Here is a 576,716-nt window from a genome sequence, read left to right as displayed (position 1 = left end):
GATTTGAACTTCACCTCCACCTCAAGGAGGAGGCCTCCTCCCTGACCTATCTGGCAAGGTCACGCACACTTGAAGGTCCCATGTGTGCTTCCTTGGGGCTCTGATGGGTGCCCAGCTCCTGATGCTGTTTTGGTCTGTGTGATCTACTTTCAGATGCTTTACTTCGGCCCCGGTTGCCCTCTCCTCTAACTTGGCAAGCTTATGCACACAAGAGTTTTAAATGTTTCAGAGAGTTTTGAGCTCTGTGGTGGCAACAGAGTTTGATATTGTAAGGGTTAGGGTAATGCAAAATCTCGCTCTTTAGGGCTGGATGAGATGATAAGGCAGGGAAGAAGGGCTGGTTCTTGTGCCAAATGCCTTCCCTTAATATTTGGTCTTCTGGAGTCAGACAAAGAGAAAGTGTGTCTGGAGAGCTGGACAAGCCTGGAAGATACACTGGGAGGAGATCAGGATAGGAGATGAAAGCAGCATCCTAATGCTCGTGGGACTTTCGAGATCATTTATCTCAGTGGTTTTTAAACGTTGGTGTTTTTGCCGAATCATAGTGAGGGCCGTTTCAGGGGTACCAATGGTCCACCCCTCAAAGGCCTCCAGAAACACCTCGCTCGCTTAGCTGGTTTGGTTAGACTTGCTGCAGTTAGGAAGGGCTCAGCAGTGTCCCTCAGTGGGGAAGTCAGGGTAGGGCACGGATGGGCTTTTCAGGCCTAGAGTGAGGGATGTCAAGACATCCTGTAAGGGAGGAAATGGTTGGGATTACGAGACTTTATGACATGACAGCTTTGGATTGGTGGGCTCAGCAAGGTGAGCATCATGAAGGGGCCTTGATACACAAGCTGTTAGCTGATAACTGGGCTGTTGAGGAAAGTCATTATTCTCCAGAGAAAGGAATGTCCAGAACATGCAGCTCATATATTCTCGCTTGGTCTCAAAATTGTTTTAATAAGAACGAAAAAGTATGTGTGTTTCCAGCATCATTTAGCATAAAGAAATAAAAGGAATTATGTTGGCTTCAGATCTCAGGGACCATGGGGAGCCGGTGACCATGTGGGGTCCTTGCCCCTCCTCTCACCTCTCTGAACTTAGGGCATCTCTACATTTTTCTGTTTTCTACTTTGGGTCTCTACATCAGATTTCACTGAAAGAAAGCGCTTTATGTTTTGAGAGGGGTTAAAAATCCAGAACAATGTTTAAAAAAAATCACCATTTAGTAAAGAATACTGAGGCCCATCACCAGAGAGGTGATGCAGTCTCCCCCAGTCACACTGGTTCATAGCAGAGAAGAGGGTCAGGGTCAAGTGCATGGCTCACTCCGGTGCCACCTTCTGCCACGGCCCTGGGACAGTCCTAAATGATACTGGAAGGGGTCAGGCAGCTTTCCTGCCTCTTCCATGATTACCCCCGAAGCATAGAGTCTCCAAAGTGCTGCAGAGGAAGAGAGACGGGAGCCTGGCTCTGAACAGCAGCTGACACCACATGTCCCCTCTGTGGGGACTGTGCACAGTCTGTGGCCCAACCTGTCTGCAAGGGAGGCTGGGAAATGTAGGGGAGCGTATGAAACACTCGGTGAGCACTGACTACCTCTGCCTCACCCAGGATTTAGGGGTGCACATGTGCTCCCTCTTGTGCTGTTTTTATCCCGCAGGTGCTAGAGGAGAAAATTGAAGAGCAGCGAGGATGAGCAACTTGGCCAGTGTCACATAGGTTGATGTGGGCAGCACTTGAATCCAGATCTGATCGAAGATGAGCGCTCTCGTCTCTCTCCTCTCCTGTTAGGGAAAGAGAGGGGTGTCAGACAAGGAGGCCAAAGCCAGATCGCTGTGAGGTGGGACAGCTCTGTGCACTTTGGACGCAGAGAGGGAGAAACAGATAGATAAGGAGTTTTAAGTGTAGGAGGTTGAAAGGAACACTGGTAAGATCTTAGTGAGAAAATAAGATCAAAAGCACAGATCACATGTTAGCCACCAGACAGAGATGGGATTGTGTCTCTTCCTTTGACACAAAAGGGAGGGTAAGAGAGTCGTTTATAGACAGTGAATATAGGGATGAATGGAGTTTGCCTTCCAAAGCCTATGTACAAACTTGAGATTATGGTGACAGATGGCAGTGGAAAGGGGAGGGAGCCATCGGCACATGGTGAGGGGGTAGGGAAAGAGCAGGTACTAGATGACTCAAGTATGTGCGACAGGAGAGGCTGAGCCATCCGTGGCTATGGTAGTGTCCTCCTTGGCACCGCGCTCTCCGGCTTGTCTCTGGCGTCCACCATCTGCCCTCTGTCCCCTCTCGCTCCTGCAGCCGCATGTTGGGCACTCGCCCTCTGCTCAGGACGCTGCCCTGCCTCTGGTGAGGCCAGTTTGCTCTTCCGCTTCCGTCAGACCTTGCTGATCACTCCCCGGACTGTGGCTGTGACGTTGTGATGCCTCCGTTGCCGGCCTTTGACTCGCCTGCTTCCAGATCACGCCTGGCGAATTCCTCTCGAGCCCTCTGGCTTGTTAGCAAGTAGTTGTCTCTCTAGACTCTCCATCCTTCTAGCCAGTGCCCCTGTCTGCAGTAGCTTCAATGCACGCAGAGCAATCAAGCTTATTTTGATATGCGGTCTAAGGAAAAAAACCCAGGAAGATCCAGCCTTCTTATGGGAGGAAATGAGGCTGCTGGGGTTTAAACCCAGCTCCACACCCACCCAAGTCTGAGGCTTTGCACACAGTACTTTACCCCTGGGCCTCGCTCCTTCTTCGTCCGTGCAACGGGGAAAGCGGTAATTTCTACCCCATCTGGTGTTTCTGAGCATTAAAATTTGTTACTGTGTGTAAAACACTGGGAACAGTCGTAAGAATAGTGTAACTGCTAACCATCATCGCTGTTGTTACCAAACACACAATACGATGCAGGGTCAGTAGTGAGGGTGATTTTGTTATTTGTCCAGTGAAAGGTCTATGCACTGCTTTGCTACATTCTAGTAGCGAGTAATCGTGGTGGACCATATTACTATTTTGGTGATAAGAGCACTTCATTAGGTTCAAATATGAAAACATACCTTCCGAGTTTGGTGGAATCGTGGTGGCAGTGTTGGTCAGACTGCACTCTTACACTTTTGCGTGGGCAATACTCTGACCAAAGGAGTGCTTTTATCTCAAGCTATAAGGGAAAGTTTTATTGAAGCCAGGATGAGGGGGAAATCTTGTCACACTGCCATGAGAATAACAAGAAGTCTTTACACACTGATCCTGCTGCTTGTTGACGTAGAGAAATCTCAGCCTCAGATCGCTGCGAGCAGAGACCACAGCACCGGGACTGGGCCTTCGCAGGCTCAAGGACTATTGCAGGAAGGGCAGGCTAGGGTAGGGAGGGGGTAGGCCGAGCTGCTGAGTTTCACCCTCAGCAAAGGCTTTCTGCTTGAAAACAAAGGGAGATGCAGTGGTGAAGGGGGAGGCGGTGCGATAGACCCAGGAGAGCTGAGATGAATCCAACTCAGGATGCGGAATTAAAATATTTACTCTGGCATTGAGGAATGGCTGGGCTGAGTGTTTGCTTTGCTGTCTCAGCAGCACCTTCTGTCCTGGCCACTTGACTGTCACTCCCAGTCTGGGAGCCCTTGAAGCCTTTGAATTACCAACACTTAGCATTTTCCAGGTGGAAATCCAGGTCTGGAGAAAAGGAATCCCTCCTATACTAGGAGCTCATGGAACCCTTTGCTCCAGCCATGCTGGAACTATCTAGAAAGGAAAAGGCAAGGACCCCTGTCACGATCCACCCTACTGCCTGACCTGAACACTCTTCCAAACTGATGGACTGGATATGTTTTTTTTTTTTTTAACTCTTTCATCTATTCAACTTCAAAAAGTTACCAAATGTAAGTGCACAATTTATAGTTTTCACAACCTTGAACACACTCATGTAACTAACACCCAGATCAAGAACAGAACACGACCAGCCCTCTAGAAGCCTTCTGCTGTCTTCGTTCTACCCTGCCTTCTACCAGAGTAGATTCCTTTTGCCCTTTTGGGACTTCATAAGAAGCAATAACTCAGTATACACTCTTTTGTACCTGGCTTTTCTCCCTCAACATTCCATTGGTGAGAGTCATCCATAAAATTGCCTGTGGCTGGAAATGATTCTTTGCTGTAGAGAGTCCATCGAGTGAATGTTATTGTGCACATTTGGGGTGGGGGGCTCTGTGTGTGTGTGTGTGTGTGTGTGTGTGTGTGTTTGGGATACACACATTGGGATTGCTGGGTCATACACATGCATATGGTCAGCTTTGGTTGATATTGACAGTTTTACAAAATGGTTGTCCCAATTTGGTCTATGGGGGTTCCGTTTACTCTCCATTCCACTTTCGTCTCCCTAGATTCTAGGGCGAGAATGGCAGATTGCACGCGGACTAAGCTCATATAACAGGGAGCATGCGATTCTACTTCAAATAGGCAACTTTAGCATTCTTTTCAAAGTAGAGCTCCACTCAGCTGCTCACTGCCTGGCTGATGAGATATTTCCTTGAATTGTCAAGTCCCCAGTGACAGAAACACAGATCAGATCCCTGGTTCTGGTTTTCCTTAGGCCACCGAGAATCCTGCTGAGTATCTTCTTGTTCATGGTTGCTGTCAGAAGACTGAATCTCCATGACCTATTTATGACAGGAGGGGTGGAAGAACTGGGAATGTCTATTCCTGAATCCAGAAAAAATACTTAGACTGGAGTTGGAAAATAAAGCTACTTTCTGGAATTGGCAATCATATTTTGGGGGGTAAGGGGTGTATTAAGAGCCTATTTAAGAAGCTTGATACATTGGTGCCAGAAATCTCTTTCATTGTCACTAAAGAATTCGTTTTAATCCCACCGCCCAATTTTGTAAGGGTTGCTCACAATTTGAGAAGTCTCTGGATAACTTCTGTGGATATTTGTTTCGATGTTTTTACAAGCAGTGTATTTTCTTGTGGAATGTTTGGCAGACATTTTTAATAAAGATTTTGGATTTGAGGTTGTGGATACAGATGGATAAAATTAGACAAATGGGTTTTTTTTTTTTTGGTAAAACCATATAAAAAAACAAGTGACATTTTAAGTTAAATTAGGTATAAATGAGTGTTTGAGTTTTTGTTTCATCCCCCATCCCTCAAATATTCTCTTTAGCTTCTATTTTTCAATAAATGTTTAGCAAGGGTTTTTCTTCCTTTTTATTGGGTTTTGGGCAAAAGGCAAAAAAAAAAAAATAGCATTCATCTCACATAGTAACTTCTCCGCTTCTGAGAAAACTAGTAAAATTGCTGTTTTCCATGCTGCCTGTTACTCATAAATTAACTCAAGTTCTAGCAAGTAAGGATGACCAAAGCCAGTGGCTGGGTGTTGAGGAGCGTTTGTCCTATGGGTAAGATATTCGGCACAAAGGAATTTTAGGTGTCACCTTGCATGAGGAACCCACTTCCTACTCAGAAGCTGATAGGTGCTGTGAAGCCACTGTAATTACTCCATATTCATCACACAGCTGCGCCACCTGACTTACCACTCCCCGGTTAGAAGAGCTCTGTGGACTCTGGGAAACAAACTGAGGCCTTCAGAGGGGAGGGAGGTGGGGGATTGGGATAGGCTGGTGACGGGTATTAAGGAGGGCACGTATTGCATGGTGCACTGGGTGTTATACGCAAATAATGAACCATGGAACATTACATCAAAAACTAAGGATGTACTGTATAGTGACTAACATAACATAATAATAATAATAATAAAAAGAAGAGCAAGCTAATCACATATGCAACTATTTTGTAGCTAAATTTCTAGAAATGGAATTGCTAGGTCAAAGAGTAAGTATATTTAAACATTTTAGAGATACTGCCAAATCCTGGTCCAGAATCACTTTTCACTCAGTCCAGACCATACGAGAGCATATGTTTTTCACATCACCTCCTTTAAAACCTGTCACAAAAACATATCCCTCCTGGCTTCCCTTGAGAGCCTCCCTTCGCATTTCTGTAGCATCCATCTGTCTCTTCTTTATGGCTCATGTTTGGCCCATTTTCACAGCTTACGTACTAATCTATCTCCTTCATCCGCCTACTCAACCCATCTGCCTTCCTACCTAAGAATGAAAGCCTGAGTAGACGGCAAGAATTGTTAAACTCTCAGTTGTGGATTTTGGCTTAGGTACAATTTTAATTTCATAATGACTTATTACACAGAGAAATTAGGTACGTTGAGGAATGCCTATATAATGATGACGATATCAAGATTAGGACCATTACATTATTCAAAGTGACCAAGGTCTTTTCCTTGGTACAGGGTGCTCTGTGAGGGAGGAGGGCATTTATGAGACCGTGTGGGGGTTAAGAGCCAAATTGCCTGTGCTTGAATCCCTGCTCTGCCACTTACTATCTGTGCCATCTGTTAAGGAACTTAGGTCATCTCTACAGTGGGGGTCATGGTTTTATTTACCTCAAGCAGTTCTTGTGTGGATTACTTAACGTGTAGGAAGCTCTTCCAATAGGCTCTGGTGCAGGACTCTTACTACTAGTTCAGGACCATTATTAGTTCATTGTTGCCTTTTCTTCAATGCACTGAAGTATTCCATTGGACAAGAAGATGAAGAGTTTGCTCTGTGTTGCCTTTGTAAGACTAGCTGAAATGCGGATTCACAGAATGGCAGTTTACGTGAAAGATTGAGATTTTCTGTCTGGAAAAATAGGCAAAATGGTGCTAAAAGAAAGTAGCGAGGGAAGGGCGCACATCTTATTTTATCTATTTTTAAATATTGCCTGCACACGCCTCAGTTTTTCACCAATTTGATGGGCACTGTGGCTGGCATAACATGAGAGTTTCTTTCTCTTCATGGCTCATCTGACAGGCCTTCGGCAAGGAGATAGAAGCCACGCACACCCCCAGGATGCCGGGGCACCGGACACTCTTCCCTAGACAGCACCCCTCTCCTGTGGCACACACACATTCTACTTACACCTGACTTTCCAGCCTTGAAAGCCATAAGGTTTTTTTAATTCTGTGGTGGATGAAGGAATATTCGGCATGAAGGAATTTTAGGTGTCACCTTGCATGAGGAACCCACTTCCTCATGTAATTACAGTGGCTTCACAGCACCTATCAGCTTCTGAGTCGGAAGTGGGTTCCTCATGCAAGGTGACACCTAAAATTCCTTCATGCCGAATATTCCTTCATTCCACCAAAATTGGAATTGTGCACATGGCCCTAGATTTCCGCCTCCCTCAACCAAAAAGAGAAGGATTCTGTTTGGCAAGCACAGCGACTCTCCTCTTTCTTCTGAGTAGGGCTGCTAGTCTAGTTTGTGGGGGGGTTGGCATTTATACTGGAGAATCGGGAGGACAGTGAAAGTGGAGGAGAATCTGAAGCCCTTGCGCTTAGGTTGGGGGAGGAGATTTTGGGGGGACTTTCGGAGGGATGGAGTTTAAGAGATTAATGATCATTGTCATGATTCATCCTGGCAAGTAAATTACTCAAGTTATTTTGAATTTATTTTGTTTGTGGCTAAACTGTGTTTCTTGGTTCATATCAAAATATAATTTTGAATGAATAAAAAAAGCACAGTTTTGATACGAATTCTGGTGAACTGTGCCAGGTTTTAATGTGCACAGGAATGAGAGGACCGGCAAATGACAAAGCCAATTCATTCGACATGGAAAACTAACCTATAAGCAGCCAGTAAATGGAAAACAAAGAACACTTCAGTAAAGAGCCTGCAATCACACGGCTAATTTAGATACACGACTGGTTCATTTCCTCCATAGGCCAATAAAACCATAACCTTTGGGTTATCTTATCTACTGGACAAAAAACATTGGTAGTTTATAAGTTTACTACAAATTAACATCTATCTTTACAGAGTTGTAAATGCCTGGGTGCTTACCAGTAGTAAATAGTAAGTCAAACAAAGTTATGTCCCTGCGCCTGGAGAGTCAGATGAACCTTGGGTGGGCTCATTTGACAACTTCCTGTGTGATAACAAAGATTGCCCAGTTATCTTTTTGCTTTTCTTCCAAGTTCTGGATTATTATTATTATTTTTTTTTGTTACTAGTCCCCTGTGTGGTCTTACACAGTCTCCTAAGATTACTTTTACTCACAAGAGAAGGCTGGTCTCCTTGCGGTTTGTGTCCTGTGCCGGCCTCACTCACAGAGCAGCCGCGTACATACCACAAGGCCCCGTTCCGCCGGCACATGTACAACCACGGGAAGCTCAGCAGCTCCGGCAGCTGAGGTCTGAGACTTTGTAAAAAATCTAGGATTGCATCTCAGTAGCCTCTGTTATTCCAGAGATCACCACCCCAGATATTTCTTTTAATCCTCCTTACAAGCTTCTTTATTTCAAAGCTGGAGAAACAAAATTAAGAGCTTCACCTCCATCCAGGTTTTCCTGACAGTGCCTAGAACTGCATATGAAATCTCTTCTCGAGGTTCCCCCAAATTGCTAAGGCTCCAAGACGGCAGGAAGTGATCCTCCTTCCTGCCCATGAGCCTGGAACCCAACAAGCCACAGAATAGATACATACCAGTTTCCAAGGTGGGTTTTTTTTTTTTAAGATTTTATTTATTTATTTGAGAGAGAGAGAGCACAGAGGGAGAGGGAGAAGCAGACTCTGCACTGAGCAGAGAGCCTGATGTGGGGCTGGGTCCCCAGGACCCTGAGATCGTGACCTGAGCCAAAGGCAGATGCTGAACCGACTGAGCCACCCAGGCGCCCCTCCAAGGATGGTTTGTAGGCATTAGTTCTACATACGAAGCCCAACCTTTGTTGCTTAATAGTGAGCTTGTCATACTGGATGAAATGAGATTTAACTCAGGTATGACACTCCAGGTGTGGCCCGAGTTTAGTAATCAGTGTGTTCTATTACATCCCTATAAAAGAAACAGACAGATTTTTATCAAATCTGTGCTAACAACTATCTTGCCATAAGAGGGTTACGGCATGGTGTCAGGTGAAAAAGTGGGTTGTTGGCATTTTTGTGATGTAACAAGTGATAAAGATGATTTGACTCTTAAAAACACTTTTGCAATGACATTTTTTTCCCTGAATTTAGGGTCTTAACTTGAAAAGGCAACATCAACAAGAGCTATCAGAGGCGACCAGGTACTTACTCAAACAGAAGCCTAGCTGCCAAACAATAGTGAATGGCTTTGCCTCATAACCTATTTACCAGAACAGGAATCCAATATTCAGAAAGAAATATGTCAAGAATAACATAAAGAACTTCAGCCCTTTCCGCCCTCCATTCTTTGTTTTTTTTTTTTTTTTTTTTTTTTTTTTTTTTTAAATCAAGTACATACAGCGTCAGCACACAACACGAAAAGTGTTCTGGCGAGAAGCAAATCTCTGTATCTGGACAAAAGACACTGAAGATAAAGACCTGCCCTTGTTAAGAGCAGACTGAAGACTCCAAGGCCAATTTATCATTTTAATGGAAAGAAAACCGCACTCCAATTTTGCACGAATGTCTTATCTGGTAGCAAAAAATACGTGAGCATTTTTTTTCAATGAAAATTGAGCCAGCTCTGTGAACATTTTTAACAAGTTTCTTCTTTGCAGCCTTAAATTTGCAGGTGTTATGAACAAAGGCAAGTAAAATTCCCTTTTCATCGAACTCTCTACATCCTGTTCCCATTCAGGTTTTGGCTTTTGTCAATCTTTTCTTTGCAGTCTAGCACAGTCAGGTGTTTTGTTGTGAGATGGAGTTCCTTTCTCTTCTCATTGATAAACAAAAACGCACCTGATGATATCGCACCCATACATGCACACACGCACACACACGCACACACACACGCACACATGCACATGCGCACACACACGCACACACACACACACATGCACACGCGCACACATTTTTAGACTCCTATTCTTTGGGCACTGCTGTTCTCAGTGTATCTCAACCACTCATTTATAACTTTTAACTAGAGTAACTAATTTCTATTTCAGAGTGAAAACTGGGAGGTCATATTTAAGAACCATCTGTCATGGAGAAGCCCCATCAGACGCAGGCAGAGTTCACGAACACAAATAACACATCCCACCACTATCTCTTTTACACACACATGCCAGCAGCTAATAGCTGCAGCTCCACAACCGGGTGACAAATGCAGATGCAAACACTGATACGTATCAGACCCCCCACCAACCCACCAGCTGCTGTCTGGAGTAAAAAAGGAAGGAACCCTGGCAAGTCACTAGACTCAGAGAATAGTTACATTTGTAAAGATCCTTTCCCCAGAAATAGCTACGGACCATTACTTTAGCAGACACTCAGATACAAACAAGTAGTATCACCACCAAGCCCGCACCCAGGCTTCTGGTCTCTACCTTGAGGACAGGTGTCCAACCAAGCCGACCACACAGCCACCCTGAAAGGAGATCATTGTCGAGCTAGATCTTGTAGACTCTCACTCGGAAGGATAGTAACCAGAACAACTAGGCCTTAAAGTTGTTTTTTTTTTCCCCAGGTCTCATAACTAGTTTTGCTTCTCTTGACCAGTGGATTTTTGTCATATAAACATGTCTGACTTGAACAACTGATCATGTTTCCCTTTGTTTCAGTAATAGCTAGAACTGTAGCCACGCTCGTGGACCAACCAAAGCAAAAAAGATAGAAGATAGTAGCCAGTTTGTTAGTCTCATTATTTTCCACTCGTTTTATCTTCTCCCTCTTATTTTTCTTTCTTTTTTGCTATGGTCTGATTTAAGTTAATCGGGTGATAACTTAAGACAGTGTCCACGTTTGGAGGCCAGGGAGTATATATATAAATTAAAGTCCCATTCTGGGTCCATTTTCAGCCTCCAGTTTGTGATGCCCTTTTGTAGTTCTGAAGATCAAAAGTGCTTTAGAATGAATCAGAAGTAGACTTTTTGGCTTTAGATTCTGTGCTTTCAAAAAGCTCTTTGTAAGAACTGATAAGGCCATTATTTTGTATGTTGGTGTCTTCTGTTTACTTTGTTCTGTTTGGCTTCCCTAGACGTCGGTTTCCTCAGCAATGAGCTACTAGCACTCTCTCCGGCTGCTGACAGACACATCTGCATACAACACATCTTGAGAAAACAGTGTGTGCTGAGGAGTCGAAGTGTAGCTCCCTGAGTGGCCCTTTTGATAATACTGATTTTTCCCTTTGTTGTGTTTTATGCTATGAATCAAACTCTAAGAACTGAGTGGGAAGCATCTCCTTAGTTTCAGAAACATCAACTCAGAGCTTTAAGGCCCCAGATTCCAGGCCTTCCACATGTACGAATCCAGTGTGGATTTGGGGTATTTGACTAGAATTTGTTTAAAATCAAGATGGGGATCTCTACCAAGTTCCAAATTTATTTTAAAATGAGGCCAAGCTTCATGAAGTCTAGCCAGACCCCTGTGTTCCGCTGTGACCTGAATTGCTATTGGGTCCAGGCCATAATCCAGCCAGTGGTCCACAGGCGACTCCGCAGTCCCAAGGCCAGATGTTGGGTCGAGGGAGCCAAAGCCCCAGTGTGCAGCAGGAGGACATGAACTTATCTCATTTGGATCCATCTCTTTTACGAGAGGGGCTCCCAATAGGCTCAAGAGGAATGGGGTTTCAGTTGAGAGGTCAAACTAGTTAGTCTCTGCCAGTTTATTACATGAATAGTCCTAGCGTGTCTGCTTCACTGATCTTGGACTTGGCCCTGTCTCTGTCCTTTACCTTGTCAGGCCTCACTGACTCTCTTCCCCACCTCTGGCACCCCTGAGACCCATGGCAACTTCTTCACTCCCATTCACGCTCAGCTGAATCCACGCCCCTTCGTGCTGCAGACTCACCCACCCCTGCAAGAGGCAGATCGACGGCAAAAAGGTGGATTTCATGACTTTGTTTTCACAACCTGCTTTTCCTTCTGCATCAGTTCTTTTCCATCCCCATTCATCTTTGTCTGTATTTGAGGCCTACGTCTGAAAAGCACTTGAAAGCTTAACTTTCTGGGTTCGTATGTGCATCTGGGCGATATGCTGAGATCTGCTCTTATCATCCAAAGCCCCGAGGCTACCTTTGCTATGAATTGACAGTGACTAGGTTTTCCAGCCAGTTTTTATGTATCGAAATAATTATTAATAGTAATAGTTAACATTTATTAAATTTTTTACAGTGTGTCTGCTACTGTTAGAGGTGTTTTATGCAGCAGTTCATTTAATGCTTATAATAATTCCATCAGATAAATTCCAGTATGTTCTGTTTGTAGATGAGGAAACTAAGGCTGAGGGAGGTAAATCACAGTCACTCTGGAGCTCCTCGGAAGCAGTGCTAATTTGGCTTTGAGACTCTGCACGTAAACATTGTTCTGTGCTCAGAAGGAAGATTAAGATACCGACCCCTGTTCTGCCTGTGTCCTCAGAGCCCTCCCTCTCTCCAGGCTGCATTCTATTCTCTGTACGTAGTAGTAATCGTACCTGCGTTTACAAAGATAACTAATACCGCAATTCTCGCTCTAGAGACATTTTCAGAGAGGAGACTGGACGGGCAGGGAGGGAGGCAGTGACGATGTTCCTTGTGGCGTTAGTTTTACATTTTGCTTCTGGGGCAGGATGTTGCTTGTGTGTGTGTTGACCTAGTCATTCTTTCTGCGAGTGATGACAGGGCGTGGTGCTTGGGCCATGCAGTGTGTTTGGAAGGGTGCCAGAGTCTGTTTGTGGAGCACGGACCCCGGGGTCCCAGAGGCCTGGCTGCAGCAGCTGCAGCTCTGCAAGGACCTTAATTTAGAATTTCCTGAGCCACTGGTGGATCCCGAGTATGTCACATGTGTTTCAAAATAATCATTGAAAAGAAAGCAAAAACAGGAAGTAGCCTGTAAAAGTTGTGTGATAGCTAACAATGGGGCCAGGTTACCAATGGTGGTCACCCCTGCTGGGTATCAGTAATAATGTGCCTCGGAAAGTTCCATGTTAATTTGGATGGGGAGGGTGGGGTGAGTCTAGAAGTAGGGGCAGTTTCAGGGAATAATTTGAGTAGGGCAAGTCAGTTACTCACTGGGCTGGGATTCGGATGTGAAGGGCATTGTCTGGGTCCTGAGCTGGGGATAAAGTCCCTGCCTTTAGATGTGGTTTCTGCCTTCAAAGCACTTATGGTCTAGTGGTGGAGATTGACATTAATGTATAAACACTCAAATGAATATAAAATTACAAATGTGATAAGTACTTGAAAAGGGAGTACATTGTGGCATGAGAGCCCTGCGTTTATGGGAGATTTCTTCTAGTTAGGGAGGTTGGGTAAGGGCCCATGAGGAAGGGACGTTTGAGCTGAGATCTGAAGGAGGACTGGGAGTCAGGGAGATGAAGGAGGAAGGAAAGAGCGTGCCAGGCAGAACAAATAGCATCTAAATGTAGAGGCCGTAAGGTGGGACAGAGCAGGATGCATTCGAGAATCAGGCTGAGGCTGAGGTGGGGATGGAGTTCTGAGAAGGAGGGCCTCCACAAGGGGATGGGCTGGAGAATTAGGGAGGCAGGAGAAGAGAGATTGGGGTGGTTTCAGAAGGAGGGAAGAGTTCATAGATTCAGCTAAGGAGTCGCCACTTACGTCTTTACTATCTATTATATACCAGGGTCTCTGGAGGACACGACCCTGAAGTAGATGATGGTGTTAGTCTTCACAGACGGAAAATGTTAAGTCATTTGCCAACATCATTGAAAACCTGCAGATTTCAGCTTATTGGTTGTACTGACCCAACCCCAAAACCACCAACTTCTCCAAATCTTAGGAGTACCGTGGAGGGTCCTAGGGAAACTCTGTGATTTCAGTAGAAATGCGTAGTTGGTTCATAAAAGAAAACAGCTCTTACCTAGGAAAGTTTGGGGGGACTGAGGTGAAAAATAGACTCAGTGCCATTTGCCACCCACAGGCACTGCTGGCACTGTTTTTGTATTGGGTGAGTTCACCTGAAGCTCTGTTTTGTCCAGAACCATCAGCTGCTGAAGGGTTCAGGCAAATTGCACCTTCTGCCTGACTTACCCTCTTATCCGGGACGCCACGCATCCTCAACATTTAAAGTCACAGAAGATGACAAAAGTCTTCAATAGAGGAGCTCCGAGGGGCACAAGGATTTCTTTGATAATTGGGAAGGCATGCTTAGATCTTCGTGGACTGGATCACCATCAGTGCCATATAATACTGTAGCCAAAGGGAGAGTTCCCTGTAGGAAAGCAGGGCCATCTCTAGAACCAGTGCTGGAAACTCCTTTATATAAATTATTGATATCAGTGCCTTTATTACTGGGAGTGCCTGAAGGGAGGATGAAGACTAGGTGGGTATCAGATTGAACTTTGTGCTTGTGAAGGTTCTGTGAACAAAGTCATTTAGCATAGCGTTAATAACACTTCTTCTGTGGAACAGGTTTATGGGAGACTTTAATCTGTTTTTAGCCATCTGTGAACACCCAGAAAATCCATTCGATCCGGTGCCTGGATTACAAAAATCCTTTAAAGGTTGCTCTTGGTGGTTGCCACTATCCTTTAAGTTGACATTGACAGGAAACCCGAAAAAGAAAAATGACAGGGGTGTTTGGGGCTTTGTGGCTTTGGCAGATCTTCCATCGTCACTTCACACGGCTTCAGACAGACTGTGGGAAACGTACTGCGCCTGTGTTTTGTGGTGTGTAGCTTCTCATTTCATCCCAACAAATTAAGTCTCAAGTTGGTAAAGGACCTGGAAGACGAGTCCCTGTCCCGATTGCCAACTCTGAGTATGGTTATTTGGAAGGTCACGTCTGTGGATTTGCTCCCACTTTATATGGCCGTCTCAGAGCACCTTTTGCTATGGCCTGGATGAGCTTTTTAATTTTGTTTAATCCTACTTTATATTTTGAACACACCAAATACGAGGAGAGCTCCTCAGTAATTCTAGACATCCACATTTGGGTAACTTCTTCTTGACTCAGACCTGCTCCCAGGGGCTGTGCTGGGACTGGTGGGGTGGCTGTCATGCCACTCCTTTTTGAGTTTCAAGGGAAGCCCAAAGGAAAGAAGTAGACACTGGTCTGTATGGTCCATAATGCAGACGGAGCTCATTGGGTCACACTTCATAAAAGGAGTAACGAGGCAGCCACAGGCCCAGCTAGTAAGGAAGGAAGAAAGAACAGATTTTAGAAGAGAGCAGTGGTCTTGCCTCTCCAGGGAAACCAGAAGAGGATGAACGTTCTAAGGGTGGTTGGATGTTGGGAAGCAAAATCTGGAGAAATTCCCCTCGCAGGTGACAGCCCAGCTGGGTCTTTTTATAGGCTAACTGTATTTGATGTACTTTGTCTCATTTGTTTGTATTTATTTATGCACACCTCTCTAATTTCCATTCCTGGGATTATGTCATGCATGCTGTTATTGTTATGGACAATTTCCCTTTCCCTACCCTACCTTCATTCCTCAGAGGATGCTCTTCTCGGTGCCAAGTCCACTCAAGCAGGAAACACAGATCAGAGGCTCAGAGGGTTGTCTGAGCCAGAGGGAGTAGTGGTGAGTCATGGACTAGGATGAGGAATTGGGAGATTTAAGTTTAGGTTTTGCTTTTGCTATTACTACGTGAGCTCAAAGAATTTCTTTTATTTTAATGACGTTTTTATTGAAATAATTGTAGATTCACATACAGTTGTAAGATACAATAGAAAAAGATCCCACGTACTCTTTACACTTTACCCCAGTGGTAACATCTTACCAAACAATAGAACGATATCACAATCAGGTCATTGACATTGACATTACCCAGTGATCTTACTCAGATTTCCCCAGCCTCCTTATACTCGTGTGTATGGATTTGTGTGCCTGCGTGATATTAGTTCTACACGATTTTACTGCATGTGTGGTTTCATGCATCTACCAGCATAGCTGGGATACTGAATAGTTCCTTCCCACAAGAATCCCTCATGTTGCTCTTCTGTGACCACACCACCTCCCCACCCTGATGCTCCCTATCCTTCCTCCCTAACCTCTGGCAACCACCAAGCTGTTGTAAAATATTCTAATTATTTTCATTTTGAAGTGTCCTGTACATGGAATGATACAGTATATAACCTTCTGGGATTGACTTTTTTCACTCAGCATCATTCCCTAGACATTCATCCACATTGTTGTTCGTATCAATAGTGTGTTCCTTTCAGTGCTGAGTAGTGTTCCATGATATGTATGTACCATAATTTGTTTAACCATTCACCTACGAGAGGACAGCTGGACTGTGTCTAGTTATTGGTTATTAGAAATAAAGTTGCTCTAAACATCATGTACTGGTTCTTGGGCAAGTTCTCATTTCTCTAGGATAAACGCCCAAGAGTCCAACTGCTGGGTCACGTGATAATTGTATGGGTGGCTTTATAAGAAAATTCCCAGTTGTTTTCCAGAGTGGCTATGCCATTTTACATACCCACCAGCTGCGGATAAGTGATCCAGTTGCTCCACATCCGATATCACGATAGTGTTACTGTCCCTATTTTTAGGTTTAGCATTCTTTTTTTTTTTTTTTTAAGATTTTATTTATTTAATTTAGAGAAAGAGAGAGAGAGAGAGAACACAAGCAGGGGGGAGAGGCAGAGGGAGAAGCAGACTCTGCCTGAGCAGAGAACCCAATGCAGGGCTCAATCCCAGGACCCTGAGATCATGACCTGAGCCGAATGCAGACGCCTAACTGACCGAGCCAGCCAGGCGCCCCTAAGTTTAGCATTCTTGATAGATATGTAGTGATATCTCATTAATTTTCATCTCCCTAATAAGTAACGTTAGACATCTTTTCATGTGCTTTTTTGACATTTGTGTATCTTCTTCAGGGAAATGTTTGTTTCTGTCTTTTGCTCATTTTTAATTTGATTTTTTTTATTATCATTGAGTTTTGAGCAGTCCTTATATATTCTTGATTCTAGTCTTTTGTTAGATGTGTGGTTTGCATATATTTCCTTCCAGTCTGCAATTTGTTTTCCCATCCTTTTCATATAGGCTTTTTAAAAAAAATGACAGCTTTGTTGAGACATAATTCACATACGTATAATTTACCCATTTAAAGTGTACAGTTCATTGGCTTTTAGCATATGCACAGACTGGTTCAACCTTCACGGCAGTCAACTCTAGAACATTTTGTCACCCTGAAGTGAAGCTCTGTACTTCACATTGGCTTTTCCAGGGACAAATTTTTAATTCTGATGAGGTTTAATTCATCATTAATTTGTCCCTTTATGGATGGTCTGAGAACACTTTGCTTAGTCTTAGATCTCAAAGATTTTCTCTTATTTTAAAAAATAATTATATAGTTTAACATTTTATGATTAAATCCACACATTCATACATTTTGAAGTAATTTTTATATAAGAAGGAAGGCTTAGGTCAAGGTTTTTCATTCATTTGTGTTGTCGATGGATGTCTAATCGCTCCAGCATCTCCTGCATTGAATTCCTTTCACCTTTGCCGGAAATCAGTGAGGCATCTTCATGTGGGTCTGCCTCTGGGTTCTCTCTCCTGCTCCATTCATCTGTGTGTTTGTGCCTCCTAATTGAAGCTTTTTAAAAATGAAATTGACCTATCTGGAAAACAGGGTTAGTAATACCTGCTGTCCAACTGCTACGTGGTCGAGAGAGGCAACTATGATCGTGTAAGGTACACGTTCTTGTTGGGAAGAACGACTTCCGCTCTTTCCTCTTACATCCTTTCAGCTTATCTGGCTGACATTGTTCAATTTTCATATTCCTATGCTGGGAACCGTGCTGACTTACCGGTCAGTTGTGGACATGGGAAATGTTCACTTTATGGAGTCTTTACAGAAATAGTAACATTTTTACTTCCATCTGCAGCCCTTTTGCAGGCTCTCTGGGTTCACCCCACCATCCCAGGGTGTGTTGGTTTAGAAACACAAGATAAGCAAAGCGGAACACATCTGAAAATAGTTTCAGATGAGGCAGTTTGGAATTCCAGGCCATTGTGAGTTTGTGAAAAGCTGCACCATCCAGCTTCTCTCTGCACCTTTGTTCGTCTTGATCACCCCCACCTGCTCTCCGCTCTCCTCTTTCTCGTCACATTCTACCCACCCCGAAAATCTACCTTCCACCCCGAGAAGAAAGTCCATTCCATCTGCTCACTACACAGAGAGCACCCCAATGGAAGTAAATTTGATTTTCTTCATTTCTGTAATCTCAGGGCCTGGCCACTGCCTGGAAAATACAGCTGCTCATCGAATCCAGCTTTCCTTGATCTCTTTTCCCTCCAAACACTTCTCTGCACGCTGAGTGGCTTTTAATCATTTATTGTTTATATGATTCTCTGTTTCTGGCTGATGGTTTTTTTCCTCCTCCAGGAAATGAGAGAACATCTTGAGCTTAAGAACTATAATTTCTACTTTATCTTTCCCCAGAGAGGCTTGTGCAGGCCTGGCAGGTTTTGAATACATGCTCCATATCTTATGCCTAATTAACTATCACAGTTAAGTATGGGCCATTCCCGACTTATCATGGTTCAGCTTACAGTTTTTCCACTTTACGATAGTGTGAAAGCCGTATGCATTCAGTAGAAAGCATACTTCGAATTTTGAGTTTTGATCTTTTCCTGGGCTAAGATTCTCTGTCTCTCTCTGTCTCAATATGGGGGGACATTAGGGAGCCACAGCTCCCAGTCAGCCTCACCATCATGAGGGAGACAAGAGATATGCCTACAACCTTCTGTCCCCGCACGACCCTGCCGTTTTTCACTTTCGGTACAGTATTCAGTTTACATGAGATAGTCAAGGCTTTATTATAAAATAGGCTTCGTGTTAGATGATTTGGCCCGACTGTAGGTTCACATAAGTGCTCTGAGCATGTCGAAGGTAGGCTAGGCTAAGCGACGATGTTTGGTAGGTCAGGTGTATTAAATGTATTTCTGATTTAATGATATTTTCAACTTACAGTGGGTTTATTGAGACATAACCCCATTGTATGTCAAGGAAGATCTGTATACATATTGAATTTACTCCCCCATTTTTGAGAAGAGAAAATTCCAGAGTTTCTCCTTCTAAAGCTGGGAGGCCCAAAGCCACATCCAAGAGGAGAGTTACATTTGGGAGACGTATGACAGAGTTGCCTTCTTGGGCAAACAAGGAGTTAGGTGGAGGATTAGAGAGGAAAATTATATGCTTGAAACATAGTCCAACAAAACAAGCAGAGTTACAGAGAGCACATCTCAGGTTCCCGATATTAAGCCAAAAAGAGCTGCCTAGAAAACGCTAACAACCTCAAGAGGGCAGAAGTGGGCAGAGGCATAAAGGTTGAGCCAAGACGAGCTTGTCTTGCACTGATGGATGGATTGTAGCCCTAGGACAGGGGGAGAAAGTCACAGAGGGCAGGACCAGCCAGGCTGCAGTCAAGGGTCCTGGAAAGGTTCAGGGAAATGTTTTAACTTATGTTACTGCCAAACCGCGTTTCACTGCAATGTGTTGGAAAATGGAATTTCTGGCTAATTAAAATGTGAGTTTATTTAGAAAAGTCTTACTTTGACAGCTGTACTAGTTGAAATGTTAATGCCTTAATAAACATACTTCAGTGATTGTGAAATAGTGATTGGTGAGTGAGTCTCTTTAGGGACCTAAAGGTCACTCTGGGACTGGTTGACGTGGTGATAGAAAGTGAGAGGTTGAGTGGATCTGTGTTCCCCCCAACATCCACCATCTATCATGGAAGTTACTTTTTTTTCAATTTGTTTTTTAATTATGGTAAAATCGATATAAAATGAACCATTTTCCTTATTTTAAGGGTGCATTTCAGTGGCCTCATGCACATTCGCTTTGTTGTGCAGCCATCACCCCTACCCATTCGTCTCCAGAACTGTCTTCATCTTTCCGAACTGAAACTCTATACCAGTCAAGCAATAACTCCTCACACTCTCCCTCCCCTGGGAGCCCTTGGCAACCGCCATCCTGTTTCTGTCTGTACGAATCTGACTACTCCAGGTGCCTCATGTACGTGTAATCATACAGTCTTTGTCCTCTGGTGACTGGTTATTCCGCTTCGCATAACATCCTCAAGTTTCATTGATGTTGTAGCAGGTGTCAGGTGCTGAATATCATCCCATTGTACGTAGGGATATACACCGCATTTTGTTTATCTGCTCGTCTGTCAAAGGACAGGAAGTCACTTTTTATTTTTTTTTTTTAAGATTTATTTATTTATTTTAAAGAGAGAGTGAGAGCACGAGTGGAAGGGGCAGCGGGAGAGAGAGAGAGAGAAACCCAAATAGGCTGTGCTGAGCACAGAGCCTGAAGTGGGGCTTGATCTCACAACCTTGAGATCACCACCTGAGCCGAAACCGAGAGTCAGACCTTGAACTGATTGCACCACCAAGACGCCCAAAGAAGTCACCTTTTAGAATAAACCTAGGTGTCAGAACTATCTGATCTCTCTCTCTCTCCTTTAAAAAAATGGAAAAAATAATAGGTCAAATTACTCGCTTCTGAATGATGCTTCCTTGTCGTTTTGCTCTGGTGCGTGAGGAGCAAGATATAAGGCGAGGGCAGGGATGAGGCAGCCAGGCTGGCTAAAATCATGGCTCTCCCCAATCAGTGAAATTACATGAACATAACTGAATACAGCAGGAACTGCAGTTTTAACCTATTATAAACATCATATCTGTAGTTGCAGATAAGCTGAAGGAAAACAAAAGAACACTTAGCCCGACTCTGGTGTGTGGCCGGTGTGGGCTTGATGCTCCCCCACATTGTAATGTACTCCTTCCTTACAGCAATTCTGTGCGGCCGACTTTAGACAAATAATGAGACTCCGGATTAATAACCAAGCGTCTGGAGCTCTAAACAAGTTCTATGCAATAAAAATCTAATGCACAACACATGTAATTCTCAATTTTGTAGCAGCCAAGAATTAAAAAAAGAAACAGGTGAAGTTAATTTTAATAATTTTCTTAGCCCAAGATATTCAGAATATTATTTCAACACATATCAATGTAAGTTGTTTATGTGATAGCTTACATTCTTTTTTTTTTTCATACTAACTCTTTGAAGTCCAGAGTGTATTAAATCAAAACCACAATGAGATACCACCTCGCACTGGTCAGAATGGCTAAAATAAACAATACAAGAAACGACAGATTTGATGAGGATGCAGAGAAAGGGGATCCCTCTTACACTGTTGGTGGGAATGCAAATTGGAGCAGCCACCCTAGAAAACAGTATGAAGGTTTCTGAAAAAGTTAAAAATAGAGCTACCCTAGGACCCAGCAATTGCACTACTAAGTATTTATCCAAGGATATAAAAATAGTGATTCTAAGGGGCACCTGCTCCCCAGTGTTTATAGCAGCAATGTTCACAATAGCCAAATATTGAAAGAGCCTGGATGTCCACTGACAGATGAATGGACAAAGATAATGGACTATTACTTAGCCATCAGAAAGAATGAAATCTTGCCATTTGTAATGATGTAAATGGAACTAGAGAGTATTATGCTAAGTGGTACTTAAGAAACAAAACTGATGAACATAGGGAAAGGGAAGGAAAAATAAAATTAGATAAAATCAGAGAAGGAGGCAAACAATAAGAAACTCTTAACTATAGGGAGCAAATGGTTGCTGGAGGGGAGGTGGGAGGGGGAGGGGGTAACTGGGTGATGAGCCTCGAGGAGGGCACTTGATGTAATGAGCCCTGGGTGTGTCTGCAACTGATGAATCCCTAAATTCTATCTCTGAAATTAATAATATGCTATATGTTAACTAATTTGAATTTAAAGAAATAAAAATAAAAGAAATCCAGGGTATACTTGACACATACAGCACGTTTCAGGTACACTAGCGCCACCTGTGGCTGGTGGGCTATGTATTGTCGTGTGCTTCCCCGGACCACAGTGTTCTTTCCAGGGCCCGGGAAAGTGTGCTTATCCGGCTAAGTTCAGTGTTTCCGTTTATACGTCACGTATCTCTAGTTCCTTAATGGAAACGCTGGATCCTATTTTGAAAGCTCTTTGCCTTCACAGAAGAATGGCTGGGTGCTTACACAGAAGGAAAAATTCCTTTCTTTCCTCCTTAATCTTGCAGCTTCCCCCACCCTGGTCTCTTTGTCTTCCTTTGGAGAACCAGAAAATAAATGAATAGACACATTGCGTCAGATATCGCTCAATAATTATGTCGTTTACTGTGTGATTGCTGTTGCTAGGGAAGCACTGGAGATGGTTGGGGAGAATAGCCTCCGGGTACTTGGTTAAAAGGACAAACATTAACCAGAGAATTGGAGAAAATACTCAGAAAAATGCTGCTATTAAATTATAAATTGCGAAGAAAATAAAAGTCAAGGGCCTTCATCACATTTTTTAAGTTTATTTTTCCAACTTTAAAAGTAACATAGAAAACACAATAAAGCAGAGAAAAGAAAAAAATTACCCCGAATCCCACTTTCTGTAATGAATGAACTTCCAAGAAATTTGAGAGCTGGAATGGGGATGCCTTGTTACTTTGTGGGTTTCCCTCATCTGTTAGAGGCAAGAGAGCACCTTCCTTCAGAATAGCGGTTTCTTCAGGAAACAGAACTTGCCCAATTTCGATGTGCGCACACTTGTTGTTAGCATTCCGCTTCGGGGGTTGGGGATTGGAGGTGGGTAAATATGTCGAGAAAAATGTAGCAGTTGGAATGAATAAACAATGAAGATCAGATTAGACTCACTAGAATTCAAATACGTTTCTTTGTTTTATGTCATGCTCTATACACACTCCCGTCCCACAAATAAATAGGCAGTGAAGGAACCCGGATACTCATTCAGCAGACCCTGCATGTCTGATGACACCAGGCTCAGTGCTGAGTGTTGGGTTACACAGATGATTGAGACGCTGATCCAAGTTCTCCCTTATAAAGAAAGGCTTCCCCCTCAGGGGGGCGCTGTCCAGACCAGCAGGATGACCCAGGCAAAAGATTAAATGAAACACAGAGTTTGAGCTAAGAGAATTAAGTGGCAAATCCATTTATTTGCTACATTTGAGAATAGTTAAAATCCTGCCTTTGGTTCATAACAATGATAATCTCATCCTGACCTTTACTAGAGAAAAACAAATTGCAATCTCTCTTTTTGGCACTTGTCACAAGAGCAGAGCGGTCCATGATTGCAGCAGATACAATGTCCCCTAGGATTATAATTTATGTTTCCTGAGTTCCCCCTGCCTTGCATTACTTTGTCAAGTGTGTGATATACCAGAGGGCACTGTGTTCAGTGCCTTCAGTGACTTTAGACTATTTAGGAAGCAGATTCTTAAGATACACGGGGAAAAGCTACACTCTGTAGCATTTCCTACTTTACAAAAAAACCCCACATTTTCGTAAATTGAATACACTATTTAGTAAATAGAGTAGGACTGAATTTCACCGTGAAAAACAGCACAATAATATGGTAGACAAGAAACCCTTAGCCCTTACTTCCAATATGAGAAACTTTAAAATTCTGGACGAAAACCTTTTTTTAAAAATTGCCCCAAAATGTCGATAGTGGAGTGGACATGAACATGAGCAGAGCTCTGAGAGGTTAAAAAAACAAAACAAAACACAACAAAAGAGACAAGGGGGGGGGAAGATGGGAATGCAGACACCAGAAGTTCACCAAATGCTTAAGACGAAGATGCTGGCTTCCCTGGAGCTCTGAATTCTGGGTTAATTTAAGAGCGTGTGTAGGTGATCTGTTAAGAAGATCATACACAGGGCTCATGGCATTGTGTTCTGCAGGACACGAATGGGCATGTAGCCTTTCTGAACGTGCTGTTTCTGGAAGCCATTTGGGGTGGTCAGTCTTAGTCCAGCTATTTACTCAGTGGAGGTGTTAAAAGAGAACCATTTGCTTATTTACACTTAATCGACTTGCTGATCCGAGGAGCGGGATCAGATGCTACCACTTGGAGAGGAAAGCAACCCACCCCTTGAGAGTTACGGATGAGCAGAGATAATGCTTACAGACATGGAAGGAGTGATGAACTCATCATATCCTTCAGGATTCTATGTTTATGTGTGACAGAAAACCCTAACTAAGATGTATTGATTTGAAATATTGTTACTGAGTGCAAGGAACTCTTCTAGGTGCTGGGGATAGAAGGATGAACAAAACAGACAAAACAGCCCTCTTCCATTCTAGTTGAAAAATAGACTTTTATTTATCTCTCACATAAATGACATTTGGAGATAAGATGTCCAAGGCTGGCGTTGTCCTCCATAGTCATCAAGGACTCAGACTCCTGTTGCCTGTCTTCTAACCTGTTCTGTCTGTCTGGCTGCCATGTTCTTGTCCAGACCATCCACATTCAGGGCCACGAAGGAAGAAGAGGAAAAGAAGTCCCTGTGCCCTCCTTTTAAGCTCTATAAGTTACATGTGGTGTTTCCCCTTGTGTCCCATTGGTCAGAATTGAGCTGCAAGGGTGACTGAGAAATTTATTCTTGATTCTAGGAGGTCACGTGCCCAGCAAAAAAATCAAGAAGGAAGAGCCAATACTGGGACAACTGGAGGTCTGACACAGTCATAAAGGCAGGCACAAATTGCCTTAGACATGTTCAGTATTTGATATGATAGTTTTAGGGATTGGATACAAACCACAGAGCAGGAGCTTAGACAGATGGGAAAGGGACACTGAGCGGAGAGGGTCCCCACCTTAGGTTGCCCACTACCTTACAATGGCCTCGATCTGTTTGCATAGCACAGATTCATTTCTCCTCCCTGGATCAACAGTTGGCTGTAGGTCCTCTTTAGTATTAAGAAAAGCCTGCTAAGCAGTTGGGCTCATATTATTGAACACATACTGTGTTTGTAGGATTTGATCATCTTTAAAGTATTGCCAGCATAGGTAGATGAAGAGTTCCAGAGTGGGCCTTTTCTTGGAAGGTCCTGCTGAAGCCCAGGATCAGTCCTAGGTAATAGGTAACATGGTCTCATACTGGTCCATCATCCATCTCCCCACAGATAAAAGGGCTCCATTCTTCAAGAGCCCCCTCCCCTGTCTCCCCACTTTCTCAGTTGTTCTACTTAAGTCATATGTCTTTCTGATCCATTGAGATGTAAACCTTCATTAAGACCAGGGAGAACCCTGGGAAGAGAGCATAAGCTACTTGAAGAAACAGGTACCCTGCGTTTCTGTTCCCACTCTGTAGCTCCTGGAAAAGACGGCTTGTCCTTCATTTCTACAGATCATCTTAGAATGACAGATCCTTATTCTCTGAAGAAGCGTCAGCAGCATTTAACCTGAGTTTCTTCCTGAGCTAGGAATCCTTAAAAGCTGTATTTCCTAAGTGATGTGCCGACGAACATGAGGTATTAATGAGAGCTCTGAAAACAGCAGTCCCAAGGTCGAGAGAGCTTGGCAAGACTGGACTAAATTCCCTGCTTAGATTACAGTATAGCTAATTATTTACAAACTGGTGGAATTCTATATTCTATGAAAATGTAACTGTGCAGGAATAAAGTCTTTCTGAACACCTTCAGAAATGGAGAGCTCACCACCGAGGACCTAGAGGCTATGTGTAAGGCGCCTTTCATGGTGCCTTGGGTGAAGTGTGAAAGTCCCTCAGTTACTCACCATTTCCTTACTGAGCCAAGGAAGGCTGTCATTAGAGTTCTATCAATGTTTCAGCTTTTTGGGACTCATTATTCTACTTGATTATTTGAATTTTTGTTCTTTTCATCCTCTTCTGCCCCTAGCTGTCTCTTCCATACTGGTCTTCACTGTGAGAAATGCATCAGCACATTTATGTCAGAGCACGAGGAAGGGAAAGAAAGCGTGTGGGATTAGATCTCAAATCAGTGGAATTACTTGTCATTGTAAGTGTTAGTAATGAGTGAAACTGACAATGTGAAAGAAGACAATAACAGAGCGTATTGTTTTATAAGTTCTCATTCTGATTATTGGCTCTCTGGAGCGCTTTAAAAACCTCCCTTTCACCTGTACTTGATTTAATTATGTTGTTATTTTGGGAGGTTTCACATTTCCAAAATGATTCGTCATTTCCTTTCTCCTTTTTGACATGTTCTTAATGAAGCGAGGGCATTGTCAGCCGGGACCAGCTTGCCTTTGGGGAGCATAGATCGTTTTGATTTTTTCAGGTACTTATACTTTTTGTCCACACCCCTAAACCTGGGGAATACTTGCTTTTGACATCGCCTGGTTATTAACTCTTAGACTCATGTTGCTTCGCTTGTTTATCATTAAAGACAGACATCTTCCCTTAGCAGTGGCCAGTTTTGAGAAATGGATAGTCTGTTACCTAAGGACAAAAGTAGTTTTGTCTTCTTTTTACTGAAAATGAGCTTCGTGCCCGAGGCATTTCAAATCTACCCAAAGCTGGCCCGAGGGGATGGCACTTCTGGCAGCTTAAGTATTGCTGCTACTGACTCTGGCCGCCAACACTGACCTTCAGCTCGGTTGGGAACGGCAGCAGTGCTCTGGTCGTAAGTGTGTGACAGCGGCAAACTGCCGAGTTGTGTGGGCAGTGGAAGGTGTGTTTGTTCAGCTAGAACGACACCAGAGCTGAAAGGACCCTTAGAGATGGTGTCATCTGGTGGTTTAAAGCTCTGCCATGTGGAACCCTTTTCTGTGCCATCTGCCTCCTGTGCCTTGGGATTCTTTCTCTTCCTTCCTTTTTGCATAATCTTTGTCTGAAGAGAGGGTTCTGTTACTAAAATACATTTAAAAATTTTTTTGTTGTTTTTTTAAGTAATCTCTATGCCCAACATGGAGCTCGAACTCATGACCCACAGATCAAGAGTAGCATGCTCTATGGACTTAGCCAGCTAGATGTCTCTAAAATACATTTTAAAAGTAGGAGTTCATAGGCACCTGGGTGGCTCAGTTGGTTAAGCGTCTGCCTTCGGCTCAGGTCATGATCCTGGAGTCCCGGGATTGAGCCCGAGTCAGGCTCCCTGCTCAGCGGGGAATCCGCTTCTTCCCCTGCCTCTCACCCGCTCATGGTCTCTCTCTCTCTCTCTTGCTCTCTCTCAAATATTTTAAGTAAATAAAATTTAAAAAAACCCCATATTATTAAAAAAATAAAAGTAGGAGTTCAGTTCACTTTCCTCATTCCATGGGGGTGGGGTAGGGGTGGTGATGAGAACACTGCTCCAAGGTCATGGGACTTATAAGTGGCTCAGTGCAGAAGTGGTTCAGACCAGGCCCGTTGGGTTGGAGAGAGAAGAGTTGGCAATGGTGGGCCTGAATAGAAGCTTTCTAGGTCCTATCAAACTTAAGATGTTCTTCTTTTTTCCTGGTGCCATTTCTCCAGCCACCCACTCTGGGTCCAGGACATCTTCTCTCAGTAGCACATACCTGGATTAAACAAGAGAAGTGAGACATTGTTTCCAGAAAGCCGGTATCAAAAACTCACCTGTTACCTATGGAGCTTCTCCTAGACAAATTTCCTTCAAGCATTGCTTAGGGCTGGTAGCGACGGGTCAGCTGGTGTCTAGTCCAGCTTTGCCCCTAGGATGACCGTCTTGAGCTAATCCTTTCTACTTTAACGAAGGTTAAATGAGGTCATCAGGGTGGGGTCCTAATTCAACAGGATTGGTGGCCTTAGAAGAGGAAGAGAGAGAGACCAGTCCATGTGCACACAGGGAGGAAAATCCATGTGGGCAGACAGTGGGAGGGTGGCCATCTGCAGCCAGGAAGGGAGCCGGCTCTCGGGGCAGCCACTTGCCAGAGCCTGCACTTGCTGGTGTCCTGACCTTGGACTTACAGCGTCAAGGACTGTGAGAAAATAAATTTCTGTGATTCAAGCTATGGTATTTGTTACGGCAGCCTGAGCAGACTAAGACGGTCTGTGTGTGCTGGGGGGGTGACAGGCTCAGGGGAGCTTCTAGAATTGTTGGCATTTCACCTGCCCCTGAGGAACTGTCTGGATTGTCACCAGGCCTTGGAGATCAATGTGTAGGGCTGGCTTCTTGCACAGCCTAAAATTTTTTTAATAGAAGTGTTTCTTCTGTTAAGTCTGGGATGACATCATGAGGACCCCACAAAGTCAGCCTAGATATACATGACCCTGTCTTCCTGCTCGGTCCCATAGGACCCGGATTGAATTCCACCACCACTGCAAAGCCTCTGGCACCACCCGTAATAGAACAGGCGTCTTTCTCCTTGGGAATTATTTGAAACCCATGACATTTTCATTATCACGAGGTTCTGGCCTTTAGCAAGGGCTTAGTGTAGGTCTTGTTGAAAATCTTCGGTTGGCACGTGTCTTCACCAGACCGCATTCTCATTTCCACACTTCCTCCTGCCTGCATTTACTGAGGACCCACCTGTTTGTGGGAAAAATGGAAATAACTTCATAGGCTTTTAAAGTATCTTTTGTTTTTTTTTCTTAAACTCTGCTGCTTGATGTTGAGGAGATAAAAGGTGGAGGAGGAGGGGGGGTCAAGGCAGAGATGTGCGACAAGAAAGGACTGGGGGAAGCCGAGAGATCACCTTTATTCTACCAGCGTCGCCGTGTCAGCCGCCGGCCAGCACCTAACCATAGGCACCTGAGGCCTGAGCAGAAAGAGGGGTGCCCACAGCTGCAGCCAGCAGCACGGGGTCCTGCTTTAATGAATGGGCTACATATTGCAGGAAGCTGGTGGAAGCCTCTGCGAGGGGACCCCCACCGAGGGGGGTGGGTGATAAGCCTACAAAGTCAAGGGAGGGGGCTCAGGGAGAGCACTGAGCATCCCTGCAGCTTGGAAGAGGTTGGCTCCTCGGCCCTTCCAGAATGCAGGCCATACGTGGGCTCAAGGGTGGCTTGCTCCCTGGCTTGCACAGGGAGATTTGGAAACAGTCTGAAGCATTCCCATGAGCTTCGAAAAGAGGGTGACAGACAGGGGAGTAGGTGGTGTGTAGAGTTAGAACCCATTGAAAACATCTCTGGAGATTTCTTAGGAAAGGCATACTTGTCCATGCAAAGCAGGTGGAAAAAGGAAAATAGAAGGTTGTTCTCGCACAGACAGATGAGGGGTACTGATCTCATTTGCAAACCTTCACAAGACTTCCCTGCAAAGCTAACATAATCCTGGTTACTTTACCAAAGTACAGTTTTATTATTTTCAAGTAAAGCTCATAATAAGTGAATTTGAAATTATTTAGACTTAAGTCTCTCTCTCTCTCTCTCTCTTTTTTTTCTTTTGGTAACTACTCCTTGGAGTGTTCTGACTTCACATAGACAGTGAAACTGGGGAAGCAGGAAGGGTTACATAGCAAACAAGTGTATACACTCTCCCTTTGTACCTTCTGGAAGTATATGTAGCTTTTCCAGCTTACATGTTCTCCAGTTGTATGCATGCTTACTCGGAGGGAGACAATGAGGCGTCTATGAAAAACTCATGATTTTAGGGCATAGAATGGATCTTCTGGACCTTCTGGACCTTAATGGGCTGTGTGACTTTGGGGAAATTATTGAACCAGGCATTTTGAACATTAATTTTCACATGTGCAAAACAGAGATGGAAGTACGTCCCTCAAATGTTCATGAGGATAAACAACTTGGCATTTTAAAACCTAGTACACTGCTTTGCTCATAGTAGGCACTGAATAATTTAGAGGAGGAGGAGAAGAAAATGTTCCCAATTTTTATTATAACATCTTTTTAATAGTGAGGGACCTCTTTAATGATATAAGTAATAATTATTTCGAAGAAATACTTGGAACCTCCTATAAGAGGCAGATTTCAGCTCTCTTGGTCATAATCATTCAAATTGGTCCCATTTCAGACATGTATATAAGAACATTGAATTCCCACGTTGTTAAACATAAATTAAACTTATGGCCTTGCATCTTTAAAACATAGGTGAGTAATATATGAGAGATACATAGCATTAGCCCACGGTCTTCTGTTTAATGTTTAGATGGTCTTGCCACCTCCCAGAAGCTGGAACGACAACGAGAGAAGTGGGAGAGGAACCACTGGCCCGGCAGAGGCCTGTCTCGGCGTTCCATCAGCAAAGAGCGGTGGGTGGAGACGCTGGTGGTGGCCGACACGAAGATGATTGAGTATCACGGGAGCCACAGCGTGGAGTCCTATATCCTCACCATCATGAACATGGTATGTCAGACTGTGGGGCAGGGAGTGGCAGCTGGGGAACAGGTGTCAGCCTCCAAAAATAAAAGAGACCTTTTTTGTTCTTTTCATGCCATACCTAAGTGAGGAAGGATGGAGATTCAGGGCCAATTAGTCTGTCTCTTAAAAATGTATATCCTAGGGAAATTGGGAATTTAGCATATTTTTTCTACTAGTTATATCTCAATTGACTCAATCCTTTCCGTATGAGTTTGTTTCGCCAATTTATGTTAGCGCACAGATAAGTAAACTGAGGCAAAGAACTAGAACATGATTTCCTCAAAGTAGTTAGAATTCGACTAAAGTTAACAACGCCTGATTTCAGACTTCCCTTTTGCGTTCTTGATGTTTCCACCTTCCCAGAGAGAGTGTTAGTCCTGTCGAGGTGGGGAAAGATATTTGCCTCCGGAACTGATAATAAAAGAGAGAAAGACTCTGGGTCAGGGAAAGGGCCACAGAGAAGGAAGGCACCAATTCCTCAAACACACAGCCAGCCAGTCACCTTGGAAAGGTTGCCTTTAAGTACCATAATGTGGATTGGGCCAGGGACATCTCTCACTCTTCGTTGTAGTCTCCCCAGAATTCCTGATCTCTAAGACAACATTTATTTTAAGTGTATCACAATGCTATTTTCCACCGCCCCTGGCATTTATCATGTGAGCTAATGGTTTTCCATTTCTGACTCTAGGTCACTGGGTTGTTCCATAACCCAAGCATCGGCAATGCAATTCACATTGTTGTGGTTCGGCTCATTCTACTTGAAGAAGAAGAGGTAAGGGGTAGTTTCTCTCCACTCTTCTGACCTGTATCCTTACACTCCCTACCTCCTTTTTTCAGGACAGCTCTTGATGGACAAGAAAGGGGGCACCAGGAAGGTGTTTAGAAGCCCATCGAGAAGGAAAATGATATTTCTGTATTGTTTTCTTGGGAATTTTGTGCTGTCAAGTGGGAGATGGAGAAGTTTCTGAGATAGACATTGTTGGAACCACCTGGCCATCATTTCCTCTAGTAACACACAAGTTAGATTTACAGCAGTGACTGAGAATGTTCCACCATGAAGTAGTTGCGTGGTTTCAATAAAAGTTAGGAGGGACACGGAAATGTTGAACCCTTTATACTGTTTATTTACCTCTTGCATATTCATACATACCCTTCAACTCTGGACCGTCTTGTCTCTCTGTACTTTTGCCCCTGGAAACATCATCTGTTCTCAGAGACTCACTTGGCTTCTCCACGCTGGGACTCTCAGTTGCTACTTCAAACCCAGACCTCTCCCTTACGCTCCAGACTCCCGTCCAGTTGCCTCCTTGCCATCTCACCCTGGATGTGTCAGAGCCCACCCAAACTTGCAAACTCAGTAAGTCCACTGTGGCACTCTTGATTGCTCCGGGCCCGGATCATCTCAATTCTTCCTCCCCCCATGCTCCAACCTTCCGTGTTACCCACCTCGGTAACCACACACAAGCCTAGGGGTCATTCTTGAATCCTCCTTTTCTTGCTGTCCACATTCAACAGAAAGGCTCACAGCGCTACCTTCAAGATCATCTCAAGACCACCCGCTGTCCATCATCTCTACAGTCATTACGTTGCTCTAGGCCTTATTGTAATCTTGCTGCAGGGAACTCCCAAATGGTCTTCTTGTTTTAAGACTTGCCCTCCATAATCCTTTCTCTATGTACCAGTTAGACTGATAATCTTAAATGAAAATTGAGTCACTTCACTGCACAAAACTGTTGAATATCTTTCTGTTGTTTTTGGAACAAAATCAAAAATTTCTATGCCCTGCAGAGATTTTCATGATCATGCCTTCATCCCCTTTTCCAGTCTTTCCTTATGTCGCTCTCTGCCTTGTTTCCCACCCTTGAACTCCCTGGACTTCAGGTAGGTTCTGGAACACTCACAGCCCTCTTCAGCCTCATGGCTTGTGCGCTTATGGTTCCCAATGCCCGAAACACCCCTCCCTTGGCTCTGCTGTGGCTGGCACATTCTCTGGCACCTGCCAGACCTTTGTTTAACAAATGCTACCTCTCCAGCGAAGAGTGGAGACTCTCAGTGACCAGCCGACTTAAAGCCAACCCTACTTGCTGTTCTCCATCACGGAATAAAGTTTACTTCCTTTACCGGTACTCCTCCCACAGTTCGCTGCTGTTCTGTACATTAGTTTACTCTTCTCCTGCCTATCTTAGCCACCATCACAATGTGAATTCCTTCTTTATTCTTGACTGTATTCCCAGCCCCTAACACAGTGCCTGGGATGTGAATGAATGAAGTGACATTCAAGGAAGGAATGAACCAGCCAAGCTGGTGAAATGCCTTTGCAATCTACCGACCTCACCCAGCACCTGAAATATGTGAAGAATGGCCTCATTCAACTCTCGCTTGGCGAGACACTTGAGGCCAAAAGGCTCGAGGCAGGATTTACTATTTTCTGACCTCCACAATCAGAAGACTGAATAACAATAATATCTGGAGTCTGGATCCATTTTCCTTTTTCTCTCCCTACCATCCCCCACTTCCTGAATCACCCCAGCCATACTTTGGGTATCTGGGAATACTGATGGATGTATTATTTTTCTTCCTGTGAACCTTTTGTTATGAAAATTTTTCCAAAACTTGGAAACCAAGCAACACAAAAGCGATGTCATTTCAATGTCTAACATGACCTATCTGACTCTATGGGAATGCAATTTTGCCTAATTATTATGTGCTATTGAGTAGGTCCTAGACACAGTAAAGTTAGGTATTAACGTGTAGAAAACTGACAGGGTACAAATGGTTTTTGTCCAGAAAAGGTGAAAATAATTTGTGTCTAGCAGAGAACTCTAAAGGTTGCGGTTTTATTGGTCTGTGGACTAATTTTGTATCTAATTTAGCGGTCTGACTTCAGCATATTTTCTTTATACTTTCACCACCTATGGTAGCGTCACTTTCCTGTACCTGCCTTTGAACCAGCTTAGACATCTTGTCTATCTTCTTATTAATGAGTTAAGTACATCCATAACATGCTCACTGCATATTTATATGAGAATTACATTTTTAGCTTTGTAAAAGTTATACTTTGATACTTTGGAAGACAAATATCTGCTGTATAATGGTCTCTCCTACATGCATGCTTAGCTGCAGAATGTGTAGAAGGTTAGGCTTTCAGACAAAAAAAAAGCCAAGGAAAAACCTTTCCCCTTTGCAGTCCCTGTAATAGTGCTAGTCAGACTGTAACGTGCACCTTCCATGGATCAGGCGAGGGAAGGCTAGGCTGAGTTTTAGAGGGTGGGAAGGAATTAACTAGTGAGCAAGGACATTCCAGGTTGAGGGACCTGCACGGTCAGCGTGAGCTTGTAAACGAGCATCTTACACATAAGGACACATGACTGTGAACACATCACTGATAATGAACCCCCAAATGGGAGGCTGTGTAATCTAGCTGTGCACAGAGGGGACAGTGGACTATGCAGGAGGCAGGAGAGAGAATCGTGGGTCCCAAACTGCCCCCTCCATGCACAGCTGGTCATGTTGCTCACCTGGTCTCTGTGCTGACATCATTACTCTTCCAGGTGTGGAAGCCAGCGATCCAGAGACATCCATGACACGTCCCTCTCCCACCCCTCATATCCAGTCCATCATTAGGTGTTGCCAATTTTGCCTGACCATCTGCATTTCTATCACTTAAATTCAAGATCGAGTCCTCTCTTTCCTGGGCTACAGTTGTGTTTAATCTGTTCTGTTTGGATTCCTTTCAATCTCGTTTTCTCATTGCAGCCAGGATGATCTCAAAATGGTAATCCAATCATCCCCACCCCCCTGGCACCCAGCTCCCACCCCTGGTTTAAACCCATCCAGTGCTTTTCTTTTTTTTTTTTTTTTATGTTTTTTTATTATATTATGTTAGTCACCATACAGTACATCCCTGGTTTCTGATGTAAAGTTCAATGATTCATTAGTTGTGTATAACACCCAGTGCACCATGCAATACGTGCCCTCCTTACTACCCATCACCAGCCTATCCCATTCCCCCACCCCCCTCCCCTCTGAAGCCCTCAGTTTGTTTCTCTGAGTCCATAGTCTCTCATGCTTCATTCCCCCTTCTGATTACCCCCCTTTCTTTATCCCTTTCTTCCCCTACCGATCTTCCTAGTTCTTATGTTCCATAGATGAGAGAAACCATATGATAATTGTCTTTCTCTGCTTGACTTACTTCACTTAGCATTATCTCCTCCAGTACCATCCATGCTGCAGCAAATGTTGAGAAATTGTTCTTTTTGATAGCTGAGTAATATTCCATTGTATATATGGACCACAACTTCTTAAGCCAGTCGTCTGTTGAAGGGCATTTCCATCCAGTGCTTTTCTAATTCCCTCTCTCATCTCCTACCGTGCCCCTCTTGCCTTTGGGATAGAGCAGTAGTCTTCTCCTAATGGTGTCCCCTGCCACTGGTCTTGTTGTTGCCTGGACTGTCTTCCTTCTTGTCTTCACTTAGTTGACACCTTAATCCTTCAGATACCAGCTCAGTTCAGGGTCAGTTCACTGGGGGAGGCTTCCCCCACCTTCATGCCAGCAAGATTCTAGCACGTACGTTCACAATGCTGTGCATTTCTCCTTCACAGCACATATCACAGTTATAATTTCACATCTGTTTGTTTGATGTGCTTCCCTTCATTAGTATATAAGATTGAAGGCAGAGGCTGGGTCTGCAACCATCTAGCCTTATTGGTATATAATAGATAAGGGAAAGAGTGAGCAGGTGAAGTCAGCAAAGGGCGAAGATGAGGGTCAGCATTGGCCGCGGTCATGACAAGACTTGATAAGGGATAGAGCTCATATAAAGGGATGTGGATCTAATTCTAGGGGATCCTCTGGGTGGTTCCAAACTGAGGGATGAAATGGAGAGAAAGGCACTAGAGAGATGGTTCTAGGGCTCCGTGCAAAGTGATATGAGGTGGGAATGCTGAGGCTGGCCTCTTCCGTAATGCCTTTCTACAACTCCCGTCTTTCTGATTCGAGTCACATCTGACAGCTGACATCATTTTGGACTTCCTTTCCTGTAGTGGGTCCAAGAGAATTTGTGGTTAATACATAAAGTAAAGTTTTTGTTTGCTAGTCACTGCTAGGTAAAAACCATTATGGATTTTCATCACGTTTTGAGAATAAGCCAGGATAATGGGATATGATACTCAACTTGGCGCACCTGGAGGCTTCCTCAAAGACTAGGTGGTCATGTTTCAGACCAGTGAATACTGAGGTACCCAAAACCAGGTGCTGCAAAGACATGTCAGGCATATTGAGACATCGTGGGCCACGAAATCAAAGAGCAGCTTCAGGTAGGAGGCAGTGTGCTCTCGTTCCTATCCTGCCTCCCTCCAGCCCTGAATCAAGTTCTCATTTTCCTCTTATGACCCTAATCCTATCCTTTGAACTTTTCATTCTCCCTCAAAGACTTGGACACAGACTTGGCCTCAAGCGCTTTCTGCGTTAGACCAATTCGATGGCCTCCCCATTCCCCTTTTGGGCCAGAGGTTAAGGATAGGATTACTCTCCTCCTTCCAGCTCTTGTAAGCAGTTGACATCAGGGAGAGTACCAGCTTTATCATTAGTCCCTCCCCTTTCAAGCTATAGGAACTTTGGTAGGTTATTTGACCTGTTTGTGCCTCCATTTCTTCATTTTGTAAAATGGGGATAATTCTATCTACTTCCCAGGGTTACCGTGAGAATCAGACATGTGAATTCCTGCATTAGTTAGGGTAGTATCTGGCTCGTAGAAACCAGTGGGTAAATGTTACTGGTTAGCGTAATCCTTCTTCTCATAATCACTTAGTCCCACCACAACCCTGTAAACTTGTTGCCATGATGCTCCTTTCACAGAACTGTGCAGAATTGTTAAAGGAAAATAGAAAATAGGAAGGACAAGGTTAGGATTCTAAGCTGGAGACTTCTTTTAAGAACAGGATAGAGTAAAAACAGGGATGGGAGTGAGTTAGGATCAGGCCAGATGGATCCCAGTCTCTGCGCTGTCCAGGGTCGGATCCTGAGGGCATCAGGCTGGCTTGAAGGAGCAGCAGGGCCGGCAGGCGGAAAGATGGTGACTGTTTTCACAGAGGATGAATTTCCCTCTTGGGCTCGGAGTGATTTAATGTTGGGTTCCCTTTTGCGAGACTCTGGAGTTAAAAGCCTGTTAGCTTTGGGAATTCAAGGTGGTGATTTCCCCTGCCCCTAGGAGGATTTTTAGGTCTGTAATAACCTATGTAATTATAGCTCTTTCAGGATAAATGTCAAAAATATTGGCAAAGAATTTGTACACTCACCACTTTTTTAAAATCAAGAATCTTTTCCTCTGATAGATGAGTTATTCCTTAGTTTTCACATAAAACTTTGTACTGTTTTCTCTTCTCTGTCCAATCTCTTTTTTTCTCGGGAACCTAAGCCTGGCTGGCAGAGAATAATCAGGTTATGCACTGAACCCCAAGCTGCTACTAGCAATTCCCAAGGAAATCGATACAGGAATTTTTTCATTATAAAGGGAGCTTACCCAGAGAGAACAATTAATAGCAAAAGCCGTATTTTGCAAAATCATTTCTCATCTCCCATGTAGGGCTGTTTGAGATGTTGCTAATTTCCTAGAGGTCTTCTTTGTGTCCTTCGGTATCACGGACCCAAATGAGTTGGGAAGGGGAAGTGGAGAGTGAATTGGACTCACTTGAGAAAATGAGAAAAAGAACAAAAATGGAAAGCTATTTTTGGGGGGTGAAATCAGTGTGGATGGGGGTTTGTCTTGATAAACTCAAATAATTAACGAGGGTGCTTTCTGGAACACATGTAGTCTGAGTCTCCCCGTATTCAGTGAGCCAGCATGACCTCCCTAAATTTCTTGGCAACTCGGGCATGCTCAGGGCATGTAGTATTGAGGCAGAGCTAATTAACGCTTCTCAAGTCTTCTGTGATCGAGTGCATTCAAGAAACTAAACGAGGGTTTCCTGGACTAACCTTTTATGAGACCTGGAGATGAAGAGGCCAAGGGGGTGCAGAAAAATTGTGCTCACTTAAGACCTCCTGGCAGAATCATGACATTTAGTAGAAAAGTAGTGAGGTATCCTGATGACCCTGTCACTGAACTTGTGTTAAATCCCACGTATTGTGGATAGAAGTTCTACATAGGGGCAAGATACCCAGCCACAAATGATCAGCAGCTTAGTTCATTGTGCACTTGTTTTGTAAAAAAAAAAGAAAAGAAAGAAAGACAAAAGCAGTGGGAAGAAAACCAGCAAGATTTTGAGGGGAGCCTTCAGGTCCTAACATTTTTTTTTCTCTTCAGTGACTAACCTCCAGGTTATCCCAGAATTGCCCTTGTAGGAGTGATGGAATGTCGAAGAATAATCCCATTTGTTGCCGTCTGCTTTTCAGCTCCTTTCCTCTCCTTCACTCCCTCTGCCAGTCGTCCCACTGCTAGCTTATCTCGACAACCTCGCTGACCCAGCCCGTGTGTGTAGACGGTTCAGCCTCGACCTAGCTCTTCTGACTCCTGGGTCTCTGTTCTCCCTTCTCGTCTTCATCGTGGTCAAGAGCTGGGAAGGGTGGTAGGTTCTGTTCCGCCTGCAAGCTCACCATGCTTCCCTGGATGCGATGCTAGGAGAGGACGTGAGCCTTCCGGGCAGGGATGGAGGACTTTCTTCCTCACAGCACACACGCCGCTCGAGCTTCATGTCTGCAGCTGCCCCTCTTGTCCCCCACCGGGGTGACAGGGGCAGCCCACGTGGATGCTGGGATCAAGCGGGCTTGATCGTGGCTGAGGAGTGCCAACATCAGGAAACATCAGCCCTTCAGAGGGGCTTGTGAGCAAACTTGTCAGCTTGTGCCCTGGGGGGAGCCATTGTCCTTTTCTCCCCCCTGGACAGCAAAGAAATCTGTCCTCTTCCCTGGAGGGGAACACTGCATCTGTACTCCCAGTCTGTTTCTACACAACGTCCTTGGAAAGAGACAAAAGCTGTCGGTGCCTTTGCTCAGATCATGTGGAGAAACACCTCCCAGCAGTTCCTACCGCAGTCACCAGAATTATTATTACAGATGCCGGTTGCTCTGTTCTTACGCCTTTGACCCCTTAGCTTCCGCTTCTCTAACCTGCAGGAGGTCTTGCCTCCTCACTGACTCACCACGAAACCTTGTCCCCGTGGGAGCTGTGCTTTTGTCCAGCACAGTGGGTGTATTCTTCACCCTTCTCCAGTCCTGGGGGGTGGTTGTGCGGCCTCAGTGTGGTGTGTATACCTGCTGTTAGGGCAGTGCCTGACATGAGCAGGCGAGTAAACCTCTGTTCTTGCTCTGAAAGAGCTAAGGAGGAAAACAGGCGTGCAGTTTGATAATTCTAACCCAGGCAGCAAGTGCCATGCGTCAGGTGGGCACAAGAGAAACTAGAGGGAACCTAATCCAGAATGAGGTCAGGGAAGGCTTCCTGGAAATGCTCAGATTGAGTCTTAAAGGATGGATGCAGAACAGGTTGAAGGGGTAAGAGAGGGGAGAAAGGCATTCTAGGTAGAGGAGCAGCTCGAAGAAAGCAAGCTAAAGGGGCGCCTCGGTGGCTCAGTCGGTTAAGGGTCTGACTCTTGGTTTCTGCTCAGGTCACAATCTTAGGATTGTGAGATGGAGCCCCATATTGGGCTCTGTGTGCAGCAGGAGTCTGCTTGAGATTCTCTCCCTTTCTTTCTCCTTCCCCTTCTGCCCCTATCCCCATTCTCTCTCTCTAAAATGAAGAAAATATTAAAAAAAAAGAAGAAGAAGAAGAAAAGAAACAAGGTAAAAAGAGCATGGTCTATGGCATGTGGGCAGGGGGTGCGGGTAATATCAGCCGTTTGAATGTTGCTGGAGCGTAAACTGTGAGGTTGCAGATGAAGGGAGAGCTTCCTGAAGGTCAGACTTTGAAGGGTCTTGAGCTGCGGGTCATGATACGGGTAGAGTTTGGTTCTCACCAGATCAGCCCGGGAACAGCACAGAGATGGATTTAAGAACAAGGAAGAAGGGAGAACCATTATGAGATGATGCAGGTGTAAACTCAGGCACGAAATGATGAGTTTCAGCTCGGGCAGCAGGGAGTAAAGCGGGAGGGGAGGCCGACTTAGCAGCACGTGGGGACAGATGGGGATGCAGGATGTGGGGAGAGAAGACCAACTGGAGAGACATCCTGGTGTTTCTAGATGAAACCGCTAAGCCGACGGTGCTTCAAGCAAGAGGAACCAGGAAGAGTAGCAGGTTAATACTGTGGGGGCAGGATTTGGGGGATGCTGAGCTGGGGGCTCCTCTGGTGCTATTTAGAGGGTGCCCATCAGGAGGCTTGCGTGCACGAGTCTGCACTCTCGGAGAGGTTTGGGGTGAGATACAGATTTGAGAGCCAGCAGCACATTGACGATTTCCCCAAATCTGACTGCGATTGAGAGTGAACTAAGCAATGAGCCAAAAGAAGGGCAGAAGAGCCTGTAGCGGAGCCTGAGAAGTGGTCAGAGACCAGGAGGAGGACGAAGAACTGGGTGTCTTGCAAGTGGAGGGTCTCTTCCTGTGTTTGTCTCCTCCCGAGGGGTGGGAGTGTGACCTGGGGGAGTAGAAATAAGCAATAATCATCCACTGGCTAACTGCTGAATCATTCCAGTTATTCAAGCAATATGTTTAGAGAAGTCTTCAACAGTCTGGAAACCACTAGTCCCGGACTAGTAGCTGCAAACCAACACCTGCTGTGTGACTTGGCTAAGGTTGTGCCCCTCTCTGGCCTGGATTTCCTCACTGTTGAAGTGAGGAGAGTGGAAGCATGAAACCTCAGGCCCTTCGGGGAAATGGGCTCTGAGTGGTGATGGGAAAACTGGAGGCAGAGTCTGTGCTGCAACATCTGCTAAAGGACCCTGCTTTCCCCAGGACGGTGAAGAGCTGTCCTTGCTGACGCTGACTTTGGCTCAGGTACTGGGGAGAGTGGAAGTTTGTAAACATTCACTTTTCTTTAGACAAACATTCATGGATTGGTATGTAAGGCTTACAAAATGGTGAGTCCAGTCAATATTGAAGCAAAAATCGAGCTTTTCTGATCCGGTGGTATCCCATCTTGAGCTGTGTGCCCCCACCAGGGACTTCGTGAGTCAAAGGAGAACATTCTAAGACAGGGTCCCTCTGCTTCTGCCTGTGTGGTCACCTTAACTCTACTCAGTTTGTATATTTATGGCTACTTGGACAGGGAACTTAATTGACCCTTTGTGTGGATATGTGAGTGTGTGAGTGTGTGGGCTCTTCCTGCCCACTGTCACCCATTGAAAGTTTCCCTTTGATTCAAAACTGTGGAATTTCACAAAAAATTAAGTAGTAAGTAACCCACATAGAATCATACTGAAAAGTGTATTACATGACTTTCTATTGCAACCCTTGAGCTTTAATTCAGACTAGTTATTATTTTTAAGATATTTTAAAAATATTTTTTGTTTTGAAATAATTATAGATTCACAAGCAATTGGAAGAAATAGTGTAAGGAATTCCCTTATGTCCTTCACCCATCTTCTCCTAGTGATAACGTCTGGCATAACTGCAGTGCAAGATCCTAACCGAAAAGTTAATATTTGTACAAACCCTTACCATATTCAGATTTCATCAGTTTTACCAGCACTGATTGGTGTGTGTGCGTGTATGTGTGTGTGTGTCTCTGTGTGTGTACATTTCATTCTATGGAGTTTTAACACATGTAGATTTATGTGACTATTGCTATAATATAGAACGGTTTCATCACCAAGTCTCCACATGCTACCCTTTTGTACCTCCCTTCTGCCTACCACCCTAACCCTTGGAAAGCTCTAGTCTGTTCTCTATGTCCATAACTATGTCATTTCCAGAATGTCATACAAGTGGAATCATAGAGTATGTGACCTCTTGAGATTGGATTTTTTCATTCAGCATAATTCCCTCAAGATATACCCAAATTGTGTGTCTTCAAGCATTTGTTCCATTTTATTTTGTTTTATTTTACTTAACTTTATTTTATTTTATTTTAGAAAGAGGGAAAGAGTACAAGCCAGGGGAGGGGCAGAAGGAGAAGGAGAATCAGGCTCCCCACTGAGCAGGGAGTCCAGTGCGGGCTTTGATCCCAGGACCCAAAGATCATGGCCCAAGCCGAAGGCAGACATCTAACCGACTGAGCCACCCAGGCCCCCCCCCCCCCCGCCCCCGTTCCGTATTTGAAAGAAACTGTCAAGCTGCTGTCTGCAGTGGCTGTACTTCTTTCTGTCCTCACCAGCAGTGCTCCCGGAGCCCAGCTTCAGCACGTCCACCCTCCCCCTGTTTGGGTGCTGCTGCTGTCTTTCGTTGCCTTTGCTCTGATTGGTCTGTAGTAATAGCTCATGGCGGTCTTGACTTGCAATTCTCGGAGGGCGAAGGGTGTTGAGTGTGTCTTCACGTGCTTATTTGTCATCTGCACGTACTCTGCGGTGAGATGAAACTTGGTGTTTGCTTATTTTCTCGTTGTTTTTGTTGAGTTTTGAGACATCTTTATGTATTCTGGGTCCGAGTCCTTTGTCTTACAAAGATTTCCCTCCACTCCAGAGCTCATCTTTTCATTGTCTTTTAGGGTTTCTCTCAGAGGAAAAGTTTTTAATTTTGAATGGGGTCCAATTTTTCAGGTTCCTCTTGTATGGATTGTGTCAAGTCTGTGAACTCTTTGTCTAGCCCCAGGTCCTCAAGATTTTCTCTTATGATTTTTTTTCCTAAAAGTTTTATAGTTGTACATTTTATATTTAAGTCTATGATCCATTCTGGGTCAGTATTTGTGTAAGGTGTGAAGTTCAGATTGAGGCTCCTGTCTTTCATCAGCATTTGGTAATTTTCCCAATACAGATCTTGCACCTGTTCTGTTAGACTTATGCCTAAGGATTTCTTTTTCTTTGGAATATTTCTAGATGGTATTATTTTTTAATTCATGAATATTCTCTCAGTGACCTCCTCGCTCATACACACAAAATAACAAAAGCCCGCAACCAAACAAAGAAGAAAGGTAGGGTTGAAAACGGACCTCAAAGCAATCGAATCGCAGTTGATGCTTTGTTTGCCAAGCCGCCCTCCTGTGTGGAGGAGCTGTAACTAAGGCGGGCTCCGCATGAGGCTGGCTACCCGCTGGAGGCACGCTGCACCCAGGAGCCCTTGTTCTTGGAGCCTTTGATTCAATATCTGACCCGAATCACCTTCAGCTAGATTTTCACTTCTCTGAGGTTTAATTCCTTCTTATTATAAAATGAAAATAGCAATGCTTTCTTTGGAAATAATGCCAAGAAGATGCAATTAAATTAAATGAAAGAATATATGTGAAAGTATCTGGCACATAGTAAATAATCAAGAAATATTTCCTTCCTATCCCTTCCTTCCTCGCTCCCTTTTTATTTATTTCTCTTTCGTTCCTTTCCCTTCCTTTCTCTTTCCTTCTATTCCTGCTTTATGCTCCTTGCCAGTTCTTCATGGTGGGCAGGGGCCGTTGGCTCTGGCAGGGCTGCTACTCTAACTGCGGCTTGACGAGATGAACAGGAGGCCGACCCCTGTGGCCAGCTTGTCCCCCCACGACTCCACCTCCTCCTCCGCCATCCAGCAGAACAGTGAGGATTAGTACATAGTGAAGTCTGCTGCTTCTATATAAATTCATAACGCTCAGCAGTTCAGTGAGTTTTAAGTAGTGATGATGAACCACCTTTCGCTGTTTTTGTGAAAGGCAGGTGGTCTGTGGTGGTTCATTAACATGCACGAGGGGACCTGGAAGTGCCTATAACAGGCAACTGAAGCCTCTCAGGTCTTGTTTGTTTGGGGTGTGGGCCTTAGAGAAATACAGAATGGTACAGAAGCAAGTTTATAGTTCCACGTAGGGATTGTCCTGAATACCTTGGACAGAGCCAGAGTGATAGACTCAGATTCGAGTGGGCCAATGGAGGTTGTCATTCTCCAGCCAGAACCCACCCTGTATGAGGGACAGCTCCATATAGAGCCCCAAAGAAATGGGGCAAGTGAAAGGAATGTCTCCTTTAGAAATTCAAATGTAACTGGAGTCCCCGTAGAGCTGATTATCCCGCCCCCTCCTTTTGACAAGTGTTCATCCAGTTCACTTGGAACAGGTCCTCTCCTCCCATCCCCAGTAGTACCTTTGGGCCAAGTGGGCGACTCAGGAGCCCCGGGAGGTGCAGGCTGGGGGGTCCACTGTGGCATCCTGTGGTCAGACAGCCAGGGATCCTACTAGTTAGAAGCCCGGACAGATTATGTCACCCTCTGCCCTTCATCCACAGATGTGAGACCCAAATGGAAACCATGGCAAGGCAACGTCGAGTGCAACCCCAGCCTTGTAGTTCTCATGCAAGGGAGAAGCTTGTTGTTGAAAATCTTTTTTTTTTTTTTCCATTAGAAATAAAAATGCCTCTTTAGAATTGTATTGGCTTAGGAAGCAGAGAGCTGCCAGAGATGGAACTTCACACAGCTCTCGGTCTTGGCCAATGTATTTTTAGTTTTTCTTCAAGGGCTACCTCTTCCAGTGATAATTTCTGTCCTGCACTTCTGTCCTCCAGGGTCTTTTAATAAAAGTCATGAGGGTAATGGTGTTGAGAGCAGGGAGTAAGTTGGCCTCTGCTAAACTCCGACCAAGTAGATGTCTGAGGTGCCCACGCAGAGCTCGTCCCCCTCGGCTGCTTCCGAGGACTTGCGTAACGAGCCTTAAGCACAGGAAACTCAGCTGTGCCCATCTCTTCCTCTTCTTTCTCTAGCAAGGATTGAAAATCGTTCACCATGCTGAGAAGACACTGTCCAGCTTCTGTAAGTGGCAGAAGAGCATCAATCCGAAGAGTGACCTCAACCCGGCCCATCATGATGTGGCTGTCCTCCTCACCAGGTACCCCGGGGACTACATGGAAACCAGTGGCTGTGAAGCAGGGGGGCTGGCTGGTATTCAAACTTATGCAAGTCTCCTACTCTTTGCTGTTCTCGGTCATTTTTAAAGACAGCTTCCATGATCCAGACAACTCCCAATGCTCAGACCAGTGATGCGGCAGTTAGTAAACATGTGCAGCAAAACTCTCCGTGTTAATAGACTGCATCTGCTGGCAAAATGCAGGCTTTTTCCTATCCCAGTGATGATTTCATCTTTAAAATCGGCTTTTTCATGTGGCTCCACAAACAGGAAGATTGTTTGCAGATCTTCATTAAAAACTCCTGGATCTCTTAGGCACGGGGTTTCCAGCCCTTTGTTTTATTTTTTAAAATTTTCCTCCAGTTTAGAAATAGGCAGCTATCTCTACAGAAATCAGTCCTCCTTGTAACCCATCCCTGACTGATGTTGAGGACAAAATATAGGTAGCAGGTCCCCACCCCGAATAGGCAGAGCTGTTTGCTTACACTTGTCTCCCTTTATCCTCGTGAAGATAATGTTTTGTTCTGATTACAGATAGACCCTATGGTGCTAATAAAAACCATCATCCTTCTAGGACTCATAGCTGTGAAAGGCTAATGCACTTTTCTGATCAACCCAGGCTCTGGGAGGCTGTTTGCTCATTGACTCAATAAATGTTTGTTGAATACCTGTGTACCAGACACTATTTTAGTCTAGACAAATGAAGGTCTTCCATTCATGGGGGAGGTGAGTTCTCGTGGGGCACCCTGTGCAGGTTCGGAGACATCAAGAAATCCAGGCATGTATCACAGAAGAGGCTGCTTGGCCTGGCCTTTCAGCCACTGAGAACTTCATGCACTGGAGGGCCCTGTATGTGTGTTCTCCCTGGGGAGGACCGGCCGCCCCTGAATATTTTGGCCTGTCATCTTTCCCTTTGGTATCCCAGTGCATGGGATGCCTGCTCTCCAACCATCAGAATCACTCTTTGGAGTGAAAGTGTCAAAACTTCGGTTGAATGCAAACAATTTCTAAAGGGAGTCTGTGACATAAACCTCTTACATTAGGTTCATTTTGGGACCTGTGACATCAGTAGCTCCACTGGGAAGTAGGTTTATGTGAGGGTGTAATATAAGCACAGGGGCCCTGGGAAGCCAGCAAGCAGGCAGGAAACACTGAGGACCTGGGCAAGAAGCCAGGGAAAGACCTCAGTGCAGGCAGGACCTATCTGTAGGGAAGAGCCCTAGATTCGGGACCACCATGGGAAGCTGTGTCAGCTCCACCTCTTTTCTTGTCCTGAAAGCAGAAATCATTTCTTCTCTCCCTCTCACACGAGGAAATGAGTGAGTTGATGATAGCTGGCCTTTGTGGAGTGTTCGACGTAGCACTGTGCCACGTCTATGAGAACAATCAGCATTCCATTTAATCTCCACAACAACCCTAGTCATTGACTACCATCGACCCTTCCCATTTTACAGAGGGGGAAACTGAGGTTTGGTTATGCACTTGCCCCAAATCTCATTGCACTTAACAGGTACAGCTGGGACTCAAATCCAGGCAGTTGGACCCTAATAGTTATACTCTTAACTATTACCCATAAGGATATGAAGGATCTGCTCTCTTATTATGATAATTTTTCTCTTATTATGATAATTTTTCTTCTTTGGAACAAGGGCCTGGTTTCAATGTATGATGAACCTCACCAGCTCCTAAACAGTGGAGGGTTTTTCAGTTTCAAAAACAGGATTTCTCACCCCTGGCATCACTGACATTTTGGGTTGGCTAATTCTTTGTTGTGAAGGGCTGTCCCGTGCGTGCTGGTGTATTTAACAGCACCTCTGGCCTCTATCCATGAGCTGCCAGTAGCACCTTCCACCAAGTGTGACAACCAAAACTGTCTCCAAACACTGCCTAATGTCCTCTAGGAGTGGGTGGGGAGCAAAATAAACCCTTTTGGGGAACCTATGTTCTGAGGAAACAGGCAGGACCAGGGAGGGAGGTGAAGACTTGCCTCTGGAGGACTGGGCTGAGATCCGCTTCAACGGGGTTCTCTGCAGAGTTGTGTTGAGGAGAAGGTGGGTTTGGCTTGAACGTCCCTCCTGCGTGGGGTTAGTACTTGCACACCGAGGGGTGTTTTCTCTTATGCTAACTACTCTCAGTGCGTGGTGGAGGCAGAGCTAATCTGCCCTGGGGAGCATAAGATCCTGGCCTGGAAGACTCACATTCCTGCATTTCTTTCCTTTCTTTCTTTCTTTCTTTTTTTTTTTTTTGTTTGTTAAGCTTAATTTTATTTATTTATTTATTTTTTGATGTAAAGTTCGGTGATTCATTAGTTGCATATAACACCCAGTGCACCATGCAATACGTGCCCTCCTTAATACCCGTCACCAGCCTATCCCATTCCCCCACCTCCCTCCCCTCTGCATTCCTGCATTTCTTTTATTACCCCCTTTTGTCCTCTTTAGTGCTAGGTACTTAGTAGGCACTCAGTAAGCAATTATTTAGTTGACCTGACTCCTGTCCTATCACAATGAGAAAGCCAGTGAGTTAGCAATAGACACCAATCATCTTTTCCCAGCAGCTCCATGCAGGTCTAGACCTTTTTTTTTTTTTTTTTTTTTTTTAATGTAATAGTGACAAGTATATCTCGCAGGAGGGGCGGAACAGTGTTTGGTTGGTCCTCTCACAGACCCAGCAATTATTTAGAATGATTGGGCTGCGTGATTCAGTCTAGCTCTCCAACACCAAACCACCCAACAACTATTGCTACGAGAGTGGAGATCAGATCAGCTGGCATGCCCTGACGTGGGAGCTGCCTCTCTGTCCTATCCCATTGTCCCAGCCATCGTCTCCTGGAGAACTGAGGGCTCACAGGAGTTTTCAGAGCCTCCATCTTTTCCATGGCTCAGTGGACATAAAAACCAGACCATTTGTTGCCAGAAATGGTACCCACACAAGCCCATGAGTTGAAGGTCTGTAACTGACTGAAGCTCAGAGTCCTGTTGGTATTTGTGCCAGTTATTCTCGGCAAAGAGCTCTTCTTGAATTGAAGAAAATTAAAGGACTAGTTAACTCTTGTCAATGACCGAAATAATCTCCACAAACATATGGGAGCACATTTTTACATTTAAAGACTATAACCAGTATGATTTGAGAACCTGGGAGTCTTTATTTGCCTGTGCATTCTCTCCCGTACGCCGTGTTGTTAGGGTAGTGGGGCTGGAGAGGCAACTGATTTGAGCTCTGTATGAATTGATGAGACCAATTGCCTTTTTCATGAATAAGCACAAGTTCTCCAATGAATTTTGAACACAGACCTCAGAAAGACCAAAAAGGGGGTTTCATATTTGAAAACCTTCAGCCACTGCTGGTTGTCCTTTCTTTATATAAAAGTTCAAATAACCTTAAATTTTCCATCAAATCCTTCTCTTTTGGTCCAAACAATGTAATTGGCCTCCTGGGGTTAAGGGCAGAAGCAACTGGAAATAAAACATTTTTCATATTTTCCCACATTTTTTAGGTCTTAGTGAGATTCAGTAATTAAGAGGTGAAATCAGAATAATCTTATGAATTCAGAATTGCCTCCTATAATCATATGGACTTTTAAAAACAATTTTAATCATGCTTCCCAGACCACATTGAATATGAATTAATACCCAGATTTTTTCCAGAAGGGCTTTTTCAGATGTTTCTTTGGGAGCCTATGCATCTCTGTTCTCCGCTTTCAGAAAAGACATCTGTGCCGGTGTCAATCGCCCCTGTGAGACTTTGGGTTTGTCGCACCTGTCGGGAATGTGCCAGCCTCACCGCAGCTGTAACATCAATGAAGACTCCGGACTCCCTCTGGCTTTCACAATTGCCCATGAGCTCGGACACAGGTAAAGGGCCAAGGAAACGGAGATCTCCTTGCCATGTTCATGCACCACGTTGGTAGAGAGAAGGGAACGCACCTTAAACGGGGCATCAGGAGTTGGGTTGCTTTGTGTCTTGAGATTCACCCTCTTCCACCTCTGCTTCCTCATCTGTAAAGTGGGGATCATCACGTACTTCAGAGATTTCAGCGTCTTTTATTCCCTGACGGCTTGTGCCTATCTACATCACAGAACCACAGAGGCTACTACAGTTTTCTGAATTAGAATGGGTTGAGCACAGGTAAGGACATAAGTTTTAACTGGCTTGATTAATTCAGAATGAACAATCCCTGTTCTGTTCTTATGAAATAGTAATAATATTCATATCACTAAAAAGTCACAAACATTAAGGACATAAGTTTTAACTTGCTTGATTAATTCAGAATGAACAATCCCTGTTCTGTTCTTATGAAATAGTAATAATATTCATATCACTAAAAAGTCACAAACATTAACATTTTGGCACCTTTACTCTAAGTCATCCACTTTGTGTTGTGTCATTGAATCCTCTCAACAACCTTATGAAATAGATACTATTGTCAACCCCATTTTACTTATATGGATTAAAGGAACACATTGAATAAAGCAGAAATTTAAAACTGTCATAAATTGGAAAAGACCATCAAGCAGATGCCAGTTAAGGGCAGGTGCAGTTTGTCTTGAAACTGTGTGAATTTGACTAGATGAATTCATGGAAGGCAGGCTGCAGAATGTTTCGAGTGAAGAGATAAGGAGGATTCTAGATTTTCCAGGTATCAGAGGAAAGACATTAGCTTATTTATAACTTGCTGGTATATTTACTCAGCACAAATCAGAGAAGATCCCACTAATTAGAAACTCAGAGTAGGGAGCCATGTGAATGACTCAGCTATACCCCTTCCCTGTCATGTAACCACCAGGCTGGATCTCCGCCCTTGAAGGAAGGAAGCAGAACACCATGACATACTTTGAGAGTATAGGTTAAAAAGAGATGGGATTGGGAAGAGCCCTGGAGATTGGATATTCCAGGCCTGGCCTGTCTGGTCTGGGCTTTCTCATCATTTTTCTCATATAATACTGAAAGTTTTCAAAATACTTTCACCTGCAGGACAGAATTAGAGTATTGACTTGGGAGTTGGGAAAAGTGAGTGCTTACTCTGGCTTTTCCATCAGCTGATATTATCACCTTCGATAATTCCTGTCACCTTTCCTCACCTGCTCCCTCATCTGTGAAGTGAGTAGGTTGAACTAGGCAATTTCTTAGGTATTGTCATTTTTTTTTTTTCTTACCGAAAAGCCCTGGGAGATAAATGAGTTATGTTTTAGTATCCTTAGTCATCAGAAATGTAAAGACAGAGACGTTAAGTGACTTGCTTATACAGGTAATTAATGATTGGACACAGGCTAGGTATTGAAAAGACCAGACAGTAGTTGTTGGCATTCCAATAATAAAACTTGGCAAAATGAAAGCTGTTCTCATGTGCAAATGTATAGGCATCCTCCGTCCTGATATGTGGAGGGATATGTCCCCTGCAGCCTCCAATCAACTCTTTGGTGTCAGTAGCACCTGCTGGTTAAGCAATGCAAATGGATAGGTCAAACTGAGAAATGACTGCTCAAGATCTTCCCAGCAGTGGTATATTCAAGGTAAAGAAAAATTGAGAGACTTGCTTGATAAAAGATGCTCTCAAGTGTTCATTACTTGTGTTCAAAGAATGGATTCTTTATATCTGCATTGTAATCTGGCTTTATAAAAGGACTCAGAAATATGCCAAGGAGGTTCTGCAAAATCAGAGTTGCTCCAATTTTTGACACAATTATTGAGATGATTATCTGGACATGGACCTACCATTTTTGTGAGGAAGGCCACAAAGCCAAGGCCATAAAGCCAAGGCCAAAAAGCCAAGGGCAAGTATGATCCTCCTTTCAGATTTTAGAAATTCTTCAATAAAGGTGAAAACCCCTTGGTAACATTACTTGAGCACAGTTTCCCTGAATTCTTGAAAACAAAGAGTTGTAGATATACTCGTTGTCAGAAGTGGTAGATTATGTATCAGAGTAGAACTGGATCCATATTTTGATATTTGTCCTCTAAATGTCAAGGATCTGTGCTCTGATTGGTGATGGCTGCTTCTGATCACAGAGGCAAAGACAAAGTTGTGGGCAGCCATTGTTGTTGCACCCCTGCACATTGTTGCAAGCCTCTCACTCCCCTTTAACTGGAGTGACTTCTGGAGGACTTAAAGAGTTAGCACCGTTTTCTCCCCCTATTCATTTTTCTTTTTCTGTTTTGGGGGCCAGACAATAAAAGAATAGGACTTACAAAAATAATTGCATATATGGGGAAAATTAGAAAGTGACCACATATGCCCAAGTAAAGACTCAGAAAAGACCTAGAAGACCTTAAGTTTTTACCTCAGGTTGCTCATTGTCACAACCACAGCCTATAATAATAATAGTAGTAGTAATAATAATAATAATAATAAAATAACAATAATAAAAACAGTAAACACTGAGTAAGGGGAAGAACCTGATTTCCAGAGTTACCACATTAATAGATTCAAATGTCCACTTTTCCGCACACAAAAAAATCACAAAACATAGAAAGAACCAGGGAAGTATGGCCCATTCAAAGGAAAAATAAATCAACAGAAATTGTTCTTGATGGCAGATTTATTACACAAAGATTTTAAAACAACTGCCTTAAAGATGCTCAAAGAACCAAGGAAGATGTGGGGAAAACCAAGAAAGTGATGTATGAACAAAATGGGAATATTAATAAAGAGAAAATCTGAAAAGAAACCAAGATGTAGTTTTGGAGCTAAAAAGGATAATCACTGTAATAAAAAATTAATTAGAGGGAATCATTGGCAGATTTGAGCAGACAGAATAAGAACCAATGAATTTGAAGATAGGACAATGTAAATGATCCAGTCTGAAGAACAGAAAAAAGAGTGCAGTTTTGGCCAGTGCAATAAGATAAGAAAAAAGAAAGATTAGGAAGATGTAAAACTAGCCTTATTTACAGATAATATAATTGTATCTGTAGAAAACCCCAAAGAATCTTTGCAAACACACAAACTAGAACAAATAAGCTCACAGAGTACAATATAATCCTACAAAATCAATCGCATATTTATATACTGATAGTGAACAGGTGGACACTGAAATTAAAAATGTAGTACCTTTCTTGATCACTCAAAAGTATGAAATTTTTACATATAATTATTATATACTTTTTAATCTAACAAAACATGTACAGGACTTATATGCTGAAAACTATACAACACTGTGGAAAGAATGAGAGATCTGAATAAATGGAGAAACATACTATGTTCATGAATTGGAAGACTCAACATGGTCAAGATGGAATTCTCCTGAAATAAGTATATAGGTTTAATGATATTTCTACCAAAACTCCAGCAAGATTGTTTTTGAAGTATAGAAAAAATATTCTAAAACGTACATGGAAAGGCAAAGAAACTAGAAAAAAAACAGTTTGAAAAAGAATAACAAAATGGGAGGAATCAGTCTACAAGATTTCAGAATTTATTACACAGATTTAGTAACCAAGATTGTGTGGTTTGGGTGGAGGGAGAGACAAAAAGATCAATGGAATCAACCGGAGAATGCAAAAATAGTACGAAACAAACATATCCAACCAATTTCTTGACAAAGGTATAAAAGCAATTCAGTGGAGGAAAGGTAGCCTGTTCAAGAAAGGGTCCTGAATCAATTGAACATCCATAGGCAAATATTTAAAAAATATAAAAAGAAGTCTTTTTAAGTCTACTTAAGTCTCACACCATATGCAAAAATTATCTTGAAGTGGAATGCCAACTTAAATGTAAAATGTAAAACTAAAAAACTCTTAGGACATAAATAGGAGAAAATTTTCAGTATCTAGGGCTAGGCAAAGAGTTCTAAATTTGACATCAAACATGCAGTCCATAAATGGAAACATTTAAAAATTGGACTCATCAAAATTAAAAAACTTTTGACTCTTTTAAGAAGATGAGAAGACAAGCCACAGCCTAAGAGAAAATATTTGCAAATCCTACATAGTGGCTTGAGCAGTGTTCCTCTTCACTAATTCAAGGCTGCTTGGAACTTAAGAATGTAATCTGTTTTGGAAGTAGAGTCTTTGCAGATGTTATTAGTTAATAATTTTGAGATGAAATCACCCTAGATTCAGTCTGGGCCCTGAACCCAATGACTGAAAAGGGAGATTTGGACACAATGATCAAAGAGAAGAAGACCATGCACAGATGGAGGCAGAAGTTCAAGTCTCGCTGCCACAAGTCAAGGAAGCCTGCAGTCAGCAGGAGCTGGAAGAGGCAAGCACACATTCTCCCCCGGAGCCTTTGAAGTGTTCATAGGACTGCTGACATCTTGATTTCAGACTTCAATCCTCCAGGAGTGTGAGAGAATAAGTTCCTGTTATTTTAAGCCATTGAGCTTGTGGTAATTTATATGGCAGTCCTAGGAAACTAATACACCATATATTCAGTAGGACTAGCATCTGAAACATTTAAGCAATTATCAAAACTCAATAGTAATAAAATAAACGGTAATTAGAAAATGGGCAAAAGGGGGCGCCCTGGGTGGCTCAGTTGTCAAGCGTCTGCCTTCGGCTCAGGGCGTGATTCCGGGTCCCTGGGATCGAGCCCTGCATCAGGGTCCTCCGCTGGGAGCCTGCTTCTTCCTCTCCCACTCCCCCTGCTTGTGCTCCCTCTCTTGCTGGCTGTGTCTCTCTGTGTCAAATAAATAAAATAAAATCTTAAAAAAAAAAAAAAGAAAATGGGCAAAAGACATGAGGAGCAATTTCACCAAGACGGATATGTAAATGGCGAATAAGCACTTGAAAATATATTCAACATCATTAGCTATCAGGGAAATGCAAATTAAGACCACAATGAGATATTGCTACACACCAATCAGAATGACTAAAAAAATAGTGTTGACATCAATGGCTGGCAAGGTCACAGAGGAACTGGGTCATTCGAACGTTGCTGGTGAGAAAGGAAAATGGCTCAGGCACTATAGAGAGCAGGTTGTCAGTTTTCTAAACCACAAACCTGTAACTACCATATGATCCAGTACTCCTGAGCATTTAGCCGGAGAAAAGAAGACTTATGTTCACACGAAAACCTGTACACGAAAGTTTATAGAAGCTTAGTTTTAATAGCCAGGAACTAGAAACAATCCCGAGGTGGCATCGACCCAACAGGGTGAATGGTTACGTAAACTGGGCTGGATGCATACTGTGGAATACTAGGCAGCAGTAAAAAGAAAGAAACCATCGATACATGCAGTGACCTGATGAATCTTCAGAGTTACACTCCGTGAAAAAAAAAAACAATCCCCAAAGGTTATATACTGTGTGATTCCATTTATGAAGCATGATGGAAACATCAAAATTATAGAAATGCAGAAGGTATTAGTGACTGCCAGGGCTTCAGGGCAGAATGCGGGACGGAAGGAAGAGAGTGTGGCTCTAAGTGCAACATGAGAGATCTTTGTGGTGACCACAGTGTTCTGTGTCTTGACTGTTATCAGCACGAATACCCTAATTGTGTTATTGGGTTATGGTTTTACAATGTGTTACCATTGGCGGGAAAGTGAGTGAAGGGTACAGGGGACCTCTTTGCTTATTTCTTAAAAACTGCAACTGAAACTGCAATTTTCTCAAAATAAAAAGTTTAATTATAAAAAGGCATTGGAACCCATGAGAGACTATGGACTCTGGGAAACAAACTGAGGGCTTCAGAGGGGAGGGGGTGGGGGAATGGGCTAGCCCGGTGATGGGTATTAAGAAGGGCACGTATTGCATGGAGCACTGGGTGTTACATGCAAGTAATGAATCATGGAACATTACATCAAAAACTAAGGATGTACTGTATGGTGACTGACATAACATAATAAAAAATTATTATAAAAAAATTAAAATAAAAAAAAAGACATTGGGCCATGTACAGATGACCTAAATAAAACACAGGTCATTTATTTTTTTTTATTAAATTTTTTTATTTGAGTATAGTTGACATACAATGTTACATTTTCCAGGTATACAATGTAGTTTCAGGTGTACAATACGGTGACTCAGCCTCTCTGTACTTTATGGTTTGCTCACCACAAGTGGAGTGCATCTGTCACCTCACAACCCGCTTATGCTACCATTGACTAGGTTCCCTGTGTTGTGCCTTTTGTTCCCATGGCTTATTTGTTCCATAACTGGAAGCCTGTATCTGCCCCCCCCCCCATTTTGATCGTCTTCTCCTCCTCTTCCCCTCTGGCAACTACCAGTTTGTTCTCTATATTTACACATCTCATTCTGCTTTTTGTTTGTTTATTCATTTGCTCTTTTTAGATCCCACTTATGAGTGAAATCATACGGTATTTGTCTGACTCATTTCACTTAGCGTAATACCTTCTAGCTCCATCCATGTTGTTGCAAATGGCAAGATCTCATTCTTTTTACAGTCGAGTAATAGCCCATCATACATGTATACACCACGTCTTCTTCATCCATTCATCTATCGATGGACACTTAGGTTGCTTCCGTATCTTGGCTATGGTAAATAATGCTGCAGTAAGCATGGGGGTGTATATGTTTTTGAGTTAGTGTTTTCATTTCCTTCGGGTAAATACCCAGTAGTGGAATTACTGGACCATATGATATTTCTGTTTCTAAGTTTTTGAAGAACCTCCATGCTATTTTCCACAGTGGCTGTGCTGATTTACGTTCCCACCAGCAGTGCACGAGGGTTCCTTTTTCCTACATTCTCACCAACATTTGTTATTGCTTGTTTTGTTTTATTTTTTCAATTTTTTTTATTTTAGCCATTCTGATGGGAGTGAGGTGATATCTTATGGTGCTTTTGATTTGCATTAAAACACTGTCTTTTAATTGGCAAAAAAAAAAGTTTAGAGTCACTGATGAAGAGAAAGTTGAAAGGACACATGAATTTGAGTTTGAATGATGGAGAAAAAATGCTTTAGTAAAACACAAAACCAAACCAGAGACTTTAGGAGCTTCCTAAGAAACTTTTGCTCATAGCAAAATATACTTCTGAGGTATTTCGTTTTTCTTCAGCTATATAGTTCTAATTATCTGTGGACCAAACTGAGAAACTGGAAAGATCAATGAAATGGCCTGCAGCAGCTCAAGAGAAAATAAAGCTGTGATAAGTTTCCCCAAAGACACTCATTATAGTTTGATAACATAGATACCCTGTTGTTTCTTGGAAACACGTTTTGTTTCACTACTGATTATGTGTGATGCAAAATAGAAAGTAAAATTAACTAACTTGTGCTATGGCCTTCTGTGAATAATTTCACTTTTGAGAGAAAACTTTTTGAAAATCCATTTATGAGGACCCCAGATTATATCAGTCATTTACATGTGAGGTCTCTTACTACCTTTATTAGGCTCCTTAGGTAAGTTACCAAAAATGAAGGTAGAATTCCAGGAGAAAATTGAAAAACTTAGCTGAGATCTAGCATCCACTCCTCTGAAGTAATGAAAATATCACAATATAGATGAACACTTAAAAGCAATATTCACCCAGTATTTCTCTCCTGCTTCTGGATTTCATTAGCGGCCTCTCCGTGTTACATATAAGAAATTGGTATTTCTTAAACGAGCTTGAAAAGCACACAATCGCACTGTTCATGGTTTCTGTCCTCTGCTGTTAACCTCTCCACCTAAAATGAATAACAAGTCACAGGGATAAAAGATACAGCGTAAGGAATACAGTCAATGATACTGTAATGGCAATGTGATCGGACAGATGGTAGCTGAACTTACAGTGAACAGAGCCTAATGTATACACCTGTCAAATCACTAAGTTGTACACCTGAAACTAATATAACATGGTGTCACCTACACTCAAATTTAAAAAATGAATAATAAAAGGCAAGGGATATCCATCAAATGATACCCTGAAACCCAGCTAATTAATTAACTTGCTATTTCACGTCTATAATTTGGCAGGAGTTGAAAGCCAAACACGAGGTAAAGCAGGTGAATCCAACAGCCCAGGAAGTTGTTCGAGACTGTGAGGGGCTCCAATCTCCCCACTGCCCTTCAGCTTCCATCCCATCTGCTGGAAGGGAGCTTCCTGGAGACACACCTCCCATCCCGATGACCCCGTGTGCTTTCCTTGGCCTTCATTTCTCGTTGGCCCACCGTGCTCACGTGAGAGGACTCCCCACACATTTAGACATAGTAGACACCGTTCGGAGGGACTTTTGTTGTTAGTAGCCCTGCTTTTCTTTCATAACATCGGGCTACAGAGGGGTGATAAAGCTGGAGGGGGAAATCCTTTAGTGAATTAAAAATTTTATATAGAACAGGGGCCCCTGGGTGGCTTAGTTGGTTAAGCTTCTGACTCTTCATTTCTGCTCAGGTCCTGATCTCAGGGTCGTGAGATCGGGCTCTGTGCTCAGTGGGGAGTCTGCTCTAGATTCTCTCTCTCCTTCCCTCCCTCTGCCCTGCTCCCTGTGTGCCTGTGCACTCTCTTGCTCAAATAAATAAAAATCCTTTAAAAAATAAAACAAAAAACCCCCACTAAATTTAAATAGAACAAAATGAGCTTTGAGGGAACTGATATGTTTTGAACGTAGGTTTGAACCCACACGGGGTGTAGCATGCAGCTCTGTGGTTCTTGTGTTAGACCATCCAATGCTAGAAAAACCATTATTCAGGTGTATTTTTGAACCAAGCTTACAGTTTAGGGTTTTTACTCATTATTGAGCAGGTGAACTTGTGGAATACTTCATGAGCTGGGTAAGAATGGATTTGAAAGAGCCTAGGGAAGGCCTGCTTGGCATAATAGCTTTCATTGAACCACATTCGCTGTGGCTGAGTGATAAGACTTTTGTAGATTAATTCTCTGATTCCTTTGTGAGTTTTGTATTTATGTGGAATGTGATCAGAGTCTGTAAGTAAGTCGATAACATCATAATGCATTAAGCAAAGTACAAGAAACCTCTAAATCCCGCCAAGACTATTCTCTGTAGGAGTTGCTAATGTGGATCAGGAGATTTTATTGAAGTTACATACGAGCTTCCCTGTGAGAGGGGTTGAATTTCACTAGAGGAGTAAAAGCTCATACTTCCCTCTGTTCAAATTTGGAAATTTGAGCCAACATCGCTGGGTTGCAAGTGCCCCATTAGCAGATCCCAGTGAAGGGAGTTCTTGTGGGGACCTGTGCAGGTATCTTGGGGCGGTCCTGAGGACTCAGCTTATGAACAGACAGTTCTGAGTCTGCTTCCTTCCCCAGCACCCCTTGCCATGGCGGACAGGCTCTGTCGGGGCGTTCAGGGCTGCTTCACCCGGTCAGCCCGGGCAGGGGGAGGCCAGGGAGCAGAGCGAGCAAGATGTGGGTAAGGACACGGATCCAGCAGCACACCCTGCAGGAGACTTGGCTTTACCACTCACGAGCTGTGTGATGTTTGAGAAGAAGCTCGACAAGGATCGAAACAGCAGTCAAGGATTTCCATTATTCACAGAGCCCTTATTATATGCCAGGCCCTTGCTAAGTGGTTTTCAGACTCTTCCATTCAGATCTGCGCATAGCACTGCGATGACCTCTGTATTTTCCAGGAGAGGCACTCCCTGATCATGAAGTGACAAGGCTGGAACTCTCCAGATCCTCTGTCTGCAAAATCCCTACTCTGCCCACTGACCTGGGAGGCCTCCCTAACGTCTCCAATCCTGGAGGACTCCCGTGACGGTACTCAAAAGAAATTCCGTCACTCAAAACTTGTGGCCTTTGACAAAGTCTCTCATAGGCTTTCCCTTTCATGCCCTTCCTTAAATCATAATGAGAAGGGAGAAGGAAGGTTTGGGTTTTTTGTGCTGTGTTTGCTAAAGCAGGAGGAAGAAGATGGCTTGAGGCAGGATTTGCCCTCCTTACTCCGACTCCTAGAAAGCCGAACTGGGAGCTCTCAGCCAAACAGAAGTTTTTGAATTAGCCACATGGTTCCCACAGTTGCAAATGCTTAAAACGTCTCCTGTGCTGTCCCTCTCCAACTTCAGAGTCGCACTTTGTGAACACGTGCATTCCCTACCAAAGTGGCCCGAGGTGGGTTCTTTTCACCTTGGAGAAACCGTGGTTTCCTCCCTGTATCATGCCTCCCTCCTTCATACTCTTGTGCTTTGTGCCTTCTCGCAGCTTCGGCATCCAGCACGACGGGAAAGAAAACGACTGTGAGCCCGTGGGCAGGCACCCATACATCATGTCCCGCCAGCTCCAGTACAATCCCACCCCTCTGACGTGGTCCAAGTGCAGCAAGGAGTACATCACCCGCTTCCTGGAGTAAGTGACGGCGCGGCAGGACAGCCTGGCTTGGCTTTCTTTACACCGGAAGTCCATTGCAGTTTTACCTGGGGCCTGGAAATGTCTCAGCTCCTCTCACAGATCATCGAATCAGGGCGGCATCAGAAGGGGGGATTTCACTTCTGATTCCGGCCCTGAGCTGTAGGTGGGTCGTGCCTTCCAGCAGCAGCCAGGTGAACGTGAGAGCCCCTCGCTGGCCCCTGCAGGGGGGCTCTTGACGATCTGAGTGTGTAGTTCCCCGGGCACTGGCAGGAACGGCTAGGGTCTGTGACGAGTGGTCACTGAAACGCCCCTGATGATTTTATTTTACTCTCCTGCTTGTGTTTCCGGGCTCACAGCTGAAGTCATAGTGTGGGGTATGATTTAATTTCCTTTTAGGCCATTCCCATCTTGGGCCTAGACGGTTCTGTGGCTTATGGAAATGAAGTTGTCTTGAAGGACAAAGAGTAAACCACAGGGATGGAAGTTTCTGTTGAATAAAAGACTAAAGACGAAGGAAATCATAAGCAACTTCTCCTTTCTGATAACTTGTTTTCAGCCGGGGCTGGGGGTTTTGTCTCGATGACATCCCCCAAAAGAAAGGCTTGAAGTCCAAGGTCATTGCTCCTGGAGTGATCTACGATGTTCACCATCAATGCCAGCTGCAGTATGGCCCCAATGCCACCTTCTGCCAGGAAGTAGAAGTAAGTGTTGGGTATCCTGGTGCCACTGGTGGGCGTGCACTGGGCTTGGGATCTCCAGCATGCTGAAGGAAGGGCCAGGGAAATACTTGGTAATCCCAAGAGCCAGACACAGAAGTGGAAATGGTCTATTCATGGCAAGGTGTTTGTAAGGCAGAAGGTGAGAAGTTGGAGTCATTTACATTCCTCGACCCTGGCTCGTTGGTATTCTGTGGGGACAGCAATCCTTTGCAAGTGGGTGCTGGTGAGAAACATTGTATAGTGATTTTCAGGAATCGCAGTGATTCACACGTGTAGACTCATAGCAGCCTGAAGTTGCTCCCTTTCCTGAATTTCCCGTTTGGTTGTAGAGAACCCCCAGATCCCAAGGAAGGAATAAGATTCATCCCTATTCATTTTGCTCCTTAATTTTCAATATCCAATTTTTTAAAAAGATTTTATCTATTTATTTATTTGAGTGAGATTGAGAGAGAGAGAGAAAGTGGGGGGAGGAGCAGAGGAAGCAGGATAAGCAGACTCTGCGTTGAGCACGGAGCCCGATGCGGAGCTCAGTTCCACCCCTCCGAGATCACGGCCCGAGCCGAAGTCAAGGATCAGATGCCTCACCTACTGAGCCCCCCAGGCGCCCCTCAATATCCACATGTTACGTCAAGCCCTGACATTTAACCTCCCAAAGAGTTTGTGGTTCTGCCCTGTCGTCCTCATTCCCACTGTACTGTCTTGATCCGGTCTCTCATTTTCTCTCCTTGCGATTGTCATTACTTCCCACTAGTCTCTCCCCGTTCAAATTGTTGCTAGGGTTATTTCAACACAGATCACAACACAGATCTAACCATGGCTCTGCTCCGCTCTCAGGGTCCACCGACCACAGGATAAAGTCCCAACTCCTCTGTGTGGTATTCCTTTGTGACCTGAATCTGGCCTATTCTCTGAATGCATCCCTTTCAGGGTGAGGGGGCCCGTGTTAACACAGACACGGGCGAGGCGAGACTCGTTGAGCCCCTCCCAGACTCAGAGCTGTATACCGAGATAAGCCCTCAGAAAGGAATAGGGTAAGTTCTCGGACCTTGAGGAGCCAGACAGAACAATTTCAGTACAGTGAGATCAATACACAAAAGACACATAGAAAGACCTGTTGAGGAGGAAGTAAGCAACGGTGCTTAAACACAATGAGCAAGACTTCACAGAGAAGGTAAAGGTGGTGCAAAAGCCCTCACCTCTCGCTCCTAACTGGTTCCCAAGTTATGCCAAGTCTACCTCCTGAATATCTCTAAAATCCACCTGGTCCTAGGTAACTGCAGTAGTTCTCTGATTTCTCTCCTTTCCTGCAGTTTGACTACCTCTCTCAACTCTGACCTGTCCCCCGAAATGCAGCCACAGTGACCTTTGTAAATGGAAACTGGATTGCGTTCCTCTCCGATTAAAATATTTTAGTCTCCCCATTCCCAATGATAAAGTTTAAGTTCTCTAAAATGGCTTAAAAGAGGCCTCAGGATTCATCCCATCTCTTCTTCTCTGGCCTTATCTCTTAAAATATGGTTATTTTAATCCTCCATTCTGTAACCCACAATTCTAATTGCGTGGGTGTTGGTCTTTATCACTCATCTTCCATATCTTGGGACCTCACCTTCACATCTTTTGTCCCTTTATATTTCTGCATTTTGTGTAATCTATTTATCTTTTGACTCCCCAGGTCTCTCTTCAGATACATCTACTCCTCTGTTGAAGCTGTCTGTTGACTTTTTAATCTCATTTATGGTGGTTGTAGTTTTGTTTTGTTTTTTTTTTGTTGTTTGTTTGTTTTTTACTTAACACAGTTTATTTGGTTATTTTTCTGAATTTTCTCTTTTGGTTTCTTGTGTCGAATTCTGACTTTCCATACGGTCTTTTATTTTTTATTTATATTTGAGACATTTATTGTGCATTTTATGTTGAATAATTCTGATGTCCTAAGTCTGTGTTGATCTGTTTCTCCTCTTTGGGATTTTTCCTAGGTCTCTCTTATTACAGATTATTTCTTTGTCTTGATTTTTGTTTTTATCATGAGCTCTTTGTTGTGAAACTTCCTTTCAGGTTATTCTTTAAGGCTTAGATGGCTGGCACATTCTTCTGGAGAGAATTTGGGGTAGTTAAAACAAATTATTGGTTGGATGTAGTTTGACTGCAAGAGTTGTGTGAGGGCCAGTGTGGGTATAGGCTCTCAGGGGTAACATTTACCATGCCTTCTAGAGTTAAAATCAAAACAGAGAAGTTTCCCAGCTACGTCCCCAGGTTTCTCTCAGTTCGCCCTTTCATACAAGGGCTAGTCCTTTGGGGTTACGGTCTTTACGAGGTTCCCAATCCAACTTTCCATGCTACGCAGGCCCAGGTCATTGTCTCCAGTACTCAGGTGACCATTAAAACTGAAGTCTAAGTGACCAGGTTTGTATCTCTAGATCTCCAACATTTTTGGTACATTTTTAGCCTTTGAGGATTTCTCTTACTTTCTTGCCAACTCAGGAATGCATTTAAAATATTTTTATCCATAATTTTAGATGTTTTACAAAGGTAAGTAAAGATTTTTCCAGGAGTATCCTGTGGTTTACTGGAAACAGACCACTCTGGCTATCTCTGGTCAATTACTGTTTCATGCTCTGTGTTTATCCACGTACTGAACAACCTCAATCCTGAAGGTGCTATGGGTTCTCCACCACCTCCAGAGCTCTGTCTGCTCTGTCCTCTGCACCATCCCTCCTATTCACCATTTGGAGCTCAGCTTAAACATCATTTCACATTCAATTCTGTGTTTATTAGACTTTATTAGATGATATTACGGTTGCTTTCTACTTGTCTATGTCCTCCCCTACTTTATGTAAGCTCTGTGAGGGAACTTTGATTCCTGACACTCAGCAGGGCCTGGCACATAGATAAGTTGATAATAGAACCAAGACTTGAGATAAACGAAGACTTCAGATTCCTGCATATTGCAGCCAAGATAACCTAATCCTTTTCAGTACAAAAAAAACAAAAACAAAAACAAAACCCCTAAAATACCAGAGAATACAACATCAGCCTTCTTTTTTTTAATCTCAAAATAGTTTACAACAACAACAAAAATGTTGGAAAAATAGTACAGAGAGTTTTTGTGTACCCTTTACCTAGAACATCATTCTTTATAAATGCATAATGAACTTACAAGAAAATTTTTTTTTAAAATGGGGGGATGGGAGAACTAAAGAAGGGAGTGCTAAGCAGGTGAGGTTGCCTCAGAGAAAGCCAGAGGGCCTTCATTTTAACATCCAGTGCCAACAGATGATGACATGCGCCCCTGGAGCAGGGCAGGGAGTTGGAAGTGAGACCCTTACACGAAGCCACAGGCCCTGAGGAGCTGTGGCTCAGTGAGAGGTGGGCTAGAAGAACTCACCAGCAGCAAAGGTAGATGGCAGAGAAGCATATTTTATTTCAGCTTGGGTTTTCAGGGGGAGGGATGCCGGCTGATAACTTTCTCACTGGAAAATACTTGACCACAGGTCAGCCTCGTACTGGTTTAGAGTTCAAATACATACTCTCGTAGGGTCGTAATGGAGGATAGTCGGAAAAAAGGCAGGCAGGGGCAAGAGACGCCATCCTGTTACTCCACACACCCTGAAAGGAACCCTCCACCCTTTCCCACGTGAACAACTACCTGGGAGGTAGATGACCGCGTGGACAAAAACCTGATTGGGTGACAGGTGTGTGGAGGGTTAATCAGATGAAGACAGCCCGCCAGCAATCTCGTAAAAAGCCCTAGATTTAAACGCCAAAAGGGCAACCCTTTCGGGTCCCCTCCCTCTTCGGGAGCTTTGTATTATCCCCAATAAACTTTGCTTTGCTGCGCACCACTCTTCGTCTGGTCTACCTGCTCGTTCTTTGAAGTGACGTAACCAAGAACTGCAGGCACCAGAGGAAAAGAAATCCTGAAACAGAGAACCATCATGCCAAAAAATTTTAAGATAAACCTATTTCTGACCTGGTAAAACCATGGGCAGCCTGGTAGAAACAAAGATTAAAAACCTGCCCTGGAGAAACCAACGCTCAGGTAAGATGCACAAAAATCTCCAAAAGAAAAAACTTCTGATTAGATGAATTCACCATTTGGCTTCTAATTCAAAATTTAAAACAATCTATGGCTAAGTGAAGAGAGATAATAAACCCTCAGTGACTTTGGGTAAGTGACTATTTTAGGTAAGGATAATAAAATGAATGCATAAAAGAAGAGTTACATATGAGAAGAAGAAAAATACACTAGAAGGTATTTGTAAGGTAGGTATGAAAAATAGTTACAGCCTCTAGAAATGAAAAATACGGCCATTGATTTTAAATTCAGTGTTTAGATTAAACAGCAGACTTGACACAGTTGAAGGGAAAATCAATCAGCTGGAATTTAGAGCTGAGAAAATTACTTCCCATCTCACCTGAGTATTTCTCAGAGTTATGATGGAGAGCCTGGTCTTTTCCTGATAGAAATCCAGACTTTTTCAACTTTTATATACAAGAAAAGTGAGAGTTAAAAAAATATAAAAGTGAAGTTGAGATGTGAAGGACAGAATGGGAAGACCCATCACCAACAGTTAAGAGTTCCCGAAGGAGAGAAGAGTGGTAATCAGAGAGAGGCAAAATTCAGAGAGACCAAGACTGAGAATTTTCTAAAACTGTGTAAAATATGAAATCTTATTTTAAAAAACATTGACTCTACAGCATAGTTAAATAGAATGATGGAAGATGGGTGGATAGAAGAAAGACTAAAAAGTGGATGCTAGCCGTGGAGCCATTTCTGATGATAAGTAGGAGTCTTGTCAACCTTCCCTTGTTCCTGCTGTAGGAGAAGCAACAGGGAGGATCTGTTTCACCCCCTGGCAGATAGAACAAGCTGGCTACTCTGAGTCATAAGTAAATAAGTTTAGGCTGTCTAAGGGAACAGTTTCCGTTTCCTTCAGGGAGCAGGCTCAAGTTATAACCACCCAACTGTCTGTAATCAGATTCCTTCATGCATAGTTTGCATTGGCCTTTGATGGCTACTGTCGCCAGTTACCCTGCCTGAGGTCGGTGATACTGTGTCACCCATATAGAAATGAGTCTCAACTCCTAGGAAACATGTTTTAGCTCCTGTTTTCTTACTGTTTAGTAGACCATACCACTGCGTATGAATGATGACAAAGTCCAAATTAAGTTTGGATCGAGAGGTTTCGAATGATCGCTTTTTATCACTCTTGCTCGCTAACAACAGCATTATTGTGAGTCTGTAGATGACCGAGTGTGTATTTCACCATCACTGTACAAATGCTTTTGTGCAAGTTTTGAAAATCCAAAGGAGTACAGTTTCCCATTTGTTTCCCAGAATGTCTGCCAGACCCTGTGGTGCTCAGTGAAAGGCTTTTGTCGCTCTAAGCTGGACGCTGCTGCAGATGGGACACGATGTGGTGAGAAGAAGGTGACGTGTCAGGCTGAGGAAGGAAGGTGGGAGGGTGGTTGGCACAGGATTCTTGGGAGGAACGGAGAGGGCCCTGGAGAGCAGCTGTCTGGGTGAATGGAGGTCACACAGTCAGACTAGCCAGGGAAAAGGATTCTATTTCTGTGACACCTTTTGAGCCTTCACTAGAAACAGTGAAGGAGAGAGGGCTGAGGCCCAGGCCCACACTTCACTTGCAAAACATCCATCCCATCTTTCCTTGATGAACGTCTGCAGAATTTATGGTCAATAACATCTGCTGAGCTTATTATCGCCCTTCATTTTGACTTCCTCCCCTCTCCGTGTTAAAAACTGAAAAGGCAAGCCAGTGGCTTCTGCCTTCCAAAGATGCTGGATTTGGGCCACTTGTTATCTTCATTCTCATCATCTGATCTGACTGCATTTCCTGAAATTCTGCCCATTTAACTGAGGGGGAAAGCCAGACACTCAAGAATTCAGATGATAGAAATCCTCCAGACCACTTGAGAGCAGGGTCATGTGCTGCTTACCAAGGCCAGTTGTGTTTGTTGTGAGCAGAAGATTTAGACATTTAATGGATGTCTTTTTGCAGCTTGAGGGAGGCACGATCCATCACCGAGATTATAGAACTTGGTCGCGATACACAGTGACCAGAAATAATGAGGAAAAGGAGGCCAGCGGAGAAAACCTGTCCAAATCCTCAAACAACCAAGTTGCATTTTCTTTTCTTTCTTTTTTGTACGTTTGCCCTCCTAAACTGACAGTTGTGGAAGGATGGCGTGGAAGAGAGAGGACGGAGTTTTTTCTGAGCCACAACTAGAACTAGAACCAATGCATACATTTGCAGGGAAGCAAAAATTGTTCTCGATATTAGAACTTCAACTAGTGTTTTTGGGCAATGAGCAGACTTTTTGCAAGAGGATGAGATATCCGCTGTGGACATTAGATACCCACAGAGGCTATGGAGAAGTGTTATCTCAGTGTCAGTCTGCAAAATGTCTGTTTTGGTCTGCAGCGAGATAAGGAGCTTCAGCAGAAAGTAAATCAATCATATTACAGAACAACTGTGTTACTAAGCAGACTGAGCCGACGTGCGTGTCGTGCGTCACAGCGAGACTTGCTCAGTGAAGGAGCGGTGTGTGGTTTACCTTCTGGCATGCCATCACCCAGCCGCACTTTGAGTAACACTCCCGAACTGGCTGACTGCAACAAGGCAGCCTAAAGTTCCCTTCGGTTCCTGACATTTCTGATTCTAAAACCCAAGACTCTTGGGGGACATTCTTTTTGTGAGCCCTTCTTTATTTTCCGTTTGCTGTGTGGCCATAGGAAGCCTGCTTGCTCTGGGAGAATTGGGTTTAGACTTCTAGGGTTCTCGACTCAGCTTGCTATGGGAACATTCGTGACCTATGTGTCTCCTGCCTCTTCTCTCTCTAGTGGTGTATGGCTGGCAAGTGTATCACTGTGGGAAAGAAACCGGAGAGCATTCCTGGGGGCTGGGGCCGCTGGTCACCCTGGTCCCACTGTTCCAGGACCTGTGGGGCCGGAGCCCAGAGTGCAGAGAGGCTGTGCAACAATCCTGAGTAAGTCTGGCCAAAGCTATTTCCCTTCCTTCCATGAGCGTCGGAGACCAGGCTTAGATAACATGAAGCCAGTGAGCCCAAGCCTCCTAGGAGTAATCCAGTGGGTTCCTAAAGACAAACAGGAACCAGAAAATTCTTAAAAACATGGTTCTGTTTTGTTTTGTTTTGGTGTGGCACTGGATGCTTACTAGAACTTGGATAAGTAAGCTGATTCCATCATTTGGAGAAATAAACACATTTTCAAGGGTATAATCTGTGTGAAAGGTCTTAGGAGACTATGCAGTGAAATCCTTCTAGATAACATAATTCTGTCAGAGATTATTTATGCTCAATTTTGCCAATAAGTCTGTAGCTTTCTTTCAATCATAATGAACACTTAATTTTATAAAAATAATTTTTCCCCTTAACTAATAAAATAGTACTTTTTTTTTTAAGATTTTATTTATTTGACAGAGACAGCCAGTGAGAGGGAACACAAGCAGAGGGAGTGGGAGAGGAAGAAGCAGGCTCCCAGCAGAAGAGCCTGACGTGGGGCTCGATCCCACAACGCCGGGATCACGCCCTGACCCGAAGGCAGACGCTTAATGGCTGAGCCACCCAGGCGCCCCTAAAATAGTACACTTTTGAGGATAATTATTTTGAATGTTTTAGATAAGAATTTTATGAACCTTCAGCTTCCATATTAGCCATATTAAAGGTTCCATAGAAGTTATTTCACAAAATGGCTTTCAGTTTTTTAATCAAAGTGCTTAAGTTTTTCATCATTTTGAATTTGTATAATGATACTATATATGAATTAAATTTATATTCCCTTGTTTTCCAAAAATATGTGACATTCTTTTTTTTTAAAAGATTTTATTTATTTGAGAGAGTGAGAAAGAGTGAGAGAGAGCATGAGCAGAGGGAGAGGCAGAGGGAGAGGGAGAGGGAGAGGCAGACTCCCCGCTGAGCAGGGAGCCTGATGTGGGGCTCGAACCCAGGACCCCACGATCATGACCTGAGCTGAAGGCAGATGCTTGACTGACTGAGCCACCCAGGTGCTCCCCAAATATATATGACATTCTTAACTTTATTATTTCCTGGTATACAAGTTCCCAAGTAAAATTTTTAAGAAATGTATATGTGATGTCTCTGGTAAGTAGAAAATACATTACGCTTCTTTTGTCTAGATTTTCATTAGTCTGCACTGAAGAGTAAGAGTCACTTTTTTTTAAAGACAAATGATAAATGTAATTACAATCTCCTCAGTATCTCAGTTCCAAATATTACTTTTCTATTTTATTAATAAATATATTACTATATGTATATATGTGTGCATGTGTGTATATATACACACACATATATACACACTATATATTTAATAAAAATATATAATAGATTTTTCCTAAGGATTAAGTTAACATATGTTTAAAGAGTTTAACACAATACCTACTACATTAAATTGTCAATAAACGGTAGGAATTATAGTAGTTACTATGATATCTTTTCTCATTTACCACACATATAAGTGTACCTTTGAGGAATTCGGATGAAATTGTTCTAAAATCTTACTCTTTGATAGAAGTTTTTTGTTTTTGTTTAAGGGACAAGATTTCTGGGACTTCAAAAATTAGAAACCAGGGATTTCTTATTTTTTACAGAAAATCTTCATTTTATGGGTTATTTCAATATGATTTCCATTTGAGAGATCAGGAAATGTAGGCAATGTGCTCTGGGACCTATTGTCAGTGTTCTGTGTTCAGCCACGACTGTCTACAACCTCTCAGGAGGATGGTCAGGGATCTGTGGTGGTCAGAAAGGGACATCTTTAATGAGGATGAATCTCTAACTTGGCTTCATGGGAAAAAAGGTTCTAATGCCCGTCTTAGATACCACAGTTTGTCATAGAGTCTCCTCAGGTGAGTGACCATGTCTGATCTCAGTAGCTGGTTTGCTTAAGTGTATTGAAAACAATGATAATGGAAACATAAGCACAGATTCAGTTGTGTGATTCGGGTTATAGATTCAGGCCAGTGCATGGTCAGCTTACATTGAGACTCTATCCTTGATGTTGGTCAGGTGTCTAGTGAGAAGCCACCAAGTCTTGTAAAAGGCTTTCAGCGATGTTTGTTGGATGGAAATGAACTGGAGAAGTGCCGAGTCATAGAGTGCCGCTCTATCATCTTGAATAGAAAACCGATCTAACCTCAGATATCATGGACAGTTCTTACTACCTTCTACATGGAGTCAGTGAAGATGAACTGCCTTGGTCAAAGCTTTTTTATGTTCTTCAAGAAACAGGGGGCTACTCAAGCCACATTAAGAAAGGTGGGGAGGGAAGTACAGAAAATCTTATGGGCGTTCAAAGAGAGCAAAGTACAGCAGAACCTCACCAGAAGTACAACTGCAACCAGAATTGAACCCGAATGCCAAGGTTGGAGGTCTCTGTCCCCCTAGATTGCATGGTCAGGCAATATAACACAGTGGATGAGGGCTCGGGCTATGGATTAAAGCAGATAAAGGTTTAAATCTTAGCTCTCCCAGTATCAGCTGGGCACTTTGGGAAGATGTCCTACTTCCCCGTGCCTTTAGAATATGATTTCATTGAGCCTGCTCACCTGGCATGCTTTCGGCCTTTGCACTAAGAAGCCACTTCCATCCATCCTTTAAGGCCATTCTCTGGGAGAGCTCTTCTGTGAGTTCTTTCCAATCAGCCTGACTTCCACTGTTCTCTCCCTTCTTCAAACTCACATTGTACTTACAGTCAGAGATACATAATTGCTCTTAAGTTTTCTCTTATTTATTATATAGATGATTTTTTTTTCTCCTCAACAAGATTGTAAGCTTCTAGAAGACACAGGGCATGGGTTGACCTTTTTTCAAACTCTGTCCTCCCTGGAAATGATTGTTGAGCACATTGCATAAATACTTATTGACTGTTATTTATAATAATCCAACAATGCTGTCATTTACTGAGCTCTTACCCTACGTTAGCTACTCTACTAAATCCTTATGTGCATTGTCTCATTCAGTCCTCCCCTCTTGTGAGATAAGAACTATTATGCTCATTTCACAAATGAAAAAATTTGTGGCCCAGAGAAATAAGATAACTTGTTCAAAGTCATCTAACTAATAATACAAAGTAAAGCAGAATTCAAACTCCAAGCTATTTGACCCCATTATGCTGCACTGCAAAAGCAGACACAATTCCTGATTTCAGATGCACTGAGGTGGAGACAAGAAAGCATACGTAGATTGCCTGGAGCTTTCTTAAAAAACAGAGTTCCTCCTCTTCTGTGACAGCAGTTCTGCTATATTTCCTTCTCCCTTTTTGAGTGAATAATTGATCCTGATAGGAAGGTTGTTATTGCCGTGGCGTGTATTGCAAAGGAAATAAAAGGTTGAGAAGGATTGTTCTAAACTAAGATTAACTTACTTATTCATTGAATGTTTATTAGGAGCCTTCTGTACTCGAAGTATGACTTCGAGACCATAGATGACATAGAGCTTGGATTGGATCATCGGTGAACTATGTTTTGGAATGATAAGTAGAGAAAGCGCATACAGTAGGTAAATCAGGTGTCATTGAAAAGGAGAAAGAGTTTATTTCTGGCAGAAATCCAGGAAGAGTTCATGATGGAGATATAGCATTATTCAGTCCTGAAAACATTGGTAGCATGTAGACAGAGACTTACGAGGGAGGAAATCTACCCAGAGGTATGGAAGAGAAATTGTAAATAAATCAGCTTGTATCCCTGGAAACGTATGCAAATGAAGGGGAGGGTGGGAAGTTGCTGTTAGGATGAATTAAGTCAGGATCATGAAGTCCTTGAATGTTAAGTTGAAGAGGCTGGACTTGGTTCTGTGGTCATTGGGTGCCATGAAAGGTTTTTAAACAAGAAACTAAAGTAAATAAGGTAATCATAAACATTAACCAGATGTGTGTACAGTAGATTGAATGAGGGCAAAGATGGGCAGAGGGGAGATAGGAAGAGAGACAAGGATTAGACTAGCTTGGTGATTGTGGGAACGAAGAGCAGAAACAAATACAAAGACATGACTGATGATCAACAGCTGATGGACAGTGGGGTCAAAGGAAGACAAAAGATGGAGGCTTCTGCAGTCTGACCACTTTTAACTTGCCAAACAGGAATTAGAGAAGGAGTGGATTTTGGAGGGAAACGTATATTTTGAGTTTGAGAGGCCAGGAGGATATACAGATAGAAAAGATACACACGCTGTTTCAAATTAGGCAACTATAGACCTGGAACTGAATGGTCGTGGGCAACAGCAACAGCCAAAAAAAATGTATGAAATTGGAAGAATTTAGGTAAAAGGTGAGTTTTGAGGGTAGAGCAGGGCATGGTTTGTCAAAGAACAGGCATGAGCAGATGCCAAGGGATGTTGAAGGAAAAATGGTAGCCTCTCAGGAAACAAAACGAACAGCTTGTCTGTTTCCTGCGTAGACCAAAGTTTGGCGGGAAATACTGCACCGGGGAAAGGAAGCGCTATCGCTTGTGCAACGTCCACCCCTGCCGTCCAGATGCGCCCACCTTCCGGCAGATGCAGTGCAGTGAGTTTGACACCGTTCCCTACAAGAACGAATTCTACCACTGGTTTCCAGTTTTTAATCCAGGTAAGGAGCTGTGACAGTATATTCCAGATGTTGGGCCACAGCCATGATGAGAGAGCATTCCTACGTCAGGGCGTCTGGGTGCCCTGCAAAGTTCCACAGAGAGAGAATTGCACCAGGAGGAGTTTTATATTTAAAAAGTGGGAATGCTGGCCTGATTAGGTTGATCAGGATGTGTTGAAGGCTGAATATATCCAACTCGGTACTGAGTTCTGTGGGAATAAAAGAGAAGCTTATCAGACATGGCGGCTCACTTCAGAACAACAGAGGTGCAGCTAAGCAATCAGTGGGGCAAGGAGGAATTCCGTACTGGATTGCTGATGAAAGTGCTCCTTGATCAGTGTGTGAACTGACTAATTTTGGCGGAAATTCAGACAAGGTCATTGTAGGTTTGGAGTCATTTCACAGAAGACTGCTAAGGAAGTGTTGATGATTGTTAAGCATGAGAGGTCTTTCTACTGGAAGAAAGAAAAGGGAAGGCATTCAAAATAGAATCAGTCATTCCAGCTGACAGGAGAAAAGAACAAGGAAAAACAGGATGGTAGGAATGCTTTCATCAAAAATAAATGAGAGCCAGCTCTGGGCCAGAAATCAATATTTTATATGTACAGGTCAATGTAAGAGGTGTAAAGAGTAAAATCAAGCGCCTAAAGGATACACATCAGGGGAAGGGGACAGAACGAAACAGCAGCTTTGACAATGCTTCCCCCGTATAAGTACCAGTTAACAGCTTCTCTCCCGAAACCGAAGAAGGATCATTAACCATTAGTACAGATTAGCATCCAAAAATATCTGTGTGATGTGTTATTATTCAAGTAGAGGATGAAAGAGAAAAGATTTTCCTGAGCTAAGGAGATTTGAGTCAAGGGAGTGAAGAATAAGCAAAATTTTCATTAATTTTTTTTACGTTTCTGAAATTTCAGTGTGATAGAACACAAGAGGAATTGTGTGAATGAAAATTCCATATTTGGACTGTTTAAAAAATGATATAGTCAATTGCTTTTGAAACAGACTGAATATTGCCATTTTGGGTCTCTGAAATACGCCAATGGCTTTGGTTGTCATGGGTAACGTTTGCTCTTTGCCCCCGCACTGTTGAGCATCATTCATGCTCTGGGGAGTGAGTCATTTGGTTATTGGGGGAAATTCAGCTTCCCGACCCAGGCATTTGAATACAGCAGAACTCATGTATATACTCATGTGACCACACACACATACACACATACACGCGAGTGTGCACACTCTCACACATATACATAACTAATGATGAAAGGTACATCCAGTTAGTACTATCTATATTTATATTTTGGACATTTTCCTTTTCGTTGGAACTGTTTGGGATAGTAATACTATAGACCCCGAATGAGGAACCTTCCAGAACTAAGATAGTGTAGCTGCCCTAGGATTGTGACAGGGGCTTAGTTTGGGGTCCACCTCCTGCCTGATGCAGGGTGGGGTTTGAGCTCAACTCTGTCGGCTCCTATAGCTGCACCTAGAATAAAAAGATCTGATTTGACTTGGCTTTTCATTGATTTACAAAGTGTTTGTTGTATGCCTACATTTGCATAGCAGAGCGATAGGTACCGAAGAAATGAGTCATAAAAGTGGACATAAATTTCACTCACTTTGGGGAGATTGTTTTGCATCTGTCACTGATATCGAGGCTGTGTAAACCACAGGAGGGAATTCTGCTGAGTGCCATCTGCTGAACTCACTATCCACCTGGGCTGTAAGCCTTCCTCCTCCATCCTGGTTGGTGGCTTTCTTGCAGGCTCCGGGGCCATTACTGAAGCATAGTGACTTAGCTGCTGGTCCAAGTAGCTACTACCCTGACCAACACACTGATTTATTTCCCTCATTAAACTCTAACCTGCAGAGTTGTTATTTGCTTAGCTGATGGGCACCTCTGGTGGAAAGAAGTAGGTCGTTCATGCCAACAGCTATGTATGGAGTGTTCATTCTGTGCCAGGCATTGAGCACTTTACCTTCCCAGCCTTACCATCAGAAGTCACCAGAGGATAAAGCAAATAAGCGCACAGCAAAGTTTGCAACCTACTAAGTGGACAGAGACAAGTGCCTTGGTGAATGACCTTTGGCAGATGTGCTAACTAGCCAATGACAGAAGAAGAATCACAGATTTAAGCATTTGGAATAAGCATAGAAACTCTGTCAAATCTTGTAGTATTCCATGGACTCCCAGGGCTTCCAAAAATGCTTGATTCTAATTTCATTTCTCAAAAAAATTGTAAACTAGTCTTTAAAAGTGCAAGTGATGTGATGAGCACTGGGTGTTACACGCAACTAATGAATCGTCTGAACTCTAATGATGTACTATATGTCGGCTAATTGAACACAATAAATAAAAACAATACAAGTGCAATAAAGAACAGTGCTTACACTCAAAAATATTATATTTCAAGCTTTAACATACCAAAGACCACCAATGCACTAACTTACACAAATTAATTAGACTTTCTGCAGACCTTAGAATAAAAGTCTCCCATCAACACAATTTAATAGAGAAATATCCTGAGATTGCAGGCTGAGTTGCTCTAAACTGTTCTTTTTTGCGACTGTTTGCCTGTATGAGTCAAGATTTTTCAATACTGTGCAACCAAAAAACTCACAGAATGAATTAGATGCAGCAGCCAACGTAAGTCTGTAACTGCCATTCCATAAGCTTGATTTCAAAATTCATCTTAATAATTTCTTTAGATCCCACTGATTTATTTTTAACCATTATATCCTTGAACTTACAAAATTTTGCTTAATAAAATCCCGACTTTATCTGCCTTATTTGTAAGATCTTGTTTGAAAAAAGAAAAATAATTATTCTCCTTAAAAGATTTGAAAACTATAATCTAGATCAGCTTCCTTTCCAATATAGACATTTTCTTTTCCAGCACTCCTGACAAAAAAACAAAATTATCCAAACTCCCCTTGATCACTTTCACGTAGGCAGCGGTGTGAAGAGCTGTCACGATCAACTGTGTTTTCTGAGCCAGTATTTACATAAGCTCGTGACCCTATATTTTCTCATTTACCCCCATCCCATCCTTGGAGGTAAAGAAGCTTAGTCTCAGAGGAGACATAACTAATTCAAGGTTACAGGATTTTATATAAGAGAGCTGGAATTGAAGCATAAGTCTGACTAAGAAGCTGATAGGTAGATGATAGAATGAGATATAAATATAGATTTAAACTAATTTATGTAGATTCTCAGGGACTTTATTAGCCCGTGTTCATAGAAATGTGTTTATATCCTGCATCTCCTATTAGGAAATGACCAGAACCTGATCTCAGTGTCGTCACTTTCCTGGAATCTCGCTTTCTTTCTGTATTTTCATCTTTCTCAGAACACCCAATTTAGCCCAAATTCATTGAGGCTAATTTTTTAGTTGTTGCTTCCAGTTATTTAAGCCCTATTAATGCTTGACGCCAGTGAGGTTTCCAGCAAAGGTGGAGGGTCCGACGTGAAGTCAGACGGTCACATCTGCTCTTCCCAGAATAGGATCTTTCAGGAACATCTCTCAGGAATCATTGGAGTTTGGGTTCCCTAGGCAACAGACTCGGAGACAGGCACCACAGGCAGGACGTTCAGCAGCTGTGGAAGAAGAGGAGAGGGAAGGCAGAGGGAGTGTGCAGGGGGGAAGCGGAGCTGCAGTGCACGCTCAGCAAAGGCCGTACCCACCCCACGGGGAGCTGTGCAGCTGGCACGGACAGTCAGAGTTGCCAGGTTGAGGTGGGACAGCCGATCCTTTATGCCCCCCCCCCCACCCGACCGGTCACTGGGTGTGGTCTACCTTGGGAAGGAGTGAGTGTCCTTGGGTAAGGAAGCTCTCTTAAGCCAGGGTGACAATTGAGGGCTGGTGCTGGCAGCGCTCCCACGAGCTGGAGGGCTAAGTCCCACACCTGGGGGCCCGGGCGGTGTGCACAGAGCTTAGTACAGGAATACTTGGGGTTTCAGTAGAAGCAGTCTTTAAAGAGAATGTAAGCATGGGGAGCAACCTGGGAGATCTTCCAGCCAGAAGCCTCTCATTTGACAGATTAGGAATCTGTGGCTTCAAGAGAGGAAATGATGGAATAATATGGATGATGTTTGCAGACACTCCAAACCAGTCCCAGCCCTCTTTGCCCTCACTTTCCTGTACAATAAAAGAAGGAAAATGAAAAGACTCACGAACTCATATTCCTGGGAGGCTCAGTTCTGACCGAAGAGATAGAGATGGAGGCCCCACTGGGTAAGGCTTCTGGGAGGGTTTTTGTTTTTTTGTTTTTTGGTTTTGTTTTGTTTTTTTTTAGAGAAGGAAGAGGGGCGCAGAGGGAGAGAGAGAGACTCTTAGGCAGGCTCCATGCCCAGTGCACACGCTGAGCCTGGCACAGGGCTCCATCTCACAACCCTGAGATCATGACCTGAGCCAAAATCAAGAGTCGGATGCTCAACCGACTGAGCCCCCCAGGCGCCTCTGGAAGGGTTTTTAATGGTATCCACCAAGCTGGCCCTCATCCCCTCGCCTTTGTGCCATTAACCCTTGCCCCTCGTGCTGCCCGGGGGTCACTGCAGCCAGAAAGTGGACACCCCAAGCCGAGCGGCTGAGCATGAAGCTTGGAAGCAGGATGGCTTTAAACTCCTACCTCTGAATTTCCTATCATGTAGGGAAAACAAAGTCCTGTCTATTTCCGACAAGGAAGCAACATTTTCTGCTACTTGCATTGAAACTAATTCCTAACTGATAATGGCAAGAGCTTATATTAGACTTAGGTCAGTATGTGCTCGGTGCCAGGCCCTCCACTCAGCATGTTACTTGCGTTTTCCTTTCCACAAGAAAATCGTATGAAGAAATGTAGGGTTTTGACCCAATTTATCCAGCCACGCTAATAGATGTAGAGAATTTAAGTGACTTGCCCAAACTCAGACCATAGAGTAGAGCCAGGAGGAGTTAGCCCAGGCCTGACTGCAGCCTAAATGTTAACCAGTAAAACAGAGACTGGGCTAAGCCTGTGTCCTTAACAACCATGCATTGCATTTTGAATTTTACCTAAGATGATGTTCCTATTTTTAAAAACTGATAATCTCATGGCCAAGGAACTCTGGTGGGGAAAGAAGAGCCCCTACAACTGTTTGCATTATGACAAATGCTTAGCCTTGATTAACTGATCTGTCTTGAATCCTTGAAAACCAAGTTTTTCTAAACATTTAAGCATTATGACAAAATTGTTCTTAAATAATTTGTTGTTCTAAATCTAGTATCACAGTTCTTAAATCTTAATCAAAAGACAGAACATAAGAATACATAGCAAACAGAAAATACTACTACACTTAGCCTTGCTTAAAACATCAGTGAAATAGATTTAATTTATTTGAAAAAAATAGCTCTGTTCTTGTTTTTATAGCTCCACAGTTATGGTAGAATATATTAATTTTAATGCCTTCTTTTGTTTAACTAATATATATTTTGATATATTTGGGGATTATAATATTGCCATATCAGACAGTAAAAGAATCTACCAGTTTAGACCGGCCAAAGTTAAAGAGTCTTAGCAACTATTTGATTTTTGATTGGGTTTTTGGTAAGGACTTTTCATATGTTTTTTCCTTCAAGCTGATCTGAGCCTAGTCATTAAACTGAGTTTCTTTCTTAAGTTAAATATTACTTGTTACAACAATGAAACATCCTAAGTTATGCCTCTTGCTTAAGGTTTAGTATTTCTTAAAATCTGCCAAGGAACAGCAGATGTGCGTATCACCCTTGTCTTCTGTTCGTGCACGTGCTTCATTGTCCCATCCGACCTCACTTAGAAAACACAAGTTCAAATATAAAATTAAGATCTTCCAGGGGTGCCTGGGTGGCTCAGTGGGTAGGCATCCGGCTCTTGATTTTGGCTCAGGTCATGATCTCAGTGTTGTGAGATCGAGCTCTGTGTCAGGCTCTGCGTTGGGCACGGAGCCTGCTTGGGATTCTCTCTCTCCCTCCCCTTCTGCTCCCCACCCCCACTCTCTCTCTTTCAAAAAAAAAGAAAAATTAAGAGCTTCAAGACAGTGATGCAGAGCATTCAACCAAGTGTGATGCCCTGGCCATCTGCTTTGGGGCTCATACCCGTGGAGCCCTGCCTGGAAATGGAATGTAGAAACTGGGCTTTTTTTAAATGATGAAACTCCAACAGCAGTCTACATACAAAATGTGAATTACATCAAAAGTTTTCCTTGATCTAAGAAATACTTTTATCCTTCTTACCAAGTTTTATCTTTGGCTTCTAATGACCACTTCCTAAAATCGTTATCCGAAAATGTCGAGCCACCCTGTTTCACCAGAACTGAAAATGCACCCTTTGATTCAGTGGGTTCATTCTGTTACCTAAGCTTCCTTTGAGAGGATTAATCAGACAGCATGAGGCTGAGAGTTCACCAGTAAATGAGTTGAGTCTCCTTTAGCAGAATTATAAATGGATTTCAAAGCTCTTGAAAGGGAAAGAAAAAAAAAATCTTGTGATCCAAAGGGATGTGTCAGGGGAGATGAATAAATCTGAGACAGTGAAAATACTCAACTCTGTGGATGTTATGGAATCCATGAGGTTGGGACAGACTCTCTGATACTCATGATGACCATGGAGGACTAAGAGCATCTATTACTACTCCTCCCTCCTTCTGCAGAGCCACGTGTCATAGGCAATCTAATGACATAACCAAAACACCATGGAGGATGAAGGCCAGAGGAGAGGACAGGGAAGTGGGATGTCAGAGTTAGTCTTGCTAAAGTGCTGAAATAGCCCTGAACCTTCAGTTCACAAAGGCTGATGCTTTCAAGCACAGTGTTCTTTCTGGCCTTAGGCACCCCTGTGGGTCGTAGGTGTGCGAGCTCTGGGAGAATGGCAGCAGTGGGTCTGCGTGCTGTTATTGCCTGAAGATTATTTACTGGATTATTCCTGAGACTCCACGGACCACTGTGCTTAGATTCGGTAGAAATTTGTGCTTCTCACGTGAAGTCACCTTCAGCCAGCCTGTCTAGCCTTGAAGGATGTATTAGTTGTGTATAACCCAAGCAAAATGAGGAAGAAGTCCTGAAATGAGGGCTTCGGGCCTCTCTTCATGGGGATGTGTTATTATACAGAAGAAAGGAGACCTTTCCAGAGTTCTTGTTGGACAGCCAAGACATTATTTTTTAAAGGAATGTATGTTTCCTCAAGAAACATGGAAGTGTACGTAATAGAATGAAATAAAAATAAATTCTTATCCCACCATGCTGACTTATTCCTTAGGGTCAACCACTGGTAACAGCAGGCTTTGGTTTGCACACAGAGGAAGTCATACCTTGCCAATCCTGCGACTTTCTTTATTCATTAGCGGAATGTCATTCCTCCTAGTGATTGCGCAGTGAGTCTGAGAATCGACTAAACAACTTCCTTGATCTGTCCTTTTCTCTCTGGATAAACCTTTCACTGCTGTGACAAACACCCTTGACTTCTATCGCTAAGGTCAAGGTTCATTTTTATGACTGAGTTGATTCTCTCTCAGGATCGAGATGATCTCTTTGCCACTTGGTCCCAAATTTTCTCCCTAACAGTGTTGACCTCTGTCATGTCTGTTAATTAGTAAGCATGCATTAAGAGCCTTTCCTAGGGGCAATGTCCTGCTAGTATTCGTTGGGAAAGGTTAATGGTGGTAATTGCCACATCTGAACAACCACTCTGTGCCAGATAGCTCAGTAGAGGTTTTTGGTTTTGTTTTTTGTTTTTTTTTAATTTTATTTATTTGACACAGAGAGACACAGCGAGAGAAGGAACATAAGCAGGCGGAGAGGGAGAGGGAGAAGCAGGCTTCCCGCTGAGCAGGGAGCCCGATGCCGGGCTCGATCCCAGGACCCTGGGATCATGACCTGACCCGAAGGCAGATGCCTAATGACTGAGCCACCCAGGCACCCCTCAGTAAAGGTTTTAATATTATTCTCTGATAAACCGCTCTGTGTAGACTAGAGACCGAGGAGGACTTGGGTAAGGTGTAGGGGCTGGAGCTGAGACCCGCATCCCTGGGGATCTGATGCCCAAGCCGTATGAAACAGAACCCCCCAGACTGTGCTTAGTGTCACCTCCACCGCGGGTGTGAGCCCTCAACGGCATGACTTATGACTCCTCCTTCACATGCTGAGCTGGCCAACAGTGGCCGGTCACTGCACAGAGGACTGGAGTGCCCTCCAGGACATTGCAGCTTGGTTGAGGAGCTTGTAAAATCCGTAGTCTCGAAAGCATGGTGCTGTGAGGACCTTAGTAGTTACTGTATGAGTGGAACGTCTTTGAACCAGGTCCAGAGAGGCAGGAAAGGAAAAGTCACAGAACCGCTTGCTGACCTAGCAGGATCTCGAGTTTTTTATGCTAAACGGACAAGACAGAAATTGTTTAGGGAAATAGTAAAACAAAGTCTGGATTTAGTGTTGAACTGATCAGAAGTGGCGTGAGGGAATAATCTGAAGGAGAAGAGGCTCTTTCAGGAAAGGTTTGTGTGTGGGGGAAGGAGAACTGAACCAGCATTACAGAAATGCCTGTGAGAGAAGGTTGGAATGAGAGAAGCATAGCATGGTGGGGCAACGGCAAGACCTCTAGAATTCATCGAGCTTGTGATAAGGAGGTGAAAACAGCAATCATAACTGCCATTTGTCAAGCACTTACTGTGTACTCGACCCCATGCCAAGTGCTCAACATACGAGCTCTGTCTTAACCCTCACCAAGTACATTGCAAGGTAGGTATTATTATCCCCGCTTTTCAGATGAAGAAACTGAGTCACAGAAAGCTTCAGTAACTTTCTCAAGGAAATACTGGACTTCCATGAGCTAGAACTTTTCCATACACTCCCTGTAGAGATCAGTGGCTCCAGAGGCTGGCAAGTCTCACCGTATTACAGCCCCGTGAGAGAATATTAAAATGGAGTCCCGCTGGAATTCTCCCGAGTTCGCACCTCAGACAGGGTCGGTAAATAAATGCATTGCCTACTAACATAGAGAGTGGATACTTGAGAGAGTTTTGTTAAAGAGAATTCTGTGCCTGTAGGTTAGGGGTTAGTAGAGTGGGCTCTAAGCTGAAGCACCAGGTTCAGCTCTGCTACTCACACTGTGAGGTCTCGGGAAGCTTCATTTCTCTATGCCTGATCTATGAACTGGTGATAATAAAAGAACTAACACCATAGCGTGGTTGTGATTCTTAAAACGAGAGACAACCGCTGTGAAGCACAAGGTCTGGGAAAGAGTGTGCAAACGGCAGATCGGCTGTCACTTTATTAAGCAAAATTCCTCATTACTCACCATATACACAAGACCATCAGAAGTCTCTGGATAGTTTTTCCCCCAGGGAGTGAGTGAAACAGCACAAGCCCAGAGGGAGCAAAACTGAGGCAAACACTGGAACTCCACCGTTCTGGAATTCAGTACAACACTTGCTGTTGGATGGGGGTTTACTTGCTGGGAGGACCCATTTATACAACCCCTGGGAGTGAGCACCTTCTTAAATTTCACACCCTCGGCACTTCTAGTCCCGGCCCTTCCCTGCAGGCTGGAACAGACAACTCCTTTAGAAAAGCTCCGAAATTATTCAGAGCTGCTTTCTCTTTGTGCTTTATGTGTCCAAATTCAAAACCTCAAATCCAAATTCTAAAGCTCCAATCAAAGTCTTACTTAACAGTGTTTCCCCTGCCTCTGTCCTTCTACTTCATAGCCCCGTGTTTCGTGAAATGGTCCCCAGACTCAGTGCACCTGGTCGGACGACCCCGTCTTCAGGAGAGCAGAGCTGCGCCCAGGTGGCCCCCTCTAAGTACTTCCGTTCCAGTTCAGGCAGTGACAGAGCTCATCACACTGCCAGGAATGAGGGTTTATAATAATCTCAACTTTTGCTTTGTCCCCGGAGTCTTCTGGCCCTTTTCCATCGGCACTTTGTGCTGGAATCTCACCGACTCATTTTGACTCTGCTCATTTCCTCAGACAACTTATCCATTGCTCTTTATATAACAGCAGTCAGTATTCTTTCTTTGCTTTTACCTTTCTCCTTTAAGCTCTAAACAGATGCTCTTGACCTCTATCTCAGGTTTGTCCGGAGCTTCTGCTCTTAGTTATATTTGTGTTTTATACTTTTATTTCTTTACCAGATGGATCATTGCATTCTTGAGCAGCCATACCTAGGGTTGAGCGCTCTGGCTTTGTGTTCGTTGGGTATTTGTATTCGCATCCACACTGGGTGGGTCCGTGGCCCACGGCCCCAGCTGATGGGCTGGTCTCATTGTGACCAGCCCTCAGCTGGTCACACCCCCAGGAAACTCAAGTGCTTCCCCAATAAACAGATCCAAAAGAGATTCCCCCCACGAAAGACCTTTCTGAAAAAGACATTCTCAAGTTTCTCAATTTCAAAAAAAACAAGATGTAACATTCACAAGAAAATTACTGTTTGAGTTCTTCTTATCAGATACAAGTGTTACTTATTAAAATTTTTAAGGCAATTTATGTTTTCAAAGTTATCTATCTTTTGGTTACTGTGATTACCTGTGTATAGGTACATATTTTATTAAGTAAATCTTTAGAACAGTTCCTGTGCTGGAAATCACCCCATCCTCATTCACAAGGGAGTAGAAAATTGAACCCTAGAATGTATTTATTGTAGGACCCAGCATGATGGGATAGACTGTTAGGGTGAGCTCGTTGGCTTCAGCTTCAGCCAAAGATCAGGCTTTCTGTTTCTCTGTGTTTGTAAATCTGTGTCCAAGGACTTCTTGGACTTGAGGAGAATAAAGGAAAATATTTGCAGGCGGTGGGGTCATGATAGTGGCGGTGGTGTTAGTAGAGAGCGGGCCCCATGGGAGGGGCTGTCTCTTCCTTGGAGGTCTACTTACTTTGCAGCAAGCGGTGGCCAGGTGCTGTGCTTGTCTGGAGTCCTGCTGCTCTGGTTTCTATTACTTCTTTTCTAGGTTAACCCCAGATTTTTACAAGCACAGTGTAGTGTTTGATCAAAAGGTCTCATCGTTTATAACAAATTGCATAGCATTTTAAAGCAATCTTCCCAATTTAATTTGTTGTAAAACCCTTTAACTGGAAAAAGAATAAAAACCCTACATTTCAGCATGTGTCACAGGAAAGGTGAAAGATGGGAATCTCTAGGTAAACGACTCTTGGGGGGTAGTATATACAAAAAAAGTCCTGCAGGAAGGGTGCTGAGCTAAAAAAGCTAACTTGCAAGGATTTGTCTCTTTTTCACTCCAGCACATCCTTGTGAGCTCTACTGCCGACCCATAGATGGCCAGTTTTCCGAGAAAATGCTGGATGCTGTCATTGACGGTACCCCTTGCTTTGAAGGTGGCAACAGCAGAAATGTCTGTATTAATGGCATATGTAAGGTATTGGGTATGTTTCCTTAATCTACAATTTTATAAAATCATGATCTTTATTAACTCGGGAAGTCAGATGTTGTGGGCTTTTGCTTTTGTGACATTGGCACGTTATCTGGTTTTTATATGTGATCTGAGAAACAGGACTTTACAGTGTCGATCAGAGTCAACAGTTTGGAATTGAATGCTTTCCCTCCTGCTGTGGTCTTTCTTTCTTGACTTATCACGTGCTCTGTGATACCATCTTAAGCATAGAACAGGGTCACATTGAAGAAGAACCAAATTAAAGGAGGAATTATTAGGAAGAGACAACTCTGATTATTTTTTGTGGTATTAAATTTTTCATCTGTTAGTTGCCAGCAGAGTACTTAAACTTGAGAAAAAGCTGAAATTAACAGTAGTTTGCATAGTGTTTCGTGCAAAGCATTTTTACGTGTAATTCCCCATTGGTTACCAGCATGACCCACCTTAGAAAGAGGGATGGCATGACAGGTGGTCGCACACCAGGTCTTCTGATCTCTGTTTCACTTTTCCACACTGACTCCGTTGATCAATTCCGCCTTTTTAAAAATGACTGAGACCTGATTTGTCAGTGTTTTTATATGGCAGCCATTGAAGAATTCCTTTCCGGTGCTTGCAGTTTGGTCTGAGAGGAAGTGATGAACAAGTTTTGTGATCCAACAGCCAAGCATAAATCTCAGTTTAAAGAAAAGGTGTTTTTGATCAGTGAAGGAAAAGTTATTTAGCAACTTCTAATTAGCTGTTAGGAAAGCATAATGGTCAGTACTCAGGCTCTAGAATATGAACTTAAGACCGTTGTGTACCAAGTGTATAACTCTGGACATTTTGCTGAGACTCAGTTTCTTTTTCTTAAAATTGGTATGTTAGTGTATCTTCCTAGTTAGTGTCAAAAAGGTTAAATAAAGACATACACGTTAAGCCCCTAACGGAGCCCCTGGCACACAATAAACTTCTAATGCATTTTATTTCCTTTCGTAAATGTTTATCATAATTTTTTTCCCACTGAACTAAACTGCTGCCATGGAAAGTCCTGCCCATAAAGGTTCAGTGCCCTGGAAAGATACATTTATCATCTTGAATTTGCCTATTGACTTATCCAGTGGTGACCAAAGCATAGGAGGCAACATGACAATTCCCGGGAGTGAGTGAGTTAAAAGCAAGTCTTAATCATACTCTATATTTGTAAGAACTCAGCAAAATTCTCTTGCAGACTCATTACTAGTCATCACTGTAGCTACAAAGAGCCAAAAGTAAATAATATATATTTAGGTTAGATCTGTTCTCCAGAGTGGGAAGAGGTTTATCTAGCTAATTCAGGCCAAAACAGCCCATCACTGTCCAGAACAGTGGTTCTCAGGCCTGGCTGACTGTTAGAATCATCTGAAGAGCTTTTAAAGACTAGTGATGTCTGAACTCTACCTCAAACCTGTTGATTCAGAACGTCTGGGATTCAGGGCCTGGGCACCGACATTTTAAAAACTTCCCAGGTAATTGCCATATGCAGCTAGGGTTGAAGACCTTAATCACTGAGAAATGAATGTGATGCTAAAATTATCTCTTAGACCTAAACACCTTTGCAAGCATGGAGATGGTATCTTTAGCATATGACGGAGAACACGGGTGTTTTGAACAAAACATAAGGGGTCTTGGGTGCCTCTCTTGAAACCAATTAAATCAGCTTAAAAGAATGAGCTGGAATCTCTCAGCTTGACTTCCTCTTCTTGGAAACTAGTTAGGGCTTTTTAGAAGCTATAATTACCCACTTTCTCTCTTTACCACACTGAGCACATTTTTAAGGGGAAAAATTATGTCAAATCAAATTTACCTTAATAGCCTAAATACAATTTACCTTCCAAGGATCCGGGTTGTGGTTATTTTCAGCTTTATTAGTCTTCTTACTCATTTACTACAGTTTTTTCAAAGGGCATTGAACATATATCGAAATAAAAAGATACACCATCAGAAAAAGAAATATGTAGCGTCTAATCCATCTTCTTTGTGAATATGAAAATATGTTTGCTTATCTTCACATAAACATTCGTTGAATTTGCTTTTATTCATATATTCAGCGGTCTATTTTGAAATGTGATATTTGCCACTGTTTTGGCCTATTAGATTTGCAGATTCTGTTGTCGAGAGAGTCACCAGGCCTTGATTGGAACTGAATTTGTTCTAGGAGGTGACTGTCTATTGATGCCCTTCTCCATTTTTTAAAAAGTTGTACTAAACTCTTAAGCTTGTTTGCCAAAGATATGAATTTAAACTTAGAGTTTTGATGCCATCTCCCGGTTTTAAATCACAAGCATGACATGGAACAAGCTTGTAAACTTATGGGCAGGTGCTCCCACGCCTGCCCCCAGCCCTTTCTCCTGGGAGCCAGCTCTTGACTTCAGGTTCTCCGCTCTCTCCTTTTCTGCCTGTCAGCATGGCTCTGGCTTCACTTCCTTCCCAAGTGGACGGGGTGCCCTGATCCGTCACATCAACTGCCCCAGAGTTCTCTTAGCCTTCTATCCGCCTCTCACCCCAGGACCCTGGACCCATCAACCCTTTTTTGCTTTTATGCTCAGCCTACTGTATACATCTTAAAATAAAAATTCAACTTTGTGCATCTCAGTTGAGTCCGCCACCTCGCCTGACAGTCTTCCTACCTGTCCTACGTGAACCCCCCTCTCTCATTTCTCTCCGAAGCTGTCCTGAACCTTCTTTGCTGTCCCTCCAGGCCATTTTGGCCATTTCAGTGATTTGCTGAACATTCCTTTTATCATTTTATCCGGGCCACATCTCTCTCCAGAATGCCGGATCCTAACTCTCAAAGTTATTGCGAGGACAGCATTATTGCTGCTGTCTCTTTTTATCAAATGGCGTATCATTTACCTGTTCTTCTCAGGTAAGCATAACTCTGCCCCGTCATTATGCTTGCCGTTTCACCGGCTGAGAACGAGTCGATCTCAGAACCGGGCAGACTTCCGTTGCCCGCCTCTGCCGAGGGGCTGTAGAGAGCAGTGCCGACGTTCCAGGTGGATCAGGTCTTGGCACCGGCTGGCATTTCAGTTCTTCTCAGTCCCTTGAGAATTTACAAAGTAAAACAGTGTTCACTCTTAAGCAAAATATGAGAATTGCTAAGAATACATATTGCATAATTCCCTAACAGAGCTGGAGGCCTGGATGAAGGCCTGGAACCTGAATTCTCTAATACTCAAGGTAGTGTCCTCTTCAGTCTGCATGACGGGGTTAAGAATTGATGAGACGCTTCTGACCGAGAGGACATAATCATCAGAATAAAAAGGCAACCTACATAATGAAAGAACATATTTGCAAACCATATATATGACAGGGGGTTAAATCTAAAATGTGTAAGAAACTCGTACAACTCAATAGCAGAAAAACAAAGAACCTGATTAGAAGAATGAGCGAAGGACTTGAATAGCTGTTTCTCCAGAAAACACATACAAATAGTATATGAAAAGGTGCTTGACATCATTAAATATCACAGAAATACAAATCAAACCCACAATAAGGTGTCCCCTCACACCTGTTAGGATGGCTGTATTCAAAAAACCAAAAGATAAGAGTTGCTGAAGATGTAGAGAAATGGGGACCCCGTATACTGTTGGTGGGAATGTACAACCGTGCAGCCATTCTAGAAAACAATATGGAGGTTTCCTCAAAAAATTAAAAATAGAACCTACCGTCTGACCCTGACATGGGATTTCTAGGTGTGTATCCAAAAGAATTGGAATCAGGATCTTGAAGAAATACCTGTACTCCTGTGTTCATTGCAGCGTTATTTCCAACAGCCAACCTATGGAAACAACCCACGTGTCCATCAACAGACAAGTGGACAAAGAAAATGTGGAATACCCGTGTTGTATACATAGTATGGAATATTATTCAGCTTTTGAAAAAAGGGAAATCCTGCCATCTGTGACAATAGGGATGAGCCTGGAGGACCTTAGGCTAAGTGAAACAAGCCCGTCACAGAAGAACAAACGCCACATGATTCTACTTATGTGAGAATCTACAATAGTCAGGCTCATAAAAGCTGAGAATAAAACAGGGATTGACAGGGGCCGAGGGGAGAGAACCATGGAGAGTTGTTGTTTAATGGGTACAACGTTTCAGTGAGGCAAGACGCAAAGTCCTAGCCATCGCTGTGGATCTGGTGCCTACAGTTGACATACTGTATTGTGCACTTAAAAATTTTTGAGAGCATGGATCCCCCATTAAATGTGCTTAGCACACACAGAAGGAGTCACGAGGGAACTCTTGGAGGGGGTGGGTATGCCTATTACCTCGATTGTAGTGGTGATGGTTTCACAGGTATTTGTGTAAATCCAAACTCATCAAGCTGTTTGCATTAAATGTGTACTGTATTTCATATACCAGCTATGCCTCAATAAAGCTGTTTTTTATTTATTTACTTATTTTTTAAAGATGAGGAAATGGGACTCACAGAAGTACCTTAGGTATTCTTTTTTAAAGGTTTTATTTATTTGACAGAGAGAGAGAGCACGTAAGCAGGGGGAGCAGCAGGCAGAGGGAGAGGAAGAAGCAGGCTCCCCATGGGGGATCTGGGGCTGGATCCCAAGACCCCAGGATCATAACCTGAGCCGAAGGCAGACACTTAACCAACTGAGCCGCCCAGGCGCCCCAAGAAAGCTGTTTTTTAAAGAAAGAAATTATATAATGGGAAATTTAACTGATTTTCTTTTCCTTTTTTTTTTTTTTATGTTGCTCATTAGAGTGGCAGTCTGACATGTGAGGAGTCCCTTCAGAGGAGACCCTTGCTGGACTCATTATCCACACTTGGTAGCAGCAGGAGAGCCACTTCTGGTTCTGTTGAAAGCAGAAAGACAGTATTGTCTCGGGCCCTCTTGTCAGAGCACATGGCGTGAACAAGCAGAGTGACGTCTGTTTGCTTTCCCCTCAGAGCCCTTATGTTTTATGTGCAGCAGGGAAGACTGGCTTATGTCTGCCTAGGCCCTGTGTTAGACACTGAGCTCAGTGCTGGTCGTGCTGGGTGCTGCTGGTGGGAGAAGCAGTTGGGGTGAAGTCTCTACAGGACCCCCCTGAATATTCTGTGGGACATCGAATTTGCGCGTCTCCCTTCCCCATCCCCCACCTCCGGCCCCCAGTATGCAGGCAGATATCGCTGGAGAAGAAAGATGGCCTCAGCGTTATTTGTTTTCCTGGCTTTCTTTCCTTTATTCTTCACATCTGTATCTATCCTCTTTTGGTAGAAATTTGAAAAAACACTTTACCATTACTGTCTCGGAGGAGCTGATTTCCTGGCTCATCCCAGATGAGTGAAGGCAGAAAGTCTCTGGGGGTCCGATCTGTAAAGATCGGCTTATCGGAGTATGCTCGAGCTTGACGTAAACATGTCACTTGTGAAGGGCTGACATTTTACTTGTGACCACTGAGTACACATCCAGACAGTTTCTTTCTCTTACTGTGATTAGCATGATTAATTTTTTTAATCTCTTAGCACTTTATTTTCTTCCCAGCTGAGTCACGTAGCGCAATCCTTGGATTTGAAGAGACAGTCAGTTTGAGGAATGGAGGTATTCTCTGTCACCGACCATTAATTCTCTGTTCAGCTGGTGGAGGGAGGGTGTCTGTAAAAACCCAGACTGGTCTTCCTTTCAGTCATTTGAATTGGCTCTAAAATGAGGAAGGAAACGTGACACGCACCGGCCACTCTATGGAGGGGCCCAATCACTACATTGGACACGGAAACTAAGAGGAGACTGTGTGTTAATTATACTGGAATTAAAACACAAACTTAGAAATATAAAAAATAAAACAAGAAAAGGAATTATCCTTGAAGGAGAGAATAAACTGTATAGGCACAATTCTTTTTTGCAAGCAGAGAGGTCTGACTAGCTGAGTATGGTCCGGTCTCCCTCTCTCTTTGGCCGGAGAGCCAGCAGCTAAGACCTCCAGGGGAGGCTCGTGTGTTTCATGACTTCCTGCCCAAGTGTCATGATTTTTTGGTATCAGATGCTACTGAACACACCTAGTGTAATTGCTCCCCTTTTCCAGCATGGGGATTTTCAGGTGGAAAAGTCTTGGCTGAGGAGAAGGATCCATGGTGGGGAAAGAAGGTGATGGAGAAGGGCCGATGGGCAGAGTCCTGGGAAGGGATCGGGTCCAGAGCACGCGGGCGAGGTCAGTCTCAGCTCATAGGAGAAAGCTCACGATGGCTGGGATGCGTGTGGCTACGTGTGAAGTGCAGAGGGGGCCAGGGTCTTAGGAGGCTCCAGAGCACCTGGTGATGGTCCACAGGTCACAGACGTCATCCCTCAGGGGCCTGCAGGAGTGTTAGCGTTGAGCCAGCTCCTCCGTGGCTGCTGGTTCGCCAGCTGTACTCAGACAGGAGGCAGAGGTCGCCCCAGTGAGGCGTGTAAAGGGAGTGATCGTGATAGGCCGAGTAACTCCAGCATCCCTGGGAACTCTCCCTGGAGACGAGGGGACTTGAGGTTTGCCCATCAGAAGGGGATTTACTGCTCCAGCAACTCTGATTCCAAGACATTTTCAATGTTACATGCTTGGTACTGTGCTCAATTCTGCCTGTGACTCTGCGGAAGCTGGAGACCCCCTCAGTGTGTCCCTCTTTCCCCTCTCACCAGGTAGTCCCTTTACCATCAGTGGCTGCCCCCAGGGACAGGAGCCGTTGGTTCCTGTATCCGTCCCCAGCCCCGATCTCACTGAGAGTGAAGGGGAAAAGGAGAAGGCAGGTGTGGGGTCCCTGTCCGTGTCAGCCCGCCTCAGCCTCTCTTCCCCACAGACCGTCGGCTGTGACTACGAGATCGGCTCCAATGCCACGGAGGATCGCTGCGGTGTGTGCCTTGGGGACGGCTCTGCCTGCCAGACCGTGAAGAAGATGTTTAAGCAGAAAGAAGGATCTGGTAATGAACAAATAATTGAAGTGGCAGGGGACTGAGAATGGAGGGTAAGATTGATGGCTGTGTTTTAAAGCAGATTGTAACTTTCAGAGAACTCCGCATAGACGTAGTCTTCGCGACAAAAGGATAAGGGCTCCCTGACAGTTTTAGGGACGGGGCTGATTGCTAGGCATTTACGGTATGTCTCCCACTGCACGGGAATCTAAGTCTCCCACCGCCTGGGGGCTGTTCCCGGGAATGGGAATGAATGTCATCCCTGGGAGAGCATCCAGGGCTGAAGGCCATTGGCCCAGGAATGACCTCGAACTGAGGGAGACAGATATCAAAAGCAGACACAGGGCGGGCTCTAAGGGAGAGGGCAGAGAAGCCAGCCGTGGGCTTCAAGGCAGAAGGCTCATAGTGCACTTTCAGGGACAAAGGAGAGGCAAGGCAAGGTGGCTTGGGCTGGCTCTTCTTTCCCATCTCTCCCAGTAAAGGGGTCCCACCCCGTACTGCCCCACGGTGCCCCAGGTGGCTGCTGCCACCTGACGACCCCTCCTGACCCAAGCTCTGCTGTTCCTTTCCCATGATGACCTTCCACAAGGTTTCTTCTTTGTGCAGCTCTGGGCTACTAATAATCCTCGGGAATGAAGAGCTCACCTTCACCCCGAATCAGCCATGAAGCATGTCCGTCTTCCGTTAAAACTGCCGGTCCCTTGGCAGCAACAGTGAGTGACAGCTGAAGGGCCTTGCGAGGAGGCTAGGCGAGGCCCAGAGATAGTGAAGACAACTCAGAGTATCATAGTTTAGGCTCCTAGAAACACCCTAAGACGAGAAGTCAGGAACCAAGAATTTATTTGCGGGTCAGGAGGTCCTGGAAAACACCAGTAGGCATTCAGGAAGTGAAACGGGGAAAGGAGGAGAGCCAAGAAAGGGTGTGTCATTAAGCCAGGGACCATTATACAGGAGCCAGCGTAGAAGTGGTACATTGGAATTTTCCCATCCAAGGGGTGAAGGAGCTGAGACAGTGGATGCCGACTTGGTTAGTCACTGCTTGAGGCTACTTTGGGGAGGGGGCAGTTAGGTGGTTATTTTTCTGGATTCCAAAGAAATGCAGGTGCTGGGAGTAGGGAGTCCACTGTGCACTCCTCAGGTAGGGCCTGAGGAGAGAGGGGCAGTGTCTACACTGGAGTGTTACCCAGGGCGGGAAGTGACAAGGACTCCCAGATGCAGTGGGCCACCGTTTTCCTGGGTCCCGACAAAGCAATGCCTCTCTCTTGGACATGCTCACCAGCCAGGGTGAAGTTACTGGGTACGCCCTTGGGTATCAGGTGCATTGCTCAAATGCCCTGTTGGTCTCTAGGACACGTCACAGTGGGTGACCTGAATTTGTTTAATTTCATCCCAGGTTTTTGATCTTTGACTATTGAACTAATAAAGTTGAATTGTAAAGTGAAATGCTTCTCTTGCCCTTTAGAATTATCACCGAAGGACTATATTTTATGTCTGTCTATTTGATGGCTTTAGTATGCATGAAATGTATCCTTTGTATTATTTACTTGGTATGTGAGTGATAACCCAGTGTGTCTTAGGCTTATGCTCAAGCCTCCTGTGATTGCTAATATTTGTCCAATCTTATAAAGTTGCTATGTAAATATTTTCCTTTATTTAGATATGACCTCATTTACGTGGATTATGAAGTCACCCTTAAAATCATGTTTCTACATTTAATCTCAGCAATATTTGTTTATCTGTGGGGGTTCAGATCTTCGTCCTCAGATATGCTATGCTCCTAACATTATGGTAACTCCTTTAAAAAGCAGTGTTCATTCTTGAATCTCCACCACTTAACCTTTTAACTAAGCCCTTAGGAAAGTGGGCTTTAGTTCTGGATTCTTGACTCTACTCTGGTTTCTTGGGAGTGAGGAAAAGACCAGAAGCATCTTGAGTCTCCCTCCCACCTCTATCCCTGCTTAGAGACCTTGATGCCTCCGGCCACATGTCCAGCACTGAGCATTTGGCATCCCTCATGCCTTTGGTTTTCAGTTCTCCTTCTCTCATTTGCTTCCCAGAGGGCTTCTGATGGCTTTTGGCACCCAGAGTGAGGTGTCAACTTTAGACCGTGCATATTCTGAGAGAGCCTCGAATCCCTCTGGCACTGCTACTCCCAGCACAGTGAGGAAGTCCAGCCAGATCTCACTCTGGACTCTGTTAACACCCAGCAGGGTCGTCTGTGTTCCTTATACCCACCAGGCTGATCCCATCTTTGCTGTGTGCCTAATAAAGCCAGATACACCATAAAGTGATTGGCTCGGGGGTTCACACTGTAACTTCATCTCCCTGGTCAAGGCACCGCATTTGCTTTCAAGAATTTGTGATGTGTGGCGAGCTCTGATGGAGGATTCTTCCAGAGCAAATATGTTTCTGCAGTCAGTTACATGGGGGCTGTAGCTGGAGATGACTTCGTTACCCCCACACTTACGTGTCAGATCTCCAGAGCCTTGTTATCACAGCCACGTCCTGGAGAGAAAGCCCAGTGTCTCCTTTCTGAGGGAAGTTAGCAACCATCAGACAACACCAGAAAAAAAACGAACCTGGGCGACAGGTACATCTAGCACTTGAGGCAAGATCATCTCTGTGACTAGGAAATGATGGAGACATGCAGTCAGTCACCTAGAAGAATCCAAACCTCTTTCAAACCTTGCATGGCCTAACTGATCCTGTGTCTGCTTGCGTTCTCCTTCCTTCCTACTTACTTTGGTTTGTGGCTTTCTTTTAACAGAGTGCTATGAAACAAAAGTATAAGTGGAGAAGTTTGCATTAGAGATGCACATGGTGGTCAGACCCAGCTTCTCCTCCTCTCCAACAGCTGCTCCCTTTGACAATGGAAGTGTGAAATATTAGCCAAGTCCTTTTTTCTTGGCTTTGTGTTGTTGTTTTTTGTTTGTTTGTTTGGTGAGTGCTCCTAAGAGAAAGGATGATGGATGATGTGGAATTAAAAGGAATTGGGAGGCAGTAGGCCAGGTGCTGATCTAGATAACCATTGACCATGGGGAGGTCATCCCATTGGACCTCCACTTCTGAGGCCCCTTTCCACCCTGTCTGGTATTTCTTATTTTCTCCCTGCCCTTAGCCCTAAGGCTGATCATTTGCTTGTTGATATCTAAGTGTCGAAGTTAGGCAGAGTCTCCAGGAGAAGGTGTCTTTATCCATGGCCTTCTTGGGCGGTCCAGTAAGTCCCTGTCTGCCTCTGTGGAGAGGAAGTCATTTAGTAGATTTGAGCCGTGCGCTACATGGCAGCATATGCCTTTTAGTTCGTGTCACACTTGGGGAACATAAGGCCCACTTTCTTGTAGACCGTCCAGAATAGTTTCCATTTCCTCTTGTGGAGAAAGAAAAAAGAATTACCATGTTGGTATAGTGCCATGGTTACTGTGAATAGAAGTGTCTGGAATTAAAGAACTTAGGTCCAGAATACGGTGAACTGTGTACAGATATCATCACTCATTCATTTATTCATTCACTCTATTACTTGAGAAACACTGAGTACCTATTGTGTGCTTGGCATGGGGGATAGAAAGACGAATGAGACCATGACTCTTTCCACTGCCTCCCTGCCTTACGCCATCCAGGTAACAGGCCTGGGTCCCACTCTGCCACATGGCCCTTAGGCAGAACTTAAATGAGGAGCCGAGTTCAGAAGGAAGTTGGTAGAGCATTAAGCTCTGTTCCTCTAAGGGCACCCTGGGCTTGTTACCCAGAACCTTGACCTTTATGCCAGACTCTTGAAGCCCACTCTCTTTGGCCTAGAACGTTGACCCATTATCATCTAGCTCCTCAGCCTTGAGTTTTTGTTTTTGTTTTTGTTTTTCCTGTTGCCTAATTTTCTTGATTCTGTACGATTCACCTACCATGGTCTTAAATGTTAAAACTTGACAGTTTTTAGCCTCTTGCACTAAATCACTGACTTCTAAAACCACTTCTGGGCTTGCTTGGCATCTCTAGACTTGACTAATGCCAGACCCAGTGACCACTAAACCAGGTCCTGGTCTTGCTCACACCGGCTGCTTTCCTCTGTTGCTGGGAATAAGGGACCACATTCTCTGAGTGCCCTGGAACTCCCGTACAGGTAATTGTATCACTTAACTCACTGCCCAAACTGCCAGCCTCTATTCCTACTTCCTTTATTTAATATTAACTAGAATGTGCTCAGACTTTTACTTTAAAACCTTTTTATGGAACTAGAGCAGTCACCATACAAAATTCACCTTATTAAATATTATTACATATATTTGCATATCTGGTTAGTGGGTTTGATGCCCATCATGGAGTTATTGTAACTCTCTTGGCATAATATTTAAATTAATTCAATTTCCTCTGATACACATCACAATTTCATTTTCATGATTAAACGTGTCAAAAAAAATCTGCAGTCTAGAAAGCAGAGGAAGGGTACAGAAAGTTTCTTCTAGAAACACCTGCTGCCGGTATCCATATCTTTAGGAGATTCCTGGAATGTAGTGAAAGAAGCAACTGCCTGGGATTATGCTCGAACCTGACCACCGGGTACCGCCCCACTTCCCGAGGCTGTGTGTTTACTTCGTTCTTCTAGCTGCAGCTCCCTAGTCTCTGCCACTGATCTTCTCGGCTGGATTTAATTCACCTAGAGTTAGGAATTGACACCAGTTTCCAGTTATGTTAAGATTGCTGTCTTAATCCCATAATGAGGCAGATTCTGGACTTTTTCTTGGGGCCTCTTAGTCTCTGTGACATGAGGAAGCTCATGAAGGAATGGAACCCATGGAGAACACCTCACAACACAGGGTGGGGGGCTGTGGCGGCAGTACACACAAGGTCGAGATACAAATCTGGGCAGTGAGAAGGAAGAGACACTTCTAGGAACAAATGACATGACTTCGTGACTCAAAGTTGCTTCTATGCTATACTGCAGGGTTCAGTTTGTTTGCTGTTGGCTGAAGAGAGAAGGGGGTTCGCTCTGATTTTAGGTGGGTGAATGACATGAGGAGGTCAGTGTCACAGAAGACTGGTTTGCCAACAACATCCATAACGGCCTGGGACAGGGGAGCCCCGTGCTAGGAGATGAGTCCACAGAGACAGGATGAGAATCTTATAAGAAAACATTTCAGAGAAAGCCCAAGGCAGAAGGTAATGCATAATAAGAAGAAGGGGCGTGGCTTCCTTGAATCCAGAATATCACCTTATTTGGAGCGTGTCCTAGATCATGTTTTCTAGGAAATCCCAGGCTGGAAGGAATAGGAAGGGAAGGAGAGGGACTGGATACTCCACTTGACACTTTTCATATGAAGAGAGCTCCGGGCTGCCACCCTTTGTCCCAGGTGCCTTTAGGGTCAGGAGGCCCCTGTCAACATCTCTTCCCTTTTCTATGTTTCCTTTCTCCTGGCCTCTAGCAAGAGGGTTGTGGTTGCTGATTGGGTGGGTCAAGGTTCTGGTGCCCTTACAGCCCGCTTTTTGAAATAATTGAAGCTAAAACTCTCAATCTAGGACAAGGCAGTTGGACTTCTCAAAAGATCTGCTGGACACATTTACGTGTACATAGTTCTTCCTCACTCTGATCTGGAAAAGGGTCAAATGGAAGGTTGTACCTGAACTTGACATTGACGTGTCATTGCTGTCAAGACAAGCATCAGGACATGGACTGGCCTTTCCCAGGAGCCTCCTCTCATTAAACCATGAGATTTGGGCCTGCAGTGAGGATTGTTTTGCTCACCGCAAACTGACAGCATAAATCTTTCTAAGAAGATGAGCTTTGAAAAGATGTCTGGGGTTAATAGTATGACCTCTTTATGAGCACATTTTTATTAGATGCGACAGCCTAGAAACCAAACCAAATATGCTACTGGGTAAGTCCTTTTTTGTGAATTACAAAGAACAGTTGGATAAGATGCACTTTAGCGCCAGTGATCTATCGTAGCTCTTAACGATGATGGCTTCCGAAGTGAGGCCGGTCTTCTGTTTCATCACCAGAAGCCCTGAGTATTCCTTCAGCTCGAGGGGCTCAGGACTCGGTGATGGGATGTTTTCTGCAGGTGAGTCTCCATGGCCCCAGACTCCTTCTTTGAGGTCAAGATTACATTTTCTTACTTCCCCCAATTTTCCCAGTATTGCCCCCGTCTGGTGCAAATGACTAATGTTTTCTAGGGAAGGTGGGAGAGAAGCAATTTTCTGAATGAAAAATTCACCATTCTTAACACTTTGGAGATAATCTTACCAACCCTGAAAAGCTCCCTTTGACACAGAATCAATGTCTCAGAAACTTTCCATCCTTACTTTTTAATAGGATTCTCATTTCTATAAAGAAGACCCTTGAGGCTAAGATATTCAGGAGGATTTTTTAAAATCTCTTTCTACCAACCACATTTTTTATTAAAACTGCTATTTTAAGAGTTAGTTAGCAAACCCTGGATATAGGTATATGTACTTTCCACCTAGGTGTGTGATGTTCCTCTCGTGGGAACTCTGTTTTCTCATTTGGTAAGCAGGAAGGTTTGTAGCCAATCCTTTCCAATTAAATGTCCCTTAATAGCAGATTGGTTAAATAAATGGGTTTCTGTCATTTTTGTAGTTGCTGAAATGCTCAAAAAATATGGAAAGATATGTAAGGTATATTAAATTTAAAAAGCAATAGTTGGAATAGCTCATGTAATATGATCCCACTTGTTTAAGAAATTATATGTATATATGCTTATACATGCAGACAAAAGTTTTGGATGAGAATCCCATAAACTATTCACTGTAGTTGTCTTTGGAACACAGGACTGGGGATGAAGGAAAACTGAAATTTTTACTTTTCATTTTATACTCGTCTCGAGTGTGGGCTTTTTTGTCATGTGCAAAGGAGTCTGGTGGATATATTGTGGTTCTTTTGAACTCCATATCACCATAATTTTATTTTTTGGCTCCCCCTTGATATTCTTTTGCAAATATGTATTACAAATGTGCATTACTTTTGCTAATGGCTAAATGTTCTGTCTCAATTTACATCTTCTGTCTGTAAACTGTTCAGAAGCAGCACTTATAGTCACTGAAAGCTTTTATTCTAATTTGATGTACCTCCACTTTGAATTTGGCAGAATCTTCCATGATACACATTTCTAATTTTGGATTTTCTCTCTTAAGTGAAAGATAAAAAGCAAACTCTTCTGGATTTTTTTCCATCTGGTTCTCATTGTTTTGGGGGCTTGTTTTGTTGTTTGTCTGTAAACAAAGGAGATAAGGCGGTCGGCACAGTATTTGATGCCAGTTGATTTTCCTGCATGAGTTCTGCTATGAGAAGGCACTTGACATCCCAAGTCAGAAAGTGGCTGCAGGTTGCAACACTCCAAAGGCATTTCAGAAAACTGCATTAGCCTGAATTACACATGATAAATATTTTCCCTGAGCTAGTTATAAATTTGTAGTTTAGGGCACCTGGGTGGCACAGTTGGTTGAGTGTCTGACTCTTGATCTCAGCTCAGGTCATGATCTCAGGGTCGTGAGATTGAGCCCTGCACTGGGCTCCATGCTCAACATAGAATCCGCTGAAGATTCTCTCTCCCTCTCCCTCTCCCCCTCCCTGTTCATATTCTCCCTCGCTTGCTTTCTTTCTCTCAAATAAATAAATAAAATCTTTTTTTAAAAATTTGTAGTTTATATCAGCTATTTCAGGCAAGTCTTGTGAGTGCCAAATGGAATTTCATCAAATACTACAAGACCTGCATTTTGGTCTTGCTGGATGGGAGCTGCCAGTTTGAAAACTGGAGCTGAGGTTGTGGCCTGAGCTTCAGAGCAAATCGTACTTGCTGGCCAGCCCTAGGATTTGAGCTCCGAGGACCCCCCGTGACTGTAGTGTCTGAGGGAGGGGTAACAGTCAAGGTACTTCCAGGTAACAGAGACAAAGATTTGCTTATGGCTGAAAAGCCGAATGTCTCTCCAGTGCAAAATGACCAGGAAGATCAGGGTCTTAAAGCCAACATTTGTATGGAAAGCTTAAAAGAACAAAGAATGTTTTGCTTAGAAAAGAGAAAAATAATTGCATATTGGAGTTGTGAGGGATGTCGGACATCATCTCGTTGGAGCCCCTTCATTGTGCAGATGACATTCAAAGAAGTTAAATAAGTCAGTGAACACCATAGAGCTCATTCAAGGTGATGCAGAAACTAGGACTCACGTGTTCTGTCCCCCTGTCCCTGCATGCTCGCATGCCATCCCCCAAAGCCCATGTTCTTTCCATTCTGTCACATTTATGAGGTGATGGTTCTTAGGAAGCACAAATAGGACAAATGCATGAAGTGCTTGGCACGGAGTCTGCCAAAGGAAGGAAGCCATTATATGTTAATTCCTTTTGTCCCCAGCGTGTCTCCCGCCATGACAACCAGTAAATAAGGGTAGCGCTACAGCTAGAACCGATCATCATCTTTAAATGGATGCCCTCTGTGCTTTTTCAGGAAAGTAGAATGCAAGCTCATATTTCAGCAAAACATTAAAAAATAAGAAAAAAACCTGTCTAATGAATAGAACAGTCCAGCAATATAAAAAGCTGTGCTCAGAGCTGAGTTTCTCATCACGAGCTATGTTCAAGAGCACCAGGTGGCAAATCAATCCAAGATTCCCTCAGGGATTCTCCTAATGAATTTAAGCTATGATTAGATTATTTCTAAGCGTCTATCTTTAATGGGCAGGCAGTGAGGACGAATGAGCAGAAGGGTGTATCCAGCGCAATGTTGAAGAAGATTCATCTGATAGCAACAAATGGGGGAGCAGAGATGCTAATGGGATGCTAGTTAGGGGCTGTACGTTTTTGAACTATCAACTTAAAATCACAGAAAAGTCAATCCTGGATCAACCACAAATGCTTCAGAGTCCAATCTGCATTTATTTCACCTCTTCTCACAAAACTATGTGCATCCTGAGTCACAGAGCTCCTGGGAATTCTGCTCCTGGCCAATCTCTTTACAATTCCCCATGACGAGTGCGTCTGCTCACCCCAGGGACCAGCCAGGAGGAAGGCAAGGGCACTACACAATGGCGATGGGCGATGGGTCAGAAAAAGGTAGTGTTCAGCTAAGCTAGAGGGCCTCTTTCACTATTGTGTCTTCTCTCCTTAGGTTATGTTGACATCGGCCTGATTCCAAAAGGAGCAAGGGACATACGAGTAATGGAGGTTGAAGGAGCTGGAAACTTTTTGGCCATCAGGAGTGAAGACCCCCAAAAATATTACCTCAATGGAGGATTCATTATCCAGTGGAATGGGAACTACAAGCTGGCGGGGACCATCTTCCAATATGACAGGAAAGGAGACCTGGAGAGACTGATGGCCACGGGTCCCACCAATGAGTCGGTGTGGATCCAGGTAATGCAGAAGCAGAGGCAACGGCCGATGTGTATATTCGTTAGGGCCTGTCTGATTTCCAAGGTGTTTGCTAGGGGGCACTAATTTAGGACACTTAAAACTTCTTCTAACAAGGAGCAGGGAGGAAAGCAAGATACTACATTGTGCTGTTAATCCTTTATTGCCTAGAAGTTGCTGAAATCCCAGTAATGAAGTGCTGGGGGCCCTGAAGTCATCTGTTGGGAGTTTTGAGTTCAGCTTCCTATGATTGACATAGGCTGTTTATTTGAGGGTGATTGTTTCTCAGGTGTAAAAAGGATGCTGTCAGTCGATGTCAGTCTGGCATGATTTTCCAGCAGTGGTGGTGGAGTGACATGGTTTTTTCATATGTTACCATGTGGTTCTTAGGCAGGAGGTTTGACCTTGTGAAACTCTTAGGGGAGGAGGGGGTTAGAATGTAGTATGTGCACCTTAAAGGCCCAATTGATCCATCTTTCATGTTGTCAAGGAACCATAGAGAAAGAGTGGAATCATTATACCAGTAGAGACAAGGCAGGCTGGGGATGACGATGGCCCAAAAGAGTCAGATCTAACCATATTCAGAAGTTAGAGGGAGACGATTCCAGAGCCAGAGATCAGAGCTCACAAAAGCCAGAGATCAAGCCTTGACAGCTGTGATTCTTCAACGTCTACAGACATGACATCTACCTGCCCACGTGGTGAGGGGTTTATATATGGGAACCCCGATCCCGAGGAGCAACCAGCCCATCACCTCCAAGTTTAAGATGAATCCATTTTAAACATGTGGTCAGGGGCAGCTGGGTGGCTCAGTCAATTGAGTGTCTGACTCTTGGCTTCTGCTCAGGTCATGATCTCAGGGTCATGAGTTCAGGTCTCATGTTGGGCTCTGTGCTCAGCATAGAGTCCGCTTGGGATTCTTTCTTTCTCCCTTTGCCCCTTGCCCCTCTCACATGCTCTTTCTGTCTCTCTCTCTCTCTCTCGAATAAATAAATAGATAAAATCTTTTTAAAAAATCAATAAACGTGTGATAAGTAGATTGCCTGCAGGAGAGGGAAGTGAGGGGAAGGCCCCAAGAGTGGTAAGCCTTGGCTAAAGCCCATGACCATTTCTACCCCAGAACACTATGCTTTAAAGGAACTAACCAGCCTGAGAGCTAGAGGAGAGTATCATAAAACAACAGCAACAACAGTCATAAATGTCAGTGTTTATAGATTGTGAACTATGTGCCAGGCACTATTCTATTCATAGCAAACCCTGTATGTTTATTAACTTACTGAACTCCCACAACACCTCTATTTGTCATGCTGTTACTATCCTCACTCTGTAAATGAGGAAACAAAGGTGCAAAAAGATTAACTTACCTGTAATAACCAAGTTAGCAAGTTCACAAGAGCACAAGGAGACCCACCAGTCTGTTGTTGGAAGAGACACCCTCCCATTCCCTCAGAGCAGTTTCCGTACGATGAGACCTCTGTGGGATTTCAGTCAAGAAATCATTGAATGGAGATGAGGTAGAGACAGGTAAAGACACAGATATAGATAGATACAGATACAGATACAGATACAGATACAGATCGATGTATCAGTGGACGTAGAGGCAGAGGTGGCAATGTGTTCATTTACTGGCATTTGCTCCAGTGCGTGCCTTCGTGACTCAGAGAAAGGGCGCTCTGTAGTGTTGTCACAGAGCACAGTTCTGTGGTATCAAGTCATGACAGCGACGTCACCCCTCTTTTGCCTTTTAGCTTCTGTTCCAGGTGACTAACCCTGGCATCAAGTACGAGTACACAATCCGGAAAGACGGCCTTGACAATGACGTGGAAAAACTGGGGTACTTCTGGCAGTATGGCCGCTGGACCGAGTGCAGTGTAACATGTGGGACAGGTGAGCCACAGCTGCCGCGTCTGTGAATCCGTGTCCGCTTCACAAGGGGCCGTGGAGGCGACCTGAGCCAGTGGTTCCTACTCTGTGCGCAGAGGTCTGTGGGCTTCCACAAACATGGCCGGGGCCTCCGTGGGAGCGAATATGCTGCTCATGGTCTACAGAGAGGGGCAGCTCTCCCTTTATACTGTCCCTCATGAAAGGTTTTGTTTGAAAAAGTGTTACATGTCTTGTTTTGTTTTGTTTTCAGCTTTATTGAGCTATAACCGACTCATAACACTGTGTAAGTTTCGGGTGTACAACTGACCATTTGGTACACGTGTATTGTGAAATGTTTACCACAATAAGATCAGCCAACACACCCATCACGCCACATAGTTACCTTTTTGAGTGTGCTGAGAACACTCATTTAAGATCTGCTCTCTTAGCAACTTTCAAGTATACAGCGTAGTATTTCATGTGTTTTAAAGCAAAACAGAAACACTTAAAAGCCTGGCTTGAGGACCTGACTTCTACAAAAGTCAAACAACCCACCCAGAGCAGACTGCAAACAAGGCCAAATCCAAACCCTTACAAGCTCTCCTGATTCCCACCTGTTGTTCTTTTTCCTGTCTCCAGTTTACCAAGTATTTGTATCTATGAGGAGAGTAGTTTTCGCTCATGAAATCGAGCATTGGAGAGATTCCTTGCTGTTAAGTATGCCAGGATGGAATAAGTTCTTTTTTTTTTTTTAAGATTTATTTATTAGAGAGAGAGAGGGAGGAGGGGCAGAGGGAGAGGGAGGGAGAGAATCTTAAGCAGGCTCCCCACTGAGCATGGAGCCCAATATGGGGCTTGATCTCACAACCCTGAGGTCACGACCTGAGCTGAATCAAGAGCTGGATGCTTAACCGACTGAGCCACCCAGGCGCCCAGGATGGACTAAGTTCTGCTACAGTAACAAAGAAATCAAAATCTCAGGAATTGAACACAATGTATGTTTATTTCTAACCCATTCTAAGTCTGATGCAGGTTGGGTGGCCCAGCTTTGTCTTGGAGCTAAGACATCTGAAAGTTGTGGCTCTCAGTGTGCCCCACAGGAGAAGAAAGAATTGGAAGAGGCAGACTGGTTTTTGTTTTGTTTTGTTTTGTTTTTAAGATTTTGTTTATTTACTTGAGAGACAGCAAGAGAGAGACGGAGCACGAGCAGGGAGAGAGGGCAGAGAGAGAGGGAGAAGCAGGCTCCCTACTGAGCAGGGAGCCTGATGCAGGACTCGATCCCAGGATCCCGGGATCATGACCTGAGCCGAAGGCAGATGCTTAACCAACTGAGCCACCCAGGCACCCCAGACTGGCTCTTATTAGGGGCTTTGGCCTGGTGGTAACACAGATCATTTCTGCTCACCTTTCGTTGGTTGGCCTTAGTCCTCTGGGTACAGTTGACTGCAGAGAGAAGCCAGACACTGTGGACAAGCACAGGGACATCTGTGCGGCACTGGCTCTCTCTGCTGCAGGCTAGATGAAATTCTCTGAGGCCTGGGAGGGCAGGGTGCGGGCCTGTCAGGTACTTGGGGCTCTTTACTCGTTTGAGGGGCTTTAATAGTAGTACCAGATGAAAAGCCCTCTGCCTCTGTCTTGCCTTTCGGATTGTGTCCAAGTCTGTTCTGGAACTTTCTGCCTTGAGCCTGTCACTACTGCCTATAAACTAGGGCCACACCAGGGTAAGGTGTCCGATTCAGCGATGGAGCCAAGGGAGTGAAAGTAAAGGGGTGAATGGTTCAGAAGAACCCAGTCTACTCCCCCATGGGCTTCTCTCTCACATCCTGCGTCTCTGCACCACTCATCCACCTGCCCCCACCCCGTCCCCATCCCCTCTCCCTGCGCCAGAAAGTAGTCCTGGAAGGAGATCCAGCAATGGGCATGGAGTCACGCACCATGAAGCTAATAAACGACGCTTGTATTACCAACTTCCTTCTTTCCCTCCTTCAGTACGGAAACCAAGGGTCGCCTTTTAGAAATCCCAGGGATCATGTTCATCTCAAAAGGTGTGATGTTTTGAAAATTCTAAACCTCTGGAGATCCATTAGGGACAAAGGTGGGATGTGTGGCAGCAGCTGGCAGTGGGGCTAATGTCAGTGGTGGGGTTAGTGTCGGTGGTGTTACCACGGCTGCGGCTAGCATTTCCAGATGTCCTGCCCCGGGGGGCTGGGCTGGCCAAGGAGCTCAAGCAATTTAAGCAGAAAATCAGTTCCATGAAAAATATTTCCCTGAGGAGCAGTTGCGAGGAAAATGAGATCGTGGGGACTGTAGTCACAAATACTTTTTCCAGTTCTTACTTCTTTCAGCGAAGTACAGGTGTAAGCTGGAAGGTTCAGTTGTTTGTCCTGGGACACCAAGAGGGAAAACTCAGCCAGTCCAGACTGTGCAGGGGTCCTCCACAAAACAGGAGAACACCCGCCCCCCCCTTTTCTGTTTCAGCGTGGAGTGAATTCTTTGCATGACACAGGCAATATTTCAGAGCATAGGAATACAAGGTAAATGGTTGATTTGTGCAGTCATCGGAAAGCAGGCTCCTCTTAGCTGGGAAATGAAACGTCCTTACCAAATGTGAATCAGGGATTTGGTTTTGATATAGTCTGATCCTCAGCCCGCTTGGGCAAATGTCATCCTGGTTATTAAACCTTAACAGGAAATACCAGGGAGCTGTCACAGTGTCCATTTGCTCACCCTAATCTCAGTCGCACTGCCTGTTTGAGTGACAGTGAGCTCTCTTACTCTGGCGGAGAAGAAAGACAACATTTTTACTTTCATGCTGTCAGACACGGAGGGTGAAATGCTAATATTCCCCTAGGACACACGTTGCTAAATATAAAGATGGAAGACGGCCTGAAACTCCGAATCAGTCAACGATGTCGTTTATTTTCTTTGAGTGAAAACTTTCTATATTTTAAAAGTAAGTTAAATACATTTCTGGAAAATTAAAAATAGAAAAAATCACCCCCCTGACACATGCATTTTTGTATTTTACTTTGTTGCCTTTCAATATCCTTTTTTCTAGTCATAGATGTATCTAGTTGTGTGTCTATGGAAGTATTTATGCACATACACACGTGCCTTTGCTTAATGTCGTAACATGGGTACCTTCCCAAGTGCTACTCAGTCTTCAGAGCTATCATTTTTATGGATGTGTTCTAGTTCCCTGGCAAGGCAAAGCAAAATGTCTTTAGCCAATTCCATGTAAAGAATGATTTCATTAGTGTTAATTTGTAGCTGGAATTTCTAGGTTCAAAGAGTGTAAATATGATGGGAATGTTAAGAAACTTATTACCAAATTGATTCCCATAGTAAAAGAGTTACAAACAGTAGCAATCACTTTGTTTTGTTTTGCTTTTATTGTTACTGTATTATTTTAGCCTTACACTCTGTCGCTGGGAAGCATTGCGAATGTCCTAGGAAAATGGAGAACGTAACAACAAACTTTTGCAGCCACTCAGCTTTCTCAGATCTTACCATTATTCATGCTTATTTCAGTCTTCATGTTGAAAGAAAAGAAATTGCACAAATATACTTGAAGAGCACCTCCCTGACTCTACTCCCCTTCCTTTTTCCCCAGAGATAACTAGGGTCATGAAACCAGTATTTATTATTTTCACGCATGTTGTTAAATACTTTTATTATACATGTGAATAGCCATATACGTTAAAAAATATTGTTTCTCAGGCATTTAAGCTTTCTATAAATAGTTTCACACTCTATGTATCATTCGTTGTCTTGCTGGTTTTACTCAGTACTCTGCTTTTGAGATAAATCCACACTAACGAAAGTAGCTCTGGTACACGCACTCGAAGGGCTACGTACTAGTCCACTGGGCGAATTTGCAATTATTTATACATTCCGCTATTTTGCAGTTATAAACATTTTTGTAATGCTATAATGAACACCTTTCCTCAATATTAGGAAAGCTCAAAATAACTGTGTACATTTGAGATGGGTGCACATATCCTTGATAAACCATGAGAATCACAGGGCACCTAGGTGGCTCAGTTAAGCATCTGCCTTTGGCTCAGGTCATGATCCCAGGGTCCTGGGATCGAGCCCTGCATCAGGCTCCCTCCTCAGCGGGGAGTCTGCTTCTCCCTCTCCCTCTGCCGCTGCCCCTACTTGTGCTCTCTCGCTCTAGCTCTGCCTCTCCATCCATTGACACTCTGGCCACTCCTCTAACCTCTCTTGGTAACGATGTCTTAGCAGAATCTGTGGTCCCTTTTCTTTGTCAACCTGTGTGCCTTCACTGTGCCTTCATTTCTTCATCTTGCACGTGCCAATAATGGCAGTGTTGACCTCATTGGATTGTTGTGAGGTTTGGGTTACTATATATCAAAATAGATAATAAGGAACACACATTTTTATATATTTCTATATGTCTATTTGTATTTGTTTATTTGTACACACACACAGACACACATACAGCTTCGAACAGTGCCTGGGACAAGGCAAGCACTGTGTGTGTTCGTTATTACGATTTGTCCGAAGTTAAACCCAGCTTCCAGATGCTCTTGGTTTGCCTCTGCAACCTGCCCTCCCCCTGTGCTCCCCTTACTCACATTACTGACCCGGTCTCGGGGGCAGTGGTATTATCATTCCCTGCTAGCAAATTCTCTAGTTTGGAAACATAGCCTCTCAAACTTTTTAACGTTCTTTTGAATTTTATTCCTGTCTTTCAGAGTTTACTAATATAAAGGTCCTTACCTTCTCTGTCCCTTTATTAAACCAATAGCAATTGTGTTATGACACCTGCTTTCATTATTTAAAAGTCACTTTGTTTTCTATTTGGCATATATGCATTCGACTTGTCTCCACAGCTAGATTATAATTTATATATTAGATTATGCATTAACCTACCTATATTATCTTCCTTTTCAAGCACGATCTTTCCCCCCCACTGCCAGCTGCAGCACAGGCGGATTAGAGACCCCATTCCTCATTCACACTTGAGAAACCAGACACCCTACGGACAACTTTCCCATCAGCCGTAAGCAGGATTGCTTGATGTGACTAGGGGCCTGACCTGACACTAAGCCTGTGGGCTCAGGATTTAATATGTGCGACCCCTTCTGCCCGAACCCCAGGTATTCGCCGCCAGACTGCCCATTGTGTGAAGAAGGGCCACGGGACCGTGAAAGCTACGTTTTGTGACCCAGAAACACAGCCCAATGGGAGACAGAAGAAGTGCCATGAAAAGGACTGTCCACCCAGGTAAGCACTGATGAGAATTAGAGCTCTGTGTGTCTGCTTAGAATGATGTCTGATTGGGGCGCCTGGGGGGCTCAGTCAGTTGAGCATCCAACTCTTGATTTTGGCTCAGGTCATGATCTCAGGGTCGTGAGATCGAGCTCCATGTTGGGGTCTGCACTGGGCATGGGGCCTGCTGAATATTCTCTCTCTCCCTCTCACCCTGCCCCTCCCTGCTCACGCTCTCCCTCTCTCTTAAAAAAAAAAAAAGAGTTTATCTGATTTAATAGTAATGCAATGCTCAGTGATAAAGGAGGCTCGTGAGGCTTTGTTATTAGAATAACTACAGGAAAACTCTTACAGCTTTCTGTGGCTGTGCGGTTGGAGCCCGTGGCAAGCTGTGCTGTGAGTGAGGACATCTTCTCCCCATAGAGCAGTATTTCTTACAAAGCTGGTGTGTCCTGTTTGTTTCTTTGGTAAGACTAAGTCTCAGAGCGTTGTGGAAGAGAATGCGATATGGATCCTCCAGAAGTTCTCCAGCTATCGGGTGCAGCTTTTCCAGGAGTACCGTGCCAGGCAGCGGTCGTGCTCCCTTCAGATCACATGCCCATCTGCACGTAGGCAGCGGGCAAGAGTGGTCTTCCAGGGCAGGCTTTCCCAGCGTCAGCACTGTTGACAATCGGAGTGGATAACTCTTGATTGTGGGGCTGTCCTGTGTATAGTAGGGGGTTTTAGCAGCATCCCTGGCCTGTATCTGCTTAGATGTTAGTAGCAACATCCCCTTTTCCTCTGGGTTGTCACAACCAAAATATCTTCAGTCATTGCCAAGTGTCTCATAGAGGGCAAAAGCACCCTTGGTTGAGGAGCAGCGTTGCAGAGCTATTCGCTTGCTGCTCGCCATATTGGTTCTAGATACTGGACTCCTAGAAGGTGGCTGGAATGTTATTATTAGGGGTGTATGTTAGAGAGAGAGAAAAGGACAAACCAAGAAGCAGACGGAGGAGGAGGAGGGAGAGAGGAAGAGAGAGGGGAGGGAGAGAGAGAAGGAAGGAAGGGAAGGGAGAAAGAACTAATTCGGAAGAGTGTCTTCATTCTCCAGAGACCTTAGGCAGGGCTGCACTTAGTTGTGGTGTCCACCAGGCATTCATTCCAGTCCTAAGAAGACACACTAAAAGGAGTTTAGTTAAACAGGAGGGGATTCATTGGGATTATAAATCAAACAAGTGGGGCGCCTGCGGGACTTACGCAGTTAGGCATCCAGCTCTTGATTTCGGCTCAGGTCATGATCTCAGGGTCCTGAGACGAAGCCCTGCCCTGGGCTCTGAGCTGGGCATGGGGCCTGCTTGAGATTCTCCCTCTCCCTCTCCCTCTGCCCCTCCCCTGCCTCACTCTCATGCACACGCGCTCTCTCTCTCTTAAAAAAAATAATAATAATTAAAAAAATAAATAAACAAGTGACGAGCTGACCTCTGAACAAGAGCCAGAGGAATGTGGTAGATCTGTAAGAATTGGTGAAAGGAAGAGCGCAGGCAAGCCAGTGAAGGCAGGCGGTGTTGATCTCTGGCAGGGCAGGCAGGCTGGGCCCAGCAGCTGGAGTCCGAAGGTTTACTCTGTGCCAGCTCTGTGGTTTCTAGAAGGGAAGGAGTGGGCCGTGAGAGGGGAGCCAGACCTGCCCTGCCTCACCTCCGCGTGGGCACCCTGGCTGGCTGCAGCTCTTGCCGGCACCAGGCTTTGTGTGAAGCCGCCCTGTCTATCATTTCTCCTCCGGGAGGAGCGAGCCAGGAACTGAGGCACGTTTCTTGGGGCTGCTCACTAGCCCACTGCTCTGCGGGCCCGCGTGCTTCCTCATGCTCCCTTCTCCCTCGAGGTTCATGACTCTCTACCAGAAAATTCCTGTTGTGCTGCTGGGACACACGAGCCTGGGGGGTCTCGCCTCGCTTTTCTAAGCCACTCTCGCTGATGGGTTAGATACCCTCTTAAAACCACAGCTGTTTATTTCCTGGCTCTAATTTTGTCCCTGGCATTCAGGTTCTCATTTTCGTTGTATTACATAGTCTCCCTCGGCCTGACTGTTGCCAGCAAATATTTATTAAGCTTCTGTTATTTCCCACAAGAGACACAGTGGTGATTACAGCCGTTTAACCGTTACCTTTTATCGAGCGCTGAGATACAGTGATACGATAAAGGCTGTATATGTGGTCTCTGTCCCTAACTTGGAGGTGCTGGGGGGGGGCGCTGTGCCCCAAGAGGGTGTAGAAGCCCTCCACCTTTGCCCGGGACCCTGCCCTGTGCCTCTCTTCCATCCGCCTGTTCCGGACTTGTATCTTTTTATCATAAACCGGTCATCTAGTAAGTAAAATGTTTTCTTGAGTTCTGTGAGCCCCTCTAGCAAATGATTGAACCCTCGGCAGGGGTTGTGGGCACCCCTGATTCGTAGCCAGCTGGTGAGCAGCACAGGTGATGGCCTGGATGTGAAGAGCAGGGGTGGGACGGTGTTGTGGGGCTGAGCCCTTACCCTGCCCGGTCTGCACAAACCCCAGCCAGTGAGGGTCGGAAATGCTTGGTGGGGAAAACCCACACATTGGTTGAAACAGAAGTAATGTGAAAGGAGAGTAGAAGAAAACAGTGCATTTTTGCTTTTTTTTTTTTTTTTTTTAAGAGAGAGCAGTTGGGAGTCAGGCCAGAGGGAGAAGGAGAGAGAGAATCTTAAGTAGGCTCCATGCCCAGCACAGAGCCCAATGCAGGGCTCAATCTCACAACCCTGAGATTATGACCTGAGCCAAAATCAAGAGTCAGATGTGTAACTGAATGAGCCACCGAGGCACCCTAAAAACAGTGGGGTTTTTAAGCACTCCTTCACTTCTGATGATGTTTTTGAAATACCTTATATGTTCTCTTTATCGTTCTCAACTACTCAGAAAAATAACTATTATTATGTCAATTTTATGGAGGAAGAAATTTTCTTTACTTCACTCAGTATCATGCAGCTGGTAGACAGCCGAGGTTCGAACCCCAGGCTGTCTAGCTTTAAGCGTGGGGTCTCCATTCCATACCCCCAAAGACAGGCCCGTACCTCTCCCCCATCCAGGCTGTGTCTAAAGCAAAGCAGGCACTGTGCTCGGTGTGGTGGGCCCCGAAACTTCCTGATGCAGACACTGACCTGCTGAGGCCAAGGTAGACGTGGGCTATGTACATGAAAACAACACAGTCCAAGAAGATTCCAGTATCTCTCTGGTTTTAGAACAGACATCGATCTGTTGCTGACATGTTCTTATTTACCTGTAGCCAAAAACTTGGCCTCACTCTCTTCAGAATTCAGCTTCCCTAAGGGTGGTTATCTTACCTGCATCCACACTCCAACTGCCAGAATTTCTAGTTGGAGGTTCCTTTACAGTGAGGTACTACCGGCGTGGGAGGGAGAAGGATGTTGGGGCAAGAGTCCAGAGGCTGAAGGACTCCTCAGGAGGAGCTGAACTGAGGGGGAGGCCCGTGGACACAGAAGAGGAGACTTGATGAAGGAATTCTTATGTGATACTAGCTGAGCTTGGTGGACTGGAAGCTGACCCTCGGTGTGGTCGTGGGACAGGCTGGAGGGACATCTCCATCTGGACCCCTGCAGCCTGCAAACGTTACCTGATTGGGAAAAAGGGTCTTTGCAGATGTTATTAAAGGGTCTTGAAATGGGGGAAATTATCAGCAGTTATCCCCTTGGGCCCCAAATGTCATTGCAAGGGTCCTCATAAGAAAGAGGCAGATGGAAATTACACACACACACACACACACACACACACACACACACACACACAGAGGCTGATATGAAGACAGAATAGACAGATTTGCAGACACTAGCCTTAAAGACTGGCGGGATGGTCCACAAGCCAAGGAATGCTGGCACCCCCACAAACTGAAAGAGGCCAAGAACAGATCTTCTGTAGAGCCTCTGGGGGGAGCGTAGCCCTGCTGGCACCTTGATTTCATCCCGGTAACACTGACTTAGAGCTATAAGAGACCAGATTTGGCTTCTAGAACTATAAGAGGCCAGATTTTGTGTTGTTTTAAGCCACCAGGTTTGTGGTAATTTGTCGCAGCAGCCATAGGAAGCTAATGCAGGCAGCTTAACGCAAGCGAAGAGAAGAGGAGAGATCCCCAACCCCGTGACAGACACTCCAGAGCTTGGAATACCATGGGATCGGGGCTTCTTGGAAAGTGTGTCGAAGGATTTTATGGACTAGCACAAATAGGTGACTTCCTAAGGAACTTTGCAGCCAGGCAGCCTCTATCAAATGCATCTTCACGTGCAAGGTCAGCTTTCAGGGCGAGACCCGCAGCCAGGCATGGGATCCCTTAGCCCAAGCCCTTCCTCCTGGCCACTGTCCCCATGGTCCTTGCCCTCCTTGGGCCTTTGTAGTTAGTTGACATGTCTTCATCTCTTCTTTCTAAAAGCACCCTTGTTAGAACAAGGCGAGTGATACCTTTAACCCCTGGAAGGCTTCTTACGCTGAGTGCATGCATACGGCTTGTTGATTCAGAGCAGAATTCTGAAACGGACCAGTGATGCAGCCCCCTCTCCCACAGTACATGATCAGTAACGAGGCCCCGGAGGTTAGACAGGAAGTGCTGGGTCTCGGGCGGACCCCAGCAGTCCCGGCCAGCACAGGGGTGCCTGCCAATGCCCACGTGTTCTCGGTGGGCTGAGCATCAATTTTGCTGCTGCGGTTTCTGCCATCCCGCATCATCACGCTTCAGGGGAGGAAGACAGCCCATTGTGTTCCCCAACTTCTGCTCTTATATTGGAAACATAATTTCCTGCAATTCCCTCCAAGCTATTTGAAGATTATATTTAAGGAGAGGGAAGCATAAGCAATTGAACAAATCTTTTTAAATTGTTGTTATTTGGTAGCATTTTTTTGCTTCTCAAAGCCTCCCACTGTGTTGTTATAGTGAGAATCGTTGATAGAATTTTTTTTTAAAGATCTTATTTACTTACTTGAGAGAGAAAGAGAGAGAGCAGGAGCACGGGGAGGGGCGGTGGGAGAGGGAGAAGCAGACTCCCCACTGAGCAGGGAGCCAGACATGGGGTTCCATCCCAGGACCCCAGGGTCATGACCTGAGCCGAAATCAGACACTTACCGGACTGAGCCACCTGGGTGCCCAGCATAGGACTTTTACATTGTAACTGGGAGGGTGAGATGGACTCCTGTAGGGGGTCTACGAAACAATACATGATCAGTTACCCAGTTGTGTGGTGAGTGTCTTGAGCATTCTGGTAAGGTAAAGATCAATAGCAAAAACAGAACAAATCAGGGAAGGTTGTCAATTCTGTGCTGATTGAGCCAGGGAGGTTGTCTTGTTGGGGTGAATAAATGGGCTGGGCTTTTGTCCTGCTGAGTTTTTTGCATTACATTGCCCTTCTCGCCAGTCAATCCCTCAGGGCGTTTCAACAGCCTTCTGTCACAAATCTCCTATAAATATAAAAACACAATTCTATTACGCATCTCCTAGAAAGCTGGATTATGGCAGATATCAAAAAATGAAATGGACAAGAGAAAACAACTTGACAGTATTTCCTGAGCCCTGGGCCTGGAAGACCTTTGCTGGGAGATATTTAAAAAGGGAGGGGGGGTGCTGTTTTCACTTTAAACTAGTGAGGAACAGATACAAAATGTCCCTGGGGGACTGTGGAGAAGATAACAGAAAGAGAAAATAAGGAGGTTCATTATCACTTTGTGGTGACACAGAGCTGAAAGCCCAGCAAGTAATTCGATAAATTATACTTTTTTTGTCCACTCAGATTATTAAAACCCTTCCAGAATGACATTTTATATATTCAGTAACATGTCTGGCTTCTTCCGGACAGGTCAGAAGTGGGGTGAAGTAACTAGATTAATAATTACCGAAGTGGGCGTTCGGTTGGTTTCACATCACGTGGTTTCCAATATTAGCTCTTTATCCACACAAGATAGCCAGATGATAAACACTAAGGAATAAGGGAGTAACCTCATTTGTTATTATTACTTAATAAATAAATGAGTAACTCATCTTAATTACTTAATTATAGATGTTAAACACTAAAGAATAAATGAGTAATCCTTATAACTTAAAAATAACTTATTAAAGAATATAACAGAATCAAGGAATAGCTTTCTTCAAATATTTTTAGCCTGAGAATAAAAGTGTGAGAATCAAAAGAAGTTTCATCCAAATAAATCCAGTGCTTACTAAATATAAATCATAGTACAAACTTTTGTCTTCTTCAAAATTCCATACTATCTCAAGGACAGTTAAATTCAGGAGTGAACGACTTCACATGCTGTACTATTTTCCTATGAAAAAGAGAAGCATTCCATTTTATTACTGCACGGAGAGCCAAAGAAGTGGGCAGTACTTTCCAATGGTGAACCCAAAACACACACGGGATCAAGACACTTGTTTTCTCTTCTGTGCTGGGGAAGATTTACACAATGATGAGACGGGGAAACAGAGAGGGCTCCCCGCCATTTTCAAAACCTATTTCTACGTAGCCACAAGGTCTACCTCCTAGAATCTGGAGTAAATCATCCACAATAAGGGGATAGAGAAAGAGCTCACATTCCTGTTTTTCTACAGTGAATCCTGAGTATTCATTTAGCAAACTGTGTCAACACTTTGACTTGTCAAGAATAGCTGACAAGTAAGAAATTATTTTGTTTCTTCTTCTTCTCCTGCTTTCTTATCAAAGGCACCAGTGAGACTAGTGTAGGTAGCCTGGAGGAGGTGGGGACGATGAAGGCGGTGCGTCCGACTGATCGGCTCCTAAATAATTGAAAGTCAGCAATTATTTCAGTACCCGCTTCACAGCAGAACATAAAAACATTCGATTAGGAGCCAGGGGACCTAAATTCTATTAGATTCTTTTACTCGGTAGCAACAGTCAAAATAACAACAAATAATTTCAGCTGATCAAGTTCTATCATGTCAGGCTCTGTACTGTGCGCTACGTATGGATCTGGTATTTGTTTAATCTACAGCACTTGTATAAAGTCTGTATTGTTATACCCATTTAACAGATGAAGAAAGTAAGGCTTAAACTTGCTTGATGTTGTACAACAGAAAACCAGGCTTCTTGACCGTAAAGAGAGAGGGCATTTTTTTTTTTTCCCATTCAGAGACATTCTTAGGTAGCGTCTGGTTCTGCCAGGTGCTCTGCTGGACTCGAGCCATGAGGGGACAGGCCAGCTGTGGCTCTACTCTAGGAGGCTGGAGCATCTCCGAGGACCACCCAGCTCTGCGACCCACACTTCCGCTCCTGGTCCCTCTTCCCCATGGCTGAACTGAATGTAGGTATATACTTACGGTGTCCACGTGTGTCTGCAGGTGGTGGGCCGGGGAGTGGGAAGCGTGCTCAGCAACGTGTGGCCCCCACGGGGAGAAGAAGCGGACGGTGTTGTGCATCCAGACCATGGGCTCTGATGAGCAGGCTGTCCCGGCGAGAGACTGCCAGCACCTGCTCAAGCCCAAGACCCTCACTTCCTGCAACAGAGACATCTTGTGTCCGTCAGACTGGACCGTGGGCAACTGGAGTGAGGTGAGCGGTGCCGCTTCCCCCCCCTGCCTCTTCACTAACCAACCCAGAGCGGCTCTAGAGAAAATTGCACGGTGGCTGGTGCGTATCACCTGTGGCCTGTGGCCTGCGTCTTGCACCGCCTTGTAGCCTATCTTGCTTATTTTCTGTTCTTACAGGATTTTCTTCTCACTCGTCCAGGAGTCAGACGCCTGCCAGCGAGGAGCTGGATCCCACTCGCACAGGCTCACAACAGCTAACTGGTACATTGTCAGGATTTTTGCTGTCCCGTTGTTAAACCATTGGTAGCAAATCAGGGCTCTCCCACCCGCCCCAAGAGCTAGTCTGTTAAACACTTACATTTCTGTTTCCCTGAAACTGCTGGCGTTAACTAAAACCAGAGGAGTGTTGCTCTGAGAGTAGAATGATAGGCAGTGTACTTCACACTTGACGATGCCCCTCCAATCGTCTGTCTGTTCAGCATGGGTCAAGGCCAGACCTGACCGAGGTTTAGAACATGTACTATTATTAGCCACATACATTGAAATAAGTGTTGTTGCATTTTCCCAAAATTAATCTGATCGAATCCTCTAAGTATGCTTTTTCTAAGTAGAAGGTCACAAAAAACTCCCAGACTTCATTATTCTTTAGGTCACCATGGAACCTGGTCCTGTCATGCCTGGTGCTCCCAGAGTCCGTAGTGGAAGTGGAGCCCTTTTTTCTCCAATGCCCTGGAGAGGGGCCTTGCTCTGCTTTCCTGTGCACATTGCGTTCAATGACCTCAGGAATGACCCAAAAGAAAAAAACCACATAATTTTTTAAACTAACAGTCCAGACTTTATGGATGGGTGCTGACTTCTTCCGAGTTTCCTTGGAAAGCCCTGTCCTTTTCGTTAATAAGGCGACCACTGACCAGAATATCATAGGAAGTCCTCTTAGGACTCACCTTCAGACAAATGGAAGATATTTGATTCAGGAGAATGCAGTAAGGACTATCTGTACTAATAAAGGTACTCCGAAGTATTATGTAAAGAAGAATTTGAAAATTTGTCCCAGCAAAGGTGCCGTGTCTGAAGCTCTTTGAAAGCAGAAAACATTATTTGAATACAGGTGCTGTGAAAACCTTCTTTCTGGAACTTTATTTCTTTAGCTCACAGTCACAGTTTAGGTTTATTTAGCTTCTAAATCTGTGCAGAATGCTCTCTTGGGCATCGGGGGGAAAATAAAAAGAAAATGGCAAGTATGGTTCCTGTGTTGTAAGAACTTCCTATCAAATGGGAGAGACGGGACCAAAAAATGAAGGAAGGAAGGAAGGAAGGAAGGAAGGAAGGAAGGAAGGAAGGAAGGAAGGAAGGAAGGAAGAAAAGAAAGACAGATACATGCAAAGAACACATACCTCAAACTGATAGTGTATTACAAATCTGTGTACATGTCAGCAGCGGGGCTGATCCTGGGAGGGGACAGCAGAGCCTGTGGCTGGCCTGGCTTATTAGGCCCCAGCCAGCCTGGATCGCTGTAAACTACAGTGTCGTCAAAATAAGGCAGGCCGAGGCAGCGTGACTGGTCCATTACATCTGTTTACCAGGAATGTGTGGGCTGCATCTGAAGCAGTCCATAATTCTTGTCGAGTGGAATTTACTAATTGCCAGATTCTTCATGCTTTTTTAAAGGACTACAGTTACATATTTGGCTGAGAAGTGCTTCTTACCGTGCTCACGTTTATGGGGAACAAAATGATGTGCCTTAACTGGAGAACAAGGGACCAAAAGGTTGGCACACTGTGACAAGGACTCGTGTCTGTGGTCCCAAATACAGGCCATCGCATAGGGTATTGTGAGCAGACATGGGATTCAGTTTCTGGCTTCCGCTGGATGGAGTTGAGCAGAAAGGCTGAGCCCCGGCCTTCATTTAGCGGATGTTGTCATGAGAGGTGCTTTTAGTTAAATCAGCATTGAAATATTCATCCCGTGGGTCTCCCTCTCTTCCCTCTGCTATCTTGCTAGTGTCTGTACACGTGAGCCTCTAATAACCTTTGCTGGAATATGAGGAAATGTCTTTGACATTCTAACTAGGCCCAGATACATGTGTAAGAGACATGATGCAGTGCTGACTTCTGGCTCTCATGGTATTTATGGTCTGGAGCTTGTCTCGAGGTTGGCGTTAATTGACACGGGGTTTAACACTCCAGAGATACCTCATCATTCGGCCTGCACTGGGCTGTCTGGGTCACCCTGATGTTGGAAGTTAGGAGACAACCGGGCAGAAAGATGCAAGAACTATGGGGCTCCTGCAGAGTCACCCTCCCTGGGCGGACTTCCCTCCCCTGCCAAGACACCTCTCCGAACCCAAGCAAAGAGAGAAGGGTGGGCTCAGCTGTGCTGGGCTGGCACGCTCATCCCTGACCTGGCAGGGGTCTGAAGGAGGACCTAGCGAGAGCTGGGGGGGCCTTTCTGCCCCTCTGACCAACCCTTCCTTCTCTAAGCTCATGCCCTGAACGCTGACTCCTACCCCGAATCTCAGATTTCACCAAGAATCTTACCCTGTTTTCACCCAACCTACTTTCTGCGCGTGGAAGATAAAGAAGGGGGACTGGATTTGTTGTAAACAGAGTATCAGAGGTTCTGGGGCCCCCGTTTTTATTGGTTATACCGCTTCAGTGAACTTCCTGGTCTCGTGATGAAGGACATGCATGGTCTCAGGGACATGGGTCCCTGGGTTCAAATCCTGGCTCTGCCACTTATTAGATGTGTGACTTTATCTCTTTGCGATTCCTTTTTGTTTTCCGTGGCTTGTTTTCTCCATCCGTGAAGCAGGCATAACAGCAGTGCTTACGCTCAAGAGAAGCTATGAGGATGAAATGAGTTAATAGGTCCAAACTTCTTGCCAGAACAGTGCCTGGGATATAGTAAAGCTGTAGATACAGTCATTTCCTAGCAGAGTAAATAGGTGGGAATGGCAACATCTTCTGTCATTGATTGAGCGCTTTTCACACTCAAGGGTTTGTCTCATTTAACATTTAAGATAACTCCATGAGGTTGATATTGCTCGTGAATTCCCCTGTTACTCCTGGCAGCTAGGCTAATAGATTTAGTGGGAGAGTCATTTTCCTAGGTTTTCTAGCCCTGGCAATCCCTAATTGTGTAGCCTCGAGCTAGTATTGACACCTCCCTCCCCAGCCAGCCTTTTCTCATTCATAACGGCAGGGTTAATGTGAGGCTTGAAGATAATCCACAGAAGCCCGTTGTGTGGTGCGTGAAAATAGTGAGTGTTCACTAACTGGTAACTTCATTCTTTTTTTTTTTTTTTTTTTAAGATTTTATTTATTTGACAGAGAGAGACAGCTAGCAAGAGAGGGAACACAAGCAGGGGGAGTGGGAGAAGAAGAAGCAGGCTCCCAGTGGAGGAGCCTGATGCGGGGCTCGATCCCACAACGCCAGAATCACGCCCTGAGCCAAAGGCAGGCACCTAACAACTGAGACACCTGATGCCCCGGTAACTTCATTCTCAAGCAAGAAGGCAAGGGTCTGTCTTCTATGCTACCCTCATTTTGCAAGCCTTGTCCAGTCGGTGGCACCCAGGTGCCCTGACAGAATTGATCTGTGCCCCTCTGCATTTTCCTCTAAACCCTCACCCCAAGCTCAGGACCATTTTCTACATGGAGCACTGTAAACACGAGGCTTGGGTCAAGGGTCTGCAAAAGTGTTGGACTCCTAATGAAAAGGCTAATGTATGGTTTCCATAAAAACAAAAGACACAGCAGAATCTTAAATCAATATTTAATTACATATTAATGGAAGATACTTACTGGATACTTACTGGTATTAGTATTAAACACTTGTATAGGTATTAACACAATACCTCATAACAGCCTTCTTAACCCCATTTTACAGGTGAAGAAACTGAGGCATAGAGATGTTTAGAAACTTGTCCTGTAAGCAATAGAGCCAGGATTTGAATGCAGGCAGCAGAGCTTTTACTGGGAACACCCTGCCGTGTGCATCTCAAACGTCTACAAAATATAACAATCTGACAGCCCTTAGTATTCACAAAAAAACGTATTATGTTTGGAAACAATTTATAGATCAGCTTTTGTCACTTTGCTGGAATTCCAGACTATGCATAACGTGTGCTGAGAAATCAGAGCACACCTCAATGAAATAAGTTGTCCCTCCCCAAATACTTCTAAAGCAAAAGAAGAAAAAGCCTTTCATATGGTTTTTAGGGAAAAAAGATTATGTTTCCCTTGAGACTAGAGATGTTTTCTAATATATTTGATGGGGCGTGGGGCAGAGCCTCCAAAGGCAGGTATGGCCTTTCCGCGCCTGACACAGGCGCACAGACCAATGAACAAGGCAATCAGCCAGCCAGCTTACCGAGACTCTGTCCAGGGCAAAGCTGTGCAGATGGGTATTGGAGCGTGCGAGTGACCGGAGAGAGCTGATTTTTGCAAACAAGCTCTCCTGGCCCCGTCAGACTGAACAGGAATGCCTGCACACCGAAGGAGGATGGAGCAGGAAGGCGAGACATTTCTGAGTCTCTTCCCTGTGGTACTCCCTAGTTTGAGTGAAGGTCCACGGCACTTCTGTGGGGCTGGACACCTGACATTTGAGCCTCGACCACGTCCTCCTTGGGCACGGGATGTCTGAGAGGGCCAACATCTTCGTCCTCCTCAGATGTTAGCAGCCTGTGCTTTGCCAGGTTTCCTGGAGAACACATAGAGGCAGCCTTGTTTGACACAACTACTCACAGAAAACCAGTTGGGGACCATGTTGGTTCTCATCATCCTGTCTGATATTTTTCCTAATTATCTGGGGTACTACATTAGTTTGCTAGGGCTGCCATGACAGAGAACCACGAGTGGGGTGGTTGAAACAACAGGAGTTTACTGTCTCACCATTCTGGGGGCCAGGCGTCCAAGATCAAGGTGTTGGCAGAGTTGGTTCCTTCTCAAGGCTGTGAGGGACAGTCTGTCCTGTGCCTTCTCGCTTCCGGTGGCCTTTGGCTTCCTTGGCTTGTGGATGGTGGCGCCCTGATCTCTGCTTTCGTCTTCAGTGGCGTTGCCCTGTGTATGTGTCTCTTGTATCTGGATTCCCCTGTGTATAAGGCCAGTGGTCATATTGGATTAGGACTCACCTGGGGACCTCATTTTAACTTGATTACCTCCGTAAAGGTGCCATCTCCAAATACGTCTCCATACTGAGATGCAGGGGGAGGGGGTAGGCGGGGGTTAGGACTCCAGTATATCTTTTCTGGGGGGGACACCGTTCAACCCATAACAGCTACCTGAGCTTTTCAGCTTACTTTCAAAGCTGGTTTTAGCATGAGATCCAATCACTCATTTATAAATTCCCGAGACTACACAATAAATGTTTTTATGGCAAAGCACTCGCTCTTTCTCTACTTGGCCTTTAGCTGTAAGTCTGTGATGAGCCCCGACTGTGTTTCTGCATAAACTCTCAGCACTACAGCTCCCAGCCATTTGTGAGCTCCCGTCCTTCTCAGTGCGCTGTAGGTGGGTGGCTTGACTCATTTAGCAGCAGAGCTCTCTCTCAGCGGGCTCCCCACAGGCCTTAATCTTAGAGTAATGGCAAGTGAGAGCAAGATGACCCCCAGGGGGGACAGTAACAGATTGATGAGCTGCTGGCCTGGTACCGAGTTCAAAATTATAGGGTAAGGGCACAAAGTTGTCCTAGCAGATACTGGCTTTGAGAGTTCCTGAACTACCGACTGAGATGAGCTCTGAGTGCGGCATTGCGCCCTGCGTTTCTCTCATCGAAGGGCTTGACAGCTCCTAAGGAGATACCCACAGTTGGAAGAGGTACCCGAAAGAGCGTGGGCCCTAGAACAAAACAGTGCAGCCTGTTCCTGCGTGACTGCGAGAAAAGGCAACTTTGTTTTCAGGCTCAGTATACTTGGTAGATAGTTAATGCTGTCCCGCTGGGCACGATACGCCCTGGGGCTAAAGAATGACATCCCTGGGCTACTTGGAAGCTTCCGGATGTGTGAGTAAGGAAGGCAGGTGAGGATGAAGGGTAGGTGTGCTAGAGAACGTAAGAACTGCTCCCAGACCCAGGGCCCCGTGAGTGAAGTTGTGAGTCGCCAGCTGGGAATGGTGCCAGTCGTGGCCGATCATCTGCCTTTCTGCGAGAAGCTAAAAATCAGGAATTTTAATATGATATCGACTTATCTTTAAGTGTTGGCTACTAATTCAGTGTTTGTATTTCATCTGTTTGCTTGTTTGTTTGAAGATTAAGCAAGCCAGGGGCGCCTGGGTGGCTCAGTTGGGGAAGCATCCGACTCTTGATTTTGGCTCAGGTCATGATCTCAGGGTCGTGAGGTCGAGCCCCACGCACGTCAGGCTCCATGCTGGGTGTGGAGCCTGCTTGCGATTCTCTCTCTCCTTCCCTCTCCATCTCTCGCTGCCACCATTTTTTTAAAAAAAGAAAGAAAGAGACAAAAAAGGCCAAAGAATTAATGTTTGTGTGTCAAATTTAGTCCTGAGGCTGCAACTTTGGAATCTCTGTTCTAGAATAATCTTCAGTTTTAAAAGCTCAAAATCTAATGTATTTTAACTAAACAACCAGTTAGCTTTTATTTACTCCTGTTTTATTCTTTTAGGTTGAGCAAATTTACACAATAGTGAATAAGGTTATTTAATACTTGTAATTTATAAATTCTAAAAAATTTATAGATGTGTCCACCTGTTAAGCTTAGGAAATCTAAATCTTGAAAAATCTAGCAATAAACCAGTGGATATGTGGGTATCCACAGTATCTTCTAGATATGTGCCTACAAGTACTTCACCCAGGTAGCTGTTCACCTCATGGCTTCCCACAGACAGGTGTGTGTCCCTGTGCTGCACAAGGACAGTAGAAATCAGAGACCCCCAAGCCCTTTGTTGTTATCATTATTATCAGCATCGATATTGTAACAGTGATAATAGCTTCCAGTTGCCAGTCATCTTCTCTGTGTTGTGCACTGTGTTAAGACTACTGTCTCAGGTAATCCTCACAGCAGCCTTGAAAGGTGGATATTCATTTCTCTCCATTTCCAGAAGAGAAAGCTGAGGTTCAGCTGTTGTGCCGTGTGTGGAGTTAATGAATAACGGCAGACTGGGGAGTTCATGTTACTTCTCACAGGTTTTATAGCTCTTTTACTTCAATGTAGGGGTGGAGGGCACACACCTATACACTTGTGGATTTTTTTTAAATGCTTGTAAAGTTGTAAAGTCTAAATTCCCTGTGGACATTATAAGCATTTCAAGTCGAAACAAACCAAAAAAAAAAAAAAAAAAAAAAAAGGAATGAAGAGAAAGAAATGAAAAATCAAAGAGTTTCCTGCCATATAGCTGTCTACTCTGACATTTCCTGGAAAGAAAAAACCCAAAGGGAGGTGCACCTGCCGCTTAAGGACCCTTGGCATCAGCCGGGGCCTCTTTCATGGATCAGCTCTTGAAATCCAGCCTGCCTGAGGCAAGCAGTGCAGAAATGTGTTCGGACCTACATAAAGGGTGTTTGATTGGATGGATCATTTGTCCGAAGTGGAGATTTGAAAACTCAGGGGGTTTGGATTAGAATGTAACAAGTGCTGAGCCAGTCGGGAGGACGAAGCAGACAGCGCTTAAAGCAACTTCGTGCACAAGAAGGTAGAAATACTGTAGTAAACCAGGAAAGTGACTGCTTCCGGCCTGCCCTTGTCAGGCTCCAAAGTGAGGTGACCCCAGATCCGCAGCTGAACATGCTCTCAGCTGCATGGTCTCCTGTGCGGACGAGCCTCTCCTGCTTTTCAAAGGAGGTGATTTCACAGAGCTAGCAGACATCAGGGAGAGACGATGCTTGACTGTAACAAAATAAAGGGGGGTTTTTATACATCCATATTATTTTCCTACACAAATTGAAAATAGGACTTGAGAAGGCAAGAAACTAAAGCTAAAAAATGTATAAGCTCACGGAAGAATTTTTCCATTCCTGATTTTTTTTTTCCAGGTGAAATAACCCCTTAGTAAATGTGTATTAAGTGATCACTGTGTCCCAAGAACTATCCTGGAATTCAGTTATGAATAAGAAACAGCTCCGGCCTTTGGGTAGCTGTTCGGACATCGAGGGTTTGTGGTCGAGAGGTGAAATCGTGCATGGCTTCCTGTCCAGTGTGTTGCACTAGATTCTGTGGAAGCTGTGAAATAAACCTGACGCTTACTCTGCCGCTGACTTGCAGCCTTTCAAGCACGTCCCTGAGTCTCAGGTTCCTCTCCTGTGGAAGGTGGAATCCTAATTCCTGCCTGGTAAACTTCACAGGGCGGTCGTCAGTATCACACAGAATCCTGGCTGCGAACCTGTTGAAATCCACCAAGCATTATGCAATCCCCATCCTCCAAAGACCCGCTTTGAGGTCAGGAATATAAGACAGACAAATGTGAAACAGCCGTGAAGAACCCCCCCACCCCCCACTGGATGGTTCATATTCAAGTGCAGTATATTTTGTGGCTGACTTAAGATTGGGAAGAAAAGGTAAACATGGAGCCGTTCTGGTAAAAGTAAGATTATTCAAAAGATCTAGAAATTCAGTGTGATGTAGCAAGTACGTGTGGTTTGCAGCTGCCAAGACTGAGGAAATAAAGATTCTTTACCATGAATCCTGAGGAAAGACTATCCTGTGAGGATTCCTCCGAAGGTACCCTGGCTGCCTGTGCCTTGGTGTGCCCTACAGAATGGGGAGGGGACATGGGGGTGCAGGTACCAGCCATCGCCCCTCGTATCAGCACCATGCTTCGGGACTCACTCTTTAGAAAGGGTATCTCTCTATTCAATTAACGACTCACCTTTAAATGTCAGAATAAGTCCTGCATCTGTGTACACGTGTGAGTATGATGGTTGTCTAGCTTTTAATCTGATCCCAGCTGACAGAGGCCAGTGGAAAGGGAGCCTGTGTGCCTGGGTGAGACTCTGTTAGTTACATCGGGTGTTTTCTAAATATAAAGGGGAAGATTCGTTATAACTAACTTAATAGACTCCAGAAAATATGTAAGCATTTTATGTTAATTTAACGGCATTACAACCCTAGGAAAGATAATTTTACCATCTTAAAAAGAGTAGGTGACTCGCATACCTCATTGCACTTTTCGTGAATTCGCCGTCCTGTGTTCAGAGCCCAGGGAGACTTCGGTTTTACTATGTTGTGGTTTGTATATTCAGAAGAGTAAACTGTTGGTCCTGCGCCCCATCGGGTCTCTAGGAGATACGTATTTCCTTGGAAAACTAAAAAAGCGCAGAAACTGAATGTAAAGATGGAAGAAAACAAGTTCGGCTGCGCAGCTCTGTGTCCATTGGGCCTGTTCTCACCTGTTGTAAGCCTGAGCCTGAGAATGCTGCATCTCTCCCGCTCATCTAACAGCCCTCTCTCTTTTCCAGTGTTCTGTGTCCTGCGGCGGCGGAGTGCGGATCCGCAGCGTCACGTGTGCCAAGAACCATGACGAACCTTGCGATGTGACAAGGAAACCCAACAGCCGAGCTCTTTGTGGCCTCCAGCAATGCCCGTCTAGCCGAAGAGTTCTGAAACCCCACAGAGGCACAATTCCCAGTGGGAAAAAGCTCCCGACAGCTGCGCCGGACCCCGTGAAGCCCATTCCTCCAACTCCATCCAGTCCCAGAATGCCAAGCACGCCCACAGTGCCCGAGTCCGTGAGCACAAGTGCTCAGGCAGTCAGCAGCCCAGGTCCTACCACGGCCCCCGGACAAGGAGACCTGGATGCCGAACGGTGGCAGAATAGTTCACACCAAACTGAACTGGGCTCCAATTATGTCCTTTCCACCGGAAGTACTTCCCAGCCCATCCTCACTTCCTGGTCTTCAAGTATCCAGCCAAATGGCGAGACTGTTCCCAATTCAGACACTGGTCCTACCTCAGAGGGAGACTTCTTCACCACGACAGTGAGTGGTTCTGATTTGCCATCTTCCGGCAAGCCTGTGATGTGGCAGGTGACTCCACTTTACGATACCTTGACCAAAGAGCCAGGGATAGAGATTCACAGTGGCTCAGGGGAAGACGGTGAACAGTCTGAGAACAAAAATGAAAACAACTCCGTAACATGGACCAAAATCAGAGTAGCTGGAAATGATGCTTCAGTGGTGAGAAGTACGGAACTGCCCCTCGGGCCTCCACCAACACCTTATCTCGGGGAGACGTCCTCGTGGCCACCCTTCAGCACAGTGATGGAAGGTCTGCTGCCCAGCCAAACGCCTGCTACTCCCCAAAATGACGCCCCTGGCGCTGAGCGTACGGTCACTGAAGAGCCGGCGAACACTCCATTCCCTCTGGGAGGAGACCACCGGCCTGCACCGACAGAACGTTCGGCCCGCCATAGCCCTCCAGAACTTCCAAGCAACATGAATCTAACGCAGGGTTCCGGACCAGTCCTGACCGAGGAAGATGCAACAATTCTGATCGCAGAGGGGTTTTTGCTCAATGCTTCGGATTACAAGCATCTCTCGACAGGCGGCAGCCCCGCATACTGGATTGCGGGAAACTGGAGTGAGGTAGGAGCCCCATTTCTCACCCCATGCCAGACTCTGTGGGGCAACAGCTAGGGCTGTTGCATTCTTGTGCAGATTTCAAAATGGGCTCGTGTAAGATATAGCCCGATGTAGAAGAAAAGAGAAGCAGTCAGGTCCATGCCCTCACCTCCCTCCATCTCTCCTCCCTAACTCCAAAAATGGGAGAAGGAAAAGAAAACATCTCCAGGGAGGGAGGACAAATGTAGCGAGATAAAGTGAAAAGAACTCTGAACTAAGGCAGGAGGGCTGGGCAAGCCAGCTGTGAGAGAGCAGAGAACTCAGCCCATGTTTCAGGGGCTGCTGCTTCTCTATGGAGTGGTAGCCCTGGTGTAGACCACCCGTAGCACACCTCCAGCCACGGACCACCGAGGAGCGGCTCGAAGGGCCTGGGGTGGCATTTCACTCAGAAAGCTGATGTTGGGAATCTAGATCTGTCAGGTAATCCTAATTGGAGCGGGAATTGAAGGTAAAATTCCTTAAAAGCATTCTCTAGTTCAGTGTTAGCAGTGGTTTTCTTTCCTTGTTGGTCTGTTTGAGTGCTAGCATGAAATAAATCATTTTGGCTCATTAAAAGAATTAGAATATGGAAGAAGAAGAAGAAAATAAATATGACGACAGAATGTTGGCCCCTGTCTTCCAGCTTCAGAAATTTGGCTAGATACTTGTTTTTCCATTTCTAGATCTAATTAACGTCCTTTGAAGCATCAAAATCATTTTCACCCATTTGAATTTTGAATGCACCGTTTATGAACTTGTTAAAATAATTTGACAACTCAGAAAGAGGACTTTGTGGAAGAGTAATCACATGTTCAAAGTAGTCAGCATTTTTATGACAATTCATGACTCCTCGCCCTGGCCAAAGAGAAATGAAGTATTTGCAGCTAATATAACTACAGTACGTTTAATTTATAAAGCATGTTAACTTCCAAACCACTTTCATATCTAGCCTCTTAATTTCTCCTTTTGACAATCCTGAGGAGCAGGTAAGTCTCATTTATACCAATTTGCTAATAGAGAAAATTAAATTTTTGGCAGTCAAGTAACTTGTCTAAGGACACCACTGTCAGTTGAATGATGAGCCTTCCAACTCCACCCTAATCAATTTGTAAAAAATTCCTTATCTCGGAGTAAAGTGAGGTGTCCCTGTAAATTAAACCAAAATAAAAGCATGTATTAGCTCAGAGATCACGGAGGCCAGAAGTTAATTGACACCATTTGAGTATAGTAAACCGAGCTACCCCTGACTTAACGCAAATGTCGTTTGTCTTTGACAGAAATAATCTGTCTTACTGAATGCATCGTAGCTCACCACAAATTTGGCAGCCATGGTGAAGCCACTGAGAGCTGTTAACTCCAGGTAGTTTGACTCGAAAAAGGGAATTGGTCCAGACTGCCGTTTTTCAGAGCTGCGACGGCTATCACGAGAACCGAGTTCAACATTTGGCAGAAATTCCCTTTGTGATAGGGTTGGGTGCCTGCCCCCTTTATACAGCCTTTGGGACAAAATGTTTCATACACAGAATTGCCAGGGAGAATCAGGACTCAGAATGAAAACTTCAGTTTTCCCACTGTCCTGTGACTTTTTTATTCGGTCCATTTCTGAAGCTGTTTCTGTAGGACGGCCTCTCGATCACCCCATTGACATCAGTCTTCCCCAAGCCCCCTCTGAATCCGAACAGTTTTTCAAGTCAGTGTCACCTCATCATCTCTGTCATGTCCTCTTCATTTCCTGTTAGTTTGGGGCCAGTGGTTTCCACTCTAATGGTGGGAGGCATTGGAGAAGAGTGAGGTGCTTTTGTTTGTTCCGGGGATGGGGGGGGGGGGAAGGGGCTACTACCCACATTCAATATCTGAGAGCCAAAGATGATAAAACCCTGTGACATTCAGGGAGGTCCCTTATAAGGAGGAATTGTCCAGTCCACGATTCCAGCAGTGGACCAGGAGTCAATTACTGCTCTCTGCTCCTCGCTGGTCTGTGTACCCCCCGTCTCTCCCCTCGACAGCGCTTTCCACACATCATCACGAGAGACGTGAGACTGCCAAATTAGTCTTCAGAAGGAATTTGCTAATCATTCCAAACCCTGCTCACAAATCTTTCCTGTCTCTTCATTATTCAGATAAATTGACTCTGACAGTCCAACAGCCTTTAGAGCGTTACATAACCAGCATTCAGAGCGATACCACCTCCACTCTGCCTCACCATCCCTAGCTGCAGCAGATCGAAACTGCCCCGTCTTCCCTAAGCCTCCTGCCCCGCTCAGTCTGTTTACAGTGTTCCCTCTGCCTTGACTTTCCTTCCGCTCCTCCTCTGCCCTTGTGAATCTCCCCACTCTCTGTTCCTCAGGACCAGACTTTGAGCTGCTTCTTTCAGAAAGCCTCTCCTGATCCTTAAGATCGGAAGTAATTTCTCAAGCTCCTTATCATCTGACCCAAAATCGCTCTCACCATGTCCTCCCACATTCTGTGCTGTGTGGAAGGGCTGTTCCTGTTCCCCATGGTCCACAACATGTTCCTCGGATTGTGACTTCGAAAATCAAAGAATGGATGTAAAGACCAAGTTAACACTATAAAAACACATAAAGCCTGAAAGCAGCCTTCCTGGGCTGGAATCCTGGCTAGGCCACTTACTGTGTCCTCACATACTCAGGTTACTCATCTATGTAACGAGGACAGTGACAATGCCCGACTCAAAGATCGTTAGGGGGTAAAAGGAGGAACTATGTGTCAGGTACTCAGAGACTATGGGGCACACAGGAAGCACCCAGTAATTTATTTGCTCTGATATGTGTTGACAAAACAGAACACCTAGGCGCTATGCAGGGTGCATGGTGTGGCTCTTACGTGGTCAGAAAATCGTGTCCACGGAACTGCCCCATCGTCCGGTCAGATCCCCCGGGCCGGTCAGTTACACGTCAGCCGTGCGGTTGTACACACCGACGAGACGGAATGATTTCCCAGTGCCGTTCACGGCAGTTCTCACGTGATGCCGATGCAGCCCTCCTTATTAGCTCTAGTTCTGAACATTCCGACTCCTGCTCCTTGACCGGGAACATCAGTGGTCACAGGGCCACTAGCTGTAACGAGGATGAGGGTTTCCAGGACAAAGGGAAGTCCCTCCCCCTCCTCAGTGTCCTCCTTCCTTGTCTGATCCCCCACTCTCAGTTTGAAACCAATACAAGTGCAGTTGATGGAACCCCATCTCACTTTTACTGTGTTCCACGCTCCCCCCCACCCCCGCCCCATCAGCTTTCCCTTTGTGCTGTTGCTGGCTGCCTCCGTAGAAACTGTCGAAAAGGAATTAAATGTCTGCTCACCGGCTCTGGATCTGTCAGAGCCCCAGAGACAACACACATTTATTTGCCACACAAATATGGTACAAAGAATCCTAGACATCGCTTGAGACTTACCAGGTTATCATTAACCTGGGAATTCCGTCTCACTAGGTCCTTTCCTGGGGTTGGGCAAATCTATTTTTCTCTCTGTCATAATACGAACTTAACAATAGACGATGTGGCCTTGAACGTGGCTTCTATCTCTCGGCCTCAGATATCTGGAAAGTGGGACTCGGAATGCTGACCTCACAGCTGCGTGTGTTTAATAGGTAACACTTGTAGAGTCCTGACCATGTGCATGAATCTCTGTGGCCCTTATGTTATCACCAGTTTTACTGGCTAGGGAGCTAGGAAACTGCAAAAGATCACACGATTAGCCAACTGCAGAACTCTCATTGTACCCCGAGTCTCAGAGGCTAGAGAAAACGTAGGAAAGATACCTGTTCCGTACTTGTCTCAGTTGCCTATCGCTACAATAATGCCAGATGACAAGCCCCCACAAAAGTGCAGAGTTTTGTTCACGAGTCTGTGGGTCAGCTGGGAGGTTCTGCTGATCGGGGCCGAGCTCAGCGGATCTCAGCCTCGCTTGCCAAGCACCTGCTGGAGGGTCAGCTGCAGGCTGGCTGGTCTCGGGTGACCTCAGCTGGGTCCCCCCGTTCTATTGCACATGAGCTCTCATCCTCCAACAGGCTAGCCCAGTTTCATTCTCATGGCAGAGCGAGGGGTCCAAGACAGAGAATTGAAACTAGCAAGTCCTCTTGAGAACTGGCACATCACCTGCTGCATTTTATTGGCCCAAGAAAGTCACAGGAACAGCCTTGATGCAAGACCTGGGGGAGTATATCCCACACTTGCCGAGAAGAGCTGCCAAGTCCCGTTGCTGAGAGAGAGCATGGCGTGCCCCTTGTGGGCCACCAGTGCCATCGCCCTATGATAGCAGTCCGTGCTCTTCAGCAGTTCCATCTCTGTCACACATCTGCATGATGCAGCACAACGCAGAAAGTGCTAGGGACTTAGGTATAAGCCAAATCCTAAAGAACTTGAAGCCGGAGGAGACCTTACCTCTGTTAATGAGCCAGTTGGAAAAATGACGACCTCGGCTGGGTTCTACTCCTCCCTTTCTATGATTCTGTAGTAGAGTCCTCTACCTAGAGTCACACCTATGTCCAACATAAGAGCTTGCACAACATGACACACGAAATTATACGGAGGATGAAATAGCAGCAAGAGAAACCTATGGCTGGTTTTTATTTACAACTCAGCAAAAGGAGCTTTCAAAGATGTCCCAGATGGAACTAACACACTTTTCTTTTATAAGTCCAGAGCTGTGTTTTACATGTGTACGAAGAGCCCCCCCTTCTGAGGGGGAGCGGGGGAGAAGGGATGCAAGAAAAATCAATGGAAGAATGAAGCACATAGAATAAAGGAAATTGGGGGGGTGGTTTTCAAGGTAACCCCAATACTAAACCTGAGGTATTCAAGAATTCCAAATAAAGAACAACATCATGTGGGGAATGGGCTGTACAGTACCAGCCAGACAAGTGGGGAAAAGCACCATGTTGTAACATCTGTGCAACCCCCAAGCACGGTCTGAGGTCGCAGGTGTCGGCAGCACCTGGGAGCCGTGAGAGATGCGCCATCTCCCCGCCCTGACCTGCTGATTCAGGCCTGCATTTAGCACAGTGCCTGCGGGATGCCTGTGGACCCCGAAGTTCGACAGGAACTGCTCTAACGGCTAGGGTACGGCATTTTGGAGGCAGAGAGCCCCAGGCTTACTCCTTGGTCAAGCCAGCTCTCCAGGCCTCATGGGGTTTTTTCTGCACTGTGGCAATACCAGCCTACCCACAGGTTTGTCGTGGAGAGGAGGCAGGGACATAAGGGCATTGCAGTGTTCTAACAGGCAGATGCGTGGAGCTGACACCCCCTTCAGATTGACAGCACTGATGTGAAATGCGGCAGGCAGTCTGCCTGCAGCCCCCAGACAGTCCCGCCACGATGGGCTTTAAAGACAAGCAAAGTTCCCCTTGCATCGGCTCTTCTCCTCACGTGCTCATCAGGGATTCTCATCGCTGGCTGTTTATTAGAATCACCCGGGGCATTTCTTTTCTACTGAGGCCCACCCAGGCCCCACCCAGGGAGATTCGGATTAATTTGTCTGGGGCGGGACCCCAGCGCTGGTAGTTTTGTAAAAAGCTCTGCGGGCGATTAGGTGAGACTCCAAGGCAGAGAAGTCCTGACTGCAGGGTGTGGTGGGGATGTCCGAGAAAGCGGCCCTCAGCCTCTGTCCTCTCTGTCCCCCTCCCCCCACAGTGCTCCACCAGCTGTGGGCTGGGGGCCTACTGGCGAAGCGTGGAATGCAGCACCGGGACGGATTCTGACTGTGCCGCCGTCCTGAAGCCCGACCCCGCGAAGAGGTGCCACCTCCGTCCCTGTGCCAGCTGGCGAGTGGGGAACTGGAGCAAGGTAAGTGACGGGGCTCGGCAGTGTCCTGGAGGGGACAGCCTCCCTAAGCGTTTGCGGCGGTAGGTGTGTCTACTCCCTTCCTCTCTTGCTGCCTCCCTTCTTCCCTTTTCTCTGACACAACCGAGGAGATGTAAATCCTGGCCATCACCATAGGCCCTCTCGAAGTTACACAACAGTCTCCGAACACGTACAGGGTTCTCACGGACCCACATGTTTTTACTTGCCGGTCCTTTCCCTTCCCAGATAAACTGCAATAAAGCATTAAATTAGTGTAATGAACTGCTCAACCAGCATGCCACATTGTTTCTGAATTACTTAAATGTAGCACTCTAATGAAAACTGTACATCATCGCGTGTATCATTACGTCATGACTCAGCAGCTGCTCACAGAGCCAACTTTTTCACCCGCCAGACCCCAAATGAGAAGAAAGCAGATGTAAAGAAAAAAATTGGTCTTCCAAAGTGTATTTCCTATACTGATCTTTTTGCAGTGTGGTTTTACTGTTTCTGCTGACCTGGCTGTGGTTACTCATTTTGCTGTGCTGCCCTAGGGTTCCTTGTGAAAGACTGTATCAGGTTTTGGGGATTAGTTAGCCATGGTGCTTTGGGCCACTAACCAGGTGCAAGCTGGCCTGGGGCTGAGCCAGCCGCTGGGGGATGTGCCCGGGCTGCAGGACACCTGTCGGTGGGGCTGACAGCCGAGGATGAGGTACGGAGGTGTGAGCTGTGCACGCACCTTCTGTTTGCCAAGCACTGCCCACGCTAGGACACCCTTGAGGTCCCATCTTCTCTCTGGAAGCCAGTTTCTCTGGACAGCTGAGATGCAGAAGGGAAAGAAAAAGCTACCTTAAAGTTTGGAGAGGCCGGTGAGCCTTGTAGATGTTAGCTCCATCATCGGTAAGTCCAAATCACGCACCAGGAAAGATCCGGAGGCCTTCTTCATTTCAGTGTTCCGTTAGGTCTTCGAGACACACTCAGAGGCAAACCTCTGAAACTTAGAGTAGGAGCGTAGGCCCCCCCCCTTTTTTTTGCCTTTAAATATCCAGAAGGTTTAGATTCTGCCATGTTGATGGTTTGCCTTTTCATAGATACTTTCTTAGAGGGAAGAATTCCAATTTTACCTTGAATCTCCTACATTATCCCCCCCAGTCCCCACCTACCATCCACAGACACTTGAATCCTCACAGGACTGCGGGTCTGCCGCGGCCGGCCCCGAGCCAACAGGGAGCACACCTGAGGCCTCTGGGTCACTCACCAGCAAGCCCCTCCCTTTGTGACGGCTGCTGAGTTGTGGCTGTTTTCCTGGCTTCTGTCTCCGGCGGCACGCGGCTCCCTGAGGAAGCCCGATACAGCTGCTGTGGACCTGCTCCCGTGTGTGTGAGAGTAGGAGAGGCCTCTGCGTTCCGCCCTCTGCCTTTAGGCTCAGCCCTAGACTGTGTCTAGGAGCAGTCTTTCAGAGTGGCTTGCTTCCGCTTCATGCATCAGTCCGTCTGAAGCAAAGTTAAGGTTGTAGAGCTCAGGCTGGTCCCGGAGGCATGCTTGGGAAGACAGTTCTGCAGAATCGAATCCTAAAAGCAGTGCTGGGATTGATGAGACACAGCTGGGTTGGCAGCCCTGCTCTGTCATGACCAGTGTATGACACTGGTCCATTCACCTTAGAAACTGTGTTTCTCTCACCTCTGAGAAATGAAGTGGTTGATACTGCCTCTACTTACCTCAGAGAGTTGTTATAAGAATCAGAAGAGAATGTTGGTGAAACAGCTTTGTAAATGGTAAAAGACTGGTCAGGTGACATCCTGGGCAAGCTCTGAGCTCCAGATAAAAGTTAGGATTGGCCCTTAGGTGCTTACTAACCTCTGGCTTCCTGGACTCGGGGTGGAAGGCCTGTGGACAGGTGACAGAGGAGAAAGTCCTGTCAAACAGGACTGGCTGGAGCAGGTGTCCACTCCCCAGTATTAAGCAGACAAGGTGCTCAAATTATCCATGAACTTTGGAGAACTTGACCTGCCTTGGGCTCTGGCACTCGCCAGATACTATCATGTGCCCAGCATCACACAAGAGCTTTAGATAATCAGTTCCATTTTCATCCAGCACAGAACCTTCTTTGTAGTTCCCACTGGGGAAACGAAAGCTCAGGGTGTTTAAATCACTAAAGCTTGATCACACAGCTGTTACCAAACACTCCCAGTTTTAAGAAGCCATCAGCTGAGGAACACATCATCCATTTAATGACAGCTTTTCAGGAAGAAAGGGAACACCACACAATAAATATATACATCAGTTGTAAGACACATGCCAGTTTCAGAGCATTAAAATTTGTATGTGGAACAAAGAGGGAGTGTCGTCATGCAGGAAATCCAGGAAGTGACAAAATGGGTTTGAAGAGCCTTCCAGTGGGTTTGACACCAAAGCAATGCATCACCCAGAGCTCCACTCACCGCCTGGCGGAACATCTTGATGCCTGCACCTTCTGAAGTTTTGTAAACTGCTGATTCGACAGCCCCTTTGTTGGCTTTCTGAGAATGAGCCCTTCCCGTATTAAGTCTTAACGGATCTTGAATATTTCTGAAATGAATCAGAAACATGTTTGCATTTTTTTCGTGGTATGTTCTGTCTTCCCTCTAAGCAGGGTCGCCATTTTATTTTAGCAGTTGTTGACTTTTGCTGGAAAATGAGAGAAAGTGGCGGCCTTTCCTTATGGTCTTGGGTTTCAAATATTTGCTAATGTATTCGTCTATATTGCTAGTCTTTCTGTCTTATTTTCCTTCTTGCCTTTGTGTTTATTAGATTTTACAGATTGTCAGTGGTGTTGCTACATTTTTTCAGATCTGAATTTTTAGAAATGAACTTAATAGGGAAAGAGCCCCTTTCTTGCTAAATGCGGACCATCCCCAGCTTTGATATAGAACATGTTCTCAGGAACATGTATTAAAGTCCAGTGTGCAGACGTCAGAACATAGAATTGCATGTTATAGGGGATCCTCTGTCCCCAGGAAGCAAAACTTGAGTACCAGGAAGATCATTATATACTAAAAATCACTGTATTTATTTTATTCTTGATATAAGTTGTTATATGTCTGAAGTGTCATCCTCTCTTGACAACCCCGAATGTTTTAGGTTAAGGGATCCCCCCAAAATAGAGGAATGACAATGAATTAGAAGCATTTAGGACCACAGGAAGCATGAACCCAAGACCACTGTAGTGAAGACTGATGTCCGTGGGGCTCTCCGTGGTGGCCCTGCCCATCTCTCGGTCTAACCCGCTCTTCGCCCTAGCATTCTGGTCAGCTCGCTGCTCCCAAGCAAGCCTTGTTTCATAGTACTGTGCCTCCGTACAGTTCCCTCCATCCTGAATGTCCCCCACCCTGTTTGCCCGGCTGAGCGAGCATCTACTTACCCTACATGCTTCACCTCAGACTTTGGCTCCTTCCTTTAGACCTTTCCTCAGCTCTTCAGGTGAAATCGCCCACCTTCTCCATTGTGCCCTCACTAGATCATGAACAACTTATGATGTAATCTTTGTATATAAATATAATCTTTATTCCTTCTACTTATTTGTGTAACTCTCCCCTCCTGTTGGATTGGAATATAGAGCCTGGAACATAGAAATGCCCAATAACTGGAAGGGAAGTGGGAGTGGCATGGGGGAAGACATGGAAGGATGAAGTTTGGTGTTGTTCAACTTAGAATTTTTGGAATGAATTATTTAATCTTAAGGGTCTTATGAAACTGTTCAGCATAAGGAAAGGAACAGAAAATAATTTTTTTGTACCCCAATTTAGTATTTGGTTCAACGTGGAAAGCAAGGAAGTGTTCTGACATCAGAACAGAATACAAATGCTGTGATCACATACTTCATACCGCTCTGGAATGCTGGGATAGTCTGATCTTCTAGTTTATCCTCCTTTCCACACCAATGGAGAAACAGAGGCTGAGAGATGAGACGTGATTAATCCACACTCAGGTGACCACTTGCTGTCAGGGTCGCACTTGAGTGCAGTCTGCTGGCCTCCCAACCCTATGCTCGAGCACGTCACCATTCTTGATTGAACATTCTGTGTGGGTCCAACATGGAACGTGTATCAGGATGACTTCAGAAATCAAAAACAACACAAGGGAGAATTGTGATTTCATTTGATCTCTGCCAGTGGCCCCTATAAGCTAAGGGTATTTTTCATTCTAACTTGATCTGGTCTGCTGATCACACCAGTTGAGCTGAGGTGGGAACTGGAAAATGGGCCCGTTTGGTCACAGTAGGGCCTTGGGCCATGCTTTTTGTTCTCATTAGTCTGTCTCCTCTCCTCAGTCTGGTCCACAGGCTCCGGGTTAGGGAAACATGAATCCAAACGACCCTTCTCTAGGGCAATAAGAAAATGAATATAATAATTGGCATTTGGCATACAAGGCAAAACAGCATTAGGAGTGGAGTGATTTAATATCCTGCCCCTTCTCTCTTGCTAACTGAACAAAAGGCCGTTTTGAAAATGGAATGGAAAAGTCATAGATTCAGTGAGTGTCTTCCCTTGTTATTTACTTCAGCATATTAATAAAGTTCATTTCCCACTGAATGTGAATAACAAAAGGGGAATGCTAATTTGAAAATGAAATTTTGGAATAACAGATTTCAGCAACAAATGAAAAATAGGAAAATAAAATCCCATTTCGTACTTACACCTTGTAAAATTCCCTTGTCCTAATAAACAGCCCTGTTGCTTTACCACGTGCTGTTTCCCAGAAATCTTTTTTGTCAAACAAATGGCTGCTTTGCGTGGATATTATTAGCATGTTTCCTCATTTGTTCTGTGGCTGATTCCAAACTGATGGTTACTTTTTCCTTTGTGTCCTTACCACATGGCAGGAAAGTGAGGTTTTTAAAAAATAAGTTTTATTTATTTATTTATTTATTTGAGAGAGAGAGAGAGAGTGAGCATGAGTGATGGGGAGGGGTGGAGGGAGAGGGAGAAGCAGACTCCCCCTTGAGCAGGGAGCCCAATGCCGGGCTCGATCCCAAGACCCCAGGATCATGACCTGAGCCAAAGGCAGATGCTTAACTGACTGAGCCACCCAGGCGCCCAGGAAAGTGAGGTTTTTTAATTTGTTTCGTGTGTGGGAGGGGTGCTGTTGGCAAGTGTCGTTTATTTCTAAGAAGCTAAACATTCAATGTATGGAAGCATGAGAGCATCAGTCTGTCCCTTGTCACATGGGCCAGCATCTTTCTGTGTGACAGCCCAAGGTGTGAAGTCAGGTGACTTGGTACCATCTGCAGGTGACAGAAGGGGGAACTGTGCTTCGGGGCGTACCTCTCCTGAAAGTTTTGAGGAATTTTCTTTCACAATGCCAAAGCCTACAATTAAGACTATTCCACCGTAGCCAGAAAGATCATAATTGTTCACTATGTAGAGAGGGGGCCAAACATACCCAGAGCAATGGGCACACTTTCTTGCTGGTACATTCTCTCAGCCAAGACTGCTGATGAGATAAAAGCTGGGAGGATGGGGAAGGTGAAGATGCTTGTCATCCCCACAGTGACCACAGGTCTCTTTAGCCCACCCGAACCGCCCACCCCCGGGTTACCCATTTCTCCGAATCCGTACATGCATTCAGCAAGCCTGTGCAGACCATCCGTGCCATGCCTGGCACCATGCTGGGTGCTTGGGACACAGTGGTAACTAGAGCAGATAGGGCTCCAATTTCATGGCAGTGAGATCATAAGAGAAAGGACACACAGAATGAATAAAAATTGTTCCACATTTTGGGTTCCTGTGGTAGAAACAGAGAAGGAGCTGAGAGAAATAACAAGGGGGGGAGCCTCTTTTGGATAAAGGCATTCCAGGAAGGCCTCTCTGAGGAGATGACATTTCAGCTGAGGCCTTAAAGAGCAGTAGCAGGTAATGTGAAGGACAGAGGGAGGAACATTCAGGACATAAGGACCCTAGGGACGTACTCTTAACCCACAGAGAGTCTGGGGGAAAGGGCTGAGGAGCACAGGGGTCTGTCCCCATCCCTCCTACTCCGGTCCCCACCTGAGTGTGGATGGTGACAAGACAGGCCAGGCAAGGACAGGACCAGGAGAGACTAGGAGGCAGGGGCAAGATGAATGGAAGGGATTCGGCGGGCACTAGCATTCTAAAGACCCTGGGGACTAAGGCTTGGAAGCTCGAGTTATGATCAAGTAAATCTAGGTGGAGAATGGAGTAGCTTCCGAAGTCCAAGAGGTCAGGGAGTGGGTCTACTTCCGAACAGGCCATGGAAACTCTGGTTTAGGGGCCTCTAGTGCATCAGTGTTTATCATGACTTCAAGGAGTCAGCAGCCTGCAGGTGAACCATGCTCTTTCCCGAGACCCAGCAGGATGCAGGGGCTGCTATGCAAGGTGTGGGCTTCTGGGAGGGGGGCAGTGAGGAGGGCCTCGTAATGGCTTTCCATGAGCCTGTGCTGAGCAAACTCTCAGTGATGAAGGCAGATGATGTCGGCTATGGGACGCAGGATGGTGGTAAGGCCAAGCACAGGGTTTGCTCACTTGCGTGAGTCAAACCACTGAGCAGTGATTCCGATTATTTCCCTCATACAGGCCCTTCACTTGACAAAGGGTAACCCACCCTGCCTTCAGAGTCATGGAGCAAACAGGTTTTCATCAGGATTCTGTGGGAGAGATGAGTGTAGCTTTGGCAGAGACGTGCCCTTGTGGGCAGCCTCATTCACCCAGATGACTACACACCAGAGGGACAGGCTGCCCACTGAGGCAGGCGCTGGGCCAGCAGACACCCAACCCAAGGGTCTGTGATCTTCACCACAGCTCTGGAAGATGCAGTTATTATCCCGGTTTACAAATATGATACCTGAGGCAGAACGTTTCTGTAACTTGCCTCAGAGCTCATGACAAGTGAGTGACAGAACAGGACTTGCCAGCCAGTTCTTATACTTCCCTACCTGTGTTTTCTGACATGGGCAGCTCCATCTTTGGATGTTGCTTGAGTGACTCCCTCTCCAGGGCCTGTGAAGGAAACAGGTCACTTAAGCTAGACTTCACCCTTCTTCGTGACTGGAAGCCTGGGACCTCATGGTTCTCTGCAGAATCCCCTGGAATTCAGGGGAATGAAAGCCTGATGCCAGGGACTCAGGTATCCCCTTTTGTTTCCCTCTCCATGCAGTGCTCCAGAAACTGCAGTGGGGGCTTCCAGATCCGGGAGATTCAGTGTGCGGACAGCCGGGACCACCGCAGCCTGAGACCAGTTCACTGTCAGTTCCTGGCTGGCATTCGTCCCCCCGTGAGCATGAGCTGCAACATGGAGCCCTGTGAGGAGTGGAAGGTGGAGCCCTGGAGCCAGGTATGGTCTCCAGATACATTAGCCACACAACCAGGCAAATGTGAATCTCTGTATTACCTTGTGAGTCTAAAGGGTCTTGCCTTGTGAGGGAAGACCACACGTGCATTGTGACAATGACTGACCTTCATTCAGTGGCCCAGCACTGTATGGAGGAGGCCAAACAGGTCAACTTGAAGACCACGTTGTGTGGTTTCAACTGTGACAATTCAGTGTTTTAGCACAACCCAGTCTCCCAGTGGATATACTGGGCAGAACTGGGGTCTGTGTTGGGGAAATGCGCACAGACCACTCTGAGGAGAACCATTGAGGGCAGACCCTCACATGCCTCTGCTAGGCCTCTGCGGTTGAGCTGGGGCTCGTGGCCAGCTCCTTTCCACACACAGCATATTTTAGAGTTCCAGCTCTCAGTTCAATGCCCAGATCACTGTTTACACAAATAAACGGAAGTGTGTTTGTGCCTGTGTGGGTGTCCTCTGTTTTGTGAGGGCCCAGGCTCCACTGGGTCTTTGCCCTACTTAAGTACATGAAAGTAAAGTGACTGCTCTTTGGTCAAGTGTGATGATCTCATTTGCCAATAGGCAAATACCTTAACAGCTCCAAAAACCATATCCATGGGTGGTAGAAAGAAGAAGAAAAAAAGAACCCAGCATATTTTGAGTGTGTCTACGGGCTAGGCATTTTGCCTACGACACTTGGTTTAATTCTCACAGCAACCGAATGGTAGGCTTTATTAATTCCATTGTGGAGGTGAAGAAATTGAGACTCAGAGATTAAGAAACTTACCTGAGTTCACACAACTAGAAAATAAATGGTGGAATATTAGTTTCAGCACGAGGCAGACTCCAGTGTCTGTGCTCTTTCTACCACAGAAATTTGCCCAGCAGGCATTGAACAAAGAGTGAACTGAGGAGAAAGAGGGAATCGGTAACTATTTCTGGGGGTCGGGGGGGAACCAACCTTCCACGTGCCCTAGAAAGGAAGGTGGTGAACCACAGTGTAGGACAAGAGTTAGTGTCATAGCTTACAGAAGACTGGATCCCCCCAAAGCCACTTCCTGTCTACGTGTCAAGCAGCCATGCTGATTCCTGAGGCTTTGGGCCAGTACCTGGTGCTTTCTGGGGCAGCAGCCCCCACTGTCCCTTCTTTCTCCTCCTTACCTGCTCAGCCCGAGAGCACATCAAGTGCCTGCTACTCCCATGCTCTGGACCTAGGCCTCCAAGTCCTCCACGTACGATGAGCCTGGTGACAGCTTTCAGAATCCAGGAATTTGCAGAGGAGCCTTGTGAGGGAAATGCCATCGGCAGGTTTTTAAAGATGAGCAATCAGATCTGCTTTCTGGGTATGAAAAAGACGTGTTCTGGGAGCCCCCGTCAGGAGCTGTTCCCTGAAGGGCTCCCACCACCCTCCTTTCTGAAGTAGTACTCTGTTCCGGGCAAACCACACAGTTGGAAGACTTCCCTCTGAGGGAGATGGAAAATGCAAGAATCGATTTGAGGGTCTGGGCGCCCTTAGCTTCTTTACCCTGAGTACCCAGGAGTGCATGATGCTGCCTTGTCCGTGCACACTAGCAGACTGCCATCATGGGAATATTGTGGGCCCCTTCGGTATGTCAGCTGGCTCAGACTTCCAGCAGGGAGGAAGCATTTCAGCTGTGGGGATGTCTCTACAGGAGAGGCTCTCAAACTGTAGCGCACTTCGGAATCACTGGGGGGGGGGGCGTGTCAACACACAGATGGCTGGACCCCACCCCCAGAGTGTCCAGTTTGGAGGTCTGGGATGGGTTCAGAACTGTGCATTTGCTAAAGTTGCTGGTCCAGAGACCACGCTTGGAGAACCATTGGTGTAGACTTTCTTCACTTCCTTTCCTGGAGATTACATGGCCAGGTGGCCCTGAATATATGCACACCTGTAGGTGTGATGACCTCACATGGGGGAATGCCTCTCTTCTCTCCTCATATAGGGTTAAAAACAGAATAAATGGGGAAAATCCATGTTGACTCTCAAAGTTGGAATATGGTGAAAGCAATAGATTAGTTCTTTTATTGAGCAGAAAGCATTGATTGCATGTAATTATCCTGTTTTCTGTGGCACCACCACTCACGCTGTGCCTGATGCGATGGGCAAGATGTTGCCAACCGCTATTATTTTGTTGTTGCTGTTGTTGTTACCATATACCATAATTAAGATTTTTCAAAGTACTCTTCAAAGATTCTTGGTGGATAATGTAATTTCCTCCTAGAAACCTTAGGAAAATGAGACAACAGATCTTATAAAATTCTACTAGTGAGCAAAAACCTGACACATTTTAGAGTTGTATCCCTTTAGGAATTCAGCTTGTCATCTCAAATTTATTTTTGTGAGCATTACATTCAGCGTATCAGACCCCGGGGCAAACCTATCAATTCTCCTATTCCAAGTATGGACAAATTTAATTCTAAAGCATTTTGTAGTGGGAAAGGAAGACTGAATCCCATTTTAAGGGGAAATAAAATTCCATTGCAAATGTGTGCTTCCTGTTTGGACTGTTGGAGCTGATCATAACGAAAACGTCTACGTTTTACATTTTGGTTTCCAGATACTCGTGTCAGAAGGCAGAACGCAGATAGCATGTCGTCCATTCTGGAATGACCACTCATTTAGGTTTTTAAACAGAATTCCTTCTGTGTGACATACTGTTTTACACTGAACTACGTGGCATCTTCTGATTTTTTTTTTCCCTCCTCTTCGTATCCTCAGAATGTCCTTTATTAATTTCCTTCTCGCTCTTAAATTTTTGTTTCGCCACTGTTAGGTGGTCATTGTGAAGAACCTGGCACAGATTCCAGTATAGACACCAGCACTGTAGACAACAAAAATGATAATAAAAAGGTCTTTCCTTATCACTGAAAATGTCACCATGTGATTTTTATCTAAACTTGTCCCCGTTCTACATCAGTGTTCCCGGTCCTGTGGAGGCGGAGTTCAGGAGAGAGCAGTGACTTGTCCGGGAGGTCTCTGTGACTGGACGAAAAGGCCCATGCCCACCGCGACCTGCAACAGTCACCCTTGTTGTCACTGGGCCACTGGGACCTGGGACCTGGTAAGAGTCAGTTATATTCTCTTCTACTTATTTTAGTCTTTTAAAAAATAGCGTTTGTTTTCTTTTGATTTCAAAGGTAAGATATATTCATTGTCAATGGTCAGTGTATCCATTGGTTTACAGAGTGTTTCTATATATTTTAGTTCTGGTACCCTTCTGCCATTAATGCCTCTAAGTCTGCTAAAAGTTAATCTTTAATTGACGTGTGGTCAATGTGTACTGTCTTGTGCTCAGAAGAGAAAAGTTCAAATACTGTCAAAAGAAAATAGAGCAAATACCAATATTATCCCAGAGGCACAAAGCCCAACAAAAGGCAATTTTGGGTCCCAACACCTTGGATCCTGGGGCTTTTCCTGAAGCAATCAGGAGTTGATATGCCCTGAAGCCTGAAGCTTAGCCTGATTTTGTGAGTTTCAGATCTTGTCAACCCTCAGATCAGTTTGCCAGATGGCCAGCCTGTTTGATGGAGAGACAAACAAAAAAATCAAACTGCAAATGAGGGAAAGATTTATTGTTCTCACAAAGTTTACTTGTTACATAAATAACTGTATCAGTGATGCTGAAAACAAAGAAAATTCTCCCATAGACAGATTCTGCCATCACTCTGATTTGTCATATCCTGGATTCTCTAGAAAATAGAGTCTTAAGGCCAAATCTAATACTTTATTAGGAAATACAGTGTCAAGGAAGTAGGAGTGATAGGAAAGAGGAAGGAGACAGGGAAGGGGGGGAATCAAATGTGAGGTGGTACATTACCAGACTGACCACGTGTCCTAATGGACTCCTGCTTGGGGTCAGGAACAACTGGTTGCTCACTCTCAAAAGAAGGCCTTCTAAAAGCTGTGTGAACTACTGCCTCTTAGGGTAGTTTGTCCAGGGCCAAAAAGGGAGGAGATGATCTACTGGCTCCTATCTCTCGGGGCTGGGTAAAAAGTCCCCTCACAGATGGCCTCTATCCTCTGTTGTCCTGGGTTATTCATGTGTGGGCACTGGGCAGGCCCCACCGTGTCTCACGTCTCAACAAGAAAAGCCCAGGGTCAGGAGGTGAGAGGCACACAGCATGGACGTGGGGGTGCAGGCCAGTGGGCTGGGCTGTGCTTTCACAAAGTTGGTTGCCACCTCAGGAGGACGGACCAAAGGCCAACAGCAGGGAGCCAGGGGGAGCCAAGAGGATCTGATACACAAATCCCTCAACCATTAATATTTTATCAAGTAGCTTGTTCTTGTATGAGTGTATTTTGATAGTTATAACACAGGCCAATGCAGTATTTCACCAAACGTAATGCCCAGATATTTTTAAGCTGCTATATCCTTATTGATTCTCATTGTTCAGAGCGGCGTGGTTGCTCCTGCACCCCCGTGACCAATTCACAGGCTGGCATGTGCTCTTGAAAAAGGCTTCTGCTGGTACATCCAGCTCAAGGTTGTGCTGGTCTCTTTAGTTCTGGTACCCACTCAAATCTAGGGAGAACAAGATGATTCATTATTGCTAAAGGGACATTGTACATGAATCATTTAGCCTGCAAATATATAAAAAAGTGCCTTGCTTATCATTTTTATAGCTTAAAAAAGGCCCCGTAGCAAAGAAGAATGATGTCAGCCACTTCATTAGATAGACAGGGCACATAGTACTTTCTGTGAATTCCCGATTTTCACTGGTGTCTAATGCTGATTCATGATGAATTGCCAAAGGAGATACTGGTGTCAGGACAAACTTTTGTTTATGCATCCCGCTGAACGGTCCGCCAGGGCTAGCACCCGGCTCTCACCCTGTCCCCATGGGTCATGGGAACAATGGAAAATGTTATGTACAATTGTAATTTTTTTCATGTAAATGTAATTTTATCACTTTATACTTGGGCATCTTACAATATCTCCCTTGGAAAATGATTCCATTTTCCGTTGAGTAGAAATTCAGTTACTCCAAAACCAAATTTCTTCATCCATCGTTGATTTCAGAACCTGAAAAGACGATATCCAACAAATAAATGTGTTGGGATTAGGCTCTTCAAAAATACTCAGTCTGGGAGTGCCGGGGTGGCTCAGTCAGTTAAGTGTCTGCCCTCGGCTCAGGTCATGATCCTGGAGTCCCAGGAGCGAGCCCCACATCGGCTCCCTGCTCAGCGGGGAGTCTGCTTCTCCCTCTGCCTGCTGCTCCCCGAGTATACTCTCTCTCTCTCTCTCTCTGACAAATAAATAAATAAAATCTTTTTAAAAAATATCCTGGAACCTGGATAACAATATAAGCATCATAACCACATCACATGTGACCATTAGAAGAAAATAATTGATATAACATGAACTATCCCGAAAATGTTACAAATTTGGGCCCCATTCGGGAACACAAAATCCCACAGAAGATTAACAACTACAGATGGATGTTTTTAAGTCTGTCGATTCCCTGAGGCTCTAGTACCTTATTTTTCATTATAAAGGAAAGCTCAACAATATTCTTTCTGGCAAGAAAGATAATGATAGCCCAGCAAATACTACAGTAATGATGTGTGAAGCATATCCTGCTCTTAGGGAACTCACTGAGAAGAGGAAATGACCAAAAACACCCCCCTTTGCCTGTAAGAATGCAGTCTGCTTCTCATTTTGGCACTTAGGTAGCATTCAGGTTGTAAAATGAGGTTTTGTGTGGTTGTTGCTCTTCAATTTCCAACACATTTTTTCAGTTACAATCATCTGTTTCAAGTTAGAACAGAAAGCATTAAAATCAGGGAAAAACTTAAAGTACATAGACTGACCTAGCAGTTCTACTTGCAATAATTTAGCCCGCAAATATACTATCAAACATAATCCTTTTGTTAAATTTTTAATTATGTTACGGGGTTTTTTGGTTTTTTTTTTCTTTTTTTTTTTAAGATTTTATTTATCCATTTGACAGAGAGACAGCCAGTGAGAGAGGGAACACAAGCAGGGGGAGTGGGAGAGGGAGAAGCAGGCTCCCAGTGGAGCAGGGAGCCCCATGCGGGGCTCAATCCCAGGATCCTGGGATCACACCCTGAGCCGAAGGCAGATGCTTAACGACTGAGCCACCCAGGCGCCCCTATGTTATGTTTTTTTTTAATTTTTTATTATGTTAATTCATCAAACATAATCCTAGATGATGATAAAGATGTTCAATGCCATGTTGTTTGTCATAGCAATTCCTAAAAATAATCTCGTATCCTCTGATAGAACTGGTCAATCTATTACTTTGTTATAGTACAGCCCTTTTAAGAATGAGGTAGACCTATATTTCTGAGTTGTAAAAATTTCTAACAACAGAAGTTCAACATTTGTTTAGAGAATTAGAGGTAACTGCCTCTTAGGGGTGGACATGAGTTAAAGTTTCCCTGGAAGAGCCATGTGTCAAAAATTCATCAATTGTGCAAATCAAAGAATAGGGGGCATGAAGGGTGGCTAGCACCTACCAAGTCAGCCTTTAGAATTGCTTTTGACCTCTAACGCCTATCAGTAAGTGAAAAGGGCAAATCCTAGAGCCCAAGTACCACGTGCAGATGGGTTGAACATATACATTTGCCTCTGTTCCCCAAACTGCATTAAATAGAAGAGATAAAAAAGTAAAAATGCCGCAAATCCACAAAGATGAGAGGACAGGAAACAATATCGGAGAAGGAGTCAATAAAATTTTGGGAGCTGGAAGTAGATAGCCAGACTTATAGTTGACTTAGCATGCCAGAGAAAGCTGAAAACTGTTCATAGCAGAGATTTCCTCTGAGGCAGCAGTGGGGGGGGGGGGGGTGGGAGTTGGTTGAAAGTTTGTAAAGAGAGGCAGTTAGTTGGACCTTTAGATCTTTCCTTCATCCTGACTGTAGCCTGGAGGTCTTCTCGCTGGAGAAGTAAACCAAAAGAGACCTTGGAATCTGTCACAGTCGGTCGGTGGGGACAGAAGAGCTTTTCTCACCAATGATTAAGTGAAAAAACACGCAAATAGTGCCCTCCTTTCCCCAACAGAGCCCCACAAAGGCAGGGGACTGGGTTAGCCTCAAGAGAAAAAAACCTCACATAATAGATCTCTTCCTGATCCCTTATAAAAAGCCACCTTTCAGTAACTGCCACCCACGAAATCAGTCAGCTCAATGGTACCTCATCGAAAGTCAGTAGCCTGGGATTACTGGACGTTTGGAAAAAATCTGTCACACCAAGGACAAAATAACAAACAGAACAAAAGAAACTCCAAGGAATAGAGACCTTGAAAGAAACATTGAACCCCCCCAAAAAAAAACTGTAAGTAATCTCTTCAGAGAAACAAGAGACTACATCCATGACAGAGCTTCCTAGCACAGCTATATAAAAAGAATATTCAGAGAATATGAGAAAAACTTAAGAATTTTTATAGTAGCAAAAGTAAAACAATAAGTAGAAGGATTGGGAAATAATGTGGAGAAATCTCTCAAGAAAAGGAGAACAAAGACAAAAAGAAAATATGATAAAAGATAAGAAAAGTAGAGGGTCACACCAGGAGATAAAACATCGAAATAAGATTCCAAAAAGGGAGAATGGAGATGGGATAGAAATGAGGCGATCCAAGTATTAACAGAAGAAAATTTCCAGATTTGGAGGACATGAAGCTCCATGCCCACTCAATGCTATAAGGAAAAGGAAAGTCGGGAGACAGGAGGACCTGTTTCTACACCAGCAAAAGCAGAAAACAAATCTGATTTACATGGTTGTTACCAGGACTGAACTCGAGGGTTATCTCCTGAGCACTTAGAACTGTGTCTGCCGTGTATTGGTAGTAAGTGCAAGAAAATTATTCAGTGAAGATGCTGCATTAGTTCCGAAACATCCAATGGTTCCTCCTCTTCATATTTCTCCGTTCCACCCACACTGGTTGAGTGGTAGCAACACCAGAGTTTTATAGCTGCCCACAGGCTGAATCTTTGCCGACCATCTGCTGAACCCTGCGAATCAACATTTCCAAACAGGCCAGTTTAAGCTGAAGAGAACCCTTGGGCTCCGCTTGGACAGGGCATCCAGGACGGGGTGAGACTAGTGTGGGGTTCAGCTAATCAGCCTTAGCCCCACCCCTATTTTGGGATGCTCAGTTCTGCGCAAAGATTCCTTATCGTAGCTGTTTCCAAAGAAGTGGAACTGAGCATTAAGAGAGATGTGCCTTCTCTCTAAAACCCCAGACTCACAGTCTGCTGTTAACAAAACCCAAATCAACAGCCATGCTTCCTGCTTAATCCTCCAGTTAAGTACCACACAAATTCACGCACCTTCTTTATCACGAGTCATTTTCATTTACGAATAAATGCATGGACAGTGACCTCTCTGGCTTATTTTTGGGCTTGACTTGGAATTAGTTCTTTCACCTTAATCTCCCTTCCCCAAGGGGGCCAGGAGGACTTTCAGCACCCAGGACCGGCCCAGCCTGGCTCCATCAGACCCTTAGGAGCAGAAAGCAGGAAAGGAAGTCATGTGTTCTTTATCTAACAACCTTATTTTCAAAGAAAGAGAGAGGTTGAGCGAATGATCCAGGACAATATGAAGTGAGTGGAAAAGCCCATCTCTGGAGGTCGGGTCCAGGACTCTGTATCAGATTCTGGCTTGATTAACCCCCCTTGCTCTTCCCACTGTCCTCTGCTGCACACTTTTATTTACTCAGGATCAGCTCAGTAGTTATTTCTTTCTGGTTTCTGCTCTCTGGGAGGCTTTGATTATATAAGAAAGATAAGGCTAAAAGTAATAAAGCATGAAATAGATGTTAATCATTAGAGTATCTGGGGTCCACAATAACTAAAATGTGGAAGCAACCCAAGCATGCATCGACAGATGAATGGATACACAAAGTGTGGTATAAACATACAATGGGTATTATTCCAGCGTAAAAGAAATGCTGGCGTGTGCTACAGTACAGAGAAAACTTGGAGACATCGTGCTAATCGAAATCAGCAAGGGCCAAAGGACAAATATTGTATGATCCCACTTATATGAGTTATCTACAATAGTCAAATTCATGGAGTCAAAAAATAGAATGGTGGTTGCCAGGGGCTAGGGCTGGGAGTCGGAGATTGGGGAGCTCTTACTTAACGGAAACAGTGTTTCAATTTGGAAATATAAGAAAGTTCTAGAGATGGTTAGAGGTGATGACTGCACCAAATTGAGAATGCACTTAAGGTACTGGACAGTATACTTAAAAAGGGTTAAAATAGTGGATTTTATGTTTTATAGATATATACAATAACAAGACTTTTTTTTCAAGGTATATGTGGTAAATTCAGACACATGTTCTCATATCCCCAGGAATCATAAGCTGCTTTCGCAGGTCAGAGAACTTCCCTTCTGCTTCTAGGCAGCCATTTCATGACATTGTGGTGCCATCTTGCCTGTGTGGCTTGAGGCCACACATGGGCCAGCCGGGCCCATTCCACATTCTCTCTCCATTCCTCCATGGTTTTCCTCTCCCATTTCCCTTTCCTCACGTCTGATTCCCAGCCCCAAATCAACATGAGTTCAGAGTAAGGGATTTCTGAGGCACCAGGAGCTAGGTACAAAATTTTATTCTATTTTTCTTGCTGTTCAACCTCTGTCCACATTCTTCAGAGAACCAATAGTAAATTAAGCCAAATTCGGTCCACAGTCAGTAATATAAACTCTTCCTAAATTCACATCTCCACATGACCAGTGCTTTATTCTCTGATGCCTTCAAGATGATTTCAGGTAATGGAGACTTTCCCCTACCTGAGCACAGTGGCGGTAGAGGTGTTTGCTAGAGCTCCCGTGCTGCCGCTGGGGAAGACTTGTGACTCTCCGTGTACCCCTCTCTTTCAGTGCACCGCTTCCTGTGGGGGTGGCTTTCAGAAGAGGACCGTCCACTGTGTCTCCTCAGAGGACAATACAACTGAAGACCGATGCCTGTGTGGTCATGAACCCAGACCTCCAGAATTCCGAAAATGCAGCCAGCAGGCCTGCAAGAAGAGTGATGGTGGGTGAATGACCTTGCCGGGTGGGGAGAAAGCTTTCATAAATAAGGTGTCCTGTGTGAATCGATTGTGGATAGTTTTAGCCCCCTTTTTGGTGCCAGGAATCTTCATGCTGAAGAGGCCAGCCAGCTGCACTCAAGCAAGCTGTCAATTCGGGGAGGTTTGACTCTAATTCCTTGAGGGATTATCTCGTGCATTTTCCTATCTCGGAGCACATTCACACTGATGTCATCCTGCACAAATGAGAGTCACTTCTGCTTTTTCAAAGCTTTCTGAGAGATGCGCCAGCCTTCCTCAGGAAACCAGTCAGGTGCTGAACGGCCTTCTCTATCAATGCAGCACCACTGGCTTCGATCAGGTTCCACAGAAACAGCTCTGAGGGGCAGATCTGTGTGCAAGGGATTCATTTTGGGAGTGCTCCCAAGGAAAACTGTGAAGGAAGCAGGGGAAGCCAGACAGAAGAGGGAGAAAGCACAGCCAGGCTGCCGCTTCAGCCTGGTCCTATAGGGGAGCTCTGGGGTGCAAGTCATGGGTCAGAGCTGTCTGCTGGACTTTTCCCGGGAGCTGGACTTTCATACTCCTACACTTTTCAACCGTTGGCCAAGGGCTACCCAGGGGGAAGGGAATTCTCAGGTGTTAAAAGCTCTCTACATGGAGAGACAAATGAGCTCCAGTAAGCTCTGGGGCGATCCTCCAAAGCCAGGGTCTCTGGGTATTAGAGGCTATAGAACAGGGAAGCGGGGACCGGGTGGGGGGGGGTGACGCATGAAGACAGACCAACAAATCCAAGGAGGGAGACCCGAGCAGGGGAGCATCAGTGATGCCTGCTACATTCAGCCTCCACTTTCAGAAAGCATCCCAAGGTCGAATAGCCTATGGTCACCTTCACCATTTTAAGTGTGTTGAACTACAGCCTGGAAAGGTTAAGTGGCCTGTTCGTGAATACACGGTGGGCTGATTGCAGAGCCAGGGTGCCAGGCCAGGTCTCCTTCTCCTCAGATGCCTCACTTCCTCGGGGGTGGAAGGAAGCCAGCATTGGGCTCAGACAGCAGTGAGTGTGTCTCCCATGGCAGCTTCTATCTATGTGACCTTGGCAGGTTATTTAATGCTCTGAGCCTGTTTCCTTTTGGATGTAAGGAGAATAATAACACAAGCCTTCCAAAGGTATTGTGATAGATTTTAAACAGCAGGTATTAAGTGCTTTTGAAAAGAAAAAAAAAAAAGATTCATCAACAAACCAGTTCAGTTACCTCCCTTGGGCAATTTAATTCATTTCAATAGACTACGGTTTTCTTATCCATTTATGAATGGGTTCAAGCATTAATTCTAATATCCGTTCCATTGGTATTTGGGGCTTCATTGATATGTGAGTTTTCTAAATTAAATTAAAAGCCTAGAGAGAAGGTTTTCAGGCAGGGAGAGAGGACTTTTTGATAGTTACATCCATTACAAAGTAGAGAATGCCTCTTATAGATGTAGTCCCAGGATTGGAATTTAGAGGGTCAGGCTGAATTTACTGTGCCCCTAACTAAAGAACTGACTGTTAGACATCATCACCTAAGTGAAAAACTCTTGAAAGCCCACATGTTGGTGGTACACAGTGGTAGTCTTTTTCTGAAGATTCTTCAAGATAAGAGGTAGTGAAGGCTGTGGTCTGTTAATCTGTTCCTCGCCTCCTTCCAAGGACTGAGGGGACTGGCATTCAGCAGAGACTGTCGTTAGAGTTCACGCCCTGAGAAGATTTTCCCTAGAGGTTGCTTGTGGACAAATCATGTACTTATTCAGCAGATACTTGCTGGGCCCTGACTGACTACATGTAAACATAATGTCAAGCAAGAAACAAAGCTGCAACCCAGGGACACTGACAAGGGAGGTAAGGATGTTGTAAGAGTTCTTGGAAAGGGCACTGACCGTAAACTGGGGAGAGCAGGGAAGGCCTGCAGAGGAAGTGAAGATGAGTAGACAGGGCTGGCGGGAGGTTCCCAGAGAGGCTTTCAGTTTCTGCGGTCATGGCACAGGAGTCTAACTCAAGTATGAAGGTCACGGGAAGTTAGGAATGGTAGGGCTGGAGGGGAAAGCTGGAGCTTGGGAAGCATGTGGATGAGTTTGGACTTTATCCCCAGGGCAGAAGGAGCATTGGAGTATCCCAGACAGGGGTGTGGCGATGAGAAAGTCATGCTGGCTGCCATGTCGAAGATAGCCAAGGAAGACCACTCTGGAGACTACAGCTGTCCCCCAAGCCAGAGATGGGTGTGATGTAAGCTAAGGTGGTAGACGGGCAGTAGGGAGAAGGAAGTGGATTCAAGAGCTACTGGACAGGGAGACTTGGGAGGACTATTCCTGGAGGAAGAAGAAGGAGAATAAGCCCAGATTTCCAACATGGGCAGCTGATTAGAGGAGGCTACCATTCACTGGACGTCCTACGCCCAGCAGTGGGTTTGGGAATGAAGAAAGGAAATGAGTTCTGTTTGGGATGTGTTTATTGATGGGCCCATGAATCATTTAGGGTCCATGAATCACACCTATAATCATAGGTTTCAACACATATGGGAAGGCCAGGAGGGAGATTTGAGCTGGAAATTCTGAAATACACTGAGGGAGAAAGTGCTTTAGAAGTGACTGTCACGTGCATCTTCTTTCTGACCAAATTACATTTAAGGGCGGCCATTATTGACCTTACTTGAAACTCCAAAAACTACCTAGGGCTCATTTGCGGAGACGTTACTAATTTTTAGTTTTCCAGACTCTTGCTACTCAGAGTGTGGTCTGTGGACTGGCTGCCTTGGCCTCACCTGGGAGCTTGTTAGAAAGGCAGGATCTCAGGCCTCACCCCAGACCTACTGAATCAGAATCTGCATTTAAACAAGACCTCCAGGTGATATGTGTGTACATGAAAGCTTGAGAAGCCCCCTGTTCTAGATCAAAGGGCCAATTTGAGACCCTCTTCCCTTCATGTCATCTCATGACCTTCTATCGTACCATGTTTTTAAAATGTTAAGGCTATAGAATCCATCTGTGTTGTGTTGATTTTTACATAATTGAAGCAGCAATATCGTCCTGGTTGACCATGCCCAGTGTTATGAGCTGTTATTTTTAAATTCTATATACGTGGTCTTTAACTGTTTTATCGCCAGACAGTGCAATCTTCAATAATCAAAACCAGGTTAAATGCATACTTGGTATTTTTTTCTCTTGAAATCTCACATTGAGAAGTTGATGAGTAACAGCTGGCTGGCAATGGCTGTAAATAGCAATGAATTCCACTCATCAACAATTATCAGGGCAGCAGAAGTTAATTACTAGCTTCTCTTGAAGGCAGAGCCATGCTTACTCATATAGAAACAACGTGAAGAGCAGCTTCAAGAAATTCCTTGATTTTAAAAACCCACCACCCACCCTTACCCCTGTGCCCTCTAAAATGCTTTGAAAATAAATCACTCAGTGCCTGGAATCTTGTCAGCCAGCCATCACAAAAAACATATGCCCTATGTCCATGTTATAAGATCAGATATGAATTCCTCATCAGGTTTGCTTTCCTCCAGGCCATTTTACTTCCTTTAGATTCCATCTAAATTGTTAATGATTTAAATTCTAAATCAGAACTACCATTTCCACAGTAAAGACTGTAAAACCCTAAGTAGGTAAAAAAAAATTTTTTTTTAATATATCCAGAAATATTTACTGGTTATTGAGTATATTCTAGTCATTACATTCACCATAATGATTTAAAAACAAAAGCAAAACTCCTAGGCACCCCATTCCTGGGTTGGTTTTTTGTTTTTGTTTTTGTTTTAATTTAAAGAATGAGGGTGTAGAGAAGTCAAGAAAAAGAATAAGGAAAGTAATAAAGACAGTACCTAGACACCGAGTTGGTACAAATGAACATTTGAGTCAGCAAACTTTCTACTGGAATATACTTCCAGAAGAATAGGATTTCGTGTTTTCATTTATTCGGCAAATACAAGGGATCACAAGATACTTCTCAGACAAGTGCTAAAAACCGAGGATGCAGAAATGAGTATAATACAGCCCCTGGCCCCAGGGAACCCAAACTCTTACAGAAACTGTATTTGTCAACAATATTGAAATTGTTTTGCAACTTTCTTTTGTGGGCAAAATATTATCCTTTCAGCCTAGACACAGCTGACAACAAAGAAACAAGCTTCCAACTGTCCCTTTAAATTTCCGAGCTTGGTTTCTGTTGAACTGGCAGAGGCAAATTGGGATCTCTTCTCCAGGTTGCCCCTAATTATAAGCATTGTGTGTGCTTCGGCTGGGATCCAGTTCGCTGATGAGCACAACAAGCCTTCATTGTTTTATAATAATAAAGAGAACAGTGCAGTGCCGCCACGCCATGACGTTGGGCTCATGGTCATGGTCATGGTCTAAATGAGCTGCCAAACACGGGCCTGGAACACGGGCTCCCAATTTAGGCCACCACTATCCTCCACTCTCCCTTCAAGTCTCCCACTCGCGAACAGGAGGACCGCAGGACCCAGCATGCTCCCAGGGCTCTGAGGACCACTGAAAAGCAGGGTCACAATCTCATGGTTCCCCAGATCAGGCAAGAACACCAGGTGTGGCTGAGCATCTGTTGGTCCCATAGGTGTCACCTAACCTGACAGTTGGGGACCCTGTGCTGAGCAAGTGAAGATGCTGTGTTCAGGCAAGATCTGTCCGTGACCCCCTCCTCCCCCATCGCCAGTGCAAGAGCTTCATTCCCCTGGTGGCAGAGTTTTAGGGGCCCTGAAGCAACGTTCAATCCCAGCCACCAGCTACATACCAGCTCTGCGATATTGGCCCAGTTACTCAGCCTGTCTGGAACCCTCAGTTTTTGAAAGAATTGCTACACCTACAAGTACATTTCTCCGCGGATCCAGTGAGAGAGCACACGTGAAGTACATTGCCTGGTATGGGGTAAGTGCTCCATACGCGGTATTTCTGCTGTTCTTGTCAGAGCGAAGAGGGGCACGACTGTCCCAGGGCTACCGTAACCGACTACCGGGAGCTAAATAGCGTAAAGCAACAGAAGTGTATCTCACAGTTCTGGAGGCCAGACGTTTAAAATCAAAGTCTCAGGACGGCCATGCTCTCCGTCTTAGCCCCTCGTGCTTGTTAACAATCCCTGCCTTTCTTTGGCTTGTAGCTGGGTCACTTCAATCTCTGTCTCTGTCCTCACACGGCCAGCTTCCCTGTGACGTCAGTGTCTTCCCGTGGCTTTCTCTTCACTGTGTGTACCTGTCTCTCCTCCTCTTCTTATAAGGACACGAGTCATGTTGGATTAAGGGCCACCCTATTCTGGTATGACCTCATCTTAATTTAGATCATTATTACACCTTCAAGGAAATATTTCCAAATAAGGTCACATTCACATGTATCACTCCCACTCTGGGGGACACTTAAACTTTAGAGATGCAGTTCAGCCCACAACAGGTTAGGACTTTGGGAGTCTCTAGGAAGCCCTTTTCAGAACGGTAGACAGCCTTGAGAGATCACGCTAGAGCCTTAGCAGAAAAGCCTCCTACCACCATTTACAGAACAGTTCAAGATAGCATGTAGTATGATGTTTGGGCAGATATTACAATGGTAATGCAAGTGTGGGGACTGAGACCGAGGGGATCCGTGTGGGCCAGGATGGCCAGAGACGCTTCGTGAAGGGATGGGGTGCAAGCTGAGCTTTCACACCTCCTCTGTCTTCTTCCTTCTTCCTTTCCCGAAGTAGCCCCAGAGTGCTCCCATACTCATGTCAGGGAAGACGTGGGGCAGAGAGCTACGCCACATGCCCCTCTTCCAGTCACCATCCATGAAGGCTTCGGGAGATGCTGGCTAAGAAATTGGAGCAGGCCCGTGATACCCAGGCGTCCATGCTGGTCCTGTTCCAAAGCCAGCAGCCTAGAAAGGAATCTTTGCCTCGTTCTGAACAGCAGCCCACATGATGCCTGGCCCAGACACCATGGAGAATACCAGCCGCCCTCACGGAGCTATGGGAGAGGAAGAGCCCAAATTCCTCTCCCACAGTTGGGAGTCCTTGGCTGAAACGTGTACTCCTTCTGAAACAGAGCACCTAAGAAACTTTCCTGTGGGACTTTAGGGGAGGTTGGATTTTATGATAGGCTTAAAGAAGAAGCCTGAAGAAGAAAAGAATCAGCAGTGAAGATTTTTTGGGTTCTAGGAACATTGCATGTTACCGATTCCCAAGTGCCGTTCGAACCTGCAAACAAAATAGGATTCTGACAGCTAACAGAAGACATTCATTTCTTCACAGAAAAACAAGGTGCCATCAAGGGAATGAGGAGCTATGAGGAGATTAAAAGCATTTTTTTGCCTTCATGACCTGAAGGTGAAAAAAAGCATAAAGAGAAAAAAATACTCTCACAGTTTTTGGGTAAAAAGGATATTACCTCAATTTCTGCTTTTACTGACAGTCCTATTGACAAAGGACAGCAGCCTGTTTGTGAAAAAAGTTTCTCTTCAAAACTATTCGAATCTCTTCTGTAAAAAAGAAAGCAAGGCAACCAGAGCTTGGAGGGGCACTCAGGCAAAGTTTGAAACAATTTCACTGTATAGAAGAAAAATCTGCTCTTTGGGGCCTTATTGAATTTCTTCCAGCCCAAGAGTACGTGGCCCAGTCCAGTCTGAGCACCACTCCCAGCATGTGTGTGCTGGTGGCACCCGAGAAAGTCCCTGCATCCTGGATGAGGAAATCAGGGCCAAAGGGGAAAAAAAAATGAGGGACTTACTTGCCTAGAGCTGTCCGAGTAGAACAAGGATTAGAATCCAGGTAACTCATGGATTCTTCCTGTGGGAATTATCTGTGTATGTCTCAGGCTTTCATCCACGTGGTACACTTCTGGAGGGCAGTGACCACATTTTCTATAGCTGTATCTTCTGCTCTGCTGAGCTCTGCTCAGCATGTGTTGGTTAGTCGGCTAGCTGGGTTATTGTTTGGTGCTTTGAATGATAGGATCGATAAAAGCGTAAGCTCTAGAGTCAAAACTGTCTCCGTTTAGCTCTGGCTATGCCACTTATCAGCTGGGTAACATCGTGCAGGTTTCTAACTTCTGTAGGCTTTACAGTCCTCATCTATACAATGGAAATACTCCTGTTTGCCCGGTAGCACCCCTGGGGAGATTAAGTGAAACAATGCACGTGAAACCTTGCGTTCAACTATCGCATGACAGACAATACGGCAGAGCCAAACGCCTTCACGCCAGGGCCTTCAACTGCAGCCGTGTGTATAGTTTGCTCAGCGCCTGCAGCTCAGCTACGGTTCAGCTAATCTAGCTTGGCCTTGGTTGACCTTGACTGCAAGCTGTAGGTTCAGTCCTGTGTCTCCCATCCTCCGTGGTCCACTAGCTTCGAGAACCACGTCCTTCTCACGGGGACGGGAGAAGCTCATCAGGGCGGGCTCATCGTCCTGCACCTCCCACGGCCCCACAGGGATCGTCTCTACTGACATCACAGTGTCCAAAGCAAGTAATGGGCTGAAGCCAAAGTCAAGCAATGGAGAAGTATTCACCACCCACCAGGTAGCCATGGCAAGGGTGGGAATGTCTCTAACGCTGTTACACGGGAGTGAAGAACTGTGACCGATAATTCAGTTTAACACAGACACTTTGCACAGTGTCTGTCACATAATCAGTGTTCAGTGGATGTCAACTACCATGAATTATTACGAAGCCTTTCTGGGTAGACACGTAACATCTTCCATTAATAGAAGTCGTGCTCATTCACTTACAAAGGATAATCTTAGTTTTTTGTCTTGTTTTTCTTATGTTTCCTTCCACAGATTTACTTTGCACCAAGGACAACTTATCAGCCAGTTTCTGCCAAACACTAAAAACCATGAAGAAATGTTCTGTGCCCACTGTGAGGGCCCAGTGCTGCCTCTCCTGTTCCCAGACACACATCGTCCACACCCGAAGGCCAAGAAAGCCACAGTTGCTCAAAAACCCCAAAGCATTCTAAGTGTAGACAGGAGCCGGCCCCACCGCAGACTGCGGCAGCCCGCCGACTGACTCTCCCGCCTTCTAGCCCCAGGAACCACTTCACTGAGGTTTTTCAGGTCCAGCTTTGGCTCAAACAAAATCTACTGTGTTGTATTAGCCACAAAATGCCCTTGCAAAAGGCATGGGCCTGCGACGCTTGCTGCTCCCCGATAGGCAGGTGACATAGCCCGGAAATTCAGGCATCTCCCGGGGTGGGCTCCTGGGAAAGGTGCCAAATTAGGTAAGTCAGTGACATGATATCTTCCCCCCCCTTAAAAGTAAAAACAAAGACCCCAGATTTTTCCCAGACTACCTCAGGAGTATCAGGAAATAGAACCACATGCATCCAGGGAACAGTCCTATTAATTTACCTTGGGGAGATCATCCTTTTTTTCCTCCCTACGTGGGGAAGCTGCTGTTTACTATGTCATGGGGGAGCGTTCAGGAGCATTCCTTTAATCACCCAGGCAAAGGGCCACTTTCTTCAGTCATTATTCAGCTGGGGCAGGGAGAGAAAGTGCTGGCTATATCCCTCAGTCTCCATAGACTAGGTATCTGGGCTTATTCCCGTGCCTGCCTGGAGACACGAGAATAAGAGGAAATGGTCAGAAACAGTAGGATTTAGTAAAGGTAAGGGATTTAGCTTAATTATATGGAAGACATTTCTGACTCAAGGGTAATTTCTATGAAAACTCTTGAAAAGGAGATGAACAGAAATCAATTTCTTGCCAGTGTAAGAAAAGAAACATGGACCTTTATTTTTTCCACTTTCCTGGCAAATACCTTTCCTTTGGAGAAGAGCAGATGAGTCTCCCATCTGACTTTTCTCCTCCAGCATGTTCCCTGCCTGAGTCCTCAACTCAGAGGGCCAACCGTCCTTCCAATGCTGGGGGTTGGCGCACAACAGCTGTTAAAGCCAGGTGCGTGATTGCAACACACCCCACACGCCCCAAGGACGGAAAATGGAGCTCAAGATTAAAATATCTCTGAGAACCAGGTAAACCGTATTAAGTACAAAAACTTGATACAAATGTCTAGTCTTGAGGAAAAAACCCCACAACTCAAAGTGAGATTCAACCTGACCCCAGTACACCCAATAGTTACTTTTGAAGGTCTGTTCCTTAGGGGGAGCAGGCAAGTCAGGAGAGGCCAAAATAGTGACATGAACGTGAAAATGCTTATTCTGGGTGTTCTCACCACCCATCAGGAGGCTCTGGTCTCAAATACAAGGCACCTTTCCTAGTTTGGAAGGGGAGGCATTTACGTGAACTGAACCCAGACAGCGAGGATGGGTGGGTGGGTGGGTCTCTTGACGGAGGGGGAGGCAGGGATGGGCCTTCACTTCATGAGCAGCGTAGTCCAGACCCAGGCACAGGCAGAGTGCAGTTAAACGAGTCACCAAGCACAGCGCCCCCTAGCTGCCTTGAGTTACCTATCCGTTCAGCAGAATGGTGCTATTGAAAACCGGTGCTAATATCTCGAAGGTGGCAGAACTAATAGAAACACACAGACAGATGTACAAGTGGGCAAGTCCGTCTGCATCTGTTACATGTATAATGGTGTTGCTGGCCAACACCAGTTCTATTGCTTGGACACTAGAAGCTTAACATTGTTATATGATGTGCGTTTTTTTTTTTTTCTTCTCCAAGCCATCAATGTGCATTGTTCTGATGAACTCCTGTGGAAAATAAAACACCGGGGTTGGGATAGAACTTAAGAAAAAAGAGAAATAGGACAAAAATAGACATGTTTACCTGAAGCCAGGGAGTTTATTTCTCGATGATGACGTTCTTGTATTCTCTGTCTTTAAAGGCAAACATTGCTGGCTGATGACAATCTCTGGTGAAATGACAGTTTTAGAGAGAAGAGGCTTAAATGGTTAGTGACATGAGTGCTGGAGGAGAACCTGGTTTTTTCTAATGAGGTAGTTCGCAGACACTGCCCCCGAGGTGGACTGTGGGCTTTCGGGGGCCGGATGTCATCATCGGGGCTGAGTTACCTCACCTGTGGCCGTACTAGCGGTCAGAGGCTTATCCATGTCATCAGAGACCTGAGTATGACCAGTCTTTCAAAACTCGGGAACAAACCCAGATGCCTGCTGCCCTCAGCACACTCAACCAGGCCAGATTTCCCAATACACAAAATGGGCCACGTTATTTCTGACCCACGTGGTGGAGAAGATGATAGACATGTGGGGAGGGTCCTCCCAGATACTCCATTCTAGGACTTTCCCCCGTTTCTCAAAGATGGGAAATTGGCCCCTAATCATGCATTACACACATTCCCTTCCTGTGTGGAGGCTGTGTTGTGGGATGTTGTGGCACCGGTCCTTCTGGACTCCAGGATAGAAACAGCCCTTGCCGTGAGAGTCATCTGGCACAGTCGTTACCTTGACAGTCACTTAGCCTTGGGTCATTAGGGTTTTGACAGGTCCCTGTGCTTGTGATCAGAGAGGGGAGACTCTGAAGACAAGAACCTAGATGGTGTCGTTACCATTTCTTCGATGCTCACAGGGGACAACACGAAGCAGCATCACTGGTTTAGTTAATGCACATCCTCTTTCCTTCCCACCTTGAACAAGCAGGTGAGAAGTGTAGCAAGACACACTGGATACCCATCTACCATGAACCAGAGAGGCCGCCACAGGGTCTGGTGCTTAAATACAGCAAGGTTCTCGAACCCGGTTTGGTTTACATTGCCTTTCACATGGTAGAGTTCACTGTTCTCTGAAAAGCTGTGGGTTAATTTAATTCTTGAACATTGAAACATAATTTAGTGCACCATGAGAAAATATTTCAAGAGACTAGTGAATACTTTTCTAAAAAGGGAAATCATTTTGTGGACATGACAATTGCCTCTTCGTGGGAATGACTTGTACGATGGGTTTTCTCGGTGCAGGCCTCCCAACATGGTGCTTTCCGAAATTCAGTGAATGCTTTTGGTAACTTTCATCAAGTTTCTGAAACCAATTTGAGAGATTTATATTGTTTCAGGCCAACATTTCCCAATCAATTGGCTTCAATTCTTGAAACTCTTAAGAGCTTCTTTCCTACCCCAGAGACTGCAGATCTTAGCTCTTCCTCTGACTTTCAGGTGAAGCCCGGGGACGGTGTAGCTGGTGCTCAGTGCTCAGCAATTCGCTTTCAGGGGAGGAACATGTGACCGGAACTGCCAGGTGCTATAACTTAGCCAACATATTTGATGCTACTCCTGTTCTGTTGTATTGCTAATTCAAATATTGTTATTATTAGTATTATTAGTATTTTAAATTATGTCATTTAAAAAACCACGTAGTTGGCAAAGCACAGTTCTGCCTATGACTGTCCTCCAGAATGGTTGTACGCTGTGTATGGCACAACCCATTCGCTCTCCCTGCATCTCTGTGCTGTGCTGCTTTGTCAGGCCCAGCCTCCGTAAGGGGTCCCTTGGTGGGCACCTCGGTACTTAAAACCAGATTGTAATCATAGCCTGACGTTGGGTGGCATTAATAAATGGTTAAACTCATTGATGTTTCCATGTGATTCATTTACTCCTGCTGTGAGATTCCCACCGCCCACCACTGTTACCCTGGAATTTAGCAACTGGAGGAGGAGGATGCCAATTTCTTCCTCCCACACTCCATGCAGATTCCTTCCTCTTCCACCCCTAGATCATTATGTCCCCGGATGAGTCACATCCCAGGTGAGGTGGAACTTAGGTCTCTTCTCGTGAATGATTATACAACGGACACAGTCCACCATACGATGATCTGAAGTGAGGCCTAGAATTCTCAGCGCGAGGTTCAGTGTATTCAGATTTGCAGCTCACAGCAGAACCCACTTCCTCCATCTAGCGACGTGTAGACACAATGTTTAAGAGAAAGTAACCCACCTCTGGAGGATCTTGCTCTGGAAATCCAACCCTTTTTCCAAAATGGTACATAGCACAGCAAGTGTAGCCCGCAAAGGTAGAATTTGGATATAGGGACACGGAATTAACTCAGACAGAATGAGTAAAAATGAGGCTGGCGAGAGCCAGGCATCTGTGGGCGATCCCTAGGATGTTCGAAGGCATACTTAAGAGTGGTAGGAATCATTTTTTGGTCAAGACGACCTCACAGAGGGCCATGAACACCTCCTTGTCTGTGCCCTAAAAACTCATCTTTCTGTGATGACTAGGTAACTTTATCCTACAAAACTCAGCTCAAATGCTATCCCCCCTGCCCCTGCCAAGAAGGCTACACTAACCTGCCAGAAAGACAGAGACTTTTATTTGCTCCTCCTTCACCTTGTCTATTTTTCTCTAGAACAATTATTCTTAATCAGGAGTGATTTTTGTCCCTAGGAAACATCTGACAATGTCGGGAAACATTTTTGGTTTTCACAGCTTGGGGGATGAGAGAGTGGGGAGGGAGTGCTATAGGAATCTATTGAGTAGAGGCCAAGAATGCTGCTAAACATACAACATGACAGCCCCTCCCCCAACAAAGAATTATCTGGTTCAAAATAGTCTGAAGTTGAAAAACTGCACTCAAACAATTATCACCCTGGAGTGAGTAGCAGCACTTCTGTGTTGAGTAAAACTGAGCTCCCTCTAAAATTCAGAACTCACAAAAGGACTGATGAGGTGGGTCAGGAAACCTTCAGGGAAGAAAACATGTTTATCAGCATTCAAAGCACACCTGCTTGAAAAAGCATCTTAATGTTGGAGGGGAGCAAGAGTAGTGAGCATAGCTCTAAAAGAGTCTTGAATCAGCCCCTGGGGACTCAGGTGTTGGATCCTAGAGCCAGGGGCAATAAACCAAAAGCAAGTAATATTAAAAAATGACATATGGGGGGTTTGGAATAATCCTCCTCCTCCGTCTGAGGATTCTACCCAAACAGAACAGACATAATCAACCAGATGGAAATAACAGCTTTACTAAAGGTGAGGCCGGCCTGGAGAGCACACTTCGGAGGCAGATAGAAAAGGGTTTTCCTGTTCTTCTCTACATCTCCAGGTTTCAGGCTCAAGAAGGAGGGGGTTCAGAGAGAGACAGAGAGAAGGATCACTCAACTCATTAACCCGTTAAAAGTATCCATGGCCATTAAATGTTCACCAACGGCAGCATTCCCCTCTGCACTGGGAGGAGCTCTTGACAAGGGTATCACAAAGGTCCCATTGCTCCCAAACTATCAGGAATTTGTAGGGTCTGGAATTCCCTTAGGGTAGGTAGGAACAGATCCAGGGAAAAACTAACTCTTAAACCATCACTAACTATATTCTTAATTCCAGACTACCAAGGACCTGCTTACAATTCTTTTACCAACACGCCACTCCTCCAGACTCAGCCGTTTGAAGAGAGGGAGCATATTTTTTGTTCCTTCTGTTCCTGGAGCTTAGCTCACTGTCCAGCACATGGTATGTGTTCGGTAAAAACGTGTTGATGCCAGTGAGGAGCTGGGAAGATGCAGGAAAGTCTTTCAGTGACTGAGAAGTGGAAGATTATTCTGGAAGCTAGGGCGCCTGGGTGGCACAGCGGTTAAGCGTTTGCCTTCAGCTCAGGGCATGATCCCGGCATTCTGGGATCGAGCCCCACATCAGGCTCCTCTGCTGAGAGGCTGCTTCTTCCTCTCCCACTCCCCCTGCTTGTGTTCCCCCTCTTGCTGGCTGTCTCTATCTCTGTCAAATAAATAAATAAAATCTTTAAAAAAAAAAGATTATTCTGGAAGCTGAACTTGGTAATCCATTCAGAACCAACACAGAGAGCTAAACTAACCACTCTAGCGAGTAATCAACAATTAACTATAGGCGCGTCAGGAATGGTGTTTGGGAACATATTCAGGTGCCCTGTGAACTACCCTCTCACACAGGATCCAGGAGCTGAAACCCGGGAGCCCAATGTTTCCACTTCACTAATGTCTGATGCCCATCCTCTTTCTGGGGTCTTCCCAGTGTTTGAAGGAGAGGCAGTATGGTGGGAAGCAAATAGACTACACTGGGAGCAGAACTGGATGGAAGTCTCTGTTCCAGCACCACCAAGCTGCACACTTTGGGCAAGTCTTGGGCAATCATTCACTGACTTTTCTGTCTCCCAATGCGTGATCAGCTCCCTGATGGCAAGAGTCACTTCTTATTCATCGTTATCTCCTCAGTTCTTAACGCCATGCCCAACACGGAGAGGATGCCTGGCTAAGTGCAGGGGATAGTTGCGTGGCCAGCTCTACTTGTGGAATGAAGCTGCTGGACTAAGTCTGGGTGTCTGAGGCTGTTCAAACCACAGGAAAAGCATGAACTATCAATGTGATGCAAGTTTGGGAGAAGGGAAGCATTTTATAAAATAAGATACATATTGTGGCGGATGAAGTAGAAATATTTAAAATGAAACGGGAAACTCCAAGGGCTCTTCCTCAGTTGTGGGGGCCACTTCAGGCAAGCCCCTGGGCCTCTCCCCTGCCTTGAGGCTCTGTGGTGGAAATGTTTAAGGCCGGAGCCAGCGCTCTCTGAAGTAGGATCTGCTCCGATAGTCCGTACACGATGAGTTCTTACAATGTGGCCACTATGAAAATCCCTCTGGACACCGCCCGTCTCTCCCCCGCTACACAGTTCCTCACTGCCATCCCCCCGCCAAGGCTCTTTACTTGCTGGCCCAGCGTTCCTGGCAGTCCATAAAGCTTCGATGGCAGCTGACGGGCTTTTTCCACTCCACCCCTCACCCCATCACCCTACTCTAGCCTGGAGCCGATCACGGGCAGGATGTCAAGTAACACAATGGCGCTCTTCCAGTTTCAGCCCATAGCAGCCAACTGCTGAGTGTTCTTCAGTCGGCGACTCTGAGGATGGACTGAGCCGTCCGTCCAAGGGGCTTTAGCCCGCTGGCTGATTTACACTGCTCAGAGCGAGGAGGCTGGGGCCGCTCCTGCCAGAGGAGGTGAACGGCACGGTCCCAGTGACTATTGCTGCATCCCAAACTGCCCCCAGACTCCGAGGCGTAAGGACAGCCGCCGCTTCGTCGCGCTCACAGACGCTGGGGTCAGAGGCGCGGCGCGCAGATGCACAGAGGGATAGTTTGTCTCTGCTCCATGGTGTTGAGAACTGCAAAAACTTTGCATGAATGACTCCATCCAAACCCCTGCACTAAGGGACTTGACCAAAAGTTTGTGTGGATTCTAGCAGCTTAAGGCCTCGTCCTGGGACAGCCCGCCCTACCCCACCTCCCCCCACCCCCACCCCCACCCCCACCCCAGTCCAGTCTCCGTCTGGAAAAGCTTGAGCATGCGGAAAGAATTTAGCGTTCGTTCCGGCCAACACTTGAGGACAGGCCCCTGACTTCCCTTTGCTTAGAGTGTTTATTAAAAACTTGTTGTAAATCCTTTCTCCTTCCCTTTGAGATGTGTGTGTATCTCCTACAACCTGGGAGTGTCTTTCTCAAGGACTGAAAGCCATTCCTTTGAAATATAATCATCGGGAAGGGTAGGGTGCCTGGTCCCCAGTCTCTGCGGGAGGATAGAAGCCCCACTTTGACACAGATGACCTCATCAGTACTAGCAACGCTCTCCTGATACATGGGAGCTGCGAAATATTTGTGTCACCTGCACACATGTTGCCGGCTGAGGTTGAACAAGGCAACGCTCTGCCTTCTTGTCTCGGCTCTCCTCTGGCAAACGAGTGTTCTTTTTACAATCCATTTAGTGCCATGTTTTTCACAGTTTAGTACTTTTTGTTGGTGATTTCACTGGTTAAAATGGCCTCTGAGTATAGTGCTGGAGTGTGCCTGGTGCTGCGAGGTGCGAGAGGCTGTGCGGGGCACGCTGAGGTCTGAGAGAACATTGAGTTAGAATGACCTCCACAGGGCATGGCATTCCATGACCATAAGGGTTAGGGTAAAGCATTCATGTGGTATGAATTATTCATTATTTATCATTCCTTATCAGATCAATTATTAATTAATTATCATTACCCTGCCGGAATGACACTACCGGTCCAAAATGCTGATACAGCTTTATTCAAAATAGTCTAAACACTGGAAACTATTCTGGTGTCCATCAACAGCAAGAACGATAAGCCAACTGTGATCTCCGTACATCATGGGATACTACTTGGCAATAAGAAGGAATGAACTGTAGAGACACACAACGATATCAAGAACCTCAAGACATATGCTGAGTACAAGAAGCTTTACCTAAAAGAAGACTATATAATCTTTTTTAAAATAAAATTTGAAAACAGGCAGAACCAATATGTAGTGGAAAAAATCGGAACAGCATTTGCCTCTAAGGCTTGGGCGGGAGGGGGGTTGACTAGAAAGGGCCATGTGAAATATTGTGGGGCTCTGTGCCCAGAATTTCTGACTCAGGACCAAGAATTCACATTTCTAATAAGTTTCCAGCAGCTAGTCTTGTAAATCACACGTTGAGAACCGTTGTGCTCTAACCTAGCCTTGCTTGATTGGTAGAGCAGACACCTCTGGTCACATTCCCAAGTCCCCATTTCAGTTCGTATGAGCCTGGAGTCATCGCGCTTCAAGCACCTGCTGTGCATCTGGCCGCTTCCTGCTCCCGAGCGGCCTCATGTACACGCAGCTCTGACAGGCGGAGGAGTCAGGACTGAGGGGGCAACTCTCAACCAATGGGGGTGGACATCGGGGAGAAATGATTAGGACCCCATCCTTGAGGTGCACGAACGTGGGATCCTGCATGCTTCGCAGGAGGTGCTGGCATTGTTGCCCACAGAAGTAATCTCTAGAACACACCCTGAGGTTGGCTTTCTCCTTCCCTGCTCCTTTACTTCTGTTTCCTGAGGTCACCCCCCCAGATAAGCTCTTCTCATCCAAGTCCTTGTCTCAAGCTCTGGGGGAACCCAACCTAAGATAACTGGGTGCATATTGGGAGATGAAAGAATACGATCACAAGGGCGGCCCCTGACATTACCATGGAAAAGAAAGATGGCAGACAATGGCTTTGTGCTGTACCTTTATCAAATCCAGTGTTTCACAGTTGCCATTTGAACCTCCAGTGCCTACTCCATTCTTCTGCAGACAAAGATCTACCTGCTCTCACAGCCTGGCCTTGCCAGGGTCATGGCTGGGTGTCACAGGGATGAGTACGAAGGCTCAGTATCAAGCACCATTCCTCCTGCTGGTCAGTCACGCCTGTTTCTGAGGACACTCCCTGCATTCTGACCTCTGTTTTCCCAGATGTTCTGTCTGATAAGCCCCTTGAGAGTCTCCTGATCACAAATTTAAGGCCTCACACTTCATCAGTGGATCCTGCTTCCTTAGAATTAGGTCACTTCGCCTGGTCCTTGTCTGTCAGGAGAAGCGTCAGAACAACCTGTATGGAACATAGAAAGATGATCATATATGCGTGGCCCATTGCAGTAAACCGTGAAGCCACCAGTAGCCAGACACGACCAGGCCTAGCTACGATGGTGCTGAGACATACTTGTAGTTCCCAGAGCCAAGATACTAAACACAGAAACTATCAATATACACAGGAACAAGAACAACAACTCTCTGGAATCCAGGGAATGAAACATTATCAACCCATAGTGAGGAGGCATTTGGGCACAGCCAGCCCAGCCTTGGGTGTCCTCCATTCTCCCATGTCCTGGCAGCCAGCCTAGCGAGCTCATGTCTCCATTCCCACACAGCCTCTCCACGATGCATCTCTGGAGACGGATTCTAGGGCTCTCCAGGGCAAGGGGAGTTCTCCTGGTCTCCTAAATTCCTCCCTTTCCCAAACCTCTGCCCCTGTTGCCTCTTCTCAGACCCGCACTTCCGTGGTCCCTCCCAGGTCATCCTTACTTCCTCCGGCACAAACCTGGGCTTAGTCAGGCGTGGGCTGCCCCCTGGTGGCTGTCTTCAGAAAGAGACGCGCTGTGCCAACGTACCCGGCCCACACACAAGGCGGTATTTCCATTTAAAATCAATGCTGGGTCCCAACAGGAAAGCAAGCCCCTTGTGAGGAGAAATTAGAGTGGTAGACAGTGGTGGGTCCCATCAGCTAATAAACAGGAACACCTTTCCAACTCAGTGGAAATTACTGTTAGTGGAGTCCAGTGGGCAGAGCCGCAGGGGGCCAGCTGAAATCTACAGCTGCACAAAACAATTGGTTTTCGGCTGATTGTCTTTGCATCTGTTTTCGATTTCCGACAACAAATAAGCTAATAAAGCATGAGATTAAATTAGCTCTCCTTGACCCTTGTGGATTGAGAAATGGATTAGTATGTGTTGCTGGGAAGCCGATTGCCCTTAATTGCCTTGATGATCTACCAAAGAGCAGAACATTGAGAAAACCCTCCCTCATTGGTGTTTGAGCACTTGGGCATCTGAATCCGTCTGAACGGGCATCTCAACCTCAGAAGATGAGGAAGGAAGACGCAAGCCAACAGACATTTCCTCTCTCCTTACTTAGGGAATAACAACCCAGGGACAGAAGGGTTAGTTGTAAATGAAAATTGTTGTCAGATTGAAATTAAATTGTTGTCAGTTAAAATTGTCAGATTACTGGGAGCAGGGAGATCAGAGGTAAAGGTGGTACAGCTGTGGGCTCCATTGTAGGGGTGTTTTTTTTTTTTTTAAGATACTCACCAAGCTGAAGTCTTGCTATTCGTTTGTACCATAGTATTCCTACTATATTCTCACGACACAATTCCAAAGGCCAGCTTCCCCCAAGCTGCATTTGCTAGGCTATCGTACACGGCCTCTGAGGTCCGAAGTAGAAGAAAATATCCACTCTAGCCAAGTAAACGAAGGATCTTCTGGGGCTCCCTTAGCAGGTTACTTGGCAGATAAGCCCCTGGGCCCCGTCTAGTGTGGCACGATCTTGTCCAGGGTCTTTGATGAGTGAGGGTGGTCCTCCTGCCGTGAAAGGCTGTGTAGGTGAAAGAGTAGAAATCTAGTGTGAGCATCATCGAAGCATTCACTTGTTCACGAAAGATTTTATTCACTGCCCATTGGACAGCGAGCACTGTGCTTTAATTTGGGGTTAATTCAAAGAAGTATTAAGAGAAGTCTCCACCCTAAAGGAGTTTGCCATCCAGCAGAGAGCTAATCCAAACACCTAAAAAGAAGAATTTGGGGGCACCTGGGTGGCTCAGTCGGTGAAGCGTCCCACTTTTGATTTCGGTTCAGGTCATGATCTCAGAGTCCTGGAATCGAGCGTTGTGGTGGGCTCCAAGCTCAGTGCGGAGTCTGCTCGAGATTCTCTCCCTCTCCCTCTGCCTCTCCCCCGCTTTTTCTCTCTCTCTAATAAATAAATAAATAAATCCTTTAAAAAAAGAAAAATTCTGAAGCAAAATACAGTAAACGGGAATAAATCAAAAGTCATCACAAAGCAGAATAGTTAGTGCATAGCGAATCAGAATAACCAGCCATCAGAGTTTGGAAAAATCACTGACGGAGACAAATCATCTGAGTAGCCCAATCTAAGTACAGTGTCTCATTGAAAGAAATAGAGTCCCACAACCGAAAAGCACGTGGAAAGTATTTCCAGAATTTGCTAGCCTCTCCCGAAGAGCATGAAGGAGTGCAATTCAAAACCTACAGCTGTATTTCCCTCAATTTTTCCTTCTCCCTTCTAGTTGCCCCACATTTAGAGAGGGTCGTTTTCTTAAACCCTAATTCCTCCCACAGTTGTCAGGAAACCCCAATCCTTCCCTACTTGTCCATCTTCTCCAGGCCCGAGTCTACTTAACCACCCGCCTCAATTGGCAGCAAAACCCAGGGATGGGCTTGTCAATGACAGGGCGCTCCTCAGAGGGTCAGCGCAGGAGGGAAGCTGGGCCCGCAGAACAATACACAGGTTCTCTCTGGCCAGCCGTCGGTGTAGGGTGGAGTAAGCAGCACTGATGAACTTTGTTCCCATCACTAGTAAGATCACCAGAGGAAAGGAAACTGCCGCGTGTCGAAGTGGCCTCCGGCTTTGCAGTATCAGAAGTGACCAGGGAGACAAGACACCTGGCAGTGATGTCTCTGAGCGCAGTATCGGGAGGTACCGATAGTTCATTCCGACATTTGAACTGTGATTTAGCCAAACCACGCCCTCAATCTACTCATATTTATGTAATGGGCTTAGGAATGCTAGTCAATTCAGTGCATGCTCTGCAACACATGCTATAAAAATCATGCACATTTGCGTCTGAGTGAAGAGGAAGGATCATCTGTTATTATGTATTTGCTCCATATTCATTTGTTTGGGCTTCTGCTAACCTTTCCTTGCAAAGAAGGAATAGCGGCCGCCAATGTCTCAAGGAAAAAGGGTTTGAAAGAAAATGTATGAGATTCCTTACTTTCACTTATTCACTTCTACTGGGGGAAAGGCTCACCAGTATCTAACTTTTGGTGTGAGTTCATGGAACACTATCAAGGTGTGTGGTCATTCCCCTAGTCAAAGCAGTAAGAGCTGAAATTGTAAATCTCATCTAGTTACGCCAACCTGTGAAAGCCAGATGAGGCCCAATTGACACAATTGATCGTTAAGGAGAGAACATGGGAAAAGCAGTCGGTTCTCTTCAACGCCTACAGGAGGCAAAGAAAAAGTTTTCAAGTGCTTTTCCACCACTTTCCAACTGGAAGGTCATTCACCACCCTATACAACTATCACCATCAACTGATAAAGTCCCCCCGGAAATATGCTCAATTGACATTCTGGTTTATACATCAATTTCCTGTGAGCTTGGTTGATGTAAGTCAATACCTCAGATAAATTTCCGTTTCCAAAGCTGCCACGCTGAAAGTCAGAACTTAGACTACGATTGAGCCATCCACCCAAAATGCCACCCTCTGAGGCTCAGCGTGAGTAGCTAGCTGGCCACCCACTGTGGAGTCTAAACCTGCTTTCCCTGATGTCACTCAGCAAGTGAGAGGGGCAATGTGTTCTGAGAATCTCTATGTCCAGCACGGTACCTACTACGTAGTAAGAATTTAATAAGTTTTGTTGAAATCATTTCTTTTGTTCATGGATTCAAAGGAGGGATGTGTGGTCAAGAAGTTGGAATTTGGAAGAAGGGGTAGCAAACGTAAGGGCTGGAGGAGAGGAGGGAGGAAGAGGTGAGAAGACACGGGTCCTGCTCTGCGACATGAAAGCAGCTGTCTGTGGGGGGCATGTAGTGGTGTAAGCGGGTGGGCATCCAGGACTGGAATGCCCAAGAGGCTGAAAGGCAGACAGTGTCCTGCCCTATTCACTCACTGTGGCGGGAGGCCACAGGCACACGGGCCATCTCAGAGGGGCCTGGACGGGTATTTCCTCCCAGTCCTCACACTGATCTGAACCCTCCTCCTGTCTACACCAGATCCAGCCTGTTGCAGCCCGGGCAGCAGAGGGAGCATGTGCAGGGTTTCTCTACTGCTGTCACTGGTTTTTCCACCAAGCAAATGTTGGCACCCGCCCTGCCATTCTGAGCCCTGGGAGGTGCTTGCTTTAGCCTGGACCCTAGCATCTGTGGGGCCTGGAGTAGGAGTACGGTTGGAGGTCCACATACCGAATGTCTTAATGCTTTAAGGTTATGGAACAAGCGACATCCTCAGCCCAGCCTGGGTTTCCGTCCAGCATCCCACAGCCCTCTCCCCTTGTGATTGAGAAGCTAAACAAATCGTTCCTGAGCCGGTCCTGCCTCCTGAGAAGCTGGCCCAGACCCAGGACTGATCCCAAGTCCACGATGGACACTGACCTGGCCAAGCTTCCCAGGAGCTGAGGACATGCAGTTTCCCCTCCCTGGTGCCTCAGCTCTCCAGCTCAAAATCTGCAGGCTGTTCTCGACCCTTCCCCAAACCACGTTGCCCAGGCAGAGGGAGGGGGAGAGCACAGTTATCTGGGGGATCCGCTCTGCCCACGAGCCCTGCGCAGTTGCCACGTTCAGGCAGGAACAGCCACGTTCCGTCTGCTTTCCTTGGGTCTAGGCTGCGAGGCCACGTCCTCAGCCTTCGATCACACGTCCTCACGCCCAGACTCCTCTGGCCCAAGGAGCCCAGGGTGTCTAGCTGGAGTGTAAAAACACAAACACAAGAGCAAAAACAAATCATAGAAACATATTCGGTGCTTGTCTCTGGTTCCACGTCTACATGAGGCATTTCAAGCCAGGACGGCAACCCAGGGCATGTGGTTCCCAAGGGCCGGGCAGCGTAGCAAGTGGGGAGAACTGCCCTTTGCCTACAGGGCCTGCTGCGCGTGACGGAACCATTCTGGAAAGAATCGTTTTATGTTCATAATCTTGAGTAATGCTCAGGATAACTCTCCCAGCAAGCACTAGGAAGAACACGCCATAGGATGTCTCGCTCTTGTAACCCAGCACGAGGGAGCTGAAACTAGAGAGAGGAGAGAAAGACGCCTCTGGTTTTCCGGCTTGGAACTGAGCAGCTCGAGTCCTCCAACAAACTACCACCAACTGGATGGCTCAAAACATCACACGTTTCTTATCGTACACTTCCGTAGGTTAGAAGTCCAACTCCGGCCTCACGGGGTTACAATCAAGGTGTTGGGGAACCCGCTCCCTTGCGTCTCCCAGCTTCTAGAGGCTGCCAGCATTCCTTGGCTCGCAGTTCCAATCCTGTTTCAAAGCCGACACCAGCTGGTCCAGTCCTTCTCACACGGCATCCCTCTAGTTCTCTTCTTGGGCTCCTTCTTTGACTATCAGGGCCCCTTGTGATTACATTGGACCCACCTAGATAATCGAGGGTTTTCTCCCTGTGTTAGTGTCAGCTGGTGAGCAACCTTAATGCCCTCTGCAATCTGAATTCCCCTTTGCCGTGAAACTAACCTACCCACAGCTTCTGGGGAATAGGACACAGACAGCTTGGGGGAGGGGGGCATTCTTCTGCCTACCATAAGGTCTACAAAGGACCTTGCCACCTTGTGAAGGAGTTTCTACTTCAGTCTAAGAATAGAAGGAGGTCATCAAAGGGGTTTTAAGTGAATAACATGATCACACTGTGTTTTGGGCTAAACTCTTGTATTCTCTTTTTCTCTAAAGGTGGGAATGGGGACTAAAAGCCACCAAATGGAACTCTGGGCCTGGGTGCTGTACTAGGCCCTGGAGAAAGGCCCATTCAGGGACCAGAGGAGGAGAAATTATAGGTGCAGTACTTCCGATGGACACTTGTAGCCCAATTCTCAAACCTCATCCTCATCAAGTCTACACCTAAGAAGCTGAGAGGACACTTTACCAGAGATAGTGCCATTACTTCCTGCTAGCCCGCAGTCACCTCTACCTCCCTCTGGAGCCAGGCTGGATCAGAGAGCATGTTTGTGAGGAAGTCGGAGAGCTGCGACCCAAAGTGGGGAAACACACACACACACACACACACACACACACACCCCTCTACCTTACCCTCATCTCGGTGTCTTTCCACCTTCCACATTTGGCAGGAACAGCTTGAATAGCATCGCCTGTTTCTAAACCAGACTCCTCTATGATAAGAATATTCAGGAAGTATACCCTTTCACCTATTTATCTGCTTTATCATAGAGAAGATGTTTCCCAAATCCTTAAGGTCTTATTTAAGTCACAAAAATAAAATAAAATGTTGGGAACGTTTTATTCCCTTTCCGTGAAACACTACTGTAAAAGGGGGACTTTCTAGAACGTTCTAGAAATACTTATTAGGAGCCAAGCCTCCCTTCTAAATGGCATAGGCAGCAGGACGGAGAACTGGGTTAAGCATCTCTTTCAACCACATGTGGTTAATTAGCTCCATTGTTCTGCTAGCTACAATCAACTGTCCGTATTAGCTACTTGGTTCACAGAACAAGTGGTGATCCTTGGCATGTTTTATTCTTTATCTTCTGACTGAAGGATATTTAACCAACACTGGGCAACAGGGGTCTCTCATGTCTCAGGCCTCCCCTCACCCCCAGGGCTAGGGGCTGGGACCCCACCATAGGTTCTTTGGTTTTATCCATATCTGTTCTTTATCTTTCACTAAAATCCTTTGATTTTAACCATTTCATCCATTTTACCCATTCCTCGATGACACAGACCAACCAACTCACTTTAATCCCATCCCATGCCCTTTCCACAGCCTACTGATCACTAGCTCACTCCACCCTGAGTCTCCCCGAGATGAGGAAAACTTAGTCACGTCTCTCTTTCCCTCCACAACATGCCATGGCCTTGGAGTCTCAAAACCTGGGTCCCAAAACTCTGACACTTAATAGTTGCTTTCACTAGCTGTGTAATAATAATAATAATGTCCTTGTAGAGTTATTGTGAGAATTTAATCAGTTCATGCATGCAGAAACATGTACAAAATGCCACCCAAAGTGCATTTTATGAACCAATACAGTCCACAGATTGCTTGGTCCCAGTCCGCAAGCAGGTCAATATGAAATATAGTGAAAATTCTTTTGACACTTGTGAAGCAAATCTCACTGGATTAGTGGGTTTAAAAAGAAAAAGAACTCTCATTAGTCACATTACAAACTTTAAATATCAATGTATATGGTATTTATCCAAGATATGCATAAAGAACCTTACTGTAAGGACTTGTTATTTCACTGATAATTTCTTGTGAAGTTGTAATTGTGAAATAACGAGTTACTAGTATAATTTTCTACATTAATCGTACATAGCCCTTCAATGAACAGCATGAACAAGTTTTAGGATTTTTTTTTCTTTTTTCCTGTGTCATTTTCCACGAGTTCATTTTTATGTGTTTTGCAAAAACACTTACCTGTGGCAAACTGGAAATTAAAGGAGAAGAGCAGTCATTGGTCACAGAGAGTTTGAGAAACACTGGAACTCTGAAGAAACTACCTGGCACATCCCTCTGTAAGCACATTAACAAGTGCCAGACAAATAGTGATTGTTCAATTAACATTAGCTCTCATTAATTTCGTTTTATAGATGAAGAATCGCAGGCAGAGAGAGGTTCAGCAATTTACCCAGGGTCCCAGGCACATGGCCCTGGTCCACTCGAGGCACACTGCACAGGACCTGGGAGTACCTGCCTGTCTGCCTGGGGGAATTTGCCAGGTGCTGTCTCAACCGGGACAAGGGAGCTCTGCAGAAACTCCTGCAGGACAAGAAGCAGAAGCTGGAGACCACTGGGTGTCTCAGCCTAGCTGGTGCCAGCAGTAGCTGAGATGAAACCAGATCGCCCAGAAAGCACCTCTGGGTTGCATTGCCCAAAGAATAGTTACGACCCCGAGTTAATACCACCCAGATGTTGGCACAGGGGACCAGCAAGGTACCTAGTAACCTGGTGGGAGAGAAACATCCAGAAACCAGATCCACTGGGCAGCACAAAGTTCTAGAGTTCCCTGGGGGATCTCAACTTCTCCCCAAAGCCACAAGGACAAGTACACTATATCCTCCAATATCAGACACAATCTTAGGGACAGAGACAAAGGAAGAGATGTTATTTGAAGGACTGAGCATTTTTTTTTTAAGATTTTATTTATTTATTTATTTATTTATTTATTTGAGAGAGAGGAGCAGAGGAAGAGGGAGAAGAAGACTCCCTGTTGAGTGGGGAACCTGACACGGGGCTCGATCCCAAGACCCCAGAAGCATGACCTGAGCCAAAGGCAGACGCTTAACAGACTGAGCCACCCACGCGCCCCTGCACTGAGCGTTCTGAACAGAAACTGAAGTGTTGCCTGGCTGGCTCAGTCAGAAGCACGCGACTCGATCTCAAAGTCCCACACTGGGTATAGAGATTACTTTAAAAAAAAGAAACTTAAAAAAAAAAAGAAACTGAACCTCACCTAGAGGGAATAAGCTTTAGATCAGAGCAGAGATGTAGTTGATTTTCACCTAGAATCCCACAAGAGAGGGCTCAAGACAAGAGCTTAATGCTTCTATCTTGCTCCAAGGACATCAGGGGAAAGCAGAGAATGAATCAAGAGACCTGTGATTCCTGTGCTCAGCGATCCACTTCCAACTCCTTCCCTCCAAGCCCCCGTGAGATCTGAGCCCCAGCCGCCCACGGCGCCAGGTCTCTTCTGTCATCTGAGCGAGCATGAGACCGGGCTTCACAGCCCATGAGCCACACGTGGGGACAAGGGAAGTTAAGTGCCGTGGCCAGCCACAGAGCACGTAGGTGTATTTCAAAGGCTGGGGAGAGTGACCCCTCGAGGAAGGTGCCTGTGACAGCTGGGCAGACCGTGGGACGGGTGGGCAGGGCTTCTTGGGACTAATGAGGTTTTTCCTGGCAGAAGCACGTCTGTCTGCCTATACCGCACTCCTTCTACCTCAATGGGAGATAAGAGGAAATGCAAGCATTGTCTTCAGGGAAAGATCGTATTTCATGTCTATTTGTTTTACTGTCAGATTTTTTAAAAAGTCAGACATGGTTTAGTATTACATGCTGTATATCTAAATATTGGAAAGAGAAATGTAATAGCAGTTTTAATATTTATACCTGTAAAATAAGAGCATTTCAAAAAACCCAACTAATGCCTGAACAGTTTTATTTTATTTTTTTAAAAGATTTTATTTATTTATTAGAGAGAGAGAGGAGAGAGAGAGAGCACAAGCAGGGGGAGCAGCAGGCAGAGGGAGAAGCAAGCTCCCCGCTGAGCAAGGAGCCCGATGCAGGACTCGAGCTCAGGATCCTGGGTTCATGACCTGAGTAGAAAACGAGTTGGATGTTTAATCAACTGAGCCCCAGGTGCCCCAAGTTTAGTAACTTCTTAAATCCCAAAAGTAATGTTAAGGAAATACATAAATCTTTTAAAAGATTTTTTTTGAAATAATTTTAAACTTACAGAAGAGTTTCAAGAATAGGAAAAAAAAAAACTTTTTTCCCTGGGCCTATTTGAGAATAAGTTGCTGACCCATTGCCCCGAGACCCCTGAATACATCAGGGTACTTCCTATAAATAGGGACATTCTCCTACTGCAAAACTACCATCAAAGTCAAGAAATCAACACGGATACCTCTCCAGCCTCCAATCCACAGACACCATTCAAGTTTCACCAATTGTTCCAATAATGTCCTTTATAGAAAAAGGATAAAACCCAGAATCACACACTGCATTTAGTTATCATATTCTCCTTCTGCCTGGAACCGTGCCTCCGTCTTTCCTTGACTTTTACAGCCTTGGTGTGTTTGAAGATTACAGGCCAGCTGTTTTGTAGAATGTTTCTGAGTTCAGATTTGTCTGATATTTCCATGATGAGACTCAGGTTGGAGTTTTGGGGGAGTATCACAGAAGTGATGCTACGTTCTTCCCACTGAATCCCACCAGGTGGCACACAGTTTCAAATTGTCCCACCACCAGCAATGTTAATTTTGATCATTTTTTTAGGGTGGTGTCGTGTGTGTGTATAGCAAACTTTTATATCTATATTTATTTGTGTACCTATCTGGATTTACTGAAAATCATGAATCCACGCTGATATCTCCAATTCCAGATGAATATCATCGGCCTTATGTGAGTTTTCTCCCTCCTCGGACTGTGAGAAACCTGGCTCCCACCACCCTCCTCCATGGATTTACTTATTGCAGTCTCTCCCATCAGCCTCCCCCCCTCCCGGACCCCTCTTCACCTCACTTGTGTTCACACCTCCTGTTCCGAGCCAGCACCACATCCCCTACTGGGCTGGACGCCCTCTTCGCCCTGTCCGGACTGCAGGGGGCAGGGTCTCTCCCTCTGCCCTGCCGCTCACCCACACAGGACTTCTCCTCACCCATTTAGGCGCTGACACCCTGCGCTAATTCCGCCCCTCGCCTCCTACAATAGATGCCTGTTTTGCTCAATCCCACCCAGTGATATTTGGGCTGAGTTTTCCAGGAAAGGTAGGGAGAGAGAGAGAAGACTTACCGTGATGTTGCTCTGTGGGTTTTTGTGGTCTTTCTCATTCAGCCCTAGCATACCTGGAATCAGTTCTCTCCTGTCTTGAGGTTAAGGCACTAGACAGATCCCAGCTACAACTTCTTTTCTTATTCTTGTTCACGAGTGTTACCGTTTCATGGCCACCTGGACCCCTAGTCCTATCACAACGTTGAGACGAGCTCACGGCTGGGATCTCGGTGTGTGCCTACCTCTTACGGGCCAGGCGCCTTCCTGGGTCTCCATGTGTGCAGAGGGAAATGGTCCTTGCAGGGTCTAGAGATGCTATCCCTTACAGATAATAAAGACTGAAAAGGCTCTGTGTGAGCCCATGGAAAAAATACTTCTTGGAGGGGTTTCAAGCCCTGCAACATGCCATTTGGAAAGGCGGGTTATTCCCTCAGGCCCCTCCAATGCTGAAGGACGGCCTGCTGCTCTCTTTCCCAAGGTCGCCTCTCACACCTGAGAGTGCCTGGTTATGAGGGGTCAGGGGTCAGTCCCATGCCCCGTCTCCATCCCAGGTAAGGACAGCCTCACTGGCCTGATTGGCCACTCAGTTGCTCACCCCTGAGCTTTGCTCCCTGCTGCCTGCGCTCAGAGCGATGTTCCAAGCTCCCTAAGAACCAGGCACGAGTTTCATCCACCCTCACGTGCACGACAACTACAGCAGGTGCTGGCTGTGGGCCTCCTGTGACCATCCCCAGTGACCTCAAGGAGAAAACAAAACCAAGAAGAACCAGAAAAGCACTGAAGCGGAGGCAGGCAGGCCATATTTCTGAACATCAGATGTGATAGAAATACAATGTGTTAAGATGACTTAAGGGTCTCTCATGTGTCCATGTGCAAATCAGTAAGCCTTCATTTGTTCCATCCGAAGAAATTATACCTCATGACCCACAATTATACTTCGGAGAACTGCTTGCCAGCCCGTACACCTCGTCCACTTTTCACATAGCATCCCCTGCAAACCCACGAGCTCGGAGCCGCTCCTCAGAGCGGTCTGAAGGACTCTATCCTGGGCTATGTCCTCGGTAAGAAAACGAATAAAGCATTCATTAACCTACTTTGAGGTTGGCTTTATTTTTGCATCGACACTCCCTGGTCACGGCTTTCAGGCCATGTTCTTGGGCAAGCCCACCCCTTTGACCTTCAGTTTCTTTAAATGGGGCTGATAATCCTCCCAGAGTTGTTGTAAGGAAAAAGCAGAAGAGCTAACCTCTTAAAGCCCCGTGCCAAAGTGGCTCGTTTGGCTGCTCTCAGCAAGCACAGCTCGCAGCCGAGAAACGATGGTGAACCACGAGGCGGGGGTGGGGGGAGAGGACATCACCCCCTCCTCCGAGGGTCACGACAGCGTCTCTGCAGGTGCAGCCAACGCAGGGGCTCGGCTCCGGAATTTCTGTACACCTGGATGCAACACCGTGACCCCCAAATTTGTCTGCATTCTTCAGGCGCCCGAGACACACTGGCGAGAATTTTTCTTACACAATTCAGCAATTATGGAGGAAGGGTAATGACGACTTGGGGAAGAGGCCCTCCAGGCAGCTGGAAGGGCAGCTCCAGTGTCCGCTGGGGTGAGTGCCCAGCACACACCCCACACGCATCCTAGGCTGTGCATTCAGTTTGGGGAACACTGGCACAAAAGCTTAGCTAGTGGGAAAGTTGATGGACTTGTTTTCCTTGAAGCAGGATGACATTTACATAAGTCAAGCAGAGAAAGACAATTATATGGTTTCGCTCATTTATGAAACATAAGAAATAGCAGGGAGATCGATAGGAGAAGGAAGGGAAGAATGAAGGGGGGGTAAACAGAAGGGGGAATGAACCACAAGAGACTATGGACTCTGGGAAACAAACTGAGGGCTTCAGAGGGGCAGGGGGTGGGGGATTGGGTAGGCCGGTGATGGGTATTAAGGAGGGCACGTATTGCATGGTGCACTGGGTGTTATACGCAAATAATGAATCACAGAACATTACATCAAAAACTAAGGATGTACTGTATGGTGACTAACATAACATAATAAAAAATTAAAAAAATTAAACACTAAAAAGAAAAAAGAAATGCCGATGAGAGATCGAAGCCCAGTTTGGGGCAGGGGTTGTGGTGGGTGGAAACTAGCCCTATTGTCCGCTCTGCTATCAAAGACAACAATTCAGTGGTTTCAGTAAGCAGTGGTGCCCTGATTGTGACCACTGACTTAGAAAAATGTGGGCTAACAACTGCCCGGAGATGTGAGACATTTAAAATTCAAATGTACTGACAAAAGTAAGACATTTCACTTCAGAATTTGTGGACAAAAGTAGCAGACTTTACTCCACATCAACAAAGAATAGACAAAATCATACAATAGAAACAGTGCCCTGCTGTATCTAATAATTAATTAACTTTAAATGTATTAATTAATATTCCCTCACCGTCTCTGTATTTGCCGCATAAGGCAGAGGTTCTCAAGCTTTGGCATGTGGAAGAAATCACCGAAGGAGCTTGTTAAACTGTGTATTCCAGACTTTCCCCCCAGACACTGACTTGTTAGGTCAGGGATCAGCCTAGGATTTTAACAAGGACCCTGGGTGATTTTGAAATGTGTTAGAAGGTCTCACCTTTGAGAAACAAACACTTAAGAATTGGCTAACCACTCTCCCTTCCAAAAAAAAAAAAAAACCCACCTTAAGACAGCTTATTCAACCTTTCCATCTAGCTGCATACTGAATTAATAGTAAATAATGAATTTAATGTAATGTATCCTTTTCCAGAGCCATGAACACAGTAATGATTTCCACTCGCCAGAACTGAATTTTTTTAAAGAAAGTATTTATTACAAGAACTGTAATGGCAAATTAATATAGGATGGTTCTCTGGTTCCATGATGTGTGGGCACACACGTGCAAATCAAATGCATTCTGATGCATTAAATTTCAGTCCCCAGGATTTCTGCCTGTGGGACAAGATGGCAACAGTGGCCATACACATTGGTCATGTTTTTTGTCACTTAAGACTTTGAATTCTGTTCCTCCAACCACGGCACAATTTCCCCCCTTCTGCATGTTATCTCCTCCAGGTAGAAGCCCTCTGCTAACCTCCCTTGCAACGAGAGCACAGGGAGCAAGATTTTCACGAGGAAGAAGGCGGCACCATGAGAATCCACTGGCAAAGAGAGCAGGAGGATTATGGGGAGAGATGCCCAGCTTTACAAGGCAGCCTTCTTGGAGACGTGAGGGCAGAATCCCTCCTTAGAGCGGGCTCTCTGAACGGCTTGGTATCCTTTAATAAACTCCACTCTACTTGAACTAGTTGGAGAGGGTTCCATTGTTTTCTGCTAAGAATCCTGGTAGAGAACAGTAATTGTCCATTCAGTCATTGACAAATATTTATTCATTGTCTGAAATGTCATCACTCCAGTTTGCTGAGTTTTTTTCAAACATAGGCGCACCATTAGTAATGAGTAACCCTTTCGTATATTTAAAATGAACCCATGTTAAGCTGGAAGCGTTGCCACCGTATTCAACCCCCTCGTTCTGTGCAGGAAGTGGAACTGAAGCCCACAGGGAGGAGGGCTGTCACCACTTCTAGCTGCGCAGAGCTGGAGTTTGGAACCCAGGCCCCCAGCCTCTGGCTCCAGCAGCCACACCTGCTCACACCCAGCTTACACATCTCCCAGGACAGCCCCAGGTGGAGATTTGGGCACATAAGCGCTGTTTCTCCCATTAATGCATGAGCAGCTGCTGAGAATTGCTGGTGTATGGAAGCTATTCATTCCAGATCGCATAAACAAAGCCCTTGGGCCTCTGTCTATGCAGTCAGTTGTGAGCAGGTAAGGTTTCAAACAGCAGGTACTTTTGAAAGTAGTGGCTACAGAAAAAAATTCAGAGTCCCATTTACATTTCAGAGAAGAGACCTGGTCTGAAGCTTTGACCTTTGCACCCTAAACACCCACACAGGCATTTCGTAACCGACCTGGGCATTCTCAGTGGCTGGAGCGTCTCTGAATGACAGTCTAAGCAACAACTGTTGATGGAATGTTAATTCCCTCCTCTTTAGACTCAATCCCCGGGTTCCTCTCTTCACCTCTCTTTATTCCCCACGCCTCAACGAAGGGAGCAGGTTAGCTGGTGGGGGAGTGCGAGGAAGAGCCGCCTCTCTTAGCCCTGCCCCCTTCCCCTTGCTGTACGCCAACTAGTCCAGAAAATGCTCTGCCTCACGTTTTTTCGGATGAGCGTGTTGCAACTCTGCCTGGACCAGGTGGAGGAATTTACTGCTACCTCTGCAGAGAAGGGACAGTCGGCCCGTGGCCATACAGACACGGCGCTGTGTGCTCTGAGCAGTTTACCTGTGATGAAGGTAATGATGGGCTCTCCAGAGGCTGGACTTTCTCTTTCCCAACTGGTTCCATACCCAGGAGAGGGAGAAAGGGGAATTATTTCCCAAACCCCAAACCCTTATATTCTATCCCCCCTTGCCGGTTCCTTCCCTATGTATCTAATCCCCAGCTGCTGATCCCAGGATACCCCTCATTTGGCTAAAATGAACATGTTAAAATGTTCCTGCAAGGTCCCTTAGCAAAAGGGCTTTACTGATCCTCTTTAGGGAATCACGCCATAGAAAGATGTGTTTCCTTCCAATCACTTATTATAATAGTAACTCTAGGTATCACAAAGTTTTCTGTCCTCTCGTATTTTCTGGCCACAGATGAGAATCAGCAGGGCCTCTTCGTCTGTCCTGCTGCCTTTCCAGTCAAGTTTGGACACGGGGATGGAGCCGCCCAAGGCAGAGCTGGATGTGCAGGATGGCCGGGGCAGCAGGAGGGGAAGTAAGACTTCGGGGTCACAACCCACTGGGACAGCCACAGTGTGCATCACCATCAACGGCTACCCTGCCTGACGGCAAATTCATTTTACACTTCGTCAAACTCCAGGCTCAGCTATGGCTCTGCCATCTCTCATCCTCAAATTGGAAGTAATGCATGTATCTCTCATTCAACAGGTTTAGTTTATATCCTCATTCTAGGAGAAGAAAATCATTGAATAATGACTTAGCACTTTTTACCCTTCAGATCGGCAAAGTTGTCTTTCTTTGTTAGGTAAGCGACTATGTCTTATAATGGAATTGTCTACAGCTTTTTAAAAGGATAAATTGTATCTATACCCATCACCTGAAGGTTTTGCCACCGTATACTGTTAGGCAAGAGAAGCAAGATGTATATCCAATAATGCTATTTTTTTTGTTTATTAAAAAAATCCTATGTAAGTGCACAGATGGTTGTACATTACTGTATGAACTTGCAGAGAGGTATGGAGAGAAACATAACCGTAGTTAATGTACAATATGAATAGGGAAATAATGAAAAAAAGAGAAAGCTTTTTTCAACATCAACAAAAATAAATTAGAAGATTGCATTGCAAGTTGGTTTAAAATCCCTGTATATAAGTTTAGAAGTCTGGAATGCTAAATGCTCAAGTGTAGAAATTTTATTGAATTTATGTGTTTTAGGGGCGCCTGGGTGGCTCAGTCGATTAAGCAACTGCTTTCGGCTCAGGTCATGATCCTATGGGCCTGGGATCAAGCACCATATCAGGCTCTCTGCTCAGTGGGGAGCCTCCTTCTCCCTCTCCCTCTGCCCCTCCTCTGCTTGTGCTCTCTCTCTAAATTAAATAAAATCTTAAAAAAGTTTATGTGTTTTAGCCATTTATTGATCCATTCTGTAGACATTAAAATGATGTTTGGGATGTAAATCAAAAGTGAAAATCAGGTAATTAAACTGATAACATATAATCCTATCCATAAGTATAATAGTGTGGATGGATATACAGGAAAGTATAATGGTAATGATCCATGCTTTGAAATTATGAGTCTTTTATTCCTTATTTATATTTTCTCGTTTTTCTAAACGAGCTGACATTTAATTTATGATAAATACATACAAGCATGAAACATAATCTTGTATGGTTATAATGAGGAGAAGCTGAGAATGACCAGTGCAAGGTCCTGTTTTAAGATGTAAACATAATGCAATAATACTGTTTGATTCCATTACGCTTCTCCAGTAAGTGGGCATCTCAGAAAGATGTTCCAGCCTGAGCTTGTTTTGACACCTCAACGGGCAGCTTATTCCAACAATTCTCACAGCTAATTTTCCGCAGTAATGGAGATAAACTTGGGGGGTAACCATGGAGGAAACAGAAGACTCTCACCTTGAAGTTCAAACTAGCACTAAGGTGATATTAACTGATTTTACTATAACCCTCTCTGAAGCCTGTATCAATCTGGATAAGGAGGGCAAGGTTGCCCTCTGCTGCCTGAAATTAAAATAGCCTCAAATCTTCACTGCTTCGGACTCCTAGATGAGGCTTTCCCAGAGTGAATTCCTTACATCGGTAGCCAGAGGCAAGCCCCCTTTGATAAAAGGAGTTCTGGCATCACAGGAGATTCTTTTTTTTTTTTTTTTTTAAAGATTTTATTTATTTATTTGACAGAGACAGCCAGCGAGAGAGGGAACACAAGCAGGAGGAGTGGGAGAGGAAGAAGCAGGCTCATAACAGAGGAGCCTGATGTGGGGCTCGATCCCACAACACCGGGATCACGCCCTGAGCCGAAGGCAGGCACTTAACCGCTGCGCCACCCAGGTGCCCCCATCACAGGAGATTTTTAATGCACTTCAAGAACTCATGCCATGAAGAAATTGGCTTATCTAAGTCTCCCTGATTGAATAGTTTAGGAGCCTAGAGAAAGCACATAGACTTTATAGCTTCAAAATCAACACACAAATGTCACCTCGAGCAGGCCGTTGTAAATCTAAATCAATTCCACAGAATCCCTGCCTCGTCACTTCTTCGCTGATAGTTCTTCCATCAGTCCCTCGCTCTCATCTCCACAGCTCCGGATTTCATTCAGGCCTTCATTCTTGAGCTGCCTTCCATGACTCTGCAGATAATGTCTGCTTCCATTGTCCTAATGCTTCCTCCTTCACAATGTACATTGGGACTGTAAGTATTTGATTTCTTCCTCTCCTGCTAGACTGTGAACTCCATGAGGACAAGGTCCTTATTGATCACTGCCTAATGAAGCCCCAGTTCCATAGTTGGATCCTAATGGGTTATTTTCTCCACTGAACACATGAATTCTTTCAGAGAGAGCGGTCAAATGCAGCACAGAGTATCTCTGGTCTTTGGCAAGCACCCCTTCAATGGTGTGAAGGGAGCTGAAGTCAGAATACACAAGAACACAATACAGTGGAATAGAAAAGATGGTGCTTTGGGGCTGAGAGGTAGAAAACGATTAGGGGAGAAGTTGGTGATAGAGCAGGAATAACTATTGTAGCAAAGTACTGGAGAAAATGAGAACATTACTTTTCTTACACCACATAAAAAACTTACTGACTATAACAATTTCATAAAAGAGGTATTATCTATGGTTTATAGATAGGAGGCTCAGAGAAATTAAATGAACTTGCCTAACTGGTAAGTGCCAGGGTTAGGATATTAACCCACATGTCTGGCTCCAAAGCTCATACCTTTGCCTCTAGACCATGCTTTCTCCCATGGGACCAAGAGCTCCAGTAGACTGGTTGGTCTTAAAAAGAGAAGGAAGAGGGGCGCCTGGGTGGCACAGCGGTTAAAGCGTCTGCCTTCGGCTCAGGGCGTGATCCCGGTGTTCTGGGATCGAGCCCCACATCAGGCTCCTCCACTATGGGCCTGCTTCTTCCTCTCCCACTCCTCCTGCTTGTGTTCCCTCTCTCGCTGGCTGTCTCTATCTCTGTCAAATAAATAAATAAACTCTTTAAAAAAAAAAAAAAAAGAGAAGGAAGAAGACCTCATTCACTGGAGCGAAGGAGGGAATCACTGATAGAGATTTCCAGATTTAATGAAGTAGGAGGAGAGCTAGTAGTCTACTGAGGGGGGGGGGGGTAGATAAAGTGTGAAGTGACATTTGAAAACATAGTCACATGATTTCCATAGGCTTTTAGATAGATTTAAGCTGAGAGAGATGCAGCAGATTTGAAGAAAGTAGTGATAGTTCCTGAGGGACTGGATAAAGAAACTACTCATGAAGATAAATTATTGTGCATCTGAGCTGGAGATTATGAGCTGGAAGTGGCACCAATTCTTACAGTTCTATACTTTTTCCTAACAGTGCTCAGTCATTTGGCTGTAGGCATGGAGAAAGGTTAAGTATTTGTTCTATGGGTCAAACTGAGCAATGATGCTTGGAAGTTGAGAGTGTTAGTGAGAAAGAAATTCAAGTGATCAGCCATGGAAGTCAAGGCTTGGTGAGGAAGAAAAGCAAAAGGTGGCCTGGGGCATGGGGAAAATAGAAGGAATTGGAAGACTACACTCTTCCATTGTAGATGAGATCCTAAAGCAGAGAAACTACCTCCAGCCTGGTAGTTCAAATAATGACCTTGAAACAAAGATCAAAACACATGTGCATCTTTGATGAAAGGAAGTGTATGAGTTGGGGATTACTTCGGCTATAATGAACCAGAAACGTGACCATAGGAATTTAATCAAACGTGTGTTTATTTCTTTCATAGGAGAAATTCAGAGTTTGGCAGTCTGGGCAGGTTCAGCCGACCCACAACATCACCAGTGAGCTGAGGTCCTTCTATCATTCTGTTCTTCAATGAACATGTGGCTCTCATTCTCATGGTCGCCTTGTGGGGTGCATGATGGCTGCTGAATTGCCTCCAAGCAGAAAAAGGAAGAAGGAATTGACAAGAAGAGCAGGGAAAGGGGAAAAAAAATTGTCCTCTTTAGAAAGCTTTCCAAGAACTCCCACCCAGGACCTCCATTCTTATCTCATTGGTCAGATGTATCCCATGAGTACTCTCACTGGAAAAACAAAAAACAAACAACAACAACAACAAAAACCTCTGGGAAGCTGAGCTTCTTAACGAGGGCACAGTGACTTCCCTAACAAAATCTGAGTTCAGGAAGTAAGAAGTTGGACAGGCAAGTAGCAGGCTGCCCCCTTGAAGGAGACATCAGTAACCAAAACCACAACATCTGAAGATGGAAAGTAAATGGGGCATTGGGAAATGATGCAGCAGGGAAAAGGAAGGTCAAGTTTAAGTACTTGAAAAGGGTAGGAGTAGCAAGGCTATTTGCCCTGAAGAACCCAGAAGGATTCAGGAATTAGAGGATTACGTACAAGGGACGAAAGGGAACTAAATATAAAGGTACTGTTTGAAAGTGCATCGAGACCAGTTAGACTCCTGTCTGCATCTTTCCATCCTGCCCTCCCAGAAGACGGTTGGCTTTATTCCTTAAAGACCCTGAGAGACCGCAGGGACAGCAGAGTCAGGGGAGGGCTATGATGGGGTAGTATTCTGGCCATGGGAGTGTAAGTGAAAGGCTTACCTCACAGGAAGATTGGAAGAAAATTCTCTAAAGAAACTTAATGCCCACAGGATGCTATAATATAAGGAAACAGGAGAAGAACAAGGAAGAACTCTGACAACTTAAAAAGTGACAGTTGAAATATTTTTTTAAAAGTCGGTAGAATGAATGGGAAAGTTAAGGAGAACTCTCAGAAAGTAGGTCATCTAAATAATAGAAGTTCCACTAAGAACAGAACAGAACGAGAAGATAATTTGCCCACCAGATATTAATTCCTTGAGTCCTCCAGCCTATAACCACTTTCTGTAACACACACACACACACACACACACACACACACACACACACACACACAAAGTGCGCCCGCACTTCTAATACATATTTTAGCGCTTCACTCTTCAACAAGGATCTCTGGCAGTTAGGCATACTTACAATATGACAGAGACCAGAACATAACCATACAAACTTAGAAGAAAGTGGAGATAATACAGTGTGCTAAACAAAACTTGAATGTTGTTTAAACAGCTACCCTAAGAAAAGAAATTGAATTCAAGGAACAAGAATAGGATGCTTTAAGATAAGGAGTAACACAAGAACAAGAAGGAACTCTTGGAAACTAAAAACAAACAAACCCCTAAATAATAGAGGGTCCCCTAAGAACAGAAAATAGGAGAGAAAACCATCAAAGGCAACACAAAAAGCATTTCTCAGAACGGAAGGATACAGATCTCCGGAAAGAAAAGGCTGCTCACTATACTGGAAGTCGAAAGACCTACACCATCATCGTGAAGTTTCAGAACGATCAGGCTAAATAAGAGACCTAACCTTTCAGAGAAAATGACAGGGGACATACAAAAGAACGGGAGTAGGAACGGATCCCTCATAGGAGCACTAGAAGGCAGAAGAAAATGGGATCAAGGTCTTCTCAATTCTGAGAAAAATAACTGTTTTCAATCAAGAATCATATGCATCCTTCTTTGAAAAGCAACTGGAAATGTTGTCCACCAACAGGAAGTAGTTAGCCCGGAAAAAGGAAAACATGGAATCCAGGAAAGAGGACCAACCATGCTAGAGAGTGGGGGCTGCCACAGGGAGGGCTGCCACGAGCCCCGATTAGAGCAGGAGGCGGGAATGGGGGGGGGGGGCTTGTCTCACAAGATAAATGGAACCAGTAAATTGTCTGTCCAATTTGACTTTTAGATCGAAATTATGTGAAGGGATGAAGAGGTGTTAACTAACTTTATTGTGATAATCATTTTGCAATATATATGTGTATTAGATCATTGCATTGTACTCCTTAAACTCACATATATGTCAATAATATCTCAATAATGCTGGAAAAATTTTGACTTTTGGGAAAACCGGAGTGAAAGGAATAAAACAGAGCTGGTCAAGTCAGATATTCAAAGAAAATATTTTAAAAAGAGATCATTATTAACTCCAATAAAACAAAAAATTGTGCTAGAAAATAATGTAATCATAGAAAACTCTGGCTTATTAGAGCAATAGCATTTATGAACATAGTAAAAATAACACTTAATATGGATTTAACAAAAAGGTGAGATATTAGAAGGATGGAGATGATGGGGTGTGACTAAACTCCTCATCTTTTCAAACAGGAGAAGTCAATATGTTTGAGGGGTTCTAAAGTGATGAACCAAGAGAGAGCAGCCATCTTTAGAAACAGGAACAGGGCATATACCAGCGTGGCTAAAAGTGGTTGTCTGGGGGAGTGGGATTACGTGAGGGTCAAAAGAACAAGAAGCTGGTTTCTTCATAAGCCATTTACTTATACAGTTTGACTTTTTTTTTTTTTTAAGCTAAATTGAGCAGAATGAAAGACTTCTCCCAAAAGTGTGCTTCTCAGTAGCAGCTGGGAGCTTGAGATGCAGCGTCTCGAACCCAGCCTGGAACCTACAGAATGATCTGTATTTCATGCCATGTCCTGGTGACTCGCATGCCCTGCGATCTGAGGGGCACTGGTCTATCAGTCATGGCACGGGGGGCTAAGTGGGACGCAGGTGTCCCTCGCTGTAACGAAGGTGAAGAAGTGAGGCGAGGGGACTCATTGGACAGGTGAGCCAACAGAAGGTTCCTGTGAACTCAGCCCACCGCTCTACCTCCCTAACCTGCCTCAGTACTCCTGACTCAATCGGTCTTTGCAGATTTTGGGTTAGGCGCACCTATCTGACACATTTTGATACGTATTTTGGTATTGGTACCTATTTTACTTCACAAAATTTTTCTTTACAGATTGAGTTACATGCTGGTTACAACTGTGCTGTCACTGTTCTAAAATTGTTCCTGCGTATTTGATTACCAAGAACTCTAGACTAGATGCTTGATAAAAGCTTAGCAATTCAGCTCTTTCAATTCTTCAAGTCAAATACCAGAATAGAACAGATGGATAAAGCAGCATATACAACAGTCTCTGCACGCCAGAAAAGAGCAAAAACAAAAACACAACGGAGGAACTAGACTTAAAAGCTTTGATGGGTTAAATCCCCAGTTCTAAGAGCTCTTAGAGGGTTGTGCCCTAACGTTTCCACTAGAACTGAGGACTTAGGACTAAGGCTAAGCTGTCAGTTACAAAGAGGAGTCTTGATTCCCAGTTCTAACAACCTATGCCTTTATTATACTTTTATATCTTAAGTTCTCAGAGGTTTATAAAGCTTCTCAGAACATTTCAAGGAAATCACTAATACATAACCCATTTGCTGCTTTGTGTAAAATAAGTAACAAAAAAAATCTAGCTAAAACCAAGGTTGGTTTTTGGACTATTACGAAAATCATTTAAAATGAGTCTATAATATGAATTTTTTCAAACTGACGAAAAATTCAAATTAAGATAGTATGAATTGTAAAGAAATAAAAATCAAATACACGGCTTTAAAATGAATTGGAAATTTTGGTGTCATGACTTAGGAATGCAAAGTTCTGCTTCAAATATGTAATTAGTTTTTCTGAAAGTACATACAAAAATTCATTACAAACCTGTCAAAAGCTAAGTCTTAACATGTTTATAAGCAAGGCTTAATTATAAAGTTCTAAAAAAAATCCTTATGATTAGAGGTCTTATCTCCTTTTATTAAAGTGAGGATTAATCTATGCAAAGTGACTTTGTTTTGAAGTGACCCTGCCAAACAGGGTTATTAGAGAACTGACAGGCTGTTGCCTTTTCCAGATGACTGCATTAAAGAGGAATTAATATACAGCCACACAAGGAACTCTTTATTTTGTGTTGCTCTCCCAATCATCATTTACCCGTAGAAAACTCAGAAATTATTCCTTATGAGAGAACGGGGAATTCGTATAACCAGGATGCTATGGCCCAGAGCAGTATGCCAGCCACATGTATTTCTTTGAAAACTCATCTTCATCTTAAAAATTTGTGCACATCTACTTTGTATTAGATCCGTAGTCGGTTCTAATAGTTTACATCCAAAAAGAAGTGACACTCCTAAAAGGTGCCTCCGAAGCCTGAGCAGCAGGCACCCAGCCCATCCCCCACTCTGAGAACAGCACACCCTCCCAACGGACATCATATTAGAAAACATTAAACACTGAATCACACCATCTGTTCCAGGCCAGTGTATATGTATGCGAAGGACAGAGCATTGAAACTTCCATAAATTCAAGTTTTTATTTTTACAACATACTCCAATTCTGCCTTTTACTTTAATCAAATCTGAAAATTTTTGTTTTTCAACTTCATTAGATTTATAAAAAAACATTCTCCCACATTACATTAAAGCATTCCTCATGTTTTATTTCCAGTGCTCCAGTGTTTAACAAATACAATCATTTTAATGTCTCTCTTAATTACCTCCTTCAAACACACATTGTCTAAAACCTGTCTAGGTCACAAAATAGGTTGATCCTGCAGTCACCTATGCAGACTCTGCTAAACTGTTCCAAATTTGGTATAAATTGCTGTTTTCTAGAGTATAAAATTAATGTTACAGAAACACTGTTCATCCTTTCCCACTGAGCCAATCTGGGTCAAGTTCTTCAATTAAAATTCTTCTTCTGCCTGTTTGCTGCGGGACTGCTTGAGCTGCTGTAGCCGCTCTATGGTTTCAGAAATCGTACGCTCTCCGTGTACCTTATTATCTCTTGTACGGATATTAACGGTGCCACTGGCTTTCTCTTTTTCACCAATAACTAAAACAAAAGACACAGAGCTTTGTTAGGTGGAAGGATTTTTATTGAACATTCCAACAGAAATGATCCTAGGGACCTAAAAGCCACCACGTAGCTTCCGATTCTTTAAAATGTTTAAATGAGCTATCAAGTCATGAAAAGACACATAGGAATCTTAAATGCATATTACTTGCTGAAAGAAGCCAATCTAGAAAGGCTACATACTGTATGATTCCAACTATATGACATTCCAGAAAAGGCAAAACCATGGAAATAGAAAAAAAAAATCTGGTTGCCTGTGGTTAGGCACAGAGAATGTTTTGTATGTGGAGCACAGAGAAGGGGGGGGAACCATAATGGTGGACACACGTCATTCTGTATTTGTCCAAACCCATAGAATGTACGAAACCAACAGTGAACACTGATGTAAACCGCGGATTTTGTAAGAAGTATACCAGTTTGGTGCAGGATGTCGGTAGTGAGGGGGGTTATGTCAGTTTTGGGCAAGAGGTTTACAGGATAACTTTGTCCTTTCTGCTCAATTTTGCTATGAACTGAAAGTGCTCTAAAAAATAAAACCCATTTAAGAAAAAAATAAAATAAATGTTCAGGTGACCATGTATAGTTGGGTGACCAATTTAAAAATCTTTTCATTTAAAAAAATCTATCACTTTACAATACTTCAAACCACTGTACTTACTGAATCACTTAATCCAGCCAACTTAATAAAAACTTACCATATGAAGGGATAGCAGATAAAGGAAAGAAGATTTTTAAACTCTTAAAGATTATTTTTTTCACACAAAAATTTCCCTTTATTACAACAAATGAACAAACTTCATAGTGTAAAAGAATCTGGATTAGAGGGAACTAAACTAATGAAAACAATTCTCTTAAGTTTCAAGATTTCAACATTTTCTTAAGGTCTGGCAAGTTTTCTTTGGTAAGTTTCCTTTCTTACCTAGAATGAAGTTATACTGTGCTAGCTGCGCATTTCTGATCTTCTTATTCAACGTACAGCCCGGATCCAGATCAATGTCCACCGTGAATTTAGCATCATGGAACTGCTGCCGTACCTAGTTAAACAGATACAGAATTCTTCAGATCTAAAATAAGAATTACATTTTGATTTTAAATGATTTTAACATATGATTTGGATAGTCATGCAAATATTAAAAAAGGAGTGCTAACAGATATATTGAAGCATATATTATTAGTTTGTGACTTGGGACTGTATTTTCAAAAATTAAAATGATACGTTTTGCTCTTGTGAGAGGTAAATGCTTCAGAAAATCCTTAAAAATCAGAAATCAGGCAATCAGCTAAATTTAATCAGCTCTACAAAAGAAAAAAAAATCCTTTTGCAAACATATCTTAAATTCACTAAATAGCTGCCAAGAAGCAAACAGCTTATCAGTCTCCGTATTAACACACGATGATGGCTGTCCAGTCTAACACAGACTGTAGTGCTTCTGATCCCGTAAATAGGCAGCAAGCTGGTAACAGGAATTCGGCCGTTGCTGCCGTTTGTGTGAGCAACATTTAAAATAAAACGTTGAAAGCACAAACAATAGGCCCAAAGCATCTTAACAGCTTCTTTTGTGTTTCTAGAGAATGGAATACAAACCGCCACAAAATTGTTTTAACACTAATTGTTTCTTTAATAATAACTATGTATGTATATGACTAAGCTAAACTAAGCTAAACAGAACTCTATAAGAAAAAAAAATAGAACTGTACAAGAATAATTTATGTAAAATAAAAGAAAAAATCAAGTTCAAGAAATACTAAAAAGTAGTTTTTTTACTTTTTGAAGAGGTACTTCCTTTTTGATTAAAAGCAAGTTTTTGTTTTTGTTTTTTAAAGACAGCGTGCAAGCAGGGGTGAGGGTTGGAGGGGCAGAGGGTGAGGGAAAGACAGAATCTTAAACAGACATGGGGCTCGATCTCGTGAACCTGAGGTCATGACCTGAGCCAAAATCAAGAGTTGGACACTTAACTCTGAGCCACCCAGGCGCCCCCAAAAGAAACTTTCTTAGATGAAGGAGCCAGAGGCAAAGATCAAATTGGAATTTCTTGAAATAAACTTACAGGAATCTAAAGTTGGCAATCTACATTAGAGATTATTAGTCCATGCCTTTTTTTCTCCCCTCAAAAATACCAGTTCCATTTTACCATCTTAAGTTTTTGTATACTAAATAGTAAACAATGTTTTCAATATTTTTCCTTTCTAAAAAAAGCAACACTACATTAAATTTTATTAGTTGTAAGTTAAATTAAACTAGATTAAAATTTCCATCTACCTGACAACGAGTTACCACTAACAGGACAAAAAGATCTGAATAAACCATTTTCATTTTACTAATACGCTGTTATGTCTATGTGGTCATTAACCAATAGGGATTTTTGTTATGTACGCAAATTTCAGAAAGGTCCACACACAGTTTAATAAGAGTGCCAGAATAAGACTATACTTTCGACTGTAAGCTATTTTAAAGAACAAAGCCCCAGTGTTTTAGTTTCTTAACATGGGCCCTTGTGTGCACTACTCTGTAACTGGGGAACTGGAATGATAATCACAGGCTGTTTAGCACCTCTGGTCTCTAGTCATTAAGTATCAGTAGTAGTGCTCCCCTACCCCTGTCCAGTCAATATAACTAAAAACCCCACGCCCGCATAATTCCAAATGCCACCCCCACTGCTGATGGAACCAGGGGAAGTCCGTATTGTCACAGTCAAGAAATGAGTTATTTAATTACAGACCTTTCTCCTACCATGTGAGCTTTCATAATGCAAATAAGAGAAAGTACAATCAATTAACCATGGGACATAACTGATTTTCATCATTTATAACTAAAACTATTGTGTGCAGTAACAGAAATACAGTATGTCTGAATGGTTTGCTTTTCAGGTGGTCTAATGTTCATGAATATTTTTTAAAGACAGTTAAGACCTGAGTGCAATTTATTCTGATGATCTAGAAACTTGACAGTTTTGATGTTAAGATATTGTTCCCTGATATTCAGATCTGTTTTAACTAGCCAATTTATTACGTTTAGCTTGTAATTATGAAACAATGCTTATTTATAACATAACTTTTAATGATCTGAAATTCCTGAGTATGCAATTGTCCCTATCATAGAACAGAATGTTCTAGTCTTTAAGGTGTGAAGTATGAATGGATATTTACAAATCTGTTAGTAAGGTAGTTTTTTGGTGGGTAGGGCAAAACATGGATCTGGCATGCCATTAACCAAAAAAAAATTAACAAATAATTGAAGAAATTTACATTACAATATGAAACAAAATTATTTGAGTCAAAGAGCAGCTTAAACTGCATTATGTATCTGAAATTACGTATCATACTGGGCATTCAGTATTTCCTCATACTAAACATTAGAATATATTAGTATATAAAACATTATCCAAATTACGTCTTCTGATCATGAAACATGTAGGAAAGTATCAAAGAAGTAATGTAAACTGTTCAGAAATAGTAACATTTCTCTATACCACAAGTGGCTTGATCTACCAAGGATATGTATATCTTACGAGATTTAAAAAACCAAGTGACAGTAAACTGAAAGAAAATTCGTATTTAAGGATTACCTTTTGGGCATATTCATCACACGTTGGTCCCACTGGAACTACCATTACCTGGCGAGGAGACAGCCAGAAGGGCCTTTAGAAGAAATTAAAAATATTTAATGTGAACTGGGGCCCTGTCCTAAACAAGGATGGCACATTTCTTAGTCTACTTTTCAGTATCTTTTCCTGAAATATGTAAGGGCCACTTTAAAAAACTCTCCCCCTGCCACTTATATCCAATAAAGACTAAAGGGAGGAGACTCAGGAGCAGAGAGGCAGTCTTCAATCAAGAAAATCCATAACTAAGGTTTGATTTACTAGGCGGATGGCGAAGCACATTGAGGGCAGGGACTATTCTTGCACATCAACATATCAGGAAACGGAACATCATGCGCCAGCTGCCACAGGGGCTGAAAAGAGCTGCATTTAGTGGTTCACTGTTCAACATTCTCTTATTAATCACTGTTCACGGGGGACATGGACCAGACCATGCCTTCCGTTATTCAAGATCCATTTTGCGGGATTCAGCGAATTGTAACTGATAATAACTGGTGATGATGTTTGATAAGAATGTGTTTTCACATTTTTTTTTTTTTAAAGGCAGACTGTGACCTGTAGCGCCTCATTTGATATGTCCAGAGTCTGGCAAGCCTGACCACCCTATGCTCCCCTATGTTTTCACTTCTTATTAAAAACAGACCATTTATAATTCTACCTGTGGAGTATTTCAGGTATCAAATCCTCCATATGCCGCAGACATTAGGACTAGAGCTTCTCTTAATCACCCCTCTAGTTTCAGTTGTTTTATTATAGGGAAAAGGAACTAAATCTCCCTCAACTGGCTTTTTCCCACTTATCACAGGTTTGACAGAGCGATGAGCTGAGGATCGCCCAGTCTCTAGAAACCATGTAGAAAATGTTTTCTATGTTCGATTTGATTTTGTGAAACAGAACTGAAAAGAGATGATCTCACTTCACTGACAAGTATGACAAACTCCCCTTTAAGACCGAACTAACCAAATTAGAAATAAAACTAAAATGACTACAATATATAAGACAGATTTACATTTTACAAAAGTTCTGCATCAATACAATTAATATGGCAGACTCTACAAAATGGGTGTTTTATAACCTTCTGTGACTTTCAACTGTCTTTACAAACTGTGGGCCCAGACAAAACTGCTTAAAAATAAAAGGGAAGTCATGTGCTCATATCCTGGCAAGAAAAGCATAATCTTGTAGGAACAAGACAAAATATGTTGATCAGTCTGGAGTCTATACTTTCAATTAAAAAAGTAATTGGGCTTCTAAAGGATGTCAAAATACTTGCTTATTATGACCAGCAATACTCAACAGCAATACTCAGACAAAAACATCAAAACCATATTAATCCCAAAACAACAGATGTGCTTCTTAGTATATAGAAACTCCTAGTTAGAAAGTATTATATAACATTCAAACAAATCAAGTTCTGAAATCAAAATAATTACTAATAATTACTCTTAAAGCAAAAATTGCAGTTTAGATTATGATTCCTCAGTGAACACTTGTCATTAATTACAAGTGACCAATCAGATCACTCTCCTTTTCTACTGCATAACTTAACTGGACAGCAGACATTTCTTCTAGTTAATTTACACTGCCCAGACAAAAACAATGACAAAAATTACCATTTGCCGCCAAAGTTTTCAGTGAGGATAGCAATCATTCTTTCCACTGACCCCAAGATGGCTCTATGGACAATCACTGGCCTTTTCTTATCATCACCATCATGGCTACATAGAAAAAAAAATTTGTTTTACTTTATATATTCTTTTATATTCCCCTAAAGACAAATACTCAGAGCAGACACCAGAAACTCACCTTACAAAAGTGAGATTAAATCTGATGGGCAACTGAAAATCCAGCTGGATTGTTGCACACTGGTGGTACCGACCAATTGCATCTTTAATCTGTATATCAATCTAAGAAGTAAAGACTGGGTTATTTTAAGATGCTGTCTATATTAAAGCTGAACTCAGTAGTTATAACGGGACTGGCTTTCTTTCTAACTTAAAGTATGTCTTCTTCACCCCAAAATAAAAATCACACTACTCAAATATACTTTCATACTGACCTTTGGACCATAAAAAGCTCCATCTCCAGGATTTAACTCCCACTTCTCACCAAATTCATTCAGACTGTTTTCAAGTTGCTAAGGATAAAGCAAAATGATTATTTTTGTTATCTGCAACTTCCCTTCTTCCAGCCTGATCTAAGGCTAAAACTATGCTAATTACTTTCACGAGTCCCTATTCTCTGTGTTAGAATTCTGTCTACCTTAACATACTCACGTACAAATCCCCTTTTCCGAGAAATAACTGACATACATCACTGTATAGGTTCAAGCAGTACAGCACAACGGTTTGATTTCCATATACTGTAAAATGATTACCACGTTAGATTCAGCGGATATCCATCTTCTCAGACAGACACAATAAAAAGAAAAGACAGAAGAAAAAAGAACATGTGTTCCCTGTGATGAGAACTCCCAGGATTTACTCTCCGACCAATCTTCCTGCGTATCACACATCAGAGTTCGCTACAGTCAAACAATGCATATCACGTCCCTGTTATCTGCTGTTCTCATGACTGGAAGTTTTTATCTTTGGACGACTTTCCTCCAATTCCCCCCCTTTTGTAAGTTACAGCTTGATGACTGAAAAAATACTCAACCATTTGTAATATAAAATCATCCATAAAAAAACTAGCTTGCTCAAACCTAGGAACCGTTTCAATTTTCTCTTGCTTTTAGCCATTTAAAGAGGTTTGGTTTCTTGGAACAAGTTCATTTCAGTCAAATAGTATTCAAGCATGCTGAAAAACAAAACTTACTTTCTCAGCTTGATTCCATACTTCAATATCTCCGAGGAATTTTTCTGGGCGAGTTGACAGGTTCAGTTTAAAAGAAAATCCAAACACGTTATACACCGTGCGTAGAAAATCCAAACAACCTTTTATTTCATCCTCAATCTTAAAAAAAAAAAAAAAAAAAAAAAAAGACAGTGGTAACGTTCCGTGACTTTTTTCACAATTCTTTCAAATTATTTTATCCCACAGAACCTCACAATACCTGTTCTATGGCACAGAATATGTGAGCATCATCCTGCTGGAATCTTCGTACCCGCGTGAGTCCTGTGAGTGCCCCCGACAGCTCATTCCTATGAAGTACCCCAAAATCAGCTATCCGCAGAGGCAACTCTCGCCAGGATCTTGGGCGATGATCAAACATAAGGCTGAAGAAAAAAGAAAATTAAAACCCACTGATATTTAATTTCACAAGCATAAAACTGCTTTTCTATTATACAAAAGGCTGTCCATACAAGAAACATTTCTCAAATTCTGGACTTCATACCACAATGTAAGCACTTACATGAATAAAACAGCAAATAAATTATAATACAACCATCCACAACTAAGTGAAAATAAAAACTGCTTCCCATGGGTCTGGAGTCAAATCCTTGTACTCAATATTTCCATGATTTGAGGACTGCCTTTAATGTTCATATTAAAAAAAAAATCTTAGCTCCATACTAATCATTTAATACACTGGAAACTAAAGACTGTGCTTTCTTGTCACTCCCCAAACTGTTTGAGTTCTGTCTGTCTGAAGGTGCTTCAGCAACTTTACAGAATCTGGAAAACTAAGAGCCAAACCTGGTTGGCTACCTGACTTATAACCCAGATCCCTTATGGAGATTCCTCTTACCCCTCACCGTCGAGGCCTTGCTGCTAGGAGCTGTAGATACCGAGCTACCGGCAGCCACAGCTCTCCCTAGGCTTCCCCCGAAGTCACTCTTCATCTAACTTTCAAGGATAGAAAGTGAAATAACTGCAAAGCAAGGAAGATCTCCCAAGGATGTCAATTCATTAGCAGGTTTTAAAAGAACATATTTAAGAAAAAGAAAAAATAATACATCTAGAGAATTGGCTATGTCCACATTCAGTCCCCCTCTTTTACATTCTGCCTGTTCGCTGCTATTACCCCACTGCCATTCTTGAATGTCTACATATCTGAGGATTGAACGGGGCACGAAAGATGTTATTATATCACAATAACGTGCATTTAAATACTCTTCTGATTCCACAATTTGTTTTAAACAAAAATTCTTTCAAAGGAGGGAGAGCAATCCAGGACCAACTGCAGCATGGGAAAATCTTTGACAGAAACTCAAAAGCTGTTGGATACCAGTGTCCAGGGCAGTTCATGGGTTTCAGAGCAAACAGCTCCTTCTCCACCTCAAAGGAGAACATGTTCTCGCTATAGTGCTGCCAGTGGCCCGACGTCATCCAGAGTCGGCTGTTGTAGATGTTTGGGGTGACCACCTCCTGGAATCCTCGTTTCCTATATTCGCTCTGTTAGAAAACAAACACGATACACATGTAAGAAACAGAGAAGTTCATACTTCTGGTGGGAGGAAAATTGAAAGAGCAGTTTTATACTATCCAGTAAAATTCAAGATGCATATATGTTATAATTTAGAAATTCCACCTGGAGGTATATACCAAAGAGGAAACTCCTGCACACATACATAAGGAGGCCTATCAAAACAATGCCACTACTGTACGATCAGTAATATGAGAAAATTAGACATTACATCAGTGTCTACCACTAAAGGAATGGGCCTAGTGTGGTAAAGAACAGAATAAGTAACAAGTGAAAATAAACAGGATTTTTAAAATATTACGATTTTTTGCATTACAAAGACTGATACACATGAGACTTCACATATGTAAATTTCAACTACACAAACATAAATAATTTAGGGTATATATGTATGGGGTAGATATAAAATAACATGAATCCATGCTCACATCAAATAGTAGTTTCTTCTAGGAAAGGAGGGAAATGAATCAAAAGTGGTCCTAAAAGGGAGCTTTTTTTCTTTGTATGTATTACTTTGTTTAAATAAAAAATCTGAAGCAAATATAGCCCAATGCACGTGTGTGGTAAATCAGGTGGTGAGTATGCAGATGGTGGTGGTATTATTCCCTATAAACCTGAGTGAGCTTGAAAGACTTCGTATTTTATAAAGAATAAAAAAGCAATGTAAAGACCAACTTGTTTTTTTGAGGAAAATATAAATGGTCAAAGAGCATACACAGCTCCCACTTCAAGTTCACGAGCTTCTCTGTTGTGTACATACCCACGTATAAGGACAAAGTCATGTACTAGGAGGAAGGAATTTTGTTTTTTGTTTTTGTGGGGCTCGAACTCATGACTCTGAGATCAAGACCTGAGCTGAGATCAAGAGTCCAGATGCTTAACGGACAGCCACCCAGTTGCCCCAGGAGGAAGGAATTTTTAAAAAATTTTATGAAAATTCACACTTGCATTTTTATTCCTTTAAAATGTTTCTTCTCAAATACAAGATTATTTTTTCCTTTTAGCAGACCTTATTTAATATAATCAACTTATATCCTAAATTTACAGAAGAAAATAATGAATATGGTTTACCCTGATGAATTCAATAAGTGTATTATAAATGTATGCTCCCTTCGGCAGGAAAAAGCAACTTCCAGGGCTGAGTTCGTGAAAGAAATATAGTTCTTGGTCCTGAGTAAAAAGAGAAGCAAAAGAATGTTTATATATGCACGTAACATCAACATAAACCTCAGTGTTCCTGAGTTCAGAATACAACCATGATAGCTCATATTTTAATGTGTGCCATTCCCGAATCAAAGAAAACACTGTAACATTTCTGGTGTACAATTCAATAGTACAGAACTGCAGCTGATTTACAGCTTAGCCTTAAGTACATTCCCTGCCTGTTACATTCCTGAATCCAGTCAAGTTTACCCAAGAATGACCTGGAGCAGGGGTCTTAGTTCAACTATCCACAGTGGGAGCTCTCAGTTTTAATTTCCTCAAAGCTCTGAGATGTGAATACTGTTTCTTTTTTCTTTTTTTTATAAGTAAGAGCAGCAGGAAGGAGACCAGGAAAAGGACAGCGATAATGAAAGAGAAGATGCCGATGAAGTTGCCTGACTCTGGGTCTCAGTGAAAGCAGCACACCCTCCTACCCTACTGTCTGCCACTCCGCCAACAAATGCCCAAAATTCTCAGGGAGGGACCCCACCAACTGTTGGTGCTTCCTCACCAGTGGAATTTATTTCAGGCCATCGAGACAGCAGAGTAGGAGATGGCACAGAGTGAACACAATTTTAGAAAGGCATGTTTTATCAAACCTAATTTCTAGTTTAGAAAACATTGAGGGGTAGAGGGATAAAGAAAATGACACCACAGTATTCACTGGTGACTTGCTAGGTCACCTTGAGCAAAAAGTAGGTTAATTTTAAGGGAACCAGTTTCCACATCTTTAAAATAAGTCAGTGAGACCAGGAAATTTCCAAAGTCTCTCCCAGCTCTATGAAACACTGCTATGCTTCTTTCACAGGAAACTAGGTCATCAGTATTTGTTCTCAATAAAAGCAGTAGTTAAAATGAGTCTTTGGGTGGTACCGAGCACATCCTACAAAGATAATGTGGACAGTAAGCAATAAGTAAGATAACAATAAGGTAATCAGTAAGTAATTTCTGGATTATTTAGGACACAGCACAATAACTACTAGAAAGCTAGTCTCTTTTTAAAAGGAAATTCCTAGTACTTAATACAACTAAGTTGCAAATAAAAATACAGAAAATTCAGTCTAGAAACATTATTATTCTTTTTTAACATACCCTCCCAATTTTCCTATGATCTCGGTTTTTAGCTTCCTCTTGGAACTTCTCCCATTCTTTCAACATTTTAGGATCTGGGAATGAAATGCCATAAATTCTCTGGAGAGTCTCCATATCTGCTTTGCCTTCCCAGTATGTGGAGGAATTCTGAAAACAAAGATTAACCATGAAACAATATTCAAATCTGTTAATATCTCACTTATTTTGAACTAGATGTTATTTCTTATAGTGGTCTATGAATCAAATTCATAGTACTCCTTATGACAAGAAAAATGGTATAAAAAGTGCACACCTACTAAGCATCTCACAGTTGCTCTGAAGCCCGGCTAGAGTACAAAGCAGGCTGTTTAATTCCCTCAAAAATACCTCCCTCTCAATTACCCACTGAAACCACAACTCCACAAAGATGAGATGCAAAGGCAGCTCCCACAAGATGATTAAGTAAACACGGAAAGTAAACCAACAAAAAATATCTTGAAATGACCCAATTTATTCTTATAATTTGAAGTGCATTTGAATAAACACCCATGAAATATTTATGAACTGGCGAAAACTGGCAGGACTAGTTTGGTTAAAAGGCACAAAGTAATTACTACTTTAGACAAACACAGGGCAAAAGCACATACTAATAGTAAGTTCCAAAGCTCTTAGAACCATGACTGGGTGATTTCTGGGAATCCCCTAAAGCTCCCTCCCCATGTGCGCTGGTGATGAATGCTAACTCAGTCCCTGCTTCAGACTTTCAGTTAAAAGAGACAAGTGACACAGAGCAATCAATAGCATGAGAAAAAAAATCCATCCCTACGTTTGCAACAGAAAAATAGGCAGAAAAAGAAACCAACAGAAGTTTAAACACATACCCATACTAGAGAAATACATTCATATAGTCTTTAAAGTTACATTGCTTACTTTGTGTATTTTCAAAGTCTTAATTTTGCCAGTGTGTCTGACATGAGGACCCCGACAGAGATCTATCAAGGGGCCACACCTAGAGATAAAAAGAAAGGTAGTTTAACAAAGACTTAAAATGACATATACACCAGTTAGTTACATTTAATGACATTTGACATTCTTACCTATAGACTGTGGTAGTTGGAGTATTCACTTTTTCATTCAGTATCCGGCATTTGAACTTATTGTACTAAAAATAGAAAAAATTGTTTTTTAAAAAACCCTCCCTTTAATTTTTATCTCTAAATATTACAGCTAAAATATAACTCAAAATACATCTTATCAAAGCACTGTAGGAAAATAAACATGTCAATACTTCATGTTCTAAAAACAGTTACATTTTTCTAAAGAAAAGAACAGGCTTCAACTTAATACACTAAACCCCCGTGTGACAACTTCAAGTAACATTACAGAGGATACAGAAGTGCAGGCCGTATGTTACAGCTCAATTTACCTTAAACATTTCTAGTAAAGTTTCTTTCTTTACTTCCAGTCTTTCAAAAGCTTGTTTTTCTTTAATGATTTTCTTACATAAAGCCTCCAAAGAAGAGAAATCATTGCTGGACACACCCCTGAAGGAAAAGGAAGTACAATTAATCTCTTTCCATTCTATTCTACTCACATAGAAGCTTAGAGGATTACTTCTTTAAAAAAATGTGAGAGTTTCAGTATAAAAAAATAGACCCTCCTGTCACAATTTTAAACTAGATATTATTTTTATATTTTATATTTTCAGTGGCTTCTACCTTGGTCATCATGGAGACTGTCTCACTAGTGAATCCTCCCTCCACCAACTCTGTGACTGGCTTCATTTTATTTCCCAACATACCTTAGGGCTCTACCTCCATCGATCTATAACAGAGCCCTTGTAAGTTACTAGCACTTCACTGGTTACTACAACACTTCAAGATTGTTTGTTTGTTTTAAAGATTTTTATTATTTATTTGACAGAGAAGAGAGAGAGAGAGAGTGTGTGTGAATGCACAAGCAGGGGGAGTGGGAGAGGGAGAAGCAGGCTCCCATGCTGGGACCCTGGGATCATGACCCGAGCAGAAGGCAGGTGCTTAACTGACTGAGCCACCCAGGTGCCCCACCACTTGAAGTGTTGATAGTGGAAATATGTGGTGATTATTAAGCAGTAAGCTTGTTATCATTCCTTCCTTATTGAGAACTCTTTAAAAATGATGTATGGACTCTGAGTAATTCAGAATTTACTTATTTTTTATTCAGTTACATAACTTACCCTTCTTCAAGGTACATATCATAATAGAATCCATTTTCTATTGGTGGACCATAACATAAACACCCACCATAGACTCTTTCCATGGCTTCACCCATTATGTGAGCACTTGAATGCCAATATACCTGAAAATGCAAAGAAAAATGGGATGGTCTGAGTTTGAGCATTTATACTGTAAATTAGTAAAGCTGCCTTGAAAAAGATACATAAAATTCACTATAAATAAACCCAAGACATGAAAAATCTAAATTTACAAAGGTATAAACTTTGGTGTGATTCTATGCAGAGCCAAAACAATTTAAGAGGGTTTCATTACTAAGTTGCATTTGTACTTAGAGATCGTCTGGTTTAGTTGTTTCCAAACTAATTAAATTCAAATTAGCATCATTAATTAAAAGGGATGGATTCTGTTCCCTGAAAACAACTGCCACTCACGTGACTGTCTTACTGACTGTAATGACCCAGGGTCTTTTGAGACAATGTGTCTATATCCCACATTCCATGTGCTATGCTGGGGCCCTTACTGAGATGTGGGACATTACTTAAGAATTACACTCTTTTTCCTTATTGGCTGCAAACAACTAAGGTGCTTTAACTTATCCCTACAACTCATTTATAAAACACAAGGACAAACAGATGGACACTGAAATCTGATGGCAGCACAGCTGACCCTTGAACAATGCAGGGGTTAGGGATGCTGACCTTCCATGGAATCAAAGACCTTAGTATAACTCATGACTCTCCAAAAACCTAACTAGTAGTAGCCTACTACTGAACAGAAGCCTTATTGATAACATAGTCAACTGACACATTTTTGTATGGTATATACATTACATACTGTATTCTTACAATAAAGTAAGCTAGAGAAGAAAGGTATTAAGAAAATCATATGGAAAAGACATCTACTTTATCAAAAAATACTTACAGATATTTATTTATAGAAAAACAATCTCTATATTAGTAGACCTGCACAGTTCAAACTCATATTGTTCAGGGGTCATCTATACTTGTTTTTTTTTTTTTAAGATTTTTTTAAATTTATTTTTTGGACAGAGAGAGAGAGACAGCCAGCAAGAGAGGGAACACAAGCAGGGGGAGTGGGAGAGGAGGAAGCAGGCTCCCAGTAGAGGAGCCCGATGCGGGGCTCGATCCCAGGACCCTGGGATCAGGCCCTGAGCCAAAGGCAGACACTTAATGACTGAGCCACCCAGGCGCCCCTATACTTGGTTTTTAAGGTGGTCAGATGAGTCAGAATATACCCAAAGCTATATTTTCAAGATTTGTAAGGTACCAAAATGATTTTTTTTAAATTTTCATTAAAAAAACTTAAGGAATACAGAATACATCTGAAAACCACTGATACACATACATAAGTAAACTATCATAATAAAATAAATCTTTATATGGTATACTATCATGGAGAAATAAGAAGAAAACCTTGCCATCAAATGCAGGCTGATTTTTATAGTGCTTTCAAGCAGATTGGCATTTTAAGATGAGGAAAATATGGAAATTAATTGTCCAATAGGGATAGTAGTTTAAAGAAACGTTCAATTTTACTTGTAAAATCTATACATCTTGCTTAAGTGTTGACTGACAGGGTAGAAGCAATTTTTACTTGCTTCGCCAATTTTTAATAAAAATTTAAAAATTTCCCAGAACATTTTTCTCACTGAAGTATCCAGTAATGAAAATAAATTTACTCAAGTTCACTTCTTAAATACACAAGGCAAGCTCTTTTGTGCTGCTTCCCTAAATGAAAGATAAAATGAAGATTTCAAATATGACAGTGAAACACCAATAAACTCTAAACCCACTGACAGTGGGAGCAGACAGAGACTGGAAATGTGAACCTTTATCTTGAAATTCAGTGACTACTAAATAAAAACTTACCGCTTGAGCTTCCTCATCCTCAAATTGGAGAAGCTCCAAGGTACAATCTTCCTCCAGAGGACGGTCTAGGTCCCAAACAACTTGATTCACTTTAGCAATAACGGTGTTGTCAGCCAGGCCTTGACTTAAAAAATATACACACAAGCATATATATAAACAAAAGAATGTAAAAAAGAATCTTCTGTAGTACAACACTTAATCTGAGAACAAGAATAGGAAAATAAACACTATATATATTCTATATTAACACTACATATATTACTTATATATATTATAGCTTTCTGAAATAAAATGGAAAAAGCAACAATCCCCCAAAATATACCCAAGTATAACTAGACGATCTCAAAAATCTGGAACATTATTATTTTACATTCAATGCCTCTTATTTAAGCAGACACAACTGTGATAAACAATTTTCCGTGGTTTGATTAATCTTCTCATTTCTCCAAATAAAGTGTCCCACAAAGCCAAGCTATTTAGACTCCAAAAAAGAAAAAGAGGGGCTACTAAGTAACTCCTCTGCTCTTCCTCCTACTTGAAATCTGTGATAGATCTCTTCTGTGAGGTAATGCTAACCACAGAATAAATTCTGTAAATGCCTAAGATAGTATGTTTTTTAACAAGCATATAAGTAAAAAAAAAAAAAAAAAAGGACTATTCAATAAAACTTGTTTATAATATGGATTTAAAAAGTCATCTACAGGGTGTCTGGGTGGCTCAGTCGGTTAAGCGTCTGCCTTCGGCTCAGGTCATGATCCCAAAGTCCTGGGATCGAGTGCCACACTGGGCTTCTTGCTCAGCAGGGAGCGTGCTTCTCCCTCTGCCTGATGCTGCTTGTGCTCTTTCTTGCTCTGACAAATAAATAAATAAAATCTTAAAAAAATATATAAAAAGGTAAAAAGTCATCTACACACACAGCACAGAGTAAACAATATAAACTATCGCCAAGTGATTAAGACCACACTATCAGACCACACCAAGTGTAAGAGCCACAGAAATTTTGAGGACTGGAAAGTAGCACACAGGTCAGATTAGTCTGGACAGGCTCTGATGATATAGTAATGAGGGGCTGAAGGATGAGAAGACCTGGACAGGAAGAAAAGGAGAGGAGATGGCACTCTGGACGAGGGAGATGTGAGTTAAGAAAGGTTCGGAAAGCTGCGTGGTTAGAAAGCTAAGATGAATCAGATTATAGGTCTCAATGTGTAGCTAGAGAAGTGACAGTCTGTAATAGCCTAGACAACTCAACAAAAGCAGACAACGCTCGACACTATGAAGGAAAAGTTTACAGTCTCTGTACTGTTAGTCTTAAATAAATCTACCACCTGAAGGCTTCAGCTGGCTAGACTTGCAGTGGTGGATGGCTCTCTTCTTACTCTTTATAAGTACATCTAAGCACAAACAACCTTCCCCACTTAAGGATCAGGACAGAACTAACAGAAGGCAAACAATAAATTCCTTTCCCATTTTCAAATTCACTGAATTTCCCACAGATTACATCTAATGCGTTCTTTCCTTCTTAGGTCATATAAAGCCAATAAAATGAAAAAAATATACACATTTCATAAGACATACATGGATGTGGCAGAGAGAAATGTAATTTATAATACTGGTGTAAAAGTTTTCAGATTAAAGAATTGACCAAAAGGTGACTAATATTCTCTATATTCTTTGGAAAGAAAATGGTTTTTTCTCTCAGGGTCCAAAATGGTGCCTTGAGATGCTAACAGCAGAGTTACTTTGAAAATGTAGATATGCACAGACCATATTAGATTATTTCAATTTTCCAAAGAGGGATAAAGTATCTAAACTTTCAGATTTAAAACAAAACAAAACTTCAAAGAAAAACCTTTTGAAGCAAATGGAGCACGCCTTCTTTTTTCTTCCCTTTTGTATTCACAACTGATCATTCAAACCTTTCAACAGTCTGTTACTCATGCTGTAATTTTTCACTCAACAGCAAGAATTCATTCTGGACTTTTGTAAAAATGTCATAAAGCACCCTCACTTTCGGATCAATGCCTTCTGTAAATTTCTGTAGTTCTAATTGATTATTTGATAAAACTACAATGTAATCTGGAGGACAACATTGCAGAATGTCAAGAAAAAGTTCCTGGACTAATAGAGGCTTGAATTTTAATACCAACACAGCTACAATCTCAGTGTGCAACAATGGAGGAATATCTTCATCAAAATGCCCATGAAATTTACCTCTAAAATGAAAGGTTGAACTTATATTTAGAGGTCTATCCAGTTATTCATGATCTCACATGGAAAGCTGCTTGATATTACAATTTCCTTCTTACTTCCTCTGGAGTAAGATAGAAGTACCTTAGGCAGTGGTCAAATTAACTGAAACACTCCATTTTCTTTGTAAAAAGTACTAACTAGTGTCCATAGCACAATAAGGATTCATGGCTCATTAGGCCTACGGCTTCTACACTCACCAGCTGCATAGTGGGCTTACTGCTAAGCAGCTAGGTTGGTTCCCAAACCTCTTCATGTACTTGCTCTTTTAGGCCTTAGGTTCAACAGTATGAAATTGATGATAATCAACCATTTCACATGGTGATTGCAGGTGGTCCAAATCAACATATAATGAAATAGTAAAAATAAACAGAAATAATTATATATAGGGTGAAGGACATAGTGAATAAATATATATTTACATGTTTTAAATTAAAATGTTTAAGACAGAAGTGGGCAAACTTTTTCTGTAAAGGGCTAGATAAATATTTCAGACTGGGCCACACATGGTCTCTGTCACATCTTAGATTTCTTGTTTTTCTTCAAACCATTTAAGAACCATGCTTAGCTCTTGGGCTGTACTAAAGTAGGCTATGACCACAGTTTGCCAACACCTGGTATTAGATGTGTGCATCAGTTTATGCTTTCCCATCTTTCTCATTTCCTAGTAACAGCTATTAATCCCAATTATATCAGAGTAAGAAAGCCTGACTCTACTACAAAGTATGCATCTAATTCTGTTGTTTCTTCCCAACCAAGTTTTAAGATCAGACATGGTCCTTTGGATTTATAAAAATAGTATATTATTTTCATGTGTCATATATTAGCTTCTTAACTTCCCCATGTGAGATGTTCTACCTTCATTTTTAACTTCAAAACAGACATTTAAGTCAAAATAGGTGAAACACTGTCTACTTGGTTTTGTGATATTTACAATCAAAGTAGAAGAACTAATAATATAAAATCCTTTGTAAGATAAGATCAGGAGATAATGCTAAGTGAAATAAGTCAAGCAGAGAAAGACAATTATCATATGGTTTCTCTCATCTATGGAACATAAGAACTAGGAAGATCGGTAGGAGAAGAAAGGGATAAAGTAAGGGGGGGTAATCAGAAGGGGGAATGAAGCATGAGAGACTATGGACTCTGAGAAACAAACTGAGGGCAGCTTCAGAGGGGAGGGGGGTGGGGGAATGGGATAGGCTGGTGATGGGTAGTAGGGAGGGCACGTATTGCATGGTGCACTGCGTGTTATGCACAACTAATGAATCATCGAACTTCACATCAAAAACCGGGGATGTACTGTATGGTGACTAACATAATAAAAAAAAAATATTATTATAATAAAAAAATAATAATAAAGTAAAAAAAAATCCTTTGTAAGATAAGACCAAAGAGGACTCTCTCGAAAATTAACTTTGATTTTTTTTTAAGGAACTTTTTAAGGTTTTTTTTTTTTTTAAGATTTTATTTATTTATTTATTTTTAAAGATTTTATTTATTTATTTGACAGAGACAGCCAGCGAGAGAGGGAACACAAGCAGGGGGAGTGGGAGAGGAGAAGCAGGCTCTTAGCGGAGGAACCTGACGTGGGACTCGATCCCAGAACGCTGGGATCACGCCCTGAGCTGAAGGCAGATGCTTAATGACTGCGTCACCCAGGCGCCCCAAAGATTTTATTTATTTGACAGAGAAACAGCCAGTGAGAGAGGGAACACAAGCAGGGGGAGTGGGAGAGGAAGAAGCAGGCTCCCAGCGGAGGAGCCTGATGCGGGGCTCAATCCCAGGACTCTGGGATCACGCCCTGAGCCGAAGGCAGACGCTTAACGACTGAGCCACCCAGGCGCCCCTTTTTTTAAGATTTTATTTCTTTATCTGACAAAAAGAGAGAAAAAGAGAGAGCGCACACGCACACGCACACACAAGCAAGGGGAGCAGTAGGCAGAGAGAGGAGGAGAAGCAGGCTTCCCGCCAAGCAGGGAGCCAGACTCGGGGCTCAATCCCAGGACCCTGGGATCATGACCTGAGCAGAAGGCAGACACTTAACCAATTGAGCCACCCAGGTGCCCCTTAACTTTGAATCTTGAGTATAGAGCTCCACATCATTTTGATTTTTTTAAATCCCAAGTAGTATAAATTAAACATTAAAAACACAAACTGTAACATAAAAATATTATGACGATAAAACCTGACAAGATAATAAGGGAAAAAAAAGTTTAGTTACAAATAATAGATGGTCAAGATAGGTGTAGCTTATACCTAATTCCATAAGCAATTTGATATGGTGTAGTTTTCCAGGACTCTGCATTGACCTGTTTACCATCAGGCAGAGTAACTTTGATCGGCTTGCTATCTTTTTCTGCCTTCTCTGCCAGAATGGAATCATGCTCTGCTTTTAGTTTATTATACATCTCAAGACGTGTGTTAATATACTCAGGCCAAGGATTCAACTGCAAGACAACAAATGAGAAAATAAATCATCAGTAAATACTTGCTTTCCTCTTTAGAAAAAGGAAAGAAATAATAAAAACAGACAATACAAAAATTATGATTACTAATTCAATATGGTAAATGGATTGCCCAAATCACCAAGCACTGGCTTAATCTTGTCCTAAATTAAGGTAAGAAAAGGAATTAAATGCTTTCTTCTTACAATTTTCATTATAAGACTTTTTTTTAAAAAACAGAAAAATATAAATAACAATAGACACGTGGGCTGTCAATTATCTTAAATGGACAATTATTACCATTTGCTATTTGCGTAAGGTGATTTTTTTCCTCTTAAGACGTTCTCTGAAGGCCTTTTCTAACTAAACGACACATACAGCTATAAACAATACTAGAAATACAATGGCTTTTCCATTTTGTTTCAATCTTGTTCAAGGGATGGTCTGTGCAGCTGGTCAGACTATATGTTCACTTACAATTCTTAACAAACCAATTACAAACTTATTTGACTTAAGGGCTCCCATTCAAGGAAAATTCCTTCCAAATTCAAAGAGAAGAATTAATACCTGCACACTGCCCTTAGAAGGGAGGAAAAACAAGTACACAGGTGATGGGAGCACGGAGAAGGAGGAAAGGTCTTGGACAGCTCACTGTGAACTTTTTCCAGACAGATCATTTAAGGCACATATGGTCACATCTTGTACTTAAGAAAGGGTGCTTTAATTGCACCTTTTGTTTTCTCTTTGTAGGGTAATGCTCAAGCTGTGATGGAATAACACTGTACTAAAGCATGAAAAACAGATGAGGAAACATACACATTTTTCTATTTCCTTGTAAATTTTAAAATTCACAATCAACAACTTCCCCCACAATTACAGTGGACTATAATGGACAAAACCTAAGAGAAATGGTTAGGTAAGGCTATAAGCAACACTTAGTTCTTGATCACCTACCAACTGACCCTTCAGTAAAAGAAAGCACTAGAAATTTAGCAACGTGGCATTAACAAGAGCAGCTCTGTAAAGCCAGTTTACGGTGCTACAGGACACTTCTACAAAGCTGCTCCTTTGTGCTTCTGCATCCTGGGAGTTTTCTAAGAAGTCTCTAATAAAATGCAATGACTAAAGCAAAAACTGAAGCATGGTTCACAGCAGTTCAACTTCAAAAATAAAGTGGGAAGACGAGCTTAACTGCCTCCTAAAGCAGAATACCCAGAAAGCGGGCTGATTGTGGACTGACTTTTGAAATGCCTTCTTCTCCTAGTGTAAGCCGGTGGGGGTGGGGGTGGACTCTAAGCATTTTCTTTACAACTGAGAGGCCTCAAGGAGATCTATTTGGCTCAAAACCAAATCCTAGTGGCAAGTCCTCATGGAAACAGTGTGACGGGTCAAGGAATTGGGCCCTCTTTGGTTTCTGTTGCATTCAGTGTAAGCTTAAACATCAAGTCTCTACCTCTTACTATTTCATTGAATGAAATGATCAGACAGCTGGCATCCAATCTGGCAACTGAGTAATTACCAATCCCCTTCTTTCCAACTTTTTTTCTCTGATTTTCATATCTAGTCCCACAGATTACCTTACAATTGTACTTCGATGCTGTTTTCCTTTTTCAATAATAAACAGCTGCAAATCTTCTTCCCCCCTCAGACTTTCCATTCCAATTCTTCTCCCTGAAGTGTTCCATCTAGTGCCATGTAAACCATTACAATGTTACACAGAATAAGTCTGAGAGAGTTCCAGCCGCCTATCAATCTTTGATAAGAGGGCTCTAAAATATTCACCTCTGCTCGGCCTCCGTCTCCAGATCCTTCTTTGTTCTTCTTCTTGCCTCCTTCCTTTCGCTTCTCCTCCCCAGCACCTACCTATATAAGCAAAGAAGAAATAAGATTTTATATTTTACTTAATTTGACACCCCTTCATGCTGCACCCAGAAGAGTTCTGAGGATATTAATTTAGCATGTATTTTAAAAAGGGGGGGTGGGGAGTAAATCTGATTTTGAAAGACTAAAAAAGTTCACCACTGTCAAAGACAAATTAACAACTTGCAAAAAGGGCAAGTCTTCAAAAAGTAGAGAGGAGTTACTTGATAACATTCAAGTCCTCAGATTTCGTTTTTTTGCTTGTCCTATGATTCTCGCTTCAAGTTTGCCTGGACATATACTCAGTATATGGCTACAAAAAAGCATGCAATTTATTCAGCAGTAGTATTTGCAGAAAAAAAAATCAATGTAATATATATCCATCCATTCTACAAGTACTACTGAGACACTGTGCTCATAGGATTTTGTTAAAACCTAGGAAAGAAGCAAACATAAGACCCAATCCCTACAATGTGCAAACTTAATCTCTCCAGGGAAACTGAGGCACACACATGTGAGAAACTCCCAAAGGAGGAAAGAACACAGCTGCAGCACTATGATTAGATGTTAAATAAGTTAGGACAACTGACTTTAAAGGATGAAGATTTCAACAGACTGGATTTTGAGAATGGAGGAAACTGTTGGAAATGTTGAGAGAATGAAAAAAAGATGAGAGAGAGAATGACAAAACCAGGCTGACTAAAACAGATTGTTTTAGAAAATCATGTCAGTTAAGACAGACTAGACAGAAGCAAACACTAAAGGTTATGGAGTTACGATAAGGAATGTGGTCTTTAATTAGAAGTACATGAAGTCATAGAAAGTAAGTCGTGTGCAAAAAGGCAACCAGTATAGAGCTGGTCTATACTGGTGGTTGTCAACCAGAAGAAATTTTGCCCCTAGAGGATACCTGGCAATGTCAGCAGACACTGGCTGTCACAACTGGGGGGTGCAACTGGCATATAGTGGGTAGAGACCAAGGATGTTATTAAACATCCCACAATGCACAGGTCAGCCTCCCCAAACAAAGAATTATCCAGTCCACAAGGTCAAGAAACCATGAAATGCATTGTGGGATACTGTGAAGAGTATCTTCACAGAAATGAATTCCTTACTTCACTGCTCAGACAGAAACATCCTAAAGCAGATGGCACTACAAAAAGTTTTACAATGTACAAAGTTCCCCCACAAACAATCGCATCTTATTCTTGGCAACCCTGTGAGATTGACATTATTATCATTCCCATTTTACACACACAATTAAATTGGAAAAAGCTAGATGATTTCTCTAGGTTCACACATTAAGTCACAGGAAAGATGCCCATCCAGGTGCTGACAGTGGTCCACTCTAAGGAGGGAAATGATCATCAGCAGTGAAGGAGTTTTGAAGGCAGAACAGGGAATAAGAAGGGGGGACTATAATAGTTTCCCATATGTTTGTGGTCTTTAGACTTTTTTCAAACACTTTTATTGAGGTATTTTCCAACACCATACACTTCACCCATATAAAGTATACAATTCAATGGTTTTTAATGTATTCATTCAACTATCACCAAGATCAATTTTAAAACATTTCATCACCCCAAAAGGAAACACTGTACCCATTAGCAGCCACTCCACTTTTCCTTCCCCCGCAGACCCTGACAACCACTAACCTACTTTGTCTCTATCTTTTTGCCTGTTCCGGGCACTTCACAGAAATGGAAGCATACAATATGTGGTCATCTGTGACTGTTTCTTTCATTTAGCATGGTTTTAAGATCATTCCTGTTACATACACCAGTATTTCATTCTTTCTTTATTGACAAATAATATTCCATTATTTATTTATCCATTTAACAGTTGGACATGTTGAAATGTATTACTTGTATAATTTAAAAAACAAACTAAATAAAAAAATATATGACTTCTGATTTCAAGCTGAGCTAAAACTTCTCCCACTCTGGGATTCTGGGTTTCATAAATCTTTCAGGGTCATTTATAGTCAATAGATAAAAAATGAACATAACGTCGGGGCGCCTGGCTGGCTCAGTCGTTAAGCGTCTGCCTTCGGCTCAGGGCGTGATCCCGGCGTTCTGGGATCGAGACTCACGTCAGGCTCCTCCGCTGGGAGCCTGCTTCTTTCTCCCCCACTCCCCCTGCCTGTGTTCCCTCTCTCGCTGGCTGTCTCTATCAAATAAATAAATAAAATCTTAAAAAAAAAATGAGCATAATGTAAGCCCATTCTAATCAATAAAGTACTAACCAATAGAGTTATAATATTATATGCCTTTGCTCTACTACAGAAATGACGTAACTAGTCAAGTACCTTTGGTAAGAGGAGGGATGCAAATTAATTGCAGGTGTGTGCAGGTTTAAAATGGAAAAAGAATGAGATATTTCTACTTTTCTGATTATATGTTTTTGATTCTAGTCATATGGATATTTCCCAAATGAACAGTAGTAGTGGAAAAGAAGGAGAAAATTAACAGAAAGGTTTTCTGTGTTCTAAATACCTGTTTTTTTTTTTTTTAAACAAATGAGAATACAGACCCAAGGAGGGTAAAGTATTTTGCCTATCTGTATACAGCTAGTAAGTAAGTAATAGAGTCAAGACACTAAAACAGGTTTCTCTAGAACCCTGAACTCTGTTCCATCTTTACTACTACAATTAGGAAGATGTTGGGGAACTGTTCTCTATTTCCAATGAAAACAGAAAAAAATACGTGAGTGTATGCATCATGTATTTATGTATAAGCAATCTACAACTTCAACCCAAAAGTTGGAACACGGATGGGACTGTGAAAGGAAGCTACAGAATGACCTTCCTGAGGGATACTTAGCAGTTGAAGGAAAAGTACCTACAGAGTGTAGTTTAATTAAATTCAACTCCAGAGACTGGGACAGCTGGGATAGGTATGTCCTGAAGTCCAATAGTTTGATGTAGTATCCGTCTCTGACTCATTTCTAGGCAGGGGACAGGAGGCAGGACAGCACCAGAGCTGTAAGTATTGGTTACAGAATATTGGGTTTGAGCAAGATACTTACTTGTTCTTTGCCTGTTTCCTCATGTGTATAATGAGGATAACAGAACCTACTTCATAGCTATTATAAGGACTGAAAAAGTGGAGTTAATGCATGTAATGCATAAAATAGTACTAGACCCACAGTTAGCATTCAATAAATATTAGGTATTGCATAATTATTATTATAGAAGAAAGAACTCATGTATTTGTTAGCTCTACATGCTCTACAATTAAGAATGGCATAACATAATACTTGTGGACATGGAAAGCTGTTGACTATAGAATATTAAGCAAAAAAAGTAAACAAGTTACAAAACAATAAAGATACCATTTTTAAGTGAAAAAATACAAACGGAGAAAAGTTTATGGATAGGCACCATTTATCACCTTAAATCTGATCTATACAGTTTAGAATGTGCACATACGCATTTTCTCCATTCTATTCCTGAGTTAGAGGATATCTTCATTTTACTGATGAGAAAATTGTGGCTTCTATGAGAGTTATCCTGTCAGAGAGGCTGCTTTAGTTGAAGACATCACCAGTTCTCACTTGGACTACTGCAACAGCCTCCTGCTTGTGGCCTCACCTCTTTCCAAAACACTGCCCATCCCAATGCCAGAATGATCTTTAAAACTACAATCCACATCTATCATTTTCCTGCTTAAAAAACTTTCACCTGTAGAATACAATTTCAAGTATCCCTGATATCCTCCTAAGAGCTGTAGCTCCCCCGTTCAGGCTGATCCCTTGCAAGCAACCTCGCAGACACTTCTGGGTGTGCCTTTCCACTGCCCTTGCTACCCTTACCTGGGAAGCACTGCCCTGCCTGGTTTACCAGGTGAACTTAGACTCATACTTCCTAACCGAACTCAAAGGAGCCCTGCCCAAGAAGAGTCAGGCGCTCCCTCTTTCTGTACTCCCACAGGGCTGATCACACTGCACAATGACTGTCTTCCTGCCTCACACACTAAGCTGTGAAGTCCTCAATGTCAGCACTAGGTCCTTTTCACCTGCTTAGCTTCATCTTCCAGCAGTGCTTGGCAAAATGAATACCTCACATTTGCTGATCATAAAAAAAAAAAAAAAAACAAACCAAAAACAAAACAAAAAAACCTCTCATCCTGGTGGTGTGAAAGTGACCTGGGAGTTGCTCCTAAGGAATGGATAACACCAAAATGAAAGTTCCAAAAATGAAATGATCAGCATGTGTGAATGTGATAAGGAATGTCTAGAGCACCAGGCAGGGGAAGTGTGTAACCTCTCTAAGGTTTGACAACTGGGGTCACCGGGCCTCTACCGCTTACTTATTATAAACCACCCAAACTTGGGTAAGTTGGGTCAGATCTCCGGGACTCGGTTTTCCCTTCCTTAAACTGAAGTTCTTTACCCCTACAGGGTTTTAGGATTAAATGAGGTTCTGCAATGTTCTTCCCGCCTAAGGTGAATAAAAAATATTACTCTGTAAGTCCCGAGTCCTAGATTCTAATTCTGTCTCGGCTTCTAATTAGATGTCTGGCTTTAAGCTAGTCTACCTCACATTGGGTTTCAGTTTCTTCATCTGAGACGATGGACCTAGAGATGACCTGCAAGGCCCCGCCCTACTTTGTAAATGCATATTCTCTCCCCAAAAGAAATCGTCCAGGAGCTCCACCGTCCCCCTCGGGTCCCTCCGCCCCACACCGCCCGAGCCGCTTCCTTCTTTCCGCCTGGTTGGGCACCGTGGACACCAAGCAGAGCCCCAGCCTGCCTCCGGGTCCCACTCAGTTCGCTCACCGACTTCTCCTCGCCTCCCATCTTCCCTGAAGGACTCCTGTCCTTCTCTTCCGACATCAACAAACCACGAAGGGAAGACGAAACCCAAAAGCAACTCTCTGGAAGAGAGGTGAGCGGAGGCCACTTAATGCGGGCTGGGGCCCCGGGAACACTGCGCTTGCGCCACGTGTCCCGGAAAAGACCAGCTGATGCAATCGGAAAGCGCCCAAGCCCCGCCTCCCATTCCGTTGGGAGAACGGGCAGTCAATCGATAAAGGGGGAAGGCGGATCCTTCCGTCTCTAAACCAATGGAAAAACTTGTCGGGTGACAGGCCTTTAGGAAAACGGAGTACGGCGGTCTGAGAAGGGGATCCATAGTCCTGCGAGTGCAGGATTTAACCCCTCGCTGAGCCTAGAAGTCCTCAATGCGCGTGCGCCTTCGTCCACGCATACTCTGCCTATTAGTCAAGGACCTTTCCAGCCACCATAGTGAGTGGGAGGGGTTTGGTTCAAGGCTCTGGGAAGTCTCTAGGGACCTGAATATGTCCGTGTCGCTGGGACGAGTCCCGGTATAGAGCCCAGAGTTTTCTACGGCTTCTGCTCTGCCTGACCTGAAGTGACTGCCGAGTTCTGGGGCCTTCCCAGGGACCTACGTCTGTAGCGGTGAATGGAGCTCTCCTAATGGCACTTCAGGCTTCCCGAGACGCAAGCCTTGATCCAGGGACGAGCTTGCCTTTACTCCGACATTCCTTAATACGTGCCTCCGCTAATCTGTAATGCGTCAGAGAGCATTTCCAAAGGGCCCATGAAAATACAATGAGACTTTTACTTAAGGAAATAAACACGCTGATTCCACGGATCTCACTCATAAGCCTCAGTGTTTGGAATCGAATGGGCCTATTTTCATTTATTTTACGAGCCAATTAAAAAAAATGACTAACTTGAACTCGGAAGTGCAATGAGCTTGTTCTCAGTTTATGTACTTCATCACTGAGTTGTATGGATTTTACTTTCTAAACCTCAGCCCTCGACAACCCGCCACCCTCAGAATCATCCTTCCACAAAGAACAACAGCTTTCTAACCGGGCATTTCGTTTTTCACAGGGCGCTAGGGTAGTCTTCAAATACAGATGTGATCACGGCAACATTCTGCTCAAAACTCTTTAAGTGGCTTTCAGTTACTCTTAGAATAAATATAGTTATGGCTTTGAAGGCCCCTGATTGCCCAGTTTTCTCTCTCCTTCACTACACACTGAACTGGAACTATAGTAACCTTTTTTTCCTTAGGTGTTCTCCCACAATTTTTTTTTTTTTTTTGTACGTGCCGAGATTGCTCTCCCCATCCTCATCTCTTTCTGCCCTCACACACTTTTTACCTGTTGAGCCCCTACTTATTTGTCAGATCTCAAGAATCATTTTCTTAGGGGAACCGTTGGTTGACCACCCTTACTGGAGGGAGCAAGTCTCCCTGTTACATCTGCAGGTAGCTTCTTGGAGCTCTCAGTAGCACCTATCAGGTCAATTTCAGAATTAAAAAAATTGTCTCCTACTTTGAAAACTTAAGGAAAGCACAACTTGGTATCTTTTGCCAGCGACTAGCAGATGTCAGCCTGGCACAAAGTTGTTCAATAAATGTTGAGGGCATTAATAAGTGTTCAGACAAACCTTATTTGAAAAATTACTTCTTAATATGTATTGTCAGAGAAAGAAGCCAAACTTCCTAAACTACTGTATCTAGAAGGTTTATAATAAGAGTTGATTATTGGTACTACTTGGTGGGTGTTCTTGAGAAGGTGCAGGAGTTATATACAATTTTAATAGACTTAAGTAGACCAGTCTGACATATTTAAATTATAATGAGAATTAACAAGATCTAGTCTTACTCTCCAGTGTAAAATAATTTGGATAGGCTCATTGTATATACATGACTGAATCATGTCCTAATTTTAAATAAGGATAGCGAGGACCAGAAAGATTGAGATTACTGAATTTGCTGGATGAAGAATAGTATAGGCTAACAATTGCAGACTCCTTTTACTGCTATGCAACTCGGCCTTTAGCAGTTTCTCTTAACCCCTTATTCTCATTCAATCTCAGAACCAGTCCTGGTCTAAAGATGGCAAAAAAGAAAAAGCAGAAGTCTTTTCTGGAAGATGGAATTTGCCATGGGAATGTAGGAGAAGCTGTAAAAATCAGCTGCTAGTGTGGAAATCTCTCAGGGAGATATTCCAGTGGCACAGTGCCCTCTAGTGTTAGGAAAAAAATTTTTTCCACGTAATACATGAATTTAGGGTTAAGCAAAGATAGTGGGAGCTTCCAACAGGTCCCAAATCCAGAGCACAATATGCTGTTTTTCAATTTTTGTCTATTTCCTAACAAGAAAACTGTTGATTGACATCCACTGTTATAATTGATGCCCTCTAACCTACATACTTTTTAGGACAGTGACTAAACAGTTCTGCCTTGAGAAGTGAAACAATTATTTATGAACACACGACAAATAATGTTACAAATAACAGAAGATGGCATACAATCAACTTTTAAAAAATATGAATTAGAGAAGATTCAATTTTATAACCATCTTTTATTCACTCTTGTAAAAACATTTTTTTTTAAAAAAGGGAAAGTAGAGTATGCAGCAATGGAAGATATGCGTAGAAAGTTCTGCTTTGGTGTTAGTACATCTCAGAAAAACACACAGCTGGGACATGGCCAGGTAAGTCTGAATCTGATTACAGGGAGAATAGGGAGGGGTGCTCTTTTTGTTACAAGAAATAGAGAGTCATTTTGTGATTTTTGACAAATGAGGAATTCATTCTAAAACTACATGAAGTAGGGGCAGCCTGGGTGGCTCAATTGGTTGAATGTCTGACTGTTGGTTTCTGCTCAGGTCATGATCTCATGAGTTGTGAGATGAAGTCCTGCTTCCTGCTCCATGCTCAGTGGGGAGTCTGCTTGAAAATTCTCTCCCTCTACCCCTCCCCCCAACTCTTGGTCTCTCTCATGCGCTCTTTCTCTCTAAAATGAATAAATCTTTAAAAAAAGTAAAAAATAAAACTACATTTTATTGGAGAAAGGGAAACAGGAATCTCATCTGTGTAGGCCTGTGTAGCCAGGCCACGTGGACCTCAGGGAAAACTGAGCAATTGGGCCTCATGGGAGGCTGCAGGGACTGTAGCTTGATGGTTAATCAAAATCCAAGGTCCTCTATAGTAACAAGAAGGTGTGACTTGAGCTCTAGGACGCCACTATTAACATGATTCAGTTACTCTTGTCTCTTGCTCCTCCTCCTAATACCAGCTGACCAATTTATGTCATGCAAATTTCCAAAGAGGAGAATGAAAGTGGCTGTCTAATTACCAAGCTGCATAATCATAGGTCACAGGCTGGATCAACTGGTTGTTCCTTCTGGTCAGGTGCCTCCCCTAGTCTACTCCACAGTGGCTGAGGGGCTGGTCATATGGTATAGCCATCATGCTGCAGGGATCAGATGCTTTCCTCGTTATGGAGTGTGGGCACCTTTGGAAGGGGATGCTGAGCATGACAGGTGCTATGAGTAATATCTCTAAGGCAAAATGTGTTTGTGATTCATTTGGCAATATTTTCACTGTAAACAATTTGAGTGCTTTCTGACTTAAAAAGAAGGTTTTGTGGGAGTTTTTTGTTCGGAATTTTTGTTCGGCAGCAATGCCGAACTTCGGACAGTATCTAACAGAAATAGTCGTTTCATGGATGCGCTTTGGAAAATGTGACACAATACTTACAAGGTGTTCATTATGATAAAATTACCCACCAATCACACTTGGAGTGACATAATGCTTTCCAGATAAATCTTGGTTTGCTTTAGTGTAAAATATTTAGATCTATTAGACGTGGTCCTTGGTGATGTGGATTTTTTTCTTCTGATTTCTTTACAATTAATCTAAAAATATGATTAAAATTGTGAATGTCATTAGAAATGATACCAATTATCATGCACATTCATTACCATACAAAATATACCTGTATAGATAATAGCACAGAAGATAATGCTGATGCAATTTTAGAAGTTGTTATATACACAAGTGTAATAACTGTCAACTCAAACCTCACCCACTAATTCTTTGAGTGCTTTACACCAATATTTCTGGTTCCCTTTCAAATCTATCCAAACGTCCTTAGGGCACTTTGAATGACAAGGTCAATCTTTGGTAGATAGTTCCAAAATAGAAAGTCTGTCTATCCCTTAAGAGGGCATTCTCTATGGTATTCGAATCCTGGTTTCTTATAAGTGAGTTCTTCTAGTTTGTTTAGAGACCTTGCTTTCCATCCTCTGTTAGGTTTGATTTCAGTGGATCTCTTAGGTATAAGGATCTAATAACATTGAACATACCCCTGATTTCTACTACCTTTTTGAAGAATACCTTACTCCTCTACTATGTTTTAAAGTTGCTGCATTTTATATGTATTTATCCTTTCCTTAAAGGTATCATTTCTCCTTTCTTTGCTCTAACATAACAGTTTTTTAAGGGAAACTCTGTCTTCCTCCAGCATAGTCAGCCTGCCTTCTTTTATCTTTTTAAAAAATTTAATTACTTTTTTCACCTTTGAGTTTCCAATAATTTAATTGAATTTTTTCTTGATTTCAGTCCCCCAGAAGAGTATATTCTCTTTATAATAAAGGCCCATGTTCCTTTTTTGTTGTTGTCAGTAATACCTACCAATTTTTTAAAAATTTTCTTAACTCTCAAGAACCTCCTTACAACCATGTGGCTTTTGAAACTTCTGGACAAACCACGAAAGTAAAAAGAATGTTAGTCTCTTCATCCTTCCTCCTTTACCTTTAAATACAGTTCCAGAACCATGCAAACAGGCATGAAATTTAGGGCAGTTGATCTAGCTCTGGATACCTAGACCTAGTACTAAAACTAGTACAACTACCAGTAGTATCACACAGGACTACTTCATAGTCCGTGCATATTAGTTGCCTTTCTACTTTATCGTTCTGCACAATGAAAAATACTGTGAAAGAACAAATACTGTTTTGTTTTGTTTTGTTTTTAACAATAGCTAACAGAATACCCAAGCCCAGTGTTCAGTGCAAGGAAAAACTGACACAGCCATTCTTGGAGGCCCATACAACCTGCTTATAAAGACAGGTGCCCATTTTATGATTTGTTTATTTGTTTCTCGTGTATTGAGTTTGAGAAGTTCTTTGAATGGGCAGAAGATATGAACAGACACTTTTCCAATGAAGACATACAAATGGCTAACAGACACATGAAAAAATGTTCAAAATCATTAGCCATCAGGGAAATTCAAATCAAAACCACACTGAGACACCACCTTACACCAGTTAGAATGGCAAAAATTGACAAGGCAAGAAACAACAGTTGTTGGAGAGAATGTGGAGAAAGGGGATCCCTCCTACATTGTTGGTGGGAATGCAAGTTGGTACAGCCACTCAGGAAAACGGTGTGGAGGTCCCTTAAAAAGTTAAAAATTGAGCTACCCTATGACCCAGCCATTGCACTACTGGGTATTTACCCCAAAGATACAGACATAGTGAAGAGAAGGGCCATATGCACCCCAATGTTCATAGCAGTATTGTCCATAATAGCTAAATTGTGGAAGGAGCCAAGATGCCCTTCAACAGATGAATGGATTAAGAAGCTGTGGTCCATATATACAATGGACTATTACTCAGCTATCAAAAAGAATGATTTCTCAACATTTGCTGCGACATGGACGGCATTGGAGGAGATAATGCTAAGTGAAATAAGTCAAGCAGAGAAAGACAATTATCATATGATTTCTCTCATCTATGGAACATAAGAACTAGGAAGATCAGTAGGGGAAGAAAGGGATAAAGAAAGGGGGGTTAATCAGAAGGGGGAATGAAGCATGAGAGACTATGGACTCTGAGAAACAAACTGAGGGCTTCAGAGGGGAGGGGGGTGGGGGAATGGGATAGGCTGGTGATGGATAGTAAGGAGGGCACGTATTGCATGGTGCACTGGGAGTTATATGCAACTAATGAATCATTGAACATTACATCAAAAAAAATTAAAAATTAAATAAAAAAAATAAAGACAGGTGCCTGGCTTGCTCCAGTTAAATGCCAACTACAACTACTGTAAAAAATCAGCTCCTGGTCATGGTATAAACAGTTGCAAAACCGTTCAGAAATTTTGCAGGTCAGTTGTTAAGTATAGTCATGGTTAAAAATTAAATTATATTAAATGCAATGTGGTATCCTGAATTGGATTATTGGATTCTGGTACAGAAAAAGGGCATTAGTGGAAAAACTGATGAAATTCAAATGAAGTCTGCAATTTAATTTGTATATTGCACTAGTGTTAATTTCTTAGCTTTCATAAATGTACCACAGTCACATAAGATGATAATATTGGAAGAAGCTGGGTGAAGGGCATACGGGAACTCTGTACTGTCTTTGCAATTTCTCCTATAAATATAAATTTATTTCAAAATAAAAAGTAATAGAAACTTTTATTCTGAAACAACTTTACATTTTTGCCACATATACTAATATATACTTAATTTATAGTTATTAAACTTATAATTAAATAAATGATATTTTAAGAGGTAATAAGTATTCAAAATTTACCACTTCCTAATTATTTTACTACATTAAGTATTATTTATGTTCTTGAGCTCTTTTTTGTCTATCTTATCAGTATGGCAAAATACTATACATTGCATATCTGTTCCTAACTCAGAGTTCAGACATCAGTAGCTTGAAATTAGCCATGGTGGGAATTTTTATACCTCGGAAACTGGCAAATTCTACAAATCAGGGCTTATTGTTTTCCTGGAGAGCTGGTTGTTAAACACTTACCAGTATACCATTGGGTATTTGCACTAAACTTTTGCCAGTATATGGGGCTTTTAGTTTGATGTCCAGAATTCATGAGTTCAGGGACAAAGGAGAGATCTTTCTTATTATTAACCCTTAGTAACTCATTTGAAGAATTTCTGCTTCTGGTTTTTACAACTTTGGGCTAGATAATTTTGAAGGTCCTAGTCCCTAAGGGGGTACAGTCATGATTCAGATGAATTGGTTGGGACTGCCCCCTGGCCTTTTGGGGCTCCACAGGCTGATGTATCCACAGGCAGAATTGGAGGTTGCTGTTCAGGCCAGAACAATTGATCCTTAGTAGTGGAGGGCAAATAAATGGGTTTCTGCTACATGAAGGAGGATTTTGTCAGGAACCCAGAATGTCAACGAACCATTTTTTTTGTACTGCCTTACCTAATGTTCAGCTTATTAGAAAACCCAGTAAACACAAGGATGGAAGGTTTGGGTCATCCACTAGGTAAAGAACCCTGTCTAGCCAAATTCTGTCAAAGGCCAAGGTAACTTCAATAGATGCTAGAAAAAGGAAGCTATGCAGAATTGGCTGCATAATTTGCAGAACCCAGGGCAAAAGAAATATGTGGGGGCTCTTGTTCAAATATTATCAAGAACTTCAATATATCAACAGAAGAGTATTAACTAAGTACAGGACGATTCTAAGTTTAGAGCTCCATGTGGCCACACGGGATATACACTCACGAAGCTGGTGCTGGTGCTGTGATTACCAACTTAGCCCTCATGATCAGGAAGTATGGATTGTAGCAATTATGTTTTACGTCACTTCGTTCTTTTCTCCCCTCCCCCAGCTTTTCCTATCACATATGAAGAACACCAGAGGGAGCTAACACTGTAGGTATCATGAGGGAATATTATTGATGATGACACACAAACTTAAGGGACTTCATGTGTCTTTTGTGTTAGGGACATTAACTTTTCATGTGGAGGAAAGACTTGAGAAGATGTTGAGGGGGGAAGGTATGGCCTGCATCAATAGACTCCTGGGTCATTACCTTCTAGTTGCCTCCAGACAATGGGACCCTTCACAGGAGATGGGAGGGCAGAGAACAAAATCATGGTATTTGTCCCCCTAGCACTTCCTTGAGAGGAGGTTGCTTTGGCTTGCTGATATTTCACTGCCAAAGGTCACTGCTCATCTCATGGCAATCCTTTCTACACAACTCTCTCCTTGTCGTTTCCAGTATGGCTGGCTTTCCTTGCTCCTCTTGGCCTAGGAGTGGTTATAGATTTCCTACTCTTACTGGACCCAGGTTCTCTACATTCCACTATCCCTTTATAAACCATTGTAAATAAACACTTCAAATTACCCTAATTTGAGTTTGCCATCTGTTTCCTGTTTGGACCTTGGGTGATATTATTTGTGTTCTTCAGCTGTAAAATGAGATTAACACATGATTCTGGAACTTGTTGGGAGAGTGAATAGATGTATGAAAAGTACTTTGCAAACTCTAAAAGGCTATAAAAGTTAATTATGTTTGGGGAAATGAATGTTCTGGCTAATTACCCTCTCAGGATTATTCTAGGATCATTAGAAGCTACACTAAAAAATCCCCCTGAATTGATCTTCACTTTTGTCCTATCTCCTCCCTGCTGAGAACCTTATGATGATGGTCTTTCATTGCCTAGAGCAATGGATGTTTTTATCCTGTCATTAAAAGATCTTCACAGCTTGGATCCTAATCACTTCCCAGTTTATCTTTCTTCTCTGCTCTCATACCTTCCAGTGAAATGGATGTACCCTAGGAAAACTAACATATTGTTTTTCTGTGTCCTGGCCTTTGCTCACTTGGTTATGTACTTACCCTTCAGATCCATCTAAATCTTGCCATCTCTCAATGCCCGGCATAAGACCTTAAACAACCCCATAGTTACCATTTTTGTTTAGAGTACATATTGGGTATAGATTCTCTTGGAAATCAGTCAAATGTTGGAGACCTTAATGTGCCTCGTGGCAGTTAAGAGGCACATTTTTAGTTTCTCACCTCACCCTTTTTCTGTGCAGGCCCATAGGACTCAATGTACCTCCCATTACTCTAAAGATGCTAGAAGCCACTTTTCTTTCTGAGACTTTCCTCCCTCCAAGATAGAGATGGGATTCTTCTCTTTGGTTCCTCACCAGTCAGGGGCCCTCTGTTTGCAGGATGGCATTTACAAATCAGGGGTGTTAAAGAACAAAAATCGAACTGAGTAAATTTGAAGATCTAATAGGCTTTATTAAGCTATTCATGAATCTGGCATCATTTCACCTAGCAAGTAGAGGGGAGCTTAGAAAGGAGTAGTACAAAATGGAAAAGGTTTTATAGGAAGGAGGGTGGGACAAGAAGTCATTAGCAAAAAGAAATATTTCAGCCAAGGTTACTTTCCCTAAAGGGGGGTGGGTAGGGGGTCTAATCATGCAGATTACCTCATCTTCTTTTGGGGGATGGAGAGGGCCTGCCTGTCAGATGACTTCATTGGTGCTGATCAGAAAATTCCTATTCTCTTAAAACTACATTTCTGAAGGAGGTTGAGACTGCAATTAGATTAGGTATTAAGCCCTGGGTTGGCGATTTGGTGTAGCATTAGTGACTCTATCTTGGGCTGTGGTTTTCTTTTTAACAGGGTTCCAGTCTAGGTGCCTCTCATTTAAATATCTATGTTCCAGGTGGATAGCTTACCTTAATAAGAGCAACTACTTTTGAGCAACTCATTTAATCCTCATAATCATTCGGCATGGTACCTCATCATGGAGGAAGCAGATTTAGGACGTTTAAATGGTTTGGTCATTATGCATTAGTAAAAGCAGGGCTAGGAATGGACCACAGGTTTACTTGTCTCCAAAATTTGTGTTTCTTCTGCTCACAAACTGCATTACCCCAACATTAGGTTATTTCCTGGCAATCATAGATGATCATATGAAAGCATGTAAAGGCACGTCTGTTGTTATTTTGATCTTAGTGTTTGTATCTTTTATCACTTTTAATTTTTATTTTAGTGTTTAAGAACATTGTCTTCATATTATTTGTAAAGCTAACTGAAGACAGAAACGTTGTTTTATGTCACTATGTTAGCTGTTGCACCTTTTCCAAGGGCTTAATACATACCATATGTTTACCATATATTTATTGGTTAATTGTTCCAGAAAGGTTTTCAAGGATAAATATGTTATGATACCTGTTTTCTTTTTATGTATAGAGTAAATGGGATCATAATTCTAATTTTTCTTTGCCAAATGACAATCTTGCAAGTGAAGAATAATCTTAGCATGTGGAAAACCATAAAATAAAACCAAATGATGTTTAAAATTGTGTGTCTGTAAGGGGCCACATAGAAATGGGGTGGTGGTAAAGAAGGGTCCTGGACAGAGAGGCAGAATTTGGAGATGATGGCCAACATATAAAGAGTATCAACTTTTTTTCCGGGAGCAATGAAGAACTGTAAGAAGAATGTGATCTATCAGATTTGTTTTAGCAATGTCACTCTGTACCATAGAGAGTGGATTGTAGTGGTATGAAATAGAGGCAGAGGGATGTGGTCCTCCTAATTTGGGATCTAGCTTTATTTCCTTACCACCTCCCCACCTCCATGTTATTGTACTGGCCAGGATGCCTAACTCTGTTAATCAGGGGGAAATTGGGTTTCTACTCTACAGTGGATACAAGAAAGATTTTGTTTAGAACCCAGAGAATCACTAGAGTTCCTTATAACACTCCCATGACAAATAGTCCTATTCAATGAAAAACTGTGGCAATCCAATAAAGACAAAGTCAGCAAAGACTAATATACCATGGGAATAAAATATTTGGATCTCCCTACCAACTAAATAATCCAGCTTAAGTGCTATCAGAAGGTAAAAGGACTTTGAACTGAGGGTGGGACAAAGACAGCCATGATTGCCAGCTTTAGGCGAGTGAACAACTATAGAAGTGCTGTGCTATATATTATTTAACTGTTTCTTTTTCTCATTATTTCCACCCCTCTTCTTTGTATGAAGAATAATGATGCTAGCTAACATTTAGTTTTCAGGTGGGAACATGAATGAATGGGTATCAATAAGAATAAAATGGTTGATATGTGTTGGTGTTATAAACTTTTCATTTGAATTAAGGACAAGAATGCATGTTGAGGATCACAATGGATGGACTGTGTTGTAGAGTTTCTGATTTATTTCCTCCAGATCTACTTCCTGCTCTACTCCTGGGTCTGACTTGGAGACTAACTATTATAGGCCACTAATATAGACTCAACAATTTATATGTTGAAATCTTTTTTTAAAATGTTTTTTAATTATATTATGTTATTCACCATACAATACATCCCTGGTTTCTGATGTAAAGTTTGATGATTTATTAGTTGCGTATAACACCCAGTGCACCATGCAATACGTGCCCTCCTTACTATCCATCACCAGTCTATCCCATTCCCCGACCCCCCCTCCTCTCTGAAGCCCTCAGTTTGTTTCTCAGAGTCCATAGTCTCTCATGCTTCATTCCCCCTTCTGATTACCCCCCCTTTCTTTATCCCTTTCTTCCCCTACCGATCTTCCTAGTTCTTATGTTCCATAGATGAGAGAAATCATATGATAATTGTCTTTCTCTGCTTGACTTATTTCACTTAGCATTATCTCCTCCAATGCCGTCCATGTCGCAGCAAATGTTGAGAACTCGTTCTTTCTGATAGCTGAGTAATAGTCCATTGTATATATGGACCACAGCTTCTTAATCCATTCATCTGTTGAAGAACATCTCAGTTCCTTCCACGATTTGGCTATTGTGGACAATGCTGCTATGAACATTGGGGTGCATATGACCCTTCTCTTCACTACGTCTGTATCTTTGGGGTAAATACCCAGTAGTGCAATGGCTGGGTCATAGGGTAGCTCAATTTTTAACTTTTTAAGGGACCTTTACACTGTTTTCCAGAGTGGCTGTACCAACTTGCATTCCCACCAACAATGTAGGAGGGATCCCCTTTCTCCACATCCTCTCCAACAATTGTTGTTTCTTGCTTTGTCATTTTTTGCCATTCTAACTGGCGTAAGGTGGTGTCTCAGTGTGGTTTTGATTTGAATTTCCTTGATGGCTAATGATTTTGAACATTTTTTCATGTGTCTGTTAGCCATTTGTATGTCTTCATTGGAAAAGTGTCTGTTCATATCTTCTGCCCATTTTATGATTTGTTTATTTGTTTCTCGTGTATTGAGTTTGAGAAGCTCTTTGTAGATCTTGGATACCAGTCTTTTATCTGTAGCATCATTTGCAAATATATTCTCCCATTCTGTGGGCTGCCTCTTAGTTTTTTTGACTGTTTCCTTGGCTGTGCAGAAGCTTTTTATCTTGATGAAGTCCCACAAGTTCATTTTATCTTTTGTTTCTCTTGCCTTTGGAGATGTGTCATGAAAAAGGTTGCTTTAGCCGATGTCGTAGAGGTTGCTGCCTATGTTCTCCTCTAGGATTTTGATGGATTCCTGTCTCACATCGAGGTCTTTCATCCATTTGGAGTTTATCTTTGTGTATGGTGTGAGAGAGTGGTCAAGTTTCATTCTTTTGCATGTAGCTGTCCAATTTTCCCAGCACCATTTATTGAAGAGACGGTCTTTTTTCCACAGGATGTTTTTTCCTGCTGATGTTTTTTTAAAGATTAGTTGCCCAAAGAGCCGAGGGTCCATTTCTGGGTTCTCTATTCTGTTCCATCGGTCTATGTGTCTGTTTTTGTGCCAGTACCATGCTGTCTTTGTGATCACAGCTTTGTAGTACAGCTCGAAATCCGGCATTGTGATGCCCCCAGCTTTGTTTTTCCTTTTCAACAGTTCCTTGGCGATTCGGGGCCTTTTCTGGTTCCATACAAATGTAAGGACTATTTGTTCCAGTTCTTTGAAAAATGTCATTGGTATTTTGATCAGGATAACATTGAAAGTGTAGATTGTTCTGGGTAGCATGGACATTTTAACTATGTTAATTCTTCCGATCCATGAGCATGGAATATTTTTCCATCTTTTTGTGTCTCCCTCAATGTCTTTCAAGAGTGATTTATAGTTTCTAGAATATAGGTCCTTTACGTCTCTGGTTAAGTTAATTCCAAGGTAACGTATGGTTTTTAGTGCTATTGTAAATGGGATGGATTCCCTAATTTCTCTTTCTTCAGTCTCATTATTTGTGTATAGAAATGCAACTGACTTCTGAGCATTGATTTTGTATCCCGCCACATTACTGAATTGCTCTATAACTTCTAATAGTTTGGGAGTGGCTTCTTTTGGGTTTTCCATATAGAGTATCATGTCATCTGCGAAGGGAGACATTTTGACTTCTTCCTTGCCGATTTGGATACCTTTTATCCCTTTTTGTTGTCTGATTGCTGTTGCAAGGACTTCTAGTACTATGTTGAATAATAGTGGCGAGAGTGGGCATCCTTGTCGTGTTCCTGATCTTAAGGGAAAGGCTTCCAGCTTTTCCGCATTGAGAATGATATTTGCTGTAGGCTTTTCATAGATGGTTTTTATGAGATTGAGGAATGTACCCTCTATCCCTACACTCTGAAGGGTTTTAATCAGGAAAGGATGCTGTATTTTGTTAAATGCTTTTTCTGCATCTATTGAGAGAAATTGTATGATTTTTGAATTTTTCTTTCTGGATAAAATCTAAGACACTGATAGATTTGTGAATGTTGAACCACCCTTGTATCCCAGGGATGAATCCCACTTGTTCATGATGGATAATCCTTTTAATGTACTTTTGGATTCTATTAGCCAGGATCTTGTTGAGGATTTTGGCGTCCATATTCATTAGTGAAATCGGTCTGTAATTCTCCTTTTTGATGGGGTCTTTGCCTGGTTTGGGGATCAAGGTAATATTGGCCTCATAGAATGAGTTTGGTAGCTTTCCTTCTGTTTCTATTTTTTGAAATAGCTTTAGGAGAATAGTTATTTTTTCTTCTTTGAATGTTTGGTAGAATTCCCCAGGAAAGCCATCCGGGCCTGGAGTTTTGCTTTTTGCAAGGTTGTTTATCACTGACTCAATCTCTTCATAATTAATTGGCCTGTTTAAAAAATCAATTTCTTCCTGTTTCAGTCTTGGTAGTTTATAGGTTTCCAGGAAGGCCTCCATGTGTTCCAGATTGCTTAACTTATTGGCATAAAGCTGTTGATTAAAGTTTCTAATAATCCTTCCAATTTCATTGGTGTTGGTTGTGACCTCTCCTTTTTCATTCATAATTTTATTAATTTGGGTCCTTTCTCTATTCTTTTGGATAAGTCTTGCCAGTGGTCTGTCAATTTTATTAATTCTCTCAAAGAACCAGCTTCTAGTTCTGTTGATCTGCTTTACTGTACTCCTGGTTTCTAATTAATTGATTTCTGCTCTAATCTTGGTCAACTGCTTCCTCGTGCGTGGATTAGGCCTGTCCCTCTGTTGCTGTTCCAGCTTCTTGAAGTGAGAATATAAAAACTGCATTTTAGACTTTTCTCTTCTTTTGAGTGAGGCTTGGATGGCTATGTATTTCCCCCTTAGGACTGCCTTTGCAGTATCCCATAGGTTTTGGACCATTGTGTTTTCATTCTCGTTGGTCTCCATAAATTGTTGAAATTGATTTTTGATTTCCTGGTTTATCGAATCATTCCTGAGCAGGATGGTTCTTAGTCTCCAAGTGTTTGAGTTTCTTCCAAATTTTTCCTTGTGGTTGAGTTCCAATTTCAGAGCATTGTGGTCTGAGAATATGCAGGGAATAATTTCAGTCTTTTGGTATCAGTTGAGACCTGTTTTGTGACCCAGAATATAGTTTATTCTTGAGAATGTTCCATGGGCTTTAGAATACAATGAGTATTCTTTGGTTCTGGGGTGTAGTGTTCTCTATATATCTATGAGGTCCAACTCGTCAAGTATGGCATTCAAAGCTCTTGTTTCTTTGCTGATTTCTTGCTTAGGTGGTCTGTCTATTGCTGATAGTGGAGTGTTGAGGTCTGCTACTATTAGTGTATTTTTATCTATATGTCTCTTTATTGTGGTTAAGAGTTGGCTTGTGTATCTTGCTGCTCCCCTGTTGGGGGCATATATATTTATAATCGTCATATCCACTTGTTGCATACATCCTTTAAGAATAACATAGTGCCCTTCTGTGTCTCTAACTATAGTCTTTAGTTTAAAATCCAATCTGTCTGATATGAGAATTGCTACCCCAGCTTTCTTTTGAGGTCCATTGGCATGAAAGATGGTATTCCATCCCTTTACTTTCACTCTGGATGTATCTTTAGGTTCAAAATGAGTCTCTTGTAGACAGCAAATGGATGGGTCATGTCTTTTTATCCAATCTGCAACCCTGTGGCGCTTTATGGGAGCATTTAGGCCATTTACATTGAGACTGATTATTGAGAGATATGATTTTAATGATGCCATGTTGCCAGTGAAGTCTTTGTTTCTATAGATTGTGACTTTCTGTTCTGTATCACTCTTGGGGCCTTTTTACTTTTATAGAGCCCCCCTTAATATCTTCTGTAGGGCTGGTTTTGTGGTTACGAAATTGGTCGATGACTGGTGATTCTGGAAGGTCTTTATTTCTCCATCAATTCTGAATGACAGCCTTGCTGGATAAAGGATCCTTGGCTGCATGTTTTTCTCTGAAAGAGCTTTAAAAATCCCCCACAACCCTTTCTCTCATTCCAGGTCTGTGTAGACAGGTCTGACGTAATTCTGATACCTTTGCCTTGGTACGTGAGAAATTTCTTTGCCCTGGCCACTTTCAATACTGTATCCTTGGATCTAATATTTGCGAATTGCACTGTGACGTGACGTGGTGTAGGTTTGTCGTGGTTGAGCTTGGGAGGGGTTCTCTCTTTCTCTTGGACACGAATGTTTGTTTCCCTTGCTAGATTAGGAAAGTTTTCAGCTACAATTTGTTCAGATATCTCTTCTAGACTTCTCTTTTTCTCCACCCCCTCGGGGATGCCGATGATTCTGACATTGGAACGTTTGAGTCAGTAATCTCCCGTAACCTACATTCCTGAGCATGGATTTTTTTGAGTCCAGATTCTATTTTAGCTTTTTCTTCTACTAACCCATCCTCCAATTCGCTGATACGTTCTTCTGCCTCATTCACCCTGGCCGTCAGAGCATCTAGTTTTGACTGCATTTGGCTCATAGAATTTTTAATTTCTGCCAGATTCGCTCTCATTTCCACCCTTAGAGATTCTATATTCTCATTAACATTTTCGTTAATACTTTTTTCAAGTCTACACATCATCTTGACCATTGTTACTCTGAATTCCATTTCTGATAATTTGGTTATATCCATATCCATTAGTTCTGTGGCAGAGGCCACAGACTCATTGTCTTTTCTTTGCTGGGGGGGGATTTCTCCTTCTTGTCATTCTGGTGAGGAGAGGTTGTGGGGTTATCCAGAGCCCAAATTATTGACTGGGACCCAGGCCGTGCACCCTTGTTTTATAGGGATCTTAGGGATGTGGGCTTCTTGATTTTTCAGCCTGCCTCCTGGGGGAGGGGCCTGCCGTGCCGATACTCAGGCAACCCTGTTTGGGTTGAGTCTGCATGTCCCCTGCGAGGGGGGATGGGGATGGGCACACTGTGAGCCGGTATTTCCAGGCTTTTGTTCTCTGGCAGTTTTCCCTGGCGGTTTGCTGTGCCTCTTCTGAGAGTCAGAGCAGCAGTGGCCGAATCTCAGCCTCTGTCTCAGAACAGAGGGATCGCAGACCGTTCTCCACTGATGCTCTGGCCACTTTAACTCTGTTTCTGTTGGTGCTGCTCAACCCTGCAGTGTCCCGGGGTGTGCGCCCCACACCCGGCGTCCCAGTTCTCACTTCCAGGGCCGGCAGGTCTCTGTCCTTTTTGTGTTTCTAACACCGCCAGCTGCCAGCTGCCCCCGCGCGCTCCTGGAGCTCCCGGTCTCAGTCTGGATCCAGTGAGCACACCGGAGCTCCATTTCAGTGTGGTCGCACGCGCATTCCCCGGCTCACGGTCTCAGTCTGCTCTCTCGCGGGTGCCTCCGCGAGTCCGCCCGCTCCCCTGTGCAGGTGGCTACCGCTTCCCGGTGCCCGAACGCGGCGGCTCCCTCCCCCTTCCGTTTATCTTCCGATATCTGTGCACGGTTTCACAGCTCCCCGCTTAGTACCTCAATACTCAGCGCTGGAGATGTTCATTTGTAGAGATCCAGATGTATCTTCCTGCATCTCAGGCTGATTCTGTGGATGTTCAGGCTGGTCTGGTACCTATCCAGCTTGACTCAGGGAACCGGCTGAAAAAGGGGTCCCCTACTTCTCTGCCATCTTAACTCCCTCCTCTATATATTGAAATCTTAACCACCAAAATGATGGTAGTAGGAAGTGAAACGTTTGGGAGGTGTTATGTCTTGAGAGTGGAATCCTCATGAATAGCATCAGTGTCCTTATAAAGGAGGCTGCAGAGAGCTCCCTCACCCCTTCTACCATGTGAGGACACAGCATGAAGACAGCCGTCCATGAACCAGGAACTAGCTCTCACCAGACACTGAATCTGCTGCTGCCTTGATCTTGGACTCCCCAGCCTCTGCACTGTGATAAGTTAATTTCTGTTGTTTATATGCCACACAGTCCATGGCATTTTGTAATAGCAACATGAACAAACTAGGACGACACCCTTATAAAAGAGACTGTATCCCTCATTCCTTCCACCACTTGAGGTTGCAACATGAAGACAACCATCTATGAACCAGGAAGCGGTCTCACCAGACACCAGATCTGCTGGTCCCTTGACCTTAGACTTCTCAGCCTCCAGACTATGAGAAATAATTTTTTGTTGTTTATAAGCCACTTAGTCTATGGTATTCTGTTATAGCAGCCTGAATAGACTCAGACAATGACCTTCATCAAATGATCCTCTTGCTTTCTCATGCCCATTGGATTTAGTCAAGGAGAAGTACCAGCATGCAATCAGGAGTGAGGGGAGGTGAGATGGATATATTTGTTCCTCAGCTCCTTCCTTTTAGGGTCTTCATGGCCTGGCTGCATCCCTTGATTAAATGTCATAACCCTTATGAGACTGTCTTTCCTAAGCAGCTCTCTGAATCTAGTGGTTAGAGGAACGCTCCTTCTCAATAACCCTTCAGGAGTCAGGGTGTTATTATTAGTCCAAAGTAATGCACTATCTCCTGTGTTTTCCCTGTATCATGCCCTTACCTTTGGAAATAATCCTTTTATTAAAGTTTCTTTGAATTACTCAGTTTGTGAATGCCAGCTATTCTTGCCAAGATCTTGGTAATACATGAAGCTTAGAGTTAAGCTGAGTGCCAGGTTTTAAAAAGTAGTTCCCACAGCGCCCTCTTGGGGCCGGGTAGAGGGGTGTTCAACACCTGGTGGCTGGCCACCCAGGACTTAGAGACAGTGGTCTAAGAGACACAGCTTGGGCATTGATTCTGTACTTATTTTAGCTCTTTTAGTTTTCTGCTTAATTTTGTCAGAGAGGAACCAATGAATTCTTTTAGAAACAAGAGCTCAAGTTTGATGCACACAAGAAATCATATGCCCCATGCATCCTAGGAATACATTTGAGTAGCTTTTTTGGAAGTTCTGGACCCATCTCCAAAGGGCACACTTCCCTCCAAAGTAAGTCATAAATCTGTAAATTTGTGCAATTTGTCTTTGGTGTTTCTCCCTTCTCGTTTCTTTGTGGGGTGCCTCTGCCATTCCCTGAAGGTACCTACTCAGGAACCTCACATTCTTCTACACCCAATTCTCTCTATGAAAACTAGCTTCCAGGAAAGGCTCTGAATTCATTTTCACTAAATAAATGACTGCTTGACTTTTATATGTTCTCTCACTTATTAGTGCAATCTTTTGCCTACAGCAGGGTTTTCTTAGCCTTGGCAATATTGACATTTTGGGCCAAATAATTCTTTGTTTGGGGGGACTACACCAACACACAAGATGCCAGTAACACCCTTCTTCTAGCTGTGCTAACCAAAGTGTCTCCAGACGTTGCTAAATGTCTTGTGGGAGCAAATCACGCCCAGTGGAGAACACTGGCCTAGGAGAATGACGTTCCACCTGTGCAATCTTTGGACATTATCAAATCCAAGGGAAAAATGTTGTATTAGGGCAGTAACTTGGAGGTCCTTCTGAAAATGTAGACTTTGAGTGTTTGTTGGTAAAGGACCACCCACTTTTCTAACTGAATTCCATGACCAAATCATTTTTCTTTCAAACAAATCTGTACACACACACACACACACACACACAACATCTGCACATATCCACATTTTCCCTTAACATTTATTACCTAGTGATGCAGTTATGATGACTTGTGATTATGAATGAAAATATATTTTCAGTTCCTGTTTTGCATAGGAATATTTGGGTGATTAACATATACATTTGAAATATCCTCTGTATTAGAGTTCTCCAGAGAAACAGAACCAATAGAATATGTGTGTGTGTGTGTGTGTGTGTGTAGAGAAAGAGAGTGAGAGATTGAGAGATTGATTTATTATAAGGAATTGGCTCTTGTAATTATGGAGGCTGAGAAGTCCCAACATATGCGGATAGCAAACTGGAAATCCAGAAGAGCACTGGTATAAGTTCTAGTCTGAAAGCCAGCAGCCTTGAGACCCAGGAGGAGCCGATTTTTTCAGTTGGAGTATGAAGGCAAGAAAAGACTGATGTCCCAGCTCAAATAATCAGGCAAGAGGAGTTCCCTCTAACTCAACCTTTTTGTTCTATTCAGGCCTTCAGTTGATTAGATGAGGCCCACCCACATTGGGGAGGTGTAATCTGCTTTACTCAGTCTACTCATTCAAATGTTTTTCTTACCTAGAAACACGCTCACGGCCATACCCCAAAAAATGTTTTACCAATATCCAGGCACTCCATGGCCTAGTCTAGTTGATATAGAAAATTAACTATTACATCTTCCCATTGACTTTTTGGATGATTCTTAATTATAGTCCCAAGAACTGGCTTGGCAGGGTTGATATTGGGATTTTGATCAGAGCTAGTTTGAGGACATACATAGTCAGATGAGTTCTTCTCAGCTTGGAGGGTTAATTAAAGTGGAGGGCTCTGCTGGTACAACCTTCCCGGAGCCAAAAGGACCATGGTGGTACATTCGTGCTTTCCCCTAGCCATAGTGAGTCCCTGTGTCTGGCAACTCTTTCTGAAAGAGCCAGATAGTAAATATTGTAGGCTTGCAGGCCCATACAGTGTTTTTTATTTTATTTTATTTTATTTTATTTTATTTTATTTTATTTTTTTATTTTTATTATGTTCAGTTAGCCAACATATAATACGTCATGAGTTTTTGATGTAGTGTTCAACGATTCATTAGTTGCGTATAACACCTAGTGCTCATCACCAATACAGTCTTAATTGTAACTACTCAGCTCTGTCACTGTAGTGCAAAAGTAGCTATAGACACTATGTAAACAAACGGTCTAGCTGTGTTCCAATAATATCTTATTTACAGAAAAGCAGGTGGCTGGTCTTTGGGCTATAGTTTACTGATTCCTAACCTAGCCGGTTGTTCTCATCTGCATGGTTGCACTTGGGTGGCTGGCACTTCTGTATTGCAATGTACAAAAAAAAAAAAAAAAAAAAAGGAAAAAGATAATGAAATTGCTCAAGCCAAATTTGTTAAGGCCCAGACCCAGATATGGCACATCATCACTTCTATTCATATCCCATTGGTCCAATCTTAGTTGCATAGCTGCTAGGAAGGCTGGGGAATCCAGTCTCTACCTGGAGCGTCATGTTCCTAGCTTGATTTCTGTCATGACTGGGAAGAACAGATTATAGTGGGAAACTAGCAGCCAGTGCCACATGAGACTGACCACTTAGGAGACAATTCGGCAAATTACATAATAAGTCTCTCCCTTATTGCAAGTTTTATTTAATTAGGAAGTTCTTTTTTCTTCATTTGAAATAATTCTCATAAAATATTTTCTGAGGGTGTTACATATAACTGAATAGTTATACACAGTTTAGATCTTATACTCATTAATAGAAATATTTACTAAGTGCTCGCTTTGTCCTAAGCTATTCTGTAACTTGTACCTTTTGGGAGTTCACAATATGCTTAAAGAAATAAAATGTCTCAACATGGAGGCTATCAATAAATATTCAGTTATGGTATCAGATAATGCATTCTATAGGCATTTGGAAGAAGAGGAAGAGATAATATTTCATATCTATGATATGGCTTTCTATTTTCACACTGTATGACCCTGTTGCCTTGTTACATGGAAACAGTTGGGAACTGAATTTGAAAGCCCTGTCCTCAAAAAATTGCTTTTGGACTCATATATTGTAATATTATCAGCACTTGCTTTCAAAGGACAGAAACCCACTCAAGATAGTTAAAGCAAAAAGAAAATCAATGGCCAGATTCAGGGTCTTTGATAATGCCAGGCCACTGTCTCTATCTCTGTCTTCCTTTATGTGCTAGCTACATTTTTAGAAGCGCTTTTTCCTTGTGGCTGGAAAAATAGCCACTGGCTATTCCAAGTCTATATCATCTTTACACATTTATAGCTCAAAATTCCAGACAAAGAGGAAGAATCTTTCCCAGTGGCTTCAACAGAAAAGTCCCCAAATGAGTCACTTTGGCTAGGGGGAAGACAAACAGGGACTGCCTGCCCTTCATCATGAATTTCTGGCACTGAGAAAGACTGGGTTGGCCTCACCAAAGTGATGCAGAACAGAGATACGTAGTTTTCCAACAGAAAGTTGGGAAAAAATAGTTCAATAAATGTCTTATTTTTGGTCACACATAAAATACACAGTTACATTAAAAAATACACAATTACATTCTTATTTTATAGAATTGAACACTCCTCACTGAATTTTAAAAAGGATATATTGACAATATGTTCTCAAACCTTGAATGATAGGTGGGTAGATAGATGAAAGATAATAGATAGTTAGATCTGAGCCTGAGTGATAGGTTCGGCATAACTCTAGGTGCTGGGGCTGCAGAAACAAGTGAGACCTGGGGTTCTCTAACCTCATGAACCTCATGACTAATGGGGTTAAACAGGTAAATAAACATTACAAAACAGTATGATAACCATCAACAGATAATGATCTTGCACAAAGGAATAAAATCCTCCTTGGCGTTTTATGTTATTATTTCTTGCCTTTTTTTTTGGGGGGGGGGCTTTTGTGGGGGAACATAAACATATAAAGACCAAACACACCAGATTTAGACTCAGTAGACTTTGGGTAACCTCTAGCTGTGTGTCTTTAAGCAAGAAGATGATTGCTTTTGTTCTCAGTTCTCATGAGTTTAAAGGGAGTGGGTTGAACTAGATGATTGTCTAGATTCCTCTATGTTTTAAAATTCCAACTATTTTAATGTATTAGATTGTAATAATCAGTGGTGACTTCATTGTACTGTTAGGATGCATATAAATTGAGAAGCCACTAGATGTCATCCTTTCACAGGTTTTGTGCTGTTCAGACCATATTTTGAATGCCAGAATATCTGGGAGCTGAGTGGGACCTTAAGAATCATATCTGTTCAATCGTGTCCGTTAATTAAAAACAAAACAGTCTATTTGGATTAGATAGATAAAATGACTTAGCTAAATTCATGTAGCTAGTTAGCATTAAAACCGAATTTCTTGACGTCTAGTCCAGTGGACTTTCTTCTCTTTAAACTGAATACTGCTTGGAAATGATGTTTTGCATCAGTTCTCAACTTTGATAATGTTTTTTGTTTCTTTTTCTTCCTGAACAAATTACTTCCTGAGTGATTGGGGGATCTTGGATAGACTGTTCAAATTTCTGTGATCTAAGATTATACCAATAACTCTGCATAAAACATGTAACATTATTCAGGGGCACCTGGGTGGCTCAGTCGTTAAGCGTCTGCCTTGGGCTCAGGTCATGATCCCAGCATTCTGGGATCAAGACCCGCATTGGGCTCCCTGCTCAGCGGGAAGCCTGCTTCTTCCTCTCCCACTCCCCTGCTTGTGGTCCCTCTCTTGCTGCCTCTCTCTCTGTCAAATAAATAAATAAAATCTTAAAAAAAAAAAGGAACATTATTCAGAGATTACTTCTCTGCCTTGAGACCTATTTGCAAATAATTCACACAGGAGAATGTAAGAAATTGAATAGATGTGAATGAAAATGGAAATCGAGATCCACAAAACTCTGGCTTATCTAAAGTTTAGACTTAAGCAACATCAGGTTTTCCTTTCTTACCATGGCCCTGAATGGAAAGTAAGTTGAAAAGGGCTTCCTTTGAAAAGTGAAATAGCTTTTTTAAGTCCTCTGCATCAAACCCATTAACATTAACTTCTATATCATCCTTTGAGCCTTATTTAACATGCAATTCTTAATAAACATGGTAATCTAATTCTTAGAGGACTCGAGGATTTGAAACAGAAATGAAACTGTAAGAGGTAGGCCCACTAAAATAAGAAGCCACAGCAGATAGCCTGATTATAAGGAGACAAATTGCTAGACTCAAAAAACCCCAAAAAACTATATTATACATCATTAAAAAATGACAAGATCTTTATAATGACAACCTTGTGTCTTCAAGAAAAGGTTAAATTACATTGCTATCCTTTGTGACCTTTGAGCTTTTTTTAAAAAAATTGAAGTATAGTTGACACGTTAGTATTAGTTACATTAGTTTCAGGTGTACAAGTAGTGATTTGAGGACTCTGTATGCTACGTGGCTCACCGTAAGTGTAGTACCATCTATCAGCATACAACACTATTACAATACCACTGACTGTGTTCCATATGCCGTACCTTTTATTGCTGTGAGTTTTTCATTTCATAACTGGAAACCTGTATCTTCCACTTTTCATCACCAATGTTGTCCATCCCCACTTCCTCCTCCTCTCTGGCAACCACCAGTTTGTTCTCTGCATTTATGGGTCAGTTTCTCCTTTGTTTTGTTTTTAAAATTCTATTTATAAGTGAAATCACCTGGTGCTTATCTTTCCCTTCTGACTCATTTCACTTAGCAGAACACCCTCTAGGTTCACCCATGTTGTCATAAATGGCAAGATCTCATTTTTTATGGCTGAGTAATATTCCATTTTATATATAGACCACATGTCTTCATCCATCCATTGATGGACACTTAGGTTGCTTCTATATCTTGGCTATTGTAAATAATGTTGGAATAAACATAGGGGTGCATATATTTTTTCAAATTAGTGTTTTAGTTTTTTGGGGGGTAAATACCGAGTGGTAGAATTACTAGATCATATGATATTTCTGTGTTTAATTTTTTGAGGAACATCCATAAAGTTTTCCACAGTGGCTGCACCAATTTATATTTCCACCAACAGTACATGAGTGTTCTTTTTTCTCCATATCCTTGCCAACACTGTTCTTTCTTTCTTTCTTTTTTTATTACTAGCCATTCTGACAGGTTTAAGGTGATATCTCATTGTGATTTTGATTCCTATTTCCCTGATGATTAGTGATGTTGAGCATCTTTTTTTTTTAAGATTTCATTTATTTATTTGAGAGAGAGTAAGAGAGAGAGAGAACAGGAGCAGGGGAGGGAGAGGGTCAGAGGGAGAAGCAGACTCCCCTCTGAACAGGGAGTCTGACTTGGGGCTTGGTTTCAGGACCTCGGGATCATGACCTGAGCAGAAGGGAGACACTTAACCGACTGAGCCACCCAGGAGCCCCTGTTGAGCATCTTTTCATGTGTCTATTGGCCATCTGGATGTCTTCTTTGGAAAAATGCCTGTTCAGGTCCTCTGCCCATTTTTTAATTGGATTAATTAATTATTTATTTTTGGGGGGTGTTGAGTTGTATAAGTTCTTTATATATTTTGGATATTAATCCCTTATCAGATGTATCATTTGGAAATATCTTCTCCCATTCAATAGGTTGTCTTTTTGTTTTGTTCATGGTTTCCTTTGCTATGCAAAAAGCCTTTTATTTTGGTGTAGTCATAATAGTTATTTTTGCTTTTGTTTCCCTTGCCTGAGGAGACATATCTAGAAAAATGTTGCTATGGCCAATGCCAAAGATATTTTGCTTATGTTTTCTTCTAGGAGTTTATGGTTTCAGGTCTCACATTTAGGTCTTTAATCCATTTTGAGTTATTTTTTGTGTATGGTGTAAGAAAGTGGTAGTTTCATTCTTTTGCATGTAGCTGTCCAGTTTTTCCTATCCTTTGTGACATTTAAGCCTTTTGAGAAGGATTTCCTATAAAATGGTTAAAATGAAGTTTGGTGTCCAAAAAGAAGAAGTTTTGCTTATATAAGAAAGTCATTTATGTAATGCTTATAAATGTGAAGTCACAATGAATCCTTTTCTCAGGATGGGGGTGGAAATGGATCATGTATGTAAATAATGAGTCTGTTAATATTGGCTTCATTTCCTGAGCAAACTAGGAATAATACTACTACTGCAAAGGGGTGCTATGGGGTGTTTGAAAGAGTATAGAAAGTGGAAAATGCTGTATAATTAATTATAAGCTATCAAGATAATGACAATAAGGAAAAGTGAATGCATACACCCTCCCAAGAAAAGCTGAGAAAACAGAGGAGCTCAAAATTTAAAATACAGAAGAACAGAAAGGAAGGCCGTGGGTTAACTTCTCTATTGGTGGTCAAGTAGCAGGTCTGATCTACTTTCCAAAAGATAAAACGCGATCAAAGAGATTCTAACAAGGGTAGGAAAATGGCAACACTCTGTACCAATACTGAGATGTGACCCATCTGTTCATGAATGCATGTGAAACTATGGCTTTCCAAGTGGAATGGAGTTCTGTGAATCTTAGGGACAGCTCTTGTATTCTCATTTTTTTCTGTTCCATTCCATCCTGAAGGAACACCACACCAGGACCTGCATTTAAGCTATTTTGTTTTAGTTTATATCTGCCCTGGGTTGGACACCTGGAGTGTTCTGCTGTTTTTCCTACTTTATGTGGTCAGTCTTCAGTATTTTTCTCCCCTTTTTAAAAAATTCCCTTAATGAACTTGTACTTAAGAAATGGAAGTTGCTTATTGTAGGAAAATTCCAGTTGGTTTCAGTGAGGAAGCAAGACAAGTGGCCATCACATGTGTCCACATCTCGCAAGCATGTGCCGATTGAATTTCTATATTCCCTCAAGTCACCCCATGTTGTGCAAAATAGTTATAATGTCAGTATCCAGTAAATAACCAGGAAATGTGCTGTATTTCAACATGGCAATTTCATATTCTCTTATCTATTACTGTCAAAAAATTTATTTCCTGAATATTTTGATTACATTGTAATGGTGCCAGTCATGTTGTTGTGTTAAGGTGGTATCAGCATTCCCACTATAAACTTTGTCAGGCTTTTGGAACTTGGTTGTAAAATTCTGCCTCAAGTCTGAGACTTGCTCTCAATCCAGAGCCACTTAGGAAAGATGAAAATAAATTATCTTAAATTGAATAAAATGTCGAAGAGTCTAAATAATAGCAAAAACCTCCAGTGGTTCAGATCTAGTTGCTATTTTTCATCTACTCCAAATCCAAAAACACAATTTTTGAATTCAGTCAGTTCTCTCATTCTGTATGACTTTGAGTATACGTTAGAAGTTCACTTTGAGATCAGAGAAGGACATTTTATCTCCGCAAATAAACCAAGTCAACATCGGGGAGAGAACATAATTCTATTTTTTAAAAATTTCTTGTTTTTAACAAAGTTGTTTCGTAAAGGTTACACAGTGGAAGGGCAGACAACATGAAGGCCCGGAGCAACCATTCCCGTGTGTTCTGATGCTGTCCTTCTTCAACCTTAGACATGAACCCACAGAAATCCTGCTTCAGTCGCCTTTTCTCTCACATTACTTGCATATTTTTTCCCATTTTAAAGTTTTAGTTCAAATTCTACTTTTTATTTTAATAGCAAGGGACTTCTGGGGGTAGAAGTGAACCGAACAGAGCTGCACATCAAATTCACTTTATAAAAATGTCTCTGTAAGCTATCAGTAAGTGAGCCAGGGTGTCGTGGAAGTGAAATGGTCTTTCAGTTGAACCATCTCTCTGGAAAACTTTAATTTTTAACTGCCAGTTTGTCTGTATTTCTCAGGTTTTAACCCACTGGCTCAATGATGACTTGGATGACTCTGAAGCTTTTGTTGAAAACTTGCTTTCCAGAGATTAGGGCTCTAGTCGGGCACACTCTCCCCCTGGGGAGGTTTTGTGCTCTCACTGACTTCAAAGCAAACTGAACCCAGAGAGAGATAATAAGCACAGTGGGGATATCTGAGCCAAATTTGTATCTAGAACATTTTGGTGTAGGGTTCTTAGTATGAACTCAGCTAGGTACAACTTTTAATCACATTCAAAGCCGTAAATAATAATAGTTGGTTTTAGTAAGTTAAATTTAAATTGAGAGCCAATTGGTTGAAAAGATAGTGGATGTATTATGAGACCTGATGCTAAATATGCTTCCTGAAAAAATGACTTCATTCATGGTTCTACAAGCACAGTAAGGAATATGGGGTGGGGAAGGGGATGAGAAGTCTTGTCACCACCTTGCTGGGTGATTTTCACCAAGTTTCTACACTTCTCTGAAAGTTGGTTTCTTTCTACATTAAAAAAAAAAAGAAAAAGAAAGAAAAAGAAAATCAAGCTATCATAATAATATTTTTTTATAGTTTTGCAGGGATTGGAGCTTTCCTTCTGGGAAGGGCCATGTAACAAATATTATCAGCTTTACAAACCACATGATCTCTGTCTCAACTGCTCTGCCTCATAGCTAAAAAACAGCCATTGGCACTATGTAAATGAATGGGTATGGCTGTGGTTTTTTTTTTTTTTTAAAGATTTTATTTATTTATTTGGGAGAGAGAGAGACAGTGAGAGAGGGAACTCAAGCAAGAGGAGTGTGAGAGGGAGAAGCGGGCTTCCCGCCGAGCAGGGAGCCCAATGTGGGGCTCGATGTGGGGCTCAATGTGGAGCCCGATGTGGGGCTCGATTCCAGAATGCTGGAATCATGACCTGAGCCGAAGGCAGATGCATAACGGCTGAGCCACCCAGGTGCCCCAATGTGTGGCTGTGTTTTGATCAAACTTTACAAAACTGGTGTCCTGCAGGCCATAGTTCGCTGACTCCTGGTTTAATGTATGCTTGTGTACTTCTGAGCCAGGCAGGTGTGACATACAGTAATACATCTAATGAGGTAGGTACTATTATTGGCATCAGTTTCTGAATGAAGAAGCTAAAGCTCAGAGAGGTTAATTCACTTGCCCAAGGACACAATGCTAGTAAATGGCAGAGCTAAGTTTTGGCATCAGGTCCGCTTGCCTTATCCTTACTTACTCTTTTCTTTAGACAGACTTACCTTCCTACCTAAGAGAGCTTCCACAATGGAATAGCCTGCAGTGTAGACTAGGAAATATGACCCAAATCTTAATAACGCCAACTGGTGAGTGCCACAAAATAGTGTCAGATTAATTTACCTCAAAACATATTTTCCAGACGATTCTTGGAATTTAGCTTGGTAATGTGAGTCAAAATGTTTTTTTTTTTCTGATATGCGATTATACTTGTTTCACCCACATTTTAGCTTCAAGGGGTGGGATTCTCCTTGTCTATGCAAGTATTTAATACTATTTCCACTTGTTTTTCTCCCTTGAAAGCAAGAGAAGAACTATTAAGGTACTATTTACTTAGGTCTGTGTTTTTCTTTTTAAGTGGGAAAAACTCAAAGCATGTTTTATCTGTTTTTCTCCTGTAAGAGAAAAAAAAAATGGAAGCAATGAGAAAGCCTTGGCAAGTACCACAGAGATGGTGAATTGTAATTCAACGTGAATGCCATTCCCACCTGTTTGTGTGATTTGACAATCACTGAAGGGCTTGCATTTTTAACCGTATGGCATTTGTAATGTGGAAAAGTGTATGCATTTTTACAATAAGGTTGTTGGATTGTTACTCAGGCAGAACAGCTCATTTGGCAAGGCTTAGAAGTATATTAAGAATCCAACTTGGTTTATCTCCATCAGGCAGGGGAGAACTCCCCCAATATCTCATGTTTTCCAACTGGCTCTGCCTGGCTCCCAGGGCAGGCTGAGACTGAATAAGAAAATAATAGAATATTGACTGCAGAGTTCCCACACTCTCAGTGTGGTAGAAAGAACCAGCTGTCAAGCTTTTCTATAGATTGGCTGTGATCTGTGATGCCCTTCACAACTCTTCTTTTAGGTTTCCCAGGAGATCTTATCAGAGGGCCTCTGAAGGGAACACGGGCTTAAAGGAAGGTCTGTAATGCATCAAAGATTCCCAATAAACTTGACCTAAGCAGGGTGAACTTCTTCATTTCAAAGGTTACCTCTTAACCAATTAGGTCTAGAAGGGCACAAACAGACCCTAACGTCTGGACTTCCAGACAAAGTACACATACATACCCACGCTTTATGAGTGTCCTGGCTGGAATGCCCTGGCTGAGAATACCTGAAACATCCTTTATGATGGAGCCATCTCCTTCTGAAGCCCCATGAGCTTGCCCTGGTGTTTGGACTGATTGGAGTTATGAATTTTTTGTGGACAGTAAATCTCCATGGAAATTCTTCAAAGGTCTTGGATGAATTCTGTTAAAGGTCTCATTCAACCAAATCAGTGTTCATAATTTATCTTGTGGGAGTAGTGATGCAAGGTGCATAGTTGCCACTAACATCATCATCAAGCAGTAATAAGTGACCCATTTGGGGACCACACTGTATATCAGTGCCATCACCTATTTTTCCAGAGTCTTTTACTTCCAGGATTTCCACATTTTGTGGTCCTGATGCTGATCACTCATTTTTATGCCCCACCCAAGCCTGACTTTTCCAGGCTTACTACATATCTCTGTATCTTACTCATTTCTCCAATTCTGGCAAAGTCATGTTGCTCATGTTGGCATAAAGCACATTGTTTTTAAGAAAATTAATCTTTCATTTTTTTAATTGCAATTAAGTGTGAGGGGAAAAACCAGATAAAATTTCTTGCTTTTTTTTTTTCTAACAAAGAAATACCAGCTGAATCAGATACTAGGTTGAATTAAAGCTCTCCAGGGGAAGTGATTAATATATACAACATTAAGGTGCATAGTTTCATTAGACATAACATTAAACTTTTGAAGATTAATGTTTCAAGGGGAACTCCTTACAAATGAAGTAGAAAGCACATATTTATGATAACAAGATAAAGAACACATGTAAACCACTGATCTCTTGTCCTGATGTGGACAGGACAGGACAAAGATGTGATATTTAAATTCTTGAATTGTCTGGAGAGTTCAACTAATTATCTATTTCTTGAAGTAGAATTGATCTTCTAGGAAGTTACGGAGCTGATTTTTACTCCTGGAGAGAGATAATTACCCACATTTTTTTCATTTTTGGTAAAATTTACTTTGCTGGAATGAGTAAAAGATGCATTAAGATTAGACATTTAATTATAAACCATCAGCAGAGAATTTGTCAGTTCTTCTTTCTATAATGTTGTTTAGAAACACATTTCAATTTATTCCATTGTTTTGGTAAGTTTATCATGAAATACATTTCTTCCAAATAAACAGCATGGTCAGTTTCCCCTAGAGGATTATACTACCCAAAGCAAAGAAATGATGAAGTAACGCCACTTCCTCCCTAATCAAAAAAATTTTTTTCTGTTTGTAATAATAATATGTACTCACCCTATAACGTCTGAAAATATATAATATTATATGAAATTGTGTAAAAATATTCATAATCCTATTGCTCATCATAAGCACTGTTACCGTTTTGGTATTTTCTTCCACCCCTTATACATGCACGTATGGAGTGGTGTGCATATATGCATGGGGTCACGGTAAGAATATTTACCAAAATTTAACTGGATTATGTCCTCATCTGCGTAGGTCCAGCCTCCAACTACAGCCTTCTAGCTCTACTTTGCCCCAGTTATTTCTGGGAGTCTCTGTAGTATCCCAAATGAGCTCATAAATAGTTTCTCACGTGCTGTTCTATATTTCTTATTGCCTTATTCTGCCCTTGCTTCTTGCTCACTGTGGAATCCTCAGAATCTAGAAGAATGCCTGGCACAGAGATCTGCTCAATAAATTTTTATTGAGGTATTCAGTACACCAAAAGACTCCTTGAGGGATATGCCCCAACAGAGTCCCAGCTGCTGGTACTCTATCTGAGTAAGTGTCGTCCTGTTAAGGGTGCAGTCTCCTCATGTTCTTCCTAAAGTTCTCACTGTCCTGAAGAGATGCTTCACACAGAGGTGTGGAGAAGGCCTTGCTTCCTAGCTTTGTGCCATACTTTGTGACCTAAAACATCAGTGCCTTACTGAGCAGGTCCCCATGTCTCACGGAGTCCCTTTGAAAACATTTCCTTTGGCTTCTGCCTGCAGCCCCCTCTTCGCTGGACTCAGAGATAGGGTTAGGAATAATATCTGAAACAGATGCCATGATGTCTCCTCCGGTTGGTGTCCTACTTCCCTAAACATTTTCATACAAGTGAAATTTGATTATAAGAGAGAAAAGGATTACATATTTGATACTCAGCAAATCTGTTTAGAAGGCTTGAACAGTGGGCAAAATCAACTCAGTGCCGTAGGGGTGTGTTTTGCCTGAGAAATGCCTGAAAAAGTGGGAGAAAGACAACACTACCTCATTTACCGAGGCTGTCACTCTGTGATGGTATTAAGTGCTGTATTAGAGTTGCATTTGCCTCTCTGCGATTTTTTAACCTCAGCTAGAGCATCTACCTATTTCTTCAATTTTTCCTTCTAGATTCAATGCCAGTCCTCCATCCCACAATCTCATTCTCTCTCTCCAGACATACGTACACACACACACATTGGAAGGATCATAATAGACTGATAGGATGAAGTATGGCTTCTCTCTTTCTCTCTTTTTTTCCAGGCAATCTTTCTAAAAATCTCACAATGTTAGTGAGCTGACTTCCATCTGCTCTTTCCTAAAGAAGTCTTGTTACTGGAACTTTTCCAGGTTTTGATGAAATTTTCATGTTTTGGATTTATTTATTTATTTATTTATTTAATTCAATTTTTTTGAATCGTATAATCAGATTCACTTTTCTTATGATTTACTTAAGCCATTCGCTGATGCCAGACTCATCCCTTGATACACAGGGAAAATTTAGCTTGTGCAAGACAAAAGGAATCAAGTCCATTTAATATTCAAGATCAAATACTAAAGGGAAAGAAGTGATGAAATCTTCAGTTTTAGAAACACAACGATTTTTTTTTGTTGTTGTTCCTAGCACTTTGCTGTGTGAGAATTTTTTGAATTCATAAACGGAATCATAAAGATGATGGCTTTTGTGGCTGGCAGCTCCAAGGATGCCTGAAAACTTGGGGATACCTTTCACCTCTAGCAAAGCTTCTCTCAAAGGCCCTCTGTGAGCCAGTAGGATATTTTGCTCTTGCAGATTGAAGAACAAAAGTGGGGACCATATCCAGAAAAGAAGGTAATCTGGGATTTCTCAGAGTGATTTTGAAAACCATCCCAAATCTCATTTTTATTCTTTCCCTACATGAACTCAGTTCCTGGCTCATATCAGATGCTTTCCTGCCTCTCTGTCTCCTCTCATGTCATTCCCAACTTGGCACCAAAGCCATGGGAAAGCTACCATAGCCCTCCCAACCCCTTTCCTGAAGCCACCTGTGATCTTCAAGGCCCGCCTTGAGTCCTTCCTCTTTTTTGTTGCCTTCTCTGACTATTCCAGCCCATATTCAGTTCCCTTTCATTCTGATCACCTCCAGAATTTGTAATCTGCCTTACATTATGTAGCAGTTAGCTAATATTTGGGATTGGTCCAAGTTATTGACTTGGAATCAGGACATTTATGGTTTAGTCCAAGGGCATTTACTAGGTAGATGTCCTTAAGTCATATCACCTTTATGACTTTTCTGGATCTTAGTTTTCTCATATAAAAAACAGAGGAATAGGTAGATCATCTCTAAGATGCCATTTGTTTAATTCTATTACTTCTGTTGTTCAAGTAGATTTTAATTGCGCATAGAACCATATCAGACCCTCTATCTTTATTATCCTTAGCTGACTGCTGTTTGCAAAGAACTCAATAAATGAATGATTAGTGGTGTACTCAAACCCCAAAAAAGTGCAGATATTTTAATTTTTATTCTAGTCTTCTATAGATAGAGGAACATCTATAGTTCCTCTATCAAACATTTATTGTTGTGTTTTGGTTGTGGTCTACAATTAGCCCAAGGTTTTCTACATTTTCTATATCTAATAGGATTGTAAAATGAGAATTGGTGGTCAGAAGATGACTCTGAAACCCTATACAACTTTAAGTATCTCTTCCTGTATGGCAAAAGTTATCCACTGGGCAGTTTTGTCTCTTAGGAGATATATATATATAGCATGACCAGACATTTTTGATTCTCAAAATTAGAGAAGTACTGCTGGCATTTAGTGGTAAGAGGCACAGGATGCCATTACATGTTCTATAACATACAAGACAGCCTCTTACAACAAAGAATTATTTGATCCAAAATGTCAGTAGTGCCAAGGTTGAGATACCCTACTATATGACACACCTATTAAAGGTAGAGATTATATCTTATTCATATTTGTCCCCTAGAGATCTCAATACTCACATCCTCCAAAAATTTACCCAATTCTGTCAGTCTGGTTTTAAATTGGGTGCATTTTATGAAACTAAAATTGATTCATAATTGATCATTTATGTGGACCTCTTATTTGGTAATTTTTAAATAATTAGAATGTAAAATTAACTAGAACAATCACCATTCTAACAAATAAGATGTGGCATCAAAGCCTTTGACACCATAGTTCTCTTAATATTGAACCTACATAATGCTATTCACAAATAATAATATAATCTTTTTATAATGAATTCCCTGAAGTCAGCATTTCCCTCTGAAGTCAATTTATGGTACCTAATTGCATGACTATGAAGCACATTTCCAGATCTCAAGATGCAAGAGTGATGATATCCAGTTTTTCTGTAATTGAATTAGTGAAGAGAGAAAGAAAGAAGAGACATTTGGTGCTTATACTATAGTGTTAATATTTTCATTTTTCCAACTTTAACTTTGAGTATAGTATTTTTTTAACTATTTGAGAATTTGTGTAGATTCCATTGTTATTTACCAATTGAAGGTGCAAATATTTAGAAGATGCTAGTTCCTAGACTGATTGATCCATTCAACAAATATGTATAGATTGACCACATGTACAAGGTCTTCTGTGATAAAGATTGGAGAATGAGGACTCTGTTCTCTAGCAGTGTACAGGCAATCAGGAGAGATAAAACATAACTATGTATATCTATAAAATAAAAAATTAAAAAGTTTATGAGACAGATGCAAATAAAGATCTAGTTCAGAGGAGGAGAGATTATTTCCAACTGTTGGGAGGGGTGGGGCTCGGGGATAAGTCAAAGAGGAAGTTTGGGATCAGGAAAGATGGACAATCTTTATAGAGAAATAAAGTGCTCAGTAGTCTTTGCCATTCCTGGCCAATAACAAAAGCACCACTTATTGTGTGTGGAACTTCTTAGAACCTTTGATATTCTAAGTGAACCTCAAGAGAAGATTATGCAGCACATCTCAAACTTATTAATACATGTGTCACTTTATTTGTCAGGATTAGAGTTCCATAGGACACATTCCAGAAAATGCCATTCTACTCTGAAAGAGCTGAGTGAATGTGCAGGAAGGCAGGCCTTTGGATATCTGTACAGCACATCTGGGGAAGGGGAAAAGGAAGTAACAATTCTCATGTGACAGGAGTTGTGCTGCATTTTGTACATCACCAATCCCATGGGCCACTATAAAGTCTCAGCCCAAGGAAAGGTTGATCTGGAGACCACAGTTGAGCAGAGAAAGGCCTCAAGACTTTTGGGTACCATGTAGGATTACACATATCTGTTTCATGTCTGCTTTCTTCATTATAAACCAGAAATCTGGATTAACTTCCTATTAGCATGCAGACTGGCCACATCACGTACCCTGCCCTTATCTGCCATTAAAAAGGAACAGTATATAAAGAGAAGGTTCTAACCCCCCTGTCCCTTACCTGCCATTAAACAGGAACAGTGTATAAAGAGAAGGTTCCAACCCCCCTGTCTCTTACCTGCCGTTAAATAGGAACAGTATATAAAGAGAAGGTTCCAACCCCCCCCCCCACTGCACCCCACCTTTTCTTCCATTTCCAGGTAAGAGATTTAATCTTTGGGATTGTACTTTGTTTTTCTTTTAAAAATAATTTAAAAAAACACCTGTGACAGTTTTGAAAGAGGTACAGAATACTTCTGTAGTTGTAAATAATCATTTCATAAATTTGGCAACGGAGGCCACTTGGAATTGAAGGGTCTTGAGGTCAAAATGTGGAACCCGTTCTGACAACATCAAAGCCTCCACGTCCTCTCCAAAAGGCAGAAAGCAGACATATCAGCTTGATCCAGCATGTACTTTTCTTGCAACCAATGGGTTATTTATTGTTGTTGTACACACTGACAAGCAATGACACAAGGCAGGGACTGGGGAAGCATCTTGCCAAGTGATTGCCTTCCCTGAGCATCTGTAAGGGAACATTATAAAATCCTAGAGTACTAGAGTTGAAAGGAACTTAGTGGCCCAAATAAAAGAAACCAGCTCTCTTAGACAATATAGGGGGGAACTGAGGTGTCTCAGAAAGTTTAAGTGGCCTGCCTTAATCAAACAGGCCATAAAGGCAGATTTTGAACTCAATATCCCACTCCTAGGTCTGCATTCATATTTCTACACCATACATTAAAATTTATAATTTGGGTTTTATTATACTACAGCCACTATTCACACTTGGATTTTAAACTCCTAGTTTGTTTGCCTGTAAATTGGTATTCCCTGCTATCCTTTCTTAGACACAAGACTTTGGAGGCTTCTAACTAGAAACACTAGATGGTTCTGGCAAAGTCGAGTTTGGATGGAATAGAACACAAATAGATTTGCAACAGGGATTCAGTTTTGTTGAAAATCCACTGAGTCTGGAAAGTAACATACAAAACTGCCAGGTAAGAATATGTTTGGGGGTTTAGTGAATTCAAAATATTGAGAAAGAGTTGGAGAATTTAGACCAAACTGCTCATTGCTAGACTTGCTCAGCCCTCCTCAGCTGTACTAGGAAAGTTTGGTAGAACACATGGGAAATAGGTTTAGTGTATAAATATCCCAGCTGGTGAGATGGAAAGCATCCTAGTAACTAACAAAACATTTCTGTCTTGGAATTACTCCAAATATAAGAGTAACAAGGTGGAGGTGGTGTGCAGACATTGCTTTTAAACCAGAGAATTCCAGCTCTTTCAGGAAGTCCTCCCAGATTAAGTCAGAGCAATAATCAGCCAAAACTTAATCATGAGCTCATGCTTTTATTCTCAGTATATCCACTAAACAATTAGCAGATATTGCTAAGCATCTTCTCTGTGTCAGGCAGTGAGGATACAATGCCTTTTAGAGGTCCTCTTTCCCCTCAGCATTTTGTCTTCTTTCATGGAATTTCCAGAGGACCTCTGAAAATTGTCCTTGACCTGCAGGTATCTAGGTACATCTTTTTCTGACAAAATCTGTTGTGTAACAACCATCACAACCATGATATAGGACCTTTCTATCATCTCAAAAAGGTCCCCTGTGTCACTTGCAATCTATCTCTTCTCCCCATTCCCTGGCTCCATTAACCACTGACTTACTTTCTTTCACCATACTTAATGCCTTTTCTAGAATTTCATGTAAATGAGGTCATACAGTATGTAGAGTTTTCTTTTCTTTTCTTTCTTTCTTTTTTTTTTTTTTGGTCTGACTTCTGTTATTTAGCATAATGCTTTAGAGATCCGTTCATGTTGTGTGTTTATTGGTAGTCATTTCCTTTTCATTGCTGAGTAAGTCTATTGCATGAGTACATCACAAAATATGTATTCCATTTACCATTTGATGAATACTTGTTTTTTCTTCTACTTTCCAGCTTTTATGAGTAAAGCTGCTATGAATATATGAGCACAAGTCTTCATGTAAGCATGTATTTTCAGTTTTCTTGAGTAAATATCTAAAATCTTAGTTGCTGGGTCACATGTATGCTTAACATTATAAGAAATTGAAATTTGTGAGCATTTCAGTTGCCCTACATCCTTGCCAACCCTTAGGTTGGCAGTCTTTTTGATTTTAGGAGTTCTAGAGTTCTAGAGTATGAGTGGTATAATCAATTATGGTTTTATTTATTTTTTTTAAGATTTATTTGTTCATTTTAAAGAGAGAGAGAGCAAGACAGAGACAGAGGTAGAGAGAGAAAGAGTGTGGGGGGAGGGACAGAGAGAGAGAATCTTTCAAGCAGACTCCCTGTTGAGTGCAGAGCCCATCCTTGGAGGCTGAATCTCAGGACTCATGAGATCATGACCTGAGCCCAAACCAAGAATCAGAAGCTTAACTGACTGAGGCACCCCTCAATTATGGTTTTAATTGCATTTCCCTGATGACTAATGACATTGAGAATTTTTTGCCATTCATATATCTCCTTTGTTAAAGTGTCTGTGCAATATCTTTGTTCCTTTTGTTCTTGTTTTCTTCCTAATGAATTATAAGTATTTTTAGAAATATAATTTGAGTAAAAGTCTTTCATTAGATATATGTTTTGCAAATATCTGCTTATATAATAGTTTGTGGCTTGCCTTTTCATTTTCTTAACAGTGTCTTTGGAAGGGCAAACATTTTCAATTTTAATGAAACCCCATTTTTCTATTTTTAACTATTTCATGCTTTTTGGATCCAATTTAAAAAACTTCACCTAACCAAAGGTCACTAAGATTTTCTCCTGTGATCCCTTCTGGAAATTTTATAGTTTTAGCTTTTGTTAAAACTATGTTTAGTTCTACAATCCATTTCAAGTTAATTTTTGCATATTGGAGAACATAAAGAGTTTTCTTTTTTGCATATAGATATTCAGTTATTTCAACATCATTTGTTGAAAAGATTTCCTTTCCCTCACTGAATTGCCTTGGAACATTTGTTGAAAATCAATTGGCTATCTATATGAGGGTCTATTTGTAGAATTTTAATTCTGTTCATTTGATCTGTATGTTTAACTTTATGCCAATACTATTCTTTTTTGTTTACTGTAGCATTGTAGTACGTCCTGAAATTAATGTTATTCTTTTTTTCAAAATTATTTGGGCTATTTTAGTCCCTTTGTATTTCTATATACATTTGTGGATCAGCTTGTCAGTTTCTAAAAGGTGTCTGCTTGGATTTTTTATTGGAATTTCACTGACTCTATAAATTAATTTGGAGAAAATTGACATCTTAACAATATTGAGTATTCTGATCCATAAGCATAGTATATATCTCCATTTATTTATGTCTTTAAAATTTTTTTAGCTATGGTTTATCGTTTGCTGTGTACAGGTCATGCATATATTTTATTAAGTTTATACCTAGGAATTTTATGATTTGATGTTATTATAAATGATAATTTAAAAATTTCCATTTACAATTGTTGATACTTGATAGAAATACAATTGATTTTTAAAATATTGACCATATAAACTGCAAGCTTGCTAAATTCACATATTAGTTGTAGTTTTTCTTAGGTAGATTCCTTAGGATTTCCTATAATTGTGCTATATTTAAATAAAGGCAGTTTTAAGTTTTCTTTACAATCCATATGCCTTTTATTTCCTTTTCTTCCTGAGGGAGAATAGGGCAGATACTCAAGCCTGTCTGGAATGGCTTGAGTGACAGGAGGAACAAGTGACCTTGGGATTTGGGGATGGGGCCAGGATAAGTGTTACCTCTGGCCATTATTTGCATGGTTTGAATATTCTGCTGGTGCCAAGGGAAAAAATATGTGGGCCTTAAGTCATGCTCAGTTGTGGGGTAAAGGGGGAAACAGGGGAGGTAAGGCTTAAAAGTTGTTAAAGATTAAACATCAAAACTGGAGTCAGATTCTATTATAGTTTGATTTGCTAAAATGATTTTCAAAGAAATTGGACCGTCAGCAACAGGAATTTCAAAGTTGATGGTTTAGGAACAAGATGACTACATTGGTTTATGGTTTTCATTTCATCTAGATGGCCTATGTGACCTTTAAGACATTTAATAACATGGACAACAAGAAAATAATATTACCAGCAGTATGTTGTCAACTGTAACCTCCACTCTACCATCTAAAGACCCTTCCCCTGCTTTGTCATCTTTTCATCTGGCTTTATTTTAAAAGGTGGGTGTAATCCCAGATAATTATTCATTTGGCTACTAATTCTCATCTTTTTATCTGGTCTACCCCATCACTAATTGCTCAGTTGGGGAATCCAATAAGTTTTTTCATAGTTTCTGGACTAGAAATATTGGTATCAGAGTTGATTTTACCCATTACTAAATGAGTCTTGAATAACTTGATTTCCTGCTGTTGTTAATAATAAAATAACTTGTCTCTCTTTTCCTTTCTCCCTTAAATTCAAAGAGCTCAGCACTTAGGCCAACTCTGGTCACTTCACATTTGAAATCAACTCATTACTTGCATTCTTGAACTTCTTCCAACCAAATTCCTAAAAGAATTTGGTATTCCTGAGGCAACTGCTCTGGTGATTACACTGATTTTGCCTTTTTCTGGTGACAGGTGTTAGGACCATGACAATTATGACTCACTGGGAAAAAAGAAATCCTAAATCAAAATTCTGCCCAGAACCTGGGCACCCAGGCTGTCTGGAGTTTGCCATATTTATTAACACTGCAGAAAGATCTTGTTTTCCCAGTACTACTTATTTAAAAGACAGTTCCTCTCCAGGCTGTCTATGTAGCCTGCCTAGGGAATGCTGGAGATCTGATACATTAATTTAATTCTTCCTGGTTGCTAAGAGCAAAAGAGACCATGTGTCCTCTCTACCCTGAGTGCAATTAGCCTGAAGAGCAGCACAGCTGGACTTGCATTCAAGGGTAGTATTTCTTTCATTAGTAGAGAGGTTAGCAATTCCTGACCAGAGAGCAAATATCACTAAAACTCTGAATACCTCAAATTTCTCCGTCCTCCACAGATAAGATGTTTTGGAATAATGTGTCTTCAAGAACTTAGAATCTCACTAGGGGGATAAGATGGGTAAGTGACTCACTACAAAAGAAGTTCTTAGTGTGAGGTAAGAATCCTTACAGGAAAAGTAAAAAAAAAAATAGAATATAAAGTGACTACTGATTAATAATAATAAAATATTTCACTACTATGTGGGAAATATTCTGCAGTATCAGCACATACTGCGAAATAACTATTTCAATGATAATAATAATAATGTCTAACATTTCTACCATATGCCAGGCTGTAGTAAGTACTTTAATAGACTACTTCATCATTATTCAAAGTAGGTGCTTTTACCATCTCTATTTTAGAGAAGGAAACTGAGGCTCAGATGGGTTAAACAACTTGCCCAAGGTTCCACTACTGATGAGTGGCATAGCTAGGATTTTGACTGTCAAGAGTTGTATTTTCCCCCTCTTCTATGTGATTACTCTACGGACAAATGCCTGCAGGAGTTTGAACTGGGATGACAATCAGAGAAAACTTCGGAGAAGAGGCTAAATGGGATGGCTTTGAAGCATGAGTTGAAATTGGAACGATGAAAATAGTAGGGAGAGAGGGGACCTGGCATTGCAGTTAGAAGACATAATGGACAAACGCTCTATGAGCATTGTTTTGTCTTTTATCTGTGGGCTCATCTCCCCAATGTGCCCTGCCTCTTCACACATCCTGGACAGGTATATAAACTATTGTATTGTGTTTTGACATGGTTGTTTTGTTAAGGCCACTCTATCAAGACTAGGTAATGGGATCTCCTCTAAAGGGGGGGGGGTGTCTCTGAGTACATCGTCTGTGGAAGGGACCATGCTTCTGACAGGACACCGATTCTCCTAAATTTGGGGAGGCAACTCTTAGGGAGAAAACTGCTTCTTTTAAGTCTACCTCCTTGTGAGTCTAGACTTTTTTTTTTAAGATTATATTTATTTATTTGAGAGAGGGGGTGGGGTACACAAGTGGGAGTAGGGACAGAGGGAGTGGAAGAAGCAGACTCCAGCTGAGTGGGGAGCCTGACATGGTGCTGATCCCAGGACCGAGATCATGACCTGGGCCAAAGTCAGACGCTTAACTGACTGAACCACCCAGGTGCCACAGAGTCTGGACTTTGAGATGGGTTCAGGGGCCTTACTGACTGCTGAGGAAAGATTCTTATTTCTATCTGGAGGCAGAGGGTGCATATCAAGCAGTACTCCCATAGAAGATATTTTGGAAGACAGATTATTTTGCTTCATTTTACTCTAATTCCCTTTTGTGATCTGAGAACTTCAGCAAAGTTTTATTTAAATGCTTAAAATTGATCTTGGCAATGCTATACCATTTGTGCCAAAAACCAGTACTGCCCCCTGAGATCAGGGTGGTGAGGGTAGCAGGAATTTATTCTCTCTTCCCACATCCCTTCTCTCATGTGTTCTCACTCTTACTTTCTGGTTCCCCATATACCACTAACCACTTCTAGAGTGCAGGCTATATGCCAAACACAGTATTAAGAATTTCATGCATATTGTGTCAATTAATGCTCATGCCAGTCCTTGAAGTAAGTAGCTTTCTACTTTCACTTTATAGTTGAAGGTTATAGAACTGGTAAGTGGTAGCTTCAGTTATCTATCGCCATAATAATACTGCAAATAAACAACCTCAAAGCTTCAGTGACATAGAACAGTAAACATTTGTTTTGCACTTGAGTCTGTGGGCGTCAGCTCATCTAATATGGATTTAGCTTCTTTTAGCTGGTCTCACTCTTGTGGCCAGCTCTGGGTTGGTTGTGTGGCTTTGTTGATCTTGGCTAGGCTTGCTCACACGCCTGGGGTTTGGCAGGTCATTGGCTAATTGAGAATGACCTTTGCTGGGATGACTTGGAGTTTTCTTTGTTCCACTTCTTGCCCATCCTCCAGCATTCTAGGCTAGGCATGTCCATCTTGTGGCATAGCAGAGGGCAAGAGCAAAAACATGTAAGTGGTTTTTAAGCCTCTGCTTATGTCATGTCTGCTAATATACTGTTGGGCAAAGCAAGTCACATGACCACACGTGTAAGGGCCTGACAGGTGAAAAATCAGGGCTGTTAATGCAATCAACATGCCATAGGGTGGAGCTCATGTTCCCTCTTACTTTTCTGTCTCCTATTAATGAGATAATTATCCAATAATTGCCCAATTGTTTTTTCTTTGTATTGTAGCATAGCTGACACACAATGTTATATTAATTTCAGGTGTACATAATAGTGATTTGACGACTCTATATGTTATGCTATGCTTACTTCAAGTCCATCTGTCATCTACCATCTGTCACCATACAATGCTATTACAATACTGCTCAATTACCTACGTTCCTTAAGTAGAAGATGAATCCTGGGCTCTAAGATTTACGGCTGATAGGTCTGGCTACATTTTGTGAAGATACTCCTGCAGACAACTTCAGAGGAAAAGTTTGTTTCCTTACAATGTGTGTATTCGTGTTTTGGGATAATGATGACTCCTCAGATTCCAAGTTGAAGAATTTTCCTTGGCACAGTGACTATCAAGACTCCAGAGGATGAAGATTCCTTTTTAATAGCAAAGCACTCACGAAGCCTTACATGGTATTAGCTGTATCAGACTGAGGAAATATATAATAGCAGTCATTCTGAGTTTAGTCCATTAATTTAGATTAATTTATATTTTATTATTCCCAGCAGTATTTATATCTACATACATTTTGAACATAGTGGTACTTGTATATGTGAGATATTATTTATGTATTTTATAGATAGTGCAGTTTGTGCATATGGATTTTCTGATTTTTTTGCAGTAACTCCGAAGCTTCCCTCCCAGGTAAATACACACACACACACACACACACACACAATCTGCCTCCTAGCCTTAGTGACAGAATTTTCTTATTATATATTTTACCAAATGCTTCATAGGAGATGTAGGGCTAAAGTGGCAATAAGAAGGCCATCACAGTTATGACAGTCTTTTACAAGGTACAGAGGCAGTAGCAACCTCCCTGCTTTCTACAAAGACTCTTCAGTACATATAGGAGAAAGGGCTAACTCTTTAGTGAGGGATTTGAAAACCTCCCAGATTGAACCTAAACTTCCCTTTCTAGATTTTTTTATTAAAAATTCCTTCACCAAATGCTCTCCTTTTCTGCCAACACACAGGATTACAAACAGTCTCTGCTACTAAGAAACTAAGTTGCTTCCTCTTAAACATTTTAGAGCCACAGCTTTATTGCAAGCATTTTATTTTTACATACCCTATGGCATCAAGCAGATAGAAATGATTTAAAAATACGTTTGAATTGAAATAGTAGAAAGGAAGTCACCGATTTTCTCTCAGGGATAATGTATTGAAAGCCTTAAATCTTAAAAATGATTGAATTCTGTGTCTTTAGGATTTATCCCTCTGATCATGGTGAGGGGGCTGATCAGAAGACAATCAGATATTGGCACAACATTTAACCTGAATAATTGTCTGAGGAATCCACTCTAAGCCCAGGTGGAGGGTAGAAAGCCAAGAGATCTTTCACTAGGGGTTTGAAGAGGAGAGACTGATCAAAGAACATCACAGAGCCAGACTGAGGGGGCTCTGGGTACCGGGTGGTGGTTCATTATGTTGTTTGTACTACATGAGCACTGACAGAATCAGAAAGGAAATGACTGGATAGCCACTTGGCCTTAGGTTTTCCAGTGGAATGACCGCAGTAGGATCAAGTGACTTTACTGCCAACCAAAAGCACAGATGTCCATGGAGGAAGTAAGAAAAGTGGAGGGTGCTTGGCACACAAACATCTCATTTATATCTTTGAGCAGTGAACCTCACCAAGGCTCCAGTGTTCCACTTACAGGTATATCCACATAGACCCACTGAGAAGGCCTGCCTTGCCTTCCAAACTCATGTGTGACAGCTGCAGAGGAATGGGGGTGGGGGAAGCAAATGCTCCCATATCTAATTAGTGGAATAGTTAAAACTGGAGCAAGGCCATTCTAAATCAATAGCCTTTCCTGGCTGCCTGCTGTAGGCAAATTGCTTAAACTCCTTGAATTTCAGTTTTCTCACCTCACCTCTAAAATGCGGATAATAGTAACTATGCCACTAGAAGTTTTACTTAGATGTTAACTGCCATCTAGTTTAGTTTCTATGTTATAGAAAGATGCGAGGTTCAAAAGGTAATTTTCCCTTTCTCTGGCACATTCCACATGCCCTATATCCAGGAGTTTTGTGCTGCCTAATTCCTAAGGGAATTAAATTTCTTTGTGTATTAGGCATTCCCTTCTAACAAGGCCATCACCACCCAGAGCTTTTGTTTGAAAATCAGAGATTGCTGTGGAGAGGAAAGAGGAATGAAGTGGCTGATTTTTAGCTATCTCAGGTGGGGCTAAGCCAAATTTGATTTGAATTAAAAAATTAAAAGCATGTGATAATATTTGCATGTCAGGGTTGTGGAAGAAGCTCATACGTGCTCCATCTTTCTGTCAGAGTTAATGTAAGGACTGAAATCAGTTCGTGTACGTGAAAGCACCTAACCCAGTGCCTGATTCAAAAGTCTGGCCTCAATAAGGGCTTATTTCTCTTTGCCTGCCTGTTTATTTGTGCTTTGTTATCCAGGAAATGCCTATCAGTTGAGCCATTTGAAATCCAAATATCTACCCTCTATTTAGATCCCCCCCCTCAACAAACTGGATTACTTGTACCCCTAGGGTGCATAGAAACTCCTGGGAGGGGTTGAGTGGGTTGAGAGAGATTTAGGGAATAGGTTTCTAAATCCTAAAGCTCCACATTTACTTTTTCCTAAAATTGATCAGCCTGAGTTGGATGTCATTCTAGTTCTCTTTCCCAACTTTCCTTTCACATTCACCTTTTCACCACTTGACAAAAGAAACGCATACCTCCCATCATTTCTGAATCTTACTGAGTCTGAATGCTGCATTGCCTGGGGAGAGGTTCTCATATAAAGCAAAAAAACAGAAATGAGAAAAACATGTTTTGGCAGAAAAGGAGAGCATTTGGTAAAAGAAAGTGCAATAAAAAAATCTAGAAAGAGAACTTTAGGCTCCATTTGGGAGGTTTTCAAATCCCTTGCTGGAATTGCGGTTTTATCCCATATGCACTGAGGAGTCTTTGCAGAAATCAAGGAGGTTGCCACCGGCTTCTACATCTCGTAAAAGACTGTCATTGCTCTGATGGCTTTCCTATTGCAACTTCAGTTCTACATTTCCTGTGAGGTATTTTGTAAAATACATAATATATATTTTGTAATGTACATGTGTATAATATATAATATATATTATGTTTATATTTTATTAAAAGGTATATGGTAAATTTTACTTTTTTATTCAATAATTATCAAATTTTGTAATATATGCTGTTTGGACTAATCATGTGCTAGTAATAATTTTAATGGGTAAATCGATCTAGAAGAAATTGTAAACATAAGAGAATTATGGATATAGGAAGTTAAAAACATAAATACATATTTGAATAACATATATTTTTGTTGTAGAAAACTATGACAGGGTGATCAATAAAACATAGAGATACATTTCTCTGGACAAATTCTATGAGGGCATTCTCTTTGATGACTGAAAGAGCAACAGTGTGGGCACCTCGGTGGCTCAGTGGGTTAAGCACCCACCATTGGTTTCTGCTCAGGTCATGATCTCAGGGTCCTGAGATCCAGCCCCAGGTCTGGCATGGAGCCTGCCTAAGATTCTCTTTCTACCTCTCCTCTGCTCCTCCCCATCTCCCCTGCTCCTGCTCTCTCGCTCTCATTAAAAAAAAAAGAAAGCAAGCAAGCAGCAGTGTAAAATATATATTAAAAGAAGTGTTCATTTACTTATTTTCAAATGGATGGATAACAAATCATTGTGGTATTTAGATTTCATTGGACAGATTTATAAAGAGATGAAATAGTTTTGTTTTTAAATGTTACTATTTACAGTGCACTGGAAATATCACCCTTTGCAATTATTTAAATTTATGATGAGAAATTTTAAAGGACAGAAGTTAAAAATGTGTGAATGGGTACTTAATTTTCAATCTTTTGGGAGTAAATAATCTAAAAAGTTTGAAAATTACTATTATAGGTCACGTGCAAAATGCGGTTTGGTTAACGCTGGTGCTGTCCTCACTGGGGATAGCAAAGAATAGCTGGCGAGGAATGGGGAGCAGTGAAGATGGGGAAATTACCGCATGTGTAGTACAGGGGACGTACCATGGAGAGCCCCTGGATGACTGAGAGACAGAGAGGCCTTTGCCGGGCTGGGCAGGACGCAAGTGGCTCTGGGAACTACCGCGGGACAAACAAAATGGCGACCGTTTGGCTGTAAGGGTCGGCGCCACGAGGATCTGGCCAGATTAGTGACAACGAGTTGGTTTAGAGCAACAGCTACTGTCAGGACAGGCTTCCAGCGAGATGAGACGTGAAGCGGTGCCAGCCAAGCCCTGTCGGTGAGTTGGAGTCAGTGCTGGTGGAGAGGAGTCGTCGTTTTTTTTACTTGAGAGGTGCCGGAACACTCATGGTTCAACTTATGCAGAGCAGTCTGTGTGTCTAACAGAAGTTTCAGAATTTCACACACTACTTAGGAAAAGGTATCAGGTATTAGTTGGTTGCCATGAATGATGGGTTTGTCACTGAAGAAGCCTAGGGTCCCTTGGTGATTATAATGACATCTGTGTAAATACAAACTCACTGTCCAAAGCCAATCGATATTTGGTTAATTCAACTTCTTAACTTTGTGGAAAGAGTACTACTATTTCAGAGTTCTCTGATCTGCTGGGAAAATAGTGATCTGGGAGACAGTAGTGACCTAGGAGAATTACTGCGAGGTTTCACAGATTATCACATTGCACAGTTTCTCAAGTCTTGATTCAGGTGTTCAGTTGCAACTTGTGTATCAGATTTGGAACAAATCTAACTGGTCAAATGTAAATCTAAAAATATCCCCAAAAGTAGCTGTGTAGGGGCGCCTGGGTGGCACAGCGGTTAAGCGTCTGCCTTTGGCTCAGGGCGTGATCCTGGCGTTATGGGATGGAGCCCCACATCAGGCTCCTCCGCTATGAGCCTGCTTCTTCCTCTCCCACTCCCCCTGCTTGTGTTCCCTCTCTCGCTATCTGTCTCTATCTCAGTCAAATAAATAAATAAAATCTTAAAAAAAAAGTAGCTGTGTAGACTGTCTCTCATTTCACGTTATCGAAACCCTGATTTCTATCCCACCTTCTCCTTTTCTTTTAGCAGATGATTATATTTATTTTTTGTAAATACTCTTAAGTTTCCCAGGAGCCACTTTTGCTTATAGAGGAAAATCTAATTTTTTTAGTCTGGCATTGAGGCCTCCACAATTTGCCTCAATCTGTATTTCTCATTTTATTTTCCATCATTTCCCTATGTGGAACAGCAGTTCAGTCTGTTTCACTACCATCTGGATATGACTTTAGGATAGAGTAGGAACCAGACTAAGATACAAATGAAGGATGATGGGACATCACTTTTGATAAGGCAATTAAAGGTTTCATAAAAGATCACATTTGAATTGATCCTTGACATGGTGGATTTTCAAGGCATGGCCATAGAATAAAATACTGAGCTATTAGTGAGGAACTAGGTGTTGCCTAGCTTTCTAGGACATTTACTCCAACAATAAAGATACCAGGAGGTCAGAAAATATTTGTATTGGTCTATTCTTATTACATATTGCACCAAAGTGGTAAAATGGCCTACATTAAATGTGTGCTTAGGTCTCTTTCCACACACAGAGTTGTGAAGTAGGAACTTCCTGAAATTTGACCCTTTAGTAGGCAGAATTTGGTATAGGACAGTTCTGTTTAGAATCCTATTTGTGGTGGTTTATTATTACTATAATCACAGAAAGACTCCATTCTTATATTTCACCTACAGTACTTTAATATAAGTGTTATGTAGGAGTATCTCTGGGCAAGATGGTGATTCAAGTTTTAATTGTCAACCTGGGATTAAAAAAAAGAACATGACCCTCATTGAGGAGACAGATTCTAAATCTGGCACTGCCACTGATGCTAATAAAAACAAAATAATAATTTTTCCCAGCCTTAATTTCTGTACCTGTGAATATATATAGTAATAACGTCCTTGCCTATTTGTAAAAGTGCAGTGAGAATTGAGTCTGTTAATCTATGTAAACATATTTGCAAGGAATTAAAAATCCCTAAAATGCAAAGGATCAAATTCCAGGCTCTTTGTTTCCTCTGAGGGTACAATTAGGTAATCTGAAAAACAGCCATTCAAATGCATTAGGTGGTATAGGTAAAGACCATGAGAGCTGGGACTTTCTCTTGTATTTCCAGTGCCTAAATAGTGTCTGTCACATAGTAGATCCTCACTAAATATTTACAGAGTGAAAGAATGAACAAGTGACTGGAGGCATTCAGGGGCCTCCTTCTATCTGGCTCTCCTGGCTGCCAAAGCTCTATGTCTAGGTGACTGGCTAAGTTTAAGAGCTGTTTGTTTGCTTAAGGATATCCTGCTTCCACCTGCTTTTCTCCCTGACTGTTTTATAATAGCAATAGATAACATTGCTTGAGGACCACATATGTGCTAGGAGCTGTGAGGTGCTTTACATAAACTATTGGTAATCCTCACAATCCTAAAAAGGTGTGCATCCTTATATTAAACATCAGAAACTCATGCTCAGAAAAGGTAAGTAACTTACTAAAAATCATGTAGCTAATGTGGCAATTTGGATAGGCTAGATTATGCTGCAGTAGTAAACAACCTCCACATCTTAGTGACTTAAAACACAAAGGTTTGTTTTTTACTTGTATCACATGTTCACAGTGAGTCAGCAGGGGGACCCCGCTCATTGTTGTTAGGGATGTAGGCTACAGAGCAGCAACCATCACAAATATTGCTGTACCAGAGGAAAAGACATCTCTAGAGAGTGTCACACCAGCAATAAAAGCTTGCCCTAGAAATGACATACATCCCTTTTTCTCACAATGTATTTGCCAAGATTAGTCATGTGACTCCACCTAACTACAGGCAAGCCAGGAAGTGTAGCCCTATTATATGCCTGGAAGGCAGAGCAAGAAATTTGGGGGGCTGTGCAAATCACTACCAGACCTAGTAAGTGGAAGACTTGGTTTCTGAATCCAAAAATTATTTGACTCCAAAACCAGATTTTACAAAACCTCATTGATTTACTCAGTTTGCCTTGAGTTCTGGGATTGGGGATATCCTTATCATTTGACTTTGTGTTGCTTTTCAGTGAGGGTTGTCTTTTTGAGGCAACCTAGGCTAAATCTTCCTAAGCTGAGAAAACTCTTCCTTCTCAGTTGTCATACTACGAATCATGACCCCTTTGGCCTGTGGCAGATGAGGGCTTGAAAGTCAGACCCTCTGGGGTAGGCACTGTACTCATCCATGCTATCGTTTGCTTGTGTATCTGTAGCAGAAATATTGTCATTAACACCATAATTTTGCTATTCCAGTCCCACAGCTGCTGGAGTGGCCTAGCAATTGGCTGGTAGCACCCTGAATTATAGAAGATATATGCTGGGCCAGAAGTAGGCCTTCTTCCTGCAGACTTGGAAGGAGCTGATAACAAAGGCCTGCCAACATAGCTCTGACTGTAAGTTAAGATCATTCACATTTCCATCTTTGTAGGCAGCCTGTGATGTGAGTTTGGAGGCTGCCAAAAGCTAAAGCCATGAATTAGAAGTCAAGAGCTTTGAAATCATTCCTGGCTCTATCATCACTAGTTGTGTGACCTTGGGCAAGTAATTTAATCTCTCAGAAGTCTGAGTTTTCTCATCTGGAAAAAGAATTCCAGTTCCAACATTCAGGTTTTTAGGATGAAAACTGCCAATTTGTGCATAATGTGAATGGCTGACATCTGAATAGTACTTAATATTTTACAAAGCTTTTCTTCAGCTGCCTTGCAGTGCAGACATAATTACTGTGATTTCCCCAGTGAAGAAACTCAGTCTTGTAAGATCAGGTGAATTGCCCAAGGTCTCACAACTAATAAATACTGGAAGTAGGACCCAAACATTAGTCTTCTGTCTCCAAATACGATATTCTTTTCTCTGATCTGAGTCATTGACTGGGATGATCCACAGGATGTGAAAAAGAACATACAAGTAAAAAAAGTGGGTAACAGAAAAAATAGTAGAGGGTTTGGATTATTGAAGACTAATTCTGAATCTAAGCTCTTCCATTTACTGGTTTAGAATCCTAGAAAAGCCCTGCCTTCTTTCCTTCCTTTCTTTCTTCCTTTCTTCCTTTTATGTTTGGCAAAAGTAGGTAGGGCTCAAAGTCATCTGGTACACACTGGTATAGCTACGCTGCTTATTAAAATATTGAAATCCTTCTGTACTGTTTGGTGAATAGCTACTCTAACTGACCCCCTCCTTTAACATTCCCACCCACCTCCTCATAATTTAGTAACAAAGGTGGCAGTGTGGGGCTCAGCAGGGGGCGTTAAGGACCCACCTCATTCCAGGGCTGTGATTAGTCCCCAGCTATATTGGTTGTTAAATATTTTTTAATTTCACCAATGAGTGGGGATAATAACATTCTTCCCAGATTCAGTGGGCTGCTGCTGAAGATCAGATAGTATAAGACAGTGAAGAGACATACCAGCTATAAACCTTAAAGGCAATGTTTTTAAAAAAATCTCATAGAATGGTCCCTGGAGAAATAATTCTGTTGTACTGAAAATAGCACAGAGGTTTTTACCTTGGTGAGACTGGTTGCCTATTAGCCTATTCAAGATTCTGAGATAGTAAAGGAACTTATTTTACTTTTTTAACTCTGAGTTTTCTAATGTTTGAGAATAGAATTCATTTCCTCCACCATCATACACTTCTCACATCCTTTGCTAATTTTGTGAATCTTGGTTTTTGATCCTGAGCTTATTGTTTTCTCTATCTTTACTTCTTTTTGTAAGGTATGTCTTTCTGTGCCCTGGCCCACATGGTTCAGTCCAGAGTCAGAGGCAGTCCACAGCCTATGGCAGGTTTATCACAGGACAGAGGTCTCTGGAGTCCAGCTATCCTAGAAAAAGAAGAACAAGGAAAATAATACATCATCAAAAACAATGGCAGCTGATATTTATTGAGTGCTTTTTACATGTGATGGATTCTGCTGAGTGTTGTACATATTCTGCTGGTCATGGTGCTTGACTGTCCCTCCATTTCACCCCATGTGATTAATCTAAGCCAGGGGGCAGCAAACTATGGCCTGTGGGCCATCCATTCCTTGGCTTGTTTTTGGAAGCCCCATGAGCTAAGAATATTTTTTATATTTTTGTAGGGTTGAAAAAAGAAGAATATACTATAGAGGTTCTATGCAACCCACAAAGCCTAAAATTGTTTTTATTTTGCTTTTTACAGAAAAAGTGCCAGGACATGGTAATCCCACTTTCTTACTAGTGGTTAGATTAGAATTAGGCATGCAGTCCATTCAAACAATGAATGGTTTTTGAGGCCTAACCACTATTTTGAATGTTGGGAATACATCATTAAGCAAAACAGACAAATGTTCCTGCCTTTGTGTATTTTACTTTCAGTTCTAGTTAATGAGATATAAGTCTATTGTTGTTTGGTAAAGGTTTTTCACATTCAAGTAGGGAGTAGTGAAAAAGATACTCCTTTCCACTTTGGATGTTTCTCTCTTTAAATGTGATACTTCTTCCCCCACCCCAAGAATTTTTATTTATTTGAGGGAGAGAGAGAGAATGAGAGAGAAAGCACGCATGAGCAGGGTGAAGTGCAGAGAGAGAAGCAGACTCCCCACTGAGCAGGGAGCCTGATGTGGGACTCGATCCCAGGACTCCAGAATCATGACCTGAGCCAAAGGCAGATGCTTAACCGACTGAGCCATCCAGGCACCCCTAAATGTAATACTTCTAACTTATGATGATGAGGGGAGCCAGTGCAAGAGTCAAAAACACATCCAGGGTGATAGAGGAGAAAGAAAGAAATTGATTATGCTGTTGAGTTAATAGACCTTGAAATCTGTCATACCTAACACTTCACAATATATTAGATAAGTTTGCTTTAAGTCCTCTTAAAATCAGTGTTCTGTTACTTGAATTAGTGAATAGCATATGTATATACATACATTACTTAATTTAATCCTCACAACAATCCTATGAAATATTTATCATTCTCATTTTATGGAAGAGGAATGTGAAGATCAGAGAAATTAACTAATTGCATAGTCAACACAGTAAGCGGGAGAGCCAAGATGGTAACTTTCATCTCTCTGGGTTTCTCAGCTCTCTCTAGAACTCAGTCTCTCCTTCTTACTGAATTCCTAAGGAGTGAGAATTGTTAGAGGTCAAGACAGGAAGTCAATATGGGGACAATTTTTATGTCCTGACCCTGTGTATATAACTGCATTACTGAGTTTCATCCTTTTTCTTAAACCTAGAATAATATTTCTTGACCCCTATCCCATAATGAGAAGGCAGAATTTTTCCATTTGTTGAAAAGTCATTGCCCTAAGACAGTTGTATTCATGTATATAATTCATGTATATAATTTCAGGCACTGAAATCTCCCAGGGAGGAGCAAATCTGTTTTTCAATCTCTCTCTCTATGTCTATATATAAAATTAATCTATTTTCTCCATTTTCCCCACCACCATTTAAATTACTTTTCACCTTGTCTACCTGGTCTGTGCTCAATCTACTTTGGCCTTCCAACCCAATCTTCACACTGTAACATAGAGGATAAACGCAATTTTTCAATATGGCCTACAAAGCCTGGTCAGCTTTATCTTTCCTCAAGCATCTCCTGCTCTCTCTATCCCTGCCACACCAACTATTATCAGTCATCAGCTTCTGCTTGGAATGATCTTTCTTTTCTTCTATGCCCAATACATACCTATTTGTCTTTTGCTCAAGTTTTACTTTTTTATGCAATCCTTTATTGATCTCCCTACCAGATTGACTCCTCTCATTTGCTCTCATTGGGCCATGGCACATGGCACAATTATAGTGTTCTACTAGTTTGTGTGTGATTATCTGTTTAATCTATCTACTGTATTTTATGTAGGAGAGCAGTGGCTCTAACAGTCTAGTTGTTACCATTGTAAATCCAGTGCCTGGCACACAATAGGTGCTCAATAAATATTTGTGGAATGAATGCACAAATGTATGCATGAAAAGGCACCTCATATTTTTCAGTGATCCAAAGTATCAAAAAGATTCTAGAGCTCAAGTTGTATCAGTTTGAAAACCTGCAGGAAATACATGAGTTCCTCAAATGGAGCAATTAAGGAAAATTTAATTTAGGAACTATTTATTCAAGTGGAATAGGTTTAAGGGAGAGTAACAAGGGATGATGAAGCATCCTGGGGCTAGCAATAATGGGGAGCAGTTGGTATCCCTAAACTGAATGGACAAGTGAAGGGGGAAGTTTCAGCCCAAAGAGAATAGATGTGGGTCTAGAAGAGAGCCACAGGATAGGAACTGTGGTTATTGTAGATAAAGCTAGCCAACCTGAAGGACCTCTATCATGTCCAGTGATGTCAGAATTAGAGGAAGAAGGAAAACACCATTATCACTAACACCCTCTTCTCTCTCTTAACCACCATCTAGTGCTCCCAGTGGGTAAGCCCAGTTGAAAGCCAGAGAGTAGGGAACTAAATGATGTAGTGCATAAAGGCTACTTCCCAGGGCACAACGCTGAGTGGAAAATGGATCTGGAAGGACAAATAAAAAATATCCAGCCATTGGTCCTTGGGACAGTTCCATCTCTTGCTTATCTAGAGGAATTTTTAAGACAGCACTAAGAGATAGCTTGAAAATTTTTAATTTAATATAACAGAAAGGAATCACTAAAGTTAAAGTTACATAGGTAATTGAAGCTATAAAAGTTTTCTTACCATGGAAATTCAATGATTTAAGTGTGGATAAATGAAAACTACGTGGGGTTCTTAGACATAAGATCAAATCATTGCTCTGCTACTACCTACTTTGGTAGCTTGGTTTTCTTGTTTGTAGTGTGAGGATTATAGTGCTCATCTCACAGAGTCATTGTAAAAATCCAACGTCTGGCGCATGGTAGGTGTGCATGAAATGCTAAATCCTATGAGAAAGGTATGATGTTATTACCTGCTAGAGCCTAGCACCACGATGAAGTCTCTCCCTCAGAACTCTTTTTTTTTTGACTTTTACAAAAAACAATTTATTTCCCACATGGGAATTACCTCTTATTAAACAACTAATAAAATATGTGATATATAGTCATACATTTAAAGACAACCAATAATTTGGTACAAGAAGATAAAACTTCAGGAGATGAGTATGTCCAACATAACTAAAAGGAGCTAGACTTCACTTACAAATTGATTAATTGGAAAGGGAATTAGTGTTTAAGAAATGCTGTTGCTGATGAAAATATTACTCTAAAAAAAAAACCAGTGTACAAAAAACATTGATTGACAAAGCCAAAATATTTTAGTTTCAATTCTTATATACTGTAAATGAGGTTCATATTAAATAAAAAGGTTAAACATCCATCAATATGTAAAAAAGGAATTCAGTTGCTCAAGTAGTAGATACAACTTCATATTTGTATTCAGATCTGCTCCCAGAATCATGAAATGACTTTTTAAAAAAATAATTTATCAACTACTACCTGAAGTTATTAACAATGACAACTAAGTATCACTATTACATATTATTTATTTCTCCTATTGCATTTATCACTATAGTACAATATAAAACTTACAATCTAATTTTATGGCTCTGTAATCAAGCTGATTAGTACCCTAAAAAAATAAAGTTCTAAATACAAAGTTGGTGGTTTAAGCCTTAGTAAACAGTAACCAAACAGACATCTAACAGATTTTCCTCATCAAGAGAGTAAGATAGACAAAGGCTTTCTTTCTTTTGTGACATCACTTCATGTTACTCTGTTCCATCCCATTTTTTCCCAGTTACAAAAAAACCAACAACAACAAAAAAGGAGATATAAGGATGGTGAATGGCCTCCAGCCATTATTCTGGATTTGTTTATTTTATTTATTTATTTATTTATTTATTTATTTATTTATTATAATAATATTTTTTTAATATATTATGTTAGTCACCATACAGTACATCCCTGGTTTTTGATGTAAAGTTCGATGATTCATTAGTTGCGTATGACACCCAGTGCACCATGCAATACGTGCCCTCTGGGTTTGTTTCTGTTTAAGCCAAAAACCTTTGAAAATAGGTTTTAGTTCTGGCAGATTAAATTCTCAGAAATTCGTATTTTCTTCAAAAAATTTCAACTGGTGAGCTTTCACACTGTAAGTTGTATATTTTTCACCCATGTGCTCCTGCAAATGTACCTCCCTCTCCAGTTCATCCTCTTCTTCCAAAAGATCATACACCTGTTCTAAAAGCTGAATTCCCAGGCCCTGGATTACATTAGCTCTCAAGACTTCAGCTATTCTGATTTTTTCAGAATCTGGCAGGACAGCAGAAGGTAGTGGCCATACTACCCTGAATGTGCCTGATCTCATCCCTCAGAATGCTTATTGTCATTAGGCAAGCAAAGCCACCAGGGACTGAGCAGTTAGAGAAGAAGACCTGGGAAAAATCAAGTATCAATTGCAGGTTAAAATCCACAAGGAAGTTTCAGGTCACAAGACTTGGCTGCTCTGTGTAACTGGACCCTCCTCACCATTGCCCCTTCCCCACCCCATCTCCCACTCCCATCCTTGTATCTTTAAGGAAACTTCCAGTTCTAAAGGCTAGTGCATTGCAGATCATGAGGATTGTATACAGAAATGAACTACTGAGTCATTCAGCTGTGTGCTGTTAAACCACAGGCTATCGAAGGCAGTAACAGCAGGAGCAGAACTCCTTAGTGGGTAGTTCTGCTTTAAGACAGTAGTTTCATATCACACCACTTAGCTCAGATGCATTGTGTGAAAGTGACAACTTTTCCCCCACTTAAGTGAACCCCTGTTTGCTTACTTGGTGCCAAATGGCTCACATATAAACACTGAAGGACAGATTAAAGACCACATTGTACTTTACTTTGCCATTGCGTGAAGGGCATTATTTTCCATGTTGATAAAATCTGGAGGGAAGAATAAGGGACAATGGACTTTTATTTTAACCACTAAACACTCACTGTATCCCACCGAATGTCTGGGGCTTTGTTCTACTACTCCTGGTCTCAAGGCTTTTGCCATTAGGAAAAGTAAAGACGCTTGGCTCAGAGTTTATCCTGAGGGGATTGTCCTGGGAGTTCATTGGCAAGGAGTTACAAGGGGCAATGAAAAAGAATTAGAGGGCTCAGAGGATAAGCTGAGGTGATAGTATTTATGCCTGGAGTCCACTGCATGCAATATGATAACTGCTCTCAAAGAGCCTGAGACATTGTGACAGAGAGGGGCAGATGCCAACAGAGCATTCGTGACAGACTCAGATAAGTTCCATTTTACCCACAGAGCCTTCCCTAATGCATCTGTCCTGTGTTGATCCTTGTCTTCTCCATATTTTCTCCAAACAAGGCTAGTGATTCTTCTCTCCTCTGCTCTCTTTTCCCACTTGTACTAATACCTTGTGCTGTCTGAGTTCATTCTTGAATTTGAAGTCATAGTGGGCCAGGAATTGAGACCTGCTTCTTCTGGCTTTAGCTTTGCTGTATATCCTTGGTCATGCCCTTTCAAAATTTCCACGTTTCTCAACTTTAAAGAAATACCTATTTTCCGTAGTTAACAGTGTTGAGAAGCCAGCAAAATACATGTACGTAGAGGGATTTTAAAAAATTAGGGTAAAATTTATTTACATGCAGTGAAATTCATGTCTTAAGTATATGATTTGATGAGTTTTAAAAATGTATGTAATCAGCACTCAATCAGGATATAGTATATTTCTGTCACCCTAGTAAGTTTGCTCATGTCCCTTTTTTTATCCCATCCAGAGGCTACCACTATTCTGATTTCTGTCACTAGAGATTAGTTTTCTGCCCTTGAGCTTGTTAGGAGCACTTTGAAAAGTGAAAGTCACTGTACAAAATCTAGTATTATTACCATGTTCCAACTAGATGGTATATTACTTAAAAGAAAAGATCTAATTTTTTACTTAGTACTAAGCAGAGAGCATGGCAAATACTGATTCAATTCAATATTGAATATGTATTAAAGTGAATAAAGTATAAGGACATTGACCTGGATTCTAGGAAAGCTGAATTCTAATGTGCTCTGCCTTTATCCAGCTTTGTGTCCTTAGGCAGGTATTTATTTTTTCTTTTTTAAAAACATTTTGACCCTAAGTTTTTCTTTCATTAAATGAAGAATTAGACTAGATGATGTTGTAGTGTACCTTCCTACTTTCAGAAGTTACTTAATAATGATAATGACTAAGATTTATTGAATGCTTATTATATACTAGCCACTCTTCTAAATACATTTATTAACACATTTATCTTCATAACAGCCCAAAAGTCAAATTTTATCATCTCCCATTTTACAGATGAGGAGATATAGAGGTTAATGAACTCTCATAAGGTCAAGTGGGCAATGCTAGGCCCCAGGCAATGACCCAGACAGTGTAGTTCTAGAGCCTGCAACTTAACCACTCTGCTGCCAGTCATTAGAGTGATAAATCAATATACTGGATGGGTGGGAAAAAAAGAGCATGGGTATGTGGTTAGGTAAAGGAATGGGTCACATTTCAGAAGTTTCAAAATAAACTTTTTATTATGGAAATTTCCAAACATATAAAAAAAATAAGGAGTTCAGCGAACCTCCATGAACTCATCACCTAGTTTCAACAACCATCAGTATTATGCCATACTCTTCTTTACCTCTCTTCTTTTTTTTTTTTTTAAGATTTTATTTATTCATTTGACAGAGATAGAGACAGCCAGCAAGAGAAGGAACACAAGCAGGGGGAGTGGGAGAGGAAGAAGCAGGCTCCCAGCGGAGGAGCCTGATGTGGGGCTCGATCCCAGAATGCAGGGATCACGCCCTAAGCCGAAGCCAGACGCTCAACGACTGAGCCACCCAGGCACCCCCTACCTCTCTTCTTTGAAACTATCATGAAAAATGTCAAACATACCCTCACAAGTAGACAGCATGGCACTTCACCCTTAAATATACTCCAGGATGCATCTAAAAAAAAAAAAAAAAGGACAGATTTTGACTACAATGCCCTGTCACACCTAACAAAATTAACAATAATTCCTGAATATTTGTTATTTAATACCAAGTCCACATTCAGAGTTCTCTGATTGTCTTAACATTTCTTTTTTGTTGTTTTTCCAATTATAGCCCAAAAATGGTCCACTCATTGTATTTGGCTATATGTCTTTTAAGTCTCTTTTAATCTCAAATCCTTCCTGCCCTGAAGAGGAGAGCTTTAGGTGGTTATTTTGTGACGGAGGGGGAAACCATAGAGACAACTTTCTACTTTTTTCCTCATATACGTAAATGGGGTGATGGAGTTTCAGGAGAATAAAGTAAAATCACCCCTGCTTCTTCCATTTCCCAGGCCCCTCACCCACCCTCTTAACCTTATATATGACTATCCTATAGGTCACTTTCTTATATAAGTAGTATAGTGTTGCCAGGAAGAAGCTGGTGGATTTCCTTGCTCTTACTGGAAATAGAGAGTATATCACTACTGAAGGAAATTACTATTTATAGCTCTCAGCAAAACCCTTCCATTATAATATGGTCTCAACAAGGAAATTGACACTTAAAGATAAGTCTATGTGTACTTTTTCTTTTTCTTTTGGTACAAGAAGGGGAAACAACATGGGACTGTTTGCATTGCAGGGAGGGACTCTTTAAGGTCAGAACTGGTTCCAACCTGGCTGAGGCTCATGGGTTTATGATTTCTGATATTTGGAGTAGGCCTCCAAAGAACCAAGTCTCCTTTTCAGAGTCTAGGTTTGATACGCACACACTTTATTAATCATAGAAATACAGTCCTAGGAAAGGCCTAGAGAATAACAAGTCAACTGTTTTCAAACTGTGTTCCATGGGGCTCCATCCACGAAGACACTTTAAGTATTCTGCAAAAGTGTGGTTTGAATTTCACTTAAAAATAATATGGTCGGGGTGCCTGGGTGGCTCAGTCAGTTAAGTGAATGACTCTTGATTTTGGCTTAGTCAGTTAAGTGAACGACTCTTGATTTTGGCTCAGGTCATGATCTCAGGGTTCGTGGGATCGAGCTCCGCACTGGGTGGGGAGCCTGCTTAAGATTCTCTCTCCTCCCTTTCTCTACTGCCCCCCTATGCCCCATCTCTCTGTAAAAAACAAACAACCCCCCCAAAAAAAACCTTAAAAAAATGTAGTCAGTTCTTAATTCTGGTAGTAGTCTTTATTTTGGCTTTCTTTTACAATGTCTCTCTTAGGATCCAGTTTTGAGGAGACCATAGCAATACTAAATAGTAAATCAGCTTCATCTCTTTATCGGAAATCTCTGAAATAATGCAAAGACCCATTTTGGAGTTAGAGAATGCCTACATAGAATAGGAGTTGGGTAAATCAGGGTTTTATTTTTTTGTTTGTGTATACAGTGAAAATAATTTATTCACTAATTAAACGTGAAACAATATATATTTTATGTGGCTATACATTTCTGTATGTAAATGAATTTTTAAATGTCTGGAAGAATACATACTTAATCCAGGATCTTTTAGTTTGGAGGTAGTAGGGATGGGACCAGGATTGGAGAGGTGGGCAAAGGAGACTTTGTTATCTATAATGTTTGATTTGTTTTAAAGTAGAATGATTCATTTATATTTGATGTTCTTAGATATTAACTGAAAAATAATGAGTTAAAAACTTATTAAATCATATGTGAAACAGTTTTGAAGGAAGAAAGAAGAAATTGAGATAATTGACACACGATAGCCCTCCCCTTGTTTTACTATAAATGCCGGACAAGTCTTTCCCTTTGTGCTTCCCCCTGCTCCTTATCATAATCCCTAGTTTACCTCCACTAAGCAAAATTTTCCACTGATTTCCACAAACTTTACTCAGTCTGACCTTGGGAAGGGCTAGAAATGGGAAGTCAGGAGACTAATCTCTGTGGTGTGAGTGGTGTGCTCAGACAGGCATACTGTCAGATAGGCCTGAAGGCAAATCCCGCTCTTGTCATTACCCACCTTTGAATCATGAGTAAATCACTGAGCTTTTAGGATTTAGTTTCTTCATCTCTTAAATAGATATAATTTTATTTACTTTGTAAGTCCCTTACCAAGGTTAAGTAGTATATTGAAAATGTCCTGCATAGTGCCTTTTACCTATTTATATAGTTAGATTCAATAAATTATAGATTCCTCCCTTTTCGTTCTCTTATTCTTCTACACCCCTAGTAACTGTGTGGTAGGAGCTGATGCTTTAAAAAAAAAAAAAAAAAAGAAAGAAGTGATTCTTGTCTAAGAGCTATGTAAATTGTTAAATGCAGTAAAGTACTTTGAGTTCTATGATAGAAGGGTACTGAGAGAACACAAAGGAGTAATAGTAATAAGAAAATAACTACAATTTATCAAATGTTTATTCTGAGTTAGGCATTATGCCACGTGCTTTTTCTTACTCTATCTCATTTAATCATCCCCATAACCCTTTGTGGTATGAGCTGTGTTATCCCAGTTTTACAGGTAAGGGGATTGCAATTTATTGATGTTAAACTTCTTCCCCCAAATCACATATCCACTCGATAACACAATTGGGATTTGATTTTGGGTCTGCCTAATTCCAAAGCTTATGCTTTTAACCCATGCTTGGGAGTTGAGAATAGAGGTAAGACAATTTTATAAAGAAGTTTTATTAGTCATCTATCCACCCATCCATTCATCCTTCCTTACACATATTTCAGAAAAGATTTAAGGCGACTTTTGGAAAAGTAACATTTGAGTATTGAAAGACATGTGTCAGTTGGGTAGATAGGGCCAGAAAGGGCTTTCTTGATAAAGGCAATAGCATGAGAAGTAGTATGAAAGAGTCCATCAACAGGTAGCCTGTGTGGCCCTAGCGGGTGAAGATAGAGGCTGGAGAGGTAGATTTTGCTGGATATCTTGAATGCAGTATTGCAAAACTGAGAATTTATTCTGTAGGCAGTAGAGAGTCAGTAAGGATAGTGGGTCATAAGACAACTTGTTTCGTTAACATAGAATCACACTTCATGTTTTGGCCCCAAGTGGAGTTACCTTGCTTGATCATTCTCATTCACTCACACAATTGAGGAATAACATTTGGTAGTTTTTAGAAATTTAGTTCAGTCTCCAAGGCTGAAGCTTTAATTCCATAGAGGCTTGGGGAAGGAATGTTCCTCATCTTGTAAAGACCATTTCTAAGTAGGATTTAAAAAAAAATGATTTGGATATTGGAAATATAGCTGGAATATGTTTTCATCTTGAGGATTAGTGTTGCCAGATTTAGCAAATAAAAACGTGGGATGCTGAGTTAAATTTGAATTTTAGGTAAATAACAATACTTTTATTTTAAGAATGCAATATTCGGGGTATGCTTATTCTAAAAAGTTGTTTGTTATTTATCTGAAATTCATATTTGTCTGAAATCTGTTTAAAATTCAAAAACAGGGTGTTGTGTTTTTCATCAGGTGACCCTATTGAGTTGGCTACTTTGTTCTGATATATGTAAAAGTTCAGATTTATTAATCTGTAGTCACTCTTCCTATAATCCCTTTTCCCAAAATGCTGAGTTCCTGTAGGACTCAGTGCCAGAAGAAATGTATGCTGTGTACAATGTACTGCCACTTCCCACACATAGGGACCTGAAAGAAGTTGACCCCAGGGCAATGAGAAACAAAGAGGAAAATCAAGGCATGGGTCCCTGTGAAGTCTTTTTTTTTCAGGGCCGACCTTGGAAGTTTTGTGGCCTCCCTGTGGCCTGGCAGCCTGGCCTGAGTGGTTTAATGTTGAAATTCTTTTAAGTGATTGTGTTAGTTTCCTTTTCATAAACCTTATCTCTTCCTCGGAATGTGTTTTAGTTAGCCTGGATGGAGTTGAGCATTCTGTTGGCTCCCTGAGTCCTCACGTCGGACTCTGTTTCTGTGGGATTTTTTTCTTTGCTTATTTGCTTTAGGAAGAGGCTCACTGATAAAGGAGGGCAGCCATCTGGGGGCCAGAGGATTCTCTGGTGCAGCTGCTCAAAGGGATGCTGCCTTCTCCTCAGGCTACAAGGAGTTTACTTATAATCATGGAATGTTTAAAATGAGAAGCACTTTAATATGATCTATTACAATGGGGTGTGGGAAAGGGTCCCCTTGACATTCAGAGTAGTTTCATATTTTGTCTCTTATATATTGTTAGTTTCCCTGAAAGATACCATTTGCTGAAAGGATTCTGCACTAGAAATAAGTTATAAAATTCTTTATGATAGCCCGCCCCCCAATTACAAATAAGGAATCTAAAGCCCAGAGAGGTGAAGTGACTTGCTAAAGATACTCTAGTAGCCGAAGTGGGAAATACAAGGGCAGGTCCTTCAGCTCCCAGATGGGTGCTTTTTATTCATATGTACTCAGTTCCTAACATCATAACATGAGGAATCTGTCATTCACACTATGCACATTTCAGGGGCCAGGAAATAAACAGTTTCTTGGCTTTCCAGTGCACATGCTTCCCCACCCCTCCCTGCTCAAGGAGGGTTGGAGATTGTTTTGATTACCACTAGGAGTGGTGGAGGCTTAAGACATAAATATCTGGGGGAGGCTAGACAGCTATACTATTCCATCCTAACAGGTATATCTAGATAGGAGTTTGTTGCCTGAGAGAAATGTTTCATGGAAGGGAGCACAGAACAATTTGGGAACCTGTAATTGGAAAAATAGATGGGTTGCTATTAAGGTAGAAATTGATTCCAAGTAGGATGTGACCATGGCACATATACTTCTCAATTTATCTCTAGCTTGTCCTTTTGGTTTTTTATCACTTCTGGATGTAAAAGAGATGTATGATTCCCTTTTCTCTTTTTTCCCTCTTAGGGGAGCACTTGGCAGAGGCAAGGTACTTCTGTTCTTGTATGGTGTACTTGCCTTGTTGTAACCCTTTCCCTGAGGGATTCTCTACATTTCTTTATTAGATTGTTACTCAAACACTCCAGGCAACAATAGGGAATTACTAATGCCAGGAATCACAGCCCCAGATATCCCTTATACTTCCTTATATAGAGAGAACTTTACAATGACATGAGGGAATAGAATAACAAGATGATTAAAGACCTGGGATTTGGATTCAAGCAGAACTGGATTAAAGTCCCAGCTCTGACTTTTACCAGCATGTGATTTTGTTACATCTCTGAGCTCAGTTTTCTTCAAATATTAAAAGAGTAGGGGTTGGGTGCTAATAATAGCCTATATGTCATAGGATTGCTATGAGGCTTAAATAAGATATGTATATAAAGTGCTTTGCATACTGCCTGGCAAGTGGTAAGCACTCAATTGCTGCTAGTTGTTTTATTATTATTTTTAATACCTTTATTTTTTAGATTTTATTTATTTATTTGAGAGAGAGCAAGAACACAAACTGGGGGGGGAGGAGCAGAGGGGGAGAGAGAGAGAGATTAAGAGAGAGAGGGAGAGAGAGAGAGAAGCAGACTCTCCGCCAAGTAAAGAACCCAACGCAGGGCTCGATTCCAGGACCCTGAGATCATGAGCCGAGCCAAAGGCCAGACCCTTAACTGACTGAGCCACCCAGGTGTCCCTTTTAATACTTTATTAATTTTTTCCATAAAAATTAACTAATTTTAGTCTCCTACATCATGATCTGGGGGTTGGTGTCATTCTTATCTTTATTAAAGAAAATCCCTCTCCTAATCAAAAGCAAATTAACTTGTTTTTGTGTTAAATTATGATTTCTGAAGTTTTGGTTCCAGTTTCACCTCCTCAATGAAATCTTTCACCATTCCATACCACTTATCCCTGTCTCCTTCAGTTTTCTGATTGACACATTCTGTGTGCCAAATGATCTAGAGAGCAGTTTCTAACATTTTCTACACAGTCTTTTTTATTGTTTTCCCCACAAATGCTATAGTTGGAACCATATTTTCAAGCCAATTTTCTTATTAGGGGAAATTTCAAATATTTCAAACATACAGGTAGTGAAAATAGTATAATGGGATCCACGTATCAATTATCCAACTTCAACAATTATCAACATTTGTCAGTCTTGTTTCACCCATCTTCCTCATTCCTATTTAATTTTGGCCAGGGTATTTTGAAGCAAATCTCCAGACATTATGTAATTACATGTATAAATAGTTCATCAAGTATGTCCAATTGATAAGGATTTTTTCTTATAATTACAATGCCTGATCAGTCTAACAAAATTAATGATAATTCATTTAATCATTTAACACCCAGTCAATATTCACATTTCTCTGACTGCCTCAAAAATATTTTTTAACAGTATCTTTCTTAGCAGGCAAACTCCCTTTATATCTGGAGACCCCCACTGTGTTCTCACTAATGCTGGTTGATGATGCTGTTCTGCTCTCTGGTCTCACTCTTTGCCTTTGGCCTGTTCATTGGCTACCTCCAGATTCATGGACTTTGCCTTTCTCACAAGTCTGGACAATGGTGGGGATGAGGAGAAGCATCTCTCTTGGGGTTGGAAGGAGGGGAGAACATGAAATCAGTGGAGAGGGAAACATGGAAAGAGTTGGGGATAGAAACCCTGAGAGAGATAGGAACCTATAGAACTAGGTTAAGAAAACTGTTGAGAAATTATGTTATATTCAGACTGAAAGTAGATAGTGTTTAGTCCATTTATAACCCCAAATGAACTTAATTTTGAGTAAGAGGTGATGTGTGATAATAGCTGGGTCAAAAAAAAAAAAAAAAAAAAAAAAGAACCCAATTCCAAAACAACAAAACATCTAAAAGCAAGTTATTTTTCAGTAAAACCCCAGGCAAAATTTTAAAAAACTAGTAGCATCACTCTCTGAAGCCCTGAAGGTACCACTTAGATATGTCACAGTCCTTTTAATTTTTTCTAGCAGTGGTTCTCAACTATGGCTGCCCATTAGAATTACTAGGAGCTTTGTAAACTATTGATACTGGGCCTTACCCCTAACCTCCAGGTTCTGATTTAGTCTGGGGTAGGTTCCAAGGATCAGTATTTTTAAAAGCTTATTACGTGATTCCAAATGCACCAGCATTAATAATGAATTTTTATATTTATTTTATTATTTTTCACTATTTTTCTCCCAGTTTTAATATTGTAGTTTATTGGGAAGTTTTGTGTTGTTCCTCTTTGAATACCCTTCCATAGATTCTGTAAGCTCAAATATATTATTTATTTACGTATTTTACTGTTTAAAAAATTTTAAGCAGTTTTTTAACCACATTATGCTATTTTTTTTTTTGTGAACTATGTTGAGTCTCTTAAGCATCATTTTATTAAATTAGGCTTATGGGAAAATAGATCCCATTTCAAACTGAAAACTTTTATGCAGCTGGAACTCAGCTGGTTTTTAACTTGACACTGACTGTGTTGTTTCATTCACATAGTTTCACACAGACTAATTTTTATACTCAATACCATTATAAGCTTTTTGAGGGAAGATTAGGTTTGGGTGCAAGTGATTAATACTCAAAATAATAGTTGCTTAAACAAGAGAAAAATTATTTCTCTGTCGTGTATAAATTGAATGGAGGTCTGGCATGATTCTCCATGATGTCAGAGGCCTGGGATCCTTCTATTTTGCTTCTCTGCCAAGTGAGTCTTCCATTTTTATGGTTACTATGCAGTCTAAGATGAAGGCAAAAGCCCCATCCATGATGTCCACATTGCAGCAATAGAGAGAGATAGTGCAAGGAAGGCTAAAGCTCCTTTTCTTTAAGGACATTTCTCAAAAGTAGAGCAATTCACTTGCACTTACACCCAACTGGCCAAAACTTAGAACTTGGCTTCAAAAGAGGTTGGGAAACAGTCTTTATTCTGCTTGCCCTAAGGCCAGGCAAAAATTGAGGGTTCTTCACTAAGGTAGAAGAGAAAAAAAGATATTGGGGGATAGTCAGCAATCCCTATCTAAAAAGTTATGACCAAGTCTTATACTTTTTTGTATACCTGATGTGCTTACTCCAGTTGCATATACAGTAGATGCCCAATAGGTAATTATCTACTGATTCCAGTTAGAAGGGAAGGTTCTCTATTGTTTAAAAAAATTATGTATACAGTATTTTACCCACATAACTTATTGATATAGTGGCCTATCTTGGGATTCTAAGTGTCATTTTATTGTTCCCATGGGGCATCCCATTTTAAGTTGCAGACTTCATCAAATTAATGGCAGACTTCTAGATCTTAACTGGTTTATTTGTTTTAATATTGCTCACAAGTGAGTGTTACTATTTTCTGTAAAATCCTTGTAAAAGTTTGTGTGTGTGTTTTCCTGAGGGTAGAGGCTGGTTCATAGTGTTCATCAGATTCCTTAATAATTCTGCATCCGATAAAACATTAAGAATCACTGGTGTAAACTAAGAAATAACATGGGCAGTTTGATTTCTAGCAAATAATTTTGCCAAGTTTTTACTTGTTACTATCATCTGTTACTATACTAATCTGTTCTTCTTTAATATATCAAGTTATTTAAAATTTTTTTGAGGGGCTGAATATTCAAAGTTATGCTTTAATTGCTTGTTTTAAAAGTTTGGGTTTTGCTCTTGGAACTACATCAAAATAAAAAGCTTTTGTGCACTGAAGGAAGTCATCAATGAAACAAAAAGACAGTCCACGGAATGGGAAAAGATATTTGCAAATGATACCTCTGTTAAGGGGTTAATATCCAAAATACATAAAGAATGTATACAACTCAACACTAAAAAAAAAAAAAAATTAAAAAATGGACAGAAGACACGAACAGACATTTTTCCAAAGAAGACATACAGATAGGCAGCAGACATATGAAAAGATGCTCAACATCACTAATCATTAGGGAAATGCAAATCAAAACCGCAATGAGATATCACCTTACTTCTGTCAGAATGACTGGAATCTACAAGAAAAAATAAGTGTTGGTGAGGATGTGGAGAAAAAAGAACCCTTATGCATTGTTGGTTGGAATGCAAACTGGGAAAACTAGGTGGGAAACAGTATGGAGGTTCCTCAAAAAATTAAAAATAGAATTACCATATGATTCAGTAATTCCACTGTCATTTACCCCTAGAAAACAAAAACACTAATTTGAAAAGTTATATGCACTCCTCTGTTAATTGCAGCATTATTTACAATAGCCAGATAGATATGGAAGCAACCCAAGTGTCTATTCATAGATGAATGGATAAAGAAGATGTGGTGTCTTCTTTATCCATTCATCTATGAGTATATATATGTATGTATATATATACACACACACACACACACACACACACACACACATATAAATGAAACCTTGCCATTTGCAGCAACTTGGATGCATCTAGAGGGTATAATACTAAGTGAAATAAATCAGAGAAAGATAAATGCCATATAATTTCATTCAAATGTGGAATTTAAGAAACAAAGCAAATGAACAAAGAAAAAACGAAACAAACAAAAAATACATACTCTTAAATGTAGAGAATAAACTTGTGCTTGCCAGGGGGGTGAGTGGGGGATGAGTGAAATTGATGAAGGGGGTTAAGAGTACACTTACTGTGATGAGCACTGAGCAATGCATAGAATTGTTGAATCACTGTATTGTACACCTGAAATTAATATAACACTTAATTATACTGGAATTTTAAAAAATAAAGATTAAAAAATATATATTTGGGTTTTGGTCAGAGTGATGTCACCAAGATGGTGGCAGAGGTTGTTCCTGACTTTGCATCCCTCACAAGAACAACAATTAGCAACTGTTCAAGAGTAAGACACCACTAAGAGAATCCTAAAACATAGGGGTAAGGCTGAAGCACCCCCTGCACCACAGAGACCATGACAGATGGCAACAGGTTGCCTTAGAAGGGTAAGAGAAATAGTTATGTGTTGACTGCTTTGCTCCTCCTCTAGGCCAGTGCAGCACCATGCAGAGAGGTCTTTGCTGAACATCTGGTTCCTTCAGTGGGAAAAGAGAACCCAAGTGGGACAACTGTTCTCAGCATTATGTGTTGCTTTACAGGAGCCCTTACTCTGATCTCCCACCATGGGGAGTGCAGGGGAATCTTTAGGGCTCAGTCACTGGGAATCTGACTGTGATGGGGGGAGGTAACAACCAGCACGTGGATCTTGGCAGACCAAGTTCATTCCTGCGGTTCCCAAGTAGTAATCCCAAACAGTGGTTTTGCTCATCTGCAGAATCAACCTGCAGAATTAATTAGACTATATAAAAATATGGACATTGTAACAGCAATAACCTCAAATGTGAGAAGTGAAGGAGTAAAGTTTACAAATTCTATTGAAGTTAAGTTGTTATCAGTTTAAAATAGGGTGTTATAAATTTAAGATATTTTATATAATATAAAATGTGGTAACCACATTTGTTACCACATTTGGGTCATAACCACATGATAACCACAAGAGAAAATCCTGTAGTAATTACACAAAAGGACATGATAAAGAAATCAAAGCATATTGATACCAAAAGACGTTGAAACACAAAAAAAGATATAAAGATAAACAAGGAACAGTGGATCTACAAAACAACTAGGAAACAATGAACAAAATGTTAATAGGAAGTTCTTACCTATCAATAATTACTTAAACAAAAATGGATAAAATTCTCCAATTAAAAGACATTGAATAGCTGAATGGGTAAAAAAAAAACAAGATCCAACAACATGCTGCTCACAAGAGACTCACTTAAGCCTTAAAATCACACAGAAACTGAGAGTGCAGGGATAAAAAAGACATTTCAAGTAAATGGTAACCAACAAACAAACTCCCAAAACCCAAAACCCTAAAATACAGACTTTAAACTAAAATGGTAAAAAGAGACAAGGTTATGATAAAGGAGTCAGCACATTAAGAACATATAACAATTGTAAATATTTATGTACCCAACATTGGAACATGTAAATATATAAAACAAAAACTAACAGAGATAAAAGAAGAAATAAACAGTAATACAGTAATAGCTGGGGACTTTAATACCCCATTGTCAACAATGGCTAGATCATCCAGACAGATCAGTAGTGGATTTGAACAACACTGTAGATGAAATAGTGATGAAATATGAATAAAATGACCTAATAGACACATACAGAACATTCTATCCAACAATGCCAGAATACATTCTTCTCAGCTGCACATGGAACATTTTCTAGGATTGACCATATTTTAAGCTCAAAGAAATCTTAGCAAATTAGAGAAGATTGAAATCATGCCAAGTATCTTCTCTGACTGCAGTGGCATGAAACCAGGAATCAATAATAAGATGAAACCTGGAAAACTCATGAACACATGGAAATTATATAACACCCTTCTGAACAACCAGTGGATCAAAAAATAAAGGGGAAATAAAAATAGTTTTTTTGAGACAAATGAAAATAGAAACGTACCAGAAGTTGTGGGATGCAGCAAAAGCAATTCTAAGAGGGAAGATCATAGCAATAAATGCCTATGTTAAGAAGCAAGGAAGATCACAAATAACCAATCTAACTCTACATCTTAAGGAACTAGAAAAATAAGAACTGAGTCCAAAGTTAGCAGAAGAAAGAAATAATTACAGCAGAAATATGGGGTGCCTGGGTGGTTCGGTTGGTTAAGCCTCTTACTCTTTTTTTTTTTTTTAAGATTTTATTTGTTTATTCGACAGAGATAGAGACAGCCAGCGAGAGAGGGAACACAAGCAGGGGGAGTGGGAGAGGAAGAAGCAGGCCCACAGCAGAAGAGCCTGACGTGGGGCTCGATCCCAGATCGCCGGGATCACGCCCTGAGCCGAAGGCAGACACCCAACCGCTGTGCCACCCAGGCGCGCCAAGCCTCTTACTCTTGATATTGGCTCAGGTCATGATCTCAGGGTCATGAGATCAAGCCCTGCATTGGGCTCCACACTGAGTGTGGAGTCTGCTTAAGATTCTCTCCCTCTTCCTCTCCCTTTGCACATCCCCCTTGCCCTGCTCTCTCTCTCTCTCTCTCTCTCTCTCTCTCTCACACACACACACACACACACACACACAAAAGGATTAGAGCAGAAATAAATGAAACAGAGAACAGAAAAACAAGAGAAAAGATTAACCAAATTAAAGTTGGTTCTTTGAAAAGAAATAAAACCGACAAATGCTTAGCTAGATTAACCAAGGAAAAAGGAGAAAGGACTCAACAAAATTATAAATGAAAAAGGAGACATTAAAACTGATACCACAGAAATCCAAAGGATCATAAGAGGCTGTGGTGAACAACTATATGCCAACAAACTGGACAACCTAGAAGAAATGGAAAAATTCTAGAAACATACAACTCACCAAGACTGAATCACGAAGAAATAGAAAATCTGAAGAGACCAGTTACTACTACGGAGATTGAATCAGTAATCAAAAATCTCCCAATGAAGAAAAGCCCAGGACCAGATGGCTTCACTGGTAAATTTTACCAACCATTTAAAGAACACTCCCAGACTCATTTTATGAGGCCAGCATTGTCCTGAAGTGAAAACCAGAAAAATGCACTATTAGAAAAGAACACTACAGGCCAGTATTGCTGGTAAATACAGTTGTAAAAATTCTCAATAAAATACTAGCAAACCAAATTCAGCAGCACATTAAAAGGATCATACACCATGATCAAGTGGGATTCATCCCTGGAATGCAAAGATGGTTCAACATATGCAAATTAATCAATGTGATATATCACATTAATAGAATGAAAGAAAAGAATCTCATGATCATCTCAAATCTTAGATGCAAGAAAAGCATTTGATAATACTCAATATCCATTAATGATAAAAACTCTTAACAAATTGCATATGGGGGGATCATATCTTGACATGATAAAAGGCCATATATGCCAAATCCACAGCTAACATACTCAATGGTGAAGGGTTGAATGCTTTTCCTTTAAGATCAAGAAGAACACAAGGGTGTCCATTCTCCCCACTCCTATTCAAGATAGTTACATGGAAATCCTAGCTACAGCAATTAGGCAAATAAGAGAAAAATAAAAGGTATCAGAATTAGAAAGGAAAGGGTGCCTGGCTGACTCAGTCAGTAGAGCATGTGACTCTTGATCTTTGGGTCATAAGTTTCAGCCCCCATTGGGCATAGAGCTTACTAAAAAAAAAAAAAAATTAGGAAGAAGTAAAATTGTCTCTATTTGCAAATGACATGATTTTTTTTAATTTTTAAATTTTATTTACATTCAATTAATTAACATATAGTGTATTATTAGTATCAGAGGTAGAGTTCAATGATTCATCAGTTACATATAACACCCAGTGCTCCTCCCTTACAAGCCTTGTGACCTTGATAGTTTAATCTCTGAGCCTAAAAAGGTGCCTCTGTAAAATGGAATTAATAATGTTGTGGAGAGGATTAAATTAAATGAGCTAAAGCACACAAAGAGCTTCTCAATGTACTTGGCACAGAGTATGCACCCAGAACATGGAGGCTACATTGTTATTAATCCTTTGCTTGGCTTTTGCTTTACTAAGGCTAAGATACTTTGTTCCAGCTTCTTTTCATGGTTTCTCTGGAATTACTTCAATTTTCAGGGTCAAGTCAGGAATATCATTGATTTTAATACTCCTCTATTCATTTACCTTCTTCACACTCAAATGTTCTAGAGTCAGGTTTTTCGATGACCTCTGCAGCTGTTATTACTGGTAAAAACCCATTATACTGCAGCATCTAACTATCCAGCTGGTCTTTGAACAACTGCTCCTTTTGTTCCAGGCACACTTCAGATTTGCAGGCCACAGATTTATGTGTACGTGCTCCTTCTTAAGGTTTTCCTCACATTTGAAAGCTGTTTCGTTTTTCTTTTACAATTATTTAGAATGAGTCTTAGATAATCCTATTAACTTGACCTTTCCATTCAGCTACAGAAAATTCAAAGAACTCTCACCTAAACCTCTGGGGGAAACAGTCTTTAGGAACAATGACATTTGCCAGCATTGAAATTTGTGCTTTTTATTTGCTCGTTTTACCCTTGGCATTGACCAAAAGAATTGTTATAGAGTGGAGTCTATTGGAAGCAGTTGGCTTTAAAAGTTCTGCATTAGGTTAACATGTGAATAATCATATTATATGTATGTTCTTTTTTGTAGTGCTCTGCTACAAAAACCACATATTTCTGCACATAGATGGCAGGCTTGCCTTCAACCTGTTCTGCTTTCTCACCGGTTCTGCTTTGGTGCCAACTTGTCTTTATTTCTCATTGGGTCCAGACTGATGGCTTTATTGCTAAGGTTTATAAGCAGTTAATTCTCTGCCTCTCTCCACAGGGGCTAGTGAAGCCTGACTACATTGTGATATGGAGAAGCATGAGGCTTTTGGAATTTATGAATCATAGCAGTCAAATCTGGAAATAGTCATATAGCCCTTTGCCTAAAAACATATTATTGAGAATTCAGTTTATGGTTATTGCTCTTCCCTAGTGCCAGTTTGATTGTAACTCAGTTAAAAAACTGCTCACACAGTCATTGTGTGAGGAGAGTTATGTTGGCAAACACTCTAGTGTTCAGACATTTTATTACCAAACTGAGCAAACATTTCCATAAATGTTTAGGTGTTTTGTTTTTTTTTTTCCTCTTTAGAAAAGTCCTCAAGGGGCATTTTGCATATGGCCTCCCCACTCACTCACCAGCACTCCTTTGACTAATTGGTGTTAAAGTGGTGAAGGGGGCATGTTTCCAGTTTTTTGTTTTTTTTTTTAGGAGAGATTCACATTTTTTGCAGATGGGTTTCTTCAGGCTAATCTTAATTTTCCTTAAGAAAACTTGAAATTAATGAGCTAATTTTCATAACAGGGTTACTCTAATTTCTAGAATGGGGAGTATATTAAGATAATTGAATTCTTTACTCAGTATAGGCACTAATATGCAAGAGTGAATTACTAGATAAATAAATTCAGGTAATTTAATATTAGTAACTTTCACATGCAAGTTATTTAAAACATTAGGCCTCTCTACTTTTTCATTTATAAAATGAGGCTGATAATAATACTATCTCATAAAACTCTTTAGAAATTTCAAGGAGGTTGTGCATTAAGCATTTAACCCAATGCCTGTGTCATTGCGAATGAGTATCTGATCGTCCTAAGCTTATGAGGTGTGTTGGTTCCTGCACTTTATTGTGAGGAAAGCAAAGTTCCTAGAAGATTAACAAGGACTAGTTCAAGGTCATATGACTCATGTGGTCCAGGGTGGAATTCCAATCTGATATTCTTAACTTGTAGTCCAGTGCTCTTTCATATAAGAAGGTCCAAGGGAATTAATTAGGTGGATTGTTCAACATGGTTTTAAGCAATGTTTTTAATCTTTATTGCTCACTAGAATTACCTGTAAAACTGTAGAATGAGGTAGATGCATTGGTCCAACAATGGAGACGCTCACCCAAGAGATCTGGAATTTGTAGTTATAAACTCTCTTGATGTTGTTCATGTGCTGCCTGCCTCTCTGTCATTCTCTATTTTTTACATTCCTGGAAGTCCTTTTAGATGTATGTTGAGACTTTTCCCTTCTAACCTTCATCATATCAATCCACTTTCACCTTTTCCTTCTTCAAATCTCTGCTGCATCCTGGGAAATTTCTTTATTTTATTTTTCAATACCCTAAATCTCTTTTTAGTTATACTTAGTCTACTAATTCACCCATATATTAACTCTTTTTATTTCGTGATTACACTTTTTATAATCTCTTTGTGCCTAATTCTCTGTCTTGTTTCATGGATACTAATCTTGCCTTTGTTTTTGTATTTTAAAATAAATTTTTATCAAGCAAATGAATTATGGATCAAATGAATCATTTTAAAGGTGGAATAATTCTATAAGGCTTATAATTAAAATCAGCCGTTTTCTGTTACACTCCTCTACACCTCTGGTTCCTGATTCCTAGTGGCAACTAATTTCCACTGTTCTCCACTATTTTCCAATATTCCATATGTTTCTGTTATTTAATTCTACATTTCTAAATAACTTGTTTATATTGCTCGATCTTAATTTTAAATATTCTGTGCAGCCTTTCTTCTATGGAATATGATAAAGGTGAGGGTTCTGCTTTCTTATTCCTTCTAATAACACAATATTTAATGTTTACCAAGAGTATGTAAAGATTATTCATTCCTGAATCATATAGTGTGTTTATTTCCTTCATTTTAATAACTTTTTATTTTCTCCAGAGTTAATACATGTTTTTTGGGGGGGAGAGGAGTTTGGTTATTTTTCTACTTACTTGTCTTGAATTCATCCCTATATATATTCACCATCATCCAGATTTATTTGTGAACTCTTAGTAATTCAGTGGTAACAGATTAAGAATCTGTGTTTCTTGGAGCTTTTCCTCCTCAATCCACCTGTTCCAATCTGGATTTGAGTGCCTTCTAGTACTGCTGCACAACTGTCTTTGCAGGACTTCCTGTGTTAATTCTCTTATTTTCTGGATCCCATATGTTCCTTTTTCTTTTTTTTCCTGGTTTCCTTTTGGTTTTGCTGAATTACATCTTCCAGTAACCTCTGAGAGGGTATGTGCAAAGTAAAATTTTTGAAAAAAAATTTATGTCTGGAAATACATTCTAGGCACATATTCAGGTGTAGAATTCTAGATTTGAAATAATTTCCCTCATAATTTGAAGTACTAATTTACGTTTTTCAAGTTTTTAATCTTGAATTAGGAAGTTGGAAACCATTATTATTTCTGATTTTTTTATATATCTCTTTTTCTCTTTGCAGCTTTTAGGACTTTTTGTAATCCATAGTTCTGAGAAACCCAGTTTGATGTATTTTTATGGGCCTATTTTTAGTCATTGTGCTATATACAAAGTGGGCTCATTCCACGTGAAAACTAATGTCCTTCTGAGAGAGTTTTTTATGTTGTTTCTTTGACAACCACCTTCTCTCCACTCTCTCTGTTCTCTTTTTTTCTGGACCATCTGGTCTGATCCCTTAGGTAATTTTTTTCTCTTGTATTGTCTATGGTTTGTATTTTTCTTCTGTTTTCTGGGAGAATTCTTCTAACTTTATCCTCTAACCCTTCTAACATCCTATTTCTGTGATATTTGAGAAAGCTCTTTTAAAATATTTTCTGAATGTTTCTTGTTACAACATTTTATTCTTATTTCATATATGCAATATCTTTTCTTATATATCTGAGGACCTTAACCATAGAATTTTTTTTAAGTTTCTGCCTTCTGCATTGTCTGTTTTCCATTTCTTTCTTTCTTTCTTTCTTTCTTTCTTTCTTTCTTTCTTTTAAAGATTTTATTTATTTATTTATTTGACAGAGAGACAGCTAGCGAGAGAGGGGACACAAGCAGGGGGAGTGGGAGAGGAAGAAGCAGGCTCCCAACGGAGGAGCCTGATGTGGGGCTCGATCCCATAACGCCGGGATCACGCCCAGAGCCAAAGGCAGATGCTTAACCGCTGTGCCACCCAGGCACCCCATCCATATATTTCTTTCTTACCATTTGTTTTTGTTGATGTTTCGTATGATAAACTTTATCCTGTGTTACATGATATTTGACTGTTCATTGATATTTTACTGAAAGATACTAAAAAGTTCCGTAGATATGGAGTGGGTTTGTCAAAGTATGCTTCATTGTAGAATTATCAGGCAAGGGCCTGGTTTTTTTTTTTTTCAAGTACTTTTTCTTTGACTCTTAGTATTAAGATTTGACTCTTAGTATTAAGAGTCAAAGTAAGACAAAGTAAGACATAAATGTCTTAGTAAGACATTTCCTTTGGAGTGGTACGTTGCCCCAAAGAAGAATCCTCTAATTTCCTGACCTAGAGGTATAACGTAGTTTTTTTGGTGGGGGAGGAGGGGCCAAGGGAGAGGGAGAGACAGAATCTTAAGCAGGCTCCCTGCTGAGCCAGAGCCCAACCTGGGGCTAGATCTCACAACCCTGAGAATGTGACCTGAGCTGAAATCAAGAGTTGGACGCTTAACTAACTGAGCCACCCAAGCGCCCCTATATAACCTAGGTTTAATGATTATAAGCAAAAACTGGGGAATAGATTTTTACTTAACTTACTGTTTTCAGCATGGAACTACTGCTTTTAGCTGTGTCTGATCTCCCTGAGTCTATAGTCTTTCAGTTTCAATCTGTTTATAAAATCAGTCTTCAGACTTGTAAGTACTTAGCTTTTGCTTTATCCAGTATGTTTTCACTGTTCACTCTTTATCTGCTTTCCAGCTTCCAAAAATCCAGCTTCTTAAGGTAGATTATATGCTGTCCTCTCTTCTTTCTTCCTTGTTCTTGTGGATTTATATCTTTTAAAATATGAAATTTTTATTTTTAGAGGAATTTTTTTAAAGAGATGGAGGAAAGCTAAAATTATGTATTTAATCCACCATGTTTAACCAGAACCATTTCATTTATTATTTTGAAGAATTTAATATATATTTTCAGGTTGCCATAGTAACTCTACCCCTTTGGGTGCGAATTGTCCTCTTTATAGTTTGTTGATTGCCTTTATGGTGATGAATTTTCCAATACTAACAATTTTTGTTAAATATGTATTTTTTCTGTGGCTTTATACTGTCCCGTTGCTCCCCATGGTCATCTTTCCTCTTTTATCCCCCTCTCTTTGCTTTCTGCTGCAGTGAATATGTTGCTTGCTAGGTTCTTCCTTGCCTATTCATATATTTGTTCTGTTCATCATAATTGCAGTTGTTGAGGTTAGGATTACAATTGTCAGGAGTTGATGGCTGCAAGAGGGAAGGGCATGGGACTTTCTTCCTCTTTTCCTCTTTTTTTCCTCCAGTTCTGCTTCTTAGGATCTTTTTTCATATCAGATCTTTGCTCTTCTGATGACTTCAGTGCTAATTCAGAGCACAGCTGCAAGCAACAGGATTGTGAATGCAAAGGGTAACGTGAGAAACTCAGAATTTATGCCCCTAGGCCCAGTGTCGTGGCCACATTTCTACCCTATCCACCAATCACACCTCAATCCCAAAAGTTTAGTACTCTTAGAAAAGTTTTAAGGACCTTTTTTGTGTAAGTGGATTAGTCTTCCTTTTATGGACTCAGAAGGATCTTAAAATATCTTGGTCTTTCCCTTCAGAGTCTAAGTAAAAAGAAAGGCGAGAGGACATAGTAAAGGTTTTTTGTTTTGTTTTTGTTTTTTTAAGCCTGATTTTATGCTTATTAGCAGTTAAGAAAAATTCTGAAAATTAAAATTAGTGGTAAAACTGACAGACAATTTTGTATTCCTCAGATGGCTAGAGTAGAAAGAAATTGGTCAAAAGTTACAAGTGATGGGTATAGAAGTTAAAGGAGGCAGGCAGACTAATCCTAGGATTTCTTGGCAGAAACAGTGTCTGCTTATAAGACCTTCTCTTTTTTCCTTTATCTTTTCAGATTTTTCTTTTCCTCAAATTCCAAATAGTAAATTGATTCAGAGAGGAGATATCTTCTCCTGAATCCTGGTTTTGATGTTTTTTAGTATATAAACTTGAACAAAGTTATAATAATTACAACATTGTGACACTGGTACAAGCATGGACAAATAGATGAGTAGAAGAGAAGGGATTCCAAAACATACTCACTTAAATGATTTATGACAAAAGTAATAGCGCAGTTCAGTACTTAGCCTCTAGGAATCTCAGTTTCTTCATATATGGAATAGAATAACTGTTCTTGTGAGTGCTGTGAGGATTAAATGAATTAATACAAATGTGCTCAGAATAAGGCCTGGCATCTAATAAATGCTTAATAAGTTGTGACTATTATTTTTATCTTTATTTCAACAAATTTTCCCTAATTCCTTTGGAATTTCACAGTCCTTATTCTGCACCACTTGTTTTGGGACTTAATTATTCACTCTCTTGCTTTGCTACCAAATTATTTTGCGTGAATTATTTGTGTATTTCCAGCTGTTGTAAGCTTTGTGAGGACAGAGACCACAAAGAACGCATATAGCTGCTTCCCTAATTCTCATGATGCTCAGCCCAGTGTTGGGTGGAAGGGGGAATTCAGTTTGTGCTCATCAGTTGACTGGGCAGTAGCTCATTTTAGGGCTTAGGTGATGCTTGTCAGGTGATCTGCTTTTAACTTTCAAAGACATTAGGTAGTAGCAGTTCTGTATTTTGCAATCCTAAATGGTATCAGAAACATTTGTTATTTTTACCATTTTAGTAAATAGCCCTGGATTTTAGGAGTCTTTAGGATTATATCTGACAAAATCCACACAGAAATAAATACACTGCAAGGAAATGTAAAAAATTGTGGTTCTTGACCTCTCTTTCACCCCAGGAACTCTAAAGAAGACAGGAAAGAGTTTGTGATTTTTCTCATTTATGAATGAGTGAAATTCTCTCATCCATTTTGTTCTTTTGGGCCTATTTGGTTTATGTATTTTATGTGACAGCCTAAAACTACAAGAGTTGTTTTTTTTTTTTTTTTCCTCTTCTCTCTCTCTTTCTTCATTTTCCTCTTCCATTTTCACATTGCCTTTGGTCACTCTTAGAAAATCTTTTTTCAAGGTCCTTCTGCTTTCCCAAGAAAGGACTCCATTTTTGTCTGTTACCTGTAAGGTGGCATATTGCCCTTATTCCTGTTTCAGACTAGTTTCATGGTATTTTCATTCCTGAAAGGTGGCCAGAAATTGCTACGCGGAAATGATCATTTGTGAATACAGTAACTCTCAGGAGGCATAAATTAATATCCTGTTCTCACTGTGTTTTTTATTAACTGTTAGAGTTATTCTACTGCCAGGCCCTGACTTGGTGCCCAGTGCTAACAAGTGTCTTTAAAGGCTTATGAATAGGGTCATAAACACTATTTACATTAGTAGCAACACACACTTTTAATATTTCCACCACTCCCTCTCCCTCCTGCTCATTGTCACATGCATAGGCATTTTGTAATGAATGTGTGGTTATTCTGCACTTTTCCCTATTTTTTTGGTTCACATGTGCATAAATTCATTTGTTTAAACTTTATTTTTCATAATCAAGTTACTCTTGTGTCCTGGCCTCCAGTCCTCAAATAAGATGAACCTTCCCAGATTATACACTGTAAGGTTTTTTTCCTTCTTTTTAACTAAGGTCCAAAATAATAAACCTTCATTATGATGTAAGCAACCAGAGAGCTAAAACATTGCGTAATGTACATTAGTGGAAGTTTCACTGCAGCACGGCCCTGCCATAGACATAACAAAACCATAGAATACTCTTTAGTTCAGTAGCAAACTTGATATTCACTTCCTGGGTGGCTGAGCATGTTCAGTCTCAACTTCACATCAAATAAATGTGAAAATAAAAGTTGGAAAGGCAACTCATCTTTGCTTTTCCCCAATTTTGCTTATGAGGGCGACTAGGTAGTTGAAAAAAAGATTATTCTTCCTGTTTCAAGATTCAAACCCTATCGTGTTATAATGTGTATTAGATGAGAAATCTGGAAAAAGAAGCAATATGGTGCGAGGGTTGATTTGGTGGTGACTGGCTTTCCACTAAAACTGTATGGTAATATGCAGTGGATATCATTCAGATAGTTTTCAAGGTTATCTTTAGGACAGAGTTTGAATTTAGTTCAAGCAGATGGATGAATCTTCGCTCATTCAACATGCCAGACACTCTGTTAAGTGATGAAGTCAAAGATGATAGCTGAAAGAGTCTGTCTACAAAAGACATGAGGCAAAGAACTATGAAAATGTGTGGGTTTTTGATCATGCAGAGATAAGTGACACCCAGAGAAGATTGTTGATTATGTACTTAGTTTTTTTCTCAGCCTCATTTTACATATGCTGTTTAGCTATGCATTTGATATTCTCTGGACCTGAGAATGCTTTTTCTGTTTATGTAATACTGCTGACAAGAGATACTGGCACACCTGCCAAATCCTATAGAAGCAGTTTTGAGTTAATGCTTAAATGCACTGGATTTGGAAGTAGAGCTATGCTATTTCTTTGCAATAGGAACTTGAGCAAGTTCTCGATGAATCTCTATTTCTTTATCTGTAAAATTTGGATAGTAGTGGTACCAATATGATATGATTAGTGTGAGAATTAAACGAAATAATGCACGCCAGTTTAATATAGTGCCTGGAAGTAGTAAGCACTTAATAAATGTTAGCTGTTATTGTCCAGTTACTTTTGTTCTCTTATGACTCTCTTAGAAAGGAAATCATGCTAGCCTCCCTTATTTATTTCTCCCAACTTCTTTGAACATTTTTTCTTGCTCAGAATAAAGAAGTTAGAATATTGTTGTTAACCATTACTTTGATGTTATACTGATGGCAGGTATCAAACATTCTGTTGGCTGATTTGGGTAACCTCTAGACACTGCTAGAGAAATGACTCATGTTTCACTTTTAGTGTCCATTTAATAAGTGTTTTAAGGGTTTTATTTAAATCTCTTGATTATAGCAGTGTGTTATTTCCATTAAGCCCAGTTTACAGCAAAAAGTAGCTCCCAATTGCTATAGGAAAGAAAATTAACCGATGGGTACTAATCTCTCTTTTAACATGGTGGCTTCTGTCTCTAACTAAAGAGGGCTGGGCTCATACCTCACCATAATAAGAGTAAGAGACTGAGTTTGGACAGTAGCATTAACTATTGCACTTGTTGCGTGATGGGATTTGTTGCGGCTTTTGTAAATGAGGAAGGATTGATGAAGTGAAACATGGATACAAGTTGGAAAACCTGCGGCATTTTCTTATGGGTCTAATACCTTTTCCATATGCCAACATTTGTAGACCTTTATGTGTACACAAGGTATGAACAAGGAGATTCCATTTTTCATTTTGTTTTGTTAGTGCTTTTTAACTACTACGAACTTTTCCCCATGAGAATGATGTGTCCCTGAAATAAATTTTACTTCATCAAAATTGAACGTTCTTTTCAGAAGTTCTCTGATGGCTCTTCTTGCTTTGAATAGTCAGTGGCAAGAAGCCCTTGAAATTTCTTTGCCAATATTTTCTCCATTCTGGAATTATTTGAGTAAATATAACACTTCATTTTGTTTTTTCAGAAGTCAAAAAAGTTTCTTATTAAAATCTTTACTTGAAATTCACATATAGTTTAATAAAGTTTCCAAGTTCGGTATGAAACTAATGGTCCATTAAGAATAAGGAATGATTGATGTGTTTTTATTGACCTTTGGCAGTAAGTGACCTTAAAACACCATCCAGCACATTCAAAATCACCAGGCATGACTGCCCAGTGCTCCACCTAACATAGCCTCTCATTTGTTCTCTTATTAAATCTCTTAGAATCTCCAGTGAAAGAGATTGTGTCAGAGTCTCCTTTACTAGGCTATTCTGGTGTCTTACAACTCATGCAGTATTTAAAAAGAAAAGCAGATAGCACTCTCGTAAATGTATGTTTTGATATTTGCTCAGGTTGAAGCCTTTTCATATTCTTTTTTTCTTTTTTAAAGATTTTATTTATTTGTTAGAGAGAGAGTGTGTGTGTGAGAAAGCAGGAGCAGGGGCAGAGGAAGAAACAGACTCCCTGCTGAGCACAGAGCCCTGTGGGGCTTGATCCCAGGGTCCTGGGATCATGACCTGAACCAAAACCGACTGAGCCACTCAGGCGCCCCACCTTTTCATATTCTGTTGGGTGCCTTATTCATGTGCTAGTTGTTAATCATGATGCAGATAGTTGATGCCGCATATGATGTCATTGTACACAACAGAAGTTGTACCCAAAGAAGTTATGCCACAAATCACATAGCAATGATTTGAAATCTCTTTGAGTATGAGGACCATTTTTTTTAAAAGATTTTATTTATTTATTTGACATAGAGAGAGAGACAGTGAGAGAGGGAACACAAGCAGGGGGAGTGGGAGAGGGAGAAACAGGCTTCCCACTGAGCAGGAAGCCTGATGCGGGGCTTGATTCCAGGACCCTGGGATTGTGACCTGAGCCGAAGGCAGATGCTTAATGACTGAGCCACCCAGGTGCCCCATAAAGATTTTATTTTTTAAGCAATCTCCACACACAGTGTGGAGCTTGAACTTGCAACTCCGAGATCAAGAGTTGTATGCTGTACCAACTGAGGCAGCCAGGCACCCCAAGGACCATTTTTGAATGTCAAATATCATGTCACTCCCTTCCCTGCTGAACACATGCATACACACATGCGTAATATTGATTTCGCTTTTACTCTCTGTTAAGAAAATCCATAGTGGAAAATAGTTATCGTGACTGTAATAAAGTTTTTTAGTGAATATTTTATTATTTTATTTACAACAGTAACATCTTTATACATCTGAAAAGTGGTAATGCATATGTGAGAGAAATTTTTTCTATCTAGAAAATGAAGAAATGAGTCCTCTTTATCATTCTGAGTCATTTAGTGAGAATATTAGTGGTATTTTACCCATAAAAATCCCTCATTTGTTATGCATATTTTTGGATCTAATTAAAGATAAAAATGACAAAGATTGGTATTATTTTTTTTTCTCTTCTTATCTGTAGCCCACAAGAAGGGGCCTGCTAGATCACCCAAGATGATACAGCATAATAAATTTGGATGCTTCATACCAATTCTGAGCCTCAGACCATGCTGCTTATGATTAAATCAGAAAATGTTTGCAGATTAACAGCAAAAAAATGTTTTTTCTCTCTGCAAACATCTTTATAGTGCACCAAAATTTTCTGGTTCATGGGTCTTATTTAACTTAAAAGAAAAAAAGTATCATCTATAGCATATATCACCTCATGGAGGAAGAGCGAAAAGTAAAGCAATCCATTAACAAAGAAGTATTTATGAGTGTCTACTGTGTGACTGGCAAGAAATCATTGGTTTCCTTCATCCATTTACCACATGTTATCTGTTGGCTTTCGGTGAGAAATTGGCCAATTCCAAGGATGCAGAGAAGAATTTTTATATTGCTGAGCTGCATTTAGACTTAGAAAGTTGACCCAGGTTCTATGGAAATAGATTGCTCTTTGATAGATATTTTCCTTTGGCTAACCATGAAAGCACTGTTGCTTTCATTCATTTTTATATTTATAAAGGACAAGCTGATTTGTCTCTTTTGGGGGCTGGTGAATATTTTTCTGCCCATATGAAGAGCTGATCAGATAGTTATGCATATGGTTCAGTGTCTCTGTTAGATTATGGGGACCAGGAATGTGGGGTTAGAGCTTTGGAAGTGGATATGCTAAAGGTACCAAGATATTGCTTGTCTTGATATGGCACTAATAGAGACAATTCACCTTTCACACCCTAGGAGGCCTGATTATTTCTCCATGTAGGGATGAATACACGGAGATTCATTTTGGAAATAGAATCTAGTCACATCTCAGCTAGGTTACTCGGTAGAATATCTACTTTGGGCTGATATTTCTGGTTATCATAAAAGTCAAACTGGGGTATGTATTCATTGTTCAAATAAAATACAAGTTTTTAAAGGACTGTTTCCCTTGCTGTAGAAACTTTCCATGTACTTCTGATGTTAGCAGTATTTTATTGGGAAAGATTGATATCACAACTCTCTAGTATGAACTTTAATATAAAATATGTCTAAAATACATTAATCATGAATCACAGGCCTTAACTGGGCATTTACTGTGTTCAAGGCATTGCAGTTGACGATGAATATACAATTATCTGTGGTATGATGGAACGTGGAGTTTAATTAATGTGCTCTTTTTCATCTTCCTAGTTTAGCTGTCAGTCATACCTCATTTGGCAGTTACAGCCTGGTCACTTATTACTGTAGTGGTATAAACAGCACTTGCCAAATTTATAGCTTTTAACTTCAAAAGGTTCCATATGGAGCAAGATAGAGACTATTTGAGAAGGAGATGCCAACAGAATATACAGGTTTCTCAGCCTGTTTCCAGAATTGGTAAAAGATCCTTTGAATTGGCAGAGGGAAGGTGTCAGGAAGAGGAAAATTAGACATAGCACAGTAGCCATGTGCTATGCTCTCAGCATCCCAGTGGGGGTGAGGCTGGTAACATTTCCCTTGAAATTTTCAGGCATTCAAGAGTAGAGGAAACGTGCTCTACTTTCCCTTTCTGAAAGTTCAGAGGTGGCAGTCTCGCTGATGTGTATTGTGCAATCTTTGTATAGGTGAGTGGGGTAGAGATGGTGGCCTATATATGTGCCAAATAACTACTGTAGTATGGTCGATATTACAGAAGTTAAGAAGAAAGAGAGGTTGTTTTGGCCTGGGTTTGTTGAGGAAAGTTTAAGTGTATTCTTGCCTTAGCAAGTTCATATGGGGAACACAATATTATTTTGGCTGGTTAGAATTAATAAAATCTTAATTAGCCTAAGAATATGAGCAGTAATAATTTTGGTTTCTCCCTTTTTAGCCCACATAGATAGTAAAATATCTATTTCTTATTGACTGGAGAATAGATAGAGCAAAAACTTTTTTCTTCACCCTTTGGGTACTCTTTATTTCTTTAATTATTAAACTGCTCCAGACCTGATGGTTAATAATTTTCTTTTTTCTTCCTCCTCCCCAAAATTCCAAGGTGGCAGGAGTCCCGATCATGTTCTACCTATGTAATATGCAATATAGAAGAGCAACAATAGTCTCTAATAGAACAAATTCTATCCATTCCATCTTGGAGGTATGCCTAGATCTTAATAATCACTTAGATCATAGGGCACACATATGCCTTCTGGGTTTTTTTCCACCCATAAGTTACATTTTTTCCAGGTCTCAAAAAAAATAGAACAGTCACAGAAAAGGTACCACTACCATAAATTTTGCCTATCCCAGAAAATCTCCAGGTAGGAGCCTTCTTAAATCCAATTTCCATTCTAAGAGTAAAGTAATAAACTAAATTACAGCAAGCCAATACAACTCCTTCCTTACTTTTTATCGCATGCAGTTTGACTTCACAGGGACTCAGAAAAACAGTAAAAAATATTTCCATAACCATGAATTGTACCATGTGAACTGGAAATACTGACTATAATGTTTACGAAAGCCCTTGAGAGATGTTGCTTAGATTTAGTTACAGATCTTTTATATTAAACTTAAGTCCTTCAAAAACTATCAGTTATTTAGTGGATTTGGAAGATAGTACAGAGTTGCATAATGTAAAATCTGAATATGGAGTTTACATTATGTAACTGTAATTATATCTGGCCCTTTTGTCTTTTCTATAAGAAATGGCAGGTGGAGGTGTGACCTTTAACCCTAAGCAAGCAATTATATAACTACTTAATAGTAATCGCTTTACCATCTGCAGTCCACACTAAATTAAAAGACACCTGATCCTCAATTTTGGCATGTGGACCCAAGCTCTGCCTTTTCTGCCCCTAGTTCAGTAATGAATGATCATTTCTATCTTGGTGATTCCTACTGTCAGTTTGATGGATGGAAAAACAGAACACTAAGTGTAGCCCCATTTATTCTGAACCGATTGGCTCCACCCCGCTTTGTTCCCATCCTACAGAGCTCAGTTCTAAGATAATCCAGGCTTTCATGTTTCTTCATCCCATTTTGGTCCAGTAAATAGATAGACCATTTCTACTAAATTTCCATGGTGAGGTTTTCTGGTCTTGAGTGAAATTCCTTTGGGTTCTGGAGGGAAAGGGGGACAATGAAAGGGCAAAAAGCTTTTTGTGGACATAGATTGCTTTCCCTGTCTCCACGGAGAGACAAAGCTATCCCTCAGTGGGTGTTAAAATAATGTCAGAGTTCTACCCAGACCTGGATATGAGGAAAGCATTTGCTTTTTGTTCCACCATGTAGCCGGCTTTTAGCAGAGTAGAAAAAAAATCAGTGACATTTACTGACGGTCTAAACACCTTTTTAATGTATTGCTCATTGCTGGTGCTGAAGAGGGAGAGAAGAATGGAGATATTGGCAATCATAAGCCCCCCCCCTTTTTTTCAATTCCACAGATGTTTTGGCCTGAGAGTCTCCACTTTAAGGCTTTTAAAAAATACCCTCTGTCATCTTGTTATAATAGTTATACATAAAGTATTTGAATTCCACCTTTTTCCTCCTGGTCTTCTAAGTGTCTGGTTTACTTTCCTCTTTATATTCTGTTTTTTTTTATGTAATTCTTCCCAATTCTGCATATCATCCCACATCTTTCCATACCAAGGCATCTACTTTGCTGGATTTAAATGATTTGAACTTGTTGTCAATGTTGCAGTCATCCCTAGGGTATTGGCCTTGCTGTGTGTGCCTTGTGGGGTATCCTGTATTCTTCAGAATAAAGTAAGGGGTGGGAGTCATGGAATCTGCGACTTGCTGTTTCTGGCAACTCAGCCTTATGAACTGTATTCATGGGAATTTAAGAACCTGCTTTCTGGAGGTCACCTGGCTGCCTACCTACGTTACTGTGGAAGATTCATGTTGCAAATGAGCTGTTAGTGCAGAAGCATTCTTAATTAATGATGCAGAGTGACTCTGCAGCCAGCCAAAATATGATTATGGAAACATTTGTAAAGATTGTGTGACCTACAAAATAAATTTCCTAAATATATTTTTAAAAACTTACAGGGATTGGATTCATTTGTAGTTCATGAGCGTGATGATAGGGTGTTCACACTGTTGTGTGACATATGCCTCCCTCAAACCTTGCTACAACCTCGGCACATTACCTGTTTGACATGAAGGAAAAAAAAAAAAAAGAAAGAGAACTTATAGGGCTTGGGTGTGCATGAAATTTATACATATATACTCTGATTTATCAATCATATATATATCATATACATATGGAATATACTTTATATGTGTATATAGTGTATATACTATCAATATGTGTTATCTATTATACTGTATATATAGTATATATTATGCTATATATGTGTATAAATACTATATATGTATAAATATACTATATATTTATACATACATATTTACTGTATATATTATAAATATATAGTATAATATATGTTATACGCACGCACACACACACATATGTATGATAATTTCCTTCTTTTAGGTGTCTCTAGGGAAATGACTATTTCTTTCCAGGTCAGCCTTGAATGTAAGGGTAGTAGATGGTCACTAATGGGTTGATTAACTTGGGTAAGCCTATAAACATCTCCCTCAGACCCATAATGGAACCTCAAATTATGTCAGTTGGATTTTATTCCTTTAAGTTCTGAAGACCTTTCAGCATGACATTTTAAGGACCAATTAAGATTTATATGTTCCTGGGAAGACTTTATCAGCTATAACCTGCTTGAAAGGATAAAGGAAAGGGAAAAAGGGCATTAGGTGACAATGAGATAATAGCAAAGTCCTGGCAAAAAGAATTCAGATAGTTACCTGGATTGAGTAGTGGGACCACTGGGGGTAAGGGATGGGACTCACAGACAGAAGAGGTGGAAAGGAAGTGTCAGAGACAACTTCACCTACTTAGTTTTGCAGAAGTCTGGCTCAGCCCCACTTTCGTGTGTAGTGGATGTTCACCCTGTCAAACAAGTATTTGGATGGTCTCTGAAGGGAGGTAGTGTAATAACTTTCCTCTCCAAGTTAACAGCCAGAACCTTTACACACCCAAATAAATGACCTTCTGTGCCAGACATCACATTAGTTTATAGGTAGATGTCAGTGGTAGAGCTAAAACATTGCTTTCAAAGATTTCCTGTTGGAGGAGTCTGGCAGAGGAGCTGGAGGATGGTTTTGCTGGGCTGGGCCAACAAATGCTCTTCAATGTTTTCCCCAGTGGTTCTGTTGAAGTTGTAATTCATCACATACAAGCAATTTAATGTGTTTCTTTGAAAGTAAAAAGGCTGGGACAAGGCTCAAGAAAGTAAAAACTTTCCCTTATCTGTTGAGTTTGATGGTGATTGGGTTAGTGACAAAACCTTCAAGTACTTCTTTAAGTACTACTTTCTGCCTTTTATGATGACCTAGTTTCTTTTGTTAGCAAAGTTTGACAATTAAACCTTTCCCTCAACATTATTAATGAATACGAGGCTAACTCTTTCTCTTGGTTAGTCTTATCCTGCACTTGCTTTCCAGTGTTGTATGTTGTCCCAATGGTTTCCAGGTTCCAGACTTAGTGTCTCCCACATCTCCCCCTTTTTAAAAAATTTCCTATTGGCATAACATAGTGACCAACCCAGAGGGGCAAGTGTCAAAAAGTAATGAAGATAATAAGTACCTATATGTGTCAAGTATTGTGTAGAGTTATTTACAAACTTTATTTCATTTAATCCTCAAAGCAGTGTTGTAAGGTAGATACTATTGTAACCATTTTTATATGTGTATAAATTTTAGCCAAGGCAGGTTAAATAACTCTCACCTTATACAGTGAGAAGCTGAGATTTAAACCTAAGTATTGCTTGAAAAAAATAAATAAAATAAACCTAAGTATTGCTTGAATCTAAAATCAGTTTTGGTTTATGATCTTGTCTTCATTCATTGGCTACCTATTGTTAATGCCTAGTGTTTCTATCATCTCGTGTATAAGCATATATAGAAATACACTTTTCATGTGCCTAATACTGAAACATTTTCATGTGGTTTATAATAAAAATAATTGAAAATATAGAGCAGTAGTTTGCAAATGACAATCATTTGCATCTAGGGCCACCTGTGCATAGAGGATTTTTGAGGGAGGTGTAGTTGGGAGGGCCCTGAGCTCTGTTCTCAAAAGCTGTACTTTTATCTGTTTAATGTATCGAGATTCTAAGTAATAATTTTTTTTTCAAACCCAAAATTCCTTTGCTTTAAAAACAAAAAAAGTTTCAAAGTCCTGATGTGTTATAATGTTGGAGAGATTTATTTTAGGAATTTGGGATGTCAAAGTTAGAGCCAAAAGGTTGACTGAACTTTCTGGCAATTTCTGAGGAAAAAAAGGAACCGTGTTTGTTTATAGAGTCCCCATTATCTTATTTAGTAAAGGAAAAGAAAGGAAAGGAGGAAGGAAGGGAGGGCAGAGCAGACAAACCAGTATGGCAAGGCAAACTTTTTCTTGACATGAATTGCAGGAGGAATTTATAATGTTGTTTCTTGTGTAAGGGGCGTGATGGACAGTGATGTTTTGATCGTGATTTTATGTAAGATGTTCTTGTGATGAATTTTTCTTTTAACAATCTTTGACGAAACCTAAAAGCATAATGTTAATAGAAGAGCATTCTTGGGGGAGGGCAACAAAATAAGGTGTATGAAATGGCATACTAACCTACCTAGTCTGTCTCATAATGTTGTTGCTGAAGCTCAAAGAGCTAACTTCTGTGAAAATGTTTGGAAACCTGTCAGAATCATCTAACTTTTAGATAGTTACATCTTCCATGAAATCATACATATTATTGAGCTCCTACTCTGTGCCTTGTATTGTTCTCGGTTCTGGGGATGCTCATTGCTAATCACTATAGGTTAGATTTTAGTTGTTTACCCATATCTTTTGCAAATTAAATATTTAGTTATCTGGTACTTTGAAAGATAAGTTGGTTACACAAATAAATTGAGTGGGACTTGATCAGTGATTCCTGGGCTGCTCTCAAAACATGGAATCCTTGAGTCTTCAAGTTGGAAAGGTTTATAGAGGTTAGTTATCTGGCTCATCCTGCCAATATAAAAATTCCTCTCACAGAATTCCTGAGGAAGGGCATCAGAAACTCCTTAGGTATCTAACTCATAGATAGTTATTAGACAGCTTTAGATTTTAGAAAATTTCTTCTTTGTGTTGAATAGCCTGGAAGATTGGAGAACAATGGTAGAGAGGGGTACTAGAAAATCCTCTATGTTCTTACGTTGATTACTTTGCCTTTTTAACTTCCTCTCATTGACCTCGTTCTGCTATCAGAACCATGAGGGAAAGAATCTTGCCACCTTTTCACTTGACAGCCCTTGAGTTTAAAGATGTCTATGATGTCATCCCTGAAATTTTTTCTTTTATAGGCTAAACATTTCCAGTTCTTCCGTTTTTCATTTAAGATAATTTCCATCCACCATCCTGGTTCCCTTTTCCTGATACATTGTTTTGACAGTGTCCCTTTTACAATATAGCACGCAGAAATAAACACAAGTGTCCTAGATCTGGTCTGCCAAATTCAATGGACTCCATTCTGGAGAATTTATGTTTCATTTTCATTTTCTTTCTTTTTTCTTTCAAAGCTTCAAATCAACTTGTAATTGAAATATGTCTTTGTGAGTGAACTCTGATTATATGCTGTCTCTCAAATTGTTTACCAGTGTTGTTGTTACAAACTTGTTATACCTAAAAATGATACATCACATGAAGAATGCTCAGATGAGGTAATAGATACAGGCTGTCTGTAACTCACAAAACACTAAACAAATATGAGATGTTGTTACTAAGGTCCCCATATTATCAACATGTTGGCTAACTGAACATAATAATAAAAAAAAAAGAAAAAAAAACCGTGTCAGTTCTGAAATCATTGTTGAAATACCCTTGCATCGATAGAACTTATTTCTATCATTTTATTTAGGCAGTTCCTTTTATTTAACCAAATGTTAAATTAACCAAATGTTCCTGACCTTTTTCTTTTCCTTGGAATAAATTAATTGGGCCTACTTTTTTTTTTGTAAATTAGTTAAAAAGTCGTTATTGAGGGGCGCCTGGGTGGCTCAGTCGTTAAGTATCTGCCTTTGGCTCAGGGAGTGATCCCCGCGCTCTGGAATCGAGCCCCACTTCAGGCTCCTCTGCTGGGAGCCTGCTTCTCCCTCTCCCACTCCCCCTGCTTGTGTTCCCTCTCTCGCTGGCTATCTCTCTCTCTCTCAAATAAATAAATAAAATCTTTAAAAAAAAAATTGTTATTGAGCACTCATAAATGTACTGCTAAGCAGCTCAGTCGATAAAAAGAGATTTAAGATACTCTGTCATCAAGGAGTCTTGTGGAAGCAGGGTTGTCTTCAGTAAAACTGTAAATTTGTCTTTGTTGCTTTCATTAAAATATTCTTTCCAAAAGGTGCTGACATATGGGAAGAAGAGAAAGAACTCCAGTCTGGGAGGCTGGAGAAGTGGTGGATATTGGTATATGTAGCAAATTTGTGATCTTAAGTGTTTAAATATTTGCATTGAGGTGACAGTGGGAACTTTTGGAAAACTATCCATTTCAGAAGTGAAGGCAGAAACAGAAAGAAGGTAGGGAGAGCTTGATTCAGGGTGCATGGTCTGGAGGATTGGAAGGAAAGAGAAGATAGAAAACAGTAAGTACTGTGTGAGGGGAGAGTGCCCTTTTTTTTCTGAGAACCTTCTCTTCTGCCAGCCTCAACATATTATAATGCCTTTGTTCTTAGGCTTATTCATTGTGGTGTCAAGATGGTTTTAATGGTTCAGGCATTACTTAATGCCTTACAGAAATACAGGATGGTATGAAAAGTGGTCCTAATCCAACCCCTCTCTCTTATTAGGGGCAAAGATCTTCTCCAGAAACTCCAATATACTTTCCTTATGTATTGGTTATATTCTTACTTTTCAATCCCCTGGGAAATGCAGTGAGAATGATCAAGATTGGCATAGACAAATCATGGTTTATCTTTTGGAAATGGGGGAAGAGCTCACCTTTCCTGATTACATGGCTGCACATTCTCTGACCAAATCAGAAAGGAAAAATGGAAGGGGAAGGTGTTGAGTCGGCAATCAGTAGTATTTGTCACAAATGATAGGTCCAGCTGAGATCTCATTAGACAAAAATATGCTTTTGTTTTGTTTTGTTTTTACTCAGAGGCTTGTGATAAGGGAAAAATACTGTATGATGAACCCTGGGAAGGATTTACTGATTTATTTTATGCTTGTACCTATTTGTATAATATGTCACTAGATTTATCTTTCTTAACCACCTTGTCCCTAGGGTATCCCAGAATTTTAGATTTCTGTAAATTAAACTTGGTAATATGAATTCTAAACTCTAGACACTATACAGATATTAGCGTCCCTGATTAATTTCTTTTTGTGTGTGCATATAGAGATTCTTTATTGGGCTAAAATGTGGCTTTATTTTGTGCCTATAATATAGTCCTCCCAAAGCAAATGACTGCTAAAAGGATTTCAATGTCTAAGACATTTAGTGAGGTATAAAATAAAAATCCCAAGCATACCATTTCATGCTGTCATATAATTTGATAATAGTGATATCGTGAGGGAACGTTGGTTTGGAAGGCAGGAGACTTGGGGGTGTACCGGCTCTTCTACAAACTAACTCATGGTCTTTATTCAGTTACTTCACTTCTCTGGAGATTAATTTCGTTATCTCTTGCCTTGAGGGAATTGTATTAGATTAGTGTTTTCCTAGAGTATGTTCCATGGAAAACTAGCTTTCTAATAAGAAAGCTTTATTGATATATACGAAAACTGGAGAATCTGGTCAAATATATTTGGGAAATACTGGGTTAAACCAAGATAATCACATTTCTTCCTGGCAGGATTCTTCGAACCTTTGATATGCTAATATTCACCGTGAATCTCCAAGAGAAGAGTGTATAGAGTTTTTTACAAAGCTATTCGACAAGAAACTCTATTTTTTTGTATGTTTTGGTTTTGGTTTTTTTGGAAGAATTTTGAGACAGTTTGAAGCACTGTTAGTAAAACACTTAACTGGATAATATTTGACTCTGCAGTTATGCAAAATCGATGTGTTTTATGATCTTAGAAGCTTTCTTTAAGGATAACAGGGTGGAGGGTCTCTGTGACTAAGTCAATTATAGAATACATATTGAAGGAGGAAAATTAGAACTGGAATCCGAAAAATGGATACAATTTTCATAGCTGAAGCTGAGTGGAGATACTTATGGGTAAAAGGAATGGCAAGAACAAAGATATGAACAGAGGGAAAGTGTAGTAGGTTTAGGGAAATTATGGACTGTCAAGAATGACTGGATTTAAAGTATATGTTGAGAGACAGCAGGAGATAAAAGAGGAAATGTGGGTATGTGTCAGATTGTTAAAAGTTTTGAATGTCAGAGTAGAGAGGCTGTCCTTTGTGTAGGCAATGGAGAGCCCTTTGAGGAGTTATGATATAAGCAAAGTGATATAAAAGGCAGCTTAATCTGGGACAATGTGGAAGATGGGTTGGAGTGTAGGGTGAAAGTGGATGACTTTGTGATATGGATTTGAATTTGAAAGAGAATGGTGGCAATGGGAACAGAATGGAAGGGATGACTGGCTATTTCTGAATATCAGAGGACTCTGGAGTGTCTGTTACTATCCAAAAACACTAGAAAGTTTGCTGTGTACGGAGAGAGAGATCTAGAAAGAGAAATTCCTCAAGAAGAATAAAGAGTCTTCTGTTTTTTAGGGAACCAAGAAGTCAAAGAGGAGTGCTGTTTCTTTCTTTGTTCATTCACTTATTTATTTGTTCACTTATTTATGCATTCATCAAATACTTAGTGATGCCCTACACCGTGTAGGTAAATGTATCCAGGGTCATCGTAGCCTTTTTCCTCATTCACTGCTAACAATTTGCAGTGAGGTCCTTGTATATTCTTACAGTTTATTATCATTGATATGCAAGGAAGGTTTATTACTTCATTAAAATAATAAAAAATTGTAATTGCATTAAAATATTTCTTTTTATCTTCCTTTTATTTCTCTGATTTGCTAAATTGTTATAGCTCATGATTTAAAACTACACTGGACAATGGTTTCTTATGAAATAAATATTTTGAGTCCCATAATCTACTTTAAGGGAATGTGAGGATTCAAAGGACATCATGCATTAGAACCATTTATCTGCATTAACACTCAGGAGGGATAGTTATTGTTACTCTTTCTCCTCTTACTGCTCTTATTACTATTACTGCTGCTACTACTGTCACTACTATTGTTGTACTATAGTTGAGACTTTCTCTGACTTTGGGTAAACCTCCAGCATATTCATTTGTAACTTCAATTTCCTGCTGTCCTCTCTGTGCAGAAATGGGTTGAAATGGGGTACATGGTAGAGTGAATGAACTCCTGTGTAAAGTGGGAGAGCCTGTGAAGTTTAAGGCTGTGGTTCCTTGTGACCTGTTAGGATGAGGGGCCCTCAGAATATGCTTGTTGGTGCTTGTGAGCATGTGCAAATGTGTGTTCATGTGTTTGCATGTTTAAGTTTTAAGCAGTTTATTTGGATCTGAGATATTGTTTATATATTATTCGGCTAATTTTAATATACTCCGTTCCTTTCTCCTTAAACCCTTGGAGTTTTCTTGGTTATCTTGAAAGAAACTGTAGGAGAAGTCCTGTTGAAGAGGAGGTAAGAAGGACACTTTCATGTTGCAGTCTTTCTGCTCTTCACTTCTCTGCCACCTGTAACTTTGCCTCCTTTTAACACTTGAATTCTGGACTCAGGATTTTTTTTAAATTTTAATTTTATTTTTATTTCAATTAATTAATTAACTAATTTGTTAAAGATTTATTTATTTGACAGAGAGAGAGAGAGAGCACAAGCAGGGAGAACAGCAGGCAGAGGGAGAGAGAGAAAGCAGACTTCCACTGAGCAGTGAGCCCACTGCAGGGCTTGATCCCAGGACCCTGGGATCATGACCTGAGCTAAAGGCAGATGCTTAACCGATTGAGCCACCCAGGTGCCCCATGGACTCAGGATTTTTAGAGGTAGGAACACACATTTCTAGAAAGTTTTGGAGTCAAAAAAAATACATATTCTTAACTCTACTTAGAAATCATGATAGTTGTCATATTTAGCAGTCCCACATGATTCATGCCCTAGATTTTTCCTTTTGTTTTCATGTCTGTGCAAACATTTCCTGGCTTGTTTGAGTTCTTATCCAGCCCAGGAGGGGAAAATCACAGATCATAACCATTGCTGACTGAAATCTATGCACTGGGCATTTGAAAGAGGAAGGAGCAAAATGTTCAAACCTACCGCTTCCAGCAAATTTGTATGTGATTTGTATTTGTATTTGGTGATTTCCTCCTCTGGGGTATTCTGATTTTTTTCCCTTTAGGCCTCCTCTTGGAACAACAACCTAGAAATATTTTCATTCCCCCAAATTTTATTAAAATGCATTCATTCAGTTAACATATACTAACTTACTAAGCAACTACTTTATGCCAGGCACTGCTCTAAGCCCTGGTACATAACAGTGGTACATAACAATGAAAAAAAAATAGACAAAATCCCTGCCTTTTTGGAAATTTTAGTTCTAGTGGGGGACATAGGTTTATACGTATATATACATCTATGTCTAATATATGTAGACATACATAATATACATAATTTGCATATATAGTACACAAAATATAAAAATCTATGTTTATGCATAAGATATATAAACACACATACACACACATAGTAAATTAGGCAGTGATGAGAGTTAAAAATAAAATGAGGAAAGGGAAATAGTGTTTGGGGAAGCATTGAAATTTTAAATGGGGTTCTCAGGGAAGGCTTTGTGAAAAAGGTTAGGACTCCAAGGAATGGAAACATTCCAGGCAGAGGGCCTGGCAAGTGCAGAGGACCTGATGACCATGAGAAACAGGAAGAGGCCTATGTGCTTACTTTGCAGAGAGCTGAGGACAGGGGAGGAAATAAGGTCATGGGTCACGCAATCTGATTGTGTAGAACCTTGGAGATCTAGTGAGGGTTTGGGCTTCTGCTTCATGTGACATGGAAGCCACTGGAGGATTTTGAGCAGAGGGGTGACATGATGTGACTTATGTTTTAACAGAAACATTGACTTCTATAGTAAAATGCACTGTCTGGGGCAACAGCAGAAGCAGAGAGATGAGTTAATCAACTACTTGGGAATCTGAAGGCTTGCTTGTTTTCACTTTCTTCCAGGTAGCTCTTTAGGTCCAGACCAAAATTGCTGATTATTAACTTGTATATGTCCCGCATCTAGGTCCTGGGAATCCCTCCATCATCTTTGCCTCCGGAAACAGTAAATGCAACAGCAACTACTTACCCTTTCCAATGCTGCAAGCCTACAGATTTCCAGTCAGACACCAGCTCACTGGGTTCCTCTCTAACAGAAGGAGATTAATGATAAATTCTCTGAGAGCTCTTTTTGTTCTCTATCTCTCTTGACTGGGGTCAAGAAGGAAGAATTCATTTTTTCCTTGGAAGAGGATGGATTCATAAAGTACCAAGAATTTTCTCCACAGAAATCTTCTTAAGAAATTATGTCTGAGTAATAAATATCCTTGAAGCCCCTGTCATTAGACTTTGTTTTAGGAGCTAGTACTTCTCCCACCTCTCTTTCATGGAGGAAAAGAAATAGGGTATCCTTTGAGGAAATCTTTCTCCCTGAGCCCTGTTCTTACCCCATTTTTTAATGCCCTAGATGCAATTGAGGGATTCCAGAGTTTTATAACTATTTTTAAAAATACCACCTTTTAAATTTGCATTTTGGTCTGGCACTTCACCCTGAAATGTTATAGTAATTTTATTTTGATACCTTGCTTGCAATATCATGTTACAAAGAGAAGGACTATTTGCTAACGTATGAACTGTGTTTCTCCCTTGATAATGACCGTCAATAAATGAGAATATATTTGGCAAGGAGAAAAAACATTCAGGACGTCATGTCATTATGTCTTGGCTTGGTGACATGCATGTAGTAGATACTTAAATATTTGTTGAAAGAATGATTGAGCTTTGTGCTTTGAATGGAAATTGCAAAGTAAATTCGTTTAGGAAAGCAGTTCATGATCAGAATTAAGTTCACCCCTCATAAGGATAGTGTGAATAAAATAATTGTGTCCTCACTCTACATCAGAATCCAAGGTATTACTCCTCCCCCCCGCCCCCGGCACAGAAATTGTTCAGCAAGTTTTTTTTGTTTTGTTTTGTTTGTTTTTGGTTAAAGATTTTATTTATTTATTTGACAGAGACAGACAGTGAGAGAGGGAACACAAGCAGGGGGACTGGGAGAGGGAGAAGCAGGCTTCCTGCTGAGCAGGGAGCCCGATGCAGTGCTTGATCCCAGAACACATGATCCCAGAACACTGGGATCATGACCTGAGCCGAAGGCAGGCACTTAACGACTGAGCCACCCAGGCACCCCTATTGTTCAGCAATTTTTAAGCCTCAAAGTCCTTAATGAATCCCTAGAGGAGCTGCCACATAATTGGACAACAAATACTTTCATGTGGCCACCATTCTTTGGGTTTGTAGAAAGAGTAAGAGTGTTTTCTGATGGAAGAAGGGCATGAGCCTTTATTTCCAACACTCAGAGCTGGATTCAAGAAAAGTGTTTTAGAAATGATGATGATAAATACTGGGACACTGCTTTAACATGATCTGTTCTGATGTGGGATTCACACTTAGACCCTGTATTGCTTCTTATAAATAAATGTATATCAAGAGAATACTGTGTACCAAGTCATAAACTAGAAGACACAGCATACAATGTGAAAGGCTAAATAACAGTATAAGAGTGGTTGTGAGACACTTCATAGTTAATTGACAGTGAGATATTTAAACAATGAGTTCTGTGAGAACAGATGATGGAATAATCACTGTGGGATGGAAGGAATGTGAAGGCTTTTTAGAAGGACTAGAGAGGGCAGTTTTATACTAGGACTCTACCATATAAGATTTGGTACTCCTGTAACATATTTCATGTGAGTATGAAATATGCAAATCACTTAATCACTCTGTGTCTCAGACTTTCATCTACGCTTTATTTTATTATCTTCTTTCAAATTGAGATTTATAATACATATATAGAAAAGTACTCCAGTTTAATGAATAACAGTTCAATGAAAAACAATTTAATAAACAAAGAAAAGAAAAGAAAAAAGAAAAGAAAGGAAAAGAAAAGAAAAGGAAAGAAAAGAAAGCCACACATGTAATTGCAAACAACAGTGTTCTCGATGTCCTGTGTGTCTCTTCTCAAGTACTACTCCCTCGCTCTGGCTTGAGGTGACTGCTCTCCTGCATTTTATGGCAATGATTTCCTTGCTTTTCTTTTAGTTTTGTACATTATGTACTATAAAAGAAAAAGTTCCCAACTCTGGTCTGGAATAGAACCTTTTTGTGTGATGTAATTTACAACAACTTCCTTGGCAAAGATTAGTGTTCCTGATAGAGCCCATGAACAATTTTCTAATGGACTTAAATGAGATTAAAGTTTGATTCAGAAATTAATTACCCATCAGTTTGGTTCTCATTTGACTGTCAGTTAAAAATCTACTACCTTTAACCAGACTCTTATCTCTATATATCTAGACTAAATGACTACCTACTCATTCTCTTTTTCTACAAAATGTACCTGCAAAGAAAAAATATTTGAATAGGTTTCTAGGTATCTTTTCCTTTGGGTGCAAAATGTAAAAGAAAAAAAAAAATCTTTGTTATCTGCTTAAAACCAAATAGTTTACTTGAATGCTGTACATTGCTAAAAAATAGTAATAATTTTAGTATTGCACATTTTTAAACTTCATGAAAATAGATTCATATTTTATTTATCTTATTGTCATCTCTGCTGCTTTTGCTTAATATTTTGTTCTTAAGAGCCAACTATCTTGTTAAGGTTTTTATTCATTTTTATTGCTGTGTAGAATTGCCATTGTTGATATATACTAAAATTTATTCATTCTACTGTTGATGGACACCTTGCTGTTTCCAAATTTCCAGCTTTGGGTTGTTCACGACAGACTGCTGCCAACGTTCTTGTATATGTATTTTAATGCAGATATGCAAGAGTTTCTCTAGGAAATGTACCCAGGGGTAGAATTGGTGGATCATAGATATGTATACATTCAGTTTTAGTAGATAATGTCCATCCACTTGCTTTCCCAGTGTAGTTGTACCAATCTGTATTCCCAGCAGTACATTATGAGCGTTTCTCTTTGCTCCATTTCCTCACTCAACACATGGTATTTTCAGACTTTTAAGATTTTCTTAATTGGTTTGGAGTACAGTGGAATCTCATTTTGGTTTTGACTTGTATTTGTCCGATTAGACATGATGTTGAACACATTCACGTACATCTATTCATTGTTTGGATTTTTTTCTTTCATGATTATGTCATCTGCAAACAGAGATCATTTAACTTTTTCCTTTCTAATTGGATGCCTAATTTGGATGCCTTTATTTCTATTTCTTGTCTGATTGCTCTTGCTAGTACTTTAGTACTATGTCTAATGAAAGTGGTGAGAGTGGACAGCTTTGCTTTATACTGGATCTTAGAGGAAAAGCTTTCCATTTCATTATAATTTTAGCTGTGGGCTTTTCATAAATGGCCTTTATTGTGTTAAGGAAATTTCCTTTTATACCTATTTTGTTGAGGAATTTTTTATCATGAATTCGTGTTGAATTTTGTCAAATGCTTTTTCTGCTTCTATTGAGATGATGTGGTTTTTATTTTTCTGTCTGCTAATGTGGTATATCACGTCGATTGATTTGCATATGTAAACCAACCCTGTATCCCAGGGATAAAGCCCACTTAGTTATAGTGTAAAAGTTCTTTATACATTTTGTATATCAGTCCTTTGTCAGATACATATTTTGCAAATGGTTTCTCTAGGTCTGTGGCTTGTCTTCTCATTTTCTTGATCCCTTAGCATATTAACCATAGTTATTTTAAATTCCCAGTCTCTGATGATAATTCCAACATCCCTGGCATATCTGAGTGTGGTTCTGATGCTTGCCCTGTCTTTTTAAACTGTGTTTTTTGCCCTTTAATATGCCTTGTAATTTTTTTGTTGAAAAGCTGGACATGATATATGTGGTAAAAGGAACTTCAGTATATAGGCCTTATTTATATGGTGGTAAGGTGGGGGGGGGAGGGGAAACATTCTGTAGTCCTATGATTATGTCTTAGATTTTTAGTGAGCCTGTGCCCCTGGACTGTGACCTTCAAAAGTGCTTCTCATGTCTCTCCCCCACCCCTTCTCCACAAACATACACATACACTTAGGTGGAACAGGAAGACTTGAAGAGGCTTCCTCCACATCAAAGGCTAGACAGGATTGGAGCTGGGTTATTTCCCTTCCTCCAGGTCTCTTAGGGTCTGTGAAATAGATTATTTTGTTAAGAAGAACAGAGTGCTTCGGCTTGTTTCAAAAGGAATACTTTTCTTCTCCCCCTGATGGAAGCTTGAGGGGAGGTTTTCTCTAATCGTCTCTATGAAAACCTCATGGGGATCCTGGAGGGAATACTCACAAAAGTGAAGGAGCTCTCTCTTCCCTTAAGACTGTCCTTCCCAGGAATTTTTAGCTCTCGAGTTTGTCCACACCGAGTTTCTAGCAATTGTTCAAGGATAGTCTAGATTTTTCTACCCTGGTACTGGTTTCCATGGAAGTTTCTGCTCCTGGCTTCTTGCTCCAGTAAGTTACGATGATCTGTATCCGCCTGTCTACCTCTTGGGATTTGGGGCCAGTGGTTTGTTGTATGATCTTGATTCACTGATAGATCCAAGAAAACTTGTTGATTCCGTTTGTTGTGGAGAAATAGTGAGTGACTAGTGGGTATAGGGTTTCTTTTTAATGAGGTGATGGCAGTGTTTTAGAATTGATTGTGGCGATGGTTGCATAATTCTGTGAATATTTTAAAAACCATTGGCTCGTACGCTTTGTGAATGAATTATATACTACATGAGTTATATCTCAATAAAGTTGTTTCCTAAGGCTTCTGTAACAAATTAGCACAGACTACGTGGCTTAAAACAACAAAGATTTATTCTCTTGCAGTTTTGGAGCCCAGAAGTCCAACATTTAGTTTCACTGTGCTGAAATTAAGGTGTTGGCAGGGGCTGCGCTCCCTTCAGAGGCTCTGGGAGAAAATTCCTTTTTTGCCCCTTCTAACTTTTGGTGGCTGCTGGCATTCCTTGGCTCGTGGTTGTATCACTTCAGTCTCTGCTTCTGTGGTCACATTGCTTCCTTCTCTTCTATGTCTGTATGTATGTGTCTGATCTCTTATAATGATATATGTGACTGCATTTAGGGCCTACCATAATAATCCAGAATAAACTCTACATCTCAAGATCCTACATTTATAAGGACCGTTTATCCTTATAAGGTAGCATTTACAGGGTCCAGAGATTAAAGCCTAATATCTTTTGAGGGGAGGGCATTATTTGACTTACCACAAATCCAAAAGGCCTACTTTTTAAAAAGCATTTCGTGATGTCTTTAGGGGCCACACCTACCATAAATTGTTTATGTTTGATAGTAAGTTTTAGGAAAAAAGACCAAGTGATCACTTAATCTTATGGGCCTACTAGCTAGAAAATAGTTGGATATTCATGCTGTATTTAATAGCCAAGCCAAGAATTTTGGATACCATTAGCTTATGGGCCTTTCAAGTGTGGGCTATCTAAGGCTTTGCCTCATCTTTGTGATCCACATGGTGTATGTTTGTGACTAGCTGGGATATCCTAATTTGGTTTGGTTCGTACTAAGTGCTCATACTTCCCAGAAACCTCATAGGGTCAGGAACTGTTTCTTTTGGTTCATTTTATAAGTTCTGGCATAAACTGTGACTATCTATAAACCAAGAGATCATTTTATTGGACCTACTCTTCTCTGATAGTTCTCACTGCAGGACCTAATCATGAGTCCTCTGACACAGCTTTAGATTTCTAGGGATAAGGAAAATAATGTCCTATAATTTGAAAATACAGTGTGATGATGTGTACCTTAAAATATGTCTTCTAAGAGTTCAGGGGGAGTGAAATTCATGGAAACTGTTTATTTTAAACTCCCTTTTAACTCTTTGGGGAAGAAAATCTGAGATTCATCTATGGAGGAGGGGACAATGAGATCATTTTTGAAATTAAAGTTAGAATATTTGCATTAAAGTGGCAGTTTTCCCTCAGAGTGGTTTCTCTGAAGGATAATGCACTGATTCTGATGAGATGGCCACTGTATAAAAATATTTGTATCTCCTTTTATGGGGTAATTGTCTTCAGATCCAACTTCTGAAAAATCAAGCTCTTACTGTTTCATAGTCATTCTTAATGTTTAATATAATCCTTAGTGTCCTAAAGTAATGTCCTAAAGTAATTCTTAATGTCCACAACTAGTATCACCCAACCTGCTTATCAACTTAATTTGCCATCCCTTACTTTGAGTCATTTTGGATTATTTAAGAAAATAAAATTCACTTTGAGAGGATGAATTTTTTCTACCACTAACACTATTCAAAATAATTTGATCTGATATCTGTAATAAAATGGAACTCTGACAAATTTTAAGTAATGGCAACTTAGTGTAAAAATACGTATAGCTACCCAAGTTGAAAACCTTAAACAGGACAATACACATTTGTATGTGTAGGTTTTTATATGTGTGTGTGTGTGTGTGTGTGTGTGTGTGTGTGTGTGTGTTAAATCATGTATCTTATAGTCATGTTGTATACTGCAACAAAAAGTATAGAATCCCTTTTCTTTAGTATACTTTGCCTTTGTACAGCCAAGAACAAATAACTTTTTATTATTCATTATCTACTGGGACAGTTATAGGCCCTGGGAACAAAACAGACACGGTCCCTGATTTCATGGCAGTTAAATAAGTAGAGACAGACAAATAAAACATATATTGGGGCAATGAGTAATATGGAGAAAAATTAAGGTCAGAGAGAAGGTGATAGGATGGAGCTGCTATTTGGATAAGATGATCAGGAAAGACCTATGTGATGAGGTGGTGTTTGAACAGAGATGTGAAAAATTGAGGGAGCTGGATTTGTAGACATTTTGGGGAGTGGCAGTGGGTTAAAGAGAGCATTCCCTAGAGGGAACAGCAATTGCAAAGGGGTATGCTTGCTTGACATAGTAAACTGTGAGAGCAAACATCTTGTCTCAAGAGACAATTGAAAACAATTTCAGAACAAAGTACAAATATACAGAGGAGGAAAAAACTGGTTTTTACTGGGGTAAAATCTCTCCTGATCAAAGCTCAGGATAAGACATAGTCCTTTTCTCCTTGTGTCTTCTGCTCTCCATTCTACCCAATAACATTTGGACTTATTTTCCCTTTTAATTTTCTGATCTCAAATTACTTGAATAGGACAAATCCAATCATGTTATTCTAGATACATGCCCATGCAATTAGGATGCGTCATTCTGGTTCAGTCATTGTGTTAACTCAGCTTCTGTCAAGGCGTTAGAGTCAAAAAGCATGTTGCTAAGGGAGGAGCAGGCTTTGATGAAAATAGGGAAATATTTTATGAGTGATTTCTTTTAGCTAAGATAACCTTGCCAAATTGTCTAGATATCTACCACAATCTTCATTTCCCACTCTTGGTTCCTAAAGGAAAGCTTTCTGTTAGGTATGGAAGGCTCCTTTGCAGGATGGTTTCTCAAATATTATTATTATTATTTTTTAGATATATCCTTTTTTTATAATAATATTTTTTATTATATTATGTTAGTCACCATACAGTACATCCCTGGTTTTTGATGTAAAGTTCATGATTCATTACTTGCATATAACACCCAGTGCCCTCCTTAATACCCATCACCAGCCTATCCCATCCCCCCCTGAAGCCCTCAGTTTGTTTTCCCAGTCTCTCGTGGTTCATTCCCCCTTCTGTTTACACCCCCTTTCTTCCTCCCTTTCTTCTCCTACCGATCTTCCTACTTCTTATGTTCCATAAGAGTGAAACCATATGATAATTGTCTTTCTCTGCTTGACTTATTTCACTTAGCATTATCTCCTCCAGTTCCGTCCATGTTGCAGCAAATGTTGAGAAATCATTCTTTTTGATGGCTGAGTAATATTCCATTGTCTGTATGGACCACATCTTCTTAATCCAGTCATCTGTTGAAGGGCATCTCGGCTCCTTCCACGATTTAGCTATTGTGGACAATGCTGCTATGAACATTGGGGTGCATATGACCCTTCTCTTCACTACGTCTGTATCTTTGGGGTAAATACCCAGTAGTGCAATTGCTGGATCATAGGGTAGCTCAATTTTTAACTTTTTAAGGGACCTTCACACTGTTTTCCAGAGTGGCTGTACCAACTTGCATTCCCACCAACAATGTAAGAGGGATCCCCTTTCTCCACATCCTCTCCAACAATTGTTGTTTCCTGCCTTGTCAATTATTCTAAGTGGCGTAAGGTGGTGTCTCAGTGTGGTTTTGATTTGAATTTCCCTGATGGCTAATGATTTTGAACATTTTTTCATGTGTCTGTTAGCCATTTGTATGTCTTCATTGGAAAAGTGTCTGTTCATATCTTCTGCCCATTTTATGATTTGTGTATTTGTTTCTTGCGTATTGAGTTCTAGAAGTTCTTTGTAGATCTTGGATACCAGTCTTTTATCTGTAATGTCATTTGCAAATGTCTTCTCCCATTCCGTGGGCTGCCTCTTAGTTTTTTTGACTGTTTCCTTGGCTGTGCAGAAGCTTTTTATCTTGATGAAATCCCACAAGTTCATTTTTTCTTTTGTTTCTCTTGCCTTTGGAGATGTGTCATGAAAAAAAGTTGCTGTGGCCGATGTCATAGAGGTTGCTGCCTATGTTCTCCTCTAGGATTTTGATGGATTCCTGTCTCACATCGAGGTCTTTCATCCATTTGGAGTTTATTTTTGTGTATGGTGTGAGAGAGTGGTCAAGTTTCATTCTTTTGCATGTAGCTGTCCAATTTTCCCAGCACCATTTATTGAAGAGACGGTCTTTTTTCCACTGGATGTTTTTTCCTGCTTTGTCAAAGATTAGTTGCCCAAATAGCCGAGGGTCCATTTCTGGGTTCTCTATTATTAAACAGCCAAACGAAGACTTCTGTTTAGCCACAAGGAAGAACTTGCCCGAAATGAGGGTTCTATTTTATAAAAGTAAGAGGAGTTGGAGCATAGTTATGGCAATTAGAGTTTAAAGGAACCATGGAGTTATCTGTGATTATAATTTCTTCATTTGACTTTTGGTGACATGAAGGCCCAACTAAGGTGGAGTGGGAATTCACAGTAACTGAGTGCTTTCTGTGTGGCTGGCATTGTACTGGACACCTTCTGTGCATATTACCTTTTTTCATTAGCTCTTCAATTCTGTGAAGTATTGGCAGGGACTTGTGCTAGGTCTTCTCTGTTTGTCCTTAAAGTTTGCTCTTCACTCTTTTTCATCTTCTGTGCACTGGGAGGATTACCTCTGTGTACCTCATGAACTAAACTCCTTTGCCAATGGAACACATAGGTCAGAGATCAGAGAGTGATAGGTGAGAGAGGAAGTAGTCTTTACCCTCCTTGCTCCTTACTTGTCAGGCCGTATATTGGCCACGGCTGTGTTGCTTTTTTGAAGGCCCTCTGCTATAGCTACTGTATTACCTATAATTTTCTGGGGTCAGGTAACTTTCTCCTTCTTCCAGCCAATCTGGGGTCAGGAAAGGAGGAGGGCAGAGACAGTTATGGCTGTCTGCTTTGGTAGATCTGGGATGTTCCACCAGTGCTTATTCACATCCTTTCCCTTGCCCATACCTTTGTTAATAAACTCTTCATTAAATTCTCCTTATTTACCCAGCTTGGATGTTCCCTTCCTTTCCTGCTGTGATTGTTAACTGTTACCATTTTTATTTGCCCCACTTTGTAGAGAAGAAATCTCAGACTCGGGGTGCCTGGGTGGCGCAGTCGTTAAGCATCTGCCTTCGGCTCAGGGCATGATCCCAGTGTTCTGGGATCGAGCCCCACATCAGGCTCCTCTGCTGGGAGCCTGCTTCTTCCTCTCCCACTCCCCCTGCTTGTGTTCCCTCTCTCGCTGGCTGTCTCTTTCTGTCAAATAAATAAATAAAATCTTAAAAAAAAAAAAGAAATCTCAGACTCAAAGAGGCTGAGTAATTTGTTCAAAGTCACTCAACTAATTTGTCAGAGTCAGGATTTAAAACCATTTCTATTTGACACTAAAGCCTTAAACTTTCCAGTACTTACCCATAGATACTGCTAGTTAATGGTGGAACTACAACCTGAACCTGAGTTTGCAATTCTTCTCTAGGTTTCTTTACACCAAGCTCCAATAAAGATATATATGTGTGTCACTCCATAATTGTTAGCTCTGCTTTTTTGTTTGCTTTGAGAGAAAAATCATAAAGTTTTTCTTAATATAGAAATAGCTAACATTATTTTAAAGACCGAAGATTTTAAGATTTTAAATTTAATTTTTACTGATAATAGGATGGTTAAAAAAAGATAGGCACAGTATTTGCTTTCATGGAGTTTAGAGCGTAGAGAGAGAAAGGCACATGGATTGAATAGTTATGCAAATAAATGTGAAATTGTGACTGTGATTGATAAATAGTATGTAGGAGAAGTACCGAACCATGAGAACTTAAATGTAAGAGAGATTTAACCTACTCATAGAGGGCTGAGGATACTTCGTTTAAAAAAATAATGCTGTAGCTAAGATTTGAAGGATGAGTAGGCATTGAGTACACTCTTCCCAAATAGAAGCTAAAATAAGTTAGTGGGCAAACCTGCTATTCCCCAACATCAAGAAAATTTTGTTCCACATGGTGGCCTAACTCTCTTCATTGCTTTCCTTCGATCACTGAGGTGATTTGTCCTGGCCCTAAAGGAGATTGCTAAGATGATCTCTAGCTCTGAGAGCATGAGGTAGGTGAAGCCAAGAGTCCTGGCAACCTTGGGCTGTGACAGAGAGCCCAGGGTACACAGGCGTTGCCGTAGGATGTTATTGCATATGGGGATCTTAGAGATAATCTGACCCAACCTCTGTATTTAATAGGGAAGGAAACTGGAGAGCTACTACTGTGGTCTGGAGAATTAGTGTGGTATCAACTAAATATCTGAAGAGGCATCTATCTACCTTCTGTCAGCTTCTCATGCTTGCAGTAACTGTGTCTGTCTGGATGGAATAATAAGTGGTTTGGCAGTAGAAATATTAATTCTAGTGTTCTTTATTAGGACATGAAGGTTTTTTTGTTCAATAAAATTATTTGTCAGTACTTGTTGCTCTGGTTTTGATGACAGTCTAGACAGGTTAGTCAAGACCACTAAATATACTCTCATAACATAATTTACTATATTGTATACTTTACATTACTATACAGTAATACTTCATTGGATTTTGAAAATTATTAATATATGCTTGTAATAAATATGTCATTACAGATTGTTTCATAACAAAGAAAAGGTAATGTTTCATAATTCCTTTTATGAGACTGGTAGTCCTTGATGTCAAAACAAGATAAAAACAGTTAAGGAAAAAATAAAAGTAATCTGCCTCCGTCGTAGCCTGGTGAAAGTGGACCAGCATTTGTGGCTGAGACGGCTTCTCTCTCACTCTCTCTCTCTTTTTAAATATACTTTTTATTTTGGAATAATTTTAGACTTACATAAAAGTTGCAAAATAGTACTTGAGTTCTCATATACTCCTCACCCAGTTTCCCTCATTATTAACATCTTATTCAAGTTCTTTTAAAATAAATTTTAAAAAATTAATTCTAACTCAGTTGTGGGGTGTTGGATAAGCACATTGTTCACAAAACAATTCTTCTCTAAGAGAAAACATCTGAAAAGTTTGAGGCACAAACTGGGAATCACACACAGGCTAGTAAGGTAGGATAATTGCTTCTTCGAAGACGGTTTAATAATGATGGGCGAAAAATGATGAGTGAGAGGAAAAAATAGGATGAGAAATTCAGTTAATAGTCTATAGACATTTCTGTCAGGTATCTGGGTTTTTAGCTTTCTCTATTCTTTAAGCATAATTATATATTTGAATTTCATTGCTATTGCTGGATAGGATTGTACCCATATCTTTTTGATAAGAGGAAGACACTCTGATATTTCCACCATATTACACCTTGCGTTTAGCTTTGGCTTAGGATAAAGTCAATAATTTACTTAATTGACATACTCCATCATAGAGATTTCTCTGTCTTAACGTACGTGGTACAATGCAGTATGTTGTTTGCCTCTGGAATCTCTTAAAATGGGTTTGAAATATATATAAATATATATTATACGTACCTTGCATTTCATAACCATGTTATAGTTGCTGAATGTGTGGCTCTAGGAAGCTAAATGAAAGAATAAAGGGAACCATGGTCTGGATGGTTTTAAAATATACTTTTTTACAATTTTGAGAACAAAGACTGAAAAGAACTACAGAAGTGTCATATGAATGTAATCACTGTCTTTTGTAGCCCTTGTTTTCTGTTCCTTTTTGTTTTTTTTTTTTTTGACCTTGAGCCAGTTTGCCTTCTGTTGTATTCAACTCTTTCCAGTAGACTGACTTAACATTGCTTGCAGCCTGGACTTGGCCCCTGAAGAGATATTAGAGGAACAATTTAATGGTTAGCAAGTTATGCTGGGAGCTGAGGTTGCTGAGGCAGAACAGGACACGATTGTCCAGACTGGTTGCTTGGGGAACAAGGTTGTCTGGATGGTGTAAGTTTAACTTAATAGCTTTGGCAGTGGCCAAAGGCAGTGGTTAAAGAATGTCTTAAAGAGGGATGGAGTAAAGGAGCTGTTGCCCTGGAGTTCAGTTGTAGTTCAGTTGCTCATAATTTCCATCTTATCCTCAACTAATGTGGGATCTTATTGTAGTTTGGGGGCTTATAGAGCTTTGAAAAAGGTAAGATAAGAAGATCATTAGCAAATTGCCTGTGGGGAATTAGGTGTCTCTGAGCAGCAATGCTAGTGGCTGTGAATATAATGTAAGCTGGGCTATTTATCCTTTGGTATTTTAGTGATATGCCTCATGCCCTTGCTTCTTTCCTCACACTGGGGAGAACTCTGTTTGCAATAAATAAGCTTTTAATGTCCAGGGAAGAGTTTTGAGTGTAAAACTGAATGACTTTGTTTTCCTTTACCACAAATATTTATATTTTAAGACACTCTTCAAACCCCATAACAAAAGATTTTAAACAACCAGGCACTAAAAGAAAGCTATGTGAAGATAATGGAAAACACACCATAAGCCTAAAAAGAATTTCATGTGCTCTGTCTTACTCATCTTTCCTTGTAGCCATGGTTTTGATGGAAGTTTCTTAAGGTGTACGTATGATTGGGATAGGAGAGGGAAACTCAGTATATGTAAAGAGAATCATTCTGTATAATGGTATGTTTCAACTACAGGAGGAACTGAGTTTGGGAGTCTATTTATTCACTTAATAAAAATACTTGACACTCTGTAAGTTAGTTCCGTCAGCTAGAGGAAGAGTACATTCATGGTCATGACGATAACCTTAATGAAAGGCCAGATAAAGAGTACTCTTACTGATCCCAAGAGGAGCCCAGACTGGGGGAAGTGTTTGGATGGATTACTGAAAATTCATGTGTCTACAAGAAGAAAATTAATTTGAAAAAACGTGCACTTGCAGATTTTACAGGTTCACTAGCATTGTCTTAAATTTTAGGAGGCTGAGTAACACATTTCGGGAATAATTTTCTTTTAAAGATTTTATCTATTTATTTGAGAGAGAGAGAGAGAGAGAACGAGCATGGAGGAGAGGTAGAGGTAGAAGCAGGCTCCCTGCTGAGCAAGGAGCCCAATGTGGGGCGATCCCTGCTGAGCAAGGAGCCCAATGTGGGGCGATCCCAGGACCCTGGGATCATGACCTGAGCCAAAGGCAGATGCTTAACCGACTGAGCCACCCAGACCCCCAATTTTGGGAATAGTTTTGAAGGCATAGTAGAATTTCTGTATTTGAATAATTTCTATTTTGAATGATTTCAAAAGGTAATTTTCAAAGATGTGCTCAGGGAGATATTCTAGGGATTGTATTACAGTTGTACCGTGCTAGAGGATACTAATTTGAATTCTAAAACATTTGTATCTAAAAGTTTTAAATTTGCATAAAAGGAAAGGGCACTGGGGCCTGATTACATCCGTTTATCTCAGTTGATTTTTTTCATTCATTTATTCTACAAGCTTTTATTGAGAACATACTATGTGTAAGCTTTACTACAGGCACTTTTGGTGAATGTGCAAGAATGCTGCACTTCTCAGAAGAGGGTGGGAGTTTTGACCTTTAGGGGAGAAGCTTTCCTGGAAGAGAGCTTCTGGGGTTTGGTAACAAGCCCATATAAGTTAAGACAAGGTAAAGCCACTATATGGAGAGATATTGGCTCATCTTGAGGCCTCTGACAAATGTTCTTTGGTCCTTGGGGATATTTTAACAATATGCTTATTTGAGATGTCCTTTTTGAGTTTTAGGGAGGAGCTAAATACAGATTTCTTTTAGGGTCTGGCTGTTTTAAAATCTTTTGTTGTGGGGTTTGGAGTATGTTTTAACATATAAATATTTTTGGTGAAGTAAAGCATTTTTCTTGCTTGATTTCCTAGGAAAGTTCTTTAATTTTTGTGTGAAATGCAGGACATTATAGGTCAGAAAAAGTGAACTGTGTAAATTTTCCGTAACAAAATGCTCTCTCTACTCCCCACTTTCAGTTTCTCAGTATCTACATCAACATTTTCTAAGGGTTTCCTTTTCTGTATATCTCTTAATTAGTAATCTTGTATCTGATATATCTTTTTTCTCCATGTATTCAGTGTTTGGGCAGATTGGTTATGATTTTAAAACCAGATGGAAACTATTTTTGTTTTTAAATATTCAAGGTCTTTGCTGTGGTTTCTAATATGTCTTTCCCAAGTTTCTAATAATAACTTCCTCTGATCTTTTTGGTGGCAGCCAGGAGCTGCTTGGGTGATTGAGTTGCTCTTTCTAAGTGTAATTTATTGGGTTTTCTTTCATTAGAAAAGATGGCTATTCTTGGACAGTAAAAGAGTTAAAATGTAAATGATTTGATTTATATTTTAATTCTCTTAATTAGCCATTGTCAGTGCATAAAACTTTTAGGGTTTAGGGTAGGAGGTTGATATAAATGTTGTTATTTGTTTTCTCTGATCTACTTGCTCTCAGAATTTTACTAGATTAATGGAACTTCAGTAACAGCTTGGAATAGCAGTGAAACTTTTTCTAAGTACGTTGGTGCTCTTATCTTAATGCTAGATATACAATAAAGGATGCTTTTTTAATGGCCAGGTTTTTTCTACTTTAGCTTTCATTCATCTTGGACAATAGTTCCTCTGACTGAAAAATGTTTTATGATTTATTTACCAAATGCTCATTTTAAAATAAAAAAAAAATCCTACAGTTGGAAGGAATCTTAGAAATTCTTATTTTTCTTCCATTTGGTGAAAAATACTTTCAAACTCTGCTTGAACAGTTATATTGAAAGTGAACATTTTATTTTTTATTTTTCAAATATTTATTTATTTATTTTAGAGGTGGGGCAAAGAGGGAAGGAGTGGGACAAGCACACTCCATGCTGAGCGCAAGCGTTCTGCGGGGGCTCGATTTCAGGATCCTGAGATCATGACCTGAGCTGAAATCAAGAGTCAGAGGCTTAACCAACTGAGCCACCCAGGCACCCTGAAAGTGAACATTTTATTGAAAGTGAACCATCCCATTTGTAAAAGATCTAATTATACATTGAGTAGAAATATGCTTTCTGTAGTTGCTACTCATTTATTCTAGACAATCTTCTGTTACCAAATGGAACAACTCTTTCTTTTACACATTTAAAATTGGTTACTATGTCCCACAAAGCTTTCTTTCTTACAGAGCAAACATCCATTGTCAATTTATACAACATAGTTTTGGGGGCTAACATTATTCGTTCATTCCTTCAATCCACAAAAGTTTTTGAGCTATTCTGTGCTAAGTATTATATTTCTCATTGAAGTTACAAAAGCAGATAAGAATTAAACACTAAATTCAAAAAGTTTAGACTATAATGGAAAAGATGTCTTAGCATCATAGGCACTAAATAAAAGTATATACTAGATGCTATAGAATACATAGCAGATGCATCAAAGACATTTTATTTTCTTAAATGGTCATCTAAATTGGGACTTGAACGAAGAGAAGTATTTGAACTGAACAATAGCAAAAACATAGAGATATAAAAACAATGTGACACATTCAAGTGAAATATGGCAGGAATGAAAACAGCGTGTGGTGTAGTGATGGGAGAGAAGACTAGAGAAGGATTTATAGATTATAGACAGGGCCCAGACCATAAAGAATCTTGTGTGCTTAATGGAGTTTGAACTTTATATTAAGCACAGTGAGTAGCTATTAAAATATTTTAAGCAGGGAAGCAACTTGATTATGTCTGCTTTTTAGTCAGATCACCCTGGCACAGGTGAAGGGAGAGTGGGTTAAAATAAAGCAAACCTCGACTCTAGGAGCCTATTTAGGCTACTAAAGTAATTCAGGAAAAACTTTGGGGGGTCTGAACTTAAGAAAGAAAAGGGGGAGAGGAGGAGGGAGAGATGAAGAAAGAAAAGAAGGAGAAAGACAGAAGGAAAGAAAGGAAGCGGGGGAGGAAGGGAGGGAGGGAGGAAGAAAGGGAAATGGTCAGTGGATAGAAGAGAGTGATATCTGCTGTCCTGATTTTCAAACTTTACATTATAATCACCTGGGGAGTTTCAGGAAAACACTGTTGTCTGCAGTCCACCCCTTGAGATCAGTTGGTGTGGGAGGCAGCCTGAGCATCAGGAATTTTAAAAGCTAAGCAAGGGATTCTAATTGTGCAGCAAAGTTTGAGAACCACTGTTCATATATATATATATATATATATATATATATATATATATATATTTCAATAACTGAATAGGTGATTGTTTTTAACATCCTATTAATATGGCACAAAGTTTATATTGACAAAATGATATAAATGTGTTCTGATCAGGGAAAAATGAGAAAATTACTTCCTTGGATCAGGATTCTATTCTTCCTTATTAATGAAGCCTAAGAATTTATTTCCCATTTTGGTAATCCCATCACATTGTTTCAGACAGGAAATCCATAATTAACTAAAACCTACATATACATTTCATAAGAACTATGTTAAACAAGGTCTTTCTTCCCCACATTTGTAGTCGATTCTTTTTAAAGATTACTTTTTAGAACAGTTTTAGGTTTATAGTAAAATTGAGAAGGAGTTACAAAGATTTCCCATGTACTTCCTGTCTCTACACCTGTATAACCTTACCTTACCAACATCAGTCGCCAGAATGATGAAAAAAGAATGGGACATTTTTTGCCAAGGATAAACCTGCATTGATACATCATAATCACCCAAAGTCCCTGGTTTACATTAGGGTTCACTCTTGGTATTGTACATTCTGTGAATTTGGACAAATATATAATGACATATATCCATAATTATGATATCATCACAGTGTTTCCATTGCCCTAAAAATCCTCCGTGCTCTGCCTATTCATCTCCTCTTCCCAAATCCAACTCTGATCTTTTTATTGTCTCTACAGTTTTGCCTTTTCCAGAATGTCATATGAGTTTTTAATTCTGAGTTGTCTGCTTTGAGCCCCCAGCAATTCATCAATTATAGTTCAGGTTTTCCCACCCTGATACTATTTTTTCATTGCAGGAACCTATGGCTTTCTGTATTTACCTGTCAGTCTCTCCACTCTTGTGGGCAGTGGTTTGCTCTCTGTCCTCTTCTTTCTTGCAGATCCAAGAAGAGTTACTGATTTTTCAGTTTGTTCAGCTTATTACTTGATAGGATGGAATGGCAATTTCCAAGCTCCTTCCATACAGAACTGGAAACTGGAATTTGCAATTGATTTTTTAGATGTACATACAGGTTTTACATTCAGCTATATTTAATGTTACCTTATTAGTTTTAGCTCATGGTTCACCAAATCTCGTACAGGTTCTATAATCAAACTCTTCTATCCATGGATACAGATAGGGATATGCCTCGTAAGTCTAACCATATTGTTGATAAAAGATAGTAAATAAGACAAAAACAATGATATAGATATAGATATGTCTTCTAAGTCTAACCAGATTATTGATAAAAGATAGTAAATAGAACAAGAACCGTGATTCCTGAGTTTCAACAAAGTATAGAGTGCTCTGCTAGAAAAGTATATGAGTGCATATGTGCGCACATGCTTGCAAGGTGGGGAATGGGGGTTTCAAAGACCTACTTTCCCAGCTTTAAATCTTGTAGGCTCACATTTATAGCTCAGGTAGAATAAAAGTATTTTTCTGAAAGATCCTGAGAGGTCTAGTTGAGTGAATTCTGCTTATGTGAATGCCTATAATATTCCTAGGAAGTGGTCCTCTCTTTAGGAAACTATGATGCATCTTTTACTTCTTTCTGACCAATAAAGATAGTGTGAGAATTCTTAAGCTTTCAAAGTTTTTCAAAGAAGTTCCTGATCAAGTCCTGATAGAAAAGTCCATTTAAAGATTTTTAACCAACAGGTCTTTCACAAGCTGCAGTTTACAATATGCTAAGGAGAGAAGTTAGGAAATGACCACAAATATTCCTGTCTTAGAAGAAAAAGGCTATTAAGTCTCTTGATGAGTTGAATTAATCTTATTTTGTTTAAAGTATTTTCACTTCAACTTCAGGGGTCTGAAGATGTTGGGAGTTGAAATATTACCAAATGAGAAAGTACTGTGAAACCATTTAAAGGTTGTGAGTGCCATTTTTCTGAAACCTGATGGTAAGCCACAGATAAACTGTGAAACTCACTAATATACTTTCATTGGATTTCATTTAGAAAAACTACTAGACAAAAACTTTTGACCCAAGACATTTTATTGTAGACTTTTTCCCAAAGTAAATGTTTTCTAAGTTATAGACTTTAGCAAAAAAGGATTTGTTGTACAAAACCCAAAGAGATTTTTAAGCATAGCAAGAACAGGACTTTTACTGTGATTAAAGAGAGCATGTGGGAGTTCTGAAGACTTCCTCTGGAAAATAATTATTGCAGAATTATAAAACTAATTACAACAGTCACTTCCAACTTTTAGAATTAAAGTTTTCATTAAGGTTGATCCAAATAAAATTTTGGGAGCAGTTGAAGTTTGTCTTTTTTGGGGCTGTTATCCCTATTCAGTTCTGTGTCCTCCACTACCTTCTTCTATGTCTTACTCCAGGATATCTGCTGCTCTTATGTACCATGTCCAGGGCTGCCTTCCCATCTTCCACCTCCCTATCACTAACATTTCAAACCTAAACTTTTGGGCAGCATACTTCAGGCTATTTTCTTTGAAGTAGTCTGCTTTGAACCTTATTCTCTCAGCATCCCCATAGAAAACTGGTTGATTAATTTCCTATAAATAATTCTTATTGAGCGTGTACGTCTTTTAATATTTTACTTCATCTTGAGGGGAAGGTCACAAGAGAGAACATGGAAATGTCCAATAAATATGTGCTTGTAGGATATATACAATAAACATCTCTAGTAGGCAGGATGAACTATAGTAACACAATCTGACTCACCCACATTTACCTCTTAACTTTTATTATTCTCCCTCATGCTCACTCTTCTCTGACAAGACTGGCTTTTTCTGCTGTTCTTTGAACATTGCAGGCATGCTCCCCCTTGTTACACCTACTATTTTCTATTAAATTGAGATTGAAACCTTCCCTGACCAACGCATTTAAAATTTTACCCTCTCTTCCCAGATACTCCCTAGTTTCTTTCCCTGCTTTATTTTTTTCCTGGCATTTATCACCACCTGACATATTGGTTTTTTAAAAATTTTTTTAAATTTAAATTCAATTAGCCAACATATAGTACATCATTAATTTCAGATGTAGTGTTCAATAATTCATCAGTTGCATATAACACCCAGTGCTCATCACATACGGTTGATTGACTGATTGGTTGTCTATCTACCATTAAATTAAGCTCTATCAGGGCAAAATTTTTTGTCTGCTTTGATCACTGTCTTATTGCATATCTAGCACAGTTCCTGCCAAGTAATAGCCCTCAAATATTTGCTAAATCCATGAATGAACCCTTTTGGAAAAGAATCCAGCAGTATTTATTCACACTAAAAATGTGCATATTGTTTCTCTTACCAGTCTTACTTGTAAATTAAAGTTGGTTGCATATTATTTTGCTGGTCCTCCCATTTGAGAAGTGAGGTTTATGTTCCCTTCCCTTGAATCTGGATATAGGCTCTATGACAGATTAACCAATAGAATGTGGTTGAAGGGACACTGCCAGCTTCCGGAATCAAGCCTTAAGAGATTAGCAATTCCTGTTTTCTGTCTCTGGGAAATTGTTCGTACAACCAGTCACCATGCTGTGAGGAAGCCTAAGCAGTCCACAGAGAGTCCAAGCAGAAAGGAATTGAATTTTTGATTAACAGTCCCATCTGAGCCCCCAGCTAAAATCCAGCAACAACTTGCCAACTAATGGCTATTTGGAAATGAGTCCTTTGGCCCCATTTGAGCTACCCCAGCTGAAGCTGCATGAATTGTTCTGCTGAGTCCTGCCCAAATTTTAAATTCATGAGCAGTTTTGGGGTGGTTCATTATATGAAATTGGTAACTGAAACACCACTTTTCATGACTCTATTTTACAGAAATAAGAACAACAGAACACAAAAATAGATGAATACAGGGATGTTTCTAGCAATGTTCTTTATGGTAGTCCAAAAAAAAAAAAGTGGGAAAGAAAAAAAATAAACTAGAAACAAAATGAATGCTTATCAATACATTATGGTCAAAAACAGTTTTATTGTATGACACATAGTAATAAATTGCATTTTTATACACTAGTAACAATCTGAAAAGGAAATTACAGAAATAATTCCATTAACAGTAGTATGAAAAAGAATAAAATATTTAGGAGTTAACCAAGAAGGGGGAAGTCTTACATAATGAAATTTACAAAACATTGCTGAAAGACATTAAAGACATAATAAATGGAAACATATCTCATGTTCATCAATTGGAAGACTTCATATTGTTAAAATGTCACTACTACCCAAAGTGATCTGCAGATTCAGTGCAATCCCTATCAAAATCCCAATGACAAATCTGTATCTTTGGGGTAAATACCCAGTAGTGCAATTGCTGGGTCGTAGGGTAGCTCTATTTTTAACGTCTTGAGGAACCTCCATACTGTTTTCCAAGGTGGGTGGGGGGATGAGGTAAATTGGTGATGGGCAATTAGGAGGGCATGTGATGTGATGAGCACTGGGTGTTATACGCAACTAATGAATCATGGAACATTATATCAAAAACTAATGATGTACTATATGTTGGCTAATTGAATTTCAATTAAAAAAATCCCAATGACATTTTTTGCAGAAATAGAAAAACCATCCTAAAATTCATATGGAATTTCAAGGGACCTCAAATAACCAAAACGATCTTGAAAAAAAAACAAAAAACAAAGCTGGAGGACACCTGACTTCCAGACTTATTACAAACCTACAGTAATTAAAATAGTGTGGTACTGGCATAAAAATAGACATATAGACCAATGGAATAGACTAGAGATCCCAGAAATTAATCCTCGTTTATATGGTCAAACGATTTTTTGACAAGGCTGCCAAGACTATTCATTGGAAGAAAGGATAATTTTCTCAACAAATGGTGCTGGGAAAACTGGATATCCACAAGCATAACAATGAAATTAGACACTTATCTAACATACACAAATATTAACTCACAATGGATTAGAGACAAATGTAAGACCTAAAACTATAAAACTCTTAAAAGAAAGCAGAGGACAAAAGTTGCATGACATTGAACTTGGCAATGATTTCTTGGCTATGACACTAAAGACGTAGCAATAAAAGAAAGGCGAAATAGACAAATTGGACTTCATGAAAATTTTAAAATTTTGTGCACCAAAAGACACTCTCAACAGAATAAAAAGCCATTAGTCAGAATGAGAGAAAATATTTGCAAAACATGTATCTAGTAAGTGACTAATATCCATAGTATATAGAAAATTCCTTAAACTCACTAACAACAAAATAAACAACTTAATTCAAAAATGGGTATTGCATGGTGTACTGGGTGTTATACGCAACTAATGAATCATCGAACTTTACATAAAAAAAAATAAATAAAAATTAAAAACTTAAAAAAAATGGGCAAAGGGCTTGAATGGACATTTCTCCAAAGAAGATATACAAATGGCCAACAACATGAAAAGATGCCCAACATCACTAATCATTAGGGAGGTGCAAGTGAAAACTACAACGGAATACTTCCTCATACCCACTGGGATGGCTATTATCAAAAAAACAGAACAACAAATGTTAGTGAGGAAATGGAGAAATTGGAATCCTATGCATTGTTAGTGGGAGTGTAAAATGGTATAGCTTCTGTAGAAAACAGTATGGAGATTTATCAAAAAATTAAAAATAGAATTACCATTTGATCCTGGATTTCCACTTCTGCATAGATATACCCCAAAGAATTGAAATCAGGATCTCAAAGATATTTGTACACCCATGTTCAAGCAACACTATTCATAGTAGCTAAAAAATAGAAGCAACCCAAGTGTCCATCAGTAGATTAATGAATAAGCAAAATGTGGTATATCCATACAAATGAGTAGAATTCAGCCTTTAAAAGAAGGAAATTCAGACACAGGCTATAATATGGATGAACCTTGAGGACATTATGCTAAATGAAATAGGCCAGCCACAAAAAGACAAAAACCGTATGATTCTACTTATATGAGATACTTAGTATAGCCAAAACCATAGAGACAGAAAGTAGAATTGTGGTTGCCAGGGGTGGGGGGGAATGGGGAGTTATTGTTTAATGGGTATAGTTTCAGTTTTACAAGATGAAAAGAGTTACAAAGATAGATGGTGGTGACAGTTGCACATTATGAATGTATTCCATACCACTGACCTGTATAATAAAAATGGTTAAGATGGTTAATTTTATGTTATATGTATTTTACCAAGATAAAAAAAATTTTAAAGCTCTATTATGGACTTACTTTGCTATATTATTATAAATGAATTAAAGCTATATGTATCCACATGGAAGGATATCCAGAATATGTTGATAAATTTAAAAAAGCAAGTATCAGAGTAGAATGGTCCATATAATTCATGTACATAAAAAAGAAAACACTATAAATATGTATATTTTATGTATACTTATACAAGCATAAAAAGAACCTGTACACCAAGCTATTAACACTTATTTAGTCAAGGGAATGGGATTGGATAAGGGAGCTAGAAAATACTTTTTTTCTTTAAACACTTTTATATTGTTTGAATAGTTACAAAAACTAATATTGCTCTAGTGTTCAAAATATCTATCTATCTATCTATCTATCTATCTATCTATCTTGGGCCTCAGGGAAAATAATAGTGATACATGTATGTGAGTGCAGGTGTTTATTTGTTGGGGAACTTTGTTAAAACTATTGCTCTGTTCCAGGAGAATGGCTTCTTCATGGATGTAAGGCTGGGGGGAGGATGTCAGGAGTTACGACAATGAACAACATTTTCCTCCATTTCTCCTGCCACTGGCTTTGATGGCAGCAGTGCTAGGATGACTAGAAGAAAAATGGAAAGGAATATTCCTACTCCAGTGCAGATAACGTTCTCAAGTGTTAGAAGAGGGAAATTCTACAATACTGATATGGCTTGGCCAAGTTTTTTGGTGGTTTTGGAACCTGGTTCTAGGGATTTTCAAGTGGAAAACAAGATCTGTCTGGTCACTTATTTTAGTTACTGGCTTCTTTTCTGTGGGATCTTCATAGAAATAGATTCTCAGAGTTGATTAGTGGATAATTTTCCCACATGTGTAAGAAAGGGAGAATACTTTTGTAATACAATTACTTATTTGATGTGGGGAGAGGTGCCTGGTAAAAGAGGACATGCTTTGCAGCCTAGGGACCTCTCTTTCATTAGCAGTGAGGCTGTGGAAAGAGCTAAAGTCTAGGAATCAAAAGAACCATGATCTCATTCTAGTTCTGCTAGTGATTAGCTGACTGATTTTAGGTAAAACTGTTTGCTCTTTCTGTGCCTCTGTTCCCTTACATGTATATGGAGATATAACATAAGAAAGATTATGTCTTTCACTGCCTACATAAAACGATCACAATATTTGCTTTCTTAATAAGTAACATCTTAAAAAAAAAAAAAAAAAGGAACATCTTGCCGTTCTAGCAGCTAGATGGCACCACTGCCTCTAACATTCGTTTAATAATTTGAATTTAATTGCAGCTGGTGCTGAATGTGCTGTACTGCTTTCCTACTGTGATGGCTTTTGTCAAAAGGTATGACTTATGGATTAAAGGGAATGTAGCTATGTTGCTTTGAGACACTATGGATCTCTTCATAGAAAGTTCATCATAGATCAACCTAAAGTCTGAAAAAACCTGAAGCCAACGTTTTATAAAGCATAGAATCACAATATTGTTATCATTCCTCTGGTCTTAGTTGCCCTAGTTTCATCAGAGTTCTTTCTTTGTATCCCAAATGACATGCTGACAGGCCTAGCCTGAGAGAGCACAGTTATGTGAGGAGGGTTGTATTTATTTAGGAAAGTTCTTTCTTTACCACATCTCCAGATCCAGGGGGGGAGACCTGCAGTTACAAGCTATGCTTTGTTGATTGTTGAGTCATAGATTTTAGCAATCCCTGAGCAAGCCAACTTCTGCATTTTGCAATCAAGTACACATGAGGCCCCGGGGAGATTAAGTGATTTCTTCAAGTTTATCCCAAAAATAGTCTTATACATTAATAGACTCCCATCCCTTGTTTTTGTACTGTTTGTTTTGTTTTAATAAACTTAGTTGGTCTGCCTTGGGTATCAAAACTAAAAGAGAGTTTGCAGGATCACTTTGCATTTATCAAATAGCCAAACAACAACAAACCAACCAACCACGAAAAAAAAATAGAATCCCATAAGCAGGATAGAATATTTAGACTAGTGTAAACTCCCTTTTCACCATTAAGCTCTAGAGCAAGGGTGCATTGGGCAACTGGACAATCGTGTGTAATCAAACTCTCTGTAAGTGAAGTTCTCCATTTCTTAAAAATGGATTTAAGTGATATTTTGCCTGTCTTACAATATTGCACTGAAAAAAATATGTGAAAATTAAGTAGAAAATGGAGTAAAAATCTGGTTTTCTAAAACAATTTTATAGAAATCCAGCTTATTCGTATCATTTTTTTTTCTGTCAGAGAAGTTAATTTTCCTTCTTTTAAATTTATGTTTTGGTTATTTACAATTTGTTTTCCATTTGCAAGATGCCAGAACATAACAGGGAGCCATATACCTCCTCACCTTGCCCTTTGTTCATTTAAACAAAAAGAGTTGTGCATTCAGCTTTGTCCACTTCCTGAGATGCCTACACAAAAATTATGGAAGTAATGATATGGCAACATAATGCTAATTTCTTTGGTTTTTCTTTCTGCAAGTGTTTAGTTTTTGAATTGTGAATTCTAAGGAGTCACTAAGATCTGCTTGAAAGACTGTAACAGCTTTATTGGATAGCACATTATGCAATAGTCATATTTTTTCCTTTTCTTTCTTCAAATCTGTCCCTTTCAAAATAAAAACAAATATTTGGCAGTTTATATATTCTCTTTTATGGTTTTATTGGCAAACCTTTTTTCCTGTGTATCATGTTGTGACTGTAAGTCACTTTACCTAGAACTCTGAGACAGAATGGTGAACAGTTTTAGGAGATGATGCTGATAGTAATTTGATATTCTCTGGTTAGTGTTTCCTGATCTGTTTAAAACTTTTAAAATGAAAATAAATTGAAACTTTGCATGATAATAGTTATATTTATAATATGTGTTGACTATGAAAATATATAATGACAAAAAACAACTCTAAATTCAGTTGCATTATTTACTTGAGTTAGTATTTTATTAGTCATAAAGCATGCACATATATTTGAAAAATAGAAGTACTTCTATGAGCAAAATATATTATGTATTAAGAGATAGTACTAGATGCACTTAGAGATTTAGATGCAGTTTCTCTGGAGTTTCCCCCAAACTGTAAGTTGGGAGCCATTGTTGTAGGATATCTACAGGTGAATGGGATTGTAAAGATTTATATTCAGCAGCAGTTAAAGTGCGTTTGGAGCTTAATATGTTCTAGGAATTAAATAAGATTGCCTTACATGTATTAACTAACTTATTCCTCATAGTAGCCCTATAAGGTAGGTATTAGCATTGTCCCCATTTTATAAATGTAGAGAGAAACTGAGAGGGTTTAAGTCACTTTTTAAAGATCACATAGCTAGTAAGTGGCAGATTTGAGATCTGAGCCCTAGTGGAAGGAACTCCAGAGCTTGACACTAACCATAACACTGACTTTTCCTTCACTGAATTAGAATGTTTTTCAGTTGAGAGTTTAATATGTTTTATACCTATAGATAATTCTGATTCTCATGCCTTTATCAAACACAATCAGCTAAACTGAGATGAGATGGACTACCAATTTAAAGCTACTGGAACAAAAAGGCATTTTAATGAAAACACAAAGTCAACATAATATTACCTGGAAGGGATTTTAAAGCTCTTCCAATACAGTAGTTCTCAAGTAGAGTAGGAGCTGTTTGTGTGAGTATTAAAATTCAGAATCCAAGACCACCACAGACATACTAAATCTGTATCTTTGGGGGCAGGTGAACTGAGACATGTATATTTTCAAAGATAGTCCCACATGAGTTTAGTGTATACCCCTGATTAAGAACTACTGGTCTAATTCACCTTCCTCATTTTGTTTTTGAAGAATTTGAAGTCTAGAGGGAGAGCAAGTTATTTCCATACAAGATATAATATTAAAATCTTTGCCATCATCAACATAAACATACATATGTGTGTGTGTATTTTTTTTCTTTTTTTCAGAGATAAAAGACCATTTGGTATTTTGCAAGCTTAACAGGGAAAGAGGACTTAGGCAAGAAAACCATAAATAACAAAAATAACATGTTGGAAAATAAAATGGGGGAAATGACTTATGGCAGAAAGAAAAGAGGTTTAGTGGACAGAGACATCTCTAAGATAGGCTTCAGAGTGTAGGTGGGTTTTGAAAGGAGAGTAGAACTTAGTGAAGTAGAGAGGAGGAATGGGAAGCTTTCTAGGTAGGCAAAGTAGTGTGATAAAAAGACAGAGGCAGGAAAATGAACAGAAATTTAGGATAAATGAACAAATCATTCTGGCTGAGGTGAATGGTTTTTTGTGGGGACAAGTAGAAGAGCAGTTAGAGAAGTAGATGGGGGCTAAATGGTGGCCTTGTGAGCTAGACTAAGAAGTTTGCACTTTTTCCTATAGGAAAAAGAAAGCTATTGAAAATTTAAGGTGGATGATGGATGAAAATGCTATTTGCAAGTCCAGTGGCTGAGTTTAAGGGTAGGGGTTCACCTGATGACTTTGGGCCCACCCTATGGAGGTAGAACTGGTTTGCAGTTAAGAGTTGTAATGACAGGTGGAGCTTACCTGGTAGAAATCTAATGCTAATATTGTTGCCAGACATACACTATGATTGCACATAAGTAAGAAGAGTCCTGCTTAGGACTCTCAGAACAGTGCTCTAGACTGCTTTCCATGGTGGAACTTCTAGTATCTGTTTTTAAATAGGTTAGTATTCTTAAATAAGATACCTACGAATACACCCAACCAAAGAGGCAAAGGATCTGTACTCAGAAAACTATAAAATGCTCATGAAAGAAATTGAGGAAGACACAAAGAAATGGAAAAACGTTCCATGCTCATGGATTGGAAGAAAAATTATTGTTAAAATGTCTATGCTACCTAGAGCAATCTACACATTCAGTGCAATTTCTATTAAAATACCATCAACTTTTTTCACAGAACTGGAACAAATAATCTTAAAATTTGTATGGAACCAGAAAAGACCCCGAATAGCCAAAGTAATGTTGAAAAAGAAAACTAAAGCTGGTGGCATCAAGCTGGACTTCAAGCTCTATTACAAAGCTGTAATCATCAAGACAGTATGGTTCTGGCACAAAAACGGACACATAGAACAGAATAGAATTGAGAACCCAGAAATGGACCCTCAACTCTATGGTCAACTAATCTTCAACAAAGCAGGAAAGAATATCCAATGAAAAAAAGACAGTCTCTTCAACACAAGGTATTGGGAAAATTGGACAGCCACATGCAGAAGAATGAAACTGGACCACTTTCTTACACCATAGACAAAAATAAACTCCAAATGGATGAAAGACCTAAATGTGAGACAGGAATTCACCAAAATTCTAAAGGAGAACAGAGACAGCAACCTCTTTGACCTCAGCTGCAGCAAATTCTTGCTAGACACGTCTTTAAAGGCAAGGGAAACAAAAGCAAAAATGAACTATTGGGACTTCATCAAAGTAAAAAGCTTTTGCACAGCTAAGGAAACAGTCGACAAAACTAAAAGACAGCCTATGGAATGGGAGATGTTTGCAAATGTCTTATCAGATAAAGGGCTAGTATCCAAAATATATAAAGAACTTATACTCAACACCCAAAAAATAATCCAGTCAAGAAATGAGCAGAGGACATGAACAAACATTTCTTTTTTTTTTTTTTTTTTTAAGATTTTATTTATTTATTCGACAGAGAGAAAGACAGCCAGCGAGAGAGGGAACACAAGCAGGGGGAGTGGGAGAGGAAGAAGCAGGCTCCCAGCAGAGGAGCCTGATGGGGGCTTGATCCCAGGGATCCGGGATCACGCCCTGAGCTGAAGGCAGGTGCTTAACGACTGAGCCACCCAGGCTCCCCTGAACAAACATTTCTCCAAAGACATACAAATGACCAACAGACACATGAAAAAATACTCTACATCACTTGGCATCACCTGGCATCAGGGAACACAAATCAAAACTGCAATGACATACCACCATTCACCAGTCAGAATGGCTAAATTTAACAAGTCAGGAAACGACAGATGTTGGCAAGGATGTGGAGAAAGGGGAACCCTCCTACACTGTTGGTAGGAATGCAAGCTGGTGCAGTCCCTCTGGAAAACAGTATGTAGGTTCCTCAAAAAGTTGAAAATAGGGCACCTGGGTGGCTCAGTCCATTAAGCCTCTGCCTTTGGCTCAGGTCATGATCCCGGGGTCCTGGGATCTAGTCCCACATCGGGTTCCCTGCTCAGTGGGGAGCCTGCTTCTCCCTCTCCTCCCTGCTCATGCTCCCTGTTGCTATCTCTGTCTCAAATAAATAAGTAAAATCTTAAAAAATAAAAGTTGAAAATAGAGGTACTCTACAACCCAGCAATTACACTACTGGGTATTTACCCCAAAGATACAAATGTAGTGATCCGAAGGGACACCTGCACCCCAGTGTTTATAGTAGCAATGTCCACAATAGCCAGACGATGGAAAGAGCCCAGATGAATGGATAAAGAAAATGTGGTGTGTGTATATATATATATATATACACACATACACACACATACACACAAGGGAATATTATACAGCCATCAAAAAATGAAATCTTCATTTGCATGATGTGGATGGAGCTAGAGGGTACTATGCTAAGTGAAATAAGTCAATCAGAGAAAGAATTATCATATGATCTCACTGATATGTGGAATTTATGAAACAAGGTAGAGGATCATAGGGGAAGAGAGGAAAAAATGAAACAAGACAAAACCAGAGAGGGAGACAAACAGTTAAGAGACTCTTAATCTTAGGAAACAAACTGAGGGTTGCTGGAATGGAGGGGGTGGGGGGATGGGGTAACTGCGTGATGGACATTAGGGAGGGTATGTGTTGCAATGAGCAGTGGGTATTATATCACACTGATGAATCGCAGACCTGTACCTCTGAAACAAATAATACATTATATGTTAATTAAATAAAAATAATAAATAAATAAATACATTTATTTCAATGAGGGTCAAAGAGATAGAATTTAGTCTGAGGTTTTAAAATTTGCTCACTACTGTCTTGTTCTTACTTTAGCCAAGTATGCCTAGTTTTATGTGGAGCTGAGGACTTTTCATAAAATTTCAGTCAATGGTGATACTGAATTTGGCTCAGAAAGAGAAGCAAACTAAAAGACCATAATAACTCTTCAAGAAGAATTTATTTTTGTTCACCTTTGTGGATTTTTTAAAATTAAACTTTTCTTCTGAAATAATTGTAAATCCACATGCTGTAGTTGCCAGTAATACAGGGAGATCCTGTGTAGCTTTTACCCCATTCCTCTCAATGGCAACATCTTGGAAAACTAGCATTCAGTATCACAATCAGGATATTGACATTGATACAGTGAAGACAGAACAATTACCATCCCATAAAAATTTCTGATGTTGTCCTTTTTAATAGCCATGTAATAGCCATATTTTCCTGCCCTTTACACCTCCTTAACCTCTGCCAATCACTAATCTGTTCTCCATTTCTATAATTTTGTTATATATCTAATGTTATGTAAATGGAATAATATAGTTTATAACATTTAGAGATCAGCTTTTCTTTCATTCAGCATAATTCTCTGGACATATGCCTACCTTGTTGCATTTGTCAACAATTTGTTCCTTTTTATTATATCCTATAGTGTTTTTGAGTATATCTCTTTGTTTAGCTTTTTAAATAATTTAGATATTATATTATGTATATTTGGTCGTCACAGTCTACTGGTGCCATCATTTTACCAGTTTGAATAAAGTACAGAAACCTTGCCTCCTTCATTTACAATATAATTACCCTCCCTCATTTCCAATATAATTGTCTTAAATATTTCCTGTACATACAATTTGAATCGTATCAGATAGTGTTATACTTTTTGTTTTAACTATCAAACATAATTTAGGAAACCTAAAAGGAAGAGTTGTGTTCATTCATGTTTTTGCTTACTGGGTTCATTTTTCCTTCCTGATGTTCCAAGGTTCCTTCTTTTATCATTTCTTTTCTTTTTTTTTTTTTAAACAGGCTCCAAATTTATTCCATGTGTTTCTTTTTTTTTTCTAATCTAACAGGAGTTTATTATCCAGAATATATTAAGAACTCTTACAACTCAGCAATAAAAAGACAAATAACTGAATTTTTTAAATGCACAAAGATCTGACTAGACATTTCTCCAAGTGAGATATAAAAATGGCCAATGAGCACTTTAAAAGTTGCTCAACATCATTACTCATTAGGGAAAGGTAAATCAAAACCACGATGAGATACCATTTCATACCCACTAGCACAGCTAAAATCAAAAAGACAACACCAAGTGTTGACTAGAATATGGAAAGATTGGAATAGTCACACATTTCTGGCTGAAATATAAAATGGTACAGCTGCTTTAGAAAACAGTTCAGCAGTTTCTCAAATAAATAGAGTTATCACGTGATCTAGCAATTTCCATACATAGGTATAAAACCAAGAGAATTAAAAACATATTTTTGCACAGAATGAATAAACAAATGCTCATGACAGCATTATTTGTAATAGCCAAAAAAGTAAAACAACCTAAAGGTCCATCATCTGATGAATGTAGCATATCCACAGAATGGAATATTATTCAGCCATAAAATGGGGTTAAGTGTGATATTTGCTACAATGTGCATGAACTTTGAAAACATTATGCTGAGTAAAGCATGCCAGATACAAAAGGTGACATGTTGTATGATTCCATTTACATAAAATGCCCAAAGTAGGCAAATCAGAAAGTAGATTAGTAGTTATGAAGGAATAGGCAGGGGGAAGAATGGGGAATGACCAGTAACGGGTACCCAGTTTTCAGGGGAATGATGAATATATTCTACAATCAGATAGTGGTGATAGTTGCACAACCTTGTGAATATCTGTGATTCATCAGTCTTACACAATACACAGTGCTCACCACAACACATACCCTCCCCAATGTCCATCACCCAGCCACCCCACCTCCCTCAACCCCCTCCACTCCAGCAACCCTCAGTTTGTTACCTGAGATTAAGAATCTCTTATGGTTTGTCTCCCTCTGGTTTTGTCTTGTTTCATTTTTTCCTCTCTTCCCCTATGATCCTCTGCCTTGTTTCATAAATTCCACATATCAGTGAGATCATATAATTGTCTTTCTCTGATCTACTTATTTCGTGTAGCATAGTACCCTCTAGTTCCATCCACATCATTGCAAATGGCAAGATTTCAATTTTTGATGACTGCATAATATTCCATTGTATATATATATATATACCACATCTTCTTTATCCATTCATCTGTCGATGGACATCTGGGCTCTTTCCATAGTTTGGCTAGTGTGGACATTGCTGCTATAAACATTGGGGTGCAGGTGTTCCTTCGGATCACTACATTTGTATCTTCGGAGTAAATACCCAGTAATGCAATTGCTGGGTTGTAGAGTAGCTCTATTTTCAACTTTTTGAGGAAGCTCCATACTGTTTTCCAGCTGTACCAGCTTGCATTCCCATTATCATTTCTTTTCTGTTTAAAAACTTTTAGAGTAGGTCTACTGATGTTAAATTCTTAATTTCTCTTCATCTGAAAAAGGCTTGATTTCTACTCTATTTTTGAAAGATATTTTCATTAGATAAAGGATTTTGGGTTGACAATTCTTTTCTTTCAGTTCTTTAAAAATGGTATGCTTATTTCCTTCTGGCCTCCATGGTTTTTGATGAGTAACCCACTATCATTTGAATTGTTTTTCCCTTATAGGTAAGATGTTTCATTTTTTGCTGCTTTCAAGACCTTAATTTGTTCAGTTTGGCTATCATGCATAATTGGTGTAGATTTCCTTGGGTTTATCCTGTTTGGCAATATTTTCACCTTCTTTAATCTGTAGAAATATGTATTTTGTCAAATAGTTGTCAGTCAACTGTTAATTCTTTAAGTACTTTTCCAGCCCCACCATCTTTCTTCACACCTTCCAGGGACTCTAAAACATAAATGTTAGATCTTTTGTTATAGTTCTGTAGGTTCCTTAACTCTGTTAATTTTTTACAGTCTATCTTCTTTCTGTTGTTCAAATTAAGTTATTTCTGTTATTTTATTTTCTGGCTCACTGATTTTTTTTTTTTTTTTTGGTCCCCATTTTGCTGTTGAACTCATCCACTGAGTTTTTTAATTCCGTTATTATATTTTTCAGTTCTAAATTTCCAAAGAAGACATTCAGATGGCTAGGAGACACACAAAAAGATGCTCGACATCACTCATCATTAGGGAAATACAAATTAAAACCACAGTGAGATATCACCTCACACCTGTCAGAATGTCTAAAATTAATAGCACAGGAAACAACAGGTGTTGGCAAGGGTGAGGAGAAAGGGGAACACCCTTACACTGTTCATGCAAACTGGTGCAGCCACTCTGGAAAATAGTATGGAGGTTCCTCAAAAAGTTAAAAATAGAACTACCCTATGACGCAGCAATTGCACTACTAGATATTTATCCAAAGGATACAAAAATACTGCTATGAAAGGGGCACATGCACTCTGATGTTTATAGCAGGATTATCAACAATAGCCAAATTATGGAGAGAACCTAAAAGTCCATCAACTGATGAATGGATAGAGAAGATGTGGTATATATATTTTTGCGATGGAATATTACTCAACCATCCATTTGGTTCTTATTTATATCTTCTATTCTTTGCTAAGACTTTCTCTTTGTTAAGACTTTCTATTTTGTTTTGAGTGTATTTGTGATTGCTCATTGAAACTTTTATTATGGCTGTTTTAAAATCTCTGTTAGATAATTCTAAGGTTACTGTCATCTTCATATTGGCATCTGTTTACTGTACTTTTTTATTCTGTTTTAGATCTTCCTGGGTCTTGGTATGATAACTGAATGTCAGTTGAAACCTGGATATTTTGATATGTTGAGAGATTCTAGATCTTATTTAAATCTCAGGTGGTTTTCTCTGACACCAAGGGAAGGAGGGGTGCTACTTCCTTAATGCCAGGTGGGGTAGAAATCCATCTAAATTCTTTACTCTGGCTCCTTTGGTACTCAAGGAAGAATACTCCTTATTACTACTGGGCAGGAATGGACGTTCCAGCTCTTCGTAGATCTTCACTTATATCTTCCTGGATGAGAAGCCTCCTTACTGCTCTCTATCTGACCACCACTGACAACACACAGAAAGGGGGAGTGGCCTCATTTCTCCTAAAGACTGGTGTAAATCCTTACTTTCCTCTAGGGCTTCTTTGCTATCACTCTAGTAGGAAGAGAGAGGGGAATCTTATTACTGCTGGGTGGGGATTGAAGTCCATGCTCTCCATGTACACCATGGGTATGTGTGCATGAGAGGGTGGCTCATTACTGCCCACAGGGATGAATGTCCCAGTTCCCTACTTACTTCTCTGATAAGTAAGTGGGTGGTGAGTAGTAGGATGCCTTATTACAGCATGGTGTATTCCAGCCTGATAGAAGTCTAGGGTCCTCGCTTGTCCTTTGCTGGTGGGGTTGGGGGTGAGGGTGGGGGTCGGGTCAGTTTTTTCTGTGGTTCTTATTTTTGTGTGGTGTTTATTTTTTAAACTTTGTTTTGTTTTGTTAGACTGCTCCTTTCCTGAAACTTTGGCTAAACAGAAGGCTGCTGTTGTTGTTTATGGCTGTTTTATCTATTGGTATTTCTGGGTTGCTGACTTCTTCAGCTCCAAGTCTGGGATATATGAGGCAAAAAGAAAATGTAGGGTCCTGCATTGTACCAACACCACCATGTTGTTACTTGGGTCCTGAGGTCCCTAGCACATCTACCTTCTTCTCTTCACCTTTTGGTCTTCTTATGTTTGTTTTATATATAATAGTAAGGGTTTTGTATTGTATTTAGTGAGAGGAATAAGGAAAAGTGCATCTACTCCACCTTCCTGGAAGGGAAGTCCTTGTAAGAATTTGTTTTTAAGCATTAGATCTTCCAGAGTCCAAATTCTTATTGCATAATTTGTATGCTTGTTATTTGTGTGAAAGGTGCCCTTTCATCTTGGTTTATTCCTTGAAAAATTAATGAATTTCCCTGAAATAATATGAGTTACTACTTTCCAAGTGAAACATTTAAATAGATGCTATTTAAAACAAAACTTTGTTTTTAAGTGGCATTTTACTTTCTAAATCAGTGTTTCTTATTCTTTTTTGGAGGGGTTCAGGGAGGTGTCAAAAGACTTGTTTGAGAGTCTGATTAAAACATTATACCTTCTGCCCCCAAATTTTGCTTACCATTTATGAGGTTCATAGATAGCATATAGAGCCTGGTAAATAATTTCTATCTTATGTATTGGTAACATGAGCTGTGAAGTTGACAAAAACCAAGAATGGAAAAGGAAAAAAATGATTAGGAAATAAAAGACTCAGGTCTCTTTCTGTGACAGGCTGGTAGTCCTCATAGCCAATCTCTACAGAACTCCATTTGGTCAGCTTAGGTAGAAAGATGACTTGTATGTGCTGGAAGGAACTTCTGTTAGTTTCTGTTAATGCAGTCCTTAAAAGTGGTGGAGTTGCTATTCCAATCTAGGTCTTCTTTACTTTACTACCTATATTATATTTCTTATTCTTATCTTAAACACTCAGTGTTTTCTGTCATTTATTTATTTCCAGCTAGCTATTTGAGGAATTTCCAGTCACATTGGCCATATCCCTATCTTTGGATTATCCATAACTTGGCATGAAAAGCAATCATTATGTGAAAAAAAAAAAAAAAGTATTGATAAGGGCTGAAATTTTCTTCCTGTTGAGCAAAAGATTGATGCTGGATGACTGTTGCTGAGGAAGATTGTGAAGAGAGTTTTTCAGTTATTTATTGCTGTGTAACACACCACCCCAAAACTTAGTAGTTTGAAAGCACAACTATTAATTATTTCTCAAAATTCTCTGGATTGGTAATCTGGATGGTTTTTCTGCTGGTCTTGACTGGGATCACATGATTGCATTATTATGATGACTTGATTGGGGCTGGAGGACCAAGATCTCCTCCCTAATACTTCTGGCAATTGATGTTAGCAGTCAGCTGGGGCACCATGGTCCTCCTTCACCTGGCCTCTCATCCTCCATTTGGTGAGATTGGACTTCTTTAATGTGTGGTAGTCTCAGTGGTCCAAGAGAGAGAAATATGAAAGCTGTAAGGCCTCTGAGCACCTTGTCCTTGAAGTTACATGGTATTACTTCTGCTGCATTCTGCTGGTTAAAGCAAGTCACAGGGCCAGCCCAGTTTCGAGCAGAAGGGAAATAGATTCCATCTCTTGATGGGAAGAGGGGCAAAGTCACACTACAAAAGGGCATATGAGATGGGAGGAATTGTGGCCATTCCTGCAAACAGTCTACCACAGGGGACAAGGAAGTATACTGCTGATGAAGTAGAGGAGGTGATTTGTGCAGAAGGTTAGTGAGTGGTAAGGTGAGCTACTGACACGAGGCCATGTGTCCTGGAACAAACTCAAGCTATGAACAACAGCCAAAGAAAAAAGTGTGAAGCATTTGGCAGGCAGACTTTTTGTGATGACTAGCTCTGGGGACTACTCGTTTTGACTTGGCCAGTGGACAGAACTTGGCTTTTTTCCCTAGAGTTTTCTCCCTTTTGTAAACAAAGACTGAAGTCAACAGGCTATAGTTCAATTTGGATACATAATCAGTCTGGGACAAAAAAAAGGTTTTTTTCCCAGGCTAAGCACCTCATGGACTTAAAAAATTCAAATATGAAATGAAGCTGTCTGCAAAACACCTATTATGCAAACATTTTGGCTGCTAAAATAGTGTGTTAAACGATGAAAAAATGAAGACTCTAGTGTTTTTCAAAATTTTTGGTGCTTATAACCTAATGGATTAGTAGCATTAGTTTAATAAGTTAGCTCTAAAGAGGATATGTGGGTATTTCTTGATAAGTCTGATGCCCTATCATCCAGTACTGTGCCAGTTGGATATCTCAGGTGAGATGTTTGTGTCAGGCATTCGCTTCTGGAGCATGAGCTGTGAGTAGACATGTGACTGTGCCAATGAGATCGAGTGTGTGCTGAATCAGCTATAGCCAGGAGAGATTAATCACACACCTGCATTCTAATACTCACTGTGTATCCAGTCCTGTTTTATAGAATGCCAGCTTTTCAAGTTTCACCATTTGGGATCTCTGAGCTCTAAATATGCAACCTTACTCTAACATGGTAGTAAGAAACAACCTAATGTGACTAAAACATGGCAGTGATTACTAAGAGAGATCTTCAAAAGCTACCTTTTGTTCCATATGTATTTCATTCCTTTAATTGATATATTCTGAGAGTGTTGGCAATAGAGAAGGAACTCTCATAGAAGATAGTCAAAGATAGTGTGCGAGGCTGATCTTACACATGTATAGAAGAGCAAAGTGATCTGAAGGATTTTAAGAGAGGAATAAACCCAGAAGTATATCCTTTCTGGATCATTTCTCATCTGAAATTTTACCACTAGAGCAATTCTTTCTCCCTCTCCTCCTTTTCTTTTCTAACAGTTTCCTGTAGACTTCTCTATTAAAGTGCAAATACTCCTGGTATGTCGCTATATAAGGCTTCATGAGATAGTGGACATCATACAAACCTTGATTTCTGACTCTGTCCTTACTAATGGAAAAGTTACTAAGCTTCTGTTAGACTCATTGGGTTTTGTGGGGAATTCAGCTTTATTATATATATGTTTATACATATATACATACACATACATATACATATACACATACATACATTATATATATATAACAGAACTTAATGCATATATATAATACATATATATATAATATATCTCCTTTACCTATCTATCCTGAAAAATAATGGATATTCAATAAACGTTAATTTCCTTCTTTTTTTTTAAATAGCAAACTAGCAAAATACCTAGGTAGTATTTTCTTTCACTGCTCTTTTTTGACATTAAGGCAGAGGTTTGTAACTTGGGGTCTATGGGAGAAATGGGGATTCTGTGAACTTGAATGAGGAACAATTATGTCTTTATTTTCATTTACCTATAACTGAAATTTTACATTTCCTTCAATTAAAAATGTAAGCTACAAACCACAGCAATATTGGCAATACCAATATGAGACTTTGTCACCAATAGGAGTAACAAACATTTTCATGTCACATTATAAAATTTACAGAATGTTTGAAACATGATTTATATTCATGATTACTTTGAATTGATAGTTATTAGACTGCTACTAGATCCTGTTATTGAATGCATTAATAAAGATGCATACATATTACTATTTTACAAATTTATTTAGTGTTTTGATAAATATATTTCATTATAATTGGTTTTATTTTTTATGCATTTTATTTTATGGATTTAGAAACATTATTCTAAGAAGAGATCCATGTGCAGTAAAAGAGAAAAGTTAAAACATGTTGCTTGTACTTGTTCACTAGTGATGTTTGTGGTACCAACTTCTTTTGTAAGGTATAGTCATGTGATCACTTATACCTAGGGTTTTTAAACATTAGGCTCTGGACATGGCTGGTTTTTAGTAATTTACCGTTTTATTCAAAAAAAATTCTCCACAGTGATTAAGTTTATTATTGAACAGTTTAAATTTTTGTGTGTAGATGACATTAAACTATAGCATATCTATACCATAGAATACAAACTAGTATAAAAAGGAATGAAGAATGGTTATATATACTACTGTGGAATAATTTTCAGGATATACTGTTAATTTAAAAAAGGAAAAGAAGACAAATGTGTATAATTCCACCTTTTATCTAAGAAGGAGGTATATAAATGAATGTAAAATAAAAATATATGCTAGCTGCCTTACTTTTCTAAAAATGGCCTAAATGAAATGAGATATCCTGAATTAGGTCCTGGAACAGAAAGAGGATGTTAATGGAAAAATTAGTTAAATATGAGTAAAGGTCTGTAATTTAGTTGTTAGTATTGTGCCAGTTGTTAAGTTCTCATTTTTGACAAATGTAGGATGGTTATGTGAGATGTCAACATTGAGGAAAGTTCAATGAAGGGCATATAGACCTCTGTCTGCAATCTTTGCAACTTTTCTGAAAACTGAAAATTATTTGAAAATAAAGTTTAAGAAAAGAATAAAGAAAAATGGAAGGATAAAGCAGAAATTAATAAAAATGTTTAGTGGGAAAGAAGGAAGAGTGGGAAGGGAGGAAGAGATAAAGACAATAGGGATAGAAACGAAACCTCCAAATGTACATGGTTTCGTAGATCAAACTCAGCCTAACCATGAAATGTTTTATGTAATTATAAGACAGAATTAAAGAAAACAGTCCCTAAAATCACAAGTAAAATGAAACCTAATATACCTACTTTTGCATTGCTGGCTTAGTCACATCGAGATGCGTTGATTTCAAGTCATTTTAAAACAGAATAATTTGCACACTGCTAGTGGGATATATCCTATGGCTGGAACAAACTGCAAAAATATTTTAAACTGCCTTTAGTAATCATATTTTAATAATAATATTAAGATTTTTTTTAGAGATTTTATTTATTTGAGAGAGAGAGAGCACAAGTAGAGGTGAGAGGCAGAGGGAGAGGGAAAAGCAGACTCACCGTTGGTAAGGGAGCCCAATGCTGGGCTCCATCCCAGGACCCCGGGATCATGTTGTGAGCCTAAGGCAGATGCTTAACTGACTGAACTACCCCGGCGCCCAAGTACTGTTATTTTGAACCAATTTTTATATATGTGTGTATAAAATATAGTAAGATAACAGTAATAAATACGTTAATGTCATTACTAAATCAGTATTTTTAGTATAAGATGAAGAGATAAAAACATAAAATCAAAGAAGTAAAAAAGCTCTGTAGTTATATATTTGAATTGGAAATACTGGTATTAATTTATGATGACTTTCTCATAAAAATTATCAGTGGTAATATGATTTTCTAATTTATTGGTAACTAAAAACAGCAAATTAGATGGTGGTAAAAGGGAAGGTCTGCTCTTTATAGCTACTGTCAAATGAGGGGAAAAGATACTCTTGGGGTATTGAGTACAGGAGCAAATCATACTTCATACTTCATCACTGAGGGTGTTGCAGTAAAATGAATGATATTCGTAATCACGATTTCAATCAAGAAAAGCTCCATTTATGACCATGTCCTCTGTTGGAGAGCAGTCAAATATTTCACTATATTAGAAAATAAATAGAACATGTTTTAGCATTTAAACATAAGTTTCAGGTGTATCAAAATTTATGTGGCTTTCTTTCTTCCCAGATAATACTGAAAAATGAGGAGTGATTATTTTGGAAACACTTCCAAATGTGAGCTAATGTCTCCTATTGATTCGCACCAGGTGATTACTTAAAGCATCGTAGTAGGAATAAGAAGTGTCTGGTCTGAGTCTATAATTATGAAAGGAATTGGCTGATAAGTAGTTATGTGAATCCATGTGCCTCTCAGAATGTAAGTGCTGCTGAATAGGTCATTGCAAGATGATCAGGGCTATCTAAATATACAGTTAATCTCCAAATGAATTTGGAGTATCTTCTCCTTTCCTCACAGTACTTTGCACATGAGAAAACACTGTGCTGACTTACTTAAAATTTTTTCCATCTAACTCCTTCTCCTTATTTATCTCTTCATGTCTTAAAAATTACTAGCATTATAATTTGCTTTACATTTTAAACTTAAGATTTATTGAGTCACTAAGTTCAGCTATCAATGGCATAGAATAGTGTGAGTTGAACTTGTCCTTAGGTGAGGTATTAATAGCTTAGTCAGGTATTAATAGCTTTCTTTTTTGGTAGAACAGTTAATTTCTTTAACTACATTTTTCTGTTATCTGTTTTCTGGAACTAAAAGTAGAGAAATATATGGAAATGATCACGTTTTAAGGAGAATAGGTGCTCTTATTTTTCAAAAAATAAATACATTTATAAAATGTATTAATTCATTCTCTCCTAAATATCTATGTATTAGGCCCTATGCTAGATACTGTAATAGATAGAGGTGAATTATATATAGAGAGTGCCCCTCATCACATTCTTGCCTATTCCTGCCATTCTTTCATACGGTCTAAAATTCATTACCTAGGGGTGCCTGGGTGGCTCAGTCGGTTGAGTGTCTGCCTTGGGCTCAGGTCATGATCCCAGGGTCCTGGGATCGAGGCCCACGTCTGGCTGTTTGCTCAGTGGGGAGCCAGCTTCTCCCTCTGCCTCTGCTCCCCCCCACCGCCCCCCGCCTTGTGCTCTTCTGGCTCACTCTCCCAAATAAATAAATGAAAATCTTTTAAAAAATTCCTTACATAGTTATGTAAACTTTCTCAGTTGCTATTCATGTATTTTAACAAGCTTTTAAAGTGCATATATACTTGGAGTTGTTAGAGAACTGTCATTTTAGTGTTAGTAAAATCAGAGTGTTTTCCTTGTAACACCTAGCTGAAGTAAACTTCATTGAGAGAATAAACTTTTTTTTAAATAGGACTCAGAGAAGAAATAGTTGATTAATTTGGCACATTAGATATGAGTAGTGGGGCATTTGGACAGCTAGAGCACAAATAAGGTCAGTGGGTACCTAAGGAATCTAGAGTAAGGGGGAGAAAGAAGTAAGGAAAGGAAGATCCATTTCTAAGGGGGAGAAAGAAGTAAGGAAAGGAAGATCCATTTCTAAGGACAAACTGCTTTTGTAATGGCACCGTGGACTGGACTGACAGCCATTTCTCTTGGTGTCTCATTCCTTACTCCATCCTCTCTCCCATCTTTCCCCTTGACCTCTTTTGTTGAGGCTGTTTGTTTGTTGATCAGAGTATTCTCACCATTTCCATATCAACAAATCTGCTAGAATGATCTTTTAAAAACATATGCCAAGTTATATCGCTTTCTTGCTTAAAATATTCCAGTGGCTTCCCAGTGCACGTAGAATAAAAGTCTAACTCTAAACCTCAGCCTACAGAAGTCTACTTGATCTGGCCCAAGCTTTTTCTTTGACCTCATTTCCCATTGTTCTCTCCTTTTTTTTTTAATTATAATATTTTTTTATTATGTTATTCACCATACAGTACATCCCTGGTTTTTGATGTAAAGTTCGATGATTCATTAGTTGCGTGTAACACCCAGTGCACCATGCAATACATGCCCTCCTTACTACCCATCACCAGCCTATCCCATTCCCCCCCCCCGAAGCCCTCAGTTTGTTTCTCAGAGTCCATAGTCTCTCATGCTTCATTCCCCCTTCTGATTACCCCCCCTTACTTTATCCCTTTCTTCTCCTACCGATCTTCCTAGTTCTTATGTTCCATAGATGAGCGAAACCATATGATAATTGTCTTTCTCTGCTTGACTTATTTCACTTAGCATTATCTCCTCCAGTGCCGTCCATGTTGCAGCAAATGTTGAGAAATCGCTCTTTTTGATAGCTGAGTAATATTCCATTGTCTATATGGACCACGGCTTCTTAATCCAGTCATCTGTTGAAGGGCATCTCGGCTCCTTCCATGACTTAGCTATTGTGGACAATGCTGCTATGAACATTGGGGTGCATATGGCCCTTCTCTTCACTATGTCTGTATCTTTGGGGTAAATACCCAGTAGTGCAATGGCTGGATCATAGGGTAGCTCAATTTTTAACTTTTTAAGGGTCCTCCACACTGTTTTCCAGAGTGGCTGTACCAACTTGCATTCCCACCAACAATGTAGGAGGGATCCCCTTTCCCACTGTTCTCTCCTTATGCTTCAGCCACATTTTTCAATGATTTAGCTATACTGAGTATATTTCTGGTTGAAGCCTTTTGAATTTGATATTGGGTCTCTATGCCTGTTGACTCTTTTCCTAGACCTTTGTATCTTACCCACCCCTATGTCACTCTCTAAATGGAAATACCTTATTTTTGGTTTATTTGTTTTGTTTCTCCTGTCCTGCTGGAATATTAACTCCACTAGGGTAGAGACTTGCTCTGTCGTATTCTCTAGTATTCTCTGCTGTTCATTAAAGATGTGTTAAGTCAATAAATGGAGCACATTTCATTGTGTTTTATGTTTTTTATTTTAGGGGACCACCTTCTGTAAACAGTGTCACATTTTCATTGAATTTTCTCTTCGTAAGAGCCCAAAGCTTCAAAATTATATATAAAAATATGCATAAACTGAAAAAAAAAACCCTTTGCCTTATATTTAAGTCTCTTTAATTTGGGGGAAGTTGAGATGATAAAAGAGCATGTAGCTAGCTCTCTTTCATTTATAGTTCATATTTATGCTGAAAAGCAGAAAACATAGTCTTAAGTTCGTGGGATGTGTTCTCTAGTTTGTTGGTCAGTGAGTGGTAGCCAGGGAACGCCCTCTCTTATTGAATAACAAAATGAGCAAGATGAATGTCAAACCAGCAGTATTGCTTTTTATCATATGTTATTTTATTCTTACTATACCAACATCCTTCTCACTCTCATGTCCTCCAACTAGTTTGGAAGCTCTTTAAGAATGAAAATCGGATCATATATATCTGTTTCCCAGTAGTGTCTAGCATAGTGCTAGAGGCATAGTAAATAATCAGTAATCATTTTTGGTTAATTAATAATAATGAAAATACTTCAGTTTTATATAGATCTTAGCAGTCTAGCAAGAAGTAACACATCTTTTCTTACAAAAACCCAGTGACATAGAAAAGCTAGTATTTTCTTCCTTTTACAGATTGAAAGACTGAGATTGCAGAGTTTACCAGAATTGCCTAAATTCATTTAGCTGGTAGTGGCTAAGCTGGACTAGGGACTCCTGGGAGAGTGTCCTGTTCCATCTAAGAGCTCCCATCTCCAAATGACACATTGTTATTGATGATGATATTGCTTAAAAATTAAGTAACTAATTTCAGGTAAGATTTAGTAAAATAGTGTCCATCCTTTGATAACAGAGTGAAAACGTGAATTAAGTATTTGAAAGAGAAATCACATACAATTTTTCAAATACCGGTGAGACATCTGAGTATATCTGGGCATTTGGGATGGTGGAAGAGCAGATGGTTCCAGTGGGCCTCCTGAGCCTTCAAAGCATATTGTGCTTTCCAAACTTGCTTATAACCTGTTTAATGTGCCACAAAATTACCTCACTATTGGCAAATGCAGCAGTGTCAAATAACTTTGCTCTTCTAACAGAATGTTTAAAAACTATAAATCTCTGCACATTTTTAAATTGACATCCAAAATTCTTATTATAAGAGAAATTGTAAACATTGACATAATATAAGACTATTGTATCACTTTTTAGAATGTGTCCAATGGCATATAAATGCAATTTTCTACTATAATGCAATAATCTGTTTTAAAAATACAGTAATAAGCTCTTCTTAACAGTTGGAAATTTTGTATCTCTCCTAAAACTTCAATTTTTATTCTGTTTTTCTCTCAGAAGTCAAAATGTAAATAGCTTTATTTTTAATGTTTTTTATGGACCACTTATATACCTTTTTAAAAAGATATGTATTCATTATATGATAATGAATTAATGTTAAAAATTAATTTCCTATGACCATAAGGCACAAAGTATTTAAAAACATTATTCTGGATTGCATTATCTCTACAAGTATTACCAGTTCATGGTTAATAAAGAGAAATATTCAAATTGTTGATAATTATTGACAAAGAAAGCAAAATTTTATTAGAAATACCCTTACTAATATGATACATAGGGTGTGTGTTTTCCACTGAGTTCATGTATCTGTGGGTACTGTTTGTTGCTTGGATGAAACAGGATTTGGCATTAATTTTATTTCTATTTTTCAAGATTTTATTTATTTGAGAGAGAGCAAACGAAAGAGAGAGAGAGAGAGAGAGAGAATGAGCAGTAGGAAGCAGTAGAGGGAGAGGGAGAAGCAGACTCCCCCCTGAGCAGGGAGCCTGATACAACGCTAGATCCCAGGACCCTGGGATTATGACCTGAGCCAAAGGCGGATGCTTAACCGACTAAGCCACCCAGGCATCCCTATTTCTATTTTTAAATACATAAATACTGATAAATCTTGTTCATACAAATAAATACATGAGAATAGAAGAAGTTTGTTATAGCAGTATTACTCAGTGTGATATTATAGAAATATTCACTCAGTTCTTGGATTTTTTCTGTAGTAAATGCTAAAATTCACATGATAAACTTTCATCAAGATTAATCTTAATGATCTATCAGCTGACAAGTTGATTTTGGTCTTCCAATTTTGCCAAAAGCAAAGAATTTACAACTACCTGATTTACAAAAGATTTTGCTACACTGTCATTAGAATAATTCCTTTTCTTAGTACTGATGCAGTTATTTGAAAAAGTTTCTTCGTTTAGTGTCCCAGAAGTTTTGACATTGTGGGTCATGAACCATGAGCTGGTAAGATTCTGGGTGGGTAAAAACTTCTGTCTGTCCTTTGTAAAGAGGGAGGAGATTGTGAAAGAGCACTACAGGCATATTCTCAGGCAGGTCAGCTTTAGTAAACAGAATGTATGGAAATTGAGAGTTTGGAATGTAATTATCTGTAAAGCCATTTGAACACAACTGGATTAATGGACCAACTGTGGGAGTTGAATGAAACAACCTGATAAACACAATCAGAAAAAGGATGATCACAATCTGCCACCGTTCACATTTTCTTAATTATTAATTGTCCCAGTGTAGAGGAAATCTCCAAAAATGGCTAAGTACAATGGTTTTCATTAATGTCTCAGAAAATTGCTAAGTCAATAGGAGAAAATGAAACATTTCTTCAACTATTGTCATTTGCAGATGTTTTGCTTATTTTTTCAAACTAGTAATCTAGTGTTTGCTGAAGGCAAAAGCATTTGCATTTTTTGCAGGGGTAAATAATATGAGCTGGCAAGATTATGAGCTGGGCAATGTTGATTTTTGGTGATTTCACACATCCTCCTTCAGCATATGTTTTTGTTTTCTCAGATTATTCAGTTCAACTCTTGAATTGCTACAATGATCCGGATTTTAAGGGGAAATTTCCTGGAGAGCCTAAAACCTTCAAGACACAAAGAATGCAAGATAGAGAAGAATAGTGACAGGCAGTTATTTTGTAGTAAAATGTCACTGCCTCAAACATACTTCATAGATAATGCTGCTTATTTCTTTCTTCCATGGGCAGCTCTGTTGACTAGGGAGGATAAGGGGCAATGTTAGTTTCTGTGTGCTAGGCCAGTGTATATTCTGTAGGCCAAGTAGTATTTTTGTAAGCCAAATGACCTTTTTAGATTGATTTCCAAGCCTGGGTTATTTAGATCAAATTCACGTGATACAAATATTGCATATCATATGAAACTGAAGACCATGACCAGATACTGACCTCTCAGAACGTGGTGCCAAAAGATTAACGAATGGATGAAGTTTGGGTTTCTGACGTCAATTTGGCTTGCAAAAGGAGTTGTAAGCATTGGTAGTGATAAGTAGGCAGAATACTGTTACATGTAAGTCTAAATAAACAAAATGATAGGAGCAGACTGAACATAAATAGATGAAAGTTTTCTTTAGGGCTAAGATAAAGCACATAGCAAAGCAGGATCTTCGTTTATGATTATAGCATTTGGTTTGGGTTCATTGCCCTTGAGAATAATAAGTAAATCTGTGTATTTTCATAAATTTTCCATGCTGTTTTATTTTTAATGAAAGCCTGTACATCAGTTTAAAAAGAAATAGTATTCTTGAGTCTGTATAGCTCCGCACTTCTGTAGTTAACAAGACACTACCCTATAATTTCTTTTTTTTTTTAAACATTTTTTTTTAAGATTTTTATTTATTTAACAGAGAGAGACAGCCAGGCAGAGAGGGAACACAAGCAGGGGGAGTGGGAGAGGAAGAAGCAGGCTCCCAGCAGAGGAGCCCGATGTGGAGCTCGATCCCAGAGCGCTGGGATCACGCCCTGAGCCGAAGGCAGACGCTTAATGACTGAGCCCCCCAGGCGCCCCCCCCCATAATTTCTTTTTAATGAGAGCCGGTATTTTGTTAAAGAAACAAAAGCATTCTAAACAAGTCTATAAGAAGATGTTAAGCTGTTATGTTCTATATTCCAAGGGAAGTTCTTCCAGCACAGTAATCTGTAGCCATCATGATATACTTGTGAGCCAGTCATCAGAGTATTTCTGTATTGCTCATAAATTCTTAGCATATTTTATATCCTGTACAGTGTATGAGAAAAATTAAATCAAAATTAAATCTTACAATAGGTATGTTCCTCTATGGGCTTATTCCAGAGTAACCCCCTTAAAGCATGTCATTAATACATAGATCATAGAACTTCTGCAGTTATAGGACCTGAGAAGATCTTTAGTCTATTTTTCAAAAAGATTTAGAGATTTAGAGATTTGTCAAAGACTGCATCATGAGTTGGTTCCAGAGCTGTGATTGAGCTTACATCTCCTGAATCAATTCAGTACTCCTCCCACTATTCCAGTTGGCCTCCTGCGACAGCCCATTGCCATGTTTGCATGCATACAGGAGGTACCAGAAAAGCGGGAAATAATAATTAAAGACCTTCCATTTGTCCTTCCAGAGCTTGTCAAAGAGTATTTGGCTTCAATCATTGAATCAAAGTAAAGTCATCAGGGTATTTATTCTTTACACTGATGACCAGACTTAGACTTGTCTGAGATTTAGGATGTTTGGTGAACTATAACATCAATGACATTTCCCCTTATATTTTAAGAGAGGTACATCAAAGAAATTCTGGGATGCAGCAGAAATCCACTGGTCAGGATTCAAGTATAAAGACAAACAAAGCAACTCTGAATGAGGTGAATTTGTTTGCTTTGACATTTGCAACTTTGAAAACCCTATTTATATCAGAAGGTGCTCTGTTTGAAGTTAAGTGGGAGTTTTGGAGCTCTATCTGCATGTCTTCTCATTTGCTCTGAGTAGTTTCCCCTTCAGAGATCTCTAGGCTTCTACAAAAATTCCACTTGGAAACCGCTGGGCTATTAAGTTGACTTTCAAAGGAATCTGCTAAAAAGTACAGAAATATCACTTTGTTCCTTTATTCTTTCTTTAACTCAACAAATATTTATATAGAGTGGTATTTTATGCCAATTTATGATGTGATACTTTTCAATCTTGAGATAATTAATATTATTAATATCAGTATTAATATTGAGCTGGTTCCTCAATAACAGTTATTTTTACTTATCAGTGACTGGATAGCAGAGTAGACTTTACCAGATATTTTCATATATATGACTCATCTTGATCTTTATAACAATACTGCAAAACATATCTTAAATATTCATTTCATAGGTGAGGCAGCTGAGCCTCAGAAAAACTAAGTGACTTGTCCAAGGCCACATAGCTAGAGTCCAGAAACCAGCATCTCAACCTAAGGCTTCTGACCACAAGTCTAGGCTTTTTGGACAATTTTCTGTAATGAGGAATTAAGTACATGAGTTTGCCCTTTGTCTTGGTGCACTCTGTGAAATTGCTAGTGTAATCTGTAGTCAAGAAATTAATTAAATCCAAATTTGGTTTAGAAAGTGCTGAAAAGCATGACTTTGGTTCCCACTGGACCTCACTAAGCTAATTTGCCATAGAGAATTAAAATCTCCATGATGATTATGACTGAAGCTTAAGCATGCTTAATTGTAACTTGGAATCCTAGATTGTTTTCATTAGTATTTGCTTCAAGATTCATTTTTCTTATTGAAGCATATTAGTGTCTGTGGGTCCTATAATCAGAGCCATCTCTAGATATTGAAGAAATTTTCCCTAAATTTCACTCTCTATTCTTTGTGCATTGGTGGGAGGGAAATAACTCAAGGAGGTAGGTGATAGGGATGTCATCCTGCCTACAGATGCACAGAAAGACCTACAGTTGTGTGAACATAACTAATCCACAGGTTCTTTGTTTCATACCAAAAGGGACAGAATTTCTCTCATTTCACTCTTAAGCTGCCCTTTTGTTACATCATTTTAAAATTCATCACTGTGTGTCCATTTTAATCAAACTTTACTTCATCAGGGGCACCTGGGTGGCACAGCGGTTAAGCGTCTGCCTTCGGCTCAGGGCGTGATCCCGGTGTTCTGGGATCGAGCCCCACATCAGGCTCCCTGCTCTGTGTTCCCACTCCCCTGCTTGTGTTCCCTCTCTCACTGGCTGTCTCTATCTCTGTCAAATAAATAAATAAAAATCTTTAAAAAAAAAACAAAAACAAAACTTTACTTCATCAAAGTAACAGAGATTTGGAAATAGAAAAGTAAGTGCACACTTATTTTTCTTCCCACGCCCTGTCCCTCTTGGGGGAAAAGTTGTTGCTGAGAGGCACCAGCAAGAATCTTCTATTTGTTTTCACAGAATGTATAGCTGTGCACTGTACCTATGCACTTAGCAAAAAGAGTGGCACACGACACAAAACCAGTCATCTGGTGGTCAAAGAAGAATCAAGAGCTGGGGAAAGTGGCAGTGATATTTTGGCTGTTTCTTTTTAGGACTATGCCTTGCCTGCCTAAAATATGAGATTAGAGAACTTTTGGCTCCAGTTTATAAGTGTGGCAAGACTTTGGGAATCCTTTCCATTCGGGGAATCATTTTGACCCAATAGGCAGTCACATACTTGTCTTATTTGGCTGGGAGTTCATTCATCTCCCCTCTTTACTCTTCCACTCTGATTTTCTCACCATATGGTTGGAATTTGAAAATATTTGATATGGTTTGATCTCCAGGGTTTCTCCCATGTGAATTCATAGTTAGCCCCTGAGTTTTCAACCCTGGAGATCAGTTGATATCAGCCAAGGTCTCCTGAGGCCTCTGCAAACCGTAACACCCAGATAGTATTTCAGCCATGTATTTAGACTTTCTTTCCTTTCTTAGTTCTCCTTGATGTTTAAGGCTTGTGAGATGTCACCGCCATGGCAGTTTCCTCAGGTTCACCTCCCTAGGTGTTCAGAAAAGTATGTTCAGTGCTATATTTGAACATTATCCAAAGGCATTTTTTTCTCCCCAGGCCATCCTACAAGCATTTTAAGAATATTATCTGCACATATTTTTGAGGAGATTTTGACAAGAGAAAACCAGTTTGGTTTTTACATTGAATTTATTGCTTTTCTCATTAAGAAGTAGTAAGGATGACGTCTCAAAGTTTTCATCTGCTCAGTGGCTGGTACACCTTTTGATGTTTTCTAGTTTATGGAGTTGTGAGGAGTGGCATAGTAGAACTAGAATGGTTAGGTAGTTAGATTGAGATACAATTATGAACAATAGTGTATATAAGCTTTACAGTTCTCATCACCCTCATTCAACCCATTCTGTAGGCAAGGCAAAGTACCATCTCTATTTATACTTATAAATTGTTTAGTCAGGATTTGAATCCAGGTCTGGTAACTCCAAATTCTGTCTTTTAAATATGCCATTTTGGCCAAGGCCCTACTAAAGTGAAAAGTGAGTAGAACCTCTTAACTGATAAATTGTACAATTTTTCTTTCTGAGGACTACAAATATTTTGAGATGTACTATGTATTATTTAACTTTGTATTCTCAACAGTTCTTAGCATAATGCTAGACTTACAGTAGATGGCCAATCACTGTTTTGAATTGAATTGAATTTATATGTAAGTATTCTAAACTTCTCTTGAATGAAAAGTCTTGGCTAGGAATTTCTGCTTTTGCAATCTGCATTTTAGTTCATTCCAGTCTATTTTTACCTTTACAAGTGTTATTGTGTGTTAGAATTTCACTCCCAGATCCTAAACTTCAGCTGTCCTGCTCTCTAATAAGATTCTCCTTTGCACATAGTAGAGGATTGCTTCTCAAATACATTTGTGTAGAACTTATCCCACACATGTGTTGTGTTTTTTTTTTTTTTCCTCTCCATATTCTCAACTCCAAACAAAACCTAGACAAAGAAAATTATGCCTTGTCTTGGCAAATGGTCTTTGTTATCAGGTTTCATTTCTTGAAGCACCAATACAAGGAATAGACACTTGGGTCTTCCTGTGAAGACTTTGGAGTGACTATATCCTATTTCTCACACTTGCTCTTGGCTAGGCAGATGATGCCTTTTTTTTCCAGTGGCACTTATTTTTTACCTCTACTTGAAGTTGGCAAAAAAGGAAACTATATGGTTGGTCTGGAAAGAGAATTAGAGATCATTTGATGCTGACCTGATGTTAACTGAGGACAGGGCTGAATTTAACCAGCAGAACTGGCTTATATTCATTAGTCTTTACTTTCCAGCCTTTGAATTGTGTTGACATTCACAAGAGCTCTGTGGGGCCAATTTTGTGTCAGAAAATCTTAATTTCCAAAAAAATGTACGGAGATACATCTATGGAAATAATTATATGACTCTGATGGCTCACCTTCCTCACTGTACTGTGGGAGAGGAATCCTAAAGGACAAGCTGCATCAATCATCACTGGAAAAGCCTGTTATACCCTGTCCTGTGTTGGAGAGGCCCCTGCTGTGTGCTCTGCCCATATCAAATGTTCCTAGTGAGGAATCCACCATTTCTCTTGGAAGCCCTTCCAATTCTGTGTCCATCACAGTTTTTTCCAGCCAGAGGCTTGTTTTTTTGCAGCTGTGTTTGGCTAGATGGTCCCATGGGGTCTTTCTCGTAGGCTCATCCCCATCATGTCCGATTATGTGCAGGCCACAAACCTCTGATGTGGACTGGGGAGAAGAAAACGGAAAATGTTGTCAATTAGCTTAAAGATTCATGTTTTAGTGTTACATTTTTGCTCTTAGTTAAGCCTCTGGGATCCCTGTCGCTTGTTCCTTACAGGTAATAGATGGCAAACATAATGGTATCTAGCTCTACTTTTTATCAACACTTATTTCCACAGTGACAAACTGGTACCTTTAAAACCCAGTCCTAAGTCCTCACCACTGTGGTTACATCATCATGGAGATCCAGTGTCATAAGTGACATGAGACATTCACTTGACCAGTATCCTAAATGTTCTTGGCCTCATTTTTAAGCAGTGCTCTATTGGAAAATCATCTATAATTTTCTGGCTGCTGTCATTGCTGGGTCTCTGCTTTCCATAACTTCTCATTCCTATTGAACAGCTGTGCTTCTGATTAGTTTTCTCTAGAGGTATAAACTTTTCAGCACTCTGCACAGGGAAACTTTTGAAATAATGAGAACAATGGGCCAATCCTTGCTTTGTGGAAGCCAGTTAGTCTGTTGTGGTTCAGAAAAATTCTGGAAGACATCTGAAACTAAACAAAAATAAGAATTCACTTAGACTTTCTTAAAACAAATCTGAGTATTAGCATCATGAAAATTGTGATTATCCATTTGGAGGATGAAATAATCTCATATTTACTTGTATATATTTCTTTTGTCTATTTTTCATATATTTTGAGAAACAAATATTTACTTATTGGTAACACATGCCAGTTCTCTGAAGATTTGAGCAGAGAACCCTAGTTGCTGAAGTTAACTGTACATAACCACTTTTGACATATTTTCCTGGACCGTCACTTTCATTGAATGGCATTTCCCTCATAACACTTATCATTCATTTTATTAAAATAAAAACTGCCTTATAAATTTCTTCTTAATAAGAGTATAGCATGACTGTTAATAAATTGAACTCTTTTAATTTCACAAATACTACTTTCTCTCCAGGAAGCTCGATGAGAGAATATATGTATATGCTAACATAATGCAAGAATAAACCACTATTTAAAGAAATGTTGACATGCAACTATAGGAAGTTTTATGAACTTGCTAACAGATCTTCTTTTCTGTGGATTTATACCAGGATTGGATGCTTAGTCCCTACTTCTACAACCAACAAAATACCAAGTTCTTTGATGAAGTTATGACTGACCCACAATTGATTGATTACACTAAGTGTATAGAGGTTAAAAGAAGGGGTGATGTACTTTCTAATTATCAGGAAATAATATTTTGGGAAGAAAGTGGAATTTGGGGTAGATTCTGAGACTTAGTTAGGATTTAGTATTGTATAAAGAAGGCAATCTAATACTAGTAGAAACCCAGAGGAGGAAAAGAGTAGAATGGGTTTAGAAGAGAACAAGATTTCTGACTTTATGAAGAGTTTGTGGAAGAATTTGTGTAGGGGTTGTTATCTAGTACATGGTAGGGGCTTGTCACCTGTTTCTGAATGACTAGATGATTCCCAAATCATAAATTCCCCTTCTCCAAAATTAAATTCCATTCTCTGTTCTCCGTTTTTTGTTGTTGTTGTTGTTTTTGTTTTCGTTTGTTTAATTCTCTGTTCTTTTTGGTCAAAATTTTTTTCAACCATGGCTATACATGGCTATCATCTATTCATTAGAGTATCTTGTCAGGTCAGCAGATTTTTATAGTTTAGTTAGTTCTTGTTTTTCCCTTACAAACTCATGTTAAGACATTATTCTCCACAGTGCTAGCTCAGAAACAGTCAATTTTGCCTTTACTTTTGAAGTCTGTTGTTTAGTAAGTTTAAGTTAAATTTCCTGGATCCTTCATTTTCAAAATACAAATTTGAATTCTGGTAACTGAGGCTACTTAAAACACCCACTTACCAAGTGTCATTTGGAACTAACTCTATAGATTTTTGGACCATCAGCCCTGTTATCCTTCCTGCATTTCCCATAGATTCTCAGTTGCTTTTTGTATTTGTCTTTTTTTGGTCAAACGTAGAGTCCCCCCACCCCCAACCCCCACCACCATTCATACACAAGGTGCCAGGAAAGAAGAAGTATGATTCATAAGAAAATGAAAAAAGAATGTCTTGAATATTGGGATGAAATGACTGCTCTTCTCATCTAACAGAATTCTCATTTCCTGCCCAGAATCATTTCTTTCCATTGAAATAGCAATGACTGTAATTCTAACTAGGGATGTGTGGGTGTGTGGAGGCAGTGCGAGATGTTGGGGAGGACTAGAAAAAAGAGGATATGAAGCTCTTGTTTGTGAAAAGATTCCTGTTTGTGAATCTTTCTTTTGGTTATGGTGGTTAGAAGGGGTGATGGGGATTGTTGAAGAGTGCTGAGCCAGTATGGCACACTAGATCAGAGCTCTTTTGTGGTGGAAATAACATTAATAAATAATGGAAGACAACCAGATGTGGGAGACCAGTGGAGTAATCATGGGTTTCACTTTCTCATCCCAGGTGATTCTTCTTTATATACATAGTGAATATGAATTTGGTCTTTCAGCTTCCATGTGAAACTAGTGAAATTTGTGAAGTTTTTGTCAGAAAGGAAGTAAGGAGAGGTGAAAAAAAGGGATAAATGATGGGTACATCAAGATGGTATCCTAAGTACTACATTCAGATTTTCAAAATATTCATTTGACTTTAAAAGATTTATTTGTACACTCATAGGGAAAAAAAAGTAGATCTTTGACTTGCAAGACATTTGTAAACAGTAGTGATTTGTTTTTTCATGAGCTAAGATGGACTTTTGGTATTTCAAATGATTAATTGCCTTGAATTGCTTTAAAAAATTATTTTCTTGCTTCTGTGATTTTCTCATGACAAAACTTGAAGGAAGTAGTAGAAGTAATATCCCTCTGCGAAATTTTAATAATTGGGATGGTACTTACTAAAACCATTTTTTTCATAGATCTCCTTTCCCCTTTTCTATAGAAATAAAATTAAAATGTAAAAATCCCGGCATTTTAGAAAGAGAAAAATAATATCAACAATAACATCAGTATATGAAACATCAAAAATTTTGGAAATGTATTTACAAATGCTCTGCATTTCAGTTATACATGATCTGAATTCAATTTTTATTCTACTCTACTTACAGTTTGATTTTGGATTTACTTAAATTTCTTCACCTTTCTTACTTCATTAAAAAGTTACTCTTGACTTTCTAGTCCCTAGTAGTCCCTGATAATAGTCCTTTTCCTCCTAGGAAACCCAGGCTCTTATTAATGAGGTCCAGATCTGAGTCACTAATCCACATTCCCAGAAGCCATGCTTTCAGGTGGCTCTTCATACCCCTTTACCTCTGGACCAGGATGATCAGAAGGGGGATAGATTATGTTTGAAAATTCTTCCAACTCTAGTTATGACTCTCTTTTTTAATCTAAAGATACAATTAAATCTCCTTTGGCCATATATAAGACCATATTTCTAGTTCAACAACAAATAAAAGGGTTGACATATCAGGTACCAAATGAGTGTCACATGTAAGCTTGGACTTTCTAAGAGAGAAAGAAGTAGGCAAATCCTTAATATCACTCGCATTAATGGGTTGCCAAGTAGTATATAAACCAATTACTCTTATTAAGCAATGAGTACATATTATGAAATTTTTTCCCCACTTTTATCCCTTTATATAAATGTCCTGTTAAAAGTATTAATAAAAACTGCTTTCCAATAAATGCTTATGATGTAATATGGTTTATAAAGCACCCCTTGTGTTATGATTACAATAAAACTTTGCTTCTCTTGTTTTATCTAACATATTTGAAAATTTTATCTTTAAAAACATAATTTATCATTACTACAGTGATATTACATTATGACTTTATTTTACATGGATCATTCTTTTATTGACTTTAGTATTTGCAAAAATAAATTAATTCATATATTACATTTTGGTAAGGTATAGCTATACTAGAACAAATTTAAGATTCTTACAAGATATTTATGAATCTTGAAATCAGTATACGTTTGATTCAGTTGCAGAAATAGCAATTGAATACTTACTATCACTGTCTGAAATTATATAAAACAAGATATTTCTTTTCTTTTTTATTGCCTCCTTCTGGAGAGTATTGAGTTACATGAGAGTGGGAGAGTTCCATTTTCATTTTTTCAACTGCTGGATTCCTAGCTTCTAGAATATTTCATGGCATTTAGTAAGCTATCTATATATATTTGCTGAATGAATTCACTTATTAAAAAAATGTTTATCGAGGGTCAGTAATATGCCAAATACCTAGGCACTGGGGATAAAGCAAGTGAATAACCCAAGGTCCTGGGTTTTTGGAGTTTACTTTCAAGTGGGAAGAGATAGATAATAACAAACAATTAAATATGTAATATGTCTGGTGTTGATAAGTGCTAAGAAGAAAAATAAAGCAGGGCAAGGGATAGAGTATAGGGTGGGGAGAGAGAATTGCTGTCTTAACTAGGGAATTCAGTGAAGGCCTCTCTGAGAAGGTGAGTAATGAGTGAATGTTACTGCCCTTGTGCCACTGCCACGGGGAATACTGAAAGAAAACACAAACGACCTGGTTTTTGACCATAAGGTGGTTAAAATCTAAGACAGTGTCAGACGTATTACATATTGTATACATAATATACAAAGATAGTGGCATGCATACAGTGCTATGGAAATAATGCTTGGAGAATGGAGCATAACCAGATATTTTTAGCAAATAAAGTATATGGTGCTGGGGTAGAGGACAAGTATAGATAGGCTGAAAATATAGAACTGAGTCTAGGCTTTGAAGATTCTTCCAGATTAAGGACTTGGAACTTCAGCCAGTGGGTGGTGGGAAACTGATGGTGGGTTTTTAGACCTGAAAAGGGAACTATCAGATTTGTATTCTAGAAAAATATCGTTGGTAGCTCAATGGAGGATGGATTAGGGGGAATGAGATTGGGTGAGCTGATGTTTTAAAAGAATGTATAATCAAGTATTACTTGAAATAACAGACCATCAGTTGGGCTAAGCCCTTTCTTCAGGCAAAAAGGGAGGCTTCCCAAGGTTATTTTTAAAGGTTTACTTATTTGTTTTTAGAGAGAGACAGAGACAGTTGGGGAGGGACAGGGGGAGAGGGAGAGAGAGACTTAAGCAGGCTCCACACCCAGTGCAGAACCTGATGTGGGGCTCCATCTGACAACCCTGAGATCACGACCTGAGCCAAAACTAAGAGTTCGACGCTTAACCGACTGTACCACTCAGGTGCCCTTTCCTAGGTTATTTTTAATGTTAGAATTGGATCCCTATATGAAGTCATAAGAAAAAAGTAAATCATGTTTGATGGTAAAAATTTTAGCTGAGCTATTCCAATCAAGAAAAAGGTAAGAGTGAAGATTTATAATCTTGTAATTATAGAATAATTGTAACTTATGCAGGGGAAATATCCATTTTTCTATTTACACTTGTGTTTCCCTTTTCAATCCACATGGTGTCATTTTTCACACGTGTTTTCTGAGAGAAGTTATTTTTCATTCACAGGCAGTAGTGTTGACCCACTTTATCTCTTTTGGGTATCAGAGGCTCTGATTTCATACAGGAGGTTTTCCGATTCATGAGACAGTATATTAGACATTGTTGTCTAGTTGGAATTTGCCTGGGAGAAAAATCCTTAAATACATCAGCATTGCTTATACTACCCTTACATACACAATTTAGTTAGCAAAAACTCAACTTGATGAGGATTTATGTTCGTTTCCTAGGACTTTCATAACAAAGTGCCACGAACCGGGTGGCTAAAACAACAGATTTTTTTTTTTTTTTTAATCTCACTGTTCTAGAAGCTAGATGTTTAAGATCAGGGTATAGGCAGGGTTGGTTCCTTCTGAGGGCAGTGAGGAAAAGATCTGTTCAAGCCTCTCCTCTTGGCTTGCAGATGACTTTCTTCTCCTTGTGTCTTCACAGGTCTTCGCTCTGTATGTTTGTATGTCTGAATTTCCTCTTCTTACAGTGACACCAGTCATATTGGATTAGGGCTCCTTCTAATGACCTCATATTAACTTGATTACCTCTCTTAGAGACCCTGTCTCCAAATATGGTCACATTCTGAGGTATTGGGGGTTAGAGTTTCAACATACAAAGTTTGGGGAATGGGGGACACAGTTCAGCCATAGCAAAGTTTAAGTATTTTTCTTCTTCTCACCAGAACTCCAGTTGCCCTACGGTGACAATTTTAGTTTAATAGACCTGACTCCTTTCACAGGAACTTCTGGTTTCTTGCTCTCATACTCACTTGTCCTCATTAGCAAGGTCATTAAATATCTGGCTGCACATTCCTGAAAATTTGTTTGGGATAATTTGCTTATAGTCTTCACTAATTATTTTAGCTTATAGTCATGTTTCCTCCCCTGATTTCCTCAGGACAGCCATGTATAATTTAGTACTTTAATCATGAGTTAGAGTGGACTTTTTTTCTTCATTGCACATTCATAAATGTTTTTCAAGATTTTGCATTTCTAAAAAAAAAAAAGATTTCATTTCTTGAAAACTGGTATGCTTCTGGCATTTTTTCCCCTTTGTTCTTCAGAATATTTAACGTAGTTCCAGATCCCCAGTTGGTACTTTAGGAATTTGTTTATGGGCACACTGTAGTATAGTTACCCCAAGTTTTTGAATGAAAGTTGTGGAATCTGAATTATGAAGTTTGTAGTAGGAAAAGGCTACACTGGGGAAAGAAATTACATAATGTGATGGAAAACGAACAAAATGTTTGTGTTTTGAATCCTGACTCTGCTGTTTTCCTACTTTGTGATTTTAGAAGTTACTTACCTCCTCTGAACCTCAGTTTTCTCATCAGTAAAATGAGGTTATTATTAATAGCTAGCTCATAAAGTTGCTATGAAAATTAAATAAGACACAATATTAAATGGGATACATGCAGTATTTGTCCAACCTATGTGATGCTATCATAAAATGCATATTATTATATTCACACTTTAACATTTCTGAATTCAGGATGTATCTTACATTTAGTGTCAAAGAAAATTTGTCATCCTTCAGACAGGGAAGTCAGGTGTAACATAGTCCTTATGTCTGTGTGAGTGGACTTCGTCATTCAGAGAATGTAACTACTCACCCACTTGTTGCTTCAGGTAAATGCTTTGTATTAGTAGCATAAGCTTAAATTTGGATATCTAATTATTGCTTTAAATGTCTTCAAAAGGATTATTGATCTTTTGACATAGCTTTGACATAAATAGTTACTGTGGAATAAAAATCACCTATCATATGCCAACTAATTCAGTTAGAGACAATAAAAAATTTCAGATCTTTTGAAATTGGTTGTATAATTATCAGAATTAAGAGAGTTGCATTACCAATTCATGAATAATGAAGAACAAGCACTAAAGCTAATTCTATGGAAACAACGCTAATTGAGGGATATTCTGCAAAATAACTGCTCTTAAAATATACCAGTATCAGGAAAAGCAAAGAAAATTGAGAAACTATTTAGTATTAAAGGAGACTGAACTGGCATGACAACGAAATAGAATATATGATTCTGGATTGAATCCTGAATGAGAAAAAATAAAATAAAATTACTATAAAGGATAGCACTGGGATAATTGGTTAAAATTTGGTATGGACTTTTTGATAATAATATGGTATCAATGTTAAATTTGCCACATTTTCTTACTCTTATGCTTATTAGATTTATATAATGTTTTTGAATATTGTAATTAATCTAGTTATACTGAATCACTTGAGAGTTGTCAGAGGTACAGGTTGAATACCCCAAAAAGTTTATGAGAGGCCACCGCTTGTGGGGAGTGAGAAAGTAGAATTAGGTGGAGACTGGCACTGCGACGCTGTCATAACAAAGAACTCAGCTGATGACACAAGTTGCTCTGAAGCCAAGATGGCCTTAAGGGGCTGTCCTGAATTTGAGGCAAGCAGGACAAAACTTTATACCACTGCATCAGCCAGTCATTGGATATAAGATGCCCCAGGGAAGAGGGTATGAATTTTGTCAAGGTGGATCTCTTTGGCCAAGAACAGTTTCAGAAGGAGACTCAGTTGCAAGCTGTTCTTTACCAAAATTCTCATAGTTGTCCGACCACAGTGTCCACTCTGGCCATAATTATATGCAATTTACTCTAAAATGACTCAGCTAATAAATATAAGAATAAAAATAAAAACAAGAATGTGGAAAAATAGGAAAGAAAAAGTTCAAATTGGCAAAATACTAAATAACTTGGTGAAACCAGGTAAAGGGTATACTATCTCAATTTTTCTGTAGGTTTGAATTTTTTATTTAAAAAAATTCGAAAGTTTAGGTGCACCTGGGTGGCTCAGTTGGTTAAGTGTCTGACTCTTGATTTCTTTTTTTTTTTTTAAGATTTTATTTATTTATTTGACAGAGAGAGAGAGAGAGACAGCCAGAGAGAGAGGGAACACAAGAAGGGGGAGCGGGAGAGGAAGAAGCAGGCCCCAGCGGAGGAGCCTGATATGGGGCTCGATCCCAGAACACCGGGATCACGCCCTGAGCTGAAGGCAGATGCTTAACGACTGAGCCACCCAGGCGCCCCTGACTCTTGATTTTGGCTCAAGTCATGATCTCAGGGTTGTGAGATCGAGGCCAGGGTTTGGGTCTGTGCTGGGCATGGAACCTGCTTGAGATTTTCCCTCTCCGTGTCTGCCTCTGTCTGTCTGTCTGTCTCTCTACCCCCAACTCTAAAACAAAAAAACCCTCAAAGTTTAAAAAATGAAATTCCTGTGTGAGTCCAATATACCACCAAGCCAGGGGACTATAAGACAAGTCATCTTCAGAATTAATTTCAGCTCCAACAAGATGGTATTCTGTGACACGATCAGATAACATATGATGCAATTGCTTGGACTCTTGATTCTACAGAACCACAACATACTTCCTACATGTTTTTTTTTTTCCACATGAGTTTCCAAACTTTGGTGAATGATATTATTTAATTAAGTTGGCTGGAGGAATTGTGATACCAAACTGGGATTCATAAATAAAACTGTCCTGTTTTTCCATTTTGCTGCTCAACAGTACACAACTTTCTCTGTTAAAGATCAGTCATTTCGCATTTGTGGAAGAACAGAGAAGCTAAAATATGTTATGTAAATTTAAGGTAAAGTTAATAAAATTCTATTGTGGTAGATACATACTGTCAATACTTCTTGAAAAACTGCTTCAAGAGAAACAAATATCTTCGTGTTTATTAAAAGCTAAAGGAATATGACAGGTATAGATAATTTCTCTCTTTAAATTGTGAAATCTTCTTTGAGATATTTATTATGGGATAGCTTTTATTTTTATTTATTTTTTTTAAATAAAATAACTTGCCTTTTATTTAAAACCAACCCAGTGCTGATAAAAATATGTGTCACTGTGGCTGTGATTTCACATCAAACCTCAACAGTAAAAACGGGGCATTTAATTCCTTCTTCACTTCATATGCTGAACCTGGCAGAGGACACCCACCTCCACCAGAACCTCAGAGGTAGAATGGTGGAGAGGGCTCAGGTGGCAGGCTCACTCTGCTCCTGTTGAAGCTTGTGAAGGGAAGGGGCTATGGTGTTTAAATAGTTTTTAAAATAAGCAATATTTTTAAAATTTAAAATAAACAATATTTTTAAAATTTAAAATAAACAATACTTCTTAGTTGTCTTGTATCCAGAGTCTATCTCACTAGACTGAAATGTATCCGAAAAACCCCTGGTTTTAGGTTTGATGATGGTCATGTCTTCCCAATTTGTCCTCAGTGTAAAATTGAAAAGGGTACTAAGAACAGTTATTTTCTTATGAAAGGTTTGGTGACTCCTTTCTTTTAGGGATCTTGAATGCATTGAACAAACATTTTTTGAGCATAGGCTCTGGAGCCAATCTGCCTGGATCTGAATTCCAGTTTAACAGATAGCTGCATGTCCTTTGGAAAATTACTTAACTGCTCTGTGTCTCAGTTTCCCCATATATATAATACAGATAATAATAGTACCTATGTTACAGAGTTGTTCTGAAGATTAATTGAATTAAAATATGTAGAATGCCTGGCACATAAATGCTTTATAACTATTGGATGTTATTATTGTCATTATTACTAGGTATCTACATTCTGTACTAGACTCATAACGTTTTAACTTACATCATTATTATTTCATAGATTTTATAAAAATGAAGATGCAGGTTAAGTAATTTTTAACCTGAAATAGTCTAGATCACTAGTTACTAAGTAGGAGAGCTAGAATTCAGACTTCAAGCCCAGTTTCTTTCCACCGTTGTGGACTCATGGGTAGGTGAGTTCCAATGTATTTCTCTATTATATGCTACAGATATGAGCATCTGTGCACATTGTTTCCTATCAGATTATATATCATTAAGAATGCATTCTATTTCTTATTCGTATTTGTGTCTCATGCAATACCTAGTTTAGTGCCTTGAAAATAGCAGTTGTTCAGTGATTATTTGTCCCAAAAATTCCTAAACAAAAGTATTATTGATTTTCAAAATGGTTGTTGCTTATATTTTGGTTTTACATATCTCTAGTCCAACATTTAGTAAGGAAGGATGCAGCAGATAAGTTTTAAGCTTCTCACAGGAAATTGGCCAGTTGAACTTTTGCTTTCTCCAGCAATGAAATTTAATGGTCCTTTGATTCCATTATAGTTTTGTGTGAAACAAACCTTGTTCTTTGTCTTTACATAGATTATTTAAAAATGTTAATTAGTGTGCCCGGGCCTGGAGTTATTTCCTGATTCATAATTAGATCTTTTGATTTAACTAACTTTAAAACTTTATATTATTCTTATTTTCCTATGAATTTATTGCCATTTAGATGGCATCCTGTCATTTCTTTGGACTTCATTTACCTTATCTGCAACATAAAGAGGTCAGATTAGATGGCTGTCTAAAATATGACTGTTAAGTTATTGCTCATTATAAGAAGAGAACTTTATAATATGAAGTAGTTCATTTCCATACCAATGAAGGCTGTTTACTTTCAGATTAACAAATTTGATGGATATTAGTTTGACTTGATTGTTTGAGTCCTGCCTGTTGCTTTTTGGGAACCAATATCAGTATTCTGAATCTGCTGCTTTGGTGCATTTAGGTGAATTAGGTGAACTGGTGTGAATTGATTTTAATATTAATTATCTGAAGTGCCTTGATCAACTTTGTCCATGTGCTTCACCTTAAACACAATATAGACAGATTCATCATTAGGACAAGCTATGAACTGTATCTCTCTCTCCTTTCTTCACTAATTATTTCTCCTCACTCCTCCCTTCCTCTTCAGACCCTCCTCTGCCTTCCTTTCTTCCTCTTCTCTCTTTTTTTTTTAAGAGTTTGGATTTTTTTTTTTAATTTTTTTTAAAGATTTTATTTATTTATTTGACAGAGAGAGATAGCCAGGGAGAGAGGGAACACAAGCAGGGGGAGTGGGAGAGGAAGAAGCAGGCTCCTAGCAGAGAAGCCTGATGTGGGGGCTCGTTCCCAGACCGCTGGGATCACGCCCTGAGCCAAAGGCAGACACTTAATGACTGCGCCATGCAGGCGCCCCTCCTCATTTCTCTTTCCTCTCCACTCGTTTTTTCTCTCCTTCCTCCCCCTTTTCTTCCTCCCTTCATTCCTTTGTTCTTCCCTTCCTTCCTTTGTCCACAACAAGTTTAGTGAGAACTCATTGCCAGGCACTGTGCTCAGTACTTAACATTCAAGCCTTTAATTAGCCCTTGTTCTCAAGGAGCTTAGTCTAGTAGAGCAGACATCTAAAAAATGGATACTAATCGTGAAATAAGTTGATAAGTATATCAATGTGAAAAGCATCAGTGCACTCTGGTAGGGCTAAATAGGGTTTAGGATTAGGAAATGCATCCCCAATGTGGTGATAAATGGGTTGGGACTAACCAGGCAAGACTGAGTCACAGTAATAGAAGGGGAAAGTGTGTACATCCAGACAGAACAAGGTTGCAATGGCACAAGGCCAAGAGACAGTGATGTGAGGAGCTATGGCCTAAAGTTAAACAGGGAAGTTAGGGGAGATGAAGCTGCAGAGTAGGGAGAGATCACCCCTCTGTGATATAAGTAGCTTGAACTTAATATTGTGGATGAGAGGAAATCACTGATGAAGCTTTAAGCTCTGTGGTGACACGATCAGAATATTTTTCGGGAGCAATGAATTCCATTTGATTCAACCACCTTGGTTTATCTGATTCTCAAGTGTGACTAAAGTCATCGTTTATGAATTTATAAAGGAGGAGGGCTAATTTATAATTTATAGCCCATAAAGATAATGAAATTGACCTCCATTTCACAATTTACCTTTATTAATATTAATAAATGTTTGGTGTTTAGTGTGCAATAAGTAACAATAATGGGATATTCTAATTTAAGGAAATCTGATCTACATTACGATAAATTTGCAAATCAAATAAATTAGGAGAGAAGTATTGATAGTACTTTTTGGTTTTTTATTTCCCCCTTTAGAAAGCAAACTTCTGCTTAAGTAGGGAACTCCTCTTTGTGCATTTTAAAAAGTAAATTTTTGTACGAATTCATCAGGAAAAATAATTTACATAAAATGAAGTATGTATAAAACACTACTAAGGCTGTTTATGGGATATAAAAAGTCATAATCTCTGTTTTTGAGAAGGCTACAGTCATCATTTATCATAAAACAGTCTCTTCACACCAATAGGGTATCTGTTGCTGCCTTTTTTTATCTCAGTTATTTGTATTTTTTTTTTTTTCTGGATCTAATTGAAAAACAGTGAATGGCGAAACAGAGGGCTTCTCATCTGTTAACATTTCCTATAGGTCATTCTCATTTAGAAATCAATTACTGTCTTTAATTTTTACAGAGGGGCTCCTGCCTGGCTCAGTCAGTTAAACGTCTGACCAGCTCAGGTCATGAACTCCAGGTCCTCGGATCTAACCCCATATCAGTCTCCCTGCTCATCCGGGAAGTCTGCTTGTCCCTCTTCCTCTTGTGCTCCTCCCCCTGCTTGTGCTCTCTTTGTCTCTTTCTCAAATAAATAAGTAAAATCTTTAAAAAACTTTTTTTTTTTTACTGAGAAGTTGATGTTGCAGAAAGAATGTGTTTTTATTAGGGAATTCTTTGGGTAAGGGCAACTAGATTGTTCTTGAACTTCAAGACATAAAGCTTGAGGGCACTGAGGCAAAGTAGTAATAGGTGGTCAACATATGTAATTTATTCAGCACTGAACCATCTAGAAACAATTCAACAGACTAGTTACGGTTTTACATCTGATTGGCATATACACCTTTTACTTTTTTGAGTTTTTTGACTGTTCTTTAGAACCTTGAAAAGAACACTAGGTAGATTAAAGAACAATATGTCTATCCAAACAAATTTGAAAAGCCAACATCCTGCCTATCAAATTAAGGTTCCTGACTTATGCTTGCTCTTCTTAGTGTAACACCCATATGGTTTGAGGGAAAACATGTCCTTTAGAAAACAGGGAAGACTTTCATGGTTTGGATTTGTCAAACTTCTTGTAGTGCCCTGAGTTTATTAAAACCTCACATCCAATTTTTCAAAGAGCTCCTTTCCTCACTTAAAATGCCCACATATTTTACTCCATGTGTTTCATATTCATTTAGACATCTCATTAAGCTAGAGTCTAAGAACTACTTAGTCTCCAGAAAGACCTTTCCTACTAGCATGTCATTCTTAGAAATCGAAAATTACACTTTGCCAAATGCAAATGTATTCCAGACCTTTATTTTTCAAAAGGAACTTCATAAAACTGGAAAAAACTTCCACATTTCTATCCTTATTCTTGAGATATTCAGGTATGGTAGCCTTTCCCAAAGTGTGGTCTCCCTACATCAAAATCCCCACAGGGTTGTTAAAAAATGCCTCTTTGTGGGTCCCAATACAAATTTACTAAATTCAAATCCCTGCTTGATTTATATAGTGTGATTCTTTAGAAGGAACTGCAGGCATATAGTAGCTACTCAATAAGTTTTAACTATTATCTAAATGCTTTCAGACATCTCAATATGTTCAGTAGGCATTTGGAACTCGCCATGTCTAAAATCGAATTCATCATTATTCTTCCAAATAATGAAAACCGTGTCTTGTCTCAGTGCAAGGTACCACCATTGTTCAAGTCAGAACACAGCAGTCACTCCCCTCCTATCTCCAATTGTCAATGTATCCTGTAATTTTACCTCTGTAATATTCTTCTAGTTAATCCTTTCTTTTCCATGTTTCCTGCTATAGACTGTTTAGTTCCACAACATCTCTTCCGTATGGGCCCAGATTTCTGCAATTATCTCTTTCCTTTGCCTGTAGTCCTCCAAATTTGCAATAACTAAACTATTTTCCACACTGTGATCTTTCTTAAAACACATATCCAATGATGCCACCTTCCTTCTTCACTGCCTGGGCTCAGGTTATGGTTCCTTATTTATGTCCAGAATGCAGTTAAAAAAAAATTTAATATCCATGGCCCTTGTGATCTGTCTCTTTCCTACTCTGCAGTTAATTTCTCACTACTTCCCCATCTGAATTCTCTGCTCTAGCCACACAAATACTGAATGTGTTAAGCTGTTCCATGCCTCCATACTTTTACACATGCAGTTGTCTTCTTTCACTCATATTTTCCTTCTGTACATCATTTTCTTCTGGCTAACTCTTACGTGTCTTTTAAAAATCAGCTTTAACATCACCTCTGCTTGAAATTCTTCCCCTGACTACCAATCTGATTTAATTGCCACTGTGCTTAGTTTATATAATAAGTAGTTAACATTGTGTAGTAAATAATAAAATTTACCATTTATTTCTTCCGTGGGAGTGGTCAGGGGGAATTTATCACACTTTAGTTATAAAACCTGGATTGAGACCCAGTTTTTTTCTGCATTTGCTCTAGAACTTCCTAAATTTATGAGTAGTGGAACTTTCGAATGCTGATAATATTCAGAAGGAGATATTTGAGAGGAGGCATAAGAGCTTTTTGGAATTCTATATCTGATGGGGGTGTTTTCATGAATATATACGTACATAAAAATTCATCATTCTGCATGTTTAAATTTGTGCACTGGACTATGTGCTTCACTTAAAAGAATGAATACAAATAGCTGACCTTTTATTTAAGTATAAAATTTATTTTAAGACCATTTTGTCCATTTTCCTTTTTGTTTTTAGAATGAAGTCATGGGTACCATCCTTCTGGAGACAATTTAAATGCCATTATGGCAAGATATATTTAGCTTCCTGGGGAAGAGGGCTTTTAAAATCAACTTCTTGGGGCACCTGGGTGGCTCAGTCATTGAGCGTCTGACTCGTGGTTTCAGCTCGGGTCATGATCTCAGGGTCATGGGATCAAGCCCCAGATTTGGCTCCATGCTAAGTGTGAAGTCTGCTTTTCCCTCTCCCCCCACTTGAGCTCTGTCTCTCTCTCTCTCTCAAATACATACATACATACATACATAATAAAATCAATTTCTTACTAAACAATGAAATAATAAAACAGGATTAATTGGAGAAGTGATTTAATACTTGCTTTACTTACGTTTCTGCTGCTTTCTGTATCTTTCCCAAATGTTTATTTTATTGTGCTAGGTTTTAATCTCTTTGCTACTAGTATGATGTTCTTTTTAGCTTTTGAAGATTATTAAAACTAAAGATTGTTATGAATTGTCTCATCAAGGTTTATTTTAAAAATAAACCTGTTAAGAATAAACCAGTGTTTCTTTATTTAAACTTGAGGTCTTAAATCCTAGTATTAATCATTGTACTACATAATCTTTAAACTCTTAATTCTGAGAGACTATGATTCCATTTGGAGTGGGTTTCCAAGAGGAGTTATTGGTTAAGGGTTGTATACATTCTTGGCTGTGTTTTCCAAGAGAAACTTAGCTTCAAAAGTAGACTTATAAAATCTATCATGGACTATTTAGTTTACTATTGTATCTCCATCATCTAGAATGGTCCCTAACATAGTTGATGCTCAATTATAATAACACTAATATTGATGAATGAATAAATGAAATGAGTAAACACTGCAAAATATGCTACTGACTCATCTGCTCCTAGATCTGCTGTAGATCACAGATTAACCTCAACTATTTAATTTTGGTTGTTAGTCTTCTAAACAATTTAACAATTTACAAAATCAAGTTATCAAGAAATCAAGGCCGTAACAACAGTTTCCAACTTTAGTTTACTGTTTTAATAAATGCACCAGGTTAAAAACATCTGATTGGGTGCTGTTTTTTACTTTATCAAAAATTAAAAGAGAATTAGTAGTGTATTTTATGGACAGATTTTAATATGTTTATATTGGGGTATTTTGTGAATTTTTAAATTTGAATTTTTGAAAATATGGTTAAAGAAGAAGTAAGTGGAAGGGGCATTTTAATTCATCCCTCATCCTCAGCTGTTCCAGACTAATGCATTATTACAATCCATTCTCCTGGATTAAGTTCTGGAGATTAATCATTTTTTTAAAAGATTTATTTATTTATTTTATTGTGTTTTTTTAAGATTTTATTTATTTACTTGAGAGAGAGAGAGCAAGTGAGAGAGAGAGCATGAGTGGGGGAGAGGTGCAGAGGAAGAGGGAGAAGCAGACTCCCTGCTAAGCAGGGAGCCCGACATCGGGCTCCATCCCAGGACCTTGGGACTGTGACCTGAGTTGAAGGCAGATGTTTAACCAACTGAGCCACCCAGGCACCCCGATTTATTTACTTATTTGAGAGAGAGAGAGAGAGAGAGAGAGAGAGAATCCTTAAACAGACTCCCTGCTGAGTAGGGAGCCTGACACAGGGCTCCATCCTAGGACCCTGAGATCATGAGCTGAGCTAAAATCAAAAGTTGGATGCTCAACTGACCGAGCTACCTAGGTGCCCCTGGAGATTAATTGAATGGTTCTCTAGTACTGGAAATGTCTAGAGATCAGATAATGCAACCTTCTGAAAAGAATGTTCCTTTCATTGATTACTGCTTTTATACTAAATCTTTTACTAAAGTGCCACTCAATTTTTTAATGCATGTTGTCATATTTTGCTATTTTTTCAGTCTTTTCTTAGAATTGTATAAAGCTGAGGTTTGGGGAGATTCAAAGAAGTTGTCTGGTTAAATCAGTTTAAAAAGTTGGACCCAAGGTTAACTATGGAGAAGAGCATAGACTAAGTTTAGGATCAAATAATTCAAGTACTGATCCTATAATAGTTTTACTGGGTATATGTAAGTGATTTTCTATGGGTTATATTGTGGTTTTGATAGGCATGAACATTAAAGAGTTTGGGAAACAATTTTTAAAGTTTTGTTGAGAGACTAAGGATTTATGTTCTAGATCTAACCATTTTTAGTTAAAATGGGCCTCTTATTAAATCTGGGTGGTTGCAGAGAGAAGGAACTGGAAGTGAATGTGGGGAAGGAGATTAAAGTTGCTTTAAAAAATCCCACTGCTGCATAAACCGTAGTATTGTGAAAGTTCTCACAATAACTTGTTAATTCTTTTTCATTAAGAAATATCTAGAGCCAGACTTGAACATTTGTGACCTCTTTGTTGTATTATATGCTTAGAAGTAAATCTAGTCTTTTAAAGTGCTTATTTCTGAGAATCAGGAATAAGAAATCCTTTGGTGCTTCTTGTCACAGCTACTTATCAACCACCAATTCTGGAATTAACCTGTTTGTTATGGTGTTATGACAGCACTCAGTATTCAAAGGTTGGGTGAGTTGAAGAAAATACTCTTTTCTCTTTGTTGTAACTCATGTACATATTTTTGATATTACTATAAAATTATTATAAAATAAGAGTTTCATTAGGTGCACACTAACCCTTTTCATTTGATAGTTACATCATTTATAGGTAAGGCAATCCAATCCTATACCTTACCTATATTTATGTCAAGTATATAATTTATTGAGCACGGCACAGCTATATTCCTGGGAGATGGAGGCATCAATTTTGTTGTTATTGTGGCATTAGAATGAGTTTTGACTTTGAAGAATAAGAAGTGAATCTAGGACTGAAATCCAGGCTTTTTCAAATTACTCTGATACCTTGAGATGTTATTTAATCTCTTTGTGCTCTAGTCAAGTAAGACAATACAATGGAAATAATGCCATCTTCCCTATTTTATAAGGTAATATTGAAAATAAGAGTGAAGTAAAACCTGTACTCTTTAAAAAATTAAAACATTATACAAATCTAAAATGGTGCTATTATTAAATTTTTGTGGCTAATGCTGATAATAATTTACAACAACCAGATCATTTATATTTTTAGTCCTAGTCATTTTTTTTAGGACTATAGAAGCAGAGATGTAAAAATATTGGCAAATTATAGCTATTTCTCAGAATCATATTTTTCAAAAGCAACTATTTCTGGAAGAAATGTAGTAAGTGATTCATCCATACTGTGGAAAATGTATTTTTCCCCAAAAATAGGAATGTATTTTTTGGGTATGTAATCAATAAATTCTGATTAAAATCAGTTTAGTACTTTCTTTTTTAATATCTCCTTCAGCTACTGTTTCCTTGGCATTTATTGTCCAGTTATTGTTTTTCCATCTGTGTGCTGAATTTTGTGGGGAAATATAGAAAAATTAAGAAACATGCTATTTACATTGAAAGAGCTTACAACCTTATAGAATAAAATAAGTTATATATTTGGCATTTTTATTGAACATTTTTTGGAGATAGTTTTCATACTCCCCAGAAATGTCTTACAAAGCCTAAGGGATCTAGCCTATAAAATTCCTTTGACTTGGTTTCCCTGTTAGGATATTCACATATACACATGATAGCCCCTTAGTTTTCTGACTTTTTATCAGCCAATAATTTCTATCGATTGGTACTTCCTTGTTTTGCTTTTAAAATAGTTGTTTCTAATACTTACTATGGGACGCTATAAAATGTTGAGATGCTTTCTCCATCATCAGTGTGATTAAATTTTGCTGAATTTAATTACAAGGTTAAATATAGTAGTTTAAGCTTCTTATCTTCATGATTGCAATCTCCTGGAGGGAAGATCTATGTGTTTTACTTTCTTGTATATCCCAAGCATCATTATCTTGTGCATAAAATGATACTATTTTTTTTTCCTTTAGAGCTGAAGACCTTATTAGGAATTATCATATACTTACATAAATTTAACAATAGTTGCATGAAATACAACATTGTTTAATTATATAAAGAAAAAAACTGGAGTTTAAGTATGAAGATTATGATGTCCATATGAAGTTAAGGAATTTCAAATCATTACTTCACAAAATGAAACCTGCGCTATTTTCAAGTCTATTAAAATATATTCGATTTTCCTTTCACCCTAGTAGCTGAAGTGCTGTTTATTGTAAAATATGTAGAAAGAGTAAATAAGTATACAAGAAAATTTATTACTGATTTTAATAGTGGCTGATAATTTCTATTAAATTAAATGTTTGCTGTGTCCCAGAGGCTGGCACTCAACAGGGAGTCAGCAAATGCTTTTATTAGTTGAGCTAAAAATTTAAATTAATGAAGTAACAAATGAGACCATACACACACACACACACACACACACACACACACACACCAATGCCACCACCACCATCACCAACAACAACATCTGGCACAAATCCCAATGAAGAGAAAATACAGTGAAGGTGAATTTCTTGTTCAGTTCCCCCATCCCCTCACATATGTTCTGTGCTTCATAATTTTGCTGCAGGAATTCCCTGTTGAGTTCCTTTATTTAAAACCTCAGGTCTGTTGGTAAATATGACAACAGAGGACCTGGTTCTCTGACTAAACTGTAAGTAGTAGTAATTGAATGTCCACAAATGGTCTTTCACATAAGGGCCAATGGGAGGTATAGTGCAGTTGGTCAAAACATGTCGTATCCAACACTTGGTCATGTTTCCCATTTTGCTTTGAGATCTGCTAAAACCTTTGTTTCAATGAACTTTCACTGAAGTGTTGTGAAAGGAAATAAAACATGTTATATTGATGGAGAGCCTGCCCAGTATTATGTTTTCTTTCTCAAAAGACATTATTCCTTTTAGGACTAGACTAATACTAGCATGAACTTAGCCATAATTACTGACTCCATTCACCTTGTGCAATTAACTAAATAACTGCATGAATGTGAACATTGCTTTAGCCAGCCTTTCCCCCATATAATTCTGCAGGGGATATCCTCTTCAGCTGCAGTGTTTTCTTCTGGGACCTAATTATGATGTCTCTTGGAATCTGGCCTGAGTGTAGGAATTCAGGCTGCTTTTCCAGGGCGGAGATCATGTAGAAATCCCAGTTGGGTTCACTAGAATCCAGTTGTAAGCATCATGCTATTCAACTGCATTGTAATGGAGTAATCCATTACAGTTCTAATTTAGACACTCAAATTTTTTGAATGCTAAAATTTTAGTCTTGGCTATCCAACTTCTCCTTCAGCAGACCTCAGTGTTGATACTTTAGAGTGCTGACTGATAACATTTGTAAGGTTAATAGGCCCTACTGTGCTATTAATGAGACAAGGTAATTGCTTTTGGTATGTAATTATAACAAACTAGATAATACATTCTAGCCTGGAAGAAGGGCCAACATTGTTAATTTAGGGATTGAAATTATTTCTTCCCAAGATCAAAGAGTCTTGTGGTGATGGTCTAAACTTATGAAGCAATATAAGAAAAATTAAAGATGTATAAACCATTCCTATATATTTTGACTGAGTGGAAATAAATGAAAGTGTATGTTCCTTTTCATATTTCCTCAGCTTGACTTATTAAGGCCTCAGAAAGAGACCACAGATGATAGCCACATCAACCTTCTGGGGGAATTATGCTTTTATGGATTAGAGTTTTTGAGTTCATTGAGGTCAGAGTATTATCATTTCATAAGTCAGTCACTATCCAAACTCATCTTCCTCTATAAATGGTGAAATATTATTCACCAGAGAGTGATGTGGAGGAGTGATGTATGAAATGAACAAATATTGCAAATGCATTCCATTATGCAATTGAGAATAGGTATTAATCAGCTACTCTAGTTATTTAGTTATAGTAGTATATTTGATTCTCTAGTTTATGGTGGTAGCAGCTTCTTGCTTTTGTTAAGCCTTGGGTTATAGTCCCCAGTTTTGCTTCTCAGCCCTTCATTCAACCCGTGTAACAAAATTCCCCATATTACATTCCCTCATCCCTGTTTTCTTGGTTGGACCCTGACTGTTGGGAATAGGTTCTGTTTTACTAATGGGAAGAAAAAGTGGGAAATAGTTGAAGAAGAGAAACAGAGAGATATGGTTTATGAATTGATAATGTTTATGTTTGGGACTGGCCTTTGAGCTATCACTTTCTTCCTCCGGCTAAATCCCTAAGTCACTGCTGACTTGTAGTAGTTTAAAGGACCTGAAGTGGATACCTGAACTTGTCAAGTCTTCAGTGGTGCTTTTCATTAGAGACTCGACTCTGCTCAGTCATTTGACTCCCAATCAGTTCAGTTTTCCTCCAAGAGGATATGGAGTTTGTTCATGGAGGGCTCCTATATTTTCTCTGTAAATGCAATACATAGAGAAGAAAGAAAGAATTCTTAATAGTTCAGTGTGGGAAATTAAATATTCAGTCCAAATGAATTTTCTTATTCCCCCATAGGGTAGCATTTATGAAGTTCAGACTTCATTTAGCATGGTTTTTGATTCTGCAACCAAATCATAATATCAATAATTTTTCTGCGTACACTTTGGCTGAAATTTTCTCCATAAATAAAGCTCCTACTAAAATGACTTCCTTAATATGATGTTAGATGTGATTAGTTCACTGCAAAACCACAGAAAAATAATATTTATATGATCAACACTATAAAGGTAATGCTCCAAATTCTGCCTGGTCATATGAGTGCTCTATAGAAAGCAATGTAAATGCTCTTTACATCTCTGCCTTTAAAGAGATCTAAAAAAAACCTGTAGAACCTTCTTACTAGGCATGTCTCTGGAGGCAAGGGAAACAAAGCAAAAATGAACAACAATCATATGGTTTCACTCATTTATGGAACATAAGAAGTAGGAAGATTGGTAGGAGAAGAAAGGGAAGAAGAAAGGGGGGGTTAACAGAAGGGGGAATGAACCATGAGAGACTGTGTACTCTGGGAAACAAACTGAGGGCTTCAGAGGGGAGGGAAGTGGGGGAATAGGATAGGCTGGTGATGCGTATTAAGGAGGGCATGTATCTCATGGTGCACTGGGTGTTATATGCAAGTAATGAATCACGGAACTTAACATCAAAAACTAGGGATGTACTGTATGGTGACTAACATAATATAATAAAAAATATTATAAAAAATGAACTATTGGGACTTCATCAAAATGAAAACTTCTGCACAGTGAAGGAAACAATCAATAATACTAAAAGGCAACCTATGGAATGGGAAAAAATACTTGCAAATGACCTATCTGATAAAGGGTTAGTATCCAAAATCTATAAACTCAACACCCCCAAAACAAATAATCCAGTTAAGAAAAGGGCAGAAGACACGAATAGACATTTTTCCAAAGAAGACATACAGATGGCTAAGAGACACATGAAAAGATGCTCAACATCACTCATCATTAGGGAAATATGAATCAAAACCACGATGAGCTACCACTTCACACCTGTCAGAATGGCTAAAATTAACAATACAGAAAACAACAGATGTTGCTGATGATGTGGAGAAAGGGAAACCCTCTTACACTCTTGGTTGGAATGCGGACTGGTGGAGCCACTCTGAAAAACAGTATGAAGTTTCCTCAAAATGTTAAAAATAGAACTATCATACAACCCGGTAATTGTACTACCAGGTATTTACCCAAAGGGTACAAAAATACTGATTTGAAGAGGCACATGCACCTTGATGTTTATAGCAGCATTATCAGCAATAGCCAAATTATATGGAAATAGCCCAAATGTCCGTGATGGATGAAGGGATGAAGATGTGGTATATATATATACATATAGGTGTTTGTGTGTATATACACACACAATGGAATATTACTCAGTCATCAAAAAGAATGAAAGCTTGCCATTTGCAATGATGTGGATGACGCTAGAGTGTATCATGCAAAGCAAAATGAGTCAGGCAGAGAAAGACAAATACTATATGCTTTTACTCATGTGGAATTTAAGAAACAAAACAGATGAACATAGGGGAAGGAAGAAAAAAAGAGAGAGACTCTTATCTATAGAGAACAAACTGAGGGTTGCTGGATGGGCTAAATGGGTGATATTAAGGAGGGCACTTGCAATGAGCACTGGGTGTTATATGTAAGTCATGAATCACTAAATACTCCTGAAACCAATATTACACTATATGTTAACTAACTAGAATTTAAATAAAAACTTTTTTAAAAAGGGGGAAAAAAATGAGATCTAAAAAAAAACATCATGGGGGCGCCTGGGTGGCTCAGTCGTTAAGCGTCTGCCTTCGGCTCAGGGCATGATCGCGGTGTTCGGGATTGAGTCCACATCAGGCTCCTCCACTGGAAGCCTGCTTCTTCCTGTCCCAGTCCCCCTGCTTGTATTCCCTCTCTCGCTGGTTGTCTCTATTTCTGTCAAATGAATAAATAAAATCTTTAAAAAATAAAAATAAAAAATAAAATAAAATAAAATAAACCATGATGATCACAGCTTCTTTATTGTAAAGGTTGATCCCTTGGTAAATTTTGTTTTAAGAATGACTTACTAAATTGGATCATATAGAAAATATAAGTAAGAGATCCGACAATTTTCCCTGCCCTCTTTATGCTGTTAAAACCCCAGCATAATTGCATGTCTTTAAAAAATGCATATTTTCTGTGGATGTGAGTATATACAGTATTAAAGTATTTGGTCATTTGAGAGACAATTCAGTGTCAAAGATTTTGTATAATTCGTAGAACTGAAGGCCAAGATAGAAACCAAGATGGGTGTTGTACTTATCCCAGCAGACTAGCCCTTTTCCCTGAGACAATCTTGAATTGTTAGTTGCCTCCAATTTAAAGCCTTCATATTTCATATAAAAAATCAGGGGTGCCTGGGTGGCTCAACCGTTAAGCGTCTGCCTTCGGCTCAGGTCGTGATCCCAGGTTCCTGGGATCGAGCCCCACATCGGGCTTCCTACTCAGCGGGAAGCCTGCTTCTCCCTCTCACACCCCCCTTGCTTGTGTTCCCTCTCTAGCTGTCTCTGTCAAATAAATAAATAAAATCTTTTTTTAAAAAAAATCACAGGTTGAATGAAAACTTAGATGACCTAGGACTGACTTTATGAACATCTTTACATGAATTAGAATTAGGACGTGCAAACCCAAGCTGAGGCAACTAAGTGAATACAGGAGCGTTCTTTGGCTCACGGAAGAACTTGGACAGCCAGGTGCATTAATGCTCTGTGGGCTTACGTGCATGAAAAGCCTTATGTAAGTGTCAGGTGCCGGGCCGGTGATGCTGGTGTATTAAAAATCGTCTGATAGGTGGTAACACAAATCCAGGCTCCTCGTAAAATAAACATATATATTTTTTTGGTAGGAACCAACACTAGACTGGACAGTTAATGAGCTCCAGAGCTGTTTATTGGTTACTCCTGAGAAGCCTGATGAAGTAGTTCAGTCATGCTAAGATGCTGCTTGGGTGGTGCTGAAAACCTACCCAGCCTCAGTGCCCATTTTCTTCTACAGTATGGTGGATGTTTCCATGAGCCAGTTGTCTACATGGAAATTGGTGGACTTTGTTTGTGCCTTCATTTCCTTATCACATTTTGTTGGCCAGGGAGAGGGGATTTATTGGGTCAGCTGGGTGGCATTAGGTCAGAGGCAGATGGGAAAAGATGGTCTTTGCTAAAGGGTCTCAGCCAGCCTGCCAAAGGCTGTGCTGTAGAGGATGAAAGATAAGCAAACTTAGCAAGTGCAGGGAGAGGAAGCAGCACTTCCTTCAGGCAATTCTCAGAACTGTTTCTAAGCTGTTTACTTCCTATTTTGATACCTAAAGCAATAAGAAACAAGGTCTCTGGACCAGTCTTTGGTTGGCCTTGTCCTGAGCTTGTTTATCCACTCTTTCTGTCAGGAAGCAATTGTGATAAGGCCTCTGGCACTGCTCTGGAAGATTTTTTCCATTTTGTATGTGGCTTTTGATTGATCATGTTGTAAATACAGTGCTCTATTCTTGGATTGATTTATTAACAGAGTTCAAAGAACCTCCAACATTTAGAGGGTTTTTTCCTTTTGCTTAAAGAGAAAGGCATTATTTGCACCTCTAAATAAGGGCATTTCCAGGCTTTCAGTTCAATAACTGATAAAGATTGAGTGGCTTTGTGTCTAGGGATCGATGTGTGTATATACATCAAAATGTATTATATGTGTATACATGTGACATCTAATTTATTGGCCTGGAGTAAATTTATTTTTTCTGCTGGGAAATTGGAGTATGAAAGCTTCTTAAAATGCTGGTTTGGACTACCAATTTTGAGGCTCTAGGATTTATTCAAAGAGTTTCTATTATTTTATACTATAGGGGGATCCCTTCTTTTCTTCATGCTAAAACTACTTCCCCTTCTATAGCTCTCCCTTTGCAGTGGTTCTGAGCTATACCATGCTTATTTTGAATCACTGGTTGTTATTGCATTGGGTCTGTGTATGGACTCTGCCTGCTTTGGACCAGGAATTTGATTTGCTTGGCCCCACTTCAAATATTGTCAGCACCCTGTGCGTTTAGGGCTCTATAAAAATATGAAATAACAACCACAACTTTATGAGCTGAAAACAGCTTTTCTCACCACGCTTACTTCTCAATGGACAACAGCAATTTCCACATTTGAAAACCAGCCAGTATTAAACATCTTTTATTATCTCCTTGCTACTTCCAATGAAACTGATATAATGAGAAATGGGAAGCATCTTATTTTTCTGTGTTTTGAGAAGATATAAATCCAAAAAAATGGTTTTCAAAGTCAAAATAATAAGAATTTCCATTCTTCCCTGTAGTGAGAATGCTTAGATGGAAAGTTTATGTTGTCCAACAGTTAGTATCACTTGTCATATTTATTTTTCCTTCTATACCTTGACCAATAATAGGAACAAGGAGAACAGAACACAGATGAGATAAGTTTCTCTAAAAAAGAAAAGTATGACCTTCCTACAACTCAGAGCAGCTTTGGTTTCTGGGAAATCATCTCAAATTCTGAGAAGTCATCAGATAATGCAATTGTGGCACACCAGATTAAATAAATCAGGTGTTATAATAAATACACAAAGTAGGGCAGTTATACAAAGATTCTGGTAATGACCAATGAGATCTTTTGATTAAGTCATTTTATTCAGTATGGCCATAGGTCATGTTGGGTCAACAGATGTTAGTCCAAGGACTATTGCTGTTTTGTTCTTTAAATTCCCATTGTTTGTAGTGAAGAGGGACAGAATCATGCATTTTTTAGAAGGCTAATTATTAAAAACTATTACTTTCTTTTTATGGGGGTTAAATGTCTCTTCTTTTATGAAATGCTTGTTATGGTAAGTAGTCATATAGTTTCTGTCTTTGTAAAAAGTAGAAAAATATGACATCCCAGTGTCAGTCACCAGAATTTCTGTTGAAATGTAAAATTCTACTATAGTCTTAGACCTTTTTCTAAGTCTATAGCTGTTTACTTGCAAGGAGACAGCAATAGCTCTGAGCAGGTACCTGTGACGTCTCCAGTGGAATCTGGAAAGAACACATGGATTCATGTATATGAATTAATACACTGATAAGCAAAAAAAGGGAGGGATCGATAGGTTGATGTGATGCCAACTGAGTAATACTTGACAAATATTCATTGGAGCACATCATAGATAAAAATATCAAAGCATATGCTGGGACCCCAGAAAAGTGAAAAGTCCAAGCTGACATGTAGGATTTCTGGAGGTGATAGCCTCAGTTACACAACCTCCTTCTTACCTCTGGTGCCCATGATAGCAGATCATCAACTGCAAACAAAGGGCAGCTGCCCTGATTTCAGCATAGCACATGCCTCTGTTCTATATTTGGACTCTCTTCACAAGTGGCAGCTTCCCTGGGTCCATAAACATCTCATTGGCTCTAAGAGCAAGGTCTTCAGGCTGAACTCTGCCAGCAGGCCTTGTGGGTAATGATACAGTATTTTGAGATATGATGTTATTTATCATATTGTGATATATTGCATGGTGAGGCTGAGAAAGCACCATTGAACAGCAAAATCCAAAGATGTGAGTTCTCATTTAGGTTTGTTTCCTTCCTTCCTTCCTTCCTTCCTTCCTTCCTTCCTTCCTTCCTTCCTTCCTTCCTTCCTTCCTTTCTTTTTTTAAGATTTATTTTTTTTTTAGAGAGAGAGCCAGCAAGCAGGGAGAGGGTGAGGGGCAGGGGGAGGGAGAGAGAGAATCTCAAGCAGAGAATCTGAGTGCAGAGACTAATCCGAAGGGCTCAATCCGAAGACCCTGAGATCATGACCTGAGCTGAAATCAAGAGTTGGATGCTTAATGGACTTAGCCACCCAGGCTTCCCTAGGTTCTATTTCTGATTTGCTGGACTTCTCTGGACTTTGGTTTGTTCATTTATAAAATGACAAATTGGACTAGGTCAGTGTTTCTACTCAGTGTCTGTTTACCACATGCATCAGGTTCAAAATGGTTTACAAATACAGATTCCTGGGCCCAACTGCCCCCCCCCCCCAATCACATCAGAATTTTGTGGTATGGCCCTGAAGTCAGCATTTGTAACATTCTCCACCTCTAAATGATTCTTTCACAAGCAAAAGTTTGAGAAGTACACTACTGAACTAAATATCTCCCTGAGGTTCCTTTATAGTCTTCAATCTTGTAGTTCACAGGTTGGCGTCTCAAAAGTAAAAATTCTCCCTCCCCCATAAGAATGACTGAGGACTCTTCAAAGGTGTTTTGTCCAACTAAACTCTTGTAGATAAAGGATTTCGGAACTGCATTATCTCCTATACTTCAGGTTAGGAATATTGCTGACATTATAGAAATAAGACAATGCCCTTGAGGGGGAAAATCTTCACAAGGTTTTGAAAACACAAATGGCCTTGTACTAGTTTTCCCTACAGTCACCTTCTAAAGGTCCTAACTTCCTCTTTGTGGGCTATGGGTCAGTCTGTGCCGCAACCGTGTAGCCAGGTGATTCAGCTCTTTAGGCTTTGGTTCAATGCTGGTAAGAATTCAGTTCTTCCTTGACTCCTTCAGACTAAACATTTGAGTTACAAGCCACATAAAATCATTTGGTAGGGATTGTAGCTAGGGAAATTCAGTTCACAATCTGACACCTCATAAAGCTTTATTTTAGAGTTTGTGGGCTTTGGTGTATATAATTTATTTTTTTGGCCTTAAGCAAGCACCTGGATGTGGGTTTTTCTTTTTCTGGCTGACAACACAAAACAGGGTTCGGTTAATTTCTCCCCTTTAAATGCTTTATGATCTTTGCCTCATTTTATCTGGACTTAATTGGGCTAGCTAGGATCATTGCAAATACAAAACAGCTGGAGAAGCTTGGGTATAATCAGTTGAATTTGAGCTTTAGGTTTCCTTTCTCCAGCATGTACAGTGGTGTACAAGACTCTAACTTTGTATATATATTTTTGTTCTTTAGGACTCCTTTTCCACATGACAAATATGCTGGTTAGATTAGATAGATGATCTTCATTCCTTCTAGCTTCAAAAAAAAAATCACAGTTTTTATAATTCTGTTTTCATTATTCTAGACTATTTGGCAGTATGACCTATAAAAACAAAAATAAGAATGTGGAATATAAAACTGGAGAAAAAGGTGGATAAGGTTTTCTAGGGAAAAGAGAATCTGAAATTCAAGATACAGAAAGTTAAAAGTTAGATTTAACTTCTATATGGATACAAAGGGAAAATCAGGACAATTAAGTAGACATTATAGGAAATAGATGTATGTTCAAGAAATGGAAAATAATTTCAAATATTTGGATTAGTTTAGTAATGGAGTGGAATAGCTTGGTTTTCAGGTCAGTAACTTGCCCATCTCTGGGATTGTTCAAGCAGACATATATTTACACATGTCTCAGGAATATTGTAGAGAATATTCCTGTGATGATATGAGGTTGGACGTTGTAGTCATATGACTTAATAGAGTAGTGGTTAGGTAAATCACAAATAGAGATGGATTGTTCAGGAGTTTAAAGAACAGTGATTTTTAATTGTCAAGAAAAGAAGACAATGGCAACAAGAATGGAGATGTGAAGCATTATTATGTGAGCAGAATACTGTCATGTGGTCTTTTGTGTTTGTAGAGAAGTAAAAAGAATAGAGCAGAGTTTAGATTCCAGCAACTCATAGGACTTCTAATTCATTTCATAAATGTTTAATGAACTCCTACTATATACTAAGTATGTGCTCAGATGAAATAACAAGTGAGTTTTAAAAAGGCATGCATATTTTTAGGGGGAAAAAGATATACCACAGCTCAGTTTTATTAGTAGTATGTTTGGGGGGGGGGCTTGTAAAAATGGTAGTTTGGCTTTGATATTACTTCATTCCTCTTTTAGTTATTTCTCTTCCTGCTTTTAGCAACTCTTCCTCATTCATTTGACAAATATGTATTAAATATCTACTAAGTTCAGATACTGTTCAAGCTGTAAGAATACGTCAATGAGCAACAGAGACAAAGTGAGCAGTGCCTTGAATCTACATTTTGTTTCTGATTATCCAAAGTCTAAAATGAGTCTACCTCATTAGAGGCTCAACCTCTACCTGCAGCACACATTAATATGTGGTCAGCTCTGTTTCTCACAGTGACTGGAGTAAGTGGGAAGCATGGCAAGGGTGCAGAGACTGAGCATCAGCACTTAATATGCTGGCAACATTCACATCTCTCCACTTTAACAATACATAGAAATGTAATACACTTTGTAAATATGTTGTGTTAAGGACTGAATCGTGCCCCCCCTCAATTCACATGTTGAAGTCCTAAGGCCCAATACATCAGAATGTGATTGTATTTGAAGACAGGGTTGTTAAAGAGGTAATTAATATAAAAAGAGGTCATATAGGTGGGCCCTAATCCGGTATGAGTGGTGTCCTTATAGGAAGAGGAGATTAGGACACAGACATATACAAAGGGAGACTATGTGAAGACAAAAATAGCCATCTACAGGCCAAGGAGAGAAGCCTCAGAAGAAACCAATCCTACAGGCACCCTTATCTTGGAGTTCTAAAGCTCTACAACTTTGAGAAAATAAATTTCTGTTTAAGCCACCTAGGCTATGTTACTTCATTATGTCAGCTCTGGCAAACTAATATACATGGTAAGGGATACTCAGTAGGACATGATTTAAAATTTTCTTATCATATAGACACGAGGCTGCTATAATTCTGTCCCCTGCCCACATCCTCTTCCCCTCTTACCTGCTTTTCCATCCATCACTGACATTGGAAGTCAACACCTGAAAACTCTGTCCTCATTATCTCAGACCTTCCAGGGGCTCGCATTGTAAGTCAATGCAGTGTCTGTCCAGCATATCAATGATTCCCTAAGGAGGAAAGAAGCTTGGTGAGAAGGAATTAGTGATTTTTTTTTTAAGTTTCTGTTTAGAGGTATCCCACTGAGATATGAACAAAAGATAGTTCTGGTATGTCACTATAGGCATGTGCCAGCTTTCAGAATGCAAAAAAATGCTCCAGAATCTAATTAGATATGGGGTCAAAGTAAGGAATTTCCTTCCCCAAATTGACTGTGGGAGTTTTGTGTATTTGAGTGAACTGGGTCAGTTGACAGGACCAGCCAGCTTACAGACTCAAACTGTGATTTATACTTTGGTGGGAAGGAAGAGCAGCTTTAGAAACTCAGACCTCTTCTATAAGCATGACCCTGGTCCTAGTTGGCCAGCCCCTTCTAAGACAAACTGTACATCTGCAGTGATTTATGCAGACAAAGTCTGCAGCCTGGACATCTTGGTGTGACTCCTTATTCCACCCCAAGGCACGTCTTGAAGATTAGATGGCAGAGCCCACCCACCATAGTGGTGCCATGAAGATGTGTTTGTTACCTATTCATTCAAAGTAATGAGAAGGAGGTATTGTTTGTTTTGAAATAGTGGCTTTAGAAGGAGAAGAACTGATGGGTTTTGGGTTTTGTTTTGTTTTTTAGTTTAAATAAATTTAATGAAAATTAACTCCCCCCCACCAAAAAAAAAAAAAAGAAGCAGCAGAGGAAACAGCTGCAGGAAGAAACATTTTCCAAGAAGGTCATCCTAGGTCAAATGTCATTGAGAATGTAGCATGAAAAGGAAAAGCTTGAGCAAATCAGGAGGAGTCTGGATTTAATCCCAGCTTCTAGCACAAGAACACAATGATTGGACAGGTCATTTAGACCCAGTGTTTTCTCCTAAGAAATTCAGCCCACGAAGAAGAATAATGGTAAAAATGTACATAGTGCTTATCCCTAGTCAGGCACTATATGTTTTACATTTATTGTAACTCAGTCAATCCTCCCATAGGGTTCTGAAAGCCTGTTGTCTTAGGCAGATATTCTAAAATGCTTCCCAAGATTCCTATCCCTCGTGTATGTACCCTATATGATCTGCTCCCCCCTCCACACCCATCTGAGTATAAATAAGACTTATAAATATGAAGGTTATCACTCCATGATTATTTTACTTATAAGGTGAAATAATTTTGTAGATGTTATTAAGGTCCCTAATCAGTTGGCTTTGAGTTAAAAAAAGAGATTATCCTAGATGGGTCTGACTTAAACTAGGGGAGCCCTTAAAAGGGACTAGGCCCATCCTGAGAGAAGAACTATACAGTCTAAGAGGGAGTCTTCTAACCGGCCTTTATGTGGCAAATTGCTATGTTGTGGAGAGGGCCACATGGCAGAAAAGAGCAGGCAGCCTCTAGAAGCTGAGAATGGCTCTTCGATTTACAGTCAAAACAAATTAGGAACCTTAGTCCATATATTCATAAGGAAATGACCCAGAGGAGTTAGAGGCAGATCATTTTCTAGTCAAGACTCCAGGTGAGGGTACATCCAGGCCACACCATGATTCCAGCTTTGTGAGATGCCGAGCATAGTGTACAGAGGCACTGAAATGTACCTGACTTCTGATCCACAGAAACAATGAGATAATATATCTGTGTTGTTTTAAGCTACTCTATTTGTGTCCATAGTAACTACTGTTTATGGTGACTTGTTATGCAACAATAGAAAATTAGTGCACTTGTGGTAGAACTTGGATTTGAACCTAGATTTCTGGTTCCTAAGTGTATATTTAACACCGTGTTGCATTAAGCTCCTGCCACCTGCCTTCTCTGTTTCCCTCTCCCTGCAAGTTGCCATGGCTAGAGTAGATATAGGACCCTTCCCTCTGGTATAGTTGATCAGAAAGCCATTTTGAAAGCAGTAACTCTAGGCCTCTGGCCTCTAGCCAGTCCCCCACTCTGTAACAACTCCCTTTTTACATAGATGGGAAATCCTAGGCTTCATTCCCAGAGGGCTTTTTTTTTTTTTTTTTTTTTTTAGCACTTCTCTTTAAAAAATCTGCAGTTTTGAATTATAGCCCTGTGGTTAAGGAAAAATGACATTTACTAGGGAAGTAACTTGTTATGGTCTTAGGTACTCTGCCAACTGCAATGAAAAGGGGGCTTTTAAATGTCATTTATACATTAAGAATGATTTAAAGAGACACTGAAGAATATACCCAGCTGGCATTGCCAAAATCTCTAGGTGTTATATCCACAAGTATCCTGGGCTAAAACTTAATTTGTTCTTTTATGAATGAATAGAGTATATTCTGCCCTATGTCTGAACTAAAATGTTTAAAAGTCACGCTTCATTTAAAAGATTTCATGGAGACATGCCCGATCTACAAAGAAATAAAGTGTCAATCTGAAGAGTAGGCAGAAACCTTCATCGTCTAGAGAGTCTCTTTTTTTGGCGGGGGAGGGGAGGGGATAGTTAAAAAAAAAAAAAAGGCAATATTCTTTTAAGTGTGAGGACTAAGCCTGGATGAGTTTTCTTAAACATTCTGAATACTCAGAACCTCCTCTAACTTAAATAAAAGATGACTGAGGCCCAGATAATAATAATGGCCTAGATATCAGAAGATAACCAGCTTAAGTTATCCAAATTATTCAGCGATGGCTTGAGTCAGGATGTGGCTGGTTTGATCTGATCCCTGTAGAATGAGGGTTGGAGGAAGATTAATAAAATCTTGAGGAGAATTCTGTTAATAGTAATGAGTTTTAGCCTCTGCCAATTAATTTCACCTATGGCCATGAATACATTAGCATTATATATCTCTGTAAGTTCATATTTGTCATTCACTATTTTTGCTTGTAAAATGCACTAGAGAATCCCTCTCCTATTAACCTTCAAATATCCTACATATTTATAGCTCATTTATAGCCTTTGTACTTGCTTTGTAAACAATGGCAGAGTACTAATACATCTTCCACTTTCTGAAGTTCATGGAGCACCCTGACATATTAAAGTGAAAAGAGTCTTTGTGTGTAAAAGTGACAAAAGAATATTGGTATCAGCGGGCTGTGTATATTGAGCTGCTTTCATTACAGATAATGAATTTGGGCCAAATCATCTAATTCTTTATAGTCTTTGGGAGCAAGAGCATGCAACATTTTATAAGATTTTCATCAGGAGTAAGTGTCTGTAATGGATTTGCTTACCATAAACTGATAACCACAGGCTTTCAGAAATGGAGTCAAGAGAGGCACAAAGATGAAGCTATGACTAGTTGGTTAAGAAACTTGCAAAGAAATTTTTTAATGATGCTAAGGTTTGGATTAAAAAAAATCTAATTGAATTTAGTTCTATTTGTGTAGAACAGGGCCCGCATCTTAATACTGCCCCCACTCCCCCCCCACATGACATAGCAAGGTCTCTTGAAGATGATATCACCTATTTAGGACTGTTGTGATGAATTTGGAGACAATGCATGAGACCATACCTAACATAATAACTGGCAACTACAGTTATTCAACTGATAGTGAAATTTAAAAAACAAATAAGATTTTATTGGATGAATCCAGTGGAATGAATGAATACATGTATAAAGCATTTTAGATACTTATAAACTAATATAACATTGTATGCCAACTATACTTCAATTAAATATTAAACTATGCATAGATTCAGTTATATATTATGTTCAATTATAATTGACTCTACATTATATGTTATACACATTTATATATAATATATATAAATATAAAATCATTTCACAGAGATGTTCCCTGGGTTAAAATACTTGGCTCAGGAGCTTAGTCAGAATGATGTCTACGTTGATAATAGACAGTGTTGAATTATATACACCAGTGAAATCTAACTAAAGCAGAAGAAAAACTGAGGGAAAAAGCCCCTCAGCTATGGTTGAGTACCCTATGTGATACTCTGGTCTACATAAAAACAAATTAGTTGCAAGGATATTCACCACATCCCTCTTCAATTCCAGGAGCCAACACCTTGCCCTAACAGGCAAACAGGTCACAAAAGGCCAATCATACTGTGTCTGCATCCTTATAAAATTGAACAATTTTAATTATTTAATTACTTAATTATCTTTTGTGTATACTCTTGATATTCTTTCTTCTTTAAACCTTGTTTTTATATTCATCACTCAGGTGTTCGGGCCCTTTAACCAGAAATCACTGTCATCCTCATTGTTCTGGGGAAAATGAAAACAAACATTCGGAAATGACGGTAGATAAGCCTGAGCCTTGGTTTAAAGCAGTGGAAGGAAATGTAGTTAGTTTAAGCATAGAGGAAATCTTTCTTAATGAAACTGGATTAATTCCCTCAAGAAATAAAAGCCAAATGCTCTATGGCGAAGGTGAGACACTTGGTGACAATTTGCTTAGCTTTCATTACAATGGTAAATGGTAGCCTGCTGGATGAGAGCAGTCAGAAGGGCTCTACCAGAATAATGAGTGGCTCAGCATAGGGTGTGCACTGAGCAAATAAGCATGAAAGTTTGACTTCAGCAACTGCACCCCCACCTCCCTCAGCATACAAATGCAACACTTTCATCACTTCTGGAATTTCTTTTTTCCACTTTCTTTCCAAAGGCTGAATGTATTTTAATTACTTGTTTTTTAATTGTTAAAAGCTTTCCATGCATTTTCCTTCTGTAGTTCAAAGTTCTTTAATCAAAGGAGGAAAGTAGTTTGGTAAACTGAATTCATACTAAGGTGATAGAGAGTCTCAGGGTTTATTTATTCATTTACTTACTTATTTACTTACTTACTTACTTACTCAGTATTGTATGAATACTTGGAAGGCCTGTGCTTATCTTAAAGGATTTTCAGTTACCTTGAGACCAGAGTGCAAGAGATGAATAGACACTTTATAAGAGGTTAATGGAATAAATTTATGCTGTGGGTGCCTATAGGACTCAAAGTGTTGGGTTCCAAATCTGTTTCTGCAGTGTTAAAAAAAAATATTATTTCTCTTGAGTAGTATATGAAATAGGCTGAATTACTACCCTATTCTGCCTCATTTCATTTTGCATCCTTCCCAGAGGAAATTTATACCACTATAAGATTGTATGCCCTAGTGTTTGTTGTATACAGCACCTACTGGTCTTCATTATTTTTTCCAAATTTTGTTTTCATTGTTCAGATAGGACTCTGTCAAGCTTAGCATTATATTGAAATGCAACAATGTTACCTCTAGGGATTGCATCTTTTTCGAAGAGATGAAGATGTGTTTATGTGGGAAAGAGGGGAGATTACAAGTTTGGCTTTCATTCAAGTGAAGAGGATTCCAGAACAGTCATAAGCCATTAGGAAATGAAGAGGCTTCAGTCTAACCTGATGAAGAAATGTATCTCAAATAAGACTCTTTACTAATATTAAAAAATAATTACAGTTAATTCTTCATTTTCTGTCTGGGCTGTATCTGAGTAGTAACTAAAGGAAGAACTTTGGATTTGTAGACATGAAACTAGGTGCTTTTACCTGGTATGCTGCTCCTCTCTATCTCCTCCAGATCCATTGCACCCCCTCTGCTAACTTCTATGCCTGGAAAGCTGACCTCTTTCGGTTACATCATCTGGGATCTGAGATCTTTGCTTTCTAGCTTCTGGTTTATTTTGGTCAGTGGGAGGTGTGGCAGGGGATGGGAGGGTGAGAAGGGAGAAGGATCAGGGCATTTCTTCTTTGGCTTTACCTTGTTTTGTCACAGTTCCAGAAGTATCTATGTCCATCATCCTGTCAACAGCCCCTCTTTTACAGTGGCAGCTCTTCACCAGACTCTGGCAAGATTGTCCTCTCTTTTTCAGACCTGAGTTAGTCGTGGCTTCCTGCTTTTTAGTCCCTCCATGCTTTACTATTCCTTTTTGGTCCCTTACCCTTGCCCTTCAATAAATTATTTTCAGTCAGACCCTTTAGATATGCCATCTGTGTCCTGTCAGGACCCTAACAGATACATTCAGGTTCTTGGACAAGTCATATAATCTCTTGACCTTTTATTTTCTTGATCCATAAAATTCTGTAATACCTATATTATTACCTTAAAGGATTGCCAAGAGGACCAATAATGCATGTGAATTTGTAAAGTATCCTAAAAATGCAGACTATGAATAGCAAATCATCTGCTAATGTTGAATTCCCAGTCTGTTTTCCTCAGATACTTGATATTTTTTATAGCCTGCCCCATGATAAACTGATACAAACTTTGGGAGTGCAATCTTGAGTTGACCAAAGGCAGACAGAAGCAGGAAAGTTAATCCTCTACTATATGCATTCCAAAGCTAAATATAAGCCGTCCTTTGTTTTACCATATTTCAGTTACCCTCCTCAGAAGTGTGTAATTCAGAAGTAGGAGGACATCATAGAACATCCTAAAATACCTTTGTTCCTGCCCTGCATTTTTTGCCCTTGATACTGATTTCATCAGACATTATTTCCTTATAGTGCATCTCGTGTATGTCTTGCCCTCTGTGAGATTGTAAAGCTTCTTTATAATGTTGCTGAGGATAAGGATCATACCTCATATATTTTTTATGAGTCATAGTAACTCACATACTGTTATGCATATATTTGGTAAAGTTAGACACTTGGGAAATGAATGGCTGAGTATTCAGTGCACACATTTTTTAAAAAGATTTATTTATTTACTTTAGAGAGAGAAAGAAAGAGCATTCACGAGAGTTGGGGGAGGGGCAGCGGGAGAGGGAGACAAGCAGACTCTCCACTGAGCATAGAGCCCAATGCAGGGCTGTATCCCATGACCCATGAGATCATGACCTGAGCCAAAAACCAAGAGTCCAACGCTTAACTGACTGAGCCACCCAGGTGCCCCTCGTGCACTTGTTGACTGAGACTTCCTAAACCTGATAATAGGCACTTACTGGTTTTATACAAGAGTGTGCTCTTTCTGATTAGCATGACTCTGTCCTTGCATGCATGGAAAGTATTCAACAAATGAAGATTTTATGGATATCTGTTCTGTTTTATGTGTATATCTTATTGTGATTTGGCACATGCAGGACTTTAAAATTCAAGAGGAGAAGCGCTTCCTCCTTGTCCCCATCTTACTAGGTTGGAGCATAATAAGATGACCATATAAAACAAAACAAATATTGGTAATGAAAACAACTAATGGTTTCTCATCCAGTCTTCCTAAAACCAATAAAAATTTATTGAAAATTCAACACACTCACATATGTCTTCTCAGGTAAGCCCAAACCCATGTGTTCAAGGGAAGCATTTAAATTTTTAGAATAATAGGTCTGGGAATAGTGACTGATGGTTTATCCACTGAACCAGCTCTAGAAAGGGCATATGGACAATGGTACCAGAGGTATTTGGCTCACTGATCCTTCCTTTCTTTGTTTTCTTACTTCTGAATAGACACAATGCACTGCAGAGAACCCTTGCTATTTTTTGTTCCCACATTCTCATTCCTTCAAAAATAAAAAGAGAAAAAAAAATGACTTAGGTAATCAGGGACCTGTTAAAGGCCCTTGGGAAGCCCAGACTGACCCTACTAATTTCTCTCAAAGAAAAGCCATATAAAAACAAAATCAACAGCCTAGTTAAAGGGATGATATAAAAATCCCCTAACTTGCTGAGGTCACCAAGGTACTGATGAAAGGAAAGAAATGCCTAGATCCTAAGGCATCTTTGGTATGAAGAAGTGGCCAGATGCAGAAGATTGTAGGAATATGTGTGTATATGCAAGGTATAAAGATGAAGAGTGTAACAGAGATTGTCATGGTAGTTTACCACCTGGCCAAGAGTAACACTTTAGTGCAAAAGTAACAGTAAAATGAATATTGGGAGTGTATTTACAAAAGGGAGCATGGGACTGCTGTTAAGTTCCAAGAATAAAAAAGCATATATGAGTGTGTTAAAATTTTAAATTATTTCTTGCAGACAATAATGCCGGAGAAGTTTAGAAAGTGGAGTGATTAAAATGGAAGGAACCATCAGGGAATATTTCTTGGAGAAAATGAGCCTGTAATTGGCCTCTGAAGGGTTGGATTGGTAGAACGCAGAATGATGGGGATGACGAAAGGCCACATACCTTCCCATGGGAAGATTTATACCTTAAAGCAAAGAAAACTACTCAAATAGAATGTCTAGCAAACGGTGCTAGAGGTGATGAGGTGATGTTGGGAAGTCTTCTCTCCTTCATTCCCCTCTTGATAAACAGAGACCCCTGGGCAAAGAGACTCACCCCTCCAGATGGTCAGTGGTGATGAGGCAGAGGAAGGTTTTCTTAATGGAGAGTTCGATGAAGTGTCTAAGTTTGTTTAGAGAGCCATCACAGGACCATAGGGTGCTTTATTTTTTTTTAAGATTTTATTTATTTATTAGACAGAGATAGAGACAGCCAGTGAGAGAGGGAACACAAGCAGGGGGAGTGGGAGAGGAAGAACCAGGCTCCTAGCGGAGGAGCCTGATGTGGGGCTCGATCCCATAACGCCGGGATCACGCCCTGAGCCGAAGGCAGACGCTTAACCGCTGTGCCACCCAGGCGCCCCCATAGGGTGCTTTAAACAGAAGTTTATTTCTCACAGTTCTGGAGGTTGAGAAATCCAAGATCAAGGTGCCAGCAAAGTAGGTTTCATTCTGAGGCCTCTTTTACTGGATTGTAGGCTCCTGCCGTCTTCTTTTGTAGTTGTATGTCTTCTTCTCCATGCTCGCTCAGAAGAAAAGTGAGCTTAGGTCTCTTCCTCTTATAAGGACACTAATCCCATCATGGAGGCCCTATCACCATAACCTCATTTAAACCTAGTTCTCTCTCTTGGGGCACCTGGGCAGAGTCTACTTGAGATTCTCTCCCTCTACCCCTCCGTCCCCTCTAAAATAAATAGATAAACCTTAAAAATTTTTTTTTTTCAAAACTAATTGTCTCTCAAAGGCCCTACCTCCAAATATCATCACACTGAATGTTAGGGCTTTACTATGTGAATATAATTCTGTCCACAGTGGGAGTAAATCAGTTCCTTTGGAGGGAGCTTATTATTCTTTAAGGGGCATTAGGAAAAGCTATCATGTAAGAGAAGGAAAAAGTAGTCATAGAATGAGATAAATAGTGTAGTCCTGAATACATGGCTATTTAAGAAGCTAGGCCCAGAAAAATAGATGAGAAATTGTGACATTATCTAGAAGTATAATTGATCAGCCATAGGAACTATTTAGGGAGACTAGTCATGCAAAAGAATCAGAATGTGCAAAAGGTAATTGGCTAGGGAAGGAACAAAGGTGGGGTCTGATTTCTGCATCTAGAATTCAGATAGAGTTAATTTCAGGGAAGGAGGAGAAAATAAAATCGCTTCAGAATGTTTTGGTTGCGAGGGAAGGACACTGTAGTGTTGCATAGGAAATGGCCTTTCTCATATAGGGCCAGGAATTAATAGCAAAGAGACAGTTGCAGAGTGAGTGCAGAATGATCCAAATTCAAAAAGGCATGGGCCTGGAGTACTGGAAGGAGGTGACTATGTTATACTTACTGGCAATGGCAGAAATGATGAAAGATTAACCCTTTGGTATGGATTTAGAACAAGGCTGTTTTTGTAGAGTAGGCTAAGATCTTGACCTAACCATCACCCCAATGGCTACTGAGCTATCATGGGAACAGATTGTGACACAGACTAAGATGAGACACCAGTAAAGAAATCATAGTTACCATAGGATCTCTAAGCGTAGCCTCATTATAGACAACAGTAGCCTTTCATGTAACATCTTTGAAACTCTATTCCTTTTGAATACCCATCTTCTTTCTTTTCTAAGCAAGTTTCTAAAAAAGATAGTGACAAAATAGAGGGGCATCTGAACTACTGAGGGTCTAATATAAAGAGGCAGCTATGAATACATTTGATGGATGAAGGAGACTGATTTTGCTAGTAGATTGTGGTTTACCTCAAACAGTAAACCAATTGACACATAATCAGTGCTGTCCAGAGAGCAAGCAATCTAGCATGCATCCTCTTCATTTGTCCAAATATGAATTGTAATGTTAAGAACAAGTCATGATAAAAAAAAAAGCACTCTAATTGAAAAAGTACACTAACAAAGAATTTGAAACTATGTAAATTTAAGGCAATGTGAGCTATAAAGTTTAATTTTATTCTTATTCCTACCTCTAAATATGTCATATTTATTGGAATAGATTCCACAAATGGTTTTTCAAGGTCTTATTAAAAATAGTCAAACTCTGTGCTCCTGCAGGACCTGTGGAATCTACATTACACTGTGACCTCATTCTGAGCTAGTAAAACCTGGATACTTTAAAGTAGTTTGAGTAAATGGAGAAGACATATATACATATATACACATATATATATGGGGTTTCCATTGAATTTTAAACTACTTTTTTCCACTTTTGCCCTACCATTTTCTTCCATTTCTCTGTCTGTCTGTCTATGTGATAGGAATCAGAGTCCATCCCAGTGATTGTGGAGTTGTAAGTCGTTATCTCTGGAGCAGCCAGTGTGAATCAGAATTTAAACTCTACCAGCCAAAGGATGACAAACAGTCTCAGAATGTAGCGTGTCTGCCAATGTCTGTTACTTGAGGATAGATGAATATGGTTCTGATGTGATCATTTTCTATTGGCAGTAGGGAGCTATTATGAGACAGGGTGCTAGGAAACAAACAAGATATTTACTTATTTTCAAATAAAAAATTCCAGAACCCCTGTACCTAGAGTGTTTTGTTTTTTTTTTAAAGATTTTATTTTTATTTATTCGGCAGAGATAGAGACAGCCAGCGAGAGAGGGAACACAAGCAGGGGGAGTGGGAGAGGAAGAAGCAGGCTCACAGCAGAGGAGCCTGACGTGGGGCTCGATCCCGCAACGCCGGGATCACGCCCTGAGCCGAAGGCAGACGCTTAACCGCTGTGCCACCCAGGCGCCCCTAGAGTGTTTTTTTTTTTAATTAAAAATGAAAATGTTATTGAAAATGGTGCATTTGGATTTTATAGATATCCTCAGCTAAAACCTTTTAGCTGCCCCATCAAAAGAGAATTATTGAAAAACATATGCAAATAGATGATCGCAAAGAAGGCAGCAAGCCAGATAAAACCAAGGTCAACGATAGTGTGACCTTGACTTATCATCACTGCGCGCTGGACAGGCTTGCTCAGTTTTCCTGATCTTTGTCATGAAAAGTGGCATAAGCAGAGTTGGAGGGTTTTAGAACATAAAATTTTCTCTGGTCGCCTGGGTGGCTCAGTCTGTTAAGTGTCTGCCTTCAGCTCAGGTCACGATCCCAGGGTCCTGGGATCCAGTGCAGCATGGGCTCCGTGCTCAGCAGAGAGCCTGTTTCTCCCTCTTCCTCTGCTCCTCCTCACCACTCCTGATCTCTCTCTCACTTTCGCTCAATAAATAAATAAAAATCTTAAGAAAAGCCATAAAACTTTCTCAAGCCCATTCTATGTGAGACAAGTGTTCAGCCTCAATTCTTTTATACGTTTTTAATTTGGAACAGAAGAACCTTGGACATTTTTAGCTGAGCATGTATGAGGGTAAGGAAGTAAACATGTTTTCATCCTTGGGCCTGCCAGCATTTGAGTCTTCCTGATAGCGGCAGAGCTGGCAAATTCACTCAGGACCAAACCGTTTGTGCCTGTGTGTGTGTTGAAACTTTGAGTGGAAAATTAGTGTTACGGTATAATTTTTGTTTTATAAAATCCTAGCATTTCCAAGGCTAACTATTTCCTTCTAAAGTGATGTTGTTTATATAAACTACAACCAAATACTGGTTGTACCTATATGAGGGCTTTGAGGTTTGAACTGCCAGGATTCTAAGAGATATAATCAACTGAATTAAAGTTTGTTTTCTGTCAAAGTCTGAACCCTGAACACTGAAACACGACTATAATTAAATATATGTCCAAAACTTGACATTTATCAAATCTACCAAGGACTGCCTACTTGACACTGATTTTATTCAGAATATTAGTGCAGTCAATAAGAAATCTAAAATGTTAGCTTAATTGACTGTGAGAGTCTTTGTAGAAAAATAAAGAATGTGTGCAAAGAAATAGTGAAGGCAGGTGGGATCAGAAACAAGTCGATGTGGGGATTGGACACTGAGAGACTAATAAAAAACGATTTAATTTTCTGGTCTGGAATGTGGTGTTTGTCCAGAATACTTGGGAATGGCAAGTGATAAAGTATTTCTGGATGACAAAAAAAAAAAAAAGTGTTTTTAGTGGATTTGCTAATGTTTTAGAGGTTTTAAACTGATTCGTGGAAGGAGGCCGGATAGAAAAAGAAGGTATCATGTGTGATACAGAAAGAGCTGTAGTGGAAATGCTGCCCAGCTACTTTAGCCATCACCTGACTCCTGTTATCTCCCCAGGTATGTCTCCCATCACTCCTTCAAGAGCAGCCCATCCTCAAACCATACCAAACTACTTAGAGTTCCCTGAATCTATCACAAAGTACCTTTTTACTCCATGCATTCTCCACTTGGAAGCGCTTTCCTTCTTTGACTGCAGGGCAAACTCTACTTATTTTTCAAGACTTTGTTGAAATATCTCTTTTGCCATGAAGCTATCCCTGAAATTCTGCAAAATTTTCCTTTTTTTGCACTAATTGCACCGTCAAAAAAAATTTATGTATCTTCTCATCTAGAATGTTCAAAACAGGCAACAGACAGATTTAGTCATTTTTTTATGTACCTAACTCATAGTTACTGTTCTATAAATGCTTATTAAACAAATAAATGAATATTGAATATCAGGACTTCGGAAAGATATATGACTGCTTTTCATGATATAGTTGGGAACAAGATAAAGAACTAGAGTCTGAATCAAGTAACAGTGGACTTGTATGGTTGATTAAATCACTCTCTAGCCCAGAAGGTGATGGGCAATATGAATCTGGAGGGAAGTCTCCAGTGAAAGACCTTAAGGTTTTGTCTTTAACTTGATCCTGTACTGCCTGATAATCAGTGATATAAAGAAAGAAAGAAAAGAATATTAGAATTAATTGCATTTATTCAACCTCTGGTAGTCTTAAAACTTTTAAATTTCTAGAATTTCTTACCCCCTGCTATATTAACCAATAAATTAGTTTTGTGGTCTATACAATACTCTTTTTTAATTATGTTATTAGTTTGATTTTCCAAAAGATGAAAATCACTATTTGAACTAAAAAGAAAACCAAACAAAGGAAAATAGGATAAACACTAAAGGTTCTTAGTTTGTAATGATGAGGTGTCTCTCCTGGTCTTTGTTGTTTCCTTCCTAGCGTTATCTGAGCATCAGCAACTTGTTGAAAATAACTATCTATTTTTTAGTATTTTTAGTGTATTTTGTTAAATAAGACACAAGATACTGGGTTTCTTCAGTATTTTAGATGGATTTTGGTGTCCAACAGGAAAAGTTAGCAGATGACAATAATAATAATAAACCTGTACATTTCTGAGAACAGATAGACTCTTCTAGAAAATATGTGAGTTCTTTCATGTAAGAAGCCTGCTGTTGGAAAATAAAGAAAAGGCCACGCTCTCATGTGGTCCTGTTGCTTCCGAATGTAAATTAAGCCATTGGTTCTGAGGTCTGACTAGTCTTACCATCTCAAGTCTGTTTTCTCCATGCTACAGGGAGGAACCCAATGTCTGGGTCTAAGACTGACTTGTACAAATAGCAATGGATACAAAAGAGAAGCGTGGTTTGTTCATAGTTTTAGACCCAACAGGGACTTGAGACATCATCTGGTTTAGAGTTTTCTAGACCTGATGACTCATCAGAATCACCTAGAGAGTTTTGAAAATATAGATTTCTGGTCCTCATCCCCTGAGATGTTCTGGGAGAAGGACCTAGACAATTAGATTTATTAAAACCTCTAGACAGTTTTGATGCCTAGCCAGGTTTGGAAACCACTCATCTGGGGCGCCTGGGTGGCTCAGTCGTTAAGCGTCTGCCTTTGGCTCAGGGCGTGATCTCAGAGTCCTGGGATCGAGTCCTACATCAGGCTCCTCTGCTGGGAGCCTGATTCTTCCTCTCCCACTCCCCCTGCCTGTGTTCCCACTCTCGCTGTCTGTCTGTCTGTCTCTCTCTCTCTCTCTGTCAAATAAATAAACAAATAAATGAAATCTTTAAAAAAAAAAAAAAAAAAGGAAACCGCTGATCTGGTCAAGCCTTCTTCATTTCCAGATGCAAAAACTGAGGCACAGAAGTGATGCTCCGCTTGAAGTTGGCAGGGCCAGCATCAGAATCCTGTGCCTATGAGGTACACCCAGTGTATCTGTATTGAACCACAGAAACACAGGTGGTCTCGTGGTCTCGTCATCTGCCTGTTTGATATTTTAAGTGACCTTTCATAGTTATAGGAGGCAGTGGAATAGGAAGGGAAAAATATCTAATTGAAACCAAAGACTCAAATGAGTGCTATGAGAATCTGGTGAAATGATAGTTTAATGCTTCATTGACTGTGAAGTGGTAAATATATAAATATATATATATATATAAAATAAGGTACATACAAGGGAATAAAGTTGTCAAATGAAAAAAAAATTTAAATAAGAGGAAAATTAGGACATCTGAAATAAATTTGATGGTGCACTAAAATTGCTCCAGCCTTCTTCTATCTCAGAGAGGCGTAGTGTACAGATGAGCAGGGTATATATAGATACTTTCTAGGTTGTTTGTGTTATTCTCTAAGAACTATAGACCAAACATTGAAACTTGAATTCAAGTTTTTCTAAGTATTTCCTGCTTGAGTGTTCTGAATCCCAATTCTATCATTTGTTAAATTTGGTGATTAAAAAATATTACAAAATTTTTTTCTGGCTTTAATATTTTGTAATTTTTTTTCTTTCTGCTGACTTTGCAAATCTCTTTACCATCTTGATTTCTCCTGTTTTCTGATTCTGCTTTGAGGTTTTCCTCGTTTTCATCTCATTTCCTGTTTTCTTTTGTTTTTTAATTCAATAAATATTTATTAAGCATCTTTTTATATATGCTAAATATTTGGGAAATAAAAATGAAGAGTACAGTGTTTCTGACAAAGAACTCACCTTGTAGCTAGGAAGAACACCATGTAGTAAGCACGATAGTATGATAAAGGCTACAGTAATGACATAAACGAAGTGTCATGCAAGCACATGGGAGAGAAAGATAGAAGACACATGGGCATGTCGTTGAAATTTATACAGGTTAGAGGATTTGAGTTGTATGGCTGGAAGGAGTAAGCATTCCAGTTGAAGTATGGATAAAAGTGTGAAAGTGCCTGGTGTGTTCAGGGAATAACCACTAAATCTAGAGTGGGGACTACAGTTTGGTATAGAGTGTGGAATATTTGGGTTAGGGAAGGAAAATTAAAAGGAAGTCTCTGAAAAAGTGAGAGAAACATGGTAAGATATGGATTTTAGAAAGATTGCCATGACAGCAATTTGGTTGTGTTGAAGGGGCCTAGAATGGAGAGGGAAACCAGTCAGGAGGGATTGTAAATAATTCTGGCCATAGATGAGGAGAATCAGAAGACAGTAACATTAGGGTTAGAAAGAAGGGGGGATATAAGAGAGAAGATCAGAGAAACTTTAGCAAGTTTCTTCCTGAAATGAAATTAGCATATCCGTTAACAACAAGGAAGCAAAGCTACCTGTGGTTTTAGGATTTTTTTCCTTTTTCGTCTTTTTTTTTTTTTTTTAAAGATTTTATTTATCTATTCGACAGAGATAGAGACAGCCAGCGAGAGAGGGAACACAAGCAGGGGGAGTGGGAGAGGAAGAAGCAGGCCCCCAGCAGAGGAGCCTGACGTGGGGCTCGATCCCACAACGCCAGGATCATGCCCTGAGCCGAAGGCAGATGCCCAACCGCTGTGCCACCCAGGCGCCCCCTTTTTCGTCTTTCTTGCCTCTCTTCCTCCTTCCATTTTAATTTATTTCAAGCCTTTCCCTTTTGCAGAGGGATAATACTAATGCAAGTTTCTAAAGGATCATTCACTATGCAAGGCCTAGGCTATATGCTTCCCGTTTCTCTCTTTGCTTTTCTCCTTGCCAGCCATACTGGCTCCATTGCTCTTACTTAAATGTCCTAGACATCTAAGGGACTCTGTATTTGCTTTTTCTTCTACCTAAAATGTCCTTCCCTTATATATTTACTTGACTCAGCTTTCACTTCATTCAAGCTGGCTTGCTGACTACAGGGGAGAGGAGGGGAGGGGCAAATCCCCTCCCCCTGCTAGGATCTGAGGTGCTGTCCATTTTCTTTCTTCTTCAGTAATTTAATGTTAGAGTTTCCTATTCATTGTTGGGGTTTGAGTGCCTATCTAGAGGAAGAGCTTGTTCTCCCCTCAAATGGATTCCCAGGGGCTTTTTCTAAAGGAGCAAAATGGGCCTGAAGATGGGGGTATCTGACTGTTAAGGTAACAGCAGATGCTTTCTTTTCCTTTATACATCGTATTTTTATACTTCATCCTCAGCATCTCAGGCTTTATACATGGAATCCCCCAAATGGAGAGGGGAGGGGTTTCTGTTCCTCCCTAGAACAGATGAAGGTGGGAGAAAGTATATATTTAAAGAAATTTAAATTTAATAACAAGTTTCTCTAAGATGACAACAAAAACAATAATGATGACAACAAAACCTGGACAATCTTCCCTGGCAGGTAGGTATGCTCCTTGTATCGCCTGACCTGCTATATTTTCCTTTATACACTGATCTCTACCTGACCTCTTACATGTCTATATTATTTATTTATTGAGTTTCCATATATTACAGAATATGAGCTCTCAAGGTACAAGGTCTTTATCCCCAACTCCTAGAATACTGTGTGGTTCATAGTAGGCATTCAATAAATATTTTATGAAGAATACCTTTGTAGGATGGATTTCATTGAGAACCTGGTTAGAGTATTTATTTGTAATCATGTATTCTTATAGGAAGGCAATATTAGGATTACTTACTGGAATTCCAAGTCTAAAATAGTAGGTTTTGTTTTCTTGGCTACTTGATGTTTTTCTTCTTGCTTTTTTCATTCTTTAAATGTATCTATATCAGAAAGACAATACGTATCAATGAGCAACGAGGCTGGGGTCTTACTGAGTATATCTCATGAAGTATTAATTGATTGGCTGATAATTCTGCTTAAACTGCAAGGTATGAGTGTGTGTGTGTGTGTGTGTGTGTGTGTGTGTGTGTGTGTGTGTGTGTGTTATGGGTTTGTGGCTGAATGGAAAGAAAGGAATGGCATACTCCAAAGGTGTTTCCAAAGAAATAGCGGTTCTTCTGATTCTTCAAGAATTTATGGACACATTTGATGAAAAAGGCTTATAAAAGCACTTGCAAATTTTTGGTTCAACAAGCATTTTTGAGCAAGATGCAAGACCCTGTGGGGAGGAAGACATGGAATCCCTTATATTAGATTTACAGTCTAGTGACACATGCAGGCTGCATGGTCTCCCTGGGCTGTACTACAAGACTGAGGGTATTTAGTGCTACAACAGGAAAGCAAAATGCTCTCAGAACAGACCGAGTGGAGAATGAAGTCCAAACTAATAGAGGTGACTATGTGATTTTGTTCCTTATTGGTGAAGGAATGCTAATAGAGAAGTGATGAGAACATTTAGGTTAGTTAGGGAAGGCTTCAGAGGAGAGGGGAGAAAAATGTGGCACCCACACAATATATAGGGGAGAGTGACTGTTGTCTGTGTGCCCTGCTTCCTGTCAATCAGATGGAGGCTTCTTTCTCCAGGCCTGCCCCCTGTCAAATGAGGAGTAACCCTAGAGGATATACAAAGGCTCTTTAAGTTCTCTAAACTCTTTCAGGTTTCTTGTAGTTGATTACAGGAGGAAAGAGGTCCTAGGTTAGAATATTTGCTACCTACTAGGGAAGTAAACTAAGAACCTGTCTAAGTGTATAATGGTATGGGGAGCTGGTTGGGTAATGTTAATATTGTCAGGCAGTGCCTGGGAAGGAATTCTTGTGGGCCTGAATCCCTTTGAAGGCAGGAAAGCCCTAGGAAGGACTTGGGTTTGTTTGGTATTTTACCACTCCCCCATCCCCAAGCCTCAGTGTGAGAAAAGGTTATCATTCCTTGGCTTTCAAGGTTTTCTCAGAAAGATCTTTTTCTTTGTGCTATTTATGCTACAGGCCCAAACAAAAGCACTCAATACGCCAGTTATGGAATAGTCACACTCCAGCTACAGCACATGGGCAGCTGAGTGAGTCAGAATGGCATGGACTGGCTTATGGCCTAATTATAAAAAAGAAAACAAAATTGCTTTAGAGTAACAAAAACTGGAAAGTGCTATTGTAGCATACGAACAGAAAATCCTTGCCTCTGTAACCCGTGTTCTCATTTTACATGAAGACAGAAAGTAAGCTTGACTATGAACTTACCTTTCTAATGCTTTCTTTCTTTAGCCTCTTGTTTCAGTGAGTCAGAGCAATGAGTGTGGGCCATGAGGGTATGAAAAAGAGGTTGGGTACAGTGGTGCTGCCTATGGAATTATCTTCCCTCTACAAGAAAGGCTGTTGCTTTCAGTATATTCCTGAAAGAAAAAAAAAATTGTGAACTCAAATTTGAATATTACCTTGTAATAGATTTAATAATAAGGAAATGGACTTGAGTCATAGCACTAAGGTCTTGGGCAAGGCAGTGTTTGGGGATGATCTGATGTATTCTGTCCTGAGTTTATTTGTATATTTGCAGATAGAAAAGAAGTGGTTGGAAAAGCATGTTGATCCTGACAGTAGTATAAAGAGGGAGGAGCATGAATAATGAAGTATGTGTGTGTATGGTGAAGTCAGGCATATCGACATGTATAGGAGACAGTTTAGCAGACCAGTTAAAGAGTATAGGTGCTGGAAACAAACTGCTGCAGCTCAACATTTTTCACTTATTAGCTGTAGGCCTTAAGCATATTACTTAGCCTCTTTAAGTTTTTGTTAGACTGTCCAAGTTTACTATTCCTCATCTGTAAAGTTGAGATAATAATAGTACAAATCTCAAAAGTATTTTTGAGCATTAAATAAGATAGTTCATATACTCAACCTCTAATAAGGGCTCTATGAATGGAAATCATTTTGATGAATAAATATATCTACTGCAGCTGACATTACTGATCGATGAAGTAAGGGTATCCGTGTAATGAATGGATTTGGTGAGAAGAGCGGTGAAGATACTTATTTTCCTCTACTGTGTTTCCCATAACTGATATCACCATTAATGATATTGCAGTTTCCAATAATTTTGATCCTACTATATAAGTCAGACAGAAGTCTAGAATTTTTTTATTAAACTTTTTTATTTTAGGACAGTCTTGAATTTATAGAAAAGTTGCAGAGAAAGTATAGAGTTCTCATATATCTCCCCCCCCACACCCATTTGCCCCCATTATTAACATATTTCATTAGTGTAGTGCATTTGTCACGATTAATGAAACAATATTGACACAATTATTAAGTAAAGTCCAGATAAGTTTTCCCTAATGTCCTTTTTTTTTTTTTTTTTTTTTTTGTTCCAGGATCTCATCCAGTATATTGCCTTACATTTCATCTTCATGTCTCCTTGGGCTCCTTTTTGACTCCGGCCGGCAGTGTCTTAGACCTTCCCTGTTTTTGATGACCTTGACAGTTTTGAGGATTACTGATCAGGTATTTTCTAGAATGTTTTTCAGTGTTTGTTTGCCTGATATTTTCTGATGATTAGATTGGGGTTATGCATTTGAGGAGGATGACCACAGAAGTGCCATTCTCATATATCAAGAGTATGTAGGGGGCGCCTGGGTGGCTCAGTCTGTTGAGTGTCGATTCTTGGTTTCAGCTCAGATCATGATCTCAGGGTTGTGAGACTGAGCCCCGCCTGGTGTTTGAGCTCAGCGGGGAGTCTGCTTAAGACTCTCTTCCTCTGCACCTCCCTTCTTCCCCTGCTCACACCCACACCCACATGTGCATGTGTGCTCTCTCTCTCTCAAATAAATAAGTCTTAAAAGAGTAAAAAGAGAGTATGTAGTAGCAGCATGACTTCTTGCTGTTGATGTTAACTTCGATCTCCTGGCTTGAGGCAGTATTTAAATAGTCAGTTTTCTCCACTCTAGTTCTTCATTCCCCTTCCCCTTACTCCATTCTGTATTCTTTTAAAGAAAGTTACTATGTGCATTTTATACTTAAGGAATAGGAGATTATACTCTAACTCTTTGAGGACTGATTATCTACGTAAATTGTTTGGAAATCTATACAGGAGATTTGTCTGTTCTCTGCCCTCCCTCCATTTACTTATGTATTTAATTATTAGTTTATATTAATATGGATAGTGTGGACGTTTTAACAATATTAATTCTTCTAGTCCATGAGCACAGACTATCTTTCTGTTTATTTGTGTCTTCTTTGATTTCTTTCATCAGTGTCTTACAGTGTAAAAGTCTTTCACCTCCTTGGTTATATTTATTCCTAGTATTTTATATTTATGATGCTTTTGTAAATGAGACTGTTTTCTTAATTTCTCTTTCTGATAGTTCGTTGTTAGTGTGTAGAAATGCAACTTTTTGTTCTACATTGATTTTGTATCTTGCAACTTTACTGAGTCTATTAGTTCTAACAGTTTTTTGGTGGAGTCTTTAAGTTTTTCTATATATAAAATCATATCATCTGCAAATATAGACAGTTTTACTTCTTCCTTCCTGATTTAGGTACCTTTATTTCTTTTTCTTACATAATTGCTCTTGCTAGGACTTCTAGTAATATGAAGGACAAAAGTGGCAAGAGTGGGCATCCTTTTCTTGTTCCTGATCTTAGAGGAAAAGTTTTCATCTTTTCATCTCTGAAAATGGTATTCGTTATGGACTTGTCATATATGACCTTAGGATACTCTCTTTAAATGCCAGTGTTCTCTAGTGCTCCATCTTCAGGTCTTCTTCACTTTCTTAACAATACTCCATGGGTGATTTCATGATGTCAGCAACTGATTCCTCTGGCTTTGATTTCTATTCTGAGTGTCAGATTCTATTTATAGCTATAAACTAGACAGCTTCAAACCTAATTTAGTATCTTTAAAATTGAATTCATTGTCCAAATTCTCTTCCCAACTTCCTCCTATATTTCTTATCTTATTTATGGCTTTACCTCCCATGTAGTTTCCCATTTTTAAAACATCAAATTCAATATATACTCACCCTTCTTATCATCTTTACCTTTTCCCAATATCTGTTGTTTATAAAATCCAATAGAGTTTATACTTGGAATATTCCTCAATCCAACCCTATTTGCTATCCCCACATGGATGTCTATTGTAAGTCCAGTGAAACCTAATAGATCCTAGACAACTGCTGTAGGCTTCTAAATAGAATTCCTGGGTCCAGTGTCTCCTGTCTTTAGTATACTCTGCACACTGATGCCACAGTGATTTTACTATATCAGAAATCTACATCTAACTTATATTCCTAGAATTGTTAAATGGTTTAATCCGAGACATAGCATGGCATGAAATTTACTTCCACCTCTGGATCCCATTTGACCTCTACAGGTCAAATTTTTCCAATGCCATTTCCTCCTTTCCCCACATCTTAAAGTTAAAGTACACAGAACTTATTACTGCTAGTGAATGCATCATGTTCTTTTGTTATTTTGAGGTATTTGGACATATCTGGAAGAATTTCTGCCTGAGAAATATCCACTTTCCTCTGCCTGGGAAAACTTCCCTTCATTTTTTTATGACCTCATGTACATATCAACTAATGTTTACTGAGAGCCTATAATATGCGAAGAACTCTGGCAGCAATATAATTTAATCTTTGTGCTATCAGCAAGTTTCTCTATACTAAGCATTTTACTCTTTTGACCTTCTCTAAAAATATAAATATTTCTAGGAAAATAGAATAAGTCTTTTACACATTAGTGAGACTTAATTCATCAAATTATTTTCTCCAATGACAGGAATGCCTTGTGGAAAGAATGAATAGTGATGAGAAGGAAGAGGGGATCAAAGAAAAAGGAAATAGGAGTTGATATGGAGAGTAAATAGCCTGTTAAAATTTTTTCTAGCCTGGCAGAAATGCCAATCTACAAGTGGTGTATACCCTTAGCTGGATGATAGCAAGAGAAGAAATTGTCAAGGCACAAATAAGGCTGATCATCCCTAAGTTGGATCTGAATGATCTCAGCGATGTAGAGTATGTCAAAAGTAAAGACAAGTCTAGAGTTTTAAGGGAAAGAAGGGCAAAAATGTACAAAGTCTCAAACTTTGAGTTCTTGGAATATGGCTTTGTGGTCAAGATCCCTCTAAATGTCAAGGTTAGGGTGAAGAACTAGACAATTTGAAGGGAACCAGGTATCTGGAGAGAATATGCAATTTCAGATGTGCTGTGTTGGAAACAGGAAGATGTGGAAGGCAGGCTCTTTTTCAGTTGGAATGAACCTAGAGATAATTTAATTCAGCCCCTTCATTTTGCAGATGAAGTAACTGAGACCTTAGAATGTTATATTTCTTGAGCAGATCTCAGCCCTTCTGCTGCAAGTGAGATAGGGAACTCCTTCAATCTGTTCTGTTTTTCTGCAGATAAAATTAATACCAGGATATTGCATAGAAAATGATAACAATAGCTTACATTTGTATAGAGCTTTGTTTATGAAATTCTGGGCACACTATTATCAGAGAGTGCATACTGTTTCTGCTTTTGAGACACTTACTAATGTGTGACCATATAATTTATTATCCAAACCAGGACACTTATGAGAATGAAAGGGGAAGCTATAAATTATTATGTAGGAACAACAGGCATAAACTGGGAGAGTTCCAAGAACCCCTGGATATGTGGTCACCTGACTATTAATTCACCTAATTGCAGAATTACCAAGGCCTAGCTACAAGTTAGGTTAAAATTTGAAACTGTTTGTGAGTTATTGATAGGCCAAAAGATCAAAGTCTTGAAGATGGCAGCAGCTAGAGTAGTGACAGCACAGGAGGACCAAGGATGAATTGCCCTGAAATCAGTGGGACCAAAGATTTATGGTTCTCCAAATGAAGTGAATAATTCAAAGACACAGAACTTGTAAAATTAAATCTCTGGAAGAGAAGAGAAAGATAAGAAATTGAACTGTGTATATTAACTTAATACTTATTATAATTAAAAACAATACGTAAGTATAAAGAAAAGCCATACCTATCCCTTTTCAGAATTTGTTTCTTAAAATATTTTAACCAATAGTGAAGGTAATATGCATGTACTTACACGTATACCCTCAAAATCTCAAATGAGGTAATGAATCGTAAGTATATTTAAATACTATACATTAAGGGGGTTAAATGAATATAGAATACACTTCAAGTTAAGGGTTCTGCATTTCTTCAAGTTTTCTAGCCGTGATGTGTCTTGCTCTGAGGGTAACTAGAAAGTCAGGAAATCACAACAGATCATATTTATTTTTTGCATAACATTACATTTAGGTTTCCTTGGTTCTCATCTCTTTTGACTTAATATTCAGTTCACATTGTTCATTGAGGAGAGGTGTAATTTTGTACTAGTTGCTTGTAGTTCTATTTTACTGTGAGGATAAATGATAAAAAAAAATGTGTGTGTGTTCTACATTTATCATCATTAATAGTATTTTGCATATGTGTACCACTTGACAGTAAAAATGCTTTCATGTACATTAGCTTATTCAAATACCACACAGAAATCCTTGGAAATAGGCTATATTATCTCCCTTTAAGAAAGAAGGAATCTTAGGATGAGAGCTGCTAATCCAGTTGGAACCAGGGTATATCTCTCATCTTATGTGTTTGCAGTGGGATTTCTGGAAAAGTCTATGTCTTTCTTATGGTTCCAGTTTCTTCCAGAAAGCTCCAGCTCATAGGCTTTGCTGAAACTGCTCCTCTCTTTGCCTTCCAATCCTATGGAGTGATAGAGACTTCCTGTTCTTGTTAAGCTCTACATTGTTCCATGGTCCCCTGTTTAACCTTTCAGCACTTCCAGCATATTTGAAAATAGAGTCCCAGAGTTTGATTTCCCTGTCTGCATCCTGATTATTCTAAGTACTTTTACATGTATTAACTCTTTAATCTATGTAACAGTTCTATTAAGTAGACGTTTTAGAAATGAAGGCACTAAGAGATTAAGTTGTTTGTTCGAAGTCCAACAAAAAGTAGTGGCCTGAGCCTAAACTCTTAAATACTAAATCACATTGGTTCTCATTAAAATCAAGTCATTCACCTTTGACTCAAAACATTTTTAACTGAAGAATTCTTCCCTGAACTCTGAGCTCAAGGTCATTGACATCCTTCCAAATGTCTCTAGTGATGCTTCTATTTTTAGCAGGGCAAGTGGCCAAAAGACTGCTTGCATTACCTTCATGAACCCCTGAGATCCGTTTTGCTTTCTCTTTTATCTTTTTTTTTCCCCCTCCATTGCTTCTACAGACCTCCTACCAGGGTCACTCTCTGGTTTCTCTTTGTCCTCTTAGTGTACTGAGTGTGTCCACACGTTGTCACCATTTTGCTCTTGCTCCCTGTCTCATTTCTGCTTTCTGCCAGTTCCATTGGTGCATAAGGACAGGTCAGAGATACATCACGTAAGAACACATTAATGATTCTAATGATATATTGAATACTTCAAGAAGAAGAGAAGAGCTCCACCATCTTTCCCGATATATTTTAATAAATATATACCGGCTCTCCACTTAGGATTCTGTGAATATACCATGTAATTTTATATTTATTATAAATATTTATATTAATTTCTATTTTTTCCCCTTACTGTTTTCTTTGTTTGAAATGTCCTTTCCTTCACTCTCCTTCTGGTGAAATCTTACTCATCTTGAAAGGCAAGATCTTGCTTAAATGATATCTATTCTGGTAATCTTCTATGATTCCACCCCCTTACCTCTACCCTAGATAGAATAAATCACCTCTCACCTTTTTGTTTCATATCACCTTGTTCACCTCTATGATTCCACCCCCTTACCTCTACCCTACGTAGAATAAATCACCTCTCACCTTTTTGTTTCATATCACCTTGTTCACCTCTCACCAGTCTTATTGCCTCAGTGAGTGCATGGCTGTTGCCCAAATAAACTTGACGGTAGAGAGTATAACTTTGCTTTTGTGCTTCCTGTCGTCTAATACATATTCAACAAATTTTGGAATTGAATCAGAGCGAGCAGTTTTATTGACTTCTGCTCTAACAAATCTAGATTTGTTGATGACAAGTAAGCAATATTTAGTGAATGCTAAGCAGGTGAAACTATCTTCCTTATAAATTTGGGTTTTGCTGTTTTAATCTGATATATTATGAAATGGGAGATTTGGTGATTTTCATAACTAATATGTATCCAAGATGCTAAGTTCTAACCCAAAATTGTGAGGGGGGCAATGGACGAATTTACTTGTACATTTTTTTCTGATTTCTTTTTTTTTTTTTTACATCTTACATCAAAAATTTGCAGTTTAATCAAATTGAAGTTGTAACGTCCAGTTGTAAGAAATAATATGGAGTTCACATTTTTAGATTCCACAATATAAGACCCATTCCACTGTATGAGATTATACAGTATTTGCTTTCTGTATGTTTGGATTATTTCACTACGCATAATGTCCTACAGGTTCATCCATGTTGTCACAAGTGGCAGAATATTTTTTTAAGGCTAGATAATATCCCATTGTGTATATGTTCCATATTTTCTTTATCCATTCATCCATCTGCAGACACTTAGATTGTTTCTGTATCTTGGCTATTATAAATAATGCTGTATTAAACATGGGGGTGCAGATATCTCTTCAAGACACTAATTTATTTCCTTTTTCTTATTTCTTATAGACAACAATCTCACAACATTATTGTGAGGAAAGATGACTGAATGGTAGCAGAATATTTTTTGGAACTATAACTAAATTCCTATGAAATATTGAATAATGGAGGATAGGCATTACTGAATCAGCAATAGGTTATAAATTGGTTTATTTTTATTTATTTGTTTGTTTTTTAGAGAGAATGGGCGTGCATGAGATGGGGGGGAGCAGAGGAAGAGGGAAAGAGAGAATCTTAAGCAGACTCTATACACAGCACGAAGCCTGCTGTGGGGCTTGATCTCACAACCCTGAGATCATAACCTGAGCTGAAATCAAGAGTCAAACACTTTACCGACTGAGCCACCCAGGTGCCCCTAAGTTGGTTTATCTTTAATTGGTACTATTTAATGTGGAAAAAGTTTACTGTTTGGGTGGCAGGGAGAAGTAATCAACGTGTATAACCTTAGCCTGTGCACACACAGGTTGGGTATTACGTGTATGGCTTACCACAAGATGGCTAATTACTTATGTGTGTAGTATAAGGACCGTTTGCCAAATAGTTAAATGGTTTGCTGATGGGCTAATATGAATTAATCATTGAGAGGTTTGCAATTTTCAGACCAATACATTCCCAGTCTTATTGCCTTAGGACGGTCTATAATGTTGGTCATTTAGCAAAGTGGTTTACTAGGTAGATAGATCCATTGTAGTACCAAAAAGCACTATTTACGTCTTTATTTACTTCTTTATGATGAGTCATCCATTGTAATTCAGGGAGCATGATCAAAGGATTATAAGAGTGACTAGTCCATATTGTTTTCTGGCTTTAGGCCCATAAATACTAGTGTTCTTTCTCATGCTTTTTCTGGCTTACATGATGGCCAATGAGCCAATTCTTTTCTTTTTAAATTTTCAAAACTGTTTATTTATCCCAACATGGTCTGTGATCTTTCTGCCATTAATTCATGTTAAGGTGAAAAGTTTGGGCCCATGATGCCTGTTAAAAAGCATATAAATGATTTGGTTACAAGTACAGCAAGAGTGTTAAAGAAGAACTTCTTGGGGGTGCCTTGGTGGCTCAGTCTGCCTTGGGCTCAGGTCATGATCCCAGGGTCCTGGGACCAAGCCCCACATTGGGCTCTCTGCTCAGCAGGGAGCCTGCTTCTCCCTCCCCCTCTGCCTGCCCCTCTGCCTACTTGTGCATGCATGCTCTCTCTCTGTCAGATAAATAAATAAAATCTTTAAAAAAAATAAAGAAGAATTTCTTGTAATTTGTGAAAATGGAGATTTTCATTGGCTGGATGCAAGTGAGTACTCAAAAGGAAATGTATGAGAGGTCAGATTGTAAAGCTTAGCAGGATTTTAGACATGGGTAGAAGCCTTTTGACATTGCAAAGGACAATATAAACATTGCTACAGCCGGGAAGAAGTAACCATCAGTTGTACGCAGAGGCTACACTGACTATGATCAGTATATCAGGGAGTTTACAACATCTGAAGAGAATGAAACAACAGCCCGGGTAAAAAAATCAGGAAGGAAGAAATGCATCTCCATAGAAATTACAAATGAAGCATGTCCAAACATACATATAAATACAATATAAACATATGCATGCATAGTTATTGTTTGTTTTTATTAAAGTGAATACCCACTATGCACATTACTCTGTAACTTGTTTTGCTCACTGAATAGCCCCACACACTTTAGGGGTACATTGCTACTCACAGAGGACAGCAAGTTCTCTGACTGTCTCAGTTTCAGTTCCTTTCATACAATCCAAATGTGGTAGGCAGAATGATGGCCTCTAAAATTTGTTTACATCATAATCCCTGGCACCTGTGAATATGTTCTTTTACGAGCAAAAAGAACTTTGCAAATACGTTTAAGTTACGGATTTAAAAAATTGAGGAATGATTTACATACCATAAAATTCATCATTTTAAAGTATACAATTCAGTAGTTTTTAGTGTAGTCATAGAGTTGTGCAACTGTTACCACAATCAATTTTGGAACATTTTCATTATCCTAAAAAGAAACTCCATATCCCAAAACAGTGACTTCTCATTTCTTTCCAACTCTCTCAGTCTTTGGAAACCAATAATCTGCTTTTGGTCTATATGGATTTGCCTATACTGGGCTTACATGTAAGTGGAATTATACAACATATGTGTTTTTTGACTGGCTTTTTTTTTTCATGTAGCATAGAGTTTTCAACATTTATCCATATAGTACCATGTATCAGTACTTCATTCCTTTTTATTGCTAAATAATATTCTTATTTGGTTATGCTATATTTTATTTATCCATTTATCAGTTGATGGAAATTTTGGTTATTTCCACCTTATAGCTATAATGACCAATGCTGTTATGAACATTCATGAACAAGTTTTTGTGTGACAGTTCTTATTTCTCTAGGGTTTAACCTGGGTGTAGAATTGCTGAGTCTTATGGTAACTATGTTTATGCCAAACTGTTTTCCAAATAGTCTGTATCATTTACATTACCACCAGCAAAGTACAACTAACTAAAGAGATTTCCTCAGTCTGAGGACTCCTTTCTGAGAAATGGTGATAACATCTTGAACCAAAATGAGGAGTAACATAAAGCATTTAACGAAGATTCCATTAAGGGAAATGTATCGCTGACAGTAAATGCGTTTTGAAGCCTGATTTTATTACATACTTAGCACAGATCAAAGACTATGGAATAATGACCCAGTTGTTCCTCAGATTGCTGTGCTTATTTCTACACAGATCATAGAAAAGTAGCATGTAGACAAAATATTTAATTTTAGTGTTTAAAGGCAGATCGACATTTTTTCCAAGTTGAACATGAGTTTTAATCTTAGATAACTCTTCCCCCTAGTCATAAACACAATTTCCCACCTTATTCTAGTTGATTTTGTAGAACAGCCAAAGGATTTTTAATTAGCCCAATACTGACTCTAACACATGCACCCCATTCATGGGATTATTTTATGAATACTCTAAGCTTATTAAAGTGTTTTTGTATGAACTTACTTATTTCAGATACTGACCATTTCTGATGTGAAAAATCTCAAATTCTTGCCACAAAAAATCAAATATTATTTTTTATATTATTTTTTCTAGAGGTGCTTTCTCAACTGTTTATTGTACATGGTAATAATATAGCTCATTAATCATCTGTTACAGACATTCATGGAAAAAGTGATTCTGTGTTGAGTTCTATTTGCTCAGAGATTTGGATGAATGTTAAATTTTGCTATTTTAACTGCAGCTAGGAAAATGAGTGCTATTTTGCAAACGAATTTGTAAGGTTAGAGCTGTTGATATTTCAATGTATACCAGTCAAGCAGAACACTGTTGAAATTTGATTGCTTTATGACTATACACACAGGACATAAACACAAACACAAAAATTAGGTAGTTGAATTTTTTGCATAAAATTAAATTAAATAAATCAATATGGAAAGAGATTTATTAGGACTACAAAGTAATTAGACCGGTTTTAGAGTTGTTCGATCTCATTGTGCTCTAGTTATATCATGTATATATATAAATTCAATGTGAACTTAAACCTTCCTAGAAAAATTTATTCAAAAATATACTTGCTAATGAACTAACCCCTTCTGTTGTACTGAAGGAGTAGCTTTATTTTTAGATTTCACCAAATCTAAGATTCTGTCTAGTGGAAGATGTACCTTAAATACTACCAAGAAAGAAAAATATTCTAACTAAACTGTGACATAATGCTTTCTTATTGCTTAGAATTTTAATTTTATGCTTAATAAAAGAGCTATTTTAGACTCATTTACACATATTTTAAAAATTACTCTTGGGCATTCGTGTAAAAAGAAAATATAAACAAAATACATTTGTTATACTCCTCAAACATCTTTGCATTCAAAGTTCAAGTCTTCTGAATCACTTTTAAAATTCAGAATTGTCACACATATCGTCCTTTGTGTCATCAGTAGTATTGATATTATTGCCTTTCTTAAAACAGTATTCCAGTATCATCTCCAGTATTTTCTTCCTGATTATGGACATTCAATATGCCAATTTTGAAGTTGGCACTGTCTTGTCTTCCAGATTTCAGTAAAAGGTATTTTTAGACAAAAATCAGCCCCTATCTGGCAGAGATTATAAGATGCCATCTATTAGAAGAGATCCTGATTTCAGAAATGTTAAAATATGGGAAAATGTGTGTTTGAGAATCAATGAAGTATGGTATTAATATTACTAAATTTTTTATTATTGCAATAATTTAAACAAATTGTGGCTTCCCTGTATGCCACGTTTGCTTTCATTCTATCTGGAATTCCTATAAGTAAGAGTAAGACCCTACTATATACACATAAAGAAATGCCCATGCAAGAAGCAGCTCAATTGCAAAACAGCCTGCATTTTAGAATTTCATCTTGTGACTTACTAAGGGTCATGTCACAGATTCTTCCTGGTAACTTCTGACCTATGAAAGCAAAGCAATGGGGGGAAGTTCTAGGGATTCAGAGACACTCAGGAATAAGTAAGAGGTTTTCCTTTATTGTATTCCATTGAAAAATACCATTATATGGTTTTATGTTATTTTTAAATCTCTAGATTCTGGATTTTGTCTCAATAAAAAATGTCAATGGTTCTGACATGATTTAACAATGTAATTGCATATATTCTTAGATTCATTGTCCTGTTTTAGGTATTGACAAAAAAATTTCTAGGTATTCAGCAGATTTTTAATTTCTTCAGCATACTTAATTTGAAGTCATTCTTTTATTTTAAAGATTTTATTTATTTATTTGTCAGAGGGAAAGAGAGAGAGCACAAGCAGGGGGAGTGACAGGCAGAGGGAGAAGCACGGTACCACTGAGCAAGGAGCCCAATGTGGGACTCCATCCCAGGACCCTGGGATCATAACCTGAGCCAAAGGCAGATGCTTAACTGAGCTACCCAGGCGTCCCCAAAGCCATTATTTTCAAATCATGTCTTGCTTTGTCCATAACATTTTAATTCTTACTGACATGTCTTTTTAAATGTCTCAGTCAGATGTCCTGTGAGCTAGACTCTGCAAAGGGGGGGGTCATAGCATACTATACATTGGATATAGCTGTTTTTTAAAAATTACTGTATCTTTGGTGGCTCAAATATTTTTACAACTGTTTTTAATCTTGTTTGCCCTTATGAGAGTGTACCTCTGCCAGTGGCCTCCCCCCAAGTGTTCTTCACAAAGGACAGCACTATACCTGGCTCCTAGAAGAGACTGCCTCTTTAGACTGACTTTCAGATAATTATCTCCTTTAGAGAGATTTTTAGATCTTTTCATTCTTCTCGTCCCTTAATGTTAGCTTTTACTCATATGAAGCTAAGATTTGTATATCCTCCGATGGCATTCACTTTGTGAGGGATTAATGAGTGTTTGGGATTCAGATGTATAAAATTAAAGTAGAATTCAAATACTGGAATTTTTTGAATATAACATTAACATCCTTAAAGTGATGTGCCACTTTTCTGTTTATGAAAGAAAAAAAGAATGGCCAAACTTGTTATAGTAATTTGAGTTGCTCTAACAGTCTCCAAAATCTCAGTGACATATCATAATAAAATCTTATTTCTTACTTATCAAAATTCTGTAGTTTGCCAGGTATTTGTGCCATGCCTTATGGAAGGCAGGCTCCTTCCATCTTGTGGCCTTGGAGTCCTGTTCATTCAGACCATGCAGGGGAGAATAGAGAAAGACTCACATGAGGTAGGATTTTATAAGCAAAGCCTAGAAGTATATACATGTCTTTCATTCACATTCCATTGATCTGAAATCAGGCACATCATTATATCTCACTGCATTGGAGACTGGGATATGTATTTTAGTTGTGTGCCCAGGAATAAGAGAACAGTATGTATAATGGTGAGCACCAGGTATCTCTGAGAGTAAATTTTAGGTAGGCCACCCAACAATAGCCTAGGCATACCCTCCAAATTTGTTGAAAATGTCCAAACAAAATATATTATTTATCATGTATTAATAAATATGAACATAGATTCAATATCTGAGGGGCAATTAGAATTAGATAATCCTTTTCTCAGTTGAAAATGAAGATCAACATGAAATATATTGAAAAGATTTCACATAGTGAATGCATCACTTTAAGGCAATACATGATTTTGTTCATTATGTGGATTCATATTTGAAGATTCTTTAAAAGGGAAAACAATTTGAGAACAGATTTAAGAGAAACAACTCTAGGGAAATGGTTTTTAAAAATCAACTTTTCTTTATTTAATGCCTGATTACCTGGTTGGAAGATTCCAGAATACTTGATTTTCAGCATATTTGCTCTAATGCCTCCAGTAAGCATTTATGAATTCCACGTGCCTCTCCTAGAAAAGAGAATTGACAGAAATATCAAACATCTAACATAGTTAAAGAAAGTCTAAAAAATTTTTGTTAAAGATTTATTTATTTGAGAGAGAGTGTGAGCTGGGGGTGGGGAGTGGGGAAGGGCAGAGGGAGAGGGAGAGAAATCCTCAAGCAGACTCTCCACTGTTTGTAGAGCCTTTTGAGGGGCTCAATCCCAGGACCCTGAGATCATGACCTGAGCCAAAATCAAGAGTCAGACACTTAACTGACTGAGTCACCCAGGCACATCTAAAATTGTTTCAAAATAGTGAAATGCTATTTAACAAATTCACTTCACTTTCCCTGGCATGACTAATTAAGTATTGGCTATAATAGTTTTCAGTACCCTGTTGTTTATGAGCTGTGAATGAAAACCCATGGTAGGTGTTGTCCCAAACACCACATCAGGACAGACTTGATTTTCTCAATCATTAGTTCAAGGAAGCAGGTTTAAAAAATGTTCATATCAAGAGAAGCTCTTGGATTATACTTACTTGCTTCTTGGGAATCAGGAATTTTCTTTGTTCATCTGTTCTGATTTATCTTTTGTTTCTCTTTTCCATTATTCTTGCTTGGGTTATAGGGTAGAGAGGGAATAATGGTGAGGGCAGAGATAGGCAGGCATATCATTTAAAAAATATTTGTTTACAAGAAAAATATGGGATGATGCCTTTAAATTTGTGACTAACTTTTTTCTTTCTCTCACCTTTTTTAGTATTTGCTATTAGGTAAGATTGGCTTCCCAAGTGGGCAGATCTTCTGTATTAGGATCGATTGCTTGAATTCAAGGAAGGAAGCATCCTATTTTGTTCTTTTAGTTGAAGGTTTGTGACCAAATTGGCAATCCTCAGTTTTTGAAACTATGATAGATACTGAGAAAGGCTTGATGAAACATTGCCAGGCCATACTTATTTGGATAGTAGTAGAAAGGCTTTTCCTATGAAGTCAGGAATGGGAAAAATTATGCTGTTTGAAAGTATAATGTTTGGTAATTAGATTCAGATCATTAGATTAGATATTTTGTGGGAAAAGTGGTTAATTTTAATGCATTATGCAAAGGTTCTTTTTTCTATTACCAGTGTATCTTATTGTTTATAATTGAGTCTTTAGGTGGAGGCTTTGTATCTCAAGGAGTCTGACCCCCTGAAATGTGAGGATCACAGGAGAGATAGTAAAATCAGGTGCTAAGAGAATTATTGGAAAAATATTAGATGGAGTAAGAGAATAAACATGCTAAGCATTTCAAATGTATCAATCCATTGAATAAATGATGCTCAACCAGTTCATCTAAAAATGCATATGGTAGCTACACTTGCATAATGTATGTATAGAGATGTTGAATCACTATGTTGTACATCTGAAACTACTGTAACATGGGTCAACTATACTCAAATAAAAAATTTTTAATTATATGAAAGAAAATAATAGTAGTAGTATTTTGGTATGAGGAATATGGTAAAAATGTTATATTAAAAAAAATCAACTGTGTGCCTGCCATTATGTTAAAATCTGGTTGTACACAGATAATTGAAACACTGCCCTGACTTCGAGGACTCACATCCTAGTAGGCAAAACAGACAAGTAAATAACTGTCATACAGTGCAAATACTTCTAAAGCTTATGAAGTTTATATGCCTGTCTCCATTTCACAGAAAGAAAATTATTGTTGCCCAAAGAAGAGAATCTTACTGAATTAGAGGTGGGCCCAGAAAGGGTAGACACAAAAATAGTTCAGTGCTTGGAAAGTAATAGGTTCTTAGTAAATATCTATTCATGATGTCTTCTACCTTGTGCTTACAAGGGTCACTTTTGCCTATCACTTATGGGAGTGGAAAAGGATTTATAGGATTATATTTCAGTTTTTCTACTTATAAATTATGCATTCTGATTCTGGAGAATATAGTCAGAAACAATTAACCTGTAGAGCATGGACATCGATCAATCAGAATGGACACAGCCATAGCACTTACGCAGAATCCTGGAGGTCCCATGTTATGACAAGGAATATGCCTTTATTTGTTGGATAGTAGGGATCACTAGGACCTGGAGATGGGGAGGGGGCGCACAGGCATGGGAGACTAGGATATTGGTGGGTCAGCTGGGAGGTTTCAGGTAGCAGCTATTTGCTAACTTATAGAAAAGTGTTCAAATATTTTAACAACTGGTTTGGCCATTCTAGTTTGTAGGGGTGAATGTCAACCTGAGACTAGGTATGCTCCTCAGAAAGAATAAATGAAACTTTAAGTTAGAAGAGTCAAAGTTATTGTGAAAATTGATGTACATTAAACTAGATTTTTTTTCTGAAATCTTGATGATTTTATGATTCTTAGAATTATTTAAAAACTGATAATCAGCCACATTTAGATATTAATTAAGAACAACATACTAGATCTGGTACTTTGCATTTCCACTCATGTACTATCAAATTTTGAATGTCTGCAATATGTTAGGCCTGGAGAAGATGGGGAAGGATGTGGTAAAAAAACAACTACCATTTCTGACTACAAAGGATTTTAAATAAAACGAAAGACACAAGAATGTGCATACATATCTGAAAAGTCAAATAATATTAGAAGACTTAAATGAAAATTTAACATGACACCATAAAATATTATGAAGAAATATTATTGTTGCCCTAAAAAGATGTGTATAGTTTTTGACTTGTCTAAGCATCGATGTAAGATTTTTGGCAACAGGAGTAGTCAAAGAAAACCTACTGATCAGTGTGGGTCTTGCATTCATCCCAGAAGGAAAAGCAGTAGTTGAAACTACAGAGCTTTTAAAACAGGTGGACGATGTGGAAATTTCATAATTTGGAGCCACCTGAGTAGACCTTTATAACTAAAGTGGAAGCATTAGCAATTGGGAATAGTAAGTAAAAGAGTTATGACAAAATAAAAATAGGACCAGATAATGGAGCACTCGAATGTGTAGCTAAGGGGTATTGAGCACAGATTATCCAGAAATTCTTAGAGGCTGTTGAGCAAAAGCATGACAATAATTAAAAATTATACCCCCAAATTACTAATGTTCACTTGCCAGGAATGGCTCAGAATTTCATTGTGTTTGGTATAAGAGTCAAAAGGTAGCATCAGAATCTAAATTAAACTAAATTTCTTTTCTCTATTGCATTATTTTACACATAATATTTCTGGGAAATAAAGTTAAGAGGTAGACCATATAAACAATAATTTCCCATTTTATAGAAGTAAAACATATGTATGTGTGGGTGTGTGTGTATATATATAGAGAGAGACATAGAGAGATTAAAAGATTAAAAGAGTTCTATATTATACATTTCAGTTGTAAAAGCACACAATTCATTTATGAAAGAGCTTAGTCAAAAACCCAGGTTTCTACGTACCAGCCCAGAGATCTCTTTCTTATACCCCAAATTGTGGATTTAAATTGTAGAAATTGGATGGGGACTTAAAAATGCATTATTACTCTTGCTATTAGACCCAGAATCTTTAATTTTCTCTCCAACTGTCTTAGTGGGTAGTAAAAACTGGAAATAGAAAGTCGAATAATTGTAACCACCATTCCTAACCACATATGCCACATGACTTCTTAGAAAGTTTCTCTGACCAAAAGTAAACTCACCAACTGTTTATTTAGAAGACAAGAGTTAGTGCCTTTTTGTTTCTGAACATTTTTATGAGGGTGTAGGAGAGCCCAAGGGCAAGGATAGAATATCTTGCATCCTGGAGAGACAGTTCTAGCTTATGAAAATGTTCTGGAGAGGACTTTCTCATCTTCCTGGACCCAAGAAATTAGAAGTGGTCTAAAGGTGGATGAGCCTCCTTTTCCCTCCAAGACTGATAGAGCACACTGGTCTTTGTAGCCAGAGGAGCAAAGACACTTCCTCTGGGAGCCCAGACAGGGAACTGAAAAGTTGCCATGTAGCAAACTAATATTTTGCTGGATTGGTGCCACTTAAACATACATTAGTAGCTGCACCTGAGCCTTAAGGTTTATAGAGCCTTGAGGAAGTATGCAAAGAAAAATAGTAACATAACTAAGTGACATAGCAGCCAGAAAAAAAAAAAAAAAGAAGTAGAAAACCCAGAAAAGGCAACTTATTTTTAACAGGGCTGTGAGAGGAGATAGCTCTATTTGAATAATAGCTCTGATGGTTAACTTTATGTGTCATCTTGACTGGGCCACAAGGTACCCACATATTTGGCCAAATATTTTTCTGGGTGTACCTGTGAGGTTGTTTTTGGATGAGGTTAACATTTAGATCAGTAAACTGAGTGAAGCAGATTGCCCTCCCTCATGTGGGTAGATGTCATCTAATCAGTTGAAGGCCTGACTAGCACAAAAGACTAACCCTCCCCTGAGTAAGAGAATTTTCCTCCTGCCTGAATACTTTCAAACTGGGACATTGACTTCTTTATGCTTTCAGATTAGAAATAAAACATTGGCTCTTCCTGAGTTTTAAGCCTGCCAGCCTTCAGACTTGAAACTATACCACCTGGTCTCCTGGTTTTCTATCTGTGTGTGGGGGGGGGTGTGTGTGTGTGTGTGTGTGTGTGTGTGTGTTTTGTGTCTGTGTACATCCCCTAGTTTCTGTTTCTCTGGAGAACCCGGATCAATACAATAACTAGCACATGTAAAAAAAAGAAACTAAAATGCACAATTCCTTTTATTTTAAATTTTGAGCAACTGAGTTGGAAAGGAGGTGACTGTTGAGAACTTGGTGGCCTTAATTACTGATCAAAAGGGTGAAACATATCAAAACTACAGTAAAAAATACAAAAAGAAGCAAATTATGAGGGAAAGGATAAGAATGTTAGAGGATGTGTCTATGAGATTTGATATACCAAAAGTGAAAGTTGGAGAAAGAGAAAAAAAAAAACAGCAATAGAAGAGAGACTAATTTCATAAATAAGTAAAATAAAATGACACTGAATTGAAGAAAGGCTTGAGTTGGCAAACTGAGAGAGCTCAATGCGTTCTAGGAACATCTGATAAGAAAAGTCATGCATATGTCCATATGTCCAAAATTCCAAGAGTCTAAAATTTAAGAAAAAAATGTCTTAAAGACATTCTTTAAGACAGAATGTCTGAGTAATTCACAAAGGAAGAAGAATCCAATTAGAATCAGGCCTTTTATCTCCAATATGGGAAGCTACACAGTGGCAATGCTTTTTACAGACTGCTCATAGAAAAGAACTATAACTTAAGAATCTTGTACCTTGATAAGATATCATGAACATGTTTGGAATAAATATATTCCAACCTTGAGAAGAAGACTGAGACCAAAAAGTAAAATAACAGAGACATCAAGATAGGTGAAAATAAAAAAGAAAGGAAAATGATAAGCAAAATATTTTAAAGGAAAATATAATAATAAGCTGGAACTAAACACTAAATAATTTCAACAAAATAGAATTGGTTGGGGATGGAAAAAAGGTTAAACAATATCATCCTAAAGTTCTCATCTGGGTCAGACTAGAATGAGGAAAAGCATTTTAAAATCTCTATTGGGGTGGAGAAGAAGCAGTAAAGAGAAATAGCTTTTTGCTTGTCTGCATAAAATTAGAGAAACCTGTTTGATTAAGGGCATTGAAAAAGAAAGGTGCACACCAATTAATTGGGAATATTTAATCAAGTCAACAGAAATAAAAAACAAGAAAGGAAAACAAATAATAAAGTAAAAGGGAAAAATTAATCAAGTATACTAGTTGTTAGTGCTAATTAAGAATGAACATACTAGGCAATCCTCTCAGGTACCCTCCCTCTTTGGGAGCTTTGTATTCTATCACTCAATAAAATTTGCTTTGCTGCCCCCCAAATTAATTAATTAATTATATTTTTTTAAAAAAATGAACATACTTGTGCATACCAAACAATATATCAGCTAAATATATAAAGCAAAACTATCAGAATATATGAAGTGGTTACAAATACAATTATACTGAGAGAAAAATATATATATATATATGTATATTTCTTCAAATTAGCAATGAGAAATGATGAATAAGGACATAGGGGAATTATATAATCAACAACTCAAATTAATATATAAATCAAAAATTTTAGTTACTCAAAAAAGCAAAGATAGATTTGTTGGCATGTCCAAAACAAAAAGTTACCTCAATCAGTGATCATGTGTTTCACCATAGATAAAATTATTATCAACTATATGTTGGCTAATTGAATTTAAATAAAAAATTAAAAATAATTTAAATTAAAAAATTTAAATAAAAAATTAAAAAATATGCCTGGAGACAAATGAAAATGAAAACACAGTTGTCCAAAATTTTGGGGATGGAGCAAAAGCTGTTCTAAGAGGGAAGTTTATAACAATATAGGTCTACCTCAAGAGGCAAGAAAAATCGCAAATAACCAACCTAAACCTTACATCTAAAGGAGCTAGAAAAATAAAAACAAACAAAACCCAAAGCCAGTGGAGGGAGGGAACTAATAAACATTAGAGCAGAAATAAATGAAATAAAAACTTTAAAATAATAGAATAAAACAAAGAAATTGGGAGTCGTTTCTTTTAAAGGTCAACAAAATTGATAAACCTTTAGCCAGATTCATCAAAAAAAACAAAAAACAAAAACAAAGGGAAGACTCAAATAAAACAAGAAATGAAAGAGGAGAAATAAGAACCAATACCACAGAAATACAGAGTATTATAAGAGAATGTTCCGAAAAATTATGTGCCAACAAATTGGACAACTAAAAGAAATCTGTAAACTCCTGGAAATATATAACCTTCCAAAACTGAATCAGGAAGAAATAGAAAATTTGAGCAGACCAATTACTAGCAATGAAATTGAATCAGTAATAAAAAACTCCCAATAAACAAAAGTCCAGGATCAAATGGCTGAATTCTACCAATGATTTAAAAGGTTAATAACTCTTCTTCTCAAATTATTCCAAGAAACAGAAGAAAAAGAAAAGTTTCCAAATTCATTCTGAGGCCAGCATTACCCTGATACCAAAACCAGATAAAGACACCACAAAAAAGAGAACTACAGGCCAATATCCCTGATGAACATAAATGCAAAAATCCTCAACTAAATATTAACAAACTGAATCCAACAACATTAAAAAAATCATTCACAACAATCAAGTGGGATTTATTTGTGGGTTGCAAGAGTGGTTCAATATTTGCAAATCAGTCAGCATGTTCACATCAACAAGGGAAAGGATAAGAACCAGAAGATCATTTCAATAGGTGGCAGAAAAGCATTTGACAAAGTACAACATCCATTCATGATAAAACCCCCAACAAAGTCCGTTTAGTGGGAACACACCTCAACATAATAAAGGCTATTTATGTAAAAACCCACAGCTAACATCATATTCAATGGTGAAAAACTGAGAACTTCTCCTCTAAGATCAGGAACAAGACAAGGATATTCACTCTCACCACTGTTATTCAGCATATTACTGGAAGTCCCAGCTACAGCAGTCAGACAAGAAAAAGAAATAAAAGCATCCAAATTGGTAAGGAAGAAGTAAAATTGTCACTATCTGCAGATGACATGATACTATATGTATAGAAAATCCTAAAGTCTCTGCAAAAAAACTGCTAGAGCTGATAAATGAATTTGGTAAGGTCATAGGACACAAATTCAATATACAGAAATCAAATGGATTTCTGTACACTAATATTGAAACAGGACAAAGAGAAATTAAGAAAACAATCCCATTTACAATTGCATCAAAAATAATAAAATACCCGGGAATGAACTTCAGCTTGGCCAAAAAATATAAAACATTGTTGAAAGAAGTTGAAGATGACACAAATGGGAAGATACTCCATGCTCATGGATTGGAAGAAAAAATATTGTTAAAATGTCCATACCTCCCAAGCAATCTACAGATTTAATGCAATCCCTATCAAAATACCAACAGCATTTTTCACAGAATTCAAATAATCCTAAAATTTGAATGAAACACAAGAGACCCTGAGTAGCCAAAGCAATCTTGAAAAAGACCAAAACTGGAGGTATCACAATTCCAGATTTCAAGATATACTACAAAGCTGTAGTAATCAATACAGCATGGTACTGGCAAAAAAAAAAAAAAAAAAAAGACACAGAGATCAATAGAACAGAATAAAGAGCCCCCAAATAAACCCATGGTTATATGATCAATTCATCTTTGACAAAGGAGACAAGAATATGTGATGGGAAAAAGTCGCTCCAACAAATAGTGTTGGGAGAACTTGGATAGCCACATGTGAAAGAATGAAACTGGACCACTTTCTCGCATCATACACAATAGTAAATTCAAAATGGATTGCAGACCTAAATGTGAGTCCTGAAAGGATAAAAATCCTAGAACACAGCACAGGCAGTAATTTCTCTGAAATTGGCCATAGTAACATCTTTCTATATATGTCTCCTGAGGCAAGAGAAACAAAAGTAAAGATTGGGACTACATCAAAATAAAAAGGTTCTGCACAGCACAGGAAAAAAATCAAAACTAAAACGGAACCTACAGAATGAGAGAAGATATTTACAAATGACATATCTGATAAAGGGTTATTATCCAAAATGTATAAAGAAATTATACAATTCAGCACACACACACACACACACACACACACACACACACAATACCCAAATAATCCAATTAAAAAATGGGCAGAAGACATGAACAGACATTTCTCCAAAGAAGACATGCAGATGGCCAGCAGACACATGAGAAGATGCTCATCACTCACCGTCAGGGAAATGCAAATCAAAACCACAATGAGATATCACCTCACATCTGTCATAATGGCAAAAATCAAAAACACAAGAAACAATAAGTGTTGGTGAGGATGTGGAGAAAAAGGAACCGTCATGCATTATTGATGGGAATGCAGACTGGTGCAGTCACTGGGGAAGAAAGTATGGAAGTTCCTCAAAAAGTTAAAAATAGAATTACTATATGATCCAGTAATTTCTACTACTGGGTATTGACCCAAAGAATACAAAAACACTAATTCAAAAGGATATATGCACCCCTATATTTATTGCAGCATTATTTACAATAGCCAAACTATAGAAGCAGCCCAAGTGTCCGTCAACTGGTGAATGGTTGAAGATGTGATATATATATGCAATGGAATTATTCAGCCACATACACACACACACACACACACACACACACACACACACACAAAGATATCTTGCCATTTGTAGCAACATAGATTGAGCTAGAAAGTATAATGCTAAGTGAAATAAGTCAGTCAGAGAAAGACATATGCCATATGATTTCACTCATATGTGAAATTTAGGAAACAAAACAAATGGACAAAGAAAAACAGAGACAAACCAAAAATCAGACTCTTAAATATAAAGAACAAACATGTTTACCAGCCGGGAAGTGAGAGGAGGATAGGAGAAATAGGTGATAGGGGTTAAGAGTACACTTATCATGATGAGCACTGAGTAATGTTTAGAATTGTTGAATCACTATATTGTACACCTGAAACTAATATAGCACTGTATGTTAACTATACTAGAATTAAAATAAAAACTTTAATAAATAAATGAATAAAAATACAAATTAAAAAAAAGAAATGTATAAAAGAGAAAGATGTTCCTTGCAACAGCAATCAGACGACAAAAAGGGATCAAAGGTATTCAAATCGGCAAAGAAGAAGTCAAAATGTCTCTCTTCGCAGATGACATGATACTCTATATGGAAAACCCAAAAGAAGCCACTCCCAAACTATTAGAAGTTATAGAGCAATTCAGTAACGTGGCGGGATACAAAATCAATGCTCAGAAATCAGTTGCATTTCTGTACACGAATAACGAGACCGAAGAAAGAGAAATTAGGGAATCCATCCCATTTACAATAGCACCAAAAACCATACGTTACCTTGGAATTAACTTAACCAGAGACGTAAAGGACCTATATTCTAGAAACTATAAATCACTCTTGAAAGACATTGAGGAAGACATAAAAAGATGGAAAGATATTCCATGCTCATGGATCGGAAGAATTAACATAGTTAAAATGTCCATGCTACCCAGAGCAATCTACACTTTCAATGCTGTCCCGATCAAAATACCGAGGACATTTTTCAAAGAACTGGAACAAATAGTCCTTACATTTGTATGGAACCAGAAAAGGCCCCGAATCGCCAAGGAACTGTTGAAAAGGAAAAACAAAGCTGGGGGCATCACAATGCTGGATTTCGAGCTGTACTACAAAGCCGTGATCACAAAGACAGCATGGTACTGGCACAAAAACAGACACATAGACCAATGGAACAGAATGGAGAGCCCAGAAATGGACCCTCGGCTCTTTGGGCAACTAATCTTTGATAAAGCAGGAAAAAACATCCGGTGGGAAAAAGACCGTCTCTTCAATAAATGGTGCTGGGAAAATTGGACAGCTACATGCAAAAGAATGAAACTTGACCACTCTCTCACACCATACACAAAAATAAACTCCAAATGGATGAAAGACCTCGATGTGAGACAGGACTCCATCAAAATCCTACAGGAGAACATAGGCAGCAACCTCTACGACATCGGCCAAAGCAACCTTTTTCATGACACATCCCCAAAGGCAAGAGAAACAAAAGATAAAATGAATTTATGGGACTTCATCAAGATTAAAAGCTTCTGCACAGCCAAGGAAACAGTCAGAAAAACTAAGAGGCAGCCCACAGAATGGGAGAATATATTTGCAAATGACACTACAGATAAAGGACTGGTATCCAAGATCTACAAAGAACTTCTCAAACTCAATACACGAGAAACAAATAAACAAATCAAAAAATGGGCAGAAGATATGAACAGACACTTTTCCAATGAAGACATACAAATGGCTAACAGACACATGAAAAAATGTTCAAAATCATTAGCCATCAAGGAAATTCAAATCAAAACCACACTGAGATACCACCTTACGCCAGTTAGAATGGCAAAAATAGACAAGGCAAGAGACAACAATTGTTGGAGAGGATGTGGAGAAAGGGGATCCCTCCTACATTGTTGGTGGGAATGCAAGTTGGTACAGCCACTCTGGAAAACCGTGTGGAGGTCCCTTAAAAAGTTAAAAATTGAGCTACCCTATGATCCAGCCATTGCACTACTGGGTGTTTACCCCAAAGATACAGACGTAGTGAAGAGAAGGGCCATATGCACACCAATGTTCATAGCAGCAATGTCCACAATAGCTAAATCGTGGAAGGAGCCGAGATGCCCTTCAACAGATGACTGGATTAAGAAGTTGTGGTCCATATATACAATGGAATATTACTCAGCTATCAGAAAGAACGAGTTCTCAACATTTGCTACAACATGGACAGCACTGGAGGAGATAATGCTAAGTGAAATAAGTCAAGCAGAGAAAGACAACTATCATATGATTTCTCTCATCTATGGAACACAAGAACTAGGATGATCGGTAGGGGAAGAAAGGGATAAAGAAAGGGGGGTTAATCAGAAGGGGGAATGAAACATGTGAGACTATGGACTATGAGAAACAAACTGAGGGCCTCAGAGGGGTGGGGAGTGGGGGAATGGGATAGGCTGGTGATGGGTAGTAAGGAGGGCACGTATTGCACGGTGCGCTGGGTGTTATACACAACTAATGAATCATCGAGCCTTACATCGGAAACCGGGGATGTACTGTATGGTGACTAACATAATATAATAAAAAATCATTAAAAAAAAAAAAGATGTGCTGAAAGCTGGGTGTTGTGTATCCAGTGCTATTTCATCTCAGTGGTAGTGGGAGAATCAGATACAGAGGCCTGATGAGCACCATGAAAATGGCCGTAGATAACAGTCAACCATAGCTTTGTTTTGCTTTGTAGTCCTCTAGTAGTTTGGAAGAAACACTGAATTTGCAACAGAAACATTTGTTCTGTGAATTACTCATGCTTTGTTTTAGTTAGAAAAACAAGTTATTTAAAATTGAATTTCTGAGAAAACATTAATATAAATGAAAGGAAAACATAGGCACCCTAAGACGTTTACAGCCAATGGTCAAATAACAAGATTATTTGAAATGAAAAGGTATTAGTTTTTGTGGTACAGTAATTTAGAATATTTAGGTATTTAGAAGATACCCTTTTCCTGCCATTATCTTTAGAACTGGAAAATAGGAGATATAAAGATCATTTTGGAAAAGCCTGCATGAAACTTTAAAGTTTAGTTGAAAATACTTGAGAAGTGGGTTTAGGACAATTATTATGCCCTCAGTTAATTTGGACAAATTCTGGGGAAAAAGGATTAATCAAACCATAATTAAATTTTAAACTTTTCAGTTTAATATATTGATTTTATACATTTAGGTTGTAAATTCCATGTAGCGATGGATAATTTGTTGTCTTTTTCCCTAATAGGATTCATTATTGATTTTAGGACTTAAATTAGATTGAAGAATAAATACAAACATAATTGTTCCAGCTTGAGAAGAATGACAAGTATTGTGGAAGGATTTTTTTAATGTATACTACAAGTGATCATAATTTTTCTCTATAATAAAGAAAAACAATAACAATAATCGTAATTGTTATAGGTGGTAGTACATATGAATAATGCAGTGTTAGGTTAAACACAATTTAGTGATCTTCGTGTTATACAGCATTTGTAAAATTGGTTTTTTTTGTTTCCAATAAGCACGTGTCTTGTTTTTAAACATCAGACAAATTGTTTCTAATTTTAGTGATGAACAGAGGAAATTAATGAGAAGCATTTGATTTTGTATGTCCTGCAAACTATATTGGTTTTGTTTGGTTTTGATATCTGATATATTGTAGGAAATACAATTGTTCAATAACCGAAATTGTACTTACACTGCTTAAGTGGGCTTAGCCAAGGGATGGAATAGATGAGAAGGGTAGAAGACGAGGGAAATCCCAAAGGGGTATTTTGTTTTCTACAATGAAATAGCAGATTGCTACAGCTTTACTAACAAAAAGATAAGAATAAATGACAGCCAAGCGCATGGATAGCATCTGGGAGCGTTCTAGAAATGCAGGATCTCAGATACCACCCCAGACCAAATGAATCAGAATATGCATTTTAACAAGATCATATGATTCTTATGGATATTTAGGTTTGAGTAGCCCTGGTTAAGGTACCCCTCCCCTACAATATTTATAAGTACTTTCTACATTCATGGTATTTTGCTAGATAGGGAAGCCTAATAGCCCAGTGCTTGCATTTAGATAAAAGCCTTTAAATCGTAAACTACGAAAACACAGGGCTTCTATGTAATCTAAGGCATTATTGAATAAAAGGGAGAGATGTATGCACCAGGACCTCCATTTCCTCTAAAACTGAGCCATAGAAGCAATGACTATTTCATATATAAGTAAGCCAATTTCTTCAGTAATACAGAACAAAGTAATTTAAATTTGTTGAATCTTGGATTTAGCTTATTGGTAGAAGTTCTGGCCATAAAAGTCATTATGCTCCTTCCACAGTTTGGCTATTGTGGACATTGCTGCTATGAACATTGGGGTGCAGGTGCCCCTGCTTTTCACTACATCTGTATCTTTGGGGCAAATACCTAGTAGTGCAATTGCTGGGTCGTAGGGTAGCTCTATTTTTAACATCTTGAGGAAACTCCATACTGTTTTCCAGAGTGGCTGTACCAGCTTGGATTCCCACCAGCAGTGTAAGAGGGTTCCCCTTTCTCCACATCCTCGCCAACATTTGTTGTTTCCTGTTTTGTTAATTTTTCCATTCTAATTGGTGTAAGGTGGAATCTCATTGTGGTTTTGAGATGTCCTTCAACAGATGAATTGATAAAGAAGATGTGGTCCATATATACAATGGAATATTATTCAGCCATCAGAAAGGATGAATACCCACTGTTTGCATCAACATGGATGGAACTGGAGGGGATTATGCTAAGTGAAGTAAGTCAAGCAGAGAAAGACGATTATCATATGGTTTTACTCATAGATGGAACATAAGCAAAAGCATGGAAGACCATAGGGAAAGGGAGGGAAATCTGAAGGGGGAGAAATAAGAGAAGGAGGCGAACCATGAGAGACTGTGGACCCCGGGAAACAGACTGGGGGTTTCAGAGGGGAAGGTGTGGGAGGAGGGGGTAACGGGGTGATGGGTATTAAGGAGGGGACATGTTTTGATGAGCACTGGGTGTTATATACATAACTAATGAATCATTGAACACTACATCAAAAACGATGTACTATACAGTGGCTAACTGAATGTAATAAAAAAAAATACATGAGAAAAGACAAAAAAGTCATTATGCAAATTGAATGGATCTTATGGGGGATGTCAGTTTTTACAGTTACCCGTCTCCCAAGAACAAGTGCTCTATCTGCCCAGTGGGAGAGGGCATTTTTCTGAAATCTTGGCTCCTTTGGCTATAAAGAATATTTGTGGCATGACTGTGTTTATTTAGACTGCCTGAGGTTACTCCACTAGTTATTTGTTTTAAACTCATGATACAAAAGATGAATTTTAAGGAAAATCTTTAAATTATGCATATATGGGTTTGTGAATTAAGTATTCCATTATCATTGTCTGAGGACATTTGAAAAACTGTTGATAAGTTTCAAGGGTATAACAATCACTAAATGCAAGACAATAGAGAATTATTAACCTAAATATTCTAGACAAAAATTAGCAGATGGAATTATGTTACTGTATTATGTGCCAGGCATCTGACAACTTGAAATCTATTGATGCAATTTGTGGTTATATTAAATAGTTGGTTTTATTTAAATGGGTACTTCATCTTCCAAAATTCCACCTCATGTGTAGTGTGTATGATGCAAAGTAGATACTGTAAATACCAAGGTGTTGGTTTAACAATGCAATTTGAGCAATTTTTTTCAACACTTTGGTTTAATTTTTTTCCAAGGAATATCTGCTATCTATTAAAAATCTTTCTACTTGCCTAATACTCTAAATTTAATGAAACAAAGTGGCATAAGCTTTGTTAAAAGCAGTGTTTTCTAATGCAAATGCTGTTCAGCTAAAGACAACCAGGATTAGGTCTTTAACTGAACAAGTTTGTTTTATTACTTGATACAGTAAGAAAAGATGCACACTATGGAATCATGGGGTGTCTCAATAAGAAGGTTGTTATGGACTGAATGTATCCCCTAACCATATTCATGTGTGGAAATCCTAACCCCCAATGTGATGGTATTTGAAGATAATGCCTTTAGGAGGTAATCAAGGTTAGGTGAGGTCATGAGGATGTGGTCCTTATGATGGGATTAGTGCCCTTATAAGAAGAGACACAGGCACCTAGGTGGCTCAGACAGTTGAGGGTCTGAGTCTTGATCTCAAGCTTGGGTCTTGGTCTCGGGATTGTGAGGTCAGGCCCTGCATTGGGCTCTGCACTGAGCATGGAGAGTATATTCAAAAAAAAAAAAAGAGAGAGAGAGAGAGAGAGACACCAGAAAGCTTGTTCTGTCTCTCCACTATGTTATCTGCAAGTCAGAAAGAGAGTTCTCACTAAAAACTAACCATCCTGACACCCTGTTCTTAGACTGCTAGCCTCCAGAATCGTAAGGGAATAAATTTCGGTTGTTTATCCAGTGTATGGTATTTTGTTATGGTAGCTTCAGCAGAATAATACAAGGGTGTTGAAAAGAATCTATTTATAGCATTTTGGCCTTGGTTGGGTGATTTGAGGGGGGAATCTAAAAAAGCAGGTTTGCTCTACCTAGGGTACTGTCAGAAAGTGGGGACAATTCCATAATTGATTTTCTCAATAGGAGGATAGGGCAGAAAAAAGAGTGGATAACGCTATAATTGGTACAGAAGCAGCAATCATTCAAATTAGCCAGGGGAGAGGGATGTTTCGGTATTTATGGGTGGCACAGTGGCCTTGATTTTGTGTATGCTTCGATTGAATTATAAAGTGACATTACCAGAGAAAGACAATTATCATACGATCTCACTGATCTGTGAAATTTAAGAAACAATCGTAGGGGAAGAGAGGAAAAAATAAAACAAGATGAAACTAGAGAAGAAGACAAACTATAAGAGACTCTTAATCATAGGAAACAAACAGGGTTGCTGGAGGGGAGGGAGTAGGGGGTGGGGTAACTGGGTGATAGACATTAAAGAGGGCACGTGATGTATTGAGCACTAGGTATTATATAAGACTGATGAATCACTGACCTCTACCTCTGAAACAAATAATACGTTATATGTTAATTAATTGAATTTAAATTTAAAAAATGGAAAAAAATAAAATGACATCATTTTGTCTCACACTGTCATGATCTCAGAGTGACCTTGTCTGATATTGGTATCATGTGAGATTTTTTTATGTCCAGCAGGAAATACATGGCCTGCCTTTGAACACAGGGTCAGCTTCTTAACAACAGTGAAGCTGAGCTGTGTATGCCAGACAAGTTCCCTGATTCTGATTCCTAGTTTCTTCCTTTTTTACTAACTAGAGAATTGGCTCTAGGTTTTTTAGAAGATTTATATCTTCCAATAATAAAGACATTTTATTTTTAAAAAGATATTTTTAAATGTAGCATCTTTATTTAATAAGCAAATATTAAATAGATAATGAGATCATCTTATAAATCTAAAATTTCTTTTGTATGAAAGAAAGCTTAAATAACGTCTAAATCAATGACTCGTTTGATACTGTCATCCTCCCTTTGACATACCTGCCTACGAGTTGCCCAGACTATGTTGGAATATTTCCAGTATAAGGAAATACTTGGCTGCCTGAAACAGTGCATTCCATATATTAGACATTGAATCAAGGAGTACCTTGGTTCCTTAAATCTTCCATCCCTTGGCTGTTCTCATACCCCTTCAAGCAATAGAGAACAAAACTAATGTGATTTATAGGAAAAGTATTCTAATTAACACAAAGAAACCCACACAAACTAGTTCAAATTAAGAAAGAGAAGTTTTTTTGAAAGGCTACAATGTGCCATCTCAAAGACATTGAGAAAATAAAATTCTCATTGCATTAAGCAAATTAAGCCTTTTCCTCACATCATCCATATATTCATATCATCCCTCTTTTCTGTTTCCCGTGGAGTATCTTTCTCATTTGTTTATTCTTGCCCATCATCTTTTTCTATTTCTCCTTTCACCCTTAACTTCAGCCGGCAGATCACTTTGGCTTATCCTGGTACTAGTTCAGAAGAAACTGACATCCTCAATTCATAGTATATTTTATCTTAAGGAATTATGAACTTGTAACTGACTCAGTTTTGATAATCCACTTGGATCATTGCAGCCTCTGAATTTCCTTTTCTGTCGGTCTGATGTTCAATCTCATATAATCATGTATCTTCATTCCAACTTGTAGTCAAGGGTCAGCCTTGTGTTCATTACAGAACCCTAATTCAAGATTCAAATAATTATTTGGACATATACCAGATTAGGGTAAAGGCTATGGAAATACAATTCAGAAAAGGAAATGCAAATAGTTCCTAAATATATGAAAATGTTTAACTTACTCATGATATAAATGTAAATAAAATGACACTTTAATGCCATTTTCACATTGTTAAGAATATAAAATGTTAGATGTATTTGATAATATGCTATGTTAGTGAGGCTGTGAGGAAATAGACCTTTTCATACATTGCTGGTAGGAATGTATATTAGTATAGTTTCTATGGAGACTAATTTGGCAAAATGTATTCAATTTTCATCAGTAGGAACTGAATAAGTACATTAAGACATTCATAAAAATGAAAAACTGTAAAAATAAGGAAACACTTCATATACTAAAATGGAAAGATTTACAAGATGTATTGCTAATTGAAAAAATCCAACTGCAAAACAGTATGTATAGTAGCATGCCATTTATATAAAATCAAGGGGTGGACAAATAACTTTATATGTATATATATTACATTAAAACTTCTGGAAGAATATATAAGGACAGGAAAGAGATTTAAAAGTCCATATAACTCCAGGTGGCAGTCTTTGTAATGTGTTGCTTCTGGGAGAGAAAAAAACCCCAAAAGATAAGGGAAAGATACTTTTGATGATTGGATGGTGAAGTATAAAGGAAGCAAAAAAGAAATGTTAGGTTCTTTCAATCCAAAAAATAATCCAAATCTGCAGGACACACAACCCCTCCCCCGCCCTCCCCAGCAACCCCCATACAAAATCCATTAGATAACTCTGCTCTCCTGCACTGACAGAAGAGGGCACCATTGAACTAAAAATTTTGTTTGCCACCACACATCCACAAAACGAGTAAGACAAAAGTAAGTCTATTCAAGGCTGCTTGCTATAAGATAACAAAATCAGAATCAAAATATTTCATTTGATGAGAATTTGTCCCCAGATAACATAAAGAAGACAAATTGTAGTAAAAGAACTTCAAATTGAATTTAGAATTCTAAACAAGCATTTACAGATAGGAAAACATTAAAGACAGAAATGGACAAAAAGTAGTAAAAATCAAAAGGGATTGACTTAAACTCAATAAAGATACGAAGAAAAAGAGAAAATGGTCATAAATATGATCATCGCGAACTCAAGGGAAAACAGACTCAAGTGAAATTTTTATGACACATTGAAGGAGGAAAACAAAAGATAATGAGAAGTGACACAAAAAAATAAAAAGGAACAGAGAGAAAGTGGTTGAAATGGAAGACAGGCAAAGAAAAATATGTGTGTGTGTGTGTGTGTGTGTGTGTATTGGAGTCCTTAAAGCAGAAAAAGAAAATGATGGGATAAAACTAATATTTAAAACTGTAATCCAAAAGATGTTCCAGCAACAAATGAAGATCTGCATTGATATCTTGAAAAGATTCAGTGGGTACCTGAGAAAAAGGGCCTGGAATGGCCAGCTTTGAGAAATATCTTAGTAAACTCTTAGAATTCAAGATCTAGAAAAATAATTTTTTTTAAAGATTTTATTTATTTATTTGACAGAGAGAGAGAGAGAGACAGCCAGCGAGAGAGAGAACACAAGCAGGGAGAGTGAGAGAGGAAGAAGCAGGCTCCCAGCGGAGGAGCCTGATGCAGGGCTCGATCCCAGGACTCTGGGATCACACCCTGAGCCGAAGGCAGACGCTTAACAACTAAGCCACCCAGGCGCCCCTAGAAAAAATTTTTCTTAAGGCCTTCTATCAAAAATATCAAATGACTTACAAAGGGGGAAAAAAAGACCAGAGCTAGACTTCTCCAAAACAACTTACAAAATGATAGAGCAATGGATCAACAGTATAAAAACAAAACAAAAAACTAGGAAAAAATTGTGAACCAAAAATTTGTATTCAGATGTTAAGACAATAGAAGAACAGAATCTACTGGAGGATGGGTTTATCCAAATAAAGAGATGACTGAGAAAACTTCAGCAATGTGGTTTATGATAAACATTTAATATATTTCATTGCACATCTAAGACTAAAACAAATATGGGTACAGGGATGGAAGTATAATTAGAAATATTATAATTCTGAAAATGTAGAAATGATGTGAGTAAAAAATGGGAGGATAAAAGAGAGTTATAAATAGGATAAACTCTGGTAGTATTTTCTATATATGGGAGTTGAATGAACCATTAAATCCTGACAAATCAGGTAATAACAGACAACTAAAAAACTGAACAATTTTTGCTCTATGTTGCAAATATAGGGCTGATATCCCTAATATATAAGGAACTCTTAAAAATTGAGAGGGAAGAAACACCAAACGTCTGATAGAAAAGTGGGTAAAAGATAATTGATAGTTTACCAAAAAAATCACCCTTGATGAAAAACCATTTCAACCTCATTCATAAGTAGAAAAATATAAATTGAAAATACACAAAGATACTATTTTTCATCTTCCAGACTGGCAAAATTAAATAATATGAGAACATCTATGTTTGGGGAGACTGTGTGCAATCCAGGACTCTCATATATTGCTAGTGGGACAACTTCAAACATGCAAATCAGTACAACCTTTGGAGAAGGGGCTTTGGCAATATCCAACAAAAGTACTTACGGATTTACCTTTCAACCCACATAGCCCTTTATAGGAATCTATCCTGAATATGGACTCCCAACAATTCAAAAATATATATGCATAAGGTTATTCACTACAACATTATTTGTAATTACAAAATATTAGAAGCCACCAAAAGGGGAGAGGTTGCAAATTATGGTATTTCTATCCAAAGGAGTACTATGGAGCTGTGAAAAGAAAGAGGAAGATCTCTAAGGTGATATAGAATGATTTGGCATATATATGATTTTTTAAAAAGCAAAATATAAAAGACTGTCTGTAAGTTACTGACTTGTGTAAGAAAAACAGGGTAATAGAAAGATATATGTATTTGCTCATTTGTGCAATACAAAACACAGGAAGCGGAAACCAAAGACAGTTACCACCAGGGGTGGTTAGGAATGGTTAGAAAAGAATGGGAGCTATAGGAATGGAGTAGAATGCATGGGTTAGGGGAGAGACAGTTCTCTAATTTGTATGTATTTGTATAGTTCTGAAGTTTAGTACCAAGATAATGTTTCACATTCTAAAATGAATGAATGAATGAATGAACAAATGAATGAATGAAATCAACAAGATTGGGGGAAAACCAAAATGGATCCAACAGAAACAAATAAGCCTAATTGTATTCCAGTAAGTAATATAACTACACTCAGTGGGAATGAGGTGGACTGATTCAAGGAACTTTTATGCACTGTATTTTGATTATATACCCTCAGGTTACATACAAAAAGAACTGTAAACAAATATTGATTCTAGGTAGTAGGTTTGTTTTTCACAAGGGTATAGGTTATCAATTCCGAAATATTTAAAGTATATCCTTGTACTGAACAAATAAGTAAATATATTGTGGATTATGAGAGCCAGATTTCTAATTGTCAAAGAAGTAAGTTACAGAAATGGAAAGGGAGAAGACTAGAATGAAGCTTTTGATGTTGGAATTGGAGGTATCAGTGTAAATTCATGGTTTTAAAATATAATGACAGATACAGAAGTATATATGTTTAGATATTTTCTATCTCTGTCCACTGAGATGACCTCAGCACAATGCACTCTAATACTAATAAACATCCCTAGCACCCAGATAGTGGTTTCTAAATACTATTCTTCACTAAAAAGAACAAAGGATCATTAGAAAAATAACTGATTCCAGAGCTAGTGTAGCAAAAGTTCAAGTTGAAATTAGAGTATCTTTCTTGTGGTTGCCAGTAGGTAAGGAAGTACTCAAATAGTGATGGAGAAATAGCAAAAGGGCACAGGAACTAGTTTGAAGGGCTCTCACTGGCCAAATCTTAGACAATTGAGCATCAAAGTAAATAATGATAGATTAAAGTCATAAATTTTTACATATATAAATACATAAATGAATTATAAATAAAGGGGGGGTACAAGAACACTCCAACTGTAAAATATCAAATAGTAAATGTAGAAGAACGACGGAGTTGGGAAAAAAATGAATCACCACCATAGTAATAAATGTTTCTGTTGAGAATTATCAGTAAAACTAGTGGACAAAAGTATCCTGATGAGAAATGAGATTTTTACATAATCTCAAAGTATCTCTTCATAAAATACTAATTATTTTACTTAAAAAGAAAAATAGTGACTTTATCCTGACAGACATCACCATAACCTAGGAATATAGTTATGAAGGAAATAAAATAAGGTGTGATGGTGTGATAGTCTCAGAGATGTATATGTGGAGTTGGTTGGGAAAGACCTTTCTGAGATAGACGTGTGAAGTGATAACCTGAAGAATGAGAAAGAGCCAATACTTGAAGAGCTAAGAAAAAACCTCATTAAGAAATGCTTTGGATTTATAATAGATGTCAAGGTGGACACTGTATTAGTAGCCATTTCATCTACTGAAATAATATTTAGCTGAGTGCCAACTAGAAAATTATATTACAAGTTACTGAAACATGAGAAGTATAGAATATCATTGAAATGACCATTAAGTTATATGGGATCTGTTCTTTTTTACCACTATGTGGCTAGGTTTCATATGCAAATTGCTAAAATTTTCTGACTTAATTTTATCTGTAGCAAGGGCAGTGAGTGAATAACCTCTAATGCTTCCTACACATTCAATATTTATGACTTTACAATCTTATGAAATCTCAATATTTATAATTTTATAATGTAATACATATAAATAGAGTCAAGTTGATGATAAAGAATAAACAGTGTCTTATAATCTTCCATTGTTAGCTATGAGCAGTCTCTGGGCTAGACAATACTTTGTTTTTTTGGGTTTGTTTGTTTGTTTGTTTGTTTTTAAACATTTTATTTATTTATTAGAGAGAGAGAGACAGCCATCGAGAGAGGGAACACAGGCAGAGGGAGAGGGAGAGCAAGAAGCAGGCTCCCGGCGGAGGAGCCTGATGGTGGGGCTCAATCCCAGGACTCTGGGATCACGCCCTGAGCCGAAGGTAGACGCTTAACGACTGAGCCACCCAGGCGCTCCAATACTTTGATCTTTAATAAGAAAGGTGTTATTTCCAGGACACCAAGAAACAAAAACTAGTCAAAGGGTTTCATAAACTTGTATTTCATATTAGATTCAATATTCAAACAGTACTTCAAACTTAAACAAAACTCTCCCTTTTCACTCTTAATTGATGACTTTATATCTTATTTAATGGAAAAATATGAAAATCAGGTGTGAATGTCTATACATTTCCAACAGCAAACATTCCAACTTATTAAAGTCTTTGCCAGAATTTGCTGCTTTAACTCCTATTACAGTGAACTAAATGTCCCTGCTTCTCTCTACTCTCTTAGCAACTTTCAAATATACAGTTCAGTTTAATTAACTCTATTAATCATGTTGTACATTATATCCCTAGAACTTATTCACCTTATAATGTAAGTTTGTACCTTTTGGTCATCTTCACACACTTCCCCCACTTTTACCCTCTACCTCTGGCAACCACCAATCTATTCTCTGTTATTGTGAGTTTCTATTTAGATTCCCATGAGATCATGCAGTGTTTGTTTTTCTCTGATTTGTTTGAACTAGCATAATGCCCTCAAGGTCCATCCATGTTGTTGCAAATAGCGAGATTTCCTTTTATTAAAAGAGATAATATTCCACTGTATGTATGTATGTATGTATGTATGTATGTATGTATGTATATAGCACATTTTCTTTATCCATTCAACACTCAGGTTGTTTCCATGATTTGGCTATTTTAATAATGCTACAGTATCTTTTGAAGACTGTGATTTCATTTCTTTCAGACACACCCAGTAGTGGAATTGCTGGATTGTAGATGGTGAGCCTCTTCAGGGCAGAAACCATGTTCGTTTTCTTGATATTACCACTGCATAGCACAGTACTTGGTAACTTACTAGTAGACGATCAACAGATATTTAATTAGCTAGACTTAATTAAATCCATAGGTGTTAGGATATGGAAGAATGTTAACTCATCTCCCCCCATACTAACATTAACACAATACACATAGGGAAAGGAGGCATTCTTCTATTATTAAACTCTCATCATATATCCTTAGCTTTTTTCTTGAGATATGTACCTATATAGCCTTTGCGCTGACTCAATATATTGTTTGCAGGGAGAATATGGGAGCTGGCAGGAGTCTCCCCTCAGTAGCTGGATTCCCCAGTCTGTAGCAGGTAATGGAGTGTCTGACAGAATGCAAATGAACCTGTCTGGGTGTGGCTATCTTTTCAGAGCCAATGGATACTGAAAGGATAGAATGTGGTCCATTAATTTGAAATGCATGTTAATGTGGTGATTCACGTCAAAGATAAGCTTGCTTTCATAAATAGTCCTTCTCTCCCCAGTAAACAGGCTAGAGGAGATGACTTTCTGACAGGAGTGAGACTTCAGGACTGGGGCACTCCTAGATGAAGGGGCCTATTTAGTTAATTATGGGGCCAACTTGTGAATGTGCTGCTAGAGGCTAGAAATGAATACTACCCCTTGTGCTAAAGGACCAGTAGGTGATGGTGTCAGCCAACTTCAGCCCTGTTTGAAGAGCCCACACTTCCCTGGATAATCAGCCCAACTGTTAGGCCTGTTTAATAATTAGAGAACCCACATGTTGGTCAGAGCTAACAAGGAGAAGTGGAGCGGGGGGTTGATTTTTTTTCCTCTCTTTCAAAAGAGAATGTCATGAGTATATGTATGTTCTGGGTTGGGAGGCAGACTTGTGTCCGGAGGATTAGGAAGGTTCTACTCCAGGATATCCAAACTTAGATTACAGTTCAGCATATGGCATTCTAGCTCTGTGTTCTGTTCACAAATTTTAAGGAAATAATATAAACCAAAATTTCTATAGGACTTGACATTTCCTACAGAAAATTCCATATTTAGGACACATAAAATCAATGTAAGGAATGACATTAATGGAGTACTTCATCATTCTTTCTTATTCATTCATTACCTTTTACCCAATACTTACTAAACACTGGTAGGAATCTCCATTATTCTTTTTATTTTAATTTTTTTATTATATTATGTTAGACACCATACAGTACATCCCTGGTTTCTGATGTAAAGTTCAATGATTCATTAGTTGCGTATAACACCCAGTGCAACCGGCAATACCTGCCCTCTTTACTACCCATCACCAGTCTATCTCATTCCCCCACTCTCCTCCCCTCTGAAACCCTCAGTTTGTTTCTCAGAGTCGATAGTCTCTCATGCTTCATTCCCCCTTCTGATTACCCCCCCTTTCTTTATCCCTTGCTTCTCCTACCGATCTTCCTAGTTCTTATGTTCCATAGATGAGAGAAATCATATGATAATTATCTTTCTCTGCTTGACTTATTTCACTTAGCATTATCTCCTCCAGTGCCATCCATGTTGCAGCAAATGTTGAGAACTCATTCATTCTGATAGCTGAGTAATATTCCATTGTATATATGGACCACAACTTCTTAATCCATTCATCTGTTGAAGGGCATCTCGGTTCCTTCCACGATTTGGCTGTTATGGACAATGCTGCTATGAACATTGGGGTGCATATGGCCCTTCTCTTCACTACGTCTGTATCTTTGGGGAAAATACCCAGTAGTGCAATGGCTGGGTCATAGGGTAGCTCAATTTTTAACTTTTTAAGGGACCTCCACACTGTTTTCCAGAGTGGCTGTACCAACCTGCATTCCCACCAACAATGTAGGAGGGGTCCCCTTTCTCCACATCCTCTCCAGCAATTGTTGCATCTTGCCTTGTCAATTTTTGCCATTCTAACTTGCGTAAGGTGGTATCTTAGTGTGGTTTTGATTTGAATTTCCCTGATGGCTAATGATTTTGAACATTTTTTCATGTGTCTGTTAGCCATTTGTATGTCATCATTGGAAAAGTGTCTGTTCATATCTTCTGCCCATTTTATGATGTTTATTTGTTTCTCGTGTATTGAGTTTGAGAAGTTCTTTGTAGATCTTGGATACCAGTCTTTTATCTGTAGCATCATTTGCAAATATATTCTCCCATTCTGTGGGCTGCCACTTAGTTTTTTTGACTGTTTCCTTGGCTGTGCAGAAGCTTTTTACCTTGATGAAGTCCCACAAGTTCATTTTATCTTTTGTTTCTCTTGCCTTTGGGGATGTATCATGAAAAAGGTTGCTTTGGCCGATGTCGTAGAGGTTGCTGCCTATGTTCTCCTCTAGGATTTTGATGGAGTCCTGTCTCACATCGAGGTCTTTCATCCATTTGGAGTTTATCTTTGTGTGTGGTGTGAGAGAGTGGTCAAGTTTCATTCTTTTGCATGTAGCTGTCCAATTTTCCCAGCACCATTTATTGAAGAGACGGTCTTTTTTCCACAGGATGTTTTTTCCTGCTTTATCAAAGATTAGTTGCCCAAAGAGCCGAGGGTCCATTTCTGGGTTCTCTATTCTGTTCCATCAGTCTATGTGTCTGTTTTTGTGCCAGTACCATGCTGTCTTTGTGATCACAGCTTTGTAGTACAGCTCAAAATCCGGCATTATGATGCCCCCAGCTTTGTTTTTCCTTTTCAACAGTTCCTTGGCGATTCGGGGCCTTTTCTGGTTCCATACAAATGTAAGGACTATTTGTTCCAGTTCTTTGAAAAATGTCATTGGTATTTTGATCGGGATAGCATTGAAAGTGTAGATTGCTCTGAGTAGTATGGACATTTTAACTATGTTAATTCTTCTGATCCATGAGCATGGAATATTTTTCCATCTTTTTGTGTCTCCCTCAATGTCTTTCAAGAGTGATTTATAGTTTCTAGAATATAGGTCCTTTACGTCTCTGGTTAAGTTAATTCCAAGGTAACATATGGTTTTTGGTACTATTGTAAATGGGATGGATTCCCTAATTTCTCTTTCTTCAGTCTCATTGTTCGTGTATAGAAATGCAACTGATTTCTGAGCATTGATTTTGTATCCCGCCACATTACTGAATTGCTCTATAACTTCTAGTAGTTTGGGAGTAGATTCTTCTGGGTTTTCCATATAGAGTATCATGTCATATGCGAACAGAGACATTTTGACTTCTTCTTTGCCGATTTGAATACCTTTTATCCCTTTTTGTTGTCTGATCGCTGTTGCAAGGACTTTTAGTACTATGTTGAATAATAGTGGCGAGAGTGGGCATCCTTGTCGTGTTCCTGATCTTAAGGGAAAGGCTTCCAGCTTTTCCCCATTGAGAATGATATTTGCTGTAGGCTTTTCATAGATGGTTTTTATGAGATTGAGGAATGTACCCTCTATCCCTACACTCTGAAGGGTTTTAATCAGGAAAGAATGCTGTATTTTGTCAAATGCTTTTTCGGCATCAATTGAGAGGATCATATGGTTCCTGAGTCTTTTCTTGTTGATATGATGTATCACGCTGATCGATTTGCGAATGTTGAACCACGCTTGCATCCCAGGTATGAATCCCACTTGGTCATGATGGATAATCCTTTTATGTACTGTTGGATTCTATTAGCCAGGATCTTGTTGAGGATTTTGGCGTCCATATTCATTAGGGAAATCAGTCCGTAATTCTCCTTTTTGATGGGGTCTTTGCCTGGTTTGGGGATCAAGGTAATATTGTCCTCATAGAATGAGTTTGGTAACTTTCCTTCTGTTTCTATTTTTTGAAATAGCTTTAGGAGAATAGGTATTCTCTCTTCTTTGAATGTTTGGTAGAATTCCCCAGGAAAACCGTCCGGGCCTGGAGTTTTGCTTTTTGGAAGGTTGTTTATCACTGACTCAATCTCTTCATAATTAATTGGTCTGTTTAAAAAATCAATTTCTTCCTGTTTCAGTCTTGGTGGTTTATAGGTTTCCAGGAAGGCCTCCATCTCTTCCAGATTGCTTAATTTATTAGCATATAGTTGTTGATAAAAGTTTCTAATAATCCTTCCAATTTCATTGGTGTTGGTTGTGACCTCTCCTTTTTCATTCATAATTTTATTAATTTGGGTCCTTTCTCTATTCTTTTGGATAAGTCTTGACAGCGGTTTGTGAATTTATTGATTCTCTCAAAGAACCAGCTTCTAGTCCTGTTGATCTGCTCTACTGTACTCCTGGTTTCTAATTCATTGATTTCTGCTCTAATCTTGGTCAGGTGCTTCTTCATGCGTGGATTAGGCCTGTTCCTCTGTTGCTGTTCCAGCTTCTTGACGTGAGAATATAAAAACTGCATTTTAGATTTTTCTCTTCTTTTGAGTGAGGCTTGGATGGCTATGTATTTCCCCCTTAGGACTGCCTTTGCAGTATCCCATAGGTTTTGGACCATTGTGTTTTCATTCTCGTTGGTCTCCATAAATTGTTGAAATTGATTTTTGATTTCCTGGTTTATCGAATCATTCCTGAGCAGGATGGTTCTTAGTCTCCAATTGTTTGAGTTTCTTCCAAATTTTTCCTTGTGGTTGAGTTCCAATTTCAGAGCGTTGTGGTCTGCGAATATGCATGGAGTAATTTCAATCTTTTGGTATCAGTTGAGACCTGTTTTGTGGCCCAGAACATGGTCTATTCTTGAGAATGTTCCATGGGCATTAGAATAGAATGAGTATTCTTTGGTACTGGGGTGTAGTGTTCTATATATGTCTATGAGGTCCAACTCGTCAAGTATGGCATTCAAAGCTCTTGTTTCTTTGCTGATTTCTTGCTTAGGTGATCTGTCTATTGCTGATAGTGGAGTGTTGGGGTCTGCTACTATTAGTGTATTTTTATCTATATGTCTCTTTATTGTGGTTAAGAGTTGGCTGTGTATCTTGCTGCTCCCCTGTTGGGGGCATATATATTTATAATTGTCATATCCACTTGTTGCATACATCCTTTAAGAATAATATAGTGCCATTCTGTGTCTCTAACTATAGTCTTTAGTTTAAAATCCAATCTGTCTGATATGAGAATTGCTACCCCAGCTTTCTTTTGAGGTCCATTGGTGTGAAAGATGGTATTCCATCCCTTTACTTTCAGTCTGGATGTATCTTTAGGTTCAAAATGAGTCTCTTGTAGACAGCAAATGGAATGGATCCTGTCTTTTTATCCAATCTGCAACCCTGTGGTGCTTTATGGGAGCATTTAGGCCATTTACATTGAGACTGATTATTGAGAGATATGATTTTAATGATGCCATGTTGCCAGTAAAGTCTTTGTTTCTATAGATTGTGACTTTCTGTTCTGTATCACTCTTGGGGCCTTTTTACCTTTATAGAACCCCCCTTAATATCTCCTGTAGGGCTGGTTTCGTGCTTACGAATTGGTCGATGACTGGCGATTCTGGAAGGTCTTTATTTCTCCATCAATTCTGAATGACAGCCTTGCTGGATAAAGGATCCTTGGCTGCATGTTTTTCTCTGAAAGAGCTTTAAAAATGCCCCCCCCCCCAACGCTTTCTCTCATTCCAGGTCTGTGTAGACAGGTCTGACGTAATTCTGATGCCTTTGCCTTGGTACGTGAGAAATTTCTTTGCCCTGGCTGCTTTCAATACTGTATCCTTGGATCTAATATTTGCGAATTGCACTGTGACGTGACATGGCATAGGTTTGTCGTGGTTGAGATTGGGAGGGGTCCTCTCTGCCTCTTGGACACGAATGCTTGTTTCCTTTGCTAGATTAGGGAAGTTTTCTGCTACAATTTATTCAAATATCTCTTCTAGACCTCTGTTTTTCTCCACCCCCTCGGGGATGCCGATGATTCTGAGATTGGAACGTTTCATTGAGTCAGTAATCTCCCGTAACCTACATTCTTGAGATTGGATTTTTTTGAGCCAAGTTTCTATTTTAGCTTTCTCTTCTATTAACCCAACCTCCAATTCGCTGATATGTTCTTCTGCCTCATTCACCCTGGCCATCAGAGCATCTAGTTTTGACTGCATTTGATTCATAGCATTTTTAATTTCTGCCAGATTCGCTCTCATTTCCGCCCTTAGAAATTCTATATTCTCATTAATATTTTTGTTAATACTTTTTTCAAGTCTACATATCATCTTGACCATTGTTACTCTAAACTCCATTTCTGATAATTTGGTTATATCCATATCCATTAGTTCTGTGGCAGAGGCCACAGACTCATTGTCTTTTGTTTGCTGGGGGGATTTCTCCTTCTCGTCATTCTGATGAGGAGAGGTTGCGGGGTTGTCCAGAGCCCAAATTATTGACCAGGACCCAGGCAGTGTGCACTTGTTTTGTAGGGACCTTAGGGATGTGGGCTTCTTGATTTTTCAGCCTGCCTTCTGGGGGAGGGGCCAGCCACGCTGATACTCAGGCAACCCTGTTTGGGTAGAGTCTCCGCGTCCCCTGTGAGGGGGGATGGGGATGGGCACACTGTGAGCCGGTATTTCCGGCTTTTGTTCTCTGGCGGCTTTCCCTGGCGGTTTGCTGTGCCTCTTCTGAGAGTCAGAGCAGCAGTGGCCAAATCTCAGCATCTGTCTCAGAACAGAGGGATTGCAGACCATTCTCCACTGATGTTCTGGCCACTTTAACTCTGTTACTGTTGGTGCTGCTCAACCCTGCAGCGTCCTGGGATGTGCGCCCCACACCCGGCATCCCAGCCCTCACTTCCAGGGCCGGCGCATCTCTGTCCTTTGTGTTTCTAACACCGCCAGCCGCCAGCCCCCCCGAGCGCTCCTGGATCTCCTGGTCTCAGTCTGGTTCCAGTGAGCACACCGGAGTTCCAGAGTTCCGTGAGAAGTCTGGGGCTGCGTGCTCCCTGCTCACGGTCTCAGTCTGCTCTCTCGCGGGTGCCGTCCTCGAGTCCGCCCACTCCCCTGTGCAGGTAGCTACCGCTTCCTGGCGCCCGAACGTGGCGGCTCCCTCCCCCTTCTGTTTATCTTCCGATATCTGTGCGCGGTTTCATGGCTCCCCGCTTCGTACCTCAATACTCAGGACTGGAGATGTTCATTTGTAGAGATCCAGATGTATCTTCCTGTGTCTCAGGCTGATTCCGTGGATGTTCAGGCTGGTCTGGTACCTATCCAGCTTGACTCAGGGGACTGGCTGAAAAAGGGGTCCCCTACTCCTCCGCCATCTTAACTCCCCATCCGAATCTCCATTATTCTTATATCCAGTTCTCAATTTCTGTCGATTGTGCTGCTTAAGGTAAAAAATGTGGGCCATAGAGTCAGAATACCTGCATTTGAATTCTCTTTACACATTTATGTGCTCTCAGATTCTTTATGTGTAAAATCATATCTACTTCCTAGGGATGATGTGAAGAAAGAAACGTGTTAGTATGTATTAGGCATGTAGGCATGTAGATCAGTGACTAGCATACTGTAAGTAATAGCCAATCCTCCTGAACCTATCCTATTTTATTTCTCTTTGCTCCCTTAAAATTTCACTGTTTTTCTTGGATTACAGTTCTTTCCACAAATCTCCTAGCCTCTAGTGTTCCTTCTCCCTGCATAACTACCAGAGTACAAGATTTGAAATGCAGATCTGAGCATGTCATTCCCCTAGTTATATTTGAACTCTCCAACCTGATATACAAGGCGCCCTTTTTTCCAACCCAAATCTCTTTTCTGTTCCTCCCATTTTGTTCTTCCACAATGCTGAAAGGCTCTCAGTAACCCATCACAGCAGACTCTCTTATGCTTCTATGACTCTAATATATTCTTTTCCCTTCCTACCCACCTGGTGGGTATTCTTCAGACTCCTCCTACCTAGTATTTCCCTTCTGTTGATAACTTTTTGTAACAGCCCTTCATCTGTGACTGAATGAATCGCTTCCTCCTCTGTATTTCTTCTATTTATTGGTTATAATTCTATTATTTCACATACTCTACTGTATTGTGACTTCACATGGAAACAGGATAGTTGTTTTAGCTAAGTATCCAAAAAGATGGCAGTATACTCTGCTCAGGTGGAGTGTACTGTTTACTTAGGAAAACAGAAATATTCTAATGCCCATGGAAAATTCTCAAGAATAGACCATGTTCTGGGCCACAAAACAGGTCTCAACTGATACCAAAAGATTGAAATTATCCCCTGCATATTCTCAGACCACAACGCTCTGAAATTGGAACTCAACCACAAGGAAAAATTTGGAAGAAACTCAAACAATTGGAGACTAAGAACCATCCTGCTCAGGAATGACTCGATAAACCAGGAAATCAAAAATCAAATTAAACAATTTATGGAGACCAATGAGAATGAAAATACAACAGTCCAAAACCTATGGGATACTGCAAAGGCAGTCCTAAGGGGGAAATATATAGCCATCCAAGCCTCACTCAAAAGAAGAGAAAAATCTAAAATGCAGTTTTTATATTCTCACGTCAAGAAGCTGGAACAGCAACAGAGGGACAGGCCTAATCCACGCACGAGGAAGCAGTTGACCAAAATTAGAGCTGAAATCAATCAAGCAGAAACCAGAAGTACAGTAGAGCAGATCAACAGGACTAGAAGCTGGTTCTTTGAGAGAATCAATAAAATTGACAGACCACTGGCAAGACTTATCCAAAAGAAAAGAGAAAGGACCCAGATTATTAAAATTATGAATGAAAAAGGAGAGGTCACGACGAGCACCATTGAAATTTGAAGGATTATTAGAAATTTTTATCACCAGCTATATGCCAACAAACTAAGCAATCTGGAAGAGATGGAATCCTTCCTGGAAACCTATAAACTACCAAGATTGAAACAGGAAGAAATTGATTTCTTTTTTTTTTTTTTTATAATGATTTTTTATTATATTATGTTAGTCACCATACAGTACATCCCCGGTTTTCGATGTAAGGCTCGATGATTCATTAGTTGTGTATAACACCCAGTGCACCATGCAATATGTGCCCTCCTTACTACCCATCACCGGCCTATCCCATTCCCCCACCCCCCTCCCCTCTGTAGTCCTCAGTTTGTTTCTCATAGTCCATAGTCTCTCATGTTTCATTCCCCCTTCTGATTAACCCCCCTTTCTTTATCCCTTTCTTCCCCTACTGATCATTCTAGTTCTTATGTTCCATAGATGAGAGAAATCATATGATAGTTGTCTTTCTCTGCTTGACTTATTTCACTTAGCATTATCTCCTCCAGTGCCATCCATGTTGTAGCAAATGTTGAGAACTCGTTCTTTCTGATAGCTGAGTAATAGTCCATTGTATATATGGACCACAACTTCTTAATCCAGTCATCTGTTGAAGGGCATCTCGGTTCCTTCCACGATTTAGCTATTGTGGACATTGCTGCTATGAACATTGGGGTGCATATGGCCCTTCTCTTTACTACGTCTGTATCTTTGGGGTAAACACCCAGTAGTGCAATGGCTGGATCATAGGGTAGCTCAATTTTTAACTTTTTAAGGGACCTCCACACGGTTTTCCAGAGTGGCTGTACCAACTTGCATTCCCACCAACAATGTAGGAGGGATCCCCTTTCTCCACATCCTCTCCAACAATTGTTGTTTCTTGCCTTGTCTATTTTTGCCATTCTAACTGGCGTAAGGTGGTATCTCAGTGTGGTTTTGATTTGAATTTCCTTGATGGCTAATGATTTTGAACATTTTTTCATGTGTCTGTTAGCCATTTGTATGTCTTCATTGGAAAAGTGTCTGTTCATATCTTCTGCCCATTTTTTGATTTGTTTATTTGTTTCTCGTGTATTGAGTTTGAGAAGTTCTTTGTAGATCTTGGATACCAGTCCTTTATCTGTAGTGTCATTTGCAAATATCTTCTCCCATTCTGTGGGCTGCCTCTTAGTTTTTCTGACTGTTTCCTTGGCTGTGCAGAAACTTTTAATCTTGATGAAGTCCCATAAATTCATTTTATCTTTTGTTTCTCTTGCCTTTGGGGATGTGTCATGAAAAAGTTTGCTTTGGCCGATGTCGTAGAGGTTGCTGCCTATGTTCTCTAGAATTTTGATGGATTCCTGTCTCACATCAAGGTCTTTCATCCATTTGGAGTTTATTTTTGTGTATGGTGTGAGATAGTGGTCAAGTTTCATTCTTTTGCATGAGGCTGTCCAATTTTCCCAGCACCATTTATTGAAGAGACTGTCTTTTTCCCACTGGATGTTTTTTCCTGCTTTATCAAATATTAGTTGCCCAAAGAGCTGAGGGTCCAGTTCTGGGCTCTCTATTCTGTTCCATTGGTCTATGTGTCTGTTTTTGTGCCAGTACCATGCTGTCTTTGCGATCACAGCTTTGTAGTACAGCTCGAAATCTGGCATTATGATGCCCCCAGCTTTGTTTTTCCTTTTCAACAGTTCCTTGGAGATTCGGGGTCTTTTCTGTTTCCATAGAAATTTAAGGACTATTTGTTCCAGTTCTTTGAAAAATGTCCTCGGTATTTTGATTGGGATAGCATTGAAAGTGTAGATTGCTCTGGGTAGCATGGACCTTTTAACTATGTTAATTCTTCCGATCCATGAGCAGCAATTGATTTCTTAAACAGGCCAATTAATTATGAAGAAATTGAGTCAGTGTTAAACAACCTTCCAAATAACAAAACTCCAGGCCCGGACGGTTTTCCTGGGGAATTCGACCAAACATTCAAAGAAGAGAGAATACCTATTCTCCTAAAGCTATTTCAAAAAATAGAAACAGAAGGAAAGCTACCAAACTCATTCTATGAGGCCAATATTACCTTGATCCCCAAACCAGGCAAAGACCCCCTCAAAAAGGAGAATTACAGACCGATTTCCCTAATGAATATGGATGCCAAAATCCTCAACAGGATACTTGCTAATAGAATCCAACAGTTCATTAAAAGGATTATCCATCACGATCAAGTGGGATTCATACCTGGGATGCAAGCGTGGTTCAATATTCTCAAATCAATCAGCGTGATACATCATATCAACAAGGAAAGACTCAGGAACCATATGATCCTCTCAATTGATGCCGAAAAAGCATTTGACAAAATACAGCATTCTTTCCTGATTAAAACCCTTCAGAGTGTAGAAATAGAAGGTACATTTCTCAATCTCATAAAAGCCATCTATGAAAAGCCTACTGCAAATATTATTCTCAATGGGAAAAAGCTGGAAGCCTTTCCCTTAAGATCAGGAACACGACAAGGATGCCCACTCTCGCCACTATTATTCAACATAGTACTAGAAGTCCTTGCAACAGCAATCAGACGACAAAAAGGGATTAAAGGTATTCAAATCGGCAAAGAAGTCAAAATGTCTCTCTTCGCAGATGACATGATACTCTATATGGAAAACCCAAAAGAAGCCACTCCCAAACTATTAGAAGTTATAGAGCAATTCAGTAATGTGGCGGGATACAAAATCAATGCTCAGAAATCAGTTGCATTTCTGTACACGAATAACGAGACCGAAGAAAGAGAAATTAGGGAATCCATCCCATTTACAATAGCACCAAAAACCATACGTTACCTTGGAATTAACCAGAGATGTAAAGGACCTATATTCTAGAAACTATAAATCACTCTTGAAATTAGAGATCCAAGCAGACAATAGTTATTGAACACTCACTGATACTGAAATAGCTATGTTACTAAGTTATGTTCTCTTTGATAGAATAAATGTAGAAATCTTTACTTACACCTCATGATATTTGAAAATAGATATATCTAAAATGTCTACTGTGAACTATAGAATTAAATAAGATAAAGCCAGTGCAAAAGTTGGAACAGGATCTGTCGTTTGATTTACAGTATTCATGTTACAGAGATTTCTGGTTGCATATAAATTCCATTTTTCTCTTCTTCCTGGGTATATGTAACTGGAGTCCCAGAAGAAGATGAGTGGGAAGGATCACAGAAAGAATATTTGAAGAAATATTGGAGGAAATTTTTCCAAGTATGATGAAAACTCTAAAGCAACAGAAACAAGTAGAACCCAAGTAGAAGAAAAAATGTAGGCTATCCTAATCAAATTGCCTATAGCTAGTGATAAAGAGACTATCTTAAAAACAGTCGGAAGGAAAATGATGTATTATATGTTAAGGAAAAGAGAATGACAGCAGAGTTTACCTGGACAACAACAATGCAAGCTAGAGGACAGTGGAGCAATATCAAAGGTATTATAAGGAAAGGAAACTTTAGGCCAATATCTCTCATTAACATACATGAAAAAAATTTAATTTTAGCGAATAGAGTCCAACAATATATTGAAAAGTTAATATATCATAATCAAGAGAGGGTTATCCCAGAATGCAAGACTGGTTTAGCATTTCAGAATCAATCAGTATAATTTATCATATTAACATTTTAAAAATAAAGAGTCTTTAATATCTTAAATAAAGGCAGAAAATATATTTTATAAATTTCAACATCCATTCCTGATAAAACTCTCAGCAGACTAGAAGTAGAAACAAAATTTATGAACCTAATGAAAGACATATGAAAAACCCAGGACAGATCTTATTTAAAAGTGAAAGATTAAACGCTTTCCTTCTGTGATCAAGAATGAGGCAAATGTTATTAACTCTCGCCATTTGTATTAAACACTTTACTGGAAATCCTAGCAAATGCAATAAAGCAATAAAAATATTAAAGACATATGTAATGGAAAGGAAAAATTTAATACTGACTTTATTTGTAGACAAATGATCATCTAAGTAGAAAATCTTGAGTAATCTACCCCAAACCGATTAGAACTAGTAAATGAGTTGAGAAATGTAGAATATTTTATATACTATCAATGGACACGTGGAAAATGAAATTAATTTAAAAAAACTATTTACCATTCCATAGTTTGCCTTTTAGTTTTGTTGACTGTTTCCTCTGCTATGCAAAAGATTTTTATCTTGAAGTCCCAATAGTTCATTTTTGCTTTTGTTTCTCTTGCCTCTAGAGTCTTGTCTAGCAAGAAGTTGCTGCAGCCAAAGTCAAAGAGGTTGCTGCCTATGTTCTCCTCTAGGATTTTGATGGATTTCTGTCTTACATTTAGGTCTTTCATCCATTTTGAGTTTATTTTTGTGTATGGTGTAAGAAAGTGGTCCAGTTTCATTCTTCTGCATGTGGCTGTCCAATTTTCCAAACACCATTTGTTGAAGAGACTTTCTTTTTCCATTGGCTAGTCTTTCCTGCTTTGTCAGTAAGATTAGTTGACCACAGAGTTGAGGGTCCATTTCTGGGTTCTCTATTCTGTTCCATTCATCTATGTGTCTGTTTTGTGCCAGTACCATACTGTGTGTATTGCAGCTGTAATACAGCTTAAAGTCTGGAATTGTGATGCCTCCAGCTTTGGTTTTCTTTTTCAACATTACTTTGGCTATTTGGGGTCTTTTCTGGTTCCATACAAATTTCAGAATTGTTTGTTCCAGCTCTGTGAAAAATGCTGGTATTATTTTGATAGGGGTTGCATTGAATGTTTAGGTTGTTTTGGGTAGTATAGACATTTCAACAATATTTGTTCTTCCAATCCATGAGCATGGAATGTTTTTCCATTTCTTTGTGTCTTCCTCAATTTTTTTCATAAGTGTTCTATAGTTTTCAGAGTACAAATTTTTTACCTCTTTGGTTAGGTTTATTCCTAGGTAGCTTATGGTTTTTGGTGCAATTGTAAATGGATTCAATATCTTGATTTCTCTTTATTCTGCCTCATTTTTAGTGTATAGAAATGCGACTGACTTCTGTACATTGATTTTATATCCTGCAATTGCACTACTAGGTATTTATCCAAAGGATACAAGCATAGTTATTCAAAGGGGCACATGCACCCTAATGTTTATAGCAATAATGTCCACAATAGCCAAAATATGGAAAGAGTCCAGATGTCCATAGACAGATGAATGGATAAAGAGGTTGTAGTGTACACACACACACACACACACACACACACACACACACAGGAATATTACTCAGCCATCAAAAAGAATGAAATCTTACCATTTGCAATGATGTGGATGAACCAGAGGGTATTATGCTAACTGAAACAAGTCAGCCAGAGAAAGACAATTACCATATGATTTCACTCATATGTGGACTTTAAGAAACAAAACAGATGAACATAGGGGAAGGGAAGGAAAAATAAAATAAGATGAAATTGAGAGGGAGGCAAACTGTAAGAGATTCTGAACTGTAGGAAACAAACAGAGTTGCTGGAGGAGAGGTAGGTAAAGGAAGGGGTAATTTGGTGATGGGCATTAAGGAGGGCACTTGATGTAATGAGCACTAGGTATTATATGTAACTGATAAATCACTAAATTCTATCTCCGAAACTAATAAAAAATAAGATAAATTAAAAAATAAAATAAAGAGACTAAAAAACATAAAGTCTATAAAGAACAACAAGAACAACAAAAATTGTTTACTATAGCATCAAAACCATGTAATACCTTGTGATTATTTTGACAAGAGATGTGTGAGACCTATATACTAAAATCTATGAAATAATGGAGAGAGAAATTACAGCCCTAAACAGATGGAAAAATATGATCTATTCATGTATCCAAAGACCCAGTATTATTTAGATGTCAGTTCTCTTCAAATTTATATGTAGGTTCTGTACAATCCCAAACAAAATATCAGCAGAAATTAGAAAATGACAAAATAATACTAAAATTTATGTGGAAAGGCAAGGGACCTAGAATAGCCCAAATAATTTTTCATTGTTGTTTGTTTGTTTGTTTGTTTAAATTCTAGTTAGTTAACACACAAAGCAATGTTTCAAGAGTAGAATTCAGTGATTTATCACTTACATACAACACACCCAGCGCTCATCATAACAAGTGCCCTCCTAAATACCCATATACCACCCACCTCCCTCCATTACCTCTCAGTTTGTTCTCTGTCATTAAGAGTCTCTTATGGTTTGTTTCCCTTTCTCTCTCTTTTCTCCCCTTCCCATATGTTCATCTGTTTTGTTTCTTAAATTCTACATATGAGTGAAAATCATATGGTATTTGTCTTTCTCTGACTGGCTTATTTTGCTAAGCATAATACACTCTAGTTCCATCCATGTCATTGCAAATGGTTAAGATTTCATTCTTTTTGATGACCGAGTAATATTCCATTATATATATTTAAAAAATCACATCTTCTTTATCCATTCATCAGCCAATGAACATTTAGCCCAAATAATTTTTAAAAAGAAAACCAAAGTTGAAGGATTTATACACCCTGATTTTAATATCTGTTATGAAACTATGGTAATAAAAAATATAGCCTAAGCACCCAGATCTCAGTTTCTAAATACTATTCAATTAAAGGAGCCAGTGCTCCTTGGAGAAATGAATGATTTCAGGCTAGGCAGGGAGAATACGAGATTACCCTGGAAGATTGTATAGTACCAGAAAGTTAGGAAATACTCAGTAAACAAAAGGATGCCAGAATACCAAAGGAACATAGAAGCCACGTGAAAGAGCTTTCAATGTCCAAAGCTGGAATAATGTGGCAAAAAAATTAAATAACAGTATTGGATCATAAGTCAAAATATAAAATAATACACAAGTCCATACTGATATGAATAAATGATTAAATAAGTACATAAATAGGAGAGAAGAAGCAAATCTTTCTTACAGAGTTCCAAATAATGTATGTAAAAATGCCTTCTTCCATGAGGTGGAACTTACTTCTTGCCCTTCCTTTTCTTGAGGGTGGGCTAGTCATAGTGACTTGGATTCAAAGAATAAAGTAGGAAAGGAAAATATAGTAACTTTTACAGTGGAGAAACCTGGCATACGTCACATAAGTGATGAAGATTAAAATCACCAGTGGTATCACATATAAAGGAAGTGATATGAAGTGTTGAGACAGGCACTTCACTTCACAGGCATTCTTTCCAAAAGCCCATTAACTTCTGTCTAATGGTGAGAAAAAGAACACAAAATGCAAATTTTGGGGGAGTGGGTGGAGCATTTTACAGGATACCTGGCAGTACAGTTCAAAACTATCCTGGTTATTAAAAACAAGGAAAGACTAAGAAACTATAACAGTCCAGGGGAGAGATGACAACTAAAAGCAATGTGAGGAGAGTATGTGTTGTAATGAGCACTGGGTATTATATAAGACTGATGAATCACAGACCTGTACCCCTGAAACAAATAATACATTGTATTTTAATTAATTGAATTTAAATTTTAAAAAAAGCACTGTGGTACTCTCAATTGGATCTTGGAACAGATAGAGGATATTAACGGAAGAACTTGTGAAATCCAAATAAAGCCTGGAGTTCAGTTACTACTGATGTACTAACATCAGTTTCTTAGTTTTGACAAATGTACCATTGTAATATAAGGTGTTAACAATGGGTGAAGCTAGGTGATGGGTATATGGGACTTCTCTGTACAATCTTTCAACTTTTTTGTAAATGTAAAGTTATTCACAATAAAAAATCTATTAATAAAATGTAATTTTTTACTATTAAAGTACAGATGTTTTGAAATTATTTGCATTTTATAAAAAATGTGATAGTATAAAAATAGACCTATAGATCAATAGAAATAATTGAGATTCAAGAAATATTCAGTGCATATATGGCCAATTGATTTTCAACAGAGTTGCCAAACCATTCAATTGAAAATGGGTGTTCTTTTCAACAAAGGTGCTAGGTCAATTGATTGGGTATAAACAAACAAACAAAAAGAGCCTTGACCCATACCTCACACCATATATAAAAATTAACTCAAAATGGATCAGAGACCAAAGTGTAAGAATTAAAACTATCAAACTTTTAAAAGAAAATATAGGAGGAAAGTGCCAGTACCATACTGTGTGTATTGCAGCTGTAATACAGCTTAAAGTCTGGAATTGTGATGCCTCCAGCTTTGGTTTATTAAATAAGACATAAAGATTTATTAAATAAGACATAAAAAGTACAAACTAGAAAAGAAAAAAATGATAGACTACATCAAATATAAAAACTTAGGTTCTTCACAACACTGTTACAAATATTAAAAACCAAACCACAAACTGGAGAAAAGACTTGCAAAATATCTATCCAATAAGGAAACTGTATCTAGAATATGTAAAGAACTCTTACAACTTTATGAGAAGACAAAAAACAAGCAGTAAAAATTGGGCAAAAAATATGAAGACTCTTTAGCAAGGAAAATAAACATATAGTAAATGAGTACAAGAAAAGATGCTGAACATCATTAGTCATTAGATATATATAAAATGGAACCCCAATGAAATACCACTATATTCCCATTGAATGGCTAAAAAAGACTGACCATACCAAGTGTTGGTGATGATGTGGAGTAACTGGAACTCTCATTCACTAATGCTGGTAATTTTAAATGGTACAGACACTATGGAAAATATTTTGAAAGTTTTTTTTTTTTTTACATTGAGGTGAAGTTCATGTAACATAATATTAATGCGTTTAAAGAGTATAATTCAATAAGATTCTTTAAATTTTTTTCTTTTGAGTACAGTTGACACAATGTTACATTAGTTTCAGATGTACAAAATAATGATTCAACTTTCCTATGCATTATGCTGTGCTCACCACAAGTGTAGCTACCATTTGTCAGCATACAACACTATTACAGTATCATTGACTATATTCCCTGTGCTGTGCATTTTATTCCACAGTGGCTGCAGTATTTTATATTCCCACCAACAATGTAATAGAGTTCCAGTTTCTCCATATCCTCATGAAAACTTATTTTCCATTTTTTATTATAGTTATCATCTTGGATAAGAAGTGGCATCTCATGGTGGTTTTGATTTGTCTTCCCAGCATTTAAAAAAAAAAGTTACATATACACCTGCCATACCCTCTAGCCATTGCAATAATGTACATTCCCCCAAAGGAAGTGAAACCATTTATTCACACAAAGACTTGAACAAGAATGTTTGTAGCAGTTTTATTTGCAATAGACCAAACCTAGAAACAACCCAATATGTCCATCAATAGGTGAATGGATAAACAAATTGTAGTATATCCATATATTGGAATACTACTGAGCAACATGGATAATTTGTAAAATATTGCTGATTAAAAGAAACCAGTGTATTTCATTTACATAAAATTCTAGAAAATCAATCTATGGTGACAAGAAAGCACATTAGGTGTTCTTAATAGTTGTAGGTTTAGGGGTGAAGAGAGGAAGGGGTTACAGAGGGACTTGAGGAAGTGATGGATATGTTCATTATCTTGGTTATGATGATGATTTTATAGGTGTATATGTATAACCAAACTCATAAAGTTTTCCACTTTAAATATGCACAATTAATTCCACATCAATTCTCAAAAATGCTACTTTAAAAAAGACTTTTAAAAAGCAAAGCCATAGGCATCATGATCGGGTGTCTAGGAATATATGTGAAAAGTTTGGAGAAGTCCATAAGGTACAATCATCTAGTTATAAAATAAATAAGACATGGAGAAATAATGTAGAACATAGGGAATATAGTCAATACTACTGTAACAACTTTGTATGGTGACAGATGTTAACAAGACTTATTGTGCTAAAAGATTAAACTCAAAATGGATGAAAGACCTAAATGTGAGACAGGAATCCATCAAAATCCTAGAGAAGAACCCAGGCAGCAACCTCTTTGACCTTGGCTGCAGCAACTTCTTGCTAGACACATCTCCAAAGGCAAGGGAAACAAAGGCAAAAATGAACTATTGGGACTTCATCACGATAAAAAAACTTTTGCACAGCAGAGGAAACAGTCAACAAAACTAAAAGGCAACCTACAGAATGGGAGAAGATATTTGCAAATGGCATATCAGATAAAGGGCTAGTATCCAAGATATATAAAGAACTTATCAAACTCAACACCCAAAAAACAAATAATCCAGTCAAGAAATGGGCAGAAGACATGAACAGACATTTCTCTGAAGAAGGCATACAAATGGCCAACAGACACATGAAAAAATGCTCAACATCACTTGGCACAGGGAAATACAAATCAAAACCACAATGAGATACCACTGTACAGCAGTCAGAATGGCTAAAATTAACAAGACAGGAAACAACAAATGTTGGCGAGGATGTGGGGAAAAGAGAACCCTCTTACACTGCTGGTGGGAATGCAAGCTGGTACAGCCACTCTGGAAATCAGTATGGAGGTTCCTGAAAAAGTTAAAAATAGAACTACTCTAAGACTCAGCAATTGCACTACTAGGTATTTACCCCAAAGATAAGATGCAGTGATCTGGAGGTGCATCTGCACCCCAATGTTCATAGCAGGAATGTCCACAATAGCCAAACTGTGGAAGGAGCTGAGATGTCCATTGACAAATGAATGGATAGAGAAGATGTGGTATATATAAATACAATGAAATATTACTCAGCCATCAGAAAGGATGAATACCTACCATTTGTATCAATGTGGATGGAACTGGAGTGTATTATGCTAAGTGAAAGAAGTCAATCAGAGAAAGATGATTATCATACGGTTTTACTCATATGTGGAATATAAGAAACAGAGGATCAGGGAGGGAGGGAAAACTGAATGGGAAGAAATCAGAGAGGGAGACAAAACAAACCATGAAAGACTCTTAACCCTGGGAAACTGAGGGTTGCTGGAGGGGAAGTGGCGGGGAGATGGGATAACTGTGTGATGGGCAGTAAGAATGGCATGTGAAATGGTGAGCAGTGGGCATTATATGCAACTGATAAATTATTGAACACTACATTTGAAACTAATGATGTACTTTATGTTGGCTAATTGAATTTAAGTTTTAAAAAAGACTTGTGCTATTTCATAATATATGAAAATATTGAATCAATATGTTGTACACCTGAAACTAATACAATATTATATGCTGATTATTCTTCAATAAAAAAATTAAAAACTTGTTTAAAAAACTTTTAAAGTTTGGAAAATAACTTTTAACATGTAAAAACTGGAATTATTAATAGTAAGCATTCCTTCTAATTAATTCTAATATTGTTTTGGTTGGTTGGTTGGTTTTCAACTTTCTGTGCCTTCTTCCAAGTTAAGGTCATAGTTTTCTCTTTCTCTGCATATTATAACAACTTCTTAATTATATATTTTTTTTCATAAAGTTTCTCAGATAAAAGAAATCTGTGTTCTCTTAAGCCAGAAGTCAGAAATCTCTGTTTCTTCTGTCACAATGGAATCAGAGCTAGTTTTCTAATACTCACTCTGAAACTCAGTTATTTAAAATAGCAATCATTTAATATTTCTTCTGTGTCAATATGTTCCATGGGGGTTGGCTCTAGGCTTGGGTTATCTGGAACAGTTTGCCATTTGTCTTTCATCTTCATTAGACTGGTGGATAACCCAGACTTATTTTCACAGCAATGGCTGAGATTTCAGTACATATTCAGGAACATCCAAGGCCTCTTAAGGCCTGGTTTACATATAGTACACTGTCACATCCCTCTCATTTTGTTAGTCAAAGGAAGTTACCTGGTCAAACTCAAATTCAAGGAATGGGGAAATAAATATCACCCCATTAGTGAGAAGAACTCATAACAAATGATACACTACAGAAGGGGTGAGGTATTAGGCACAATGATGTAATCTGCAAACACCAGATTAAATCATGTAGTCTTTCCCCTTTCCTCATTCTTACTAGTGAATATACTCTATCCCTTCTAGCAAAGCATTTCAAGTCTTCACTGGAATAGTTCTGAACTAGCTTTTTAAGCTTCAGCATTCTTTATATCTCTTTAAAGATTTTATATTCTATTCCATGTGTGGATGCCCTTCTGATGCTATGCTCTCCTGCCTCTTTTTCTTCCTTCAGTGTCTTCTGTTGAAATCCTCCCAGATTAATCACAAATGTCTTTTTTATAAAGGCAGTGTAGTTTTAGGAAAGAGAAAGATGATGTGATAAGAAAGGCTGGTTCAAATCCCAATCTACCGCTTGTTACCTTTTGGGAAAATTACATAAATGTCTCTCAGCTTCAGTTTCTTAATCTATAAAATTGAGAGGATGTCATTTTTCTTAACTTTTCTGTAGGTCAATGAAAACAGCATTGAGATTTTTTAAAATTCTTCTTCTCCGTCCTTTTCATTTTCTCCAAATTTATTTGATACTTTCTCTGTGATTCCACAAAGGGAGACTTCTAAAAGTTTGTTTCAGATAGAGAATTAAAGGAAGTTTGTGGATCCTGCCCAAACATAAGTTCTGAATTTATTAATGAAAAGTAGAACTCCCATAAACCAACCAGTCAATAAATAGAAAAACTACTGGCTTTTAACATTTCCTTTTTTAAAAATTTTGCTTAATTATTTGAGAGAATGAGAGAGAGCACACAAGCAAGGGGAGCGGCAGGTAGAGGGAGAGGGAGAAGCAGACCCCCACCGAGCAGGGAGCTCAATATGGGGCTCAATCCCAGGACCCTTGAGATCATGACCAGAGCCAAAGGCAGACACTTAACGACTGAGCCACCCAGGTGCTCCACTTTTAACATTTCTTGCATTTTGTGTAGGCCTTTATGCTGTAAACACACAGAACAATTACTTGAGGAGGTTGAGTGAATGAGAGAATGAAAATTGAATGACATATTGTTGAATAGATTCAGAACAAAAACCTTCATCTGTGTAGATTCTGGGTCAAATGGAAAAGCAGACACAATTATTTTACGTTAGAACTCTTAAATAGAAACTTTTTAAAGGCATTTCAACACATTTCACAGAGTTAACAACTATTGAATGTTGATGTGAGTAAAAGAAGTGGTTATATTTTTCATCAGGTTAATTAGATTTCATCAGTATTTTCATAGCTCAGTGAAAGCTTATTTTATCAGTGGAGAGTCTATGCAAATTAATAAAAATAATAAAAAATTTTTTCAAATACTTGCACTTTTATGTGACAAAGACCTGCTATACTATTCAAGATACACTATATTATGTTGTGAAAACAGATTATCTCTGAAGTCTCAAGTGACTTAACACATTGGAATTTTATTTCTCACTCATGTTACATGTCTAACACTGGTTAGAAGAGCTATGATCCAAATAGTCACTCACTGTCTGAGGCTAACACACACTAGTATCTCAGTACAGGACCTCCATAATTTTTACATTAGAAATGAGAGAACAGAGAAGTCATGCCCTCTCTTATTTGCCCCATCTTAGAAGTGTTAAAGATCTTTTCTACTCTATAGTCCATTGGGCAGAACTCATCACGTGTCCCCACTTAACTGCAGTGGTGCTAGGAAATACGGAGAGCATATGGATATTCAGTGAGCTATAAATATCTCTACCATGCTTGTAATAGAATCTAAACTCATCCAAGGTAATTATTAGGATATACAAAAAGAGGTTTAAAACAAGGAATTTATTTAAGTTACAACATCCTTGGAATTTGATCAGAGGTTCCCTCTGAGTATTTAAGTAAGATTAAATGAATCCTATCCATAAGATGTGTATTCCTTTTTCATGAATGTTGTTGGTATGCAGTTCTCCTTGGGTATCTTATGTTTCTACACATCTTGCAAACAGAACTAACTTCTTTTATTCTGGGCTATCTCTCCAAAGATATTTGTACAGTGAATAACCTTAGAAAGATATGTGTCTCACTGCAGAGCGAAGGGTAGGCATGCTGACTCCCCAGTATAAAAACTCTGGGTTTCCTAAGCTCAGGGTTTCCCTCCTGTAAGGCAACCCATGGGCATTCATTGGTACGCATTTGTGTTGCCCTTGTGGGACTTCAGGTAAGGGAAACCAATGCAAAAAGTGCTGGTACTCTGGCTATTGCTATTGCTGTAATAATCTGCACTTCTTCTCTGCCCTGGACTCTTGTTTTCTTCCACCAGCAACTGTGAGACCAGTGAGTGAACTTATTACCTTGTGGGTAGAGTAAAATCTCAGACCCTTCCTGATTCTTGACAAATGTGTATAGTAAACACATCTAATACACAACCAAAAATAGTTAATAAGAACTCTAAAGGTTCGTTTATTTAACAGATACAAGTTGTATACCTAGTATGTGTGAGATATGATACCAGGTATTAGAGAATGTAAAAATAAAAAGTTAAGGCCTTTGTACTCAGGTTGCTTATTTTCTATTTGGAAAACATATATGGAAACATTATTACTATACACTATCAGAACCATAGTAATAAAGTGACATACAAAATACAATAAGATTCTAAGGATAAAGAGAAGTTAAGTCCTCTGGGAGACACTTTACATTGAGGAGACAGTATTTTAACCGAAGTGTGAGATGAATACAAGTTCACCTGATTGTTCAGGCTAGGACTTCCAGTACTATGTTGAACATCAGGGGTGAGAGTGGACGTCCCTGCCATGTTCCTGACCTTAGGAGTAAGGCTCTCAGTTTTTCCATTTTTGTTTAGTCTCATCTCTGGCAGCTTTTTCACCCTTGATACAGTAATACTAACTGCTTTAGTAAAAACTAACTGCTTGGAGTTGTTCCCCATACAAACCATTCTGCGTTCTCTTTGCTAATACCTGTCACAATTCCTCCAGTATCCTTTTGGTTCTTACTGGCTTGTCTTGCACTGAGTCATCCTTTAAAACCTGTATAGGTTTTACCTCTCTGAGGACGCCCAGCCCCACCCAAAGTGGGATTAGCGCCTCTCTTCAATGCTCTCTAGTGCCCTGATTGCATCACTATCATAGACTTCACAAGAGAGTAGAAATTTTCTTTTGATGGCCTCCTGTGGCCTCAGTAGATGATTCTTTAATTCAAATGAGGAGTTCTGTTGAGTCTTCTCTAATCTTCATTGTCCTCTGCCTAAAGCTCTTTGTAAACATTTCTATCATCTCTCCCCTCTCTTCCCTTCTCTCAGGGATAATGATCATCTTTTCAAGAAATAATAACTGGATCATGACTTATTTCTTGGTGTTTTGGAAAGTAAACATTTACTTGGCTAGCCTAAGTGCCTGTTGATTCTGACTGCCAGTAGCAAGGAGTTAAAAATGGAACTACGTAAACTAGCTAGAGAAAGAATCTCTGTTCTTTGGGTTTTCTGATAGTTCAATTGCCATGGAAACAGCCTTCCCCCTGTGTTAGTTCATTAGGGTTTTTTTTCCTTAAATAGTTTGGAGTACAGCCATGTTCCACAGTAGACTACTTCATGGGAAAGATCATACTTGACATCCCCTTCCTTATGCTAAACTCTGTACCAAACAGAAAAGCAGCATTCCTTCAACATAACACACTCCATTTTAAGATTGAATTATTACATCAAGTAATTCATTTGACTTGAAAAGAAATACTTCTCGTTGGAGTGTGTATATGAAGTAAGAACAGGAATACATTTATAAATCAAAACCATTCTAATAGATCTTATTAATCTATTTGGTTATAATCTTAGTTTATATTTATATCAGATACAAGTACCACATCTTAAAGGGGGAGAATCAGCTTTCCATGATATTGTTCAAGGAAGTAAATTCTCTGTCCCTTGGTAATCTATGAGATGAAATACAGAAATATTTTTATAGATGACTGAAGTTATGTTTTCAGCTAGTTTTGGGGGACTTTTCCTCCTGAAATAGGAAGAGTCACAGGACTGTGTTAAAAGTTTTCACCTGACTTTGATCAGGGCAGAGTGATCAAAATGGATTCATTTAAATTACAAGCTTTATTTCTATGGAGAAAGCTCTAGAATATTATGGTTTCCCACCAAAGGAATTAGAAAAATTTATCCCTCTTATTTTGTGAGACAGAGATCAGTAATAACTTGATTACAGCTGATTTCAAATATGTCTATTTGACTTTGAAGTTCAGCCTGCCATGGACAAACCTGCAGATTTGGTAAAGGGGCCTCCCCTTTTATAATTTCCTTAGATTGAATAATTAGGTCCTAGTTATTTCTTTTTTAAATTTAATTTAATTTGTCAGAGAGACAGAGAGAGAGCGAGCACAAGTAGGGGGAGGGGCAGGCAGAGGGAGAAGCAGGCTCCCCAACATAGGAGCCCGATGTGGGACTTGATATCAGGACCCTTGGATCATAACCTGAGCTGAAGGCAGACACTTAACTGACTGAGCCAACCAGGTGTCCTTACTCATTTCTTTCTTTATTAAAGGTTATTCTTAGGAAATTATCTGAAACTCTTTCAACAAACTGAAGCCCAGATGATTGCTAATAGAGCATTTTGACTTGATAAAAATCAACATTTTTAGTTTAAACTGAAGTAAAATTCAGGTAGGAGAGAAGCAGCTACACTCTCCCTTAGCTATAAGTGATAATTATGCTTCTAAATTTGTGATATTTAGAAATATAAATAGAAGTTATTTGTTATTTATTGTTTTAAAAAATTATTATTCTGAATTCACTTCATTTCAAAAGAAGTTTGGATTTTCATAGAAATGTGGTAGCCTTTCTGGTCAATAATCCTTCTCTAAGCAACAGGTGAATTATTAAGAAAAAGGAGTTTATACGGGGTGCCTAGGTGGCTCGGTTGAGCGGCTGCCTTTGGCTCAGGTCATGATCCCAGGGTCCTGGGATCGGGCGCTGTGTTGGGCTCTCTGCTCAGTGGGAGCCGGTTTCTCCCTTTCCCTGCCACTCCCCCTGCTTGTACTCTCCTTCTCTCTGTCAAATGAATAAATAAAATCTTTTAAAAAAGAAAGGAAGAAAGAAAGAAAGAAAGAAAGAAAGAAAGAAAGAAAGAAAGAAAGAAAGAAAGAAAGAAAGAAAGAAAGAAAGAAAAAAGAAAAAGGAGCTTATGAAGTTGATTAGAATAACTTTGACCACCTGTTTTGGCAAATGAACCTATGGAGCCATCTTATAATGAGTAGTTTAGAAAGAATATTCAGAGCTGAAATTCAAAGAGCCCATCTGGCAAAGACTAAATTTATCAATTACTAAATCAATTAATAACTATTGCTAAAACATTGATTTTTTCCAGCTTTGAGACATAATTGACATATTACATAGAAAACATTAACTTTTCAAAACAAATGTCATTTATTCAGCATTAAAAAAAAAAAACAACATTGGTTTTATACTTACTGAGGTCCCGCTACTCAGCTAAGTGTTAAGAAACAAACATGAATAAGGCTTACAGAGCTCATTGTTCAAGAGAGGAAATAGAGAAGAAAATAATTGCAATAAAAGCAGTGATAGAGACTTGCCAAGAATACTAAAGGCCAAGTTTTATTTAGCAGAAAAGAACCAGTCCAGGAAGAGATACTGCTTTGTAAGGTATTTTATCTACAGAAAATAGTCAATAATATTTATAGATGCTTATGATAGTGGAACTAAGCACTAACTGGAATCTGTTACTCTTTCTTTTTTATTCTTTCTTACATTTCCAGGCTTAAAATAAAAGTTGCTTTGGGCGATATGAAATATATATAAAAGTACCTTATGATTTATAAAATGGGATGCAAATATATGGCATGATCGATATTTACAAACATTATTTACCTTTTTTAATGCTACAGTGCTAGACTAATTTTGGAGACTTGCCCAGAGTGATCATTTTTTCTGCAGATGCACAACAGTGACCATTATTAATAGACACAGTCAGGCAAGAGAAGATATTTATCAAATGCAGTGATCCAGATGTACCCCAATGTTCATAGCAGGAGTGTCCACAATAGCCAAACTGTGGAAAGAGCCAAGATGTCCATCGATAGATGAATGGATAAAGAAGATGTAATATATATATATATATATATACACACACACACACACACAATGGAATATTACTCAGCCATCAGAAAGGATGAATACTTACCATTTACATTGACTGGAGGGTATTATGCTGAACAAAAGGTCAATCAGAGAAAGACAATCATCATGTTTCACTTATATGTGGAATATAAGAAACAGCACAGAAGATCATAGGAGAAAGAGGGAAAACTGAATGGGAAGTCATCAGAGGGAGAAAAACCATGAAAGACTTCTAACTCCAGGGAATAAACTGAGAGTTGCTGGAGGGAAGGTTGTGGGAGGATGGGGTAATTGGGTCGATGGGCATGTGATGTGATGAGCACTGGGTATTGTACATAATTGATGAATTATTGAATACTACATCTGAAAATAATGACGTACTATATATTGGCTAATTGAATTTAAATTTAAAAAGGGTATTTATGTAATAAATATAAAACCATTTCTGGTAATTCCCTGCCTTTTGAACTGTTCTTTTTCTGACATAGACACTTGTTTTTCTTCAGCAAGGAGACTACCTCACCTCATCAATACCCAGCTTTTACTTAGCTAGTAAATTAAATAGAAATTTTGATTCTTGGGGTCCCTGGATGGCTCAGTCGGTTAAGCATCTGCCTTCAGCTTAAGTCATGATCCCAGGGTCCTGGGATTGAGTCCCACGTCAGGCTCCCTGTTCAGTGGGAAGTCTGCTTCTCCCTCTGCCTGCCATTCTCTCTCTCTCTCTCTGACAAATAAATAAATAAAATCTTAAAAAAGAAATTTTGATTCTCAAATAATATAATCTTGTTTGTCATCATAGAACTTATATTTTTGAATGAGTGTTGTTCTTTTAAGATAGTCATTTTTAGAAATTATACCCTTATTCCACTGCTCAAAATGATTTGCAAAGTCATGTTTCAGACTGTCTTTCAGACATCTTGAAATGTTTTATTTAAAAACAATATGCAGTATATTCTAGTGCCATGGAGATGTAAATTCATTATAGAATATGTGAAATTTTAATAAGCAAAATAAGAAAATTTGAATCCTTTTCCCATCTCCTAGAAATAATAACCGTGAACATTTCAGTTTATATTCTTCTACTTTTTAAGAGAAAGGTAATTCTTTTTTATAAATGGGATCATATGCTGATATTGCTTTGAATTATTTCCCCCCATCTGCAATTTATTACATAGATATAATGTATTTTATCTAACCTATTTTCTATAGTTGGACACACATTGTTTCTCTTTTTTTCTATTAGAAAGAGCACTATGCTGAATTTGCTTATAGGGAATCTTCATTCCCACCAAAATTATTTCCCTAAAGCAACTTACTAAAAGTAAAATTGGCTAAACAAAGAGGATACATATAAATTGCCCTCCAGCAGTGTATGCCTGTTTCCCTAATCCTTTGCTAAATTTAAATATTATTTTTAAGTCTTTATCAGTTTAGGAAGCAAAAAGAAATGCTATTTCATTTTCAGGAGCACTATATTTTTGTTATTAATGGGGTTAACCTTATATTTACTGGTCATTTTATTTCTTTCATCAATTGCCTTTTGGCATCTTTACTTACATTTCTGTTGATGAGTTTTTTTCTTTATTTATTGGAAGATTTTATATGTTAAGGCTAGTATACATATACATATACAGTATACAGAGTATATAAGGAATACGTGGTATACAAAGTATACATGTGTTGCAATTACCTTAACTAATATTATTTGTCTTTTTGTAATATTTATGCTATATTTTAGCATAAAATTTTATTTTTAAATAATTATTTCAATCTTGGCATCTTCATTATTTTAAAATATTTATTTGGATCTTTAGACAGGAAGATTTCATATGGAAGAAAACAGCAAAAAGTATTTGATACTAATATTGAGAATAAGATCAATATTGTAGTTGGGCAATGCTATTTGGAATTTTGTTAAATTAATTGATAAGAAGTATTGAGATAGCTGCTGTAGGGCTAATCAATGTTTTTTAATTTATTAATTTTATTTTATTAATATGTTATAACATATATTAAACCCATATGGTTAAGACTCACATAAGCCTTATTAGTATTTAAAAGAAACTATTACGGTTACTTTTGCTAAAAATCCTAGACGTGTGCTTCTGTTTTAGAGTCATCTGGGATCCTTATCATGTGATCTTGCTGTGTGGGTTCCAGACTGGGGCCTCTCCTGGGTTCTGTTGGAAGTGTTGGGTCCAAGCTGCTCATTACTAAAGTCTCACTGTGCTTGCCTTTCTTTCTCAGTCCCATTTGTATTATTTAGGGTTAGTTGTGGGTAGTGAGGCTTCCTGTTCTTTCTCTGTCATAACCCAGCTCATTAAACAGCATTAAGCTTTTTGCTTTCATGCTCCCAGGCAGAGATCCACTGTTCTTCTGCCTTGGCAGGTATGCACTCTAAATGTATTGTCTGTAAGACACAAAATTCGTATTTACATATTCAGTCTTTAGATACAGATCTTTGTAGTTGCAGAATACCCTGCTGATAACTTTCTCTGAGAACCTAATCTAATTTTAATCTCCCTTTTCCAAGAGTAGTGCCAACTCAATCCCTCCTGACTTTATCATTTATGTACTTCAAACTTCATCATGCACTTCTTGTTGAGTTCATCTCTCCCTTGCGTAATGTAGCCACAAGAAATAAGTAATGTTATTTTTGCTTTGAGAATATGTTAGAAAAGGGTTTGCCTCAAGACCATTAGCTAGCTAGTTACTTCTGTGTCTAGTTATATAGCAGCCTTCTTAACCATTTAAGTGAATAGAATAAAAAAGCAGGCTCTGTTTATAAAGTGAGCTGAATGATGTAATAACTGACAATAAATATAAAAGGAATAAAGTAGGTTGGAATAATATGGAAAGCTTCACAAAGGAGAACAATTTTGAGATACACTTTGGAGTATGTTGCATACTCTGTACACAAACCTTCCTTCCTTCCCTTCACCATGAATCCTGGTTTCCCCTATGACAGGATTATACTTGCATGTCCCATTGATGTTGGGCTTTGTCATGTTAATTTCGTTCACTCTGAGATGTAGGCGGAAGTGGTTGATTTAGTGCTAGTTCTGAACGCCTGAAGAGGAATCATGTGTTTCTTTTTACTGTCTTGTGCTTCTGCCATTGCCATGAGAAGAACAGTTCACTGAAGGCTGAATGAGTTATCTAGGACAGACCGGAATCACCTGGCAACTCGAAGCCAAAGCCACCTAAGCCTAACAGAGACCAGCCAGACCCCAACTGACCTACAGACTTGTAAGAAAAATAAGTGTTGTTATAAGCCACTGAATTTGGGCATTATTTGGAACTTGGTATTATTGCAGCAAAACCTGACTAATGCACACATATTGTAAGAAATGGTTAGGTCATGAACCGGTAGCATCTTTCTTTCTGTTTCCACCATCACTGCCTCAGTTCAGACTTTTATTCTGCCTTCCTGTATTGTTTAAAAACTTCCTATTTCTTCCCATCTGCATTAGTTAGGGTAGCCCAATAGCTATAAGCAGTTGATCCAAAATTTATAGTGTTTCAAACACAGTACAGGTTTACTTCCTGCTCACACTTCTGCACTATTATCAATAGGTGGTTGAGGATCCTCCTTCCACATAGTCATTCAGGGACCCAGACTGATGGACGCTTTTCTGCCTTTTTTTTTTTTTTTAACATGTATTTTGCAAGAGGCATGCAAGAAAGCCTAGAAAATGTAGTTTGGCTGTGGGGACAAGAAAAAAATTGGTAACATTGATTATGATGAGGAATTTATAGTCTCTGCTATCCTATCACTACTTTAACATGCTTTAATCTGGAGTTATTAGTCCTAAAAATTCAATGTGATATTAACAATCTCCCTAAAATCTATGGTCCTGATTGCTTACAGTTTCAACATCAAATTTAGCATATGATATCCATATAGACAGCTTTTGTTTTCATCCAGGAATAACACTGAAGAACAGCTGAAGCCAATACTTCTTTGATTTCCTCAATACATAATCCTGTCATACCAAAACATTAACAAGCAATGTAGAAGTTACCTACGATTTCATGGGAGACGTAGAGGTCATTCACTGTATGGCAAACAACTCAATAAATTCTCATCACAATTTCATTCTCTTCTAGTTTTTTTCAGCCGTATGACCATTTACGGTCACTTTTTTTTTTTTTTTTTTTTTTTTTGCTATTTTACCATTTTTTACCTTTTTTTTTTTTTAACCCGGCTAGCATGAAGGACCTAAATCTTCCCAGTTCCTCTCTTCTGTGCCTGTAACTCTCTCTACCCATTCCCTTTCTTATATATCGTATAATAAACCAAGTATACCAAACATTTATGGTCACACTCATCACCTCATTCAAGAAAATGAAAAATTCACCTGCAATTGCTGATCCCACCACCCTCAGAAAGTAGTGAGGGATCATAAATTACATTTTCCCGTGATACAAGCAAGACCTCTCTGGCTGGCTCATTTCCACTTTAAAAATTTTTATCACTAGTTTTTCCCTTCATGCCTCCTATATTCCAGTCATGCCGAGCTCCTCACTGTACCTTGAACACATTTTGGTTTCTTTCTATTTCTGGGGCCTTTGTGAAGAGTATGTCCTCTGCCCAGAAGCCTTCTTCTGCTCTGCATATCAAGATAAATGTTTTAAAGGGATAGCTCAAGTATCTCCTTCACTGTGGAGTCTTACCTACCTTTATTCCACTGGCCCACCTTCACAGAATTCACTGTTCTTCTGTGCTCTTGTAGAATTCTATACACTTTTCTACTGTAGTATTTATTACATTGTTTAATATGCTAGTCAGTAATCTAGTTTTCCAGAGTAGGCACCTCGTCATCTCTGAATTCTTAGTGTAGTACCTAACATGTAGCTTGAAACACAGTTTCTCGGTAAATGTTTTTTGATGCAAGAGAAACTCTTCTGAGAGGTGGAAACCTGGCCAAGAGACAGGAGGCTCTCAGCTCATGACCAAAGCTTTAATAACTAGTCTGGAACACAGAGCAGTCCCATGAGGGAAGCTTTCAGGGTAACTTTAATTCTTTACCCCAAAGTGCTATCGTTGAAGGGGGAAAAATTTGGAGCATTTTAATATGTTAGTTTCTTAAATTGTGCTTTCTGTGAAGAGAAAGCTGAAAGAGGGAGGAGATTGAATGAAAAGAGAATACTGAGCCAGAAGCTAAGGACATTCCAGAAATGTTATAAGAATTAAAATGTGTAACTTTCCCCTCTTAACTTCTGGGTTTACATGCATTTAAATATAGCTTGACCTATTGAACTTATATCTTGGATTTACCTGTAGAGTCTGTCTCTTTCAGGCCAAATGTTCTGTCTAATGTAGCAGATAGAAAAATAATCATGTATCCCTACCAGCTCAATGAATGTTTTTGAATTAATAAAATAATGCAGGACCTGTATTTTCTAGCATTAGTAACAAACAGCACCATGAATCTTTGCACAGAAGAACACTTTGAATGGGTTGTCAGTGTCTCAGTTTCTTTCTTATCATTTTGGCCTTGATATTGAAGCTGACCAGAAATAGGTGAGTAAAATAATATCCTCATAAAACTCTACAGAGCAATTGTAATACATCCTCCAGAGAATTAGGCAATAGAGACATAGACAAGGTATAAGGAAACCCTCTTCTTATACTAACTGGAATGGTAGTCAGAATATTACTTAAGGTAACTCTACTGCTTTATACAAAAATTTCCAGATCTCAATTGTTTAACACAAAAGTGTATTTTTTCCTCATGTTGGGCAGTACACCTCCAAATAATAATTGAGAGATAATGTTGTCCTGGCTTTCTTTCAATGGTTTCTCCCATCCTGTAACTCTGGAAATTTCACATAGGACTCCCAAAATTAACATGTCTCCCAAGACAACCCAACATAGATTGTCTCCATCCCCAGCAGTGAGAAAGGGAGAAGTTCACAGGGAATCTTGTGTGGAGGCTTTTATGGGCCAAGTCTGGAAAGGGTGCATATTACTTCTGTGTCCATACCTTTGGCAAAAAGGTTATCTTCATAAGGCCATGCCTAACTCCAATTAAAGGTAGAAATGTGGTCAAAGACTATCCTTTCAGGAATCACCGTTACAGTTTGTTACTAGAAATGTAGTCTAACTCTTGTAAGGAAAAGGAAACAGCTATATTATGCTATAATCCATTGATAAAAAAAGGGATAAGAAAAACTTAGCAAATTCTCATTTCACGGATACATATTTATAAATTTGCATACTTACTAAAATTTGCATGTAACCCCAAAATCAAAATTTTCAGTGCTTTCACAGTCATTTGTGGACATGCACATAGCAGAAAAAAATTTGAATCACCCAACTCTGCACATCACCAGCTGAGGCTGAATAAGGTGATGCTCTGCCTTCTTGTTTCAGCCCTCCTATTTTAAACAAGTATCCTTTTTATAGTCTGTTTAGTACCAAAGTTTTTTCATTTCACTGTTTCGAATGGCCCTGAAGCATAGTTCTGAAGTGCTATTTAGTGTTCTAAGCATAAGAAGGATATGATGTGCCTTGAGGAGAAAATATATGTGTTAGGCAAGCTTTGTTTAGGCACGAGTTGTGCTGTTGGCTGTGAGTTCAATGTTAATGGGTCAACAATATGTACTAAATAAAATATCTTTAAACAGAAGCTCACATAAAACAAGATTGTGTATTGATTGGTTGACAAAAATGTTACCTCATGACACTCTACAGAGCAATTGCAATACATCCTCCAGAGAATTAGGCAACAGAGACATTCTCACAAAAAACACAAAAACCTAACCCTGTATTTCTTCTAGGAGCAATGGTTCAGTATTTGCTAATTGAATCTTGAATTCATGTTCATGGTGACTTTATTTAATGTAAGTGCCATAAATAACAAGAATCAGCTGTGTGTGTGTGTGTGTGTGTGTGTAATTTTTTAAAATTTTTTATTATGTTATGTTAGTCACCATACAGTACATCCTTAGTTTTTGATGTAGTGTTCCATGATTCATTGTTTGCGTATAACACCTGGGGCTCCATGCAATATGTGCCCTCCTTAATACCCATCACTGGCCTATCCCAGTCCCCCACCCCCCTCCCCTCTGAAGACCTCAGTTTGTTTCCCAGGGTCCGTAGTCTCTCGTGGTTCATTCCCCCTTCTATTTACCCCCCCCCTTCATTCTTCCCTTCCTTTTCCTACCGATCTCCCTGCTATTTCTTATGTTCCATAAATGAGTGAAACCATATGATAATTGTCTTTCTCTGCTTGACTTATTTCACTTAGCATAATCTCCTCCAGTCCCGTTCATGTTGCTGCAAATGTTGGGTAATCGTTCTTTCTGATGGCTACATAATATTCCATTGTATATATGGACCACATCTTCTTTATCCATTTGTCTGTTGAAGGGCATCTCGGCTCCTTCCACAATTTAGCTATTGTGGACATTGCTGCTATGAACATTGGGGTGCATATGGCCCTTCTCTTCACTACATCTGTATCTTTCGGGTAAATACCCAATAGTGCAATCGCTGGGTAATAGGGTAGCGCTATTTTTAACTTTTTGAGGGACCTCCACACTGTTTTCCAAAGTGGCTGTACCAACTTGCATTCCCACCAACAGTGTAAGAGGGTTCCCCTTTCTCCACATCCTCTCCAACATTTGTTGTTTCTTGCCTTGTCAACTTTTGCCATTCTAACTGGCATAAGGTGGTATCTCAAGGTGGTTTTGATTTTAATTTCCCTGATGGCTAATGATTTTGAACATTTTTTCATGTGTCTGTTAGCCATTTGTATGTCTTCATTGGAAAAGTGTCTGTTCATATCATCTGCCCATTTTTTTATTTGATTATTTGTTTCCCATGTACTGAGTTTGAGAAGTTCTTTGTAGATCTTGGATACCAGTCTTTTATCTGTAGAGTCATTTGCAAATACCTTCTCCCATTCCATGAGCTGCCTCTTAGTTTTTTTGACTGTTTCCTTGGCTGTGCAGAAGCTTTTTATCTTGATGAAGTCCCACAAGTTCATTTTTTCTTTTGTTTCTCTTGCCTTTGGAGATGTGTCATGAAAAAAGTTGCTGTGGCCGATGTCAAAGAGGTTGCAGCCTATGTTCTCCTCTAGGATTTTGATGGATTCCTGTCTCACATCGAGGTCTTTCATCCATTCGGAGTTTATCTTTGTGTGTGGTGAGAGAGAGTGGTCAAGTTTTATTCTTTTGCATGTAGCTGTCCAATTTTCCCAGCACCATTTATTGAAGAGACTTTTTTCCACTGGGTGTTTTTTTCTGCCTTGTCAAAGATTAGTTGCCCATAGAGCCGAGGGTCCATTTCTGGGGTCTCTATTCTGTTCCATTGGTCTATGTGTCTGTTTTTGTGCTAGTACCATGCTGTCTTGGTGATCACAGCTTTGTAGTATAGCTTGAAATCAGGCAACGTGGTGCCCCCAGCTTTATTTTTCCTTTTCAACATTTCCTTGGCGATTCAGGGCCTTTTCTGGTTCCACACAAATTTAAGGGCTGTTTGTTCCAACTCTTTGAAAAATGTCATTGGTATTTTGATCGGGATAACATTGAAAGTGTAGATTGCTCTGGGTAGCATAGACATTTTAACTACGTTTATTCTTCCAATCCATGAGCATGGAATGTTTTTCCATCTTTTTGTGTCTTCTTCAATGTCTTTCAAGAGTGATCTGTAGTTTCTAGAATATAGATCCTTTACCTCTCTGGTTAATTCTGAGATATCATATGATTTTTGGTGCTATTGTAAATGGAATAGATTCCCTGATTTCCTTTTCTTCAGTCTCATTGTTCGTGTATAGAAATGCAACTGATTTCTGAGCATTGATTTTGTAATTTTAACTTTCTTTCCCACTCATATTTTTTTGGTTTACATATTGTGTCAGCCACAGCCTGTTACCTGTCTCAAAAGGCATTCTCCCTGATGTCATGGTTTTGTATACTAACAAGACCCTGATTTTTTTCAGCTATCAGGCAGAGTAACTTGATCTCAGTTAAAGTTAGCCCAGAATCAAGGATAGATTTTACTTAACTGCAGGTCTAGCTGATAAAATAGAAGAGGTCTATTTTGCCCTGCCTTCCATTTTCTCCTACCTCTCATATGGTATTAGGAAGTGATACTTTGAGCTGTTCCAACCATCTAGCAACCATGAGATGAGGTCTAAGAGAGCTCCCCAAATGTTAGCTTAATTAAGCCTCTAGATCAATGACAGCAGCTGTTTGTCTCCAGACTTGATATTTGTGTAGTAAGTAAGTCCCTATTTTTAAACTATTGTCAGTTTCTTTTCTTACCTACAGAAGTGCCTATGGTATCAAAAGTATTGCTACTTATTCACATAATATTTAATCCATCAACAAATGCTTGCTAAGTGTTTACCATGTGCAAGCACTGTTAAAATAGTGGATATTCAGCAATGAACAAAACAGATAAATTCATGACCACATAGATAGGGAAAGACAAAAAAAATGGATGAATCTATTTCATGTGCTTATTGGCCATTTCTATATCTTCTTTGCAAACATCTGTATTAAGAATATTTGCCCATTTTAATTGGGTTTTTGTCTTTTTTTAGTTATGAGTAAGACTCGTTATATATTCCAAATAGAAATCCCTTACCAAATACATGATTTGCAAATTTCTTCTCTCATTCTGTGGGTTGCCTTTTCATTTTCTTGAATAAAATGTTGAATAGAAGTGGGGAGAGCTGACATCCTTGTCTTGTTCTTTATCTTAAGGAGAAGCATTTAGTTTTCACCATTTAGTATGGTATTAGCTGTAGATTTTTATTTTTCTACATTCATAAGTGATATTAAGGTCAGTAGTTTATTAAAGTATGAGATTTATGGTGATATAAAGGTCAGTAGTTTTCTTATCTTATGATGTCTTAGGTTAGATTTCATATCAAGGTGAGAGCAGCTCAAAGAATGAGTTGGAAAGTGTTCCTCCTCTTTTTAATTTTGGAAGAACTTGTGAAAATTTGTTATTAATTTTTCTTTAAACATCTGGTAGAATTCACCAGTGATATCATCTGAGCCAGGGCATTGGCTTGTTCTAGATCTATCTAGAATTTTCCTTTTCTTCTGGAGTTACTTTAGTACTTTATGTTTTTTTTAGGAATTTGTCCATTTCACCTAAGTCATCTGATTTGTTGGCATGTAACTATTCATAGTAGTTCCTGATAATCTTTTTTATTTCTAAAGAATCAGTGGCAATGTCCCTTCTTTGATACCTAATTTTATAATTTGTGTCCTGTCTTTTTTCCTTGGTCAGTTTTGCTAAAGGTTTTCAATTTTGTTTTGTTTATCTTTTCAAAGAACCAACTTTGGTTTTGTTGATTTACTATCTCTTTATTCTGAATTTATTTCCACTACAATTTTTATTATTTTCTTCCTTATTTTTTAGAAGAGAGTATTAATATTTACTGGTAACATTTAAGTAGAAGCATATATTAAAATGAAGTTTTAAAACTATTTTTTAATAATTTTTTTATTTTTAATTTTTATTATCGAAGTACAGTTGACATAGAATGTTACAGTAGTTTCAGGTATACAACATAGTGATTCAATAATTATGTACCTTACTCAGTGCTCATCATGATAAGTATAGTCACCATCTGTCACCATACAACATATTACAATATTATTGATTGACTATATTCCCTATGCTGTACTTTTCATTTTTGAGACTTATTTATTTTATAACTAAAAGTTTGTAATTTTAAACCTTTAACCTATTTTGCCCATCACTCCAACCCCTTTCTTTTTGCAAACCACCAGTCTGTTCTCATACTTTTGAGTCTGTGTCTGTTTTCATTGTTTCAGTTGCTATAAACATCTCTCTGAGAACTACTTTTGCTGTATCCTAAAGATTTGGGACCACTGTGTTTTCACCTTTTTTTGGTCTCCATGTATTTTTTAATAGCCTCTTTGGTTTCTTCGTTGACTCTTTGGTTGTTTAGTAGCATGTTGCTTCACCTACATATGTTTGTGCTTTTTACAGCACAAACTTTTGCTCATTTTTTTTTCTTGTAATTGATTTCTAGTTTCATACTGTTGCAGAGAGAAAAGAAGCTTGATATCATTTCAAACTTCTTAAAATTATTGACACTTGTTTTGTGGCCTACCATCTGATCTATCCTGGAAAATGTTCCATGTTTATTTGAAAGGAATGCATATAAGTGTATTCTCGGGGCACCTGGGTGGCTCAGTTGGTTAAGCATCTGCCTTCAGCACAGGTCACGATCTCAGGTTCCTGGGATCAAACCCTATGCCTGGCTCCCTGCTCAGTGGGGAGTCTGCTTGTCTCTCTCCCTCTGCCCCTCTCTGCCCCCCTCTTTCTCTCTCTCCCCACCCTGCCACGTGCGCACACTCTGTTTCTCAAATAAATAAATAAAATCTTAAAAAAAAAAGAATGTGTATTCTGCTGTTTTTAGATGGAATGTTGTGTTTATACATATTAGGTTCGTTTGGTCTAATGTGTTGTTCAGAGTCACTGTTTTCTTGTTGGTTTCTGTCTTGATGATCTATACATTAATGTAAGTGGGATGTTAAAGTCCCTTACTATTATTTTGTATTACTGTCAATTTTCCTTTTATGCTTGTTAATATTTGCTTTATGTATTTAGGTGCTCCTACATTGGGAGCATAGATATTTACAACTGTTTATCTCCTTGTTCAATTGATACCTTTATCATTATGTAATTCCCTTTTTGTCTCTTGCTACAGTCTTTGTCTTAAAGTCTATTTTGTCTTATATAAGCATTGCTACCCTACCTTTTTTTTGTTGCTTCCATTTGTATGGAATATCTTTTACAGCTCTTCAATTTCAACTCGTAAGTGTCCTTAGGTCTGAAGTGAGTCTCTCATATGCAGCATAGAGTTTGCTCTTGTTTTTTTTATCCATTAAGTCACTCTATGTCTTTTGACTACAGCACTTAGTCCGCTTACATTTAAAGTAATTATTGGTAAGTATACACTTATTGTCAATTTGTTCATTGTTTTCTGGTTGTTTTTGCAGTTCTTCTCCATTTTTTTCATCTTGTCTTGCTCTCTTCTTTTGTGGTTTGAGAGCTTTCTTTAGTGTTATGCTTGGATTCCTTTCTCTTTATTTGTTTTATATCTATTATAGGTTTTTGATTTGTGGTTACCATGGGGTGTTTTTATAACATTCTTTGTGTATAGCTGTCTATATTAAATTGATGGTTACTTAAGCTTGAACACATTCTAAAAGCACTAAATTTTTACTCCCCTTTTCATGTTTTATGTATATGATTTCTATTTTACATCTTATTTGTATATCCCTTGACTAATTTTTGTAGATATAATTGATTTCATTAGTTTTGTGTTTTAACATCCATACTGGCTTTATAAGTGAGTAATATACTACCTTTACTATATGTTTTCTTTTACCAGTGAAATATTTTCCTTTCATAATTTTCTTACTTCTAGCGATATCATTTTCTTTCCACTAAAGAATTTCTATTAACATTTCTACTAAGACTGCTGTAGTGAATTCCTTTAACTTCAGTTTGTCTGGGAATTTCTTTATCTCTCCTTCTATTCTGAATGATAATCTTGCTGTGTAGAGTATTTTTGGCCAAAGGTTTTTTTCTTTTCAGCACTTGGAATATATTCATCGTCCTCCCTTCTGGCCAGCAAAGTTTCTGGCAAAAATTGGCTTGTAGTTTTATGGGTTTTCCCTTGTATGTAACTGTTTGCTTTTCTCTTGCTGCCATTAAGATTCTCTATTATTAATTTTTGCCATTTTAATTATGTGCTTGTTGTGGACCTCCTTGGGCTCATTTTATTTGGCACTCAGTGTGATTCTTGGACCTGGATTTCTGTTTCCTTCACCCAGGTTAAGGAAGTTTTTAGCTATTATTTCTTTATATAAGTTTTCTGCCCCCTTGTCTCTGTCTTTTCCTTCTGGGATCCCTATAATGCAAACGTTATTCTTTTGATGTTGCAGAGGTTTCTTAACCTATTCTCCTTGTTTATTATTCTTTTTTTTTCCTTTTGCTGTGTGGCTTGGTTGCTTTCCATTACCTTGTCTTCCAGATCACTGATCCATTCTTCTGCACCCTCTAATCTACTATTGATTCCTTCTAGTGTATTTTTTATTTCAGTTATTGTATTCTTCAGCTCTGACTGGTTCCTTTTTATATTTCCTATCTCTTTATTGAAGTCTCACTGAATTTGTCCACTCTTTTCTTAAAAGTAGCATGTATCTTTATAATCATTACTTTGAATTATTTATCAAGCATATTGCTTATCTACATTTCATTTAGCTCTTTTTCTGTGACTTTGTCTTACTGGTTCATTTTGGACATATTCCTCTATCTCCTCATTTTGTCTAACCCTCTGTGTTTGTGTCTTTGTATAGGTAGGTCAGATATGTCTCCTGGTCATGAAAGTAGTGATCTTGTGTAGAAGAGTTCCTATGATGCCCTGTAGTACAATGATCCCTGGTTACCAGAACCAGGCACTCTAGGCACTACTTTGGACCCACTGATGGGTGGGTCAGGCACTGTGCCTAGCTGTCCACAGTTAGCCTCTATGACAGCTGCAGGCACACCAAATGTCAGGGCTTGCTCCCTGAGAAGCCAGCCAGAAGTCCCAGCTGCAAGAACTCTGGGCATACTAGTGTGTGGGGTTATCTCCTCCCCTCTTCGGGGCAAGTCACTTTGGATGGGTAATGGTCCTGTCCAGGTCTGCCTACTGGGTGTGACAGGGCAGGAACCACTTTGGGGGTTGCTTGCTGCCTTCTGAGGCAGGTGGATTGAGTGGGGAGGATCTGCAGAGGAATACCAGAATGGGGCATGCCATGCTAGCAAGGTTGATGGAGAATGTTAGAACTGGTCCCCATGAGCGTCCTGTTATCTAAGCTGGGAGAGGGCAAGAAAAATGGTACCTACCAGCACTTTTGTTCCTGGAGAAATCTGCAGATTCTTGCCCCTCTGGCATACATCCTAAGACTGGTTAATAAATCTCTTTCACCCCAGGTGCTTTTATTTATTTTTTAAATTTTTTTAATTTTTAATTTTTTTAGTTCCAGTATAATTAATATACAGTGTTATATTAGTTTCAGGTATAAATATAGTGATTCGACAGTTGTATATATTACTTAGTGCTCATCACAGTAAGTGCACTCTTAATCCCCTTCACCTGTTTCACTCACAATCCCACTAACCTCCCCTCGGTAACCACGAGTTTGTTCACTATATATGCCAGGTGCTTTTCAAAGTGCTTCTTCTGTGCTGTGTCTCAGGCAGAGTCATTTAGTGTGCTGGCCCTCTAAGGGCAGAGACTCAGTTTCCTATCACCCTCCAACTCTCCCACAGTTAAGCCCTGCTGATTTTTAAAGCTCCCAAAGTTAAGCGCCAGTGAGAAAAGCTGAGAAAAGAAGAAAAAGTATATATCTGTAGAGTTTGTTATGCTGACCTTTTATTTACCATTAGTTCCTATGAATTCAGGTTACCTTCCTGTGTTATCTCCTTACTTCAATACAACTTTGGTCCCACCTACCTCCTTTTTGCTGTTATTGTCAATAATTGAATTTCTATATGTTATAGACTCAACAATATGCATATTCACTTATAAAGTTGCTTTTTAAATTAGTTTTTGTTACTTTTATAGCTACATTATTACCTTTGCTAGCACTCTTTATTTTTTCATATGAAATCAAATTACCACCTGGAGTACTTTCTTTAAACTGGAAGAAATTCCTTTAGTATTTTTTTGTAAGATAGGTCTGCTAACATGGAATTCTCTCAGTTTTTGTTTATGTGGGAATATCTTTATTTTGTTTTCACTTTTGAAGGATTATTTTGCTGGATGTAAAATTCATGGTTGACTTTTTTTTCTTTCCCCATTTAATATATCTTCCCCCTGACTTCTGGCCTCCATTATTTATGATAAGAAGCCATCTGTCATTCATACTAAGGCTCCCTTGCACAGATTACCTCTCTTTTCTTGTGCTGCTTCAAGATTTACTCTTTGTCTTTACACAGTTTCATTATGATGTGTTTACATGTGGATCTTTTTCATTTTATTGGATGTATAAATTAATATTTTTCAATAATTTGGGAAGTTTTCAACTATAATTTCCTTGACTATTCTGCTCATTCTCTCACTCCTCTCCTTCTGGTACCCTCATTATGCATATGTTGATGTGCTTAATGGTGTCCCATATTTATCAAAAGCTCTATTCATTTTTCTTCATTCTTCTTTCTGTTCTTCACACTGCATAATATTTGTTAGTCTTTCTTCAAATTCACCAATTCTTTCATCTCTCAGTTCAAATCTACTTTTCAGGCTCTCTCAGGAATTTCTCACAATGTTTCTTGTACTTTTGGCTTTAGTCTTCCTGTTTGGTTCTTTGGTAGAAGTAACACCTTTTGTTGATATTCTTTATTCAATAAGACATTGTCACTAGAACTTCTTTTACTTCTTTGAGGATGATTTCCTTTAGTTCTTTGAAAATAGTTATAGTGGTTTTCTTCAAATCTTTGTTATGTTTAACATCTTGGCCCTCTCGTAGGATATTTTCTTGCCTGCTTTTTTCCTGTGTAGGGATCATAGTTTTCTCTTGTTTTTAATGTCTCAATTTTTATTGAAAGTGGACATTTCAGGTAGTACATTATAGCAATTCAGACATGATTTCCCTCCATCCCCTACAGGGCTTCTTTATGTTGTTGTTTTTTCATTTACTTGTTTAGGGACCTGGCCAAGCTATTTCAGAGAAGTCTATTTACCCTGCAGGGTGAAACTTCTGATGACACTCTGCAGAGGGTACCGCCTCGGGCATATGCATACTCACCCTGGCGTGACAGTGGCTTTGGAGGGTTCTTCTTTGACTATCTCCTTCCCTAATCTTTGTTGTTAAGCTGTCTCATATGATATCACACTCAGCTATTTGGCTCCACTCATTTCAGGCAGATTGTCATTTTTCTTTTTTTTTTTCCCCAGAATTTTCCAGGGTATAAATTGCTCCATTGTTAGATTCAGTTGTATTTGGGGAAGGCTAGTTTTTGAGACCAGTGTGAGGTTTTTTTCTGACCCAGGAAGGTTCTCAGCTGTCTCTTTTCCTACTTCTCTCTGGTAAACTAGCTGGCTTTTTAGTTTCTTGCTTTTATAGAACTCTCAGTCTCCTTTTAACTGCTTGCCATCAAAATCCCCATTGTTTTCAAGAGTTCCCTTAGGCTTGAACTTCCTCATACTCTGTTCTTCCAAAAGCAAGTTCTTTTGGGAATAGCTTCAGAGTTCACCATTGTCATGGGCTCCCTCTCCCATTAAGTAAAATCTCTGACCCACTGCTCCAGATGATTTATTGTGGCAGTGTATTAGTTTCCTAGAGTTGTTATAACAAAGTACCATAAACTGAGGGAACAACAGAAATCTATTGTCTCACAGTTCTGAAGATCAGAAGTCTGAAATCAAGGTGTCATTAGGGTCTGTGAAGGTTCTAGGGAAGGATCTGTTCCAGGCCTTTCTCCTAGCTTCTGGTTGTTTCTTGGCTTGTGGCAGCATAATTCTAATCTTTATATGGTATTCACTCTGTGTGCTTATGTGTCTATCTCTTCATATGTCATTTCTTATAAGGACATCAGTCATATTGGATTAAGGGACACCCTAAAGATCTCATCTTAACTTAAATATGTGTGCAAAAAACCTATTTCCAGATAAGGTCACATTCACAGATACCAGAGGTTAGGAATTCAACATATCTTTTTGCAGAGATGCAAAATCCATAAAGCAAGAGAACTTAGAGAATGCAGTCTGTAGGGATCAGCATCTTCGTGCACAAAGCAACAAGAGGAAGGTAGAGAGTGGACCTGGTGGAGGAGGAGAGTGGTTGATGCAAATGGAGACTAACCAGCCTAAACCCTTTCCTAGAGGTAGCAGCACTAGAACCTGAAAATTAGAGTCCAAAGGTAATAATTTGACCGTATGCCTTCAACACTGTATAGAATATAGGTTACCATGACCAGTGCCCTCAAATTTCCCTTTTCCTTGGCAGTGTTACTTCCCTAGTAGAACTATATCATAACCTATTGTCCCTACAAGGCATTATAATCATTAAATAAAAACTTGTTTATTTAGTGATATATTGATTTATTTTACTTCTCCTTAATTCATGTTCGGCAAACTGATTATAATTTGCCTTTTCATACAGTATTTCCATAAGAAAAAAGATATGCTGACTACCTTATTAAGATGTTCTGGTCTAAGAAATTGTTCTTATTCCTACTATAAATTGGCATTTTGTGTGCTGATCTATTTAAAATATTGATTCTTCTGGATATGAAAAGTTGAGGAGGATATTGGCTCTTTAATCTAATTTTTACCCTACAGGTTATTGCCAGAGGGGTTATGTAGTTTACAAAGATGACACCTCTGCTTCTTATTTACAATTATTATAATTAGTTATTACATGAGTACTCACTTAAGAACTGAAGTTTATTGAGTACTTACCATGTGCAATGGAATATGAGGCTCACTTACTCAAGTCTCATAATCCGGTGAAGTATCCCCATTTTACATCTAAGAAAACTAAAGCAAAGAGAGAACAACTGCAGTGTCCCCCAGTTAGTAAGTTGTAAACTGAGATTTGAGCTCTGGTCTTTATGGTGCCAGACCTGTACTATTTCCTTTAAAACATGCTGCCTTCCAGCTACTGATCTCATAGACCAATGACCAATGGATGTTCATGATAATTCAATTAAATGGTCTCTAGTTAGCACCTAATTATATTTTGTATTTTGATAGCTGTTGTGGGGAATATAAAAGAATTTACCAAACATAACTCTGCTTCTGGAAGCTTGTAATCTAATTCTTAAAGGAATTAAATAATAATGTGGCAGTACATAATTAAGTCCCAGAATAACAATCTTGAGTTATAAATGCTGCAGGATGTGAAAAAGCAGTAAGGTGAGTGCCTGGGTGGCTCAGTCGTTAAGCATCTGCCTTCTGCTAAGGGCGTGATCCCAGAGTCCTGGGATCGAGCCCTACATCAGGCTCCTCTGCTGGGAGCCTGCTTCTTCCTCTCCCACTTCCCCTGCCTGTGTTCCCTCTCTCGCTGGCTGTCTCTCTCTCTGTCAAATAAATAAATAAAATATTTTTTTAAAAAAAAGCAGTAAGGACTTTATATGGATATGGATAGCTTCATGGAGATTGAATAAGTTATACAGAGGGATGTTTTAGGCAAGATATCTACCATTGGTGAACATATTTGGGTGAGAATGAGTATAACATATTTAGGATAAAGAGAAGACAGTTGTGTATAGAAGAGAGGGGAAGTGGAATGAAACAAAATAGTAGCAATGAGTACTCAGAAAAGACCTCAGACCATCAACATCCAATTAATGTGTCTGAACTTGGTTTTTCAGGCATTGTAGAAGTATGGAAGAGTATTATACAATAGTGATTTAGAAAAAAGAAAGATGATATGCTGAAAATAAGTCTGTCAAGGCTATGTGGAAAGCCAAAGATCAAATATAAGGGTTCATTTCTTTGGTTCAGAGATGCTAGCCAAAGGTTATCAGCTTGCATTCCCTAACTAGGTCAGTGCTATAGACCTTGAGAGCAGCAGCACTTGCCACAAGCAGCCTTTATGCTTCTACTTTGGAGTTGGGAATATTCTGATGCTGGCCGTTTTCTAATCTATGACACTAAGCTGTGTAAGCTCTAATGAGAGTGGTGGTGTTTACAGATGCACATGTTCAAGGATTTTATCCCTTTTAAGCAAGCAGTTTAGTGAGTTTTGGCATGGGCTTGTTATGAAGATCCAGGCTCCCTTTAGTATTAAAAGCATTTTGGAGGAAAGGTGCTATGCAAATTGCATTGATGCTATTTATGACTGCTTTGGTTTTATTCTAAGTGTCTGCAATGTCTGCTCAGAGATTACTACCTTGAGGGCTCAAAAGGCATGCCCAAAAGACCTTGCCACAACTGGTAGCTCTATCAACATCCAGTTGGGAAAAATAGAACAGGATTCTGTCACTATTAGGAGAGCTCATGCTATTTATATCACATAAAAAGGTGGCCCAAAGTTATCACTCATACAGTCTTGGTAAATTCATCACAACATGTGGTTTTCCTTAATAGCTGATGAAATGTCTCCTTTGGTGACACTTAGCAGCAAAGTTCAAACTCTTAAACTTGTATTCAGTATCCTTTACAATGCTTTGCTTGCTTTGTTTTTACTACTTACCTACAAGAATCCCTGCTCTGATCAAACAGCCCTACTCACTGTTGCCCCAGATTTTACTTTCTCACTATTTAGAGATGGTTCCCTCCATCTAGAATATTTCCCCTGCTTTTCCCCTTATCCTTCCTACCCGTCTATTTAAATGCTGTATATCCTTTTAGAGGCAGTATAAATTCTGGTCCTCCTTGAGGACAGCTTCATAGAGATTGTGGGCAGTCCACTGTTTATTCTTATGGTGGTGTTCTCAGTATAGATTCCTTTATACATGTTGATCCCAGGTTCCCCTGAAGAATATGTATAAGTGTGTAAAGTTTATAATCATTATTAAGGTGCTTCATCATGAGTGGCTGGTGTGGTAGTGGGGGAGTGAAGCTAGGTTAGGCTAGCCAACCAAGATTCTCAAACTAAACTTTTATAATCTTTCCTCTGGTCATAGAAAAATGATCTTATCCAGCTAAACATAACTTTTCCACAAGTGCCTAATCTTTCTGGAAAGCTGCAGGTAGCTAGCAATGTATTCCTGTTTTACTGCCTGGTATTATAGTTTTTGCCAGATAATATAATCTTTCACAACAACTGTGCCAGCATCATGATTACTATTATAGCACTCTTCCTGGTGATTCAGATTTCTTTCAGCAGGAGTGGAAGATACTCCCACTGTCACTGAGAAAGATAAGCATGAGCACCATATACTGACATAAGGCCAGTAAAAACTAGAAACTTTCATCAGTCATTGAATTCATCAGTAATGACTTAAGTATATATTCAACTTCCTTTTATTTCGTATGTTTCTCCCCTCACACCCCCCTTTTTTTTTGGTTTACCCAACACTTTTGGCTATAATGAATCAGAATTGCACTATGCACAAAAAGTGGGGTGCTGCCATTTTTATGAATGCTTTGGATGAAACAAGTTTGGCATATAAGTGTTTTTCCACCTGATGTTGTAACTGGTTTATAGGAGATGCTGCTTTTGAGATTGAAATTCTTATAGTCTTCTCCCTATGGCCTATTCAGATAGCAAATCCAGTGCCTTAATGAATGAAACAACTATCTAGAAGACCTGAAATGCCAAATGCTGTATGGGCCCATCTTTAGCAACTAATAAGCTAAAATGTAGATATAACACTTTCCTTTTTTGATTTTTTAAACAATTTTATTCTGTCTTGTAGCAATATGTGATAAGGATGGTAGAAACACATACACATTCGACTCTAAACCACCAGGGATTTTTGGTACTTGGTTTTGGAAAAGATCCATAAAACGATCACCACCAACTCATCATGCACTATGAAGCATCAGGCCTGGTAATAGGAAAACACTTGAAGAGGTTAGACTATACATAAATATTTGCACCCTGCTGGGGTGTTTTCCCAATTGTAAAAATGTTAGAGAAAATATGAAGAAAATGTGCACCATTTGCTTAGAGAAAGAATTCTTTATATTCTATGCCAATGTCTCTTTCTTCTTTTACTTTCTTACTTTTTTTTTTAGTACTAGGAATTAAAAATATTTGGTGCAGCCTTAGGTAGAATACGATCCAGTGACAAAATATAATTGTGAATTTGTCTAGCTTCTAATCTGTTTTAACTGTTTTCTTTACCTCTGTGCACAATTGGCTCCTGGGTAAAGAACTTCTCTTGTTACCACCCACCTTCTTGATTGGTATTGACTAAATCATAATATGGGTCCTCCTGGGGGATCTTCTTTTGAGTAAAGTTATTTCCTTTACTGGATCCTTCCCAGTATGGTGTCTGTAAAACATTCTGAATTTTTTGGTTATCAAAACAGTCTCCTAAGCTTCAGTCTGCATTCTGATTTGGATTGGAGAGTTGGTTTCATAAGGATCAAATGAATGTGCATTTCTGGAAGGAAGGAACATTTTTTGTGGTCATGGCAAATGCCACTGGACAGTACCAGTTTTAGACCTAGGGGCATCTGAGAAGAATGTGATATTTTCCCATATATTAGCTTTTTGCTTTTTGAAGCTAGGTTCCTTGAGTCAGTGGCATGTTCTTATACTGGATTGATTTTTTTGCTTAGTGTGATTATAGATATACTTGGTCATACTTTGGCTCCCAATATTTGGGAGTTTCCTGAATTAAATGTGTATACTGAATCTGGCATATGTAGTTGTTGAAAATGAGAAATTGGATACAGATGTATACAGTCTCTGCTCAGATTCAGGCACTACTCTTAAAGTTAAGAAGGGAACAAAGGGAAGATATGCATAAAGACAATTCGCCAAAAATCAGGGTGCATTTTTTTTTCTGTGTCTGGTTTTTCTTGAAAGAGATAAATGGAAATTCTGGGGGAAAGCATGGATGATTTAGTGGTGGAATACGGAGAAAGGAATAAAGATAAATGAGGACATAGATTAATTTGGTTGTGAATCAGGAAACTTCGGTAGAGGGTATACATTTCTAAGAACCTCTTTTTTTATTATTTTTGAAATTATTGAAATAACTTCAAACTGGGTGAAAAATTACAATAATACAAAAAAAAACTTCCATATTCTCTCACACAAGTTCTCCAAATGTTAACGTTCTACCACATTTGTTCTCTCTCTCTCTCTTTTTAATCCTCCAGTGCGTATTTTTCAAAAACCAAGAATACTCTCCTACATAACTAAATGCCAACATCCAAAGAAGTCAATAGTCAGAAAACACAGTTATCCATCCCACAGGCTCTATTTGGATTTCATCAACTGTACCAATTTTATCTCTTGTTCCTTTCTGGTCTAGCATCCAATATAGCTCATAAGCTACATTTAGTTGTCATAGCTCTTTAGGCTCTTCAATCCAGAACAGTTCCTTAGTGTTTCCCTGGTTTTCATGATCTTGCCTTTTTTAAAAAAGATTTTATTTATTTGAGAGAGAGGAGAGAGAGAGATAGCACGAGCAAGAGGAAGGGGTAGAGGGAGAGAGAAAGGGAGAAGCAGACTCCCTGCTGAGCAGGGAGCCCAACACAGGGCTCAATCCCAGGATCCTGGGTCATGACCTGAGCTGAAGGCAGACATTTAACCAACTGAGCCACCCAGGTGCCCCTGATCTTAACTTTTAAAATAGTAAACACTTTGATGTTGAAGGGTTTTGCTCAGCCTGGGGCCATCTGATGTTTCCTTGGGACCAGTATTAGGTCCTGCTTTCTTGGCAGAAATACTACAGAAGTAAGGCTGTGCTCTTCTCTGTGTGTGACATTAGGGGTATGCACAGTACCTACCCATCCCTCACCAGGCAGGTTATTGTCTGCTAGTTTGCTCCAATGTAAAGTCACTGTTTCCCCCTTTGGTAATTCCCCCAAGTATTTGGGGTTTGGAGAGGCATTCTAAGTTTATGTTAATATCCTTTTCTAAAGCAAAGCTCCATCTAGGAGCCTTAGTATTAACCCAAGAATCTCTTAATAAACCACCACTATGTTGCCAGATCTATATTTATTATTTGGCATCCTATAGTAAGGTGTTCCTTTGTGTTGGTCTGGCTTCTTCAGGGAAACAGAGTTGCTATAGACTAAATATTTGTATCTCCCCAAAATTCGTATCTTGGAACCCTAATCCCCAGTGTGATGGTATTTGGAAATGGGACCTTAAGGAGATAATTACAGTTATATTAGGTCATAAGAGTAGGGCCCTCATGATGGTATTAATAACCTCATAAAAAGAGGAGGAGACATGGGATCTCTCTCTCTCTCTCTCTCTCTGTGCACACATCAAGGAAGGGCACCTGAGGACTTCACCAGGAAGAGAACCCTAACCATCCTTATCTCAGACTCCTAACCTCCAGGACGTTTGTTATTTAAGCAGCCCAGTCTATGGTATTCTTTTACAGTGATAACCAATTAAGACAGGAACAAATACATATAAAAAGGCTCATTACAAGGAATTGACTCATGTGGTTATGAAGGCTGAGAAATCTGCTGATCTGCAGTCAGCAATCTGGATACCCAGAAGAGCCAATGGTATATATAGTTCCTGTTGGAGTCTAAAAGCCTGAGAACCAGGAGAGCTAATGGTGTAAGGTCCAGTCTGAATTCAAAGTCTGGAGCCAATAGTATAAGTTCTAGTCTAAGTCTGAATCCAAAAGCAGAAGGCCATTTCCCAGCTCAAAGACAGGCAGAGAAAGTAAATCTTCCCTTCTCTATCTTCTTTGGTCTAGTCAGGCCTCCAACAAATTGGATAAAGCCAATCCACATTAAGAAGGGCAGTCTTTTTGATTCATTCTGCTGATTCAAATGTTCATCTCATTCGGAAACACCCTCACTGACACACCCAGAATAATGTTTAACCAAATATCTGGGCACACTGTGGCCAAGTCAAGTTGACACATAAAATTAACCATCATAAGTCCAACCCTTGTCAACTTGGAACCCATGCACATCTCCTTAAACCATACTGAATCTCCAAATAAAGACAATAACAAGGTCTAAATCCCACCTAACATAGTACACCTGTCCTGCATACAACCAAAACCACACTAACCACTTTCTCAGAAGAGGAGGTAGAGTCTTTGAGTGATGTTTACTCTTCTTGATAACTAGTAATTTAAACATGATACTTAACAAAGGGGATGCCTGGGTGGTTCAGTTAGTTGAGCGTCTGCCTTTGGCTCAGATCACCATCCCAGGGTCCTGGGATCGAGTCCCGCATTGGGCTCCTTGCTCAGCAGGAGCCACTGAGCCTGCCACTCCCCTTGCTTCTGCTCACTCTCTCTCTTTCTATATCACAAAAAATAAATAAAATCTTAAAAAAAATACTTAACAAAATATTACTATACAAAGTTAATAATACCTAATTGCTATGATATAAACTCAAAAATCTTATAAGGGCATAAAAGAGGGAAGAAAAGAAAGATTTTGTATAAAAATACATTCATAATAAAATGAAGAAAAACTCATGACAATCATAGTCCTCATTTCTATAACTGCTCACATGGTCATGGTTGATATTTATAATTAACTTCTTCCACTACCCAGTCCACTACCTCTGCCATCAGCAAGCACGTCAACTGGTTATGGTTTGCTACCTGATGGAGTGACTCAAACTTTCATTCCTGAAGAGTCTAGGTCATTAGTCAGTCCTGCCGGGATTGGGTTGTTATAGTTTTCCACTAACCTTACTCACAGGTAATGGTCATACTAAGAAATGTCCTAATGGGTCTCTCATATTCCAGACATACTCTTCCCTACCCTACCTCTGTTGTGGACCAACAGTCCAATTTTCCTTTGGTAATCAGGATCAATCACCCCAAACAGCACAGTAACTGCCTATTCTTTGCCTACTGATTCGCAGTGAGAAAGCCCAAAGGGACTAGATGACAGTCTTAACTTCGAATTCAATGGAATCATTGCTATGTCCCCTGGTAGAAGCATCTGTCCCTTTGGAACTAAGACCTCTAGGCCAGCAGAGCATAATATCATGGGAAGAGGAAGCAAAAGTTTTGCTAGTGGGTGAGTCACTTGGAGTAATAGAAGTTCCACTCCCACTTCCACCCCTTGACTCCTGGACCCATATACTGAATGCTGACTCAGAGCATATATAGCCTTCTGGAGAACCTTGCTCCAGCCCTGCAAGTTATTTCCACTTAACTGGTGTTGAAACTGAGTCTTCAAAAAGTCGTTTCAGGGGCGCCTGGGTGGCTTAGTCGGTTAAGTGTCTGCCTTTGGCTCAGGTCAGTATCCCTGGGTCGTGGGATAGAGCCCCACGTCGAGCTCCCTGCTCAGTGGGGAGCCTGATTCTCCCTCTCCCTCTATACCCCAGCTCATGCTCTCCCTCTCACACTCTCTCTATCTCAAATAAATAAATAAATAAAATCTTTTTTAAGAAAGCCATTTCACCATTTCTATCAAAATAGCTGCTTCAGGGTAGTGAGAAAGATGGTAAGACCAGTGAATTCCATGAGCATGGGCCCATTGCTTTGCTTTGAAGTGAGTTCTTTAATCAGAAGCATGCTATATGGAATACCATGATAGTGGATAAGGCATTCGGTAAATCCATGGATGGTAGTTTTGGCAGAATAATTGCATGCAGGGAAGGCAAATCCATATAGAGTAAGTGTCAATCCAAGTAAGAATAAAATGTTCCCCTTTCATGATAAAAATGGTCCAGTGTAATCAAGCTGCTACCTGGTAACTGGCTGATCACCCTGGGGATTAGCACCATATCAGGAGCTCAGTGTTAGTTGTCGATGCTGGCAGATTGGACACTCAGCTGTGGCTGTGGCCAGGTTGACCTTGGTAAGTGCAAGTCCACTTTCCTAAGTCCATGCATAACCTCCATCCCTGCCACCATGGCCACTTTGTTCATGAGCCTGTAGTACAATGACAGGAGTAGCTGGGGAAAGAGGCTGGCTGGTAGCCATAGAATGAGCCCTCCTGTACACTTCATTGTTAAAAATCCTCCTCTGCTACAGTCACCCTTCAGTGAGCATTCACATGGGACACAAATACATCTTCATGTTTTTTTGCCCATTCAGAGATGTTTATCCACATTCCCTAAATTTCCTTGTTACAAATTTTCCAGTCATGTTCCTGCCAACTCCCTGGCCATCCAGTCAAATCATTGCCTACATCCCATGAATCAGTATACAATTACGTACCTGACCATTTCTCTTTCTGAGCAAAGTGAACAACCAAGTGCACTGCTCAAAGTTCTGCCCATTAGGAAGATTTCACTTTACCACTATCCTTCAGGCATATCCTAGAAATGGGCTATAATGCTCCACTTTCAGATGGTACCTCTATATCATGCAAAATCATCTGTAAACCAGGCCCAAGTCTTCTCTCTGACATCAGTTGAATGTAAGGAACTCCTTATAAGGTCATAGGTACAGACTGGGATACAGAAGGCAATGTAGCAGGAATGGGACCATGAACATTTGGGTCACTTATTCGTGTAACTTATTTGTGCCTTCAAGGCCTGCTTGAGCCCTGTCACATATATATCACTTCCATTTGATGATGGAATGCTGCTGTGCATGCCCAAATTTATGTCTTAGTGAATCAGATAACACTGAGATCATGACCCAGCTTGCGTAGTAATTTTGTGGCCCATGGCTAGGCATTTCGTCTCTACTAAGGCCTAGTAACAGGCAAGAGCTGTTTCTCAAAAGGAGAATGGTTATCTGTGGAGAATGGCAGGACTTTTTTCCAAAATCCTAAAGCCCTATACTGCATTTCATCTATTGGGACCTGTCAAAGGTCACAAACAGCATCTCTATCTGCCACTAACACTTCAATCATTGGATTTGCAGGATCATAGAGCTCTAGTGGCAGAGTAGCTTGCACTTCAGCCCAACCTGTTGTAAAACCTTCTCTTGTTCTGAGCCCCAATCGAAATTGCAACTTTTCGGGTCACTCAGTAAATGGGCTGAAGTAACAACACCCAAATGAGGAATACATTGCCTCCAAAATCCAAAGAGGCACACTAAGTATTTTGCCTCTTTTTTGGTTGTAAGAGGGGCTAGTTGCAACAACTTATCCTTCAATTTAGAAAGGATATCTTAACATATCCTATACTCCTAGACTCCTAGAAATTTCATTGAGGTAGAGACCCCTGAATTTTTGTTGGATTTATTTGTTTTATTTTATTTATTTATTTTGTTTATTCTCTGTTATGCACAAGTTTTACCAATAAATCTAAAGCAGCTGCTACTTCTTGCTGACAAGGTCCATTCAGCCTAAAGTGTAATAGACCAGTGTGGTATCTTATGGAAGGGGAAGGCAATCAAGATCCCTGAAAACTGAATTATGACACAGGGCTGGAGAGTTGATAAACCCCTTAGGTAGGACAGTGAAGATGTATTGCTGGCCTGGCCAGGTGAAAGCAAACTTCTTCTGGTGGTCCTTATTGATTTGTAGGGAGAAAAAAAAGGATTTGCATGTGAGGTAAAAAGGGATATAATGAAGCCACATCTGATACAACAGCTGCAGTTGGAGTCACCACCTGGTTAAACTTAACGATAATCCATGGTCATTGTCCAAGATCCATCCTTCTACACAGACCAAATAGGTGAATTGAATACGGATGTGGTGGGAATAACCACCTCTGCATCTTTCAAGGTCTTGATGGCGGCACTAATTTCTGCAGTCCCTCCATGAATGTGGTATTGCTTTTAGTTTACTGCTTCCTGAGGTGGAAGCATTTCTAGAGACTTCCCTTGGCCTTTCCCACAATAATAGCCCTAACTCCACAGGTCAGGGAAATAATGTGGGGATCCTGCTAGTGGCTGAGTATGTCTATTCCAATTATGCATTCTGGAACTGGGGAATTAACCACAGGTTGGGTTTGGGGACCCACAGAGCATACTATGAGATGGACTTGAGCTAATACTCCATTGATCGTTTGATCTCCATATGCCTCTATGCTGACTGGTGGACTACAATGATGTTTATATCTCCTGGAATTCATGTCAGTTCAGAGCCAGTGTCCAGTAGTCCAGAAAGGCTTTATTATTTACTTTTCTCCAGTGAGTTACCCTGACAAAAAGCTGTAGGTCCCTTTGGAGAGGGATGGGAGAAATATTAGCAGTATAAATTTTTGTCAGGCCTCCCCTTCATTCAGGTTTTGGATTGATAAACTGGCTCAAGTCTGGGAATTGATTGAGGGGCTGTGACTCTGTTTTTATGTTCAGATTAAACTTTTGTTCATTTGACCTAGAATTTTTCTGCTTGTACAAATCAAGTAGAATTTAGATGTTTTTTTTTTAATATTTATTCCGCTTTCAGGAACACCACAATCAAATACTCAATGCCGTAGGTTTATGTAAATCAGACTATTCTAATTGCCCCTTTGTTTCTGTCACCCATTACCATAACCATGCCAACCTTGCCTTTGGTGATTGAGTGCCACTACTTGGCCCCTGCCTCCCTGAAACCCAATTACTCCCATTGTATTTTGATTTCCTAATTCAGTAACTAATTCCCACTGTAACGTCTAATCTATAGAGAACTATCATAGAGTTCTTCAAGGATGCCAGGATTCTCCTTACCAATTTATTTCTCATAGTAATGGTGAAAGGCATGCCTTTAAAACCTTCCCAGTGTGAGTGAGTAGGTCTTAAATGACAAATTTACTCTAACATTCCAATATTTCTAAGCCTTTGAATCCTTTTCCATTAAGCCAAGTCAGGTCTGGCATTTCTAATTTGTTCGCTATAGGCCGCCTTTTAGTCCATGTTTCAGCCAACCAAACAAACAAACTGTGAGAGCCCTTCCTAACTCCCTAATTTGCAACATTAAATGCAGAATCTCTGCTTAGTGAGATTTTATCAATAAATTTAGCCTGATCCAAATTTATGTTCCTTCTAACATTATCCCACACCTTCAATATTGTTTTACACACATACTCCACATATTTCTGTCTATATACATTAGGAAACGTAAGTAGTTCTTTTGGAATATAGTATACTTCCTTGTGAGTTATACTTCATACCTCACTTTTAGGGGCCTGCTGCAATGAGTCTAGTTATAGCCTCTTTTCATGTCTAGTGCAGCCATGGCTTATGGTCCCAAGAAGCATCTGAAGCAGGTAGCAGCTCCAAAGCATTGGATGTTGGATAAACTGACGGGTGTGTTTGCTCCTTGCTCACCTACTGGTCCCCATAAGCTGAGAGAATGTCTCCCTCTCATCATTTTCCTAAGGGTTAGTAAGTATGCCCTAACAGGAGATAAAGTGAAGAAGATCTGTATGCAGCATTTTATTAATATTGATGGCTTCTTTCACTGCCAAAGAAGACTCATTAGAATTTAGGGGATCTATGTCCCTAGCTTCATTAGTCTTCCCACACATCTTTATTCCAACTTACAGGATCCCACCCTGTGAGAGTGGGTGTTCAACTTGTAGTGTAATTCAGCCAGATGCAGAATGCGATTATGTGTTTGATTTTCAGCAGTCTCAGTCCTGCAACTATTGGAGATAGGGATCTCTTTTCAGGACACCCAGAGAAGCTTTCAGGTTTTTATGCTTGAGCTGAGAATTTGAATCCCTGAGTTCATCCTTTTCTTTCACTATTTTGTCCAGCTAATTGGGAGCAACCAGAAATCTCAATATATTTTTCAGTTTTCCAGTAATGTTCAGAAGTATCATATGCACAGTTTCTCAGCCCCTTACTTCTTATAAATGGTTGATTAGGAGTATCCTATAGTATCATGGACTATCGGTGCCATCCTTACTTCCGGAAATAGAGTCATTAGTGTCACCAAATTTAATCAGGTTAGAGATGCAATTCTGGAAAGCCTAGAACCAATCTAGGAAAATCATCCTTAAACTTCTGTTCTAGTCTGGGTTCTCCAGAGAAACAGAACCCAGTAGGATGCAAGACACACACACACACACACACACACACACACAGATATAAAGAGATCATAAGGAATTGGTTTATGTTGTTATAGAGGCTGAGAAATCCCACAGTCTTCATTCGGTAAGCTTGGAGACTCAGTAGAGCTCATAGTAAAATTTTGGCCTGAATCTAATTGCTAATGGTGTAAGTGCCAGTCCAAGTCCTTTCTCTTTTTCTAGTCAGGCTTCCAGTGGATTAGATAAAGCCCATCCACTTTAGGTAGAACAATCTGCTGTCCTCAGTCTACCAATTCAGATACTAATTTCATCCAGAAATGCCCTCATAGACATACCCAGAATAATGGTTGGCCAAATATCAAGGCACTCTGTGGCCCAGTCAGGTTGACACATAAAATTAACCATTATGTTCCCTCTCTCTCATTCATTTATATCAGTATGGATGCATAGATTCTTGTTTTTTCAATGGATTTCATGTATATATTACTATCATTATTTTGGTGCACAGATTGTCTCATATTTCGTTTGTGACCGCTACTTTAAAACTGATACTTGTGTCACTTGACATGCTTGCATTTTTCTTTTACGGACTTTTTTTTTCTGGCTTAACAAGCTATCCCAGGCTCACTTTATACTTTCTCTCCCTAGCCCTGAAATTTAGCTGTTTCTCTAAGAAGGTCTGATTTCTTTTAGCAAAAGATGGTGTTTAGAATTAAAGATCTTGGTGTTTAACATGCTTACTGTTACTGGGGTGGTATTGTTGCTAGATCCACTCAGCAGAAAGAGGTAGGAAAAGTATATGTGTATTTACATACACATATATCTGTGCTTTTAAATCTCCCTATGTATGTGTGTATTTATGTGTATGTGTGTGTGTTTTAAAAAATGAGTTTCCGCCAGCAAACCAATACTCTCAATTCCCATCTAGCTCCTAAGACACTGACCTAAGAATTTTCCAACACTCTTCCTTTCTATATTTGTAAATCCCTTTCTCTAGCCTCAAAATATTTACCAACATGCTCAGTTTCACCTGTATTTAACCAGTCTTCCAATCATACCAACCACGTCCTCAAGACCTTAGCCTCACTGCTGCTTTTTCGGGTTCTCTGCCATCTCATTGAGCCCTTGGGCATGCTGCCACCTCCACATCTCATGGTCAAACTGCCACCTCCAAGGGGAGGGAACAGAAGGGAGCTTCAACAACTCCTTAGTATTGTGTTTTTAAATATAGTAAACACTTGGAATATATGGATTTAATATTCACAGATTCAGATATTCATAAGAATTCTCCAAGGTCTTCCTAAGAGTTGGTAATTCTCCTGAGGCATGAATTTACATTAAACATGCAGGGCTGTGGTTAACAGAAAGTCACTTACTGTGGTAGTTTTAAAATATCCACAAATTCTTTGCTACTCTGAAGTGGAATCTAATTCTTCCCATGAATAAGGGCTGGCCTTAATGACTTGCTTTTAACAAATAGAATATGGCGGAAATGACCCCTCATTATATTCAAGGCCAGATGCTATAAGGTGATCTGTCTCTTTTCTTCTTGGGATGCTTTCTTTTGGAACCCAGCCCCATGCTGTGAGGAATCCCAGGCCATATGGAGAGTCCATGTCTAGGTGTTTTGACCAGTATCCGAGCTGAAGTCTCAGCCAAAGGCCAGCATAAACTACCAGACACATAAGATGACTCCAGTCCCCAGCCATTGTCTGACTGTAACCACATAAGATACCCTGAGCAGAAACTGCCTAGCTGAGTGCAGTCAACCCTGAGGCTCATGAGAGAGAATCATAATGAAACCTTTGGGTTTCCTTTCAGCTGCTGAGTTTCGGATGGTTTATTACACAACAGTAGATAACCAGAACATTTATCTAATGACTGTGTCTATCCACTTGTCTAGCATCTGATCTCAACACAGATTTGCCTTTTATATTTTAGTATAGTAACTTATTTAATTCTTCTAACAACTCTGTTAAGTAGACAATAAAATCCCCAGTTTTTAGAGTTGAAGAGTAATGTGTTATCATGGAAACTTGAGAAATTAAGTCTTAGACACTGTTAAGGGTCTGCTGCAGTTCATTTTTGTTTTTGTTTTTTTCAGGATCTTAACCTTGATTACCTCAAAGACTTTTTCAGTCATTCCCTTTGACTTTTATGCAGCATTTGGAGCCACATAGCATCACCTTCTTTAAGAAATTTTCCTCTTTTCTAGCTTCCACAACATTACAGTGGTCTATTTTTTTCATTCACTTCTTCAACAACTTCTTTCCTGCTTTCTTGGCTCTTCTTTCTGCCCCCGATTTCCCAAGTGACATTTTCCAAGGTGCAATTTGAAATATTCTATTCTCTTTACAGTCTTTCTTAGAAGTCTTCTTCTCTCACTATAATTATCATTTCTGAATAGATAAATTTCTCTCTCTGTATTGATAGCCCTGATTTTTTTTCTGTATTTTTATTTTCCAGCTCATCATTTCCTCTGTAAAACCTCAGTGTCATCCCAAAATACAATTAGGACAAGAACCATACTTTCAACTTTCTCATCAAAAATGACTCTGTCTTTTGACATACTTATTCCAGTCTTTGGCAGCATTACTTTCTTAATATATTCAGTTTAAACTTCATAGTGCTTTGATTATTCCCTTTTCTTTTTCTTTTTTTATAGTGAGTCATGAAGTCCTGATTCTTTTGATCCTTTCTGTTATATTTGACGTTACCTCTACCTGAGCAGTCGCCTGCTAACTGGTTGCTAGGCTTCCAACCCCCTTCTTCCCTAAGCTGTCCTATTTATTAGTACCAGTTCATATCACTAAAATATTTTCATATTAAATCCTGATTGAAAACTTACAAATGTATTTCATTATATAGGAATAAAGATTCTCCAGAACTGGACCAAAACTGTTTTACTAATTTGTCTCATCCTCACCTCTCAAATGTAATTCCAGCATCAGTCGGATGGGTCTATTCACTGTCCCTTAAACGTTTCTTGTCATGCTTACCTCTTCAGCTTTGTTTCCTTTGCTTCCCTGGTGTTCTCTCATTTCTTGTATTTGTTCAACTACAACCCTCAATGCATTCTTATCAGTCGTAGTGGTGATAAAGGGCTTTGAAGAAAAATAAAACAGTATGAAAGGGTGATACGTATGTGCGAGGGGTGGGAAGTACTATTTCATATACAATGGCCAGGGGATTCCTCTGTCATAGAGGAGATCTGGAAGAAATGAAGAGAGATCGACAGACATATCTGAGAGAAGATTATTCTAAGCAGAGGAAACAGCAAATGCAAAAGCCTTACAGCAGAATGTGCTTGGTGTGGTCAAGAAACAAGGAAGACCACAGGGCTAGAATAGAATGAGCAAGGTGAAGGATTTGGAGATGAGATCAGGGAGGTTGCTATGCAGCTCTTCCAGAATGGTGATGGTCATTCTAAGGACTGTGGCTTGACTCCATGTAAGAAAATCATTGGACTGTAGGCTTTGAACATAATGTCATCTGGTTTATGTGTTAGATCAGAACTTTGATTATCATGGTATCCTTTCTCTGGAAATGCCAGGAATCTGGCAATTCTTTATAAAATCAGAAAAACCACCTTCCTTTTAAAGAAACCCATTTAACCTATGGGTTATTTTACTATAAGTTTAAATCATAGTATATTCAATATTTGGAGATTTCAAAATTTTATGAGCTTGTTTCTTAATTTTGTTCTGCTTTTCTTTTCTTTGATTTTACTGTTTTGTAACATAATTTTATTCTTCAAAGTAATACATCCACATAGTTTAAAAGACAAATATTGGTACAAGTTTATAAAAAGAATGGTGTTCCTTTCCCTTCCCTTTCCTACCTGACTCCTGTTCTCCAGTAGTAACTACTTTTAATTCTTTTATCTATAGTTATAGTATACCTAAGTAATATGTTTATACTGCCACTCTGGATTTTTTCCCCAGTTTTAGATATTATCTGTTTATTTCCTCCAGAGAGTGTAATGATACAACTCTATCATGTACCTCTCTTGTGAGCTACATATGTGTTCTTATTTCCCTTCCACCTTTTCCCTATATAGTTTTTTCAGTTTTTGGATGGATCAGTATTCAGTGTTTATATTATTATAGCCATGAAAATATTGTTGAACTATGTTGTATACTATGATTATTTTCTTTGCTTATATAACTTTTCTTTCTCATTTCTTTCTCTCTTTTTCTTTCTTTCTTTCTTTTGTTCTTTTCTTTTCTTTCTTTTCTTTCCTTCCTTCCTTCCTTCCTTCCTTCCTTCCTTCCTTCCTTCCTTCCTTCCTTCCTTTCTTCCTGTAATTATTCCTATTTGGTTCTTTTGTAGTTGCCTATATACCTATATCATTAGTTCTTTTCAAACTCTCCAAACGCCCTTTAAAAATCAGTCCTACTGATTTTTGGTGCAGTCGTTAAGCGTCTGCCTTCAGCTCAGGGCGTGATCCTGGCGTTACGGGATCGAGCCCCACATCAGGCTCCTCTGCTATGAGCCTGCTTCTTCCTCTCCCACTCCCCTTGCTTGTGTTCCCTCTCTCGCTGGCTGTCTCTGTCAACTAAATAAATAAAATCTTTAAAAAAAAAAATCAGTCTATACATTTTTTTTTTTCTAAATGGTCAAATGCATCAGGTAAACTGTCAGTTCTAGGTTTTTGTTTTTTGTTTTTTTTAATTTGCTTTCTTGAAAAACGATCCCTTCTAGAATTCCCTGTCCTTTTTCTCCAATCTGGACAAGGTATTCTCTAGACCTGTTGCCTCTTGTCACCTTGGACTTCCTCACCTTTCTGGCACTTCACTATACCATCATCCCAGAAATATGCCCTTTAGCTCTCTCTTATACTATAGCCCCTATTTCTTGGGCCCTTTCTTCCTCTTTCTTTCTATTCTATCTATCTATCTATCTATCTATCTATCTATCTATCTATCTATCTTAATATGCCATATCTTCCATTAGCTTCCTAAGAAAGATATCATTGAAGGTAATTTTTTTTTACCTTATATATCTGAAAATATATTTATTCCACTGATAATTCAGTTTTGAGCTCTGGTTACAGATTTCTTTTTTTTTTTATCCTTAGTTAGAAAGGCATTTCTCTGTTATCATCTAGCTTTTTACCCAGTTGAGAAGTTTGATATTTGATTTCTAATCTGTTATTATATTCTGGTGTTTAGTTAGCATGAAGCAACAGACTTTATTCAAGCTGTCAACTAATCCTGTTCTAGGACATTCCCTGCTTTCATAGATATCTTGTATCTCTAATTTCTGACCATTTCTAGATTTTGCAGCATAACTTATCCTGCTCTTATTTGGCATTGCTTTCTGTTGGTACTTAAATTTTAACTTATCTGCTCTGTTAAATAGGGACCACTCAATTACCTATTTTCCATCTTCCAAAATTATGTTTAAATCTTGTTTTCTTTATTTTCTCCATTCTTTTTTCTTGTTGGGTTTATACTTCTTAGAAACTTCTTTGTATTGATTTCTGGACATTGCAGGGATTAAATATGTGTTCAAAATGCCATGTTTAACAGGAAGTTAAGGATTTCAGAATTTTAAGAAGCAAACCTATCTTTCTACCTTTGTTTAAAGAGCTTCGATTTCCATATACAGTCTACTATAAAGCAAATTCCCTAATAGTGCAAAGTAACATCTGCTAATAGAAAAATGCTAGATAGGAACTGAATTCATGAAAATCAAATCAACACATTAGTCAAGGTCTAACATAACAGTAGTAGGCATCAAGAGGATATTAAAGAAGTATATGATATGGTCTCTTCTTTTAGGGTGCTTACCATCTTGTTGGGATGATAAGGTACACACGCTATCATATGAGAGAGTTAAAGATTTCATTTGAAATATAAAAAAAAATACTAGAAATGGACTCAAACAAAAAGTGGATGATTTAATTAAGTGTAATAGATACGGTAGGTGCTTCTTAAGAATGGGAATATATGAGTAAAGGTATGAATATAACATAAAAATGTTCTAAAAATAAAATACATTCACAACACTGACAGTTTCCTACCTACTTTGTCCATTTTACATAATCTTTTTTGGGGGGTGGGGGAAGTTTGAAGGTAGTAGCAATAGTTAATTTCAAAGAAATGTTAGTGACTTTAATTATTTAGTCATTTTAGGCCTCAAAATGGGTTTTTCTTCAGACTTCTTTGAGTCTTGCTGTTTCAGCTACATGGTTCAAAGTGGAGATCAGCCCCTGTGTCTGGCAAAGCTAGACTTAATTGGATTAGCAAATGCAAGTCTAGAATTTTAAATACCAAATTTGTGCACATTCTTGGCATTCTACACCCATTGGAGGCATTTCGGAATGCTTAAAAGTCTCCAGGGGTCCAGACTAACCAATCTACCCACTCTGGCAAAATTTTCAACCTAAGGAGGCCACATTTTCATTTTAAAATGTTTTCCAGTTTCTCAGTATACCACTGCAGTTTAGCTCCTTGCTTGTGAGCCTAAGTGTATCAGAGAATATACCTCCTATTCTTTTTTATTCTATCACCCTAGATATTTGCTAGGCCTTCATTTACCCATTTGCCATTTCCCCCATTTGATAAGTGAATGCTGAATATAATTTTTGTATTTAAACATCTGAGTTCTCATCCAAATGTCCTCAGTGAGGCGAGAGAATGTTAATATCCCTTTCTCCCTTCCTTATCCTCATCTTTACAATCCTGGGAGTTTAACTAACTTGCTTTTATGAAGTTTAACTCTGCTGATAGCCTTCAATCTTCTTCAATGTTTAATTCAAATCTACTGCTCTGCCATAAAGCCTTTCCTAATTCTAATATATATTTAACCCTGTATCACATGAATTGTATTTTATTTACCACAGACTCAGACATTTTAGCATGTACTATTTCTCTAATAATATGATGCGTATTTGATGTGAGGAGTCCCCCTAGATTGATCAAGAAATAAATTTCAAGGGGCACCTGGGTGGCTCATTTGGTTAAGCGTCTGACTCTTGATTTTGTCTTAGGTCATGATCTCAGGTCCTGAGATCAAGTCCCATGTCAGGCTCCATGCTCAGTGGGGAGTCTCTTTGAGATTCTCTCTCTCCCTCTTCCTCCGCCCCCCCATTTGCGTGCACTCTCCCCTCCCAAAATAAATAAATCTTTAAAAAAAAAAGAAATTTCAAAGATGTCATATTACATATAGCATATGATTTTGCTGATCATTCAATCCTCTATGGGACATACACACATTGGATCAATTGGCTTTACTACAACTGATTGTAACCAATTTTAACCATGTTTCAACTGCAGTAATCTTAGTTAAAAATAACCATCTTTCAAGACATGTATGTTTCCCTAAAAATATACATTCTGTAACTAGATTTTTGAATGTGAAAGGTATTTCCACCTCAGAAGTTAATTTTCCACCCCAGAAAAATATTTCCATTTCGGGTATCTTGATATTTATGGATAAAATATTTTCAGTTCAGAACTATATGTTTGGTGAATGGAGTTTTACAAAGAGAAAATGAACATCAAAACTTCAGCTTAATCTTCAGCAGTTCTTTGCACAAATCCTCCCCTTGTACCCTAACTTGACTTTGAAGTGGCTGGATCTAAGGGAAGACTAATCAACACATGTATCATGCCTTTGCATTCTTACTTTCAAACACTGTCTCGGTTTTATGTTACTCTGGATCTGAAGACCAGTCTCTCTGTACTTTTTACCAAAAAAGCAATAGACAAGGGAAGGAAAGAAGGGAGGGAAGGCAGGAGGGGTGGGAAAGAGAAGGGAAATCACTCAAGTCATATTTTTCATTGTCTGTAGTTTTCCTAAAGATGGTTATGGAGGAGGGGTTAGATTTTGAGCTTGGAGCCTTTTCTGTCTTCCAGTTCATTCCTTCTTCATTTTTCTGAAGTCATCAGCAAGTGTTTCCTCTTGTCTTATCTGAAGCACATCTATTTCTCATTCAGGTGCTGGAAGCACAGCTTCTCCTCTGAATGGACTTTAAAAATCTTGTCTTCAATAAAGGTAGCCCTCTTCTTGCATGTGAATTTTCTATCAGCTGCCAAGAAAATTGAAGTTTCTTGATATCCCTAGAATTTAAGATTCCTTAGCTTCTTTTGAACATCCTTAGAAATAACCTGGACACCCAACCTTATAAACTTATATTAAAGTAAAAGACACTTGGTCCTTGATTCCATGAGACATCTTGTGATATGTATACCTTTAACACCTCAAGATGAACCATCATAAATATGGCCTTGTGTGACAGAAAAAAAAAAATATGTTGGGAAACTTGGTAACTTTGAGAACATTGCTTTGTGTTTAAAATATTGTTTATTTTTACTATAGTAGTTAACATTTATTAAACCCGTACTTGGGCTATATACGGGTCTATCTCCATTTCCTACAAAGATCCTGTAAGGTCATTTTATTTGTTTTCTGCTCTAACAAATTACCATAAACTGAGTGGCTTAAAACTCACCTATACTTCGTAGTTCTAGAGGCCAAATGAAGGAAACAAAGAGATCTGCAGGGCAGTGCTCTCTTTGAAGATTCTAAGTGAAATATCTTTCCTTGCCTCTTTCAGCTTCCTGTGGCTCAAGCATTTCTTGGCTTGTGGAATAATTCCAGTCTCTACATTCATCTTCACATGGCCTTCTCTTCTCCCTATGTGTCTCTCCTCTGTGTGTCTCTTATGAGGACACTCGTCATTGGACTAAGAAAATCCTGAATCATGCCTCTAGATCTTTTAACTTAATTATATCTGCAAAGACCCCTTTTCCAAATGAGGTCACATTCACAGATTATGGGGGTAAGAACATGGACATATGGGAACTACCATTCAACCTACTACTGTCATTGAAGCTTTATTTAATGGATGAAGAAACCAAAGTTCAGAAAATTCACATAACCTGGTCAAGATTAGATAAACAAAATTTAATCTGGATTAATCTCTCACCAAAATCTGTGCTATTTTTATTACACTGTCTCTTATGTGAAGCTCTAGATTGCATGTGTATTTTGAGTAGAGTCGGAAATCTATAAATGTGAATCTCATTCTCTTTTCATACTAGGCATGCTATTATCATACTAGTGCCCCTCCAAGTAAACCTATCTTTACCAGGAGACATGCCAGTGGAGCTCTTTTTGAGAATATGCCTGAAGCATACTTTTCCCAACTATCCCAAGTTAAAATACTAATAAAGAACATCAATTTCCCAGTGAACCAATCACTGCTGTAAGTGGCATTTATATCATTCTCTTTCATATCATCAGAAGAAGGAGATGGCTTAAGTCATATAATTGGGGTATCAGCAGGACACAATTTTCTACACATGAATGTGAACAGCACTTTTAAAAACATAATTTTTATGGCATTGCCAGGAATGGCCAACAATTCCTGTACTGATGGATGAAAGATTACTCCAAACTTTTCTGTGAAAGAGAGAAGGCAAGGGGGTCAACACTCAGAGACAAAGACTCTTTGCCCTTCTTTTTCCCACCTTTATTGGTCCTTCAGGATAATCATAAATCTTTATCACTGTTTCTTAAGCATGTTATCTGTGACAAGGGGTCTTACTGGAACTAGGAGGATCTATTTATGGAGAAAGATACTATATGCTAATCTACTATGCTAATCTGTGTGTTCTACGAGTGCTGTTAAATTTAGCCTAGGGGACAATGCATATATCTCTTAGCTCACAGGGCAGCTTTTTGGGCTAAGAAAGCTTTGGGGAAAGCAACTCCCAGCGGAATTCCTCTGGCAGAGTTGTCACAGCAGAGTGGTCACGTAGGCCTCGGCATTCCAAAGGCCTGCACCCTTCTCCCAAACCTTCCCTTACCCCCAGAAGCCTCCGTGTTACATTTTAGCAAGCCAGGTATCATGGATGATTTCATGCTCTACATTAACCCCAGCATGGCATGTTTTAATCTTAGTGGTTCTTTATCACCAAAAATTCAGAAGACACCTTTAACTTGGTACATATGACATGTTGACCTAAACCCAGACGTTCTGAGCTCACAACCTTTCCGAAGATTTTGATTTTACCCTCAGCTGCCATTTTTTTCTGACCTCTCAAATAGAGTTATCTCAAAATAACAGATATTTTGTTTCAATCTTTGACCTAAGAATAGTAAATTTTCATCATTTTTTTTCATATTATAAGTTTATTATTTCCTAATTCATTTCCCTCAGGAGTTGCATCAAAGTGCATTTTCAGAGAATTTCATGGTCCTTTTTTTAATGAAAATTAATTCAGTGTTGTATGCTTTTGATTGTTACAATTTTAGTCCCATTTTATGGCTGGGGAAGTTGGTTCAGAGACAAATGACTTTTCATAAATTATAAAGCAAGTTCTCATCAGAGACTTGCTGGCTATTGTTCTTAGGACTATGACTGACCTTTGTCAAAAGTAACCCATATAAAAATAGACTCTGATTTTATAACTTATAGTCTTTCCTGTCCTTGCAGTTGTCACTTTCCTCAGCATCTGCTTAGCCCTTCAGGAGTTTCCCTGCAGTATGTTAATTTCACGATTACTTATTTCATGATTTTATGTCTTTTTCAGATTCCTTATCTAGATTTTAGGCTAAGAAACTTTTCTGCTTTGAATCCCTTTCCTTATCCCCCCAAATGCCTGTGTTATTATTCTATTCCCACTAGCAACCCAGAATGTTTTCTGATATTAGTGTCTGGAAAGGGAAGTGTATCCTTTTCAGGCACATGAAGTGAAGGTCGCTCATTTCTGCTACTTTAGTCTAGGCTTCTCTGCCATGGCATTATATGTATTAAAGATCATAGACTCTGGAGTCAGGCAACCTGGGTTCAATTCCAGCTCTACTATGTACCTTGGTCAAATTACTTATCCTCTGTGTCCCTTAGTTTTCCAGTCTATAAAATGGAGATAATAATGGTACTTATATGACAGGATTTGTAATGTTTAAATGAATTAATACTAAAACAAGAATGATGCCTAGAATGTAATGAACACTACATATATATTTATTAAAAAAGTAATTTTTCCCCAAGATTTGTGCCTCTGCCACATGTTGTGTTTCTGCCCCTGATCTTGTTCCCCACCGATTCACTTGTGACTGCAGTCAGAGTGACCCTTCTAAAGTACAAATAGGATACTCTACTTCTCTGCTTAAATATCTAAATAGAGTTTCAGCTTCCAGCTGTCATGGAGTAAATGGTACTAAGCTAGACTTTTTGCCATAAACATCTCAAAACTGGACAAAACATGTCAGGCAACTGCTTTTTAAGCAACGCACAGCAGCCAGTTTACACCTGTGATCCTTGAGGAGGGAAACTCACAAAGTGAGCCTCGTAATTGCCCAGTTCTGAATTACTGAAGCAGTTAGAATGTGGTGGGTAGGGCATCGTAGAAAAGAGAGCCGTCCCAGAAATCTGTGTGATGGACCTGATATATGTTCAGGGCAAATCACCCAAGGCTTCATAGCTACCAGCTGCTGTAAGTTTGAGAGCTGAACAGAGATCATGGAAGTGAAGCAATACCTGCAGACATTGAAGTTCCAGCCTTGTTAGAGTAGAGAGATTTTCTCTGAAGCCTCATTAACACCCCTGGCATCCAACTGAGACACCAGAAATGCATCTTAGGAGTAAGTACAATACCTTAGAGTAAAACCTACTATAGAATTGCCGTAGGAAATTCCAATGCCGAGCTCTAACAAGATCCATAAAGCAACTGCATTTGGAGATTGAGTCCCACTAAGTTAGAGGGGCTGGCAAAATACCTTGAGCTTTCCACAGTTCCTCACTAATAAAGCATAAAATCAAGCCCATACAAATTCTGAGGGATTAGCCAGTAATTGAACTTGTTGCAAAAAGAAAGTGAGGAAGATAGTAGAATCCTAATTCTCTACAATGCATTATCCAAAGTATTTAGTATTCAATCAAAAAAGAAACATAGAAATGTAATATATAGTCAAGAAAAAAAAGTCAATAGAAACAGAATTGATTTTCTACAAGGTAATTCAATGGGAATTTCAACTCTTACCTCACACCGTATACAAAATTAACTCAAAATGGATTATATACCTAAATGCAAAGATGAATAAATCTTGTAGAAGCAAACATAGGAAAACAGAAAGACAAGTAACCATAAAAGAAAATATCGATAAATTGGACTTCCCCGAAAATTCAAACCAATTGCTTTTCAAAGGAAAAACTCAAGTGAAATGGCAAGGTACACTAAAAGAAAGTACTCATAACACATATGACTGATAAAGAACTTGAATATAAAGAACTCTTACAACTTAATGATAAAACAATAAACCAAATTATTAAAAAGATTTATTTTAGAGAGAGAGTGCACATGCACACATGTGAACACAAGCAGGAGGAGGGACAAAGCTAGAGGGAGAGAATCTCAAGCAGACTCACCACTGAGTGAGGAGGAACCCTACCAGGGGGCTTAATCCCACAACCCTGAGATCATGACCTGAACTGAAATCAAGAGTCAGAGGCTTAACTGATTGAGCCACTCAGGCGTCCCCAATCAACCCAATTCTTTAAAATGGCAAGTGAGGTAAACAAATTTTATAAAAGACAAAATACAAATGGCCAATAATCATGTAAGAAGATGTTCAACATTACTGGTCATTGCTAGAAATACAAATTAAAATCATAATGAAATACCATTTCATAACTATAGAATGACTAAAATTAAAAGAACTGGTAATATAAAGTATTGGCAAGGATGGAAAAACAAGAATTTTCACACATTTATGGTGAGATATAAAATGGCATGACCACTTTAAGAACAATTTGCCAGTTTCTCTAAAGTTAAACATACTTATACGGTGACCTAGCAAATCTTTTCTTGGGTATTTCTGCAAAATAAGTGAAAACTTACAACCATAAGAAGATTTGTACATAAATGTTCATAGCCACTTTATTTACAGTGGCCAAACAACCCAAATAATAATGAATTCTAGTAAATGAGTGGATAAACAAATTATAGTACATCATAAAATCAACTACTACTCAGCAAAACAAACTATTGATACATACAACATGGAGGAATTTCACAGATATGCTGAGTAAAAAAAAAAAACAGGAATTCATATGAAAAAATTCTATTTATATGAAATTGTAGAATAAGTAAAACCAAACCATAAAAGTGATTAAAAAGCAGAGCAATTTTTACCTGAGTCAGAAGGTGGGGGGAGCAAGAGAGGAGATGACTACTTTTCTAGGAGATGGAAATGTTCTATATTTCGATTGGAATGTAGGTTACACATGTATTCATTTGCCAGAATTCTTTGACCTTAAATGTATGCATTTTATTGAATGTAAATTCAATTCAGCTCATTAAAAAAATTAAATCTTTCATATCCTAACTTCCACCCGCCTCTGGGGCCTACTCTGATGTTTCATCTTGAACTTTAAGTTTTCTCTATTTGGGATACTTCTTGCCTTCAAGTTTTTGCATAAACTGTCCCCACTACTTGATAATCTTTCCACTCCTTCACCTTGAGGAAAGTGTTTCTTTCTAACCCCAGATTAGTTAAGTACTCTTCCCATCTGTTTCCAAAGCACTATAATATAATGCTCAATAGACAATATATTCTGCACATGTTTTTACATGTTATTGTTTTTGCTTGTTTAATTGTCTGTCTTTCCTGTTATAGTGTAACCTCCCTAATATAGGAATTGTGTTTGCTTTGTTTGCCACCATACCTATCCTGGCTTGTAGTTGGCACTTAATATATATTTGTTGAATGAGTAAATGAATGAACCAATAAATGAACAAATGAGCTTATATAAACCTTCTGAAATCTTTAGGTAGATTCTCAGTGATTACAAAGTTCTGTTCTCTAAGTAAAATTAATTGAGGGCTTCCCCCTCTAAGTGAGTGTTATTTTTGGTATTGCACCACACATTTTATTATAGGTATTTTCTTCTAAATTGTATTTCTCAGAAGCCACCGTTTTTGTAGGAGCAGTGAGTCACAAAAATGCAATTCTTGGCTCTACTTTTCCCCACCATCCCGTCCCCCCAGCTAGCCAGACCAAACATTCCATATTAACCATGTTTTTGATTGTCTACAGGATTTCTGTCTGATTTAGATTGTCTATCAAGATATTTTGTAGTCTTCTCCCACTCTGAAGTATAGCATGTTTTTCTCTTCTTATAATGTTCTCTACCTTTTTGCAAATGGTTTTAAAAAATAGGTGCCATAGATATATATATATATATATATATATATCTCCCAAAAATAGGTGCCATATATATATATCTCCCAAATATATATGAACAATACAGATGAAGCCTAGTGAGATAGATTCTTATTTACTCTGCCATTGTTTTTTGTGTCTTTTATTCTATTTTAACATGTAGTTTCAAAGTTTTTAGGAAAAACTGTGCTACCGTTCAGTCAATTCAAAGTATCAGAGAGAAGTATTAGGGTCCCCTTCTCAAATAGCTCAAAGTCTAGTGGGGACTTAGAAATAAACAAACCATTGTCTACTCTATGACTCAATAAAGTCATGTCCAGGCACTCAGTGGAGGTTGGAGTCTGCAACTCTGTACATTATATCTAGTTGTTAAACATTCTTGTAAGTTAGGCATTAATAGTCTTACTTTATATAGGACAGTAGTGTTTTCAAGATCACATAACTAATAAGTGGCAGAACCAAAATCTAGGCCAGTCAAAATTTTAAGCCTATGTCTTTTTATGTATGCCACATTGCTCTCCTAAGAGTAGGGAGGAAAGAAAATTATGGAGTCAAGAATGAACCACAATTTTCCAGCTAGATAGACTGGGTAGCAAGTGGTGGGATCCATATTCTGAGACCAGGTATGCAGTTAAACAAGTTTGGAGGAGAACATGGTATATGGAGATATTTGAAGATTAGTGTTTGATGACGTTGAGACAGTAATGCCTGTAGGCCATTAAGTTCAGCTACTGCAGGCAATGGAAATGAGACTTTGGAGCACAAGCTACAGGCTTGGGTTGGAGATGAAGATGTGAACACCATAGTACCTATACAGTGGTTGAAACTTTGGGTATGTATTGAATCACCCAGGAGGAGTATGCAGATTGAGAAGAGGCTTAAATGTCCATCTTTGATTTGTTGGTCTCTAGATTTCTCTTGTATATCTTATATAAAAATCTCATGCATGTATCAGGGCTTAATTAAACTTTGACTCACTCATTGAATAAATATTTATAAAGTTACTGAGTATCAGTTTTTTGTGTTGGGCTCTATAGGGAACAGAAAGGAAGAAGATAAAATTTCCCCTCTCTAGGATCCTGCAGTCTGGCTGGCAAGTCAGAGAGTATTTATATGCCAACTACTAGAAGTCATAATGTATAATCTAGAGTGTGGACAGGACCAGCATGTTTTATGTTTGTGGATATGTTTCAGGGAACCCTTGGGCACCTCATAGTAAATCATTGTAAGACATCCAAAAGATATTATATAAACATCATTATATAAGCTCCTCCCACTTTACTACTTCTGTTTCTGTTCTTCTTTGGAAGCTATTCATCACTTAACAAATAATAAAACTTCTTTCTTGAACATGTTATGCTTTAAGCCCATTCCTTTAATGCTGAATAATACAAGTGGACCTCAGGAAGCCTGGAACTTAGAATTAGAAAGCTGTAGGGTGAGCCATGGATGACCTCACTCCATTTCCCATCCCTGTTTCTCACTGCAGATCTGGTTCATCTTCTCTCTGAAGACGCTCTCTCTGCTCCTAAAGCTGCCTGAAAAAATACGACCACCCAGAATCGAATATGGTTACTAAGCGTTTTCTTAGCCTTGAGTTCATCTTGGTTTTTCTTTCTCAACACTGTGCCTGTATTATTTTTATCCTTACAACAACCCTTCAAGACTGAAATTATTCTTTCTACATTATAGATGAGGAGACAGAAGCTGAGAGAGACTGTGGCCTGCCAAGTCACTGTCAGCTGCTGGGGATGCCGAAATGAAAACATAAGGCCCCTGCCTTCATGGACTTCACAGTACATGGTGAAGCAGATATTTATCATTATAGGTATAGACATCAATTAATTATTACAAAATTCTGTGAGAAGTGCTGTAATAGATGTGTAAACACATTGTAGTTAACACAAAGCATGATGCCTGGAGAAGCAGAGAGAGCACTGTAGAAAGGACATTTGAACCTAACTTGGAAGAATGTGCAGCTCTCCGGATACAAAAGGCGGGGGAATGACATTTCAGGTTTTAGAGGCACATGAGTATTTATTATAAATAGGAAAAGCAGTGCTGTCCATGTTTCTCTTTGAACCCATGGCTCACCTTCTGAGCTGGCAGCCCAAGCTCAGGTGTGCTTTATGTGAGCTTGGCTGTAGGGCCTACTGAAATGGTTCAAAACAATCTGATTTCCAGTAAGCCAGAGAAGAAAACACTTGAGACCAATATTTGTTATAAAAATTCAGTCTCTCTCTTACTTCTTTAGTTTTCTCTCTTTTTCTCTTCCCTGCACCCTGCCCTGACCACAATATAAATCAGCACAGACAACAAAGTGGATTTAGCAGTAATTGCTAATAGTTTGAATAATGAATACATACCAAGAGTTGGGTATTACAAAAGCTGTTGTGTTGTACATTATACTTTTTTTTGGATATCCTCAGGTATATTTGTGTTTTTTCTATCTTATAGCCTATATCATATCGCTCTGCATAGAACTTTTGGAATATCCCACCAATAAGATGATTCTGGATTCTGTATAGACTTATTTGGCAAGGCATGGGTTACAGAGTCTTGCATATGTCTCTTCAGAAATAGGTTGAAATGTAGGTGCTGTTTATACACAGAACAGCTGAAGACTGTCTCTAACTTGCTATAAATGAAGAAAAGTACTGACAATTTTCACTACTTATGAGGTGCATTTTCTCATAGCTAAGTATACCCTCAGAGATGTTTAGTAAAAAGTTTTTCCTTAAGCCATAAGAAATCTTAATAAGCAAGAAAGGTTTATTACATAAAACATTATATTTAAGTTTCAGTAGAATTGTACCTGAACCTATAAACTCATTCTATTCCTTAAGCTCTAAAGAAGATTGGTGGGTATTTCTATGGAATGCTCTTTCAGCTTAGCATTTGTCAGTAGGACAATTCAACTTGAATGTCTTTTCCACATGGCATTGTTATCAGAAATAGCCCTATTTTTTTCGAACACCAGGTCTTGCTGGTTCAGAACATAAAAAATATTTCATATACTAAAAACCTCATTTTATCTATTGTAACTAAAAATCGACTAGTCCAGAGGGACTCAGGTAAAAGCAAACACAAATGTATTTAAGTATGTTGCCCCATTAGCCTTCACCACTAATGGAGACAGTATATAATGATGGCATATAAATTTTTAAACATTTTTTGTCCAGGTAATTTTATGTATATGTAATAAAAATAAAAATATGTAAAATATATATGGTAAGGTGAGAGTAAGTCTTCCCATTACCCCCAGCCATATAGCACCATCTCCAGGGGCAATTACCAGATCCAAACTTTCTCTGTCCTACCAGAGATATCATGTACATGTGTGAGTGTATGTACATGCTCGTTGCTTTGATTTGACACAAATGGTGGCAGCTAATGCACACTGTTTTGCATCTTGCTTTTTCATTTAATATATCTTGGAGTTGTTGCGTATCAGCTCACGTAGATCTGCCTCATTCCATTTAACTGCTTCTTAGGATTCCATTATTTTCATTGCACCGTAATTTATTTGCCAGATCTCTATAAATGGAATTCATGTTATCTCCAGTCTTTTGTTAATACAGACAATGCTTCAGTGAATAGACTTTAAGTATGTATGAGAATATTTGTCAGATAAATTTCTGGGAGCAGAATTGCTGGGTTAAATATAGGGAATGGAAATAAAGGCATTTTTGAGTAAAAGTTCAGAAATGATCAGAGATTTTGTGCCTTAGCTTAGCTCCATGTCTGTCTTAGTTTTGTCTCTTTCCTAGGGATTCCTTAGCTGAGACTATAGTACATCTCATTCTACTTTATTTGTAGTACTCTGAATTCTTTTGTCTTTTTATTCTGTCTGTTCCATCAACCATCAAATCTGGACCAACTAAAACATCTGCCTTCTTCACTACTACACCTAGACTGCCAACTGTTTGGGGGAGACACATGTAATTTGGCTCTATTACAAACTTATGTTTCCTAACATTTAGAGACTCCATCATACTCAAGAATCTTTCACTTACACCTATCTAATTGTCTGCCTACTTCCAGTATTGGCCATTCCACTAGCTGACTATATTTATAACTTTCTATCTTACTTGTACCACCATAGGAAATGGCTTGGTTTCCCACTTCTTAGAGAAACATAGCTCACTAGCTAAGAACCCCCCCTTAATTCCTCTTTTAACCCTCAGAATTTCTACTTGAAATTCTCAGATGATCTCAAAACAAGAGTTTTCCTTTCACTATCCAGTGCTAATCTTGCAAGGTACTCCTTATTCCCACTGCCTCTGTACTGATTTTTTTTACTCTCTGGTATAAATAAATTCTTAAAAATAAAAATCCACTCTTCTACCTTTATTCTCCTCCAGTGATTGCTTCCCATTTCTTCCCAAATAGCATTCTTAAGAGAGCAGGACAAAGAATAGATATTGGTACCAATGTTTAATTTCCAGCCTGCTTGCCCATTCACTAAAGAATAGGTCCTGCCTCTACCACAACATTGAAACTATGGTTGCTATGATCTCCAGAGAATGTCAAATTTCCAAGACTTTTGAGCAGTCTTGGGCATCATCATACTTGAATTTTCTCCCACATTTGACACCTGATTCGCCCTGAAGCTCAACCCCTCCAGCAAAATTTCCGTTGTTTTCCATTATAATTTCTCTTCTTGTTTTCCTTTCCTTTTTAAAAGTAAATTATTTTGATTTCTTTCTGATTTTAGGACTTTAGGTCTATGTTCCCTAGGATTAAGTTCTCATCAAGCTTTTCTTCTCACTTTTTTTTTATTGGTTTCCTGTTATTATAGCATGAAGTCTAGATTCTCCACTCTAATTTTTTTAATTAAAGTATACTTGACACACAATGTTACATTAGGTTCAGGTGTACAGCATAGTGATTTCACATCTGTACATTATGCTGTGTTCACAAGTGTAGCTACCATCTGTCACTGTACAACACTACAAAATTACAATATCATTGACTATATTTTTTATGCTGTACCTTTCATCCCCAAGACTTATTCATTCCATAACTGGAAGCCTGTACCTCCTACTCTCCTCTGCCCATTTTGTCTGTCCCTCCAACCCCTCTCATTTGGCAACCACCAGTTTGTTCTCTGTATTAATGGGTCTGTTTCTGCTTTTTTTATTTGCTTTGTCTTTTTTTTTTAAGATTTTATTTATTTATTAGAGAGAGAGTGTGTGAGCTAGAATGAGCAAGCGGGGAAGGGCAGAGGGAGAAGCAGACTCCCCACTGAGCAGGGAACCCCCAATGCGGGGCTCCATCCCAGGACCCCAAGATCATGACCCGAGTCAAAGGCAGACAGTTAACTGACTGAGCCACCCAGGAGCCCCTGCTTTGTCTTTTAGATTCCACATATAAGTGAAATCATATGGTATTTGTCTTTCTTTGTCTGATTTGTTTTATATATATATATTTTATATATATATATATGTATATGTATATGTATGTGTGTGTGTGTGTGTGTGTGTGTATGTGTGTATGCTACATATTCTTTATCCATTCATCTGTTGATGGACACTTAGGTTACTTACATATCTTGACTCTTGTAAAGAGTGCTGCAGTAAACATAGGGATACATATATATTTTCAAATGAGTGTTTTCATTTTCTTTGGGTAAATATCAGTGGTGAGCCCTTATTTTAAAAACCTTGTCCCTCTCTTTTTAGCTTCCTGACTCAATCATCTTCTGCACTGAGCCAATGGCTAAAGATGATGATGATGATAGCAAAGTAAAGGAGGAGGAAGACTTAACCTGAGCAATAGGAAATTTCAAGGTACAGAGGTTCTTCTTTTCTTTCGTGGATGTTGTCATGAGGAATGTGAATTTTGGAAACATTGAACATATTCATAAACAGAGATAGAGAAAAGTTGTTGCTCCTGTATCCCAAAGTATGAAGGGAACATGTGGTCACCAGATATAATGAAGTAGATCTCCAGGTTCTCACTATTTTCAACTTTTGAACCTGTCTTTTGTCCCAATCCATCAGCTCTGTTTTGCATGTTACCCCTCCCAGAATATACCCCACACCATTTCCAAGACCATGTATTTAGACTCATGGATATATCTTCTTTTTTTTAGTCTTAGCCATTTGGAACAGAGCTCCAATTTACAAAAGTTGTGAAGTATTTGGGGGTAATAATTTTGTCAGTTATTATTTGTCTATTCAGCTTTCTCAAACTTGAAGAAAATAAGCAGTTATAAGATAATAATAAGTTTATAAGATAATAAAATATATATTATCTTCACCAGCCACTGCTTGACTTTCCTCTCATTGGTTGTTCTGGAGCTCCAGGCCCAGTTCAGGCTCCTTTCCTGCTGAGTCTGTGTGTATCCCCGGCTTTGGTCTCACATGCTGTAGACCATGTGCCCAGCTCCACTGTTCCTTTTGCCAGGTGCAGCCAGTTTTACAAATGAAATTATACACTTGAACCAGATGAGTTTGGCTTAGTGATTGGCCCTGTGCATAGTCTACAATTTGGGTCAGACTTATGAACAGTTTGGTGAATTTGGCATCATCTTTGAGGAAGTGTGGATTGTCTTAAAACTCCAGAGAGAAAGCTTTAGGATCTCAGACATTCCATCTTTCGTGGGCTTCCAGAAAAGGCCACCCTCAGCTGGCATGGGAGAGAGGGCTTATTTTCAAACTATTCAAGTCATGTTGTGACTAGAAGTTGAAGTCTGGTGCAAAACTATGAAAACTGAAGAGATAATTTGCACTGATCCTGGGATAAGCAGCTTCACTCTACTGTATACTGACTCTGGTGTAGATGGTCCAGGAAGATATTTCTACCACTGAACCATAATTTTATGAAAGAGTTTACGTAAGCTATTTGTATTCCTTAGAATAAATGTCATTTCTAAAATGTGAGAAAAAGTAGGTCCAAGTTAGTTAGTTGAGGGAAAACAATGACCTGATCCCTTGTATCAATTAAAAGAGATCTATAGTTTCCAAGTACGGGATACCTCTGTGCTGCTGCTTCTTGTTGGCTTTGGGAGGAATGAGACTTCAATTAGGATCTCAGTGCTAAGGCCTGAGAATTTTTTCCATCCCAGATTTTTAAAGAATCATAAAGCAGCTTGACAGAAAGCCTCACTCACTCACCCTGAAACCTCCACTGAAAAATAAATAATCGAAACCATAGCTAGTATGATTAATGAAGATACATTATAATAATTTATTATACTGTTTTTGGAGCGCTGTTTTTCCTCCATTTTTTCTCATCTGTCTCCTATATTACTTCTGCTACTACTCTGGAGACTGAGCAAAATGCAGATGTTAAGAACATAAAGATATCAAAAAGTTAGTTTTGGCTGAGTTAGCAGTGACCACATTACAGATCTCAGATTTTCCCTCCTTTCATGTGGCTTTTTTGTAGGTTGGACAATAAATTTGCTAGTATGAAGTTACTTCATATATGATCCAGACACACTGCATTGGATAAAAGGGAGTAACTGTGGATAGGTCTGCAGGGAACTTCTAGATCAGACTCAAGTATGGATGGAGGGACCCTCAAATTTAGACGAAACTTTTCAAGTCCGACAAATGCATCGCTAAAGACATTTATAAAATTCTTAAAACAAATAACAGAAAGCCCTCCTTGTGCCTAATTATCACATACATTTTCATACAGGAAGTCTCATAAAGTAATTATAGTTCATTAATGCTGGTTCTATTCACCTGACTATATCTCTACCTTTTGGTTGTGGTATTGCTTTTTAACATTAAAGAAACTTCTTTTTTTTTTTTAATGATTTTTTATTATATTATGTTAGTCACCATACAGTACATCCCCGGTTTCCGATGTAAGGCTCGATGATTCATTAGTTGTGTATAACACCCAGTGCTCCATGCAATACGTGCCCTCCTTACTACCCATCACCAGTCTATCCCATTCCCCCACCCCCCTCCCCTCTGAAGTCCTCAGTTTGTTTCTCATAGTCCATAGTCTCTCATGTTTCATTCCCCCTTCTGATTATCCCCCCTTTCTTTATCCCTTTCTTCCCCTACCGATCATCCTAGTTCTTATGTTCCATAGATGAGAGAAATCATATGATAGTTGTCTTTCTCTGCTTGACTCATTTCACTTAGCATTATCTCCTCCAGTGCTGTCCATGTTGTAGCAAATGTTGAGAACATTAAAGAAACTTCTAATTGCACCACCTACCTCTTGGATTTATAAAGCCTTGATGTTTAAAAGTGTTTAATTTCATACAGATGATTTAAATTCATCCTAAAACTCTGCGCTAAAATGGTGTTTCTTCTTTAAATTGTTAAAGTTTTCGTCTAACAAAGAAGAGCCTCTGTAGTTTTATCTCAAAAGAGTATATTTAGAACAATGATTCTCAACCTTTGCTTCACACTAGAATCACCTGAGGAGCTTTAAAATATTCTGATGAGCAGGCTGTATCCCAGACCACCTCAGTCAGAATTTTAGGACACGGTACCAGTACATTCCCTAGATGACTTCAGGGTGTAGAAATCATCCCTAGATGATGTCAAGGTTGAGACTACTGATTTAGAAAGGTAGCACATCGTGATGAAAAGAGCAAGGGCTTTGAAATCAGCCAGTTCCTTGGTTGGCATTCCATTTCCAGCAGTAAATTAAGTCATTCAAAAATATTTGAACATCTAATAAAAAAAATGCCTCATATACACTGGTACATTCAATATATGGGTGGAATTATTATAGTAATGATAATATCTATTAATAAAATTATTCTCTGAATGGCATTATATACATACAGAAAACAGATGTATTAGTTGAGGAAGGTTGCATTTTAAGTGCCTTGCTATGCTGCACAGTTATGTACACTGCATTCATAAGGGTGACAGAGCCAAACAGACATATCTCACCCGCCTTTGAGCACTTTTAACACCTTGTACTTCCCTTAAAGTGACTATTTTAATTTTCCTTTGGATTATATATATATTATCTTTAGCATGCAGGGAAAATGTTCTTCTTTGGTACCTGCTAAACTCTAAGCTTCTTGAAAACAGAAAGTGTTTTCTTACTCATGCTGGCATTCTTCTTTTAGCATGGTGCATCACTCTCCATGATACTAGCATGTAACCTGTTTTCTGAAACCAGTGTTATAAATCTGTTGCATTATATTAGTTTGGCCATATTTGGGAGGTGATTAAAGATAGGATATTGGATGAATTATAAATTGCACATCCATATGGGTGTGTGTGTGTGTGAGTGTGTTTGGAAAGAGAGATTTTCTATTAAAGGAAACTGTGCTTAGCTTCGTTTGTTCCTTGGCTCATGGTCTCTTGTAGTAGGCATTTTCCTGAGGATTGTCAGAAGACTGATCTTGTGGGTGGTCTGCCATACTGAATTTGGGAACTAAGATCTTAGATCCAAGGCCCTCATCCCCCATAATGCCAGCAGACGGTACAGTCCATCAACGCCTAATTACTTCCTAGTAGTTTGAACCCACAATCTTTTTTGGTTTGGTACCAGAATCAACTTCAGAAGATGTTGAAGAAAGAATGTCTGGAATTGGGAGCCTAAGAGCCTAAATATGTAGACTTTCCTTTGGGAGGTGATTGATCAGAAGAACATTTGTTATCCACAGTACTTTCAAATGACAACTTTGAGGAGGAAAAGTTTCTGACCTCATGGCAACCTTTGTTGTCCACTAAAATTTCTGCCCTGATTGCTTTTTGCCTTACCAACTATTTTTAATAAGAATCTGAGATGGAAACCAGTTAATTAAAAATATATAGTCCTTTTAACTATCAGTTGGTTGTACATCTAACCACACTGCCCCAGACTGTACTTGCAGCTAATGCCTCCACAGAACTGAATTCCCGATATGTTGTAAAGTAACTTAGGGGAAAAGTAAAACAAGGGTAGGGAGTGTTTCTGAAAATGGTCTTTTAAAACAGAGAAAATATTTCTTTACAGAGTGATGAAATACAAGAGCATCCATAGTTTTTGCTTTTCTGTAATAAATTTATAGTCATGTAGAACAAGATATAAAAATGCTAGGAGCTATAAATGGGCTAAATTATTTTATTCTGCTATTAAGGGGAAATCACTCTCAACAAATTTTACATACTAATTAATATCACAACTCCCACAACGCCCACAAAGACAAAAGCTGTGTAAATCTATTTAGGAGGCAGAAGCAGAAAAATAGTGGTATGTAGATGACAATTTCCTCCTTCTCTTAATGCCCTCAATGCCTTAAGGAAACATATTGGTTTCCTACAGAGGGACTAACTAGCTTTCTTCTAATATGTATTATTTATTTTATTAAAGTTCTGCTTTACAGAGTAATATGACTATGTATAAAATTGTGCTGGAGATATTTCACCATTGCCAGAGGGGATCTCGGTCCTAATCAGTATTAACCCTAAGTGTATATGATCATCTTCTAGTAAAACTAAGTTAATTTTTGAAAGGAAAAAGGTACATTTAATCATGATTCTTAAAGCTAATTTAAAGAATAAAATTCCTTTAGGTCTGAAAAGTAATACTGATTGTCCTATAATATTGTTAATTTGGAGGTGTTACATGGGGTAGGGGACATTGAAAAAGGAAGAAAGGAATCTGAAGTTTCCATACCACAAATATCAATCATATTTAGAATTTGAATATATCAGAATTCCAAAATAATTCTTCAGTCAGTAGTTTCTGGTATATATCTTACCTGAGGAAAGAGAAGGCAAGAGCCTGTTGGTACTATTTCCCATCCCCACCCAAATACCTCTGTGAAGACCTATCCCTTCTTCACAGCGGTAATCAGACACCTCTGATGTACAAAGATTTTTGCATTCACATAACAAATTTCTCCTGGTTTTCCCCCACTATTAACCAGCTACTCCTGATTTGCTGCTGTCACTCAAATACTGCATCATTAATACATTTGCAATAAAAGTGTAATACATTTTGTAGTAAAATTTTGTTAAATCCAAAAGATCTTGTTTATCCCTGTATGATGGAAAAAAACCTGCCTTTTAGAGGGTCATTCTAACTACGTCTAAGAACACCCCACTTGACATTGTAATACAAATATTTTTTGAAAACCACAGTTTTTAAAAAACAAAACCCAATTAATGCTATAACTGAAGAGTCACAAAGCAAAATGCAAGCCAATGCAAGACACATCATTTTTTCTAAAAGAGTTGGAAAATTCACTCAGAAGAATATTTTAAATGGTGTTTTAAGGTTTTTAAAGTTAGCCTTGGGTTTTCCTCTAGACTTTATAATATATATTTTGTAAGCTATTTCCTCTGTCACCCTCATCTTTCCTCACATTTAGAACTAATTTAGATTATTTGGAATGGAAAGTTTCCCTTTCTTTGAACAGATCTTTCTAGCAGGGAAGTTTCACTGGACTCCCTTCCTAATTGGTAAGAGATACTATACAATTCTTAGTACTCCCCACCAAGAATTTTACTAGCATGATTGATACATTTGGCATTAAACTTCTTTACTCTTCTTTGTGATCTAGCTTATGATGGGGCAGTGCCTGAGAAAGCCATAGCACCAGTTTCTACCATAGAAACTTCCTCTTCTAAGTTTCTCTTATAAAGTTTCTCTTCTGAAGTTTTCAAGTTCAGCTTCTTACTGTTTGTATGAAAACAAAATATAGCTGACCCAGAGATATTCTAATTGCACATCCTGGGAAGACCAACTAGCCAAAAACATCATCTGATGTTCATTTTGTTCCCTAGTTTTAGGAGAGAAAAGCAAATCACACCTTATATGTAACGCCATAAATGTGCTTTCTTTGGTCGATTATGAAGAGCGGCATTGGATTTTAACACGTTGATCTTTGACTTTTGGGGGTGAGACATTTTATAATCATCTGATCACCTGGTTTGCTTCCAGTATAATCATTTAATTAAGATATAAAAACATAATGAAGGCAACATGGAAAGTATTAATATTAATATATCATATTTATTGAATGTCAGCATTGCCCCGGGAGTTGTACAAAGCACAAAAGTAAAGTGCCTGCCAGTTAGCTTAGCATACATCTGCCAAATTTTTTAAGCAATTATAAAATTTTTCAAAAGACCTGAAAAGTGTCTTTATAACCAAGAAGATTTGGCTAATACTTTCACCAAAGTCCATTATCATTGATCTATTTTAATAGTAACTGCTTAGAAATACTACTTACTTGCCCCATTGTCTTAATAAGTGTGCCAGAGTGAGCTGGAATAACTAAATCTTCCTGTCAAATTAGCAATGGAATATGGGCTGGGGGTGGATAAAAAACCCTAACAAAAACTAATTTTAGGGGCGCCTGGGTGGCTCAGTCGGTTAAGCATCTGTCTTCAGCTCAGGTCATGATCCCAGCGTCGTGGGATCGAGTTCCACACCAGGCTTCTACTCAGCAGGGACCCTGCTTCTCCCTCTCCTGTTCCCCCTGCTTGTGCTCTTTTTCTGTGAAATAAATAAATAAAATCTTAAAAAAAAAACTAATTGTAATCTTAAGAACCAACTAAAGGAGAGATTGTGTCTCATCCTAATGAGCCTTGGCGTAAGTTACTGTATGTTACTGTATGTTCGCTAGCTGAAACAGATTGTGAGCATCAGACTGATTTTGAATTCTGCAGTGATTTCGTTGGCCACATACATAGTCACAAAAATGGAAAGCCAATAGCTATTCTTGCAAATACTTTCTGTGCTTTTAAAGTACAGAAGTCCTATCTCACTTTTTCCATTTATGACTAAACTGATCCAAAAAAAAAAAAAAAAAGAAGGGGGGGGGGAATGGGGAAGAGGCAGAGAAGTCAGTCAGTCCACGTATGCTACCTGCTTTTCTTCACCACTCACTCTTCTTACTTCCCACCTTGACATTCACTCTCACTACTCAAGAGAAGCTCTTAAAAATCTCTTGTAACCCCTGATTACCAAATCGAAAGGCTTTTACGTAGTCTTTACTTTTTTTACTTTTACTGAGTCCTTGTTTTCATGCAGAATATGAGACAGTTGACACTCAGTTGATACTGCTGAACAGCCTCTTTTACTAAGAGGCTGTGACACTGCTTTCTCCTGGGGACTCATTGCCATCTTCGTCAATATGCTTTCTACCTCCTTGTCTTTCTCCACCCTCTAAATGGAGGCATTTCTAGAAATTCTATTCTTGATATCTTACTTACTTTGTCTTCAGCAACTCCTTTTATTCTTGTGCTTACCATATGAATTTAACTGTGAGGTCTAGTCCACACCTCTGTGATCTCCCTCTTGTCCCTCTGCTCCAACCACACTGGACTTTTTGGCATATCTTGTATTTGTTAACCCAGCTCTCACCTCAGAGGTTTTGCATTTGATGCTCTCTTTACTTGGACTTTTCTTCCCCCAAGTATCTGAATGGCTTGTTACCTTATCTCCTTCAGCTCTCTGCTGAAATGTTACCTTACAGGTGAGGCTGTCCTATATCACCCCATGTAAAATAGTAATTCCTACTCTCCATGCTCACTTTCCTGTCTTATGTTTCTCTATGCTAATTAATACTATAAGACATGTACATTTTTTGTTTGCTTATCATCTGTCTCCCCATCCTGTAATATGTACCACATAAAGGCTGGGATCTTTATCTGTTTTGTTCATTGCTATATTCTCAATGCTTAGAACTGTGCCTGGCGCACAATAGGCCTCAGTAAATGTTTGTTGCATGAATGAATGAGTTAGCAGAGTTATAAGAAAGTCAAAACTCTTCATAGCTGATGCCGTAGGGATGATGGCAGTGGGGCATCTTTATGGGTCACCTTTCAGACTATGGTATGAAGATTTGTGTGGAAGTGATTTATGAAGGCCCTTCTCTAGAGATAGTGCTGGAGAAGACAGAAATAATTAGGCAGGAGATAGCCCTGAAACTGATGCCAGTGCTTTTGCCTGAAAGCCCCTTACTGGTGAGATAAGTTAGTCAAACATCAGTTTTATTACAGTCTTGAGTTCAGCTGAATTAACTACTTTGTATCATCAATAATTTGAATCGTATTAATATGGCCAAACACAGTTTATTGAAAAAATCAGTAATGTATGGAAGCCAAGTAAGATTTTAAAGTTTCATGGTCTTGGCAGGTCATTTTACCAATAACCAAATGATATGCCACTACAAATCACAAAGGTTCTTATTTTGAATTTTCACTATATTCATATTGGACTCTTCTAAGACCAGCATATGGTCTCCCCATTATTTTTTATGTCCATAGGCCCATAAACCCCATTAAACAAAAAAAGTCTTCATAAAAATATTCTGTCAAAAGGCTTTCTGTTAACAAAACTAAGTTTTTTTACACTCCTGAAAATTTGTCGTAAAATTCAGAACTCTCTGAAGTCTGGTTAATTCACAGAACATTAGCTTGCTTTCAAGAAAGCAAATATCACAGTGAGTTCAAAGTAAAATGTTCGGGCACAAGAGTATATAGCCATGTCAGAAAAGGCTTTATTTTAAAATACTTCCTTTGAGGAACATTTGTCTAGACATGTCTTCTTGCCTCATGTGAAATTAATAGCTTAAAAAGAACTCTGTGAATGGTTCCAAATGCAAACTTTAAAATTGTTGAATAACTTAATAAGGATGCATTTCATTCCTGGTTTACCAAATATGGTTTTGACAATGTTTCCAACAGTCAAGATGGTTTCTATAATGGAAAATGCCACATTATTTAATAATAATGGCACCCTAAAAGGAGGACTGTAAATGCTCTTTAAGATATTACCTGCACAGACCGTCTATGTAGTATTGGAGAAATAAGTTGATGAGAGTGTCCTTTGAGATCATTAACGGAGTAGAAAAAGGGTTTCTAACTTAGAAAAAGTCCTAAGTCAAAGAAAAAGTCTGAGCCTCTCCTCTATTAGCAAATAGAACTGTTCGTCTGTGCAAGAATTGGTGAAATAGCATTGGTCTTTATGAAGTGGGCACACAGTTTGATGGAGAAAGTAGACTTACTGAGATTCTACACACGGTATCTGTGTCTCAGATACTCTTGCATATCTTGTTTTATTCAGTCCTCAAAAACAACCTTGTCAGATAGGGATAATTATGTGTATATTACTCATAAAAACAAACAAACAAAACAAAACAAAACTTTTATAAGAGATTCAGAAACTTGTGGCCAAACTGGAATTTGAACCCAGGTCTTATGACTCCGTAGCCAGTGTTCTTTCCCCTAAATCATGCTATCCCATGAGTCTATCCAGTTATCTGAGGCAGAAATGGCATTCATAATCCCTTGGTCAAAAAATATCATTAGCACTGTCACAGATTTTGGTCTTCCACCCATACTCCTTCAGAAACTTCTCGCAAAAATGTTTACATTCTCTCTGACTGTTCCAGATCCTATGGCTGTGTAACAAATTACCCCACAATTCAGTGGCAGAAGACCAACCACTTATTATGCTCATGGATTCTGAAGTTCAGGAGTTTGAACCAGGCATGGCAGGGACAGAAAGGCCTCTGCTGACAATGTCTGGGGCAACAGCCAAAAGGAATAAGAGATGGAATCCTTGGAAATCCACCTTATTCACATGTCTGTGGTTGATGCTGGCTACAGGCTTAGATCTTAGTTGGAGCTGTCAGCCAGGCATCTCCGTGTGGCCTGGGCTTCCTTGTTACATGGTACTTCAGTTCTAAGGGCAAGACTAGTCCGAGAGGAGTCAGAATCAGTCGGGTATAACACCTTTTTGAAGCTAGCCTTGGAATTCACAGTGTTGGTTCTGCTGCATTTTGTTCATTAGAAGTGAGTCATTTGGGCAAGCCCTATTTAAAAGAAGAAGAATTTGGCTCCCTTTGTGGGAAGAGTGTTGGAGACTTTGTAAAGATTTAAAATTTTTAAATTACCACAGTGCTCCTCCCCCTGGCTCTGGAGTACATTTGCTTGCAAGAGCCTGCCCTGTGACTCTCCCCTGGAGGACTACCCTCAGGTCGAGTCACTTTGTTCCCAGGCCAGAAGTACCTGAAAGTTGACACGAGGAAACCCTTTTTCGCAGGGTGGAACATAACTCACATTCTGATCCTTCAGATTAAAAAAAAAGCTACCCTCCGTAGAACTTTGCTTAAAAACACACCCTTGTTTGGTTTCTTTTTTTTTTTTTTCCCTTAATACATTTTTGTACACAAATTTTCATCTCATAGTCCTTTCCCTGGGAACTCAACCTATGACAGGGATGACTAGCATTCTGCAAAATGATTCTGACTCAGAAAGGCAAATTCTGATGGTACCATCTTTGCGTCCCTAATCTGCCCCCAACATGTAGTACATAGTCGTTTATTCTAAAGGGTTTTGCCAAGATTTATTAATTCACAGACTCTGATCATCACAAAATACTTGGAAATACTTTATATTTTAAAGACCTGAGACTCTTGATTATTGAGAGGTTCAACATGTACTTTTATTAAGCTTTCTTCTCTGGTTAATTTCTTAAAGACATATTCTCTTTGTAATAGAGCTTTAGATTTCTCTGAGCAATTAATTGGGCATTTTCCCAGTAATTGTATTCACATACATTATTTGTGCATTAAAGCAGAGAAAAAATATGTTCAACAGAATTTCCTTTGAAAGGTAGTGGATATGACAATGTGGATTATAGGTACCATCACTAAGGCAGAGATGCAGTCATATGTAGTGAATATTTATGGAAGAAACAGCATGAAGAAGGGAGAGAGAGCAGAAGGAAAAGGGGAAGTGAAAGAGCAGGAGAGAAAGTGGAGGGGAGAGTGAGGAGAGACAAGAAGGGAGTGGGGTAGCAAAGAGAAGGTGGCAGTATATTTTTCAGTGTGATTTCTTCACGGTGATCTCAGAATTTTTTGTTCAATCTACAAATCATAATGTGGTTCATGTGTTTGGGTTTCCTGCAGAAGCAGGAATGGAGAAAAATTTTGTGTTCAGTTTGTGCAAGATGCTGAATCTAATTGATGCAGGAATGAAAACAAAAGATCCACTAGATGTTTGTCAGATACTCGCAGAGGTCACTGGGAGGCCACTGGACATTCCGGGTTCTGAAACTGGGGATTTGGCAAACTTTATAAGGGTCAGGGCAGTCCCAAGTGACATCTGGGTTACATTTGTTTTTTCCCAATGAAGGGATGAGAGCAAAATGCCTTGTCATCACTGGAACTGCCACAGAGTAGCCTGGCATAATGGTAAATATTTTAATCAACTTTATGAAGGTGGTTCAGTCTGGATGTCTCTCGGGATTGTTGCCTTCAAATTTTTAATTTAGTGAAAACCTATGGCAACTCACAATTTCTGCTTAAAGCAGCACTTGTGGTTCAATGAGTGAGAAGTTTTCCTAAACTAAATTTTCTAGAATCTTCATTATTAAGTGGCAGTGTTGTAGTATAGATTGAGAATACCCCCTATTTCTTGTGCTTTCAGAAATATCTAGAAGGCAGGTTAAATCATGTTACTTTGCCCATTTTTAATGAAATTTAATTTTCACTTGCTGGTGATTCCAGAACAAACCCCTGAACAAACCAGTACTTCATACTTCTAAGAGCAATGTAGAAGCAGTGTGGAATTAGAAGTTAAATTCAGAGACGTTCATTTTGGTGATACCAGGCCTACCAGTCAGAGTTCTACAGGAAACAAATGACATAGTCAAAGGGGTTGAATTGAACAAATTTTGGAAGAGATTATTTACAGAGGTGTAAGCAGGGCCAGGGCAACCAGAAAGGTGTGACTGAAGTACACGGGGACTATTAACAAGAAATCATTGTCACTGCAAGGCCTCAAGAGGCAACAACAGAGGACAGTTCTACTAACAAAGGCTGATGAGAACTAAAACTGTAGGAAAAGGCTATCTGAGAGGAATTGTGGCCTTAGGGGCTGAGCAACTACCAGAACTGTAGTACAACAGGGACAGAACAAGGGGAATGAATATCTCAGCCTTTCTCCAATCTCCTACTGGTGCTGCTCATTGGCACAACCTAAAAGAAAGCCCAGAAATAAAGGACCTTGGTTAACTACTCCATAGAGGTCAGCCTCCCACCCCAAAACAAGGCAGAAAAGCTGAGAAATGAGGGGAAGGAGTTTGCTAGCAAATGGAAAATAGCCAACATATCAGGTTTAGAATATCATTAGAATTGACTGTGTTGCGTTTTTCCAAAGCTGTAGGAAGCTCTCATTTCTTTTAAACTGACCAACTACTTTTAACCTACCTGAGTTTTACCAGGTTGAAATAAACATGAAACTACAGGACAAAATTGAATAGAACTATATTGTTAGGGAAAAAAATCCTAAAATAACTTATAGACTTATAAGCTCCTTACTTGAAGCTTCAGAAGTGGAAATAACATGCAAATAGAAACTGAATGCAGAAGAAAGTTCTAGCTCTATCTAGAACCTAAAACCTAGGCCTCCAGTCAGATTTTTGAGGGACCTCAGAACACACCATCCATCTCCCTTGTTCTCCAGAAGCCAGCATGATCTGAACATGTTGCACAGCGAGAGCTATTGAATTTTAATACCTCTTGTGTTACACTTAGTAAAGGAATACTCTCACCTCAAAATGCAGACATGTATAAGTTTAAAATTCCTACATGCAGTACTTTGGACAGCTTATACAGTAAGATACTGTTGGATCTACTAGATACGTGTTTTTAGAAAAATGCAGACATTTTTACTATCAGAAGAATCTCATTTCTTTCAGAAGAATGGTTACATTTAGATGACAGTTATAAACATTTTTCTCTTATTTTTTATTATAATATTTTTTAACTTACTGCTGGTTTCTGAACTTCTAGCTTTCTTTTTTGAAAGCATAAAAACAAGTACTTCACCACCTCATTCCTGTATAGTTTAAATTATATTGATCATTACTAGAGTGACTTTATAATTTATCTCCCAAGCCAAGATACACTTGAAAGTAAAAGGAGTTGCTAATATTATTAAAATTCTATAATTTTTGAAATGTTTGTTGACTGAAAAATAAATTTTACACAATTGGTAGAACTACAAAATGGTTCTATTCCCAGACTATATCCAAAATCAAAGTTCTAGCTCCAAGAGGTGAAAATAACATATCCATGGGTATTAAAGCAAAAATTTTAAAAACTTTCTATTGATTGCCTGAACATCAAAAATTACATGAACAGAATAATTATCCTCAATTCAGTTAATATACTTTAATCTGTTTCTTAACCATATCCATCTCTATACTGTGTCTCTGACTTTTTTTGAAGAGTATGTTTTAATATGGCCTTATTTAAAAAAAAAAAACCTCTTTCATAAAATTGGTTTGATCAAGTCTTCAAAACTACATTTTTGAGTATTAAATTTGACATTGTTAAGCTCATAAATTGACATTTCTCTGTATGAGAAGCTTACTTAAATGCAAGTATTAATGATAATGCTTCATTAAGAGATTAGAAATCTGAAATGCTAAACCAGAAGGGATGCTGGAACTAAAGGTATAAACTAAGACTTACAGTCATGCCTGTATTCACTAGAAGGTATAATTCCTCAAACTTATAATTATCAAAATGACAAATACACAGATATTCTTTACTCTTTGACCATGTCCACACATTAAATCCATGTGCCAAATGGGAGTCCTTTTTTATTGTTATTATAATGGTTGATCATTAATATTTGATCAGATATGTTTGAAAAAATAAAACAGCTCTACATAGTATGTCATCAGGGAAATATACATTAAAACGATGATGAGGGGCGCCTGGGTGGCACAGCGGTTAAGCGTCTGCCTTCGGCTCAGGGCGTGATCCCGGCGTTATGGGATCGAGCCCCACATCAGGCTCCTCCACTGTAAGCCTGCTTCTTCCTCTCCCACTCCCCCTGCTTGTGTTCCCTCTCTCGCTGGCTGTCTCTATCTCTGTCAAATAAATAAAATCTTTAAAAAATAAAATAAAATTAAAATAAAACGATGATGAGATACCACTATATGCCTATTAGAATGGCCAAAATCTGAAACACTGACAAAACTAAATACTGGTAAGGATGGGGAGCAACAGGAGCGCTCATACTTTGCTGGTGGGAATGCAAAATAGTATAGCCATTTTCAAAGACAGTTTGGTGGTTGTTTTTTTGTTTTGTTTTGTTTTTTTACAAAATGAGAAATTCTTACTATATGATGCAGCAAATGCACTTCTTAGTATTTACCTAAAGGAGTTGAAAGCTTTTGTCCATACAAAAACCTACACACAGATGTTTATAGCAGCTTTGTTCATAATTGCCGAAGCTTGGAAACAACCAAGATGTTTTTCAGTGCGGGAATGGATAAACTGTAGTACATACAATGAAATATTATTCAGCACTAAAAATAAATAAGCTATCAAGCCATAGAAAAGACACAAAGAAAAGTTAAATGCACATTACTAAGTGAAAGAAACCAATCTGAAAAGGCTATATACTGTATGATTCCAACTATATTACATTTTAGAAAAGGCTAAACTATGGAGATAGTAAAAAGATTACTGGTTGCCAGAGCACAGAGGATTTTTGGAGCAGTGAAAATACTCTGTTATGATATTATCTATAGAATGTCTATAAGTATGAAATAGGTCAAGATGGTTGATAATGTTGTTCACATCTTTATAATCTTACACATTTCATGTATGTATGTTTGAATAATTGCTGAGAAAAGAGAGTTGAAACCTGCAGCTGTAAGTGTAGACCTGTCTTATTTCTCCTTTCAGGTTTATCATTTTTTACCTCATGAATTTTGAAGCTCTGTTATAGGGGATGTACACATTTAGAATTACTACCTTTCCTGGCCCATTTTTAATTAACCTATTTGTCATTTTGAAACATATCTTTTTATCTCTGATAATATACCTTATTTGAAATCTATTTTGTCTAATGATAAAATAGCCACTGCAGCTTTCTTTCTACTAGTTATCATGGCATCTATATATCCATCATTTTACTTTAAATCTATCTGTGACCTTATGTTAGAAGTGGTTTACTTATAGACAGATATGGTAGAATCTTGCTGTTTTATCAGCTGTTTTATCCATGAGGACAACCACTGCCCTTTACTTGGAGTATTTAGGCCATATCATTTTAATGTAATCATCAAGGTTGTTGAGTTTAGAACTACCATCTTTCTTTTTATTTTGTTTTTTCCCAATTTTTGCCCTTTTCCTGCCTTTTTAAAAATTTAAGTATTTTCTAGAATTCAGTTTTATCTCTACTACTGGCTTATTCATTTTTAGTGGCTTCTATAGGTTTTACAATATGGTTTTTTAATTTACCTATCACATTCTACCATCAAATAACATTGTACCAAATATGTATAAGAACCTCACAACACTACATGTATATCCCCCCATCCCTTTGCTCTTGTTGTCATCTATTCTGCTTCTATGTGTTACCAAATCTCAATAAGTCATTATTTTTGCTTGAAACAATTATCTTTTAAAGATAATTTTAAATGCTAAATATCAATTTCTTACCCACATTTTTACTATTTGTGGCACTGTTCATTCCTTCACGTAGATATAGTTCTATTTGGTGTCATTTTCCTTCTACTTGAAGAATATCTTTTAACATTTCAAATGGTGGAAGTCCTCTGATAATGAATTTACTGGTACTGCTTTTTCCTTTAGGTTTGAAAGAGTTATTATTTTTCATTTTAGAGGGATATTTTTGCATAGAATTCCATGTGGATAGATTTTTTTTCTTTGAACACTTAAAAGAATCTTCTTATTTTACTTTGGCTTACATAGTTGAAGCAAGCATTCTATGAATCCTTATCTTTGTTCCTGTCTATGTTCTCTTTGTTCCTTTTTTGGTCTTTTTTTTCTTCAGTTGCTTTAAAATTTTTCATTTCAGTGCCTGTTTACAGCAATTTGTGATTTGCTTTGATATGGTTTTCTTTTTGTTTATCCTGCCTGGAACTTTTAGATATACAAGTTTATAGCTTTCATCAAATGTGGCAAATTTGGGGCCATTATTTTTTTAACATTTTTTTAGATCCCTTTCCCCCTCCTTTTGTAACATATACTACAATTATGATAGATCCCTCACATTACTATTTATTTTATATTTATACATTTTTAAATATATTTTTATACTTATATTTTTAATCTTTTTCTCTGTTGGGTATCTTTAATTTTTTTATTTATTTCATTATGAATGAAAATAAACACTTTTTTAAATGGTTATAGATTTTTTATTACAGATTCTCTGTTCATATCCTTTATTATCTAATTAAATTGCTCATCTTTCCTTGTACATTAGTCCATTGTCCTTGTACAATTAGTCTATTGTCATTTATATTGAAAATATTTTTATCCATTCTTTATTTATTTTACTTGTAGAATGTCTATGTATATTTCCATACAGAAATCTATAATTTTTTAAACATATGTATTCAAATTGATTATTTTCCTTTATGAATTTTTTGTTTCCCATTCTACTTAGAAAGACTTTGAAAAGTGAAGTAGCAAGAGTTTTTCCTATATACATAGTTGGTTTCTCTAATACTGCTTACTGGATAATCCATCTTTCTACCCACTGATCAGACTCATCATCTGAATCAGGATTAGGTTTACCTATTGAGTTAGATACTAAAAATAAAATTGACACGCACAAGAAAAAGTGTATTTCTGCTTTACAGTAGAGGCCTATATTCTGGACTTTATAGAGTGGCTCTGCTCAATTAAATCCTCAGAGGCACACGCTATCTCACTGACCTACTACCTCTAAAATGTGCGGCTTTGGGGTCCAAATCAAATGGGAGTCAAAATGTGGTGCTTTTTGGTTCACATTGGTTTCATTTGTATGCTAAGCAGCAGGATGAAGGATAGGATGAAGAAGAAAACAAGAAAGCGTATAGAGATTAATTATTTTTTAAGGCAGTTTCCCAAAAGCTGCTATATAACACTTCAGCTTAAATTCGTTGACCAAATATTATTCTCTTAGATACACATTCTGCAAAAGATGCTGGAAAAAGTATTCTTCATTTTGAGCATGCATGTGCCCACTATGATAGAACTATGGGAAAAGTCGACAAAAGACTATTAGGGGCAAACTGGTGGTGTCTGCCAAACTCCCCATTATGGTATCATCAATCCCAATAGATTCTTCATATCTAGATTCTTGCTTTTTAGTCCCCTCACTATGAGTTTTCTCTGTGCCAGTGCTATTCTTTTCTAATTAACATACACTTACCAGCTTTGTATCAGGTAAGAGCAGGCCCATTATCCTTTTTTTCCCCCAGATTTTTTTGATTTGTATTGAACAATCCATAATAATGTAAGATTTTTATATACAGAATTTTTATTTAAGAGATATTCAGTGCTTTGAAGGAAATACCTTAATATATTTCCTAAGAGGTACCGAAGTCACTGTGGACACCAAGACATCAGAAAAGAAGGTTACCACTGTATGACACAGAAGAAGATCATGGACTTTGGAAGGGAAAATTCAATCTGAGAGGGATTGAATATAAAGCATTTACATTGGTGGGATGTAAGTCCTTCTTCTGCATGCTGTTCTTCTGATTTTAGTTTAAGTCTTCTGAATATACTACTTCTTGAAGAGACTAGTTCAGTTGCAGAAACTAAATAGGAGCTGAGTATCAAAGTGAGATCAGTGTGCTGTAGGGAAAAAAAAAAAAACCTACTCAAAGATATAGGGCCCCCAAACAAAAAGATCATGGGATATATAGATCCCAGAGATTTACAGAAATCTTAGGAAGGGTTTAGGACTTTGTTAGATTATGAAATTAACAGGTGGAGGCAATCCTAAAAATATCTCACTAGTTGAGGAAACTCTTAACTGATATCTGGGTTTTGAATCATTTTGTCAAATCCCCCCACCCCATGTACAAAATACAATAAAATCCCAAGGCATTTATTAGTATTTTACTCAGCAGCTATTAAATTTATAGATTAATTTATGTGAATTGACATCTTCACAACATCTAGACCTTTCTTAAACAAGACACATATTTTTACTAATTGAAGAAGAAAACTGAAACATTTTAATTTTCTTTTTTCTAAGATTTACTTATTTTAGAGAGAGAGAGAGAGAGAGAAAGCATGCATGAGAGTGGGGAGAGGGGCAGAAGGAGAGGGAGAGAATATCAGGCAGACTCCCTGCTAAGTGCAGAGCCAGACATTGGGCTCAATCTCATGACCTTGAGATCATGACCTGAGCCAAAATGAAGAGTGGGACACTTAATTGACTGAGCCACCCAGGCACCCTATGAAGCATTTTAATTTTCTTCTTATAGAAGAAATTTATTACTGGGTATTTTCTCTCTGTAGTTGCAATTGTGAAAGGCATATTTCCATTATATTTTTTGTAATTGTTTAAGCATAGAAGAACCATTGATTTTTGGATCAATTTTATAAATAACTTTTTTGGAATTATATTTATTAGCTAAACTTTGCCACAGCACAACAAATGGGTTCAAGAATTTCAACTGTATACAATGTGTGAGATACTATTGTGAGGTTAATGAGGCAGGTCTATATAGGTGGCCAGTTGGGAGTTCTAATGTCCACATATGAAATCCAAATCCATATGAGATGGCAGTTGCCATTCTCACTTAAATATCAGTGAAGAAAATTCTGAATCTGATGACTGGCTGGAATTTACAGCATAGCCAGCAGTGATTCCAAATTTCTTAGTTTTTTGGTATCTCTTTTGTTAGCCAGATCTGGGAATATTGGCCCACAAGAATTATGAGGACATAGGGACTCACATTGTGTTTCTGTGTGTCTTTAGACACAGGGTTTCCTGCCATATACCTGCCTGACCCTCCACTCTATGCCCCACCCCCCACCATAAGATGAGAACTACCCCCATGTGAGAGTGAGAATTAGAACCAGTTGCCAACCATATGATATCTGAATTTGGGTGATTCTGGGTGAGCAAATGACGCAGTTTTCTTTGCTGTAATTGGAGTTATTACCTGATTAAAATTATGATAATTATAAGTTGTCTGTCATTCTCAAGATCTATCTGTGTTCTGCACAGGCCAGCTAGTCAATTTGAAGAGAGATGTGGTGGGCACTAATCTCTGTAATCCTCCAGGAACATAGTATTGCTTTGGATTTACTATTTTCAAACTATTTTTTAAATTCATTCAAGGGAGGGAGAGAGAGAAAGAGAGAGAGAGCGCATGAGTGGGGGGAGGGGCAGAGGGAGAGGGAGAAGCAAACTCTCCCTGCTTAGCACGGAACCCAGTGTAGGGATCTATCCCAGGGCCCTGAGATCATGACTGAGCCGAAGTCAGATGCTTAAGCGACTGAGCTGCCCAGATGCCCCAAGAGTTGACTGTTTTCATAGATGGAAGCAGTTCTAATGGTTTACATTTGACTTTTTCTACCTTAAAAGCTCTATTCCATGGGTCAAGGAACCACTGTGGCTCCTCTGCCAATGGTTGAGTAATGTTCTTCCCATTATGCATCCCAAAACTTAGGAAATAACCACATGTGAATCCAGGGACCCACTGGGCTCATTCACTGTACAGTAGACCTGAGCCAAAACTCCATGGGTCATCTGATAGGAGCACAATGATGTTTTGGTCTCCAGGAATAGTGTCATTTGAGTCAGTGTGGCCAGAGTGATAGGGCTGCTTCTACTGGAAAAGATAGTTTGAAGGAATTTAGGTATTCAGAGACCCCAGCTTTATTAGAATCTGCCCAACCATCCCATAATGATTTTCAGAATCCCACTTCTTCCCAATCAGCATCTTAACTTTAACAAATGAGACTCTATGAGTTTGAGAATTCAATTTGTTTTGTAATTCAGCTACACATAGGATTGGACTTTGGGTTTGGTTTTCAGAAATATCAGCCTTGCAACTACAGGATATAGGAGTTTCTTTCAGAGTCATCATAGAAGCAGTATTTTGAGCTGGGAATTTAAAGCCTTGCTTTCATGATTGTCTTTCCTTAAATTTTCCAGCACACTTAGAAGCAATCAACCAACTCCATTATACTTATTTTCACTAACTTTTTCTGTGGCAGAAAATATTTTGTAACCCAAAGCCTTGCCTTCTATAGGCACATTATTATAGACGTCTCCAGGTAATAATTTGAGTAACTGTTTTGCCACTGCATGCCATCAACTACCAGTATTGCCTTTACTGCTAGAAATATTCATTAATGCCTTTAAATCTAACCAGATCAGAGAACCAAAAACCCCAGAATCAATTTAGGAGCTCATGTTTAAGATTACGTTCTTTAAGAACTGCTTTTCATACTAAATTCTGTAACATTCGGGGTTAATCAGGGAAGCAGAACCACTAGGACTGTGTGTGTGTTTAGGGGTGTGTGTGTGTGTGTGTGTGTGTGTGTGTGTGTGTGTTAAGAGAGGTAATGCAGCTACTCCAGTTTTAGGTTTTCTTGAGACTTCTTCATTGATCCAGGTGTTACTTAAAAGTTTGTTGCTTAATCCTCAAATACTTGGGGGATTTACAGCTATCTTTCTTTATAGCTATCTTATCTTGTTATTGATTTCTAGTTTAATTCCACTGCAGTCTGAAAACACTTTGTAGGAGTTCTGTTTTTTAAGATTTCTTTTATGTCCCAGAGTGTGGTCTATCTTGGTGAATGTTCCATGTGAGCTTAAGAAGGATATGTATTCTTCTGTTGTTGGTTGGAAGATTCTGTAAATGTCAGTTAAATCCAGTTGATTGATGGTGCTCTAACAGTCGGCTCTTTCCTTACTGATTTTCTTCCTGCTTGATGTATCCATTTCTAAAAGAGGGGTGTTGAAGTTTCCAACTATAATAGTGGGTTTGTCTATTTCTCCTAGAGGTCTGTTAGTTTTTGCCTTGTGTATTTTTATGCTCTATTGTTCTGTACACACTGGTTAAACATTATGTCTTCTTGGAGATTTTACCCCTTGCTTGCTTTGTCTCTTCAGACTGTTTTTTTTTTCTTGCCTGTTATCATAACTTGTGATTTTTGTTGTTGTTGAAAGCTGGACATGATGTATCAGGTGATAGAAACTGAGGTAAATATGCCTTTAGTGTGAGGCTTTATATTAATCTGGTTGGGAATTGGATTGTGTCTAATGTTTGTTCTAGGTGTAGATGCCAGAACCTTCGATTTCCTCTGCTGTCCTTGCTTTTGTCTCTCCTATTATCTTTGGGTTTCCCTAAGAATCCCTTTTATGAATAAAGTTTGCTATTTGCAGCTCTTTCATCTATAATCCACTGTTATCATACTGGAGCCCTGTCAATGTTATGCAAAAATCTGGGGGTAAAGTTCTATAATACTGTGATTAAATCTGGCTTTTCATAAGTTTATATCCCTGGGTTGTGACCTTCACAAGTGTTTCTTGGTTTTTTCCTCTTAGGTGAGTCTGGAAGTCTAGAGGGGGCTGGAGTTGGATAATTGCCCTTCCCCCGCCCCTCCCCCAAGTGAAATAAGGCTATGGTAATCTTTTGTTTTGAAGAATAGGCCTTTTTATGGAGAATGGTCTGAGTATGTTTCAAAATGGTTACTTTTCACCTCCCACTGCCAGAAATACTAGGGGATTTTTATTGTTCTTCACCTGAGAATTGGTGGGATTCCTGAAGTAAAAGCCATGAAAGGCAGGTTCCCCCTTAGACTGTGACCCCCCAGGAATTTTTCATTCATGCTAGTCCACACTAAGGAGTCAGCAGTTCATCAGAATTACCGCTTAAGTGTTCCTACTGATTATGGTTTGGTATATAGGTGAGGTTTGGTAGGGTAAGGTCCAGAACTGACAACCAAGAAAGAATCCTTGAGACGTCTTTGGTGCAAAACGGTGGTTTCATTAAAGCACAGGGACAGGACCTGTGGGCAGCAAGAGCTGCTGCCCCAAGGTTATGAGGGGTGGCTGATTATATACTTGGGAGTTAGGGGAGCTAAGGAAAAGGGAAGTTTCAAAAGGATTTTCATATGTTAAAGAGTCACAGGATACAGAGGCCTTGCCATTGTCAAGTTAAGGTTGTTTTTCCTTCTAGCAAGGCATTAACCTTAAGATAGTTGGAAGTTTCCTAGAGGAATGTCATGTATCCCACCCAGCTTGTGCTTTGTCCTTAGCTAGTCTTCTGCTCCCTCGTCACTACCAGTTTGTGACTTTAGCAGTCTCTGTTCAGGTAAACTGATCTCAGCTGGGGTCCTCTGTACTTGCCTGTTGCTGCAGAGGGTGTGGTTAGTAGTTTGCCCTGTGACTTCTTTCTCTAATAGGCTCAAGGAGTGTCATTGATATGCAGTTCGCTCAACCATTTTCTTGTTGTAAGGACAGGAGTGATGACTTTTAAGCTCTTTACTTGTGGAGCTAAAACTGGAAGTTGGATTTTTTTTAATACTTTAAGTCCAGTCTTTTCAGTAGAATATGTCTCAGTAGTGATCGTTTTCTGTGAAATTATCCTAGAACAGTATACTGCACTTGCAAATGGCAAATTCAGTTCTTTCATTTTATCTTTGAAATTTTTTCTCTGTTCCATTATTTCTGTACACTCTACCTCAAGGACACCAACTTATTTATATATAATTGGTCTCTGTTGTCTATCACCATAGCTCCTCTTTGCTTCCTTTTATCATTTTGTCTATTTTAACTGCATTCTGTAACATTTTCTAGAGCTCTTCATCAGCTTTGGTCTTTTGCTGTTCTCATTCATTAATTGCTATTAATAAATAATTAATTGGTTTTAATATAATTTTGCCTCCAGTTCATTCTCCAGTCTCATTTTTACCTTATTTTGTTGTCATTATTTCACCAAGGGTTTCTTCTTCCAAAAATTTCATCTTTTCTTTAATTTTATTTAATTCATAAAGATTTTTTTGATTACTGGTGTCTTCATCCAGAGTGAATTATTTTTCTGGGTTGCAAAATATGTGCTTACATTTTGTTTGTTTGTTTGTTTTTATTTTGCTTTGTGTTTCTGTTTTGTTTTGATATAATGGCTCTTTTTCACTTTTCCATCTATTTTCCCAAATATATGGATAGTTTCTCCTTGCCAACTTTCTACTTTATCTGGTCTTTTTTGTAATCTCCTTCAACCTTTGCCTCAATTCTATATTTGGCTTTTAATTTACCTAGAGAAGGAGAGTGGTAGGGTTGAGGTGAGAGAAAAGAGCTAGAGGTGTGCCATGATTCAAATGACATAGTTTGTCTTTAATCTCTAAGTTTGCTAACAAACTTAGAAGTTTGTTAAACATCTTTTGCCAGATTTTACTCTTTGGGGGGCACTTCCAGATCCATGATGGTATTGGACTATCACCCCATTTTTAGAGTGAGTCCTTCAGTTTAGCTTCATTAAGTCTTTGGCTATCTGAAAACACCACTACTTAACTCACCATTCCCCATCCATTTTTCTTCCCTGCCCACAGTTGTGGTTATTTTGGGGAAAAACTCAAAATTCAGAAGTTCTTCCAACAAATTAATGTGATGCTTTTTAGCTACTATGGAAAAGTATCCAGTGGTTTGAGGAGTGGTATTTTCCTTTTATTCTCATCTTTTATTTTGCCAAACTTGTATTTATTATAGACAGTTCATTCTGGACAATTCTTCCTGAGGTATTTCTCTCATGTTGCTCTAGCCAGAAAAAAAATTAAATTCTGACTTTTTTTAGTAATTTAGCTTCTCATTCACCTACCTTTCAGTTCTTTCCCCTGGGCCATCAAGGGACTTTTCAGGAATTTGTCCACTCACTTTCCTCCCCATAATACAGCTCTGCTTGTTTTCTCTTTTTCTCAGTGTGTGTGTGTGTGTGTGTGTGTGTGTGTGTGTGTGTGTTATATTTGGAGGGGGAGGTAGTCGGTAGGGAAATGTTGCATTCTTCTCAAAATCTCCATTATTCAAAGATACTCTATAAAATTTAGAATTCATGTTAGAGTACTATTCTTGTTAGAGTACTATTTTTCTTGTTAGAGTACTATTTCTGTTTTCTTTGTTCCTGTTATTTATATTCATTAATGGTTTAGGGTGGAAGCTTCTGTAATCCTACATTGACTCTGTTGTCTTTCCAATAAGTCCTTTAATATAATTCAGTATCTCATATTGATCAAGCAAACCTGGATTTCTTAGGGGAAAACTGCTAGGAAGATGAGCATAATGAACACAAACCTTAATGTGAGTGTCTTCCAGTGTGGTAATTTGAATAATTGGAAAGAGAGACTGAGTAATTGAAATCCACTCGTGTATTGGGGTACTGAATGGATTTTAGTCATTACTGTCAGTTTTTTCCATGACTAAATTTCTAGTGGTCTCATTGATTGTGCTGAATAAATTACAAAGACACAGATGAGAGGTATGAGGGTCAGATAGGGAATAAAGAGAGGACTGTGTAATCCACACATCTGATGGCACCACTCTCCTACCATTCCCTATCCCTATGTCCAGATAAATATATACATGAAAGCTTACCTCAGTCTCTGAAATGACAACTTACCCAAAAAGACATTTCATCTTGGAGATTAGGCATCTTTAAAACAGATGTAGTGATGTTGAATCCAGGCAAAACTATGAGATAGGTGAAGTTAATTGTCTGAGTCTCTTAATCCTTTGTTTCTTGGATGACAGGCTTCTCAAGATCCTTGTATCCCACCATTATTCCCTTTGGCAAAACCTGTCTCAATTATTTTTTTACTCTGAGGAATAAATAACTGGTGAGGGACCTCAACCAGGGAGTAGTTACATTTAACCGGGATTAAATCCTTAAGTAAAAGAGTTAGATTGTGGAATATAGGACTTGAGGAATCAGCAAGCTTATAGAAAGGATTTCTTTTCATGTTGAGGCCTCTTGAGCCCCTGAAGTCATGTTACTTGGCTAATGCTTAATTCTATTCTTTACATAAAGAAAACCCCCAGTGGTAATTAATTGCTTCCCAGGTTTTCCATTCTGCTGAAATTGAACAAATATCAGCAAATATCAACTTACTGATATTTATTTATTTATTTGTATTTGTATTTATTCAGCAAATATCAACTTACTGATATTTCTTTAACACAGTAGTGGAGAAAAAGTCAGAACTACTTTTCAACAACTTTATCATTTTATTGGTTTTGGTCTCCAGGTTATGTGAGGCCTTATATACTCTACTACTTTTTAAGACCTTATACATTAAAATATTTAAAATGAGGCTGAAAAATATAGCCTGGGAGTTTTTTTGACTGACCATTTGCCAAGACTAGATAGAACATATTGAATCGTCCGTGGCTTCTGCTATGAAGTCTGTCTCCTTTACTCATAGTTCTTGAAACCTAACCTGTGACATTGGCTCAGATTTCAGCAAGCTGTAGTGTATACTTTGTTCTTGGGATAAGCTCTGGCCCTGAGCAATTTCAGATAATCTACTGATAATATTTTTATGAAAGAGGCCTCTCTTTGGTTCTCCCAGCTTCCAGGGACATCTCTAGAATCCCTGTAACTCATTTCTACAGAAAGGGCTCAAATGTTTCCTTGATTTCAAATTTAAACCCCTTGGCACTAGGCTACTCTGAATATATTTAAAACTCTCTGGTTCAAGCTAGGGAACATTTATATATCCCTCCCAAGTACTATCAAGTCAAGTACTATGAAGAAGACAAAAAAAAGTAGACTTCTTTCTACCTTTGACAATTGCTTATGTCTCTTCATAGTCCTGTGAGCATGATAGATCTTTTATTATAGTGGGGATGGTGGTATAAGCAGGAGAAGACTAAACTAAATGTAAAATGTGTCATATGGTCATAAGTGCTATGGAGAAAAGTGAAATAGAGAAGTGGGTTGAGAATTCTAGGGTGGGGGAGATTGCAATTTACTAGAAGGTAGACAGGAAAGGCCTTATTGAGAAGGTGACATTTGAAGATTGGGACTGAGCTGTACCGATATTTGGAGGAAGAGTGTACCAGGAAGAGTAAACAGCAAGTGCAAACACTGTTTAGAGGTAAAAGTGTACCCAGTTTGTTTTAGGCATGGTACAGAGTTTGATGTTAGCAGAATGGATAAAAGAGGAGGTGGTAAGAAATGATGCCAAAGAATTAAGAGAGTGGATGGGCAGATCTTGTAGGCCATTTTAAGAATTTGACTTTCTCTAGTTTGAGTGAAATAGGAGGCTATTAGACATTCTGAATAGAAACCTGACATGGTGTAATTTATATTTTTCAAATGTTCACTTTCATTTCTGTGTAGAAATGAAGAGAGTAAGGGTGGAAGCAGCAAATCCAGTGTAATATTCCAGGCAAATGATGGTTAAGACTCAGACTGTGGTGGTAGTATTAAACAGTAAGAAGTCGTAGGATTCCAGATAGATGCTGAAGGAAGGTCTTAAGATTTGCTGAAGGTCAGGATGTTGGTCATGAGAAAGAAGGGAGTTAGGGATATCACCAAGATTTTTGAGCTGCAACTGGTAAGAAACAAGTAACAGCTGATATGGGGAAGACTGTAGGAGGAACAGAAATGGGTGGGGGGACAGGAGCTCAGGTGCTCAGTTAGGAGATACCTAGTAGAAACTGAAATTCAGTTCATTGAACTTAGATTTAAAAGAGTCCAAATAAAAACCTGGCAGTCACCAGCATATAAATAGTATATAAAGAAAAGAAATCCAAGCACTCCAGACAGCATCGCCCATGCTTCTTATTGGTTTTGGCCAATGGGAGTCACTTGTAGGAGAGCAGAGAGGAGAAAAGCAAGATCATGGGTTTGGGGAAGTCCCCCAGCTCATGTCCATGTCAGGCAGCCCCTCTGGTATTCTAAATGGTTTTACCAGGCTCTGGTCACTGCTCCTTCCCTGGCCCTCTAGACCTAGGAATGATGGTCTGACAACTGCTTCTCACTATTACCAGTCCCGAATGCTTTACCACCTCTTGTTGATTCCCTTGATTCTGTCCACTCTATTTAACTCCGTTCTTTTACTGCTTTAGAGTATGCCATCTGTTTTCTGCCAGGACCCTAATGATATAATGGTAGCTCTAGTAAAAATAGATTAGAGTAATAGCACTTAAACCCTGAGGTCTAATCTGTTGCCAATTAGTGATTATTGATAATTATAATTTCTACATAGTCATTAAAATTATTATAATTTCATTTGCTCTATTTTATTCCATCTTGTAATCAAATGGATTAGAAGCATATTACAAAGAAAAAACAGCTTTGACTTGTCCTTAGAATAAGTCATGTTACTTTTCTGAACTTCAGTTTCTAGATAAGTTGACATGGTAACTACTGCCTTTGCTTCTAGAAGTCCTTAAATAATGAGTTTGTATCTCCTCTGGGGTCTTGGAATAAAGTTGTTAGAGGAGAACAAAGGCTGATTGCTTACTGTTAAATAATGCTACTGGTACATAAAACACACAAGTGCTAGCTAGAATTAGAAGAGATGGATAGGGACGGGGGAAGACTGTCAGTACCTGCAAGGACAAAATGCATGTCAGCTCAAGATGTGTTCAGTAATATTTTGTTTATCAGAATAGATTCTTTTGGTAAAGCCACATGACTAAAGAAGAAAACAATCTAAAGACTTTGGAATGACAAGTCTAAATATTGATGGTTACCAGCATGGTTTCCTCTAGGTGTCCTTGCTGAAAGCTACATCCAGGAATGACACACAGTCACGCAGCCCTGGAGTTTGGCAGCTGAGCACCTCTGCTCCTCTGGCCTTCAGCACCCAGAGTATAATTCCTAAACCTAGAAACTGTCTCGTGCAGCATTTTCCCCCTCTTCTTCAAATAGTATCCAGTTACTGAGTGCTGTGCTGGGAGAACCTGGGGAAATGCTAGAAGGAAACACAGCTGAGAGCCACTGTGGTTTGACAACTCTCCAGCTACTTTGAAGATATTTTGGCAAAAACAAGATTTTAAGTAAAACTGTTTCCTTTGGTAACATACCCAAAACTGCAGGTTTTACATTTTCAATACTATGATTTGAGCCAAAAGGGGGAAAAGAAAAGAAAAAAAGGGGGGGGCAGTTTTTCTAGAGGGTGGAAGTTAGAATCTAAGGAAATAGGGAACACTTTGCATGAGATGCAAGAATGAGGGCAAGGAGGAAACATATGGAGACATATTTAACATTCTCTCCTTACTTCTTTTCTCTACTGAGGAATTTCCCCCTGTCAAAACACAGTGTTCTCTTTTGCCCCCAGATGACCTGGAAGGGATTCTCTGGGGATGAGCAGGCTAGGATTTGTATTACTGCTTATTATATAGGGTGATGGATAGTCAGTTGGGGAAGGTAAAACCACATGTGGCCCTCTCACACTACAGCAGACATGGGAGGGGATGAAATGGAATGATTTTCATCTGCACCCACTAGTTGGTTTTTAGAGGATATGCTTATCTTTTTTCACTTCATTTTCTCCCTGGTCACAACCACACATGAAATCCCTCACTACTATACAGGTTCTTTCCTATCTCACAGCTTTTGTAAATGCTAGTTTCTCTACCTAGAATGCTCTACTCCCAGCCTCCAGCACTCTTTTTCAGAGAATACCCCCTTTACTCTCCAGATGATGCTAGCTTCTGGTGTTCTCTTTGTGGCTGTCTGTTTACATATTCTGTAATCATCTGTACATTCTACAAGGGCTTGTGCATCATCATATCCCCAGGCTAGCATACTGTGGATGTTTAATTTAAAAGTATCAACTGGTTGACTGAACCTATTTACCTTTACCTTCTATTTCTTACTGTACTCCTTTCCTAATAACCTACTCCTCCTCTACGTTTATTTCCCCTTATATTTCTCTCTCTTTTTTTCCCCGAATGTGCTTTCTCCCCCTCCATAGTTTACAACCCAGTGTAAAGCATGGAAAGTAGAAAATATACCCTAAACTATAGAATATTAATGCTAGAAGGTGCTTCACAGATTATTTAACTCAGTGCCTCCTGTTGTATGATTGTGCTCAGTTGTTCAAGGTCACACAGCTAGTTGAGAACAGAGTTTAGATTAGAATCTTGTCATCTTGACTATATGTAGTCTTCCTTTCATTATTGTCATGCTCTATGAAGTGTTACAGGGGATCCAGGACCCCTGAAATACTAGTCATTTCTCTACAACACACGTTTCTTTTCATCCAACCAATAGGTCTTATTGGAGAGAAAAAAAATGCTTCCTAAGTCCTTCTTAAATATTTGCTGTTCTGAGAATAAAACTTAGGGTCCAACTCTGTCTTCAATTATCCTCAAATTCAAGAAAATGCATCTCTCTTGGAGTGCTAAGGGGAAGAGTCAAGTTCGATGTTCAGCTCCTAAAATAAATGCTTATGTGAAAATGGACCCAAAGATCTAAGACACTGTTAAAAGAGAGAGAGAGAGAGAGAGAGAGAGAGAGAGAGAGAGAGATGGTGGTCCTCATCAATAATAAGGATAAAATAGCTAACTGACATTTATTACTATGTCTCTGGTACTGTTCTAGGAACGTGTCCTTAATGACATGTATTTATTCATTTATTCCCCCAACACTGTGAGTTAAGTACTATTATCTCTACTTTATAGATGAGAAATCTGTGGCATAAAAATATGGAAAAACATATTAACCAGCTTTAGCTAGTTAAATGGAAAGCTGAGATTTGAACCTGATCAGCATACTACAAAGCCAGCAGCCTGTGGAACACCTCAGATAAGGCTTCTAGCCCAAACACAAAGAGTTAAGAGCCCAGAACTGTGAAAAATAAATTTCTATTGTTTATAAACTGCCCAGTAATTGGTATTTTGTTATAACAGCCCAAACAAGCTAAGAAACTGAAAAAGGAGAAATGTACCTGGCTCTGTAAGAGAAATATCAGATAATTGAGAAACAAGATAAGAAACAGGAGTAGGAGTAGGGATGAAGAGTGGGGATGAGGAAGAGCATCTCCTTTTTAACCTGATGCAGAGTTTAATCTGGAGATCATTTCTATTAATCCTGACTGCCATGGAACAATCACAGTCTAAGCATCAGTGTTAAGGAGTATACATCAAGCTTGGGCCAATTAGCCAGTTACCAACTTCTGACCATGCAGTCAAAAACCACAAATGTTGTAGGGTGTGGTTGCATTTTCCTTGATGTAGTGAAATTTTTAATGATGTTTTATGAGATAGCTTTATCTAAATTCCACCTGTTCCTCACGTAAACCTTGTTCTGCAAAACTCAGAATTGCTGATTTTCAAGCAAGTTTTGTTATAAATTTCAGAAAGTAAATTAATACAACTATAACTTTTAGGCAGCAAAAGGTATATTAAACTATTAAGTATTTTCACTCTTAAATATGGAATAAAATATGTATTAGATTTATTCAAAGAAGACCTTGTTGATAGTTAACAAATTTAGCAAGATTTGAAACATATTTCAGGACAGTCATTAAGCAATCTGGAGACTATATTCTGCCCTAGACACTGTATTCAGATTGACTTTTTAAATTAGTTGCACAGTGTGAGAGACTTTTCTAAGATCCAATCACAAAGCAGCCTGGGATATATAAAAACCAGCTTAGGTGATCTTGATTTATGGCAGGGTTTCTAAACCTCAGCTCTACTACATTTGAGGTTGATAATTCTTTGTTGTGGGGGACTCTCTGGTGCATTGTTGAACGTTTAACAACATCTCTGGCCTCTACCTACTAGATGCCGGAGGCACCCCATTTCCCAGTTGTGACAAAAAAAAATTTTTCCAGACATTGCCACATGTTCTCTGGGGAAAATTTGCCTCCTGTTTATAGAGTAGGTAAAGAAGCTTTCCAGGTATCCAGGATTTAGGAACACAACCTTGTTCATTATCCAAACCTCAGAAAACTGTACCTAAGAACCTGGCCTGTTTACTGCTTCTAAAAACGGACTCATGTCCACTGACTTGGTTTGTTGAAACTCAACAGTGGTAAGTATATAATATACATATACCATGTAAAGTTTAATTCATATCAGGTCTTTGGAGAGCATACATCTCCTCATTCTGGCTCCATTTGGTGCTTTGTTACCTTTATTTATTTCATTCTAAATTCCTTGTCAAACTGTTTCTAGAAGGATGAGAACTTGGTTTACTATCACATTTTGCAGTTATAACTGCTTTGAAGTTACTTGTAATTATATGACGTTAGAAATCTCACCATCAAGTTACCTAAGGCATATTTTTAAAGCTCAATGAAGTTGAAGTCCTTTAGCCAGTCTTACTGTTTTCAGTGTTTCAACCCTTCCAACCCAACTGTGTTCAAAACATACAAAGACAAAAAATAGTTAAATGGTCATTTTCTAAGCAATTCACATTACCCAATATTTATTCATTTTAAAAATGGTTGGAAGCACAGTAAGACTAATCTCAAACACAGAGTGATAACCTCAGAATAAATTTATTGATTTATCATGAGATATCATGAGACTCTGTTCATTTTATGAGTATATCAAAAATTTCTTCTTTACATTTATATATTTATCTTTGAAAGTATGTTCCACAGGGTATCAATCCTCTCATTCCTTAGGGATTCCAAACATGGCCCCATCAGACCATCTGCCAATCTTGGTCACCACAGATAATTAACCCCACTATGAAGTATTTAAAATATGTAAAGGTTAAAAGATCATAAAAATAAGACCATATGTCCAAACATACCACGTGTGCTTTGGCAAGGGAAATGTACGTGTTAAGACAAATCTTAACAAGCCTGCCAGGGAACGAGATCAAAACCAGGACAAAAAGATTCTTTTCATATAAGCTAGGTATTTCCCCAGCACTTACCCTGAGGTTAGCCAAGATGAGGAAAACCAATATACCCATATATCTGCCTGGCAAAGCTATCTTCCTTAATGGCTGAGAAGATAAAAGGCCTAGAATCCTGTGTTTGGGGAGATGAACTGCCCTGGTCCAAATCCTGGCTCCACAGTTAATTCTGTCAACATCTTACTATGTTGGCAAAATACTTAACATCTCTGAGCCTCAATTTCCTCATCTAGAAAATGGAAATGATTATATCTTTCTTCTGGAATGTTTCAAGGATTAAATAATATAAACTGAAGAATTTTTCCTGTCATATAATGAAGGTTGCTGTTCTTTTTTTTTTTTAATAATAATTTTTTTTATTATATTATGTTAGTCACCATACAGTACATCCCTGGTTTTTTGATGTAAAGTTCCATGATTCATCAGCTGCATATAACACCCAGGGCATCATGCAATACGTGCCCTCCTTACTACCCATCACCAGCCTATCCCAATCCCCCAACCCCTCCCCTCTGAAGCCCTCTGTTTGTTTCCCAGAGTCCATAATCTCTCATGCTTCATTCCCCCTTCTGATTAACCCCCCTTTCTTTATCCCTTTCTTCTCCTACCGATCTTCCTACTTCTTATGTTCCATAAATGAGTGAAACCATATGATAATTGTCTTTCTCTGCTTGACTTATTTCACTTAGCATTATCTCCTCCAGTGCCGTCCATTAAGAAAACAAATGTACATCCAGTGTCCTTAGGACCGCTAACATTTTGGTGTTCACTCTTACTTATTTTAGATAATTCTCCAAGGAAACACCGTATCTGTAAAGATGCATCCAGTTTTGTGGCACCTGGGTGGCTCAGTTGGTTAAGCATCCCAACTCTTGATTTTGGCTCAGGTCATGATCTCAGGGTTATGAGATGAAGCCCTGAGTCAGGCTCATGCACTAGGCACGGATCCTGCTTGGGCTTCTCTCTCTCCTTCTCCTTCTGCCCCTCCCCACCTTTCTTTCTAAAAAGGAAAAAAAATAAAAAAAACGCATCCGGTTTTGCTAGGTGGGTCTACCACCAAAGCCAGATTGAGGAAGAGTATATATTGTCAGAATCTAGTATTGCACAAGGCTTTGCATTCCCAGAGTGCACCATATGCACTGGTATGGGGTTTATCTCACTGATGAGAAATAGCCAAAGGAGTCTTCTTGAAGATCACCAGAAAGACAGTAAAAAATGGGAATGTTGGATAGACTTCAACCCATGCATTATACATATTCAGTTAGTAAGAATAGCCTGTACCCTGCTTATGCTGGTTGAATGAGTAGACTGTGAAACTGTGAAAACCTAGAAAGAAATTACTTTTAGATAACCAGTAGTTGGGCTTGTCCATGTCACACTCACCATACTTTAGAACTGATCATTTAATGTTGATTACACCACTGTGTGCCAAATTGTTAAATTAAGAATTGTTAAAATAAAAAATTTAAAATTGTTAAAATAAAAACTCACCCATTAGATAGCTAAGTAAATGATAAGTAGTTTATATAACCCTCAAGAGGAAAAATGTAGTTTCCCATGCCTTTAAGCCCTTTTAGAACTTAAAGAAAATAATGAAATATTCTAGACATACAAAGAATAATAAAGCAGACTTTACTGGGGCTATAGGGCTGCAGGAGTCCCAGCATTAATCTGAGGTCTCAGTTCTTACTTGCTAGATCTCCTCCCGGCCTTTAATACCCAAGCCTCTGGACATAGAGATTGTCAAATGCCTAGAACAGCTAAAGATTTGGTTGTCAAGTTTCCCATCTACTTTCTCTGTGAGTTTCAATAAGCTACAAATTTAAGGAGAATGTAAAATACTTCATTCAGCACTCTATATGTTTTTAGTGGGAAATTTTTTTCAGTATACCTAGCCCCTTCATTATTTTTTATCAGAATGTATTCACTCTTATGAATTAGAAATTTTTTAAATTTCATTTTATTTATATATTTGTGTTTGTAAGAGGTGAATTGTTAAGATATTGTTAAGATATGAATGACAATAAAGACAAAATGACCATGAACAGTATTGGTATGCTATAAAAATTATTTTAAGGACACAGTTTTCCATGGTAGAGAGTAATTTTTTTATTTGAATTTCTTTTCAGTAGTTCCAAAATAATAACTAAAAGAGAGTCATTTTGTTGTTAACGCAGTGAATGTGAACTCTAAACCCAAACTATCCTGTCTCTTTCCAAAGGTCTTCTAGGATATTTTCCCAACTTATAAATTCCCCCATTGTAATGTAAATTGTCCTTAGAGAATGGGATGTGAGTGCTAGCAAATCCATTGAACTGTCTCAGGCTCACCTAAAATCTGTTGAATTAATGAGGAAATTCAATCTCTCTGTCTCTGTGTTTCTCTCCTTCTCTTTCTGTGTGTGTGTGTGTGTTATCAAACCACAAAATTTCAATACTTTTCTTACCCCAGTGTAATGATTGTGCAGTAAATAAGTGCTAAATTAGTAATTTTAGCTACTCAGGGTTCTGATGAGCCCTGGGGCATCATCAGGTGGTAAATCTTGCATCGGTAACTATCTTCCCTAAGAACACTGACTTACATTCCTCTAAATGTGCTTCTGGCCAACTGAAGCCTGACACTTCCTGCCAAATTCTCCCGGGAGGACCTGAACCCCAGTTCTAACACCACTGGTGATCCCATTCAGACCTGTCTTGGTCCCTTTATGTGGGAAGGGGAGGACGGGGAGGTGTTCCATCCAGTTTTAAGATGAGGAAACTGAGTCTCATAGAGGTTAATTTTTATGAATTTAAATAATAAACAGTGGAACCAAACTGACTCCAGAGCTCATAATATTTCACTATATTGCATTGCAAATATAAAATTACAGTTTTGTAAAAGCTAGCAGCCAGTAATGCAGTAACTGATTTTAGGGGTGTTTAAGTGGTTGGGGTTACTCTGGCTGCTTGTGGGAAGCCTAATTTGTTTGGAACAGGGCCCATAGTAACTGTTACATAAGTGTTTGCCATTTGCCATTGCCACAAGCATGGACTCTGAGCAGCTTAGATGTCATAAGTACATCATAACTATCATGAGTACACTGCTATTTCCTGCATCAAGACTGAAGATGGGGACAATTCCTTTAAAGTAGAAGCAATTTTAAGCCAGTGAAAATTTCTGCAAACTAGAATAGGGCTTCTATGATGCTCAGTAAAGTCACAATAATGTCAAGAAAGGAAACTATTTATATAAACCCATCTGTATAAAGCAAGATTAGATCTTTGTAGTACTCATTAACTTTGTTGTTGATCTTTTAGCCCTTGATACAGACTTCTTTATCTCTCCATACATAAAGATAACAAGTTATGAGTGTTTGTGAATTGAGACTAAGACCTATTATTGAATCTACATCATTTGGATAAAGGCTTGACAAAAGTGACCCTCTAGAATGTCTAGTAAGAAGGAATCTTCTTAGGAAAATAATAATATAAACAATGTTAAAGGAAAATTATTTAAATTATCCAAGGTAGCACACATTTTTAAGTATCTTGAACTTCTCCAGTTAATAACCGAATGATAATATATAATCATGAGATCTGTTTCTTAAACCAGGTCCACAATAATTTCTACTGGGAAATTCTTCCTATTAACCTTCTTCCAATTGTTATGTTATTAAGATCCCAAAGGCTGCTAACTCCCAGATATTTTTTTCAACCCAACCTAAAAATTTTTTTAATAGAATTTAAATTCTCTTTCTTACTAAGCCACAGGTCAAACCATGTTCTTAAAACCAACTTAACTAGGAATAAAGATGACTTTTGGTCAAAAAAATTTTTTAGTAAATAAATTCTCTCTCTTACTGTCTCTACTTTTCTCTCTCTTTCTGATGTAATGATTTTACAATGATCATTACAGATTTTTAAATATTTTAAGACCCACAATCTCAGAATGTATCATAGAAACTTGTGTTTTTAAAATTTTAGCTACAGCATTTACAAAATTGGTGAATAAATTAATAATTATTTATTTTGATTCTACGATGTGCTAATAAATTACTTCATGTTTAGGAAATTCATGTTTTTAAAGTCTTAGAAAATTAGATGGCTATTTTCTTGGCAATGATGAATTTGAATATTTGTGAATAAATCTTTTGTACAAATGAGAATCTCAAATGTCCCTATTAAAAAAAAATTACACACACACACACACACACACACACACACACACACACACACAGAGTTTATAAATCACCTGGCAGGTATTAATAGAAACTATTATTTCAAAGATCAGTATTCAAAGAAGGTATGATTGAATTGAGAATGACAAATCAGGCCCAACTAGAACAAATAGATGGGGAGACTGATCCAAAGTAATCCTCTTGAAGAAATTTAGACTAGGCGAGGGTGCTGAAAGAACCTCAGAATCTTCAGTTACTCAAGTTTTATTTTACCTTCATCACCCCTGGTATCGTAGCACCCTTGCTGCAGCAAATATAATACACTTAGTGGCTTAAAATGACACAAATTTACTATATGCAGGCCTGGAAGAAGTCTAAAATGGGTCAGCAGGGCTGTTTTCCTTCTGGAGGTTCTGGGGAAGAATCTGTTTCCTTGCCTTTTCTGGTTTCTAGAGGCTGCCCACATTCTTCAACTCATGGCTTCATATTATTCCAGTTCTGCTTCCATCATTACATCTTTTTCTCTGACTATGACTCTCCAGTTGCCCTCTTATAAAGACCCTTATGGTTACATTGGGCCCACCTGATGGTACAAGATAATCTCCCATCTTAAAATCCTAAATATAATCACATCTATAAAGTCCCCTTCGCCATGTTTAAGGTAGCATATCAGGTTCTGGGCATCTTTGGAGGTGTGGTCATCTTTGGGAGGACATTATTAGCCTACCATACCTGATGTTTCTTCTTGCAAGAGTGCCAAACTGTAGAAGTCAGTGCTACTCAGGAATCAGTAACTTGATATTTTATCTCAGACTTGTCTGGAGAGGTCAGTGTCCCTAAATGGGACACTATCAATCTCAATGTGGGATTCTTATGGGGCAGAGCTTAGGACCTGGTGTGTACAATCCATTTTTCCCCTATGGCTTTGGCCAGATGACACTTGTTAGAAACCCCACAAATGCTGAGAAGATGTCAGTGGTGATTGCAGAAGTTTCTCTCCAGGCAGCACGAACAGATCCAGCTCTAGGGATCCAGATCAGGTGCTCAAAGTCCTTTAGATAGAACATGCGGCTTACCAACAAACTGGCCAGGGTGCTTATCTAGATTAACAGATCTCCAAAGATCTAGAAACATGAGACAGAGGCAGATTCTATGCTGCTGATAACCAGTATTCTCACTATTCTGAAATCTATTCAGCTAGTGCTCTAACAGGACAAGTGAGCATGTTCTGTGAGTCCTAGCATGCAGAATGCTAGGAACATTTCTGGAAATCACCTGGCCCACCCCTTGCAAAGCATCGCATAGATTAGCAATAGCAGGAATCCCTTACTACCTTTACTGTAAACAAAAATGGATCTTGACCCACCCAGTAGAAGTTGGACACCCACGACAGTATATCATGGGAAAGCTGAAACTATGAAGGAAAACACCATTGTTGCAGGAAAATCCACTGAGGCAGTGGATGGAGCAGGGAAGAAGGAGTACCCTGGCTTCTCCCTTCTTCCTATCTTCTAATTTACCACCATAGCCTGACATTAGCCAAACTCCACAGGAAGCTAGTTGTCAATGGAAGCCTGAAAAGAAAATATTGCTTGCCAGAATACCCACACTCTTCCACCTCTCCCCAATACAGGAAGAGCAGGGAAAGGGCAAACAAGGATCAACACAATAGCCAACTAACTTTGAGAAATATTGGGCTGAACAAAGGACAGTTGATTTCTTAACTATAGGATTTTCCATATGCACTATGATTTTCCATGGAAAGGATATAGTATGTAGTTGAAAATGGAACTCTTTAATGCCATGTTCTGTGCATATCTGGTCTTAATCTCTTTATTCAAGGACTATCTTTTGAGAAACTCTATCTTCAGCTACATTAACCCAGGAAAGTAGGACTGATCTTGTGGAAATTGCTCTGAGTTGGCTGCAAAAGTAAACTGTCTCTTAATAGATACCATCTACTCTCTTCTTGGGGGAGGCAGTGAAGTCCAAGCATAAAAAGAGATAAGAAAATCCTTGTGGCTTTTTCTCTGCTTCCCCTAGGGGACATATTAGAATTTGCTTTTTACTAATAATTCTTGCGTCCAAGACCCTGTCATTCTGGACTTTGAAGACTCAAACTAGAAATTAAACAGTCAAGAAAAATGAATCCTCTTCCAGGGCACCATTTGGGGGAAACCTAGCTTCTTATGGGCCCTTTACATTTGTTTTCAGCTAATGCAATCTGGGGTGTTTTGCCAAGACTAGTCCACCTGCCAGAAATTCAACAGGCTGGTGAAGGCCAGACACGCTCAGGTAGTAGAAGAGGTAATGAAAATAAAAGGGCATGCAAAGTCTGATGTTTTTCTGCATGCTTCTCTTACCATAGACACTTAAAAAAACAAAAACAAAAATAAAAAGTAATTACTGAAAGCTATCACAGCACGATTTGCTGAGTCACTGAATTAAGTTTTTTTTAATAGATCTGTTTATTTCTAGAGAACTGTTGATTTTTAATAGAGATGTTACTATTTGAATCCACTTATACATCCAAAACTAAGGCTGTGTCAAATAGCAGTTACTATATGTCCGACACAAAGAAATTATAAGAAGAACAAAGTTTAAGGGAACTCTGAGCTTTATTAGAGCTCCTTAGTTGAAGAATTCATGTGCTGAAAATATTACAAAAGAGTTTTAAACTCGGGATCAAGACAGATTTCATCCTGGCCCCCCGTGTAGTAGCTGTGTGATCTGGGCTGGTCACTGATTATTTCTGATCTCCAATTCTCTCATCTGGAAATTGAAGGTGAAAATGCATGTCCTATATTCCTTAGGTCATCATTGGTAGACAAAATGAGATCATGTCTAGGAAAATATTTCTAAATTATCAACTGCTTTTCTGTAGAAGAGAATGGCCAAAGAAGGATGCACACTTTCTCTGGAATTATGCCAGTGACCTTAACATGCTAAGATACCTAAAAAATGAAATCAGCCTTCTTCCCTGTCCTCAGAGACATAAGCTTTCTACAGGTAACTCATAAAATTAGTGCTTCACTGGAAATGAAATCTGATTTAAGGAATATCAGCCTTGAGAAACCTCTTGGAAGCCAGGGATGTTTTCTCTTTCACAATACTGTGACCAATATTCATGTGGTTTTAGAAATTACTCCAGTATGTCACATCTCTAGACTGCAGGGTTTTTTCTTCTGATTTTCCTAGAAATTTACCTTCACCACATCCCTGCTATGAATTATTCTCTTCTGCCTAAGCCACAGTCTTGATAGTAACCAATTGCTATTCCTTCACATATAATCCTCTGAGTCCTACAAGTGCCAGCATTTCATTAAACAGATCTCCTCTGATCTTAGAAACGTGACAATGGGTCACACCATAAAGATGGAATTTTTCCACATCTGAACCATGTAATAACATCAGAATTAACTTCAGAAATCATCTTCTGTAATGGTTTGTGAGATTTTTTTATTAGCACAAAACTTTTGTAAACTTAGATCTTGGGTAGAGTGCCATATATAAAATAGATTTGATCAAAACAGCCTTGAATAAAGGGGGGATAAAAAGAGGGGCAGAGCTCTAACATATTACTCAGTTTCTTTGTTTCATTGCAGATACTAAGGTTCCATTAATCCATTTGAAAACCACTCTGTATAGTCCAAATCCCCCTTCCCTCCAGAGCTTTATTCTCTTCTACAGTAACCACCAATGGGTTGTTCAACCTTTCAGTATTTCCAGTGATGTCTATCCTCCCAAGGAAGGCCATCCTATTTTTAGACAGCTTTGTTTATTTAGAAAGAGAAAGTTCATTCTTATGTTTTGTTGGTTTCCTTATAACTTCTGTGTTGAACTAGAACAAAAGTAGATTGTGCTATATTCCATGTATCTGAGTCAATGATCATATTTCTCTGAAAAAAAATTTTACAAACTAAATATCCTGACTTTTTTCAACTTCCTCATAATGTGAGAATATATAGTCCTAATTTCTGTTCAAATCACTTTCCTTTGGGTTTCCTTTAGTTTGTCAATGTCAGTTTAAATTTGTGTGCCCAGAACTATGTACAGTAATTCCTGTCCTGGTTGCAACCATCAGCTCTCTCATTTTGAACATTTTACTTCTGTTAATATGGCCTGCATTTGATTTGGAGGAGACTCATGGAGCTTAGTCAACTAAATCCCTGATATCATTCCTGAATATGCTACTGCAGAACAATATCTCTCATATCTTAAACTTCTAAAAATGTTTTCATGGCTTCATGTGGTCATTTTCCTTTGCTGTGGCTTATGAAGCCTACTACATGGTTCTGTTAGAAAGACTTCCATGTTCTTATCACTTATAGGATCCACTTTGTAGGATTTGGTAAACCAACAACTGTATATTGTTCACATTTTATTCTGCAATCACAAAGACACCGTCTTCTTAATTTTCTGTAGATCTTTATTGATATAAGTTCTGTTGCCAAAAAAAGTTAGTTATTATTTTAGATCCAAACCATGTAATCATGGCTAACTATTTATATATGACTTAACTTTTCTACTATAGAATTTTTTAGGTTTGAAGAGGGTTGACTATCAGCCTGAAAGCATAGGAAACCTACTAAGTTGATTATGTTATTGTCCAATGGTCTTGAGTGCGTAATTTCAAAAATTTACCCCCAAACCAAGGGTTTTAGATTAATTTTTCAGCAGCAGATCAGTCTCAATTTTCATTTTTCCCTAGGAATTTTTTCAACTTTGTGGGTTCCAGCCAGATACTTTGCCTTCCTTGAACATATTTTCATGTGGTTTTATAATATTTATTCAACATTATTTTCCATTAGTTCTCTATTTTTAATTGTTGGTAACCATTTCAGTGTGTAGCTATTACATGGTGTAGAACTGATTTATCCACGTTAATGTCTGAGGAGACCATGACCCATTTTATTTGCTGCGTGGTCAGCCCCAGTATTCATGGCAGGTTTTCTGAATATTTCTGATGAAGTCTTTAAGCACATGTAATTCTGAAAACACATTCCCATTTAGTAAGACTTATACAGGATGGTAAGCCCAACATGGCAAAATGTTTCTAAAAAATTCCATAAACATTAAGCATATTTATGTCATAGCATTAAGTTTGGTCAATTTGAAACTTACTGTATTGTAGTATAAGAGGCATTTTGTTTGCTTGTGTTTACTTTCCCAGGAGTAAATGCGTTTTGGTTAACCACAATGGCAAACTTAGTCAAGACATTTATGTCAACAAATCCTACTGCTTAACAAAGTCACATTCTTAGTTTCTAGGACAGCAGACTGGATTCTAAGTAATAAGGTGTTTATAAGGCATGCTGTAAATCTGGGACTATAAACATGTCTACTTTTCTGTTAAACCTGCTGCTGTGCATGAGGTACAATAAGCTCTCTTTTCAGTTTTACGGTGGCCAGTATGTTGGCCTGCCAGTCCTGATTGCTGTTGATTCTGCTGTTCCCAAAGCCTCCTGCCAAGCTCTTGACCCAAGTCACGCTCCCTGGTGATGTCATAATGCTGCTAAGAATTTGCTCATTCACTGTACCTGCAGGGATGCCCCAGGAGTCACATACCTTCTCTATTAGTCACACACTAGTTGGAGAATAACATCATGAAAAAAGCAGGGCCTCTCCTTCCCCTGATTTCAAAGGTATCACATTTTTAGGTCTTTCATAATGAGCCTATAGAAGATATAGTAAGATGACTATTACCTTTACATAAATTATTTTTAACATGGCTTTTTCTCGGGTTAACAGTATACTTTTGTCTTTTTGACAAGAAACAAGATTTTCTCTGCATTTATAAACAAAATTTATTTCAATTCAACACATATTCATGAAACACAGTGCCTGGTATTTGAGATTATCATCAAGTTATTGATGCCAAATATCTGTAGGAAAAGAGGAGAAACTGGTAGTAGATCAGAGTATTTAAATTTCATAATGTCAAATATATGTACTTGGGAAAATCTGGTCAATTAAATTCTTCACTTTTCACCCAAATATTATTATATAGATATACCTTGCATCTTGCCTTACTTTACACTTGATTCCCTCACCCAAGTGCTCATAGTATAATGTTCCAGAGATCCTGTTAGACCTAATATTAAAAACAAAAACAGTCCCTCAACAAAAATCTTCTTAAAATCCACTGGTTTTGAGCTCAGTCCCAAACAAATAGCTCTTGTATTTGTACACTTCTTGTTTCTCAGATGTACACTACCAAGATAACATCAGTGTTTTAACCAGGCATGAACAATGACCCAAATACAAATGACTAAAAACCACAAGTTAAGTTTTCATGGACTGTGAGATTTGGAGCCTATCCTCTACCTTCGATATGTCAGAATGTTTCCTCTGACACTTCATTTAGTAAAAGAGTTTTTTAGTAGAAGATTTTCCTCTGCTACCTTCAGGAAAAAACTCCATCAGTAACAAAACTTTTTAACTAAAGATTTAGAGGCTATTTCTAGAAAGTTCCTTGAGTTACTTTGTCCACAATTATACCTACATATTTGACATTCAATTTGACAATTAACTTGAATTAAGTGAAAATAATTTTCTTAAACAGTTTTTCAAATTTCAGTGATATATAGACATTTTACAAAAGGAAAAATGTTCTTGTGGATCCTGCAACATTAAATTATTTTTACCATGATGTAATCAAATCTGTTGATTTCATATAATAAAACCTAAGCACCTCTCGTGTTCCGCGGGTGCCTCAGCCCAGATGGGCACCTGAGCCCATGGCACCTACCCTACTCCCTGGACCTCCCAGAGGTGAGGCGCTGCCAGACCAGAGCTCCTTGTGACACATTTTCCAAAGGGCTGGTGAAGACAAGAGTGGGGTGATATTGGACAAGCTTCAGCAAGCACTATCCAATGGGACATGGACTCCATTTAATCAGTTGACTGTCAGATCCATCGTGTCTGTGTTTGAGAGAACCAGTCTGGCATGAACTTCATGAAGTTCACTGGCATCTGTAAGTACATCACAGACTAGCAGAACGTCTTCCACTCTTATGACAAGGACAACTTTAGGATGATTGACAAGAACAAGCTCAGGGAAGCACTCTCGGGTACCAGTTCTCTGACCAATTTCAGGACATCCTCATTCACAAGTTTTACAGGCATCATGGGGACAAATCATTTGATGACTTCATCCAAGGCTGCATCTTCTTGCAGAATGCAAGATCAGTGAAAGTGAAGTTCTGTGGCCTGCTAAGTGCAACACTCCATGATTTCCTTACCAATATTGACAGATATATTCAGGCACTGTTACCATACCTATCAGGATGGCTGGATTCAGGTGTCATATGAACAGTATCTGTCCATGGTCTTTGGCATCTTATAACACAAGCTTTTGCAATATCCTACTTACAGAAGGAAGACTAAAAATGCCAAATCTCCCTACATACTGTTCTTCCTTTAGATTTTATATAATTAACATTTGAGGATCTGACTGTACATATGTGGATAAGCTAATTAAGGTTTCTGCAAATGTAATAATAGTTATAATCATTATTCACATACAAACATTTGATTTGAGACTGTTCAGTTGTCCCATGAGGTAAGATATAATAATGTTTCAGGTATCCTGCATTAAAAAAATTTATCATGTGAATTTCCAGATAGCTCTAGTTCTATAGTGGAAATACTTTTATTAGCCCTTAGGAATTTTAAAATAATATGGAACTTGCAGAGGCTTTTATGTGCCTTACATTTTTAAAAAAGATTTTATTTATTTATTTGAGATAGAATGAGAGAGAGAGAGAGCACAAGCGGGGAGAGAGGGGCAGAGAGAGAGGGAGAAGCAAACTCCCCACTGAGCAGGGATCCTGATGCAGGCTTGATCCCAGGACCCTGAGATCATGACCTGAGCTGAAGGCAGATGCTTAACTGACTGAGCCACTCAGGAGCCCCCGGGTACCTTACATTTTTAAAATAGGATTTAGTATATTTGTTTAAATATGCAACTTAAGCAATAAAGCAAATGCACCTCCTGTCCCATTCCCCAAAAACCTAAACAAATGCAAAAGCAAAAATAAACTCATGCCATCCATAAAATTCAATATTAATTTAATGTGTTACAATGTTGCTGTAATGATACAAAATTACTACTTGCACTATGAATATAATAAACTTTTTATTATCACTACCCTATATGCTTCATGTAGACTGACCCATGTCTGGTTTTTCCTCACCATTTTGAAATCTTAGAAAACATTTGGAGAGAAAATGAGTTAATGATCCTTGTTAATATGGACGACCTTTAAGATATTGAGCAGAACAAAAATGTACAATACTTTTACACTGAAAACTACAAAACATTAGTGAGAGAAGTTGAGAGGGGGTAAATAAATGGAGGATATACCATGTTCATGGACAAAAAGAACCAATACGTAAAAATTCACTTTACCCCAAACTGATCTACCAATTCAATGTGTAAAACACTTAAAATCCCAACCAGTAACTTTTTTGCAGAAATTGATGATTCTGAAATTCATAGGGAAATGCAAAGGCTTATGAATAGACAAGGAAGTCTTTAGAACAGTAAATTTAAAAACTGAAAGCCTTATTACCATATATCAAGACTCACTATGAACTAAACTAATTAGAGAAGTGTGGCATTATAGGAAGCCGGAAAATGGAACAGAACAAGTTTATAAACAAAGTAATATATGTCCAGTTACCTGATTTATGACAAAGGCGACACTCCAGTGAAGTGCAGAAAGTATGGTCTTTTCAGTAAGTAGTGATGGCTCAATTGCATATCCATACAAAAAAAAAGTTTCTTGACCCCTACTTTTCACCATATACAAAAATCAATTCCATATTGATTGCACACCTAAACGCAAGAGGTAAAACAAATAAAGCTTTAATGTGAAAACAAAGAGAATATCTTTAATACCTTGGAATATTCAAAGGTTGCTTAAACAGGCCATTAAAAGCACTAACCATTAAGAAATGATAATCTGTAATAAAACAAAAACAACATAATAAAAACACAATGACCTGTGCTTCTGTAATAGATTGACTAACAGGAACAAGATTTACCCTCCCATCTGAAATAACAACAAGAATAGGCAACAAACAAAATACATGAAACTGCCATTCTCAAAACACAATAGATTAGGGAACAAAGGTCAGTGATAACTGAGAGATGGAGAACAAATGAAATGGGCTCTACTATTGCCCTAACTTTCTCCCTTGAGAGAGTTGACAATAAGCAGTGCGAGGTGGGAACCAAATAGAGCCCAGCAGATGACCTGAGTTGAGACAAGGCTCAGTGTCCAGGGAGACCAAGGAGACTAGAGTTCACAGGACGTAGACTGAACAGGAGAGTATTGCACAGAGAAATAATTCTGGAGATAATACTTAACGGAGTGCTATCTGGTGTATGCATATGAGGAAACCACCTGAGGCCAGGAAAAGAATGATGAGAGAATATTAGAGGGAGCAGTGCCTAGCACTTACACAAGGTCAGAATAATGCCTTTTTGCACTAGCCAGACTAGTAAACAAAATGATTCACAAGCATGGGAAATAACAAAATGGAGGTGCATTAGTAAAAAGAAAGAAATTTAAAATTAGTCCTAGACTAAATACTCCTCAGATGCCACCTAACACCTCTTAAAAATAAACTCAAAAGGGTTGAACTGTCTCCAACTAATTTAACTGCAAAGTTTAAGAATATTCATGGGAAGGGTGCCTGGGAGGCTCAGTCAGTTAAGTGTCTGACTCTTAATTTCAGTTCAGGTCATGATCTCAGGGTCCTGGAATTGAGCCCTGCATCAGGCTCCACACTCAGTGGTGAGTCTGCTTGAGGTTCTCTCTCCCTTCCCCTCTGTCCCTCCTCCCCCATTCTCTCTCTCTCTCTCTCTCTCAAATAAAAATAAATAGAAAAAGAATATTCATAGGAATACAAAAATATCCAGAACCGAAGTATTTAAAATCACAAAGCCAGTTTAATTGGCATTTAATTAAAGATTGCCAAGCATACAAAGAAGCAGGAAAAATACATCCCATAATGAGGACAAAAATCAATCAGCTGAAACCAACTCAGACTGACAGATGTTAAAATTAGCAGACAGGGGCATTGCAAAGTAATTACTATAACTGTATTCCAGATGTTCAAAAATTATGTAGAAACAGAGAAGATATAAAAAAAAGAACCCAAATCAGATTCACAGAGGTGAAAATAACAATGTCTGCAATGAAAACTACACTCTTTAGGATTGTCAGCAGAGTAGGCATTTTAGTAAAAAGATCAGTGAACTTGAAGAAAAAGTAATGGAAACTAAATAAAAACAAAGAAATTTCTTGATTAATTTTTTTAAAAAGCATCGGTGAGCTATGGGATGAGTTCAAGCCGCCTATTCTATGTATAACTAGAGTTTACAAAGAAAAACAAATGAGGCACAAAATATAGTTGAAGAAGTAATGTCTAAAATGTTTCAAATATGATGAAAAACTATAAACCCAAAGATCTAAGAAGTTCCATAAACCCCACACATAAGAAACGTAAAGAAAACCTCACCAAGGTATAATCAAATTGCTTAAAACCAGTGAGGGAAAAAAAAGAACAGTAAAAAAGAGAAAATCCTTTATATACTTAGTTTTAATATGTTTACATAATAAACAAAATATTATGTACAAAGAAACACAGATAAAGATGACAACAGATTTCTCATTAGAAACAATGTGAAAGACTGTTGAGCTACATCTTGAAAGTATTTAAAGAAAAAATAACTGTCAAGCTACAAATCTATACCCAGAAAAAGTATCTTTTAAAAGAAATATTCATCACTAGCCAATCTTCAGATAATAGAAAAGTAATACTGGATAGAAATCTAGATTTATACAAAGGAATGAAGAACATCATGGTAATTAGGTGATGATAAACTACATGATAAATATATAAGATTTTTCTTATTATTTAAATATTTTATTAAATACAATGATAACAATGTTTTGTGAGATACATGTATATATAAATAAAGTACATAGCATTAAAGTCGGGAGTAGAGAAATGAAAGTATACTAAACAACAGTTCTTATATATGAAGTTGTATAATATTCCTTGAAAGTAGACTGTGATAGGTTAAAGATGGCTGCTATCAACTCTAAAGCAACCACTTATACAATGAAACAAAGAGTTACAGCTAAAAAATTAACAAAAGAAGTAAAATGAAATCATTAAAAAACACCACTAATTAAAAGGCAAAGACTTTCATATTGGATTTTTTAAAAATCAATCCTCAATTATATACTACTTACAAAAAATTCACTTTACAAATAAAGAAATAAATAGTTAAAAGTTAAAGGGTGAAAAATAATATTGCACACTAATACTAGTCAAAGGAAATCTAGAATGGCTATAATTATATCAAAGAAGGTAGATTTCAGAGCAAAGAATATTTCCAGGGATAAAGAAGGTCATTTCATAATGTTAAAGCAGCCAAATCATTAAGAGGGCATAACAATACTAAATAATGTATTTGCCTAATAAAAGAGCTGCAAAATACGTGTAGAAATGGACAGCTTCACAAACAGGGAGTTCAATATCCTTCACTCAATTGATAGAACAAGTAGACAGAAAGTCAACAAGGATATAGAAGATTTTAATAATATTAACAACCAGCTTGATTTAAGTGATTTTTTCAAACACTCCATTCAACAACAGTAGAATACACATTCTTTTCAAATCCACGCAGAACATTTACCAGATAGACTGTCTTCCAGGCCATAAAACAGGGTCTCAGTAAATTCAGAAACAAAAGATAAAGATATCAAAGAATAATACCAAAGAAAGCCATAAAACCACAAAGGAAGAGAGCAAGAGAGAAAGCAACAAAGAAAAGCTACAAAATCAACCAGAAGCCAGTTAACAAAGTGGCAATAAGTATATACCCATCAATAATTAAATGTAAATGGACTAAATACTCCAATCACAAGTCATAGGGTGAATGGATAAAAAACAAAACCCATCTATATGCTGCCTACAAGAAACTCACTTCAGACCTAAGGACACATACAGGCTGAGAGTAAAGTGATGGGAAAAGGTGTTCCATGCAAATGGAAGTGAAAAAACGCTGGGGTAGCCAAACTTATGTCAGACAAAATAGACTTTAAAATAAAGACTGCATCAAGAGACAAAGAAGCACATTGAATAATGATAAAGGTATCAATCCAGCAAGAGGATATAACAATAGCAAATATCTATGCTCCCAACATAGGAGCAGCTAAATATATAAAGCAAATAGTAATAGACATAAAGGAAGAAATTGACAGTAATACAATAATAGTCTAGGAGTTTAACACCTCACTTACATCAATGCATAGATCATCCACACAGAAAATTAACAAGGAAACAATGGCTTTGAACAACACATTAGACCAGATGGACCAAATATACAGAACATTTCATCCAAATACAACAGAATACACATTCTTTTCGAGTGCACATGGAACACTATCCAGGCTAGACCATATGTTAACCCACAGAACAAGTTTCAGTAAATTTAAGATTGAAATGATAACAAGTACCTTTTCTGACTACAATGGTATAAAACTAGAAATCAATTATAAGAAAAAAACTGGAAAAAATAAAATGCATGAGGCTAAAAAACATTCTGCTGAGCAACCAATGGATCAACAAAGAAATCAAAAATGGAATCAAAAAATACATGGAGACAAATGAAAATGAAAACACAGTGGTGCAAAATCTTTGAGACAAAGCAAAAGGAGTTGTAAGAGAGAAGATTATAGAGATAGCAGGTCTATCTCAAGACACAAGACAACTCAACTAAACAATATAACCTTCTACCTAAAGGACCTGGAAAAAGAAAAAAGTCCAAAGTTAGTAGAAGGAGAGAAATAATAAATACTAGAGCAGAAGTAATGAAATACAGACTAAAAACAATATAAAAGATGAAGGAAGCCAAGTGCTGGTTCTTTAAAAAAATAAAAGTGTAAACCTTTAGCCAGACTCATCAAGAAAAGAGAGAGGACTCAAATAAAAGCAGAAATTAAGGAAGAGAAATAACCACAGAAATACAAAGAATTATAAGAGAATACTATGAAAAACTATATACCAACAAACTCAACAACCTAGAAGAAATGGATAAATTCCTAGAAACATACAGTCTTCCATTGCTGAACCAAGAAGAAATAGAAAACTTGAACAGAATGATTACTAGTAACAAAATTAAATTGGTAATCAAAAAATTCCCCAGCAAACAAAAGTCCAGAGCCATGTGGCTTCACGAGTGAACTCTACCAAACATTTAAAGAGAGGTATTACCTATTCTCAAACTATTCCAAAATATAGAAGAGGAAGAAAAACTTCCAGATTCATTCTATGAGGCCAACATTACTCTGAAACCAAACAAAAACCCTACAAAAAACAAACAAACAAACAAAAAACAGAAAACTGCAGGACAATATCCCTAATGAACATAGATGAAAAACTCCTCAACAAAATATTACTAAACTGAATTCAACAATACATTGAAGTGATCATTTACCACAATCGAGTGGGATTTATTCCAGGGATGCAAGGGTGGTTCAATATTCACAAATCAATCAATGTGATACATCACATTAACAAGAGGAAGAATAAAAACCATATGATTATCTAGAAAGATACAGAAAAAGCATTTGACAAAATACAGCACTATTCATGATAAAAACTCTCAACAAACTAGGTTTAGAGGGAACATATGAAAAATCCTCAACTAACATACTCAATAGTAAAAAAAAGTAAAAACATTTTCTCTAAGATCTCTAAGGATTGTCCACTGTCACCACTTTTATTCAACATAGTACTGGAAGTCCTAGCTGTAGGAATCAGATAAGAGGGAGAAATAAAAAGCAGCCAAATTGATAAGAAGGAAGTAAAACTGACTATTTGCAGATGACATGATACTATATATAGAAAACCCTGAAGAATACACACAAAAAAAAAAACTATTAGAATTGATAAATGAATTTAGTAAAGTTGCAGGGCACAAAATTAATATACAGAAATGTCCTGCATTTCTATACACTAATAACAAACCAGCAGAAAGAGAAATTAAGGAAAAATCCCATTTACAATTGCACCAAAAAGAATAAAATAACCAGGAATAAATTTCGTGAAGGAGGTGAAAGACCTATACTCTGGAAACCATCTGACATTGATGAAAGAAATTGAAAATGATATGAACAAATGGAAAGATATACCGTGCTCCTAGTTAAAATTTCCAAATTACCCAAAGTGATATACAGAATCAGTGCAATCCCTCTCAAAATACCAATAGCATTTTTCACAGAACTAGAACAAATAAACCTAAAATTTGAATGGAACCACAAAAGACCCCAATTGCCAAAGCAATCCTTTAAAAAAATTTTTTTTTAATTTATTTATTGTAAGAAATCTCTGTACCCAACATGGGACTCAAACTCAAGAATCCAAAATCAAGAGTCATATGCCCTTCCAGCTGAGTCAACCAGGTGCCTTGCCAGAGCAATCTTTTTTTTTTCTTAACAGATTTATGTATTTATTTGAAAGAGAGAGAGCACGCAAACTCAGGGGAAGGGCAGAGGGAGAGGGAGAGAGAAACTTAAGCAGACACTGCACTGAGTGTGGAGCCTGGCGTGGGGCTCAGTCTCACAACCCTGAGAAAACAGCCTGCGCCAAAACCAAGAGTCGGTTGCTTAACCAGCTGTGCCACCCAGGTGCCCCCCTGCCAAAGCAATCTTGAGAGAAAAGAACAAAGCTGGTGATATCATAATCTCAGATTTCAAGATACATTACAAGCTATAGTAAATCAAAACAGTATGGTACTGGCACACAGTAGACACATAGATCAACAGAACAGGAAAGAGAGCCCAGAAACAAACCCATGCTTATACGGTCAATTAGTTTATGACAGAAGAGGCATGAATATACAGTGGGAGGAAGACAGTCTCTTCAGTAAATGGTGCTGGGAAAAGTGGACAGCTACATGCAAAAGAGTGAAACTGGACCACTTTCTTTACACACAAAAATAAACACAAAATGGATTAAAGTCCTAAATATGAAACCTGAAATCATAAAACTCCTAAAAGAAAACATCAGCAGTGAGGCTTAAAATTTGGCTTAGCACCATATTAATGGATATATTTCCTCAGGCAAGGGAAACAAAAGCAAAAGTAAACTATTGGGACTACACCAAAATAGAAGTCTTTTGCACAGCAAAGGAAACCACCAATAAAGCAAAAGGCAACATACTGAATGGGAGAAGATATTTGCAAATGATATATCAGATAAGAAGTTAATACCCAAAATATATAAAGAACTTATTCAGCTCAACACCAAAAAAAAAAAAAAAATCCATATCATCCTCATTGGAGAAAAATTGAGAGCTTTTCCTCTACAGTCAGGAATAAGATGGAGATGTCCACTCTCACCACTGTTATTTAACATGGTACTGGAAGTCCTAGTCACAGCAGTCAGACAAGAAGAAGAAATAAAGGGCATCCAAATCAGCAAGGAAGAAGTAAAACTTTCGTTCTTCACAGATGACATGATACTCTATATAGAAAACCTGAAAGACTCTACCCAAAAAACTGCTGGAACAGATACACAAATTCAGCTAAGTTGCAGGATACAAAATCAACATACAGAAATCTGTTGCATTTCTATACACCAATAATGAAGCAGCAGAAAGAGAAATTAAAGAATCAATCCCATTTACAGTTGTACCAAAAACAATAAATACCTAGGAATAAACCTAACCAATGAGGCAAAAGAACTGTGCTCTAAAAATTATAAAACACTGATGACAGACATTGAAGATGACACAAAGAAAGGGGAAAACATTCCATGTTCATGGATTGGAAGGACAAATATTGTTAAGAGGTCTCTACTACCCAAAATAATCTACACATTTAATGCAATCCCTATCAAAATACCAAGCATTTTTCACAAAACTAGAACAATCCTAGAATTTGTATGGAACCTCAAAAGACCCCAAATAGCCAAAGCAACCCTGAAGAAGAAAAGCAAAGCTGAAAGCATCACAATTCCAGAGTTCAAGATATAGTACAAAGCTGTAGTGATCAAAACAGTGTAGTACTGACACAAAAATAGACACATAGATCAATGGAACCGAATAGAAAACCCAGAAATGAATCCACAACTGAACGGTCAATTAGTCTTCAACAAAGCAGGAAAGAATATCCAGTGGGGAAAAGATAGTCTCTTCAACAAGTGGTGTTGGGAAAGCTGGACAGCTACATGCAAAAGAAAGAAACTGGACCACTTACTTACACTGTACACAAGAATAAATTCAAAATGGATTAAAGACCTAAATGTGAGACTCAAAACCATAAAAACATCCTAGGGGAGACCATAGGCAATAACTTTTTTGACATTGGCCATAGCAACTTCATTCTAGATATGTCCCTTGAGGCAAGGGAAACAAAAGCAAAAATAAACTATTGGGACTTCATCAAAATAAAAAACTTTTGCACAGCAAAGGAAACAATCAACAAAACTACAACACAAACTATGGAAACAACTAACAAAACTAAAGGACAACCTATGAAATAGGAGAAGATATTTGCAAATGATGTATCTGATAAAAGGTTAGTATCCAAAATAGACAAAGAACTTATACAACTCAACACTCCAAAAACAAATAATCCAAATAAAAAATGGGCAGAAAACGTGAATAAACATTTTTCCAAAGAAGACATACAGATGGCCAACAGACACATGAAAAGATACTCAACATCACTCACCATCAGGGAAATACAAATCAAAATTATAATGAAATACCACCTCACACCAGTCAGAATGGCTAAAATTAACAGCTCAGGAAATAACAGATGTTGGCAAGGTGTGGAGAAAGGGGAGCCCTCTTACAGTGTTGATGGGAATGCAAACTGGTACATCCACTCTGGAAAACAGTCTGGAGGTTCCTCAAAAAGTTAAAAATAGAACTACCCTATGATCCAACGATTGTACTACCAGGTACAATCCAAAGAATACAAAAACAACAACAACAACTGGGGTGTCTGGGTGTCTCAGACTGTAACTGTTAACTGTAAGCAGCTGCCTTCAGGTCATGATCCTGGGGTCCTGGAATCGAGCCCCATGTTGGGGCCCCAGCTCAGTGGCTGCTTCTCCCTTTCCCCTGTTCCTCCCCCACTCATGCTCTTTCTCTTTCTCTCACTCTCTCAAATAAATAAATAAAATCTTTTTTTAAAAGAATACAAAAAAACTAATTCAGAGAGACAAATGTACCCTGATGTTTATGGCAACATTATCTACAATAGCCAAATTATGGAAACAGCTGAGATATCCATCAGTTGATGAATGGATAAAGAAGATGTGGTGTATATATAATGGAATATTGCTTAGTGATAAAAAAGAATGAAATCTTGCCATTTGCAAATATGGTTAGAGCTAGAAAGTATAATGCTAAGCAAAATAAGTCAGTCAGAGAAAGATAATATATGACTTTATCCATAGGTGGCATTTAAGAAACTAATGAGCAAAGGGGAAAAAAGAGAGAGGGGGGTGGCAAACCAAGAAACAGACTCTTAACTATAGAGGACAAACTGATGGTAATCAGAGGGGAAGTGGATGGAGGGATGGATTAAATAGGTGATGGGGATTAAGGAGTGCACTTGTGATGAGCACTGGGAGTTGTATGAAAGTATTGAATCACTATATTGTACACCTGTAACTAATATATTAACTAACTGGAATTTAAATAAAAACTTTAAAAAAAGATGTACAGATGACCAACAGAAACATGAAAAGATGCTCAATGTCACTAATCATCAGGGAAATGCAAATCAAAACCACAGTGAGATATCCCCTCATACCAGTCAGAATGACTAGTATCAAAAAGACAAGGGGCGCCTGGGTAGCGCAGTCGTTAAGCGTCTGCCTTTGGCTCAGGGCGTGATCCCGGCGTTCTGGGATCGAGCCCCACATCAGGCTCCTCCACTGGGAGCCTGCTTCTTCCTCTCCCACTCCCCCTGCTTGTGTTCCCTCTCTCACTGGCTGTCTCTCTGTCAAATAAATAAATAAAATCTTAAAAAAAAAAAAAAAGACAAGAAATAACACATGTTGACAAGGCCTGGAGAAAAGGGCACTCTCAGCACTGTTGGTGGGAATGTAAATTGGTACAACTGCTATAGAAAACAGTATGGAGGATCTTCAAAAAATTAATACAGATATCAAAAAGCTACCAACACTAGTAAGTTAATTTAGCAAGACTTCAGTATACATGATCGGGGCGCCTGGGTGGCACAGCGGTTAAGCGTCTGCCTTTGGCTCAGGGCGTGATCCCGGCGTTCTGGGATCGAGCCCCACATCAGGCTCCTCCACTGGGAGCCTGCTTCTTCCTCTCCCACTCCCCCTGCTTGTGTTCCCTCTCTCGCTGGCTGTCTCTATCTCTGTCAAATAAATAAATAAAATCTTTAAAAAAAAAGTATACATGATCAATATATAAAAATCAATTGTAGTTCTGTGTACTAACAATGTATGGTTTAAAGTTGAAATAAAAATACCATTTAAAATGGCATAAAAATATGAAATATTTAGGTATAAATCTGACCAATATTATGCAAGACCTGTATGCAGAAAACTGTAAAACATTTCTGAGAGAAATTTAAAAAAAAACTACCTAGTGGGGCACCTAGGTGCCTCAGTCGGTGAAGTGCCTGATTTGGCTCAGATCATGATCCTAGGGTCCTAGGATTGAGTCCCACATCGGGCTCCCTGCTCACCTGGGGAGCCTGCTTTTCCCGCTCCCTCTGCTGCTCCCCATGCTTGTGCTCTCTCTGTGTCAAATAAATAAATAAAATCTTTAAAAAAAAAAGAAAAAGAAAAACTAACTAGAAAACCTAAATATACCTGTTCATGAATCAAAAGATTAAGATACTTGGTAAGATATTGTTAACATACCTGTTCTCCCTAATTAGTCTATGCATTTAATGCAATCTCAATCAAAATCCCAGCAGATTTTTGTATAAAAATAGATAAACATTCAT

The 576,716-nt window shown here is 39.5% G+C and overlaps 2 protein-coding genes, 1 long non-coding RNA gene, 1 other non-coding gene and 1 pseudogene across 9 annotated transcripts in view; 4 read left to right on the top strand and 1 right to left on the bottom strand.

Annotated features, from left to right (window-relative positions):
• ADAMTS12 (ADAM metallopeptidase with thrombospondin type 1 motif 12) overlaps positions 1–157,833 on the top strand; it is a 292,638-nt gene extending 134,805 nt beyond the window's left edge. For 5 of the 6 annotated variants that reach the window (XM_026506767.4, XM_048224412.2, XM_057312187.1 and 2 more), the window contains 21 exons: positions 29,768–29,964; positions 30,668–30,751; positions 43,717–43,841; positions 47,564–47,713; positions 57,907–58,050; positions 58,610–58,754; positions 64,108–64,200; positions 65,632–65,777; positions 70,223–70,392; positions 81,622–81,755; positions 88,558–88,678; positions 97,780–98,024; positions 99,770–99,908; positions 105,011–105,137; positions 112,467–112,677; positions 122,061–123,185; positions 128,846–128,998; positions 136,148–136,324; positions 139,260–139,403; positions 146,190–146,343; positions 154,131–157,833. In XM_026506767.4, coding sequence (XP_026362552.2) covers positions 29,768–29,964; positions 30,668–30,751; positions 43,717–43,841; positions 47,564–47,713; positions 57,907–58,050; positions 58,610–58,754; positions 64,108–64,200; positions 65,632–65,777; positions 70,223–70,392; positions 81,622–81,755; positions 88,558–88,678; positions 97,780–98,024; positions 99,770–99,908; positions 105,011–105,137; positions 112,467–112,677; positions 122,061–123,185; positions 128,846–128,998; positions 136,148–136,324; positions 139,260–139,403; positions 146,190–146,343; positions 154,131–154,309 — 4,163 coding nt within the window. In that variant the 3' untranslated portion in view covers positions 154,310–157,833. The remainder of the gene's footprint in view (positions 1–29,767; positions 29,965–30,667; positions 30,752–43,716; positions 43,842–47,563; positions 47,714–57,906; positions 58,051–58,609; positions 58,755–64,107; positions 64,201–65,631; positions 65,778–70,222; positions 70,393–81,621; positions 81,756–88,557; positions 88,679–97,779; positions 98,025–99,769; positions 99,909–105,010; positions 105,138–112,466; positions 112,678–122,060; positions 123,186–128,845; positions 128,999–136,147; positions 136,325–139,259; positions 139,404–146,189; positions 146,344–154,130) is intronic. The other variant, XM_044387013.3, reaches the window with a different exon arrangement.
• Positions 157,834–187,020: 29,187 nt separating this feature from the next.
• TARS1 (threonyl-tRNA synthetase 1) lies at positions 187,021–213,358 on the bottom strand. Its single transcript, XM_026506766.4, has 19 exons — positions 213,260–213,358; positions 208,403–208,483; positions 206,433–206,623; positions 201,927–202,050; positions 200,037–200,158; positions 199,248–199,365; positions 198,919–198,983; positions 198,752–198,830; positions 197,843–197,989; positions 196,619–196,717; positions 195,350–195,516; positions 194,234–194,396; positions 193,996–194,133; positions 193,238–193,315; positions 192,985–193,085; positions 192,792–192,896; positions 191,143–191,215; positions 188,496–188,610; positions 187,021–187,555 (listed from the first exon to the last, which is right to left on the bottom strand). The coding sequence occupies exons 1-19, from the start codon at positions 213,314–213,316 to the stop codon at positions 187,407–187,409; spliced, it is 2,172 nt and encodes a 723-aa protein (XP_026362551.1). The 5' UTR covers positions 213,317–213,358; the 3' UTR covers positions 187,021–187,406.
• A 58-nt stretch (positions 213,359–213,416) lies between these two features.
• Positions 213,417–475,555, top strand: LOC125283372 (uncharacterized). The gene is made up of 4 exons (XR_007191159.2): positions 213,417–215,954; positions 262,537–262,676; positions 409,930–410,059; positions 475,456–475,555. It is a non-coding gene; the product is annotated as an uncharacterized LOC125283372 (long non-coding RNA).
• LOC113260988 (small nucleolar RNA U13) lies at positions 299,548–299,651 on the top strand. Its single transcript, XR_003318209.1, has one exon. It is a non-coding gene; the product is annotated as a small nucleolar RNA U13 (small nucleolar RNA).
• Positions 475,556–558,621: 83,066 nt separating the features above from the next.
• On the top strand, positions 558,622–565,036 carry LOC123001450 (programmed cell death protein 6-like; annotated as a pseudogene).
• Positions 565,037–576,716: the final 11,680 nt, after the last annotated feature.

Source organism: Ursus arctos, unplaced genomic scaffold, assembly GCF_023065955.2.
Source record: "Ursus arctos isolate Adak ecotype North America unplaced genomic scaffold, UrsArc2.0 scaffold_15, whole genome shotgun sequence".
Taxonomy (NCBI): Eukaryota; Metazoa; Chordata; class Mammalia; order Carnivora; family Ursidae; genus Ursus; species Ursus arctos.
Note: the sequence above shows the minus strand (reverse complement) of the source record. Positions and strands in the feature narration are given on the sequence as shown.

Bases quoted from the DNA above. Each gene is read 5' to 3' on its own strand.
- TARS1 (XM_026506766.4), bottom strand. From the start codon at position 213,316: ATGTCGGAAGAGAAGGACAGGAGTCCTTCAGGGAAGATGGGAGGCGAG. The intron at 194,397-195,349 runs GTATCCAACAGC...TTTTTTCTTCAG, and splicing joins ATGAACTGCCCTGGACACTG to CCTTATGTTTGATCATCGCC. The intron at 191,216-192,791 runs GTAATTTTTGTC...TTTCTTCTAAAG, and splicing joins GAAAACTTTGGCGGCAAATG to GCCCTTCTGGCTGTCTCCTC.